Source organism: Delphinapterus leucas, chromosome 14 (genome assembly GCF_059928025.1).
Source record: "Delphinapterus leucas isolate spDelLeu-1000000601 "Yukka" chromosome 14, BTC_Dleu_Yukka2, whole genome shotgun sequence".
Classification (NCBI taxonomy): Eukaryota; Metazoa; Chordata; class Mammalia; order Artiodactyla; family Monodontidae; genus Delphinapterus; species Delphinapterus leucas.
In genome coordinates this window covers 73,154,570-73,624,162 of record NC_143142.1, presented here as the reverse complement: position 1 = coordinate 73,624,162, position 469,593 = coordinate 73,154,570, and the positions used below count along the sequence as shown (strand labels likewise).

Genomic DNA, 469,593 nt, shown 5'->3' with positions numbered 1-469,593 from the left:
CAAGAGGAACTAAAATTCCTTGTTTTATGGCTAATCTCCTATTTTGTCTTGCTTCACTGTTTTCCTTGGTTTCTGCACTTTTCCCTTCTCCGCCTAATTTGCTCTTTGGAACTCAGGGAGGGCTTAGGAGGCTAAGGCTTTTCTACAAACAAGAGGCAGAGAATACAGCAGGGTCCAGCTTGGTTACGAAATGAGTAATGATACCTAACTTGCAAAGATATGAGAATTAACTTACATATAAAAATAACTGACCAAGGGTGGCTTTCAGTAGATATGAATCATTACAACTTCCAAGCTTTTATATACTTCTTAGCTTGGAGAAGTTATTTATCTATAAATATCTATATCTCACTCATAATAGAGGAATGCGTTTCACGAATCATTCTACTATTCACGAGGGCAAAAGTCGTACAATAAAACATCACCTAAAGATGACCTACAACCGTAAATAAACTGTATTTTTCCTTATCATTGATATTCAGAAAAGAGGAAAATGAGGAGAAATCATGCCATACAGTAGATTGATGTAATGCATTTTTTTCAGGCTTCAGTTTTCAAGTCATTTTACAATGTTTGATTGGTCCCAGGCTATACAGTCCCTCTATTAAGGGGGCTGAGCAAATCAAAGTTTTAATAATTTTGCTGCACGTCTCTTAAAAACCCTCACTTTCAAGCATCAAGGAGCATTTGCTGCCTAAAGACGGTCCAGGAATTGCGGAAGAGCCCAGCTGCATTACCTTCCTGCTGTTTTTAGATAAGCACAGCTTTGATCAGTAGCCCTTCCAACCACCAGTTCCTCTTTCATCTTCCTTCTTTCTGGAAGAAGTGAATTTTGAGCAGGGCATAAAAAGAAGTGATGGATGGACAGAGAGAAGAAAGGAAGGTAGCCCCATGGGGGAGAATCTCAAGGGCCAGGGTTCAGAAGCAAGCAGAAAAGGAGCACCCCTGGGCGACAATAAGCGAATGTGCCTGAAAACACGGGAGGTTTCCTTTGAATAGGGAGAAAGGAGGAGCAGGCTGGGGGCATGATGGAGGCAGGGGCTTTGCTGACTGGTCAGAGACCGGCTTGTTTTTATGGATTTATAAGGTGCTGAAGGCTTAGCACAGACACAGCTTGAGCAGCTAGAATACGGAGAGTACAGTGCTTGCCCAGGAAGGAGTCGGGGGGAGGAGCAGAGAGGAGGGCGCCTTGCCATTGGAGGCATCTCTGTGCCAACAAGCAGGGGAGGGCACCGGGAAACCGGAAAGACATCGCTTCTAAAGGGCTCAGAAGCAAGTCACAGGCAGCCTGGAGGGACCCAGAGAGGGAGGGGGGACGCAAGGGCGAGGCAGAAACCAAACTAGGTTGTTCCGTTCTAGCATCCGGAAACTTCCTTCCCGAGGCAGCTCTTCCCAGGGCTCTACAGGGCAGGGACCAACCCTGCATACAGGTCATCTCCACCCGGAAGGAGAGCAGGCAGGGTAGCAATTGGCCGAGGTGGGAAAATCCTGGCAGATGAAATTCAACAGAGGCAGCCCCTGTTTGCAGGTAGTCCAGCTGTTTCTCAGAATCAACAGACCACAGAAAAGTTCGCCCTCGATTATTGATTCACTTGGCACTGCTGCAGCTTCCCAGGAGGGTGTCCTGTTTTGCCTTTATGTCTGTATTTACACATCTTGCTAACAGTGCCTTGTGATACAGTCTTGAAGATCGATAGGGTCTTTGCTATTGTTTACAGGTCTGTGTTACAGGAAACCAATAAATCAAACCCCTCACTGCAGCAGAAGGAGGGTTTAAATTAGATGTGGTCCTACGGCCATGAGTCATCTTCCTCCAGCCTCCCTCCCAATGATGAGCTTGAGATAAGGAAGAAAAACCACCTCTGCCCCAGAGGATGTAGTGAACCAAATGGGATGGTACTCTGCTTTCCTGTGCTCTGCCCTCACCATTTCGCCTCTAGAGTTCCAATCCCCTGGACAGTCATTTTAAGCACTAAAGCCCTCGCTTATCTGAGCCCTAGCAACCTCCAGGAAGAATATCAAAGCAAAGAAGGGATGTGCAGAAGAGGCCCCCAGACCATCTTGGATGCCCCCTGCCCCCATTTTGCTGGGGTCCCGCTGTCACTACCCTCAAGCTGGCTTTCAGTGCCTCCGGCCTCAGTGCCTCGGGCATGTTTACTGTCTTTGAGACAGAGACACCTCACTGGGTGGGTCTCTCCACTAGTCAACACTGAACTTTTCAGGGTGCTTACAAGATGTTTCACCAAATAACTTTAGTCTGTTCTATTTTTATCCTTTTATCTGTATTGCATAACAGCTTAAAAGAATCGCCACAGTTCGTATAACTACATGCATATATTTACAGCATTTACGGATACACAGTAAATACTCTAGGGTCCCCCCCACCCCGCACCCCCACCCCCCCACCCCCCCCACCCCCACCCCCCCACCCACCCCCCCACTCCCCCCACCCCCACCCCCCACCCCCCCACCCACCCCCCCACTCCCCCCACCCCCACCCCCCACCCCCCCACCCACCCCCCCCACTCCCCCCACCCCCACCCCCCACCCCCCCACCCACCCCCCCACTCCCCCACCCACCCCCCCACTCCCCCCACCCCCACCCCCCCACCCCCTCCCCCCACCCCCACCCCCCCACCCCCCACTCCCCCCACCCCCACCCCCCACCCCCCCCACTCCCCCCCCACCCCCCACACCCCCCACACCCCCACACCCCCCACACCCCCCACACCCCCCCCACCCCCCCCCACCCCCCCACTCCCCCCACCCCCACCCCCCCACCCCCCCCACTCCCCCCCACCCCCCCACTCCCCCCCACCCCCCCACCCCCCCCACTCCCCCCCACCCCCCCACCCCCCCCACCCCCCCACCCCCCCCACTCCCCCCCACCCCCCCACCCCCCCCACTCCCCCCCACCCCCCCCCCCCCACCCCCCCACCCCCCCCACTCCCCCCCCACCCCCCCCACCCCCCCCACTCCCCCCCCACCCCCCCCACCCCCCCCACCCCCCCCACCCCCCCACCCCCCCCACTCCCCCCCCACCCCCCCCACTCCCCCCCCACCCCCCCCACCCCCCCCACCCCCCCCACCCCCCCCACCCCCCCCACCCCCCCCCACCCGCCGCAAGCTCCTCTTAGAAACGACCGCGCCTGGGTGCTCTCGGAGTACCTCCCCATCAGGAGCCCGAGTCTCGGCCTCCGCAGCTGCGTGGCCTCCGCTCAGTTACTCTGGGAAATGGGCAGGGAACCTTGGCAGGACATGAATCTCGCAGCACAGATATTTGACAGAGTATGTTCGTGAACAAGCGCCTTGAAGCCATTCTGCCAGAGCCTGGCCAACAGCTCTCCTCACGAGAGTTTCTCTGGTCCACGACGCGGTGTGCGTGGCTCAGCGCAGAACTCTTCACTGCCTGGAGGAAAATGGCCTCCGTGGAGCAGCCACTACGGGGGGCCCAAGAGCCTCGGCGGAGCCGGCTGGTTCTTCACACGGTTTCAGAACGTGGCAGAAGGCAGATCCTTCCGGAGATGCAAAGAGAACATCCCAGTGGAACCAGCTGAGGACTAAGAACACAGGCATCGATCACAAGATATCGGAGAGCAGAGGTGCCCCCACAGGAGAGCCTGAAACAGACTAGAGAGCTTGGCGTATATTTAGGCAGATGGACTGTTGTTGCTTAAAATCAGAGCCCCTCAGCCTCCGGGGGGTCGAGGACCCTCGCGAGGGTCGGATGACAGTTTTGAACCCTCATTCTAGAAAAGTGCATCTATGCGTAAAATGTCATTGTCAGTTTCAGGAGGTTGAAGGATCACCCTGATTCCATCCCTGGACCTGGGATTTAATGCATCCATCCTTAGGGCAAGAGAAATGGCAACATCTCGGGCTGGCATCTGGCATGAGATATCCATAGAGCAGGTGTTCAGCTGATTAAAGACAAGGTGTTTGTCAGGAAAAGAGGCCAGTGGATGACAGAGACAGGCAGCCACATAATTGTAACAGGACGATATTGGCCAAAATGAAATATTGATTAGCAATTATATGGTCCAATAAATGGGGACATGTCCCTGGAGACATACATGCAATTCTTGGCTTTACCAATCATTCATGGATCCAACAAATATTTATCACAAACCCACCATGTGTGAGCTAGGGATATAACAGGGTCCCTGTCCTCATGTGCCTGACACAGTGTGGACGCGGTGTGAACACAGAAAATAAACAAGTGATGTCAGGTGAAGAGTGCTACAATGAGGGGGAAGGTTTCACTGAAAGGACAACTTTGAATAGATACAAGAATAACCTGAAGGAGTGAGGTATGCATATGTCTAGGAGAAAGTTTCTGGATAGAGGGAATAGCAAGTGCAAAGGTCCTGGGGCAGGAGCACACTTGGCATGTTTGAGGATCAGCACGCTGACGGGCGTGGCAAGGATGAGCAAGGGGAGGGGCAGTAGGAGATGAGGTCTGTCTGAGAGGGAGGTATGGGATCCTTGGGTTTTGTTCCCAGTGTAATGAGAAACCACTGAAGGATCTTGAACAGGGAAGTAACATGATCTAATTTAGCTTTTCTAAAATGAATGGCTCCCAGTGCAGAAAGTGAATAGGCATGGTCAACACTCTCATGGGAGTAACAATCAGTCATATTCTCCTGTTTTATCAGGTAAATTATCCACTCTTCCTTGATCTTGAGGTGGAGTCAGCAAACTTTTTCTGTAAATGGCCAGATAGTAAATATTTTAGGCTTTGTGGACCGTATGGCCTCTGTCATAACTACTCCACTCTGCCTCTGGAGCTTGAAAGCAGCCTTGGACAGTATGTACCTGAATGAAACTGGCTGTGTTCCAGGTGACCAGCCATCCCAACTTGCCTGGGACATAGGGGTTTTCCAGGATCTAAGAGTTTCAGTGCTCAGCTGAGATAGTGTGGGCAAATGGGGATGGTTGATGAATTCCAAGAAAACTTTGTTTATGGACACTGAAATTTGAATTTCATATATATCTCACATGTCATGAAATAATCTTCTTTTGATTTTCCCCCCAATAATTTAAAAATACAAAAACCAAGCTTAGTTCACACAAAAACAGGTGGCAGTCTGGATTTGACCCACAGGTTGTAAGTTGTCAACCCCTGGTCTTGAGGACCCATCAGTGAAACTCATGGCTACTCACGCTTTCCCTCCTCCTATGTTTCCCTTCCATCCTGATGCCAGCCCCTGCCCACCTCTCTAGCCTCATCCCCTGCAGGTCACCATGTTCCTGCCCTACTAGCTGGGTCTGGGTTCTGTGGCTGTTCCAGACTCCACCCACTTGAAGACTTGACACATGCTGTCCCTTTATCCTGAGAATTCTTCCCCTGCCTTTTCACCTGGAGAATGCATAGCTCCTACTCAGAGTGAAGGTTACATATGGCTCTCTGCGTTAGACTTTCTCATACACACGCCCTTTGTTTTTTCTGCCCCAAAGGTTGACCAGCAGCCTATGTCCTGGCTTGGAGTGAAAGCTGCCCCAATGGTAATATAACCAGTTCTCTGGCTCAGGGATTCAAACCGGAGACACAGGGAGGGAGAAGTCACTTGATAGCACATGAGGAAACTGCAAAGACACCCCAAGGAGGCAGGCGAGCGGAGGCCATGAAGTAGCAGGGCCATGAGAGCCCAGTGTTCATAGAGCATGAGTCAGCAGTAGTTCCAGGTGAGCAGGGGCTGTAGGCAAGGATGGAGGCAGATAAGGCAGCAGGAAGAGCAGAAAGATGGAGCAAATGAATCACCATCACGGTTGAGACTTGATTTATTTCTACAGTCTGGGGAGCGACCAGACATCCCAGACTCTGGCGTACTCATGAATCCTGACTGTCCACTTTCCACAAGGCCTTGCCTTATGACTGTTCGGGGGGCTCCCGTGTGATTCCCATCTCCTTCCTGCCATGAGGCCCCTTCCAAAAAAACCTTCCCCAGCTCAGTGCCTTGCACAAAGTAGGTACTTGAGAAATATGCAAGGATTTGTAAGATGTGAAATTTGTAAGAATGAGTCACTTGAGATGATCTAAGAAAAAACTGCTTCTTGCAATCAAAATTTCCTAACGCACCACCTACATTTTGGGGTTGTGATGTGTAGCCACTTTCTTGGGGATGAATACAGGGCCCTTTCCATGCCTTATGCAGCCCAGCACATCACTCACTGTAATTGCTGAGCAAAGGATCCCATCTGAGAGCCTGAGCTCATGCAGAGACATAGGAGGGACCAGAAAAGTCTCAGGCACGGGTTGTTAGGGTGCAGGGAGAGGGACCGTAAATACAGTAGCCACACATCCAAAGGGTGGACGAGAAGGTCTCACTTCTTTGTATCCAGCCACTATTGAGAGCCACGTGGGAAACCAGACAGGACGTGCTGCCCGGAAGACGGGCAGCCTTAAGAAATGAGAAGGACTTTAATTAGTTCTTGACTGGGCTAAATGTGCCAGAAAAGTGAAAAGGAAGAGACTTTCTCCAGGTGGAGCAAGATTGGTTCTTGTCTGGCGTATTTAATGGGTCAACAGACACTCAACAGAACAAGTTATTCCACTCCTCTCCCCCTCCCCCTCAGGCCTTTGAAAACTTACTTTATCAAAATTAAAGCTAGATTCTGCTGTCAGGGGAAGCTCTTAATGAATGAATTTGGAATACTCAGATAATGCATTTGAAATCCTTTCAAACCACTGCAGTTGTGATATGCAGGGGCACATCCTACCTCTAGGGGGCAGTATCCCAAGAAGAGAGGGGCCCCGGGCTGAGAGCCCTGGGAACAGGCGGATGCTCACTTGAGCGCTTTAGTTGAGATCATAGCACTGGCTTTTCCCTGGTTCCAGAAAGAAGGAAAAAGTCCCAGTTGAATAAGATGTAAAAGGCATTTTACCTGGCTTTTTGGAGAAATTAAAATTCTTCACATACACGTGCACTACACACACACTCACACAAGCACACATGCGCACTCAACACAGCCCGCCTCTCCCCCAGTCACCGCCAAATAGCACGATGTGCTTCTTTTGCTTGAAAGGTGATCTTTTCTCTGTAGCTGTGTGGCTGTATTTTTTTTATACATTTATTTTTCAAATAAACTCAAACTTCTAAATTATCTCGGAACGATTAAAGACAATCGGCTGCAGTTTTGAGAGGGGAACTCCCCACCAGGTACATTCCAGGATCGTAGTTCCATTGCTCTCTGGAGGGAATTGCTGGGGAATGCTTTGGAAACTTGAAGGTAACTCAACCTCTATCGAGGTGAAAACATCTACTCTTCACTTGCCAAGGTCACGACTGAATTTCTCTTTAATTGGGTGGCTGCCTGAAGGCCCAGCGTGCTGTCTCTTATTCTTATTCATGCCTTTCTGTCACACACAGATGGCGTTTCTTCCTTGCCGCCCCCGTGTTATCCGGTATCTACTTCAAAGAATCTGTAGCTCAGCTCTTCTCTTATTCATTTGCCTGCATCCTCACTAGACCGCATATTCTGTACACTACGCTCTGGGGAGAATATCTTATTTTTGAATTCTCAGTGAGTAGCTTAACACCTGACACATAGTAGGAACACATGGTTGAATGTCGGTTGAATGAATGTCTTCCTCATCTTGGTGTATCCTATGCACAGTGTTTAAATATTCTCAGTACGTGATAAATTTGCATCACGTAAACCGTTTTTGTGGAACACATATGGTGGCCTGCTTTCTAAATCAGGTTATCTTATGACCAGACCCTTTGGAATGAATCTTCATTAGCCAACTACATTTTGGTGACCTTCTATGTGGCTTGAAACCCTTCCTTTTCCTTCGGAAAGCTTGGAAGGAAGCTTGAATATTAAAGAAAGTAGATGTCCCCACAGGCCCTGGGGACTCCTTCTACCTCCCCACAGGCCCTGGGGGCTCCTGCCATGGCTTCGCACCCAACGGCTTCCTTGAGCCTGTCCCAAGGGAGGGGAAACAGAGGGGCAGTAAGGCATCCAACTGGTGGCTCTGGGGTTGGCTTTTCATGATAGGGAAACAGGCAGGAAGGGAGGAAATGGCCTAATGACGGGGTGCTGTGACGTGAACCCATCCTGCACTGTGAAAGAACCAGTTCACAGCTTCCCTAGCGCCTGTGAGAAAGAAAAATTCTTCACACACATACCTGAAAAGCATTCTAATCCAGCCCCTAACTCCTCCTAAGGCCCCTCCACAGATCCCATGCTGCTCATGAAGCCAGCAAGTGGCAAAGTAAAAACTGCGAGATCTTCCTGTTACAGCATTGCCCCCAAATTCAACAGAGTGCCCTCAATCTACAACCTGTTGGCAACTGAATCATCAAAATAAACAAGAGCGATTATTTTCCCAATAGTAATAAAAAAGATTACTCAAAGATTCAGTGTTTCTTCATCTGAAAAGAAATAAAGGGCATAACTAAAGTCTGTGGGCACCCTGACTATGGCTCTATGATGCCATCTACTACCCCGAGGCCTCAATGTCTTTGTTTAGGTGACTATCTAACTCCTGGACTGAGAGCAACTTGGGGAAGGGACCTGGTCTCCTCCTTTGTGTCCCCAGAGCCCAGGACAATACCAGACACAAAGTCATCACACAACCCTTATCTGTCCAGTGGATGGTGGATGACACAGGGAAAGGAGAGCATATAATCACGGACCCTTCCACCAAAGTCTAGAATACCAAATTAGGGAGTGTCCCCTTGAAACCTGAAGGAGACACTTCTCAGGTGGACAAAAGGGCAGGGGACTTTACGTGGCATCTAGTCACTCAGCCAGCAAGCGCTGTTTGACTGCCTTTTGTGCCCACCCTTTGCGGGTGACAGCAGACCACCACCGGGATGAAGTGGCGAGGCCTGGGTCCACCTTGGGCTCAGACTGATGGGACAGCCTTGGGCATGTTCCTTAACCTTTTTGGGCTTCAGTTTCCTCATGGGAACAAAGAGGAAACTGGTTTCCAGTTCTAACAATCTGTTGTCTTCCGATTCAAGGAAGTATACCAAGAAGAAAACACAGATTTAAGAAGCATCCAGGAAAAATGTGTAGACTAGCCATGTACATATGAAACTGCTATGCTGTTTCACAGAACCTCCTTTGGGGCTGGATGGAACACTGGACAGGCCCCGAGTGACAACTGTCACGTTCAAGGTACATGCTGTTCTAAGGTGAAAGGATTCACAGGTCCTCACTGGCATGGGTCACAAAGTAAGGCCTGTCTCGAGTGGAAGAAAACATCTTAACGTGGCTGCCTGGGCTGTCTGTTGCCTCCCAGATTGCGTGTGATTTTAACAACACTTCCTAGTGAACGCTTTCATCTTGCAAACCACATTCGGAGTCAGTAAGCGTCCCCAGGAATGCTTATTGCAGACAACCAGCAGTAATACTCCCAGGGGGAGTTGGAGAGATGCAGGCTGGGCTAGCGAGGGATGCTGTGATCAGAGATTGGAGCGGTGGGACTGGTAGACACGGCTTCACAATGTGTGTTCCTTACATGTAGATCTGCAGAAAGAACGGGTCCCTAACCCTGAATGCAGCACGGACCCAGGCAGGAATCGTAATAAGCTGTTATGTGAGTCAACCTAGTAGAAAAGATACAGAATGCCCTTTTTTTCGGCTCCCTGTTTAATTCCATCTGAGCAAAATCTCAGGGTGAGTGGGAGGGAGGAGGAATGCGTGAGGCCATCCTTGAGTTGTCGCTGAGCCTGGGAGAGATTCAGAGCCTGCAGCTCTGCGTCCGCCGATGCTGCAGCAGTTGGCTGGGTCACCGAGTTGGCTGGTCCGTGTCCTCATAGTTTGGCCACTCCCTTCCTGATTCCAAGCTACTGCTTAGATGTTCCTTCCCTTCCCTTCTCTTTCACTTCACCGTTACAGAGTTTCACAGTATTTGGCTTTCCCTGCATTAAGAGTACTCTCAGGGAAAGATTATCCTATGACTCATCCCTCTCCTCTTCTACACGCTTCCCTCAGAATCCCTTGACAAAGCAGATGGGGGCCTGGGGATATTGATCCAATACTGGTAGGATTAACCCAGTTTCTACACAGCCTCAGTCGTGAAGCATGAGGTTCTGTGGAATAACCAGGCCAGGGAAGGACCCAGGTAAAGGATAGAACCTTAGATTTAGGAGACCCACGTTCAGTTGTGGTTGGCATGACCAGACCACTCTTAGTCTGCTGTCTGTGGAAGGAGCCCCGATCCGGGCATCTCTGCCCTGCATTTTCTGGGTCAAGTGAAACAGTGTGCATGGGGGTGATTTGTGTAACCCTCTATCAACTCTCCTTCCATTAGCATGCACTCCAGAAAAACACAAGAAAGGAATGTCAGTGGATTAATTATTTCAGGGGGGTCTGGGTCTCCTCTCGAGCGTGGATGATGCCAGGAGGGAGGACATGGGAGGGGAAGGAGGCGCAGGCCAGGCAGGAATGGCCCTCCTCTTCTCCAGATGGAAGCTTCTCAGGACCTTTACCGTGTATCGTAGGCATGTGGACTGCACTCACGTGGTCTTTTCCAGCAAGGGACTTGGAATTATTTTCCTCGTTTGATTCCCTCATAAATGTAACTGGAACAATCAGAATGGTGCCAGACAGAATGTGAGCCAGTGAACGCCCATTCCTGGAAATATCAGACACGTTTAACTTAAAAGTATCCCCAGTGCCTAGGGCAGCACCTGGCACATGGTAGCCCCTCGACACACAACTTACTTGATAAATGAAGGGTTGAATGAACTGGCCTCTGATGGTCCCTCCAATCCTTTCATTTTGATTAAACATATACTAGTTCATTTAGCCAAGTCACGGGGGAGAAGTTTTTGGCCAGCATAAACAGAACCTACTTCTTACTTTAAACACCTCTCAGAGAAAGAATGTGTTTCAAACCAGACCACCCGGCTGGTCCAAGTGTCCCAGAAGCTACATTGGGTTTAAAATGTTTGGATTTGCTATGACAGCCCACACACAGTTCATGTATAATTTCCTGATGGAAATTCATCGAAACATAAGGAAGAAGGACCTTGTATACAAATTCAGTAATCAGCCTGGTAATTGATTAAAATCAGTAGAAATCAAACATGTTCTAGAATTTCTGAAAGGTCAGTTAGGCCACGTATAAGTTTATTAGAAAGTTGTCTTTTTACGATGACAAGTAGAAGACCCACACAACTTAACTTTTTACCTATAAGCATGGGTTTTACGAAACCTAGATATAAACCGGTTTTAGTTTTCCATAAGCATGGGTTGAACAATTACCACATGCCTAGCCTTGTGCTGGGCGCTCTGGGGGACGCTGCAATCTTTTTATTGACTCAGGAAGACAAGAAAATTCATCATCAGGTAAATTATTTAACAACCGCATATGAGAGGCAACATTCAGGTGACATATTGGTTATGAGCACAAGAGGACCAGAGTTTCCTCAGTAATTACACAGGCCTGGGAGCACTGCTATAAGATGAACCTTCTTGCCCCTACCAAACAGATGTCAAGGCATTTAGTGAGCGGAGGGATGGCCTAACAGTAGCTGTTTAGTGTGATAATGGCGTTTGATGGTTTGGACACAAACACCATTGTCACACTCCACAGCTCTGTTAAGGAAAATCGGTAGCCACGAAAGTGTTAATTTCACCTGCACATTCCACCATAGCCACTGAGCATCACCAGAGAGCCTCGCCAGCTCCACAGAGAGACCTGAGCAAAGAAAAAGAGGGATAACGGGTCGGAAGCATCTTGAGCAATGGAAAGAAACAAAGATGTCGGACTTCTGTGCTCTGGAACAGCCAGGCTAATAAAGGGACCCACCGCCTTGTGGTCTGCTACCACCCACAATGTCCTCCCAGCAACAGGAAGGAAGACTTCCTCTGGAAATGAAGGAGAAATCTGTTTGCGTCAATTTTCTAAAAGGGCTAAGAGGGGCTTCCCTGGTGGTGCAGTGGTTGAGAGTCCGCCTGCCGATGCGGGGGACACGGGTTCGTGCCCCGGTCCGGAAGGATCCCACATGCCGCGGAGCGGCTGGGCCCGTGAGCCATGGCCGCTGAGCCTGCGCGTCCGGAGCCTGTGCTCTGCAGCGGGAGAGGCCGCAGCAGTGAGAGGCCCGCGTACCGCAAAAATAAATAAATAAATAAATAAATAAAAGGGCTAAGAGAGAAAGAATCCCCAGAGGGAATCAATTTTAGGAAACAAATACTTGGTAGAAGACCACATTATAAACTGTAATAACATGACTGGATTCATTGATCGTCGCTGACTCTCTCCTCACCATCTATCCCAACCCATTATCAGTAACTGTGGTCAGCTCTGCAGTCTAAGAAAAACTATTTTGCATGGGAACCTACCATTCAGACGAGCTGTAATCCACTCTCAGTAACAGCTGTTGGATACAGAGGCATCCCACGGGGCTCAGGTGTCACATCTTACTCACCGCAGCGGTTTCCCACTGCAGTAGCGGGTGATATAGATGAGAGGAGGGAAGGACAGGAGGAAAATGGAGAGAGGGGAACTATTCCATTTTTTTGTTAATAATACTCCTTTTCTAGCAAAAGGGAGCCTCCTGTGAATAAATCCCTTCTGGTTTACTTGATTTCTTGTTTAAAAAAAAAAAAAGGGTTTCTGACTGATGTATGAGCTCCTGCCCACAGTGGAGCATGGGAGCAAATAAAGCATTTTATCTCAGCCTTTCTTTTCCCCAAAATGCTGGAAATGGAGAGGGATGGAGGCCAGTTTACTCCTTCCCCAAGATAACTGAGTTGTTAACCAGAGCATTGCTTCGGCCGTAAAATGGGCCCATTCTTAACTTGAAAATGAATCCTTCTGCCTTTTTTTTCAGTAAAAATGTCCCTTATTCACACGCAGACCGTGAAACAACCCTCTTCAACCTGGACCGTGCGGTTGAGAGCACACCACGGAAGCCACTCAGCTTCCGCGGGATTGGAGTGCTGGTCCCCGCCTCTTTTTTTCTCTCCAGTTTTATCGAGATAGCTAGCATATTCATTTTAGTGTAAAACATCAGACTGTTTTTGTTTTTTTTCTTTCCTTTTTCACTGTGTTGATTGCTTATCTTCCTACGAAGAGACTGACCTCCTTTGGTTCCTGTCTGTGACCCTGGCTCGCCTTTTCAGGGTGCAAGGTGGCAGGAAAGTGGCACCTGTCTCACTCTTAGACCTGCTGTCTTCAGGGGGAATTTTCCCCTGGGCATTTGGCAAGACTCACACCGAATACCAACTCTAGAGTTCCAGCTGGCCCCCTTTGCTACCGCAAACCCCTGGCACTCTGGGTGCAGCCGCAGGGGACACACTCGTGTGCTTAACCATCCCTGGTTCTTCCCTTCCCTACAGCACCTTCTAACAACTTAGCCAGGCTCATCTGCTTTGTCTTTGCCCAAGGGACTAGAACAGAAAGCCCCCGTTCTTGGTCACTCCTGGGATGTTCTGACCATGGCGAGAGGCTCCAGAAATCTCTTAACTCAGTTGGAAAGAATCATCGGGAGGTGATCAATTCACTAGTGACAAAGGTCCTGGTAGGACACGCTTGGAGAGCTCTCTATCGGTCAAGCTCCTGGGGTCATTTGACTTCAGAAGCTCATAGCAATGTCTGAGCCCTTCTGCACTTCTCCGCGTGGGCCTTGTATGCCTTGAAAGCCTGAAGCTTTCGGTAACCTGCAAAAGACAGAATAGGGAAGGAAGAGTAAACAGGGGAAAGAAGAAAAGAGAGGAGGTAGTTAATGTGTTAATGGTAAATCTTACCAAAATCCTCCTCCAAATAAACCTCTATTTCTTTGGTCCAGGAAATTCATGGCAAGGAAAAAGTCCTTGAATTTGTAGAAAAGATTTTCTTTTCTACCCATTTGTAGAAAGCTTTACCTATAAGGTTGTCCAGAGAGGCATCGTTTATAACAGTAAGAATTGCAAACAACTTAAATGTCCAATTATAGGGGAAGTGTGATATATTTATAGTCCACCCTAGTCATTTAAGGTGATGTTGTAGAAGAATGCTTATTGACTTGGAAAGAGATTCAAGAGATGTTATCGAATGAAGAAGTAGTTTACAAAACTATATCCACAGTATGAGCCCCCTTCTGTGAAAAAAGGCATACATGCCTAGGGCAAAAACATCAACTGTTAACCATGGAATTATGGTCTTGTTTTTTGTTTTCTCCTTTTGCTTCTCTGCATTTATTCATTCTATAATTAATGTAATAGTTTTGTAATGAGAAAAATAATTAGAATGTAAACATTTTTAAGAAGTTTTTTTTGGTGTGGATTTCCTAATAAAAATTCCTTCTTGCAAAACATTCTTCTGAAACTGTGAAGTTAGAATTTACCCTATTCCTACTCTGCTTGTCAACAAGCTTGAAAAGTTAGCGCTGGGCTGAGAGATGGGCCACAGGCTAATTTCCTAGCAAAATTATTAGCAAAATGCTTTATTAGGCACTACAATTATTTTATGGTATTATGGCATCAATTAAACACATTTATTGAGTGCCTACTGTGTTCTTGGATTGTGAACAATTTAAAAATATAACAGCCATCATCTTTTATTACTTCTTCGATGGTTTCTGCGAGAGTGGTTGAATTCTGTCAACCTGCAAAGCAGTTTAAATGGGCAAGTAGAATGTTTTCATTTTTTTCAAATGCCATCCAATAATATGTCACTAAGAAAAAAAAAATTGGAAGTGGTTAATGCCAGGACCTACTTGGATATAGTTTTAAAAATTTAAATAGTCACTTCTCATTCTGCAGGTTTAAAACAATCTTTCATATTTTCAGATTTAACAACTGAACTTAAATAGCTCCAGCTAATAAAAAAAACTCAGAAAGTTTATAAGCTGGTTGGGAAATAATTACACTTGTTATTTCCTGTGAAAAAATCGTTAAAGGCAAAGAGGTTGGAAATTAATTCAGGGTGATGTGTCCAAATGCCAGCAGTTTTCCACAGCTGGAAAAGGCCTTGGGGGATCGTGTTTAATTTCTCTCCTCTGATCTCAGCTACACAAATCTCCCATTGTCTCTCTTTGAGCTTTACTTCCTGAGAGAGGTTGAGTACCAGGCATTCCTAAATGGCTCTTTATTAAAATGAAACTTCTGTGCAGTGTCCCAGGCTCCCTTCCCTCACCTTCCCAACCTGGACAGAATCTCTAGACATTTCTAGCTGCTGTGGTCAATTCAGATTGCAGTTTTCCCATTGAGTTCATGGGTATGAAAAACAGGCAAGGCTGGATTTACTCTTTTTAAAGTTGGGCGTTTCTTTTCATAAATGGGGAGGGGGCAGGAAGGGGGAGTTCACTGAGAAGAAAGCCTTTACAAAGCCTAATCCTCTAGCTAATTCACCAACCTGTAAATATTCTGCGTGCATCACACCTCCCTGTAAGATGTCTGAGATTCACAAGCACCAGGAATATCACAAAACTCCCTATGCTTTCTCAGGTCAGATATGGGCATAAGCAGCCTGTCTTTGCTTTCACATTTTATTTCCCAGGGTCTGGGAACATTCTAGGGCCAACTCCAGAGAGCTGAGAAAAGAGTGCCTTGAGGACCGTGAAGTGTCACTTTGCTGCAAACCTAACCCTTCAGCACCTAAGAAAGATTCTTAAAAAGCAAATGATAAATGGAGATGCTTTTTCTTAATTCCAAATCCACATTTCCTGTCATTTCAAATAGATGTGTTAAAGACGTCAATTTGATTCTTTTAGACTATTATAGTCTAGAAGACAAAAGAAGTCAGTTGCATATGCCTGAGTCTTGTCATTTTGAAAGCGCATGGAAATTTTAAAATAGAATGTTCTTTTCCATAGGGAGCAAGGAAGCATTTCTTTTCTCATTGAAATCCATCTAGAGGGGAAATCAGGAAAGTTTATGCATGTGTCCATTATGCCCGTTATCGCCAGCCAGAGTTGAGAGGGGATCACTGAGCAAATTCTCAGCCAAGTTGAGGTCTTCATAGACTCTTTTCAAAGAGAACTGCTGAGGCCTGGGGATTCCTAGGAGCCAGTTTCATTTCTATGCAGGTGTCCAGCTATTTCCAGTGCTGTCCAGGGAACAATACCATTTGGACAGAGGAAGAGCTCCAGTGTTGGAGTTTTAGAAGTTGAGAAACAAAATGTAGGGAGCCCTGCGGTTGTGCTTGCCCTGAAACAGGGGGAAGGGAAGGACTTCTGGGCAAACAAACCTCCTAATTCCAGGTATCCTACGGGTGGAATCTTGTTTGAAGGCCTTGGTGTTATTGTTAAATCACACCATCATAAAACAGGAAATGGCTTCATATACAGCCACTCCAAGGCCATGCCACCTCCAGGCCCTAGACTCCTCCCCCCTCCTTCACCTTCTCCTTTCCCTCCACTGGGGGGAGAAGCATCTTTAGGAGAGTCTCCAGTTTTCTTAGGCTCTCTGAAGATGCAGAATAATCGTGGCAGACAGATTCCATTGTGGTGTGTGTAACATGTCACATTGCTTAGGTGCTGTAGGGTGTTTTTAAACACCTGGGTGGCAGCTCACCCTCACTTCTCAAAGTCAGTGGCCCCCCAGAGGAAAAGCCTAAATCACACAGGGGAGTTGGAAGATACTGGAATGTGTGTGGGGAGGCACCTACCTTCCAGTCACCTCATGTCTTCTCCGGGCCCAGGGCCCGTTCTCTGCCAGTGGGATGGTGCCTTCTGTTCTCCCCTCTCCTGGCTGTATGGGGGTGGCCATGGGCGCCAGCCCTGAGCTTCTGTGGGGTTTAGGCCTTTCCCCGCTCCCTTTATGGGATCCAGGGTTTTAAAGTAAACAGTTCTTTCTCTTTCTGATAAGTCACATTAAAGTATCGATTTGGAGGGAGGGAGGGCACGACCTTAGCCCTTAGTCATCGTCACCTTTGGTCAAGCTCACTAAGCAGGACTGGAAGGCCTGCGTCCCCCTCCTGTGGCCGAAATGGAGGCCCTTGCCCCTGCTAAGCACAGTATTTCCCTCAGAAATCCAGGTTTAAACCCGTTTAACTCCTTCCTCACAGGAAGACCGCAGTTTATTACACTGTCACCTCCTCAGATTTCTAGATCCAGAAAAGTCACCTGATCACAGGAACCTATTAAATATATCCTTGGCGCATCCTACTTCAAGCTCTCGACCAATATTTGGAAGCCAATCTCACGGTCCTCTTGAACCAATCGTTTCTGACGTAGTTACAATCTACTTACTTGTTCACGCCAACAATGATTTATTAAGCCCCTCCTTACCTGTTCAGCTCTGGTATCACAATGGTGAGCGAGACAAACGGAGTTTACATTCTGGTTAAAAAAAAAAAAAAAGACAGATAAAAGAGAGAGCCATGCAAAGGCAATAACAACCACCACCACTAGAGGCTGCCCCTGGCCCTAAACGTAGTCTGTCAGCTGCTATTATCTTTAATGTTTCTGATCATTTCTTTTCCTCCTCAGGCCACTTTGCTATTTTGCCTTCTTACGCTTTGAAAAGAAGCTATTTGTTATCCTCTCTAGTAAGAACCAGTCCTCACTTCAGATCGCATTTATCCTGGTCGAAGCTCATGACCCTCTGAGGAGAAGAGGCAGCCTTAACTAGTGGGTATGTTGCCATTTTGTCCTACACAGAATTGGAAGGGAAAGCAAAATATGCTCTGGCCTTTCTTCTTCTTCCCTAAGAACTGATGTCAAGAAATGAGTCCCGGGCTTCCCTGGTGGCGCAGTGGTTGAGAGTCCGCCTGCCGATGCAGGGGACACGGGTTCGTGCCCCGGTCCGGGAAGATCCCACATGCCGCGGAGCGGCTGGGCCCGTGAGCCATGGCCGCTGAGCCTGCGCGTCCGGAGCCTGTGCTCCGCAACGGGAGAGGCCACAACAGTGAGAGGCCCACGTACCGCAAAAAAAAAAAAAAAAAAAGAAAGAAATGAGTCCCAAGTTTGCCCCTATCTTTGGTCCTGCTTCTAGTCCCTTCCCTCCAACCACCTGAGATCAAACTGAGAACTTGTTCCTAGAAAAGACCAGGGTGGTCCGGGAGGGCTGAGGGATTGGCCATGGCCTTGTGAAGGCTTGCACATTCATATGGTAAAAGCCCACATGTTCATCCTGAAGTGGGACAAAAACATTGGCGTGGGTCCTGTGGAGGTCGCCCGGCTCCAGCTTTGTTCAATGGCTCTGGTATCACCCTGACGCCTCGCTGGTCCTGCCTGGGATAACTTGCTTTGTACTTTTAAATCTGCTTCTCCTGGTCGCAGCAACGGTATTTCTTTTCAGAACTACTGTTGGTTTTTCACCTTTTCAGTGAGACAGAGTCCCAAGTCCCCAATATAGATATTCTTTCAAACAGCAGGACAGGTTCCCCCCACACCCAGGCCTCACCGCATGAACATCCGGGTCGCTTTCACCAGCTTTGCTCGGTCTCTGAAAGTTGATGCGTTTTTGCCAAGACAGTTTCCCTTTCATTTGGAAAACCATGGTGAAGACAAATGTTCAACTTTCAGATGATTTCCTTTAAATTCCCAGCCATGGTACTTGCAAGGATTTTGAATCTCAGAGAAAGGGTAAATCTTGCCCTATTTATAACCCTTAACAAACTTCTTCCAGCAAATCACAGAGCACCTGCCTCTGCGGCTTTAAAATGACTTTTTTTTTTTTTTTAATTATAGGGGATGCATTCTTTTAAGATAAGATAGATTTGAATCCTGCAAGGTTGAAGTTCAGCTTAGAATGTCTGAAATCCCTAATGTTTGTACTCAGATACAGGCTGCAAAACGGGGCTTTGCAAACAGAGAAAAACAAAATCGGGTAACTTTCCACTGGTTGCAGCTGGAAGCAGGCTCCGCCTCCCGTGGGTGACTGACAGTGGTTTTCTCTTCCTGCCTTGAGTGGCAGGCTTTTTGAGACGGAAAAAAAAAAGAATCAGTTCCAATGAAGACTGCCAAACTTTTGCCAGGAGGGAGGCCGAAGTTTGAGAACTTGGAATCCAATCTCAAAAGAGTCTCGTTCGAGATTCTTTTGCCACTCAAATTTTTGCCTTTGCAAAAGACACTTTATATTTCTGAGCCTTTAGTTTCCTCTCTGTGTAGCAAAGCTGAAGATACTAGCTTGTCATTTGCTCTGAAACCTTGGTGAAATAGGAGATGAATTTGTTTTTATTAATAATAGATAAAAACAAAGATGGATGTAGAGAAATTACCAAGGTCTTGAGCTGTATCGACTAATTGGTTATTTATTGGGGTAGTGAAGAAAAAGAGACCAAAGGAGTTGAATTTACCATGAGGGAAAGGGCCAAGCACAGGAGGACAGGCAGGATGCTGAGTGGCCACAGCTTCAGGTTGGCCATCAAGAGAATCAAAACCACTTTCAAACCAACATCCCAATCCAGGACCCAAGTAAAAACATAGAGTGTTGATAGCGAGTCCTGGTTTCACCACTGTAGTCACACACAGGCCACCTTCTCCCACTAAAGGTCCTGCTCTTATGGGTGGAAATGGGCTCAGAACACCATTAGGCATTGGGGGAGGGGCCTGACTGCAGGGGGCAAAGGGGAAGGGTCATCATTTGAGTGAGTGGTACCCACTCCCGGGAGGCAGTTGCAGACCAGCTGCAGACATTATGATACTTCCTGCCTAAACACTTCAACACTTGTCCCCAAGGAATAGGAGTATTCTGCTTAACCCGAGTACCATTATCAGAGCGAAATTAACAGTAATTCCCTAGTAGTATCTAATATTTAACTCATTTTCAAATTTCCCAATTATCTCCAAAATCACTTTAGAACTGTTTTTCTTTTCTTTCTTTCTTTCTTTTTTTTTTTTTTGGAGTATAATTGCTTTATAATCGTGTGTTAGTTTCTGCTTTATAACAAAGTGTATCAGTTATACATATACATATGTTCGCATATCTCTTCCCTCTTGCGTCTCCCTCCCTCCCACCCTCCCTATCCCACCCCTCTAGGTGGTCACAAAGCACCGAGCTGATCTCCCTGTGCTATGCGGCTGCTTCCCACTAGCTATCTATTTTACACTTGGTAGTGTATATATGTCCATGCCACTCTCTCACTTTGTCCCAGCTTACCCTTCCCACTCCCCATGATACTAGAAATTTTTCTTTCTTTTTAAAAACTATGATCCAGGCAAGATTAATGCCTTGCATTTGGTTTGTAAATGACAAAATTAATCTAGATGCTCTCTAGCAGTCTGTCAAAAATGTTATGTTTCCATCCTAGTTTTTCCAAAGATTGGCCACTCCTCTAGGACTTGCAATGAGAGAAGGTCTAGAAGGCAGGTCCTTTAAACCTTCTGCCTGGCTTCCCCTCTCTCCACATGGCCTCCCCACTCTGAAGATAAGCAAATACTCTTGAGTAACTCTTCCTTCAATATCCAACAAGAATCTCCAGTGAGCCCTCATTCATTCATTCATTCACTCAAGAAATATTTGTTGAAAGCCACAGTGTCCTTAGCACTATTCTAGATCCTGGGTATGCAACAGCAAAACCCAACCAACCAACCAAGAAAACCAGACTGAAATGCTTCCCTCATGGAATTTACATCCAGAAGGAGGTGAGCAATAAACAGAATAAAGCAAGTCAGAAGTGGATAGTGGGTTTTGGGGAAGGACTCAAGTTAAAATAGCGGTAGGCAGGGCGCCCCCTGTTTGAGCAGAACAGAAGGAAGTTAAAGAGTGAACCACGAGGAAGAGCATTTCCAGGCAGAGGGACCTACACGCTCAAGTGTGTCTCAAAACGGGAACAAGGCCAGCGTAACCAGTGCGGTGGGCCTGAGGGGAGAGTTACCAGATGAGGTCGTGTGGCCTCACATGGTATTTACAGTTCCAGTGTGGGCTTGGCCACCCACTATTCACAGTAGGTGGAAGATAAATGCTTCATTTTAATAACATTTGTTACAGTAAAGAAGAGATAAATTGGAATTGGAAGAATTATTCAGGAATCAGTTCCACCTCAAGTTCATTCCCTAATGAATTGAATCTAAGAATTTTTCAAATGTGACGCATTCAGATTTTCAAGATGTTAAAACGTGGGGGAAATGTGTGTGTTTCAAAATCAGTGAAATATAGTCATTTGAATACTTTTTCCTATCTGCCCCCCTTTATATTTGACCGTATTCTTACCTAGTGTAGTTACTGACCCTGGAGCTAAACTGCCTGGCTTCAGACCCTGGCCCTCCCACTTACCAGCTGTGTGACCTTCTGAGAGGTGCTTAACTTCTCTGTGCATCAGTTTTCTCTTTTATAAATGTGTGTTAATAGTAGCACCTGTTTCATAAGGTCATTGTGAGGGTTCAGTGAATTAATACACATAAAGTGCTTACAAGAGTGCCTGGCACAGAGGAAACACTCAAGTGTTATTATTAAACCCTCATAACCTCTTTGAGCTATTTCTGATTTTAAAATTGAAACGAGAATAATCAGAGACACAGCTAGTATACAGGTCAAGGCCGGGACTTGAAGCTCACTTTTCTGGGGCAATTCTACTTCCCTCTGCAGCTGCCCTGCCTAAGGAGGCTGGGTTCCAGCACCCGTGACTTTGTTTTTCCAAGAGTAGCTCAAAACTCTGGGCACTGGGGACAAACTCTTGAGCGTTACACCGATTCTGCCCTGGTCCATGATCTTTGCCCAGATGCTCCATTGTGCTTTACAACCCACTAACCTGTCGCCTTGAGCATTTCTACTCTGGTGAGCACAAGAATGTGGAGGGATAGAGCCGGCCTTTGCCGGGGCTCGCACAGGGTCCCTGAGAATGCATCTCGGCAGCCACAAAGCTCTGGGCCCCTTTCCTGAGAAGGAGACGCTAGCAGTGCCTTGTGACTAGGGAGTCCTTCCTGAAAGGGGACCCAACACCCGAGTCCAATGTTGAGTCACAGACGACAGATCCTCAGGATAGAGGGGCCAATCCCAGCTCTTCCTCTCGCCCTTGGTGACTTTCAAGGAGTTCTGATGGCACCATCTTCTCCCATCATCAGAGACTTCATATGGAAAAAAGTCATTTCATGAAATGCCATGTGAAAACAGGATTTAGTTGATGCATTCATTCATTTGTTCATGGTCTATGTTAGGTAGCTCTCTACCCAGGCGTGGGCTGGCATCACAGAACCGTCTCTCCCCCCACCCCACCTTCCCAGGAGCACCATGAAGCTCCTAAGTATAACCCCAAAGTCATCTAGATGCTTAAGGGGTAAAGGAACAGAATGACTGTTGTGATATTATGATTAATAATAAATATGTATTTGGTCTTCATCACCAATTCGGGCACAGAGCTCCTAAAACTCTAAATTTCCTAAGTGGTAAGAGCTCTAAAGGTGTCTTTTCTTATGTTAATGAAGTGACTTTTGGAACCTAGGTAGCCAAAAGATGGGGGCTGGTTGTCAGAGGACGCAGCCACGTGATTAGAGAGTTGGCATTTTTAGTCCCACCCCTGGACCTCCGGAGAGGGGAGAAGGGTAAGAGGTCAAATCACTCACCAATGGCCAATGATCCAACAAGTCATGCCTATGTAAGGAGCGTCCATACAAATCCAAAACGATGAGGTTCAAAGAGCTTCCGAGTTGGTGAACACGTTGGAGATTTGGGAAGAATGGCTGGCTATGAGAGGGCATGGATGCTGTGCCCTTTACCCATACCTTGCCCTGTGCATCTCTTCCGTCTGGCTGTTCTTGAGCTATATATCTTTTTATAATAAACAGGTTACCTAGTAGGTAAAATGTTTCTCTGAGTTCCATGAGCCAGTCTCGCAAATTAATGCAACCCGAGGAATGGGTCATGGGAACTTCTGATGGCTCAGAAGCACAGATGACAAACTGGACTTGCAACTGGTGTCTGAAGTGAGGGGGAAGGTCGTGGGACTGAGCCCTTATCCTGTGGGATCTGATGCTGTCTCCAAGTAGATAGTGTTAAAATTGAACTGTAGGACACCCAGCTGGTGTCCGAGAATCGCTTGGTGGTGTGGAAAACTTTCCCACACATTCTAATTGGCGGCCAGGATCTTAACTACATACTCTGGACAATCTCAAATGCACCCCGGCTTGGTGGCCTCTGCTATAATTTTCTCAAAGGCCAAGGCCAGCTATGTGAAATAGTTTGTAACATATATTCTTGGGTGGAATCCTTGAAATAGAAACTTGGCAGGAAATTCAGAGCCACTTACAGAGGCACTGTATTAATGTTCCTCTGTTTCCTCCCGTTTCCCTCTAGGTTCAGTCTTAGGCTGAGAAGTTAGGGTGCAAATCCTGGGTATGTGTTCCTCTTATGCACTGGGGCTTCCGTGCCCATCCCTGAGTGTGTTTCTCATAGACCCCACTTTGATGGAGAGCTGTACAGGGAAACACTCTGCCCCATCATTTTATGCAGGTCACTATCTTCCCTCCTCTCCTTGCTCCCTGCCCCCGTGGCCTTTACCCCTTGCACATTCACAAACATTGAACTCCAACCCTGGGTTCTCCCCTGAGTCCTGTCCATTGGCACCTCCCCAAAAAACTTTCTCTACCCTTGTTTCCTCTTCAACCCTCACTTTCTGGCACACTTAGGTATTGGTAGAATCAACTCAAGAATGACGCTGAATTAAAACAACGTTCAATGGAGAGGATTTTTTAAAATCAAGTTAATTAACTTGCTTTCTGTCCTGGCTGCAGCTGCTTTCTGTTTCACTTTTGTTTTCGAGTCAGGCAGAGAATGGAATCGGCACTCAGCTTGTTCTAGAGCCACCAGCTCCAGAATCCACTGAGCCAGATGCCAAACCAGTTCTTTGATCAGTGGTCTTATTGTCACACCTGGACCCCTGAGGGAGTATCATGCTGTCCCCTTCATGCCTCTTGTGCTGTTGCCCCACACAGCTCCTAAAGTCCAGATGTCAGGCAGGGGGATTAGTGTGGTTGAGACACAAATCCAGTCCAGGAGTGTTTCTGCTGAGCCCCCATCCTGGGCCTGGTGAGCACAGAGAGAGAGACCACTGATGACTGCTCGTATCAGGTGAGGGGCAAGGCCTCAATGAACTCACAGCTGAATTGAAGAGGCGTGGCTTTAGAATTGCTTATTAACTCTATTGAGATCATGTGCGCATAATCCCCTCAGTGAGCAGTAGAGGTGGGACTCAGGGGTCAGAGCAGGCGTCTCAGACCTAGCCCCTGCCAGCCTTCTGTGGGAGGGGGGCTTCATAAAGCTGGATCTGGGCTTGGGCCAGGCCCTATGAACACGGGCACAGGTCCCAGCATTCCTCAGTGGGCATGCTGAGGCAAAGGGCTTACTTAATTCACCCAACCATGGGGAACCAGTGGACCCAAGGTGGTGTTTAGAAGACAGTATCTGCTAGTGGTGGGCACAGGGGATTGTGGGTGGCACAGGGGATTGAATGTCCTCTCTGTGAGCACAGGGGATCCTGGGGTGACTCCCAGGGCTGAGCAGCCACTGTGGGCACAGAACAGGAATGTGGGATGGCTCTTTGATAGCTGCTGGGTATGTAGGTGGGAAGTGGAGAGAGGAAGCAGTTCCAAGGAGCAGCAGTAAAACAACAATCGTGGGATTAGACAGGAGAGGACAGCCCGCAGTCAGGGGTCTTTGTCCAGAGAAATGTCCTGTGAGTGGTGCTTCAGAGCAGGGGATGCGTAGCCAGAGAATCTGAAGTTTGACTCCTGTTTCTGCACTTGTTGGGTGAACTTGAACCTAAATTTCCTCATCTGTGAAGTTCAGATAATAAAACCTACCTTCCCAAACTATGGTGAGGATTAAATGAGACGATGTATATAAAATACTTAGCACAGTGGTTGACACGTAGTACGCACTCAAATATTATTATTACTGTGGTTGGGCAGGTATAATAGAGAAAGTATTGAGAGAAAAGACACTCAGCTGGCTGTTGGGGGGCGGGGCATGAGATGGCTTATCATCCCGGGAGACCACAGGCCTTTTCCTTCATGGCTTCTGCTCCCTCTGCAGCCGGGACTATAGACTCCAGCTGCTCTAAATCCCCTTCCTCGCCTTGCTGGGGTCCTTGGATCAGAGGTTTGGGGCCAGTTCAGAGGGCAAATCCGGGTATTTGCCTGAGCCCCGAGGATTTCCTTCTGCCTGAGGCTCCCAAGTGACCAGGGTAAGTTCCAGATAACAGATAAAATGCAAATTAAGTGACGGCAACATGCCTTCTCGCTCACCACCGTTCCTTCTGTCACTCAGCTGCCTTGGCCCTCGAGAGGGACAGCAGGGGAGTCCCAGGCACCGTGTGGAAGCCCCTCAATCTCTCCCTGCCTTCTGTTTTAGCTGCCTGGACTGGATTAAAAGCCAACAGGACAGACAAGGCGGCCAGGGTCCCCAGAGGCTGGCTGGGCTGCCCACCCAAGCTCTGCCCCAGGCTTCCCTCTCCCTGTTTAACTGGCCCAGGAACAAATTAATTGTCCTCAGTTGCTTTCCTTGGCCAGATTGTAATTGGCAATCCTTTTGCACATTTCTCAGTAACAAAATCCAGCACCCCTTCATCTACTTGTGAGTCTGTTCCTTTCTTGGGTTTTGTAATGTGCTTGCTTGTTTGCTGCTTTGCAAAACAATATATAACTGTTATTGTTTCTCCAAGACAAAAAGAAAATTTGTATTGCTAAAATCAAATTTAGTCCCTTCGGCTTTGTTTCCATGCTTCTGCACAGAAAATAACTTTTCATTTCAATGCTGAATCATAGCGTAATCTTGGAAGATATTTTAAATGGCAGACTCAGAAGATGTTGTACCAACAATGCAGATAGCTCAGTGAGCTGACACCACGACCAGCGATCACTGAGTTCTCACATGCACATAGATGACAATTGCACCATGTCTGCTGCCTGGCCAATAACACTGATCATGCCATTAAGTCCTAAAGACATCCTAATATCAGAGATGCTAAAACATGAGGGGGGAAGGTGTGCTTTAACAGACAAAATGCAGTTGTTTTGCAAAAATATGATAATATAGCAACCTGTATTTTTCATTCAATATTCTATCCTCAACATACTTCTGCGTCAAGGAATGTCTTGTATCAACACTCTTAAAAATAATTTTGGATTCCATTTTCTTTCATTGTGTTCCATTGACTGAATTTATTATTCACTAAAACCCTATTCTTTTTTTTTTTTTTTTTTTGCAGTACGCGGGTCTCTCACTGTTGTGGCCTCTCCCATTGCGGAGCACAGGCTCCGGACGCGCAGGCTCCGGACGCGCAGGCTCCTGACGCGCAGGCTCAGCGGCCATGGCTCACGGGCCCAGCTGCTCTGCGGCGTGTGGGATCCTCCCAGACCCGGGCACAAACCCGCGTCCTCCTTATCGGCAGGCGGACTCTCAACCACTGCGCCACCAGGGAACTTTGAAGTAAGTTGGTTCCTTTTTTTCAGAATTATTATTTTTTTCAGAATGATGCAAAGACCACCTTTAAAGATAAATAATTGCACACATCTTTTGTAATTTTTAAAAGACTTTGATACATTGCATTATTAACTTTTTAGCTTGGTTCCAAGCAAAATGGGCAAAAGTATTCCTTGTCTATGAGATCTTAAGTGGTACAAGGTGACCTTTCTCGATTCTATATTAGGAAGTCACTGCTACGACTCAGCTAATACCTCCTCAGACCAAGAATATCACAAATCTTGTTATACGTATCGACAAACCGTCTCTCCTCAATTAGAATTGTCAGATTTAGCAACTAAAAACACAGGACATCCAGTTAAATTTTAACTTCAAATAAACAAATATATTTTTTTAGGGTAATTATGTCCCATGCAATATTTGGGGCTTGCTTATACTAAAAATTATTCATTGTTTATCTGTAATGTGAATTTAACTAGGGATGCTATATTTTATATGGCAACCCTTTCCGAATGTATTCCAGGAGGCTGCCGGACCCTGTGCTGCTACTACACTGACCTGGCTCCATTCTTTTTGGAGGTTGAAAGTCAGCTTCCTTAGAGTTACTTCTTCGTTCCTTAGAGCACATGATTATTTTAATAAGCATTGCATTTAAGCTTAGCTCTTCTGTTACGTGAAAGTTGATGTAACTAGGTAGGACAGGGAGAACTGGGGAAGGACCAGTAGACTCAGAGTCGTAACAAAGAGATTTGCAACCCAGCTTAACCCTTCCCAGCTGTGTTAGCTTCATCTCCCAGAGCCTCTATTTTCCTACATAAAAATATTAGGAACAACATATGACTCTCCTCAGTATTGCTGTAAAACAACAATGGGCTGATTTCCATGAAAGGGTTTATAAACTCTAAAACATTATGAGCTAAAAATCACGGGGGAAGGTCCCATGAAGCCAGAGCTTTAGAAATATTGATTTTTTCCCAGGTTTGTGCTGCTGTGATCTCCTCTACCAGTCACCCGTGAAGCTCACACCCATTTACCCCTTCCCCCACCACACATAAAGCTCACCTGCAGGCCATCAGCAAAATCCCAACTACTCTTAGGAATGGTTTAGCTGATGGTGCTGCACGTAGAAGACTAAAGACAACCAGGGAAGTCAGCTTCTCCAAAAGCTTTAGGAAAAGCATTCAAACAGATTCTTGTGTTTTAAGAGCAGGGCTTTAATTAGACCGGAGTTTATGGGATGTTTTCTTCAATCCAGGCTGTGCAAAGGGCATTTGGAAGTAATCAATAACCCAGAGAACAGTTTGGAACCAGGAAAAAACATCAATTGAATTAACCTCAAGTATATTGGCTGTTTTGGCTGAATGTGTGCATAGGGGAAGATCTCAGCAAGGACTGTCAAAAGGAAGATCAACTGTCAGTGTTTTGTTAAACTGTGGTGTCTCAAGGGGGCTGGGGATCAGTAGGCACCAGATGAATCTTTAGGACAGACAGTAGCAGTTGTCCAGCTCTTTAAAACTGATAAAAATGTATATAGGGGCTTCCCTGCTGGTGCAGTGGTTGAGAGTCCACCTGCCGATAAGGGGGATGCGTGTTCGTGCCCCGGTCCGGGAGGATTCCACATGCCGCGGAGCTGCTGGGCCCGTGAGCCAATGGCCGCTGAGCCTGCGCGTCCGGAGCCTGTGTTCCGCGGTGGGAGAGGCCACAGCAGTGAGAGGCCCGCATACCGCAAAAAAAAAAAAAAAAAAAAAAGTATATAATTTTGGGCCAGGGAAGGCATTCTTAAGCAGCACACAGAGCCTCAAATCGAGACTTTCTAACATTAGATGATTAAAATAATAAAAGTCAAAGGAAAAAGAAATCTAGGGAAAAGTAGCAATCTATACCACAGCCCCACCTCTTCAGTTTAGGAAACATTCTTATAAATCAAGATTGAATAATTCCAGATGAAAATGAGGAAAAGAGAGGCTATGAACACGGAATTTACAGCAAAATAAACACATGAAAACAGGGTTAACTTCATTCATCATTATAGAGAGGTCGATGAGGATCAATTCTCAGTGAGCTCATAGGTTAAAACTAAGAAGTTGGTCAATATCCAGTATTCGTCACACTGTGGACAAGCTGCCATTCTCAAAGGCTGTGCTGGAAGTGTTAATGGTTTACTTTTTAAAGAATAATTTGATAGTGTCTATTAAAATTGGAAGTACACCCCTCTTGGTGCAGTAATTCTATTACTGGGAACTTATAGATATATTCACAAAAGGAAAGTAAGACATGTATATAAAAATATTCATTGCAGCATTGTTTGTAAGATCAGAAAACTGAAAAGCAGACTACTGTATGGTAGACTGGTTACATAAATAATACAGCATACGAAGTAATAATGTAATAACACAGCCATACAATGTAAAATTGTGCAGAAAAAGAAAAAGACCAGGAATTGGGGTAAGCAGGATGGTGTATCCCATGCCTCCCCAGTCCAAAATATATCAGAATACATTTGGTATAAGTAAAAATATAGAAATACTTGCGTGCATCTGTATATATATTTATTTGGTGGTAATAGCATACTTTTTCTTCCTTGAAGGATACAAAGAATATCACTGATGGTGGTTCCTTGGGGAGTGGGCTAGTGGTTGGGAGGTGGGGGCAGTGACCTTTTGCATTTGGGATTTTACCTTGCTTGGAGGTGTGATCAGAAGCAGAGCTCCAAGGCTGCTGAACGGGCAACAGATGAGGGGGGCATGGTCTCTCGTCCAAAAGCTGAGGACAGGTGCAGCGCGACATCAAAGGACTAGGATTTCTGTACAGATGCAGGCCTGCTGGCTTGACATGAGCGGTCTCGGTAAAGCTGCAAGCACCAACAGAAGTGACCTTGGAAGCTGAGGGCTTTGATCCTCGGCAGTCCGAGGGCCGGTCAGGGTTGGAGTTAGGGGAGCTTTCACTTACCCTGGAAGGGGGTCACTCAGCTCAGAGTACTTGCAGCGTAGGTGTCTGGGGTGTTAAGCAGGTATAAGAAGGGGGCCCGATCTAGCAGGGGAGTCATGAAAAGTTTCCTCCAGGAAGCCATGTTGGGCCTGAGCTCTGAAGGAGGGATAGGAATTGTCTGGGCAAAAGGATGGGGATGGAAAGATACCAGGTAGAGGGAACAGCACGTGTGAAGGTGTAAAACAGTGGCAGGCGAGCCCCCGTGGCTGGAGCAGATAGAGTGGGAGAAGGCGCCCTGTGAGACCTCGAGGTAGGCAGGGTGCCATCCAGCAGGACCCGGGGGCACAGGTTGGGGTTTCATCTTTATCCCAAGAGCGCTGGGAAGCTATTGAAGGGTATCACTTGTATCTAGACAGGATCATGTATTCAGCAGTGAGAAGAGGGGGATGGAGAAGGGCAAGAGAGGAAATTAAGAGGCTTTGGTGAAGTCCAGGTGAGGGATGGTCACAGTGGGGGCGACAGAGCTAGAGCTAAAGTTGGATAGAAGCTTATGGGTGCCTCTTGTGATCTCTGCTTCCAAAGGGCCACACCAGCTGCCACCACTTCCTGTCTGAGCTGCCTCATTGTGGGGTTGGGGATGGGGACCAAAGTGAAAAGAAGTGAGAAAGATTCGCAGATCTGAACACCAGTCATGGGAGTTCCAGGCTCTGTAGGACATGGGTCTGCGGCCCATATTCCCATCTGTGCTCTGGGCCTCCCTCCACTCCCAGGAATAGGGGTGCACAAACATGGTGATTATTTCCATGTATCAACATTAGACTTTAATATTGACCCACCACTAGAATAAAAACCACTGTGTTCTGGGGGAATTAATTTCCAGATACTGACTACCTTATTATCCCCCCTTTTCAGCATCATTCTTACTTCTCATTAATCTTTAGGAACAGGACCATCTCTTGGCAAAATTGTGAGTTTTCCATCCCCTCTTGTAGGCTACAGATATAAGGAAGGGGTGCTTCAGAGAGGCTGCAAAGGCCTGAAAATCCACATGTACACCAAGCCTTTGAATACATGTGGGTGCTGTTGTGGTTGATGAAACAAACATTTATTTCAGTGTTCTACTGCATTGAGAATAATTCAGGTCTGAATAACTTGTCATTATGCAGTTTCTTAATCACTAGATCTTAAAAGTTCTGTGGATTTTTTTAAAAAGGGGCTATAATACTTAAGAACTGCTAGTTTATGGCAAAGGATCTGACATAGCAGGCTGATGTGTTATTCATTCAATAAGTAGTTATTGCATACCCATTCCAAGCCCTGGAGATATTCATGAATGACATAGACATAACCCCCATCCTCAAAATAGTAATACTAGTAAACAGTAACTGGAGCACTAGAGAAAAGCTGATCTTCAGTAGAAGATAAGCAGTTGGTTGGAGATCAGTTGAGTTTTAAGATGTAGGGAAAAATGCTACTCCTTCCTGAGGGCTATACATTTTGAAAGAGGAGCCTCTAGAAGGGTAAACACAAAGGACTGAATTTCTACTGGTGAAAATTCAGGAAATAGTTTGGCAGGCTGCAGAAAGCCATTTAAAGAGCTTGATTGGAAGACAAATTACAACCTTTCCTAAAATAATAAAACAGTATTCAAACTATGTTAGTACCCAAAATCATCAATATGTTAACCACTTAATATCTGACATTGATTATAGGCTGTGCCTATGTAGAGGACTTTGCTTTCATATATTTAAAAATATACAAAATATATTTTTGAATATAGTTGCATCCTGAATGCTACTAGAATGTGAAAATATTGCTCGTTGGGTCTGGAAAGATGCTCCCTTTTGCTGGCTAGTAGCCAGTAGTTGGAATTCGAGCCTGACATGCACAGTATAGACATGGGAAAGTCCAAGGTCATATTACCAATAATGGAAATAGAAACCAAAATCTTTTTTTAAATGGAAAGGAATTTGGGACCCAGCTGGCTGGTAAGAGATGGCATGTGGAGATGAACCCGCAGCTGCTGGAGTAACTCGTGGAAGGGGCAGACCAGACTGGTTAGCTGTCTAGAGGCACCAGGAGTTATTGGCCAAAGTGGCTGGAAAGGAGGAGAGGAGAAATGTAGAAATGCCCAGTAGAGTTGGCACCAAAGAATCATTTCTCTACTTTCTTAGACTATCAATACCCTTTAAATTTGGGGGGGGGATCAACCTGAAGAGCATTCTTCCTAATTAATCTGCCTTAAAGCGTACTTTGCTGTTAATGATTATCACCTTGGAAGGCATTCACCAAACTCCCATTGGGGACCCATCTGCCAAGCCACGTGTTTCCAAGGGAGGCTGAACTGAGTGCAGCCGACTTTGATTTGGTTGGGAAATGAGAAAAGCTTCTAGACCTTCCACAAACCTTCTGTGCTCATAGTCGTCGGTTGGGTTGGCGTCATAGCAAACTTTAAGTGAGGGAGAATGTTTCCGCCATTCACTATAAGGGCGAAAGGTCAATCTCCATGAAATTCCTACCACCTTCCGACGGGGCGTCCCAAACTCAGTGGAGACTGGCTTTGTGATGAGTTCTCCTACCTGCTTGGCTTCAGTTTTCTCGTTGGGAAAACTAAGAGGCTGGTTGACAAAACCTCTTTGAAGCTTTGACATTGGGGTTTTCTGATTCAGTTACCTCGTGGCAAGTACAGTTTCCCATCCTCTGCTTCATAGCTTCCCTTTCAACCCTTCTCCTCACGACTGTTGGTCGCTTGGGGTGGCTGTACATTTCCAGCCAAGCTGGGCAGGGAGGGTTTATCCCAGGGTAGATCAAGATGCACCAGGATCCCTTAGATCCTGACAGACACTCTAGTCGTTCCCTGCTGGGAAATAGGCCATATCTCTGCCAACAGCATAACACAGATAAGGGAGACCATGAAGGGTAGGGATGCAGTTTTGGCCTCTGACACTTCACACTAGTATCTAAGCCCCAAAGAAGTATAGTAAACTTTGGCTAGAAAATTGCCTGACGCTGAACAAGGGTAGCAGCCAGCCTTGTCCTCAGAAAGCTAAAGAGGTGTCTGTCTTCTGACCAGAAGCCCAGAGGACAGTGGTCAAAGGCCACCACTGGAGGCTCCAACTAATCAAACCACCTTTTCAGGGCATAGTGAGGGGGAAGGGCTAGGCAAAGATGAAGCTTTCCCCTCTTAACTTCACAACCTTGTTGGAGAAACCAGTTTCTTGCCAGGAGAGTGGGAACTAATTATACTACTGTCCCCACATGTGCTGTCGACTATCAAGCGACCACCTGTGCATGAAGATGAGCAAACCTGGGCAGTTGCCTTTGAGCAGGTGGGATTCAGTCACACACTTGGGTTTCACCATTCCTCGATGAGATGCAGAGAGATCTTGGCACTAACCTCACTGATATTGTGGATCATGGGGCATTTCTGTTGGCTCCGTCTTTGGCAGGACTGAGAGGTGAGGGGAGCTGGTCTCAGAGCTTCTCATGTCCCCTGTGAAGCCTGACCTCTCGTGGGCAAGCCCCAGCACCTTTAAGCTTCTCCCCAGGCGCCACGAGCCCCTACAGACAGCACACAGGGCCTAAGCATCCCATGCTTGCCTCTTTGTACAAATTTGCTAGCTTTACCTTGTCGGCAAGGGCATGAGGAACAAGCACCATCTACCGCAAGGCGGTTTGGAAATAGCTCTCAAAATTACAAATGCCTGTAGCTTTTGACACACAATTCTACTTTCAGGAAGTTATCCTACAATGTGCAAAATTGCAATGTTGCTTGTACAGCAAGGTATAAGAACATACCAAATATCTATTAGAAAGGCACTGGTCAAATTAACATAGGGTATATTTACAGAGTGAAATATTCTGGAGCCATTAAAATCGTGAAATGTGTGGATTTTTAAACAAACTGATAAACGAATTTCAAAGATCTATTCTTTAAAAACTCTTAGAACACTTTTAAAGCTGTATGAGGTTAAAAAAAAAGCAGGATACACAGCAGCGTGTATAACCTGCTTCCATGTCAATAAATACAGGGAGGGGAGTAAACTGTGTCTGGAAGGACGTCTGAGAAAGTTGCTCATGGTGGTTGCCATGGGAAGGAAAGTGGTGCTTTGGGGTTTGAGAGTGGTAGAAACCTCTCAGCTGAGGCTTCGTCTCCAAAGGCCCCCGATAAAGTTCTAACACCTTTTCTGAGTGTGTGGCCCATTAATGCATTAGCACTTCAATATGGATTAGTTGATCATAGTCTCAGCCAGAAACAGAATGGAAAAGGATCAGACAGTAGTAAGATCGCTTACACTATTTGGAGTTGGTATTATATTCACATGGTTCAAAATTGAAATAATAAAAAGGAGCACATAGCAGTTGGTGAGAGGATAGATTTAGTGCGTGTTTGGGGGTGTGGTTACAATGTATGCATGGGGTGCCCTGTGGCATCAGTAAATGGCAGTGTTTTGTTTTTTTTTTTTTTGCGGTACGCGGGCTTCTCACTGTTGTGGCCTCTCCCGTTGTGGAGCACAGGCTCCAGACGCGCAGGCTCAGCGGCCATGGCTCACGGGCCCTGCCGCTCCGCGGCATGTGGGATCCTCCCGGACCCGGGCACGAACCCGTGTCCCCTGCATCGGCAGGCGGACTCTCAACCACTGCACCACCAGGGAAGCCCTAAATGGCAGTCTTGATAGTACTCGTACGGTACTATCTCTGGGTATGAGACTTCTGGGAATGTGTGTGGAAGAAAGAAAGTCAGAATATGAAAAAAATTGAGCCTGGGCCCCCTATGCCACTGACTGGTGTGTGACATGAGAAAGTCAGCTTTCTGACCCAGGTGTCCACATCTACAAAGTGGGGCTGGTAACAGCACCCCACCCCTCAATGGCTGTGATGTTTAAATGAGACGTCGTACAGCCAAGTAATTTGTACATGAGTATGAGAGAAAACCCTGTGCCCCGCTCAACGACAGCAAAACAAACAACCTGATTAAAAAATGGGCAGAGAAGCTAAATAGACATTTTTCCAAAGAAGACGTACACATGGCCAACAGGCACATGAATAAATGCTCAACATCACTAATTATTAAGGAAACGAAAATCAAAGTCACAATGAGACAACACCTCACACCTGTTAGCATGGCTGTGATCGAAAAGACAAGAAATAACAAGTGATGGAGAGGGTGTGGAGAAAAGGGAACCTTCATACACTGTTGGTAGGATTATAAATTGGTGCAGCCACTGCAGAGGGCAGTATGGAGATTCCTCAAAAAATTAAGACTAGAACTACCATATGATCCAGCTATCCCACTTCTGGGTATTTATCCAAAGAATGTGAAAATGCTAATTTGAAAAGATACAGGCAGCCTTATTTACAATAGCCAAGATATGGGACCAACCTAAGCATCCATCGGCAGGCGAATGGATAAAAAAGATGCGGTATATATGTGTACAATGGAATACTACTCAGCCATAAAAAAGATGAAATCTTGTCACTTGCAACAATATGGATGGACCTTGAGGGTATTATGCTAAGTTAAATAAGTCAGATGGAGAAAGACATACCATATTACTTCAATCATATGTGGAATATAAAAAACAAGATCCCAAACAAATGAATAGCCCAAACCAAACAAAAAACAAGCATGCAGATACAGAGAACAGAGTAGTGATTACCAGAGAGGATGGAGCAGGGTGGGGAAGGGCAAAATGGGTAAAGGGATCAACTGTATGGGGATGGATGGAAACTCAGTTTTTGGTGGTGAGCACCCTGTAGTGTATACAGAAGTAGAAATATAATGTTGTACACATGGGACTTATATAATGTTATAAACCAGTGTTACCTCAGTTAATAAAAAAGACCTGTGCCTAAAGTCCTAGATACAGTCGTTTCGCCACCTCTCCACTTTTCCACTGGCTCTTGTTCCTTTTCCTCTGTTTTTTAAGGATATGTAATCACCAGTATCTTTTATTGGAAGCTGCCTCTCATCCTCTTTAGAAGCTGGTGATGCATGACTAGCAGATTTATTTCTGTAAAAGTAACATGTGCTCTTCCCTTTGCTGGCATCTACGCCCCCTTTCTCTCTGGTATGCAACATGCATCGGTGATGTCCATCACCGCACTGTTTTGTTCATTTCTTACTTTTGCTAAATGGATGTAAAGGCACATTAAATTGGGCCTTCTCTCTGCCTTCTCAGCCTAGGGGAGGGGGTTAACTCTACCGGGTGCCTGCTCTGAACCATCCATGGAGCCCCCCAGTGGAAAGTAAGACCCCAGACCCCAACCCCAAAGCAACCATTGTTATGTTTCTTGTATAGACTATGAACACAGACACGTGTATATTATAACCACCTTTGAAATACAAACCGGGGCCGTAATATTTAGGGTTTTGAAGCTTGCACTTTCATTTTATAACATAGCTCTGAGATCATTTAGTGCCAGTACACGGAGAGCCTCGTCTTTCTCTTTTCTTGGGTGAGTAGTAGACTGTTATGTGGAACTTTTCCCATTGTTCTGGAATTGCAGCCAAGGGACAAAGCTATCAATGAACGATGCCCGGTGTCCGGGCAGTCGAAGGAGACCTCCCATCAGGTCCTGGCACCCCCTACCCTGGCCTATGTGGGGTGAGCCCTGGGGCTGGAAGGAGGCAAGGGGTCAGCTGGTGGGGTGAGCACTGCTCTTGTTGAGAAGTCACTTCCTTTCCCCCTAACCACATCCCACCCTCCGCCCGCCCCAGGTCAAGTTGGTAGACGGCGAAAGGCATCCCCAGGAGCCACTTGTGAGGACGCACTGGCAGAGAAGCCTAGCTTGCTGTCCAGCCTGCCACTTGCCGAGCCCCAGAACCGACAGCCGCGTGAGGACACACCTCAGGGCATGAGGTGAGAGAGCCAGACGGCTTGACGTGCCCTCTGGCAGCTTGTGTGATCACAGCCTGTGTGCCCCTGGGTGCCTGTGCCAGTATAAGGGCCCCATGGGGTGTAGGGTGCCATGTCTGGAGGCGAGGACAGCCCCACCGTCCCAGTTCCCTGGGCCTCTGTGGAATTGGGGCTCGTGACCTCCCCAAAGCCGTGCTCTCAAGTCGTGCTTCTCAACTTTGGCTACAGAATTTGATTCTCTCAGGGAGATTTTTAAACTCCCCATGTGTGGAGCTCAGCCCCAGAGAGTCTGTTTTAATTGGTTAGGGGCGACACCACACCCAGTGCCATTTCTGAAGGGAAGACGGAGGGAGGACAAACCATAAAGAGTTCTTACTGGAGCCCCTTATTATTGGTGCGTGCTCAGGGTCTAGCCCCTCACTAGCTCATAGAAGATACTCCAGAGAATAAATAAAAGGCTGAATGGATGACTAAGAATGTGAACTGGGAAGTTTTAGAAGACAAATGACGAGAGGCTAAATAGTGTGGTGGGAAAATCCAACCAGCTGGGCGTTGAGGGAATGGGCTCTGATTTAGCCTCTCCATGTGCGAGCTGGGTGCTTCAGGCAAGAAACCTCCCCTCTCTGAGCCTTTGTTTCCTCATCTGTAGAAGCAAAGGGTTTGGAGCAAATACTTTCTAATGTTCCCCCTCTATTTCTGAAATCCTCTGAGTAGATGGCTGCTCTGCCTATCCCTGGCGTTTGGCCATTTTTCTTGCTTCATGTGCGACTCCAGTGCTTTCCAAATTGGCTTAAGCTTGAGAGCAGTTTTCCTTGAACAAGAACTCTGGGGCCATCAAAAAGAGGTTGCTTGGTGACGGTTTGTGCAGGGATGACAGTCACTCAGTGTGAGGGGAAAGGCAGAATGTTCCAGAACATTCTAATGCCCACAGTAGTTCACTGGTGGGTGGATGGGGGAGGGGGATATACACAAGCCTGGAGCATTTTTCTTTTTGGTGTGAGCTGTAGGCGTGTGACAGAATCATGGAAACCAAACCTGGCTTTAGGGATTTAAAGGCAAAATTGACTTTTCCTCTGACCTAGCTCGGTCCAGCATTGCCCAACTCTCTCCAAACACTGCATAACGGCTGTTTGTGTGGAGATGAAGAAAAGCTCTCTGTTGACTTGATTTCCAAACCCTGCCTTTTGGAATTGACACAAGAAGAGGGCAAATTGCTCTCCAGGCTTGACCATCCGGTCAGCCTACTCCAACCCCCTATCCCAGCTCTCTGGCTCCATCTACTCAAACAGAAGCTATTGAAACAGATATCAGTAACACAGATAAAGAGTAGAGCAACATGGGCTTTGAACCCCAGGGCCAAAAGGCTTATTGCAAACTGGTCAACTTCTTTCTGTGGCTTCTAGCCCCCAGGGGTGAAAGACCAAAGCTCCTCTTCTTCCCTGAGACAGCTCTGTGTGTGGTCCAGTCCCCGGGATGGGGTGGGCGGGACATAGGGCGTGATCTGCACCTTCAGAGACGCCTCCTCAGCGTTCCAGGTTGCCAGAGCCCCAGGTTTGCTCTTGGCTGCACGTGGGGGGAAGACGCCCAAAATCAATGCAAAGACAGCACTCGGTTAAAGCACAAACTCTGAAACCAGACCACCTGATCTATCCCTTACAGGCTCCGTGACCTCGGATGAGTTTTAAAAAAATCTCTGTACCTTGATTTCCCCATCTGCAAAATGGAAATAACAATGCACCTACATAGTACGGTTGTCAGGAGGATCAAATGTGTTCATAATTCTAAAGCAGCTTAGAAGACTGCCTGGCACGTAGGGTGTTTCAAATAAATCAGTGGTTCTGAAACTTCAGCACGAATAAGAATCTCCAGGATAACTTATTTAAGTGGAGTTTACAGGGCTCCATTTTCTGAGGGGCTTTAGGTGAGAGCCTGAGGTTTTTTAATTTTTATCACCCATCCCCAGGTGAATCTGAGGCAGGTGGTCAGCACTGCCTGGTCCCGGCTATGCCTGCATCTCCCACCTGAGCTACAGGAACCCTGCTTCCCTTGGGACTGGCTCTAGTTGCCCTATGGGCTTCTCGAGTTTTTGTAGGTGGCTTGTCTGGTGGGTGCTGGAAAGATCTCCTTCTATACCAGTCGATCTTTTGAGTTTCAGCTCAAGTGATATCTCCTCCAGGAAAAATTCTTTACCTGACTTTTTTTTTCATGTGTACAGCATTGTAACTTGACATCTGTACACCTTACATAGTGATCAGTCCCAAAAGTGTAGTTACCACCCACCACCATACAATGGACTCCCTTCACCCATCCCCCAGTCCCCTGTCCCTCTGGTAACCACCAATCTCTTCTCTGTATCTATAAGGGCTTTTTTGTTTTGTTTGTTCATGTTTTGTTTTGCTTTGTTTTAGATTTCACATGTGAGTGAAATCATAGGGTATTTTACTTAGCAGAATACCCCCAAGGTCCAGCCATGTTGCTGCAAATGGCAAAATTTCATTCTTTTTTATGGCTGAATAATATTCCATTGTATGTATGTACCACATCTTCTTCATCCATTCAACCATCAGTGAACACTTAGGTTGTTTCCATGTCTTGGCTATTGTAAATAATGCTGCAATGAACATATATATTTTCGAATTAGTGTTTTCACATTCTTTGGATAAATACCCAGAAGTGGATAGATGGATGATATGGTATTTCTATTAATTTTTTGAGAAATCTCCATAACGTTTTCCATGGTGGCTGCACCAATTTATAATCCCACCAACAGTGTATGAGTGTTCCCTTTTCTCTATATATTCTCCAATACTTGCTGTTTCTTTCTTTCTTTTTTTTTTTAAGTCTTTATTGAATTTTTTACAATATTGCTTCTGTTTTATGTTTTGGTTTTTTGGCCGGGAGGCCTGTGGGATCCTAGCTCCCTGACCAGGGATCAAACATGCACCCCCTGCATTGGAAGGTGAAGTCTTAACCACTGGACTGCCAGGGAAGTCCCAACACTTGCTGTTTCTTATCTTTTTGATAATAGTCATTCTAACAAGTGTGAGGTGATATCTCATTGTGGTTTTGATTTGCATTTCCCTTATGATTACTGATGCTGAACATCTTTTGATGTGCCTGTTGGTCATCCGTATGTCTTCTTTGGAAAAATGTGTATTTGGATCCTCTGCCCGTGTTTTTAATTGGGTTGTTCTTTGTTGAGCTGTGTAAGTTCTTTATATATTTTGGATATTAACCTCTTGTCAGATATACGACTTGCAAATATTTTCTCCCATTCAGTAGGTTGCCCTTTTGGTGATAGTTTCCTTTGCTGTGCAGAAGCTTTTTAGTTTGATCTAGTCCCATTTGTTTATTTTTGCTCTTGTTTCCCTTGCCCTGAGGAGACATATCCAAAAAGGTATTGCTAAGATCGATGTCAAAGGGGGTACTGCCTATGTTTTCGTCTAGGAGTTTTATGGTTTCAGGTCTTCCATTCAAGTCTTCAATACATTTTTGTGTATAGCAGAAGACAGAGTTCTAGTTTTATTCCTTTGCATGTGGCTGTACAGTTTTCCCAACACCATTTTCTGAGCAGAGTGCTCTTTCTCCATTGTATATTCTTGTCTCCTTTGTTGTATATTAACTGCCCATATAAGCGTGGTTTCCATTGCTTTTGTGCCAGGCCCATACTGTGTTGATTACTGTAGCTTTACAGTGTAGTTTGAAATCAGGGCCTGTGATACTTCCAGCTTTGTTCTTCTTTCTCAAGATTGTTTTGGCTGTTCAGGATCTTTTGTGTGGTTCCATACACATTTTAGAATTATTTGTTCTAGTTCTGTGAAATATGCCACTGGGATTTTGATACAGTTTGCATGGAGTCAATAGATCTTCACCTGACTTTTGGACAGACCCTGACCTCTGGGTGGAGGCATAAGCCCTTATCTGCCATTTCACATTCATTTTTTTTTTTTTTTTTTTTTTTTTGCGATACGTGGGCCTCTCACTGCTGTGGCCTCTCCCGTTGCGGAGCACAAGGCTCCGGATGCGCAGGCTCAGCGGCCATGACTCACGGGCCCAGCCGCTCCGCGGCATGTGGGATCTTCCTGGACTGGGGCACGAACCCGCGTCCCCTGCATTGGCAGGCGGACTCTCAACCACTGCGCCAGCAGGGAAGCCCTCACGTTCATTTTTTATAAATTTGAAGGAATCCCATTTGGGGCAAAAACCTCGTCTGATGGCAAAAATCTGAACTGAACTGACATGAGGCTATTTATAGTCTTTATTTATTCCATTTAGTGTGTGTATTCACATGCTTGGCTGTAGAAATATTAATGGGTTTGATGACAGTGTGTTGCCCTATCCTCTACTGGCAGTGTTACATAATGTATGATATATATATATATATATATATATATATATATATATACACATACATACATACACACACACACAACATAGTACTTTTTTTTTTTTTTTTTTTGCGGTACTCAGGCCTCTCACTGTTGTGGCCTCTCCCCTTGCGGAGCACAGGCTCCGGACGTGCAGGCTCAGCGGCCATGGCTCACGGGCCCAGCCGCTCCGCGGCATGTGGGATCTTCCCGGACCGGGGCACGAACCCGTGTCCCCTGCATCGGCAGGTGGACTCTCAACCACTGCGCCACCAGGGAAGCCCCACAACACAGTACTTTAATAAAATGCAAAAAAAAAAAAAATTCTGCTTTCCAAAGCACATCTGGCCCCAAGAGTTTTGGATTGTGGATCTGTAGCACATTTTTGCTCTGATTATTGGCTTTCTCCTCTGCCTTGCCACTAAATGAAAACCCTAAAGGCAAAGACCTGAGTTTCATTTTGCATCCTCCACATCTAGCCCATTTCTTGGTGCAAATAATGATCAGTTGGTGTTTCTTGAATGAACGAATGCTTTCTTGTAGAGGAAACTGTACCTGTCTCTCTTACTCTCTGTGACATACATGGTAGAGTTTGTAAAATTAACCTCACATGGCTCTTTTGGTTCCTCCTCCTTGGGACCGGGCCTGCAGCTGGGTAGGCTGTCTCCAAGTTGGGGTGATAAGAACCTCAAAAGACTGTTTCAGGCCTTCCCTGGTGGCGCAGTGGCTGAGAGTCCGCCTGCTGCTGCAGGGGACACAGGTTCGTGCCCCGGTCTGGGAAGATCCCACATGCCGCGGAGCGGCTGGGCCCGTGAGCCATGGCTGCTGAGCCTGCGCGTCCGGAGCCTGTGCTCCGCAACTGGAGAGGCCACAACAGTGAGAGGCCCGCGTACCAAAAAAAAAAAAAAAAGAAAAAGACTCTTTCAAACAGCTAGATTCTTCCACTCTCCGTTTGAGCAGGGTTTTTGAAAAAGAGGGAGCATTTCTGGGGCATTGGAATGTCTTGAACAAAAGAATTCTCCAAGATTGGGGAACAGGTTGAAGCCTTCACATCTGAGATCTTCTTTTCCTTCTCTGTCCCCGGGACAAAGCTCTATCTGTACACTATCTAAAGGGGAGAATACTCTTCCAGACCCACCCCTCCCGGGCTTGATAAAGGCAAGAACTCCAGGGCAGGAAACTGGGAAAGACACCTCCGAACCCAACAGAGCTGTTAGAAAAGAGGGGGATGAGGAGACTCAGAAACAGGATTATAAGAGATTGAGCTTCCATGGTACGTGAGTTCAAGGCCCCTGGCCCTTGTGGTATATCGTGACAATGTGAGAACAATCACATTCTAAGTAAAGAGAAATGGGATGGTTATTAGATAATTCAAGCCCAAATCTCACATTGGTCCAAATTGCCTATGAACACGTGCCGGGGTTGCAAACGCAAGCGTCTTCCTGGCCAGACAGCTTATGAGTGAACTGAGCCACGTGTGACACAATAGGGAGCGGAGGGGAGTGTGGCGAACAGGAAGGTTTGGGCCTCATTTAAAGAGAGCAGCCCCTACTGAGCTCCTGCTGATTAGAGCCAGGGCTTCTCATTTTTCAAGTGAGATTGGAAACCTTGATTTTTAGGTGAAATGTCCCTATCTTAAAAATCCCAGGAAGGTCAAAGTAAGATCACGGACAATCAAGTTATGGCCCACCCATCCCCAGATTGCAACTTTTGTTTCCATACATCTTGGGTGCTGTCCCGTCTTGGGACCTTAGAGTAGTGGGTTTGTGAGTTCCTGACATTTTCTGGAATCATATTCTGAGCTGCGACAATCCCAAGTGGAGGCTGTTTCTCTCATTTGCAGCTTCTTGCCTCCACTGGGGCCACCTCCTTTTCCAAAGGCAGAGGCCTCCTCCCACGCCCTGGGCCAGCACCTACAGGAGATCGCTGGGTAGCCACCAGGAATCATCTGTTCCGCGCCTCTGCTTGGACAGCCAAGCGCGGCTCAGATGCCTGAGGTCCTCCAGGGGAACTGCCATCTCTTGAGAACTAAAGCGCCGCTGATGCTACGAGGCTTGAAAATTGTGTCTGAAAGGATGAGAAGCAGAGCAGAAAAGGCACGGTGTTCAGTTGCTATTTTTTAGGCCACCAGGAGGGTTGGCAGGCGCCCAAGCACTGGGGCCAAGGCGGCACGACTCTCTTAGCAGATCAGCTTCTGCATTTTTGCTGGCCGTCTCCTGTTTCCTCTCTTGTTCTCTTGCCAGAGACCCTAGGTGACTTCCTTACAGACAATCAGGTGGGTCTGGGTCCCTCATCAGGGTCACGAGGTGGAGGACGCTTGTTCGCCGGGCCAGTGTTTGATTATTATCCAGGAAGAGACTGAGGCAGGAAGCAGTGAGGATCCTCCAGATTGAAGCCCACAGACGACCTCCAGGCTCGCTGGAACTAGCACCACCCTGTTCCCCAAGCACCTAACCAGTTCCCTTTAATCCAGCTTTATTGAGCATCCAAGGTACAGAGAGCATTGATGTAGCCTTCGCTTGCAGGTTGCTTACAGAGATGTAGAGGAAGAAGACAATTATACAAATAACCACAGTGAGAGGACAAAAGGGGCAAAGTGCTGTAGGTTCAGAGGAGGGATGAAACTTCATTCGGTGGGGGCAATCAGGAAAGGTTCCCTGGAGGAGGTGACAACTGAGATGGGCTCTGAATTTTAGGTAGATTTGGACATGGGGGGAGGTCACTCCACAGTATGAGCAAAGGCAAGAAGGAAGGAATGTAAGGGGTGTGTTTGGGGGGAATAGTCCGTTTGAGGGAATGTAGGGGCCAGAAGGGAAACTGAGTCAGGAACCTGATCACCAATACCCCGGAGTGCGTGGCTAAAGAATTTAGATTTTCTTGGGTTGACACTGGCAGCCTTTGAAGGATTTCTGCAGGGGACTGCAGTGATCAGAGTTGGGCTCTACTCGGAGCTGTGTGCAAACTGGACTGGGAATCAGGAGAGGGAGAGAAGGGGGTGCGGTCAGGAGCTTCTTATGATTTGGGCAGAAGTTACTGAGGCAAGTAAGGTGTGGGGCGTGGGACTGGAGAGGAGAGTACGGGTGCGGAGCCCATAAGGATGTGCCTGCCGTCCCAGCCCCTCCCCCTTCTCAGGCATCTGCTCCCGCAATTCCACCAAAACCTCCCCCTTTTGAGACCCCAGTGACACCCTCATTGCCAGTTTCAGTGGTCATTCCTCAGTCCTCGTACTGGGGACCTACCAGCAGCACTTGACACACGTGGTCTCCCCACCTTCATCAATAAGCTCCCTTCTCCCGGCCTCTAGGACACCGTTGGTTCCTGCTGTCCTCCCACCTCTCTGGTATCTCCTTCCTTCCTGATTGTCTCACCTTCCAGTCTGTGCATCCCTCCTTCTCAGTCTCAGCTTTAAATTCCATCGACATGCTGATGGCATTTAAGTTGGTATCCCCAGCCTGTACCTCTCTCTGAACTTGTACCTTCAACCTTGTACTTGACTCCTTCACTTGGAGGTCTAACAGCTGACTCAATGTTCGTATATTCCAAAAGGGCCTTGACCTTATATCCCAATCCTTCTTAGGGCCTTTGTATTTGCTGTTCCTCTGTCCCCACATGCTCTTCCCCAAGTAGTCACAAGACTTGCTCCCTCAGCTCCTTGAGATCTTTATGCCGACCCACTCTATCTAGATTTGCACCCTCCCCTGCTACCTCCTTCTTCTGCTTGCTTTCATCAACATTTCATGCAACATACATTTTACTTATTTATATATTTGTTGTTTGCTTGCCTCCACTAGAATATATATTTTCTGATGGAAAGGATTTTTGTTTTGTTTTGAATTGCTATATTCCCAGCCGCCGCAAGTGTGTGGTGCATGGTGGCCACTCAGTACATGTTTGTTGAATGAATGAGTGAATAGAAAACTGAACTCTGTCCCTCTTTGGACTTGGGGAACAAGGCCATGTGGAAGGTCAAAGATAAAGTCCCAATGTGGATGCCTGGAAGATACCAGGGTACAATGATAAAGAAATTTAGAAACAAAGAAGTTTGAAAGCAGTGTGAGTTTAGATTGGGACGTTCTGAGTTTGAGTGACCTGGGGGGCATCCTAAGATGATACCCGGCAGGATTTGGATATGAGGGTTGAGGGCTCTGGGAGAGATGGGGAGTAGATGTAGATTCGGTCATTGCTTACATGGCGGTGATGGCTTTAAGCCACAAGGGGAGGTGGGGGGAGAGAGAGAGAGAGAGAAAGGGGACACCAAGAACAAATTATTGGGGAACACCTACTTTAGGCGAGTAGTTCAAGAGAGAGAGAATAACCAGGAGACTGAAATGTCATGGAAGCCGAGATAGAATTTCAAGGAAGAAGAAATAGTTGATGATACTGAACAGTGCACACTGGGGGGCAGGATGAAGCCTGGGAAAGTGGTGTTAGGTGTGACCACCTAGAGGTCTGCTCTCCTGTTGCCCAAATGCCCTGGATGGCCTTGAGCACCAGGTAGGAGCTCAAGGGCAAGTTGTGGACACAGTGAACTGCCCAGTGGTGTGACCAGACCTGTTCTGGAGGCAGGCTAACCAGAGTGTAGGATGACTGGGGAAGGGAAAGAAAGTGGACACAAGCTTTAGGATGATACGGCAGCCGTTCAGACCTAAGGAGTTGCCTGCAAGCGAACTTAGGGGTTTGTGGCTTCCATGTTTAACTTGTAGAGCAAGAAAATGACTGGCCCAAGGTCACCGGGGTCCACAGGGTTCCCGGACCTCCAAGACAGGTATGACCATTGCTCGCTCCGTGTCACCAGCAATGGTTATTTCCCAATGCTGTGGCTCTCTGGCCTCCATAGCTAATATTTGTTTCCTATTGATCCAATCCCAAGCCTGTTACTTTTTAACTGGAGTCCAGGGGTTCAAAGGCCTGACTTTTGTTTAAACACTCATTAGGATGGGGAGGGCATGTCCCCTGATAACCTCAACTGATGAACAAGCAAGGATCTTCTGAGTAAATATAGGCTGTGCAGAAGGCCAGACGGGGTGGACCAGAGCGGGGTGAGGCTGGGGGTCAGAGAGGAGAAGACCGCACTGGCAGAGGGCCTCTTCAAATTTGTAAGAGCTGAATAACTGGAATTCAAAAGACAAATCCCAAATCTAAACTTTCCACCACAAATAATATTAAGTATAAGTTAAAATCTAAAATCCTTTATCAAACAGAAACTCTTTAGAAAATGTACATCCTGGCGCTCCATCAAATAGTTCCTGAGAGTAGAGAATCCAGCCCTATGGCCCTTCAACTCTGTTCGACTAAGGGATGCTCGTGTTGCCCTGGGATCTGGAAAATACGGGGCCCTTGCTTTTGACGGTGGAGAGTTCTGTCCTGGGGCAGTGGCCAGAGAGGCACAGCGGTTCCCCGTGAGGGGCTGGGGTTTTTCTTGGAACAGACCTGTCTTTTCAGATGGGTGTCCCTTATGCACACTGGATTTTGTGGCTTGAAACAGGGCCTTTGCCCTCAAAAGCCCTCCTCCACTCAGTTTGTTGATACATAGATGCCATAATTTCCATCTTTATTCCTGTTGGTTGAAGCCAAGCTTCAACTCTGGAGTTTGAATACTTCTAGAAGGGGTCATGCATGTCGTCTGATCGGTCATGTACATCTTAGTGTAAATGGGTGTCTGGGCTCTTCTCTCCGAGACGAGGTTTGGTGGAGAGGATGGAGGATGGGCCAGGGTGAGCGGCTGCATGGAGGCTTTGAGTCAGACAACCCCGGTTCAGATCTCTCTTCTGTAAGACTCTTTGCTCTCCCGGTCTGTTTCCTCGTAAGTTGAGGGTGATAATATCTATCGTATTAGACTGATGTGGAGATTTACAGGAAGTAGTAGTACTATTAACCTAAGAGAGTAAATTGAAGACTCCAGAGGCTCGGCAGATGTCGGCAAGGCCACTATTCCAAGGGAAAATTCATTCTGCAGATCGATGCCGAAGGCTGCTTGTTCCCAAACTCCTTGCCCTGTCCTCGGGGCGCTGCTGGATATCTCCCAGCCTGCCTTGCGGTTAGGTGTGGCCACGTGACTAGGCGAGGCGGGGGTGGGGGTGGGGCTCTGCCTGGGGGGTGCGGAAGGTGGGAAGAGAGACTCCTGCACCTCCAACTCTTAGAGTTTACTGTGCAGACAGTGGACATGTCCTCGGGTGGGCGGAGCTCCGGTTTCCACAAAGAGCTTCTGCGCTCAGCATGTCGGGGCCCTTACTCTGCTCAAGGGCTTCTCCTGTGTTTTGAGGAAGACGTGGGGAAATCCAGAGGGAGCAGTGGGAGGAGACAAAATTTCCTGCGCTTGTCTACCAAGATTTATTCCCGTCTCGGATGATGTCACTTGAGGTTGATTGAAGCTTTTAAAAATCATTCTGGTGTCGAGTCGGCTTGGAAGCGAGAGGCTGCCTGGAGTTCACCAAGCACCCCTCTGTGCTCGGGCCCTTCCCTCCCATGGGGCCTCCTGCACTCTGCTCCCCCCGAGGGGTTTAGGGAATGAGACCAGCTTGATGTGTTTCCAGGGTTCCCCTGAAAACCTAGGTTTTCTGCCTGAAGTGGGATACTGATGGGTCTGACCCTGACCCTGACCCTGGTGGCTGCCTGTCCCCAGCTGGGCATCTAGCACCCCTACTGCCCTCATTTCTGCCCTGGGCTCAGTGACGAGCAGCCCTTCTGCTGCAGACAAGCCGCTGGAGGGAAGGGACAGGGTGAGAGGTCACACTAGCCCCCAGGGACCCACAGGGGCACCGTTGAGAAGCTAATCGCCCCCTCCCTGGGGGCCTGCAGTTTCCAGGATGCAGATCACCCACGGCCATCATCCCCCCGTCTCTGCGGGGCTGCCCTGGCTTCTCCCGAGGGCAACAAGTGAGGACCAACCCTGGTCCTCCAAGCTAACAGCACTGGGCAGGTAGGGAGTGATACCTGGGCAGGTAGGCAAGAAGCCGGGACCCACACGGCCAAGGCCCTTCTGAGTCAAACATTTCCGCAATCGTGTGATTGAAGCTTGATGAGCACCGGGCACATAACAGTGCAGAATAGTTATCTGCTTTTAGCTGGTCTTGCTATTCAGTCCGAACAAGGCCACGAAGGATTGAAAACTCGTAACTTCTTAGCTCTGGGAACTGTATGTAAAACCCCCACGGTATGGTATTGCTTAGAAATTGCCCAAATGTATCACTTCCCTTTCATCACAGTGGGATGCGCCTCTCCGCTGTCACTCACTCATCTTCAGTGCTCAGGCGGGAGCTTTCCTTGCTGCAAGGCCCTTACACGACCCCCAAGCTAACTTGTCTGCGAGCAAACTTCTTCCGCAGAGAGAAAAAAAGGCTCTCCCCAGGAATTAGGGTGAGGAGAGGCGAGCAGAGGGCTTTGGGAGGAAACGTGTGTTCTCCCCTCCCACCATCAAGGCCCCGAGCCCCCGTCTCTGCGGCCCTGTGCCCTGTTCCTATGGTGAGCGATGCCCCGAGGCTGCAGAAATGCAGGTGACGGTGCCCCATCCATGTGTTACGGGAGCACCTGAAGCGGCAAGTTGGCTGGACACCCGGGCAAGGACGGGATTAAGTTAGATTCAAGATACTGGCAAGTCCAGCAGGCAGACACACAGGAGCCACGAGCGAGGGGGCCTGGGCTGGGCTAATGCACGGGCGGCTTCGGCCTCCGACCTCCTCCCTGAGGCACCGGGTGCTGAGGGCACCCCAAGGCCCAGCTGAGGGGAGATGCCGCTTTGCCCAGGGGCAGGGGGCGGCCGCTCCACTGCTTTCCATTGAGTTCATCCTGTGTTACCTGTGACTTGCTGCTAGGGAAAGAAGGAGGCACAGCCTGGGGACGCTGGCTGGGGAGGAGCTGGGGTGCTACAAAGGGGCTGAGCAGGAAGGTGACAGGCTGACTGGACTCACCTTTTCCTCAGGCTGGGCCGGAGGTCAGCCCTACAAAGGGAATCTTGGTTCTCCCCTTCTCAGTCCCCACCAGTGGGTGTCCTGAGCTGGGGCCAGGTCCGTACGAAGGGGTCCGTATTGGGACTTAATAAAAGTCACCATCATTTTGTTTTCCTGTCCAATTTAAGTCCTATAAAAACTTGCTTAGACATCCAACAGCCCGAGTCCTCTGGAAACTCAGTTTTGAGAAGTGTTGTCTCCCAGATGAGGGCGCACCAAAGGGACGGGAAAGTGGCATCTGCCCTCTTATGTCCAGGGACCCCTTTGAACGTGGCTCCCCAGAGCCAACCACAGCGATGAGAATCCCTGGATACCCATGCTCACCACCAACTTTTACCAGGGACGTTAGAGTTTCAGAAGTGCCTGGATCACTCTTGGACTTCAGAGCAGGTTAAGAGCTTACTAACTTAGCAACTGTGTAACTGATGTATGATGATTTATTCCTATTTCATGTATCTCATCATTTATGTTTTTCTCTGTGAGCATATACAAAGTTCAGAGTGGCTCTATCTGCCGGTACCTTCCTTGTCTGTTCCTGTAAGGCTGGGGGAAGCCGCAGGAACTCAGAAGGCTGTCGATACCTTTCCAGCAAGATACCATCTACTGCTGACTGAAAGAGACAAGTAGCAAGATACCAGGGTGCAATTATGTCCTGATTTGGATGTTACCTCCTGGCAGTCCCAGAGGGGGCAAGTTAAGGCCATAGAGAGGAGGCTTAGGCACCAGAGAAAAAGGGAAAAAATTTTGAGGAGTCTACGTGTTTTATCAGGGAATTGACATGAGATCTGGATTTTGATAGCATCTCCCTTCTGAGAACCACCTTGAGCTTCATTACTGAGTCTCTTTAACTGACATAAATTGAGGGTTAGTCAGATGAAAACTAGAGGTGGAATATGCCTTTCCAGGAATGGACTTTATATTACCACTTGGGTAATCCATCAAGTCATTAATTCTCAAATTTAATAAAAAGACAGATGGCTAAGAATAGAGGTGCATCCCATTAAGCTCAAGCCATGTGTTCTGGGCAGCCTTTAATGATGTTTTTAAAGATGTGGAACTTCTAGGGAGATTAAGGAAGTGAATATACTGTCTATAAATCTGCAGGCATTTAAATAACCTCCCCGAGACAATCAAGGCGATGCGCTCACAAAGAAGCTTTAAATCAGACAACCCGTAATACTTGATGTAGAAAAAGTTCCAGCTTCCATAATTCTTTATTAAATATTTGACAAGTTGCATCACTTCTTTACAACGACTTCATTTTGTCACATTACTCTTTTGCTGTCAGGAAAACAATCCACAATTTCTCTTTAGATCTCCCAAGAAAAACGAAAAGCAAAAAGGATTTGTCCTTCAACTAAACGTTTTCTGTCGGTATCAAATTCAACCGTATTTTACAGCTATTCTGATTGTGAAAATGAGCATTTATCCATACGTTGTCTGTTAAAAAATTTCCAAGTTGTTTGGTTTTTAATCACTGTATCAAATGGTACTTGGCTTTATTTAGGAGGTGTGTTTATAATAAAAAGTTATGAAACATTGAGAATTCATTTGGAATGCTTGAAACTGTTTTTCACCTTAAAAGTCACTGTTTTTTCATGTTTCCTTTGATAATAGGTGCTGAGTTAAGAGATGACGGCATATTATATCATCTTCCTGGGGTGCTCTCAGGCTCTGAGGGTCAGAATTCTCAAGACACAGCTTGGAGAAAACTGTAGAAGGGACTAAACTCTCACTCCCTTTCGAAACCAGATTCCTCAAGGTAGGTGTAAAAATGCTATACAAATATGTAAAGATATATTTGGACAGCATATGTACGTATATATATTACATACATAGTAGTGAAGGAAGCACAAAGATATGCAAAGTTAACATGAAGGAAACCGTGACAATCTAGGTGAAATTAGTCTGAGAAAGAGGGGCAGACTGGTTTATGTAGGAGCACAGATGTGTGGACACAGGGTCATGGTCATGAGAAGGCTTACAATGCACTGATACAGGTTGAGAAGGTAGTACACAGAGGTCTGTCGCCAATGTTGTTATATTCTATCATTACTCATACAAACACAAAACCAACCAACACAAAGACATGCATCTTAAACATGCGTTGCTCTGCACCTAACACCTTTGACGAAGGGGAGCGGTCTAATGAGAGATTTTCTTGGAAAATTCCATACCAACAGAAAGCTCTCCTTTTCTATGAAACATACCAGCTCACGTCCTAATGCTACAGCTTTGTCTCCGACGCACTGAAAACACTTTTGGGTCGGGGTGTGTGTGTATGCAAATGTATATACACTGTTCATTAAGGCTTCGATAAATTAAAAAAAGTGGTCCAAAGTATGTCACATTTTCTTCCCAGTTTCAAAATCTAAAGTACAAAGTGGAGTCTATAAGGATTTTTAAAAAAACACATCTCAGCCCTAAAATTGGCAGTTTTGACTTATCAAGATGTACCCTGAAGTCTGAATAAGACGGAGGTAGTGCAGGACCTCCTGGGGGGTCAGGAAGGGAGCAGGCCAGGCAATTACCCTGCACAGCAGTGCCCCCTACTGGCAAGGCAGAAAATGACACCAGAGTCAGTACAGGGGTGCAGAGTCAGGGTGAGGAGGAAAGAGCAAACAAAGAAGCGCTAGCACAGGGCCTGGGTAGGGGCTTGAGAATTGATCAACCCAGGCTCTCTTCATAGAGTCTGTAATTTCAGAGGTGAGATACAAGAGCTAGGGAAATACGTGAGTCACGTGTGGAACAATTAGTAACTGTTAGACAACATGTACCACTGCTGTGTGGTCTTGCCAGTTCCAAACTGGTTCTCTTGAAGAGCAAGTTCATATGCAGCAAATCTAACTGTTCTGTTTAACAATGTGAGATGTAGAAAGTGGTTCCAACATTTTGCAAACCATTTCTCTCAGAATCTGTCACTGCATCCTTATGTGGGAGGAATAATCCATGTCAGGTTGCTTTGAGCATCTGTCATCTGACCTTAGGGAGTATCTGACGTTAGCTACCAATGGGCCTTTGGGAAATAATGGCAAGTATTTCAGGAAAAAAGAAAGAGCACTGAGACGAATGCCTCGCTGTTTCCTGTTCCAGAGGCAGCAGGTAGAAAAGCAGCACACTCTCTGAAGCTAAGCCCACTGGGTGGACTTTCCAAATTCATCTTTAGGCTGACAAGAGTCAGAAATAGAAATACCCAGGACTTTACAGGTGGCTGTGATAACCAATGTTTAACATGCGATATGTATGTAAACCCTGGCACGCACTTCTTAACCTCAAGGCAAAATGGCCCATGACGGCTCTGTTTCAGCGAACTGAAGAAGCTAGATTCAGGTAACTTCTAAGAAAGCAGAAGCTCTAAGAGACCCTGGACTGCGGAGTAGCGTCGCTGCTAAGGACTAGATGAGGTGACACGGCCGTCCTGCCGTCGTCCCCCAGGCCCGCTGACCGGAGCAGGCAGAGGCCCAAGGGACCGCCCGGCAGCCTGCCCCCATGCAGTGCATTTTCCTTACTGCCTTCTGTGGTTACGTCGCGAAGGTGATGGAGAGTGGTCATCAGGATTGAGAGAAAACAAGATGGGTGACTGTTTTAGACAAAGAGTGAAACGCTGAGAATTGATGAGAGCCAGGGAACGTTATTTGGATTAAAAAAAAAAAAAGAAAACCAAAACCCCCAAACGAACTCTAGACCCGGCACTTTTGAGCTGTCACTGAAATGAGATATTAAGGGCTAGATGAGCTGGATTGTCATTCACAGTTACTGCCTTTCAAGTATTCATGGGGGTCTATTTCGGTAATTCTTATCTGTTCTTGGCACAGAAATTATCTTAGGACGGGTTTTCTTTCTTATTTTCAATACTTTGCCTAATTTGCATTTAGTGAATATTCTGATTTTTTGGAATATACAGTTTACAAAAAGACAGAAGAATCCCAGTTCTTAGACAAGAATCGTTGGATTTCTCCCCCTGTAAATCACACGCTCATTCTCAGAACCCATCCAAGCATACTGCTCTCCCAGGCTTTGGCATAAGTCATAAAAAGAAAGCCGAGTCTGGACTTGAGGGGCTACAAGAAGGGGGAGGTTTGCCACTGAGACATCTGTTACATTGAGTGATGGGAAAAGAATCCCACCAGTAGGTAAAAGTAATGAACAATATCGTTTTTTCTAATTACTCAACATCTAGGTTTTCTGATCACTACTGGATTTTAAAAATCAATACGGAAAGGGAACAATCCTCAGCTCTGTAGAAATCCACCTTCTTTTAGACACGCAGGCCTCTGCGCCGCTTCAGAAAACTCCCTGACAAGCACAAACATTCGTGGCTTCCCACGAGCCACCCAGAGCCGGGGTAAATTGAGTTTGTAACGCCAAAAGATCCTAAATGGAGGCCCTGAAACCACGATTTTATTGTCTTATCTACGACTGGCAAGAGGTGAGACGGCTAGTGTCCCCTGACTGCCACCACGGGTCTAGGACAACACAGGTTAAGAAGGACAGCAGGATTGCTGGGCTCCCACCCTGCCTCAGGCGTTCTCTCAAAACATGACAGAATTCTGCAACAAGGACTCACAAGCGGCCAGGAATCGAATCCCACAGAACCCTCCATCCCCGCCAGGACCAGCTGAAGAGCCGGACGTCAGGGGATCAGATCAAGCCTTCTCTCGCACTTCTAATCCAGCACACAACGGACACAACTTGGGCAGTACACGGTATGGAAGCATGCAACATGTCACTGGGAACAAAACCCGGTTAGATGAACTGTCTATGAATCTTTGCAGTGGCACAGAAATCACAAGACGATTGGTGAGGGCAGGTCTGTAGGCCGAGCTTTACAGCCAGGCTTTTATACACCAGCAGCCAGCTTCACAGTTGATAGCTGTTGCACCGGAAAGGTGTGTGCAGAGGGAAGAAATCAGCATCCCAGTCAATGCTCATGACAAAACCCCCCCAGGAACCAGATGTGACCTCCATGTCGTACATAAAGTGCCTTCAGAATTGGCGCGGTTAGAACAAAAGCTGGTTATTTAGCTACCGTCAGCAAACGTGTACAAACAGGAGACTGCACAGGCCTGGTTCCCACAGCTCCAAATCGCGCAGTGCCAAGTTTCGTTCGAGTGTCTCTACTGAGAACAGCAAAGAGGAAGACATGACAGAAGGACGACTGTACAGCAGCAGGAAGGGTTAAGTAAATAACTTCTCTTACGAGAAACGATAGTCCAACCCTGCCTCAAGTGTGCTCTAGCACACGTAATTACCTCTAAGGAATAATGGTGTGATTCCTTCAAGTCAACACAAAGTTTGTCATGCTATGTTACAGTTCTCTCAGCCTGCAGCTATTATGCTAAATTTGTACAAAAAACGTAATTATCCAGTTAGTTTTCATTCTGAGCATGGAAAAAATCGTCACGATGCCTAATGTTACGGTTTAAATTCTCTCCAAGTATTTGTCTGTAGAAGGCTTTTGGACAAAAGTCATTCTTCCAATGCTAATCAGGTAGGGCGTGGGGCTGTCCAAGAACTTTAAAAATGTCACTGACATTAAACCTGGCGTGAAATTCAAATACAAAAAAATAATATGCTCACTTTTCCAAGTACATGAGACATCTTTAATTGTAGTGAAATAAAATCTGCAAATCGGTCTAAATCATTTTAAAAAGTAAACATGAGTTGTAATACTATACCTGTAGAGTGATTAATTCCATTCGCTGTCATTATAAAGTATGTAAAATATTTATTAAGGGCTTGGCCTACAGAGGCACAACATAAATAGAATAAGTCCTCCTAAAATGTAATTAGTATACACATCAACCAGTTGGTAATTTGTGGTGGAAAATGCAGGAACGCGACCTGGGACTGGGTTCCCATGTTGGCGCGTGGGCAAGTCGCGGGCGAAGGCTCTGCTCCAGGAGTCCGCGCCGTGCGCTGCTCTCTGCCAGCATCTCTGCAGAGTCTGTTAGGCGAATGCAAAAGTGCAAGCAGGACTTGCGTGAAGAACAACCCTCCCGAGGCAGGGGGCACTTAATCCACCCCCTCGAATCCTTGGGCATTTTCCACAGCCATGAGAAGCTTCTCTCGTAAATCTTCAAAGGTTTCATATGGAGGTAAGTCAAGGCGATTAAAGCTGCAAAAGTTAACAAGGAAGCGTAGGTAAAAAGCCATCATCACTGCCCTTTAGTTACCGCAGCACTTCCTAGATCTGGCTAAGGGGGCACTTGGTGTTCCAGCAAGAGGATGTCAAAGTCTCAACTCGCAAAGATATTTCTGATTATCGAAAAGTAAATTCCAGCGATGACACTGCCCACACCAAACATGCTATAGTAACCTACGGGGGAAGAGAAAGGAATTTTCTGATCGTCCATGAACCCTCTCTACTGGGACCAAACGTGGATCCTGGAAAACCCTGCCGGGAAGGGAGACAAGACAGGCAACGTAACTGACATACACACAGAGATGTCAAAACCCTTGAAACACAAAGAACTTCCGCAGCAGGATGAACCGAGGCTGCATCTGTTTTTAACGCTCTCCTTCATTCAACACTATTTTAGGAAGCCCCAGCGCTTCTCCATGTAGCATATCGCTTTGTTTTTAGCGCAGCCCTGTGAGGCACGTTACGTTTTCTCAATCCTGCAGATGTGGGTCCCGGAGCCCAGCGGTGGGTCAGTATGCCCCAGGTCTCACCCCTGACAGCACCGCAGATGCGAGACCAGAACCCAGGCTGCCTGCAGCTCTGGGACCCCAACGCTGAGCTACCCTCTAACCAAAGTCAGGCAAGTCATCAACACGTGGAGTGAAAAGCCTCACTTATAAGAAGCCCCTACATACCTTGAGGCTTTGGCAGGGGTGTTACAAGTCACCTCGGTGACAGTGAGGTCTCCATACATACATGTGACCTCTGTGAGCAAAGGACTGCACTTGTCCACGGGACTGAGTTCAAAGTCTGTCTCTGCCACCGGCCAGCTGTGTGACCTCAGACAAGTCGCCTCCGTCCCTAAATCTGTCTGCTCTTCTGTGAAATGGGGAGACCTGCTGCAGAGTGCTGGGAGGGGGGTCTGGCACACAGCAAGCCCCAGAGCCAGCGGCCATTGCCATCACTCACACACCATTCACCGCCGGCCCCCCCCGGGCACGAGGAGCTAGAGCCCCAGACACAGAACTGGTGCCCGTGCAGGTGGGCTGCTGGCGGGCACCTGTCATGACGATAGCCACACGCACACACACACGTACACACGTGCCTTCGTTCATGATGCTTTAGTAAGAGCTAACATTTGTAGAGCATTTGCCCCGTGCTAGAACCATTAAGGACTTTTCATCTATCACCTCAGCGAATCCCAGCAACCAGCCTGTAAGGTAGGTACTGCCTCATCCCTATTTATAGAGAAGGAATTCGAGGCACAGAGAGGTTGGGTAACTTGCCCAAGGTCACACACAGTAAGTGGTAGAGCCAGGATTCAGCCCCAGGCTGGCTCCAAAGCCCAGATCTGCTTCTGCTGCCTCAGCATTTAAAAGTGCTCGCTCCTGGCACCGACATAGGTTTCCAGGCACGAGCAGAACAACTTCTTATGTTTTAAAAGCTAATGATTATCAGCAGCAATAAGAAACAGACACATGTCCATGGTGGGCCCTTTAACAACCCCTAAAGTATTTAATAAGACACGCTGAGCTCTGAGATTTTTTTTTTTAACAGTCAGTCATCAAACATCAAAAGACACAGCAGAGCAGGACACTGTGCCTCTCAAACCAGAGCCTCAGAAACCCAGGAATCCTGAAGGCGCAAGTCTGAAAGAAGTTTTCAATTTTTGGTTTTCATCATGATAATGATTTCAAACATCAATTTCACCAGTGATAGAGACAGAATTCCACTTCTGCAGGGTATACTTAAGAGAAGAGGTGGCTGTCGTCTTGATTTCAAGTTGGTATTTCACAGTCCAGGGCCTGCAATCCCTGTGGGGTTTCAAGGATCTGTGGCCATTTTTTCCCTTTAAAAAAGGTCCATACATTATTCAAGTTTGAGAAATACTGGAGTAATGGAGAGAGAGAGAGAGAGAGGCAAACAGGGGAATGTTAAGAGCTGAGGTTTGGAATTATGTTAGCGCTCTGTGCCTCAGTTTCTCCATCTGTAAGGAGAGGGCAGTAATATGACCCACCTTTTAGAGTCGTCGTGACGACGATACGGGTTAATATACATGAAGGGCTTAGGACGATGCCTGGAACACAGTAGTGCTTAACAAGTGTTCCCGTTACTTCTGACGTCAGGAGACAGGGCTGGCCTGCCACCAACTAGCTGTGTGACCTCATTAACCTCAGTGGCTTCAGCCTCGTCGTGTGGGCCAAAGGAGATTATTTTTAGGTGGGTCTGTGATTCTTAGTAAAGCGGAATTTTAGATATCCCAGCAGTGACCTTTGATAGAACAGAGGAATGAAGCCCTTTAATGTTGAGACACTCAGCAGTTACATCTGAGAGTTTCATGAAAGCTCAGAGAGAAGCAGCTCCACCAGCCCTTGCTCTCCTAGTAAATCAGGTTTTAATTTTGAAGTTTAATTGTGTATTTTATATTTTCATAAAACATGGAAGAGATTAAACATACGTGTGGCTAGGTTTTATTTCGCCACATATACGGCTGTCGCTGTGAAGCAGCCAGCAAAGCGCCTGTTTCCTACGTTACAGCGGGAGGCGGGGCTGGATGGAAGGGAAGCCACAGCAGAGAAAACAGAGTAAGTAAGTCCCACCCCACCAGCCAGTGTGGCTTCAGTAGAGCTAGCGCTCTCCTCTTGGTCTGGGGAGAGTGTCATTGAAGGAAAAACTCCTTGAATGCTTTAATCCTGTGACACACAGAGAAGAAGCCAGGCTTTGGTAAGAGCTGGCGGGGTTGCTTTCCCCCTGTGTGTAGACCTCTGTGCTGCCTAAGGAAGAGCAATGATTCTACACCCTAGCTCTCCTCACCAACCGCCTGGGCAGCTCTGAAAACCCCACGGCCCAGATCACACACCAGGCCAACTAGGTCAAAATCTCTGGAAGTGGGACCCACCCCGGCACCAGTATTTTTTTTTTAATGCTTTCTAGGTGGTTCCAACGTGTAGCCAAGGTTGAGAACCGCTGAGTTCAGGGTCTTATCTGGGCAGCCCCGTATTTTAGTGGTGGCTCAGCACGTGAACTCCGAAATAGAAGAAGAATCCAACAGCAAGATATCTGTCTATAGGGCCACAGAGGGTCATGGGATGAACACTCAATTACTCGGCTCTCTTTGAAGAGTCTGGAAAGAAAGTGAACCGTATCACAGAGGCAGTAGCTTAACTGAAGTGGTCAGGGGATTGGAATCCTGGCAGACCCGAGTTCAAATCACAGGATCTGGGAGCCTGTGCGCTACGGGATCATGAGGAAGCTTCCCAACAGCCCACAGGAACGCTAACAGTGTACTTCAGGCTGCCAGCAAGGTTGAGGGTCTGACCCACGCAGGACAGCCGCGCCCAGTGAGGCAGCTGTGCCTCCAGCTGAGTTCGGGAGCGCTGCCCCCCATCCCGCCAGTGCTGGGGCTCGGTTCAGTGCTGGCTGCCTTTCAAATGAAGGCTACTGAGCCCGGAAAGCTACACCTGACTGATTATCGTTTGGAACAAAAGCTCCACGGCCAAAACATTCTACCCCCCAAGAATAAAGGCAGAGGATCAAGGGACACTGCCTGCTCTGGCGATCGGCCAGTTGTAGCGAGAACCAGCCCGCTCTCCCGGTGCCAAAGGGCAGGGACCGCATCCGTTCCACTCAAGAGTCCTACGAATGGCAGAAATGGGGAAAAACGTGCTTTCCGGCGAGACGAGGGAGTCAAAGAGAAGCAAAAGGCCTTTCACAGCCCATTTTCCACAGACGCACCTTGATGAGGCCTCTCTCCTAGCTGTGCTGGGCAGCACAGGACGGCCCAGCGGCCCCGGCAGCCCCAGTTCCCGCGGGAAAGGAGGATGCTGGGTGCTGACCAGCCACAGGGCTCCCCCTCCACCTGCTTCCTAAGAGCAAGAAATCAAATCCTGTGGGGTGACCAACCCCGGGGACACGGGAGCCCAAGTGACAGGAGCTCCCGGAGAGCTCCTGAGGTCATCTCTGTGCTGGGTTTCACGAAACTCCTGGGGTTTCCCTCCAGGAAGGCCTCCTTCCCTCCCTGCACCCGGAGGCCTTCGGAGCACAGCCGCGCCCCGCACGTGCCTCCCCGAGCAGGGGTCCTTGGTCGGACCTCCGACACTCCTCTGGCCACACGCACGCTGCTAAATCTCAGACTTATGGGTTCTGGATGGCCATGGGAGGCCTTTTAAAAACTGTTGCCAAAGGGAATTTCATCCATGGTTCTAAACCATTTAAGGTTGGGGTAAAAACTCAATCTGTTCAGAGGTTGGGAGCGGTCGTATCCACATAGGGAGAATATATAGTGAACTCTCTGCTTCCCAGAATAATTAGGGAAAGACGGGGTTTGGAGGAGGAACTCCCCTCAGGAAGCAGGAACGGGGATTTAACCCTTCACATATCAAAAAAACCGGGCCCATTCAAATCCAGCATCCCTGTACGATCTGTATTTTCACCTGTATCACTGACAGTTCATACGCTAAACGCCGAATGGTCAGGGAAAGTAGCGCTCTAGCCTGTAGCCCAGCATCATACACAGCTAAGTGTTTTAAAATACTGTCTGTCAACAACTGTGTGGTTTTCCGTCACTCACCATGTGTGAGCTCTGGGCAGTTTTTCAGGACTTCCCCATTGCTCTATTGTAAACAGCTGAGGACCATTGGAACCTAGACAAAAGAAAAAGGAAGAAAAAGAAATGCTAAGAGTGCTCAAGGCAGTAGAACAAGACGAAGGAGGGGCTGAAGGAAAGGGAGGGGTGGGCAGGGCGGGCCTGGGGGGTGAGCCTTGGGACACCCTCTGTGGCTGGGACGTCACAGTCAGTACTTAACAACGGGGGGGGGGGGGGGGACGCAAAGGGTCTGCACGACCTCAGGACACAGACTCCGTGTCGCCATCAGAATAGAATCGCACCAAGCTGAACAGAGCCGACACAATAACGTAAGGATGTGCAGACAACCAAAGCCTTTCAACCCAACCCTGGAAGTTTAAATTTAAAACTACTTCCGGGGGAAAAACTGAACCGTGATGACCTTTAATATGTCGAGCAGAGAGTGACTTTTTCATCTATAGTAAGCCCTGAAGAATTCTGCCTCGTGGAGGGGAGGAGTGCTTTCAATGCTCAGTTTACAACCACATGGCTGATTCTGCAAAATCTAGTTGTTTTTTGAATATATACCAGAAAACAAAAGAGAAAGAAAAAAGAGACCAATCTTATGGCTCACTGTATAAAAACAAAAACAACCCCCTGCTTTTATATACAGGTAACTGCACAGACAGCTGAGGTGATGGCACGCTGCCCCATCTCTTTCCGTGACGTATGTCTGTTGGGTCCAGGCGAAACCCACATGGCTAGAAGCCCGGGAGGCAGAGTCTTCTGGGGCCACAGCTGATGTCTACTCACGGTGGGAGGACGAAGTCTAATGGTACCCTGCTCACCGTAAAGTTCGGCAAATCCATTCATAGGGACTCGGGACGTCCCTGTGACAAACTGGAGTAACCGGATACGCTTTTCAGCATCCATCAGCAGCACAGCCTATGAACGGAGGCAGAAGGTCATTACGCTCATGTAACACGAGGCACGTCTGCTGCAGTGCAGATGGGCAAAACGTCATCTTATTTATAGTGCAGTGGGAGACCTAGACAGTTGACTCTGCAAACTTTTTTTTTTTTTTTTACGGACATCACAATACCAGCCTCTGCAACCTCAGACTGAGTCATCACAATGTCTCGTTCTTCTTCTGCCAACTGGTCAAAATAAGTGGTAAAAAAAAGCACACTTGGGACTTCCCTGGTGGCGCAGTGGTTAAAAATCTGCCTGCTAATAATGCAGGGGAGACGGGTTCAATCCCTGGTCCAGGAAGATCCCACAGGCCGCGGAGCAACTAAGCCCATGTGTCACAACTACTGAGCCTGTGCTTTAGAGAGCCCGCGAACCACAACTGAAGCCCGCGTGCCACAACTACTGAAGCCCGTGCGCCTAGAGCCCGTGCTCCGCAACGAGAAGCCACTGCAATGAGAGGCCCGCGCACCGCAACGAAGAGGAGCCCCCACTCGCCGCAGCTAGAGAAAAGCCCGCGCACAGCAAGGAAGACTCAACACCGCCAAAAGTCAACTAAAAAAAAAAAAAAGCACACTTGTTGATGGCACCAGGCTCATGTTTCTGTATGTGAGGCCTGACGGTCCCCCTGAGCCAGTTAGAAATACACACAGTTTGAGAGGGGGAACCCAGGTTACGAGGCAGGATATTTGACTGTAGCTAAATTCTCTAAAGACAACATTTTAGAAAAAGAAAGAAAAACAGAGGCCAGGCTAGGCTTCTGAAATAATCTGTGTATCTTACATATCTGAATGATTCTAAGAATCGAGTTGGCTTCACTGGTAAAGTTACTTGAACTGATATTAAAAAAAATATATCCAAAATCAAGGCTGAGTGAAACTTGGACTAAGATGTTAGGATCTGAAGATTCTGCTTTACTTCCTTTTCTCTCTGCTTCTCTGCTGCACTTGAAATATTATTAATAATAGACATTTAGAAATTAAGACAAGGTCAATGATTTCTTATTTCTATAAGTAAATAATCAGCGCTTTTTCCCCTGTAATTGTTCTTTCAAAGTCAGTTTACTGCCCTCCTTTGGACCCGCTCGTTACTATTTCACTTCTCTTCTGCAATGAAAAGGATGTAAACACTGGTCTTTAGAGAGTAAATCAGATTTCATTTGCACCTTTGATTGAAAGATGTAAAGATCAAAATGTTTGTTGGAATTAACAAAAAAAGTTGGGAGAATGGTTTTTGAAACCAACATGGCATCTTGGAAAAGTCAGCCCCAAAGCATGCTTTTGCCCTGAGAAGCCTCCCATTCCTATTCCCACTCTGGAGGACTAGTTCTAATTCTTGAATCCAATTATCTATCTTTCAGGATCGTCCTACTCAGTGGTTTCCTCAAACAAAAGCACTTTAATAGGTGGTCGAGGAAGACAGTGTAGCCTATTCAAGACAGCCATCCACCACAGTTACAGAAAAGCAGCGGTGAGGGCTGCTTCTGACTCGGCGGGCCTCTTCTCTCCCCCAGGAGGCCAGGTACCAACACAGCCCCAAATGCAGCAGCAAGACCACGGGAAGACAGCACAGGACCCGGACTCTGGCCTTACCTTCCAGAACCACTGAATCACGGGGTGGTTTGGGCAGTAGCCGTTCTTGTAAATAGAATGTTGTCGCCAGTCGTTCACATCCACGTCGCCAAGGCCGCACATCAGCAACTGGGAGGGAGATGGACCAGATTTACCCAGAGGTAAACAGGGCACACCGTGAAAGCCGAAGAAATACACCGGAGAAAAGGCCTTTTCTCAGTGCCGGCATCACATCACGTGCAAAGCAAGATAAGCCAGCGACCCATAAAAACAAATGCAGGGGAATACGTCTTCCACATCCTACCTGCCTCTGCAGATCAGAGACTGAGGGGTAACGAGGGAGACCTGACTCTAAAGCTTGTACAGGCCACCACGTTTCATGCTGGAAATCAGAAGTCCCAATCAATCACCTTCCCCGCCCCTCAAATCGCAGCTCGGTGCTCATGGATTTTCTTACGCTCCATTTACATCTGCTCTTTCGTTACCCTGGCTGTTTCCTCTTCTGAGAGGTTATCTGTCTCAACAGTTGAAAATAACCTCCCCACCCACAGTAGAATTAGTGCTTTATGACAGCAAGAACTCATCTTCCCGGACCAATCCACCAGGTGAGGGCAATCACCTCACCTGCCTGGTGGCCCACGGCTGCAGACCTGTCCTAGCGCTATAATCGCAGCTCTGACTCACCAGTCTTGGGTCCACTTTTCTTATCACCTAACCCTCCTAACAAAGGAATGATACTCCCACAGAGGCGCCAGCGTACAGTGGAAAAAGAACGAATCCAGAGGCCTGAAAACCGGGTTCATGGGCCTGTGACGAGACCCTGTGAGGTCATTAACCCCTCCCTGCCTCAGTCGCCCCACCTGCCAAACAAAGGGCTTCCTCTACGTGATGTCTGTGACGTCGTCTATCTGGACGTTTCCATTTTAAGGTAAAAGAACAAAAGCCAGTCTACGGGAGACACGTCACTGGACAAATGGCCGGAGTCCTGTCAACAGCCTCTCAGCAGACAAAGCCTTCCTCCTCCTGTTTCTCTCAACATAAGGCGGAGAGACTCCTTTGCTTTTCAGGTTCCAAGTTCTCATCCACACCGACACAAAGAAGCTGGCACCAGCTACCATGAAACCACCTCCTGCCACTACCTTCTTGCCTCTGCTGGGCTTTCACTCCACAGCACGGAGTTCAGGGTCTTCCACTTCGATTTCACGGAGCCCCCTGCTCTACAGCCCCTCGGGGTCGCCCACCCCCCGGCCGAGTCCCCATTCGGCTGCCACGGTGGGTGCGTGGAGGACCGGGGTCCTCAGCCAGCCCCACCCTGGGAGCAGGGTGCTGCCACCCCAGCTCCAGGCTGTGAACCCAGCTCAGCGGGCCTCCCCCTGTCTGCTGCGTCCCTGATCTGCCCTCTCCCGGGCAAGGAAGCTACAGGTGACTGTTTCTGCTATCCCCTGGTCCCTGATCGGCAAACAAGCAAGCCCCTAAGAGACCCGCAGGAGAATTCACCTAAGCTTACTCGCTAGGACATTATGGATCAGAGAATACTAAAATACCAAGTTGGGAAGTAATGAGATACTTTAAAAAAATCTCCTTTACACAAAATGTTTACAGTACAAACCTCCAGTTCATTTTCATCAAAAATTTTAATCAAATCAATAGGAAGCAGTTCCGTGAATCCCTGAAAGAAAAAAAGAAAAGCACTCTCAACACCTTTTTCCTCGAAAGAGACAAATTTTACAGGATGAACAAGCTTATTTTGGTTAGCCAGGAAAAATACACTGTTCACTGATGATTTATATGACAGTATTCAGTAATTTTAGTTCAGATAAAAACTGCAGAGTCACAAAATAAAAGTTTAAAAAGCAGTAGACTCCAGAAGATCCAGGTACTTGAGTAATTTTTGAAGTGTTATAAAAATATGGGTTGCTGAAGGCAGGCGGATTCCAAAAGCCACTTATGACACATTGCTGTGAGTCAGGGTGTTCTCAAAGGCACAGGCCACAGACGCGCAAGCGGACCATTTAAAAATAAGGCAAAGATGAAATACGAGAGGAGGCGGTGTGATGGGTGGAAAGGAGCCAGGGAGCACAGACAGCCTGCCCCGGTCCCCAGGCTAGGCACCACTGACTAGTGCAGTGACCTAGGACGGACGCTCCGTGTCGCTGGGCCTCGCGTGTGGCCAGTTTCTGAAAGTGTGATCACCTGGGATAGGGCCGGGTAGGTTTCTCGTGTAAATACAGTATGAACCCTGCTGTTCTCCGGCGCCTCTAACTCACACATTTCACCCTAAGTCCTGGAGTTTTTTTGAGTGTTCTGCCTGGGCTGGCGCTATATTCACCATGAGCAGGTAACTGAACTGGGGTGAACTTGAGAGAGCATCGCCCAGCGAGAACCCTGCATCGATCGGTTCTTGTAATGTGCAGCTGGGACTTGTCCGCTTTAAGTAACTAATATCCATTATCAGGATTTAAAAAGGAATTGCGCTTTGGGTCAAAGGGAGCCGGTTTTTAAAATGAGGAAGCCCCTATTCTCTGCGAGGGGCCTCCCTCCTCAGGGGCCTGGGAGTATCACTGACATTAAATACTTGGGTCTGAGACGTAACCACTTCACACTTTAATAAGGTGAGGAATCATTCAGGAAGCCACGAGGAAAGGGCAGGGGATTTAAAAAAAGAAAAAAAAGTTCAACCAATGAGGCGGAAGGCATTATCACGGAGGGATGGCGTGACTGGAAACTGTCCCGAGTCCTCGCATTTCTTAGAACCCGTCACTGCAGCAAAAGGCAGAGATGCTCCCAGCCTTCCCCGGGGACCACCAAAAGCTGCAGGATGATGGTTCTAGCCTCTGTGGGGGAACCTGCCCTTCTGGGTCAAGTCTGTAAAGATTTCTCTTTAAAAACAGTTAAGGCAAATTAAAACATAAGAGCAGCAAAACCAGAAAACACTGACCAAAAAAAAAACAGACGAAAAGGTGGCAGCGCAGTGGCTCAACGCTCCTGCCCTGGAGACTGGAGATGCTGTCAGCAGCGCAGGCCTGACGTCCCTGCCCTGGGTCCCACACCCATGCCTGTCTCTGGGGGTGTGATCGCGTCTAATACCCTCCCTGCCCCCCAAGGAGGAGAACCGTCCTCTTTCAACCTAAAGGCACAGGCAAGACTCCCGGAGAACACGACTTACCTCCAAGAAGGCGTTCATTTGCTTTTGGACCCTGTTCACGAATCTCCACTGGATGACTAGGCTGTGGGAGGAAAACGGACAGCCCTTAACCATGTTGCTCATCACTGGTGTGCAGTTCTTTCCCCCCAGCTGCGACTGCTTCTCGTTAAGCGGGGCGGGGAGGAAAGCCCGACGGCGGCCAAGGAGAAGGAGGGTATATGCTGTGGCACACGCTGCTCATTCATGGACTCTTTCGAGAATAATGAGCACATGTGGAACCTAAAATCTCACTGAGGATTTCAGAAGAAAGACTGATTTCTTTTCTCCCCCCAGATCGAGGCTTCGTTTTTCAAAGCTGCTTTATAAATGTGACTGTTTGGAGAAAAAGGGAAAATGGGGTTTGAACACATATGTATATGGGCATAATGCGTGCACACACACACACATATGTGCACACCCACATTCATGTACAAACATGTACATATTTTTAAGGGGAATACCCACTACAACGTATTTTATCATATGATAATTCATTCTAGTATTCAACGTACTGATTTTCAAGGATGACATATAATTTATCAGTACTTTACCACGAATACTTTTATACCAACACTTGGAGGATTAATGGTAAAACCTCTTTGAGTCACAGACAGCCACTGAAACCACATTCCCCGTGACAATATTTAGTGTACAGCAGAATTTACTGCCAGGTGAATCCACTTTGGATTCCACCTAAGGCATTCTGTCATGAAATAGCACAAGGACCCTGTCATGAAGGGCTCTCACATACGAGGTGGCACCATGGCAACGGCCCTCGAGGACCAGGCTGCTGCCCACTCACTGCTCAGGATATCAGGTTTTACTGGCTGTGCTGCAATCACCAGCCCGACAGCCTACTTGCACCAGAGGATACGGGTGGCAGGGAGCAGCCGGGGATTTCTATCCTCCTTTTTGCAGTGAAGCTAGTGGAGGCGCCCCGCAATTTGAAACCTAAAAGAATTAACTGCAAAGAACGACGTACAACATGTATCACAAGGTGCAAATACTCAGTCTTTCAAACCCAGTCACCCTGGGGTGTTGTTAAAAATCTATTCGAAGTCTACACTTTCTGAATGAAGACAACGGTGCCCGTCAGGACGTCGTCTGCTTGCTGAGACTGTCCAAGCTCAGCACAAGCGCCAGTTGAGGTGAACAGGCAAGAAATGTAGTATCTTACTTCTAGTTTTTGATTAAGTGTAGCAAGCTTTCAACTTGCAAGTGGAGAAGTCCACGCTTTGTCAGGGTCTCTAAGTAGAGACGCCAGCACTCTCCAATTCTTCCTGATTAGAGAGGAGAGTAGGTTTTTTTCTTTTTTTTGGCAGATGCTAAGGAAGGATGCTAAGATCCTCAGCCAATTCTCTGAATTCAAGTCCTGTGATCAACTATGATGAGAGAGGACGGAACCCGGCTTGTTGAAATGGAGTTCTGAATGCAAACAAGGAGCCCAGGGCATGGCTGTAACTCACTAGATGAGCAGAAACTAGGATCCGGGAGCCAACCACCGTTAACGCTGACCTCGTCCCTGTCCGAGGGCTAGCAAGGGCAACCTGGCAATCCTTGGAAGATACCAGAACGGTGAGCTCGAGGCATATGTATACACCAAAGAAGAAAATGTAAGCTGTCCAACTGTACCTTCTGCCCAGTACAGACCCCTAGGGTTACCCAACAGCTAGATTTCCAAAGGACTCAACATTTTGTCCCACCAAAGGACGCTGAGATTAAGAAAATTACAAACAGCAGGAACAATTCTTCATGTTTGCATGTGCTGAATTCTCCATATCCATTTTAACTCTTCTCCTACATTTTCATTATGGAAAAGAGGTCAGGAGAGAGATGGAATATGTTCTCTTCGGTTGTTCCCAATTTTACCCCAACCGGCTGTCGACACTGCTCCATTGTTGTAATTCTCAATTTTAGATGAGATGCCCACAGGCTCCTAGAGTATTTGCCAAGTTACTCAACAGTGGCCCCTTTCTCTCCTCCCACTGCTCCTCTGTATGGCAGCAACACGAAGTCATGACACAAGTCAAACTTTGCATCCCATAATTCAGCTTCCTATTAGGCCAAGCCAGAAAGGAACTCATACTGTTAAAAGTGTGTCCATAATCCGCATGAACTGTTCTGGCAAAGGACGGCAACCGAACATGCTGTTCAATTTAATAAAAGAAAAGGCTGTAAGTAAGTGTGTACGTACTCAATGTATTCCCTTTTGTTTTCATTTGTTACCATTATTTCTGACCCATTGGGCTTCAGATCCACTTGATATGTCTGTAATTACAAAGATAAAACAACATCACCATCATGAAGTTACTCTGCATATTATCACTGAGTAATAACGTCTTACTGTAAAAGGAAGATAAGTAAAATTTATTCAGAACTCTTTCCCAGCAAATGGGCTCTGTGTCCAAGAGAATGTCTAACGAGGCTTTTAAATTGTTAAGATGCTACACACTTAAAGATGTTATCATTGAAGGCAAATTATTTTACGGTTATTTATGAGTTTTAATTATTCTTCATACATTAGCAACAACGGAGAACAACAATTTTTCCATCTGCTATTGACTTATCAAGAAATTTAATTATCTTTAACAGAAAAGATAGGATACAACCATCAAGACTGCAGAGATCCAGATTTGTTGCTGAAAATTAGATTTTATAGCCATAAAAAAAAGATATGTGGAATTTCTTTCAAAGGAGCAAAACACAGGGACTTAAAAAAAGAAAGATGCTGAGAAAGTCAGGCTGAGGTATGGATTCACCTGCCACCCCTGGGAACCCCAGGCTTTGATGTGCATCCAGACACCACCTCCTGGCTCATCAGCCCCGAAAGCCCCCCCCCTCAGAGTGAGCCAGGAGTGAAAAGAGCAAAGCAGCTGAACTCAAGGCACAGCCTTCTCCTCTGCTCTGAGCCAGCCCTGGCTTAACATCAAAGTGTATAAAGCATTAAGTAGCAAAAGGGAAGGGAAGGGAAGGAAGAGGCCTACTGACCTAACAAATAAAATGTTTACTCTCATGGAAATTCCAGGGAAATAAAAAGGAAAAAAATACCACTCACAGCTCCCCTATTCAAAGGTAACCACATGTGTGTTCTGGTGGGATTCCTTGTGGTCTTTTTTCCCACATCCACCCAGCTACATCTGAGAGGAAGCCAAGCCAAGCCTGAGGGAGAGGGTTCTCCAGAGTAAGCATCCAGGCTGCATCCATCACGAGGGACACAGATTCAAACCTGCAACAGATCTCCTGCTTTGGCAGAGGTCCCTTTTCAGGGACCCCTCCCCAGCCCTGCCACACACGCGCGGGACAGATGGCCTCTCTGGCCTCAGTATCAGATCCTGTTCCTCTCCGAACGTTTTCTCTGATGATGCACTTGATTACTGTTCCTTTTCACATGGAGACAGCCTTTTCAGTCAAAGCCCACTGATCCTCTGTCTCGGCCCTTCATATTTTCTTCTCTGTCCTTTTTTCTTGTTATTCAGGAAGGGATCTCGCTTCCCTCCCACGTGACTGAGCTCCACTTTCCACAACATCAATTCAACGTTTTTACTGTCTGCAGTACGGACTTTATTTTTTTATTTTTTAACATCTTTATTGGAGTATAGTTGCTTTACAATGTTGTGTTAGTTTCTGCTGTACAACAAAGTGAATCAGCTGTATGTATACATATATCTGCATATCCCCTCCCTCTTGCATCTCCCTCCCACCCTCCCTATCCCACCCTTCTAGGTGGTCACAAAGCACCGAGCTGATCTCCCTGTGCTATGCAGCTGCTTCCCACTAGCTATCTGTTTTACAGTTGGTAGTGTATATATGTCCATGCCACTCTCTCACTTCGTCCCAGCTTACCCTTCCCCCTCCCCGTATCCTCAAGTCCATTCTCTATGTCTGCGTCTTTATTCCTGTCCTGCCCTAAGGTTCTTCAGAACCAATTTTTTTTTTTAGATGCCATATATATGTGTTAGCATATGATGTTTGTTTTTCTCTTTCTGACGTACTTCACTCTGTATGACAGACGCTAGGTCCATCCACCTCACTACAGATAACTCAATTTCATTTCTTTTTATGGCTGAGTAATATTCCATTGTATATATGTGCCACATCTTCTTTATCCATTCATCTGTCAATGGATATTTAGGTTGCCTCCATGTCCTGGCTATTGTAAATAGTGCTGCAATGAACATTGTGGTACATGGCTCTTTCTGAATTATGGTTTTCTCAGGGTATATGCCAGGAAGTAGGCATGGAGGGAACCTACCTCAACATAATAAAGGCCATATATGACAAACCCACTGGCAACATCGTTCTCAATGGTGAAAAACTGAAACCATTTCCTCTAAGATCAGGAGCAAGACAAGGTTGTCCACTCTCACCACTATTATTCAACATAGTTTTGGAAGTTTCAGCCACAGCAATCAGAGAAGAAAAAGAAATAAAAGAAATCCAAATCAGAAAAGACATAAAACCGTTACTGTTTGCAGATGACATGATACTATACATAGAGAATCCTAAAGATGCTACCAGAAGACTACTAGAGCTAATCAATGAATTTGGTAAAGTAGCAGGATACAAAATTAATGCACAGAAATCTCTAGCATTCTTATACAGTAATGACAAAAAATACGAAAGAGAAATTAAGGAAATACTCCCATTTACCACTGCAACAAAAAGAATAAAATACCCAGGGATAAACCTACCTAAGGAGACAAAAGACCTGTTTGCAGAAAACTATAAGACACTGATGAAAGAAAGATGATACAAACGGAGAGATATACCATGTTCTTGGATTGGAAGAATCAACATTGTGAAAATGACTATACTATCCAAAGCAATCTACAGATTCAATGGAATCCCTATCAAAGTACCACTGGCATTTTTCACAGAACTAGAACAAAAAATTTCACAATTTGTATGGAAACACAAAAGACCCCGGATAGCCAAAGCAATCTTGAGAAAGAAAAACGGAGCTGGAGGAATCAGGTTCCCTGACTTCAGACTATACTACAAAGCAATGGTAATCAAGACAGTATGGTACTGGCACAAAAACAGAAATATAGATCAATGGAACAGGATAGAAAGCCCAGAGATAAACCCACGCACACATGGTCACCTTATCTTTGATAAAGGAGGCGAGAATATACAATGGAGAAAATACAGCCTCTTCAATAAGTGGTGCTGGGAAAACTGGACAGCTACATGTAAAAGAATGAAATTGGAAAACTTCCTAACACCATACACAAAAATAAACTCAAAATGGATTAAAGACCTAAATGTAAGGCCAGACACGATAAAACTCTTAGAGCAAAGCATAGGCAGAACACTCTATGACATAAATCACAGCAAGATCCTTTTTGACTCACCTCCTAGAGGAATGGAAATAAAAACAAAAATAAACAAGTGGGACCTAATGAAACTTAAAAGCTTTTGCACAGCACAGGAAACCATAAACAAGACAAGAAGACAACCTCAGAATGGGAGAAAATATTTGCAAATGCAGTACAGACTTTAATTGCTACTATATTTTTACTCTTCTTCAAATCTTTCCCTCCTGCCGGGTGCCCCCTTCCGGCTGCTGTCTTCCATTCCATCCAGCTGCCCCCCGTGGTGACCTGCTCCTGTCCTGTGCAGGTCATGGCACTTTTTTGAAGATATTAAACAGTTCCACTTAGGGAGTGGGATGGGAGGTCTCTTATAGTAAAACATCTTTAGTTCTTTGACATTTATTTGGAGGTCTGTAAGCAGTACTCATTTACACTTTTGTAGTCGATTACCTGGGGGTCTGTAGTCAGTATTCATTTACACTTTTGTAATATTTTTTAATAAGACAGTTTTTCTTTCTCCCCCCATTTACTCCTCAAAGATTGTCTTGCTGTTCCCTTCCATGATGAGATTTTTCTATCAGATCCACACCAACTGACAAGTTAATAAATCCAAGCCCGGTTCTGGATTTTGAGAGGCTTTCAGTACAGTTCAGCTGTGCTAGAACAGAATGTTTTCTGGGAGCTGCAATTTCCAGAGCTACGGAATGAGAGGGTCAACCACAGATGAGACAGGGTGGGGAGGGGAAAGGAGAAAAACATTTCTGGCGCCTCCAAAAGCAGCCCCTAGTGATGGAAACTGGCAGAATCAGCCAGCACTGCTGAGCGTAGAGAAACGGTTCTTATCAGTGCTGGTGGTGAGGGTCTAACTGGTCCAACCTTTTGAAAAGACAATTTGGCAACAGGGGTCAAGATTTTAATGTGCATATGCCTTTTCATAATAACTTCTCTCTTAGGACTTATACCAAGAGAAAGAAATTGGTCAAGTGTACAAAATGTATATTCCAGGATTATACTCATCGTACTGTTTACAGAGTGAAATACTGAAATAGCCTAGATGCCGACCACTGGGGCACGGTTAAAAAAGGTACAGTCTATGAAACGGAATTTGGTGTAGCCATTAAAATGGTATTTACTGACACGGAAAGGTACCTACAATATATTAAGTTAAAACTGTATACACTGTACAATTCCATTTCTGTTAAAAAGATAAAACCTTGTGTGTGTGTTTACAGAGAATCATTCTGGAAGATACAAATCAAAATTTTACTCGTGATTTTTCTCTAGGTGGTAGGAACTATGAGTGACTTTAATATGTGTTTATTGTACTGACTTTATTTTTATTACTAAGATTAATACTTTGCAATCAGATAAATAAAATTGTTTTTGAAAGGAAAAAAGAAAACATAACAAGACCGGACCATACTCTCTGTGCTGAGTAAGGAATCGACGGCTGGGGCAGCCGTGGGTCACATGGTTGATTGGGGCTCACGTGTAGGTCACATGGTTTCTCCGGGTAGGCAGGGAAGGGGGCCTCCAGGCCTGCTCCCTAAGCTGCTCCCTTAGAGTAAATCCTCCCCAAGCCCTAGGGGCCTCTCAGTCAGGCTTCCGCTGGTGTTCCACCCCCATCTCCCTCTCCTCACACACCACTTGTGGGCTGCTGTTCAAATTCCACTTTTTAAATTTTTTTTTGGCTGCGTTGGGTCTTCGTTGCTGCGCGCAGGCTTTCTCTAGTTGCGGCGAGCGGGGGCTACTCTTTGTTGCGGTGCGCGGGCTTCTCGTTGCAGAGCACGGGCTCTAGGAGTGCTTCAGGGCTTCAGTAGCTGCAGAACGTGGGCTCAGTAGTTGCGGCACGCAGGCCCTAGAGTGCAGGCTCAGTAGTTGTGGCGCGTGGGCTCTGAGGTGCGCAGGCTTCAGTAGTTGTGGCACACGGGCATAGCTGCTCCGCGGCATGTGGGATCTTCCTGGACCAGGGATCGAACCTGTGTCCCCTGCACTGGCAGGCGGACCCTTAACCACTGTGCTACCAGTGAAGTCCCAAATTCCACTTTTTAAATATAGTTCTCGTCTTGTGTCTGAACTCCCTCCTCAAGGACCCAACATGAAGACACTAACACAGCGCCAGGCACACAGAAGGGGATTAATAAGTGCTCGTAGAAAAAAACTGCACTTTCTTGAAGTCTCCTGGCCCAAGTATGAACTCCTCTCTCTTCTTCGTAAAGACCACAAAGATCAGAGGAAGCTCCGGGATGCAGCTCTCACAGAACTGGACCCCTCTTCCGTGGCAAGTGACAACTTCAGATTCACACACATCTCCCCGATCTTCCTCAGATGCTTTATGACAAATGTCTGAGGAGTTCACGAAGAAACTGTCTAGGTCAAATCGGGTATCCTGGGCCCAGGCAGAGGAAGGCCTGACTGCTTCTGCTCGTGTTACTGGGCGCTGTCCTCATCCTCCCCAGCCTCTCCCAGCGGCCGGCCCACCTTTCTGCTTTCATGCTTCCTGCAGCTGCCACCAGCCCCACTTCCTTCACCTGGTCTTTGAGGAACTACCTCCTCACTGGGGTCTTGGTCTGGTTCTGTCCAGCCCCAGCCACGACCTCGCTCTGCCTCTCACCTCTCTCTCCTTCCTACTTCCAGTTTCTGCCTCTTCCCTTATCCCTCTCCCCAACTCAGTGCTTCTCAGCCTTTTTCCCCATTAATTACCCCCCAGGAGCCTTTTTAGACCCCCCAGTTGCCCCCTCCCTCCCACGCAATCTTACCAAAGAGACCCACGGTGCACCGTGTTATGTTCTGTGGCCCCCTTGGAGGACCACAAGCCATTGTAATGGCTGAGACTTCCTGTCCTCCAAGACAAAAAGTTGTCCAGTTTTTGCCCCCTAGCGGTGTCGTCTCCCCCGTTGAGAATGCATGCCTTCACCCAACTCAGGCCAGGTCCTCAAGAATTTTCCGACAGGCTGCTGCCCATTCTCTTCCCCTCCCTACTGCACAGCTTCTTGGAAGTCCACACCGCTAGCGCCTCTTCGAAGCAACCAGATCAGGTGCTGCCCTGCTGACTCTGCAGTCGGGAACTTCTGCTTGGCGCAGCTCTAAAAGGACGTCTCCTCCTGGTGGGGCATGCGTGTGCAGGGCTGTACGTGAGTGTATGGTTGATTCCTTCTGGCTGGCATATGACGACTGTTCAAATATTGAAGTCTGTTCATCTGAAACATTGCTAGTAGGCCCCAGAAACCAGCAGCTGCGGATTCTCACCAACCAGAAAAAAAGCAGACTGGAAAAAAGTGGCAACAGCTGCAATTTCATTACATGAAGTGACAGCTGCCACCGAACGTCACGGCCTGGTATTTCTAATCATGGAATGAGAAAAAGAGAGCCTAAAAGCACTAAGGAAGGCCGACTGCACGCACATTTCACTTCTGTGGTAACTTCACTCTAGTGAAGAAATGACTTTATCTTTTTGCACAAGGAGGCGTGGGCTTCCTCTTGGGTTAGAAAATGGCAGTGCACGGTCAGCAGTTTTGCAGAGGGCTGGGGGAGGGGGAGGCCTGCACAGGCCTCTTGCTGATGTCCACATTTTTGGTTCAACACCTCTATTTTGAGTGTCTACCCTGTACCAGGCACTGCCAGGTGGTGAGTGCACAATGGTGAGCAAAAGGCAGACCCAGGGCAGCCATCAGCGAGACTGAGTCTGATGGGGGAGAGAGAGATACTAAACACATAACCATACAAATACATGCGAAGTCACTTATGGTACCTGCCATAGGGAGGCACGGAAGATACTCCGAAGTACTGTGGTCCTGGGTCAGAGCTAGCTTTGTCTGAACTGACGATGGGAGTGTGTTCCCCACTGAAGGAATGGCATGTGCAAAGGTCCTGCGGCAAGAAGGAGCTTGGTGTGTGCAAGAAGTCTCGTGGGACCAGACCCAGAAAGCATGAGGGGCAGCACTGATGCAAAATGCACCTGGAGATGAACAGGCAGGGCCCAGCCACGCAGGACTTCATGAGGCAAATTAAGGACTTGGGTCTTTATCTTGACAGTGATAAAGTGGGAAATCTCTGCATGTTTTTAGCAGAGGAATGGAATGATCATTTCACATTCTGAAAAGACCACTCTGCCATTGTAGGAGGCCAAAGGGGGATATAAAAAACCAGTTAGGAATCTACGAGAGAAGATGGTAGCTTAGGCTTGGGTACTGTCGGTGGGACAGACAAGGAGAACAGAGAGAACTGAAGAATAGTCGGGAGTCAAAATGAACAGGGCCTGGTGACGGACTGGACGTGGGAGGTGAGGTCAATGTGCGGCTGCCTAATTCACTCTACGTTTCCCCCCAGAACGCAAAATAGACGTGCTAGTTCCTCGCTAATCAGGTTCCGCTCTCTGAAAGGGAAAGCCCGTAATGTCACAGATAGGGCACCTCATCATTATCTTACCCATCTCGTGAGTCTGTTTTGATGTGACCGCATTTACTCTACCTGATTCAACCCAAAGTCAGAAAAACCCACATCAAATGAGGGGGTCTGAGAATTGTTTTTAATGAACCACAGACGTGAGCTATAACGACCATCAGAATCTTTATTAGAAGTCTACTTAAAAATGCAAACATCTTGTTTGGTTTGTACTTATTAGGTGGAAACAGTCACATTTAACTGTAACTAAGGAAGGTTTAGTCTGCTTCTAACGTTGGCATCACTAATGTCTTCTGAACTGTGTTAAGTTAGTCATATGGATTTCTACAAGTGGATATAATATAAAGAGACCTTTTTCTTTTTTGCATTTGACACCCAAGACTGATTTTAAATCTTCCTTAGTTCTTTATCTCTACTCCTCCCTACATGTGTTAAAAATGCAAAGAAGACACAGTTCTAGGACGGTTAGCCATGTGTTATCCTTTGAAAATTGGCAGTTAAGACCCTTAAATATGTCCAGCTTAAAAAAAAGTCATTGCAATTCCAATTATTTTGTTGTCTCACACTTGGAGCTTCCATTACTTATAACATTAAAAAAAAACCTAGGCAGCATGATTCATTCCTTTGCTCACTAAGCATTTAGCAGCCATCGCTACACACCGGGCACTGGAGAAACCAAGGAGACCTCAGGGGGCTCACAGCGGGCGGCAGGCCGGGGATGGCTAGAGGACAGAGCATTATGGCGGGGGAGGGGAGGATGGGTCGGCAAGGAGAGGGTGCCACGCAGCCAGTGACAGGGCACGGGGCGTCCTGCGGGACGCCGAGGCAGGCACCCCATGGCTGTGAAGGTGAGAGGACGGAGGTGTTGGGAGGGAAGGTAGAGGTGGGCAGCGAGGGGTCCCAAGCCGTGCAGGAAAGGTTTTAATTCACACTGAAGTGCACAGGCTGGCCAGTGAAGAATGTGTGTCGAGCAGAAGAGTTACAGGTCCAGGTTTGCTCTTCAGAACCACTACATCCGGAGCATATGTGTGGAGGCATCAGAGAACGGACTGGAGCGAGGGGCGATGTAGGGACCAGGGAGACTGCTACACGACACAGCCAAGGAACCGGCAGAGCCTCAACAAGGGAAGGGTGCAGACAAGGGGAGCGATGAGCAGGCTGGGGCTAGAGGACGCAGTGACCGGCTGGACACGGAGGGAGAGGGACGATTCCAAGGGGACTCCAGTTTCAGGCCGGAGGGGAGGGTGTGGCCACTGGTTAGACCGGAGTGGAGACGGGGGGTCGGGAGGAGGAAGTGGCTTTTTCAGTTCGGGGACCTGTGGGTCTTTCAGGAGACACGGCTCGGGAGGCAGCCGAAGCAGGGGGAATCTGGACGCTAGAGGAAGGGTGTGGGCTGCAGGTAAGAGGCTGGCGGTGAGCAGCGCAGAGGGAGGCCGCCCAGCGAGCGAGGGCAGGACAAGGAAAGAAGTGGGCAGGGGAGCATCGGCGTCACGGGGCCAGCAGAGCAGCAGGGCTTAGGAGAGATGGAAGGAGAAGAGCGGAGCGGGGTGGGGAGTGGGGAGAAGGGGTGAAGTGGGGGTGACTTGCAGGGGCTTCAGGGGAGGGAGCAGTGGAGGAAGGAAGCAGACAAGGGCCAGAATCCATTTACATTCAGTCCTGGGCAGGGGGGCCACCGCTAACCTGGAGGGGACAGCTCTGGGCGTGGTGCAGAAGAGATCTCCCTCCCCCACCCCACGACAGGACTCCCACAAGGACGGCAGTGTCCATCGGTCTGTGAAGGTTTGGGGGCATGAAACACAGTACGGAGCGAAAAAGGATGGGGAGGGCAAAATGAGATTCTTAATGGACTCGTTGATGATTTCCATTAATCCCAGGGTCTCTCTCATTCCTGGTGCCTCAACTCAACCGACCAGGAAGGAAAGAAAACACAGGCTCCCTGAGACCCACCCACTTCTGGGACTCACACGAGTGACGGTTTCCTGGCCTGAGCGGATGTAACAAGTGATTTTGGTGTGTGTGATCACGTTCCTTCACAACAGTTTTTACCCCACGTGTCATTAATTTCTTTGTATCCAGCGGCACCAGCTTCTTTCTTCTAAGACTGCGAACCCAAGAGGGCAGGGACCCGATTTCCTTACCTCACCTATAAAACTGAGCACAGCATCGTGAAACGGCAGCCAACGTGAGCACACTTTTTGGACAGCGGAGCCAATCAATGTCATGTTCCATTAGCAACCCTTAAAACGGGCTCCATGGTCTCATGAACGCCAAGGCCACGTACACTTGGTCTGGTAGATGGGAACTCTCTCTGGGCTTTTGTGAAAGGACAGGTACCAGGGGTTGGATAATCCTGAGAAGTCCTTCCCAAAAGCATCGTTATCACCGGGGGACAAATGAACCAAAGGTCTCAGGTTGAAGACAAACACCTCCTACAGAACTTTGGGATGATGATGAGAATTCCAAGAAGGACTTTATCTTTGAAATTGATCTTTATGGTCAATCCAGCCTTAAAGACAGTATTGGTGCAAAGCAAGAAGGAACGTTAGAAAACCCTGAGCCTGCTGAGCCCCCAAAGACGAACTGCACCATGACAAGGGAACCATTAAAGCAGAGGGAAAAAAACCAAGGCCCCCCCCCCCAGGCATCACCTACTCCTGGTCATGTATTTATATCACTAAGTAAACATTTACACTATTTTTTTGAAGTATCTAAATTTTAAAACCAAGGCACAGGGCTTCCCTGGTGGCGCAGTGGTCGAGAGTCCGCCCGCCGATGCAGGGGACACGGGTTTGTGCCCCGGTCCGGGAAGAATCCCATATGCCGCGGACCTGTGCTCCGCAACGGCAGAGGCCACAACAGTGAGAGGCCTGCGTACCGCAAAAACAACAACAACAACAACAAAACCCCCAAAAAACCAAGGCACAAACATTCACATTCAGATCTGCTTTAGAACTGAGAAGTAGGTGCTACTTCACACACCAGAGGCCTCAGAATTTCTCTAACTTTGCAGGAAGAGAGGCAGCTGTGATTGGGACTTGGCTTCCTGGCATGACAATAAGATACTGATACAATCACATGATAATTAGCAAAGACTCAAAGAAGCAAAGACTCTTTGAGAGTCAAGGCGGAGCTGGTGGGGTTACCCACACGTACCTGCCCAAAGTTTTCTTCATCAATGCAAAACATAAGGTCCAGTTCAGTCGGATCGTTTTCTAAGATCCATTTCAAAGAGTTGTAGTATTCACTATCCTACAGAAATGACACAGAAATTAAAATTAAGCATTTTTTCCCAAAATACACACTCACTTCTTTAAATAATTATGTCCTTTAAATGTAATTCCATCCAGAATCTCAAGAAATGCCTGAGTCACTAATATGTTTCCAGCTCTACCCCAAACCTTCTCTTCCACTTTAATTTAAAAATACAAACTAAAAAACTGCTTTGGTAGTAACAGGGGTTTGTAGTTGGATCCTGTCCTCTGTCAAGAGGAAGCAGCCTGCTCTGGATGGCCGTCATAACATTACGGAACTGAACATGTAGAGATGAACATACTCCCCATCTTTTAAGAGTGAAAATATCAGAGGAAAGGAGGAAGGATAGAGAACGCTCTACCTAAATACCAATGGTTTCAAGTTGTGCCCCTTCCTGTGCTTCCAGCACCCTCTGCAAGTCACTGTGAGCAAACAGGAAGAGGCTGCCCTGGCGTCAAAGCCCAGAACACAGGCCCCGAGAGCCTGGACCCCTCTGTCTCTTGGGCAGCCCCAGGGGTTCGACGAAGACCAAACAGAATGTGTGCACCGACTGTCAACATGGCGAATAAAATTACCTTAGACTTGGAGAGAGATTTTTATACTCCTAGCTTCCTCACCATACAGGAACAAAAGCATAAAGCCTACGCTACAGGTAAGAGCTGAAGGGAAGGAAACTCGACACGGGTACCATGGATACACAGAGCTGCCCGCCCGGGGAAAACCCAGCTCAGTGGACTTGTGTGCACTGCTGGCCTTCTACTCTCCTTCCACACCCAGAGGATGAGCTGTGAGGGAGGGGTACACGGCTCATATACCCAACTACACAACACGTACAGTCAACACGGCAGCGAGGCTGAGGGGAGGAAGATGCTTTCTGACTCAAGTGACAGAACGTGAAAGCAGAGCTGCAAACACCCCAAATGGACGAAGATGCTTCCTGATGGCCCCGTGTGTGGCTGGTGAATGGTGAGAGGTGCGAGGTGAATGGCGGGAGTACAGGTAAATTAAACGAAAGACGGAAGCAAAAGTATACCAGGAAAAGAGCATCAACTTTTGTTCTTTATAGAAAAGCCTTTCAACTCTAAAATGGTCAGCCTAGATTAAATAAGTTAAATGCAGCACGAAAACCCAAATCAAAAGTTAGCAATTATTTTCTAACTTTTCATTCCTCTCCTGCACTGTAGTGGTCCCTTACTCTTCTTCCGTATCTGGGATGAGTATAAATAGTCTTCCCTTCATCTACTGTTTTGGTCTGGCTCCCTGCCATTCTTTGAGGTCAGAAAACAGAGAGATAGCAGATGAACCTCTAAGTGTGCAGTATTAGCAGTTTTCCATGGAAAGCAAGGGCAGCAATGAGGTCTCCAAATGACCCTTGGATTTAATTTGGTCAAACCAGTTCCGAGTAAGCAGAGGTAACTGAGATGTGGGTGTACCCGCCCTAAATACCACGACTCTAGGAAATGTGAACAATGATTTGCTTATTAAAAAATTTAGGGAGATCAGTCAGCCTCTTGAACAATCCCTGTTGTCCATACTGAATGGCGACGCCCATAAAAATTGCTGTGACTACAACATGGTCTCAGCTGCCTTCCCATAATGCACAAGCTGCTGGTGCGGCCCGCGGGAGTGACCTCTGTTTACTCACCACAGACTCCATGTCATTCAGAGTTATCTGCTTTCCCAGCATCATTTTGTAAAACGGTCGAATGAAGAAACCTAAAACGCGGTGAAAACTGAGTTAGTCTCAAATCTTTGACGATGCTGTGCATCCGAGCATGAAATAAAAGATTAACCTGCTTTCATCTGAATGAGAGACCAGGACAGAATAATTGAGGGTTTTCTACAGTAAGATGAGGGCCTGGTTTGGGGCAGGGTTGGGGGAAGGGGTTTAGGAAGGCACCTCCTGACACAGGTGCCCCCGGAACCTCAGTCCTCCCCCTTCACCCTCAACTCCCATCCTCAGCGCCCCCTCCAGGTCTAACCAGCCACCCTTGCAGCCCGTTCCCGCTCCCACTGGCTTCAGTGTGGCCCTGCGGCTGAGGCTCAAAGCCCCTGCTGTCTGGGGGGTGAAGCCACAGAAGGGAGTAGGGGCTGATCTGACGTGCAGCGTGTCTGCTCTGCCTCCAGGGCCGTTCATGGTCCCGGGAAACAAAGACACTGCTGGCCACACACCTGGGGGGCATTCGGGCTCTTCTTCTTGCAATTCCCGAGGACACGGTTACCTCCTATCTCCTTTTGCAGCAGGGACCTAGATGCCCCCATCACTATTCCAGGCAGCCTTGACTCTTGGCCCGTCCTTGCTCTTCTGAAACAATCCCAGCTTCTAAGTGCGCCAACCCCACCACAGCCTCCCGGCGAGGCTAATGCCGGTAAAGCGCTCCCCCCCAGAGACCTCCGTGTGCTCCCTTCTGCTGGACTCTGGACCCATGTTTCCCGTACCCTCACTAGAACATCGGTCCCCTGAGGTCAGGATCTCAGCTTAAACTTCTCTCTATTTCCCCTGTAGCAACTAAGAACGTCTTCTTTCTCGGCGGAAGGTACATAACGGCCGTTCTAATAATCTATGGCATGACTCCAGTGCTGCAAATTAAAATACATTCACTGTATATACCTATACAGAGTGAGGCCAGTTTCCCCCAATCAGAAAAAAAGTGTTTACTCCTGCCACCAGCCCCGCCCCCCGGAAAAAATACAATGTTGAAATTAGAGGATCAAAATCAGCTAGCCATTACCAGTAAAAATTTATTAAAGGAGAAAGTACACAGGGTACATCAACTAGCATAGCTAAGGTTCCACAAATGCAATTCCCATAATTCTCCTGGAAACGTCTCTCTTTCCACAAATGCAATTCCCATAATTCTCCTGGAAACGTCTCTCTACAGTAACTGCAGTGTCAATCTTAAATCTTGATCTGTCTTCTACTCTCAACCATTTCACACCTAAATTCTTCAAAAATATTTCTGATTCTCTTTCCTCACTGATGATCTCTGTAATGTTCTCTTAAGGGCACTACTTGTTCAATGACCAAATCCATAAGAAGTCTCTATTATAAGCCTATTGATTCAGCCAGGGAGGGGGGTTTCACTCCTGACTTCCAAGGTACCTTGAAATTCTTGGTACTTTGCATGACTTACGTGCTTTAGATAATAATGAGATTATTCTGTGCCATCTGTTTCAGCAGTGATCCCAGGGGTCAAGGTCTTAGCTGAGTTATAACACTGCTTTGAAATTATTTACAGTCTCTTCACATTCAAAAAAATGGTAATTTGGGGACAAACAGGACAATGGCAGGATACTGGCTGAATTAGGCCATTTTAATGAACTTTTCAATCAATACTTTCCATCTATCATCAAATCTAGTTCCTGCTAAAGAAATGTTATTCTGGAAAACATAGAAAATGCACAAATACAGAATGTTCTGTGCTTCACACTTAAGTTTTTCAAAAAAAAAACCTTTTTCAAACTGTGTGTAGACACTGTGTCTTCAGTGCTCAGACTAAGATGACACCAGGAAAAAAAAGCACCTTCATTATGGACAAAACATTAAAGAAACTACTGATTTACAGAGGGAGGACCAGTGAAGCACTTTTGCTTAAAACCTATGATGTGAAAGATAAGACACCTGATAAGAGACCACAGACAGCACTGTCCAATTTTTATTACTTCAACACTTTTTAATAACTTACCATCTAAAAGTTTCCCATGAAATACTGCCAGACCAGCAACTCTTCCAATAAAAGTGAAATAGGACAAATGATCTTCATTACAGAGGCCCGAATTGGGATTGATCTGAAGTGTGTAGTTGTCCCTTTTTAGGGAGGGGGAGAGAGAAAAAGAAAGGTGGTAAATAAATGCAATAAATAAGAAATGCAAGAATTTGAATTTTCCAGTGCTGCCTGTCATTAAGCTTTTACAGTGTGCCTACAAACATCCTGTACCTGACAGATAAGGCATAAAAGCTAGACAACGGGGCTTATTTGGTTAGCCCTTTTCCGTGACCAAGGACGGAGGTCTACTAGAGCTGGTGAATATGCCGTTATGTTAAACCGTGAGAAACTGGATATCTGACTACTGTTGATCGACAAAAATCTCAATTTCGTACGGTTCAGCCAAGTATTTTGGGAAGCTGAGAAGCCCCACATACCAAAGGGGCTGGACATGGATTCCCAGCTATGTGTGAGTGCAACAGGTTGTCTCTGTGAGAAAGGGGGTTAACTCCCTTGAGAAGCTTTTGGTTTGGGGATTAAAATTTTTCCCAGGGGTCCAACCCCTGATCCATCTGACCAGCATTCTGCCCTGAAAGGCCTGGAGGCCACTGGTAGCAACATACGGCTGTCCCAACAGTGCAAACCTCAAGATGTTGACATGCACCTCATCACCCTTTGATCTCACCATCAGGAGGATCGGTGGTTTGCAAAATGGGCTCCGGGGCCAGATTCTTCTGGGGGCAGCTTTGGGAATGTGGGTAAGAGGTGCAGATCTCGCCTCTGGATCCTCCCCTCCACTTCAATGGCTTTTATCAATTTTACAAAATGGGAAATTCTTGGCCGGAGCATCGGAGAAGAACACTGAGGCTGCCTTCCAAAAGAGCTCCCCAGGAGACCGGCACCAGGGGGAAGACACGGGAGAACCCTTGTCCCTGCAGAGCACAGGCTGCTTTTCAAGGTCAACTGTTTTACTGGGGGCTCGGGTCCTGCCTAAGCCTTTGGAGAAGCCGCCGCCTGGAGGAGGAAAGGGTGGCCTTGCAAGTAGCAATGTTTGATTCCCGAGAAAGCAATGGACTCTGCCTCGGTCTGCATGCCTGGCAGTGATGAAATCCTAATGCAAGGTGGGGTGGGCATGGTCCTTTGGATCCTAAAGGACGGGTCCTCAGTTTGTCTTGAAGTAATTTGACTTCAGAAACTATTCTTGTTCATAAGACAACAACCTTCTGAATTCTGACAGTGACAAATTCTCCTAAATTAACATAACATTATGAATGAAAATTGCCTTGTTCCTTACCGTTAAGTACCCAACACATTTTCAATCTCAATTACATGAACACAACAGACAAGAGAAGAATTATTTTTAGGTGTTCACAGAGTAGGTTAGTTCACCATGTGGAGTCAGACCTGTTCTAGACCTATAAGGGCTGGCGGGGAGGGGCTGAAATCAGCAGTGTTAATTCACCTCTGAGTGAGCTGCTTATTCTTTCATTAAGTTTAAATTCATGAAGAATAAAACTGCTTCAGTGCGGACACCTGAATGCACTCCAGACACTTACGTTGCAGAGTACTCGAACAGACCGTAATAGGGGTTGAACATCTCTTTGGACAGTAAGAAGAACCATTCTCTGGCCACGCCCCCGTAGTCCAGACCTTTTTCTGATTCAAATTCAATCCACAGCCTAGCTTTCAGGACATCTGGTCTTTTCACAGACATGATTCTCCGATAGGACTCTTCAAATATGTTATTTCTGTGAAGTTTCATTTCAAACCTATTTGGAATATCAGCCTAAAAACAAGAGAAAAAACCCCCCCCCACACCATCAGACAGTAAATATACACCTTACTTCCTAACAGAAAAAAAAAAACAAAAACAAAGAGCAGAAATGATGGCAGCCTTCAAATAAACAAGCAATGATGAATGGTTCCAACCGAAACGCTCTCCTTTCTAGATTGTTCTTCACACAGACAGAAAGCCTATGTCAGGAGGAGACACACAGCATCCACCAGCAGGTGTCAGACTGAGCCAGCAACACGCGCTGCAGAAGAAACTATGCTGAGTGAAGACAGTCGTCTTCTCTCCCTTTTATAAGCAACTGTGGGGCACTTATCCGCCCACTGGCAACCGAAATATGGTCAACTCTGTACACTGTTTTAGTCAAAGAAAGGGACTATAGTCCAGGGGATTAAAACCCATAGACAATCCCCACCTGGCCAGGCTGGGACGACCCTCAGCCCTGGTAGGGACTCCAGCTGGTAGCCGTGACCATGATGCCTACAAGCTAGTTCTGTTGCCACGGGGAGTGGGACCCTGATTATCACGGCCAAGTTGTGGGAAAGCATCCCAAAGGCAACAGTTACTAAACGTGAAAATAAAAAAGCACTTGATTGAAGTTGTGAATAACTGCTTCCTGGCAAAACAGGTCCAGGGTCAGCTTTGCCAGGATGATGGATCTACAGAGTCAGTTTCCAGGCAGAAGGTACCACGGTGCAAGTGCCACAAAGTGAGACAGCGTGATATCTACAGTCATCACATCACTGGAGGAAATGCAGGCGACTCACAAAGAAACACTGGAATTCCACAGGTTCAAATTTGAGTCATTTCAGAAGGAGTTACCCAGGAGCTCCTTGAGTCAGGATGTTAGAAGAGAGAACAGAACCCGTAAGAGGGAGCTCCCCGAGGCAGAGGCTGTGTTTCAAGCGTCTCTGCATCCCCAGTGCCTCATCCATAGCAGAGGCCAGGAAAATGAGGCATCAGCTGAGGGAGTGGAGCGCGGTGGGGGAGATGGGGAAGGAACACAGGCAAATGGGGGTGATCTGAGCTGCAGCTTTCCCCAATGAGGAAGCCAAGAAATGGTGACGGGAACAAAAACACCCCCAAAATAGTGAAGGCACAAACTTAGGAGAAAACTGGTAAAATTTACACCAGAGAGGTGAAATCAGAAAGTAAAACAGAAGACATAGTATTAAAGTATCTGGGGAGAGATGTCAGTAGAAAATATAATACTGTATTTTAAAACACTGCCTGTAAAAAGCCTTACAGGGTTTCTCAGTTTTGTCAGAATCTTAACGGGTTTCCTAGTAAGAATTTTAATCTGAAAATTACACTTGGTCTTAATATGTCAAATATTATAAATTATATTTTTGTTGTACATATCATTATTAAAACTGTATTTCTGAATGTAAAGGGACTGGAACATTTTTCGAATTAGGATCTAGGTTTTATTAAATAGGATAGCCATAATTGATTGCATAGGCTTCTCCACATTTTTCCACTAGTTCCTGAATTATTTTATACCTCATAAAAATCATTTCTATTTTTTAATGTATTACATAAGAAATTACCTTCAGGTGATTTGATATGTAATACTAAGTTAATCTTCACTTACCATGTCTGTTAAAAAGAAAATTCAGATTGAAGATCCAGGTGGATCAAAGTGCAGTGAGAAAAGGAAGGTCATATTTTTAGTATACACGTAACAGTAAGAAACGAGTTGTTCTCAGTGAAGTAATTTGGGTAACTTACAAATGACTAAAACAGCATTTTTGGAAGATATGTACTCACAGGTTTCTTTAATTTCTTCCTAAAGTAGTCATATTTCTGCTTAAATTCTCTGGAGTAAGGAACAGCCTGGAAGACAAATGTATAAATATAGATAATATGAACAACGTGTTTGAAATTTTATGTGTACTAAGCCAACATTCAGAAAATTTCATGAATCGTGAACCTTAAAATCGTCACTCTCCATATAACCACTGAAATTTACATAATGTCTATGTAGCACATGCGAACGTTCTAGAAATGATTAAGGTTAATCAGCACTGAATAGGGCTTTCACCCCTGAAAACAACAATACAGATATTCAAGGAATCATTTAGAGGTACTATACATAAACTGAATAGACTTTCCATGTGACTTCTGTCTGAATATGCATCAGGGTACATTGTAATCTTTTTATAGGTTGTAGTTTAGGTAAGTTATTGGCTATCATACTTTAACACACAACTCCAAATGACCTACACTGTCGTTCAGAAAAGACTAATTGTGCTTTAAAAATCTTTGGGAGACGAATAGCCAAAGCAATCTTGAGAAGGAGAAACGGAGCTGGAGGAATCAGGCTCCTACACTTGAGACTATATTACAAAGCTACAGTAATCAAGACAGTAAGGTACTGGCACAAAAACAGAAATACAGATCAATGGAACAGGATAGAAAGCCCAGAGATAAACCCACACACACATGGTCACCTTTGATAAAGGAGGTAAGAATATATAATAGCGAAAAGACAGCCTCTTCAACAAGTGGTGCTGGGAAAACTGGACAGCTACATGTAAAAGAATGAAATTGGAACACTCCCTAACACCATACACAAAAATAAACTCAAAATGGATTAAAGACCTAAATGTAAGGCCAGACACTATAAAACTCTTAGAGGAAAACATAGGCAGAATACTGTATGACATAAATCACAGCAAGATCCTTTTTGACCTACCTCCTAGAGAAATGGAAATAAAAACAAAAATAAACAAATGGGACCTAATAAAACTTAAAAGCTTTTGCAAAGCAAAGGAAACCATAAATAAAACGAAAAGACAACCCTCAGAATGTGAGAAAATATTTGCAAATGAAGCAACTGACAAAGGATTAATCTCCAAAATTTATAAGCAGCTCATGCAGCTCAATATCAAAAAAACAACCCAATCCAAAAATAGGCAGAAGACCTAACTAGACATTGCTCCACAGAAGATATACAGATTGCCAACAAACACATGAAAGGATGCTCAACATCACTAATCACTAGAGAAATGCAAATCAAAACTGCAATGAGGTGTCACCTCACACCAATCAGAATGGCCATCATCAAAAAATCTACAAACAATAAATGCTGGAGAGGATGTGGAGAAAAGGGAACCCTCTTTCACTGTTGGCGGGAATGTAAATTGATACAGCCACTATGGAGAACAGTATGCAGGTTCCTTAAAAAACTAAAAATAGAACTACCATACGACCCAGCAATCCCACTACTGGGCATATACCCTGAGAAAACCGTAATTCAAAAAGACACATGCACCCCAATGTTCACTGCAGTACTATTTACAATAGCCAGGACACGGAAGCAACCTAAGTGTCCATCGACAGATGAATGGATAAAGAAGATGTGGCACATATATACAATGGAATATTACTCAGCCATAAAAAGAAATGAAATTGAGTTATTTGTAGTGAGGTGGATAGACCTAGAGTCTGTCATACAGAGTGAAGTAAGTCAGAAAAAGAAAAAATACCGTATGCTAACACATATATATGGAATCTAAAAAAAAAAAATCAAAATTGGTTCTGAAGAACCTAGGGGCAGGATAGGAATAAGGACGCAGACATAGAGAATGGATTTGAGGACACGGGGAGGGGGAAGGGTAAACTGGGACAAAGTGAGAGAGTGGCATGGACATGTATACACTACCAAATGTAAAACAGATAGCTAGTGGGAAGCAGCCACATAGCACAGGGAGATCAGCTCAGCACGGTGCTTTGTGACCACCTAGAGGGGTGGGATAGGGAGGGTGGGAGGGAGACGCAAAAGGGAGGGGATATGGGATATGTGTATACATATAGCTGACTCACTTTGTTATACAGCAGAAACTAACACAACATTGTAAAGAAATTATACTCCCATAAATATGTTAAAAAAAAACTTTGGGAGAAAAGTAACAAGCAGAAAGGCAAGCGAACTGATACACTTGTCAAGGAAAAAAACTGGGTAAACAGCATGTTGGAAAAGTCCTCATTTTAGGAGTTGACTATTTAGAGGTCGTGGGCAAGGGTTTCTTTAAATCTGGAATGCTGTATCTACGGAGCAGAGTGATGATACCGCAGGAGTGAGCTCAGGAGCTGAGCTAACATTATTCATAAGTTCTGGAATCTCTTCAGGCAAAGTAATTACATTTTATATAGTCATTTAAATATTCGGTACTTGCTATGATGTCAAGTAGCTTACAGTATCCGAGAGTCGGAGCTGTGACTTCAGGCGATGGAAAAGGCTTACAATTTTTTTTATGAAGCAGAAAGGACTGCTTATGCACACACCTGGACGTAACTGTGACAGCCTCACAGTCAGAACAACTCGTTGCTTTTTAGCGCATAGTGTGAATTTGGGCAAGAATACTTCTGCTGATATCATTTTGTGCTACATTAATAAAATACTGATCCTTTGCAAAGTGTCTCCAGACTCGAAACCTTACACCTTCACCATGCTTACTCCTGACAGGAAAGAGGAGAAATGAAGAACAAAAGCTTCCTCCCTTCATACTGTTTTAAGACATGGTCATACAAATAATAAGTAAGGCAAAACAAAAACATGTTACAGGGAGGGAGACGCAAGAGGGAAGAGATATGGGAACATATGTATATGTATAACTGATTCACTTTGTTATAAAGCAGAAACTAACACACCATTGTAAAGCAATTATACCCCAAAAGAGATGTTAAAAAAGAAAAAGTTACTACTCTCATAGAAGACAATGATCATGTCAGTATTTTGCTTTGTAATTCAAGAGCAAAAGACAACATATTTAAGTGTCTTAAGAACATTCTAAAGACAATACTACCTACGGTCTGTTCTTAGCTTTTAATTTTTAAGCCAGTCTTCACGTGCCTCTTCACTGAACATTAGATTTGACTACATTTCGTATTTATTCTGGGCAGCGTTTAGTCTGATGAAACACTGTAAGAATTCTGATTCCAGAAAGGTAGACATTTTATCACTATCTGGACAACCACCAACCTAAGGAAAAGGATACAATGGTCTGACATAAGCCAATAAAGGCATTATCATGCTTTTTGCTCTGTAGCTTTTTTAGAAGCTATTGTGAGCAATAGGCAATAAGAAATAAATGAATACATAGTGGTAAATGCTAGGTGGAAAAATGATAGAGTTCCTCAGTGGTTGTTTTACATGAGATGGTTGGGGAAGGCAGCTGAGAAAGGGAAATCTGAGCAGAAACCAGAATGACAGGAGGGAACAAACCACGACAGGAACAGCGAGTTCTCAAAAGAGGAAAAGTATTTGATGTTCTTAGCTATGATTAACTGTAACAGAAGAAAATTAAGCTGAAAAAAAAAAAAGATTTCCTTTTATTATCTCATGCCAGCTTCAGAAGACATGACTTCCAGGGCAGACTCTACTGCCAGCTAGCTCTGTGATATAACTTCTCCACTCCGGAATTCCTTCACAGTTAAGCAGAAAGACTTGACTAGTCAAATTTTAAGGCTCTTCCCTTTCCAAAAATCTGTGATTCCCAGCAATTACTTTTCGTTTTTGTTTCCCTGCCTGAAAACGTTGAAAAAAGGGTTAAACATTCATCACTGTGAATGCAAGTTCAACTGTCTTAAATGACAAGTTTCCCAAGGAATATATTTCAAAGTGTTGCCCCCCGCCCATGGTATCTCTGCCTTTGTCCGGCGTGTAACCTGGTGGGTGCTGACTAGATGTCGGTGGAAATCAGTACTGAGATATTTCTGGTCTTTCTTCTTCTGGGGAATGATGCATGAAAGTTGAGAAATACCCCTCCTCCTCCAATACTCATCTTGTCTCTCTAGGGGTCGTTCTTATGATGGCCTAAGAAGAGTAGGTTTTTATATTCTTCTCCTGAAAAGATTCCAACAACATACCAGGATAAAGACATCCATACGTTGCAGCCTCTGAAGAGAATTACATTTCTGCATTGGACAGGCCAAATTATTTATTCTCTCTTGAAAATCTGGCATCTTATTTTCTTACATGCAATATAATGTGTAAGATAAGCTATTTAAAGAATTAACATATCTGTTGATTAAAGTTGCTATTAAATATGCTTTCTTTTTTGAACAAAATGAAAACCTGACATTGTGTAAGTGGGGTCTAAAGGTTTTCATGCCATTATTGTCCATTACGGACACCGGAGCTCCTTGCAGAGAAGGGCTCAGGCCTGATACGGAGACATCGGTAAAGCCAGCACATCTGGGGCTCTGGCCTGGATTCTGACATGTGCCAAACTTTTGGCAATTAGCTTTCTGAGCTGCTGACAAATTGGGAATCCCAACTCCTTCCCCACCATACTGAGAGGATTGCTGTGAGTTTCAAAGCAGTTGATTATAAAGTCCTTGAATAAGTACAAAGTGTTACACAAGCATGAGATAGTGTTCTTGAGTAGCAACTACAAATAGCACTTCACGTTTCTAATGCTTTTAATGGTGATGCTTGTCACACAGACAGCATACTGACTCACAGTAATGCCACAGAAGGGTCCCCTCTCCCCTAATATGTAGGTACTTTTAAAACTTGGGAAAAAAACTCTAGGTACCAGATATGCAGAAAGACAAAATTAAAGAAGTGGGCTTTGGACCTAGACTTGGGGCTTGGGCTTGGGTTTTTAATCCTCACATGGGGACACAGAGCACGGCCTACAGTCTGTAATGACCAGGGGAGTCAGACAGAGTTCCCTGCTTAAGACCTACATCTGAACAGGGTTCAAGAAAATTCTACCCACAGGCCTGGGAGAGTTGCAAGGAAGCTTCCCTTCTATCCAGGATGGTAACCGGAAGAAAAACAAACAAAAAAACCAGACCTCTAATAAATTCAGACTCCCAAGCCTACACCAACGTAGGTAGGAGGTCCACAGTTATAGTAACTAAGGGGGCATAAACCCAAGCTAAGAAGTTAACAGTAAATACAAGTCAGGATGTATAAAAGCCCCATAAAGAAAAAAAATGAAGATGAGCACGCACACACACTTAAAAACACAAAATTATAAACTGAACTAGGCAATCAAATACCACTGAGGAGAGTCTACAGACATAACAAGTGGGAGATTTAATGCCCCTAGAAGCAGAGATAATAAAATAATCTAGAAGAGGCGCTGGAACAAATATTTTAAGAATGATTAAAAAGCTGTAAGTACGAATAGAAAAATAAATAAAAGGGAAGAATAGGACCAAATAACAATAACCAGAAAGACCAAGCAAATCGAAAAAGACCAAATAGAACTTTGAGCAATTAAATCCAGTCACTGAAATAATAGACACAATGAACTGATAGAGTAGATTATAAAAAGCTTAAAAGATAATTAACTGGAAGAGCTGAGCCCACAATACAGCAATGAGAAAGAAGATCGGAAAGCTAAAAGATAAGAGAGACAGAATGTAAAACTGAATCAAATACCCAATAGGAATTACTGATGCAGATAATAAAAATGGGAAAGGTACAGTAAGTGAAGAAATAACTGCAAGGAATTTTCCTGCATAAAGGAGAGACACCATCCCCATATGGAAGAGTCACAATGAATCCAGAGCGGAATAAATAAAAAGAAATCCACACTTAGATTCATGAGAGTAAAACTGTAGAAAATCAAAGACACGGAGAAAAATTCAAAATCACTAGAGAAGAGAGATTTACTCACCAAAAAAATGACAATTAGAGTGACAACGAACTTCTCATCATCAGTTATGGAGGCCGGAAGAGACAAAAAAAAAAAGTCTCCAAAGTACTGAAGGAAAGAAATTGTTGACCAAGGATTCTATAATCAGCTAAACTATCATTTAACAGAGAGGTAGGTAAGCCCCCCTCTCTCAGACCCTCACTGAAATTGTCACCAGAGAAGAGGTTCTCAAACTTGAGTCAGCGTCAGAATCCCTGGGAGCGTATGTTAAAACACAGACCGCAGGGCCCACAACCAAAGTTGCTGCTTTTCAGTAGGTCTGGGTTGGGAGCCCCAAATTTACATTTCTAGTAAGCTTCTGAATGATGCTGTTGATCTATAGGCCACACTTTGAGAACCATGAACTAGAGATTAAACTTTATTAAGGAGAAAACTTAACCTGGAAAAAGTGGATGCAAGAACCAATGATGGGGACGTGGAAGCAACCGAAGTGTCCATCGACAGATGAATGGATAAAGAAGATGTGGCACATATATATAACGGAATATTACTCAGCCATGAAAAGAAACGAAATTGCGTTATTTGTAGTGAGGTGATGGACCTAGAGACTGTCATACAGAGTGAAGTAAGTCAGAAAGAGAAAAACAAATACCATATGCTAACACATATATATGGAATCTAAGAAAAAAATGGGTTCTGAAGAACCTAGGGGCAGGACAGGAATAAAGACGCAGACGTAGAGAATGCACATGAGGACACGGGGAGGGAGAAGGGTTAGCTGGGACGAAGTGAGAGAATGGCATGGACATATATACACTACCAAATGTAAAATAGATAGCTAGTGGGAAGCAGCCACATAGCACAGGGAGATCAGCTCAGCACGGTGCTTTGTGACCACCTAGAGGGGTGGGATAGGGAGGGTGGGAGGGAGACAGAAGAGGGAGGAGATATGGGGATGTATGTATATGTACAGCTGATTCACTCTGTTATACAGCAGAAACTAACACACCATTGCAAAGCAATTATACTCCAATAAAGATATTAGAAAAAAAAGAACAATGGTGGGCAAAGGAATTTGTTTACATATAAGTAAATTAAACAAGCATTGACTCTTGAAAAAAAGAGAAAATATTAATGATTATTTGGCAAGTTTAAGGACAAGGTAGTTTTAAAATTCCACTGAACAATGGAAAGTAGGAGCGGGAAGAACAGCACTGAAGTTCCCCAAAGTCATATATTATCCAGGAAAAGAGTAGAGAGTGATTAATTTTGACAACGGTCAAGTATATTGGTTAAAAATTTTAACGTGAGCACCAAAAGAACAGAAATAGAAAATACAACGTCCAAGCAAGTATAGCAAATGAAAGAAAATAAAGAGTACTCTATCAGTCCAACAGAAAGCAAGAAAAAAGATAAAACAGAGATAGTTAAAGGACAGAAAAGATATACTAGGCAAGTACTAGTGAAGAGAAAGTGAACATAATGACCGACAAAGCCACAGTCACCATGGGAGATGCTGACCCAGCTGACTCGGTTAGATAAAGAAAAGCCAGGAAAAATGTTGTCATGGAAATGGAAAATTTGAACACCACAGGCCTGATGTGACAGACGTATATAAAGAACTCTATACCCAGCAAAGACAGAATACACACTCTTTTCAAACACAAAAAGAACATTAACAAAAAATGGCCAAGCCTCCAAAGACGTTTCAAATGTCTGATAATATTCCATAGACAATGTTATATGACCACAATGCAATAAAATCAGAAATCAGTAAGAAACAGGTAAAAACCCTCTCATACTCTCAGAAACTAAAAGCATATTCTAAATAATTTGTAAGTTAAGGACAGAAAGAAATCATTATGGAAATTACCAAAAATTTAGAACTGAATTAAAACGAAGATTTAACAGATTACATCTACACTAAGGTAAACAGATTACATCTACACTAAGGTAATAATTACCTAAATACACATGCTCTTATTGAAAGAAATACTACCAATAATAAAAAAAAAGAGTAAACAAGGCTCTTTTGTTAGTAGAAAACAAAGAAAGAGCTTTCTTCAGGGCAAATCTACCTGGATTTATGATGCTAAATAATTTTCAATAGTAATTATAAAAACTAACAGTGTTGCATGAAGACATGATCAATAAGCAATAGAAATATTTGAAAAGGCTTCATCATTGTCAAAAGTCTTCTGTTGCTTGAAAACAGCATCGTTTCTTGAATTTACCTTGTTTCTCATGATGGAGAAGAGAAAATACTACTCTAACTTACTGCGACTGTGAACGTAACAAAAGGAGCCGTGGTAGTGAAGCAGGTGTTTGTTAAGCTACATGCAGAGGAGCTGACGCCTGTTCTGGCCCACGTGGCATTGGGCACTTTGCATCAACCGCTAAGCAAAGCATCTGGACAAATCCAAATCCAACAAGTAACTAAAGGGATGTCAGGTATCAAGGTGCGTTTGCACTGTATTATCTTTCAAGTTTTCAAATGGACCTATAATTCAAAATGTAATTTGAACCAAATCAGATTAAAGCCACAAAATTCGTATTTTAAATATACCTATTGGTGCCTTAGCTCAGCACTTGATATAACAAACACCCCTTCCTTTAGCTCCTCCAGTTATTAAAAGATTCCCCAATTTGCAATCTTCTGCTCATCCCAGTACAGGTCCTGCAATTCCAGAGTCTCTCCTTGAACTCACGTAACCACTGACAAAAGACTCTGGAGTATTCCACAGACTCCTTTCAGGTGTTTGATACCAGGTGTCTGCTGACCAGTGCCAGGGTGTCACTCTTCCTTATGAACACACATAAGGGGACTATGAGAAAGTTAGTGGGTCAGCAGAGATAAGATTCTTAACTGCCAGTTCTGGAGTGCAGCTACCCCCTCACCCAAACCTTTGCAGAGTTTTAGAGCCGGAAGAGATTCCGGATCCAATTTAAATTTGTTAGCATACATATACTACCCTTGGCCTCAAGAAACGTAAAAACTCTACAAATACAGGACAAAGTTTTGCTTCATATAAAAAGGAAGAGAGGGGGGCTTCCCTGCTGGCGCAGTGGTTGAGAGTCCGCCTGCCGATCCAGGGGACGCGGGTTCGTGCCCCGGTCTGGGAGGGTCCCACATGCCGCGGAGCGGCTGGGCCCGTGAGACACGGCCGCTGAGCCTGCGCGTCCGGAGCCTGTGCTCCACAAGGGGAGAGGCCACAACAGTGAGAGGCCCGCATACCGCAAAAAAAAAAAAAAAAAAAAAGGAAGAGAGGACATTTTGTTTGTTATACTTTTAATCTACCCTTTTATAAAAGACAAAAGAGAATGTTTAGTTTGGTTACCACTAGCAAACCATTTTCTTTTCCTTTATATTGAAAGCCCTGTGAAAAGGCAAATGTAGCTGTACCTCACCCAGAAATTCCGGGAAGGAGGAGGCGGGAGTAAAGCTAAATTCCTCAAGGACACCAGTCAGGCCCTTGGCATCAAGGTAAGCAGGAATATACAAGAAATGTGTGTTTAGATGAAACCAAAATATTATACTGAAGAGTCAGAACTTGAGAATACTAACCGGACCAGTAATAGCTGGATTCTGCAGTCTTGGGTCTTCCCACTGAGTAATTTTGCTATCTGGAAATATTTAAAAACAAACACAAAAGCCGGCTTATTAGTTCAATCTATTTCATGTCCAAAATGTTTTAGAAAGAATTATTTGTGGATTTCCCAAAAGTTCCCCCAGTTCCCCATCCTGACTCCCAAGGATAAATAACTTAGTATCTCAGGGTTAGAAGAGAACTATACTCTGTAAGGCAATCTGCACCGCAGCCCCCCATACTGTTTAGTTAAAAACAATCAAAAATGCACAACTAAAGTAAAACCATCTATTCACACTGTTTTGGGCAAGCAATCTGCTGAAATTTCAATTATAAACCCCTGTACCTTCAAGGATTTATAACTTGAGGCTGATTTTCATTTAATTAAAGAAAAGCATAAAAGATTTTAGTTCCCCAAAAGTTAACACACACACATGATTTTTTTCTCATTTCAAATACTCTTTCCTTTGCTTATGGTGTTGCAAACGGCTTTCAATTAAAAAGCTTAAGTTGAACAAATGAATAATCCATGACATGTGTCACTCATATGCACACAAAAATCAAAACAGCTAAGGCAGTCCAAAAAGTGAGAATTAGATACCACAGAGGAGGATTCCAGAGAAAAGCTTCCCTTTTGGTCAAGCTGGTGAGAAGTGGTTCTTTCTTCCAAATGAGTCAACGTCAATAAGATTAGTAAATGGCACCTATACCACTGCTTCAATGGTGTAGGTGGAAACACACATTAGCTACCTGGATCACTTGGGATTTGTGACTGTGCCTTAATTAAAAAGACTTTATGCTACTGTGTGTATATATGGGGGGGGGGCGCAGGAATGAACTCACACGAAAGATATGGGGAGGGTAGACGGGGAAGAATAGGTTTCTCTCTGGAGTGTTAGGAAATCTAAGTTGGTTTGTAAAAAAGGAAATGATCTGTTTGAGAAGAACAGTCTGTTTTTTTCTGGTATACTTCGTAAGTGGACTGATAAGAATAACTAATAAATTTGGTTTTAATGACTATCCCAGGAATTTTTCGAAGTCTGGTATGATAACTATTTTAACAAAAGCAGTGGTGAAGTTTTAAAATTAAGCTACCAAAGCACATGACGATTCTAGATTCACGCTGGCAGAAAAGTTACAAGAACTGTTTCAACTGTTTCAGAGACCGCTGATGGACGAAGCAAAAGGTATTTTTGGGTCCCTTACTTTGAAGACAGAAGTTTTTGGAAATTAAGAGCTGTTGCTGTGATGCAAAACAGGAGAAAAGGAAATAAAAGAAAAAGAATATAGCTGAGTAAAAACTGCCTTAGACTATATATAGACTGGGTACCATCATCGAACCAGAAAATAAATTACCTACTACCTCCATATGATGACCCCCACATCTGTCCAAACCAGAACCTCGAGCTCCATCCTTGACACCTGCACCTGGATTTCCCCTGGGAAACACCTCAAACCCTACTCTGTCAGAATCTGACCCATAATCTCCCACTACCAAAATGGTCCACACAACCCTGCACTCCTCATCAACAGCACCACAGGCCGTCCGTCCACTGTTCAAGCCCGGCACCTGCCATACCCTCCATCCTAGCTTACCTTTCACTCCGGTGGTCACCACCTGTCCCACCTCTCTGAAAAGGCTTCTTTCCCGAGCGCTCATCTTCTCCCTGGACTACTCTCTAGGTCTCCCTGGCCTCAGTCGCACTCACCCCCGTTCAAAACTTCCTTTGAAGCTCTGCCAAGGGGATCTCACCCCCGGGCCGAGGGCCGGCGAGCGAAGCCTCACCTGCGGCTCCCCAGCGCTCGCAGCACCCCCGAACCACCCCTCCTCCCCCACCCCCATCCGTGGGAAAACTGTCTTCCACAAGGCAGGACCCTGGTGCCAAAAAGGCTGGGGACGGCTGCTCTAGAGCACAAACCTGACCGCGTCAGACTCCCTTCTGCACCATCCCTTAGGCGCTCCCGCCTGGCTGCGGAAGGGACCCGAGTCCCCGTACCAGCAGGCTCCCTTTGACTTAACGCGGGTGTCACGCCAGCCTCATCGGCACACCGGCCGTTTGCAACCCCACTGCGCTCCTCTGAACATGGTGTCACCTGCACAGCTTCACACACCTGCGCACGCTTTCTCCCTCCTAGAATTGCTCTTTGCTGGGCGTGCCTGGCTAAACCTCACTCATTATTTGGGATCCACCTGAAAAGTTCTACAAGGCTCTTTTGCAGCCTTCTTCCACTGCTGGAGCCCAGACACTCAGCAAGTATTTCTACGTAACAACCGGTTCACTCCCCTAAGACAACACTTAAATACCTCCTGGCACTCCCTACTAGAACCTAAACCCCTTGAGGACCAGAAACTGTGTGCTGTTCATCTCCACAGCCCCCTCTCCACCACTTAACACATCTCCCAGCATGTAGCAGGAGCCTGACTTTTTAAATGACCAAATGAAGCTGATGGCGAAAACAGATTCTTTTTAAAACAGTCTAGGCTTTCAGAACCACACATGGGTCTTGTATGATTACGATAATGATCAGTTTTGCACTTAAGAATTATCGACATATGACTGTCGGTGGCCAGTTACCCATTTTGTCCTAAAACTTTTGAATCTAAACTTGCTTTTTGTCTTTGAGACATAATATTTCAAATAAAGGGGCGAGAATGAAGTAGAAGAATAAAAAACTCAGTCCATTTAGCTACTATTAACAGGTCTGGTAAGACTGCTAGCAGGAAAGAGTAAAACAGGATCTTACAGCATCCCTGGAATTTTATTTTCTAGCTCTGTATATAAACTGCCTGTGGCCAAGTACTCAGTGGCTGGGCATATCGGGTCTTTAAGAAGAACTACGCTATTCCTAAAGGAGGTAGGGATTCAGTTCAAGACCTTCCCGTATACCCTTTGACACCAGGCTTTCTGACAAATGTCAATCAAATGCATCTAGAAGTCTAAAGAGATTAGTATTGAGCATTCATGCTCTCCTGAAATTACATCTTTAACATTCTTAACCTTGAAAATGTCTCACTTCTCAAGAATTTATGAAGCAGAAAATAAAAAAAAAAACCTAACGAATTAGGAGACAAGCGCACTGCTGCCTTTTATATTCAGTGTGCAGTCACATGCCCCAGTGAAGTGGAAGACGGATGACTGAGCACCTTACAAGATGGCTGCTCTCACGGTCAAATGGTGTAGTAGGGATGGCCTGGCTTCTGTCCTGCAGGCAGCAGGAGAGCAAAATGAGATGCTGAATTTTGCTAGAAATAAGATTCGGGAAAAACGTTTAGAAGCAGAGACTCGTTCGGAAGGTAAGGAAATTCCAGGCAATGAAACCCATTTTGGAGTGGGGTTTGAGTACCTGATACAGCGTCTTAAAAAAGATAGATATGCTTCATTTTTCACAGACTGGAATTTGTTTTTTTAAAAAAGGCATATGAATTGAACTCTGTTTCATTGATATGTACACCGCTCTATTGCTTTCCACTGAATAAACCTTGATGAATTAGGGAGACCTGGCAGAAATGTCACATTGTCAGCTAATGAGGCTCTCCTAAACAGACCTTTTTCTTACACAGTCTTTGGTCATTTAATTTACACTGTATTTGGTTAAGAGAACTTTTCAGTATAGTTGAGCAAAGGCAAACTTTAATCTCCACGTAAAGGATCACAAATCTCACACTGGCATAGCTCAGATCAACAAGGCTCTGTACGTGGTCTATATCCTATCGTTTGATTCCCAGGAGTGAAGAGGGGGGAGCCTCCCAAGTGCTGTGTGGTCTGGAAAAGAGGAATGGGGGATGTCTGAGAGGAGCTTGGAGGGAATGATTAGGAATAAGGGAAACACCCAGGCATTTAGCAAGGAACCGCCCTTTCCCATCGCCTGGAAAACAGGAGCTGGGCAGGCCTGAGGCTGGAGGCACGGCTGCTGTTGCCTCTCAAGGCAGGTTCTCTCCACTTTCCAACCAAGGGCATCAACTTCCTAACACAACACCGGCACCACTGGCCCTCCGTGAATGGACTCCCAGTCACCATTTAACAAGCGTTTACCACATATTACACTAGGTCTATGCACGCCTACAGAAAAACAGTCCATGATTTTTCTAATTTCTAATGTATACTAGGATGGCCCTTTGCAATCGTGTTTTTCTTGTTTCTGGGTCCTTACAGTACATCAAGAACATTTCATAAAGTTCTTTTTCAGGTTGACCTGACATCAGACCACCAGCCGGAACACAGCCACAATGTTGTGTGAAGTACTCTCCGTGTGGCGGACCAAGGCTGTGTTACCGGTTAAGACCTTGCTTTAATAAAATGCTCATTATTGCTCGTACCTCTCTTTGAAAACTGAAATTGTAATGCATGAAAAAACTGAAAAGGAAACTTTTGTTTTTAGTGGGAAAAAGGCAGTGTGACTCCTCTTCTGTTTCGGCAAATTCTGCTGAGAAAGAAGATTATAACTAGCACAGGAAGGAAGGAAGTGGGGGCACCCGCATATGGTAAAGCATTCATGGCGGCAGTGCTATGCTCACTGTAAAATTCTGGAACGTAGGCAAGAATCAGCATTTTCACCGGTCGAAGACAAAAACGAGGCCTATGTACTTTGAACTACCTAATTTTAAGCAAGGGTAACCCACACCCCTAAATACACCCAGGACTTCTACTTTTGGTTTAATTCTGAATTGTTGGGCTTCTTGCTTACTTCGATTTCTAAAAACCCCTCAATCTCCCGTGCCTGAAAGCGAAGGTGTCTCTACCATGCACTGGTCGCTTAGGAACCCAGGAAGAGGCCCTGAAATGAGAGACAGTGACAGGCCCCACCCACATGAGGACCCCACGAGGCCACGCTTCCCGGTCAGCTCAGCAACATGCTTAAGTAACCAATGCAATCAGTTAAGAAAACGTGAGGCTGGGAAATCCGGTGTAGACTTAATGCTCATGTTTATGAACCAAATGAAAACAAAGATAAATATATTCCACCAGATCACACGCGTATGTGAACTTTAAATCTACTTGAAGGCTTCTTTTCAATATACATTTTCAGAAGTTTTAAGGGATATACTAACATGATCCCATGGAGAAAATGTCACTTCAACAAGGGGGAAAAAAAAAAAAACAACAACACTGGCTAAAAGCAAACCTTTATTAGTTTAACTTTTAGTTGGCATGAGAAACCACACATTTATTCATAGGAGCTGGAGCAAATGTCTGCAGCAAATATAATTTCAAGAAAAGAACTGCACATGTATTAGTGTGTTGGGTGCAGGGAAACATGCTGTGAATAGAAAATAAGTCAGAATGGGCATCTTGCCCTGAGACCTCTGAAGGCAGCTTTTAAAAAACATAGCGGCTGCTTCAAGCACTGCTCATACACAGATTTCTGACATAATCATCGCTTCTAATCTTATTTTCTATTACCAGAGTGTATTTATTAAAAGCGCAAAAGTCAAGGGGTCATCAATCAAAAAAAATTTTTTTAATTAAAAAAAACAGTTAATAGGTCACAAGGTCAAACTGGAATGGGCTACTTTAAAACAAACTGGGGTGAATGCACAGTACCGTACGAGGGCACTGAGTCTCTGGTATCATCCTCGCCACATAACACCTGGCTGCCTAGACAAACAGTAAAATGACACAGCTTTCACTGTCATATCTGAATTACCCTCATCCTCCCTTCACCTGCAACACCTATGCGTCCATAACAGCACCTACTTACTATGATCAATGTAAAACGTGCGGCCATCCAAGTGAATTCTTTCTTCCCAACCAGGCTGGTATCAGGGGAAGAGAGGAAGAGAAGACAAACGTTAGCCAGCAGTCCCAAAATCAAAGGCAAAAGGTAAAGACTCTAGGACACCTTCTTACTCTTCTCCCCTGGGGTACGTTTTTACATAAAGAATAAACTAAATAGAAACATTTCAAATGGACTCACTTAAATGACAACACCCAGCAACACACTTTAGCACATGTTCTACAGTCTCAGATGCACTCACTGTGTGGTGAACAAGAAAAACAGGGGTTATTATTTCAAAAGCTTCAAAGGGAAACTCCACACACTGTGAAAGCTGAGCCTGGGGCTGAATAGCTCATTTAGTTAAATGAGTATTTATTGAGTACTAAAGGGAGGGTGAAGGGCGATATAAAATGTGAGAGACTGACGCTTTACTCATGTCATCAGGCGGTGGAACAATCGAATACTGAAATCCTCTGCTGTGAACTCTCACTACTCAGACACCAGACTTGGATAATTTTTCCAAGATCAGGCTGGTACGCTTTCATGATCTGAACTGTGCCTACTTGTTACCTGAAAGTCAAGAATCCAACAGATCTAGACAACCTGCAGTCTTTCACTTACTAAACTCTCTCTCCAGTCTCTCCCCAGTCTCCTTCCATCTAAACCCCGGAACCAAATATTGGGAGGGTGTGGGGTATTTGTATAACCTGATGAATAAAGACTGCACCCCAATCTTTCTAGCTTCAAATCTTGCTGTAATATACCATACAACAGGCAACAGAAAGGTTCTTGGAAAACAAACACCAAAAAAATTCCCAGCACCCTTCCATTTCCATCCCACCTTTCTAGCCTGTAAGGGTTTTTAAAAAACTGGGGGTGGGTCAACACGAAAGCATGTGTGAAGGTTCCATTCAAAATCTAACTTGGAGTAAACAGCTTGACTCTCACTCAGGCCCCCAAAGAGAACAAACTAATAAAAAATTAGATTTGTAAACAGTCACTGACAAGGGAGAAAAATTTAAAACATCGGCTGGATAAATGACTTATAGAAACCTTCTGTGATTACGTACGCCCTTTTCTTCCACTTTAAAAAAAAATTTTTGTTCCTATGACTAAATCAGCAAGCAATATGGATGGAAATTAGCTGGTTGCTAAGTTACAAAATAAATGTGTGCTGCTTAAACTGTCACCTGTAGAGAATGCCTCGTACATCATCCTAGTTGCAAGGTCTACCTTTCACTAGCAGTCAGCCATTCAGAAACCTCTTTCAGAAGAGCTCGGTGTGGTGTGAACTGAATGAGCTATCAGTTCAGTCATACACCTGATTCTATTAAGAAACGGCAGGCCAAGGGGATTCAAAACGTCTGGAGAAAGAGAAGGTCACAGGGCTTCCCTATCAACACTGGGCCCATGAATGAGTAAACATTTTCAGACTGGTCCGTGTGTCTCCAGTGTACTCACAGGAAGAGGGCCAAGGTCATTGGGGTTTAGAGATGCCTTTGACCGCATATGCACTGGAAATTTCAGGCGTGGGTCTTCCTGCAAGAAAAATGTTAAGAGGCAGATGTTAGGAGTGATCTCTGTGAGCGGTACTTGTCCTCCCCTTCTGGAGGTGTGTGTTCCACAGCAAGCAGGTTGCCTGTGTGTTGTGGGGCGGGGGGGCTGCTGCAGTGGGGAGTGGAGGACCCCACCTCCGTACAGGAGGCCTGGCTGACCATCTCTCCAAAAAGATTCTACTCTTCCTCCTTGAACTTGATGAAAGGAGGAGAGTAAGAATGTTTAAGTGAAAGGTTAACCATTTCCCCAAGACCCTGAGCAGGTGAAGAGGAAGAGGGTTCCAGCAGTGACATTACCATGGAGACCAGAATAGAGGATGCCAGTGAAGATAAGGAGGATCTACTCCACAGAGCGGGAGTGAGGACACAGTCGGACAGCTCCCTGTGGACCCTGAGCTCGGGCTGAGGGCAGCTAGCCTGTTAGAAACACCCATTCCATCAGCGCTTGCATCTGCTGTTGCTCCCTTCCACCCTCTCTTGAGCCGAAGCCGAAAATCTGAATCTGGTTTGACTGTCCAGGCACGTCCTGCCCCAGAGTTAGTCGGCAGCATCCCAGAGTGGCATCCCGATGAGAGAACTTTACTGGGATTCTTGATCAAGTTCCACAAATTAGATCTTAAAAGTTTACGGCTTCCCCGGTGGCACAGTGGTTGAGAGTCCGCCTGCCGATGCAGGGGACACGGGTTCGTGCCCCGGTCCGGGAAGATCCCACATGCCACGGAGCAGCTGGGCCCGTGAGCCACGGCCGCTAAGCCTGCACGTCCGGAGCCTGTGCTCCACAACGGGAGAGGCCGCAACAGGGAGAGGCCCGCGTACCGCAAACAAAACAAAACAAAACAAAAAGTTTACAAAATATTTTTCTTAAGGGATATGCTTCATAAGATACCACACAGAACCAATGACAGAAAAATACATACTCTGACATCTTGGGTCATGCTTTATAACTTACAAAGAACAGTCAGGTGTATGATCTTGCAACCACCCTGTTATGGGGGTTGGATACGTAATCTCTGCTCCTTTAGATGAGGAAACGGAGTCTCACAGAGAACAAGAACTTGCCCAGAGGTTCTGGTTTAGAGTCTGGCGGCTGTCCTTCACTTATACAGACCCAATTAAAATGCAGTGTAACTTAGAGAACCCCTATTTGAAACTCAAAAGATTAGAAAACAAAATGATAAAACTCAGAATAACACATTATTAACCAAATAAGCCTAAGATAATAAAAAACAAAACTAAACACTAAAAAACCTTAAAAAAAAAACCCTTTATTTCATTAATGTTAAAGCCTTTGTTGCTGTCAAACTACTAAAAGGTTTACTGCCTCGGCATTTTCCCAAGTCAGCAAGAAAATGAAATAGTTGGTATAAAACTGGGAAAATAATAAAACTCACTTTTGTTTGGATGTGAAATTACATATGATTATATGCCAAGGCTGTATTAAACATCTCCTAGGTCACAGAGGGTGGCAGCTAACGGGTATGGCGTTTTCTCTGGGGGCGACGCAAACGGCCTGAAACCGATACGGTGATGGTGGCACACATGTGTGATGGTCTAAAAACCATTCAGTTGTATTATTTTAAATGGGTGAACTGTATGGTATGTGCATTATACCTCGATAAAGCTTTAAAATTATTTTCCCCAAGTTAACAGTCTAAACCATTAGTATCAAGGGATAGTAACAAAGTGATAGATTTCTGGAGCTGGCAAGAACGACAAGAATCATACACATACAAATCAACCTTTGCTCATTAGAGGCATAAAATAGTCCAGTATTCTGTAGTATACTGGAACGCCTACAGTGTAAACAGATTTGCTAGGTAGATCTAGGATTTAGAAGGTCTAAAAAGCTGATAACCTGGTAAACATCTGTGACCGCTTGGCCATGGACCAAGGAAAACCTTAGAGCCCCGAACCCCACTAAAGCTACCTAAGGCCATCTCTGGGCTGGCCCAGGTAATGCCGCCACTGCAGGGGAAGCTCGGGCAGACCACAGCCACTGCTCACGCTGGGATTAGAGAAAGGCTGAGGCTGCTATTCCACGGGTGAGGACAGGGGCTTCTGCATGCTGCGTGCGAGGCCAGCCATGCCTTGGAATCACACACACAGGCTACTATGAAAGACAATCGGCCCTTTTGGTAAAGAGCTGGTGATTGAAAGAAAAAAAAAAAAAGCTGAAATTAAAGAAAAGTGACAGGGGCGTAGGAGAAGGAGCATAAGGCATAAAGTAAATTCAATTTCACAGGCCTGCTAATGTGGCCTTGCACGGAAACTCGGAATTCATAGAATGTGAGGGCTGGAGGCCCCTGGGGGTCACGTGATTTTATTATACCAACAAAAATCAAAATAATGGCAGCAGCTACCATCCGTCAAGCTCTGCGGGCTCAGCCTGGGGGGCAGCACGGAACCCACCCTCCCACGGAATCCCCTGAGTGACGGAGGGGCAGCTAGACGAGCGGAGAAGGGCAGCCAAGGCCCCACAGGACTTGGGACAGCTTTAGGAATGACAGTCAGCTGGAATCCTAACGAGGTCTCAAACGATACAAATGTGAATGAATAAAATACACAACACACTTGGCTGTTTCTCCCTTTCCTCAGCATAGTAGGGGCACTTCTTCGCAATTATATCAGTATTTCACAACTGCTTCCCACAATTACAGCTGAAAGCGTTTTTAAACAGAAGGCAAAGATCAACATCTTATTTAATTAAAAAAAAAAAAAAAGAGGCTTTGGGGCTTCCCTGGTGGCTCAGTGGTTGAGGTCCGCCTGCCGATGCAGGGGACGCGGGTTCGTGCCCCGGTCCGGGAAGATCCCACATGCCGCGGAGCGGCTAGGCCTGTGAGCCATGGCCGCTGAGCCTGCGCGCCCAGAGCCTGTGCTCCGCAACGGGAGAGGCCACAACGGTGAGAGGCCCGCGTACCGCAAAAAAAAAAAAAGGCTTTGGGGACTTCCCTGATGGTCCTGTGGTTAAGACTCTGCGCTTCCAGTGCCGGGGGCGCGGGTTCGATCCCTGGTAGGGGAACTAAGATACCACATGCTGCTCAGCACGCACCCCCCCCAAAAAAGTTTTTTCGCGGAATCATTTAAAAATATATAAAATATGGGCATGCTGGCTAGCTGAAAATACAACTGTGCTTTTCCGATCCTGGAAGGGAACAACCACCAAGGCTAGACTACAGTGAGTTTTATTAGTTTGGACCTGGGTAGAAAACAAACCTGAAACTTAACTGAGGTATAATCTTTGTTGCCACAAAAATAAGCCAAGGCTTTGTCCTGTAAAAGACATAAATATACTCTTACACACATGCTTTGAGCTGCTTCTTCAGCAGAAGGAATGCATGAGCTGAAGCCCTCCTGTAATCTCTCCCCAGCTCCCCGGTGGCCTCTGCCGTGCATCCACAGCCCGCCTGATCCAGGTGGGGACAAAGTGATGCTCATTTGCTGTTGTCAACTTTATTCCTGATAGACGGCTGGCACACGGCCTCCATTATTTGTGTGTGCGAGAGGCCGTGTTTTATAAATAGACTTCAAAGGGAATTTTCCTCTATCAATGTATACAAGGGAAATGCTGGCCTGAACTTTTTCCTGCTTCTGGTTAGTGCAGGAATCAAGAGGACACAGGGTGCTGGGGGAAGAAGTACAATTTTCATTATTCTCAACCTGTCTGACCAATTTTTTTTTTCCTTTTCCTATGATAATGCTCAAATCTAAGAACAGCTGTTCTCTCTTATTTGTTCTCTCTTTGAAAAACAAAGCAAACCCCAAACAAACTCAACACAGGTTTTCAGCCGAAAATTATCTTTACAGTTCTCTCCATCCTTCCACCTTTTGTCAAAATAAACAAGCAATTTAGAGCCTGCGTTCCACAGCGAGAATTTTGTATGGGCCTTTGTTTATTAGCAGGGATAACGCGGCTGTGTCAGCACATCCGAGTTTAGAGGAGAAGCGTGGTGGTTTGTGGAATTCCCAGTTGTTACCTTAAGGATTTTCAACGACAGCAGCAGCAACAAAATGTTGTTTTAACCAATTAAAAATTTAAATCAGTGAATCACAAGTATCTGGTGGAAAGGGGCAATTGAAAATTCAAACTGAGTTTCACTCAGCACCAATGCAGGCAATAAATAAAGCTGGTGCTATTTTAAATAAAATCTGCCCAGCTGCAATTACACTGCAGTTGTGGTGTGAAAGGCTGTGAAAAGGTTAGGGGATTTGATTACTAAGCTAGTTCAAATTACTAAAATCATAGCTTATGTTGGCAAGCCACAGTGGCTGCATACACTAATCCAGCTACTTTTACAATATTTACCCCCTATTTCTGGAGCTCCCATTCCTGGCTGAGGAACAGAAATCCCAGCAGTGCTGTAGTAAGTAGAAATGGGTACACTAGCAGGACTGCTACAGGTTCTATGTCCACGAGGGAAAAAAGTTTTTCACACCAATCTCTCTCACTCTATTTCCCAAGGAGCGACCTATCTTTTACTCTCATCTTGCCAGAAACCTGTAATCTTATCTTCAAAGCTACATGTTATCATATATGCCTTAGCAGTAGTGATGCGTTTACCAAATGAATGTTACCAGATCTGGATGATAAATTCTCTTGGCAGGTTATTCCTTTACTTCAAAGTTGGAGTGGCTCTCACTACGGGGTGTTGGGAAATGCGTGGGAGCTTTTGGGTTGTCACTAGGATAGGGGTTGGGGGGCGGGGGCGGCGACAGTGGCTATTAGGATGCAGTGGCAGAAGCCAAGGATGTTAAATGTCTTGCAAATAACAGGCACAGTCCTGCCCCAAATGCTAAGATTGTCCTCGTGGAGACACACTGTACCACGATCCATGAGGTCTGAGAGAGTCTGCTGGGCCATCTAATCCAATTCTCAAGGGCATTGAATTACCATCACACCACGGGCAAAGTGTAAGTGACAGTCCATTTGGGTCCAGGTCTCTTCCTTAACGTGATACTGCTGTTCTTTCAACTGGGTATACTTGGTGTCTACACTAGAAATGGGAATTTAAAGCATGTGTTCACTCTTGGTCCAAGACCACAGAGCTAGGGCCAGTGACAATCACCAAAACTCAACCAGCTTTCACATACCATCAGTTCTGAGCAAGTAGCCCAGAGGACAGAAAGACTTGAGTTACGCTCGGTACCCAGACAATCAGATGGGGATATAAGGGAGAGCAAGGAAAACAAACCTTCGGTAGCATCAGAAATAGAAACATGAGGACGCATTTCAGGCTAATCATTGGTCTAGAGATCGCTCAGTAGAAAAATACCACTGACTTTTAAAAGAACTCTATGTTACATTAAATAAGCCACCACTGACTCCCCTGAAGAAATGAAGAGTGAACAGAGGAACATAAAGATATGCATATGTACTTTTCATTAATCTCATTTTTCTCAGGTTAACACAATACACGGATTCTCTCTCATGCATGATTCAGGGGCACATGGAAGAGCCCTGTGATAAGAAATAACCAACTGTGATAAGATGTTCACAAAAAAGAGCTATCAAATTTACCAAGTCTTTAGTATACCTCCTGATCCACAATTAAAAGAAAGTAATGTAGCACAGAGTATAAAATACTTATCTGATGTAAAGAGTAAAAACTAAAATGACACATCAAATAAAAATAAAGATGGGTAATGTCAACACAGATGCAAAAAGAAAGTGACAAAGAAACATCATTTCTAAAAAGATTAGAATTCCTAATAAGGTTACAGCATCCTGAGATGGGAAGCAGTAACATCAAAATCCTAGCTATATGTAGCACTACCTTTTTTATTCCATATATGGTAAATTGTCACAACTGGAGCTTTCCTGGAGTGCTCTGAAGAAAAGGCACCAGTACCAAAGGCGGCCATTAGCCTGTGCCCGTAAGTCACCTGCTCCCCGCCAGCCCCCATGTGCGGAGTCTAGACCAAGCTGAGAAGACCCTCTGGGGACATGCTTCACTGCCAGGAAATTTCTCTGCAAGAACCATGGATACTGGGTAAGGAAATAAAGGAATGAATGCCAGACCTCAGGATGAAAATGGAGCCAAATAAAAGTAGCGACCTTACCCATGTTGTAGTCTTTGTGTTATGGTCAATGAAGAAGGGCCGGCCGTTGGGCGCTATCCTCATTTCCCAGCCGGGCGGCAGGAAGCTCTGTGTGACTTTGTGTTGTGGTTTGGGGGAGTTGTAAGGTGATGGCTGTGGGGACTGTGGATTGGAAAGGGTATCTTTCACAGCCCGACGTATGGGTGAATCCTTGGCACCCTAAGGAATAATAATGAGCATTAGAAGTCTTACCAGGTTCTAGTCCAGAGGGGTCAACATGTACCTGGGGGTCATGGAACACTCCTCTTTGAAGAGGGACAACGGGGAAGCTCCTAAAAAACCTGCTTGGTTTACTTTTAAAATTAATCTAACTGTAAGGTGTTTCTACTGGTTAAACACACAATATGAAGTACGTATAACCACCATCCTTTGACAGCTACTTGGTATGTACCCAAAATACTGTTCTGTAGTGAGCATTATGGATGGAGATTTTACAGAAGGTGGAGAAGAACATGCCCCTGCTCTCAATGAGCTCACAGTCTAACGAAGATGGACTGGCAATCTTTAGAGCAGAAAAGAAAAACCTCTATCAACCGAGACAGCCACCTGGAATTGCATAGTTGTTACCCAGGACATTTACATCACAGTTTGGAGGAGATATCGCCCATTCCCACTTATCAACATCTTCAACCCGGGCATGGAGAAGCCCGCAGCCATCTCTAAGATGCAGTCACGTTTAGAACTTCAAAGGTTTCGTCTCTGGTATTTGTGATGTTAAGGGATGTCCCTAAAACCACACAAACAGGAGGGCGCAAAGCAGATGCCCAGCAGTGACTCAGAGACGCAAACAGGCATCAGAAACTCGGAGGCTGATACAATGGAAGACCTCACGGTCGAAAGGAAAAACAGATCAAAGCAACAGCGATGTTTAAAAACTCAACGTAAGCATTGGTATTTGAACCAATACGAGTTATTATGCGAGTCTCATGAGGTAACAGGCAGTAAGGAGTGAAACACAACACGAATGGAGAAAGTTCTGAAAAGAGGAGCCCATGTCCAGTACAAGCCACCATGGCCTCAGCCCAATGAGAATGAGAATCAGGTGAGTCCAGGGACGGGAAGCATGGAGTGAGGCTGCACAAGGACACCCCTCACCACAAACACAGAGACTGATTATCAGAGCGGAAGGTGGCTGCAAAACCCAAGTCCCAGTTCAGAGAGAAGAGAGAATGAGGAGAAGTCACAGGATAGACGTGACCCCAGTTAGATGACGTAGCCTTCTCACCTCCAGTGGGGCAGATAAAGTTACTGTTGGCGAACTGAGGCTACGAGGCCGGCGGATCTGAGGCTCGATTAGATGGTTGTTACTGTTTGTGGCGGATCCGGATGCACCGTCTTCTGCAAGCTACGTTGGAGGCAAACACAAGTTAGCTTCGTGTGAGGCTCTCCCTGCGCGCGTGACTGGAGGGTGGACTCAACAACACAGCCAGCGATGATGAGAGGTCTGGCCTGTTTAACGCACGGAGGAAATGACTACGCATAATAATGGGGGGAAGGATGGGGAAACACTCCAAGGAAATAAAAAATGAATCACCGGCTGGCATAAAAACCAGCCTCAGAAAAAAAGGGGGTTCGGAGGGATGCTACCCATTGTAATAAGCAGGCTCTTACTTTGAAAATAACCTTTCATGTCACATTTTTAAAATGGACCATCTAGGGAGAGACTGAGTCAGGGACCAAATTCTTCGTTAGGGCAAATACTACGTTTCAAAGGAATGCATTTGCGAGAAAAATTTTCTTAAACATGGGTTCTTCAGAACAACACATAAACATCGGGACCATGGGATTCGCGTCCGCTTTGGCTTCTACTGCCTGTGACCATAAGCTGTGTGGCGATCTGCATACCTGCATGATAGGTCGAGTCCAAGTTGTGGTTCGATTGTTATGATTGACATAGTATGTGCGTCCCTTAGCATCTTTTCTTTCTTCCCAGCCTGAAGGTAGGCCCGGCGTGGTATGTACATAGGCCACTGATGGCTGTTTGTGTAAGAAATCGTTATTATTTAATATCTTGCGTTTATTTTCTGATCAACTTAATAAAGTAATACGTACCCAGAGTTATCTGTGCTAGACAAAGTGAGTTAATTCTAATGGTACCGAAAACATGAGTGCCTGGAAAACAGCAATATGTTTCCAATAGCTTTAAACCTACTGTGAAATGAACTCCCACACAAGCCACAGGGTCAAAAATCTTACAAAACTCAGTTCCGGGCCATGCAGCCTTCAACATAAAGGGTTGCTGCCAACGTGATCATAACGAAAGAGAATAATATGACAATTCGTTTTAGTTGCTGCATTTTACTGTCAAACCACGTAGAGCCTAAAAGGTATTTCAAATTATTAAATGTTACCGACTCTGAGAGGGATGCCCTGAATATTGTTTCCTCAATCTAGCTGTCACAGGGATGCTCTCCTAGCTTATTCCTAAATTCTTCACCAGCTTAGGGCCCTTACACTACGTAGCTTTCGGCACGGGGTGGGGACACACACACACACACACACACACAGTCTGCTCTCTACGAGGCCTGCTTTCACGCTAGTGACTGACCAGAATATCTCAACTATTCCAGCCCGGGACGCCACCTGGCAATCTGAGGCCAGAATTCCAAAGAAGCGTGGTAACTGAGGCTGTATTTCCCCCCGTCCTCCCATATGGAGTTTGTCTCCTTAAAGGGTGAATGGAGCACAGGTAGCTTCTGGGCTTAGAGACATGTGCAGTACAGAGTGACTATGGTTGGACAGTTCAAAGTAGATTGCAAAAGGCTTCCTGCGACACTTTTGCTTGTAAGAAGCAGTTTGAGAAATGCAGGCGGGGTGGAGAGCTGCTGGAAAGCAGGGTGTCTCAAAGACTCACGGAGGCAAGGGGATGTTTGCTTGAGGCCAGTGCCGTCCAGGACGTCCTGGACGTCGGGGTGCTGCGCACGAGATCTGTAGCTGGGAAAGGGCTGCTACTCTAAGGAAGGGGGTAGGAACAAGAAGCCAACCATGACTACCAAGGCTCTTGGGAGAGCGTAAAAGAAACAAGAGGCCAAACGTTAGAAATAATCTCTTACGTGAGGTTACAAAAGGAAACCACTTCTTTTAGGGTACCGTCTTCCCTAATTAGGATCTTCTGAAACTCCAGACATTTTACCAGATGCAGTTTTCTTGATTAGGCTGAAGATGTCAACCTCTTAGCCCAATCTCTCCTTGTACTCATCCCATCTTTCGTGTTTTCTGCCAACAATGTACCTTGGCAAAGAGGGTCCCCCAGTCCACTGCAAGACCTTGAACTGAAAAGCAAGATCAGGGATGCAGCCATGTAATTTGGGGACTGCAGGCAACGAGGCTTAATATCTTACTTCATGAGCTCAAATAGCACATTCCAGAGAAAAACAGACCAGGAAGCAGCTGCCTTAATGGTTATTTCTAAAACACATTTACCCAGCAGGGCAAGTGTACTTATCTGAAAGGCAACTTTCTGCTAGAGCTGCAGCAACTATTTCCTTGGCATTATTCCAGATAAAGTCCCCGAGGCCCCATAATGGCAACGCCAAGACTCCGAGTACGTAGAGTCCTGGATCTAGCTGTGGGGATACAACAAGAGTGGAAGAAACATCAACATGCAGACCTGATCCTTCCATGAGTATTAAAGACAGATGAATCTGTCTACAGCCGAAAGCTCTTTGCACCCTCCTCCTCTCGCTGTGACACCAACACAAAGGAGCTATTTCCAGGCTACTTTTTATCTGGGCACTACAGCAATGGATTCTGCTGACCCAATGGACTCTGTAACCTAAGTTAGTGGTTGATTAGTATTTTTGGCCAAGTACATGCTATCAAGCCTTGACATACTGTTTGTTTATATGAGGACCAAAAATGTTTTGGCTGCATGGAATACTAAATGCTAAATGCTGCTTCTCGGCCTCCCCGTTCAATTATTTTCTGCGGAAAGGCAATTACATGTGCCCTTAGAAAACTCCATTTTGGAAACCTTAAGGATAGTTTTACAGTTATAGTATCCCTGGAAAGGATATTTACAAGGAGGCTAATGAACTAAAATAACTGGGATGTGTCATGGATAATCTCAGGACTGAGTTCCAGCAGAGTATTCCAGCAACCAGGTCACTTTCACAGATCCACAGTTAATAGGGCTAATCAGTTTATGGAAAACTAGGAGCGTCGTAGAGAACACTGAATTTGATTAAAATGTTCCTTCTACCTTCTACTGAGAATTGAATTGGCAACCTACGATCTAGTTCCATTTACGCAAGACGGTGTTATTAAAATGGTTCTTTATAGGGTTCTTTCCAAATGTCCATGAAGAACAGCCTGTGCTGGTGATTCCATCTGTGACTCAAAACACCACCTCCCACAGCTGGGGAGGGGGTGGGGCTCAGCTTCTACGAACAGACCATGGCAGGGGCACAGACCATGGCAGGGGCGCAGCCCTGGAGCCAACGTCAGCCTTCTCCTGCGGTGTGCGTGGAGTGCGCGCGCTTCTGCACACGTGCATTCCTTACCGCCTCAAGAACATGTGAGTTAATCAGGAGACAAGTTAGAAAACGGCCAGTCAGCTTAATTTAACACTTCACAGCTTTTCATCTGAATTCTACCACCGTGTTTCACAAAGCCAAGGAGCCATTTAACTGCAGCTTAATGGTGGCTCCATTTATTTCATTAAAATGAAGAACTCAATTACATTGGAGCTGTAAAAGTTTCAAAATGCTTTTAAAGACGATAAATGTTGGGCGCTATCACAGATTCTCCAAGATTCACTGAGATCCTGCCACGCTCTTGCCTCAGTGTATTTTTAGGGTATATAGAGCAAAACCCCCAAGCTGTGCTATGCTTCTCAGCTTCTCTCACAGAGAGGGCTCATGCTTAGCCGGCTGGAAAGCGGCACCAGCGCGTACTTATTTGTCATACGTCAAAGGGTTGCGGCTCCGCAGATGAGAATCAGGGCGTGTTCGTGATACCGTAGAAATAAAAGCACTACCATGGAAAGAGAGCAACACCAGGATGGTTAATAAAGCCACATGGCGAGCAGTGCCCAGGGGGTGGAGGCTGAATTTCTTCGATGTGGGAAAATTATATAAACTGCGGTGCACTCACATCACTGACTACTATGTACTAATTAGTATGTCCCGGAAAAATGACCACAAGTGAATAATATCAAGTTGATAATTAATACGTATACGAGATCCCACTTGCATGTGTGTGTGTGTGCGTGTGTGCGCGCGTATGTGCGCACGCGTGCATCCACGTGTACGTTTACGAGAGCACAGAGGAAGGAGTGGGATGGGGAGTCCCAGGGTAGCTTCAGGATGACACAGCACACTTCAGTGTTGCGGCTGACAGGGAGAAGGTGTAAAAGAGGGGAAAACACATGGTAGGAGATGGAATTGGAAAAGCAAAAGTAAAGGCTATTCGTCACGAGGGATGGTGAGGGTGCAAAAGAAATAGACGTGATAATTTCTAATGCAGCCATAAGGTAAGTTTGCTTATTCCAGGCTAAAGATTACCAGGTATGTAGAAAGCATGAGAGTAGATAAAACATTTAGGAAATATTACTACCCAGTCATTGAAAATAGAAAACAAAACCAAATTCCTATTTTTAATTCATTGCTGGGGGAGGGAGAGAGCACAGGCAAGAAGAAAAGCACAGTGGCAGGGCCACGGGGAGCTCATTCACATGGACCACTTCGTCCTGCCAGGAGATTCTGACCATGGATCCCAGGACGATCATAATTCAGTTTACCCTGTCATTTAATATTATCAGCTCTCGCAACACTCCAACACTCACATCAGGTTCCAAGGCCAACAAAATGCAAAAATGATAGTAGATGCTCATCAGCCCTGCACTCTATTAAAATCAGTTCATGAAGTGATCTTGTCCGCCTCGCAGCTCTACTCCCATGGAAATTACTAGCGCACAATAGGAAATATACGAGTTTATCTGAACTTTCTTGAATACTACTGGAGGCTGAGCCTGGCCCACCCAACACATGCCCTTCACTGCAGCTCAATACTTTAAACTGGGCTGATTTTTGCGGACTGCCACTTCGATTCTCCAGTGTACGACGCTGAGCAGTAAATTCTAACAATATAACCAAATTGTTCCTTTAAATCAACATCCTACAGGAATCAGCAATCGTATATGTATTTAAAGGTGTTCTCGAGTAATAAGCAGTTACAACAAACATACAAAGTTAAAACAGTCAGGAAAATTCTTCAAATAGCTATAGCAGCTCCAAGCATAAACTAGCAACTAGCCTGTCTTTAGGGATCAAGGAGAAAACAGGCAACTTAGTACACAGTCATCCAAGTCACCCACAAGCATGAATAGTAGAAATTACTTAAAATAATGGGTAATAAGAGTAAGAGATACTTGGCTTAAAAACACCATTTTTCTAGATCTTTTCAATTTCTTAATTATACTCTTTCCTCTCTCCTCCTAAATTATATGAACACTTGTTCATACCTGTGAACCTGTGAGTAGGGGCCCCTGGTAGCAGAGAAAGGTCACTAGTTCACGCTTGTGATACAAAAAATCTAACCCAGCCTTTGAAACGTGGTACGGGAAATGTATAACTGAAAATTCACATGTATAATTGCATGCAATTCCTGTGGCTTCCTTGATTCTCCTCCAACCAAAATATTTTACCCAAGTCTTCTAAACACATGGGAAAAGCTTATCAGGAGTACAAACACTAAAAGGCAGAAACAGACTCTAAATGATCAGATTAAAATGCACTTTAAACAAAGCTTGACAGTATTCCTCATAAAACTATATGGGACTAAAAATCAATTCGTTTTACCCAGTACCTTCAAACAATGTGAAAGTGAGAGGTTTAAAATAAGAAGCATGCAGCTCTGTGGCACATAAGAAGCTGCTCTTATCAAAAAAAGAAGAAAAAAGTGTATATTCACCATTACCCAAAATATTAAAACCAACCCCCAGTTTTGCCATTCATGTCTGAACGAGGGTATCATTACCGTTGGCGCCTCACCACCCGTGACAGTTGATGAACGTGCTCTCCCAGCTGGGGCACTGGGCTGTTAAATGATAATTTACATCAGTGAAATGCATTTTGGGAGACCACCCATTGCTTATTGAATCAGGAATCAGCGCTGGTGCAGCCAGTAAGGCAGGTGACATGAATCAAAATCTGTGCAATCCACCCGGTCCAAATAAAGTTGAGCAACCACTGATGACCAGAAGGAAAAGAGGAACACGATGACCCTCCCATCCAGAAAAGGCTCAGGTTGCAGCCCTGACCTGGGTAAACGATGAATTGACAACCTCAACAATGTGAGATGTCTTATGGAAAAAAAATGGAAAGCACCACTATCGTGCCCCCACTGTTAAATAGTTAGCAGATTATTAAATCTGTCAAACTCAGAAATTCAAGTAAGAGGCCACTGGTGATCAGTGAGTTCACAGCTTCACGGAGCACAAGGAAAGAGGAAAGAATTATCAGTTTTCAGGGAAGTGAGCTCTTTTGGCCAATAAAACTGACACTGATTTTGGAAAAGGAGAGAAAGCACCATTAATTCATCAAGGAAAATCACAGCGTCATCTGAAGAGTATCCCACTAGTCCATCACAGCTGACTGTTCTGTTTTGGGGGAGGCCTGAAAGGATCCCAGAAAGGATGCTCTGGTCAAGCTTCTGACCTACCAGCCCTTTCCATGTATGTCACAACTGCATCTACTATGTTGATTACACAGTTGACTAATGTACTATCCATTCTGTAAACATAAAAGACGTAAAGCCTAGGCAAAAAAGATTCTTTGAAGTTGAGCAAAAATGTACACAATGGGGAAGACACTATGATTGCAAAAACTGTTAAGTGCAATCTTTCTTTCCCTTCTTCAACTTTATATGCAATAAACAATGATCATTTCATTGCAAACAATTTCATATGCAATAAACAAGCACTACCAATGATCAAGGATTTGTCGTAATACAAATTTACATAAAATTTACTTTTAATGTGTTTATTAAACATCTCCCAAAGCAGTTCTGGCCTGCTTTCCAATCAGAATATTCATTTTTATTTATGTCCTATGTTATTAAATACCCTTTACACTTCTATATTTCCTGCTAGTTATGAAAACTGTGGGAAAGTGGGAACAAATTATAGCCAACTCTTGAGCCAGTAGAGCTGGCTTTAAAGAGAAGGGACAGAGCTTTGTGGGTTAAGAGCTTAGGCCATTAGTAATGGAAAGGACTTCTTGCTGCCCACCCAGAAGAGTTCTTCCTATGTTCTTGAGATACAGGTCACTCAAACACAGCTTCAGGGACCAAATGAAGTTTTTTAAACAAGGAATTGTTAATGTTTAGGTCAAGTAAGCACATCAGAATTGGTATTAATTTGGATGGAAAAGCAAAACAATGGAGTTTTTAGCATTTCAGAGACTTTGGTGACAAGGACAACTCTTCGTATTGGAAATTCACTCTCCTTGGGCAATTTGCTAGGACATTTTAATGTCTTACGTATACGGTAAATGGGTTGGCACAGGAAAAACTCTTCCTCAGTAGCCCAGATGATTTTAAATAAAAGCCCAAAGAGCCAATTCACGGCTGGAAATGAGCATATGGGTTACCGGTGGCAGATGAGCCTGCTCTGCGACTGCGTCGGTGACACTGCAGGACCTCAACCTCGAGGAAGGCTCTCTCTGCTGAAGGGGAGGAAAGGACGCGGAGCATCAGGGACACACATTCTGAGAAACGAGTTTCACTGGATTAAAAAATATATCACTCAAGCCTAGTCACTGCTCTTTAATATTAGAAGGTATAATTAAATGAAACACCATCTTTTCGGGGTAATGAGAGTAATCTTTTAAGGAGTCAAGTATCTTCCACTGTCACTTTCAAGTGTCTTAAGCAGATGGGATAGAAATAACGTTAAACATAAGAGGCCAAAACGGGAAAGGGGGCTCCACAGATGACATCTGAGTGCTGCTCTAACAATGGAAAAGAGAAGCTAGAAGTCCTGAGTTCTGCTTTGAGACGCAACCTCTGGGTAAATTCTAGTGGAACACGAATAGAGGAAGAGATACTGACATGCAGTTATTAAACATTTATTGACTACTGTGACCAATGACAAAGAATCAGTTGGATTCTATTTCCAGGGGAACTCAAATATAATCTTCGGCTCCTTCTGAAGGGTTAGGTATTTATAGCTTCAGCTTCTGAACGGAGTTCAGAAGTTGTACAGAACAGGAATGAAGGAAAATAGGTACGGTTAAACTAAAAAAGAAAAATCTATAGAGTGCAATGTATAATATGTTCCTCTCACTTGTTTGTATTAATCTATATGGTTATAAAAAAAAAAAAAAAAGGACCACAGATCAGCAGCAGGTCACACACACACAAGGCAGGGGTCTAATTAGCAACGGGTTTGTACATGGGACAAATCTGTAGCATCTCCTCGCTTTTAATATTTTGCAATCAGGAAAATGGGGTAAGGTCAAAGACAGACCCTGCGGCAGTAAATGGGAAGCTTTTCAAGTCTTTTCACAACGCTTAGCATGAAGGATTCATCCTTTAGTAAAAGTTCATGCTGTTGTCCTTGAATACAGAGTGACCTTGACAAGCAAAACTGGAGAAGAACCCCCTACTCCCCTACTCCTCTCTTTCCTAGGCACTGTTATTTAATAGTTGAACCAGACTCGACATGAACTTAACATAATTCCGACACTTGCACTTGGATCTTAAAGATATTTTATGAACCTAGAATGATTAATGCAGAAGCTCCCTATACAAATAATAAGAGATGATAGCTTAATATCAGCGCTGCCTAAAACGATGGCTTTTCACTTGGTAGACTAAAGGTGCACCACCGCTACGCTTCCGGCAGTACTTACTTCCTTTTATAATGTTTAAAATATACGGCTTCCTTGCTTATGTTGTTTCCGTAGCAACAGTTTTATCAATTCAAATATCCCATATATGCAAACTCTTTTTTTCCCTGCCTCTTCAGTACTAAATTTTCGTCTCAGTGATATTTCTCTTTCTGAAGGACATTCATAGAATTTTAATACAAAAGCACATTAACTGAGTAATCAGTGCAACTCATGATACGGGCCAATGGTGTCTTTTAAAACAAAAATACATAACTGAAGGAGTAACAATTTTGTGAGTACTTACTGGCTTTTACATTTTATGTAGTCCTCCTATTCATTTACATTTGATATGGCTGTAATGATGACTATTTTTCTAGGATGCCATTTGCAGCAGAGGGACTACCATCGTTTACTACAGTACATCTGTAGGTTCAATTTCTCAAGAGGCACTGAGACTGCATTGCTTCTCAGTTTTATGCATGAGCAGGAACTTTCTGTGGGCTTTTTCTGCAAAGCTTTGTGTTCTCAGACAGGTCTTCATGGCTGATTCTGTTGGTCTCATTGGGGCTTAGCCCCACCTGAAGCGTCTACAATGAATTTCCCTGATGGTTAAGAACCCAAGTTCAAATGCTACCCTGGTGACAGTGTCACAATTTCACAACCTTTCTCAAGGATTGGTACTCTGGGACTTGGGAGATGTCTATCTATCTCCTGTTCTAACCTTGTCTTGGATGGGTCACTTAAAATCACGTTTTCATCTGTGAAACGAGAATGGTAAAGCACACAGAGTATGACGTAAGAGGATTAACCTGGAGACCCAATGTCTCCCAGGCCCCAGTGCGAACACCACCTTTATGACAAAGGTACTCTTTATGAACCTTTGGCTGGGAAAAGAAATTCTGCAAGGTTAAAGCTGATAAAACACAAGTCATAGATTTGAGTTTTTTTATGCATCAAGAAAGATTTTTACTATTACTTACAATCAAAGAACCAAACTGCTCCCCGTTGGAGTCCGGAGTGATCTGAAGCCGTCTGCTCAGTTCCTCAGACAGCTCCTGGGGGCTGGTCCGAGACACAGGCGAGGCTGGTGGTGGAGGCAGCACCAGGCTGAGGGAGTCTCCACTGATGCTCACTTCTTCCGAAATGGTCTCCCAAGGCTACCAAGGAACGAGACGCTGTGGTAACTGCTAGGACGAGGGACCCTCTCATTCCCCGCCCCAGTAATAACCCTTATGATAACTGTAATTCACATTTACTGAGCACTCAGGAGGCACACAATATTCTCAGGATCCATAAGGAAATAAAGACTACTACCCTGATCAACAGATGCGGACACTGACGCAGAGGGAATAACTTGCTCAAGGTAACAGAGCTAGGAAGTGGTGGGGTCAGGACTTGAGCCAAGGAAGCCTGGTCCCAGGGGCCGTGCTCTTAGTCCCTTTGTAATAGCGCCTCTCTGAGCAGTGCTTTGCTTCTAGCACTTGAAACTACCTGCATGGGTTAAAAAAATACTCTCAGGCATTTGTTTACGATTTTCGTGAATTTTCTTTGACTCTAACCGTTGAGGATTCACAATGAAAACAGCAGAGATGCTATAAGCTGTAAGTAAGCCCTGGTATGAAGTAACTCTTAGTGAATTTATTACAGCATCATTCATGTTGCTTTTCTAATTTTGATCACTGGAACATTTTGTGAATGATCTTCCTAATGCAATGTTTAAAAAGAATGGATTTCTAATTAGTAAACAGAGTTGTTAAGGCAGCATGGAAGTTACGGTTTGCTGCCTTGCTAATTTGCTGTTCAATTTATATACATTCTTCCACAGTAATTTACCATAAGCATTTAAGGGTAAACTTATGAACATTTCTATTCACCCAAATTTCTATTTTCTTGGTAACAAACCTCTTTCGCTATGTCAAAACTACTCGGTAAAAACTTGTATTTGGTACCCAAACAAGTTACAGGGCTACTTCAACTGCTCAAAGATGATACCCATGTTGCCATTTAACAAGAGGTGGTTAGACTCTGGGGAAAAATAAAGGATAAAGTGAAAACATCTTAAGATTTCCATGCTAAAAATAATGTCATTCCCTTTTGTAGTAATGTAAACTATGTGTACTCGTCAAAGGTGGCTTTTGTAAGCACTTTCTAAGTTAATAAATATCTCGATGGTCATCAATCAGCCACGAGACCATGAGCCTTCCTTTTTACACAGATTTACTGAGACAAGAAATTACGACATAGGATCAACCTGGAGAACACGGAAAGGAGGAGCTCCAAGGAGTGTGCCGGCAGAGCGGGAAGTCCTACCTCAGGGCCGTCTCCGCCCTCGCTGGGCTCCAGCTCCAGATCCTCGCTGATGTGTCTGCGTGAGCGGAAGCGCCGATGCGCTGCCTCCTGGTTGATCTGCCGGATGTTGCTGTCGGACTCGGAGGACACATCCCTGGGAGCGCGGGGTGAGGGTGGGAGTCAGGAGAACCGGTACTGACACCTGGCCCTTCAACACCAGCCAACACCCACCAAGGGCCTGACGCCTAATACAGTGTCAGTGCTCTCTCGCGCAACACTGACAATCAGCTGGCCGTTCAGCAGGAGAATCTGCCACCATCTCTTGGCTAAAGCATTCTCCTAGGTCCCTTTCATTGAAATACAGTCTTTAAATGCATCTGTCCTAATATTTCTGAGTATCTTTCAGGCATATACTGCAGCATGTACTTTAGTGTTTAAGAAAGAAGAGAAATCAAAATCCTCCATCCATCTGCCCCAGTGACAAAGGAGGCCTCTTGAAGGAGAGGTGACAGGTAAGCTCACACTCACGGCCAGTCCGTGGTGACCCCTCTCTAGGAGTCCAGCAATGACAGGGCCACAACTTTTGGTCACCAACAATTAACCAATGAGTACAAATAGTATAAACTCAAAGCTGGGGTCTGGAGGGAAATGCTCCTGACCCAACGTGAACTTTTTCGGCCTCTGAGGAGCTCATTTTGACAGACTCTCAGATGCATGACACTGCATTTCTCCCCATTCAACTCCTTTTTAAAATCCACAAACATCAGGCAATAACCTCCCAAATCAACTTGGATTTGAGGATTGCTGCAACTTCATAGTCTCTTTTTTTTGGGAGGGGTGGCGGGGGGGCATCATGTAACTCTCTTAATTCAGGATGTGAAAAGCATTGAGTCAATCTTGAAAACGTTTGCACTAAATTACAGGCAATTCTCCTTTGGGAGAAATACTACTTGGAGACTTTTAGAGTAGAAGTTTAAATGTCAAAATTTTTTCAGAGAAAACCCTTACAGACTCTTTCAATAAGACGCCATATTCAGTTAAAAAATGACGCTGCAGGGCTTCCCTGGTGGCGCAGTGGTTGAGAGTCCGCCTGCCGATGCAGGGGACACGGGTTCGTGCCCCGGTTCGGGAAGATCCCACATGCCGCGGAGCGGCTAGGCCCGTGAGCCACGGCCGCTGAGCCTGCGCGTCCGGAGCCTGTGCTCCGCAAAGGGAGAGGCCACAACAGTGAGAGGCCCGTGTACCGCCAAAAAAAAAAAAAAAAAAAGACGCTGCAAATTAATATTTCAAAATATTTGAAAACATTATTTCAGACTAAATGAAATCCGGTATTAATCAAGGACCCTCATTATAGACTCTTCCTAAAACATAGGTTTTAAAACATTCTAATGACTCTCAAGCTAACTTATACTATTTTCCTATATTCCTCCCAAAGAACATGCTGGGCCCCTGTAACAGTGAACAGTCTGCAATAAGCAGCACTGTTTGCAAATAAACAGGTGACTCTTTAACGCCAGTTCCCAAGAGAGTCTGAATATTTCCACCAAAAATCTTTACATTTTTTAGCTTTACTGGTAAAGGGACAGTATGAAGGTTAGCTTTCTTTAATCCACATTAAAATAAAAACTCTTGTTATTAAGATCTGAATGAAGTTTTACTGCCCAATATACAAATTTTTAAAACCTAACAAATATACATTTTGCGTACTTTATAGTTGTATTAAACTATAACTGGACTAAAAATAGTATGTTAATAGTATGTTAAGCAGGACTCCTCAGAAAAAAATCCCATAAGGCCATAGAGAAACTAATTAAAATCAAGGGACACACAAGTATACTAACACAATTTCTGAAACCACCAAAACAGGATGATAAAAAATGACACTCTCTTGGATATGTTAGAAAATATAATATTGTCTTTGTGATTGTATACTGCTGCCGTGATTTTTATAGGACATTCAGTTCAATTTCACTTTATAATGACTGGCCTTACTTAAAACTATTGTATATAGAAAAGTTTCATCAAAATTTTAAATCTTCACTTGAAATGTCAGGTGTCACTTAGTCAATACTGAATGTGTGTTCCGGGTTATAACACACACTTGAATTGTTACAGGGATTTTGGAGAGGTTGAAAAGAATAAGGCTTTAATATTGCTATGCTTGCATTTTCTATCTCTCAGAAGTATATAAAAATTCCATTATTCTGGAAGGACTTATTTTTTTTAAAAGGGGCATTTAAAATCAATTATGCTAATCCTCCTTATCCAACATGCTTGAATAATTAGTAATCAGTGTGAACCAGAAACAACTAAATAGCATAAAGAAGAAAGATATCTCTGATCCTGAAATTCCAACCCTGGGCTTTTTTATGGTCTTTAGTGATAAAATGAAAATGTTCATACAAGGGAGGCCTTTTGCCCTTAAATAAGCAATTGAACAAGAGGGCTGTTGAAACTGACAGGAAGTTTAAACGGTCACTAATAGGAAGATGAACATTTAAAAATATGTCTGAGCTGGCAAATTAAAACAGAAACATGATTTTATTAGAGGCAGGGAAAAAATTTAAGAAGTGGCCATTTCAATTTTCTTCAGTCATTAATTTCATATATATATTCTTCATTTGACTTTCATGGGAAACATACAAATTAATAAAGAGAAGAAAACCCATAAATTTATCAAATTCAGTGCCAATTAAGATCAGTGTATCTGATCATTTACATTCATATACATCAGTGACTAATGATGACCGGAGTCATTAAGATATGATTAAATTACTGCTAAGATGGGAGACTGCCAAAGTGGTTCAGAAAGAGAAGTACTGAAAAGAGTTAGTGTTTTGAGTCTAACAAGTTCATCTATAGTCTTAATGCAATTCCTTCATGATTTTAAACTTGTGCTTTTAACAGTAAAATGTTTACAGTTTACATTTAAATAGGATAAGGACTATTCTAAAATTAGAGGCATTTTAAAGGCCACTGTCTGACCTGAGAGGGCTGGGGAGTGTTCTGTAGCCGCCTTCCGTCTGAGAGCTCTGCATCCAGGCCTGGACAGTTCACTAAACCACGTGCCTGTACCCACTTTCAGAAGTGACTCATCTGTAGTCATTCGTTCAATTAAAAGCTCCTACCTTGTGCCAGGTGCTAGGGGTTGATCTGTGAGTAGGAAACCACAGTCCCTGCTCATACAGGCAGTAAGAGTATTATGCGCTCTGTGTCCTGACAGGGAGGCACAGGGCTCTCAGAGAGAGACCGGGACAGAAGACGTCCGGTGCTCCCAGAGGAAGGGATGGTAGGGTGACATCGGAACGTTACCAGGGGAAGGGGCACGTTCTGGCTTTATTTTTTTTGCGGGGGGGATTGGGGGTTAGCACATCCATGGGGCCAAGAAGAAGAGAAAGTAATCAGAAAGCAGCTATGCATGATCAGACCGCTCTACGTTTCTGACTGTGGCTGGCAAGAGGCAGGGTGAGGAGGACCCTGTAAGAACAGCCTGAGGGCAACGGGATGTCAATGAGGACTTTTCAGGGGCTGAAGTCTGGAGCGCAAGTCTGTAGCAAACCGGTTAAGAAATGAGAGTCTCCACTGCAGTCTTAATTCTCTGCACAGCGTGGGATCATCACTTCTCATCTGACTTCCTCAGATATAGCCTTTTAATAAAGACCCTTCTTTTTTTTTTTTTTTTTTTGCGGTACGTGGGTCTCTCACTGTTGTGGCCTCTCCCGCTGCGGAGCACAGGCTCCGGACGCGCAGGCTCAGCGGCCATGGCTCACGGGCCCAGCCACTCCGCGGCATGTGGGATCTTCCAGGACCGGGGCACGAACCCGTGTCCCCTGCATTGGCAGGCGGACTCTCAACCACTGCGCCACCAGGGAAGCCCATAAAGACCCTTCTTAACATCCATTCCCCCCCAACCCAAACTTGCAGTATTCTGTGAAAACTGAGTTACGCAAAAGATCATTTTTGAATTAAAACAACACATTAAAATAACCTGGAGGGCTTGAGGGCTTCTGGTCAAGGCAAATAAAGTTAAGGAAAAACACCCCCAAATTCTCAAACAGTTCAGGCGGGATGAGGAGGTTATTGTGAAAACCGAATCTTTTTCCTCATCTAACTTTTCTCTTGCTTTCTAGAAGTCATGCTTGGTGGAAAGGAGGTACCTGGCAGGTCCCACCCGGAGCTCTGCAGACGTCCTTCCTGGCTCAGCTGCCTCACTGATGTGGACCATCATGCCACTGATTTCTCCCTAAACTACAGGTGAACATGAACTCGGAAGAACCACAGTTTCCCTACTGATGAGCCAGCATTTATACAAGTGAGAGCTTGTATAAATTCCCTCATTAGAGTTTTCACAACTCTGTGAGGCAGAGAAAGTAGCAATTGTCCCCAGTTCCCTCCTAAATACAGACTTCGGCTGCATAATTATTAATGAAGGTGAACCTTTTTCTGTATATGTACCGGCCATCAGTCTTTCTTTGAGAGCTGCTAGTAGTCACTTTTCTACAGAGGTCATGACACTGTGGTCCCCAGAGAGTGCTGTTTTCAGGTATTCCTTTCCTATGACCTTTAGCAAAGGTAGATAAAGGTACTTGGCTTAGGGTACTGCTACCAAGATTCTTCTGATCACTACACGTAACCAAGCCCAAGGCGGTTACTTTGTTTTTTTTAAACTACAAATAACTAGAGTAGTCAAATGGCTTACAACAGTTTTAACAGCTATGGTCATTAATCAAAGGGAAATAGTAAAATAATAATAATAATAAATTAATTAATTAATTAAAGGAATCAACTAAACCATCTCCATTTATATTTCTATGGGAAAAAATTACAACAAAAAAGAGTTCAACATCATCTGGATGTTGGGGTATTTATGCTGTCCTGGGAACAAGGAACTGAGACACACACCGTGTGGTCCAAAGCTGACCAAGGACGGCTGATGTTCACGAGAACCCACGTAGGGGCTTAGGAAGGATTGGCTATTCACTGCTGCAGATTCTGCTTTTTCTCTAAACCAAACAAAATCTAGACTATACTTCTTGGCCACCTTTCCTACCTATGCAGGTCATCTTTGCAATTTCTAAAGATAAAAGGGTTACTGACAACACCATCCATCCCATTGCTGATACCCGCTAAAAACCATCATCAGCAAATTTCCTTCAGAGTCTGGGTTAAAGAGAAAATTATCTCACATCATATACTTGCTTTTATTCATATTGAAAATTATACAAGTTAGTGGTAATTACCTCCTTGTCTTGACTGCTAGGGAGGTCATGATTTCTAGGACAATTTTTTCCTTTTCTGTTTTTAATATTTTGTTTTTGCTTTTTATTGTATATTAATAGTTTTAGGTCTTGCTGTATACTATCATTGAAAAAACAAGCTGCTTCAAATCCTTTTTTTATAGTACTTGAGGTTTAACCAGTGTTTATTTGCCATCATTAGACCAAAAATTGTCGAGTGAACAAAACAGTAATCAATTCACTGTATCCCTGAGGCTGGCAAGGGATTAGAGCAAACTGTAATTACCAATTGTGAGTTAGCAACCCTCCCATGTGCCTGTAAGTATATCAAGGGGGTGATGTATACATTTTCCAAAAACGAAAAGAAAAATTTTGAGAGAGTTTCCAAATCAAATAATTATGGAATAAAAATCCAGAAAAGTTAAAGAGCCAGTATGTTGGCTATTTTCCATGACGGGTTAGCCAGGAGAGGAAGCTGAAGAAGGGGAAAGTGATGTAATCACCAAACATAAGATAAACCAAGGAAAAATAACCCCTGCTCTACATCTCACGAATCTTCATAAAGAAGTCCTACTTTATAGACTAGCGCACGTTTACAACAGGAGAACCTGATACGAAGGCAAGAGCTTCTTTACAACCTACAAACTCAGGCTGCCACGCTCTGTAACTCCACGAAGAGGAATCCTGTTGTTGCACAACCACGTGCTTTCACCGGTACAAGATGTACTTCCCAACCTCCTCCCAAAGCGCTGCCACGTGTGCACCTGACTGCAGAGCGTGGGGACACGTTCCTGACCATCGACGGTACTCACATTAGGCTGGGTCGGTGCCACTGGGTGGTCCGGTTGTTGTGGTTGACATAGTAAGTGCGACCCAAGTTGTCCACCTTTTCTTCCCACCCAGGGGGCAGGGGAGGGGGGGGAAGTTCCTCCTGGTGCTGAGACGCCGAGTCATTCGAGTCAACAACTTCCCAGCCGGGCTGTGGAGCACAATCAGAGGGGAGATGGTGAGGCTGCTTTGATGGCTACAGTGCGTCTGTGCCCTTCGTCCTCGCTCCTGTGCTCTCCGGCTCTGACGGTGGCTTCCTGCGCCACATTTAAAGAAATTCCCAAAATAGGGCAAAAAAAAAAAAATCAATTCTAGGAGCGTCTCAAAAATATTCTGAGCCATGGCCAATGAACTGCGCTGCCCTCTAAGAAGATGACACTGCAGGGTGCCACTCGGATGGGGATCTGCACAGGCTGTCACGTTACCTAAGTCACGTTACACTCTTTTCGTATTTCGTGTTTGTTATTTTGACCTGACGGCCTCCGGGGCCGTACAAAGCCCTGCCGATGATACGGGTCACGCTACAGCTGTCATCTTTTCAACACCTCCGTAAGGTAAGAGGGAGCTGGGAAGATGAGCCCTGCAGCATGTGTGTTCTCGCAGAATCCGTGGCCTGCCCGGGCATCAGGAGGCCCGGGGCGCTCTCGCTCCCCAGGGAGGACAGCATGGAGGCGGCTCCAGGAGGAGGGGAAGCTCCTGGGCTGTAGGAAGCACGAGCCGCCAGGCAGCCAGGAGCAGCCTGGAAGCTGCCGCTTCCTACTCAGCCATTCCCCACCTGCTGCCGCCGCATCAACAGGCTTCCTGGTACCAGAGTCAGAGGTGCTTTTTCTGCAACACATATTTTCGGCATGAAGTATTCCTTCCTGACATTCCCTAAAGTCACTGGAAAAGTAAGTGATTCACTGACTATTACAGTTGGAAGAGTGTGAAAAAAAAAATTCCTTGGATTTGAGATAAAAATCTGTGGATGTGCTTATGAAATCTTAACATTCAAGACTGCCTACCACCCACTTCAGTCCTTCTCACAGAGAGAGATGAAAGCTTGCACATGAAACACTGCCTGGTAATATGACCTCTGGGTCTGAGGGGGGGTTCCGTTAACTTGCCCATAATGCATTATTCACACATCATGTATATGCAACAGCTGCAAACAGATGTGCAAATAAGCCAGAGAGGTCTTGTAAACGGACATTTTCTGAACAATACGAGCGTTTGTCTAACAAAACAGCACCATCTGAAGCCTGAGCTGAGAAGGTACCCATGGTAGAGGTACGTGACTGGAGAGTTAAAAGGTGGCCTTGCCAGGAGGGAACAAAAGGAAATTCCTCTGGACAGCTAATTCCAAAACGGCATTTCTACCTCATGCACACTCTCACCTGTGGGCCAAATGAGTAAGAAACCTGGATGAATCCCCTAAATTATTTTAGCCACTTGAAGCAATTCCAAGTGCTAAAAGGAATTTACAAAGAGCTGCAAGTCCAAAGAAGTAAGAGAATTAAATATGTGGGGAGAATTTCACATGGCGGTGGGCTGTTAATAGAACAGGGCTATAGCAGTTTAGAAAGAGACCCCTCTTCAATTATTAGTGTTATAACATGAAATGAAAAGTTCATCTTTTTTGCTAAAAACCAAACACATCGGTAGATCTGTCAAAGACGTAGATTCAGGGACACATTGAAGTTTCTTCACATTTAAGCTTGATAAGCTTTTATTTCCTTAAATTATAAAGTCTTAGAGTGAAACATCAATATGCTCTTAGGCAAGGAAAACAGACCACGGCCCGAAGCCCTGTAGCTTACCTCCATCTCATCCCTCTGCTCGCTGTTTTCTTCATCTTGACCTCCATTTTTGGGCATATAGGCCATTTTCAATCGCAAAAATCCCTTAACTCGAGATTTATGACTGCATGATGGAAGAAAATCGGTTATAAAGGATGTGACTTGGTTACACCTTTATGATGGCTCATATTTATGATGCTTTAAAAAAAAAATGCAATAGGAGAAGAAGTTGGAATTCTCCTCAGAGAAAACCAAGAGCCAAAGCATAAGAAACGGCAGCGGCCCGAAGCCTCACCTTCTTGGTCGGAGGAGAAAATCCTTAAATGTGTAGGGTCGCTCCATCGTTGGATCTTCTGTCTAAAGGAAGAAAAAGTAAGTTTCAATACTCCTGATAGTTTCGTATTTCAGATACACCCGAGTGGATTACAGAGAATACATTTGCAGGTTTTAGAACGTGAGCCTGGCGAAAACAGAGTTGGTTCCTTACCCAGTACTTGACAATTACACATTTCATAGGTCACAAAGCTTTACTCAAGATCCACTAGATGTCACTATCAACACCCATTTTTAGGAGCCAACCTCAGCCTGAGACAAATTACAGAACTGTAGTCGTCATTGCCAAGTGTAATTTCTAACTGCTGGGTGCAGGGCTCAATCTCACACTGCTGGAGAACCAGGGGTCACTGGTGCCTGCCTGCGTGTCCCTGTGATTCAAGAAACCTAAAAATGCAGTTAATAGGAAAACATGCGAGATCAATCTGTGAACGCGATTTTACTTTACTTTTAACATTAAAATATCATGTCATCTGAAAGACGGTTTCCTCCACAGAGACTGTCCTAGGTGGCGTCATCCATCAGCCTTTTGCTGGTGCTTATTTCAAGAAGCTATGAATGTAGTGGTGGTATTTATTCATTTTTGAAAGAAATCAGTATTTTATTGTGCAAAATCAGATGGTCAAAGCAAGCAGGCAACTGGAAAAATAAATGTTACTATTTCATTGATTTAAAAATACTACGTGCAGTAAAACTTCAAATACCTAGACTCTTTAATTAAACACAATTAAAAACATTTACTTCTGTAGCAAGAGAGACAAACCACAAAATGATTTATTACGTATCAGAAGGGTACGTGTGTACATATATGCATTTATATTTGTAACATTATCTGTTTATGTCACTCTCTGCTTTAAACTCGCGATGGCTTCCTACTCTGCTTATATAATATGCTGAACGTTCTTTTCTATGGACCTATAAGGTTAAACATGATGTGGTTCTTTTTTTTTTTTTTTGGCGGTACGCGGGCCTCTCACTGTCGTGGCCTCTCCCGTCACGGAGCACAGGCTCCGGACGCGCAGGCTCAGCGGCCACGGCTCACGGGCCTAGCCGCTCCGCGGCATGTGGGATCTTCCCGGACCGGGGCACGAACCCGTGTCCCCTGCATCGGCAGGCGGACTCTCAACCACTGCGCCACCAGGGAAGCCCTGATGTGGTTCTTAATTACCTATAACCTCACTGTGAACCAGTCTCTCCACTGACCCCACACTCTACCCGTCCTGACCTCCTCTGTCCCGCGTGCACATATCTAATCCTGCTCTGGCAGGTCCTTCAACTGAACAGCTCTGGCTCCAGATGGCCACAGCGGTCTCCACTGTGTCATCCAGGTCTGGGATCCCAAGTCACATCTTCAGACACCACATCCTAAACCGCCACCACAGCCTCCCTTTATTACCCTCTGTCACAGCACCCTGATTTACACCCCCTCTTCACCTTCTGAAACTATCTTGCTCATTTATTTATTAACTAGTTTATTAACATCTATCACCTGTAGAATATAACCTCATGAGATCAGAGACTTGGATTCGCTTGCCACTGTATTCTTAGTGCCAAGAGCACCGCCTGACACAAAGTACCTGTACAAGTAGCCGATCAACCCACCTGATCTACAGTAAAGTACCGAGGCCACAAAAATTCACCATCACTCAAGAAAGTCAGTTATATTCTCTAGACTATTTTCTAAATTCAGACCAAAAAAAAAAAAAAATCAGAGAACTTACCGGGACTCTAAAAATGGAACTGTCCATACACTACGTAGTTTAAATGACAGACACCACACACATCAGGAGGCAGACGTCCTGGGTCTGTGTCTTGGCTTTGTTACCTAAGAGCCATGTGGCCAAGGACAAATTCCTTAGCTCTCTGTGCCTCGGTGCCCTCATCTACAGAGTAGGGCAGTAACAGGACCTTACTGAGTTGTGACGATTAAACCAATCACCTGGGCTGGTATCAATACACAGCAAGTTCTCACAAGGGTTCCTGGCAACTTAACAAAGGTTGGCCATTGTCATCATCAACCAGTTCTACATTTTCATGTCACTTGTGAGCACTGCCGACTCAACACTGCAGAAGGGCAGGGCGTTAAAGAATGAAAATTCACCTCCATGGACATTCTCCGGTGTGAACAAGACTGTTATCTTGCAGATAGCAACGGGATTCTTCCTGGCACTACTCAGGCTCCTGCTGGATCCTATTCCCTGGAGAAAAGCCCAGGGGAGACTCCCAGGACAGCACTGAGATGGTAGAAAGCCATCTCAAACAGGTTGATGCTAACAGTATTATCGGCCAAAACAGATGCTGCAAGCCCCTGTCCCTTTTGAATGTCCTGTGAGCATTCAAAAGAAAATCTTCTGGTTACACAGCAATTTCACCTTAAAAAGATTTGCTGCTTTCAACAGAACTGCAGTTACTTTGACATATATGTAATGAGGTAAATAACTTTGTGGGCAAGTGGAAGGGAATGGCCTTATCAGGACCTTAGACTCAAAACAGGGATGCAACAGCTAAAACCACCCAGGCCTTAGACTGAGCCCCCCTGCCCCCTCGGCCCTTGACTGCACCACAGATCAAGGCTGAAGACCCAAGGTCTGGTCAGTCTTCTGATCACTAGGCAAGTCAACTCCCTCTCTGGGCCCAGGTGTCCTCACCCGTAGAATACAGGGAGTGGATAAATGGTCTTTAAAGTCCCTCTAAGGTCTATGCTACTGAATTCTGTACACGTGAGAGGGAACCATTACCCTGGTACCAGCTGGAATTATAAAAGGGGTGTTCATCATCTGAGTTACGTTCAAGCACCATTAAGGTGCCAAATAATACCACCACCACCCCAAAAATGTCTCACTGTAGGAGAACTGAAATTTTTTCAGTTGCCTTGAGTGGCACTTGACTAAAATAGGAGAAATTAATGTTTTTAAAATAGCTCTCTCAACCCCAGCGTGTTTCCCATAGATACAGAGATTTTGCATCTGGTAGGGGTAATGCGCTGGGACTCAAAGGGCAGGGGAGACGCAACTGACGGACGAGGCAAGGAAAGTTTCCGAGGCATAAAAGGCAAACACCCACCAGAAACGTCATTCTGTTGTTAATACGAGTCTTGGAGCTATTTTTGTCTCTAAGTAATTATTAAAGACAAGTCATAAAATCCGGTATGAACTTCTGGGCAATGACACAGGATTATCAGACAGATGTAAAAATGATAGTGTTCTTTAAAAAAAAATCAGTAAGAATAGGACAGTTACAGGGATTTCCCTGGTGGTCCAGTGGTTAGGACTCCACGCTTCCACTGCAGGGGCACAGGTCTGATCCCTGGTCGGGGAATTAAGATCCTGCGTGCCGCGCGGCACGGCCAAAAACGGAGTAGATCCTGAAATAGGAAAAGAAAATGCTACAAGAACAGGACAGTTACAGCTAAGTTCACTCCTGGTGCCACACTGTAAAAGAATAAAATAGAGGAGCTCAGTTTGAGTTGCACTGCAGACGTCAGGCTGGTGGGACTACCTTGCTTAAAATACAGTCCCCGCCTCCTCTCTCCTCCACGTGCCTCCAGCTCGTCACACTGCCCAAGTCTCCCAGGTAACAACGTATGTCATCACAGTCGCCGTGCCTCTGCTTACAGCCAAGGTGCTGTTTCACAGAGCTGGATGGAAACTTGGTATCATCTATGTGTATGCCCTCATTTTATAGGTGAGAAAAACAGAGGCCCGAAAAGGATTGCTAACTTATTAAGGTTACCAAGGCAACCTGCCCATCTCCAAGCTCGGAGTCAACTATTCCTGAGAGATCTTTTAAAGCTTGACATTTGGAGACTTCCGTGAATATGAATCTATGTTTTCTTAATTCTCAGATCTGCATAAAAGGTCAGGTGACTAACCTTATTTACTCTCCCTCTTCCCTCCTCGTCTTTTACTCACTCCCATCCACACTCAATAATAAATAAAAGGGAAAAAAATATTAAAGACGGGTGGCATATTTGGAATAGAAGCAAAGGAAATAGATCCCTACCATTCTAAATTCCTTGGGTCTAATTTCCTATCCTTTTTCTTCCACAAATAAAACTGGGAAAACTGGTCTGAGAGCCAAGAATGAAAGTGAATGACAAGTCAAAATTATTTTCTTTCATCTGGAAGCATCTGATAAAGCACCGAGGAATCCATGATCGAAGGGGGAAAAAGAAGTTTCTTTTCTTTCCATTATCACTCTTTACTCTTTCCTGTTTAAAGGACAAAAACCTAGCCAACACTGGCCCCCTCGGTAATCGAGGTAGTGAGGCTCCAATGCGCAGAGCGCACCCCAGCTTCACACAACCCTCCCGGCCCCGTCCCTCTGTTCCAAGTGGCCTCCTTCACTCGTCTCCCTGGCAGAACTCCAACCCGGACAGTCCCAATGCTCACAAGGGCACACAATTGTCCAGAGACCCAACAGTGGGCAGTGGGCCGAGAAGGACCCGTGGTGCCCCAGTCTGAGGTGTTCAAGTGCCCTGACCCTCTGGCTCTTCCTGGTAGGCTTCTCGGGATCAGGGACTTTATAGCTGCAAGTAAGGACAGCTTAGGAGAGCCATTCCTAAGATTTTAAGAGCATGGTTTGATACTGCAAATGCCACTTTCCACCAGCAGCTGCACCCACAGGCCTCTAGGACTGCAGCAAGGGAAGAAGGTTCTTCAGCGAACATCGGTTACTAGGTCTAAACTATGTTTTTCAAAAAGCACATCCCAAACCCACAAAGTAGGGTATTTAAATGATTAAAGATAACTTCCTAACAATCGGGAGAGGTTACATTAACTTCAGTTTTGTGGTCTTGAATCTTCTCCATCCAGTTCCTGATTTAGAAAAGAGCTTCATTCAAATGCTGCAACTTCTCAGACCAGAATCAAGGCAGAGATGACTCTTTTCTAAAGGAAGAAAGGTTCATGCTATCTTGGGGCAACAAGATAAAGCTTAAAATGCCTTGTAGTAAATAAGTGTGTATATATGTCAAGATGGAAGTGTATGCAATTAGGTATTTTGCTAATATAGATTTTAAAGATAGTAACAAAAGATTACTTCTCTTCTTTATCTTAATTTCTATGATTCCAAATCTCTGGGCCTTTTCTCTACCTAAATTAAATATTCTTGGCATATTAAATAGGTAGAACTATAGAGAAACAGCCTCAGGTAGAGGAAAAAAGCTGAATGAAAAATCACCACATAAAACTTGGTGTGGGAATCCCTCCACCCCCAGTTCCCTCCAACAGCCAGAATTATTATCTTAGGAAAAGGGCATCCAGAATCATGTATTTTTCACCTAAGCCAGAGAACTCTGGTCTCATCTCACCTGAGCCATCTAATAGGGTGCCATTTGCCACGTGTGGCTTTTTAAATATAAATTTTAATTAATTAGAATGAAATAAAATAGATAAATTCCGTTCTTCAGTCACATTAGCTACATTTCAAATGCTCGACTACCACATGTGGCTACTGTGATGGTGGCCCTGCTAAGCCACGAGTGAAGAACCTGCTTCACTGATTCTTCATCAGAGAGTAGAATTATGCCTATCAGTAAACATCTGTTAAAGGAATAAATTCTCTATCAGCAAATGGGGCTGTAAAGAATTAATTAATAACCAAATACCCAGTCCCATTTGTTAAGCCTTGAGAAGGCTTGGAAGGGTGGGCAATGGCAACTTCACCACCACATGACTGCTCTCCACTACCTTCTCTCATTATTAGTAAGACCTAAGTTCTTTAATCTAAACTTCGAAGACATCAAACAATACTGAATCCACAGGCCACATAGCCATGTATATATAAACTGCCTTGACAGTGGTCATATGGCTATCAAGAAAAGAGCATCCATGATTTATCCACAAAATATATTCAAATGCTAACATCTGTTTTACATGCCCACACTTGTGTTATCATACAAAATTAACTGTGCTATCTTCCCATGAGTGTCCTACACATATGATCAAATATACATATGAGAGCACCTCAAATCTTGGGACCAAAGCCATATATCCACTCAGAATATGCCAGTTGGGTTCTCCTACCACTAAGAGGATAAAGAATGCACCTTCACCTCTCCTTCTGCTCCCTTTGTGGTCCATCTTGGAGACTGCAGTGGGCTCCACAAAGCCAGTCAGTTTTAAGGAGGAGATATAGCACTCCAGTGTAAGCTCATCTGGGGACAGACTGAAAACTGGGAGGCTCCACTTCTCAACCGGCTCAGCTCCTGTGAAAGTCCTCAGTCCTCTCTGGTCTCTCCCTCTTCCACTCTTTTTTTTGTGTGCGTGGTACGCGGGCCTCTCACTGCTGTGGCCTCACCCGTTGCGGAGCACAGGCTCCGGACGCGCAGGCTCAGCGGCCGTGGCTCACGGGCTCAGCCGCTCCGCGGCACGTGGGATCTTCCCAGACCGGGGCAAGAACCTGTGTCCCCTGCATCGGCAGGCGGACTCTTAACCACTGCGCCGCCAGGGAAGCCCTCCCTCTTCCACTCTTTAACCGGCTGGCTTCTATTCCAGCCTGGAGCCTTGGCACCGCTTCCTTCTCTGAAAGCTCACTCTTGCCTCCACCGAAATCCAAAGGTAAAATGTTCCCTCTGCTGATGTGGTCTCTGAAGAGGAACACTCTTCTATTCTCTGGGAGTTCCACTCAACCTTTCAAAACCAATCTGCACTCAAGGGATTGCTGGAGCAAGTTGTTTAAAAATTTCACCCATACCTCTTAGAGCTAATACATAATTTGCCTTGACTGTGATGTGGTTTTCATGTCGTGGAAAAGGGAGGTTGGGGACACCCATGAAAGAACTGGCCAACCAGCCAACACTGCCGAAAAATGTGAGGCGGTTACAGCTTCAACCTGAACAGCATGAAGAGAAGACCCACTGATGTAGAAATACGTGAACAGTCTTCCTGCACAAAGGCTGAGACATCCATACGCTATCCATGTGACTTTAAAAATATTCCGATCTTTTGGAAGGGAAGGCGCTTGAAACCTTTCTTCCTTAACAGCTCCCCTGAGTAAGCAAGAACACAGTGCTTGCCATCGTGTTCCTTCCCAACAGAGCTTCACAGCTTCCTGGGTGAGACACAGTCTTTCTTGGTCTTTAACAGCCAATAGCTAGAGTTTCAACACAGCAGGAGGCTCACACTAGGTGGTTTGAGTTCTTTTAGTGTATAGGCTACTTATACTATTTGCTCACATGAAGCGTTTAAAAACATAATAAAATGCCCTTGGAAGGCAGAAATGTGTGACTTATCCTCTCTCAGGTGCTACTCTAGGCACTTCGTGCTGTCCCGGGGAAGGGGGGCCGGGAGGTGGAGCACGAGACCATCTACCTCTCACCAGGGAGGTCTTGGACCCCCATCCTATCGATACTGGAACGTGCGAGAGTCACCTTTAAGCTCAGTTAATGTCAACAGCCCCAACTGTTTTGCTGCTCGTCTGAGTGGAGAGGAATGGTAGCAACGCCACACATGCTAACCCAGTACAACTTCTGAAGCCAGAGTGGGTGTTTCCGGCTGACAAGTTCACTCAGTACCAAGAGCATCTTTTCTTTTGTCTCTGTGCCGACTGAGAAAGGCCATGGAAACATTAGCTTGTATAGATGTAGCCCAAGAGAAACAGCAGGTACCATTCCAGACAAAGGGAACAGGCGTTTGATTAGACCCAAGAGGTGAACTTGAAAGCAGGGACATTCCAGTGACAAGGAGGAGGGGTCTGACAGAAGCAGGTAGCTGACAAAGGAAGACAAACTAAGGAGCAGACGAGAAAGCAGCCAGTGACGCTGCCAGGCATCCGTGGATGGCTCAGATGCACTTGATTTTTACAGTTAAGCTATCTCCTATCCCCTTGAAAGGACCACCTTCTAGAAAGGGCCAGGGCCAGGGTACACACGCTTCTCCACTGTGTTGAGGAAATGCCGCCCTGAAAATACACCCAAACTGCAGACGGTTAGAAACTGCTGCTCAGAGCACGCGCTGTCAAGCAGGTGACCGTTCTTACCGGGAGATGACTAAGGGGTATGTCCACCTGTCCCAGGAAGTCGTCTCGTGTCTGTTGAGAAGAGAGAAAAGAATTAATGTTTCCGTCTATTTGCTGAGTGTCAGCATTCTTAAAAGTGTTTCTTTACAAATAGAGAAAGGTCCAGGGCCTGACATGGGAGAGCAGGGGGGATGGGTTGAAGGCAGAGACCCAGGTGAGGCACAGACAGCCGTCGCCTCGGAGACCAGTGAGCCCAAGGCCTCACACACCTGACCTTGAGCTGCCTGAGACTCTGCAGGGCATCTACCACCCAACCCATTGGAGACAAATCCTCTCTCGGACCTGGGGAGCATGTGATCGGTCAGGGAAGGGACACCTGGGACCCCGGAGGGTTTGGGGGCACACCTTGCCCAGTTTAAAGACAAGATGGTAAAGAAATGTTGGGACCATTTTCACGAATATTTATTAAGTGCTATAAACAAAAGAGCTCCTTGAGAGCTGAGAGTCTTGGGAAAGAGTCCAGTTATTAATATACCTTATACATTACTTATTAAAAAATGGCACTGAACTTTCAGTCTAGTAAGTACACTGCTTCAGAATCCAAGATCACGCATGAGCTACTGGTTACATTTTTGGACACACTGTGCTTCTTCCCCTCTCCATCTCCCACACAGACCTCGATGAAATGCACGTGGAGAAGCTCACAGGTGCCCTTTCAGACTCTGGGAAGCACCGGAAGTCATAACTCAGGGTCAGGGGTCCCTGGTCTAGACCACGGGGTGTCCAGTAGGTCACGCTGACACAATGTCCTGCTGTAGGAGGGCTTGTGTCAGAGCCTCTGATGCTTAGATGACCTGCGATGTGAACCAGAAGGAACACGACGACTTCTGTTACCCGTAAAAACACGCAGTTGCTTCTACCACATTCAAAATGCCTATTATAGCTGGAAAGTTCTTCAGACATATCAGACGTGTCCTACTGCTAGCCTGGGGAAAAGCCCAAGAGACAATCCTGACCTCCTCACTCCGGATCCTGGGCTCTTGTTTTCACTCCTTACTGGTTTCCTATGAAATTTTCTAATTTATAAAACACGCTTTTGAAGCACACTTGAAAACATTCTCTTCTTGCATTTGAAAAGGAGCAGCAGATAAACGTGAACAAAATTTACTGAAATGATTTGCTCCACGCTTAGAATTTCCTTTTATGTGATTAACTAGAAAACGATCTGTGTCCTCTAAACAATACATGAAGGATAATGAAAAATCAGTTACTACCGGCTGAGCGTGCACAAAGCAGGAGAAGAGCCCCCATCCTTCTGACAAGACTCCGCTTTCTTGTATTTTCTCAGCTACGTCTGCCTCAGCCCACCATGGATACCTCACCGAGCATATGGCCGTCAGGTGCCGATGCTGTATGTCTTAACAAGCAGCGGTCAGCACAAGGCCCAGAAAGTGGACATCTTCACTGTCCAAAGAATTAGGGAGCAGTCCCATTCTGAATTTGTCTGATTTAACTGTAAAGCCAGTGTAAATGTCAGTTAATTCCACGATCAAAAACACAGAAATGGGGACTTCCCTGGTAGCGCAGTGGTTAAGAATCCGCCTCCTAATGCAGGGGACACGGGCTCGAGCCCTGGTCCAGGAAGATCCCACATGCCGCGGAGCAACTAAGCCCGTGCGCCACAACTCCTGAGCCTGAGCTCTAGAGCCCACATGCTGCAACTACTGAAGCCCGCGTGTCTAGAGGCTGTGCTCTGCAACGAGAGAAGCCACCGCAATGAGAAGCCCACGCACCACAACGAAGAGCAGCCCCCGCTCACCGCAGCTAGAGAAAGCCCGCGTGCAACAACGAAGACTCAACACAGCCAAAAAAAAAAAAAAAAACCCACACACACAGAAATGTCTGATTCCTGACCATAAATTGTGTGTCCACCTAATGAGAGTAGTGAGGTCCTACCACTTGTCCCCTCTCCCCTCCTGCTACTGGTACTGATGCTGTGAAGGAACAGGACACGGGGATGCAACCATCAGAAGAAGACAGTCTTACCTGAAGCTCCGTTTCATAATCTGCTTTGTTTGAATAGCTATCTATCGATCGTTAACCTAAGTGCATTTTAACCAAAATTCACAAAACATCCATGTGCCCGTGTTGTTTTGCTTGGGAGATGTTAGAGTTCTAAACCCATCAGATGAGTTCACCATCTGAACCAAGAGACAGGCACCTGCTTCTCAGGGCTACAGTAGCAAAGCAAGTGCTGTGGCAAGGCCTCATCTAATCCTCACGGCAGCTGTAGTAGGTGGGCACCATTATTATACCCATTTTACAGATGGGGAACCTAGAGACCAGAGAGGTTCCTAGCTGGGTAGACTGGTTCCAGAGTCTGGGCTCTTAACTAATACACTGTCCCCATCCCAATAATGGGCAGGAAAGCGTGGCTGTGTACCAGCTTTGGGCTTCTCATCGGGATGCTGGCTCTCAACAGTGTGGATGAGAAGGGACTCTGATGAGAGCACAGCTTATGAGACTTCGGGGAAGGGGGTTCTGCTAAAACGCTCATCTGGGATGTTATCCTTAACACAACCTCCTGTTCTGAAGTTTACGGGATCCCAGTGGTACTCACTGCAAAGCTAGGCGGCTTCACTTGTACCTTAACAAGTTTTCTCATTACATTGAAAAAACAATTCCTAAAACAGACGAAGACGGAGGAACCTCACCCTTAAAGTAAACAGAAGGCTCTTATTTTCTGGTTTACATCAAGGGCGACTGTAATAAAATCATTTTAAAAATAAAATAGGGATCAAGTGTATAGAGCAGCACATGGTCAAGAGGTACTGGCTTAAAGAAGTGATTCGCCAGTCAGTGGAACATGTTGGTGAGATCTAGGTTTCAAAACATCCCACTGTTGCCAAAAGCACAGACATTTCAGGCGATGTAAAATATTTAGGTTAGTGACACTACACCAACATTAAATGTGCCTTCAATACCACAGAGGAGATCTAGGAGGGACCAGAGGGCCTACTAGTGGCCTTTGCACCAAAATGAGAAGCTGGAGTATTTCAAGGCCACCTGGCTGTGCTGATATGGCAGGATCCCTACCTGCGGGCCCTGGAGAGCCAAGGTTTGAGGCCCTCAGAGCACCGTTAGGTCATCACTGCCACAGGATGACACCTTGCACCAATTTTATAAAAATACATTAATCAAGTCACTTAAATAATTTCCATTACAAAATTATTTCCATCAGGCATGTTAACCCTAAGAGCTTACAAAACACCAAATTAGTTTCAACTCACACAGTACGTACTGGCATTTCTTGTGCTTATTTTTAAGTGGTAACTGTTGTCAATTTCAACCTCAATTACCTGTCACACTATCCTAGAGGCTGAAAATGTGCAGGTTAGCAACACAATTATAAATGTTCCCTTCTGACAAGCCATCAAATATTTTCCCAACATAATGACAATGCAAAATGGAGCCCTTGAAATGTGTCACATAAGGTGAAACAAAAATCTATATTCCATTACTGGAAAAGTGAAATAAATATACCAAACAGTCTCTCTCTTAGAGTGTGTGTTCCAAATGACGATTAACTACATTCAAGACCACTCCTCCGAAGGAAAGGGACAAGTGTGTGCCCTTGAGAGGCCATGGAGAGGTATGTGAGAGGTATGTGTGAATATCACCGGACCCCAAAGCCTGGGGATGATCACAATAGCTCCAGTGAAACCCTAACACAGCCCTCGGGCATTTCTCATTGTGCGCACCGGGCCAGAGATGCCAGCACTGAAGTGGACACCAGGCTTAGCTGTCCTCGCGAAATAAACGAGAGGCAATTTCTCAAAGAACACATCCATTCAAGAAACACCACAGACTTTTGATCTTTAGGTTAGAATTCCACTCGAAGGATATGATCTGAATCTTACTACGTACTGATGACCACAGAGGTCACTGTGCAAGAGCTAGGCTAGGACTCTGTGCATTTCACATCGAAGCTGCAGGGGAGGAGGGGGACTATGTGGGGAGGACATCACCAGAAGTAAGGGGTGCTGGCACGTAAAGCTGGGGTCGTGAAGGCTCTTTAGGAAAGGTATATCAGAAAGGACGGGCGATTCTTGGAAGGTAAAATGACCCGTGTGTAATATAGGAGCTATACATTAAAGCAGCGCTTTTTAAACTGTGAGTTGCAATCCCACTAGTAGTTCACAAGAAGCATTAAAACAAACTAGATATAATGGAATAAAAAATATTAGAGCCTCACATGAAATGTAAGTAAGTACTGTTTCGAGGAATTTCTTTCAATTACATACACAGGTGAGTGCGTGTACTAAGTTGTGATGTCAAATTAATTTCTTTTTGCGTGCCACCATCATGAGTTTAAAAGCCACTTAACTCCAGCAAATGATAACCATCCAGTGCTACCCATGTCCTAGAAAGCATTAAGGAGCAACTTCCAAGAAAATTATATTGAGAATTTCTCAAGACAAATGGAAGAGAAGTACCAGAGGCATTAGAACGTAACCCACAGAAAAAGAATTTAAGAGTAAGGACATGGAATGATTACATCTTCATGTATTACAAATCAAGGTCAATCTCCCAACTCTAAACAGAGAGACAGAAGAATAACCTTTGTTTGCTGCTAAACCAGTAAATGCTTCTTCCTTGCGAGGCACGAAGCCCACACTCGGGCACCAGCACCGACCAGACAGGGGAAACGGGTTCTATTTTTAGAGTGACTTTGGAAGCATGCACTCTGAATTATCTAAATAATGAATGGCTTGAGAAACTTTTGCAAAAGCTTTTAGACAAAATGTTATAAATATAGTGACTCTTCAACAGTCTACTGTCTGGAGAGTCACCTGGGTGTCGAGATGCACTTAGTTTTAGGTGCTGTCTCATTCCTCAAGAGAGCACGAAGGCAGCTTTACCATCCCTCCGACAGCAGAGCTGCTGCGGTTCAGGAGGAGAGCATGAGTTTGGCCTCCACCCATACCACCCATCGCATAATCTAATGTCTTACCACCTGGTGCCTCTGGCTTTTCAAGGTGAGTTGTTTCAAAACACAATGTCAAAGTTACCTTAATGAAACAGCCAAGTGGAATTCCACTAAAAATAAAGAAAAAGGTCCAGTGATGACATCCTCTGAACGCACACGCTCTTACCAAAATCCACTTGGTAAGCGCCAGAACACAAAACCCAAACGAAATTCAGATACGTTTTTTGCAAAACACAAAGAGCTTGCACTCCGCCGGCCTCTCTGCCATTTCATTTAGAGGTTAGGGCTGAAACCTCCCATTCACTGAAACGGAATAAGGTGTGTCCTGGAGACACCGGCTGTTATTTCTAACAACAAATAAGACCTCCCTGTCAACAAGATGTCAGAGCAAACTCAAAGGACAGTTACAGGCTCTGTAAAATCACGCTGGGTAGGCGGGCGGAATGAAACCATGCTGGCTGGATGTGTGATCATGAAGGCCTCTATTTTAAGGGACACTCTGCTTGAAATACAGAAGGGGTAGACAGAGCAGAGAACCGTCCTGCTGGCAAAGGCTACGGTAGCTCGGCAGTAGCTGCCAGGCTTTAACCAGGAGCATAACTAGACCAGTTCAAACTGGGCTGTGAGAAGCCAGCGCTCTTAAGGTTCCAGGGGAGTCCCCACTGCTCCAGGTGTCCTGCTACCACATCAGGGATGAGGTGCGCTCGACGCCACCTCCTCCCTCCGGGCACAGTCCAGACCTCTCTCCCCTCCAAATGTAAGCATCTTCCATCAACTGAGGGCCAATCAATATGCAAATTATTACTAAACGTGTCTTACATTCTTATTTTTGTGCTAAGTCTTTGAAATCTGGTGTGTGCTTCTCGCCTACAGCACACCTCGCTTTGGACCACCTGCATTTCAAGTGCTGGATAGCCACAGGTGGTGGGTATCTCTGTACAGACACTGACCATGACTGCCACATCTCAGAGGCATGAACAGAATGCTGCAGGGATACAGCGGGGGAAGTGACTAATTCTGTCCAGGGTCAAGGGCAGGCATGACTTTACGAAGGATGAAGTCTTCATGCAGGGTCATTTCTTCTCTGGAGAAGTTTTACGATCAATTTTTCTGCAAGCAATTTTAAGGATAGATTAAATGTATAAAGAACAAAAGAAAGTAAAGATACCTCTAGATTCTGTTGTTTATCTGTGAACTCAGCTACCAATAAACAGACTTTAATAATCTGAATGAAATGATCCACACCAGACACGTTTAGTAACCAAAGCAGGGTAAAAGAATGATCGAAGGATGGGGAAAAGGGCACCTAGGGACACCATGGGTTCAAAGTCATTTTTATAGTTTGATTTCATTAACAGGTTTACTGCTAAAAGCTCTTCCTCACACTTCAAGGCATTTGAGACTAGCAGCCCATCTCCTTGTCTCGCTGGACAGTTTGGGTGTGCGCAATATCGTCCTCAAGCAAAAACAGATCACGTGTAACATAAATGCAGTATGGTATCATTCTTGGAATTTTAATGAGTGATGACTCCGAGCTACAAGAGGTACTAGAGGTACTGGAGCTACAAGAGGACGCTGACTGACTTTTCAGAGGAGCTTTGGCATCCCAGGTAGGTCCTGATAAGTCTTTTTCTGCAATGGCTGTGTTTTGGCTGAAACCACATCTCTGGCCAATGGCCTCTATCAAAGTTTGCTGGGGGGAGAGCTCCATCCAGCCATACTCTGGTAAGAACCTCAAGACCGCAAAGAATAATAAGCTTACGAGCAGCTCACCAATCGTGTCTCAGAAACCTGTTATTAGCAGGTTAAGAAACTTGCCCAGGGTCACTGAGTTAGTGAACAGCCGCCAGAATGAGAACGCAGGCAGGCTGGCTCCAGGGTCCATGCTGTCAGCACCACAGAGTAACGTCACACTCCACGGACTTCAAAACGAACATTAACAGGCTCCCCCTACCCCCAGAAGACTCTGATGTGCTGCTGCCCCCAACTCCACATCCCCTCAGGTGACACTCGCCAGATACAGTTCTTGCAATCTGTAAACTCCCATGGAACATAATCGCAGCACTGTCTGTCCTGTGCATATTCTTACATGTGTCCTTCTTTCCTTACCTGTATATTAATACAAAAACGAAATGAGTGAAGTATACGTTTGAAAGAGAAATGAAATGGAGCTAAAGACTTCTTATTCTTTGATTAATCCCCTCCCCCTGCCCCAATATCTTTTAAAGCTGAGCTCTTCAAACTGCAGCAGGCAGACCTCGGAGGATAAACAAAGACTTTCCAGGGAACTTGGGCATGCGAAGTTTTAAAGAAATCATTTTCTAGACCCCTCCGTAGGTCCTCTTCCCTAAGCTCGATGTGCCTGAGAACAGAGTCTGTCTTCTGCTCCCTCGCCTTTCCTAAATCACAACCCCCTCCCTTCTCTCACTTTCCAGAGAAAGGCGTACTTCTCACCCTTCCTAATCTCACCACGGTGTAGTTTTCTGGGTACACTTTGAAAAGGCACAGCTGCCGAGCTGAGGGGACACGAGACAGACTCTTACTTCCCCTGGACGACAGGCTCATGGAATGACAATGTCTTGCATATTTACCATCCATCCAACTAATTTTGTTATTTATTTGATTTAAAAAATGAAGTCAGATTTTTAAATGACAGGAAATAAGCCTGATATGGCTGATGTGTTTTTAGCAATAAGGACTGATTTGGTTTAATTCAATTTCATGGCAGATATTTTCCATAAAATGAGCTGTATCTGCGATCACAAGATAAAAAAGAACCAAAATACTGGATATGTTATGAAATATATTTAAAGCACACACAAAATACTCAATACATTAAAAATTACATCTTTTGCAACTATTGGACTAATGACTTATCAAGTTACTGATAAATTATAGATGTCATCTTAAAAAAATGTGTGAGAAATGGTTCTTCAAAATTCTTTACAAGGTTTACTGAGCAGAGACGTTTGGACACCAGAGTTTGAAGCACACAATCGATCATCAAGTCAGGTCATTAACTGGGTTGTTATTAAAAAGTTTCCCTCAAAACTCATTAAATATTTAAAGCTTCCTCCTCCAGGGGACAGGGCTGCAGCCATGAAAAGGAAAGGCTTCTCCTTTCCACAGACTACACTGGTGAGAAAAACAGCCTGGAGAGGAAGCCTTCAAAGCTTTGTGAAAAATTAAGCAAATGGTTCCATGCACCTTCAGATTACACCGTTTAAAATAAGGAATTTGAAGGACGAGGAGGAATGTCAGTTTCAGATTCCAGCAGGTGCAAATCTAAGAGCAGCAGCGCGTGGGTCCTCTTCCACTCCAGCACCTGCGAAGGACACCCTGGGAAACAATGGCCCAACACCTCCTCCTTCTCGGCTCTTTAGGACAGATCAACATCCACGGGTACCTGAGCGCAATTCTTCTGAACAGAAGCAGCAGGACTCAAGTGTGGAGGTAACCAGGGGCTCCTGGCCTGGCTGGACGTTACGATCTCCTGGGAAGCTCTCAAAGCGCTGCTATACCCAGGCCTCACCTGAGACAATTAAATTTCTGGTAGAGAGGCCCAGACCCAGGTGTGTTTTAGAAGCTCTCCAGCTCATGCTTATCTGAGGCCCGGGTTGACAACCAGTGAGTAAACCCTCTCGGTTTTCCTTCTTCACGAAAGAGCAACTGTGACTACCTGTTAAACTGGTAGAATTACACTGATTAGCAAACTAATATTAAATCGCAGCCTCTAAAGGTATAAAAGAGTTCGTGTTCCCTGCGTCCCAACCCCAGAGCTCCCCTCCTTTGTGCCTCTACTGTCCTCCCAGAGGAGAACTAGCTGGACCCATTTACACGTGTTGGTAAAAATAACTGCCCGGGCCCGGAATGTGGATGAGATGGGGGAGGGGGACGATTTCTGGCCACCCCTGTTTGGAACCCTAGCCCTCTGGCCTGATAGGGCTGAGATATTAATAGGAATGAGACTCACAGGTGCACAGACAAAGCACAGAGATTTCACTGGTCATGGCCAAGGGCTATCTGCTTGCCATTCTAATACCAGGGCTAAAAAGACAAATCCCATTTCAAAATAGAATCAGAGAATGTGGTCTTTAGGAGGGACCTCAAAAGTCATTCAGTGCAAAATATCTGAGACTCCTCTCTCTGTCCATCCTTCAAGTGGGTGCTCACCCCGCCTAGTTTTAAGCACCATCAGTGATGGGGAGCTCACTACCTACTGGGTCGGGAGAAAGGGTATAGGCTTTGGACGCATATACGCCTAGTTTAAAAGTCCCATGTCTATCTAGAAACAGCTGAATAGCCAGAGGTAAGTTTCTTAATCACCACCAAAGGTTGATCATCTCATCTGTAAAACGGGGATAGAAACAACTTTATTTTGCACAGTCACTGGGTATTAAATGGGACAATTGGATTCAATAAGCATAATTCCTAACCCAGGGCTTTTTACCTTCAGCACCACTGGCATTTGGGGCTAGATAATATTTTGTTGCAGGGGACCGTCTATGCTACGCATTAGAGGGTTTTAGAAACATCCGGCTTTTATCCACAACATGCAAAAGCAACCCCTGCCCCTCAGTTATGATAACCAAAAATAGCTCCAAATACTGTCAGATGTCTTGTGGGGGGGGGGGTCGTGGGTGGGACGAAACTGCCCCCAGTTGAGAACCGCTGTCCTAATCCACTTCCCCCCCCATACTCCGTAAGGCGTTCATGGCATCTTTGGGCAATTCTGTAAGAATGTTCTCGTGATCTGGTGTTCGTTTTTCTTTAACTCCCACCCCCCGAAGCACCAGGGAAGAAGGAAGCGTAAGTTAAGTTTCTGTACCTCGAAAGTGGCAAAGCTGAGACCTGAACAAGAGTCCCCCTGACTGCAGCACTTAACATTTGTTTCTACAATACCGCGTTCTCTTAGGGGCTAGCTAATCTCTCACAGGGGGATGTGAGTGGCTTAATCGCTCATTTGAAGAAAGTTCCGTCCTTACCAGTTCTAGCTGGTTTCCCTCTCCCCCTCCCCCCACCCCGCGAGCAAAGCTTCATGCACTGGACTATTTCCTAATTAATGTGTAAAACAGAGAGTGGGACAGAGTTCACTAGATGGCTGCCAGGAAAATCCCTGAGAAGCTGAGACTGGTGGCTGAGCTCCTTCTCCGAGTGAGCTGTGTTTAAGATCAACAGCAAGAGCTATGCAGTTATCAGGAAGGAACTGAAGCTCTGGGCCAAAAGCGTTTCCAGAACAAGGAACCGCGCTGTAAAGAGCTATAACTGAAAGCAGACAGTTGGGCTGGCGTCCAAGCCAGGAAGGCCCAGGAACATGGGAGAGAGAATGTGCGCGTACTTTAGATAAAAATCACAGGGGAGAAAAATGCCCCCAATACTCCCTTCCATGTCACATCAAAAGTCTTGAACAATCAAACCAACGAAGACGGAAGTTAGCATCACGGGCACCAAACCTCAAGTCTTCAACTGATGTCTCGAAACACAAGGCAAACCTGGGAGAAGAAAGCTGTGACTTTTTCTGAGAATCACGGGGCACTAACACTCAAATGCCCACATGCGGTGCAAGAAGTGGTCGAATATCCATGTTATTTGTAAACCCCACTAGCACTGGAACCAGGATGAGGCTAGCGAGGGCCCGAGAGCAGAGTTGCTCATGCTGGTTTAAGTGCTTACTTAAATGCTAAACCCCAGATGCCTCTCTTGCTCCCCCTTAGTCCTTGCCCTGAAACCCACCTTTGTTGCCATGTATGCCCTGCACAAATGACTCAAAGGAAGGGGAGGTACCGCCTTTGAGAAGCACACGGCCTAGATGCACGGGTTCTAAATTACAGGCATGGACGTGAAGTGCGCCAGGGAAAAGAATCCCAGAGGTCGGCCCCTTGGGTGCTAGTCCTGGCTCAGGAACCAACTAGCTGCATGACCTTGGGCACTAAGCCTTCCCTGCACCAGGTTCCTCATCTGGAAAATGGGGCAATGACCACCTGTACTTCCTGTTTCATAAACCATCACACACCTCAAACGTCAGTGTGTGTGAAAGACTTGTGCAAGCTACTGTGGATGTGATTAAGCTGCCCTATTAATGAATACTTTGAGAGTTGAGAAATGGGAGGAGTCGGGAGGATCCCTGCCGATAACCAGCCAACTGTAAAGCACACGGCAATTTTTAGAAACTCGATGGTTCAATCAGTCTGGTCGTCAATCAGAAAACTTCTTGTATTGCCAAGAGCTCAGCACAGACAGTCTGAGAAACCCTGTTCCATCCTGAGGGCAACCCACATGAAAGAGCCTTAAAAATGAACTGAACTGTTGTAAAGTTAATTATCCCTTAAAGAATAAATACATGAAAATGGAATGTAATGTCAAGGACTGAAGGAAGACTAAATAAGCATAAAAAGGTTAGTCTAAGCTTCGAAACGACTTCTTTCTTTTTTTTTTAAAGATGATCTGCAGTGAGGCTATTCAACAACTTTTAAGAAGCTACACAAAAGAATCCATTTATGTATATGTTGGTTGTGCGGAACATGAAAGCTATAATCCTAAAGAAAACTGTATCATAAATAGTGATCCCAAGGCTAGACTACAAAGGCTCAGGACATCTATGAAGTGACCGGAGCGTGAAGCAGCACTCACCTGGGGGCTTCAATTACCCTCTGCCTCCACCCTGAGCTTCTCGGCTAACATCCCTCACTAGCTGGGGCGACACGGGGCCAGGATGAGCCCCTATCGACATCATCCCACTGTCACCCCTCCAACTTGCACACTGGTGGGCACTTCGTAAGTCACCTGCAGGGAATGGCAGGGCGTGGGGGCAGTGACTCTGACAGCAGAGGTGAGTCACCTCCGGAGCTGGGTTTGGGGCCAGGGCAACGTTCTAGGTCATCCTAAATGTTAATGAGAAATCTGCATTACCCTCCATCATATTTCCATGGCTTATTTTAATAGGAGTTAAAATTTCCCTACAAAAATCTTTAAGTAAAACTAAGGTCATTACTTTACCTTGGGATGTGCAGGTACCAGCTTGAAAAAGCATAGGCTGCATCAGTGACTGCAGGGACCCAGGCAGAACTGGGGAGCACTGCTCTCTCTCTGACCTCGAGCGAGCTACTTAGCTACTGGAGTTGTGAAAACAATACGTGCAAAACTGGCACCAGACACTGAATAAAGGAGATGCCTGACAAGTAAATTAAACCGTTGTTATTCTACAGTATACTTCCTTTCCCAGAAAGAAAACCAGGAAGTCACAAATTGGAGACTGCCTTTATGAGCTGGTCTATGTGTTCATAGCCATAAACTGTACAGAGGTCTAAACAAAAAAGGCACATAAAAATATAATTACATTCCCATGTAATTCTTAACCTTCTCATTGATCAGAGCATCCGACTGCATCAAAATTAAACTTCTAGTGACCACCTTCCTGGGCCAAACATTAATTACTGGAACACTGAAGTGGGTGTCAATCTACAGCAATGGCCCCGGGAACCTGAACGCTCTCAGGTAAACAGATATAAGGTAAACACTTAAATGAGCTTTAAACTGTCATTCTTTTTTATTTTTTTAATGAATGAATGAATGAATTTTTGGCTGCGTTGGGTCTTCGTTGCCGCACGCGGGCTTTCTCTAGTTGTGGCGAGCGGGGGCTAACTCTTTGTTGCGGTGCACGGGCTTCTCATTGCGGTGGCTCCTCTTGTTGCGGAGCTCGGGCTCTAGGCGCACGGGCTTCAGCAGTTGCGGCACGTGGGCTCAGCAGTTGTGGCTCGCGGGTTCTAGAGAGCAGGCTCAGTAGTTGTGGCGCATGGGCTTAGTTGCTCCGCGGCATGTGGGATCTTCCCAGATCAGGGCTCGAACCCGTGTTCCCTGCATTGGCAGGTGGATTCTTAACCACTGCGCCACCAGGGGATTCCCCAACTTGTCATTATTTTATCTATTTTCTTACTTGAGTTTTTCTCCATACTTCAAAGGAAAAAGTATTGAAGGAGTTACCTGGGGCCCTAACTCATCATGGATCTAAGGAGAATTCTTAGATTTCTATGCCTTATTATCTCCATTATAAACTACAGTAATTCTAAGGCTCTTTATGTGTGTACAAGTCCCAGAACTTAACAAGATAAACTTACTGTACCAGTCTGTCTTGTCCTTAGTGACAATTTTGGATAAAATACTAACTTGAAAGTTTCTATAGTAATCTGTAAATCAAGCAATATGCACCTACTTTCAATTTAGAAACTGACAGAAAAACCTAGAACAGTAGAGAGAGTGGCACATGGCGCAAACCCTGCCCACTGGAACCTCACACTGCATCATGGTGGAGCCCCTCCCACCCAGCAGAGCCCAAAATACACTGGAATTCGATCGTGTTTATTACACTGAGTGGAGCAGGGGCTGTTTTGACTACCATGTCCAAAGAAACTACAAGCATGACTTCTTCCACAGACCGAATTCTTTTCTTCTCCTTCTGGCATGACTCTGAGGACCAGACACCCGTGCACGGCAGCACCGAGAGAGGGTGGCAGTGGCTCTGTCTCTGACTTTCACTCTACTCCCAGCCCTGCATCTTATTTTGATGGTGACTTGATGCAGTTACTTAATCTCTCTAAGCCTCAGTTTCCTCATCTGCAAAGTGGGGATGATAACAGCAACACTGAGAGGTGGTGTGCGAACCAGCAGTAACTTTCATACGGAAAGAACCCAGAGAGTGTTACCTGCATCAGGACCAATAGACGGACGGGGGTATTAAACCCGAAAATATTTTTTCGGGTACAAAGCGCAGCAAAAACTTATTTTAAGCTGGGGGTAGTAACCCTCCCGAATGTGTGCATGACACAATTCCTTTGAAGCTGTAAAGCAACAACAACGGTTAGCACACGTGGGACACTCACTCTTTGCCCAGCACATTCTAAGTGCTTCACGTAACCCACCTCCCTCAATCCTCCCGACAAGCACATCACGGACACGCAGACTAAAGCATGGAAAGGCTAAGTAATCTGTCCAAGGTCAGACAGCTGGTAAGTAGCTCAGCCCAGATCTGAACTCTCACCCAACACGTACAGTCTCTGAAGAGTCACGCAGGCTTAGCTGCCTGTATTCACAGTATAATCCCCAATTCTTATGTCCTTTGTTTTCTTGCTGGATAAAAAAGTCTTCTTACCCAGGCGCTAGCTCATCTTTGCCTGTTCCTTCAGGAGCCCGTGGGACATGTGGCAGGTCATTAAGGGACCCACTTAATTACATTTTGAGAATAAATTACGAAGTTGAGCCTTACTTTGGATGCCATTCTGAGAAAAACTGAGAAGAGTTACAACTATGACTCTTAAAATCGTATAAACGCCAGAGAGTCTTTTCTAAGCTCTCCGCCACCCTCATCCCAATTCATCTCCAAGAAGGGCCAGTGGAGGCAAGGAGACTGCTTTTCTAAGCAATGTATTTATGAAATACGTATAACCTAATTATAACTGTTTCAGACCCTGTCTGTTAAAAGCTGTCCACGTTTTCTCTACCCACCCAGAGAAAACAATCTCGGGCGTTTCAAAGCCACAGTAAGGCAAGAATAAAGCACTGACTTGGGTGGGGATGGCCCACGGGGCGCTGAGGGGTGAGGCGCCCGGGGAGAAGAGAGCAGGACGGAGGCCCCGTCTCAGGCAGAGCCAGAGGAGGGTTCTGCAGATCGGGGAAAACCCAGGAGAGCCCAAGGGAAAGTGCTACCTCCAGGCACGGTGACCTGACGGTGGAAGGCCTGGAGCACCAAAGGCATCTGGAGTCCAACTGGAGGGAAATGGGGAGTCACTGAGAGGCAGCAGTGAGAAGGCAGGACGAGGTTCAGAAAATCACTAAAGGGCAGCTCATCTGAGGAGTCCCTGCGGACCCTTGGAACTGAGGGGGATACACTCCTCAGTTTAATTTTCTGTGTGCCTTCACGGGTGAAAGCCACCGGGTTCACTGGTCGGCACCCAACAACTACGAGTTCCAGTTCTAACTCTGCTTTAGAGCTGTGAACTGAGGTGCCTCTGGTGAACCCCCAGACCTGCGATCTTTCATGTTACTTTCTGCACTTGGAGATGATAGGCAATTCACGGCTACCTGGCTTACTCACTCTAGCTTCTCAAATTGGTTATATCCCAGGTAAGAGAAGACAACTTGGATTGCTTCGTTCTAAATAAGCAGGTCGCGTGCGTGCACGCGTGCGTGTGTGCGTGCGTGCTGTGGTTTGAAGGCGAGGAGGGAAGGGGAAAATTAAATACATTTTACCTTGGTTACAACCAGCTGCTGGCCATGTTCACCGTATCCACGGGGGCAAAAAAAACCCCTGAAAATTCTTGTTTCACTTACCAACGATCATTTGCGGCACTTTTTGTTTGGTCCTTAGTTTCACCCAGCTACGCTCTAGCTTTAAAAATTGATATATCAAATTAGCTTACCGGAAAATACCAAACAGAAATGAGTGCTGCCCTTCTTAGGCAAGGATTCTACCACGGGTCAGATTCCATGCATTGTATGCCAATTAAATTGGTACAGTGGGAAAATGAACCAGATCCATTATTCTCAGGGCTCAGGAAATAGCCACTTGACATGGACTTAGACAAATTAAATTAGTCCATTTAAACCTGAAAAACATGGTGCTGGATTTATTATGCCACACTCTCATTAACTGATTTTAATATGAGAATGTTACTCACCAATTGCAAAAACCGCTCAGCACTGAGCAGTTCTCTCTCCTTCCTCGACACAGAGAAGACTACGTGTCCCAGCCTCAGGCAGAGCCATATTACTAGTTTTGGCCAGTGCACTCTGAGAAGAGGTGACAAGTGGCACCTCCGAGTTGGGCTCCTGTGCAACCTTCTGTCTGTCTGGGTCTCCGAGTGACCACGTGGATGGGCATGCCTGCTGACCCATGTTGGCATGTAGCATGAGTGAGAAATAACTTGTAGTGCGTTAAGCCAGTAAGATTTGGGGGTGTCCTAATATACCTCTCTTTTTCAAGGACCATCACCACCAGTGTGTTTCTCAGTGGACATCCAGTGGAAAAACAGGGTGCCACTTTGTGGGCAAGGGACAAGTCTCCATGGGACAGAATATTACATGTCTGCACAAACGAACAGTTTTTCATCAAAGAGAAACTGGCTACAATTCTGCTCCACATTCCAGCAGTGCTAAATCCTGTGCTTCAAAGTCACCTTAACGTATTTTCTCGCTCTAAGTTGTAAAAGACATTGCCAGGATTCTTTTCTCACACATCATTTCTAATAATGTTGCCTTAACATAAACACTATTTTCACGTGCAACAAGATAAGGGATTATCTATCTATTTTTAGATGCTCTACCAGCTCTGAGCCTGGCCGAGGTTGTTTACATACATGTGGAGGAACCTCCAAGCTTTCATGCTGGTTATTGTTTCACATTTGCCAAAGGTGGGATTTCGTCAGCAATAGCAGTGCATCATGCAGATGACGGGAAGTATAATCTATTTTATCCTGCGTTTATGAAGCCCAGTCAAACAATGGGCTTGGATCTATTTTAGGCTATCCAGTCAAACAATGAAGGTGGATCTATATTTAATAACAAATCCTTTGCACTAATAAGATTTGCAAAAGAAATCTGGTCACTGTACTTCCCTACTGAACTTCCTGATTACTAAACTGTACGATAAGTGGTTGGTCCATTAGTCATTTCTTTGCTTCTTCATTCAATCATTTATTCATTCAACAAATATTTATTTAGTGCCTGCTTTGTGCCAAGCATGTAACAGGCTCCAAGCAACCAGAGTCTAACGCCAATCTATGGGTTTATAATAGTATTAATTTATTAAAGTATCTAGCTAGCTAGCAGGATAGCTAGCAGTTATGGATGTTTTAATAGTACAGAGGGATGCATATTAAACATGCCACTTTTAATTGTTACGTGGGAAATTGATGAATAAGGAATGAAGTGCACGAAAGTCAATTAATTTTATTATGGAAACCATGAGTATCATTGGGATACAGTGCTGCGGTAAGACCTCAGGTTCAGGAGAGCAAATTCAGGTAATTTAAGGGAGAACCTGAAAACTCGCCAAGAGCTGAACAGATATTCACACTTAGCACATACAGATTTCAGGGGATTTTACAACTCCGGTAACCCTAAAACGTGTAAAATCCGTAGAAGACATTCTCCTGCCTTGGACACTGAGGACTCTCAATAAAGACTTGGCGGTGACGAGGTGTCCCGTGGCGGCTTCCTCCCCTCCTCACTAAAGGCTTCTCTTGCTTCAGCTGCAGTCACCATCAGCGGTTACCGGAGCTGAAGGAACAGGCTCTGAGTGTGAGCGACTGATTCATCTTATACCTCGAGAGGCGTGCTCTGCAGAATGTGTGCAAAGCACACTTCTGCCCGGAAACTTATTTTAAAAGCACTCGGAAAAGCAGATTCTAGTCATCAAAATATTAAGAATTCAGTAAATGGCATGCTTAGGCTCACTGGTTCCTGACCTTTTTCCCTCTCCAGACCTGACGTCTTACTGGCCATGCCTCCCAGGGACGCAAGCCAGGAGCACCCGGAGTCATCAGCAACTCCCCGAGACAGAAAGCTGCCCCTTCCTCCCACCGCTCTCCAGCAGAGCCTTCCGAGACACACCTGAGAGTGCAGTGACTGGGCCCAAAGCCTTGAATCGGAGCTAGCTGACACGCAAAGCAATCACCTGTAACCATTAGCAATCTGTTATGTTTACTTGGGAAAACATTCACAACCGATCTAGCACTCATCACTGCGGCACCGTGGGCCACTCATTCATTTATTTTTACATGTCATCTAGATAAATGAATACGCACATTAACGTAGTGGTACTGCAGCAGGAATGTTTCAATTGTCAGAATAAAATAGCAAACGTTTCTGATTATAACTATACCTAAACCCAGGATGTGGTGCCGAATCATGGGTCCGGTCTTTTGTGTGGTTACTTACATTTGTGCCTCTAGACGCGCGGTGCAAGGAATCAAGCTGAATCTACGCTGAGAACACGGCATAACTGGAACACTGTTCATCGGACACTCCGATTTTATAACTGGACAGGGTACAAGCCAGTCATTAGCTGAGCCTTTCAGCTATTTCGGTGGCAAGTTAGTGATATTCATCTAGACTGCGGAGAAAGTGACGCAGCGAACGTTCAAGGTTTAAAACACATTTTCACTGGGACCTCGATATTAAAAAGCCCTCAACGGTGCTGTTGGTATATATTTGGTTAGCATCTACCATAGGGTTTTGGAAATAAAAATCAATATTTAACCAAAACATTTTATTTTGCAAGCAGCAAACCAAAGGTCTAAGTAGACACTAAACTGTACAACACAGTTAAGTCTCTCCCTTTTCTTTCCTTCCTTATACAACAAAATTCTGTCATAAAACTAGTACTAAATCATGTTAATGCCCACCTCACGGCCTTACATAAACTGCCTGATACTTCTCTCCATAGTTTAGTGCTTTTAAAATTTTACTGTACAGGGACTTCCCTGGCGGTCTAGTGGTTGAGACTTTGCCTTCCAGTGCAGGGGGTGCGGGTTCAATCCCTGATCGGGGAGCTAAGATCCCACATGCCTCGTGGACAGAAAACCAAGACATAAAACTGAAGCAATACTGTGACAAATTCAAGACATTAAAAAATTTTTATAAATAAATAAATGAAATTTTACTGTACAATATGAAATTTTATGGTAGGTTTTCTTAAACTAGGAGACTACTCACAATTACTCACATTTCTATTTTGTGCATTAAAAAAAAATCCTACAATCAAAAATAAGGAAGAAAATCGAATCCAAGCTTTTCAGCACATGTTTTCCCTCTCTTGAGGGTTTGGCAGATAGATGTATATTCTCTTTTATTTGTTTATGATGCCTTAAGGTATATCACTACATTTTCCACAATGAACCCAGAAATAACAAGTAACAGGAGGGACTTCCCTGGTGGCGCAGTGGTTAAGAATCCGCCTGCCAATGCAGGGGACACGGGTTCAAGCCCTGGTCCAGGAAGATCCCACATGCCGCGGAACAACGAAGCCCGTGCGCCACAACTACTGAACCTGCGCTCTGGATCCCACGAGCCACAACTACTGAGCCCGCGAGCCACAACTACTGAAGCCCGCGTGCCTAGAACCTGTGCTCCACAATGAGAGAAGCCACCGCAATGAGAAGCCTGCACAGCGCAGTGAAAAGTAGCCCCCGCTCGCCACAACTAGAGAAAGCCCGCGTGCAGCAACGAAGACCCAACACAGCCAAAAATAAAAAAACTAATTATACAACAACAACAGAAGTAACAGGAGCCTTCTCCACAGTCTACTATCAAATTTTTCTCAAAGTCACAGAAGATCCGCAAGACTTCAGTGAGAACGACTGGGGTGGGCAAATTAGTCAAGCATGAATTAGCAAAGTTCTACAGTAATTTGATTTTAAAGCCTATTTCCTTGTAATATTCAAGATGATGCTCAGCTGTAAATGAATCTGGAATATGAACTAGGCACATGATTATTGCCTTTTTCTTGCGTTATTTTGTTTTGTTAGCGGTTGTAAGAGTTTTCTTCCCACCATCTGTGTTAGGAAGAGCAAACGGGTTTTGCCCTTACCTTACTCATCGTTCTTCCAAGCAAAACCCAGACATGGGCACACACACACACACACACACACACACACAACTTATGTAAAAGGACACTCACCACAATTAAAACCCCAACACAGTGAGTCAACTGTCTACCAAGTCTGATGTTTTCTATTGGACAAAACATAATGCATAAGGAAGCCAATGGAAATTTGCCCTACAAAACTCTGTTAGACCTCATTCTGCAAAACTATATATCAAATATTTATGTGTAGCCTAAGAACATGAAATGCAGTGTGAACAGAGGTTTAGATTCTGCTACGTAAAGTCAGAACTCAATTACTTCAATTTATTCAGATGCCTTGTAGTATAGACGTGAACTCATGATCATGAGGGCAAACGTCACCTTGCAGGGCTGATGGCCCCTGTAAGATCCCAACCCCCAATTTCACACAGTGGACTCCATGGGCAGGAGGCACATACTAGAGGAGATACGTATATTCCACTTTCTTTCTTCTTGTGGATTTATTTTACATAAACTTATTTCCACTCCATATTTTAAACACAATTGCTGATCAACGCTTTGTCCTCTATTTGTAAGTCAAGCAGGCAGTTGTCTGAATTCTTTGGCAGAGGGCAAGCAAAAATAAATGAGACTGGAATTTCATGCTGGGTTAAGAGCTGCCGTTTTGATCATATAGACCTTTATTAAGCTCCTTAGCATTTGTACAGGATAAAGTTAAATGAGGACAAAGTTAAACCTGAACAATGTCAAACCAGAAGTGTCCAGTAAAAAAGTCATAGAAGGAAATGTTTTAAAATAGCTCTTCTAGTTCTTCAATTAAATATTATCGGCACATTAAATTCCTTTTGTGTAAATGTTAGCCTGCAGTTGCTCATTCTGGGCCAATAAAAAGGTTATATCATTATGGTCACAGAAAAATCCAATGTTCTCATATTATATGCTTGGACTTCTGGGAAAACTTCTATTGGCCCCCATACATGACCCTCAAACCACGGAAATTTCCAAATGCAGGTGATGCACATGAGGAACAGCTCATGTTTTCATCACTGCAGCTCCAGTGTCCAGCAGAGCCCTTAGTGGTGTCCCATATTCGACTGTTTACCCAAACTGACCTGTCTCAATTAGCACTACCGTATGCGACGCATCACCAAGTCAACATTCCAAGCTGCTGGGACTATACCTTTAGGAAATCCTCAGTGTGCTGGGCTTCACTCTCCCACATACTGAGACAGGTTGTTTTCTGCTAGGGGCCACTATGTCCATGAGATAAAGAGTATAGACTACATAAGGACTGTTAATTATTTTCATAGGATGCCTTTCTCTTTAAGACACCATCCACTGACAGAAGTCTGTGACAAAATTAAGTGCAAACAAGTTAACAAAATTAAAATTAATTCATTTTATATGAAGTATATAAAGTATTTTTTAAATACTTTATATAAAACTCATTTTTCAGAAAAGGACAGCACTTTTTGCAGACGTCAGATTGACGCCTCAAATATGGCGCCTTTACTGGAATGTTGACCACACTGTTGAAACATTGAGGAACAGGGTGTATCTGCTTACAGTCTGCAGAAGAGTACTTCTATAGGCATATACTCAGTGACTGTTAGTAGAGTTCATTATATATACCTAAATTATGACTATGTACTATTTTTAAAACTTTAGAATTGGATATGTAAAGATCCTGATGAATACAATTTCTGTTCTTTACCACCTTACCTTATACTTAAATATACCTGTGGTGACTGTAAACACGGACCCTGTATGGGCAAGAATGTGCACCTACACGCAAAATATTCCAATATTTCTGAAATATCGTATAAATAATTAAGAATGTAAGGTATGGAAACTGTGTATAGCTACTTATAAAAGAAGTTAAATTTTTTCAGAGGCGAGGAGACTGCACCTTAATAATGTTCTATTTACTGTGTAAGCAGGAAAACAGCTTATTAACACATGTTGTTTGAATAAGATTTAGAGGGTAAAGGGCTGAAAGAATGAGGTATCGACCCACTAGAAATACAGTTCTTCTAATATTTAATTTCTACATTCTGCTTCCGTAAATTTGCTTCATTAAAAATATTTGATTCTTGGAAAGAATCATTTGAAAAAGGAGGACAGGTTTTAATATCTATGCAAAACTGACTTCCCCACTTCCAGAAAAAAACTGGACTGATCTAGAACTTCTCCTAAATAGGAGTTAGAAACATCCAGTATGACTGAATGGGACGGAATGAGAGCTGACTATTCATTCCATCAATTTTACAGGTAATCTATTATCAATTTTTCTTTCTATCTTAATTGAGCCTGGTCTCAGGGAAAGGCCTCATTGAAGGGGTGGAAAGTAACCGTAGGTTAGAAAAACCTAGAAGGCAAAACATGTAAATTTGCCTAGTGGACTTTTTGCCCTAACAATCCGGACAATTAGGATTGTCCAAACATTCCCAACAGACAACTCAGAATACTGAACCCCATCTAGCCAAGGAGGTACACCTACTCCTGACCTTCCTGAAAACAAAACAATAGCAACAACCATATGAAGTCCTGTAACACGGCAAAATGTAGGCGTTCGCAGAAAAACCTGCTAATATACAAGGCCATCCTCCCTGGAACTGACAAATAATAAGAGTTGAGTTTTTCTATCAAGTACTTCAGGCATATTTAACTCATTCATTCAGTCAACAAGCATTTACTGTCTATTACCTTCAATACAAATACTAGGTGGTAAGTGATGTTAAGTCTGAGCAAATGAGTGAAAATGAGGCAAAGAAAAGGCAAGAAAGAACCAACATATAACCCAGAAAGTCACCCAGCATCTTCACAAACACCTTTTCCATTTACAAACTTCTTTCAAGGTGTGGGCAGAATAATGAAAACAGAAATATGTCTACTGTTTCTAACAAGAAGAAAGCTAATTGGAGTTCACCACAATGACTCTGCCGTAGCTAATAATGTGATCAGAGCTGGATTAAGGGGATTCAAAGGGGCCCAGAATTAGATGGAGAAGAAAAAGCAGCAGTGTTAAGAATCAGTACGAAATTGAGATAAATCTAAAGAAATCTGGCGCGCCTGAAAGCTGTTACCCAGCAAGTAAGAATGGAAGTTGGTGAGCAATTCGGCTAACTAGAAATTAATTCAAGGAGCCCCAAGTAACTATCCTCTTATGACTTCTTCTTAAGACCAAAAAAATTAATGGGAAGAAAACTACAGAGGGGAGAGTGGGGATTTAATACATCCATAGGCCAACCAAACAAGGATGTCATCTTGAGGATATTTCTGCACATGACCAAAAATGACACAGGAACTCTGCTACAATCAATCGGATTGCAAAGAGATGTCCACAGGCTTACTGGAAAGGGAAAATATAATAAATCAGTATAAACTCAAAAAACCAAAAACTTACAGCTGTCAGGAGAGCTGTTTATAAAGCTCTGGTAACTTACTATACTATGAACTGAGTTTCTGTATTTTTTCCTCATTTATTTTAAGTAAACGAGAAGGCTAAGAGTAGATTTAAGAGCACTAATTTACTCTCATCGTTGAGGCAAAACTTTTTCAGGATATGTCTTAACCTGCTTTTCAACACAGGTATATATACACATATTCAGCCTTAATTTTAATAAAATTCCAAAAACAAAGACTTATTATCTAATGTTTGGTAGGCAAGTCTTATCTTTTCAAACAGCATGTGCATTTCTTGATTGCAGAGGCCATTTATTCAACTTAAATTCCCCCCATCACAGCCATTAGCAGAGGCAGACACAGGGAAGGATGTTTAGAAATACTTCATGTTAGTAAATTGCTAATGACGTCTCTGCTATGAAAAATGCAGTGAGCCACTCAAAGCTAGAATCCACTGTGTCCAAAACAGCCTTTCCAATGGCTTAAGTTTCATATTTTGCTTCCCTTACTATATTGCTATCCAGATCAACTCAGAGAATTTCTAAACAAAATAAAAGTGAAACTTAAGGAACAAATCGCAGTTCTTTGAATCAGCGTCTAGAGTAAAGTAAGAATGCTGATGAAGAACTGCTCATTATAACTGAAGTAAAAGCCTTCCCCTGTGAGCGTGCGCAGAGTTACTTGAGCAGAGCAGCTTCGTAACAGGGAGATGGCTCTACTAGTTGGTTACATAATGGGAACAAACAGAGAGAAAATGGAAAAGCAAGTCAACAATAAACCCAAGCAGTCATCTGGTTAGAGGAGAGAAAAAATTCTACAATCCTTGCTACATAATAATCCACTAGAGATACATGAGGCAGAAGCAGGGCCTCCCTGGAAACCGACATGATGATGTCGGGGCAATGGTCCAAGTTCACTGTAAACAAAGAGAATGATTTTGCAGGATCAGTCATGGACACACGTGCCCAGGGGCAACCACTACGTAGTGCCAAAAGAAGTATGCGAAAACTGTTTAACTATAATTCTGAACAATACTACAGTATCCGGAGGAAATGCTGCAACGGTGTAAGAACAGAAAGTTCTCTATTTCTCAAAGCAAACAGATTTTAGAATCCCTAAACTAAGTCAGGGGTAGAAGGAGAAAGGGCCCATCAGTCGTTTCGCTGAGATTTTGTGTTGAAAACCACCCAGCCACAGACCTGCAGACCAATTTTCATGTTAGCTGTCAAGAGAAACTCTAAGAGATGATCCCAAATTACAAAGAAATGGCTCTCTGATTCTTTCCAGTTATTATTTTGCCACTTCCAATCTCGACCTGAATCTTTAAGTCAATTTTTGCAACATTACAGCCAAGAGACGCTTTGCAATTAAGTTTCAAAAGCAGGATAATTATGTTTGCCTAAAACGGCTCCCTTCCAATGAGTTCAAGTTCTGTTCTTACTACTCTTTAGCAAAAGATGAACCAACTTGTAGCATTTATTTAACCCCTGAATAAGAAATTTTTTCAAAAAGTATTCTTGCTTTATATTCACTTCTTTGGTGGCTATAACGAAAGTCTGAAGTATTCAGTCAGTTAGAACAAAGTATTTCAACAACAGTTTGGGCAGCATATAATTTCAGGATAATGCATGTATCTGCAAAAAAGACTAGAATTTACTAACTTTAAAACAGTTAAAGGATTTACTAACAGAACAGCATGTATTAACTTTGAAAAGGACTTATGGTGGTTATGCAAACATAAGCAGATATGACTTGCCTTTTTTAAAAGATCCAGTAAAATAAAGAAACACAAATCTTCACAAAAAAAGCAAGGTATCATTAGAACACATGTGGACTTGAATATGAATTCTACCATTTTGAAATTTTAAAATTTCACAGCACAACCAATCTGTGCATAGAAGGGCATCAAGAATGCATTAGACTGATGTGGATTTTTTGTGCTTCAAAACACACCGGTGTATATCATTTCACTGGTGAGTTGGCTTCTCAGGAACTCTCTGAATGGGTCTGTTTACTGGAGACATAAACCATTCTACCACCCGTCCACAGGCCTCAGCACCAGAAGCATGTGGTAAGCACACACACAAAATCTGGGGTTCGCAAGCAGTAGGAAGGGGGAAACTGCAAAAAGGATATCTTGGCAACCGTCTAGCACCTTCTTTTCTAGCACTGATCAATTAAGAAATCCTTTGCTTAAAGCATCTACTCAGAATTTTTTAAATTATATAGTTGTTTTTCTTTTTTGGGGGGCTGCATCCAGTCTTAGTTGTGGCGTGTGGGCTCAGTAGTTGCGGTGCGCATAGTTGCCCCGAGGCACGTGGGATCTTAGTTTCCCGACCAGGGATTGAACCAGCATCCCCTGCGTTGTTGCAAGATGGATTCTTAACCACTGGACCACCAGGGAAGTCCCTAAAATTATATAGCTCTTGACTCTGAAATATAGTAGCATGTGTGCAAGGGACAGTGTGTGTGTGGGTGCGTGCGTGCACGCGTGTGTAGTGCATGTATAGAAGGGAGAGCGAGCATAAGAACGCCCCACAACAACACACACGTGGAGAAGCACAGCAGATCACCAGCGCCTACAAGTACAAGTACCGGCCTGGTACCCAGCCATGCAGCGGTACCAATCACTCCCTGAGTTACCCATAACCGAACAATGTCCACGGCATTTTCCTCTATGGCAACAGTGAGGAAGCAGGTCCACAATTAGATAAAATATCCAGACATATGGTTTAGCAAAATAGTTTAAACTGGAAGCATCAATTATATAAAAGTTTTTCAAAGCAATAAAATTAAGTATTCGACAAACCATCTTTACTGAGAATAACAAGATGATGCAAAATCACCCTGTCCAACAGACCAGATGTTGCCACAACAATGGAGATAATCACTGATGGAAGCTGCCGGCATGTCTGCGGATATACAATTCTCCCTTCCCCCATCACTGACAAAAGCAATTCCAGTTCCCAAAGCTTTTTATCCCACAGGAGCTTTTTCTACACTGATAACCACCGGCAATGGTATGATTAAGATAGATTATTCATATTGCTACTACCATCCCTAAATTCCTCTTCTTCTTATTAATACGGAGTTCCTGCTAACATATTTTACTCTTTGCTTCCAGGGCTGAGACACGAGAAACATTTGCTAAAAGTTACTTCCGAGATGGGGGATCAAGGTTATGCAAACAGAGTTTCTCTGTAAGCAGCTTCACACGTCATCTTGGCTAGAATTCATCCAACTTTCCCAAGGTGGCCCTTGTTCTGGTTTCCCCAGTAGGTCTGCTTGCCAGGCCCAGGAAGAATTTTTTTTAAGTATATTGATTAGTGAATTAGTTTGCTAAGGTTGCCATAACAAAGTATCACAAACTGGGTGGCTTAACCAACAGAAATGTATTGTCTCATTGTCACAGAGGCTGGAAGTCCAAGATCGAGGTGTCAGCAGGGTGGGTTCTTTCTGCGGGCTCCGTTTCAGGCCTCTCCTCAAGCTTCAGGCGGTCTGCTGACAACCTCTGGCATCCTTGGCTTCTGCTGCATCACCCTGAGCTCCGCCTTCATCTTCACATGGCATTTCTCCCCGTTTGTATCCAAAGTTCCCTTTTTTATACAGGTACCGGGCATACTGAATCAGCGCACACCCGATTCAATCTTAACTATGTCTGCCAAGACCCTGTTTCCAAATAAGGTCACGTTTTTATATTCTCGGGGTTAGGACCCAACATAACTTTTGGGGGGGACACAATTCAGACCATAACAATTAATAATGGTGAAATGGGTAGGGAAGCCACTTTCTCAAAAGGGATTTCTCGCAAGTCAAGCGTATGGTGCGCAGCATCAACAGCTGGCTGGGGGACTGACTGCTGGGACCTTTGTAAGAGGAAGGATTTTGCTATTGCCCCAAAGCCTCATGACCATTAAGGTGGATAAAAGGGTAGCAGTTGAGTCCTAAAGGCTCTTCTCCAATATCCCACTTCTCCTCCATCTGGGCAATGGCAGACATGCATTGCTTCGATGTGAAGTTAGGCACAGCCAACACGACTTGCTTTAGCCAACGAAGTGATGTCTGCGGCTTCTAGGCAGAGCCTTTAAGAGCAACGTGCAATTCGCCGTGCTCTCTTCCCCCATGGCAGGGGTGGTGGAAGCACACCATCCCGGGGGTTACCTGTCATCATCCTGGGGACTCTTGGTGACCACACTGAGCACTGCTCCCCTGCTAACAAATGCTGGACATCTATCATGAGCAAAAGTAAATAAATAAATCTTCACGGTCTAAGCCACTGAGATTTTGTTTCTGCAGTACAACCCAACCTGAGACAGATGGGAATTTCCTACTTTGAATTCATGCTCTCCATAGTGCCTTGGGTTTCTCTTTTTTATACGTAACCAGGAGAGGGAAATCCATTTCATGAGCTCATATAAAGCTAACAGGCCTAAATGCAGAATGTCACACCAGTCTGAGCTACTGTGCCCCACCCACTGGGAGTGTTCAAACCCAACTGAGACACCAAAGCCTGCAAGAGAGCTAAATAGACCCAGTCCGTCGGGTCAGCTCATTGAGATAAGCTGCACAGAGCAAAATTCACTTGTTCATTCGTCTGACCTTTCAGTAGGTGTAACTTTTTAATTTAAATCCACTGGACTGATCCAAAATGGACTGACTGACCTTTTATTTAATTTCAATAACTGCAATTAATATTCCACAAACCTTTTTTTTTGCAATTAATAACCACGCTCACTTAAATTTCTTGGAGTATAAATTTCAGTGGCATTTTATTTTATTTTTTTTCAGTGCCATTTTAAAATCAGATAGATGAATAATGGGCCACATAAGATAATGAGAAGTAGTTCAATCCTCCTTTTTAAGAAAGAGTTCCTGCCTCTCCTCTGAGGTGGCAGCACCAGATTTACCAGCTAATGGACAGCATTTTAACCAGGTTAGAAAATACTCCTTATTGCCAGAAATGAGAGGATCAGATGGAAAAATAAGCAAGCAGAAACTATGTACTACTCACATGGGTATACTGTTGGAATTGTAAAATAGACACGTCTATCAACTTTACCTTTTAATTAAAGATTATGTTTCTTAAAATTCTTAATTTTAATATTGCTCCAATAGGTCAGTTGTAATATACTAAGGGGGAATAAGGTTTTTTTATTTTTCCTCTAAAACAATTTTCCAAAGGTTAGGGGAAATTTTTATTGACTCGTTTATGAAACATGGCTTATCTATAACATTGTAGGCACGGAGAGGAGGAGAACTCATTACCTAGTGATGAAAAGAGACTGCATAATATAAAGAAGGGAAACATGAGGGTAGAAGTTGAGAGAAAAACATGATGAAAAATGTGCCACAGAGTGGGCGAGTCACAGAACAAGAAACAAAAGCCACTTCAGAAGGTTTTAACATTCTGCATTGCACAGCCGTGCTAACGTATTCCACTGTAACTCACCATTTCCATCGGGGCTATTCCTTCCCGATTAAAAAAAAAAAAAAAAAAAGAATTGAATTAGAGCAGAGTTCAGGAAGTGGCACATAAGCGGAAAGCAGTTAATTATGAAAGAAGTCATTTTTTGATTATCCTTTTACCAAATTCCTCTGTTCACCTTTTCAATGCCTCTCACATAGGTAGCAGAGAATAAACAGTGATTATCTCTGGTGGTGGGACTACGAGTGATTCTGTGGGTTTTTTTGTTTTTTTTTTTTACTTTTGAATGTTTCCACGATTAACATATATTAATTGTGGTTGAATACAGGAAAAAACAATGTACCTACAATAAGTTGAAAGGACTGTTTCTCAGCTTCAGCCCTCATTTCCAATTCCCTCCGCCGCCCCCCTGCCCCCATCCCTGGCACTGGTAAGTTCCTAGTGAAAACACACCAGCAACTTTCTGGAAAGGCTGCAGAAGTCAGCCTGTCTTGAGGAAAAGTCTACACGATTTACCAGCCCCCAGAGACCTATCTTATTTGTGCCTCCTCGATCCTTGCCGTGCCAGGTCCTCCCACCCAAGCTACCTCTCTGCAGTGTCCGCCAGCTTTTCACTGTTTATTCAGATTAAACTCAACGCTACAGCCCAGCTCAAACCTTCCCCCTTTCTCTCCACTTACCCTCCCCACTGCCCCTGCCAGGAAAGCTTTCCTAACCAGGCCAGCCCCACAGGTCCTCTTTTCATTACCCAGGAGAACAGGCAAACAATCACACTGTAAACACAGAGGCATACCTAGTACACCGCACACTCCGAGTTGGAGGAGTTGAACGGGAGGCCTGTTTGCAGGGCAGGCTTCAGGGATGGAGGGTGCGGAATCCTGCCAAGAACACTTCGCCCAGCTTAAAGCAGAGACCAAGAAATCCAGAGGCTTTCTCTCCACTCGAAATGCGTGTATTTCACAACTAACGGTGTATAATGCGGGGTCTGTTCTAAACAGAGGCTTAACATACTATCTGGCCCTTTACAGGGAAAGTTTGCTGACTCCTGATTTAGAGCATAAAACAACTTCTTATTAAATCAAGCAGAGTCAACCATGTCATGTGTCACGGCAACAATGCAAAATCCCAGCCCTCACATGGCGGAGACGTTCCCCCAGACCCCGCACGAACGAGAAATGCCTACTGACACCCTAGCAAATAGCATCTACACACCTGCTTCAACCCACCCCTCCAGCCCCACTTCCTCTCTACTCAGCCACTCACCTAACCACTAACACAGGCCCACTTGCCTGAGATTTTTCTCTCCTCCAAGCCTTCTTGCTAGAAATGCCCTCTCTGCCTGCCGCCTCAGCCCCACGCATTCTTCAAGACCCCATTCACCCCTCTCTTCCTTTGCAGCTTTCAGGCTTTCTCGATTGTGGGAAGCAGTAGCTTTCATCCATTTCTGTCTTCCTCTTGGTTTGAACTCTTACTTCCATAATTGGTACATACTGTCTTGCATGTATCTTTTCCATACCTGTCTCTCTCCCTAGACTGTAAGCTCTCTGACAGCAAGGGCCAGATTACTTTGGACTCCCTCACGTTGATAAACATTTTTAAAGTAAAAGAAGCCAAGTATATAATCACTGTGTTAACAGATTATTCTGAAAATCTGTCTTTGAATTTAAAAATTTTCAACCTTGCTTGAGAGAAGACAGATCTGCAGACACATGCAGGTACGATGGCGGGGGTAGAGGAAACAGTGCAAGGGAGTAAAGGACTTGTTAGCCAGGGACTGTCAGGAAAGTGGGGGAGGGCATCCTCGAGGGGCAACGGAGAATAAAGGTCTAGAGAAGTGCCCTGTACCTGGGAATGTTTGAGGGGGGTGAGGGGATGGAACCAAAGAGATATGTAAGGTGAGAAATGCGAGCAGGTTGATGGACTAGAAGAGTCAGTCTGGAGGTGGTTAACCATCTAACCAGTTAGGACACTACTGCCCTGGATAAGAAGTTGGCCACAGCAGTGGTGGGAGGACAAGAGGGGAGGGGTCACCGCAGGAGGCAAAAGGGGCAGGGCCTGGCCACCGGGTGAATGTGGAAAAGGGTACAAGGTGCCTCCAAAGTTTCTGATCTTCAAATGGCTTTGGCCATACGGAGAGGTCAGACCTCCAACTCCAGAACGAACTACATTATACACTGTTAGTTGCAAAATACATAGATTTCCAGTGTATATAATGGAGAGAATGCCTCTCTCAATTTCACAGGCCTACCTGAGGTTCAGTGCTCTCAAAGAACTAGACAGGATTATGAACACACTTCAGCATTTTTTTGGTTATGAAAAAGAAAGCATGTTTGATATTTCTCAAACAATGGCTTTGCAGATGAAAATAACTAAGCCAGGGAGAAAGTATTTCCAAGGTTGTCAGTTCCGACTGAGGCATCATTCAACATCTCTCAGCCTAAGGTTTCTCAAAGCAGGTCATGGACCACCTGAATTGGCATCACCCGTGATGCTTATAAAAACTGAAGTTTTTGACCATAACCTGCCTAGCCAATTCAACCAGTTAAGATATAACAATAATCCAGAAGTGGTTAAAAATAAGCCAGCAGGATATGCCAATGGATTTCACACAGAACATAATCTCAGAATATAAAACATACGGATAAGATATTTGCTTTTTGTTTTTTTGTTTTTTTATTGCGGTACGCGGGCCTCTCACTGTCGTGGTCTCTCCCGTTGTGGAGCACAGGCTCCGGACGCGCAGGCTCAGCGGCCATGGCTCACGGGCCCAGCCGCTCCGCGGCATGTGGGATCTCTCCGGACCGGGGCACGAACCCGTGTCCCCTGCATCGGCAGGTGGACTCTCAACCACTGTGCCACCATGGAAGCCCCCTGATAAGATATTTTATCTCACACATTTTGTATGTTTGAATTTATGATCACATTTTCAGAGCTGTAAAAAGTTAAAAATAATGAAAATGACATTTAGGTGAACATTTGCAGAACCTCAGAATCAGCCTTGGGAGCAAAGTTTAAAAGCCATAGGTTTGAATTATCTCCTTTATACCCACCAAGAAACAAGCCAAAAATGCAAATGTAACCAATGATCTAGCCAGCAATTAACATCTAGCAACTACCTATTGGAGGAGGACAATCTGTCACAACCCCAACTCAAGATCTACCACGTGAACAAGAGGCCTGGTCAACAACCTTTCCCTTCCCTGCTGCCAGGCTTCCCAAACCAACCCGATGTGCCCAGAGTATACGACCCCAGCCAAGCGCGCCCACCCCCAGGAACCGAGCTCTTGACACTCAGCCTAGAGCCTGCCTTTCTCTGCTGCCTCAGGGATCACGCCAGAATTACCATCCTCTATTTTATTTATTGCTTCTGTTTTCACCGAAGCATTTTTTTCTTTCCCCTTCTTAATGCTCCTTCCCCTCCCCCACTGGAGGGAACCCACAGGATCCAGTGCTCAAATCCAAGCCCCCAGGGCAAAGTGGGCCCAGAGATGCCAAGGCTAACATGCTTCCCTTTCAACAGCCAAGTCCCTTTTCTTCTCCTCGTCTAGTGTTCTTACCCAGACCTGCCATAAATTCCCCCTTATGACCTGGCTGCACGTCTGCCAAGCAAAAAGCCGAGGGTAGTACAGCCAACCTGGAGCCTGGCACTAAGAAATAAATCCTCTCCAGGGAAAAAAAACCAATTCTCTCTACACAGAAATGTTTAATAAACAGCAGGACGTGGTCTACTCCAGCAAAATGCCTGAGCACAGTGATATCAGAATTGGTGACCGTGGACACCCAACACATTCCAACAATTCTGCAGCCAGCGCCCAGCCCTATACACAGTTCAAACCAAAGACGTTGTTCATTACATCGTGGGGCCTTCCTTAATCACTTAAGTCTGAAATCCTTCTCAAGCCATCTTAAGGGGGAAAAAGATTTTTTTTTGTATTTTTTCTAGTAAGCATTTTATCATTAATAATAATATAATCAACCACATTTGTACAGCACGTTAGCATCGCCAGAGCTCTTAAAGTTACCTCATTTATTCCTCACAGAAAGTCTAATGCAGGTACTGTCATTTAACAAATAAGGAAGTGGGTTCAGAAAAGTGACATGACCAGGGGTCACAGAAACTGTCAGCAGCAGAAAAAGGGCCTTAGGGCTTCCCTGGTGGTACAGTGGTTAAGAATCTGCCTGCCAATGCAGGGGACACGGGTTCGAGCCCTGGTCCGGGAAGATCCCACATGTCGCAGAGCAACTAAGCCTGTGCACCACAACTACTGAGCCCACGTGCCACAACTACCGAAGCCAGGCGCCTCGAGCCCGTGCTCCACGACAAGAGAAGCCACCACAGCGTGAGGCCCGCGCGCAACAACGAAGACCCAACGCAGCCAAAAATAAATAAATAAATAGATTTATAAAATAAATAAATAAATAAAGGTCCTGTCCTCACCGGTTCCATCCTTCTCGAGATGAGGTCCCTCTGCCCCACAGTCTGGGGCAGGGAATGGGTGAGGGGTGTGGCCCAAGGCTGCTGAGGCTGCAGTGACAGAAACGCTGACGGTCATCAGCAGCCCCCATAACGTGTAGGTGATTCAGGCCCCGGCAAGGGGAGGGGCTGACACGACTGCCAGGCTGTGGTTTCCCTCGAAATGAGGACTTGCACACGGTCGTGCTCGGGATGGTTAATTTGGGCTTTGTATCTTTTCAAATTACTCAAGAACCATGAAATGCTTTGCATGTCAAATCTGTTTTTTGGTCTGAGGGTGTGTTTGTGTGTGTGGTCGCAGGCACACGTGTGTGTGCAGTGGTTAATCACAGGACACGGAGAAAAATCCACCAAAGTGCGCAGGTGTGCTTTGTAACAGACGTCATTTGTTGTGATTTTAAACATAGCAACAGATTTTGCTTTAGAGCAAACTGAGCTAAATTACATGTAACATGAATCAAATTACTATGGAAACTAAATTGATCCCACTTACTGAGCACCTGCTACAGAAAAAAACAAAAACAAAAACACTTCAGCAACTGCTATGACCACAAGGGCCTACAGGACAAGGTAAATGAAATTTTTCTGGACCCTGAAATTCACCAGCAATTCAGAGGGGAGAAAATTGAGACTGTCATCCTATATTAAACCATTCTTCATTACTTGGAAGAAGTCCTTCACCACCCACCTCCTAAACTAGATTTTAACAAATAACTGGATCTTGGTGCAGGGCCTAGGCTAAGAATGCTTCTCTTAGTGCAACTTCTAGAAACGTGATGGATTTCTTTAAACTATACATCTTTTTCCCTTCAAGTTGAATAACTCCATTCCTGATAGCAAAACACCCACTCTCCCCACTCCTTTGGGCCACTGCAGTTGTTTCTCAGCTGTCTAAGCAAGTGCATCCCTGAGCTATTTGGTCTGCCCATCGTGTGCGAGGCTGCCCTCCTCCAGCTTCCGGGGAAACAGCTGTCCAAGCACTCCATCACCCCACGCCCCGCCGAGCTCACCTACAGAAGGCGGCTCTGACAAACAAGCAAGGTTTAAATTCCCCACGACTGAATATTAAGTAAGGACCCTGTCTCTTTTGGTTATCTACTGCTAACAAACCACCCTGAAATTTAGGGTCTAAAACCCACCAGAGCCATTTAGATGGGGACTGGGGCTGGAACGTCCAAGGCTTCACTCACCTGTTGGGCACTCTGGTGGGGATGGCAGAAAGCCGGAACTTTTCTATATGTGGCTAACTGAAGCTTCTTTACACGGCAGCCGGATCCTGAAGGCACACACTCCCACAAAGGCAGGAAGCGAAAGCTGCCAGGGCTTTCAAAGACTAAATGTAGAAGGACCCCAGCCTCACTGCCACCGCATTCACAGGGCCAGCCTGGATTCAAGGGCACGGGAATACACGCTACCTCTTTTTTTTTTTTTTGCATTACGCGGGCCTCTCACTGTTGTGGCCTCTCCCGTCGCGGAGCACAGGCTCCGGGCGCGCAGGCTCAGCGGCCATGGCTCACAGGCCCAGCCGCTCGGCGGCATGTGGGATCTTCCCGGACCGGGGCACGAACCCGCGTCCCCTGCATCGGCAGGCGGCTTCTCAACCACTGCGCCACCAGGGAAGCCCTACACACTACCTCTTGATGGGGGAGGGATGAAAACATCTGCAGCCAGCCTTGCTCCGCCACGCTGTCTTCCCATGTTCACTCTAAGAAGGATATGCTGATATAATCTCTATGGTCTTAGGGCCAGACCTAAAATCTGTGCTTTAAAGTCACACAGCCTACCTACCATTTTGGTCTGAAACAGAGCACCGTGCAAGGAGCTCACTGAACGGATACATACGTTAGCCCAACTTGTTACGAGGTCACAAAGCCCTGTCTGCAACACCCAACTGTCAACGACCACACAGCGTCTGATGAACCAAAACCAAACAAAACCAGCTTACGCTTCTCTGTCAAACATTTCAAAAGTGAAGATGGAATCTAAAGACACGTAAGGAAACCTTTACGTCCTCACACATTCCTGTCTGTCCTGTCTTTATATCTCAGCAGAGGCAAAATATGTGACACAGAATTTTGAAAAGGAAACAAAAAGTGCCTTCCGGGGGATGCGGGGGAGGGATGGAGTGGGAGGCTGGGGTCAGCAGATGCACACTATTATATGCAGAATGGATACACAACAAGGTCCTGCTGTATAGCACAGGGAACTATAGTCAATATCCTGTGATCAGCCACAACGGCAAAGAATAGGGAAAAGAATGTATACACACGTATAACTGAATCCCTCTGCTGTACGGCAGAAATTAACACAACACCGCAAATCAACTATACTTCAGTAAAAAAAAATTTTTTTTAAAGGTGCCTTCCTATCATCTGTGAGAGGAACAACTGGAGGGAGGGACCCTTCATAAATCTCAAAGGTGATATTAGAAGCTGATTGTTTTTCCTCTAGAAAATCAGATGCTTTGTACTTTTAAAAATAGTGGCTTTATTTTCCTAGGCTCCAGGGAAGCTGGGTTAATTCAAGTTTTGTATCTACCAAGGTGCCTCCATGTGATTTACAGACAGGACATATTCTCTGATGTGAAAGACCAGGGGTCCTGGCATGTCTTGCGACTCCCCCTGGGCCAGTACCCCCTTCATTCTCTACACTCCAGCCTCATCATGATCCCTTAGTTCCTCCAATGCACCCAACTCCCTTCCCCATGCAGGACCTCCGTGTGCACGGGCGCAAGGTTCCTTCCTCCTGGACTCCCTTCCATCCACGCAGCCCACACCTCACACATCAGGCCTCGGTCACAGCTGGCTCTTGAGAGGGGGTTCTCCTGATCGCCCTTCTTCAAGGAGGCCTCCCTATTACTCTCTCTGTCTCAGACTCCTGTTTACGTCCTTTGGCATATTTATGGAAATAACTACTTAGTAGTGTCTCTTTACTATTTATAATAACCACAGCAGCTAGAACATAAGCCTCCCAGAGCAGTGGCCATGTCTCTCTTATTCAACACTTGCATCTCTAGAACAGCACCTGGAATGTTAAAGGAATTCAGAAGGGTCACTTATCCTTGCTGACCTTCATGTTCATAAAGGAAGCAGCAGCAGGTAAATCACACAACCTCTCTGGAGTTAATTATTTTTTTGTTAAAGCAGGGGAGGCTGCATTAAATAATATTAATTTCCTGCCAGCGTTACCACTGAACTGTAGCTTATTCCACAGCTGTCACCGAGAGACTTGGGCTTAGTAAATAAACAGCTACTATTTCATCAGTAAAGATTTGTTTTCTAGTCTCTAATTTCCAATAAATTTAACATTGCAAAACCTTAACACGAATAAAATGTCTGGGGTGAAAAACTATCCATGATATTATGTTAGACTTTAAGTATCTTAAAGGCATATAAGAAAAGTCTAATATATGCAAAAAATATCAGAAGTAATGAAGTTGTTGTATCTTTCATACGTTTGGAATTTCTCTTCTGCACCAGGGATGATGTCCAATCTATAACAAACCACAGTCCTAGGTTTGAAGTTGTAATTTGCTGACAATCTCATTTCAAGCACATCCAAAATTAGCAACTAATTCTTTAACACATACTTATTAATAGAGTCCTGAAATTCACAGATTAGATTAGAGAGAAGCACACTCGGTGTGAAGCGTGGAAAATACACAAAAAGAAAAATAAAGACTGATTTTAATTATTACCAAACAAACATGGTAACCAATGAGGGAAACTACTCAATTCCTACATATTTATTCTGCTCAACAGCAACACAGTTAATGTGTGCAACTACGTAACTGTTGATAAAACCACTGGTCTGTAATCAACTGTACATTTTGGTTTATAATTTGGTTTTCATAATTTACAGATCTAAAGGGTAACTTTTAAATTATGACAACTCTGTCTGGGTTTAATGAGAATCAGAAAGAACTCTTCCAGAAGTACCTCTAGGGGAAAGGTAGCCACTGTCATAAAGTGATCTTGGTTTGGCCTTTAAAAAAGAGAATAAATCACTTTGCTATACACCAGAAAGTAACACAACACTGTAAATTAACTACACTTCAATTAAAAAAAAAAAAAAAAGGCAAATAAACCACTAGAGCCCTGAAAGTCCTTTTAACTTAAAGTCTAAAGTTGGCTGACACCTGGTAGTTTAGTGAATCATAAAATCTTTTTTTAAGAATACTTTTTATTGATTTTTTTCATAGTTCTTCCATACAGTCCAGTAGAAAATTCATTAACTCTAAAAGAATAAGGACAAGACCCAGGCAGCAATAATAATTAAGATGAACCACAAACGTGTTTGCCGATATAAATTCAGCTGACAGGTTTGCTGGGTATCCAATCCTTAAACATCTGTGAAGAACTTTCATCTTCTTCAGAGGGAATAATAATAGAAACACCTAACACTGATTAACCACTAAGTGCCAGGAACTATGCTAAACAGCTGGCATAGATTCTATCCCACTGAATTCTTAAACTTAAACCTTAAAATACTCTATCTGATTCCAGACATGCTCCAAGGACAAAGAAGAATAAAACAGGCAAAGGGATTGGGGAGAAAGACAAAAGACAGACCACGTGCCCTTTATTCAAAAAGAACGACTCAAATCCTTACTCTCAGTCCATTTAGTCTCAGTTCATAAACAATCCTAACAAACGTCCCTAAACACCTTCTAAGTCCTTAGCAGGTAAGAGGGAGGCGGGCTGCTATACTCACAGCTCTAAGAAGTGGTAACTGACGAGCAAGAGAGATGAGAAATCAACAATAAGCAGCAAACCCATCTCAGAGATGATGGACGTCTTGAGAACTTTAACGACGAAGCAAAGTGTATTACATACCTTATTCAGCCCTGATAGCAACATTAATAAAACATTTCCATAAAGAATGACTAGATCATACGATAATCCATGGCTGTGAGGGTAACAGTGAGTCCAAAAAAAAAACCCACTGAGATATGCTTAGAATGTTCTACTTAAGGCATGAAAAGGAGTAAGAGAATCATGGGAACCACCCCTGGACAGTTCGCTTGTAAAAGACCCTTAAGACGTAGCCGGACTGTAGCAGGGAGAAGGGCGGTTCCGGCATCAAGCCGCCTGGTACTGAAGTTCTGCTACCCTCTTCCCGTGTGTCTCTGGACAAGCCACACACTTTCCTGTTTAAAAAAATGAGACACTGGCCCAGGTAACCTTTAAAGTCCTTTGCACTTCTGCTTTTAAACACTACAGGGAAGTGTGCACCTATTACCACTTCTCTGAAATTCATGAAAGTCTGACGCCCGGTCAACACTTTCAAGAAGCGGAGCTTTCAAAAGCCACAAAAATGCGCTCAGTTAATATTTACAGAAGGAAGATAACTTTTGTTACCTGGAGAAAAGTCATATTTGCAGGTAAGATACAACAGGACAGACCGGTCTTGCCGGTCTACAATTAGAATCCCACTTTCACTTGCTTCTTGCAGTTGGAAACTGAGGAGAAAACTATTGCTTTCATTTCTAAGCTATTTTGGGAGAGAAGTTTTTCTCCATATACATGGCAAATATCTAACTGGAACACTCTGTTGCTCTTAACATAGGTATTGCACAGCCTCCTTTGCACGGAAACTTACCTTGTGGGCTGAGCCACAGAAGAACACCCCACCTCCAGAAAGAGCCACCGCAGGAACAAACAAAAGTGAAAGAACATGTGAGAATAAACGTGCTCAATCAGTATTTACACCAGGGGTTACTGACCAACTCAAAGCCCAGGTTCAGGCTGTCACTAGCATTAACTGCTTAAACTAGATGTTCTCAACCCCGACGGCGCGTCAGAGTTACTGGGGTGCCGCTCTCCCCCGAACAGTCAATCCACTCCTAGCCAAGGGGTCCTTGAATGAGCCGAGCAATCAGAATCAGTGAGATTCTCCGTACCCAGTCTGCGTCATCCCTGGCAGATTCCATTCCATTAAGAGTCAACCGATTAATAAGCAGAAAGAGCAATACATTAAAATAAAATTAAAAATCTGATAACCAGTGGCTTAATCCTTCCTGCTGTACTGAACCATTTAAACCCCATTCTGAATGCAGGGTGGGAAATAAAAAAGAGGCCTTCGATAGGCCTGGAAATGCTCGCAGGAACCTAGGATGATTTTTGAGAGTTGTGAAGCAATGACTTTTTAAACCTGTGTTAGACCCTCTATTCTGCAGATAAACACCATTTAGTCCTGCCCCGCCCTGCCCCCAATACAACCGACCTTCCCTGCCCCCCCTTCCCCCCACTTCAGGCAAATCTTCCTGCATCTGTTTTGCTTGGCAACACACACCAGCATTCCAACACAGGCCACCTGGCCACTGAGAGAAGATTGCAACATATTCGGCAAAATAAGAAACCTGTTCAAAAGGAAAAACTATCTGGAGGGAGGGTTCTGGGAGCAAAGATCAGCGGATCGCAGGGCTCCACTTAGTAAGGGAGGCACCTCTGAACCACTTCGCGTCCTGCCCTGACCCTTTCCTGGTTGTAACGTTGAGAGACTGTTCCCAGGCCCGCTCTCTCCAAGGAAACTTTACACTCTCCGAGGACTCCACTGGCTTCTCCAAATCCAGAACCTCTGCACAGGCCTTAGTAGGTCAGTTCAAAGAAACGAGGATAAATGGCTGTGGCCGCCTTCTGATGTCCACAGGAAGGACATCAGTACAAAGCACGACATCTGGTATTTCCCTCTGTCTCAATCCACATTATCAGGGAAATTGACAGTGGCTGAGACAAAGGAGCATCAATTTCCTTAGCAGTGACTTCAGAATTCTCTCCCCGTCTGGTGTCTTCTCCATGAACCGAGACTGTGACCGTGTTTCAAGGCCTCAGCCCGTCAAGGAAACACACGATGAACCAGAGGGCAAAACCAATGACCTCAGGAATCGGGGGAGAAGACGCAGAAGCCCCTGCTCCCGGACGCCACTTCTGAAGGGACTGCCTGTCTCTGAGGCTGAGGCTTGCAGAATAAATGAGCTATTTTAAAAGCTGCATATCTCCTTTGTAGCCCACACATTATTCATCAGTGGACAATATGCCTTATAATAAATGCAATCTGCAAATCAGAAGCAGACTCCCTGGTGCAAACCTGCAAAAATAAATCCACCCACATCCTGCCGTGACACAGGCTGCAGAAAGCATCTTGAAATAACACTTGCTTAAGGAGAATAAATGCTTCCCATTTCCTAGGCGCTGCAACATGAACATGACAGTCTAAGTACTAAGGTTTGACAGTCTAAGCATTGAGGTTAGACTAACTCCTGAGAAAAGTGATGACTGTTCCTAGGATCTGGAAGGATAAATGTGTGGAACAGGGAGGGACAAGAGCCAGGGCCAGGGCTTGGGCTCTGCCACCCTCTAAGGTGACATTTACGACTACTGTGACCTCGCTCCTCCGACTTTGCAGTCCCCGTACAGGAGCCAGCGTGGGCCATGACGATATAAATGGGATCACGTCCATCACTCCCGTGCTCACTGCCTGCCAGCCTCGCATCCTCACAGCAGCCTTCTCCCTCCGTGCCATACCCACTCCATCACCACTGGCTTCAAAGCCTACACATCCCATCCCACTGCGCCCATTTTAGCCACGTTCACCTCCATGCTGGACCTCCTACTCTCCCAGCAGGTGCTCAAAGAATAGCTCTGTGGAAGGCAGGCAGGCAGGCAAGGAAGGAATTCATTCAACTCCACATTTGATGCGAAAGAAAGGAATTATTCATGCCAATAACCATACCCCCAAATCCCTCAGCCACATTTCACATTAAAAAACAGTTGGTTGAAACCTGCTAATCATGATCAAGGAAATTCTTGGGCAAATATAGAAACCACATCACTGGTGGTTTCTACCTTCAGTCTTTCAAAATACGGTCCCTCCCACTGACCCACTAGGACAAATCCTAGTCATCTTTCCAGACCCGGTTCCAATCTTCCCTTTGCATGACATCACTCCTGTCCATCATGACCCATGGTATCCTGTCCTGTGTGTAAGCATGCCTTAATGTTGGAATATAAAAGGTTGGGAAACCTGGTTTGTATCAATAGAACTTTCTGTTCAGTGGACACGACGGCTCAGATGAGGCATGCGTATCCAGCAGAAGCATTGATTTCACGAGAACAGGCACCATGCAAGTGCTGACACCCAGCAAAGGCAGCGGGTGACAGGCTGCTGACAGCGCTTCACATGCTGTATATTCAAAAATAATTATTGCACACTTGTGAGATAAAAAGAATATTCTCTGTAAGTGTGAAAATAATGCCCTCCGTTTCCTCATCTTTAAACTGGAAAGGAATTGGGCTACATAATTCCTAAGGAAACTCACAGCTCTAAGTTTATGAATGTAAAATAAAAAATGGCTCCTGCATACATTCGTTGGAGAAGAGTGCCATACCGCAGAACACAGGAGCATCTCTTGCTAGTATAATTTCACCCTAGGGTGCAGGCAGGCCCTTAGGCAGGCTGGCTGTGTTTATATAAAACTATTTTCATTGCTTTGTCCTTTGCTGCAACATCTGGGCATCCTCACAATATATGCTAATGTGTAGAATATTACATCAGGATTTAAAAAAACAGTTTCTACTATGATAAGAGATTAAATAAACTTAAATATTAAAATTGCATTAAAATGGTTAAAGTTATACTACAATTTAGTATCTCTTTTTTTAAGTGGAAAAGCACAACTGGTAAGTACATAATGAATACATACTAAGCTTAAGGCACTTTTACTCATGAGAGAGAGAATATAGGCTGTTAGCATGCAGTGCTTAACTCAGCCTAACTCCTTAGGAAAGTTAAAGAAAGCTGTCAGTCCTACAACAGAACTCCCGGCCTGAAAAACTCCCCGCTTTGAAGAAGCACTAGGTTCTCTGGTTGGAGCTTAGTATACGTGTTTCAGTATTTCTCTTCCACCTCAACTCTTCTATTCAACTCAATTGGACCACAGCAGCTTTTTTGTCCTCCTTGAAGAGTCAAATACCCAGTCGTGTATTTTAAAAGAAAATGAAAAAAAAAAAAAAAACCTCAACAAGTATGATTATGAAGCTTTAAAAAGTCTCTCAAGGATGTGGATGAGTTATGACATATGTGGGTCATTAAATATATTTTAAAAGTCTGTCTGTTCTGGATTGACCCACAGAGTAGGAAAGAGAAACTAAATCTATCAAACTATTTGAATCATCAAATACGGAACGATAACGTTCCCTACCCCATCCCAGCCCCCAAGAAAGAGGTAAACAACATAAGAAAAGAGGACGGATTGAAAGCAGATTCCTCAGAGTTATTACATGAGGAAAGTAAATGCCACCTGACTTACCTTGATCTATAAAAATTAAGTCCCAAATTAAGTCCCAAAAGAAGGCTGTGTAAATTCTGAAAGGCAGATTTGCTTGGGGAAGCACTGCTCTTGTCCTCCCCGGAGGAATTTCCTCACTTTCTGCTTACCAAGTACAGGGAACAATACCCAACACTAAAATAAACACGGAGTTTTTCAAAGAATAGGTAGTTGGGGCAGCCACCTAAAGGAACCAATACAAAGTATTTGTAACATTAAGTGTGGCCACAACAGTCAACCCAGAGAAGGCAGGCAGGGTCCCTTCCAACTCAATTTATGTTACTTTGATCTCATTTTATGACCTCTCCCTTCACATGAAGCACTCTATTCAAAAGTGTCAGGACAGTCCTTGGTTCTAAAATGATCAGGGATTAAAAAGCAGCCTTCTTGAAATTCAATCTACTTCATCCTCCACCCTGAAAGCTAAACTTCCTGTTAAAACGTGGTGATGCCTAGAGACCACCGAGGTGTCAATCCAGGACACAGCACAAAACAGGCAGGACACTGACAACTTCATTCGGGCCCACTAATGCAGGCCACCTGTTTCACTGACTTACTTTCTTATATTCCCTCTGCATCCCCATTTGCCCAAGTAAGCTGTAGCACAAAAAAATAAATAAGTAAACAAGAGATTTAAAAAGGAAAACCCATTGGGAACATCATACATCCGTGATGCATACTGAGTCAAGATAATTTCTAAAAATCTTTCCATAATCTCCATCTACCCAGAAAACTCATCAAGCTCTTGCAATACATATTTTAGCTAATATTTTCAACACTCTATCCTTTTAGCCCTTTTTCATCTTTAAACTGGAGCTGGGTCTACATCGCGGGTGGACTCTCTCGTGTAGGACATGGAGTATTATGCTGCTGGGTATGAATCAAGGGAACTGGATGATCGCAGACAGGATACTAAACCTCTCAATAATCACCAGCCAATTCTGGATTGGGCTTCCCGAGCTTCTTTTGGCATTTAGAGTGGAAACTTAGATATTCTGGTATTCGAGCATTCAATCAACAGTTTCAACACCTTCCATGAATTTCCAGCTTTTTCCTCATTTTTGCAAATGTCTTGGTAGTATCATTAGGAGTTAAAAAAGGTCAGTATATTTAGGCATTAATCCATCTCACCAGTAATAATACGCAGTTAATTAAAAAATCTGCTTATAGACTACCATTTAGATTAGCCTCAATTAATTTTAAACTATCAACTATACAGAGACAGCCAAGATTTATTAAATTTAAGATAATTCTTACATGGAGTAAATTTCTTCTGGTATTGTGAACTTTTATGTAGAGATAACAATTTTCTTATTAGCACATGTTATAAAACTGTAGTTTTATTTCAGTGCCAGGGAACTCTGCTTCCAAGCTTAGCCAAGAGAAGCAGCTGCACCATTTATGAAAACCCTCTAAAAGTCAGTATCTAATAAGGCCTATTCCCAAATTCTGTCCTCATTTGCAAACCACATAACGTGAAAATTTTGTACAGATAACATTAGATTGCTGCTCAAAAGCCACAGCCCATAAGAAGGAAAAGTAAACAACTGGAAACATGGCATGGAAAAAAAATATATATATATGTGTGTGTGTGTGTATATATATAACCAAAATGGCATGGTAAACAAATAACGTGTCTGAAATGCCAGCAGAAACAACTATTTTTAAGTTTCAAAATTCAATAGCGCAAATACAACTAAAGGTCCTGTTCTACAACGCACAGCTCACGAATTAATTGAAGTCTTTTCAAGGACCGCATCGTCGCAGGGCAATGTTAAGGCTCTGTGATGCTGATTATCCGAGGGGCAAATACTCAGGAAAGATGAGATGACAGCAGAAAGGAGATCAAAGCCCGTTACTGAAGTAAACATTTCCAGGTATGCCTTAAATTCATGTTGCCTTGTGTCTAATAAATACCCTGTGATCAAAAACCGACTGTTCACAGTTAACCTAATTACCTTCCTTGGAGAATGATTTGTACATTACAGAGACTTGGGTAAGAAGGGAAAAAACAACATAACACCTCATTTAAACCTCACGGAAAACCTGTGAGTTGGACGTTTTTAGCCTCCTCTTTCACTGACGAGAGAGAACACACAGAGAGGGAGTCTTAACTCCCCCGGGACACGTCAGGAATCTGCACAGTGCAGTCCATTAGGCCAGTGCCCCAAGGCACCAAATGGAGTGGCCATCTCCAAAATTCTCAGCATTAAGACGTCACATCACAGAACGCATTAAACTGCATTTTGGCTACACAGGCTTCTGAACTGTGCAAAGATACACATATTTTTAAAATTCCTATTCTGTATATACGCAAAATGATAGAATGTGATACTGTCATGAGTTATCACACCGAATGATAGTATCACATACCTTGGTTGGAAACAGTAAAGTAACGCTATTTCACGTGATGGTTGGGAGTTGTCACCTGCAAGCCCTATGTGTTTGTGTGTATACAAACCTACTGATGTCATCACCTACACTTTTCAAAACATCTGTCTAAGTTGAAATTTCGAGTTCCAGAATATTGGAATGTGCCCGTACAGAACCACATTAAGAGAGATAGCCAAGAAGAAAAAGTTTACAGAATCCAATCAGAGGCCAAGTCAATGAAAGGAATACTAGCTTTTTTTATCCACCGCATTGTTGTGATGGTGCTTTTAAATAAAGGGGTGGTTTATACATATTTTCCTAGAGTTATTTTTTAAGGTAAAAAAGAGACAACAACTAATACTAATTTCCAAATTGTTCTGTATAGTCAAATCACCTTCTCTGAAAGAGATTCAAACTAAAATTCCCCCCCAAACAAAAATAGTTTGGGTATTCCTTTGTCGTTCAGTGAAATGGATTTTTAATCACAGAAGACTACCATGCTACTTCTGGGAAGTGTAAGTCCATGGAGAGGGCACGAGGAAAATTCAGAGAACCTGGGACGAAGGAAAGAAGGCACACTCCTTCCCTGTAGTGTATGTAATGGGTGTCAGAATACGTGTTTTTTGCCCCCGCCGTGGGCCCTTCTAACTCTGTTTACATTATGAATTTTGTATCAGCAAGAAACTGAGATAGTCCCAGAAACTTTCCAAGGACCCAGTGTAACGTGGGATTAGAAAACCGGCATGACAGCATGGTGAAAGGGGACACAAACGCCTGGTAAACAGTGATCCCACTTCCTCAAAATAACTGTCATGCAGTTAAGAAGCTCATAACCAAACCAAGGAACCCAAAAAACTAATTTAAGAAAATAACTAAATTATTCGTAAATGACCACTAAAATGCTACAAACTGAACTCATGAGTTGTAAGAATTCTGAAATATTACAGCTGATTATAACTATAACTCTAAAAAGCAATTCTACTTTACAGAGGTGTCAGACCAGGTAGAAAATCAATGATCACATGGGGTCCCAGGAATCTGATCAGCATTTTTTAGAATCACGTTGCATTTTAGATTTATTCACGACAGTCATGACAGGATGTTTGGGAGGCACAGACAGAGAAAATTTCTCAACAAGGTAACCTTGTAATAAAGTCTAAGGCATAGATCATGACATACGAACACATTCGCAAAAAGAATCTTGAACGGTTTTCTCCGAGAAAGATTTTTGACATCAGTCAAAAACCAGACTGTAATCGATTTTTCACGTAAACTAATAACGAAATGCCCTTCTGTACAAAGCAACAGATATTTGAAACGTCAGAAAAGCTTGGTGGCAGCCAGACTGTAGACGCCCAAGTGAATGTTTTCCCTCAAGATAAATAAGGCTGTGGCAGCTGCTGTCTACACTTACCACCCCTGCCCATATGAAACACGTACAAAGTGTGGAATGGAACAGACGGTTTTGTTATGAGACAAGTTTTGTTTTTGCTTCTTGAAGAAACAAGTTTTCTCTTAAAAGAAAACCAGCTTCCTACCAACCATTTACAAATTTCTGTAAGTGTACAAAAATACAAATATGAAAATAAAAACTACTGTGCACAAATGGAACTTACTTTCCAAGAAAAGCTCTTTATTCTAGAACTTGCATTTCCAAATTCGAAGAAATTTATTTTCCACTCTAATAGCCCTTGCAAGTTAGAATGGTCCTTGCGTGTAAATTGGTATGTTCTATTTGTTTTTTAATCTCATGAGAAACTTCAAGCCAAATGAGACTGGAATTATATAAACGCGTTTGTCCTCAACATCTAACTGAAAAACGATTTAAATTCTGATAACTGAACAGTTGTCAAAACTTTAGGAAATGCATTTCGTCAATCTTCATGTGGTAGGTGGTCCAAATTCAGCATGGAACTGTGCTGCCCATTGAAGCCTACACCTGTTGTGATGGTACTTTCTTGAGTTGAAGGATAGAAGCTATTATCAAAATTTTATTGAAATTTGTACCACTGTATAAAAACGGTATTGGTTCAGCCCAAGACAACGTGCTCAGATATTTCCTAATAGAAGGGCTAGAGATAATAAAAGGGTCTATAGAAGGGAAAAGAAAAAGGAACAGTTATATAACACCAAGAAAAATATAATATTTGCATTTAGCTCCTGATTACGCTTTCAAAATGGTGAAAACCAATGATGGAGCAGTGATAAAACTTACTCAAGTGGCGCAAAATATTTCTCAACACAAAAGGCGATACGATTCCACAGTCATACTCAGTCATCCACTTTGGAAAGTCACCATTCACAACTGAAACCCAAACAAAAAGTCTCCTAGACATTTCATTGTTGTATCCTCAAAACCAGCAATCACAGGAAATTCAAGGAAAAAAATCCAATTCAAAATATAAGGAGCTTGTCCTTTAAAAAAAAGCACTCAGTGGCTAGTGACTACTAGTAAAAGAAAGCTAACTGATGAAACTTTTCATCCCACGACAAACGATGAAAGCTGCAGTCATCATTTGCCGTGGTGGAGTTAGCAGCTGTCTTTCTGTGCTCCATTTCACTGAAAGGGAGACAGCAAGAACACAGGAGCAATAAAGGCCAAAATCTGTTGCAGGGCGTCTGTTTCCACAGCTGGAGACAGGGCACTTACTATTCTATATACAGCAGTCCAGCTTAGACACTCAAGTGGGCCGTGTTAAATTGCAGGGCTGTGCAATCTGACCATTAACAAGTCCCCAATCAGTTTCGCCTTGCCTTGGCCCATAAGCCAATCTGCTTCAAAAACACATTTCCTCCTGTCCCATGAGTGTGACTATGCTTGTTCAGTATTACTTAATGGGACAAAAAACCAAAGACAATACATTATATAACAAGGGCTGGCCCCCTACAGCTAAAGGCCATTAGGAAGAACTGGTCCAACTTGACATAACACTCAATTATTAAGAAACTAGACAAGTTTAGCATGAGATTCTCTCACCTTCATTAGAACTGATTATTTTTTAAAGGCGTGTGTTGTCACAGGCTGTATCTGCAAGCAGTTTTTAAATGCATTTCCAACGTCAACACGTTGGGGCACTGCAGATTAATTTAAAAGTAATACATTTAAAAAATTCTTTTATTCAGAAGGGATGAAAGGGGGGAAGGGGTTGTCTGGATTTTTCAAAACAGAGTTTTTCGACTTTGAGGATATTTGCTAAAACGCTAATTAGTTTCATGGACCTCTACCAAAGGTTGGACCACAAATCATGGTCCCAGAAGCCGGCCAAACATTAAGTTACACTGACCCGAAACAGGGAAACTCCCAGGAGGGAGGAGGATGGAGTTTATTTTAATTACACTGGAGAATAAGCTTGCTGGGCTTGAATCAGTCCCTACCGACCGGCCGGCACATGGAAACGCGCGCTCACTTACCGAGGCGCAGGCTCCCGTGGAACCAGGGCTGGCAGCGTTATTCTCCTCGGGACTCAGAGGGGCTTCCTCTGGCCCCCGAGTCACAAGAATTCTGAAATGCTGTTGCCCCGCATTTTGATCTTGTCTGATCTTGAACGTGCAGCCCTGACCCTGTGGCGTCCTTTCCACGGAGTTGGTCCTGTGGATTTCGGGAGCCACCCTGCGGCCCCGAGATGGCGTCTCCGGGTGGCCGCGCTCTTCCGTGGGGCTCCCATGCTCGGCCCGGGGCTGCGTGGGGTACGAAGTGCTCCTCTCCAAACGAATGCGGGGATACCTCACCAACCTGTCCCCCTTGGTGCCAGTGAACCCGAAGTTGAAGTCACCGGCCAGCCCTGGCGCGCCGGCTTGAGGCTGCTGCAACTGGAAGACAAAGCACCGCTTCCCGGCATTTCCAGAAGCATCTGGAACATGCTGCAGGGACCAGCGCCTGGGCTCCGGCGCCGATGGGCCGCTCTGGCCGTCGGCCCCGAAGGGCGTCAGCCTCACCTGTCGCACGTCTGCACTGGAGGCGCGGTGCTGGATGCGGAGCCCGCCGCCGCCCTCCCGGCCCCCGACGGCCAAGGGCTCGGCCTTCTTGAGGCCGTCGGGGTCTACAGGGCCCGGCACTTGGCGGCCACACATACCATTGACCTGCGGGCCCAGAGCCCTTGCCGCTCTGGGAGGGGAGCTCTCGGGACTCTCGGGCTCCGGACAGCCGCCCCGAGGCACCGAGCCCGCGTCGCCGTCCGGGGCCTCGGGCGGCCCGCACCCGTCAGGGGCCCCGTCGGCCGCCTTGCGCTGCAGCGAGATCTGCACAGATGAGCTCCGGGTGGGCCGCGCGTCGAAGGGGCTCAGGAGCTGTGGGATGAACATGGACGTGCTGCGCTTGAGCGCGCCCATGCCTCCCTGCAGGCCGCCTCCGCCGTCCTCTGCTCCATTCGGGGTGAAGGGGTGAGGGCCGCTCCGCCGCGGGAGCGTGTGGAATGCCATGAAAAAGTCGTCTTCTCTCTCCTGGTCTAGAATCTCTGATTCGGGGGCTGTGTTGCTGCGACCTGAGCCAAAATGAAACCGAAGTCGATGGGCCATGGTGCCCAGAGGGCCAGGGAGGGAGAGGACGAGCGTCAACAAGAAGCCTGGTGCTGCCAGAAGTCAAAAACCAAAGTCACAAACTCCAAGAAAAAGTGTCCCATCTGCCAAACCGTTAGCACTGCAGCACCAAGAGCGACAGATAGCAGAAATAACCCAAGTGGCAAGCGGCATTCCAGGCATGATTGGATAAGAGCAAAAAGCTCTCATCCACACTGTGACAGAGGGTAGGATGGCCAGAACCACATGACTGCGGTCTCCCCCTCCAATGCCAGCTTGTGGACTTAGTGGAGTTTTCCCCCCTCTCACTCTCAATTTTTTTTTTTTTTTTTTTTTTAAACAGCAAGAGCCTGAAACAGCACCTTCCCAGCTGCTGCTTTTCCATCAGACAGGAGTGGCCCCAGCAGGGAGCTCTCACAGCTGACTAAGGCAGCAAACACACTCCAAGCCATGCTGCTATAAATCTAACCGCACGGCGCTCACCGGACAGTTCTTTCCGAACCAAGCAGGGCACCGCGACTCTCTCTAACCAATGTGAGAGAAACCTGGCATCCAACACAGAAGCACACGCAGTATATCCGCCCACTTCCCCACCACCTTTCCCACCGAACCAGATAATGACAAGTAAAAATGCCATGGCCGCTGGAAGACTCTTTCACGAGCAATCGGATGTTATGCTCCCCTGTTATTTATGATGTCACCACACTACCATGATGGAATGCAAACTAATAAAATGTACTATAAATACGATTACACACCCCACAGGATGAGTGTCCCTTTAACACGAAATAATTAGACCATGATCTACAAGTAACAAAATAGCTAAATGGAGGGGGGTACAACTTACAACGCTGCCAGTTAAGGTCTGCCTCTGGCTACTACAGCATTTTTCATTTAAAAGATTGGGGGGGAGACGCAATCTCATACATAATATGATTCTCAGACATGGCGGTACCAGAGGAAAGGAGCTCAGCTGGAGAAAACATTCTCTCCCCTATGCCAGACAGGAGAAAAAACAACCACCCTTGTGCCACCACCGCACCCCCCCCCCCGAAAAAAAGGGGAAGGAAAGTTGAAGAAGGGTGGGCATGTGGTTTCGGTAATAAATTAACTTAAATACCATGCAGAAGAAAGGCTGCCTGGAGCTGACTGTTTTCCGGTAAGAAGTCAGCATTATCACCCCAGTTGGGATACAAACATAGAATCTTGCTGTTTTTGAAGAGCCAAAAAGAACCTAAGCAATAAGAGTGAAAGTCCACGTTCAAAAAGCTGTCATCGGATTTGTAGCTAACTTGGAATATATTCTGTGTTTTAAACATACTCTTTTCCATGATCCAGAAACATCAGTTATTTAACAAAGAGGTTTATTTAGGAGGGAGTAAAAAATAGGGGGCGGGGGGTGGAATACCAAGCTGCAAAGAGTGACAAAAAGTTTATTTTAAAATCCGCAAAGCATGACTGTGTCAACAGCTCTGGAGTCCAGGGTGTGGAGCATTAACCTGTGTTTACATACATCCAAATCTGTTTTCTAAAGGCATGTGTTTTAAATGCCAAAAATGATCTCTATGAGAGAAGTGGAAGCCAGTTTGTTTAATGCGAAAACCGCCTAGCACCACTACAGTCAACTACGGTCACGGATAGTCTTAGCTGGGTTAATAGCCAACAAAGAAAAAACCACTGCCAGCAGCATTCACTTCATAGTAACAACACTGCAGATGGCCTGGGGCAAAGCTAGGTACATAAAACACCACTTTTCAGATAAAGTTTGTATTCAAATGGGATTTCTTAGAGCTCTGCATTCATTCAAAGCCCTCTTGGGCTTGGAAGTATAGTTTAGGGCTCATGGCAAGGTCATCTCAACAACAGTTATTCTTTTAGATATTGGAAAACAAAATTTTTACAGTGAATTTCCTTTAATATCAGAAAAATAATGAGTTAAAGCCCATCTGACAAGAGGCAATTCTTCCTCAAAGTCGACCATTTCTTCACCTTGAAGTGTTATTATGCTCAATAAATGAGAGAGTAAGGATTAGTCTCGTGGCTGCATCTATGTCTCCAGGGACTTACTGTTACTCTGCTGAACATTGCTGAATTCAGTGTTTGCTGGATGAAAGACGGAGTGCTAAGAACTGCACCCTCAAGCAGAATTTCTTATTCGATTTAACAAGAAAATAACTGCATACACAAAGCAAAAGTGATTTTAGCTACTCAGTACTACTAAGTATCACCTAAGGTACAAAACGTCCAGTTCAGTGCAACCACCGAGAATCCATATATTTTAATAGAAAAGCTATCAGGATGGTGGGCCAGCATCTGTTGGCTTTCTGATTTGGAGAGTAACACAAGGCATAGGGGATCAAATATGCTCCCAAGTCCCCTAAGGGTTAAAGGCCTGGCTGTTCACCACCACCGGCCTGAGACTCAGGAGACCAGCAGTTACATAATTACGTCAGGGCTCTAGACCTCAGTTCCCTTTCTTCATTTGCAAGGACAGAGAATTAAATGAGTTAACGTTATAAGGTTCCTCCAGACCAAATATTCTATTAAACTCAAGCTATTCAAAAACTTGTAAGTTTCAGTTGAATTCTGCAGAAAGAAGGGTCCGTAAGAACATTTCTTTTAAGCAAATAATATACGGTTGGACCCTCCGTATCTGCGGGTTCCGCACTCATGGATTCAACCAACTCGAATCAGAAACAGTCAGGGGAAAAAAATTCCAGCAAGTTCCAAAAAGCAAAACTTGAATTTGCCTCATACAGGCAACTATTTACATAGCATTTACATTGTATTGCGTATCATAAGTAATCTGGAGATAAATTTCAAGTATACAGGAGAATGTGTTTAGGTTACATGCAAATATTTCGCCATTTTATATTAGAGACTCCAGCATCCTTGGATTTTGGTATCTGCAGGGGTCCTGGAACCAATCCCCCCATGGATACTGAGGGACGACTGTACATAAGTTTCAGGGAAAGCAAACTTGAGTACAACTGACTCCACTGAGTTATAATACCACTTCTGAGAGTGCCTTAAAACATTATACGTATCATAATAATATTCACTTTCATAGTTGGAACACTTGGCTCATAGGTATTTGATGTATACATTCTAGGGAGTTAAATCTGGCAAAGTGCTTTAAGCCAGATTTGCTTCTGAAACTCCATTTCTAAAATGAAATGTAAGTTGTATCAGTTACATACATACGCATATGTATACCTACTTACCTATCAACCTATATAAAATGTATGTACCAGTTTTATGCCTCAGGCATATTTCTGGTTCTTTGAAGTTACTATCTATGAATTTCCCTCGAGAAAGTACCACTTTTAAAAAACAGCTTAATTTTACCTCCTAAATATAGATTCACTTTTTGCTATACACTGTTAATTAGATTTTTGTTTTCCCAGAGAGATTCATTATTGAACATGTCACAGTCACGTGGTCTGGCTTATACATAAAAACCCTGAAAGGTTCATTTACGTGAGTAATGGTGGCGACAGATTTGCCTATCGTTTGTATCCCCAGAAGAAGAGCATAAATACATGGTTTGATAAATCACCAGTGTGACTTTCACAAATATTAATTACGATACAAACAAACACATACACAAATTAATTGTCCTACCCATATAAAAATGTTTGAATTATGAACATTAAATTAGTAATGGGACAAAAATGGTCTTATTGAGGGACATGTATACTGGCAGAAGTACAACATAAATACAGGTTTTTAAAAGATGCTGCTCTAAAAATTCAGGTTTTGAAAAAATGAAGCAAAAATTAAAAATTGGGACCCACTTACCAGTCTGTTTTCATCAAATACTTCAAACAAGAGTCTGTGATTAGATGGGTTTACCTATGAGGGACAGAAATAATATTTTTTAAATGGGCAGAAATAATTCAAGGAATGAAATAAGAGACTGAAAGAATAAAATGCTTTATAACACACCCAAATCAATAATATAAACAATTAACCTGCTCTTTCATCAACTAAATCAAGTTTTCTATTATTGATTTCTATTATTATTCTATGCCTAATATTTAGACATATCAGAAGAATAAAACGCTTAATTTTAAGCTGCTTTTCTAACATAAGAAAGGATAATTCTAAGTAGTTTTTAACAGTTGCTAAATCTCCCCTAAAAAGGCATCCTCGTGCCTGTACACCAAAGGCTACATCCTCGCAAAGGTCTACGCCTGAGGAAATTTCTTAGGCCTAATAATAAAAGCAATGATTAAAAAATAATGAAGAAAATAGTAAAAAGTGGCCCTTTACCATTGTACGAGTACTTTTTAGGCACTATCTCCTTTATTAAATATCAAAACCACATGATCTCGTTTATTCTCAAAGCAGCCCTATGCTGTATAACTGTCACCCCAATTTTACAAATGAGGAGCTGAGCCCAGCAGGGGAAAGTAACTTGCCCAGGAGCTGGTTATGCAGGGCAACCAGGAGCCCCACCAGGTCTGGCCTGTGCGTCTCCAGAGCCCATGGTTCGAGCCATTAGAGAGACAAAGAAATAAAAGATGGCCCCTCTTCCAGCAACTGTGGGGTCAATGTCAGAACTACTGGGCTTTCGATGTCTTTTTGCTTCTTTACCCAAACCTCACTGAAATAGCAGAAATCATCCTTCGGACTCAAGTATTCAATATCATTTAGTTAAGGACCAACCATGTGTGGGACATGGTGGGAAGTGTTCTCATTTCTATCATTGTACGTAAATCCTGGAAAACAACCTTTCCAAGTGAGGATTCCTCTCTCCAGGAGCCTGTGCGGAGTGTGAGTCCTTGGGGGGGGGGGCTTTCTCCAGGGTTGGAAAGGATGTAAGTGGTAGGACCCAGGTCCACCATCACTAAGTAGAGGGAGGGAGAAGGGAATGAAATAACATTTGATGGTACAGAGAACACGACTTGTGCTTCTGACCCCTTGGCTTGCTCTTAGCCTAGTGATGGAGCAGGCAGGTGGGCAGGGGGCTTAGTGTCTGTTTGAAAGCTCAGTGAAGGGTTGTACTGCTGACCAGTGCATCCACAGGCTGTTGCAGAAGCTGGCATACAGTAAGCACTCAATAAAGATTTGTGCAATGAATACAACAAAAATGTTTTTTTAAATGACCCCCCCAAAAAAATAGAGTTTACATATATTTAGAGCTTATATAAGTTGGAAAAAACCTTGGATGTACTAAAATTTACAGAAATGCGGCCAAGGTGTTAAACTGAAAGAAGTCTAAGTAATTTGGAGTATTACAAGTGGAAAGCTGTATCTGAGAGTTAGCTACGGGCCAATAATATCTATCTGCCCCCATTACTTTTTCAGCCCTTCATGAAGTAATTTAAAATACATCTGGTAGAGGCTACACATAGGATCTCACCAAGTATTAAAATATCCATGCCATATTTTAGCTCTGAACATAATAGAAAACAGATGTCGTATATAGCGATCTAAGTTCGGAGCACATAAGATACCATCGTGATTGAAAGGAAGAAATCAGGACCAATTATAACGAGTCTAATGGTAATACTGTTCTTTGGGAAGCTACACGAATCAGAAGATCTTATTTAGAGCATTTCTGGAAGGAGAGTAGTTTTTAATATCACAACTATACAGATGATAAAAATTAATTCATCCTGAAGAGGAAAAAACCCTCTTTTCCATTAAATACCTGAGCAGCTTAATATTTTCAAAATTTCAGTACAAAAAAAAAGCAACTGCAAAAATTCACTGAATAGTAGTCTCCATTAATTCACAGAATTCAGTCTTTCTACACATAGCTCTTCTAGATATTAAATACAAAAGGTTGAGGAAATCTACCTAATTGGGTGATATTTAAACTCCAGAAGTAGTTTTATATTACACACAAACTCACACTGAATCTCTGAATTGTAAAAATTTTCTTTCCTAATTGGAACACGACTGGCAACCTTTAGGCTTCTTTTTAATCATGTTGCTTCTACTGGGTTCGTGTCTCATAGAAATAAATAAGCTCTTGTTTTAATTATATTTTACCTTATTTTTTTTTAAAGAAAAACTTGCATAGAAAAGCTAAAATATGGTATTTGGATGCCTTTCTTTTTGTTTCCCTCAAACATCCCAAAATGAAACAAGTCCAGATTTTGTTACCACTAGTCACAGTCTTTGAAAATTTGGGGCACATTAGGAAGCTACCCAACCATTTCTCCTCTTAAAAGGAATTTCATAATAAAAATTTAACAGACGTCACTCAATGTGAGTCTGTTGTGATAATATATCAATCTAGTTATCAATAACAATTATTACCCCCCCCAAAAAAGAAAAACTTACTCTAAAATAAAATTCTTCATTCCACTTTGGGTTCAGCGTCTGGAAGAAAAATTATCTTGTAATTTATTTTACAGTCTTTTGAAACATTAACAGTTACTAGTACAATGCAGTCCACACAGTTGCTTAAACTTTTTCTTTCCCCCCCACTAAAAACACAGCTAAGAGATTTTCAAAATGGCAATAGAGGAAGCATTTAGTCAATTATCTGAGACTATTCTATCAATCAAACTAGATGGGGATGGGATGTATTTATGAAACAGATGATTCACAGGTAAGAAACCATAAATTTCATGCTATCAACCAGAAGGAATAACGTCAGGGACCTAACAAAGAGCCATCATCGTGAAAACAAAGATATTCTTCAAGAAATTAACACTGATATGATTATTCTATCAAGAAGGAAATGAACTTTGCTTATTTCCCTCAACCTGCTACAAATCTGTCTTGGAGAGCAAAGAAGCAGGTGGCAGGAGGGTGACAGTGTTCACTATTTATACAAAAACTGAAATCTGAAGACTATTTTATAAAGAACAGTATTGATGATCAGATTATATAACATGAAAAAACTCTGCCAGTTATAAACCAAAAGTGAACTCTTTTCCCCCAAATACCCAGGTTTAAAAAAATTCATCTACCTATCCTCCAATCCTCCTCTCTACCCATCCACACCCATCCATCCATCCATCTCCACATCAATCTATATAAATATACATCTCACAAGGACATGGAAAGATACTTTTGTCCTCAGCTTGGATAAAAGATGGACTACCAAACAGCCTTTGAAACTAAGATGAAACATACTATGGGAGAATACATTTACACATGTGTTTGTGCATTTGGACATGCATCACACTCTGAAATAAACACGTCTCTCAAAAATTCTATGTAAAAATTTGAGACTGAAAAATCACCACCTCACCAAGGACTACAGATATTTTAAACTTAGAATGCTATTTGTCTTTATCAATCTATTTCCTTTAAAACCTAGTGCAGGAAGCAGCAGCAAAATAAAAGCAACACAAAGCACCATAAAAAAATAAACTGAATTTGTAAAACACTGAACTGGCATTAAAGAAAAAAAAAAATCAGCAATTTCCCCACCCACAACTCAACGGGGCGTTTAACCCTAAATAAAGGGGTTTCACACTTCTAGCTGTGAATCGAGCCGGGGATGGTAACGAGTGAGAGGGATGGGGGGAGGACGGGGGAGAGGTGGGAGCAGGCCCAGGTCCGCCATGGGCTGCAGCCGGTCCGGAGCCCAGCTTCATGGAAATGCAGAGGGGGAGAGGCAAAGGACAGGTGAGGGAAGGAAACAGACAGGTGAGACCACAACACGCATGAAGGACCAGGCACCCGGCCACGAGGAGAGGACGATGAAAACAGTTCTTAAACCCCGGGCGCAGCACAGAAATACTAACCAGGAGGCTGGCTGCCGAATGAGGCAGACAGCGCAGCCCCGGCTACGGAGCGACACCCTCTACCGTGGAGCGGAGGGAGGAGGACCTCCCCTCGGAAGGAAACACATTTCAGTATCCCCGATCGCCGGCTGTGGTGGCTTTGGTGGCTTTGGTTCTCTGCTCCCTCCGTGTCTGGCAGGCAATCAGGTCCCCGACTGCCTTCCCTGCAAGGCGGGCCTCCCGCCCCGCTGGAAACTCAACCAGCGGCAGCGCCCAACAGGGAACAATGGCCTCCGTCCTTCACAGGAATCCTCCCCACTCATCAAAATACCGGCTCCCGTTCGCTAAACTGATTTTCGGTGCCAGTCGGAATGCCAGGTGGAAGACACGCTAGACTGCTGTGCCTTCCTTACAGAAAATGACCTGGCCGCAGACCCCTGGCGTCGTCTGCACGATGGCAGGAGAATTACCATTTTTTAAAAGCCATCACGCTCTCCAGGAACTGCTTATCACACAGAGTGTTGAAACTGTTTACCCCGCAAAGGTGGGGAGGGAAAAATAATAGGAATCTATAAGTAATACTGAAGCACAGATAAGAACAGTACTTCTGATAGAAAACATGCATCTTCAATAAATCCTCCAAATATGGAGTAAATATATGTTTTAATATATTTTATAGATAGATGAATTAAGATGTAATTATGGATATAAATCTATGTTCTAATATATTTTATAGATGTATATAAAAACATGGAGATAGATGAGTTAAGAGATAATATGGATATATGTTTTAGTATATTTTATAGATGTATATAAAAATATGGAGACAGATGAATTAAGGCATAATTATGGAAACAAATCTTTAATGAAATCATAGGTGTAAAATTTAGAAAAGTGAAACATACACACAAAATGTGTAGTTTTATTGTTAATATTTTTTATTTGTTTTTGTGTAGCTAAGCAAGTATTTTGCTTCCTTTGGTAATACCTGTTTTAAGTTAAACCATTCCCTTTGTGCCTACCAAATCCACAAGCCACTCCATTTCATTAAATGTATTTTAAATTGCTTTAACTTTCTTTTCATAAACTAACAAGCCAACAAGAACAAGCCCTTGTTTTGCCTTATTCTTTGCAGGGAAAAAAAAATTCTACTTGTAATCATGCATATTTTAATACTGTTTTTATAGTCATTTAACTAAAAGCCAAAACCGGTATCTTGGGTTAACACTGAAAAGTCTGAATTGAATTTATAGATTTCATACTGAGAGATGCTTAAAATGCAAATACGGCCATCTTAAAATATAAACTTCTACAGAGCTCAAAGACATAACTTAATGAGATTTAATTATGACTTAAAAGATGTTTAATTAAGGATGGACCTTACCTTTTTAATTGTTTTTGTCTGTACCAAAGCAAGTTCTCTATTCTCATCTGCTACGTACAATGAAAGCTTCACATATGGATCACTGTAAGAAAAAATAGGATTATACTTTTCATTTTAAAAATACAAAAAGGAAAGTAGCCATAACCTAACTGAAAATGCAAAAATATCACTTAATAACCAGCTTGTATAAATTTCACAAACTAAGCAGTAACATTTTTAACATGCTTATAACTAGGTAAATATACTGAGGAAAGTTTCTATCACCTAGAACCATGGATGTTTATTTAAAAGCAAAACCAACATCAAACTCGTATTCTAATTTAAAAGATCATCTTCTCTACTCTTAATGCAAAAGAATTAACCTCCCATAGTATTTTTTCTAAGCACAATCAGATTCTGAAAAGATTACAAGAAAAATTATTAAAAGGCATATAAAATTTGTTCAGACTAGTAAAATCTAGCTAGAAAATTTAGTTTGCATCTTATTTATATTCTGATTTCCATTACGTTGGTAAAAATTATTTTTCTTTCACTAGAGGTAAAACAGGCATTGTTCATCTAAGTCAACATATATCATCTTATACATTAAAACAAAAACATACAGACAAAAAATTAAAGCCCAGTAAGTCAACAGAGTTGCCCAAAGTTACAGATTTTAGTAAAGTCTTGATTAAATTTCGGGTTTCCTGACTACAAGTTCCAGAGTTCCTATCATTTCCTTGGGAAACTGAAAACTTTTAGCCAGAAGTATATTGAAAGGATTACTTAATGTGAATTATCTACGAAGAGCTTGGTAAGTCCACTCCTCACACGTTCCGGAGTTGCTAACACTGGGAGAGCTCAAATCTAGTTAAACTATAAGAATTTGGGATCCAGCTTCTTCTGTTTTACACTTGAGATCCTTAAAATCATAGGAAGGGCCTTCGTGTATTCAATCCCCAAATTTTCACTCATCTAATTATCGATAGTGGATGATTTATTTCTATCCAATTTGAGAGTTATCCTTTAGTAGTTATACATACCACGACTATTAATCCTTATTTTGCAACTTCCAGGGTATTTCTAAAGATTATACAGAGTACCATAAAATGCTTAAGACTATATTGGTGTTTATTAGATAGCTCAATAAATATGCCGTGAAATCCCTTAAGGAAAGAGAATGGTGTGATAAAATGAAAAGTATAGTACTAACAGGACTATACTTGATATCCAAAAAACAGAAATCAAAAGTCAGTGAAAAATACTGTTGGTGTCTATATGTAGTATTTATTACCCGTAAGATGCATCTCAGTAGAAGTTACACCCCCCATCTCCTTCAACAAACACACAAAAAAACAATAGAATTTTCTCAGTTATATTCTGAGTAAATATTTTTATTTTTAACATTCTGGTTTAGAAGAAGGTATTAGTCAACCCTCTGTCACTTAACCATAAACCACAGATTCTGTTTCACTAAAGAACATCTAACCAGATGCACCTACTTCTCCTCATCTGGAGATCACCCTCGGCCTCAGAATAAAGATGAACCAAGAACCAGAACCTAATCTAGGTCTGAAGACCCTAAGAACCCCTTCCTCATCAGAGCCATGGTCTGGGTGATGGACCAGGAGTATAATTCTAGGTCAGCGGTTCTCAGATTTGAGCATACCACAACTGCCTGGGGGCGGGAGTAGTTAAAACCCAGATTGCTGGGCCCCAAATACCCCCAAAGGATCTAGTAGGTCTGGGGTGGGACCATAGAATTTGCATCTCAAATAAACGCCCAGTGATGCTGGTGCTCTTGAGTCAGGAATCACACTCTGAGAACCACTGTTCTACATGGTATTTGAAAAGAGTATTTTCTAGTTATAGAAACCCATTTTCTATTTCCAGCCACCAAGCTATTGCTAAAAAGAGCTCACGGCCTGATATCTGTTATCTCAATAGGCTCCCAGTATGCAACGGAGGTGATTGCACGCTCGTACACACACACACACACACACACACATCACAGAGAAGACAAAAAACTCTGCTGACTGCCATCTCTTCTTTTCATGCCCCCTGGCTGTCACGATTGCTGCCTGTTATATAACTGCAATAAAGAGCTAGGCACTCACTTTAATGAACATCCACATTCTTCCTCTAATCATTTACTGACCTCAGTTTATATCCCCTGAATAGTTCACAATGAGTGACACATACAGTTGGGGTTTGAGGGTGGGGTCTCTGAGGACATTGTCCCCCAGCTGTGACAAGGAAGGCATGTCTGGGCCTGTCTTGAGTGCTCATCCAGGCAGAAGTAGGTACTACGGTGACGATGTGAAAGATTGACCAGGAAGCTTCCTGGAAGAGAATTCAAGGTGAACAGAGAACCAAAGGCCAAGGGTGGGAGCTGGTGAAAGGACAGTAGGAGCAAGTTCAAGGGAAGGGAGCACAGGGCTTGGGATGGGCTGGTGAAAGGATGGTAGGCTGTAAGTTCAAGAGTGGTGGGGCTGGAGTGGGGAGGGGAGCCAGCTGTCCAGATCCGTCTCCCTTTCCAACAGTACAGCAGTACCACTCCAATCAACAAATGTTTACAGAGCACCGACTACACTCCCAGGAGTGGGCAACAAAAAGGATTAAACAAAAAAGGATCAGGGGCTTCCCTGGTGGCGCAGTGGTTGAGAGTCCGCCTGCCGATGCAGGGGACACGGGTTCGTGCCCCGGTTCGGGAAGGTCCCACATGCTGGGCCCAGGAGCCATGGCCGCTGAGCCTGCGCGTCCGGAGCCTGTGCCGGGAGGGGCCGCAACAGTGAGAGGCCCGCGTACCACAAAAACAAACAAACAAACAAACAAGTGGTTGGACTAAATTAGTGGTTTTCAAACTGCAGACTCGAGAGCCTTAGTTCTGCGTAACTATCTCAGGATAACTACAGGCTACCATTTCCACCTTAATCTGTTTTATACATGGGTTGTTCATGTTAGAATATTTTTGGACAGGGCTCTGTAGCTTAAAAAAATGAAGTTTAAAGCCAGTGGACTGGATGATTCCTTTTGGTTAGGATATTCTGAATCTCAGAATAATTCAAACTCACTTCTCTTCATTCGTAATAACAATAGCCCAGCCCATCCTAAGTAAATACGGACTGGCTTCCTAAAGATATGGCAGGAAGAGGGAATAACACCCTATCCTCTCCACCAGGGAATGAAGGGTGAAGCCCACAGTTGTATGAGAACACCCCCCCGCCTTGATCATCACTGCGCTGGTATTTTCTTATACACGTTACCAGCTCTAACCAACTTACCTATGAGGTATCAAGAACATATCACCTGAGCAATAACCGAAACAAAAGGCAGGAAGGTGTGCATGTGTGTCAGGGGGAGGGGCAAGGCTGAGGGACAGCAAGCCTCATCACCAGCTTCTTTTCAAAAGCTTGCTTGTTGTTCTAACCCCTGACGGCCTTCATCTGAGTGTGATGCTCCGCAGAAGTGGTGGGAGGAAGAATTCAGTTCCCAGAGACTTTTTCACACTGACTTGAGCTGTCTGATAGAGGCAGCAGCTCTGGAAGAAGCTTCTGCCCTCTGAAGCTCTACTTCTCAGATCTCACACTCTCTACACCTTTACTACGAAAGGCCGGCCAAATCCTGAGGTCAATGGTAGGTTATGTTCAAGACTTACCTGGCCCCAGCTAGACCACCAGAAGGTTTAGGAAAGACACATAAAAAGCTCATCAGGGGCTTCTATTATGGGGAGTAGACACAGGGTACAGCTATAGGGGCAGAGGTTCCGGTTTTCATGTTACTCCCTGTACACTGAAGATTTTTGCTGCTGTTATTAACCAGTAATACATAATACTTTTATAATTTTAAAAAAACCAGGAGGGCCATGGAGGGAAGTAGGCAAGAAGACCATCTATCTCCTCGGCTGGTACTTCTTCATTTGGTGCCCTTGACCATCTCCACTGGAGTCTCAAATCTCAACTTCACCAGCTCTCTAAGTGACCTTCAGACAGTCACTTAACCATTCTTAACTTAACCACTCTTAACTTCAGGTGGTTCATGAATGAAACGGAAATGATAATTCCTAACTCAGAGCATCACTGTAAGGACCAGAGAGTATTATGTATTAATATTAGTAGCCACTTCAGCACCAAACACACAGTATGAGAATGACAGCTGTTGTAACTGAGTCTGTTCTTTCCTCTCTTTCGAGACTTTTGAGGTTCTCTGTTGCTCCTTCCAAGCCCCCTAACTTCTGCTGTGATTGCTGATCTAATCTGACACTGATTACCTTATAGCATAAATTGGGTGCCGGCCAACCACAGCACACTAAGTGTCCCATGCTCCCTCATTATTCATGCTGCGTGGAAGCCCCATGGGGATCTGGGTGGAGATGATCAAACTGGTAGTATTATTTACAACAAAACTCAACAGGATTCACTCTTGGCAACCAGTTACTGTCCTAGTGGCTGGTCTTCAGTGCAACTCATTGACATTACTCTCCAGGAGGCTCAACGCTTTGTGGATTAGAAGAGAAATGCTGTTTTCCAAACCTTTTGTTTTCTCTGCATAGTGAAGCTATTTGGGTACTACATTCTTTCTTTTCAGCCTTTATAAGGAGACAAACTGATGTTAGGATTCAAATAACATCCTAGTATTAACTGAGTACCTATATTCCAGGCAAGGACACAGGCATCGGAAATAAAACGACACTGTCCCGGCCCCATTCGAATGGGGCACGGAAGCAAAGCGATGATTGTGACACACTGTGCAGAGTACCCTGGCACACAACACTTCTAAGAGAAAGACTGCAGAACTACGGGACTGCGCTGATCTTAACCAGGCTTCAAGAATTCAGAGATGGGTCTCATTCTACCTTCGTCACCATTAAGCGAAAACAGTACAGACAAGGTCATTTCTCAGGGAGAGGTGGAAATAAGATTTTCTGGGCTTCCCTGTTGCTCAACCTCCCGGGACACACTGAACAAGGGCAGTTAGTCCTGATGTGTCATTAATGGGGTGACCCCCTCCATCGGAGTCACCCAGGTGTTCCATGACAAACAACCACGTGGAGAGGCTAGTCCTTTCGCACTGATCACTCATTTTCATCAGACTAGTCTTTGATGAGATTGATGTACTATTTTCAAGGAGGCAGGGCAGTGAAGGGGGAGGCGGAGAGGCAGGCGGAGGGCAGAGTTGCCTCCACAGGCAAAGTGTTCAAGGGGGATTACGTTCAGACTGCGGCCAGGCTGGAATGGCACTGCCTCGTCTACCAGCTGTAAACCTGTCTTTCCAAGAGACTTGGATGTTTTGAGAACAGTGAGAACGGTCTTCCTTTTTCAACCGTGCCTCCTGAGGGAGTGCTCCGCCATCACCTGAAGGAAGCAATCATTCTTTCCCATAAAATGAAGCTGCTTAACGTGCTGCTGGGACAGTCTGTGAAAGGATTGTGTCTTTGTTCCCTGTGAGCAAAAAGCAGAGGTCTAATGTAGCATATCACACAACACTACAGGGGAAATTTATTTTCACTACCCCATGTATGACACACTAAACCTTAGCCAACCCAGAGAAAATTTCATTGGAAAACCTGTTTTGTTGAAGGTTTCCTCATACCTTTCCACTTTTACTATCATAGTTAGTGTTACATAAATTACTGGTATCTGTAATAAAGAAATAATGCAGAACACTTACAAAGCAATAAGAAAAAAAATTACCTGGAAAGTGTGAGAGAATAAAACACATGAATATATGTGATAACATCAAAACTGAAGTTCTCATCTAACAGGTGGTCCCAGATGCAAAAATAGCTAACACTTTCTAAAGAGAGGCAGACATTTTAATACCCTACTACTGCAAAGAAATTATCACAAGTGTTTCTGGAAAGCAGTATGGCAGGAGGTATCAAAACATTCAAAGAATTGATGCCTTTGATTCAACAAATCTATTTGTAAGGATTAATCCCAAAGAAATAATCAGAGATGCAGGCAAATATTTATCTGCAAAAGATACTCATTACAGCATCATATATAAGAAAATACTGGAAGCAACTTTCCAGTCCAAGAGAGAAGTGATTAAATTATGGTATAATCAGGCACTAGAATATTATAAACCATTAAAGCATCTTTTCAAAGAATATTATTAATTGGGAGAAAATATTCATAGTATAGCATTAAGGAATAAGCATGATCTAAAAATGTGACTAATTCTATATAGTCACATTTTTTTGTTGTTGTTAGTCAATAATGCTTACAGTTTATTTACGTGGGTAGCACTTAAAATCTGTTATGCTTTCATGGTTACATTTTCCACACTAAGCATATATATATACAACATATATATATATAACATATATCTATATAAAACATATATATATGTAACATATATATATATATATATATATATACACGCACGAAAGCAACTGACACGTAGCTAAAGTTAATAGTTGTTCTCTCTAGATTACAACTTTATGAATTAGGTTTATTTTCTTCTTTGTGGTTTTTATTTTTTTCTAACTTTTCTACTGTGAGCAAGTACTACTTTTATAAGTACAAAAATTATGAAAATAACTATAGTTACACATACGCTACAACTATAACATACTCTTCAGTGAGCCATGGAACCCTGTAATTTCATGGCTAGCCTAAAACCTTAATAACAAACACAAAAGAGCTTCAGATGTTTTTTCTACCCAGAAAATTGCCTCAAATGGGTGACTACGGAAGATATTTGAAAGAAATATGCACATATATTCTAGCCCTTGACATTTACCGAAAGGCATGAATTACACTTTGAAATACATCACTTGTCACCAACACTGACAATGAGTTGCTCTTAAATATGTATGACCTTTCAACAAATGCAAGAAAGCAATGGGTCTACTACAGACAGATGCATTTTTACCTTTGTCCAAGGTAGGTAAAGAGGCATTAAAACTTTATAGCTTAGGTGGAGGCATAACCCTCCCAGATTTCAAAGCTCCAGTAATCAAAACAGCATGGTACTGGCACAAAAACAGACATGTGGATCAGTGGAACAGAGTAGAGAGCCCAGAAATAAACCCACACACCTACGGTAAATTAATCTTTGTCGAAGGAGGAAAGAATATACAATGGGGAAAAGACAGTCTCTTCAGCAAGTAGTATTGGGAAAGCTGGACAGCCGCATGTAAATCAATGAAGTTAGAACACACCCTCACACCATACACAAAAATAAACTCAAAATGGCTCGAAGACTTAAATATAAGACATGACACCATAAAACTCCTAGAAGAGAACATAGGCAAAACATTCTCTGACATAAATTGTAGCAATGCTTTCTCAGGTCGGTCTCCCAAGGCAACAGAAATAAAAATAAATAAATAAACAAATGGGACCTAATCAAACTTACAAGCTTTTGCACAGCAAAGGAAACCGTAAACAAAACGACAATCTACGGACTGGGAGAAAATATTTGCCAATGATGAGACCGACAAGGGCTTAATTTCCAAAATATACAAACAGGTCGTACAATTCAATAATAAAAAAACAAACAACCCAATCAAAGAATGAGAAGGCCTAAATAGACACTTCTCCAAGGAAGACATACAGATGACCAATAGGCACATGAAAAGCTGCTCAACACTGCTAATCATGAGAGAAATGCAAATCAAAACTACAATGAGGTATCACCTCACACCAGTCAGAATGGCCATCATTAAGAAGTCTACAAATAACAAATGCTGAAGAGGGTGTAGAGAAAAGGGAACCCTCCTACACTGTTGGTGGGAATGTAAATTGGTACAGCCACCATGGAAAACAGTATGGAGGTTCCTTAAAAAACTAAAAACAGAGTTTGTATATGATCCTGCAACCCCACTCCTGGGCATATATCCGGAGAAAACTATAACTCGAAAAGACACATGCACCCCAATGTTCATAGCGGCACTATTTACAATAGCCAAGACATGGAAACAACCTAAATGTCCATCAACAGATGACTGGACAAAGAAGATGTAGTACGTATATACAATGGAATATTACTCACCATAAAGAGTGAAATAATGCCATCTGCAGCAACATGGATGCACCCAGAGGTTATCATACTAAGTAAGTCAGAGAAAGACAAATACCACATGATATCACTTATATGTGGAATCTAAAATATGACACAAACGAACTTATTTACAAAACAGAAACGGGCGCAGAAAGCAAACTTACGGCTACCAAAAAGGAAAGGGGGTGGGGGAGGGACAAATTAGGAGTCTGCAATTAGCAGATGCCAACTATTATATATAGAATGGACAAACAACAAGGCCCTACTGTACGGCACAGGGAACTATGTTCAATGTCCTGTGATAAATCATAATGGAAAAGAATATGGGAAAGAATGTATATATAACTGAATCACCCTGCTGTACACCAGAAACTGACACAACATTGTGTATCAACTATACATCCACTCAAAAACCCCAACAACTTTACAGCTTCGGCACATTCTGTGAAGCTGCTGAAAATATACTTTTGGATATTTCAGGAATGACTTGGCTGTTTGGAGCAGCTTGTGGTTTGCCCCTATCCCAGCACCTTTGCAGTCACCCAAGTCTTGAAATGGCTAGTCAGGACCAACTCTCTCCTTGTCCTCTGCCATCCGCAACCAGTCACTCGGGGGTCCCAACCCTGGGTCCTAGAGACCCTTTGGAGTCGGGGGGTGGGAACACTGCATGTGCATCTGTTTATCTCTGACACATAAATACACAGTTCTGTTTATATCGATGTAGATATGCAGTAGCCCATGAAAATATTTAAGCCAGAAGAGTTTGTTTTTAAAACAATTCGAATTAAAACCAATGTTTTCTTATCTTCTGCTAGGACAAATATCATTCAGTCACTAATAGGCAAAGGTCCACCTACAAATTACTAAAACGTTCACACAGATGTCAAAGGAAGTGATAGCTGTGACATGCCTTTGTCTCCAGCATTTTCTATCATGTGTTTTTCCCGTATACATGCAATCAGCAGAGATTAAGAAACCACTTTTCTTTCATGCTAGTAATAGTTTAATAGAGGGACTTGCCCAGCGGTCCAGTGGTTAAGACTCCACGCTCCCAATGCAGGGGGCACAGGTTCAATCCCTGGTCAGGGAACTAAGATCCCACATGCCGCCCAGCGCGGCCTGAAAAAAAAAAAAAAAAATTAAAAAAAAAAAGAGAGATAGCAACTCACAAAGCCATAAGGAAACAGGGAAACCAAAAACTGCTCCCTTATCAGAAACTGTTCGGTAATTAATTCCTCCAATAGAGTGTCCACCATGTGCAAAGGACTGTGGTGGACACCAAGGGGGGAGGTCAAAAAAGTGGGGGGCAGGGGGATAGAGGTAAACAGATGCTGCCCTCAAAGAGGCTGTCTACCCCTGCTCCAGAGAAACCGAAGTCAGACAAGAGTGAATGCATATAATATGCAGATGTCGCCTTTATGAAAGTTGGCTATATACATATATTAAGAACTCAAAAAAGTCATAAATTTTTATGTTTATTAGATGATCTGAAATGCAGGGACCATCTTATGAACAGAAATAACTTCCGTATCATTTATTAAGCACTTTCTGAGTTCACAGCATTGTGCGTGGTGCCTTATGTATACACCATCTCTGATCTTCAGAATAACCCTGGTAAGCAGGGTGTTAGTAATCCCCATTTCATGGATAAAGAAAAGATAATATCCTAGTACATACGTGCATATGAAATGCTATGGAGCCATTAAGATGGTATTGATGAGGAACCTGATGTAGTTGCCTACACTTTGTTTACAAAGAAAGTTTAAAATTTTTAATTAAACTATATTAGCAATTAGAATTAAACTGTAAAGGCATATACACCTACTGCATTATAAATATACCAAGCTATAAACTAGTGTTTATTACCGCATTTATGAGACCATGAGTGATTTTTTTCCTCCTTTCATTTCTCTCTATATTCCAAATGATAGAGATGGTCACTATTTAGGCTGGAACACTGAGACCGCAAGGTGACATAGGTAGTCCCTATGGCCAGCCTCTCTGCCCCTCCCCACCAGGGAAGTCTCACTGGAAATGGTCCCAAACAAATGGCAACAACCAGAAAATTCAAGTTAAACATACCAGACTTGTGCTGATAAAGTACAGTGGGATAAACGTTACAAATTTACCGTCAATTTCTAATTGAACCACCACCTTCCTTTTCAAGTAACAAGGTCAAGACATCTCAAAGAGCCTTTAAAGAAAGGTATATAAACCCACTCAGTGGAGTAAAAAGGAATGCCCTTTCTTAGTATCCCTGTTAAGTATCCTGTTGGTGAAATATGCTTCATCACCACTGGAATAGTGTCTATTTGTGGGACCCCTGCCAGTGAAGTGATGTTTAATTACCATGTCACCACTCAGCAATTCAAATCATGCACTTGTAAGAGAAATTACCAATTTTCCAAATTGATTAGACAAGGCTGCACGAAAGTGTATCTTCTGAAAATATAGTTCAGAAACACATCACAGCACGTGCACATACTCAAACCACATGCACACAGACAGGTGTTACTCAACAACCTGAGAGTGTTTACAAAGCTTAGAGGGTTTTACTGCCTAATGTAGGTGGAATACCCAAAAGTAATCCATGATGAGATGCTTTAAATGTGGATTTCTCTGATTAGAAATGGTACAAGAAAGTTAAAACTACTTTGCATGATTCCTCATGTAGTATAGTAGTCCTGTCTCTTAATATGCAATAAACATTATAGACATTATGGAAATCTTCAGCCAAATGAGACCATTATAGCAAATACTATAATTACATACATCATTCATTTCAAATTGCTGTAGGATAGTTCAGAGGTACTTTTATTTATTTTATTTTTTTAAAGATTTATTTATTAGTTCTTTATTTTTATTTTGGCTGCATCAGGTCTTAGGTGTGGCACACGGGATCTTCGTTGAGGCATGCGGGATCTTTAGTTGCGGCGCGCGGGCTCTTTGTTGCGCTGCGCGGGCTTCTCTCCAGTCGTGGCGCGCAGGCTCCAGCGCGCATGGGCTCTATAGTTTGCTGCACACAGGCTCTCCAGTTGAGGTGTGTGAGCGCAGTAGTTGTGGCGCACAGGCTTAGTTGCCCCGCGACATGTGGGATCTTAGTTCCCTGACCAGGGATCAAACCCGCGTCCCCTGAATCATAAGGCGGATTCTTTACCACTGGACCACCAGGGAAGTCCGTCAGAGGTACTTTTACTCACCTTCTTCAACCTTTACTCGAGTAGTCATGTTTGTTACCTTCCAAGGACTAGTCCAGCATAAAGTAGTAGGATCCAAACCCATAGGATCCCTACTTTAAGGACTCAGGATAACTAAAACCGCAGGAGTATATATACAGGTACTCACACCAAGACTATGTAGAGCTCAAGTTCACTTTATATAAACTTTAAATAGTCCTTAAAAGCTCTGGCTGAACAAAAATCTGTATAATGAATCATTTCTGCATTACCTCCCACCACAGCCCCACAGACATGGTTTCACGAACAGAGATTTTATCTGTAAAACAAGTGTTTTTAAATACACGCACATACATACACACAAACACACAAGTCCTACTATTGTTAGTTAAAAGAGCATTTGGTCTTTGTCAATAAATTTACCTGTGTGCATTTAATTCATTAAGAAAAGGTCCCAGAAGACTGTCCAATGGGAAATATATCCACAGGACAATATAGAATCAGTATAATATATGCACACTTTCAAATTTACCACACAACTAAATTCTTAATTCATTATCAGCTTTTACTGATCTTAATTATTTAACTGGAATAATTAATATAACCTCAAAGCTGTAAGTTTTCAAACAAAGACCAAGTTATGCCTAATATACTTGTATATTCATTTACCAAATGCTCCACAGACTTATTGTAATTCCTGCCTAGAGAAGGGTTATCAGCTGGAAAATATTTACGCAAATTGTTTAGCACAAAGGGTAATAAACTTCTACAACGCTACAGAAGTAAAACGGACAGGAATTCCAAGAGGTAGGTCAGGCAGGAGCTCTACAGATGAGGCAAATGTGTTAATAACAGATGCAGAAATGGCTATCAAGGAAGAGTTCACTGTACATGGCTCTCCCATATCACCATCAGAAAGGAGAGCCACACCCTCTGCCAATATTTTCCTCCAGGTCCCACCCTGGCAAAAGAATCCTGGGCTGGCTACAACGGGTTTGAATCTTAGGAGTCCTATAGATCTGAAATGACTGTTGGACCTAAATGCTAAATCTTCCCTAAAGACGTTCTTTGAAAACCACAGAGTCCAGTTCTACTGTTTACGCAATATGTACTCTATCCTCTAGAAGAAAGAGAAAGGACATGTGCTCAATCCATTAACTATCCAGGCCAGAGAAGGCAATCTACATGGGGCACAGGCAAAGTCACCACATCAGAAGTCTTGTGTCACAGAGACTACGAATCCTACGACAAATTATGAGGTTGAATAGATTTATCATTGGAACTTTTTTTTCCATTGAAGTACAGTTGATTTACCATGTTCTGTTAGTTTCTGGTGTACAGCAAAGTGATTCAGTTACACATACATATAATAGTTTGCGACTGTTAATCCCCAACTCCCAATCCTTCCCCCCTCCTTGGTAACCACAAATCTGTATCATGGAAACATTCGAATATTCCCCATCAGTGCCCCTCCCCCTTCTTAAAACAGGCTACTGCTCACCTTTTTCCAAGTACCTGTTGAGGGCTTCATTCTTACGTTCACTTGGCAGGACCTACACTCTGATGGTGTTTGCTCACAGTAATGATTAACTAGAACAATTCATAATACCTCTATACACCCTCCCCGTTGTACGTGCACTAAGACAAGGATTCTGCTGCAGTGCAGACGTGTGGATTCCAGCACACGGCATCACCACGGTGGCTGGACTGCCTGCAGAAGGCCTGCAGACATAAGGAATTCCCGTGCAGAGGTTCTCTCGCTGTGGCAGGCATCAGAATCACCTGGAGGGCTGGTTAAAACACAGATTGCTGGGCCCACCCCCAGAGTTTTTGATTCAGATCCGAGGTAGAACCTGATAATCTGCATTTCTAACAATGTGCTCATTTGGGCACCCCACTTTGGGAACCACTGAGACTCTGTCTTTTCCTCTTTCTCCAGGATCCAGGAGAATGAGCTCATTCAACTCAGTACTTGTCTCCACTATCCAGGCCATCACTCCTGAGAGGATGGGAGGGGGGTGCAGACAGCTCCTATCTACTGGATGCCCAAGACTCTGCCTCTCTGGGTGGGCTTTCTCTGACCGCTTGACACTGCCCACATTTACTGGGGGCATAGAAAGGGCAACTTACAAGGCCTACCTGTATTTACAATTTACAATCAGCACCACTTTGTTTATTAGTTCAATGCGGTGCGGTGGGGCAGCTGAGTAAAGGCAAGTCAGTTCTTGTCTATGTTTTAAAAACACTGTCTTGTAATAAGAGGACAGTTGCAAGTACCCTGTAATTATAAGAGCCTATCAGGAACTCAGTTCTGAAGGAAATAAGGCAAGGGGACAAATTCTGAGACGTGATTACCTCACCCGTCTCTCTTTCCTGACATGAGTCTGGTGGGCACTGATACCCACTCATCTACTTCCCTCATAGTTAGAGAAGTCTAGCCAATTCGAACTTCTTGTGAAGATACCTTTGTAACTGCTCAATTATATTTCTTTCTTTCTTTCTTTCTTTTTAAATAAACTAGCTCCCTCCACTCCCCCAATTTATAAAGTCGGTAGCCTAAAAAAACAGGTACGCAGACACATTATCACACTGAAATCACCAAGTACAGGAACAGACTTCCAAAGTCATCACTCTAACACTGAAGCCCATTCCTCGGCTCACCTCACCTGTGCTCTTAGGGTGGAAAAGAAGCAACGCTGCTCAAGCAGAGGAACTTTGACCTTGATGCCAAAGTGGAATCAACACCGAGCTGTGTGGAACCAGAAAAGAGGGCAAATTCTAAGGCACAGAACTACTCAGGGAATTCAGCCTTTATTAACTAAACAGGGAGAAAAAGATGCTTTTAATTAACTGTGGAAGAGCCGTGGGTGTCCAGAGCACAGCCTGCGTTCAACGTCTACTGTCACTGCGTGCTCTGGGTGCGAGGACTGAAGGCGGGCGCAGGTTCGGAGGTTCTCAGGGGCCCTCAACAGCAGCGATGGACACTGCTGAGACCTGCAGGGCTTGGCGCTCAGGAACAAAGGTCTCGAAGAAGGAGCTGCCATGCAGATAAGTAAACAACAACTATGCCGAGAACAGCCTTATGGGACCAATACTCCTGGGTATACAGGGCAAGTGGTGGAGAAAAGAGGAATCCAAGGACAGCCCAGGAGACAGGTCAACAGCTCCTATGCACACCAATAGCGACCTCTCTACCTAAGTGTTTACTACGTGCCAAGCACTGTCCTAAAGACTTTCTGCACAATCCCTCCTTTAACGCAGGTAGGAACCTTCTAGACTTCTCAGGGATGGGAGTGATGGTAGTGCCAAAGGTACCCAGTCCAGTTTTCTTTTTTTTTTTTTTTTCTGCGGTACACGGGCCTCTCACTGTTGTGGCCTCTCCTGTTGCAGAGCACAGGCTCCGGACACGCAGGCTCAGCGGCCATGGCTCATGGGTCCAGCTGCTCCGCGGCATGTGGGATCCTCCCGGACCGGGGCACGAACCCGCGTCCCCTGCATCTGCAGCCGGACTCTCAACCACTGAGCCACCAGGGAAGCCACCCAGTCCAGTTTTCAATGCAAGAATCTTTCTTCTCACGGGTAAGATTCTCTGAGGGGAAGGGATTCCTGCCCTACAGGAGGTTAACACGAGATGTGGCAACTTCTCAAATCTGAATAGGCAGCTCCCGAGTGACAGCCATTCAGTGAAGCAGCTGTCAGGGCACCAGGAAAGTCAGGAGGCAAGGGTCTCGAAATCAGCACTGGTCTGAACACAGCAAGAATGGAGCAGCTCCTTGTGAAACCATTCCCTGTGTTACGGGCTCCACTGTGTCCCCTCCAAACGATACGAAGCTCCAGAGCCTTAGAATGTGACCTTATTAGAAAAAAGGGTCTTTACAGAGGTAGTCAAGTGAAAATGAGTTCATTAGGTTGGACTCTAATCCAACATGACTGTGCTCTCAGAAGAGGGGAAATTTGCGCAGACATGCGCACAGGAATGAAGACACAGGGAGAAGACTGCCACGCGACCGGAGGGATGCTACGGACTGCTCCAACACCAGAGAGAAGAGAAGAGGAAGTTTCCCCTAGAGCCCGGGGATAGCATGACCCCACCAACACCTTGATTTCAGCTCTGTAGCCCCCAGAACTGTGAGACAATTCATTTCTACATTTTAAGCCACCCTGTTTGTGGTACTTCATATGGCAGCTTTAGGAAACAAGCCACCCTTTATTGGAAACACTTGCGGCCAAATGTGTTCCAGAACTCTGATTTTTTTCTCATTTTAGATGGTCCTAACTATTCCAATTACTGCATAACATTCCCAGTAGGGGCCTGGGGGCAGGACCCACAGCCAACATGTACAAATACTTATCTTAAGTGTTTTAGATAAAACCAGAAATACTCCCAAGTCCACTGAGGTCAGATTTTGCCACCAAATGAGTTAGTTTCCTACAAACCTACAACAATGTTTTCTTTCCAGGGCTTTTTGGATTTTCCAACTGCATGGGATTATGGGCCCGTATTAGGTTGCAGAATAATACTTAAAATATGTTTCCTACAGATGCCGCCCTGCCCAGCACGTTCACACTGCTCTCGAAAGCACAAAAAAATTGCGTGTGAAATCCTAGAATTGCTCAGGGAAACAAAAACATCCCCTCAACTCTTAAATAACTGGCCAAATATTTAAAGTTTTATCTTCAAGACTGTTAAACACACAAACCACTAGACACTTGACCTTCCCATTACGGCGAGTTCTGTACTGTATCACCATAAGGGTTTTTAGAATAGAATTTTAAAAGAGAGGCGCCATCAATTATGCTTCACAGCATTATGGCAGGAAGAAAAAACTATGATCAATAGAAAGAGGGCTGGGTTATGATAAAGCTCCACCCCAATGGCAGGAAGATGAATGTCATGGAGCACATATTTTTTTCCCAGTTACGCAGATAAATACATGGTAGGTACTCACATTCGGATCTCCAGGACCCATATGTTGTCAAGACGGGAATTTACAGAAGAAATGAAGCCTTCATCAGCATTAAAAATCTTGATTGACTTCCTCACCAGTGTGAAGAGCAGAGTCCCTTACCACATCTTCAAAGTTGGATACACCCAGGAGATTTCTCCTTGCGTTCAGATATTTTTAAATCCTCCCTTAAGTTACCAAGTTGGATGAGACTAGATACCAAAGGACTTCTAAAGAGAGCCTGGGGTAGGTTCTAGAATTACAGAAGGTGTGTTTCCTACCCACACCACCCCCACCTTGTAAGGGTGTTACAGTTTATGCTACTAGATGACTTTGTTTTTTGTTGTATTTTTCTTGCGGTACACGGGCCTCTCACTGTTGTGGCCTCTCCCGTTGCGGAGCACAGGCTCCGGACGCTTGGGCTCGAACCCGTGTCCCCTGCATCGGCAGGCAGACTCTCAACCACTGTGCCACCAGGGAAGCCCTAGATGACTTTGTTTTATGGATGTATGTGTTTCTCCCTGTCCCTGCGACCCTAAAGGAGAAAGTGTTAAATAATCATGGGGTAAGAACACAAGGGACAGATTAAGACAATTTACATAGAATAAAACACGCCTTTCCCATAATAACTATGGAGGTCAGACCTCTGGCACACTTAAACACAACACAGGATTCTTGTTTTACTTTTGCCCTATGCTTCAGAATTTCTATTAGGCAATAAGTGCAGAATCCAATTAAACCTCCTTGTCAGTAACAGCCACATGTGTTTGATTCCCCAAATATGCCTATCTACCACTTTCAAAGTTTTCAGCCCACTCACCCCTGGTGCACACTCATTTGTCGGAGATCCCTTCTGTTCTCTCCTCTTCCTCCTGTGGAAATCCTCGATCCTTCCAGGCTCCAGGCAGCCAGCACCTCCTCCTCATCTTCCCAGAACAAGCCACCCTATAATAACCAGCCTCTCTGTGCTCTGCGTTCCTAAGTCGTGACTACTGAGGCCACTCCTCTGCTGCTGACTCACGTGCCTTTCTGTATTGTTTGTCCTTTTTCAAGTGTGTAAATCTTAATATTATACTCTTAAACTAGCTGCAAGTCACTTACAGCCACTGTCTACTTCTTGGGCAAGTCTGCATTCTCCATAGAACTGTGCAGAGAACAAGCCCTGAATAAGTATCTCTCTGTTGCTTGACTTCTTACTCATCATATGATAGGGTAACTTCTTCCCAGGGTCACACATTTGGAAACGTCGTCTTGCCTGAGTTGCCAAAACATGGAATTCTCAACACATACCTGATACTGATCAACTAGACACAGAATGTATTTTCTGTGCAAATCTCATTTTCTTACACTTCCTTCATTTTCTTCACTTTTCCACAGGGTGGGAGCCACAGGGTCATTTCCTAAACTGTTCTGAGTTATGAGCTCAAGTAAATGCAAAGAAATAAGAAAATGAAAAAAAAGAAAAGCTTCACAGCGAACCTCATTTTCAGCAATATTACCTAATACCCCAAACTAACATTATAAGTCACTTACAATTAACAAAAGCAAAAACTTTTTAACAAATGACTTATGGAATTCACACACTCTTGTGTGAGAAACTTAAATATTCAAATCTAAAGGACACAAAAAATATTAATGTTTGAGGACTAAGGGAGAAAATAACAGAACAGTTAATGCCAGATACCTGATTACATTGTTGATAACCACTTAGAAACAGGAAAGGGAGTTCATACTTTTAAAATGTATCATTAATTCAACACCCATTTATGATAAAAACTCTCCAGAAAGTGGGCATAGAGGGAAACTACATCAACATAATAAAGGCCATATATGACAAACCCACAGCAAACATCATTCTCAATGGTGAAAAACTGAAAGCATTTCCTCTAAGATCAGGAACAAAACAAGGATGTCCACTCTCGCCACTATTATTCAACATAATTTTGGAAGTCCTAGCCATGGCAATCAGAGAAGAAAAAGAAATAAAAGGAATCCAAATTGGAAGAGAAGACGTAAAACTGTCACTGTTTGCAGATGACATGATACTATGCATAGAAAATTCTAAAGACGTCACCAGAAAACAACTAGAGCTAATCAATGAATTTAGTAAAGTCACAGGATACAAAATCAATACACAGAAATCTCTTGCATTCCTATACACTAACAACGAAAGATCACAAAGAGAAATCGAGGAAACAATCCCATTTACCATTGCAACAAGAAGAATAAAACACCTAGGAATAAACCTACCTAAGGAGGCAAAAGACCTGTACACAGAAAACTATAAGATACTGATGAAAGAAACCAAAGATGACCCAAACAGATGGAGAGATATACCATATTCTCGGATTGGAAGAATCAATACTGTGAAAATGACTATACTACCCAAAGCAATCTACAGATTCAATGCAATCTCTATCAAATTACCAATGGCATTTTTCACAGAACTAGAACAAAAAATTTTACAATTTGTGTGGAAATACAAAAATCCCCAAATAGCCAAAGCAATCTTGAGAAAGAAAAACGGAGCTGGAGGAATCAGGCTCCCTGACTTCAGACTATACTACAAAGGCACAGTAATCAAGGCAGTATGGTACCGGCACAAAAACAGAAATATAGATCAACGGAATAGGACAGAAAGCCCAGAGATAAACCCATGCACCTGTAATAGGTCACCTAATCTATGACAAAGGAGGCAAAAATATACAATGGAGAAAAGACGGCCTCTTCAATAAGTGGCGCTGGGAAAACTGTACAGCTACATGTGAAAGAATGAAATTAGAACACTCCCTATCACCATACACAAAAATAAACTCAAAATGGATTAAAGACCTAAATTTCAGGCTAGACACTATAAAACTCTTAGAGGAAAAGATAGGAAGAACACTCTTTGACATAAATCACAGTAAGATCTTTTTTGACCCACCTCCTAGAGTAATGAAAATAAAAACAAAAATAAATAAATGGGACCTAATTAAAATTAAAAGCTTTTGCACAGCAAAGGATATCATAAACAAGTTGAAAAGACAACCCTCAGAATGGGAGAAAATATTTGCAAATGAAGCAATTGACAAAGGATTAATCTCCAAAATATACAAACAGCTCATGCAGCTCAATATCAAAACAAAAACAAACAACCCAATCCAAAAATGGGCAGAAGACCTAAATAGACATTTCTCCAAAGAAGATATACAGATTGCCAACAAACACATGAAAGGATGCTCAACATCACTAATTATTAGAGAAATGCAAATCAAAACTACCATGAGGTATCACCTCACATGGGTCAGAATGGCCATCATCAAAAAATCTACAAACAATAAATGATGGAGAGGGTGTGGAGAAAAGGGAACCCTCTTGCACTGCTGGTGGGAATGTAAATTGATACAAGCACTATGGAGAACAGTATGGAAGTTCTTTAAAAAACTAAAAATAGAACTACCATATGACCTAGCAATACCACTACTGGGCACATACCCTGAGAAAACCATACTTGAAAAAGACACATCACCCCAACGTTCACTACAGCACTATTTACAATAGCCAGGACATGGAAGCAACCTAAATGTCCATCAACAGAGGAATGGATAAAGAAGATGTGATACACATATACAGTGGAATATTACTCAGCCATAAAAAGGAACGAAATTGGGTCACTTGCAGAGATGTGGATGGACCTAGAGACTGTCATACAGAGTGAAGTAAGTCAGAAAGAGAAAAGCAAATATCGTATGAGAACGCATATGTGTGGAATCTAGAAAAATGGTCCAGATGATTTTATTTGCAAAGCAGAAATAGAGATACAGATGTAGAGAACAAACATATGGACACCAACGGGGAAAGGGGGCTGGGATGAATTGCGAGATTGGGATTGACATATATACACTATTGATGCTATGTATAAAATAGATCACTAATGAGAACCTACTGGACAGCACCAGGAACTGTACTCAGTGCTCTGTGGTGACCTAAATGGGAAGGAAATCCAGAAGAGAGGGGACATAAGTATACATATAGCTGATTCTCTTTGCTGTAACAGTAGGAACTAACACAACATTGTAAAGCAACTACACTCCAATAAAAATTAATGAAAAATAAATAAATTTAAAAAATGTATCACTAGCTCATTATGCACCACAATAAACTTTTACTCCAACCGTCCAAGTTCTCACTGTCTTTTTTCATGCTTTTGTCGTCTGTTGCTGATCTTTTCCCCAAGCCTGAAAAGGTTTCCTTTCAAAATAAAGATGTGTAAACTTCATCGTAGATGTGAATTTTCACACACCAAACAAACTCTTAAACAGCCCTTAATAAAGGCACATTATTGAGAAAACATTCATTGTAATTAACCTCAAAATTTTTCATTGAAGTATAACTGACTTACAATACTGTGTTAGTTTCAGGTGTAGAGCAAAGTGATGCAGTTATATATATAATGTATATGTATATACATATCCTTTTGCAGACTCCCTCCCATTATACGTTATTACAAGATATTGAATATAATTTCTGTGCAGCTGACATGGATGGAGGTACCATCCAACAGTGATCATAATTACATCAAATATAAGCTTCTTGGGGATGTGGCCGGTGTCACCACAAAAGTGAGATGCAATCTCTCTCTTCACTGGGTCATTGGGGGGAAAGTGTGTTAGATGACCCCAAGCAAGTGAGCATACAGGTAGCATGCCTGTTTGCAGCGGGCCTCCTTATAAATGAACACAAAGCGATCAGAATGCGAGAAACAGCATGGAGAGGGAAAGCTCTGCATTCTAGCCAGATGCCGCTTATTAGCTGCTAATGAGATTTACACTCTATATATTCGACAGTCTGTAATTTTGAGAAAATTTTAAAAGGCAACTAGGTCCTCCTATGGAGAACACAGAAGAAACGAGCCCCCTGATTTTATGTGATTGGGAAAGATGTTCTACAGCAGGGCTTCCAGCACTTTGCCATGCATAGCAATCACCTGAGGACTGTGTTTAAATGCATTCTGATTAAGGAGGTGTGAGGTGAGCCCCGAGAATCTGCATTCCTAACAAGCTCCCAGGCGATACTGCAGGTGGGTGTAGCAAGGCTCTAAGGGTGATTAGAATACAGCTCACTCAGGAGAGAACCGCAGGTGTAGAAAAGTGCACGGATCTCACATAAAGAGCTCAGGCTGGGACGTCCAGACCGGAGAAATACAAGTTTATATGTTGGTGCTCCCCAAGGCCTTATCTTTTTTTTTTTTTTTTTTGCGGTACGCAGGCCTCTCACTGCTGTGGCCTCTCCCGTTGCGGAGCACAGGCTCCAGACGCGCAGGCTCAGCGGCCATGGCTCACGGGCCCAGCCGCTCCGCGGCACAGGGGATCTTCCCGGACCCGGTCACGAACCCATGTCCCCTACGTCGGCAGGCGGACTCTCAACCACTGCGCCACCAGGGAAGCCCCTCAAGGCCTTTGACTGCTTTTCATGCTACAATGCTCACTGGGTGGGCTCACATCCGGCTCCTTTTCCATGACTATGAACTGCTAAGTGGCAGCCACGTTGACTCCAGCCAGGACCCTAAGCTTGAGCACCAGAAAAGCAAAGAGGGGACCCTTCTGGCGATCCCAACCCAGTGATGATGCACCCCAGCCGCAAGCCCTCACCTCCTCTGTTCCACATCTTCTTAATGCAGCCAAGTATTAACCTAATCACCCAAGCCAAACACATGGGAATCACCCACTCTGAATTGGTTCTTTGTAACCTCAAAGATAGAGTCCAGACGACCGTGGCATCCAAGGTCTGCCCGGTTCTAGCCTCTGCTTGCCCCTCCGAGGTCATCTTCCATGTGCCTTCCACACTTAGCCAAGGGGGAACTTCGTTTAGTTCTCCGATCACACCATGACCTTTCTCCTCTGCTGGAAATGCCCTGATCCCACCCGGTCTGCACTTGACCCTCACTCGACCTGAAAGAGCAGCTCAACTGTCTCTGAGAAGGGCTTCTTAATGCCAAACCCCACGCCCGCTGTCAGAATCCGCCCAGTACAGCCATCGTTTACTTATGTGTCCGCTACTGCGACTGGCCTAGAAGCTCCTTGAGAACAGGGCCATGGCCCGGTCACTTGCATACACGACATTCGGTCACACAGTAGGTTCCCACAAGTAACTGCTTTACAGGGTACGGTGATGGCCCAAGGGCAGGTTAGGCACGGGGGGGGGGTGGTGATGTGTGGTGCAGTGGGTAAACCTCCAGCTCCGTGGTAAACAAAGACTGGAGAATATCACTAGACAAATCACGGAACACCCAGAATTCACATGCTGGGCAGTGGCCGTCTCTATTATTTGCAAGCATAATACCGCTAAGAGAGGGGTAAATCGGACGGAAATACAACAGCCTCACTCACAATTTCTTGGTTCTTTTTCTCATGTCATGGCTGAAACCAAGAAATCCAACAGTAATGGAGCGGAAGCCGAAAGTGAAGGCTTATCTGCTCTGAGGGAGTCTGAATGAGAGGCAATTAATAAAGGATTAAGGCTAAGTAAGACCACAGTGGAACATGCAACCACAGCATGCTGAATGCTGAAAACCAGAGTGGCAATTAGGCAGGGAAAACCCACGATGGGTAAAACCCTCGCCACGTCGAGGAACAGCTTGCAAGGAGCCCCACGGAGCCAGTCCCCTCTTGTGAGCAGAGCTCTCTGTGTGACCGAAGATGGAAGCTCGACCCTGACCTGTGGAGAAAGTCTGTAAGAAAGGCTGGCGGTGAGACTTTCCCCTCAGGGTCCTGAGAGCCACCCAGCCAATTCCATTCTACTAATGCTTAAAGGTGGGGCGAGGCCACTTCCAGACAACTCACCTCAAAGTATGGACGACTCAGAAGAAATTACAGCCTCCTGATTACCCAAGTCAGGACCACAAGGGCACCCGGTGGCTGCCCTCACGGCCCCTCAAGGCTCAAGTGTCTGGTTTCCTCTGCGGATCCTTCACTCAGTACATTCAGAAGCACCTACTACGTCACAGACACTGGCCTAGGCACCTGAGATACACCAGGGAAGAAAACATGTGAACCCCCTACCTTTGTGGACTTTCCCCGCTAGCAAGGGGAAACAGGTGGTAAACATACAGATGACAAACACTAAAGAGAAGAGAAACACAGCAGGCAAAGGGGACTGACATTGGAAGGTGGAAGGAGGCACTGGTTGCAGCTTATCAGGATGGTCCCGGGACCTGTCTGAAACAGCGATTTTTGAATGACTTGCAGGAAATGAGAAATCATTAAGTGGAAGACGCTCACAAAAATTTAACAGTTGTACATTTGACAAATATAGGATTTTTTCCCCTTCTTTAATGGCTGCCTTGGTTTACTTGATTTAGGGTAACATAGCAACGTCATTGAGGGCATGCACCCTGGAGTAAGACGCACCAAGTTTGTTTTCTAGTTCCGCCACCTGAAACTGGAAATAATCGCATGTCATGATGGCTATCAGTCAATCTCATCAAATGGTAAGGGAGGCCTCCAACCCTTTACTTCAGCGCTTGGTGAGCTGCAGGTATCTGCAGTCGTCCCACAGCTTCCCTGCCCCCGAGCACAGCACGGGAACTTGTGGCCGTGACGACCTGAGAAACGTGGAACACAATGTCTCGTTCTCAGGGATGCTGGGTTAAGTGCAGGAAGTATGGACGGCGTCTCATAAACGTACTGTTCTGCGCGTGTCCACATTCACCCGTCCCTCGCAGTATTTCACCTATACTTTCAAAATAGTAACAAGCCATTCCAAGGCTTGGATCCATAAGTTGCTAAAATAAATTTTGACTTCAAAAATGAGAGCTCAATGTTGGAGGTCACGTAACTTAACATGACTCCATTTGGCAACTGACAGAACTTGTGTCATGTCAACGGTACAGCCCCAAGTTCAACCCTCTGCCTCTGTATCTAGCCTGCCACACCGCTTAGAAGGCGGAATAATTCGTTCATTCTGGGCTACTCCATAGATGAGCATGTGCCTGGCTTCCAACATACATGAGATGAGATAAACATGTCTGATGGGCAGAATTTTTTTTTTCCCAGGAAACATCTTTTCATTCTGCTCTAATAGATCAGTGGTGGATTTTTACCCTTCTAGGTATAATAATGCATAGCTTTCTATGGGAAAGATGTTTTAAAGGCCTTTTTTTTTTTTTTTTTTTGTGGTATGCGGGCCTCTCCCGTTGCGGAGCACAGGCTCCAGATGCGCAGGCTCAGCGGCCACGGCTCACGGGCCCAGCCGCTCCGCGGCATGTGGGATCTTCCCAGACCGGGACACGAACCCGCATCCCCTGCATCGGCAGGCGGACTCTCGACCACTGCGCCGCCAGGGAAGCCCTTAAAGGGTTTTTTAAAGCAGGTTTTCTAACCACTATCCTAGAGTCGGCCACAACTTTCAAATTAACCAAAAACAGCCATACTGGAAAATGTTAGAATCTACCATATGAAAGAAAAGGAAAAAAGGCTTGTCCACCCATGCAGTTGTTATTCCCATGCTTGGTTGGTTACTATTGGCTGAAGCTCCCTGCAGATGCTATGCGGCCCAAGGGCCCGGGCACCGATGGGCACTTGGCCTCCCCAGCACCCAGCTCCCAAGTGGCCCCCCGAGGGGCTCCAGGGCACATTTGTTGAATAAATAACCAAGCCTCGCCTCAAGAATGGGAGGCCGTTTAGACCCTTACTGCTGTGCTCTTCATCTGGAGCTCACAAACTGCTTTTTATTTTGTTCTCTGCCCACACTTCTCCCCTCCCCCACAAAAAGCAGCCAAGCCAAATATAGATTGTTCACAAGCATGACAAAAGGGTGATTTAATTATGATGCGGTCCATACCTAGGATGGGGCAACTGCAGGAGGCCTGCAGCTCAGGGCAGATGCCAGGGAGGGCCGGGGTGCCTCCCCCACAAGTGCTCTGCTGAGTCTCGCTGGGGAGTCTGTGGGTCTCAGCCTTGAACTGGTGGTTATTGCTGGCTTTGTCATCAAAGCTCTCTGTACTGTGTCATGCTCAAAATCTAATTTTCATGGCAACAGCCCTGCAGTGGGTGATGCCTCATCTCCTGGGATTTGCCGTTCCGGGTGAGTGACAGGGCCCTGGTTTGGTCTTCCCCTTCTCACTCACTCTCTCTTTCTCTGACAGGCATACCTTTCAGCTGACATAATCTTTCTAGCCATTAAGCTCTTTATTTCCTTTGGAAACAGAGTTCGACTGGCACACACACACACACGCAGGGAAAATCATTCCATCTTCAGTGTGTGGCCTCCCGTTTATGAAAAAAAATTTCAAAGAAAAAAAATTTTTAACTAGCTAACGAAATTAGGGGACATATTTTTGCCAGTTTGATTAATCTCACCCATCAATTAAATCATAATTGTCTTTGATTGCCATCCTCACTCAGCCCCAAGCTTAAGGGCTGTTCAAGTATGTATTCAAAAATAAAATCAAAATAAATAAATAAATAAAACCAAGTGAAAACAGTAAGAGACAGGGGAAGAAGCAATCAACCTTTTAAAAGAATTTTAGATCCACAAAAACTGCCAAGCATAAGTGAAAAACAGGTACCCCTCAATGTCTAGCACAAAGATAATAAATATTCAGTCACTGACAGACTCAAAGAATAAGGAGAAGACGAATTATTTCAAAGTAACGAACACAGTATTACAAATGTCCTCAATAACCTTGTCGATGAGTTAAAATAGTCACACACCCTATTATCAGACAGGACAGTGTCCTTCAGACATATCACTCACTAACCTCACATACAATTATGCCCTTGAAAAACCTCAACACAACAGGGCAAGGAAGAAAAAGTGGGACATATTAAAATGCCTTAAAGCCCGCCACACCATTTCCTTTAACGAAGCTGGAGACTTCCTTGAGTCTCAGGCTAGTCTACTTAGCATGGCAGATCTCGGCCAAAATCAACTCGCCAACCCTGTTGAGTTGCACGTTCAAATCCCTGCACTGGAAAATGCTCCCACAGATCACAGCCGCAGGACTGCACCTGGCCTCTGGTCCAGACTCTGTGACCAAATGCCCTCCATAATGTGACGGGGTTTCCAGTCACTGACCTGAGTCAGAGGTGCTTTATGATCACATGTGACCCAGTTGCCTGCAGCGGCAGGATGAGTAACAGTGCAGTGAGCAGGACAGCTTACATCATTGCAGGTGGTGCTTTTTTAATGGGTTCCTATTCAACTCCATTTACCCCACCGGAATCTATCATCTCTGAGTTCCCACCTAGTGTGAAGTGACACCGCTAACTGCCTCTGGGAGGTGACGCTCTGTCACGTGTCCATGTGCTGTTCCAAAAATTTCCACGGACGTGTCCGTTCTCTAGGAGAAGGAGAATCAACGCTTTGTTTTCAGGGACAATGTCAACCGGGAGCTGGAACTTTAACCTTTTTCCCAGTAACTAGTCTTCTAAGATGAATAAGCAGCTCACAACTCGTCAACAGCTGAGAGCACAGCTGGTGGTTATCTGGAAAGAGCTCATGATTCTTTTGGCTCATACTGTTTTGGCGACAACACTGAAGCAGGAAGGATTTTCTCTACGATCTAGACCTCAGGCCTTTAGAGGACCCAGGAACAAAGCCAGTCATCTTGGACTCCAGGAGGGCAGCTGGGGGGTCTCAGCCAGGCCTGACCCCCCAAGTCCTGGCCAGCGGGCGGGATGGCACGGGGAGCTGCCTACCTGTGACCCCGTCTACCTGGATACAGAGAAAACCCAGCCAAGGGTGGAGGGCACACAAATATTGACTGTAGGTGAAGGCATGCCAAGTGAGCCTCGGTGGAATTCTGAGCCACTGAAAACATGGTTGAGATAGGTTTTGAAAACACCAGGGAACCTGTGCTTCTGCCATCACCGTGAAGGTGAATGAGCTCAGATGCCCCTGGGATCCGAGGGGAGAGGCCGGCAGGCAGGCTACGAGCCCACCTGTACAACGAGAAGCCCTCGACGTTGCTAGAGCATTAAATCATCATTAACTCAAAACACACAGGAGGGAAATCACAAGGCGGAACAGACTTCTGCCAAGGTGAGAAGAGCGGCAGCTCCTGAAAATCGACTCGGAAGCGCCCTCAGAAGTACAGGCTGATGTACTACCTCGAACGAACCACAAAAAATCAGAACAACCCTCCCGCCCCAACGCAACCGTCATAACCCCCAAAGTCTTATCAACTGCCTCTAAGATGCTGTCAGTAAGTACAGAGGGCTCCCCATACCCACCAAACAAACCACTTCAGAATAAAACTCTTATATTCCTCAAGTAACAAATTCCCATCATTCTGTCCCTGCCTTCATTTGATATCTTTAAGTTACAGTCCACGGCGATAAGAGAATGTCCTAAATGTGGTGTTTTCTAAAATCAACATTTAGTTGCACTACAAGACTCCCCCCAAACGCAAAAAAAAGCCTTTTTAAATTAAAAAAAAAACCCTGCAACAACTGTACATGAGAATCGTTCCCACTGCTTTTCTCCTGTCTAAATAGAAAGCATTTCCTTTTCCTGTCTCCTTAAAAATTTCACCATCATCTTCCCCAAATTCCCATGGGAATGAAAGTTCACCTCTTCCTCACAAACATTTAGAAAAGGTGGTGGGGGGAGGGAGGCACTACCACATAAGTCCTTTAAACTCCCTCTTATAGTTTAGTCGCTTGCTTTTTCTTTGATGGGCACAATCTAACTTGAACACGTGTAAACAACATACTTCACAATGTGAAATAAAGAATAACTCGGATTTGACCACAGGCTTGGATATTTCACCTTGCTGATAGCTTTTCGTCATCATTTGACATTAGGAACACTTTTTTGAACGTAACCTGGCTCGTTAATGTAAAGGCGTGACCTGCACTCCAATCCATTTTGGCAACACACAGACATACACTAACTAGTTAACAGTTTATGAATCCTCATCAAATGAGACAGTAAAGAAACAAAAATCCCGCGTTAATCGTAACGCATATCCATACGTGCGAGTAGTAAGGGTGGGAAAATGATAAGAAAACCTAAAAGGAAACCAGCTGAATATGTTCTGGGCTTAAACTTTTGCTCTGTCCAATCAAAAATAACAATAACAGTAATAATAAATGCATTTAGAATAAGTCATGTAAGTCAAACATTAAAGATTTCTATCACTACCAACCAAAACTTCAGATATAAACCATAAATCATTCTCCAAGCAAACCATTTCATGACCTAAGATGTTATTTCATCTGAGGCCAAGTACAGCTGGTGTCTCCCTCTTCTCCAGTGAGATTGTTAAGTCAGAAATAATCAGAGAAAACAGAGATCCAAAACAAAACAGGAAGAAAAACGTAACTGTTTCCTCCCCAACCAGTGATTTCCAAATCAGAGAACAACATTCACAGAACTTAAGTGGTCGACATTTTCCATTATTTCCAAAAAGAAAACAAGAGTATCCACGGTGCTGTCATCTTCGGAATCAAAAGTGTACCTTTTTCTAAATAGCCAAGACAGAGATAAGAAAGCTGAGAGGAGAGAATCAGGAGAATTCAGACCACAGTTCTTTTCGAGTTTCATTTTTTGCTGCCATCCTGTCTATGTATATGGAGAGCAAAACTGATCAACTACAGCGAACTCTGAACACCAAAAAGAAGTACTTTACAAAGGGAAATCTTGCGCTAGAATAATGCCACCGATACAAAAAGTACATCAAAAGCAAACTCTGTGCCAACAGCAGACGTTGTGCATTCATATAATAAAAGCAGACAGTGGAGTCTTTATCCTTACCTATAGCTGTCCTCAAGGCTCATGAAAAGCAAGCCATCTCTCCCGCTGGAAAGCGTCTGGGGGGCTAGCGCTGCAGTCACAGTTGGGACTCTGCCTCCACGACCCTTGGGCTCCCAGCCCCAGCTTCCTTCCCGGTTTTGAAGGGCTGCCCACTCACACCTCTGCTGATTCTCGGGAACCACCACCAGCAAGTTTTAACACAACTGACGAGGAATGCCCCGGAGCTGGCTACTTATAATGATGATTCACTTCAACGACAGCTAGAAAGAAATGCTTGTTGGTGGAAAAGGAGTTGAGTCAACTCCACCCCTACCGTAAGGATTAAGTAACTCCACGCAGCTCAGCAATTAGCTTAAACAGCCTCCAGGTGCCCTAACCTGAGGTTACCCGCAGCGCCGCTTCTCCCCGTGGCAGTTCTCAGCCGGCAGGGAGAGGAGCCCAGGGCTACCAAACAGGAAGGGCAATAACGAGCGTGCACATGGTTTCCTGGATAACTGTAACTTGGGCTAGACTATTTAAAGCTGCTCATTTAAAGCTGTTTCTGAGTTTTCTGGGAAGACAGGCAGTAGAGGTCTGTCCTTCACCTTCTACAGTGAACTCGGCTTCTCTCCAGTTCCCGCGTGGGAGGCTGCGCACCAAGCAGGCGGAGAGCACGACCTGCTACCAGCCCTACCGCGCCCACCAAGTACTTAAAGTCTTCGTGGGGAGGGGGGGGGAGCAGGGCAGAGTAAAGGTAACTATGATGCAAATGACAACAGCAAACACAACTGACAGGTTGGGGGCATTTGGTGTCATGAGAGACAGCACCACTCCGTAAATCCACCATCTCTGGTGTGCAAGCCCATCTTCAGATGAACTCATTGGGTGCCCTACGGTATAGGTCAAGGGCAGAGTGAGGTCGGCAGAGCTCACCTGGATACTCTTCAGCACTGTGTCCTCCTTACGGGGTACAGCTCAGCCACCTGACCACCCTTTACTGAACTCCCGAGGCCAAGTTAAGACATGTCTTCTTTCCTTGGCTGGTGACCGGCACACCAGTTACACCTCTGGGCTCTTACTGGAAGCAAGTCAACTCCCACTCTACAACCCCAGCAGGTGCAGCTGCGACAGGAAGTGCTCCCACTTGTAGCAAAAAGCTAACTTTCCACATGAACCCAAACGTTCCTGGCATGTCAGCTGAGAAACGATAATCTAGACTTTCAAGCTCCCACAGGTGTTGGAAGGCTGGGATTCCCAGAGGTGCTGGGACAACAGAACAGGTCACCAGGGGAGCCAGTGACCTCTAGTGGCTGGAAGGATCACTGAAGGCTTGCTGGAGAAAGTCCACACCTGGTTATCCAGAAACCCTGTCCCCAAACACACCCTCAGAGACGCAGGCTGGCAGGTCCAACCATTTTCTGTAGAACTTTCTAAACAACGAGAGAAATACCCTGAGTTTTTAGTACTGAGCAGGTGAGGACACACAAGTGCAAAACAGTGTAATTTAAGAGCAGGAACTCTACCTTCCTTGACTAAAATTAGTATCTAAAATTATAAAATTAAGAGGTTTTACATTCACACACTGACTGGGAGGTTAAAAAAAAATAAGAACCACAATATAGTATACAAAAATATACCTAAACAAGCTGAATAACAATTTTCCTGATGCCTTAAAGATAAAAGGCACCTATACTTCCCATGAAATATCACCCAACTGCTACAGGCTGAATCGTCCCCCCACAGATTCTTATATTGAAGTCCTAGCCCCAGTACCTCAGAATGTGACTATGTTTGGAGGCTCTAAAGAGATAACTGAGCTAAAATGAGGTCATGAGCATGGGTCCTGACCCAGTATGACTGGTGTCCTTATAACAGAAAACTTGGACAGATAGGTACAGCAGGAAGACAATGTGAAGGGACAGGGAAGAGACAAGGCGGCCGTCTGCAAGCCAAGGAGAGAGACCTCAGAGCAAACCAACCCTGCTGACACCTTGATCTCAGACTTTCAGCCTCCGGAACAGTGAGACAATAAAGTTCTGTTGTTTAAAGCCACTCAGTCCGTGGCACTTTGTTATGGCAGCCCCAGCAAACTAATACCCTAATTAAATGATGATTGCATTCCAAGTGTTCATACAAAAAAATGAAGATAGAATTCAGATTTCTGAGTAACGACCGTTCTCCTTTTAGTGTGTTTACTCCCTCCGGGTCCACAGAGGCTCTGCCTTGAAAAGTGCATAGAAAAACCTTATTCTGGACGAAGGGGGTAAAAAGCCTACACGCCCTTCAGACTCCACTTCTGCCTCCTCGATTTACAGTCAGGCTCACCGACAAAGTGGTCTCCATCCACATCTTACTTACTCCCCAACGGACAATCAGCTTCTGCCCAATCTCCACTAACAACGCAACCAAACCTCGGCAACTACAATCCTGGCACTGAATCAGGAAAGGCTAACAATGAAGGAAATGCTAGAAGTCTCTTTAGTTCAAGTCCTTCTGTCTAGAGAAAGAAGTGAGGACCCAGCCAGAGCAGCACCACAATCTCGGAATAAACGCTAAAGCAGATTCAACCCAGACGCGCAGTCCTAATCCAGTGTTACTAGCCCTCATTCTGCTACACTATTCACTGAGGACAGCCTGAAATGATCAAATCTCTCCAGCCCCACAAAGAAAAGCCACTGCTCCACGGAGCAGCTGTAGTAAAGAGGATGCAGACAAGGATGCAGACGCTGGATGACAAGATGGAGTATGACCAAGGTCACAGACTAAGACTACAGGCTTTCTTAACCTGGGCTCCCCTGACATTTGGGGTAACTCTCCACTGCAGGAAGCTGTTCTGTGCATCGTAGGAGGTTTAACAGCATCCCTGGCCTCTACACACTAGATGGAAGCTCTCCCCAGTGTGACAGCCAAAAATACCTCTAGACATAGCTAAGTGTGTCCTGGGAGGCAAAGTCATCCCTAGTTGAGAAACACTGGTTTAAAAGGACAGAACCCTGTGCAGAGCGAAGGAGTTGGTGGCCTTGGAGAAAGAAGCAGGGGGAAGTAGCATCTGAGGTGATACGGAGGAATAAAAGGACAAGTGCTGCTGTAGACACACCAGGAAAAAGGAAGAGGGAAGGCAGGGTGTAGTATTTCCCCAACGAGGGTCTTTTTTGTGTTTTATTGTTTTGTTTTTTCCAAAGAAGCAGAAGACTGGGTCATAAGCTGAGGGTAAGGGGATTAGAGATTGAGTTGGTAATATCCAAGTCTGGGACCACCAGAGAGCAGAAAGGGTGCAGAGCTGGGCTGAGGCAAGGATGCCTAAGGGAAGACAATACCATAAACAGAGTGGCCCCAGCAGGCACAAAACTGAAGGCTCTGACTGCAGTCAGAGGATCCAGAAAGAAGGTGTGGAGGCTGGCTAGATGAACATAATTGGAGCTCCTCAAGGGTTATGGACACAGTGCCGCAGATGTGCTGTAGTTTCCAAGGTCACTGTGGTCAGCAGTGGAGCAGAGTAACCCAGCATCAGCTGAAGCTGAAAACAGGGAAACCAGCCAGAATCTGTTGCAATAGAAAGCCTAAAGACGGAGTATCACTGAAAAAGAAATAAAGAGCCTACTGACAATCTAGAGGGCTAAATAAACTCATCCCCTTTGACTTAATTCCAATCCACGGAATCTTTGCCAAGGAAATAATCAGCGGTGTGAGTTGAGCGTCAAGAAGTTCACTACAGGGCTTCCCTGGTGGCACAGTGGTTGAGAGTCTGCCTGCCGATGCAGGGTACACGGGTTTGTGCCCCGGTCCGGGAAGATCCCACGTGCCACGGAGCAGCTGGGCCCGTGAGCCATGGCCGCAGAGCCTGCGCGTCTGGAGCCTGTGCTCCGCAACGGGAGAGGCCACAACAGTGAGAGGCCCGCGTACCACAAAAAAAAAAAAAAAAAAAAAAAAAGAAGTTCACTACAAAAATAAAAACACTAAGCAACCTTAATGTCCAACCACAGAGAAAATAAATTACAGATATCTATATGCTCACGTCCTCAAGGAATATTTTAAGACATGGGAAAACATTCACAGTATAATGTTTAAAAATGTGAGCTATTAAACTATATATGACGTAGCCCAATTTAGAAACTGTTCTTATTTACATGTACACATTTTTAAAGCACCTGAGTCAGTCTCCACCAAAGCAATAGAAGTCATTATGAGATTTCCAAGGTTAACAAAAAATCACCAGAAAATGGGATTGCGGTTGTGGAGAAGGTGGTGCAAGAGAAGGAGTGGTCAGAGAGGAAAGGAGGGGAACCAGCAGCCAAGAAAGACAAGGGTCAAGGGCTACATAAGGTTAAAGGGGAGTGTGCTGAGCAAATCAGGCCTGTCTGGATTTGATGAACAGGTAGGTGCTGGTATCTTAAGACAGATACATGAGTTTCACAGTGTTGGCAGGATGCAGTTAGCAAAGGGAGTGGAAGGGACAGCAGTCTTTCTCAGAATTCCTCACAGTCCTTACTGACAAGGAGAGGCCACGGAAGGCACACCTGTGAATGACGAGGTGTGGGTCTACCAGAAGTCTACCAAGAGGAAAGGCTGCTTCCATCCCTTGGCATTTATTTTTTTTTAATTTAAAATTTGAAATAATGTTAAAACTGCATGGCAATTCTTTAATTCTATATTACTTACACAATTAAATGCATAACCTTCATATGGCTCCTAGCACTTCTGATATATTACCCCCAAATTTTGCTCACTATCGCTTACTACACTTAGAAGACTGGGATGGTTTGTAAGATGGGATTTTATGAACCACCGCAAAGGGTCACCTTGGATCAGTATGTTCCAATGGAAAGGAGAGGAAATACATAAAAGGTAATTAAATTTTAAGTTCACTTAAGCAAAAAGAATTTTAAAAAAGTACAAAGACTGACTTCCTTCAAAACAAGATCTTATTAAGAATAGAAAACCTGAATTTCAGAGTAGCATTCCAAAAACTTCAGAGTTTCTACTTTGTTTGCTTTTGGTTTTAATCTTAGGAGGATTTGTCAATTACTGAGATCATCTAGAGGTTTTTTTTTCCCCATAAAAGCCAGTATAAATTTACCCATACTCTGCAGCCTTTGAATATTACTCAGCCATAAAAAGAAACGAAACTGAGTTATTTGTACTGAGGTGGATGGACCTAGAGTCTGTCATACAGAGTGAAGTAAGTCAGAAAGAGAAAAACAAATACCGTATGCTAACACATATATATGGAAGCTAAAAAAAAATTAAAAAAAGGTTCTGAAGAACCTAGGGGCAGGACAGGAATAAAGATGCAGACATAGAGAATGGACTTGACACGGGGAGGGGGAAGGGGAAGCTGGGACAAAGTGAGAGAGTGGCACTGACATATACACACTACCAAATGTAAAACAGATAGCTAGTGAGAAGCAGCCACATAGCACAGAGAGATCAGCTTGGTGCTCTGTGACCACCTAGAGGGGTGGGATAGGGAGGGTGGGAGGGAGACGCAAAAGGGAAGGGATACGGGGATATACGTATACGTATAGCTGATTCACTTTGTTATACAGCAGAAACTAACACCACAATGTAAAGCAATTATACTCCAATAAAGATGTCAAAAAAATAAAAACATGCTTCTAAAAATAATACAAGTTTTTATAAAATGTTCACTGTAAAATATTTGTTAAAAAGCTTCATTGTAAACAATACTATAGCATTATTCCAAATACATAAACTATTTCCATATAAATACAGCCAAAGGACTAGAAGGAAATAAAACAAGATGGTAACCAACGATCTCTCTCGGGCTATTCAGATTACAGGTGGATATTGCTTTATACTTCATCTTTTCCAATGTCTAATTCTTTTATAATCAGGGGAAAAAAGAATTATTTAAAAATTGCTAAGAATATACTATCACTCATTTATAAAGAATGAGTAATCAAATGAAGACTCCAAACGCTGGGGGAGAAAAAAACCACCAAGTTTCTGTTTTGTTCAAATCCAGCTACAGTTAGAAAAGAAACTAGGACACTTGGAGGGGGAGGAATAAATTGAACCAAACAAGGATGACATGACACAGGCAAAAATCTTTACATAACACAGGCAAGGTTTGGTGATTAAAACACAGTCTTGAATTTCCTCACAAGGTCTTAAATCCTCCTAACTTGGATTAGCCTTTTCTTCCAATGCCTTACAAAAAGAGGATGATGTGGGTTTACATGCTTCACAGGTTAATGCTGTGAAGCAAGCATTAACACAATTAATTAACCATTAACACAAGCAATCAAGTTGCTAGTGACTTTATCAAAACATCTGAAAAGAAAATTGTCTCATCAAGAAGGGGGAAAGGTCTCTTGAATCTTTAAACATCACTCAGTAAACATCGTATCCTGCATCTACTCTGCTCAAGGCGTTAGCCAGGACCCAGTGATTTGTATCCTCCAAGCATTTATAACCTGACAGCTTACAGACACACATGCCCAATTCATGAAGTGCTTGTGGTTCCTAATGTTCATTATTTTAGGGCAGTTACTCAGGAACCTGAACACGTTTTCACATGGAAGAAATACCTCATCCTCTGTGATACGGTCCAGGTCCTTTGCTGTAAAGACCATCTAAATGCAAATGACTCCCCCCAAAAACCTATGCAACCCTGATCTCTCTCTTGAGCTCCATTCTCATTTACCATCATCTCCTTCATATGTCCACTCGGAGGGCGAAGAGACCTAATGAGCTTGTGATTCAGCCTCCACATCTGTTCCCAGCTAACCCTTCACATCTCGGTGGCCACCATCCGGCCAGCTGATCAAGCCAAAGTTTCCTTGATTCTGTTCCTCTGTGTGTCCCTCACACACCAGTCCATTGGCAGGCCCTAAGGACGCAATGGCCAAAAAAAATCCCCAAACATCCCCTTCTCTCCATCCTGGGTGTTAGTTACCACCCAGGTGTTCAAGCCATCCTCTCTCACACAGGCTACTGCAACCGCCTCCAAACTGGCCTCAAGGGCCACTCTTACCTGCAACAGACAGTCACACCAAGTCACTCCCCTGTCTGTCTGGCAGCTCTCTTTGCGGGCTTTCCACAGCCTTAGGCATAAAATGCAAATTCCTCACGGTGGCCCACAAAGCCCTCAAGAGCCACGGCTCCCGCCTGCTCCGTTCCTCTCCAAAGCCCCACTGGCCATAATGCTCTTCCTCAATCTCTGAAAAAACTCACTTCCACGTGAGGCCTTGCATCACGTTGGCTGTGCCTCTTTCTGAAGGCTCTTCCCCTACGTGTTCAGGCTGGTTCTCATCTTCTGATTAAAGTGAAGTGACAGTCTTTATGCTGAAAGGAGCATCAACTGGTACTGTGCTTTGGGAAAGCAAACTGGTAATACATATCAAAGTACTTAAATCCTAACATTCTTAGATTCAGTAATTCCATTTCCAGGGAGGTATAGAACTTAATCCAACTTAAAAATTTTTGCACAGATATTCACTGCACCTTTCTTCTCTTATATGAGAAATGAGAAATTTAAACAGGACAGAAATGATTAAGATACTGCACAGAGAGAAACTGGAATGCTGTATACCACATATGGGGATGTTAAGCGACCAAAACAAAGGCTATAATGTCTACCTACATTATGATGCTAATTGTGTAAAAATACACATTCCCTACCAAAAGACAACTAAAAGGAAAATGCCAAAATATTAAGAGTGGTGTTCTTTCTGTTGCTGGAAACTTTTTCTTTCTGATTTCTTTTTTCAGATTGAGAAAAATGTGTATGCGTAACTTTCACAATTATAGGGAGAATACCCCTTGTTTTTAACAAAGAAATAGTGCTATATAAACAGTTGTTAGCTTTCCAAGAAACCACAGAAAAGGCATATTTAAAAGCACAATGTTAAAATGGAAAGCTTCTATATAAGGTATACAATATTTCAAAAACATGTGTAACGTATCACAGATATGGAGTTAAACCCCCTATTCTTCAAAGACTTCTTACAAATCAATGAAAAATTAACAACCTTAAGGAAAAATGAACTAGGACTGCAAATTAGCACTGAATAAAAGAGGAAATACAAACATATGAAGAGATACTCAACCTCACTGATTAAAGACATAAAATATTTCTACCTTCCATATTGGCAAAGATTAAATGATTGATAAAATGGAGTAACACTGAGGATGGGAAAAACCGGTACTCTCACCAACTAATGGAGCCAGGGAAACTAGTATAATACTTCGCAGGGCAATTCCTCAATATCGTTGAACATCATACTGTGTATGTTCACGTCCTTTCGTCCAGAAATTCAACTGTAGGGATTTATTTACAGAAACACGCACACATAGATACATCAATAAACACCACAGAGCTTTTAAAACATGGTGTTGGATGGCATCATGGATATATTAACTGGGAAGAAAAAAACATACTGAAATCTGGTATCTCTATCATGATCCCATTTTTTGAAAACAGCAGCAGCTAACTTTGATGGAATTGTTCCTACAGGACAGGAACTGCTTTAAGCCCTTTAAGAGCATCATTTATTTCTTTTTTTAATATAATAGTGTTTATTTATTTTTACTTGTTGACAGTTTGCTTTATTTATTTACTTATGGCTGTGTTGGGTCTTCGTTTCCGTGTGAAGGCTTTCTCTAGTTGCGGCAAGCGGAGGCCACTCTTCATCGCGGTGCGCGGGCCTCTCACTATCGCGGCCTCTCTTGTTGCGGAGCACAGGCTCCAGACGCGCAGGCTCAGTAATTGTGGCTCACGGGCCCAGCTGCTCCGCGGCATGTGGGATCTTCCCAGACCAGGGCTCGAACCCGTGTCCCCTGCATTGGCAGGCAGATTCTCAACCACTGCGCCACCAGGGAAGCCCGAGCATCACTTATTTTAATCTTAACAATAACCTTTGGAGATAGGTACTGGTATTATCCCTGCTCTACAGAGGAGAAAACTAAGGCTTAGAGAGATTAAATAGAAGTTAGTATCCAGATGGCCCTCTGACCACACATTCCTACCTCCCCCTCTTCCATCCAGACTACATACCACATCCACAAACGTTCTGGGGAAGGAGGAAAGACTGCCATCACTTTTTTTTTTTTTTCCGCACCACGTGGTTTGCAGGATATCTTAGTTCCCCGACCAGGGATGGAACCCAGGCCCCCTGCAGTGGAAGCGCAGAGTCCTGATCACTGGACCACCAGGGAAATCCCCCAGAAAGACTACCATCAGTTGAACATAAGTGGGATGGGTTGAATGGACAGAAAAACAAAACCAGAGCCACCGAGTGCGCAGGAGAGAGCCAAACTGGTGGAAATATTTCTGGGTGCCAGAAATTCAGGAGTCAATTCATACAAGGGACTGGAGAGACCCTGGGCAACAATCAGGGTGATTAATCAGGAAACTTCGCTTCCTCTAGCTTCTATGGTCACTGCCTTCTTATGCAGGTGAAAGCAGGACAGTGGTCCTAAGTCTGGAAAGTGCAGGTAGCTAAAGAGGGCCAGGAAGCAGCCATACGTAAGAGGCCACCTGCTGCCCATCCCACCAAGTCCTACCCAGGGCCTCAACCTGACACACACCAGTGCCAGGCTCCTCAGATGCAAACGGGGCCAACAGGACTCACAAATGCCAAGACCAACAGACAACCCAGGATCGTCAAACACGTGAAGAAAACCAGGCCATGAGACACCAGGGGCACGAGCTTGCATAGGGAGCATGCAAACAGAGTCGGAAAAAGAAGAATTTTAAAGATGCATAATTAATATCCTCACAAAACCCGACAGGGCACCAGGGCATGAAAACCAACACAGGCTGGTATGAGAAAGAAAAAGAATTAGAGGTCTAAGAGAAGGAACCAGGATTTTTAACTTCAGTACGGTTCAGCTTGCTCCACAAGGAAAAATATGAAATGTGGTTAACACTTAACCGCAGGTGGGATTTTTTCCCCGCTTCCTCCCAACCCACCGTCATCCACACCAGCCTCCACTCAGCCCCTCTTGACTTGGAGAAGGAGTGCTTTCAACGGCTTCCCATTCAATAGCCACATAATATGACATCGTACAAATATTCCATAAAGCTAGCCATTTTTCAAGCAACGGGCACTTGTGTTTTCAAATCTTGCCACTATGATGGTACAATAAACAGCCTTTTACATATGCCTTTGTGTACAGACACTTTTTTTAAAAAAATATTTTATTTATTTGGTTGTGCTGGGTGTTAGTTGCGGCTGGCGGGCTCCTTAGTTGAAGCATGTAAACTCTTAGTTGCAGCATGCATGTGGGATCTAGTTCCCTGACCAGGGATAGAACCCGGGCCCCCTGCATTGGAAGCTCGGAGTCTCAACCACTGCGCCACCAGGGAAGTCCCTAGACACTTCTATTTTTAGAAGACAGATAGGTATCCAGCAGAAAGGCTGCTAAATTAATGCTTGATTTTAATATGCATTTTACCACTTTACTTTCCAAATAAAGCATGATCATTCACATTTCTGTCACTATTATGAGAATACCACTTCTACTACATCCTTGCTAGCAAGAAGTGTTTCTTCTCTCCTTTTTTTTTTTAACCAGTCTGATGAGTTTAAAGTAACTTCTCACTGTTGTTTTAATCTGCAAATCCCTAGCAAATATGGATTGCTTTTCACGGGCTTCCTGGCTGTCTGCATTTGCTCTCTGGGAATCGCATGTTTATATTGTTTGTCCATTTTCCCCGAGTCGTGTTTGTCTTGCCAGTTCACAAGAGTTATAGACAGTAACCCCTTGCCTGTCATACATGTTATACATTCCCCTCCCCAACTGTCTAGCTTTCAGGTACTGTCTTGCTTAAGAAGTTCTTCCTCATTCCAAGATCATACAAGTCGGCTCTTATATTTCCTTGTAAATTTGAATTGCTTGTTTACATTTAAGGTTTTGAAGATTCCGTAACTTATGTCTGATTATACTATAAGATAGAGGCCCATCTCCCCCCACTCCATAAAGAGATGACTGTGCCAACACCATTGAATAACTCGTGCGTTCTTTCCTCAACAGTATTGAACTGTCTATCTTATTATAGATTAACTTCTCTTGCTTACAGATACACAGTCCTGGATCCTCTGCTCTGTCCCACTGGACCATTTATGTAATCCTGTATCAATAACACACTGATTTGATCACAGACTCTCTTATTAGCATATTGTGGTCACTTGTCAACCAAGTTTGCCCCCCCTTCAATGGTTTTATTTTCCATATTTGAATGTGCTCTTCACAGGTATTATGCATTTATTTTTCTACATACACTTCAGGATTATTTCATTTAGTTAAAAAAAAAAAACAAACACGAAGAACTTACTGCTTTGGAAACTCTAAAGGGAATGGCAACAAATGTATTAATTTGGGGATAACTGATGTATATATGGTATATATTTTTATTTCAAATCCTTCACTGAAAAGGATATAGGCACCATTCTTGGTCAACTTCTTCCTAGGTTATTTGCTGCTATTGAGAAAAGAGAGGTTTAACTTCCATTTCCAGGTGCTTGTTTTCAAAACAGAGAAACGATCAATTTTAGAGACTTGTTTTTATCCAGCTACCATGACAATTTTTCCAACTGACTTTAGATTTTTTTCCCACCATAGGCTCTTACATTTTCTAGACATGCAAACATTTCACTGTCTTACAACATTTACTAGAACCTCTAAGACAATGTCAAATAATTGTAAAAGCAGACATCCTTTTATAATTCCTAATTTTAATTGAAACAGTGCTTTTTGCCTTTTAGAAAATATTTATTGTTGGTTGGTTTTGGGGGGGTAATAAATAGCCTTTAAGTAATTTATTTTTATTCCTATTGGTTTTATTTATTTATTTGTTTGTTTGTTTATTTTTGGCTGCGTTGGGTCTTCGTTGCTATGCACGGGCTTAGTTGCTCCGCAGCATTTTGGATTTTCCCAGACCAGGGCTCGAACCCATGTCCCCTGCATTGGCAGGCGGATTCTTAACCACCGTGCCACCAGGGAAGCCCTTCCTATTGGTTTTTTAGGTTATAATATATTAGGAATGGCTGCTTAAATTATCAAATGGCTCTTCAGCCTCTACTGACCTGGTCATAAACTCTCTCCTTTAAAATGCTGGGGTACAGAAGTGGATGATGGTGATAAGCATTCTTAACACTTAATCACACTAGCATTATTGGAATAAACTATTGAGTCTATTTGTTAATAAGTTACTTTGAATTTTTGCATTTGCTTTCATAAATATTGGTCTGTAACATTTTCTATTTTTTAAAGGTCAAATAAGACTCTGCTCGAAACCCATGGAATCCTAGTGCCTTTTTCAATAGTAATTTTAACCACGTTTCCTACCTCTTCTTTATTAATTGGTCTTTTCACATTTTCCATGCTTCTTGAATCAATTCTGGTAATTTGTATTTTACTGAGAAGTCAACTCGACATTTTCAAATGTGTTTCCAGAGGGCTACATGTAGCGTTTTCCTATACAGTTAATTAATCCCTCCTGTGTCTCCCTTCTCATGTCTGTCAGCTATTTTTGCCTTCCCTTTACCTCAGTTAGGATGATGGGAGTTTAGTGTATTGGTCCTTTCAAATAAGCAGCTACTGGATTTACTTATCCTTTAAAATCTTATCTTCTCTTTTATTAATTCTAACTTTTATCTTTGTCACCTCTTAACTCTCCCTTCCTAGTTCTTCATTTTTGTTTTTTTAGTTGGGATTTTTCCCCCCCAAATTTCCTATGATGCATATTCTTTTATTTTTCATCTTCTTTAATAATGAAGGTAGCTTTCCCTTTCTAGGTGATATGTTCCTACAATATTTAGAACATTCATGAAGAACGAGAAATAAAAATAGCTAAGATGAAAATTTTAAGAGCCACAACACAAGCAGGCAATGGAACTAATCCACTAGCTGACATCTGGCGAGCAGAGGGTTAATAAAGCAGTGAAGGAGGAGGAAGCGCCATCACCATTTCCTTAACAGAGGCCAAGTTTAAACAAAATTCTATCATCTCCCTTACTGGCAGGTTTTCACCCTGCACTTCACATTTTGGGGAAAGTGATTTGATTCATATACAGGTTTTTTTAAAAAAAAAATTACGACCAGAATAAACGTTTCAGTCAGTATACGTTTAGCCTAATACTAAAACTTCTATCTGTAGTCAGAACAATGTTCCAAATCTAGGGCACCACGAGATCCTGAATCAACAAAGATTTGTCATGATAGCGAACTTAAGTAATGCAAGAATGCGGCCTAACACATTTGAGCTGCATCTTCAGGACAGGTTGATACAAAACTCTCAGGTGATCAGAACTAATTATTCAGAACCCACTCTGTGCCCAGGTTCAGCAATGTAAGAAGCAAACTGTCTGCGTGACTGCTTCAGACAGCAACTTTTAAAAATCAATGCCGAAGGGACAGAGAAAGTGTCTGCTTATCCCAGGGTGAGCAGCTCTGACCTAATTAGAAAACTGTCTGAGGCCAGAAGCAAAGCAGCTACCATTTCCTTAATCGTCACTACAGGGAACTTTAGAAGACTTACAAGGTCCCAACATGGCTGGGGGAACTTGAAGATGACACTCAAATAAAACCACATTCATTTATGCTCTACTAATTCAAAATTATTTTTATGATCTGGAAATAGTTTGGACTCATGTTTCCATTTTTAGACCCTAGGACAACAGGCAGAGAAGAAGGCTCAACCTACTTATGGGAACAAATTTTAGAAGCTCTGACTCGTGTCAACGACCCATGTGCTAATAATTTATCTGTCGGTTAAAGCAAATACTTCTATTTGGGTTGCTACCCCTAAGTCCTGGTGAGGACCAAAACCCAAAAGAAATTTTTAACATGTTCTCTGTTTAATTTTTTTCTTTGTTCCTAGATGTTTTCCCCAGTGAATCCCAGTAAATAAAACGTTACTATTAAAACCCCACTATAACAGGAACTCTTTGGTAATAGGAACCATTTAATGTTCCCGAGGGTCTCTGAAACCAGTGAGGAAATAATACATCCCTTCCCTATGCACTGCTTTCGGGGAACGGACCACAGTTTCACCTCATATAACAACCTGTCTAAGCGATCTGCATATCCTGATCAACAGCCAGATGTCAAGACACCAGTGCCTGTATGAGTACAGAGGCAAAGGCAAGGGTGTGCCTGGGTCCCTGAGAATATTACAGGGGGGTTGGCATGGGAACCACTGCTACTAAGTCTCAGATGTGTTAAAAAGGTGCAGTAGGGACTTCCCTGGTGGCGCAGTGGTTAAGAATCCCCCTGCCAATGCAGGGCACACGGGTTCAATCCCTGGTCTGGGAAGATCCCACATGTCGCGGAGCAACTAAGCCCGTGCGCCACAACTACTGAGCCTGCGCTCTAGAGCCCGCGAGCCGCACCTACTGAGCCCACGTGCCACAACTGCTGAAGCCCGTGTGCCTAGAGCCTGTGCTCCACAACAAGAGAAGCCACCACAATGAGAAGCTCACTCGCCACAACTAGAGAAAGCCCATGCACAGCAATGAAGACCCGACACAGCCATAAACAAACAAACAAATAAATAAAAAGTGCAGGAGGTCTTGGGGGCCCTAAGCTATCAAGTCTACATACCCGTCCTGTGTGCACATAACCCTGCCTGCCTTAACCCATCCTTCAGGAGGGGATACTACTCCAGAACTATCAGTCATAGGTTCATATTTAAGGCCCAGTACTGGCTATAAACAAGCAATTGTCTTCAGTTCTCCAGAAAAAAATCTTTAAAATGAGGTCTTTGGTTGGCCGGCTCTTTTCTGCACGGCATTCTGGTTTTCATGGGTCAAAAGGAAATGGAGTAATCTGTGTTTGCCAAGTTCAATGGCAACCAGCTACTTGTCATGGTCAAGGAATAATCTGACTGAGCGTGTTGGAATTTCCAGATATTCTCGTATTATCTTTTGAAGTACTTAAAATTCACTTTCTGGCGGAAATACCTCTGTTTCTATTCTTAGCAAACAATTACATGCTAAGGCTTAAAAAGAAGAGAGGAGACAGCAGAACTAGAGTGTATTTTCATAGGGCAGAGGGCAAGAGGGAAGCAAGGCACTTGGAGGGGCTTTTTCTTGGGCAGGGAGGGGTGGGAGGACTGTATTTGAGGGTCGCCCCATCCTCCCATCCCATCAATGGGGACCGCGGTGATGATGTATGTGCGAGGTGCCCACGTGGGAACGTGATTGCTTCCTGCAGGCTTGTTAGCGCTGCTGTGCGTGCCTAATGAGGCCAAGGAGAGATAGACCCCCCACCCCCAGGCCTCCCCACAAACATATACACCCGTAACGCCTCCAGACTAGCCAGCAGTTCTGCTGTCACCTCAGTGGTATAGCCTGTCCCCTTGCCTCTGCTCTCACTGTCCTCTCTCCACTTTTTGGTATTATTTCTCCCACAAATCTTAAACCGTAGCACCAGCTCCCTAACTCTCGAATTACTCCGTCAGGCAGAGATGGATTCATCCCCTCCTCTAAGGACTGAGGTCTGAAGACAGGAGGGTCTGTCCAAGTGGAAAACTTGGTGTAACCTTTAAACTGATTTCACCAAACTCAACTAACCACGCTTATGCTCCAAGTTTCAAGGAATCCCATACTCAGTGCATAGGGGAGCATCACTGATTCCTCTGAGAATCGCCCTATTTCAATTATGAGTAATGAAAAGAATTCCTCATAATTCTTCATACAGAAGAAATTGGTATGGGAACTGGGGCTCACCAGGTGAGCTGGGCTCAGACACACGGCATAGGGAGGACCTGGGGCGTAGCCTGAAGAATGGCACAGAGGAAAAGAAACTCAGGACGTACACAGGGAACGCAGGTCGTTCAACTTGCCAAGGACAGAGTGAGTGGAAAAGAGGTGAGAGGGGAATTGGGCTGGACCAGAACTACATTCTACCTGAACACCAGGAAAAGGATATGGGATTTTTTTTTGCAATAATTTTCTTTCTTTTCTTAATTACTGGTGGTTTCCATTATTTTCTTCTAAGTCTTCAACTAATGACTAATGCAAAGCCCTGAAATTTCAAGATTTTACTTCCCACGTTGTTTTCTATTCTTATTCGACACCAATTAACTTAATCATCTCGTTTCCTTCTCCCAGCTGACAAATGCCACAGTGCCTGTAGCAGCTGCTCCTTTCCTTCTCTCCCCGTTCCTCTCTTACACACACCCCTCCTTCTAGGCAAAATAACCCAAAGCTACTTATGACGATAAAACAAACTTTCAAATATTTTTCCCCAAAACACTTCTCCTACATACGACTTCCATCATTTTGAGAAAGGCCAAATATCTTTGCCAGATGACTGTATTTATCTTTCTTTAATCTCTGTTATTCCTCTGGCCATTTGTGAACATAACAGATTACCAGAAGGGTTAGTTAGCTCAGTGTTTTAAGTACTAGCTAGATGCTGGTGGCCGTAAAACCACCTTAGTTCACCAGCAATTAAAGAGGACTAATGATCTAACTAGCAGAAAGCACAAATGGGTCATAGTGAATGAGGATACCTACCATTGAGTCTACATTACTTACTATACTGGATCTTAGATCATCTTAGAATATCTTGAGATTACTCATAAGATAATACGTATTCAAATAGTTTAACTCTCAACCCAAATATATCGAAGAGCTCACGGACTATTGGATATTTGCATCTGATACACATTCTACTTGATATAATGTTGAGTTCCTCTCTTTCCTACTTTTTATCTTTTAATCTATTTTTTCTTTTCTTTCTTCATTGTACTCTGTCAGATTTTACAGTTGGAGAGTTTCATTTCATCTCACAAACTATTTGAATTTGATCTCCTTTCCAGTGTTTTAGTACCTTCTTCAAATTTTACATAACTGACTCTCACAAAGATGTACAATACTCACGAAACCTTTTATGTGATGAATGTTTAATGCTATCAACATTATGGAAATTCTTAACCTAATTTTCAAAACACTAGCTAAAGCTCAGAAACATGCAATTCTCATACATCACAACCTGTCAGTCAACATAATGTCAAATATTGTAACAAGAGTAACTTTCATCTATTTAGATGCCTATTCATTTACTTGGCTGGAGTGATCCCAAGATACCTTGCCCAGTGAAGATTTTAAGGTTTCTATTAGTCTAAGTATCTAGAAGTCAAAGGACTTAATCCTCTTTGTATTCCAGATAATCACCTGTCACACCAAAAGCAAAAAAACGCTTGTGAAAAAAATGAATCATCCTGAACTATTTCATAAATGTGTTAGTACCCAAAAAGTGGAGTGTGGATGTTAATAAGGTCACCTAGGCCTTCGAATTCAAAAGAGGTGGAATTTTTTTTAAAAATTAAAAGTCATTCTTTGACACTGGTTATCGTCTGTGACTAGAAGCAACGACTTTTTTTTCCACAGCAGCTGACTTGAACTGGATTCACCTAAACCAGGATCCACTTTACTAGTACAAATTTTAAAATAGTGAAAAATTTTCTTGAATTATGCCCTTATAAACTGCAGTACATGGTTGTTGTTTTTCAAATGCTACAAGATTTTAGGGTCTGATTCACTATCTCCTCAGACAGTCTGGCAAGACTTAATTTATCTGAGAGATCAACTACTAAATGGAGAATTTCATTTAATTATATAAAAAGTAAAAAGAATTTGAAAAATGTTTTTACCAGTCATAGTTATTTTAACATTTACTAATTTGAGTGCAGCTGACATAGTTTAGAAAAAAAGATCATCTGTTTCTTAGTATAAAAAGCTGCCTTTAAAAAAAAATTACTTATTCTTGTACATTTACCAACACTGCGTATTATTATACTAAAATCTTTCCTCCGGTGTGCTAAACCCGAGCACTGAATCTAGATAAATTATTACTTCCACTTTCCAAAAACAGACCTTCCAAAACTCAAACGTAAGAGAGACTGGAAACAGTGAATCCCACAGTAGGAGGATCTTATTTTTATTCAGACAATGATTTCACCAACTTGTAGTCACTGTAGCTGCCAACTCAGTTTGTGGATAATTTAAGGAGTAATTTCCAATTAAGTGTATCAAGTATGCATTGAGGCCAAGTATCAGTTATAGTTATAGGTATGGATATAGATACACACACCCCACAGCAGTAGTAAAGTGAAGAAATGGAACTAATAATGGTAACGATAACAATACAAATAATGGAACTCTTACACAACAGCAAGCATTTTAAAGCCCTTAACAGCAGTGGTGAGCAGATGCACACTAAACTCAATAAACACACAAATTAGCATGAACAGAGTCCTGAAACAAAAGAGCAGTTTCCTGACATGAGGAGCTGAGAGAACAGAGGTAAATCCAGAACAAAGGTTGCATGTGAAGGGGAAATGGAAGCTGAAGAACCAGAAAAGACCCCGCCCCTGAAGAGATGAATGCTGAACCCCTTATAGGGGGCGGGCGGGGGGGGGGTCAGTGTAGGGCAGGGACAGGCAGACGGGAGGGGTGCATCAGGAGGAGGGGGTGAGTCCACTTGTTGGAAATGACCTGTACCATCCCTGTTGATAAACCACAGCTGTGTCTGAAGGCAGCTACCACATCAGCATTCTCAAACTTGACTGTTGGTCATCTGGGAATCCCATTAAAAGTAGACTCTGATTCAGTACATCTGGGGCAAGGCCCGAGATTCTGCATCTCTAGCTAGCTCCCCAGTGATGCTGCCGGTCCGTGGACCAAGCTTTGAGTAACACTGCCTTCAAGGACAGCCTGGCCAATGGAGGGCAGAGAGGAGGAGAGGGGGGCACAGGAGAGCTGGGCTCAAAGCTCTCCCCTTGCTTTCTGGGTCTCTGGTTCTTCATCTGTTAACACAAGGAAGATGGGCCCGTCCCCAAGGTCTCTTTCTAGCTTCAAAAACTTGGAGCAGGAAGGGAGGTTTATAGCCTGAAGAGCTTCACCTGTTAAATCTGGTATCAAAGGGGAGGCCAGAGCTGGAGGGAATGAAGGGCTATTGAGGAGCTATCCTTCTACAAGACAAGAGAAGGAATTGATGTACTTGCCTCTTTCGTCTTATCCCCTTGTCCCTACTGGAATGTGTAGACAAAAATACAAAATGACGTGCACACAAGGCTATTTATTGCAAAACAATGGACAAGTCTAGGAACAACCCGAATGTCCATCAGTAGGGGACTGACTGAATAAGCTCTGGTATATCCATATGAGGGCGTACTAACACAGCTGGGAAAAACACAGGAAGTTCTCTATATACTGAGTGAGCTCTAGGATACAGTTCTAAGTTAAAAAATAAATAATTCGGGTTCAGAACAGTATATATATTCTGCTACTTTCTGAGTAATAAGGAGTACAAAATATACTCATATATTTGCTTACATCTGCAAAAAGGACAGTGGAGGGACAACCCCAAATCTAACAAAAAGTGGTTACCTGTAGGGGGATAGGGATGGAAGGCTGACTTAATACAACTAATATTATAGTTATGACTCAGTCAATTAGAAAAGAAAATTAAACTTAGAAAAAAACAAAGGGGAACATATAAAACCAACAATGTATCAAGTTGGTGGTGCAATCGCACAGAGAAATATTATTTTACTTGCCTTTGAAACATGTTTTTAATCCTACATCCCTAATGGGATATAACGCTAAGGTTAAAAGAATTGCAAAGAAATATGGAACTGCATTCCATAGCAATAAAAATGGCAAAGTGTCAATAACTGTTGAAGTTGGGTGATGGGATTTCATTATGCTGTTTGCCATCATGTAATTTTCTCCATTATTGTATACGTTTGAATAAGTTTTTAAAAATCAACCTTCTAAGTAACCTTCTTTATCCAACATTATTAACACACGCACAGCAAACAAGAACGAGAGAGAGCACGGGCTGGCACCAAAGCCAACCTTTGTCCACCGAAGTGAATGCCAACGTTCTTAATATGACCTCTACCTACAAGTGCAGAGGGAGGCTGCCTCTTACTATTGTATAAAGTAACATATTCAGCATCTGTACAGATCTTACTTTACGCAAATGTATCTTATCTCATTCTGTTTTCACAACAAAATTGCAGGATGACAATTATGCCCACTTATAGCTGAGGAATCGCCTCAAACTGATTCAAAGTCAAGTCCGTCTATCTCCACATCCAGTGCTTTCTGGACTGTCCCCAGCACCCACACAACAGAGCAGTGGGGTGGTGGTTACCACCTGAGGGCCTGAGGACGCTGCCACCAATTTCAGGCAGAACTTTAAAAATTCATTCTAATTTTTATTTACTCCACAATATACCCATGTTGGTTTTAACACGAAAATAACATTTTTAGTGACTTATCAACTACAATAGACCCACGTATATATTTAATGGCTTGATGAACCCATGATTCCTTATTCCAGTTTTAGAGGCATTGAGTTCCACGAGGCTGCAATGAGACAGGGACATCTGTCACCCAGATGCCTTTGGAGGCCCAGCAAAAAAAGAGGACACGTCCCACTGTCCAACTAAAGCACATTGCTGGTAGCATTCCCAGCCAATACTAATTCAATTGGCACCTACAAATACACTTTCTGTTGATGCAATTTTTTAACCTGAAAATTCTGTCTAGTCTTTTAAATATACCACCTAGAAATGAGTCAGCGCAACGGCCGGCGAATTAAAATCCCATGATATGGTTTGAAAAGTTGCTCAAACTGATTTGGGCACATTTTGGAAAGGGGCACTTCATGGCTATCCTAAGCAAAAAGCTAAGAGGCAAACGAGGAATTCAACTTTGTAGCAGCAGTCTATCCCAAAGAAAAATGAAACAATAAAATTTATTACTCTATCCTTTAATAAAATGACAGCAATTTTTTAAAGATAAACTTTTAACCTTAGAATGTTTTAGACTTACAGAATTATTGCGAAGATAGTACATAGAGTTCCCACATATCCCATATCTGGTTTCTCCCGTTATTAACAGGTTACATTAGCCTGGTACATCTGTCATAATTAATGAATCAAGGTTAATATATCATCATGAAAGTCCATACTTTATTCCATAATGTCCTGTTTTTCCCTAATGTCCTTTTCCTGTTCCAGGATGCAATTTTGGTTTTCTTTCAATTTAAAATTCAACCATAGGAAGGCTAGTTAAGCAAATATAATAAACACAAGCATAAAAGACTAAAATGATGCTTCTCAAGGCATGCTAAGCCCAAGAAAAATGCAAATATTGGATGAAATCACCATCAAGACTCAGCTCTTCGACAGACCAATCCTGATCTATAGCTACAGTAACCACCATCTTAAGAGAACCTACATTCATCGAACACATAATGAGCTTCCATGTATGAAAAGTGAGTTGTTATATGAAAAACACCAACCTGAAAGTGAGTTCTAGGTACTAAGACTGGTTCAGTCGCGCTAAGCTGGGTGTCATATAACTCAGGGCAACAAATAGCTTCTTGGGGACTGAAACTTACAAAACACTTCTCTGAGTGAGTAAGCCATTGTCCCATTCCTAAGGTTAGTTTAATCTAATTAAGGCATCAAGAAGTAAACACATAAAAAGTTAACCTTGAAGTTTTCAAAGAGCAAAGGCAGGATGACAACAAAAGGTGCCGAAAATGAACACATGACGAATGGAAAGTGAATTCAATAAACAGGCAAAAATTTCCCCAAGAACTGAATTGAGGGAGAAACCACATCAGAGTGATTCGAAAAGGGAAGTTAATCTTTCTGGGCTAGAGTTTATCTCGAAATACAAGGTGTTAGACTAAATTGACTCTTAAGATCCCCTTCTGTATCTAAAATTCCACAATCCTTTCTTATTTCAGTCTCTACAGCGAGGTTAATGCCAGGGATATCCCTATACCGTCTCTGGCCACAGAGGGACTCAGACAACATGACCACAACAGGGTCCTCCCACCAGCTGCCATGGAGTGACTTCCACCACAAAGGGAGAGCGCTTTTCCTGCCTGACAATGAAAACTAACCCTCCATTCAGGTCGTTCATATTAGCAAACTACCAAGCAACTACTAAATAAATTATGTTAAAATAAGACACTGGGCCAATAATCTGAACTTGAAAGAAATGTACTACATTACTGCTATGTTATATAATCCACATGCTCCACTAATTTGTTAATTCAACCTGGCCCAACTGAGCACTTTTCGCAAAAATCAAACTTTTACTCTTTATGGATAAGGCTCCTCAGAGCTCTCAGATTTTCCATGGCATTTCTCATTTTGCACATTCCTTAAAGCAAGGTTGGACAACCTTGCCACTACTGAGGCTGGCTGGATACCTGTTTGTAGTACAGGGCTGTCCTGTGCACTGCAGAAGGCTGAGCAGCATCCCTGGCCTGTCCTCATTCAAGGACAGTCAAAAATGTCTCCAGGGCTTCCCTGGTGGCGCAGTGGTTGAGAGTCCGCCTGCTGATGCAGGGGACGCGGGTTCGTGCCCCGGTCCGGGAAGATCCCACATGCCGCGGAGCGGCTGGGCCCGTGAGCCATGGCCGCTGAGCCTGCGCGTCCGGAGCCTGTGCTCCGCAACGGGAGAGGCCACAACAGCGAGAGGCCCGCGTACCGCAAAAAAAAAAAAAAAAAATCTCCAAAACACTGCCCAATGTCCCCTGGGTGGGAGGAGGCCAAATCAACCCTGGTTGAGAAGCAGTGCCTTGAAGCAATTCATGATACATATAAATAAATAAATGTAATATTATTTCAATAGCAATGTAAGATTTCAATGTGGATTAAATGGCTTCTAAAAAATCTTTTATTAGACCATATAAACCAGTATTTGTCTCAGAAAATATTATCACTGTGGATGACCAAAGAAGCAAAATTATGTTTTTTCCCCTCAACTGTTACGAGTTAGTAGTTTTAAAACCTAAAAAAGAAACAAAAGGAAGGATTTGATAATTCCCTAGAAACAAGGGTTAGAGATCATTCTTCACCCTCTCCATCCCAGGATTCTAAAGTAAACATCAGATTCTACAACCAGCAGCCAGACCAGCCAAGCACAAGGCAGAAGTTGGTCTCGGAAGGAGGCCAAAAAGGACAACTCATGACCACTGGGCGCCACCCAACCCACCCACATTCCGCCTCCGAGGACCACGGCGACACGCTGCCCAAGGATCATTTTGCCACCAGCAATTAGAACACACCCCACTCCCTAGAAGAAAATTAAGGCCAGGGAGAGAAGAAAGATTAATGGGAGTAGGTGCTTTCCTTATAAATGCTTTCAGCAAAAGTGTCGAGGTTTTTTTTTATGTCACTCTGCTTAATTTAGGGGTGGGCTGGAGAGGAATATTTTATAAGCAACAGTGGAACTGGATGAGTAAGTTCTTAAGGGAAACCTGAGAGATTGCGGGTTGCTGTCACTGGATTTATAATAACTGGTTTTAAAAGTTGTTTCTTATAATAAAAAAGGTCATTTCTCATTTTTGTGATTATGAAAGCTGATTTCTTCTCTTTCTGTAGGTGTCAGTGTGACCATGTAGAAGTCACCTCCACAACCTATTTAGGTCAGAAGAAAAGGGCTAACTCTATCCACCCTGTAAACTGCATCCAAATGCCTCCTTCCTTCATGGAAGGATGCCAACGGGTGTCTTAACAGAAAGAAGCTGGGAAGCACAGATGGTTGCCAAGGTGACTTTAAAGAGACCCAGGCAGTCAACATCTGCGGCTGGGAGATGCTGATCACCCAACATCACCACCACCTGGACACACGTCCCTAAAGCAGGCTCCTTGGAAAGGCTCACAAGGTCAGCTCTGGATCCCAGAGCCTGAGAGCCAGCAGGGAGTCCTCCGCCACGCAGGGCGCTCTGCAGCTGATCCTTCTGCTGAAGATCTTTGGTCCCACCTCTTCTGGCTCCCACCAAGTCCCCACCCCCATGGAAAGAGCACACATCAAGGGAGAACCGGCTGTGCCCAGCTCCCCCACGTGGGCAGACGGCGGGCAGAGACTCAGTCACACAGGACGACCACAGAGTTCAGCCCGTGGGGCACTAACCAAGCTAAATGCTAATCATGGCACAGAATCATTCACATTAAAGATCATTAACCAGGCGCCCGGGCCCCTTGGCAGGGATGAGAGTTCACACAAGTTGCAAAAATTCATTTAGATTAAGTTACAGCCTCTTGTTGCCAAACACCCGGTTTGGGTCATTTCAGAAGGGCACCGCAATAGCACGGGATGGGCAGAGACAAACGGGGGCGTCTCAGGAGGGAGGGGGGCATTTCTTGCTTTTCTTCAGCCACTGTTCTCCATCCAGAGCCGCAGCTCATTCTCTAGGGTTTACTTTCTGTTTTCTTACCCCTCATGAGGTGCAACTGTCCCCTCACATTCAAGGGAGAGTACAGGTGAGGAAGTATAAACAGGTGAAGTCTGCGGGGTCTGTGTCTGTGATTTCCCATTTCTCCAGGGAAACATCTCCTTTTAAGGTGATGGCTTTGACTCTAGAGTTGCAAGTCCCACATCAAAAGGATGGCAGGTCCCTCTCCATTCGAGTGGCTGTGCTGCCTCTCCCACATCCAGGGACCCAATGCCACTCAACTCTCAGGTACAACAAGAAGTTACCATCAAACAAACAGGGTCAGAAGTTCAAGTGCAGATTTCTGACAAGTGTTCTTTCTGACATGCCTCAAGCTTCTGTACGTGCTCCTTCCTCCTTTCATGACTCATAACAATCAGCACCAGCTGCTCGCTCATCCTTTGTCTGAGGCAGCCCGAGTTTCTCGTCGTTTATGGATGGACTCACCCTAAAAGAGCAACCACTGCTCTGGTTTTCCATTCCGGTATTACATAATGCAATTACATATTCGCCGCAGAGCCTTATTTGTGACTGAAGTGTAAAAATGTATAACCACACTAATTCCTGTTAGTGAGACTAACCTCAAATGGAAAGACAATAGGTTCCTGGAGATTCATTTCTTTTAATGACGTTAAACCCGAGTACTCTTTAACTCAGAGTATAGAAAATGTAAGGGCTGCTTTTCTTTTCTCTTAAAGGGAATACAAGTTTCTATGCCTGGAGGTTGAGGAACGTGGGGAAAAGACAATGAACAAGGATCTAATCGTCAAGCACCTCATCTACAATTTTTTAAAGTTCATAACTGAGTATCCATATAAGAGCAAAAGCATGTAATCTCTGAACACTAGTGAAAACTAAAGTTAGGAGTCATGTGACATCCTCAAGCACTTCCTGTGAAGGTTATAAAACAAACAAGGAAGGTGACTGTATCCCAGGAGGTAAATCTAAACCAATAAAGAGGCGGACACCTGTCCTACCTCGACCTCGCTGACTGCATTCGCTATGCTTTAAATTGAACTTGATACACAATGAAGTCTAAAAAAGTGTTTTTAAATAAAAGATCTGTCCTCATTTCACCTGGGGTTTTGTACCAAATTTCCAAACTCTGCATGACAGATCCCTCCACTGTGTCTATTTTTGACATTTCAGGAACACAGTGATGACAAACGCAGTAAGTTATTCATAAAGGGGTGACGGGGGAGGGAGGCACCAGCGCAGTAGCTGTATAATAATTTTTCAGCGCACTGCAAAGAAAATAGGTTTCAAACAAGATGACACAGGTTAAACATAAATAATTTTTCACTGTCTATATTTTGATTTCTGAATCATGCAGAAAAATGTTTAATGGACATGAGAGACAGAGAGAGAAAGAGGAAAAGAGTGGAAGAAAAAGAAACAGATAAAGAGAGAGTGGGAAAGAGAAAAAGAGTGAAAGAAACAGAAAGAGAGAGAAAAAGAAGGAAGGGAGGGAGGGAGGAAGGGAGGGAGGGAGGGAGGGAGGGAGGGAGGGGGAGAGAAAGAAAGAAAGAAAGAAAGAGAGAGAGAGAGAGAGAGAGAGAGAGAGACAAGGAAAGAAGGATCAAACAATTCCCCAAATCCTGGTACACTTAGATGAAAGCTAATGGATCTATTATAAGAGAACATTTTCTTGATGTTAACCAAGGAAAACAGAATCCTTTGTGGCACTTACCAGATGCCAGGCAGGATGACCTCACTTTAAAGGGGAGAGGGATAGAGCGAGGCTGGTCTAGATGCAGATGGCTGTTGGTTTCCCCTGACAACAGCAGCAGCGAGGAGAAATCCTGGACTCAGCCCGGTCCCCCTGTCGACAGGTGATCAACAGCCTGGAACAGGAGGTGCCGCGTCTGAGGGAGGGGCGAGGGGACGGCTCTGCGGCAACTACCGCCCAGGTAGGGCCCTGCTGAGAGCCGCCCACCCCAGACGCCCCAGAGCTGTACCGGTCGGTGCCAGTGCCAGTGCCGTGCTGCAGCCGGTCTGGTCTGGGAGCTGCTCCCACCGCCGCCTCGCTCAAATGGGCAGCAGATTCAGATGCGGGGGAGATAGAAGCGGCTCATCCGAGGCAGCAGAACTAGAGACTAGAGGGGGAACTTTGTGGGTTCAAGCAATGCCAGAAACAATTCAAGCCGCACCCTACAACGCTGCCCCCGCAGCAAAACAGGAACTTTAAGAGCCAACTCACAGGTGACCCTGGAACCTCTGGAACCCCAAGGCACACAGAATGTCCCTTCCTGAAAATTAATGGCATTTCCTCCCCGCCCCAAATGTTCATGCCAATGTTGAAAGGAAGGGCATTCCAGGAGAGAAGAAACCCCTCTGGTTACTACTGTTTAAATAATGGCTCCACTGTCATTATATATACGGAATGAGCATATATTTTCATCAGACAAAACTAACTTTGGATTCCACCTCTACCACCTTACTAGCTGGGGGACACTGGGCAAGTTCCTGGCCTAACGCACCTCTGGCTTCCTCATCTATAGAAATGGAGCCTTGAAACGTCCTTCCTGGATCTGTGAGGTATCTGATCAGCCCTCAGCAGCAGAGGTTCTAAAAGGCTGTCCTAAATCAACCAGACACCCCATCACCTTCCCTGCGTTGAAAAACCGATCCAATGCACGGCCAACAGCAAATGATGTTTCTCCTACTATTTTAAACTGATGTCTCCAATAAGTTAGGGGGGCCAATCTTAAAATCACTTTTGCATGCAACAGTCAAAGATAGGTCATATAGGCCCCCAGCCCCAATCCTGCCGGGGACACCAAGTTGCAGCCCACATTAGAGCAGGTTTCTGTCCCCAGTTCCCTCTAACTTCCCACTTCAAGGCCAAGAGCACGCCCACGTTTGAGAGCAAAGAGTATTTAGGAAAAGAATAGGCTCTTAATTGAGCCCAAAGGTCTTTTTTTTCTTTAATTCCCTTTAAAAAGGCAATTATTTCTCAAAATGGAACCCCCAGGTTCCTTATAAGACCACTCTTTAATCTGAGTGACAGACAATGGCAGAAGCACCTGTTCAAGGCTATGCTTTCAGAGACCTTGGGGGAGGGGGAGTGCAGAGCCCCGCTGGGCCAAAAAGCCGCCATCACCCTCTGGTGGTGGCTCATACACACTGCAGTTGTGAGACGCACACGTCCCCAGTCCATTCTCCAAGAGGCAGCCCATCTGAATCCCAGCTGCTTTGGCGGCTCTAGGACCACCTTTGTTCTTGCCAACCCGAATCATCTTCCCAACCTTCCTCATTCACTACCACCTCATTCCCGCATCCAACACCCAGTGATTCAGGTGGAAAAAAGAGAAGCAAAACACCAGTGTGTCCCCAGAACATAACAGCCAAGAGCCAATTCTCATGACAAATTAGGAGGAAGGCACCTCTACTACCAAAGCGAACAGACCAGTTGAAGATCCAGGACAGATCAAAGAAGAGACGGCCCTGACCGGTGAGCGAGACGTGGGTGGGTTCCGGGAAGAGGATCTCTGCAGCTGGAGGACAGAACATGCTGGAAATCAGGTCACACACAAAGAGCTACCAAGCAGGTGACACTGCCATGAAATGCTCTTAACCACTTCACGCCTCCAAAACCTTCATCCATCTTGGGCAAATACATCTAAGTCCAGGGGGCCCCGAGAGCAGCGAACAACCTTGGGAAGAATTTGCCAGAGGAAGTGAAGGTCACGGAGACAGAAGAAACGGGAAAGTTCACAGGTAAGCGGCGTCACTGGGATACGCTCTACAACGCTGCTAGCGATTTCTAAGCAAGTACTGAGGGGGAAGACAACACACGTGGGTTTTACAGGCAGCTGTGAAAAGGCCTGAGTGACCAGCTGTACCACAGCTGGCAAATCTTTCTCCACGTATCTGCTTAGCATATAAGAGAAGAAGATGCCTCTTTCAGTAACAAAAGAACATACGAAATTTCAGGACTTTGTCCTACATAAAACGTCCCGCCCTTCTCACCCATATTACCCCAAGATGATATTTGCAACAACCATAAAATTAAGTGTCTGACTGCTATTTAGTTCGGTTTTACACTAGCCTCATTCAAGAGGTACATTTTATTTTTTAAAGCGGTAAAGTTTAGTACATTCTGTCTTTCCATCAGATGCACACTTTCGTATGTGAAGTGGCTCATACATGAAATAGCTTGTATCAAAAAATACAGGCCACACGGGAGCGCCCCACCCCCTCTACCCCGCACACTGGCCTTGCTCTCTTCTTAGGTCCTTTACTTTAAAAAGCTCTGCAAACGACTCAAGCACACCGCCAAGGCCACACAGGCTGGTATGTCGTAGTGGAACATGACAATATCCGACTTGGATGCCAATTCCTCGAAACAATCAGAAATCAGGCAAGCAGGCAGAAAGACAACTCTATAGCCTGAAGGATCTCCCTTGGCCCGACCCCCAATCTAGAAATCTACGGCCCATGTTCAAGGGCCAGGCTGAGCTCAAATTAGTAACTGATGGTTAGTGTCTGGAGGTCCAAGCTGCTGTGTTCTCCTGCTGCCAGCACAGCACCTTTCAGCACGAAAAGATGGTGGCAGAACTCCAGTGAAAGACAGAAACAAGCACCTGTGGGCTGTATCCCCACAAACCAACTGAGCAGAAAGCACTGAGGTTTGCATCGGGCCAGGCAGGGGGACAAAGGACCCAGGTGGACACTTCAAAGCCCATCAAGGCAGCCTAGAAAAAAAAAAAAAAAAAAAGACAGCACAGTGGGTGGTCAACTGTCAGAGGACTAACCGGAATCATTAAACTGAACTGGGGGAGTCAGGAGACCTGAGAATCAGCCCTAGTGATGCTACCGACGACCTTCTCTGCTCTATTTAAGGCAACTCAACATCTTAACCTTTCCCAAGTCAGCAAGCCTCTGACCGGAAAGTCATCAAGGAACGTGCCTGCCACTTTCTCCTCTTGGTACTGAATTAATGGTGCACCTGACGCGCAGTCAGCAGTGTTGAGAATCGGGAGTCATCTGTGATCCTGGACCATTCATTTAATCTTAGTCTCAAAATGCTTGTATGTAAGGAACACCTTCTCATCCTGCAGTTACATGATCCGGGCTTATGTACATAGGAGCCCAGGTTTGAAAAGCCAAGTCAGCAGTTCACTCGGCAAGAATTTTTCAAGCTCCTACCATGTGCCGAGTACCGTGCTGGCTCTGGGGTTTCCAGGGTGGAAGGGCTTCTTGCAGACGGCCTCTCACTGCCCATCCAGGTCTTATTTTTCTGAAATAAATGTCACCTGTGCACAGCTTTTCCACTGCTTACGCACGAAGCTCAAGCTTACTGTAATTGTTTTGTAATGAGCTCACGGCACCAGTAAAATTTTAAGCTGCTACGGAGCACGGCCAATGTCTTCTTCAGTAATTTACCAATTACTTTGGAGCCAGCCTTCTTGGAGACAGCCTTGGCCCAGGCAACTAAACTGCAAAACCTCAATAAACACAGAACTAGCTTCTGAATTCTGAAATCCCAGGCACCATGGCCAGGCCCGTGGGCTCAGAGCTTCACTTACTGTAACACCGTTCTGAACAAGCTTCATTATTTACGATGAAGCTTCTAATGTGCAGTAAAGTTTGATAAACAGCACTGTTGTCTCTCCTGTACAATCCCAAACGCAACAGAAAAGAAAAAAAACTATTCATTGATACAAATGGCAATTAAAAATCTCAACCATTATAATTATCAATAATCCATTCAGGAATCCATCTGCCAATTTAAGCTCACTGCTTTAATTCTCTTGAAGGTAGAAGAAGATGGATTTAACAATGATGGTAAAAGGTTGACTATGAGTTTAAACCACAGGTTCTCACTCAGGTAAAGAGGCAATTTTCTAAAACTGAAATAAACTTTCCCAATTTTTATGACAGCTATATTGATTCTTTACAGAAAAATTACACACACACACACAAAGGAATAAAATAAACACACAGGAATCCCATTCTCTGAACACTATTAACAGATCTTTTATATTTTAGATCTTCTATATTTCTACGTATGTGTAGAGCATATCTGTAAGATCTCTTACAAAAGAGATGGAATCAAATGATACAAACCAATCCAACTTACTTTTCCACTCAATGTTATAAAATGTTTCCATATCAGTAAATATTTCCAGGCAACATCACTTTTAATGGCTTCATACTATTCCATTTTAGACATTTACCATAATTAATTTAGGTTGCTTTAACTCTTTCATTATGACAAACAATGCTTCGTCCTTATAGCTAAACCTTTGGATATATAAGAGGATATATATAAACATACATCCTTCAACTCTATAAGGATATAATAAATTCTCCAGTATTCTCTCAGGATGAGTTCCTTTCAAGTATGTGAGTTAGATCATCAGGCCCACACATTTTTCTTTCTCTGTATTTGATAACATTAATATATTTATAGAAGAAAATTTAGGAAATGAAAAAAGCAAAAATAACAGATAATCTTAACCACCTTGATATGGTGTTGGGATTTTGTTATGCACCCTTTCCAGTCTTTTCTATGTCTATACGTATATCCTTTTTTAAAAACAATTAAAAAATTTTTTTTGCCTAAAGGAACACTCAGTTTGGTTTTACTGAAGTTTTGATTTTTTTAGAGAGAATTCCATATAAAATATTCAATTCGTCTACTTTAAATTTAGTAACATGAATCATAAAATTTGTATTCAATAGGAAATACAAAAGATATTGAGTTCTCCTGTATGGCCCCCTATGGAGATGGGGAAGAAGGAAGCAAGGACGGGGAAAAGGTGGAAAAAATGGAAGAAAAGGCAAAAAGAGGAGGGAGGATGTAAAACTGCCCCCACCACTGCCCTTGGGTAGCGGGCTTCACTCTGAATCATCACTGCCTTGAAAGTCACACAGTGACCTTCACGTAAAGAAAAAAGCCAAAACCCCTGGCCAAGGAGGAAATCACCCCAGGCTGATGAGAATGCTGTCAAGATCCCCCCCTCAACACCTTAATCCTGTTTTGTATACAGTTCATCACTGAACTCCACTAAAAAATAATGCACAACCTAGAAGTTGAGAATTATGTTTTATTCGGTGGACTTTGCTGAGGACAAAAGCCCGAGGGGCAGCCTCTCACATAACTCTTGAGGGACTGCTCCGAAGAGGAAAGGGGGGAGCTGGGATATATATAAGAGTTTTTGCAACAAAAACCACAGAGGACATCAAAAGATTACTGTTAATTAAAGAAAAAAGTTAGTGAATTTAACTTGAGATGTTTACGTATGGGAAGATACAAGAGTCTGGACTCACTGGAATCATTCCTTGACATGTACCTTAACTATCTAGGGCCAGTATCCTGCTTTTCTCCATCCTGAATCCCCTCAGGGTGCACAGTCAGGGCGGCTGCAGTGGCCCAGGGCTCGACGGTCACAACATCCTTTGTTTACTGATATGGCGGGCAACACTCCTTCAGCTCATAACCATCGGATGGACCTGTCCTGAACTTGGACAGCCCACCGGAGAGACCAAAGCTCAAACCAGTCTCACTGAACAGGTTCAATACAGCCGGGGCTGATCAAGACAGACCAACTCATACGCATTTTAACTCAAGGTTCATTGTTTTGAAGTAGCTTCCTTCCCCTCAGTTGTATTATTTCAACTGCTCTGGTGTAAAGGTCATCACCTGTGGTTTCGGTTTTGGTCAGAATGAAGAAAGAAGAGAGATACCCCAGAGCATTCCAGGGCTTTGGGGTTCAGATGGGGAACTAGCCAGAGGTGCTGAACTTTTAAAGACAAAAGATCCTGTTGCCTTTCAAACAGCAGGCTTAGCGGAGAGAGAGAGAAAAGGAGCAGAAATCCAACGTGGGCTTTATATGCAGCCTAAAAATAGGCACCCGAGGCAGAATGGTTTCTTTCCGCGACAATTTTAAAGATTCCCAGGAGGTATCGGGTGTTGAGTAAACATCAGACGAGGATAAAGGCTCTCTGAGTCACTGGGGGTGTACAAAGCCCTGGTCCAGTTTCCTCTGTCTGGCACCCTGGACAGCTGAAAGAAAAGTCTTTTATCCCAGCCCTGCTGCGTAACAAAGGAGCCTGGGAGGGAAGGTCAGGGTTCGGTCTCTGATACTGGAGAGCAGTTCAGAGAAAGAACTAACACCCTGCTTCTATCTTGCCACACAGACCGACTGGAAGAATATTAGGCTGTGCAACCATTTTCATTAGAAAGACAATGAATGAATTAACCCGCTTGCAAGACTAACACATCCTGATTACTTGTGAAGAGAGATCGTCTTCTCCTCAGTACAGGTCTAAGTGTGCCTTTACTCAATTTCCACCATTCAAGAGTAGGTGTGAGAGGATGGTAGGCTTGTGCACACACCTGCCCAGGAGTGTGACGCCGTTTGGAAGGTCAAGAGCAGAGACTGTGGGACTTGAGCGACACAGACCTGGAGAGGGCCCTGGGGCTGGACGCTATGCCTGCTGTGGTCACTGGAATACAGACCGGGCACGGTCAGGAGGCCCAAGCCCTCATCCTGCCTCTACCTGCATTTCCAGGCCAACTGAATGAAATGTCTCCAGTGAGTCCTGACACCAATATATTTTTGGAGCTCCTCTAAGGTACAGCCAGGCTGAAGAACCCCTGGTTCTAAGGTCTCTTTCAGCTCTAAACTTCTATACGTGTATTTTGACTTACATCTCTTTTTCCCCAGTAGGTTAGTGAAGCCCTGTCTGAAGAGAGGAGAAAATGATACTCATCGGATGTAGGTCCTGGCCTTGACTGGACCACACAGCCTCTGTGAGCATCCACCTACGGAAAGTATCAAGTACAACGTTTGTACGTCATGAAGCTCATTCAACTTAAATCCTAATCGTGTAGTTTCCTGAATGTCCGCTTTACTCCTCCTCTGGTTACAGCGACAGCTACAAGAATGTCGCTCGCCATCTGGTCCTCCAGGAATGAAGTCAGTAGCCTCTGCCATCCCTGACCTTCACACTCCCTGAAAGGAGCTCAGGACGGGACACTCTGTGCTCCGGGAAATCTGGCCAAACAGGCCTTTAGATAGATATTTTCAGGAGAAGATTTTATGAACCCAATTTCTTGCACCTTCTCCTACCCAGAAAAGCACTAAAATCATTAATGGAGACACCTGCTCCCCGTGACAACCTTCTACCCAGATGTGGGCTTGGCTGCACGTGCCCCCTTCACCAAAATCACATACATGCTGACCCCCCTCCCCCACTCGCCTCTTCAGAACAGTTGCTCAGACCTATCTGAGAGGCTGTCTCCAGGGCTATGGTCCTCAGTAAGGCCCCCCAAAAAACTGAAACTCACAGCTCTCATGTTGTGCGTTTTTTTTCAATTGACAACAAGAACCCCAAGAAAAGACTTTTTCCTAACCCTTCCTCCAGTCCTCACCCCGTGTGTCTGATTTTCCATCCAGAAGCTGCACTTCTCTCCCAGTTTCCTGTCCGCCACCCACCAATGTGGTTGAGTAACTTTTCCAGGAATGAGTGTAGAAACGTAATGCCCAGAAGAGGACAAACGTGAGGACGTCACAAAGTTCCTCCGGGTTGGGCTTCCCTGGTGGCACAGCGGTTGAGAGTCCGCCTGCCGATGCAGGGGACGCGGGTTCGTGCCCCGGTCCAGGAGGATCCCATATGCCGTGGAGCGGCTGGGCCCGTGAGCCATGGCCACTGGGCCTGCGCGTCCGGAGCCTGTGCTCCGCAATGGGGGAGGCCACGACAGTGAGAAGCCCGCATACCGCAAAAATAAAAAAATAAAAAAGAATCTGCCTGCCGACACGGGAGACACGGGTTCGAGCCCTGGTCCGGGAGGATCCCACATGCCACAGAGCGACTGAGCCCGTGCGCCACAACTACTGAGCCTGCACTCTGGAGCCCAGCAGCCACAACTACCGAGCCTGTGTGCCACAACTACTGAAGCCCACACGCCTAAAGCCTGTGCTCCGCAACAGGAGAGGCCACAACAGTGAGAGGCCTGCGTACCGCAAAAAAAAAAAAAAAGTTCCTCCAGGTTCCCCAGGCCACCTGGAGCCACCTCACGTGAAACTGACAACGGCTGACCAGCGAAGGCCGCCAGCCACACACACAGGGAAGAGAGTTTTTTTCTAGAACCCTCACAGCACTGGGCACTATGCCCAGTCCCTCCTGCCTCAGATTCTACTTTCTTGCATGAAGACAGGCCTGAGAGTGCGAACAAGAGCTTTCTGCCTGGAAGCAGAGAACAAGGGGTCTGAGTCCTTTGCCACGTGAGGACCATCAGGGACCTTCATCCTTTGCTCGGGGCGTAGACCAGTGGTTCCCAGCTCATTCCAATCCCCTGGGGGCTGTACACACCGATGCCCAGGCCTCCCCTGAGACCAGCTGCATCAGGCTGTCTGGGAGCCAGGCCAGGGTGCCCCAGGTGCCATACAGGCAGCGAGGATGAGGACAGAGTCTGTGCAAACTGGGGTGGAACCCAGCTCTGCCACTTCCTTGCTTTAGGCAAGTTGCTTAACCTTTCTGATCCTCGATTTTTCTCATCTGGAAACCGCAAAGAATAGTTTCCACCTCCTAAGGTTGACGTGATGATGACAATTTAATTATAATGCATAAAATCACAATGTCTCAAAATACAGTACGTCTCGGACTCTGTTGCTTCATCCGTAAATGATAACAACAAGGGACAGAGAGACCTAGGGACGCGAAGAGGAAATGAAGACAGGAGGGCGTGTGACTCACTGGGCTGGATTTTTTCTTTAATATAAAGGAGTGGTTTACTCCACAACAGGTCACTTTAAAGAACATTCCACTCAACAGCTCACAGGTCGGGGGTGACCCAATAAAAGGCAAGTCCTAAACTTTGCCGGGGCCACCCTCTCTCTGCTGCGAATGTGAGCCCAGAGCTTCCATCAAAGAGAGGAAACCTTGCTGACAATAAAACCAGCAAAAAAAAAAAGAAAAAGAAAAGAAAAAGAGGGAGGGTGGGAAAGCACAGCTGAGGCTGAGGCTGGAACACAGGAATCAGCTGTTTTTTAACAGACACTTCAGTTATTTCTAATCTTTTCTGATTGTATCAACAAGGGAATGTGCATTCTTGTATCCCGATCACTTCACACATGTGCAAGTGTATCTTTTGGATAAACTGGCAGAACTGGGAGTGCTGGCTCTACGGCACTTGTCACTTTGATCAGCATTTCCAAATTGCTAGAGGTTGTACCCACTTCAACACCCTCCAGTAACAGGTCAAAGGGGAGCCATTTCCTCACACTCATGTCAACATACTGCAATTAAAAATTTTACTTTTTGACAACATGATAGCTGAAAAAGGTTTTTCATTAGAGCTTGAATTGCCATTTCTTTTATTGTAAGTGAAGTTAACTACCTCAATACGTTTGTCACTGGTATCCCCTCTTCTCTCTCTATTTGTACTCTCTGATGATCATTTTTCAATTAGGTTATAGGTCTTTATACTGGTTTGTAGGTTGTCATTTTATATTAAGCAAATTGGCTCTTTCTCTGTTCTTAGAAACTGGCAGTATTATCCCCAGTTAATCTTTCTTTAATCTTTCTGGCGTATTTTTGGCCATGCATACTCTAGACATAATTCAGTCTGGTCGTTCATAGCTTCTCTAATTTTTTGTTGTCACTGACATGAAACCACTTTGAGCCTCTTCTGAAAAAAAAAAAAAAATCTTAAGATTTGTGGATACTGTTAGCTTTAAAGCGTGTATTATGGGAAACGGATCATTCCTTTTGAAATCTGGTCCCAGCAACTCTTCCTAACTCCAAGGCCCAGAGCAGAAACTTCCAGGGAAGTGAGTCACATTTGGGCCACAGACTCGAGTAACCTCACCCCAGGGTCCTCTCACAACAGGCCTCCCCACCACTCCCGTGGCGCCAGCATGAACCTGTGCTCCTTGCTCAGCTGCACGCAGGTACTGCCCTCTAACACAGGTGCCTTGAGACCAAGGACCATCATTAATTAGCATCACTGATTAGCAACCACTACTCAGGGCTGATTTCCTGTTGCGCGAGATGGGTGAGCAGGGCTTAAAAAAAGGACACCTTCTTGGACCCAAAAAACCAGACTCTGAAAAACACTTCTGGAAGACACGTGCTAATCCTTGAGAGAAACTTTAAAGATTGACCCTGCTCCTCTAGAAAACTGTGAGCCACCGTCCCACATGCCCCACAAGGCCTCCGAGACGGTCCGGGCAGCATCCCCAGCGAAGCCTCAGCTCCACATTCAAAACCACCCAGGAGGCTGCTGGCTGGGAAATCAAGAGCGAGGAAGCCCTGTGAGAGGGAAAACCACACCCGACCCCAGAACCTTCTCCCACAAGAGGCAACTCTTGCAACACGGCAGGTCCTCAGAGATGGTGACGCCAAGGCCAGGCACACCTACCCCCTCCGCTAAAAGTCCAACAGTCTACTACCAACATACTCAATCCTGAGGGCCGCAAAGCACAAGCCTCCTTCCCTTCGGTTGTGGTTTCTCCTTTTATAGCTCTCGTATAACTCATTGTTTCTTTCGGTAAATGAACCCGGAACTCCTCTGACATCCGAAGTTGAAATGACTAAAACAGACGGTGAAAAGGGAAGAGGGTAGAAGCAAACTTTTTTTTTTTTAAAGGAAGTTTTTAGGTTAAAAAAGGTTTTTGCAAACTCAGAGTGAGCCAAAGTAAAACGCAGGCCATTCACATTTGAAGAAGCAAGCTTAAATAATACCCACAAGGGCAAAAAATAGTCAGCAGTAGCTAACAGGCCCATGAGTGCAGTAAAGAGCTTTAAAGGGAATACTCAACTCAATCAGCCAAAAAGGATGCTCCAGAAAGAGCTCTCAACAAGGAGGGGCCAAAGCGGGGTGAGAAGCTGTGGCCCAGGGTGCAGGTGATGGCGTTCATCCTACCTAGAGAGCTTGCTGGAGGATGGCACCGCCGGGGACTCCCAGCTAAGGATTCACTAAGTCCTAACATAAGCACACGTGTCTGGGCAAGTGTTCACACCAAGGGTGAAGGATGCCTAACAGGCGACCTCCATCTGGAGCATCATGTAGCACCAGTAGCAACCAGGTTACCAGGAATAAGAGTCCTCCAGCCAGGACTCCCAGTGGCAAGGGGTCCAGGGGTGAAGGTGGGGAGGTAGGGGCATCTTTCACGGTGGCTTCCTCTGCAGTTGGCCAAAGACTTCGATGATGAAGGGAGTGTGGAATTTAAGCTCTGAGCGGGCAGGGACCCTAAGTTCTCCTCCTACCCAGTGCCTTTCCCAGTACGTGGAACGTTGGAGGCACTCAAAAAAATACCTGGAAAATCAAGGTACGAACTACAAGAGTCCGGCTACAACAACAGTAAGGGCCACTGCTGTCACTTCTGGCCAAATGAACTAGAAGGCCGTTGCCAAGCCAAGTCCTGGCTGCTCTGGACCTGAAGAGATGGTGACCTGCCCTTCAACTGACTGGCTCTGCAGCATTCTCAGACTCTACTTGGCTAAGACAGAGATACTTATGATGACCCGGAAACATTCCCACAGTGCACTGGGGAGTTAAAAACAAGTTAATAGGATCGTACAGTAGGACTCTCATGCCCTCCCTCCCCCATCACACACACCAAGATGGGGGGACGGGGAGGCTATGCTCAAAGGGTCAAAGGGTAAGCAAGCCTGGGGCAGAAGGCGGAGAAGGGCTTTTAATTTCCTCTCTCACGTGTCTACTGAGATTTCCACAACAAATACACACCGTTTTCTATACCACTTCAATATGTAAATACCCGCCCATCTGCCTTCCTCGTTATCAAACTGGAAAACTATTGATCTTGTGCTGCCCATTGGCACTGTGGGATTTTTCTTTTTTGGAAAAAAAAAAAAGATGGAACAGAATTGATCCATCTCTCTCCAATGGACTGCCACACTTTTCTTTAATCTGTACATTCTTATCATTTCAACCCAACTTTAGGCCCTGCTTACAGGACGTACCAGCCTCTCAGGCGCGGCGATGTTTACTTTCCCATCCTCACTGTTAGGAGGGACACTCTAAGTCCACTCCACAGAGAAAGCCTCCGATCCACCACAAATGCCCAGGAGGATAAAATGAAGCCAGAGGCGGGCAAAAGGCAGGGAAAGCTGAGTGAGGCTGGGACCCATGGTGACCAAAAAAACGTCTCCTGTGATAACGGTTAACACCCTCCAGACGGCTGAACCTCTCTCTGCAGCCCGTGGAGCTCGCATCACATCTATCTCTCACGCTTCTGGACCGAAAAGAAGGACCGTTCCACTTAAGCAGCATCTTCTCCTCAGCTGAGATGATTCTAGGATTTTTCGTTGTTGTTGTTGATTCACCTCTTTGCTTTGGAGGCTGGCTTTTCTCAGGGGGAGGTGTCACACAATAGACCTTGTATTTGTCTCATGTCTCAGCACTCACAAGCTGTCACATGAGAACATTATCTCATGAGAACCCTCCTGACAGCCCTAATAAATCCGAATGTCTTCAACTGAAAAGAAATTAAACTATTTTAACACCGTCGCAAACTGACACACACTTTTTTCTCCCTAGTACCTCCCCAATTTTTCTGTCCCATTGAAAGCCCTCGTGGTGTTTTGTCAGTATTTGCAGACATGGAGAAATGGCAAAGGGAGAAAAGAACATTATTGCAAAATGAGTAGAGAAATGACCCATGCTGTTTTCCTCTGGGGGTGTCTGAGCCACTCCCTGCTGTTTAAATAAGCCCTTGACTGTAACCTACTCACTCACGCAGGCTGCCCATGAAGACTCATGACCCCTTCCCCTGCTCCCAACAGGATTTTATTCAAAAAACCCCAAGCATACCTGAGAGAAAATTAGTCAATCTTGCATTTAAAACAATTTAAATTGCTGCTACTATTGTTCTTTGAGGGTCACTGTCATCAATCTGAGAAGCACTGCTGTCTACATGCATCTTTAAAAATTTAGCTACACAGAAGAGATGACAAGAGAAAAATGGTAAAACCTCTCTAGTCTTCCCTGGGTCTGTTTTTCACGTCATGGATTGCTTTCATTAGCTTCTCTGTAATGCTAAAAACTCCCACAACCTCAGACAGGACCATATTAAAGGATATTTTTAAATTTTCAAAGCCAAATACAATTATTTTTGAGACCATCCATACCTGTTTCCCATATTAGCGTGGATATAACTAACTCTTTATAATATTTTTCTATATTAAGAATGTCAGCCTGGAAGTTCCTTTCATAAAGAAAACGAAATGTGTTTTGAAGCTCTGATCCATTAAGACGTGAAACTAAAAATGCATTAAATTCATTTTGTCTTTGGGCCCATACTGGACCCTCATTGGAAGAATTTCATTTCTTCCCAGTATTAGTAAATTATTCCTTTGTAGTTCGTGGCATTTTATTTTGATGATTCTACAAGTTTAGGAAATTATTTGGCAGGGGAAGGGAAGGAAAAAGGGGGGAAATAAAGTTTAAGTGCTATGCACTGTCTACTTTAAAACCCAACTGTGTAAAAAGTATGGGATGCTTAAAGTAAAATTATTCATTCCTCTGTATAAGTGTCACTACTTGAGAATGATTTAAATACCTGCCAAAACAAACAAGATTTGAATTATTTTTAAAATTAAAAAAGAACTCCAAAGAATTATTAGATTTGAATACCATTTTAAAAGTGCAGAAAAAAATGCACCTGATGATCTGGCCACCAGAGGGAGCTATAATCCCCCATACACCCGAGTGGACCCTTAACACAAGAAAGAGCCCTTCAGAAGCCTTGATGGTTAGGGATGCTTCACAATTCCTCTCCTCCAGTGAACTTTACATGGACAGAGGGGTTAAGGGTGAGACACTCCTTAAAGTTAAAGGCAATTGTGGTAACTTCAAAGTAGGAAGGAGCTAAAAGTAATGTGGTATGTGCTGGTAGAGACTTTTTATATTATTAAAATGTAATAACCTGAGAATTGCAAAGAATGAGGGGCTTAACAATACATACAGAAAAATAAAATTAAAAATTATGAGATGAGAGGGTAAGGAAAATAGGGGCATGTACAAATCACTGGGAGGGTACAAAAGCAGGAAAAATAAATTCAGCCTAGTGGCAGGGAGGGCTCTGAGAACCAACTAGGCCGTGAGGAATGCGCATGCGCCATAGTTTGCCAGGTGCGTTAAAAGGGGCGGGAGTGTGGGACCACAGCGGGGTGCGGAGATGATGGTCTAGCAAAGTCCCAACACCGTGCAGTGTGATCACTGAGCACAGTGATGTGCAAACGAAGCTGAGGCTGCACACCTGGGCGAGGTGGGCGCAGAGACAGGGAAAGCTGCCTGCAGGAGATCTCACTGGGAGGCACGGACTGAGCACGGCTGCTGGGGGAGGCGGAGGCCAACGGCTGCCCAGGAGGGCGGTGGAGTCGGGGCTAAGGAGCCAGGACCTTGATCCACCGCAACGAGTGGCCGCTGGAGGGTCGGCCAGGAGCGGAATACGGTCTGTTTGAGAGGGAGCATTCTCTGTATGCAGAAGACAGACGTGAAGGTGTGACCCCCGCTCAGGAAGCCCTCGGCACAAACACGGAGACCAGGCAGAGCTGGAGGGATGAGACAGCCGAGGACAACTCCCGGGTCCCTAACCTGGATGCCCAGACAGACGGTGGAGTCACCGGCTGGGAAAGATTAGTCCAGAGAAAGACCAAATATTTTGACATTTCAGGCCAAGAGACTGGTTTTGTTGTTGTTTTTGCAGACAAAAGAGCCTGACTGAGGTATATAGTCACTCAAATCTCATTTCTAGCACATGATGGTTCGACTACATACTTAATAACAGAGAGGAAATGAAATCACACTGCAGGGAGCCAGTAATCCATTTTGGAAGAAAGGAATTTGCATGTTTTCTTCTGCTGTCCAATCTGCAGATAACATTGAAAATCACTTCAACAAAATTAAAGCCACTGTGTGCAATGAACTCCCAAGGGTTTACAAGTGAGAGAGAGCGGCTATATAACCAACACTATCATTTTCTCACTAGCAAAAAGAAAAAGAAACTGTGATAAAGTTATGATTCATCCATTTTGATTTCACAACCAGTTGCCCTCAAACTTGAAACACAGTATTTCTTTCAACTGCTTCTCTGCCTTCCAATCTTGAATGCCTAATTTCGAGCATCTAAAAATAGCAGAGACTTTGAAACAATAATCAGTTCTTCAAAGGGGGAAGCACAACAATGTACCTGTAACAACCAAAGACAGACGTGGAAACAAACCTTGCAGTTTATTTATTCCCCATCCCTCTGCGCAAGCCAGAAGGAATGTTAGCACATACCCACTGGGGCAAGGCATACTTTGCATCACTTGTGTTGATATTATACAGTAGGAATGCCAGTTCTTTTAATAATTTACTGAGGAGTTACACATTGCAGATTCCTTATTAAACATTACTGGCAGTAAGGTCATAAGTTTAAGAAATATTTGGTAGAGAAAAGAGGCAATATTTTAATGGCCACACCCTAAGTTAAACGATGTGTCTGCATCTGCTGGGATGCATATAAATTGAACTTTATTTCTTACTCATGTAGTTATATACAAAGCACTGAGGAATCATTTTCTCTAAGACAAAAACATTTTTCAGTTGTATTCATTTGCAGACTTTAAAATCCACAGTGCCTATGTAAAATGTTTCATAAGCTGTATTGTAAGCATGCAGCCCTTGGAGAGCAAAGGAAAAAAAAATTAAAAGCTACTGCTGCATCTAGGAACCCTACTCCCTCATGCCCAGAAAGTCAATACTGGCTAAATTCCTGTCTGTCACTGACCAACCAACAGCTCAATGAAATAGTTAATCTGGAAATCATGACCAAATAATACTGGCACCCCCAGTTCTAAATACATATGTTATAGAGAATCAACAGCTTATACTCTCAGGGGCGGGCAAACTCTGTGGCCCACAAGCCACTGGTATATAGCCAAGCCCATTCATTTAGAAAGTGTCCTGGCTGCTTTAGTACTATCTTGAGAGACTGTAAGTCCTGCAAAGCCTCAACTATTTAGTCTCTGGCCCTTTACGGAAAAGGTTTGCTGGCCCCGATTCAGACTGCCTGCAGCAGCACTTAGAAAAGGTTGTCTTTACCACTGGAGAACCTGCCAGCTTGGTTAAACTTCTAAGGCAGTCTGAAAAACTTCATTTTCCAGGTTCCTGTCCTAAATATAAACATTAAATAGAAATAATTTTATGAATGTTTCTTAGAAGATGCAGTAATCCAACATACGAGATTTGGATCTGAAAAATAATATTTTGGGGTTCCAGAGAGATACATCTAAAATGGATTTTTTTTAAAAAATTGGGGTATAGTTGTTGTTTTACAATGTTGTGTTAGTTTCTACTGTACAGCGAAGTGGAGTTCCCTGTGCTATACAGCAGGTTCTTATTAGTTATCTATTTTATACATATTAGCGTATATATGTCAATCCCAATCTCCCAGTTCGTCCCACCCCCGCTTTCCCCCCTTGGTGTCCATACATTTGTTCTCTACATCTGTGTCTCCGTTTCCGCCTTGCAAACCAAAATGGATTGTGGAGTGTGCATTTTGAAAAGCAAATGGGAAATGCAATGTTGAAAATTTTGAAATGCAAATTTCTTTTTAGGTATAACAATTTTTTCACCTTCAGTGGTGCCATTTTTGTCAGTGCAGGTGCACAGTGAGCCCACCCTCAAGGCCTCCTCCAGGCTTTACCACTGAGAATGAGCTGGAGAGTCAGCCCTCACCTAAAACACTGGGGAACCATTAACAGAGAGAGGAACGTCTCCCTTATTCCTTTAGTGGTGAAACTATAGCATACACCCTCCGCCATCTGAACGTCAGACCTCTCTCCATGCAATACCTACTGGCTGTGCTCCTGAAGACTCCATTTCTGTGAAATAAATATTATCTTCATTGTCTTACACATCCCAAAACGCTTTCACTTCTGACTCATCTCAAGTTGGCAACATTCCCTTCCTTATAATACTTTAGGCTCCTTACATCCTTTCCCATCACCAAAAGGGGAACTTCTGGAAGACAAATATAGAATAAACTTTAGGATCAAGCAAGAGTAGTGCTACCGGGGTGAGCTGGGGGGACACAGGCAGCTGAGGAATGAAAGAGAGGAAGGAAGGAAGGAGGGGAGGGAGGCAGCCTGGCCGGGGTTGGGTGGGTAGACGGGGCGAGAGGCAGAGGAAGGATGCTGGGGCCCCGGGACACAGCGATGTCAGGCAGAGGGTCCAACCTCACCACTCCCCAGAGGCATCCTCAGACTTCCAACCCCCACTGGTGCCCTCTGTAATTCGTTATGTTAGTGGATTAAAATACTGCCCACGGCTCTTCAGCTGCTTTTTAATTTTTCCATTTTCTCAGGCTCCACTGTGACCAGATGAACAAAATTTATCAAGCATTTGCTACCTGCGGGGCCCTCATCTTCCTCAAACACGTCAAATTCCCTGCCCTAGAGACTCGGGACCAGAGCATCGTCCATCACTGATGAAGGTAAGGGTGAGACATCCTGTATCAAATTCCCTGCCCTAGAGACTCGGGACCAGAGCATCGTCCATCACTGATGAAGGTAAGGGTGAGACATCCTGCAATTTTCCCTCCTCTCTGTGTTAAAGCAGGTGGCAGAGCCCAGGCCCTTTAGGTGACAGATGCCAACACATTCATGTGCCAGGAGTTGAGGCAAAGGGGGGGATTCTGAACAAGGGATTCTCATTAACATAACAGCAGGGAATGGTACATAAATGTGGCCCGTCTACTTCACGCCCTTATTTACCAAACCTGGAAAGACACAAAGGCCAGTCTATATGGGTATAGTTTAAAACTGATCAGGTAGTCCCTGAATTCTGAATCAGTGCATACTCCAGCACGGCCTCTTCGGGGAGTCCAGGTCATTCTAAACATCCATTCTTACAGCACTGGCTCTAGGACAGCAAGCCTGGGGCTTAAGGCAGGATGGAGATGTGCTTGCCCTGCGCACTGACCCATCTGCCACTCCTCACGTTTCTGTCTGGGAAACCTGGTGGCCTGAACAGTGTGCAAACGGTGATCGACATATTTTAAGAGGATGTTGCAGGGACTTCCCCTGGCGGTCCAGTGGTTAGGACTCCGCGCTTCCACTGCAGGGGGCATGGGTTCAATCTCTGGTCAGGGAACTAAGATCCCAAATGCCACGTGGCGTGGCCAAAAAAAAAAAAAAAAAAAAAATTAAAAATTATTTTTTTTATAAAAAGGAGGTTGCATCTGTTCATCCATTCAAAGACCAGGAGATAAGCACAAATATATAAAAAGCTGTGCGCCTGCTGCAGAATCAGAAGAGGCCTTTATTTGGGAGGAAAGGGTTAATACCTTTTAACGTCATTTCAGGGTTTGGGGGTCAGGGGAGAACAATGAGAATAAACAGTCTGAGAGCTGGGTGCTCTGTGCTCTGGCATGACTAACTCTAAGAGCTCTTAGGTACAAGGGTTTTAAGACAGATGCTTTTGTCTTAAAGTATGCCCAGAGGCCCTCAGTGTTGCTGCTGTGATTCTCAGCAATGCCCTAGATAGCTAAGGCTGCTCCAACAGGCCTCCAGAGGGAGAGGGAGCTTTGCGCAGAGCTGGCAGGTCTCAAACACAGTGTCAGCAGAGCGTAAGGGGCCAGGTGTGCCTCAGGGAGGCCAGCTCAACACGCCGAAGACCGCCCAGGGCAGGCGGTCCCTCCAGGGACCTCAGGGCCAGGTCAGTGGGGGATACCAGCCACACACAACACAGCAGGAGGTGTGGGGTCTATGGTGACCCCAAGGGCACGGCCCTACCCAAAGGGCGCCACCAGCACACAGCTCCAGCCACGCGGCCTCACAGGAACACGGGCCAGGACGTCTAGGTCGTCGAGATTCTCCAGAAACCTAGAAATCTGGTTTTTTAATACAAAGTCTCCCAAACGTTGGCTCAAATTTTTTATTTCTTTGTTTTAGTGTTCCACGGGCCAAAGAGACACACCTGTGGGTTCAGTCTAGAACCCACACTACCCTGACACTATACAAACCCTGGCCTCATCGTGTCCTAGAAGTGCTGACAGTTAGCAAGGGGACCCTCAAGGTACTTACGGCCTCAACGTTTCTCAATCTGTAAAAGGAGGAGAGTTCTTTTGTGCGCTGTTTTCCAAAAGGGGCAAAAGCAAAAACAATTTCTAATCCTTTGGGAGAAAAAGCAAATTAGTGTTTAAAATTTACATGTATCTAGGGCCAAACTATCACCTCGCCCATTTCTTGCTGGTCCCCTGGGGGAAAATGTAATTTAACAGTGGAGGGAACAGACTTTAACCCAGGGATGAATTTTAGCATCATCAGTTACGGGACAACCAGATGTTGGGTCCCTCCTGATCAAATAGCATCCCCCATTCCTGTCTTAAAAGTCTCAACTGAATTTGATCAACCTCTTAGATCCAACTCCTAAGGTACAGGAAACCCAGGAGAAAGAAGAACACATTATATGATACCACAGGAAACAATCAAATGTGGTCAGAGAGACGACCTACTGACCCCTCAAGGTCATTCAAAAAGGGGAGCGAAGACTGCTCTAGATTAACAGGGTCTTAAGAGACCTCACAGCTAACTGCAATACATGATTCTCAACTGAATTCTGCTTTAAGCAGCCCACTTGTAAAAGGCATTTCAGGGCCGGTTGGGGGAATTCAGATAATGGACTAGGTAATAGAGTCCAATGGGCAATTATCGGTAATTTTGTGAAAACTGCATGGTGGTTAGGAAGGAACAGGGTTTTTGTTTTTTTCTCCTAGAGACACAGGCTGAAGTATTTAGGGGCTAAGTGTCATGAGGTCTGAATTATCACTTTTGAATACTTCAGGAAAAAAAAGATAGATGCAGCCAATGTGGCAAAATGTTAACGACTTAAATGTAGACGGTGGGGACTGGAGTAAGCTGGTGCCACAGAGCTATCATTAGGTGGCATTAAGTCCCCATCAGTCTCAATTACTGGAAGACAGAAGGATTTTTTTTTGCCACATCCCTCCAATGCCCGAGTCGCATGTGTTTTAAATTTTAAATCACCAGCTGCCAAAAGAAAAAATGAGAGCAACCCAAACAGGTCTAACTTGAGGCTCAACCCACACAATAAAGAAGCAACTGTGAAATGTGGGTCCTGAAACTTTCTGCACGAACGCATCAAATTCTGGACTTGGTCTGTCTTCGCCAGCATTGCTCAATTTTAAGGAGCAGCTTTATATAGTCTCAAAAGCATTCCACCGGCTGTAACCTCGAATAAAGACACTGATCATAATTAAGGAGGAAAAGGGGGGAGGGTAGATCTAAAACTTGCACTAAAATGATCCTATTCGGTTACCACTTCAGCCTATGACAAAAGGTTAGATGTCTTAAGATACAAGCTTACCTGAAAAAGAATACAGTTTGAAACGCGAAAAGGTATTTTAAGTTTAAAAAAAAAAACAGATCTTACTTATCTATTCGAAATCTAATACTTGATGATATTCACTCACGATTCTAGGCACTTGATTAGCTGCCACCACACACACTGGCTAGTTCTTTAAATCTGCTTTTTAAAAAATGCCTAGTCATCCAATCTAACAGTCACCTAGGCCAACGGCCCATCCAATGGCTGACCCTCGGCCGTTCAAGATGAATATTAACGCACCATGGGAAAGAGCCCTGAAGTCACATAAACCTGGACTCCGCTGGTCCCGCCACTCACTACAGAGCGGTTTCATCCTGGGCTGGTGACAATCTCTCTGAACCTCAACTTCCTCACCTAAAAATGGAGACAACTATTCCCTCTTCATAAAGGCAGACTCTGATGACTTCATAGCACGTTCCATGCACTGGGCCAAGCAACCTGGAAGCACTCAAAGGAGTCTGTAAAGAACTTGAGAGCCTAGGCTCTCAGTCAGCTTAGCTCACAGCTCTAAAGCTTACTAGTGGAATATAGACCTTGCAGCCTAGGCTCTCAGTCAGCTCACAGCTCTAAACCTTACTAGTGGAATATAGACTTAGCAGCCTAGGCTCTCAGTCAGCTTAGCTCACAGCTCTAAAGCTTACTAGTGGAATATAGACTTAGCAGCCTAGGCTCTCAGTCAGCTCACAGCTCTAAACCTTACTAGTGGTAATATAGACCTTGCAGCCTAGGCTCTCAGTCAGCTCACAGCTCTAAACCTTACTAGTGGAATATAGACTTAGCAGCCTAGGCTCTCAGTCAGCTCACAGCTCTAAACCTTACTAGTGGAATATAGACTTAGCAGCCTAGGCTCTCAGTCAGCTCACAGCTCTAAACCTTACTAGTGGAATATAGACTTTGCAGCCTAGGCTCTCAGTCAGCTCACAGCTCTAAACCTTACTAGTGGTAATATAGACCTTGCAGCCTAGGCTCTCAGTCAGCTCACAGCTCTAAACCTTACTAGTGGTATATAGACTTAGCAGCCTAGGCTCTCAGTCAGCTCACAGCTCTAAACCTTACTAGTGGTATATAGACCTTGCAGCCTAGGCTCTCAGTCAGCTCACAGCTCTAAACCTTACTAGTGGTATATAGACTTAGCAGCCTAGGCTCTCAGTCAGCTCACAGCTCTAAACCTTACTAGTGGTATATAGACCTTGCAGCCTAGGCTCTCAGTCAGCTCACAGCTCTAAACCTTACTAGTGGTATATAGACTTAGCAGCCTAGGCTCTCAGTCAGCTCACAGCTCTAAACCTTACTAGTGGTATATAGACCTTGCAGCCTAGGCTCTCAGTCAGCTCACAGCTCTAAACCTTACTAGTGGAATATAGACTTAGCAGCCTAGGCTCTCAGTCAGCTCACAGCTCTAAACCTTACTAGTGGTATATAGACTTTGCAACTTCTCTTTCTTGCCGTGTTTTCCTTGTCTGCAAAATGGACAGAAGAATAGGGCCTGCGGCATAAGGGCTTTGGGGAGAATCAAACGAGCTCCTGTGTAGATAGGTCAGGCCATGCCTGGCACGTAGGATGCACTCAATAAACAGGCTATCGTGACTCGCTCCCCTCCTTCCTTATACCCCATTTTAGGAAAGCATGACTCACGGACCCCAAACTGCACACATCGTTGTGGCCAAACAGCAGGACTCATCCCTGCCACATCAGAAAGTACCTAAAAGCCTCCCTGGGAACTGAGAGTGGTCCCACCGACCCCACCTGTAACTGCCCGTGAAGAGCCCGGCCCACTGCCTCTACCTCTCCTGTCAGGAATGACAGCCATGTGCTCCCCAACCCATGACTCGTGCCAATGGCTCCATCCTGACCCTAAGACTAAGTGGTTGGTGCAGGGTCTTGACCTTCCATGGCAGCCCCAGCTCAGCCTCCTGCCCCCCAAGTAGAAGTTTCTATATCCACCACCACAAGCAAATGGGTTCCCTTCTGTGGGCTTTGAAGCAGTGATTCTGCAAAGACATCAGCATCAAACGGAGAACCTTCCTGCCTGCCATCCCGCTGGCTCCCCGAGATGCTTTTCTGACACCAGCCTTCGTGCTCGCTTCCCTCAATCCCTCCTCCACGCTCACCTTTTATCAGAGTCCTAGGCGGGCCTCCTCCACTGGTCTACACAGACTCTTTTTGAGAATTACAAAAAGCACCTGCCCTGGATGGCAGGGTGGGGGTGAGGGAGATGCCTGATGAGCTAAGGGCACCTCTGAGAATTAGAAAAAAGTGACCCTTCCTCCAGGCTGGCGACCCTGCACCATAGCTTAGGTTCTATTACTAGATTCTACTATTGAAGTCAACTCAAGCAGGATGCCATGTGCCAGGATCTCTCTGGGCTTACAAACAGGAACAAGAGCTACAGCCTCCGAGCTGAGACCGGGGCTGGAGGGAGGGGGAAACTTGTGGAACCAGGACAGCCTAGGCACAAGAGTTGCTTTCTCCTCTTGGGCTGGGGAGCCCAGCAGAGGTGCTGCCACATGAACTGGACCTGGAGAGCTGGGCGAGCAGTGCCAGAAAGGATGTAAGCAGACTCCAGGCAGAGGGGGAAACACCCGCAAAGGCAAGAAGCAGCACGTTCCACGGTGCACTTAGAGGAAGGTGAGTTTTCAGTGAAGGGGCAGGAAAAGGAGGGAAGGGGGGAAGAGATGAGGTCATCGTTCACTCTTTCCGTAAATATTTCTTGAGAATCCACTATGTGCCGGTATCGTGTAAGGCAGGGAGAGTAAAAAATAAATAAAATAAACCCTAGCTGTCAGAAGCTAAAAATGTAGTCTGGGAGAAAGAAATAGTTATAATCATAAAACAACAACAGAGGGACACATAATACTTCCGGGTTGTAGGGCATATGAAAGACAGGAAGTGATCTGCTGGGGAACTGGGAGGGACCAGCAGAGGAGATGACCGGCAGAGCTGCCTGGCAGGTGAGGGTGAGGCCAGGGGTGCAGAGGGGCGGAGGGAGCAAAGGTAGAGTGTGCTGTGTGTAGGGATGGGGGGGCGGGTTGTGAAGCAGGCAGCGGCCAGGGTGGGACCAGAGTGGGAGGCAAACCAACCAGAGAGGGCGTGGCACACTGCGTTACAAAGGGATGTGAAACCTCTACCTTAACAGGAAACTGGGATTTCAGCCCACAGGCAAATGCAGATCAAACAAGGCAAGGAGGGGATGAGGGGATTCATCTGGCTAGGTCTGCGCCTCAGCTCAAACGCTCTGCAGCAGGCTGGAGGGTGGGAGGTGTGGACATGTCGGTGGGTCATCAGAAAGCAAGTAGCAGCGACAAACCATCCACCAGCACAGCATCCAAGGGACCTCCCAGGTGGCGGTGTCACCTTGATCCCCTGACGCTGCACTTTGTCTCACGAAGACAACCTGTTTCCAAAATAGAAATGGGTACCCTCTTGTATGCGGTGTTTCCAGCATGATTTTACTTCCCTTTTGATGTGTTATTGGCGTTTTACTTTTTGAAAGAGTCTGATTTTCTTTGGGCCAAGCTTAAGACAACAACAACAACAACAAACGCTCAAAACCCTTGCGCAGCATTTTTTTTCACAGTATGGATCTTAACAGTTGGGTGCCTCTGACCCAAGGTGACCACCGTCTCAAACTATATCCCATGTCCTGACATCCCATTTGATTCAGCATGTCTTGCAAACAAAAGTGTCCCTTGTTTAGATGACAGATTATAGGATTGCCCTTCTCCACCTGAAGGTAGGGTCCAAAAGATAAACATCTTTCTCTACTGCCGCAATTCTCCACACAGACCAACTGCTGAGAAGTTCCAGGGGAGCAACAGCTCAATTATCAAGTCTTCTTCCAATAAAGGCTCTTTTTTTTTTTTTTTTTTTTTTTAAAATAGCTGCACTGCGAGGCTTGTGGGGTCCTAGTTCCCCGACCAGGGATCGAACCCAGGCCCCGGCAGTGAAAGCGCCAAGTGCTAACCATGGGACTCCGCCAGAACATTCCCAACAATAAAGACTCTTTTAATAAAGTGGGACTTTGCTGGATGGAAGCTGGAAAGTGATCCTGTGTCCTCAGCACTGGATTGGGACAGAGAGAGCAGGTAAGGAGAAGGGCATTTCAGGTGCACGGTGAGTGGAAAGTTTCTTTCTTTTTTAAAAGCTTGGGCCAATGAAAATCAGACTCTTTAAAAAGGTAGGCCATGTGCAAAACGCCAATAACACGTCAAAAGGGAAGTAATACCATGTTACAAACACTGCATACAGAAGGCACCCGCTTCTGTCTTGGAAAAGGGTGGTCTTCATGAGAACAAGCTGAGAGGTAGGTCTAGAGGCCAGGGCCCCCCCGCCGATGCCAGTCCTCAGCGCTGGAGCCTCAGGCAGCCTCTGCGGGGCAAGGAGCCCACCCAGGAGGGCACTGCTCTACCTTCCAGCATCGCCTACTCCGACCAACTCGCCCGGCCCTCCCCCACCCTCAGGCCACGTGACCCAGGCAGCCTCCTTTGACTCCAGAGACTGTAAATCCCTCTTCCAACACATCCAAGCCTCTATCTGATTTCTACCACTTCCAAGTGCCTGACGCTGCTGCTCAGGAAGACTGTCCTTCCTCCTCCACCCATCAGGGCTCCCAGTGCCTACCCAGCCCTCCTTCTGTGAAGGGAGAATCAGGGTCCTGGAAGACACGGAGGTGGAGGGAAGATTCAGTGACAGGCTGGGGGAGAAGGGGGGCCTGCCGGCCTGTGGTTCGGAAAGACACGGAGAAAAGGGTCTCACTCCAGGGGACAGCGCAGAAGACATTACAACACCTGCCGCACTCACGGCTACTCCCCCAGGACATGTGAGCGCTGCCAGCCAACCAGAGTCATCTTGGGGGTTCTCCCTGACCCCGCCCACCGGTGACGAGAAAACTGCTCTCCTTGCTTTCTGCTAACGTACTGTGACAGAGGTGGGTTGCAAGGATGTGCATGAGACAACGTGGAAGAGACCGCGGGTCACTAGGCAAAATAACGAGGCAAGAACCGGCGCCACTCTCCAGGGAGATGCCAGTGCGGCGGGACGCTGCATGGTCACCTGACCCTCCAACTGGCACCCACTCACTGGCAAACGGGTGCTTTGAGCACTCTGGCCCCTGAGACAGGGGGAGAGGGAAGGAGGGAGGCAGGCAGGCAGGGGTGTGTGTGTTGAATTTACTAAGCTAAGACAGTGAAGGGCAGAACGCAGATTCAGAGCTTCTGGCTCATTTTCTGGCACTCGGTTCATGAAGCCACAACACTATTTCTCTTTCCACTGAACATCCTGAGGCATTATCTATAATTCCTCTCAACCCTGCCCCAAAGAAGTGACTCTTCCTCTTTTCATATAAATGGTAACAATTCAGATCTGCTCGGCTCTTTTACGATTTGGAGCCCAATTCCGCTACCAATCTTAACCTCAGAGCTTCTGAAGAGGCTAAAAAACACAATCTGAATCAATTTCATTTTTTTTTATGAAGAGTTTTGGACAAAACAAAACAAAAATGAATCGAAGGAAAAGTGACTGTAATATTCCAAATCCAACTTCTTCCTTCCAAACTCTAACATTTGATGCAAAGAGCCAGTGAGAGCAACAGGCATTTCTGACATAAGAGCACAGTCTACTGGCCAGCGTGCAAACACTGAAATTTAAAAACCAACTGACCCAGTCCTGTTCGTGGTGCTCTGTATGTTAAGCAGTAGAAGAAAGATGCTAAAAAGTAAGATGTCTCTGTCTCCAGTAAACGTCTAATTTAGTAAGAGGCAAGTGAAATGCTAGAGCATTAGCGCAGGCGCATGGTAAACCGCTCAGGGCGGCTTCACAGTCAAATGAGAAAGAGCCTGCAGGCGGGATGTGCCTCCCCTGCCCCTCCCCACCCTATCACCTGCAGCTCAGGCTGATGGCAGTGCCCCAAAGCATGCGGTTTCCCAGTGACACAACTCAGAAAGCTAACCCTCAGTTAGTCATCTGGGGCACACGTAAGCATCAGACATTTAAAAAAATATTTCCCTGATATTGAACGTCCATCAATTTTACTTATTTACAGACAGACCTCGGAGATACTGCAGGCTCAGTTCCAGAGCCCCGCAATAAATCGAATATCACCATAAAACGAGTCACACGAATTTTGGGTTCCCAGTGCATAAGTTATGTTTACACTGTACTGTAGTCTATTAGATGTGCAATAGCATTATGTCTTTTTTTAAAAGTGTAAATACCTTAACTTAGAAATACTTTCTTGCTAAAAAAATGTCAACCGTCGTCTGACAACACAGGATTGCCACAAACCCTCCATTTGTTAAGAAACAGTACCTGGGAAGCGCAACAAAGTGAGATATGCCTGGATTTATTTTTGCTCGTTAACGCAAATCACATTAGTAGCTTAACTGATTTCTTTGCTAGACAAAACTCAAAATGGGCATGGTAACAGGACAGAATATAAAAGAGGTGTGCCGACCAACGGCAGACAAGGGCTTCTGCGCGGTGTTGGGAGGACGAGGTTAGCTGGACAGAACGAGGCCTCGTCACTCTGGGTCTCCAGTGTCAGGCTGAGGCCCTGAACCCGAGCGTCACTACGGGCAATGGTCCCGGAGACTCATGGGATGACCCAGTGTTCCAATGTGGTGACTCTAGCGGCCAGCACGGCCCTCTGGTTCAACCCCATCAGGTACCCAACTGGAAGAGGGTGCTGAGCAGGGACCAGGGGCCTCATAAGTGACTGGATTTAAATAGTAACCTTTCCTGTTTCCATTCGACAGGGAAGTTGGACTACATCATCTCTAATATATCCTTTAGGTCAAAAGTTCAAAAGGGCTTTCTTCTCCGAAATCTGGTTCAAATCCTAGTTCCAAGTAGCTCTAATCCTCACTCTGCTAGCAGTCCAGCAACTTAAGGCAACACTCTGTCAAGAGCCAGTAGGGCTGACTGAAAGATACAGGGATACCAGGTGCTACACGCAAAATAAAAAAGCTACAACAGCCAGAATGATCAGGCTGTGAGCGCTTCCGTAAATGCCACAGAAATCACCAAGTCTCTTAATTCCAAAATTACACATGCCAAAAAATATCCACTTCTCCCAGGAACAAAACAATACTTTGTTTCCCTCAGCTAGGGTTGTTTTCTTTTTAAAAAAAAAAACAAAAAAACAAAAAACAGGAATATATTAAAATGAACACAGACATGTTCTCAAACTTATTTTTCTACTGCGGAAAAACAGAAACATCTGAATCGAATTTCCTCATGAAATCAACCCGTAGGAAGGCCAAGCCCGCTAACTGCCGCTGTTACACAAGGTCTACACCCCTGCAAGAACGTGGTCCCTGAACCAGCTGCAGCGTGAGCATCACCTACTCAATCAGAAACTCGGGAGGCAGGGCCCAGCAATCTCTGCTTTAAGAAGCACCGCCCCGCCCCCGCCCCCGCCCCCGCCCCCGCCCCCGCCCCCGCCGGGTCATTCCGAGGCACCTGAACTTGAAAAGCGCTTGCTTAAACTCTCTTCAGAAGTCTACCAGATAACAAAGCAAACATACCTGGCTCCGAAGATGTCCTTTTTGGCGAGATCAATTCCAGAAACAACCTTCACTCTGAGGATACGGGACTCTCCCTGTTGGAGAGGGAAAAAAAGTAGTTTACAAAATGGACTTTCAATCGATCGTTCTCTCAGCCAACATGCAAAGTCAATGATTACTCTTTACGCATAGGCGATCCTTCCTTACGCTGAAGTTCAAAAAGCAACATTCCAGCTCTGAAATCCTACAACCCTAGACATTTAGAGCATCCAAGTTAATTAAGCTCAAGTTTAATTCAAACTAGGTCATGCAGATCAATGATTCCTGCCACAGACAGTAAATATTTCCCAGCTGTACCAAGAACACAACCGCACACACGAAACCACCTAGATAAATGACCAAGTGCAATAACATACCATAAATTTCATAAATAATTCCTCCTTTGAAGTTAATATATTTGTGTGTGTGGCCTGAGAGAGGAATTTCACATGGTAAAATATTTCCTCAAAATTACGGTTTCAAAATGTTGGTGCTGGCAAACAAAAATAATGTCTCATTCCAGTAAAAAGAAATAAAAAGCATCATCCTAAACGGAAATCACCCCAAAACATCTCAGAAAACATTCATTCATTCATCCCATCCACCTGCTTATTTATTCATACCAATATTCTCTAAGCAGCTCCTATGGGCATTGAGCTTGGACGTGAAATATAGACATGGATATGCTGACAGTCTACTGAGAGTGATGGGCAGACGATAGCACAGGACCCTGTGATGGTACCATGCCAGGAGAAGTCTAGTCTAAGGGCTAAGACATTCAGGAGAGATGAGATGGCTTAGGGGGAAGGGCAGGCAGAAGTCCAGAATAACTCTCAGATTTCCAGTTTGGGCCAAGTCTTAACATAAATTGAAACAGAGGATCCGGTTGAATTCAAGGTGCCCTGTGAAACAACCAGGTGGGAAAAAAAATGGGATAAATGGGAGAGAGATCTAGTCTGGGCCAGAGACTTGGGAGTTATCAGTGTAGACCTGACAGGTGGTAGGTAGAGTTCAAGATCTGTGAGAAGTTATCCAAGACGAGTGAGAAGAAAAAATGGCTAGGGATGGAGCCCTTGGGGACCCAAGTGCTGAGGGGCAAGAGAGAAGTAATAGGAAATTCATCTACCCAATGTGTTTAGTCAAGACATAGGTGAGGGAAGAAAACCCTAAATGATTTGTAGGTTATGTCCTGTCAAAGGAGATAAAGGCAGGGTGAAATAAAACATGGAGTGAAAAGGGTGCTGAACCTTATCAATTAGCCGCCCAGATCAAGCACACATACAGGCAATCGAAACCCATGTTTGAGAACCTTTACTTTCCAGGATCCTTCATCCTTCCAACCATCCACCCCCGACACAAGGCTGCCCACATGCAAACACAACAAGGGACACAAACACGTGTGTGTTTATAATTCCCTTTCAAAGGAGGCCTGCATTCAAGTCTGGCAGGATTTAATATGTTTGGCAACCTTCATGAAAGGATTCAGCCAAGCCAGAGACCCTACTAAACAGGACCTAAAACAGGACCCTACTACATGGTTTACCAAAGCTCCCAGGGTTACATGCTCTTCCCTTGGTCCTTTAAGCAGGTGCTGAGTGCCTTCCCCCTGCTCTTACACACTCAGCTCACCACCCGTCACCAGGGATTCTTTCTTGGCACGTTATCTAGGCTAAGGCTCTTTTCTGTTTCTCATAGCAGGCTGTACCCCACAGCCATCATTTGACAGCTCCTATGGCCTACTCAGCTCAAGGAATGCCACAGTTGAAGTATTTTTACACGTGGATCAAAATTCGGCAACACACCTGTGGACAGTTCCTAGCACACCTGGGAAGAGCTTATGACCCACTAGTGCCCGTAGCATACCAATTGAGAACCATGGGTTAAAATGAAATCCTCATGTGCAAAGCGAAGAGGTTAAGACTTTACTTGGGGGAATAAGGAATCATTCAGAAGAAGAAATGAGGAAAAGGAACAGCTGGAGGGGAACTTACTTTTTACTGTCTCCCTGCCTCCCCCATCCCAGCTCTCTGCCCCGCTCACCAATGACAAATATAGGAAATCAGCAATTCTCCCAGACACCGCCGTGCAGAAGGGGGACAACGGCTGCAAGCCCCGGCGGGTGGATACTGTTAAAGGCAAGCGCTACATCTCCAGGCCCGTCCTTGATGCTGGCTGAAGCAGATGTGTGATCTGGCGACAGAAGGGTGAAAGGACCTTTGCGGAGGAGGATGGAGGGTCTACAAAGCAGTAACTCTTCCAATGACCAACTCAGAGTAACACACCTAGTCTTGCACTTGTGACTGATGTGGGAGCAATAAAGAAGGGACGGTGTGATGAAAACCAAACTACAGTCAATCACAAGTCACGGAGAAGAAGACAAGAATTCTGGTTAGAAATGGTCTCTTTGTCTCACAGCCCTTGGGATTCTCGGAAATCCTGGGCAGAATCCTGGACTTTCCACCAACTCCAGAGGGGGCTCAGAGGAACCTTGTCTGGATTCTAAGGAATAGGGTGAGCCCAGCTAACACCCAGTTCCCTTAGGTTTAACGTTGGGTGCGTGTTCTTACATTGGACAGACCTACTCTGCAAAAGCATACATTTTAAAAGTCAGGGAACATTTATACAAATAAATGAATAAAAATAAATTTAAATGAAGGGATACCTAGAATTTTTTATGGAAACTGATTTATTCATTTAGTAAACATGAACATCTGTTCTAAGATCTAGGGATACAGCACTGAAGACAGACAAAACTCCCACCCCCTACCCCCCCAGCCCGCCTTCCAGTATTATTGAGAGTGTGCTATACCAGACCCCTCAACTACATGGGGAAACAAACCAGGAGGGTCTAAACACCTTAATATTTTGTACATACACCCATTCAGTAAACAAATTCTCACCTAGGAATCAATCCTAAGAAAATAAAAATAAAATAAAAAATCCATAAAAATCCCCCAAAACTAGCTAAACGGAGTAATCAAAACATTTTTTTAATTTAAAAATGTAGGGGCTTCCCTGGTGGTGCAATGGTTAAGAATCTGCCTGCCAATGCAGGGGACATGGGTTCAAGCCCTGGGCCAGGAAGATCCCACATGCCACGGGGCAACTGAGCCCATTTACCGCAACTACTGAGCCTGTGCTCTAGAGCCCGTGAGCCACAGCTACTGAAGCCCACGTGCCTAGAGCCCATGCTCCGCAACAAGAGAAGCCACCGTAGTGAGAAGCCCGCACACCGCAAGGAAGAGTAGCCCCCGCTCGCCGCAACTAGAGAAAGCCTGTGCTCAGCAACGAAGACCCAATGCAGCCAAATAAATAAATTAATTTAAAAAATAAATAAAAAGCCACAAAAGTAGACAGTTAAATATTCACAGCAATTCCGTGCAATGGGCTATAACACTGTCATTAAAAATACGTGAGAAACCATAAACAAGACGAAAAGACAACCCTCAGAATGGGAGAAAATATTTGCAAATGAGTCAACGGACAAAGGATTAATCTCCAAAATATATGAACAGCTCATGCAGCTCAATATTAAAGAAACAAACATCGCAATCCAAAAATGGGCAGAAGACCTAAACAGACATTTCTCCAAAGAAGACATACAGATGGCCAAGAAGCACATGAAGAGATACTCAACATCACTAATTATTAGAGAAATGCAAATCAAAACTACAATGAGGTATCACCTCACACCAGTTAGAATAGGCATCATCAGAAAATCTACAAACAACAAATGCTGGAGAGGGTGTGGAGAAAAGGGAACCCTCCTGCACTGTTGGTGGGAATGTAAATTGATACAGCCACTATGGAGAACAGTATGGAGGTTCTTTAAAAAACTAAAACTAGAACTACCATACGACCCAGCAATCCCACTACTGGGCATAAACCCACAGAAAACCATAATTCAAAAAGACACATGCACCCCAATGTTCATTGCAGCTCTATTTACAATAGCCAGCACATGGAAGCAACCTAAGTGTCCACTGACAGATGAATGGATAAAGAAGATGTGATAATATATACAGCGGATTATTACTCAGCCATAAAAAGGAACAAAATTGAGTCATTTGTTGAGATGTGGATGGATCTAGAGACTGCCATACAGAGTGAAGTAAGTCAGAAAGAGAAAAACAAATATCGTATATTAACGCATGTATGTGGAACCTAGAAAAATGGTACAGATGAACCTGTTTGCAGGGCAGAAGTTGAGACACAGATGTAGAGAACAAACGTAAGGACACCAAGGGGGGAAAATCGCGTGGGGGTGGGGGGGTGGTATGCTGAATTGGGCGATTGGGACTGACATGTATACACTGATGTGTATAAAATTGGTGACTAATAAGAACTTGTATAAAAAATAATAAAAATTAAAAAAAAAATGAAGCAGAGGTCCTTGGGGAAAAAAAAAACAAAACGTGAGAATCTGTCAAGACCTTCATTCATCCCACAAGTATGTACTAAGTAGCCACCGCGTGCAGGACTCATTATCTGGGGGCACAGATGGGAGCAAGATGGAGTTCCTCCCGCCTCAAGGAACCCACAATCTAGAAAACAGAAAGATGGATTACAAGCATATACAAACAAACAAGCCAGATGATTTCTGATGGTGGTTGAGTGCCTTGACAACAACATGACAGTTAAATAGAAGTAACTAAGTAGAGCGAGAGGGGAGGCTATCTAGGACTGGTGGTTGGAGAGGTGACACTGAAGCTGACGGGTGATGGGGTGGCGGGAGTTTCACTCAGGGACGCTGGCAGGTCCCACCGCCTGCAGAGGGCAAGTCCAAGAGGAGAGGCCAGAAGGCCAGCAGAGGGAGGGAGAGCAGCATGGCCGGTGGGGTCAGAGAGGCGAGGCGCCAGCCTCATTAGAGGGTGGGCATTAGTGCAACCATCTTTGGAAAGTTTCAAGCAGGAGAGTGATAAAATTTGACTTCAGTTTTTAAAAGACCCCTTCAGTTGTTGGGGGTCAGCGACTACAGGGGAACAAGAACAGAAGCAGGAAGACCAATTATAAGAAGATCTGGCAAGAGACGGTGGGGCTTCACATAGGGTAGAGATGGAGAGGGAACCAGATTTTGCACACAAAAGCATGTTCAAAATAAACGATTTGGTTTCTTTTGAAAGTTTCCAAACGGTTTACACAACTGAGTTAGAGAGCAGCTCGTGGTTCAACAGACTGTTTCCCTTTTTGACTCAGACCTGCAACTAGACTACGTTTCCCAGCATAAATTGCAGTCATGTGACCAACTTCTGGCCAATGAGATGTGGACAAAAATGATGGACACATTTTCCAGACAAGGTCCCCCCACTCACCCACCTCCATTCTCTTCCCTGTTCCCCCCGCTCAATGGAGAAAATCCTGAAGGCCAAGAAGGGGGAACTCCATGAAAGGAGGGGAGTGGAATAGAGCATCCCCTGCCTCACCCTGCCCTGTCCACCACCACCTACTGCCCCTTCCCAGACAGTGAAGCGGAAATAGACTGGTACAGTTTATTCCCACTGAAAACTGAAGGTTGCTTTAGCAGTTAGCCTGCCCTCGCATACGATACAGTCTCATTTTAAAATAGATCAGCTCGGTGCTTTGTGACAACCTGGAGGGGTGGGATAGGGAGGGTGGGAGGGAGGGAGACGCAAGAGGGAAGATATGGGAACATATGTATATGTATAACTGATTCACTTTGTTATAGAGCAGAAACTAACACACCATTGTAAAGCCATTATACTCTAATAAAGATGTAAAAAATAAATAAAAAATAAATAAATATCAATTACATATATGTACAGGAAAAGCCCTAGAAAGAATGATGATAATAGTGATTACCTCTGGATAATGGATAACATCTTTCTGCATATTTGCATTATTTTCCTTTTGAAACATTAAATATTTTTGTTTGGAAACTACATTTTTGTAGAAACTTCAGGAAATACATAAGAAAAGAAGGAAAAACTTAAAATCACAGGCTTAGGCAAACAGACTTCCATATTTCTAAAATGAATAAACCTTTTGTCATAAGAAAACACAGCTACATGTTGTATTTTAGCCAACTCACAAAGGTACAGAGCTGTCTATTTGGAGGATGTGAAAAGGGTCCTCGCATGTAATATGGAGGCAACGGCTGGGAGATAAAAGGTAGAGAGGGCCTTTATTGAGCGCTTACTATTTACAAGCAGCTCTTGCAGGAAATTTCCCTTTGCTCCAATATTTAATTTAGGCGCAGGACAGCAGGAAAGAGAAGGCTACTCTATAAAAATAGTTTCTTACACGTGGGTTTCAGACATACAGCAAAAACTTCTTATCTTTGTTTCCTCCAAATAACAAGGCTGCACACAGATAAGCAGCCATCGTCACTGTGAGGAAACACCTGACCAGGTATGTGACTCATTTATCAGATGCAACGGGCCCCACGCCGAGCAACTGTACTCTCTGGAGCATTTTATTACTTTCCTAAAATCTATGCGTGACATTTTGGTCCCTGGCTATGACTCTGTAGAATTAAATATTTAACTAAGGTGGCTTATGACAGTGAAAATATTGTTTGGCAATGGGCTGTATGAGGCAGAGAAAGCAAGGCAGAGAAGAGGTGAGGCCAGATAACCACAGGCTTTCCCATGACTTTGAGGGGCTCCTCCCATTCTATTCATCAACTGCCCTGCATTGTTATTGTGTAACAGGGAGGATTCTCTGCACTTGACAGGTGTTTTTCTTTCCCACTTAATTTTCTAATTCTTCATCAAGACATTAAACAAGATAAAGTGCTCAAACCATAAATGAGTGGCACAGAGGAAGTCCGTAAGCCGGGTGGTATTCCAAAGGCTCATTTTGTAAGTCAGTTGTTCGCAACTCGGCAGCCTGCTCACATAAACTGCGTGTAAGTGGTTACCAGACTCCCATGCCCACCCACAAAACCTATTAAATACATAATCTGTCAAAATCGTTCCTATGGTAAAATAAATCTCAAGTGCAACTCAACACAAGGCACTAGAATTTACCCTGTCTCCTGTGAATCTGCCTTGAGAAGATAACTTTTATATTGATATTTGATTCCCTATTCTTAACAACAGCAGATTCCCCCCAACCCAAAAAAAGAAAGTTGATATCTGGGCTGGGAACTAGTGTTGTTACTCCATAGGGATCCACTGTGACCCCATGTATCACACACACACCAGCTGTCCCTGTGGATGAGGAAGTCCTAAGCCAGGGACTTACATCTTGATTATTCTCCCCTAAATTAATTTACGTCTTTACCTTCCCAATTCTACAGTATATTTATAGTTCTAGTTATTACCCATGACACTTGCAGTAACCACTGTCTAGATTAAGAGAGATAATTGATATTTTTTGTACCACTGAAATATCTAAGTTCTATATAAGTCAACTAATTTTAGTTGCTTTAAAAAATAAAACAACATATGGGAAGTGTCCACATAGTGCCTGCTACCCAAGAGATACTGTTAATCTCCCCATTCCTACCTGGGTCTCGCCCTAACTAGGAGACAAGATCCTGGGCCATACATTTTTTAAAGTTTCCTACATCGACCCATCTTCCCCAAATCACCCCACATTCCTGTCATCTCCAACTCTTGTTATATCCTGTCCTCTTTATCTTCTTTCTGCCTTTTCTACCCCAATTCCTGCCCCCTAAACCTTTTCCCCCCTCCACTTTGACCTAATGACACATTCAACCAAAAAAAATGTGTTGAGTGATTTATGTTCAAGGAATTTTTGCTAGCAGAAAGGAGGAGCTCAAAACTGAACAAGACGCATTCTTCTCTGCCCCTCGGGGCCTTACAGTCAGCTACAGAGGTTAGTACACACATACCTGAAATATGCCTATAATACGGGGTGAAACAGAGGTGTGAGATACGTGTGGGGAGAGCAAAGATAGAGGATGGAAAATGAGAGCAGCCCAACACCAAGACTACACATCCAGCTCAAGCTCAGATAACACCAATGACAGCAAACAGCCCGTACCTACAGGACCGTCCACAGTAGCTGTTCACCACTGTCAGCCCAACACACAACATCTGAAACTAGTGGAAGTCCCAAGGATATCAGTTCCGGAAAAAGCTACAGAAATATAGGATTCTGTGCAACCTAAATTTCTTAACCTCTACTACATTACAGCCATTCTTAATGTCAAATGGAAAAGTTAACAAACGGGAAGAAGTGAAAGGATGGCCCTCCAGAGCAGAGTCAATTTTAATGCACAAGGTGACGGACTTTCAGAAATGATGTTGTGTGGCTTTAAAATAGGTCCATGAATTCTTGAAATTCCGTTCTTCAAGAGGCAGGGCTTAATTTCTCTCCCTTGCTGGGGGTGGATTTGGTGACTTCTAACAGACTGTGGAGGAAGTGACGGTGTGTAACTTTGAAGACTGGGTCATAAAAAGCAAAGCATTGTGTCTCACTCCCCCTCTCAGATCACTCACTCTGGCGGGAACCAGATGCTGCCATGTTGTGAGGACGCTCAGGCAGCCCGATGAGAAGAAAGGTCCATGTGGCGAGGAACTGAGGCCTCCTGCCAACAGCCATGTGAGTGAACCGTCTTGGAAGTGAGTCCTCCAGCCTCAATTAAGCCTTCTGATGACAGCATTCCCGGCTGACATCATACTTCAACCTCATGACAGATCTTTGCATGCTATGTGCCACCAAGGCATGAATCAGAGCCACCCAGCTAAGCCATTTTTGATCTCTTGACGCACAGAAACTGTGAGATAACACACGCTTGTTGTTTTAAGCTGCTGAGTTTAGGGATAATCTGTTACACGGCAATAAAGAACTAACGCACGTGGAGAATCCCATGCAATAATTAATGGGAGCCTGATTTCTCTCTTTGCTAAATTGAGATTTTCCTGTGCATTAGGACAATGTTTCAATACAAGGAAAAAAACACCAGTGAGAAGAAAGACCATTGCCTGTATTTTCTATCACGTAACAAGCAGTGGCATTTTTAAGGCAGGATTGATGGAATTTGGTTGACTTGCTCAATATAAGTGCATCAGCTATATTATTTTAAGTAGTATGGAACCCCCACGCCCTGTTAGGACAGTCAAAATCTGAAACTGGGACAACTCCAGAAAATTTCAGAGATATGATCATAAGTATGACATTAAAAATAAAAATTCCAGAAAGAATGGTGATGACATGAGTGTCGCTGTGAAACTTACATTTGTCTTTCAAAACCAACACTCAGGGCTTCCCTGGTGGCGCAGTGGTCGAGAGTCTGCCTGCCGATGCAGGGGACACGGGTGCGTGCCCCGGTCTGGGAAGATCCCACATGCCGCGGAGCGGCTGGGCCCGTGAGCCATGGCCACTGAGCCTGCGCGTCCAGAGCCTGTGCTCTGCAACGGGAGAGGCCACAACAGTGAGAGGCCCGCGTACCACAAAAAAACAACACTCATTTAAATTCATCCCGTTTTCTTCATTTGGCAGCCTCAATTTGAGTTATCACTAACAACTAACATAGCCTCGACTGTTCCTTCTTCTAATAGTTACTGGGTGCCTGTTATGTGCCCTGCTCTATGTCCGTGCCGTTGATGTGTGGCAGCTTCTCTCGTCCTAATTCACCTGCCGCCTCACCAGCGCAATCTTTCTAAAATCTCTGTTCTCCTTGCTCCAGTGGGACCTCCCCATGGGCAAACGGACCCAATTAAAACTCCTCCCTGAAGGGTCACCACAACCTGCTCTATCCCCAACCTACCTGTGCTCTTCATGGGGACCTAACTGCCCTCCCCTCTGCACCTGCCCAGACAGCACCTATTCACGCCCCATGGTCTGCTCAGGTCCATGTGGTTATTCAACCAAAAGTGCTTACTCTGTCGTGAAAAAAGTACAAGGAATAAGGAATCAATAAGACAGTTCACACCCACAGAAATTCACTGTCTATGTATCAGGAGAACAACATACACATGTAATTACAAGATGACATGGTAAGTTTAATAAAAACAATGGATGGTATTCTGCGGGAACTCAGAGGAGGAAGAAATTAGTGTTCATGTGACGGGTGGGGAGAGGGAAGTAGACTAGAAGGCTGAGTAAAGCCCCAGATGAGTAAGAATGAGGAGAAGGGAAAAGCCTCCTTTCAGACAAAGAGAGAAGCATGAGGGCACCTCCAGATGGAAAGAAGGTTAGTGAGCAGGGCTATGGGGGAAGGGAAGAGTTGTCCCGGCCTGGTTTCATCCTCTGTGCTGTGCAAGGCAAACACGGTTAGCAGGTGAGGGACAGGTTCGCCAGGTGACAAGCAGAGGACAGAATGAAGGGAGGTGGGTCCAGAGAGAAGGACAGGGAAAGCAATGACATGGGCTGCTACACTGTCTGACAGGTGAGCAGCACAGTGGCCCTGGATGGAGGATACGGGACTGGTTCCAAAGCTATTGCTGGGGGAGCAGCACGGATTGGTGACAGACTGGCTTTGCAAGACAAGGAGACGGCATCAAGTCAGGTTTCCAGTTTCGGTGCTAGTGGGGGAAGATGCAGTCAGATGACAGAAAACAAAGGAAGAAGAGCGGGTCTGAGGCTCAGGCAAAGAAAAGGACTTGGGTTTCTCGATCTGGGGTTATCTTCCCAGTGTGCAGGTAGAGATCTCCAAGAGGCTGTCAGAGGTCAGAAACCAGAGCTCAGTCCAGAGGTCAGAAGTGGACCCCCAGTGTGGGAGGCCCTGCCTCTGAGCCTGCCTTCAGACTGACCATTTATTCTGGTACTTAAGTCATAAATCACTGTCGTTCTTTTTTTTTCTTGTTAGGTAAGTCTTATTTTCTCAACTAAACCCCACGGTTACATGGTCCAATATGGTAGCCGCTACCTACAAGAAGCTATTTAAATTTAATTAAGATCAATTAAAATTCAGTTCCTTGGTAACATCAGTCACACTTTTAAGTGTTCGACAGCCTCATGTGCCTAATGGCTACCACACTGGACAGCACAGAGAACATTTCCATAATCACAGAAAGTTCTACTGGACGGTGCTGCTCTAAGGGCACCAACTCAATGCAGGAAGGCAGCAGGTTTTGAATTATGTCTCGTGAGAGGGAAGATTGGAAAGAAGGGCAGGAGGGAGGAAAGGACCCCAATTATCACTTAGAACAGTGCAGAGGAGTTAAGCTATGGAACACAGCGATCTGGAAATGAGACAGGCGTTATGGTAATCACATGTTCTAGGATCAAGATTTCTTCTCAAAGATTAAAGACCAGCATATGCAAATTATGTACCTATAGATTAAGAGCTGAGAAGACTAATAAAGCAGATACTATGTAGTACAGCATGGTCTCCCTGCGTCTAGACATTTACAAAATCGTTCTATACATAGGAGAATTGCAGAGATGGTGGCTTCAGAGCGAGTGTGATAAAGATCTGGGAGTTTTCACTTATGAGGCCAGTATCCTAACAAGGTCGCTAAGTCCTGCAAAATATTCACAGAAAAAGCATTCAGGAGGAAAGAAAAGAGGTAAAATTCCAACAGGGATTCTTGGTCCCTTTAAGAGAACTATGGACCTCCTGGACAATAGAGGCAAAGGGCTGGTGGAACTGAAAACAGCTGAAGGAGCGGGGGTGGCCGATGACCTAGAAAACTACCCAGAGGGAAGCCAGACCAGGCCCACAGGATGACCCGCAGGAGGAGACCGCAAGCGCATGGGATGGAACAGTTCTATCTGGGCAGACTGGCTGCGACCACGTCCACCTGCTCCAGAAAAGCACGGCTGTCACAGAAGACAAATTCCACGAGAATCACATTCGAGCACCCATACAATTTCCGTCACTTCTAATGCCAGTTCTGCATGGCTTGCCCCAAACCACACAGGTCTGTCTCATACTCTCCTTTCCACCCCTCCGACCAAATACTGTGTTGACTGTTTTGCCTGAAAAGTGCTGGCATTACATTTCTTTCTTTTGGTGACAGCACTGGATGCCTCTGTTTCTGACTCTCAAATAGAACAGAACCATGGCATTCCCAGCGGTCACCACGAGTCCTTTGCGGTTATCACTATTCTATATCCTTTCACCTGGAAATACATCCCTGAAGAAGCGATGGAGGAGCAGGTGGGCTTAGGGGTCAGCGGTAGGCTGAGGAGTTAGCAATGGGTGAAGGCCAAGGTCAGTCACAGGCTAAGTGGCACCTGCATTTCCACAGGCCTCACACCTAACATGACTCAAACATACGCCTCGGCAAGAATGCAGATTCTTCCACGTATGGATAGGTTTTTAGACTGGCTCTCAATTAGAAATGTTAAATCCTCAAATGCCAAGAATCCATAGCAATTCAGTGACAATGGGGAGGGGCGGGGAGGGTACCAGTGAACGATGTCCACGAGACGGCTGTGCTGGCAAGAGTCCCAGCTTCCAGGACATCGTCACTCTCCTCCACTAATTCAAAATTCTCTACGTACCGTAAGAGTTGGTAAAACTCCATGTAAAAGGTCTTCAAAGAATCCATTTATCAATGGTCTTTTTGTTCCAAACCTAATCATAAGACAGGAAACATTTTTAAATTCCTTTGAGATGGCTAAGACAAGAATTATCTCGTGTTTCTAGTTCTAAAATGATAATAAACAGCTGCACTTTGTTGAAAGCCAAAAATCATAGCTCCAAATCTAAAATTACATATATATATATATATATATATATTTTTTTTTTTTTTTTTTTTTTGGCCATGCCACTTGCAGGATTTTAGTTCCCCAACCAGGGATCGAACCCAGGCCCTCGGCAGTGAGAGTGCGGAGTCCTAACCACTGGACCGCCAGGGTCCTAAAATTCTGTATTTTTCATGGCAGTCATAACTCTGACCTCTCGCAATAAAGTGAAATCTAGGTTTCTGGGGGGAGTGTGTAGTTTGGCCAGAAGGAACTGGAAGAGGTCTGAGTTTCAGGAGGCAGGGACTCCCAAGGGTCCCCAAGAAGACATTCCCCAGGTGAATTCCCCATGGCTGAGAGAAACTGCCAGTCATCTCAGAGAAATTACAGACAAATATCAAGAGATGGGCAAAGGTCCCAGCGTTGAAAGAAGTTACGAATCCCATTGTAAATTATACGGACGGGGCTTATGGCAGTTCATCCCTCCACCAGCACCACCAATTGGCTGTTTTTGCTCAGATCTCTTCCTTACTTGTCTTTAGGTGTCAGTTTAAGTATCATGTTTTCTGAAAATGTCTTTCCAGGGCTCCCAGATTCGTTAAGTTCTCCTGCAATAAGCTCCCATGGGACCCTGCATTTCTCCTCTCACCCTTTTTGGTCACTGGCTTTTTTCATTAGCTATCATGGCCAAAGACGAAGCTCTCGGAGGGCAGAGGCTAGACAGATCTCCGGAACTGACAAGAAGAATGGTCCACGGGCAGCCGCCCAACGCCAGAGAGACACAAGGCAACCACTCCCCTTGCTCAGGACTGTTCTCCTAGAATCTAGCAAAGAGCTGGGCACCCCATGTTTCAGGGGGAATGAATAAATGGTATTCATCCAAAGCAATGTTCTAGAGTGAATCACTAAATGTGTTATGAACATTTAGAAAAGAAAAATCTCCAGCAAAGGTTTGCTAAGAATAAAAGACATGCACACTTATTCCCTTTTCTGAGAAGGTGAAAAGTTCAAGGGCATGTTGCATACTAGTGGACGTGGACCCTGGCCAGCTTACAACCAAAACACACTGTATTCTTCTAGACAAGATGACGATGTGAAGGTGAAGTGATGCTAAAGTGAGGTGGGGCTTAGCTGCACCCAGCTGCTCACTCTTATCCAAAGCCTAGTCATTAGAAAACTCCAGGGGTCCTCCGGGGGTTCTGTCACAGGGCTCATGTCATGGAGCTCCATGATTAGCTCCATCCTGGGCCACATTGTGAGCCAGGAAAATCTGGAGGGGGTTATTGATGGCAGGCTAAACCAATTTGTAGTTGATACACACAACCAGATAAAATGTCAGATAACTGGATCAGAATCCAACAAGATTTCATCAGAATGGGTGACGGGCCAAATCTCATAGGACGGAGTTTTATAGTGGTGAGCGCTGTGTGTGCTTAGCTGCCTGAGTCAATGCCGAGGGACGGAAGAAACAGAATGGGAGAGCATCAAAAGCGGCAGGGGAGGGGGTGGAATTCTTGGGGTTTTATTTCATCTTTGGTGCAATATGACTCAACTCTGTGACAGTATAATTATTCCCAGTCCAGAGCAGGGAACATCATCACACTGTGTTCTGGACCAGCATTATGTGCAAACCCAAGAGGCATGACTTGGGAGGGAGGTGGTCGTTTTGCTTTGATTTTGTAAGTAAATAGGACAAAATCTATATAATAGAACACTAAGCAACCATAAGAATGAGGATGTTCTCTACGGACAGATTTGAAAATCCAAGATGTACTGTCACATGAAACAGCTAGGTGGAGATGTGGGGTTAACGCCATCCTTTACATAAAAAGGAGATGGACGGACACGTGTGTATGTGGATACACACGGATTAGGTGTTTGCGTGTCATAAAGTAAACTTTGCAAGGACATCGGAAACTGGTACCACTGGCTGATGCTGAGGACAGAAATTAGTTGGTTAGGGACAGGTATGAGAGAGGAAGACAAGCACACACATATATCACTGTATGGCCTTTTTTATGCTTTTAATTAAAACCATTTACATGTATTAACAGCTCAAAAATATTGTTTTTAAGTGGCCAGGATAGTTAATAAACGAACATCACTGGAAGACTAAAAAAAAAAAAGAAAAACAGGTTAAACACATTTCGAGGAGCAGATTCTTTCTGCAGGAAGTGGGTGGGTTGGCAGAAACCAAGTCATCTTCTCTTATGAGGCCGCGGAGGACAAACCCCAACCCCAGGAGTGAAAGCTGCAGGAAGGCAGATGAGCCTCACTGAGGGAAGGAACTTCCAGCTGTTAACCCTGGTCAAACACGGAGCAGGTGGCCTCCCGAGGCAGAGAGATGGCCGGTTAGCCCCAGAGAGAGAGAAAAGATCAGCACCTGCCAGAAGTATCACCAGGGAGGAAGAAAATGAAGCAAATGGTCCCTGGCGCCCCTTCCCAACTCTGAGATGCCGCGATTTTAGAAGACAGGCACATGGGGGCGGGGATGAAGAACTCGTCTGAAATTTATGCGAGATCACACCCCGCCAGCAGAATGGATACGTGTAACTTCTCTAAGACAAAACAAAGGAGTAAGAATCACAACCCCCATCCACCACACACTGAAACACAAGACTATTCATAAATCACGATGTTTCCTGACTCTCAGCCAGTTTCAAAACATCACGAATGAAATAACCATTTAGAAATGAACTAAGAGCATTTGTAAACAGTATTTTTTTTGGTTTGTTTGTTGTTGTTCTTATTCGATAAAGGATTTACGGTGGCTGACTGGCTCTATATGTGATGTTTAAAATCCCTTTATGAAGAATGGCAACACTTCTACAATGGGCTGGTCTTAGAATCATTTCAAGAGTTAACACAAGGGAAGGACTAGGTAAGAGGGCAGGAGGTCACTGACTCAAGGAGTGGCTGAAGTTAGCTTGAATGCTGCAGGAAGAGCTAAACTCAAACACCACGGAGGAGCACAAGCCTCAACTGCAAGGGGAGAGTCAAGATAAATCTCACCCAGGGAGAAGCTGCCAACAGAACGGAGCTGGCCCATCAGAACTTCAAGAAGCCACGGCACCCGGTGCCACAAACCTAGGAGAGCTGCAGGCGTCAACAACAGGACAGCGGATCCTGGGGGGGGGGGGGGGGGGGGGGGGGACAAGGATAATGGGACCAGAGGCCCAGATAGCAACCCTTACTTCGACCCCATCCCTCCCTCCTCACTCCCCTTCTACCACCGTCTGTGGCTGAAAGCCAGCAGTACACCGTGAGTGATGCTCACCTGTAGCTTATCTACCAGGTATCTGGACACCCGAGGCAAAACCTTCAGGGTCACTGGCTTCACGTTGAAAAGGAGACAAGCATACTGGCTGTAATAATCTCATGTCAGGCAGAACCACTGTTTCTAATAACTGTACTTCCTTAAAATGTGCAAATGTGTGTTATCAGATTTCGTATTTCAGCCGAGCCTCATTACCCAGCAATGCCACGTTATTACAAAGACATAACTCAGATCAGCAACTCATTAATGATAGTGACTCAAAAATTCTATTTCCTAATTCATCAGAATTGTGCTAAATTATTTTTTTTCCAGTTTCTTCCTAAAACTACATAAGATAATTTTAAAATCAGTGCTTTGACTTTTTTTTTTATTTAAAACTATCAAAATCAAGTTTTCTAGCCCTTTTTAAAACTACAAAATAATCTCATCTACTACGTGGGTGTGTGCTGCTTCCAAAGAGAGGTATAGTGAAGTAACACCAGAACTAAAATTACAAATGTGTTACTTCCAAAAGAACGATTTCGAAGGAAAAAGAAAACAAGAAGGTTCAGGAAATTTTTTTCAGACAGTTGCAGGAGGCTAGATGGTGTTACGGAGCGAGTTCTCTGAAAGACCATGTGAAATACATTTTAAAATATTTATTCCTTTCACAGTAATACTTTATGACGTTTGATTACTTTCGAATGGTCCTAATATGGATTTCACATAATATAGGAGGGGAGAAATTCCAAAAGGAAGTAATCCCTTCAAAACTGCTTTCATTGTTTTTTCCACCTACAAATGTACACACACACATCTCCCTGTATCTGAACAGCATCTGAAACATAGGAGGCCCTCATCAATATGTGATGGATAACCGGGTATCATGAATAATATTTGGGTGTTGCACTGGCAGCAGCTTCTAAACATCTGGCAAACTGTTTGCAGCTTCCCAGTTCCAGATGGGGACTGGGACTCAGCGGGTATTGAGTTAGAGCTGTGATCATCACCTGGTTAGGCCCCTTGTGGTTACGGCACACAATCCCCTCTCTTCCTCTGCGCCCCCCAGTCCTTGCTCTCTGAAACAGAGTTCAGAGGCAGGCTTCGCTCTGCACAGAACTGAGTTTAGCTACCACAGAATCGGGCAAGGTGAGGGCCACCTGTGTACGGTGTTTTCATTTTAGGGAATTTTTTTCTTGGACTTAGGGCCTTTTTTAAGGCCCACGTCTCATGTCCACTTCTTACTTCCTAAGAGTTTTCTATTGAATACTGCATTCATTTTATTGATCAATTTCTATCCGATGCTATTTCTTTCTATATTTTGAAATTCATGTTTAATTTTTTTTTTTTCGGCTGCATTGGGTCATCGTTGCTGAGCGCGGGCTTTCTCTAGTTGCAGCGAGTGGGGGCTACTCTTACTTGCAGTGTGCGTGCTTCTCATTGCGGTGGCTTCTCTTGTTGCGGACCACGGGCTCCAGGTGCGCAGGCTTCAGTAGCTGTGGTTCGCAGGCTCAGTAGTTGCAGCTCACGGGCTCTAGAGCGCAGGCTCAGTAGTTGTGGAGCACGGGCTTAGTTGCACTGCAGCATGTGGGATCTTCCCGGACCAGGGCTCGAACCCATGTGCCCTACACTGGCAGGTGGATTCTTAACCACTGCGCCACCAGGGAAGCCCAGAATTCATGTTTACTTTTAACGGCAAGCTCTCTGCATTTGTTTTTGTTTGTTTGTTTGTTTGTTTTTTGCGGTACGCAGGCCTCTCACTATTGTGGCCTCTCCCATTGCGGACCACAGGCTCCGGACGCGCAGGCTCAGCGGCCGTGGCTCACAGGCCCAGCCGCTCCGCGGCATGTGGGATCTTCCCGGACCGGGGCACGAACCCGTGTCCCCTGCATCGGCAGGCAGACTCTCAACCACTGCACCACCAGGGAAGCCCTGCACTTGGTTTTGACGGTGAATATTTCACAAAGTTTTACCAACTTGCTTCTCCTTTGAATCTACCAACATGCCAGCCTAGGGGACGCCACGTCAACCTCTCCCCCCTTCCAAGTGCGATCTCCTCCCCTGCAGCGACACCTTTCACAAGGCCTCTGCTGTCCTTCAGGACCATCTATAAAGAGCCTGTTATGTTTATAAGCGTGATTTTAAAGTTTTTAAAATTATGATCAAGTGAGAGACTGCAGAAAGACAGGAACCAACCATCCATCCGGAGGATGATAAAGCTCATGATATATAACGGGTCCACTCAAAGGAGCCTTTGAGCCAGATCCCTTCCACAGCCTGGACCAGCTCATTCCACCTCCCCTCTTCCCAAAACCCTGAGGATGCAGAGAGCATCAGCCACCCACCCTTCAAGTGGCCGTTCACAACCATGGAATTTGTGCATTTCCCACACTGGACCGGTGCTACTTCCCTGCAAGAGTCTATGCAGGAAGAGGTGCCAGGGACCCACAGGGCCGGCATGGAGCATCTTCTTGGAGTACCAATTTTTCTGGAAGTCTTGATGAATAGGACAGTGGTTCTCAGCGTGTGGACCCCCAACTATCAGCAACAGCATCGCCTGGCACCTTGGTGGAAATGCTGGTTCTCAGGCCCCACCCAACACCCCAGAACCAGAATCTCTGGGGCTGGGCTCCGGTGATCTGTGTTTACAAGCTCCCAGGTGATCCTGAAGTGCAATGAAGTTTGCGAAAGAATATTATATTAAACAAAGCATCATGCAGCAAAATGGGCAATTTGCACCCGTTTTTAAGATCTCCCATTTGCGGGGACAAGCTTAGTCCCCTCTCCCAGGGAAAACCTGGACAGAAACGTGCGAGAAGCGCCAACAAAATTTCTAAATGCAGGGACCCCAGACCTGCACCTGCAACCCTAAGCCCTCCTCCCGCATCCCAGCCCTGTGTCTCTCTCTGAGCCAGCAATGCCGAGAAGAGGAGCTGGGATCTAACCCAAAAGTGAACAGATCCTCAGCGCTCACCTCCTCCCTCTGTCCTGACGCCGCGAAGCTTCCCAATGACTCTTACCAAGAATCACTCTGTGGGAGAGAACAGACGCCAAAACATTTCCAACGGTTCCTCTGGCATGGCAGAAAAAGTGACTGTTTCACTTTGAGTGTAATTCTCCATCATGCCTGAGTTGTCCTGTTTATCTTTTCTTTATTTCTCCAAAGAGCATTTATTTTACTTTCAAAATGAGAAATTAAACTGTTTTCATGAGGAGGTAGAAGCACTTTGTGCCACAACAGTTTCTTTTTATGTCATCCCACGTTTACCAAATCTTGCCGATTCCTTCTATCCTATGGTATAGATGATCTGATACTCCACTTCACCATATATATATAAATAATATATTTGAATCGACCTCCTCCCCTCCCCCCGCCTACTGAAGGATCTCATTCTCTTCCTGTGCTGACGCATCAACACGCAGGCAGCCCTGGTCACCATCAGTCTAGGACTCGCTTGTGACCATGGACCCCCATTCCACCCTCTCCGCTCTCTAACCCCAGAGTCAACTCCATTACTATTAACAGTTGACCCTATGTGTCCAATACGACTCAAAATACTAATCAGCCTAGTGCAGGCGCCCCCCCCACACCTACACACACACACACACACACACACACAACTGAGTCCCGTCACCGGTCTACAGCCTTCCCTTTCACAACCATCCCGTAAATGACCATGCTATGGTGATTTCTGTATTTTCACACACAGAAACCTTCATATTTAGCGACCCTCATTGGGCACCGTGCCAGAAATTTACATTTTGAATTACCGCAACTCCCTCCTGACCTCCTGCAACAAACCATAATGCAAAAAAAAAACCATCAAAATATATGGGCAAAAACAATGGAGCCTGGACAAACTCTGCGGAGAAAGAAACAGGAAGAGAACAGGTGGGCCAGGAGGACGGAAACCTGCAGAGCAGTTCTCAAAAGGGTTTCTCCCCTCCCGTGTTTTCTCTGGGGCAGAAGGAGCAGTTCCTTTCCCACAGCCCGGGTCCCAACGGTGTGTACAGACAGGCATCATTTTCAGAATCATTTTGGGAGATGCACCTTTGGCAAAGGAAGGGCTCCCCAGAACCAACGTCGTTAGTCACCAGAAAATGACCCTCAGGAAAGTTATGAAATCCCCTGGAGAGGTTTTTAAAAAGGAGATGAGATTCCAAACTCTCTGCCTGGTTGAGGCGGGGCCTGCGCTCCCTAACAGAGTTCAAGTTCAAAGTCCTTCTGCTGCTGGAGAAGGTGGGGATTTACAGTAACTTACTTGAGGGAAGGAGAGGAGAGGGGAAGGGACGGGGCAAGGTCACAGTTGACAGGGAGTCCCTCCGACTCCCACCCCCACTGAACCAAGGTCCCCCCGTATGGAAAACAGTGCCCTTGGCCTTGGTGCCTGCCAGCTCCGGGCACCAGGCAATGACGGCCAGCAAGTGCAGGCAGGCCAGCTCTTAAGTCGCCGGTTACACCTGAAGGAATGAATGCCTTGTGCCCGCCTCAGAAAAGGAGCTGTCCGTGCACCCTCACTCCCACCCCTCCGTAAGTAAATACTCAAAGCAATCTAACCGTCTGAAGTCTAAAATACATTTTGTCAGCCCGAGTAACTGGTGCTCTCAATGTTCTCCTTCTAAGCGCAAGGAACAAAGATTTCAAATTCGTTAAAATTTATCAGAAACATAAAGGAAGGTGGCACAGGCCAGCAGGGCAAATAACAGGTAAATGGATGCACTGATTCCAGAATTAAAAGGCACCATCCCTTCACACAGAATGCTATGTAATTCAGCTACTTATATTTAAATCTTCATCAAATCCTTTTAACAGGCAAATAATGGAGCATCACAAAACCTAAAAGAAAACTCATCTTTCTTCCCCAAAATGATTTAACATTTGTACTCAATATTCAGCATCAGAAAGAGCCTTACCCAGGTAAACTGCATAGAAATAAATTACCATCCCCAGTAAAGCTTCATTTCTCACTATACAATTTAAGAGAAACATTTCACAGATGCCCGTTTCTTTTACCTTCGAGAAAACAAAAGTCATAACTTTCATAATGTTCATACATTTTAAAGCCATTCATTTTCTTGATTTTTTTCCCCAAAGCAACCTCTCCTTTAAGAAAAACCTATCAGGCCCATTGAGACTTGCTTCTAAACAAAAGTTCACAACCCTGAGTTTGAACAAAATCCTTCCAGAGAGAAGTCAACTAGGTCAACTGTGTTAGAGTTGAATTACTGGCTGAAGAATCTCAAGGTAATGTCAAACTACTATGACTCTGGATGAATCCGCAGAATTTAAAAATGCCCCAGGAAGGTAAAACGCCTTACCCCTCCAAAAAAAGTCTCACCGGGTGGCATTAATTCCTTAAACGCAAGACGTCTCGTTTAGGCGAATAACTAAACATTAAAGGTGACATTAGCTGGAAAACTCAAGGGAATGGGCAGTTCCGAAGAGTATGCGGAAGTGCTGGCTGCCACCAAGGGTAACTTTCCACTGCCAGGTGGACAGGGAAAAGGACAGTGGCTTTAACTTCCCTCCCAGCAAAGTGCAGCCCAGGTGTGGGCCTCTCTGAGGAGCCCTGCTCTAGTCCCACCTCAGGTCACATCACCTAAGGAACCTGCCCCTTCGACACCACCATTCAGATTTTCAGAGCCCCACACATGACCTCTTTAGGAAACGTAATGACTTAGACGCAGAAAACTCCATGGTCCGCGCCCCTCCACTTTGGGTTAATGCTTAGGGGTACATCCTGTCTTCAAGTAACCCTTTTAGCGTCATCTCTTCCCTGTGCAAACGCTCCTCTTCTGCCCCTGCCCATTTATGTAATGATACGGCTGGACGGGGGTTTCTCAGGAAGCATCTGCGTGGTTTCACTCAGGATAAACGTCAGTCTCCTTGTCTGTGCGAGACCATCAGCAGTGTTATCGTCCGGCCAAGGGACATTTAAACTCTTAGCAACCTCTTAAAGCAATCCATCAGATGATGAGATCTTCAAATACCCAAAATACGAATTCACCTGTCTTCTAAGAAAGATCTAACAGGCTGCGGCACATTGGCCTACTGTCACAAAAAGCATAAAATTAAGTCGGTGTTACGGGCTGAACTGAGTGTGTTCCTCCTCCTCTACCCCCGCCCCCAAATCCACAGGTTGAAGCCCTAACTCTCTGCCCCTCAGGATGTGACTCTATTTGGAGATAAGGCCTTTAAATAGGTGATTAAGTCAAAATGAGGCCTTGAGGGGAGGGCCCTTCTCCAGTCTCACTGGCGTCCTTTTTTTTTTTTTTACATCTTTATTGGAGTATAATTGCTTTACAATGGTGTGTTAGTTTCTGCTTTGTAACAAAGTGAATCAGTTATACATATACATATATCCCCATATCTCCTCCCTCTTACTTCTCCCTCCCTCCCACCCTCCCTATCCCACCCCTCCAGGCGGTCACAAAGCACCGAGCTGATCTCCCTGTGCTATGCAGCTGCTTCCCACTAGCTATCTACCTTACGTTTGGTAGTGTATATATGTCTATGGAGTCCTTTTAAGAGGAAATCTGGACGTGAAGAGACTCCAGGCACCCACACATAGAGGAAAGACCACGTGCTTCTAGCCTCCAGAACTACGAGGAATAAATTTCTGTTGTTGAAACCATGCTGTCTGCCCTATTTCAATACAGCAGCCCAAGCAAACTCACAGAGTTGGAAAGAGAAAATTGGAGTTAAATGACCAATTAATTAAGCAAGACACCAGTACAAGACATAACAGCAGGGAAAACGATATTCAGATGGGCAATTCTAGGGGAGAAAAAATGGATGAACCCCGTGGGTCCTGGGTCCTTCCCCGGGGGCACATGGCGTGACCCACAAACCACATTCTCAGCCTGGCCCCTCCAGCAGCGCGGCCAGAGGGCAGCACCCCCGCCCTGTAGACAGGATCTGGCAGGTGAGGTGGGCCCAGCAGGATGGGTGAGATTGGCTGGCAGAGAAGAAGGGGTAGCAAGGAGAGGCCACGTGCATTCAAATCCCCAACTGAGAAAACAACAACAAAAACTGAACAAAGGGCAAGAGGAATCAACCCGGCAACATATAATCAGCAAATTCACATGTGAAATACTGGCCCATCTTCCTCATCACCATATTCAAGTTAAAATATGTGATTTAATCTCTTAAATTAGGAGAAATTCAAAATTTTAACACTCAACGCTGTTTATGCAAACACAGCACATTCAGAGCATGATAATTCGCAAACAGGAGCGCTGAAGCTTGGGGGTCGGGGGAGAGAGAAGTGACCTGACCAAGGTCATGGGGCTGTGAGAGGCAGAGGTCAGGCAGAAACTCAGGTCTTCCTAGAACAGTGCTTCTCAACTGGGGTGACTGCCCTAAAAGGGAAATTTGGCAACGTGTAGACATTTTTGATTCTCACCACGCGTGGAGGTGCCACTACCCTCTACTGGATAGAGGCCAGGGATGCTGCAAACATCCCACAACGCACAGGTCAGCCCCCGAACACAAAGAATTGCCCAGCCCAACAGTTGACAGTGCCACCCTGAGGAAGCCGTGTTCTAGAACTCAAGCCAGTGCAACTACAGTCTTGCAACCTTTCCCTAAGTTTGAGATCATTTTTTTTTTTTTAAAGTTACCAACTGGACTTCCCTGGTGGCGCAGCGGTTAAGAATTCGCCTGCCAATGCAGGGGACATGGGTTCGAGCCCTGGTCTGGGAAGATCCCACATGCCGCGGAGCAACTAAGCCCGTGAGCCACAACTCCTAAGCCCGCTTGCCACAACTACTGAAGGCCACCCGCCTAGAGCCCATGCTCCGCAACAAGAGAAGCCACTGCAGTGAGAAGCCCGTGCACCGCAACGAAGCGTAGCCCCCGCTCGCCGCAACTAGAGAAAGCCCGTGTGCAGCAACGAAGACCCAACTCAGCCATAAATAAATGAATGAATGAATGAATGTTACCGACACACACCAAGGCATTAGAGAGAGACAGAGAGGCGCGAAGTCAAAGCTGTCGATCACAGTGCAAAACATTCCGTTTTCAACCAAGAGAAACTTCCCAGTCCTCGGGCTTCTGGCACCAGACTAAGCTCACACGGGCTCCACCTGGATCCTGAGACAGTGAATCCCAGCCTCCGAGCACGCCCACTTGGTCAACTCTCCCCCCCCACCCCCCACACATCTTTCTGGACGCTTACACAATCTGTGGGGTCCAGTGGAAAATGGAAATGTGGGCCCTTTGTCCAAAACTTTCAAGACGGCGAAATTTCTAGCGCATTACACCAGGCGCAGGGCATCACCCAGTCAGAAGGGCGGTGCCCCGTGTGGCTACAGAGACCCTGCACCAACTCCACACCCTTCCCCCGCCTCGGCAGCAGGCCCACTGGGACCCCCTTCACCTGCGTCCTTTTCCGAAGTGCTCCCACCACGTCCTTGTCACACCTGAAGCGTGGCTCAGCACGGAGGACAGGCCCGGGGAGGCCAGGACTCAGTCTTACGCTGGAACTTTCCACCGCAGCCTCCATACCCCTGGTTCTTCCACTTGTCATGAAGAGCCCTCCTTGCCATGCTGTCCACAGCCCACCTGGCCAGTCACCCAACGTGTCCCTGTAGCCCCCTCCCCTCTTCAAAGGTGACCTGGAACTTGGGTCACCACCTTCCCCCCTGGCTCAAATCCTCCATGATCCTGCATGACGTCAGGGCCCGGGCCCACAGACGCCCTCCGTTCCCAAATGGCCTCGTGAACCCCAAGCATCCCACCCACATTCTACCTCAGCCACCCATCGCCATGCCGGACTTCACCCCTACTCAGGAATGCTCTGTCTCTGAAAACCCTAACCCCAGGGTCCCCTCCTCAACCCTCAGGTCTCTCCAGCTCACCTTTCTGAGATCAACAGACCAACAGTGGGGTGGGAGCTGAGGTTAACTCAACAGGAAACTAGAAGGTGAACTACCAAAAGTCTGGCACTGACTCAACACTCTTACGTTCTCTTAGTCCTTACCATAACCCCGTGAGACGGGCACTACTCCTACAATCCTGTTTTCCAGAGAGGAAAACGATGCTGAGAGTGTGAGGAAATTGATCTTGCTGGGCCAGCCAGCGAGCAGTCCAGGCCTCAGGTGCTTGACTGATCACAGAGCAGAACTGTTGCCACCTGAGTCTGGGAAAAACCTTCACACTCATCAATAACCGAAAGAATGCAAATAAAAAACAAGAGTAGGGCTTCCCTGGTGGCGCAGTGGTTGAGAGTCCGCCTGCCGATGCAGGGGACACGGGTTCGTGCCCCGGTCCGGGAAGATCCCACATGCCACGGAGCGGCTGGGCCCATGAGCCATGGCCGCTGAGCCTGCGCATCCGGAGCCTGTGCTCCGCAACGGGAGAGGCCACAACAGTGAGAGGCCCGCGTACCGCAAAAAACAAAAAAAACAAGAGTATATGGTTTCAACCCAGCAGATGGACAAAGTGCAAAAAGAATAACCACACCCAGACTGGTGAGAGTGCTGGGGACACAGGTACTGATAAGAAGGAGGATTAAAAACTGATGTAAGAGCTCTAGAGAGCCATTTGCTAAAGTATATGAACAGCCCAACCTCGAATACCATAGACTTCGATGAGAACCGTCCACTTTTTGCAGAAAGACCCAGACAATTGGGCACAGATGTATTTCCACGAATATTCATGAAGGCAAAAACAACACAAATAATTCATTAAACATCATCTGGGACTGACTGAACTGAATAACTCTCATTACTGTTATCGTCATCGTCAGCCAGGGTAAAGCGCTAGTATTTTGACATAATCTCATTAAATCCTCACAACTTGGTAGATTTTACAAATGAGGGAAATGTTGCCTAAATCATTAAATAAGCTGGCCAGTCATACATTTAATGAGTAGTTCAGCTGGAACCTGACTCCGGAATCTGTGCCACAGAGAAAGAGGATGTAGAGCTGTATCTATTGATACAGAAAGATGCCCATGACGTATTATTCGCAGTAAAAAATGTAAATTACATTAGAACAGAGCACAACTGGATTCCAGATCTAATTCTTTAAAATGACAGACAGTGCTGGTTGTTTATTGTCTTCTCAACTCCAAACCCAACCTTTCCCTTCTCTGCCCTGGGCTGCTGGGACCAGCACCCTATGAACTACATTTCCTGGCTCCCTTTCTGGCCAACTTCCTGCTGGGAGGAGAGGGACAGACTTCCTTCCTGTCTTGGTCAGTGTCGCCCTGGTATTACCAGTCGACCTCAGCTTCTCCCAGCCCCAGTCCTTCAGCGTCCTCACCAGACCCCACCCCACGGAGGTTCCACCGCAGCTGGACAACATCCCCTCCACAGGGGCTCAGCACCATCCCTGCTGGGTCTCCCACGGCCCCTGGTTCAGGCCACCCCAGTCCTTCCCTGGGTTCCCCCAGCCCCCAGGGGTGAGCCCCGTTTCCTGCAGATATTATCTCTGGGTTATCGCTGGGTGAGCCCTTTTGTTCTTTCAGCCTCCACCTGTGTGGGCAGTTCCCAGGGTGAGGTTCCCCTCTGTTGGACCCTGACTGACAGCACTGCGCGTACGACTCAACACGTAATTACTGAGCCCCTGCCGTGCACCAGGGCCCCCTCCAGGTGCCGAGGACACAGCACCACCACGACGGGCTCAGCTCTGCCCTCAGAGCACCTGTCTCCCAACCAAGATGCTGATCTGCAGAGAACAAGGTCCAGGTGCTACAACAGTGATTGCTCTTACCTCAGTCTAGTGAGATGGTGGGTCATTTTTATTTCTTTTTTATCCTTTCCTATGGTTTTTAACATTTTTTTTCAGTGAATATATACTTTTATAATCAGAAAAGCCAATAAATAATTTTAAAATAAAGTAGACAAACTAGCGGCCTCTCCGAACTCCATAATGCTTCAAAGAGATCAGTGAGAGGAGCTGAAGAATAACCTGGAAAATAAAAAAGACGCTGCTCTTAATATACAGTCATGAAATGATGTCTGGGGCAGAATATTCTCTGTTCTGGCCCCCCCAAAAAATAAAATCAAAAGAGATCCATCCCAGATACAATTCCGACAGCAAAAAAAAACCCTACCGAAGCACCTGGTATATTTCTAAACAGAAAGCTATCACTTACTAACACGTCAAGTACTATTTTACGTGCCTACTATCCGACCACAGGGAGAAGGCCAATTCTAGATAATGGTAACTAATTTCCCCCTTACCTAAGTGGAGACAGCACAAAGCCTCACGCTACTAGGACCGGTATCTGTAAAACCCCAGAGCTGGCCCTCAGGCTCTCTCTCCTCCCGTCCTTGGACAGCTGTAGAAGCCCTTTGGCTTGCCTGTCCCACAGCCCACTGCTGTGACTTCTTTGTAAGGGCCACTGGCAGGAAGGATTGATTCTCCTCCTCGATGATGCCTTCGTCCGTCACAGCCTCTGAGGATGTGAATGCAGAACACAGGCCGGCCTACCCATCGGAGTCCCTTAGAGCAGGGGTTCCCAACCCCTGGGCCACGGACCGGTAGCCGTCCAAGGTCTGTTAGGAACCAGGCCGCAGGGCAGGAGGTGAGCGGTGGGCGAGCAAAGCTTCATCTGCCCCTGCCCATCGCTCGCATCACCGCCTGCACCACACCACCCCCCCCCCCAGCCCCATGGAAAAATCATCTTCCACGAAACCGGTCCCTAGTGCCAAAAAGGTTGGGGACCTCTGCCCTAGAGCATAAATATCCCGCTGAAATTCTGCCCCTCCTCTCTGGTTAGCTTTACTGTATGACCTTCAAACAGCACCGCATCATTCCTGGCATTGGGTCTGTAAAATACCCTAACCCAGAGACCCTTAGAGCCTGTTCCAGAGCCAGCTGTCGTCACTGCCGATAAGGAAGTAAACTGCCCTTTTTCAAGAATAATTATGAAAACTACGGAAATTTCTAGCTCAAGAGATACTACTGATGATACAGCCCAACGCTTTGGGGAGAAGAGGCAGCTGTGATCTCTCTCGTGAGGTTGAGTCAAGTGTTGTAAGGTCAAGAGAGGAGGGGTACTTTTCAGCTCCTTAACCTCGGGCACTATTAAGCCTCAATTTCCCTATCAGTGGACAGAGATAGACTCCTTTATCTGGAAGGGTTGCTAGGAGGGATGATATGACACAAAGTAGCTAGGACAGTGCCTAGCACACAGGAGGACAGCAATATATGTCATTTCCAACTCAGAACCAGGAGCCAGGTCTCCTGAGCGCTAACCAGGTACTTCCCCGCCTTACATCTCTGACCCCATCGGGTAGTCTGGTCTCCCCTCTCCCAACCTCCATTTCTAAAGACTCTGCCGATATCCACATACTGGTGGCTTGATAGTCAATCAACACCTGAGCTAGAGGGTCCTCTTAAATGGAGTTAGAAACAATTAGAAAAATAAGGAAAGGTGAGGCTTGTCACTTTCAAGCTTCCCTTTCAAGCTCCTTTTCAAGGAGATGTGAAATTAAATTCTCATTTCAAGAGACCTCATTATCTGGGCCTCAACGTCCCTTAAATATCTGGCATTAAAATGGTAAGTGGGAAGATCTTTTCCTCAACACACAGACTTGGTTGAGCCGGTAATGAGAAATACATTCAGTACAGTTGTGGCTACAAAACAGAGTACAAGGTTAAGATTCCCAGAACTCCCTGTTTTATAGCTTGAGTTTCAAACTCTGCCATTCAGACATCCTCTAAGGGTTACTACATTGGAGCCCATCTGTTAGGCTACAACAAGTCACAGGAAACGGTCAATACCAGCTCCCTAAACACGCCAATCGGAGGACACAAGATTATTCCTTCTGAAAACCGAATAGAATCACAGACATTACATTAGAATCAGAATTTTAAAGCGGTTGATTCAAATTCAATTAGAAATTTTGGTAGGGGGAAAAGATAAACCAGGTGCCTGCCTGCCAGCATGACATTCAGCTGAAATCTGCCATGACCACAGCCGCACACTTGCTTTCACAAAACAGGGCTGCACTGGTTTTCACAGCCCCTGCAAGCTTCATCAGACAGCAGACAGCCAGGTTTTCTAACCACAGGCATGGGTTCTAGGATTATTTCACGCTTTTAATTTGGAAATTGGGGACAAGCGATGGAAATTTTTCCAATATTCATATTAGCTACACTCAATCTTAGTGATATATATACAAACACATGGATGTATTCATAACACTAGTCACATGACACACTCATAACACTACTCACATGGCACACATTCATAACACCAGTCTAGAGGGAAAAACAGAATTTCATTATATGAATTTCAATAATTTGTACATACAATCAGGAAACCTGAGTAAACCATCGCCAAATGATCTAGCACTTAAAGGTTTAAAAAAAAAAAGACTTTAGCCAGACTCTTTCCAAGAAAAGGTCAATCGATTGCCTCATTTCCACCTCACCCCTGATGCTGTAGAGGAATTTTATTTTCTTCTCTAATTCAGGATTACTCATTTCATCCTCTCCCCAAAACCATACTTGTCTCTCTGTGACAATACTGTGCAAGAGTTCGTATTTTCTCTAATCTGTATAATTCGTATTGCTTTCTCTCCTAGCCTCAAGGTGGAGAGACAATAAAAGGTGCTTTTAGAACACACTGCAAAGTCCCCCGTAAGGTAACGGCCCCGTTAATCCCTAATCTGCAGGTGACCACTCATGCTGATCTACACCAACCAGACCATCGGCCCTTTGTTGGAGGCCAGAGATGTGACACACCTGGCCAAGGCCATCTTCCCAAGCAGCCCACGAGGACAGTGTTACTGTCTTCCTCGTACAGAGGATGAAGCCGAGGCCCGGTGGGGGGTGACCACAAGCCTAAGGACGGCTCATGGTGGAGGAGCCAGGCCTTAATCAAACCCAGGTCTCTCTTCCCCATGGCACTCTCACGAGAATCATGGACCGCCAAGTGACAGTCGTCTGTAGCAGAGTGAAATCCTGAACACTTCCTCTCAGGCCTCCAATAATCTCAGCAAAGTAACTGACGACTCTGAGCAAAGGCAATGGCACCTGTTTTATCTCCAGTGGAGACCTGCGGGTGACTGAGGGCTGCACAAAGGATTCATTCATCGGAACTTTGCTGCAAAGGGGGGAATGGATGGATTACACGAGGCAGGCATTCCTCCTCTAAGAAAAAACACTTCAAATACACCACTGAAGGGGAAAGGAATCCTGTGCTCAGAAATGGACAAAAGAATCCATTGATTACAAAGGAACCAATCTGATTGGACATTTTACAGCACACGGCACCAATCTGCATTTTTGTCATATGACGAGGGAACAAAATGTATTTCCTCGTGCTCGTGGTCCTTTGTGGGGCAAACAGTGGGCTTTTAAAAAAAATAAAATTTATTTATATATTTATTTCGTTGCTGCGCGCGGGCTTTCTCTAGTTGCGGCGAGCGCGGGCTACTCTTCGTGGTGGGGCGTGGGCTTCTCGTCGCGGTGGCTTCTCTTGTTGCGGAGCACGGGCTCTAGGTGCGCGGGCTTCAGTAGTTGTGGCACACGGGCTCAGTAGTTGTGGCTCGCGGGCTCTAGAGCGCAGGCTCAGTAGTTGTGGTGCACGGGCTTAGCTGCTCCGCGGGATGTGGGATCTTCCCCAACCAGGGCTCAAACCCACGTCCCCTGCACAGGCAGGCGGATTCTTAACCACTGTGCCACCAGGGAAGTCCCAAACAGTGGGGTTTTATAAGCTTTGGGAATTTTGATTCTAATCAAGCAAAAATATTCATCAATCCCAACTTGAGAGGTTCCTTGATCTTTGCAGCTGAATTTTCACCCTTCACACTTCATGTTCATGATCTGCAGGAGGACTGCAGGCTGCGCGCTATGTTCTTAACCAGAGGGAAGCCGCCTGAGACCAGGTGTGGGTACCTCCTCGCCCCATCCACCTTCTGGCTGCTCCAACCCTATCCAAGGCACCAACATCTCTCACCTGGATGACCTGGACAGCTCCTATCTCATGTCCCAGCCTCTGTCTGCCCTTGCCCTCTTCCGGTACATTAAAGGCTGAACCAGGGCGATGGAACCAAAATATAAATCTGATGTCGACACCCTCCAGAAAACTTTCCCACTCCAGGGGCCCTGACCCCTGACCTTTACCTGGCCGGCCTCAGCCCTCTCCATGCCTCCCACCTGACACTCTGCCTCAGCCACACCCCACTCTTGGGGGCTGGGGGAGCTCTACGGTCGTGTCATAGGCTCCCCCCTTCTGGAGGTTAGCAAGGAAGCAGATGTATGAACACAGCTGTTCCGAAGCTGAGCTCTCCCGACACATCTCCAATCAGCCAGATCTATACTGCTCGACCAGAAAGCAGAGTGACTTTACTTATTATCAAGCAACAGAGACGAAAGACACCCTCGACCCTTAATCTGTTCCTAACAACCACCAGATAGAGGGGATTTTTCACTTTCTACTTTGTTGGGGCTTTTGTGTGTGTATTTGATTTTTAAAAAACAAACATGCATTGGTTTAAATATACTTTTCTGATTATAAAATTGATAGAATGGATTATCCTCTGAATATATCAGCCCCATTCTCCCCATGTCATCCAAAGTTTCAGTTCATGAAGGATTCTACCCCCAAGATAAACAGCCAAGGGTACTGAGAGGAATGTAATTGAGGGTCTGCTGTTCAGAGCGGGGGAGACAATGAGGAATCCTATCATCCTCTCCTCCCAGCTCAGCCCTAGGAAATCTGCAGCAATCACACAAGGACTACACAACACTACAAAACACAACCTCCCGTCTTCCGAACAGGATAAAGGGGGCCGAATTTGCCCTGTAAACCGGCCAAGTGTACTAAGTGAATGTAGTAAGTACGGAGCATGTCAGCTTGAAGGGCTCCATTAGGCTGTCGGAAGGCAGAGCACCCAGGCTCAGAAGGACGGCCAGAGAACCAGTGGACACTGGGCCGCGGTGACTCTCGGCCCCCGTGAAACGAGCCAGCGAGGTGCTCCGGGGACTCTGGCATCCTGCTGTCAGCCACACGGTGCCCAGTCCGGTGCCTCAGCCAAGGAGGGAGAAGGGATAGGGTGAAAGTGCTTATTTCCCACATTCTACTAATTTATCCACAAACTAAGGAAAATGGCTTGTTTCTCAAGCCGGGTTAAGTATCACAACATCAGGTGGGCACATGCTGAGCCCTCAGCTTGGAGCCCCTTCCCCCCACGCCACCCAGCACAGGCCCTAGCACCCTGCTCTGCCCCCGGAGCACCAAGCACCTGTCACCAGTACCGCGATGGCAACACTGCTGGGGTTGACACCCGCCCGCTGTTTATTTCCCCTGTGATTTCACCCAACCCATGGTTATGAAACCAACCTAGTGATCCTACTTATTTACTAAAATAAAATAGAACAGAGGAAACTAGCACCACGGAACTAGAAAATACCAGAAGCCAAGAGAGAGAAAAGAGCCATCCAACAGAGACCCGGCTATGAGAGTGAAGTAAAGGCAATCTTGAAGGCCGCGGCAGGAACACCAGTTCGGGCTCGGGCAGAGGGCCCCCGACCAGGGTCAGCCACATCAGAGGGCTCTGGGAAAGACTTTTCACGAACACAGGCAGACAAGACAGACCACCTAGTGCGTGTGGGATTTACCCAGCTGGAGAAGAGCTGGGGAATGTTGAAGCAAACAAGATATAAGACAGGAAAAGGAAAGCTGTGCAGAGAGAGTAATCCCTGTGTACTACCCAGGACACATGTCAAGAGCATTTCCAGATTCATCACAAGGTAAACACAGAAAACCGACCTCACCAACATGTGGCAAGGACAGAGGTGTGTGGGTCAAAGAAAGCGAATCCTTCTCTTTGCTTTGTGAAAGCCACTAAATATTGCTCCCACTTAAAATAGCTATGTTCTTGCCAGATCAGACATCATTCTAACTGTGATTTCAACACAAATACACAGTAGCGGGGACCAAATGTTTAAGAAAAACAATGTGGGAGAAATTCTTTAAATTTTTAAAAAATCTCCTCCATTTCTTTACTTTTTTTTTCCTCTCTGTGAATTAGTAAAATCAGACTATGATTCCATATTAGTGGCACAACCCATCAGCCAGTGCACACAGCACTGGCTGGTCTGCTTGGGGGTTAACATGTTCGGTTTGCGGTTGTACATTTCAAGGCAGTTGATGAAACAGAAAAACTTGCCTGCAGGAAAGTACTAGACCAGTGCTGGGTCTGGAACAGCCTCTCCACACATCCTCAACATCTCAATGCCCAATTCCCTGGGCCTCTCTGGGTCCTTCTGGAATGCCCTTGATCCTCTGCTTTCCACCTACCTTAAACCTGAGGAGTTTACCCAAACCTCTCCTACTCCATAAACCCTTCCCTCACTACTTCAAACCAGACTCAAAGTCTCCCTCCCGGAAAGACCCCTGTAACCCCAGTCAGGAGCCCCAAGGTTCCCACCCCTTTGTTCTCCTCCCATTTCCCGACTTTGACCTCTTTGTGTCATCTCTGCCTCACCGCCAACCCAGCTTGAACTTTGGGAAGGGAGGGCACTTAGTAAATAAACAAGGGTCCACACCAGCCCCCAAGAAAGCAGACCATCTGTCATTAAAACCACTTTATCGGTAACTTAGTCAGAAGGAGACCATCTCCACTCGGACTCGGCTCTTACTTGAAACCCCACTTTCTCTGCTTGTGGAGAACAATCATCCCTGAAGCATTTTCTGTGCCAACTGATTAAGTTAGGAAACGGCTTCCCACGGAGAGCCAAAATTGTTACTAACAACCACAATAAAAACACAGGAAACACCCTCAGCAGATGAGCTGTTATCTTCATTATCTCCTTGGTTTACCCCTAACACAAAAATTTCTGAGTTTCCACTTATAATCTCCCTTTGATTCCCTAGTGGATGCAGGAACTACTGTATTCCGCCACCAGGGGGCGCAGGCATCTAGCTTCCTCGCCAGTCACTCCAGGGGTATTTACATCAATGAGCAAAATGAAAACCCGGTGTCTTCTTCAGGAAACCCAGGCAACGACCGTTTGAATCACCTGGGGTCTCCCTGCCAGAGACAGGCTTCCGTTCTTCCCATACCCGGTGCGGCTTCTGGCTTCTCTCATTAAAACTCTCATCAAAGACAAAACAGAACGATCCCACAAATCAAGGGGTGAAGGATATTCGAGCCCACGCACCAGGAATACCAATGAAGGAAACTTTGTCAATGTGGTAATTCCACAAGAAAAGCCAAGAACCAGTGGGGAATTTACTAGAAAGAGGTTGGCTGCAGCCAAGTATGCCAAAGGTTAGTTTGTGCAGAATGCCTGAGATCACAACTTGTAATTTCACAGTCTGATTTTTCTCTCTCAGTTCAAGGTCAGATGGCCTCCATCTCAATGGGAATTTACAATCAGAAGAGCAAACCAAAAAAGAAGGCACCAATGACACAGCTCTGCCCTGTCTCCAAGAGGAGATGTACACACTCACGCTCACGACAGACTGCAGTTAAAAAGCGCATTCCCTGAATAAGAGAGATGTCGGTACACTACAGCATGAGGCCAGAGTCACTGCAGATCTCAAGATGCTGGGAACGTTCGCCAAATCATCACTCCTTTCCTCAACGTTCACTCCTGCCTTCTTTCACGTACTCATTCACTGCACTGCAATGGGCTTTTACTCTGGATGGACGTCACGGCGGAGGCTGGTATTAGACAAATAAGAAGGCCCATCCCTGCCTTCGAGGGAACAGAAATGCAGAAGCAGGCAATCCCAATAAAATGTGAAACCCTTGAATTGAGGATACAAAGGGTACACTGCCATCACAGCAACCCTAGTTCTGAAAGGAAGAAAAAAGAAAAAAGTAATTCTGAGATTTCACTTAGGAAGTGGAATTCCTTAGCTTGACTGGGGTGATAAATGACAGCAGAATTAAGAATATGAAGCTCAATTCTCTCTACCTCACACCCAAAAGGCAGATAAAAATTAATACCTCTCTCCGAGACTTGTTATGAGGATTATATGAGCTCACACTCTACTCATAAAGCGATTAGCACATGGACAAGCACAGAGGGCACGCCTAACACATTATCAACCGGGGTATTTTTGCAGAAACTAATGCCTGTGGCTGTTATACGTCTCCAGTCAAAAATGTGTTTACTTAATACACTGGCTTTTCCATCTTCATGGTGAAACATAGATAAGGCAGTCTAGTGTAGATGAGAGGGAAATGATACCTTTGCTTCATTATGAACATTAGTATATTAAGAAAAAAATCAATTTGCAATTTAGGAGTTTCGCTCCTTATTTAAATACATATACTTTTTCCCACGTATGTACACACACACACACACACACACACACACACTCATTAATGCTAAGAGCATGTGATCCAAAGTAAAAAGATTTGCGTTCAAGTCCTGGCACATCAGCTGTGAACAAGTTTCTTTATATTCCTCAAGCTCTGACCTCATCTATAAAAGGGAAGTGACATCCACCCCAGGGGCTAGAGTCAAGGTGGGACTGTGGGAAACCCTCTGTAAACCCTGCAGCTCTGCAAATGCTAGAGAAATGAAAAGAGTTGGCCTAGAAACTTCAGGAGCTCATTCTCCTAATTAACCCTTTGCTCAAAGCTTCAAAACTTTAAACAGTAACATTTAAGCATATAAAACCATAAGAATTCTATTGGGGTCAAAACCCCAGGATCTCCCAAATAAATCAGAAAAGACACCCAACTCTCAACTGTCACTCATGTTCTTTCCATGCTTCATTCGACAGACGTTTACTGAGCACCACGTGCCAGGCGTCTAAGAAGATGAAGCCACTTAGCACCATGAATAACTGAGATCTGCGTTGAAAGAGGCCCCTCCACCTGGTTTGGGGATATGCACGATGGTTTTTAAGCCCACTATTAAAGTATTAACCTCCTAAATAGGAGTTAACCAACATTTCGCTACTTGAGTTGAATGATTTCCTGCTCAATTTGTCCGATCTCTCGATACATGAGGGATCTCAAACCTCTACCTACCACATGTATTAGAATCACTTTTCACAGACTGCCTTGTAACTCTGACGTTGTCCACACACAAAAAGCTTTTAATCACAAGTAAATCACAGATACTCTCATCACCTTCATGAAACAAATCAAATCAAAACAAACCCCCCAAACCAGAGAATAACACCAACAGCTCACACTTCTCGACACTCAGAAAGGCACCTGGGATCAGCCTGAGGGCTGGCCGTGTGCCAAGCAGCATATATTTATTAACTCCTTAAATCTCATGACTCTAAGTCATATATGATTATGCCACCTTCTGGGTGAGGAAACTGGGGAATATACAGTAGATTAATTAACTTGCTAAGAGCATTCTGGAACAGGGTAACTGAAACAGAGCAGGACGCTACGGTCCTTACGCCCCCTCCCTTGCCCCCCCTCCAATGTCCTTACCTGCCTTTTGTCTATACAAAAACCTTAGCCAAAGAATAAGTTTAATCAGAGAAGTGAGAAAATGCAGAAACAAAGGGAAACAGTCCGACAAGACCAAATAATAATAGTTTAGTCCTTAAGCATAGTCAAGAACCTTTAGTTCCTTCTCAAGGGCTACAGATAATATTCTGAGCCGTATCCTGTGAGCTACCTTGTAGATACTGAAATGCCCACTAGGTGGAAGAAGTTAACTACATGATGACTGATGACTAGACTGCAGCCATGACATAAGCTGCCACAATTCTGAGAACTGGCCTCAAAGGAATGGGAACAAACTGACCCTGGAACTGGTCAGACCAATGCATGGCCAATATCAAGATGACTGTCAGAGCCGACTGTGCTGTTTCTGCCTATAGCTTCCTCCCTCCATCTATATAAGCTCTTGCCCACTGATTGGGGGGTGGGGTGGGGGGAGGAGGCCTTTGGACAGGAGTCCACCCTCCTCTCTCCACCCCGACCCACCCCCCTCCGTTGCCAGCATATCCCAAACAAAGCAAACATTCCTTTCCACCAACCGTGCCTCTTTATCGGCTTTTGAGCGGCAAGCTGCCGGACCCCACCTTCGGTAACATAACCTAACCACTACCCAACCTGACTGCTGAGGGTTCAAAAGTAAAGACCCTAAATTATTCAAGTGCTCTTTGTTATGCAGCAACCAAACAGGAAAATGCTGGCTCCAGGGCAGTACTGTATGTGACAGTTAATTCACATCTGCAAAATAACCTAATTGTTTAAATACAACATCCCTTGGACCCGTTCCCATGTGGCTGCCTCACATTTAACTCATCCTAAGGAAGTTCCACAGGTCTTCCTCTCCTAATCCCCTTTCCAGTGGGTGGCAAAAAAACAAACACTTTAACTGGTGAGAGTCGGGATAACGCTAAAAGGCTTTAGAACGCCTAGGGTTAGCTAACCCTTACCCTAACCCCAGCGAAGGGAGAACAGAACTTAGAAGACTTGTCCAATCAGCCCTGACTCTGTGGTTTCCATTTCCTCCAGTTAACGTGCAGCTTTTGGAGTCCTGGAGGCTTAATCCCTCTGCTCCAGAAATGAGGAAAGGAAGCCAGACAAGGACGCAGAGCCGATGCAGGTTCTGCTGGCAGAAAGGCAGGCAGGCATGTCTTAGAATAGAAAGTGGATGTTTTCTCCTACCTTTTCAGAATATATTTATACGAGAACATGTCTCAAATGATATAATCAAATTTGTTGAGAAACTGGTTCAAAATTCTAAGTTGCTCTTTCCAGAACTCTCCACGTGCACCTCAACACAAGAGTCCAAGAAGCAACTGTACGTGAAATACGAAACAAAAGTTCACAGAGCATGACCTGGTGAAAAGCATCAGGCCACTGCTCTGCCATCAGCAGTTCTGCTAACAGTGCCAAGCAAGTCACAATGAGGCCACGGATGCAGGAAATGAATCCTGGACAACTGGGATCACAGGATCCACATTTGGGTTTGTCTGTGATGCATCTTTCAAGAGCTCTATGAAGAACACATACTTACAGAGCTTAATGAAATCATCTGTGGATCCACTCTCCCTGCAGCTGCAAGAGATTTAAGACCCTAACACTTAATTCCTCCAACTGAGATGGGCCCAAAAGAGAAAGTGGAAACCCTAGTTGGGTCCTCTGTTTTAGTGGAGAAGCTTCTAGAATGGCAGGGCAGACAATGACCAAGTAAAAGGATGAGCTGGATGCACTGCGTGTCTCTATTCTTTTATCTGATCCCAGGACACGATGCACAGAGTTATACTCAAATTCCTGGGCAATACGTCCACATATGGAAGCCAAATGTGGAGGACTTTGTTGCCCATCCTGAATCAACTGTCCCGTTTCCCCTCACTGTTGATAACTGAACACGGACAAGGCCCAAGAAGGCCGAGGAGTGGCAGCCAAGGCTGGTCGTGAACTTGTCGGTTAGACTCTGTGCAGTGAGGCACAACAACTGTCTAGACAACTTTCTCAGGACACTCTCCATCAGCGACCTGAGCTGAGCCAGCAGCGCGAATTCATGTTCAACAAGGCGATAGAGCGCAAGGCTCTTTTTTTTTTTTTAAATCTCTCACTTGTAATCTGGGTTTTTTTGTTTTGTTTTGTTTACTATTTTGAAAACACATGCCAGAAAGTCTTACCCCCTGCCAAACACCCTCTTTTAATAACAGAAATCTTCTACATGCATGACAGGCGCTTCATAGCTTGGAACTAACCACACTGTATTGGGCGCACGCAGCCGAGCGGGTTACTGTAGGTGGGAAATCATTAACCGAGTACGGTGAGAGTGTGTGCCCAGTAATCCAAAGGCCAAACTCAGCCAGGAAAAACAAAAGCACCACTGCCCTCAACAGCCACGAGAGAGACTGCATTGTATGCTCCAGGCATCTCAATGGGCTGTTCAACCACAGCGTGTTAAGCAGAGAAAGTTTTTAATTCACTGAATCCCAACATTATACAATGGTAACAGCAAGTGCTACTGAGCCATGCCTGCCTGCAAACCTGGAAAGGCCAGATCAGGTCTCCGGTCAAGCGGTAAGATGACAGAACAAAAAAAAGGGGGGGGATCCGGTGAAGGAGGAAATGGCAACATGGCTGAGGTTACAATCTGTCATTTATATTATGGAATCTACCATCTTTTTGGACTCAAAATGGGATCTATCATTTTGGACTCAAGTTGTCCAGACCCTTGTCAGTATTATTTACTCAGAGGCAGCTGCACACATAAATTCCCATCCACCCCCATAGAAACCATTTCAGAGTTCGGGTTCTTCACCCCATTAAGTTTCCTGGGATAAGAAGAATTTTACAACGAACCACAACCAGGGATGTTGAATAAATGAATTATGATGGGAAAGGTAACAGTATCTTGAACCTTCATACAATCAAATAACTGTATTTAATATTAAAACAGCACCACCCAGCAGAACTTTCTATGATGCCGGGAATGTCCGACATGGTAGCTATCGGCCACATGCAGCTACTGAGCATGTGAAACGTGGCGAACGCCAACTGAAGACCTAGATTTTAACTTTGATCTGGCTCTAATTAATCTTAACTTGACTAGCCTCACACAGCTAGCGCTTGCTGATCGGCAGGTGCAGCTCTAATTCCCAGGAAGTGGCAGAGGATGCCAGCATACATGGTGTCGTCAGAGAAAAAGCACAGCAGCGTCGGGAGTTGCAGAGAGAGGAAGGTCAGAAATGGGAGCAGCGAAAGTAGTCAGTCACCAGGTCTCACCCCCACCAGAAGGGCAATGGACAGAAGCTCACAGTCAACAGGAAGGGAGGACAGACAGGCTGGGTGGGAACCACGCTAAGGGGTTGGGGTGAGCGAGCACTCTCAGGCGGCTGAGATTCCTGAGAAGGGAGACAGGCACCCACAAGGAAATAAGCTAATTTCAGGCTGGGTAAATGCTACACAGCAACCTGAAAAGGATGGAATGACTCAGGGGAAAAACTTGCAGTTTGGGGGCAAGGCTTCTCCAGGCAGCAGACCTTCCCAGGCTAAAGGGAGGCAGGTCGTGAAGATCTAGGGGAAGACTGTTCTGAGCAAAAGGAGCAGCAGACGCCAAGTTCCTGAGACCTGCAGGCAGAAGGGCTGGCGAGCCCTGTGCAAGGGGGTGGCCCCTAGCAGCTACTGAGCCCCCATAACGGGGCTGGCCCAAACTGAGACATGCTCCAAGGGTGACATACCCACCACATTCCAAACACCCAGCATAAAAAGAAAAGCATGTAAAAGATCTCATTAATTTTTTGTGTATTGATTCCACGTTGAAATAATCTTTTTGACAGAATGGGCTAACTAAGACATTAAAATTCATGTCACCTGTTGTTTCCTCTGTCATGAGACTACTAGAAAAGGAAGGGTACACATGTGGCTTGCACTCACGGCTCGCGGCATCTTTTCTGGGCAGCGCTAGAGCAGAGCAGAGAGAGGGGAGAGGTGGGCTGGGGACTCGGGAGGATCACGTAGGGGCGTAGAGCCAGGCCTGGGCTTTGGGACCCAAGTCTGATGGGGAAGTGACGCGATCTCATTTCTACTTTGGAGGATCACTCTGGACAGGAGGTGGGGGAAGATGGGGAGGGAGGCAGGAGTCCCGGCTGCAGACAAGGCTGGCCACCCTTCCCGCTGGGTTCTTGTTAAGAGCCCAGGCTTACAGTCACGTTGCTTGGACTCGAATCTTAATTCCAACACTTAGAAAATTTGTGACTGTGGAGAGACCACTTAACCTCTCTGTGTCAAACGTCCTCGTCTGTAAAACAGGACGCTAAGAGCCTTCCTCTAGAGTTTAAGACATGCTTTTTCAAATGCTTGGAGCAGTGCCTGGCACGTATGTAGTAAGCCCTCAACAGGTGCCTTGTGATGACTATTACTGGATGAGGAAAATGAAGGAAGACGGTAAACTAGGTTTTTAACTGAAAAACTGGGTAAGAGGTGGTGGGCAAGACTTTGGGGGGTGGGGGCACACTTGAGAAGGAAAGGAATTAGTTCTGCTTTGGCCAGGTTACATTTGAGCTTCTCAAGGGCCATCAAGTGGACCTGTCCGATGGGAAGTTGGCTCTCTAAGTGTGAATTCAGAGGCAAGGAGGAGTCCAGGCTGGCAATACAACTCATCAGCTTACAGGGAGGGCTTAAAGCTTTGGCCTGGGTGAAACATCAGGGAACAGAGTGAATAAGGGAAAAAAGAGGATGGGGGCCGACCCCTGGAGCCTGCAAGATTTGGAGACCTGGAAGCAAAGGAGGAACCAGAGGGAGGCTTAGAACGAATGACCCACGAGGCAAGGGAAGAACAGAGCCAGTGGGCAACACGGGGGACCAGAAAGGCTTTCAAGGAGAGCCAGTGGTTTCAAATGCAGCTGAAGGTTTAAGGGAGACAAGCGCAGATCACACATGGGCAGGCTTTCCCAGGACGGTGCAGGTGGGCACCGACGGCTGGCATCCCAACCAGGTACCAGCCACTCGTCACCCTAGTCACTGGAGTAGCAAGAGACACAGTTATAAGCTTGAAAAAAGCTAAGAAAGTAGACAGTGGAGAGTAAAATCTAGGTAAAAGGGTACCTGCTATCCAGTGAAGCACAAGGGGGCAACGGCTAGAGAGGAACATAGAATTTTTAAGGAAATCTTCAAAGAGCAACATTATAAGGCCTAGTTTTTAGGCCATCTGGAAGAATCCAGAAGACAAGAAGAAATGAAGAATCCAGGAGCAAAAAGAGTGAGCTGCAGGAGAGACATCCTTGAGAAGGCGACAGAAGATTCCTTGCGGGGAGAGGAGTGACCTTAGACAAGAACCAGCCAATGCTTCAGCTCTTGTAGGGGCCAAGGCAGTGGAAGAGGATGCAGCCGGTGGTAAGAAAGACTGACTGCACGGCTTCTCTCAATGAAACAAGAAGCAAAGTCATCAGCTAAGAAGGGGAGGAGGGAGATGTGGGAGAACTGATGACCGATCAGAAGGTGTCAAACAGTTTTCTTGCAACTGGTGAAATTACCCCAAAAGTGGAGTAAGATAGATGCCCATCAGAGGTGGGTGGTCACAGATGTGATGAGGCCGGTTCACACAGTCTTGCAATAGTTGGAAAAATGATTTTAACCAGGGTGGGGAGTCTAACTGGGGCTGGCTGGGGTCTCATCAGGCAGTCCAAAGGAATAAGAGGATCCAAGTCGTGTGGCTGTTCTCAGGAGGGACCCATGAAGTCTAGGCTGCCATCTCAGGGCACCACGGTGGCGACAGGTAGTGAAAAGGAGATGGGGGTCCACAGACTTGCAGAACTCTGAATTCTGAAGGGAGAGTCTCACGTAGGAAGGACGGGCATGGAGATCTGGGAGGCGAATGCCTTAAATCACGATTCCGGATTCTGGAGGTTAATCAAGACAACGAGATCTAAAGAGGGTCAATAACGAGGTGCAGAAAGGTCACTGGAGCCAGGGAGGTCAAGAATTGAGAGGCCAGGTTGCCGGGTGGATGGACGGACAATGGTGGGTGGAGACATCAGAGGAGGAGGTGATCAGGAGACGATGCCAGAACGAGGTGGGGAAGGGAAGCTACAAGTGAGGGTACAAATTTCAATGGGAGCTGAGGTTTAAAACGGGGGAAAGGTAGGTTAGCTGGAAGTGGCAATAGGGGAAAACTACTCCTTGAGGAGACGGTAAGGGAAGCAGGGTCCTCCAGGGACAGCCAGCCAGGTTTTCACAAGAGCAAAGAGGCCTGGGAACATTCAGGAGGCAGAGGACGTGGAGACTCTGCCGATGACAGGACCCAAAAGGGAACAGGCGAAAGAACGGTGTAGCCAATGCACATACTGTAATGGGTGGGCCCCCCTTTGAAACTGGTTTGGTGGAGGAAAATAAATAAATCAGCTGGGTATAAGCAATACCTCTGCACACCTCATGTGAAACGTCACCACAGGGAATTCCCTGGTGGCCCAGCGGTTAGGACTCTGCGCTCACTGCTGAGGTCCCAGGTTCAATCCCTGGTCAGGGAACTAAGATCTCGCGAGACACGCGGCACAGCCGGGGAAAAAAAAAGTTACCATAAATTTTAAGCCTCTTACGAAGGGCAAGCTGGAGGTATAAAGGCGATGGCAACTGCAGAGCTCACGTGTCGGTGACTGAATACAGCCAAGCCTGTCACCAGCTCTTTGGGACATAGCCATCACCTCCACTCCAGCCCTACAGCAGGACGGCCGCTTTACACCAAAGTCAGCCACCACTAGAGGGCGCACAGCCCCAAGACTTAAGCAACTCCCAGGCACTAATTTTAGTAAAGTGCTAAGCAGAAGCAGACACTGGTTGGAATTTCACTCAAATTCATAATTCACTTAGTTGAATTTTGAAGATGGAATACTATAAGAATACAGAGAGGCCATGTGTGTGGATATGTACATAAAAAGGTCTCAAAGGCTTGACATCAAACTGGTCAACAGTGGCTCACCTCTGGCAACGTAAGATATGGGGATAGGAGGGGCTGATGCGCAAAAAAAGGCCTACTTTTCACTTTTCAGTCTATGTGCTGTGTTGTTTGAGTATTTTTCAAGAATGCATTCACGTATTATTTGTATAACTTTAAAACGCATTAAAAATGTAATGATACAATATATAGATAGAAAATGTATCACGTTAAACAAAACCTTGTGCAAAGTAACTACAGAGAGACTCCCAAACAGCCTTCGTTCACCAGGGATCGAAAATCCATCACCTCTAATTCTATGTTTTTTCCCCAAAGGAAAATAAGCCCTCAAAAGATTAAGTAATTTGCTCAAATAACAGTGGCAAAATTAAAATAACACCCAACTCTCATCCCAGATCCTAATACATGGGACTCCTTTCTGTGTTTCATCCTCTATTAAAACGTTAGCATTTATTCATCAATTCTCTACTTCTCCAGGATCTTTCCCACCTCCCTTCTCTCCTCTCCACTCCCCACACCCGCCGCCAAAAAAAAGGGGGCCGTGGGGAAACACTTAGAAATTGTGTACTTGAAACAGCATGTCTTTCTTAAGTTAAATTATACTTTAACAAATATTGGTTGACATTTTCATCTCTTGATGAAAAACATAATAATCACTCAATTAGAGGACAGTCCCACCTAGCCCTTACCTTCAAATCACCTGCAGTTTATTAAAACAGTACAAGGGGGCTTCCCTGGTGGCGCAGTGGTTAAGAGTCCGCCTGCCAATGCGGGGGACACAGGTTTGTGTCCTGGTCCGGGAAGATCCCATGTGCTGCGGAGCGGCTGGGCCCGTGAGCCATGGCCACTGAGCCTGCGCGTCTGGAGCCTGTGCTCTGCAACGGGAGAGGCCACAACAGTGAGAGGCCCGTGTACCGCAAAAAGAAAGAAAGAAAGAAAAAAAACAGTACAAGGGGAATAGGGTAATGATCATCCAAGTACCAAGGGATTCCACAGGCGGTAAAATATTCCATCTGCTGGACTGAGAAAAATGGTCCTGAGGTGAAAGGTAGGAAAGGACATTTTTTAAAGGGTGAATATTTGCTGAGTGCTTACTATGGGCTGAGCATTGGGCTATGAGTAGTTTCTGTTACCAAATTCCATCCTCACAAAATCCTATGCAGTAACTACAGAGCCCCCCATCCTCCCACTGCCCCCGCCATCTGCTGTTTGGCTTTTCGCTGTTTCCGTTACCTGCAGTCAACCGAGTTCCGAAAATATTAAATGGAAAATTCCAGAAGTAAACAATTCCTAAGTTTGAAATAGTTTGCCATTAGGAGTAGCATGATGAAATCTCAAGCCATCCCACCTGGGATACCCCACTGTCAACAACACTGTCTGCTCCCAGCATCCAACCATCAACATGGACATCATCGTGGCTCCAGGATCACTCAAAGCAGAGGACTGTCCTTCTGTAGTATGGTCGGAAGGGCAATCGTTGCCTAACACTACATTACAACGCCTGCATCATTCACTCACTTCATCTCATCACGTAGGCATTTTATCATCTCACTTCATTGCAAGAAGACTGAGTACGGTACAATAAGACATTTTGAGAGACCACACTCACATAACATTTATCACAGCATATTGTTATACTTTTTTTTCAGTATTAGTTAGTGTTGTTAAATCTCTTCCTGTGCCTAATTTATAAATTAAACTTTATCATACGTATATATGCATAGGAAAAAACAGTATATACAATCAACGCTTGAACAACATAGGTTTAAACCGTGTGGGTCCACTCATATATAAATTTTTTTCAATAGTAAAGACCATAGTTCTGCATGATCTGCGGTTGGTTGAATCCACAGATATGGAGGAACCATGGACACAGAGGGACAACTCTAAATTATTCGTGGATTTTTGACTGGCCAGAGGGTCGCCACCCCTAACCCCTGTGTTGTTCAAGGGTCAATTGTATAGGGTTCGGTATTACCCAAGGTTTCAGGCATCCACGGGGGTCTTGGGAGGTATCCCACAGGCATAAGGAAGGACTACGTTATCATGAATTTCCTTATAGAGGGAGGGGAAACACAGCTGGCCAGCAAGTAGCAGAGCCAGGATTCAAACTGAGGTCTGTCTATTCTGTACCTTCTCTAACTGCAGCCTTTGGCAAGTGGATCACATGGCACTTTCTTTACTTCTGACATGAATCTCATTCCATCCTTAGCCCCTCTCTGCCCTTGCTGTCTGGTTTTCACAATATTCTGACATTTTTATTTGCGCTGTCCAATTGGGCCAACATCAATGCAAGCAGAAAGATGGTTCATGGGCCTGGGTCCTAAAGAGAGCAGGTGAAGGAAGGATCCAGAGACAGACAGGGTCAGACCTTGGCAAGAAGAGTGTTTCTTCCTCAAAGGATCAGTAGGTAGAGGATTAAGGAAGATTGTCAGGTGTCTGATGATACAGTAGCCGACGCTCTGCTGTAAAGTGTGATTAAGGGAGGACTGGGGAACAGAAAAGACCTTGGTTCTCAACACTGGCTGCTTCTAAGACTCACCTGTGTAGCTTTAAAACACACCCACCAGTGCCCAGGCCTGCCTGCCCTGAACCAATGAAATAGGGATCTCTGGGCATGAACAGGGCCTCCGTAAAAGTTTCAAACCTCCCCCAGGTACTTCTAAGGTGTGGCCAGAATTAAGAACCACTGGGCCAAACCAACATCTGAGAGGACAAAACTTGGGCAGGAACAAAGGGTAGGGAGGCAGGACTGCAAACTCTCAGAAGTCCAGCCAATATGAACAGCATGCACTTGCGATAAAGCTACACAACTTAGCTTGGCGACATTCACCAACGATTTTCTGCAGCGAGGGGCAGAAAGAACAGCACAGCAAGGTCTTCCAGGAGAGGTCAGGGGGTCAGGGGTTAAAGGGTGTGCAGTGGGTACAAAGGTGCTGTGGCAGCAGCTGAAAAGGAGACCAGGCTGAATACAGAGACGAGGCCAGAATACAGCTGCCAGGCAGGGATAATCCAGGGAGGCCAAGGGACCAGGCTAGGGACAGGTAGGGATGTCAGAATGGCTTGGATACCTTTTCAACATAGGGATGGATATGAGTGTCACACCTTCCCTCTACATCCCCACTATTCTGGTCCTCCCAGGTATTTCTGGTACCTCTGTCCCACTGAGACCACTGGGACAGAAGAAGGTGTAGACAGGAGAAAAATGAAACAGAGAAGTAATGTCAGAGAGAGAAGACTGCAGAATTTAAGAGCTTAGAGGTCCAGCATCTTCAACAGGAGCAGTGGCTTGGATTAAAGAGAAATACTACTGAATTTACTTCAATAAGAAATGACGAGGCTAGTGTATGAGCCCATCCACAGGGATATCAAAGACCCTTAGGATGATGCAGGGGCCTGGGTACGGATGAAAACCAAGAGATGTGGAAGTATGGCCCCAGGAGAGTGGTAGCAGGTGGTGTGAGCCGAGGTCAGGATCTTCAGAAGATATCCCGCTTGTATTGGGGGCCAAAGGTGATCTGGAATCAGAGCCCTGGAGCTGGAAGAGGAGGCTTCATGGGAGAGAGGGAGGGAGCAAGGTCCTGGGGCCACAGTTACTGTAGGTGAAAGAGCAGTAGCTTCCTTGGCTGGAAAATGAGCAAACCAGACAGGCTTCCCTTCAGCCCTAACGATCTACAGCTTGATAACTATCTCAGGAAATTTTCAAAGATCTGGTGCAAAAGATGATTTAGCCAGAAAACAGCAACAAAACAGAAGGAATACAAGTTCCCAGAGTCGTGAACAGGCCTGGAAAGGGGCAGGGCAGTTCTTACAACTAGTTGTTTGGGTTTTTGGTTTTTTGTTTTTTTTTTTAATCAAAGGGAGGGAAGATTTTAAATTAATCTGTCATAACAAGAAAATATGATTTTCTACCTATAAACAAATTTAGCACAGTCATTGATGAAGCAGAACTGCTAGTTATACAAGTAAATGAGATGAAAAAACTATGAAGAGCCCCAAGTTTGCTTCACCACCTCGGTTCTGATCTATTCATACATTTTTTTCGACAGTGAACACTGGGTCAGCCGCTTTAAGGGCCCCTGAAAAGCAATGATTAACATTCAGGAAATGGGACTTCCTTGGCGGTCCAGTGGTTAGGACCCAGCGCTTCCACCACAGGGGGCGCGCGTTCGATCCCTGGTCGGGGAACTAAGATCCCACATGCCGCAGGGCACGGCCAAAAAATAAATAAATGTTAAACATGCAGGAAATGTTAACTGAATGGCGCAGCACACAGAAGGGTATGTCCATGTTGATAACAACATGTTCCACAGGGTGATTTGTGGGATCACTTAAAAAAGCAGATGTGTTCTATGCCCCATGTAAAGTTTTAGGCTTATTGGAACGTTTCGGTAATTCTTGTTCGAGCTTTGGGGAGTATGTCATGAATGAGAAGGGAAGTAAAGGGAACTAATTATCAATGCTGGAAGGACACAAAGGATTGTGGGCTGTGCAGCCTCAGGCATCAAGTATGTTCTTTCTGAGGGGTTGTCACAGTAAGTAAGTTTGGAGAAGCTATTATTAAAAAAGAAAGAAAGAAAGAAAAGGGCGAGAAAAACACCTGAATAAATGAGAGGCAGCCATTAACCAGAGGCCAGGACAGTGTTACCAAAGAGAGGAAACGTTCTGTGTGGGTCACAGGCGAAGGCGTCAGGGTAAACAGAGCCCCACTCACACCACATCAAATGATCGGAGGGAAACACATTCAGAGGAATGCTTTTTCATACCTACGGACTTGGTCTCATTAGCTTAGAATTTTACCATTTCCACTATGATATGGCTCCCCAATAAAGAGTGAAAAACGGCCAACTGCTTCCCCATAAATAATGATTAACGTGCAGGAGCAACGTGGCTGACATCCAAACTCAAACGTGTACTTAAATCAAATTTGAACACAATAAAAAAATACACTGACTGCATATTATCTTGAACATAAATTATTCTAGGCAGTAATAAGGAAAGGCTGTTTTTCCCGATCGAAGACAAACAGGGCCTCCATCCTCAATAATATATGTGCTGATTTAAATTAGCATCTGGAACCATGGCCTTAAATATGCACCCAGAAAAAAGAGGCTGTTCTGCAAATGCTCTGGACTAGGAGAATCCCAGTTTTCACTCTTACTTCATACCTCAAATATTTACTAAGCACTTATGTCCCCCTAGGTATCGGGGGCTGGGCAATGCTTCCTTCCCACCCCTGGAATTCCTTTCTAGAAGGAGGCAGCTCCAAACCACTCCCTCCACCCAAGGCAAGAAGAAACGCCAGCTTTGGCTTGAGTTTGGATAAGAAACTGGCTGTGCCGAGCCAAGCCCCTTCCTCTGGCTCCTTTTTACCCACCATACAGAGATCTGTCCAAGGACGGACGCTCTACTTGGTGAAGCAGCCCAGGCCCATGCTGGTCCTCTCCAGGGTGGGCATGAGGGGGTTTTAAGTCTGCCCAGTTCCACGTTATCAAGTCCACGGGCCTGGCCACATGTGCCACGTCCTCCTGTGCCAAGCTCTGGCACAAGTCAAGATGATGCTTTGGTCCTCCACCCCGTCCCCTCACCCGGCAAACTGTTCTGTTACTTCTCTGATGGGATGCGTTTACTGGACCCCCTTGAGTCCTAGCACTGTGCCGCTATACAAGGCAGAGGAGTTCGGGGGTGGGGTGGGGGGGAGTGGCTCCAAATTTAGAGCGCAAAGACTCATCTGGAGAGGACTGTTCAAAATGCAAATTCCTGACCCCTAGGCCCATGAATTTTGATGAAGCAGGCCTGGGGAGAGTTCAGAAATCTGCACCACGGACAACCACAGCTTAACCAAAACCACCCTTTGAGGCAGCCTTGGGAGCTTAAGACACACAACACGTTACCAATAAATGCGATTTTCCATTTCTGTAAATGAAACGATTTTCTGGCTGTTTTAGTGACCCATAGAAAATGCTCACAGGATAAGACTACAGGTGGCAAATGCAATTCTGAGCGTGCTAAGATCACCGGACATGGCAGTTCATCGCTGTGTTCAGCCGGATGTCAGCCTAAGCACCCGCGGCCCAAGGAAGGCGCACCGTGGAGGGTGCCTGGTCCGCACACCGGGCAGGGGCCGCGGAGAGGGGACACCGCAGATTGGCGGAAAACTTGGCGATCCTGGGCATGATCGAGTTACCTAAAAATGCTGAGGTCTAAACACATCTTTCCCCCAACAAACCCCAACCTCCAGCCCAAATCTGAAGTTCAGAAAGGTAGAGTGTTGTCTGATAGGGCCTGGCAAACAGACACAGCGCACTGATTTTTCTAACCTCTTGGCAGAGGCAAAAGAATCATATTCCAAGGCCTGTGATGTCAAGAGCGCACAAAATGCCAAGTTCAGACAAAACTTACTAACCTTGTATTAACAATATTCTCACCTGTGCTCGCATCTATCCCCATTTATCCACGGCTCAAGTCCCAACTGTCCCAACTGCATTGTTCTACACCCCCGTCCAGGACGCACGCTCACTCCATTAAAGGAGCTATTCAACAGAACTAACAATAAAAGCACAAGCCATTGCTTCAAAGTTCCTAAAATCGTACCGTAATTCCTTGTTCTCCATTAGGACGGTGTTAGCCGACCCAAGCACTGGAAATTAGAGTCCAATTATTTCTCAAGAATTTCTACAATTATGACAAACCTTTAAATTAATCTTGGGAAGACTCCTGGGCTCCTCTTGCAGTGTTTTAATATCCTGCATTAGGGAGAAAAAGGTAACACTTCATGTCTCCTAAACAAAATAGCCTCTGTGAAAAATCCAAACCTAAGCAGACTCCATCTCTCCTAATGATGCTTTAAAAACCTCTACCATTCCAGCTACAGATGAATTCCAGGGAGGCCTTATACACGTTCCCAGAAGGTAATTCCACTCCGTGATCTTAAAAGCACCTACTGCACGCCCAGAAGAGAAAAAAAATCTAAGGTAAATACCAACAGGAATCCAGTGAAAAGAGAAAAGCCAATCACTGGGCCAATTTCCTAACGTCAGACAGCTTAAGAGTAAGTCTACCCCCGAATAATGGACCCCAAAGATGATCACGTCCTAATCTCAGGAACCCATGACGACCTCAAGTCATAGAGAAAAGGGGGATTAAGGTTGGTCATCAACTGACCTTAAAATACGGAGATTATCCTGGATTATTCAGATGAGCACAATGTAATCACAAGGGCTCTTAAAAATGGAAGAGGGAGGAAGCAGGAGACGAGAGTGAGAAGACGTGCCTATGAATGAGGAATGTTCAGAGATGCTACATTGCTGGCTTTCAACATGGAAGAAGGAGGCCATAAGCTCATGAGTGTAGGTTATCCAGGGAAGCTGGAAAGGGCAAGGGCTTCACCCTTGCAGCTCACGGACTTAACGCAGCCCTGACGACACCTTGATTTTAGCCCATGAGACCCACGTGGGACTTGTAACCTACAGAACTAGAAGATCATAAATGTGTATTGTTTTAAGCCACTAAATGTGTTGATTTTCTAAGCAACCATGGAAAACCTTTCTTCGATGGCCCAGAAGGTCTATGGCTCCTTTTTCGAGGACTAAAATGACTTCTGATCTATGGTAAGTGCTAGGCAACAAAGACATACTGGCTTTTAAAAACCAAAAGGAGAAAAAGAAAAAGGCTTTAAAAAAATCTCCCAAGTGATCCCGACAGAAAAAAAAACAAAAAAGCCAAACACCTTTACCCTACAAACACTGCCCAAACAGCAAAACTGTCACTGGGAGCCACACTTCCGCTCCCCATGTAAATAAATAACAAATTTGCCCAAGTGTAAGAAGCTTGTGAAAACACATTTTCTAATTTGGCTGATAAATGTTAATTATGGAAGGGTCATTCAAATATTTGCTTAAGAGAAAAAGCAAGGCCCTAAAAGCTCGAAGGTGGCTTCTGCCTTGTCTTTGCCAGTGGGTTTACAACAACAAATGTTAAAGGAGGTTATCTCCCTGCAACAGAAGCAAGCAGATGGGACCTACTTCTGGCATAAGAATACACATATCCTCTTGGAAAACGAAGAATAAAGCAATGGTGCAAGAGCCCCAAGTGCAAGGCTCGAGCCCCAAGTAGTTCAAGGCTCAGCTCTGATGACACCTCTACCTGGGCTCCCAGGCAGGTAGATCCGATCCGCAACCTCCCTGCCTCAACGTGTAACGTGTATCCCTGCATCCCTTCCCTGCAGGCCATCACCCTGACCGCCCCCCTCCCCCACCGCAATCCATCTGACACACAGCAACCAGAGGGATCTTTTTTTTATGAATCAGATGACGCTACTCTACTTACAGCCCGTCAACGCCATCTCACATCATCTTGAATAATGTGCAAATTATTAGCATGTCCACAAGGCACTGCCCAATATGGCCTCTACCTTGCCCTCCTCTCTTCCCACGGCCCCCCACACTCTCAGTTCCTCTAACCTTCCAGAGCTTCCCCACCTCAGAAAGCCCCTTCCTCTGGGTCTCAGCTGAAGTGTCACTTCCTCACTGAGGTCTTTCCCAACACATCCCCCACCAAACCCAACGCAAACCCAACTTGGGAGCCCCTACCATTCTCCTGCAGAGAGATTTCCTTTGAGCCCTGTTTCAGTTTGTAACCCCCTCTGCCTTTGTTCCTTAAGGTCTGTCCCCAAACCAGAAGACAGGGACCTCCATGAAGGCAGGGACCCGGTCTCAACACCACGGCAGACTAGTCACTCGATAAAGCATGTTGGCTGAATGCGCGAACTCTAGAAGGTTCTCATCTTTAGAAACCATGTGGTTTTAAAATATAAATATTCAAATATATACTGAAAAGCCCATTTGGTTTTACCCATCACAAACTGAAGTTGGCTAAAGAAAGAAAACAAACAGGAGCCACCACCAAAGTCCCTCAATTAAGTGAAGTGACAGGGATGGGATTTTTGTGGCAACCCGTGATTAATTCTCATTCCCGTTTAAGCTTGAAAGTTTCTCAAAGAAAAGCCATAGGACTTGCCACTTGGTTAAGCTGAAGAACCCAACACTGGACAAAATATCACATTTTAAACTGCAAATGTGGGTCCAATAATGGAAGGGAAGCACTTGCCTACCAAACATACATGTTGATAACACTGATAAACCTGTACAAAGTAATAAAAGCATGAGTTGACAATGGAAGAGAGGATGTGCAAAGAGAACAGAAGTGGGATATCAAAATTTCGTGTTAAATGATTTAAAGCAACCTGTGCCACCTGCTGGGATGGCTACAATCACAGACAGACAATAATAAGTGTTGGTGCGGGCGTGGAGTATTCCGAACACTCACACACCACTGAGGGGGAGGTGGAACAGCACAGCTGCTTTGGAAAAATCTGGCAGTTTTTCAAAGGGTTAAACGTCGGGTTACCACATGACCCAGCAATTCCACTCCTGGGTATAAGCTCAAGAGAAACGAAAACATGTTTGCAGAATAGCTTCTACAAGACTGTACAAGAACATACGTGGACATTCACAGCAGCATTATCCATAATTCAAAAAGTGGAAACAACCCAAATGTCCATTAACTGACAAAGGGGTGGGCATATGGCTTTACAAGAGACTGTATTCCATACCATGGAATATTATTTGACAGTAAAAACAAATGAAGTACTGACACATGCTACAACATGGATGAGCCTTGAGAACATGCCAAGTGAAGGAAGCCAGTCACAAAGGACCACATAGTGCATGGTTCAATTGCTATGAAATGTCTAGAACAGGCAAACCTATAGAAACAGAAAGCAGACTAGAAGTTGTCAACGGCTGGGGAGGGGATGTGTGGGAGGCCTGGAGAGGGGCTTTCTTTTCAGGTAATGAATACGTCTTACAACTGTGATGATAACCATCACACAACTCTGCGAATCTACTAAAAGCCGGGGGAGGGCTTCCCTGGTGGCGCAGTGGTTGGGAGTCCGCCTGCCGATGCAGGGGACGTGGGCTCGTGCCCCGGTCCAGGAAGATCCCACACGTCGCGGAGCAGCTGGGCCCGTGAGCCATGGCCGCTGAACCTGCGCGTCCGGAGCCTGTGCTCCGCAACGGGAGAGGCCACAGCAGTGAGAGGCCCGCGTACCGCAAAAAAAAAAAAAGCCAGGGGATTATAATACACTCTAAATGGATGAATTGTATGGTTTGGGAATTTTATCTCCATACAGTCGTTTTTAAAAAAAGAGCATGTGCATCTCTGTCATTTAATTCATTAAACATACCTACAGCGGAAGGCTAACAGTGACAAAAGAAATGTTCTTGGTCAAAGCTACCTTTACCTACCAGTTTGTGCACTCACATATTCATAGGCGTATACTGACAAAAGTAAGTTCAAAACCGATTTATAGTTTTAAAATTAGTAAGGTTCTTCCTCTTATGAAACAACTTGAGTCAGGAAGGGCTAGATGATGCTAGAAAACCACCACTAACATCTCAAAATCATCTTAAAAGCCTAAAACAAAGGTTTTGTTGTCAGTGTAGGTCCATCACAGGCCGACCAGACTCCGGTCCATGCTGACACTGACCTCACGTGAGGACCCAGGCCCAGAGCACAGCTGGGTTGCCCTCCGGATCATCCCCAGGCACCCCAGCTGAGAGCACTCCTGTGAGTTCTGCTTTGGCACAAAATCTACCAGAGTCCCACCTGTTCATTTTCTAATTAAAGGTGGTCACATGGCCACGCCTGGGCTCAGCGGGGCAGAGAGATGTAATTCCACCATCTATCCTGAAGAGGAAAGGTCCAAACATTTGTGAACAATCTTGACGACCCTAGACACCAAATCTCAAGCTCTATTCGTCGGGGCCAACCCTCCAGAAAGAGGCACTTGCATTCACTGTCCTTTCATATGTACACAACTCCAGACCCAGCGGCTGGCCGCTACCTATGGGAAAGAAGGACCTGTACCGTCCCCACGCATCTCCAACTCACCCAACCAAAGATCATCACAGTGGTTGCTCACCTGCCCTCTTCCCCTGCCTCTGTATGAATGGCTCCATTATCCACCCAGACACCCGAGCTCAACACCCAGCGTCACCTCCAGCCCAGCCACATCTATCCTGACACCAGCCACCTCACGAGCTCTGGATTCAGTCCTCTTCTCCAGGCTCCTGTAGCTGCCGCCCACGTTTAGGCCTTCCACCTCATCTGGATCATCACAAAATCTTTCTAAAACTCTTCTTCAGTCGGCACTTTGCCTCCTTGCAAACCATCCTGCGTCACCATCGGTTTAGTCTTCCTCAACTGTTAATATCATCACTTGCCCATTAAAATCTCTCAGCGGCTCCCCACTGTCTATGTGATCTGCACCCCCTTTCATGTCTGGTCTTGCCCTCCTCCACCCTCTACCCCCCATATGTCGTATGGACCCCTCAACTGCTACTTTCCAACCATGCCGTGTACCCTCTATCCTATACCTCTAGACTTCAGAATATGCTGTTACCATTGCCTGAAATAAATGTTCCGCTCTAGGTGATGTATTTCTCCCCAAAATTCAGATTTTAATTCAAGTACTTGCTCTCCTGTGAAACCCTTCCTGCAAAACTCCTTTCTCCCAAAGCAGCCCTCTGCAATACCAGTAGGGCAACATGAGCACACCTGGCTGGCGGTACTTATCACGCCCTCCTGGTCTCCCCGACCTGGCCTGGAAGCTTGCTGAGGGCGGGGGCTTGTCTTTGTCTAATCCCCAGCACCCAACCACTGGCTGGTTCTCAGACCTTTTTTTTTTTCCTCAGTTATATATAATATTTTTTCCAGATTACTTTCCATTATAGGCCATTATAAGATATTGAATATAATTCCCTGTGATATACAGTAAATCCTTGTTGCCTATTTTATGTATAGCAGTTTGTATCTTGCTAATCCCATACTCCTAATTTATCCCTTCCCCCTTTCCTCTTTGGTAATGGTAATTTTTCTATGTCAGACTTTTTTCTTGTTATTGAATGAATAAGAGTATTAATCCAAAGCTGGCATTTCTTTTCCTCTCTTTAAAAAAAAAAAGCCCCTAATTTGCATAACTATATCCGCCTTTGGATCAAACCCGGCCCCCTGCAGTGGAGTCCTAACCTCTGGACCGCCAGGGAATTCCCTCCGCCTTCTTGGATTATCATAAAGAGTGCACCCCATGGGAAATACACAGTACTAGAACCTTCACATATATTACTGCATGTACACACTCTGCCAGCCCATGAAATATGTATGATTGTCCACTTTTCACAGCTGAGGAAACTGAAGCTCTGTCACTTTATGTCATATGATAAATCTGACAAAGCTAATAAGTGACAAAGCCAGGAATTAAACACAGAAGGTCTTACCTCGAAATTTAACCTCTACTACTCCACAACTTGGTGATTAAAATAATAACATTTGTTAATAATAAAATTAAGGCATACATAGGATGTTTAATTTTAGAAAAGTTACATACTCGGTTTCTCTCCAACCACAGACTCAAACAACTTCGGAGTCAGAAGGCACTTTCAGGGATCTAACATGGGACTCAAAGTCTCCCTTGGGGAGACTGTGCTATGACCCAGTCTGCAGCACACTGGGTGCTCCATAAAGATTTGCTCAATGAATGACTCCAATGCCTTTCAAGACAAAACACTGGGTCTCAGGCTGCGGTTTATCACCCACAGTCAGCTACTCAGTACCTCTTCTAATGCACCAAGCTTGAACCACTTAATGCGTCTGCTGATCCCACAACTGACTGGCCTGCAGATCCCAGATCACCGTATCCTGGGGTTGCTCCTCTCATCACACAGAGTCCTTTCCTCTTTGTCCGTGACCAACTCCTTTGAAAACCATGTCGGAAATCAAAACGCTGCCTCCGTCAGCCCCACTGCTCCCTGACTCTGCCTTCACATCGATTCTTAATATCCAGGTGTTCAATTCTTCTGGTTTTGATTACTAATCATTTCCTGTTATGGGCTGCACTGCATCTCCTGAAAATTCACAGGTTGAAATCCTAACTTCCAGTACCTCAGAAGAAGACTGTATTTGGACAGAGGGTCTTGAAAGAGGTAACTGTGTTAAAATGATGTCATCAGAGTAGGCCCTGAGATCCAACATGACTGGCGTCCTTGTAAGAGGAAATTTGGACACAGCAAATTTGCACGAAGAAAAGACCATGTGAAGACACAGCAAGAAGACAGCCATCTATAAGCCAAGGAGAGAGGCCAGAGAAGAAATCAACCCTGCTGACACCTTGACCTTGGACTTCCAGCCTCCGGAATTGTGGGAAAACAAGTGCCTGTTGTGTAAGCCACCCAATCTGTAGCACCCTGTCATGGCAGCACAAACAGAATAATACTTTTCCTTATCATTCTCCTGCTGTGTCAGTCAAGAAACAGAGAGGGAAGGATTTAGGGGACAAGTTCAGATCCCCTTTCAAACACTGTGACTTGGGCCAAGGGGTGGAGATTCTCAACAAAAAAACAGGCAATAGAACCACCTGCTGTGCGTGATTGTTTTGAGGATTAAATGGGACCAGAAATGTCAATGCACTATATTTCTATAATAATAATTGTGGTTTTAAAAAAACCTACCATCTGCCAGGCACCGCTCTCAACAATTTCCATACATTAAATTACTTAATCCTCCGCAGACACGGAGAACTAGTGGCGACCAGTGGGAGGAGGGAGGGGGGAGGCGATTAAGAGGTATAAGCCATTAGGTACAGAATAAGCTACAAGGATATACTGTACAACACGGGGCATACAGCAAATATCTTATAACAACTAGAAACGGAATATAACCTTTAAAAATTGTGAATCACTATATTGTACACCTGTAACATATATTATTGTATATCAACTATATTTCAAATTTAAAAACTTATTTAATCCTCATAACAACCCTGACATGAGTCCTTCATTAGCCTATTTTACAGATGATTTGCCCAAAGTCACATGTGAGAAGTAAAAACGGGCCCCCTAGCCAGGCAGCCTGACTCCAGGACTGGGCTTGTGACCACTGGCCCAGACTCATCCACCCAGAGCACGGGGTCTGCGTCTAACTCCTTCTTGAATCCACAGCGCTTGGCACTCAGGAGACTAAACAACTGGGAGCCTGTAAACTCCCCAAGAGCAGCAGCTCTTAGGGGGTTTTGTGGTAATCGCCCCACAGAGTGGCAGATTCAAAATTATCTTAAATACCTAAATGAAGCTTCCACTAGGATTTTAAAAACCTGATCTGGAGTTGAAGATGCAAGACTTAAGAGGGAATACAAAGGAACTTCCACAACCCCATATAAATTTCATCCACAGTTCTAGACACGAGCTCTCGGTGAGAAAGGTGATCCGGACAGCATCTCAGGATCCTAGGCCACCACTGCAGCAGGGACCTCACCACATCCCGACATTGTTCCCGTGAGCCTCACCTGATACCTGGACCAGCCCTCTGAGAAAAGGCAGGCCTCCCCTCCCACTGGACGCATCCATAGCCAGCCTGAGGATGGTGCTCTCTACAGGGCAACACGGCCTTTGCTTCGCTGCTAGCTGAGGCAGCCATCAATTGCTGGGCATTCTAGTGCTTTCTTTTCTCAAGACATTTCTGTTACCTAACTGCTCTGGAAGGCTGACCCCGGGAAAATGCAAAAAGTTGCTTTACAAGCAAAGTCAGTCAACGTCAAAGACTATGATCCACACCAGACAATTTCTCATGAGTTGCCTTTTGTATTTCATTCAAAAGCACCATTTGAAAATACACGAGAAATTGACCAAAAAAAAACCTAGAGTCATTCAATTTAGTCTATTAAAACTAAGATGTAGTGAGAGGGTTTGGGCTGTCATGTGTAGTTAATAAACTAAGCTGGAATCGGCTTCACAGTATCACAGTAACCTGTGACACGAGCCCAGGGCCAATACCACCTATTTTCTTAACCATTTTCACAATATAAATAGGAAACAGGAGCGAAAAAATAAACACATGGCCCAGAAAAAAAAAAAAACAGCTCTGGCCAGAAAACAATACCAGTGATCGCTAAGCAAAACAAACAAACAAACTCCTTTGTTAATTTAAAAGACTTAGATTGCAATCTTGATTTTATGTTACATTCATGAACAATATTTATTAAGCTGCTACTATGCACTGCCAGGCCCAGAAGCCTCAAGAAAGAAAAAGACACACTTCCCTACCCTCAAAAGTCTCAGTCTGCTGGGGAAGGTCACATGCAAACTGAATCGTAACACAAGCATAGCCTGTATTGCAACGCGGGGGAAGCAGAATGAGATGGCAGAGGGATCCTCAAAAGCAACACATCCAGTGAATGAATGCTAACCAGTGTCAACATGGTCCGTTGTGGCATTTCTGGGCATCAGGCATCTCAGCCCGTGCTCTCTTTGCCACCAGATTTCCTGAAGCCAAGACACACCCAGGGCCACTGTTTCTTCCAGCTGCTGGCCACACAGCTGCTACCAGGCGCCCCCTGGGCAGCTGTGATGTTTGCCCACACCTTGTAAGCCAGGACTTTTCACCAGTTCCTAATGTCTGCTGAACTTTACCTTCCCTGTCCTAGAAGGAGATGAGGGTCAGCCCACTTACCTGTTACTATCCCACCTCTATCTTTCTCTGCTTTTTTTCTGACAAGCCCAGCACACCTTTCTGCTGTAGAAGACACATCTCAGAATCCTCACAAGCAGAGTGAGTGGTTATTAGAGCCACGATGTGCTGTCATGGATATGCACATCAATTATCACGTGTGCATATGGTAAGTTAGGTGTACAGGGAGCCCTCAATTTGTATAGTAGTACAAGACCATAAAAATGACCGTGCAGGGACTTCCCTGGTGGCGCAGTTGTTAAGAATCCACCTGCCAATGCAGGGGACACAGGTTCGAGCCCTGGTCCGGGAAGATCCCACATGGCGTGGAGCAACTAAGCCTGTGCGCCACAACTACTGAGCCCACGGGCTGCCTGAAGCCCGCGCGCCTAGAGTCCGTGCTCTGCAACAAGAGAAGCCACCGCAATGAGAAACCTGAGCATCACAACGAAGAGTAGCTCCCACTCGCCACAACTAGAGAAAGCCCACGCACAGCAACAAAGACCCAACACAGCCAAAAATAAACAAACAAACAAACAAAGACCATCTTAAAAAAAAAATGACCATGCAAACTGAAACCTTGCAAGGTTATCTTATCAATGGAAAAAACTGCAATTGTTCCATAACCTTATTTTTGTCAAAACATAAAATCTCAGTCAGGTTACAATGTACACAGGGAAATCTTTTGCACTCACAAAAGGGGCTCCCGAATGCCCGAGAGGGAATAGGCAGTTAGGTAGATATGAGCAGGGTATCCAATAGGGCCAAGGAATTGGCCCTATAAATAAAGAGAGGGGGGAATGTGGTGCTCCAAGGACAATGGTGCTTCAAGGACAAAGGACGCCCCTGCCTGGAAAAGTTTCAGGGTTACACCCCCTACCGGACTCTTAATCCCCTCCCCACCACGTTGCAATGGTCACGAAATTCCTGAGCCCACCTGGGCGACGCCCACCTGGGCAACGGGACCTGTCCCAAATAAGGAAAGGCATCTGCCCTGTCCCACTCCCACCCTACAGAAAGAAGGTATATGTGCCTCGACCAATCAGTAAACGAAATTTTCACCTCAGACCGTTCCTCTGTTGTTTTCTGGCTATAAAAACTGATCATTAGCACATGTTCGGGCTCGACTCTCCCAGCCTACTAGGAAGTCAGCCCGCTGTTCTGGCAGTGACCCTTCCCTCTAATAAATTCTATCTTCTTTAAAAAAATTAAGTAAAAAAATACAAAATAAATAAAGTACACTGATCCACAGTGTACCCTGAGAACTAGGGAAACAGTTTTACGATCCAAAAGCTAGTAAAACTCCTGCCATTGAAAACATTAGAAACATTGAGAATTGAAGTGTTTTACTTCTTTGTTACAAACATATCACGAGTAGTTTAAAAGTGCCACAGCTTCTTGAAGCATAATTGACAACACAAAGCAAAGCATCTTTTCTACGCCTTGGCCAAACGTCATACAGTTGGGCCTCTACATCTGTGGGTTCAACAGCCTTGGATTCAGCCAACCACAGATTGAAAACATTTATTTGGGAGGGAAAAAATTCCAGAAGGTTCCAAAACGCACAACTTGAATGTGCGGTGCAATGGCAACAATTTCCATAGCATTTACACTGTGTTAGGCTTTATAAGTGATCTAGAGATGATTTAAAGTATATGGGAAGATGTATGGAGGCTATATATGCAGATATTATGCCATTCTATACAAGGGACTTGAGCATGGCAGTCTTCTGGTATCCTCACAGGTCCGGGTACAAATCCCCCATAGATACAGAGGGACAACTGTATTTTTTAACTGAATTCATATAACATAAAATTAAACTTTTTTTTTAATTTTTGGCTGCGTTGGGTCCTCGTTGCTGCGCGCGGGCTTTTCTCTGGTTGCGGCGAGCGGGAGTTCCTCCTCATCGTGGTGCGCGGGCTTCTCATTGCGGTGGCTTCTCTTGTTGTGGAGCACGGGCTCTAGGCACGCGGGAATCAGTAGTTGTGGCGCACAGGCTCAGTAGCTGTGGCACACGGGCTTAGTCGCTCTGCGGCATGTGGGATCTTCCCGGAGCAGGGCTCGAACCCGTGCCCCCTGCATTGGCAGGCGGATTTGTAACCCCTGCGCCACCAGGGAGGCCCAAGTTAAACGTTCTGAAGTGAACAACTCAGAGGCTTTGAGTACATTCACAGTGTTGTGCAAGCACAACTGCTATCTAGTTTTGAAACATTTTCATCACTCCAAAAGGAAACCCTGTGCCCCTTAAGCAGTTACTCCACTCTGAATTTCACTTCCAGCGTTATCATTTTTAACTCCTTTGCCGCACTTTGATCTTTTCGGCCAATTCCCTCTCAATTTTGGACATTTCTGTAAAATGTCACACTGGTTTAGCACAGGAGGACAAGTCTGCAACCCAAATACACGCTTTGCTGTCTGTGCGTGAACTGAGTGACGTGTGCAACGACTGATCACCGAGAGACTGAAAGAAATGGTGTGACTGGTCACTGATCGTGAGGTGCATCTGTTATTTACGTAGCAATTTGTGAACTGAAGCACGGGTACTAAAGTGTGTGTACTTTATACGATTACTCACAGGTTAACACACTGGGAGAACTGAAATTTGAATTGTGTTAAGGGACTGGTATTATTTAATGCATGGTAACTGAAACTGCTGCACCATCAGAACTGGGCAAAGTAAGGAATGTCTATACATGTGGGCATACAGTAATATAAACATATAGACACACATTTATGCATAACTCATATCATACATAGTAAACAGTCCGAGGATGAGTAGCTCTGCAAGAAGTCAGTGCCACTGTTGCTTCATGGAGAAATAAATATACAAGATGCAGTTCCTCTCCATTCCATTCAGTTGGTTCTGGACCCACAGTCATTGAGCGCCCACTGACTACAGTGCGTGACAAGCCAGCCGAGCCCTACCCTCACGAAGAGCATCTTCAACCTTTCTCATTCCCTGCGATCTCAGACAAGAGATCACAAGCTGGTTTTGAGCCTGGGAACAAAGGCCGCGCAGCTTGGAACAGCACCTACCATAGGATCAAACTTTCAGGATTATATCTGTGTATGACCTATTCTATTTTACAGTACATGTTTTTAGAAGGAAAACAAAATGACCTCAGAATTGGGCCTAAGAGAGGGCCCTGAGCAAGAACTCTCTAAAAATGCATACTATTTACAGTACAGAATTTTTGTCACATATTTGCAGGGTCCAAAATTTTCAGGTTACAAAACGATAAGTTTCAGGTCAGTGAGCTATTACAATAGTGGCATTTTTTTTTTAAGTTAGACTTCATAGAACCCATGCCTCTGTATACACGTGGGCTCAGTACTCCAAGTGCTTAACCCTCCCCTTGGTATGGGTACTGCCTCTGACACAAGGGGAACGTTATCCAGGTGGTGCAGTGATGGGGGGGAGAGGCGGAGCTGGAGGAGAAAGGAAACCATACGCCCAGCTTTACTTCATAATGAATTATTGAGAGCTTGGAAAACACCGTTTAGGAAAAGAAAAACAGAAAAGGATAAAACTGGGGCTTCCCTGGTGGTGCAGTGGTTGAGAGTCCGCCTGTCGATGCAGGAGACGCGGGTTCGTGCCCCGGTCCGGGAGGATCCCACATGCCGCAGAGCGGCTGGGCCCATGAGCCATGGCCGCTGAGCCTGCGCGTCCGGAGCCTGTGCTCCGCAGCGGGAGAGGCCACAACAGTGAGAGGCCCGCGTAGCGCAAAAAAAAAAAGAGGATAAAATTGGGCTTAGCGTTAAATCACTATATAACCCACCAACCAGCCAACCCAGGAACACAACACATAGGCTCTTCGCGGTCGTCAAGCTTCCTGGCGGCCAGATCAACACCAGCAGCTCAGTACGTGGGCTAACCGTTTGCTGCTACACTAATTTAAAATAAAACCCCCATTCACTTCATCATGAATATTTCACGCACTTTCCAAGAAGCACCAAATTAAACAGAAAAAAAACAGTCTTCCACACTAGCTCCTCCCTTTCTCCTGGTTTTACTTTGACACTTGCTACAAAATAACTGACAAGGACAGAACCAAGCATCTGAAGAAGTTTAAAAAGGCATCTGTCCTGGGATAAAAATGCATATAAGAGGAACAGAATTTTGAATGTAGCTCTCTCTTTCATGATGTCATTCTGTTAGCTACTGACTTGGAGATACACAAAAAATCTGATTTGCACATGGAGGCCCGCAGGACCTCAGTTCGATGAGCAACACAGTGGCTTGTTACTTAAATGACACTTAACACTTGGGTAAACCTAGAAACACTGATTTGAAACCTCAGCCCTCATTACCCAAAACAAAGCATCAGCTCTTTCCATGACCAGGCACTCCAGACACCAAATGCAAATTAAGCCAACAGAACAAAACCTGTATTCAGAAGGCGCAGATTGCAAAAGACTTGCTCTGAGTTCAGCCATTCACAGACCCTAAGGAGGACATGGCCTGGGAGAAACACAGCTGGGCCACACTCGACATGCCCAGAAGCCACGCCCACCCCCTTTTATAACCAGAAGTGTTTGGCTCCAGTTACCTAAGTCTTTCTCCTTAATCATTTTCCTTTCCTGATTGGCTCTATCATGATGAAAACTGACATTTCATCTAAAAGAATAAGATGTGCATTCCCTGCTGTTATTTTTTAAAGCTATAGAAAAACGCCTTAGATCTAAAAGCAATTTTTTCTTTTTTTTAAAAAACACCCTAAAAGGAATGTCGTACACTAACATCCATTTCCATTAACTCCTATTATCAGTGAGGTGGGTAAGAGGAAGGTCTTTTCTCAGGTTTCATGAGAAAAGTAAAGCCAAAGTACTTTTGGATTGGGAGTCTGGGACTAACAGATGCAAACTGATATATATACAATGGGTAAACAACAACGTCTGACTGTATGGCACAGGGAACTATATTCAGTAACCTGTGATAAACCATAATGGAAAAGAATATGAAAAAGAAGGTTTATGCATGTATAACTGAGTCACTCTGCTGGACAGCAGTAATTAACACAACACTGTAATTCAACTATACTTCAATAAAAAATAAGTTAAATAAATAAAGGTGGTTTGGTGGTTCTGGGGGAAGAAAGAAAGAAAAAAGAAAGCAAAAGAAAAGTAAGCCAAAAAAAAAAAAAAAGTTTTTTTAGGCCTTTCCCACCATCAATATGGTTTACTCCCACCAGAAAATATGGTTTACGCAAGAGTCAGAATCCCCCCCAGTGGAGCAATCTGTAGTATTTTAGCCAAGCCTCAGGGGGCCTGCGCAGGGAGGTACTGAGGACTGGCGTACTGGGCAGTGTCCCCAGGGTGGGAGGGGTTCCCAAAGACTGTGTTTGTCCCACCGGTAAAAGCTGGGTTTAGGATAACGTGCTGGTGTGGAAAGAGCACACGATCTGCCCTTCCAGGTCTGTGCACTGAAGCACCAGTGTCACCTGGGGAGAGTCCCTTTTCCACCAATTACCCCTCACAAGCAGATGCAGGTAACTCACGCTCACTCACTGCTCTGGCCTCCAGAAGAACTGGCTTCAGGGAGCCACAGTCTAACATCATAGTCCTCAACTTTCCAAGAGGAACTTCAGGATCAACCGGATGCTAAGGGGCCTTCATGACTCTACCGGGCAAGGATGTGCCCCTCTCCACCCAACCCCAGCCAGATGCTCCAGCGGCAGGCTGGTACAACACTCCAGCATCTATTCCCACGAACCCACAGCTGCCAGCAGGGCATGGGGCCCTTCCTTCCTTCAACCGAGAAGGCATCACCCCAGCAAGAGCCCTCTTCGTTCTGGCTGCCAGGAGACTCAGAGCTTCCTGAAATCCATTTCCTATCCTTTCCTTCCTGGTTCTGTTAATCATTCTCATTTTATGGGGGCTGCACTTTTATTATAAGCTGTCTCAGGTTATTTTCTATAGCAGGCAGAGTATCAAGCAACAGAAGTGGAATATTATCTCTCTGACTTGAGGCTGGGTGTCCTTGAAGAGCTCTTCTCCGTTGTGTGTGGCGACTAATGTAACTGTTCAAACCATTCCTCAGTCTCAAAACCCTGAAGGGCCACCTGACACCTCTTCGGGTCTACTGCAAACGCCCACGCCGGATCCTCCAACTCTTTCTATGTACCAAGAAACCAGTGAAGCAGGGCTCCCGATTATGACGTGGATAGTGCCTCCTGGTGTTGTGCAATTCAGTGGCGCTGTTTAATGCGTAAATTTACATTTCCTTTAACGAGTAATTGTCCTGAAATGTCACTTGGTGACCTGGAATATCACAATTCCTTTGTAGCAGAGAATAACATTACAAGAAGCAAGTTGCTGGCTGGTACACAGCAGACAGTCAACAGATGTCTCTTACGTACATGTGAATCCAAGCATTTGTTTTTCCATAAAATATAGCTGAACATTTATTATTACTTAATACTAAATGCATTCAAGAACATCTGCCGAATGCCTACCATGAGTAAGGCATGTGCTAGGAGCCACCAGGGAAATAAAGATGACAAAGACGACACAAGGGCTAGCCTCAAGGAAGCCTCCTTACGAGCTGCTGGGGTATAATGAAGTCAAAATACCGGAACCTGGACAGAAATAGGTCCCAGATAGTCAAATACAGTCCCCGATTCAGATATCTGCAAGTAAGTTTACCTGACTCCACGGGTCCCGATCTGGAATCGGAAAACAGATCCGGAAAACTATAACACTTGCTGGAAAGTAAACTCATAATAAGAATAGCGATAGGGGGCTTCCCTGGTGGCGCAGTGGTTGAGAGGCCGCCTGCTGATGCAGGGGACACGGGTTCATGCCCCGGTCCGGGAGGATGCCACATGCCGCGGAGCGGCTGGGCCCGTGAGCCATGGCCGCTGAGCCTGCGCGTCCAGAGCCTGTGCTCCGCAAGGGGAGAGGCCACAACAGTGAGAGGCCCGCGTACCAAAAAAAAAAAAAAAAAAAAAGAATAGTGATAGGGACCTGGCGCTTGCTGAGAACACGTACTTACCCTGTGGCTTGGCATTTGCTAACAAATCCCTGTGAGATGGGTAGGGTGTCACGATCCCTCTTTTACACATGGGGAAACTGAGGCTCAGGAATGTATCTTGATAAGTCTTCAAGCCTAATAAGTACATAGTGACAGCTGTGAATCATCGTCTTCTGACTCTAGTGCCCTCTGTGCCTCCACAGGGAAGGGCACTGACTGTTTGTTTACCCCCAAAATTCAGGTTAAATCCCAATTCCCCATGTATTTGGAAGTGGGCCTTTGGTGGGTGATTAGATCACGAGGGTGGAGCTCTCAGGAATGCGATTAGTGCCTTTATAAATGTGATCCCAGAGAGCTCCCTTGCTCCATGTGAGGACAAAGCAAGACAGTGATCCATGAACCAGGAAGCTGGCCCCCACCAGACCCTGAGTCTGCCAGGACCCTGATCTCGGACTTCCCAGCCTCCAGAGCTGTGAGAAATTTCTGTGATAAGCCACCCAATTCTACGGTATTTTTGTTACGGCAGCCTAAACAGACTAAGACAGGGAATCTAGAATAAAGGGTATTACTCATTTCTTTTTGGGGAAATGTGTGAGCTTGGTGATGATGCTGATGGTGATGATACAGCAGCAACTAACACCTATACAGCTCAATATCCCTATAAGATAGGCACTGTTACTATTCCTATTTTACAGATGAGGAAACTGAGGCACAGAGAGGAACCCCGCCCCCCCGCACACACACACACAGTTGGCAAGTGGCATAGCCAGGACTGGAACCCTGATGGTGGGGGGCTGCAGGGGTCCCTGCTTCTAAACACTCAGGACGATGCCTCTGTATTTGCATTCACAGCACTCCGTGATCAACGCCTGGAGGCTGAATGTGTTTAGAAAATGACGGGAAACAGGACCTGAAGAGGGGACCAGAGGTGGGGGTGAGGCTCCAGGAGGGCCTTACAGACCCTTCTAGATGCAGGAGTCTGAGCCTCACAGGCAACATGGGGCCTGAAAGGAGTTACCAGGGTGACATCTGCCGTTCCGGGAGTGCCCAGTGTGTGGTTGCCCCTTCCCAAACCTGCAGGAGGGGGCGACACTGCCTGACCCCCACGACTGTCCCCTGCTGCCGGCCCTCCCACGGGCCACCTTTGCAAAACCACTGCTCAGCCCGGGACAGAATTCTCTCTGCAGCTCAGTTCAGTCCTCCCCTGCTTGGCCCTGCCCTGACACCTGAACTCTCCCCTTCCTGGGGCCCTGCATCCTGCCATTTGCCAGATTCCTCCCCATCATTCCATGACCATTTTCTGCATAAAACTAAGGGGGAGAAAAGCCTCTCTCTGCTACTGTCCTATCTTAATGTAATAGGGAAGAACAAATCTGACTCCATATTGGATCTAACGTTAACCTTTGGATTCTTCTGCTTTTGCTTAGAGTCAAGAACGTTGCCTATATCCTGAAAGATACAAGGTACCACATTCTCAAGGCTCTGACCTTTAAAGATATAACACTTTTCCATTCATAGAGAGATAAAAAGTTGCAGAACAGAGAATAACATTAGTCTCCTTGGAGGTTTACAGGAACATCCTGACGTGACCTAGGTGGACCGACGCAAGAACAAAGGATGCCGACTCCAAGAAGTCTGCACCAACCAACCACACCCCCTCCCCTTTTAGTATAAAAGAAGCCTGAATTCTATCTGGGGTAAGATGGTTCTTTGTGACACTAGTCCACCATCTTCTCAGTCTGCGGGCCTTCCGAATAAAGTCACTATTCCTTTTGCCCCAACAACTTGTCTCTCGATTTACTGGCCTGTCGTGTGGCGAGCAGTATGAGCTTGGACACAGTAACATTAACACCTGTCACCCTCCTCCGGCAGACGGCACCCCAGGTCAGTATCTTGAGACCACTCCTCTCTTCCTGTTGCCATCTGTAGATCTGATTCCGGTGTGTGCTATTCAGAAGTGAAGGTCCTGGGGCTCAACTAACTTTAAACTTTAGATAGCATGTCACACACGCCCTGACTCACTCCAAGCAGATAAAGAACCGAGGATTCCTGCTACTGCGCTGAGGATGCAACTCGGGGCTCTGACCTCATGTCTCTGACATGCTTTGCGCATGAAAAGCAGGGCACTTGGCCTGGCGCTGTATCCATTCAACTACACACCTGTCTATTTGGGGTTCTCCCTTTACTCCCTGCGGGAACAGAAGGCTTCTCCTACTTGGAATGGCCTCTGCCTCCACAGCCTACTTGCAGACTGCAGACGGTGGTCTGGCCGAGGACTCGGCAGCTCCGTGTTCTAAACAGCACTTAGCACAGAGCTGGCACTAACATGTCATGCCTGACAGTAAGTTACAATGGTCTCATTACCTTCACATCAGAATAAAAAGCCACAGAGCTGGAGGGCTCCGTCCTAAGTCTTGGAAACAAAACAGTCATCATTCATTCATTACCATTTTTTCTTTCTTTTCTTTCCCCTGGTAATTTAAGGAAGATTTCTAAATGGGTTGCCATTTGAGATGCCACAGTTTGATCTGTAATTTTACGAAGCACTGACCTTAGTGCTCTGAAGATTAGAGCCTTAAATGGCTGATGTGAAATCCATAGAGAAGAAAAACTCCCAAGCTTCTAAATGCCACCTGCTGTTCTTCCACATGCCAATTTCCCACACTGATAATAATTTTGCAAGGCTGCAAAGAGTTTAAGTTTGGACACACCACATTCCATGACTGACAGGCCTCAGGACAAACCGATCGTATTGTTCCACTAGTAAAGGAGAAACTCATGACAGCAAGTGGAAGCGCAGAGCTGGTTTCTGAATGCACAGATGCTCCTTGTTTTAAACAAAACTAGTCACAATGTGAAATTTAGATTCACACAAAAGCCAGGGCAGTGAGTTTCAGGTAAGGCCAGCCACAGAATGACTTTTGTCACCAAATCACCCTGAAAAGGTGATTCAGCATTCAAAAATAATCCTCCCATAGCTACTGACTATAAAGTACCCCCGTAGAGATGAAAACAACCTAAATAAAAAGACTTGCACACTAACAGTAGGTTTTACCAAGGAGTTCCCATTGGGAAGAGGCAAGCTCTTCCCAGTAAAAGCAGCCCCAAAAGGTAAACACTTGGCATTCCCAAAACCTAAGGCCTAAAACTCTAATCCTACAAGTCAAAGCTCTCTGACAGAATTTAAAGTGTATGGGCATACCTTGTTTTATGCTCAAATAAAAATACTAGAAAACGTCCCCGATGAGAAATAGAAGAAAATATGGAAATTATCACAGGGAACCCACAGAGACATTCAAACCCTAACTGAGGATTTCCAGCCCTACAGTCTCAGTACCCATGGGTGAGGAGGCCATGTGATTCTGGGAGGCAGCGGCACTGGCAGTCCTCCTGCCAGATCCCCCCCCCCCAGGCTGCCCCTTCTGCCCCTTCAGGCCAGACTGAGCTCAGGGGGATGGGGGAGGGGGGATCTGCAATCTAGTCCCGCCCACCTGTCCAGACCTCACCTCACCCCCACTGCCCCCCTCCCCCGAGGGGCACATCCAAGTATGCACCATCCTCTTGTGGGATCCTGGTACTTTCTGGCCTTCACACCCGTGTCTGTGCTACACTTGCTGCCTGGGATTAATTCCCCCATCCCCACCCTGCCCTCTATCTTTTCCCCTTTCAAATACAATCCTGCCTTAAGGGACAGAGCCTCCCTCTTTCCTGGACAGCGCAGGCCCCAGATTGCCTTGGGCTCTGTGAGAACAGACATGCAAGACAAAGGGTGAAGCAACCAGAGAGTGAGAGCAAATAAGTCAGTGAGTGTGGGAGTGAACTGGTGTCAGAGGGGAAGAGTGAGTGGGTGGGCAGTGCTGGCAGAGGAGAGGGGCAGCTGTTAAATTTCATCCCCTAAGGGCGCACTCCTTCAGGACCAGCCAGTACCCATGCCCTTTCTCCCTTTCTGAGCAAGCACCCAGCAGCCACACCCCCAGTACCAATCTGCTGAGTAATCGTGGCCCTCTTCACCCAGATCCACAGCCCTGGGAGCCAAGCACAGCTCACAGCTCAATAAACACCAGTGGACAACCAGCCCCTCGGGGACGAAGACCTCAGATCAGCAACATCACGTTAGGAGGAAGGAAAAGAACAAGGAACAAAATAAGGATAACCTCCTAAACTACAGCTTAACTTGCAACACAGCTAGAAAAATGTTAAAGTCTATGTATATATGCAATCAATGGATAATCTAAAATCTTAAGGACATACCTAGATCCTTCTAACCTATCAACCCAGCAGTCAGGAAAGCCCCAGTGATGCCTAAATTTAAAAACATCACCAAGCCTTTGTTTCTAAACTCCAGGCCGTGAACAGGCAAATTCGCTCTTTGCAGTTTTCTTTCAGATGTTCTTCCTAGGTGTTCGTGGAAGAGGTGGAGGCAACAGAGCTGTCCTACAAGCCTACACGTTTCCCACGTGTCACTAAGCTAGCTTCAAAGGTGCAGGGTCTGCCTTCACCCCTGCACCCCCAGCTGCCTGGTTTCCAGGGCCCTCCCAAGTCCCGCCATGTATCCAGTCTGGCCCTCTGCCATGTGATCCACTCGCAAAGATGAAAGTCAGCTCTGCAGGGGTGGAACGCGTGGAGAAGGGGACAGCAAGATGGGCCCTGGAGTGCAATCGGTCGAGACGCAAGGGACGAACAGGTGTGCTCCAGGCAGAGGACACGGCCAGAGCACATCAGGGGCATAAGAGCACCAGGTAATACAGAAGCAGCAGCAGGCTGGTAGTGCCAGGGCGGCCAGGTGAGGCTGCCCTGCAGGTGAGAAGGGCTTTGCAAGCTGCGCCAGGGAACCGAACCTTTACTCTACAAGAAGTGGACAGGGAGGCCGGCCGCACAGCAGCGCAGAGGAGTGAGGAGAGAAGGCGGTCAGTCTTCAAGAAACCTTGCTACAGTCCTGCCTCAACTGTTCTGGAAGCGCCCTGGGTGGGGACTGCAAATCCCCCGCTAATATCATACGAGGTTGAGGTCGGCGGCAAGTTTTAAAGAATGGCTCCCATTTAAAATGTACAGTATGATTCCTCCAATCTGAACCTACTTCGGACCTGCTATGTCACTCTTCTACAAAACGCGGACCATTCCCTTGGTGCGTCAGTGTTTGCTATGTTTGGAGAGTGGATGTGAGAATTCTCCCCCAGAAAAAGTTGTACAACCTTTGACCTCTGTGTTATACCATCAGACAACAGGAAAGCACGGGTCAAAGGAGGGCGGGGCCACCAACTGTGTCACACATCTTTATGTGGCTGTTTCCTCAAGATACTCACCACAGAAAATGAACATATGCAGGCTGTAGCAACTTGACTGTACCCAGCTTCATTCTGGGTGGGGTGGTTTGTTTTTTTTTTTCCACCCAGCCTAGAGATAACTATTTTGTTATTCCTGCTTTTCAAGAAAAACCTGCTAAGCTGCAATACCAGTTAGTCTAAGGGACAAGGACCATTATGAAATGCTATTACTAACCAACTATGAGAGATTGGAAGTGCTTACCACCATGCCTTATGCATTTCTTACCAAACAGCTTGCTATTACTCAAGATCGCTGCGGAACGCATACTTCTTGAAAAACTCCTACGTGAAAGCACCAGGCTAGAGACTGTGAAATTTAAAAATCACCATCTTCGGCAAAATTCACGTTCCCAAGAGCTCGCAGCCTATGAAGGAACCTACATACGACCGTCTCTGTTTCACTGAGATGGCCTCTTGCCTAAGCAACACTCATAATATGAATCCCTGACTGTGTATCTTAAAACAGAATCAGTCCAACACGTTGCTGAAACTCCACTCAAAACAGGGAATGCATGGATCTTTTTCCCTTTAGTACCAGGGAGAGGACTTTTTAAAATCTGCGAACTCTTAAATTCCACATAAATTGAAATGTTGACGCTTTGCACTGCACCTACGTAAAATGCTATTGCTTTTAGGCTGCTAAACAAACCACAAGCTCTTCTGGATCCCGAATTTTCCCTTCTACTTGTCTCCTCCTCTCCATGACGTCTGGGGCAGTGCTGTGTGCAGCACCTCCTTCCTGTTCCCCGTGTCGGTCCCATCAGAATCCTCCTGCCTGCTGCTGTCTACCTGCCCTGCTTAGCACTGTGATCTCTGCTACGCCCCTCATGTGCCCTAGGCCTTGGCACGTGGTGCCCCACCAGACCCACTTCTACCTCCAGATTCCAAATAAGAGATGCTCAGCAATCTTTCCTGCATCCTGCACACAATTCCCTCCACCCCAACCTCTCAACTCCCGGTAGATCTGAATCATCTGTGACCCGCGTTCCCACCATCCATCTCCCGTGTAATACCTTTAGCTGGCGTGTCCACACGTTTTCCTCCCGTGTTGCCGACACCCTCCAGCTGGTCTCCGGACTAAGGTGTCTCAAACCGGAAAGGAAGATGCTGTGCTGGCGGCAAGGCATGGAGCCGCCCTGACTTCAGCCCCCGTCATCTCACCTTTTACCCACATCTTTTTTTTTTAATAAATTTATTTTTATTTATCTATCTATCTACCTATTTATTCATTTATGGCTGCGTTGGGTTTTCGTTGCTGCGCGCGGGCTTTCTCTAGTTGTGGTGAGCGGGGCTACTCTTCGTTGTGGTGCGCAGGCTTCATTCGTTGTGGCACATGGGCTCAGTAGTTGTGGTTCGTGGGCTCTAGAGCACAGGCTTCAGTAGTTGTGGCACGCGGGCTTCAGTAATTGTGGTTCACGGGCTCTAGAGCGCAGGCTCAGTAGTTGTGGCACACGGGCTGTTGCTCGGTGGCATGTGGGATCTTCCCAGACCAGGGATCGAACCCGTGTCCCCTGCACTGGCAGGCAGATTCCTAACCACTGCGCCACCAGGGAAGTCCCTCACCTGTCTTTTGAACCAAGTTCTGAGGAAAGGTGACTGCCATGCCGTGAAGATGTTCAAGCAGTCCCATGACGAAGGTCCACATGGCAAGAAACTGGCTTCCTGTCAACAAGCAGTAACTCGCCAGGCACATACGTGACACAGCCGGGCAGCAGGTCCTCCGGCCCCATTCAAACCTTCAGAGGACTCCAGCCCAGGCCAATATATTGACGACAACCTCAGGAGAGACCCTGAGCCATCATCACCCACCTGAGCTGCTCTAGGATCCCTGACCTGCAGAAACTGAAAAATAATGTTCTCTGTTTTAAGCCACTGAGTTTTGGATTCACTTATACTCCAGCAACTGGTGTGCTGCCGTAATAAAAACCCCAAATGTGTGAGTCGCTTTGAAAGCTGGCAGTGGGGAGAAGCTGGAAGGACGCAAAGGACACGGCTGAAGCTTTCTGATAAAGCTCAGTAGAACTCTCACGGTCTTTCAGGAGGCTGTAAGGGATCGCGTTCAGGGAGGGCTGCCTGCCTGACCTAAGGAAATGTCCAGGCAGAGTGTTGAAGGTGCCACCTATAAAGACTGCGTTAAGAACTCAGAAAAACTCCAAGGCATTGCCTCAGAACCATTCAGACCAACAAACAGGCTTCTACGAAGTAAGGGTGTGGTCCCTCCGTAGACTCAGCACAAGCCCAATGAAGGAAACTACTTATCTTGAGGAGATCTGGGGATGCGACTTTCATCTAATAAAGTGAACCCCCAATAAGATTCATAGGACATTCGCAACATTTTTAAAAGAATGATGTTCGCAGCAACATCAACAGCTTGGACTGAAAGGCACAGAGACAGTACAGAATAAAATTCTTTTGGCAAGGAGCTGGCTGAGAAATTTATTCAGCTAGAAACAAAGGCTAACTTTCATAGAAAAGGAAGGATGACGATGACATAATAATTGTTTTAAATTTTTAATTTTAAATAAGTGATTAAATTTTGAGGTTACTCAGCATTAGGTAACTAATATAATTAATAATATACTTTTTCCCCAAAACATGGAGTAAAGGTTATTCCTCTAATTCTTTTGGATTTAAAAATGCTTTTTGATTAGAAAAAAGTAGGGAAAAGTCAAGTTAGCCAGTCTGGTTATACTTAAAATATATCAAGCGTGTGACAATCTGTCCTATATGATATGGCAGAACAAGGGGTAAAAAAAAGACTAAAAAACCAAGGACAAGAGTTTTTCCCTAACATTCTTAGAAAGTGAAATTGCTTTCCTAAATGAGTACAACTGGCCCTGTGCGCAGGTTCCACATTCACAGGTTCAACTAACCGTGGATTAAAAATATCCCCAAAAAATTCCAGAAAGTTTTACTGTTTACATTGTATTTACAACTGTTTACACGGCATTTACATTGTACTGGTTATTATAAGTAATCTGGAGATGATTCAGAGTATATGGGAGGATGTGCGTAGTTTATATGCAAATACTATGCCATTTTATATAAGAGACTTGAGCACTCACAAACTTTGGTATCTGCTGGGGTCCTGGAATCAATCCCGAGGATACCAAGGGACAACTGTAATACCTTCACGTAACTCAAAAAAACACCTCAGATGATACACTGTAAAAGCATCCCCTCACCCTGACTCCCTCCTGCCAGCCCCGCCCCCCATTCTCCACTGCCTTCCCACAACACACACAAAGCACCATAGGCACCTCTATAGCTAGGTTTCTTGGGAATCCTTCCAAAGTTCTTTTTCGCAGCTACAAGCAAAAATACTAAAATCACATCTTATTTTCTCCCTCCTGACCCAGCAGTTAGTTTATTTCACAGACTGTTCTGCATCTCAGGGAGCTTTAAATTAGGTAGAGAGTTGTCCATTCAAGGGTTTCTGCCAAGGGTCTTGTCCTTACAAGGGTCTGGATGGTGAATATTTTACAGTGCTCAATAAAGTCAGAGTCAAATGTTTTAAAGGATTAAAGGCCAAAATAAAATACATAGGAAATTCAATAGCCCAAACCTCAATATGTACAAGCAAAATTTACCCAAACCAAGGAGTACACCCTCACGTTCGGATAGTTATCAACAAGGTAAAACCCCAAATCATAATTAGTCAGTAGGAATCTCAACCATCCCTTGCCAAGGAACCAATTGTAAACCCTGCTGAATGATACAACATGAACTAATGCAAAGGATTATCAAATACACTTGTCTCCATCCAACCACTAGAGTCCGGTTCCTGAAAACTCCTGTAGGAGAATCTGTGGCTAATTAGCGTAGAATAAAAGATTCCTTTTTTCAATAGGGAAAAAAGATTGGTTGCGAAGATTCAGCTTGGAAGAAAGCTATGCGAGCTGTTATACACTTTTACTTTGACTAAAACAACATACTAGAGTATCGATAACATATTACAAAACTTAACCAACGGCAGGACCTGTATTTTCATTTACCTAATTTCCCTATTTCACATTACCGCTCTTATAAGGATCAAGGTTCAAAACTCTGAAGTCATCTCAGACTTTTCAGTTCTGCACTTTGCCTGTGCAAGGCCTCCAATCCCTGTACTTTCCCCGTGTTTGCCTCACCATCCTGCACACTCACCCCCCTCCTTCCAGCCTCCTCCCTCTGCAGCACACCTTCAAAGCAGCCCAGATTAACTTTCTGGAAGATGCTTTTACTCCATCACCCTCAGCTGACCCCAAGGACCCCCTCACTGCCTGGAGGACCAAGTGCATCCACGCTGCTGACTGCCACACACAGCCCTCCATAACTGGCCGAGCCCCCATTTCCATGCACACTTCCCACTGCTGTCAATCTTTGGCTCCAGAAAGATTTGCCAGCTCAAATGGCCCATGCCTGCATCTCCATTCACCTGGGTTCCTCATCTCAAACTGGTAACCACTGTTATGGGTTGAATTGTACAATTCAGTGGATTTTTTGTGTGTGTGTGTGGTACGCGGGCCTCTCACTGTTGCGGCCTCTCCCATTGCGGAGCACAGGCTCCGGACGCGCAGGCTCCATGGCTCACGGGCCCAGCCGCTCAGATGCATGTGGGATCTTCCCGGACCGGGGCACGAACCCGTGTCCCCTGCATCGGCAGGCGGACTCTCAACCACTGCGCCACCAGGGAAGCCCAATTCAGTGGATTTTAATAGATTCACAGAATTATGCAACCAAGATAACCATCAAATTTTGTCACCACCTGAAAAAAAAGAAAAAGAAAAACCATACCCATTTCCCTCTCCCCCTAGCCCTAAGCAACCATTAATCCACTTCCTGTCTCTATGGATGCATCTATTCCAGGCACCTCATATAAAGAGAATAATATAATATAGCATGTTTTTAAGGTCCATCTATGCTATGACAAGTAACAGTACTTCATTCCTTTTTATTGCTGAATAATATTCTATTGGATGGATATACCACATTTTTGTTTACCCATTCATCAGTGGATGGACATTTGAGTTGTTTCCATTCTTTAAGCCCACCTAATTTTAAAGTCTTAACTTTCTTCCCAGAGTGTGAGCATTAGATGTGGATTCCCCTCACTCCCCAAACCCCCTGGGACACCATGTAAACTGCTTCAATCAAACTGTTACACAACCAGCATTAGCTATTATCTTAATTATTATGAACCACTGCAGCACTTCCTGTACATACCACTAACCAGACCCTTTATGAGCGCTGCCTTTTTATGTTCATTCATTCAGTCAATAAACATTCATTGAGCATCTACTATATTAAGGCACCAAGGTAAATCTACATCCTCAATTGGCAAAACAGATACCCTCTCTTCCCTTATAAATCTCAATCTATTGCATGCTACTACTTAACTTCTGACTTAGAATTTACGTTCCTCCTAAAAATGTATATGCTCTTTGACTCGTTAAGAGAAAACAGTTGTAAATTTAAAAGGAAAGATCATGATGAATAAAATTGCTTCCCACAGCCTATTCGTAACATGGGACACATGAGGGAAAAACAGTCCAAGAATATGCAACAGACAAGTAATAAGAGAACATCTATATAATGGAATACTTTATAATCATTTATAATAATGTGTACTGGGACTTCTCTGGTGGTCCAGTGGTTAAGGATCTGCCTTCCAATGCAGGGGACCCGGGTTCAATCCCTGGTCAGAGAACTAAGATCCCACATGCTACAGGGCAGCTAAGCCTTCATGCTCTAGAGCCCGCACACCACAACTAGAGAGCTCGCATGCTGCAACTATGGAGCCCGCGTGTTCTGGAGCTTGCACGCCACAACTAGAGAGAAGCTCGCACGCCACAACGAAAGACCCCACATGCCACAACTAAGACATGACGCAGCCAAATAAATATTTTTTAAAAAATGTTTACTAAACCTTATTTTTTTAAAAAAGGAAATGTTTATTGTATAAATTAAAAAGGCAGTGTAAAAAATCCATCAGGGGTACCATCTCACTGTATAAAAGAATATTAGAAAACTACTAGAAGCATTAAAAAAAATAACATCAGATGGCTCTGGTTGGGTTACTTAAGGCTTTTTTTCTTTCTCCTCCACACTTGCAGCTATGAACACATACCCCTTAAAACATCAGCATGTTTAAGAATTGGAGTTTCTACTTAAATCTGAAAGCTTAGAAGCAAAGGAGTCAAGGGGAGGAGCATTGATGGGAGGCGGGCACTGGACACAGGGGATCACTGTGGCTCACCAGAGCTGGGTATTTTTGCTTCATGCACTTTTCCACATATTATATTTCAAAATAAAAAAACATCCAAAAATGTTTAAGGTATGCTCCTTAAGGGCAGGAATCATCTCAAATTAAATCATTACATTTCCCACATCCTTTGCGTAAACTCCTAAATAATTACTACATATACCTAATAGACACTTATTATAAACGCTTAATAAATGCGTTATACACCAATTCTTAACCTTGAAAAATTATAACACTCTTCTGTGACATGCAACTCTGACTGTTTCTGTCATGACGTTAAGTGCTTTTAGACATGGGCAAAAAAATCCAGGTTCCAAACTCCCCCTCCATGAAAACACCACCTGATATCTTACAATGTGTAAAATTATAAAGATTTAAAGATCAATTTGCAGTCCCAACTCTTGGAAAAGTCGTATGTCCCCAAAAGATGTCACCGAGTAACAGAGCAAAAATGACCAAAAAGTAAGAAAAGCCAGATATACACAAACAAGAAAGAATAATGGAATGTATGATACCAAGATAAGGAAGGAAATCAATAAATCACAGATACAGTACACATCCCGAGCTAAAGCTAAAACCGGTTTGCAAAACCCGGATAGACTTCATGTTGCATTTTTAGTCCTGGGTTGCAATCACTTTCTGTACCATTCCTTTCTCAAGTGAAAGAGATGCATTATTTCACTCAAAAATATAAACAGCCTGTCAAATACAAGCTGAGATTATTAGATCACTGGGGAAATGGGCAATTTGAACTCTATGCAAAACACATATGCTAGAGAGAAATTGCCTGGGAAAAGCAGGAAGTGCAGCAGAGTTGGCCAACACTTAATTATTTCTCTAATAATTAAGGTAGGTACTTCTGAACCTGTACCACACAGGTTCAGAGGTGAGGGAGGGAACAGGAAAATTAACAACGCTTGTAGTTCACATCAGGGCAGAGGAAGGTACAACGACTTAATATACGTATTTTATTTTGTTTGCACTCAGGTCATTCCACATGTGTTCAGATGTCCTTTTGTACAAAATAACAGTAAATCTCCTGCTTTAAAACACGGACTGAGCTCCAGAATTTCATGTGGAAGCCAGTTATTTGAAACTTGGAATCCATCTCCCCAAACATAAATGAGTTTCCGAAGCTAGTCCACAACTGTGGATTTAACTTGCATTGTAGCTAAAACACCGCAAGCTTTTAATTCATGGCCAACAGCAAAGGACAATGCCATGGTGCTATTATCATACAGGAGCTGAAAGGCCCAGACAATTTTTTATCCCTGGAGTTCTCATGCTTCGGAGTCTGGTTGCTGACATTTCTCCGACAAGGGCTGCCCTCAACCCACCCCTACCTCTCCCCATCCCCAAAGCAGCTTTTTTTCTTTTTTTCCCTTAAAAGCTTGAGAGGCTGACTGCTCTAGGGGACTGTTGCTCTCTCTTCCTGGCAGAGGTCGGGTGGGGACTGAGAAAAGAGCAGCTGACCCTGATCTCCACCAACAGGGCTGGCCAGCCACCAGCAGAACTTTCTGTCTCATCTCACACAGGCCAGGTAGCCTGAGGCACCTCCCCAGCGCCCATGCTCCCTCTGTCATCTAGTAAATGACTGTTTTCTTCTTTTCTTTTTCTTTCTTTCTTGTTTGCTTATACTTGATGGTTAAAAAAAAACAAACAGAAACCCTCTCTACAGATGGTCCCCCAACTTACAATGGTTCAACTCAATACAATTTTTCAACTTTACAATGGTGCCAAAGTGATAAGCCTTCAGTAGGAACCGTACCTCGGATTTTGAATTTTGATCTTTCCCCGGCCCAGCGATGTGCGGTACGATCCTCTCGTGATGCTCCCAGCCAGCCCCACCATCACGAGGGTAAACAGCCGGTACACTTCCAACCGTTCTATATCCAGACGACCATTCTGCTCTTCACTTTCAATACCGTATTCAACAAGTTACGTGAGATAGTCAACACTTCATCATAAAATAGGCTTTGTGTTAGATGATCCTGTCCAACTGTAAGCTACCGGAAGCATTCTGAGCACGTTTAAGGTGGGCGAGGCCAAGCTATGATGTTCATTTCAGTAGGTGTATTAAATGCATTTTCGACTTAAGGATATTTTCGACTTACAACGGGTTTATTGGGACATAACACCAACATAGGTGAAGGAAGTTCTGTATTTATAGCATCCAAGTGTGGCTACTTGCACAAACACGTGGGGATACTTTCCAAATAAGCAGCAGGTACAGTAATGAGGAACATCCCCCTGGTCCCCCTTGCCTGGCTCTGCTCTCTAGAGCAACAGATGCTTTCCCCGTAACAGTTATTTCTTCCATAAGTCATCCATGAGGTGGCTTGCACTAACGAACAGCTTCTCACCTGTCTAGACCAAAAAGGGAATAGGGCCAGCTAACAGAAATAATCCCACTTTACTCTCCATATCAAACCCACCCGCTTCAGTGTATCCAAAGCGTGAGAACCAAAAACCTCAAGGATTATGAAGTCAAACCTGAAGTTTTTTTCCAGAACTCTGAAACTTGAGTCAACTACTGCTCCTTTGAAACAGCTGTGCACCTGCTGGAGCCGGGTGTCCAGGTGAACTCCCCATCCAAATGAATCCTTCTCCGCAAGCACCAGATCCCAGCCCCCCAGCTTTCCCAGGGACCACCTCATTGCCCCTGCGCCCTCTCCCCTGACCCATCCTCTCAGTATTTAAACACTTGCAACCCCAGCAGTTTAAAACAGAAAAATAACTTCCATAACCCCACCCAGAGCAAAACGACTCCTCAATTCTACAACACACACCCTCATGCCTGAAGCTCGCAAGTGCCCCCCCTACTCCACAGCCCCCCGGGACTCCCTTGCAGCCTTCTCAAGCCCTCAGGCAGGGGAGCTGGCCAGCTGGTTAGATCCCAGAGGCAGACTGCCTGCATGCCATCAAGGTCTGCCACTTCCCAGCTGTGATTAGGAACATATCACAAACTTCTCTGAGCCTCAGTTTCCTAATCTACATAATGGGGATAACAGTAGTACCTATCTTTATAGGGTGTTTCAAAAACTAAAAATGAGGTCAGGTCCTGAGGACAGGACCTGGAACACAGTGATCGCTGTTTGTTAAATAAATGAGAAAGGGTATGCACCCTCCTATCTATTACCACGCTTACCACTCGTTACTGTCATCCCATTCCCATAAGCCTTCCTTCTAGAATTCAACAGCAGAGAATGCTAAAGATGACTGGATCTTTAAGATCATCCAAGTACCTCCACTTCAGACATGAAGAAATTAAGGAAGTTAAGATGGGAGACACTCAGTAATTTGCCCAAAGATACGTTGTAATTAAACCCCAAAGCCGAGCCAGCATTCCCATGGAGAAGACTTCATCAGCGTTCCTTGCAGCACAACCGGCAGGTTATCTGTCTTGAGTTAGGCATGCACACCTTACACACAACTTGAAGGTATAGGAGTCTTAGCACATTGCCACACTCAGCCCCAACTGCTTCTTCCACCCAGAAGTAACAAGTCCTAGCATTTGGGGCTGCACAGGAAACTTTATCAACACTCTCCCATTCATGGTCTCATCTAATCCACCACTGTCATATAAGGTGTTATTTTTCCTCAACAGTAGACATGAAGTGGTGAAGTGAACAGACCCATCCAGAGACTAAGTCCAGTTTCACCCAATCCAGCTGCCTTTTTATTCCCACCATGTTGCCCCAGGTCCCTGAAACGAACCCAACAAGGAATGAATGGGCTGACCCAAACTTCCTTTTTTTTTTTTGCGGTACGCAGGCCTCTCACTGTTGTGGCCTCTCCCTTTGCAGAGCACAGGCTCCGGACGCGCAGGTTCAGCGGCCATGGCTCACGGGCCCAGCCACTTTGCGGCATGCGGGATCTTCCCGGACCGGGGCACGAACCCGTGTCCCCTGCATCGGCAGGCGGACTCTCAACCACTGCGCCACCAGGGAAGCCCGCCAAACTCCCTTTTAACCTTCATATTCCTCCTCTTTGGCAGGGCCAGCGCAAGCCCTGTCTCCCAACTGATCCCGCCATTCTCACCTCAAGAAAAGCTCTCTCGCCTCCTTTTTTAAGCCCTCTTTCTGTTTTTACATTTTGTTTTCCCAAAGACCAGTAAAATGTAGATAAGTAGCCAGAGCAATACTAGAAACGCATCTTTATCGAGAGCCAGGAAAGCCATTCTCTACGGAGTCAAATAAGACGTTGTGAAGAAGACCCCTACCAACCTCTCCCTGGAGCAGAGGACCCCAAGCCCGGGGGCTTTTCAAAGCAGAGGGTCCTGGGCTCTCCCCCACCCTTCTACATCAGAAACTCTATGATGGCGCTTGGGAATTTAATCTTGAAAAAAATTCCCGGAAGTGATCCGTAAGCAAATATTAAACTGTACCTAATGATGTTCACATTCAACGTGTAGGACTGAAGTGTACTGATGTCTGCTGTGTACTCTGAAACCCATGTAAAAGTAAGATGGAGAGAGGGGATAAAGATGACAAAGTAAGTACAGCGAAATATTAATTGTAGATTCTAGGTGGTGGGTAAATGGATGTTCACTGAACATTCTTTCAACTTTTCCATAGGCTTGAAGTTTTTCATAATAAAATGTTGGCGGGGGGTGGGTGGGGACTGGAGCACTTCTTACGATCCGGATTTGAAAACCACTGAAATAAAGAGTGAGTCCACTGCGTCGCACGGGGAGACCAGCTCGGTGCTTAGTGACCGCCTGGAGGGGCGGGAGAGGGAGGGTGGCAGGGAGACGCAAGAGGGAGGAGATACGGGGATATATGTATATGTAGCTGATTCACTTTGTTACACAGCAGCAACTAACACACCATTGCAGAGCAATTATACTCCAATAAAGATGTAAAGAGGTGGATAGACCTAGAGTCTGTCATACAGAGTGAAGTAAATCAGAAAGGGAAAGACAAATACCGTATGCTAACACATATATATGCAATTTAAGGGAAAAAATGTCATGAAGAACCTAGGGGTAAGACAGGAATAAAGACACAGACCTACTCGAGAATGGACTTGAGGATATGGGGAGGGGGAAGGGTAAGCTGTGACAAAGTGAGAGAGTGGCATGGACATATATACACTACCAAACGTAAGGTGGATAGCTAGTGGGAAGCAGCCGCATAGCACAGGGAGATCAGCTCGGTGCTTTGTGACCGCCTGGAGGCGTGGGATAGGGAGGGTGGGAGGGAGGGAGACGCAAGAGGGAAGAGATATGGGAACATGTGTATATGTATGGTTGATTCGCTTTGTTATAGAGCAGAAACTAACACACCATTGTAAAGCAATTATACTCCAATAAAGATGTAAAAAAAAATAAATTAAATAAACAAAAAGGTCACAAAAAAATTAAATTAAGAAAAAAAAAGATGTAAAGAAAGAATGAGTCCAACTCCTCTCTTGGTGGAAGGACACAGGCTTTATCTTGCCGTCTCACTTTACCCACTATGGAGTTCGCCAAAGGTAAGCAAAGAAGCTCAAGAAAATGGAGCCAAACCTCAAACAGGATTAAGAAAAAGTCCACCAGCGCTTTCCCCGCTCTGTGGCCCTGCTATCTCTTGTTTTATATCTTATTATTCCATTAAAATAAAACAAACCTGACTACCTTGCCTAATTTTATTTTACTTGTTCTGATTAATGGTCCCAAGCCTGAGGCAGAGCTCTTCACAGGCTGCTGAAGTCTTTCATCCCTTACTGTGCCCAGTGTCAGAAAGGAAGGTGTCCTATTATACGTTAGGAATAAAAGTTAGGGGTTTGCTCTTCCTGTGACACCAGCCACCAGCTCTTCCCCCTTCACTGCAGTTTACACAACTCCAATTACTAGCACCAGGCCAGTCTGGCTTGGGCCTAAAGTACACCACCTTCCGTCTCACGTATTTGTGGGCTTCTCGATTTATAAAAACTCCTGACCACAAAAAACAGACAGGTAACTTTCCCACTGAGCCACAGTTCAAGCAATCAAGGGAAAGGCTCCTTAACAATCTAGTTTCCTGTGTTTACCAAACGGCATAATCATTTCTCTTGATGTCAGCAACGGCTGTTTTCCGTAGCACTTTGCGCCAACCTAATGATCACTTTGCGCATCCAGACCAGAGGAAAATCTGTAACGAAACACAATTTCCATGACCTCAGAGCAAAAAAAAGTTCTTAAAACTGCCTCCTGGAGTCTCCTATTTTTTTACTTCCTTTTTGCTCTCTTGGACAGGAAATCCCTGCCACTATGATGTTCTCTGGTCCAGACACTTTTCATAAATTGTATCTGTGCAAACATACTCCCTCCGCCTAAGAATGGGTGAAATGAATCCATAATAGAAAGTATTTGAAATATATGCAGGTTTTACTATTATTATTGTTATTATTCTTTTGTCCAAACAACTGCTTGTCCATCCGACTCTTCAGCTATGGAGATATCTTCCCCCCAATGCCCCGCCCCCACCTCTTGCATCATTTCCAGCATCCTCTTACCCTGAGCCAATCATCCAATACATACTGAGACTTGTACAGCCAACACTGGCTGACCTCTCAGCGTCCTCTCTCCTATGTGTGTCATTTGGGCTTTGCCTCCTTGCCTTAATGTGCAGCACCATTTCTTCCCTCGAGTTACCCAGCAGAGGACAAGAGTTTGGTTTTATTCTTGATCGCTTTGTAACCACTTGCTCAGCTTTGGGGTTGCACACCATCTATCAGGCAGATGCTTTTTGATCGCCTCAAACTGGCCAAGCTCATCTCTATGGCATTTCTCCCCCTTGTGCTACTTAAGTTTTTCTTAGCCTGATCTTGGGAGGATAAGAGCAAAATGCCAAGGTACAAGGTGCGAGAATGGGGAGAAACACTGACACATCCCACATCGATGAAAGCTTAAGCTCAGGCATTAATTAGGCAGAAGCGTACTACTGGCCCGATGGCCCACATCACCCTCTCAGAATGGAGGAACACTGCCGAGCTGCTCCCTCAATCCAGTGACACGGAAGCAGACCCTGCCAGGGGCAGTAGAGTGGATAGGGAAAATGAGATGCAGAGTTAAGAATCCAACTCAGGTGGGCTGGTGGGAGGGAGTGAGGGGCCACGGCTTTGTGCGTGGCCCGGTGTGAGCGGGGCTCTGCTGGACTTTCTGCAGTTGTTCCCAGGCTGCTCCCTGCTAAGGAAGACGACGTGTCACCCATCCAACCTGCCATTGGAATTTCTCCCTGGGCAGAGGAGCCTGGTCTCCTCAGGACCCGCCGAAGAAGTAATTTTAAAAAAAAAGAAAAAAAAAGAATCCAACTCAAGGCACAAAATGCCCGAAGTCTGCACAAGCCAGATACTGAAGCCTATGGCAGTTTTCTTACACCCTAGATGCATCTGGATGTGCCCTTATCTATATACATTATTTTTAAATAACTTTATTGAGGTTTAATTCATATATCATAAAGTCTGCCCTTTTCAAGTATATACAATTCATTGATTTTTAATATATTTACCAGGCTGTGCATCTATCACCATTAGATAATGCCAGAAATTTTTCCTCACCCCAGAAGAAACTCTGTACCCATTACAGTCACACCCTATTCCTTCCTCCCACCAGCCTCCAGAAAACACTAAGCTACCTTCTGTCTCTATGGATTTGCCTGTTTTGAACATTTTAACTAAAAAGGTGGCCTTTTGTGTCTGGCTTCTTTGTTGTTGTCAATGTTTTCTTTTCAGTTACTGTACATTTCAACTCCAGAATTCTTTTTTTTTTTTTTTTTTTAATAATCTTTATCTCTTTACACGTTTTCCATTTGGTGATGTATCATTCCGTATTTTCCTTTAACTCTTTAGATGTGGTTTCCTATAGATTCTTTGAACATGTCTATCAAAGCTGATGTAAAGTTTTCTGTAGTACATTCAACACCCGGGCTTCCTCAGGGACGGTTTCTATCGATTGACTTTTTCCTGTGGGTGGGCCATATTTTCCTTTGTCTTTGGCTGTCGTGTAGTTTTCTGTTGAAAACTGGATGTTTAAAATAATATAATGTGTCAATGTGTGGAAATCAGATTCCAAAATTATTGTTATGGACCCCAGGGTTGTTTGTTGTTACTGTTTAGTGATTTTCTTGGACTAAGTCTATGACGTCTGTATTTTTTGTAACATGTGGCCACTGAAGTCCCTGATTAGTTCGCTTAGTGGTTCAGGAGTAGGTGAACAGAGATTTCCTTAAATGTCTTGAACTAATAACGCTTCCAGCCCTTACCAGGGGCTTCTGTGTATGTGTCGGCTCAATGCTTTGCCAGCCAGTTTATAACTCTACGTTAGCCTCACTTCCTGCTTGCGTAGAACCTCAAGGTCAACAAGAGAATTCAGGGCCTTCTTCAGTCTTCCCTGGGCATCTGCAGAGTCTTGCAGATTCCCAGAAAAATGGTGGAGCTTTAACAAGGCTCCTGAGGGACATTTCATTCCCAGATTTTTCTTTCAGTCTTTTTTTGATCAGCTACTGTTGGCCCCAAACAGCAAAACCATCTCAGGCAGCTGTGATTAAACAATTGCGACTGACCATTCTCAACAAATGCTCAGTGAGTAGGGCCCTTACACAAAGTGTGCTCTGAGTCAGATCAAATAAAGACAAGCCCTAAGAATGGAGCTTTTACGTAAGCTGCCAGACGGGTTGACACTTCTTTGGAAGTGGGCCTCTGGGGGAGCTCCGATTCTGTTCTTCCACATCCAGTGGCTACTAGATTGCTGGTTTTCACAGCTACCATAGCTGCAAAGCCGTTGGCTTCCAAGGCCACAGTGGAGCTGGGGCAGGGGGATGGGATGAGCACAAGTTAAAACACCACACAAAGTTCACCGTTCCTGCTGAGATCACATGGCTTTTCCTGAACAAATATTCCTCAGATTGTTCCAAGTCTTCAGCTAATTTCCAAAGTTTTGCAAAAGTTGATATTGATATGTCTTGCCAGTGTTTTCAGTGCTTTTGTGGAGTAGATTTTCAGAAGTCCTTACTCCACCATTGTGGAATTCTAAGGCCCTTACCTGTATTTTTGTGTGAAACTGTAGTGAGGTATTAACCACCATTTTAAACGCAGTATCACTGTGTCAGTCAGCATTACAACATCAACACTTCCTATTCGTATTCCAAAAGACTGCTGCTCCCCTAACAGCACGCCCAAGAAAGATCTGGAGAATTCACAATCACTGCCCTCTATTCCAGCCAAACTTTCTTCCAGGGGAACCCCTAGGACTGTTCCTAAAACTGAGCTAACAAAAGAGAAAAATGATTCAAATATGGAGTACTTTTAGTAATAAGTTTCCCACATTACTAAATTTATATTTACTTCAACATCTGAAAGTTGGTTCCTGATAAGATGGCCCCATTTTCAACTCTAACATTGCTGGTGCTTAGCTACTTGAAAAGTTGTGGAAATAAAGGCTTCACAACTGTGCTTATCCTGCTGTTAACACACTTGCTGAGGAAGGGCATGGAGAGACAGTCATATTTTCTGATAAACCATCCTAGAGAAGAGCATGTAACAAGAAGCCACAGGGCAAAGCACCCTTTTCAGAAGGAAAACTAAGGGAGGCAGTGCCTCAGAGGCCCCACTCGGTCCCCTACTAACAGAGTATATCCCCATCACTTGAGGGCCGAGCCTGGTCCATGGCCACGCACACCTCAGGGACATCCCTCAAGCTTCTCCCTTTCTTCAATGAATAATGGAAAAGGAGAAAAGAAACTGTAGGTGGGGAATTCTGACGTTTTCCCCTGGTAGGTCTTCTGTCAGCCTTCTGCAGAGCAATTTTGAGGCAAGGGATAACACCTAACACAAGATCATTTAGAGAATTTGCTCACTCGTGTCTGAGTGGCCCAGAATCATATTTACTCTTCCCTCACCTAGCAAGTAACGATCATTCTCGTCTCTGCTGAGACTAAAAACAAATTGGGATTGAGAAGAGCAAGGACAGAGATGCTTCTGTTGCTTGGGTTTAAGAATTCTGCAGCCCTGTTGCCAAACAGCGCAGTCCCGTTTCGCCTTCAGGTAAGTCCACCCCCAAGCCCAAGCAGCCCTGACCCAGTCCACCTGCAGCCCCTGCTGCCACCGTCACCTGCTATCTGGGCTCCTCGCATTCCCAGGCAGGCTAAGGAGTGCCAACTTCCCAAACCGCCTCACCTCACCTCCCACCTGCAAAACACTGTGCGACATCTCTTTCTCCAGCTTCCACGACTCAAATAGCTCCACTGGGACACTAACTACACAGCAGAAAGGACAATACACGTGGGCGGCCACAGGAGTACTCAAAGTGTTGCTCAGGTCCCACAGGGCTACTCATTTTACTTGCTCGCTTAGAGTTTCATTTCTTAGCTAAAAGACGCTATTCCCTGAGAACTACAGGTATGAAAGGTAATCCAGGTATACCCTCAGGGGCCCCCCAGCCAGGTGTGCGAGGTGTTCCAGGTAAGCCAGGTGTGGCCCTGCAGGCCCTTGCAGCGGTTCACCCCACCCTATCCCTAGCCATTGCTTTAACCAGAACATGTCAAATCATTCTGTGATAATTCTTCCAATGCAAACAGCAAAAGGGTATCAGAGAGCTAAGCAGTGGTATTAAGATATTTTATCATGTCCTTTTACTGTCACTCTTCAAGGCCTGAGATCACCATGGTATTACGTACATATATAGCTCCCCCATATTGGGTCCAAACGCTTCCAAGTATGATATGAGAACGTGAACTTTTACCCAGGCTTGTTTTATACTAGGACTCCATAGTGCTTGATCAGAACCAAAAACCAGCAACACAATTCTCCACTGTCAATTTGCTTCTGTGGAACTACATTTTGTTATGCCAACTTCTCACTTGATCCACTCTTGTTCTTTCTTGGCAGAAACCAAAATGCGCTTAGATTTAAATATTCACTTTAAGAGAGTGGGCCTTAAGCGCTTAAATAGAAAAACACTTAAAGATGACAAACTCTGAATTACAGTGTGGGTGTGTATGAGGGGATCTAAGTTTATAAACCTCCCCCAATAAACCCAATCCCCAAGCAAGCTGCAGCACTCATGGAGAAAAAGCTCTCCCAACTAGTTATCTCCTAGCGCCTGGCAATCAACGTCAAAAGTAAACCCCAGAACCTCCTAACGTCTACGAAAACGGAGGCTCTAAAAAGCATTCACAAAAGGCTTCAAAAGATATGAGATGTAACAGGAAAGACACAAGCAACTGAAGAGACTATGGGGAAAAAACCCACCAGTAATTTCTGCTTTTACTTTTGTTAACATAGAGAAGATTTACCAAGTTTCTCTCCTGATTCTAATTCTACGAGATATGAATATTAAAGAACGTGGCTGATTCTTTTGCTGTAACACTAGAAGTGTGGCGTGTCAGTACAGCCACCTTGGAACCCTAAGCACCTATTTCAATAGTAAGTCAGCATTCCACATCTGGAATTGGACTTTCTCTGCTGGAGGAGCTGCCATTGAAGTCCATTACATCTGACACCCTGAGTGGTGGGCAAGTGTGCCTTCCCAGGGGATAAATTTAACTTCTAGAAACAGCTTCAAAGCCAAGCATAGTGACTAAGATGAGGGTTCAACCCGGTTAAGACCATTTTAATGAGCCTAATGTGCCTAGTAGCCTGGCTGAGAAGGCAGTTTTGATAGAGTAAGGATTACGAAGAAATGCACTGACCCCTGGTTACCCTGTTAAGAGTACAGGCAAGGCCTCCCCAAGAAACCACCTTGAATGGCAATGCTCCTTTGGATGGGCAACGTCCAACACGTCTGTTAAAATAAATAAACTGCTCCTTATTTTACTGTTGTCCCTGGCTAAGATAAGCAAAGGGCGAAAGGAATTTTTTTTAAAAGCAAGAATCCTAAAGTTCAACTTAGGGAAGTACAACTCCAAGTGTGTAGCTGAGGCACCCACTCAACACTGAGCAGAGCACCCTGAGAGGTGCCTTCCTTGCCAGGGGACTCCAGAGCCAATAAAAATGGAGCTCTGTTTGCCTTGAAAACAATACAACAAAAGCATTTCTTACTTGGAAAATCAGCAAGGTCATCTGATGGTGGCAATGGAAAGAGGGTTGCTAAGGAATGGAAAGATGAGAGCCTGAGTGAATTGTGCTCTCTAACTAGGGAAATGTTCAGTACAAAGCTGTCTTTAAAAGCAAAGAGAAGACCAGTGCAAGATCAAATAGCAACTATGGCACAAGATGTATTAGATCTGATTGACATTCTCAATGTAGATGTTACTGGGCCAGGTGAGAATCATCTGTATTCTGATGAATCACAGCTGCGTGATGACAGAGCTCACAGACAAAATACATGGGCTGTCCAAAGAGGCTCTACCACCCACCACAGCAACTCCCTCCCTGCTGGATGAGAGCGGACCACATCCGGTCCAGGAAGCCTCAGGCCATGACGATCTTAATACATTAATACAAAGATCATCAACAACACCACTTTAAGTAACGGAGTGCTCGCCACGATTTCTGGGGCTAAAACTGGTCTTAGTATTCATGATCGAGAGGGCATCGGTAATTCCACTGTGTGTCCAGCTAACAAGACTGATGTGTTTGTGCTCCAGCATACGGTGTAAGAGAAGTCTGAATAATGGGAGTAAAGGAAAACAGAGTGAGGAACCACCACCCGGCACGCGGTAGGTCAGGAGAAGAAAACTTGGCCCAGCAGCCAGTACTTCCTGAGCAGATGACAGATGCGGCTTCAACAAATCAGCATCACCTGCCACATCAAACACCATGCAGTTCATTTGAACTGAATTAGGCGGGGAACTGGATTTGTAATGAATCTGTGCGTTGGCTACAGTGATAGCTATGGTGATAGATGCATTATAAACACATTCATTCCTCCTTTTCTGTTTGGATATATTTTAAGAAACATAATAAAAATAATTTAAGTCAACCCGTGAAGTTCTCATTTATGTCCTTTCTCTCAAGGGGGTGTACTTTATTCAGCCTTTAAAAAAACACTATATAGGGCTTCCCTGGTGGCGCAGTGGTTGAGAGTCCGCCTGCCGATGCAGGGGACACGGGTTCGTGCCCAGGTCTGGGAAGATCCCACATGCCGCGGAGCGGCTGGGCCCGTGAGCCATGGCCACTGAGCCTGCGCGTCCGGAGCCTGTGCTCCACAGCAGGAGAGGCCACAACAGTGAGGGTCCCGCGTGCCGCAAAAAAAAAAAAAAAAAACCTAAGCCCAATCAGGTAAGCACTGAGTAAATAGTACCATTAACATAGTGAATAAAACATGTTATTTTTATTCTTCTTCTTCAATATTGGGTTAAATCTAGAAGCGATCTTTAAATTGATCGCCCCTTCAATTTTTTTCTCAAAATGTCCTATTACTACTTTCGTGTTATACATGTAAATCTACACGAGGAATTTGAAAAGAAAAAAACCACACTCGAGTTCAATGTTGTATGTAGTATAATCCAGGCCAGCAACCAGCACACTGTGTAAAGTTCTGAGTCCTCCTTTTCTCCATTTTTTTTTTCTGATTTTCTATGAAAACATGGACTCTCCTAACATAAAGCTGAAGGCCCTGCTGTTTGCTTACCAAACTCCTGCCCTCCGAAGCTTCTAATTTCTAGCAGAATCGGCATCAGATTGGAAGCTGCAGCAAACAGGTTTCCCCCGAAGAAGCACTGCCTGGATGCAGGAGTCCCAGCACCTCTAAGGACAAAAGAGCTGATAGGTAAAGGACAGAAACTGCACGCTCACCCAGTGGTCCCAGCAGTCCAGCCAAGCACCAGGCCGCTGGGAGGCCAGACACAAAACGGGACTTGGGGTCAACACAAAGACTGTTTTATGCAGAGAAATCATGCCCACAAAAACCTTTCTCAGCAGGGCAGCCTCATTCAGATCACCATCGAAAGACTGTATCTTAAAATGCATAACCTTGAAAATACCGGTAATATGACATTACAGAGAGTTCAAATGTGGAAACCCTGTCCCTAAGCCTCTACTATCACGGGCCACCAAGGAAGGCTGCCTGGGAACCAGATAATAACCATTAAAAGCAGACAGCAGCTGACAGAATTCTAAACCCCACACTCTCTCTTGAGCCATCAAAAGCCCTCTTGTCATTCCAGACCACACTAAAACAAACTAATTCTCAAAAGGGCTCCTTACCTCTGGCAAATCAAGGTATTTTTAACAGTTCTGCCATCTCTAAATCCAGGGCAGTCCCGAATGACCCTCCCAATCTCTCCCCCAAGGGATACTCAGTAATTAAATTACTGAGAAGCTGCAATGGTTAATATGCACAGGGAATAAATAGGGCTTAAAATGATCATTTTCACATTTTATTTTACCTTAATTTAACAGTAGTATTTTTAAAAGGAAAAGATGGTACATATTCATATTTGCAGGAGAAAGCCGACATCTAGACAGTGATAACTTCCGTGAACTCCCTGCTGTAAGATCTTCAGGACTGGAAAATTCGATCCTGTGCGGAGCTGCGTATAAATAACCACCTTCCTTCCTGCCTTCTCCAGTCTGGAGCCAGCACTATAGAGAAAAGAGCCCCACAATTCAATGTGCCTCTTCCTTTGCAGCTCTGCAATGAATAAAACAGCAGGAGAACTGAAAAGGGCACGTCTACACTGGGACAGACAGAAGACCTGGGTTCAAATTCCAACTCCGGCACTTAACTAGCTCTGTGGCTTTGGCCAAGCCACCCATGCTCTCTAAGCCTTGCTTTTGTCACCTGAAAAACGTGGAAAAGAGTATTTAATAATCTCACATGATGGGTTAACGGATTAAATTAGATAACCACGTAAAACTGGTATATACTAGTGCAGGGCTTCTGCACCTTGGCACTATTGGCATTTGGGGCCAGATAGTTCTTCATTGTGGCAGCCATCCCGTGCCTTATAGGATGTTTAGCAGCATCCCTGGCCTTACCCACTAGATGCCGGTAGCACCTCCTAAGTTGTAACAACCAAAAATGTCTCCAGGCACTGCCAAGTGTTTCAGGGGGCAGGGGGCTTACTCCACAGTTTAAAACCACTGTACCAGGTATTTAGTAAATATTTAATTTTAAAAAGGGTTTCTCCCTTCCTCTCATCCAATAGTCTTCTGAAACAAACCTGGGTGGCAGGGATTTATTCTAGACTGCCCCCTTTTTCTCACCTAATCAATCAGTAACCACATCCAATGCCTTCCGTCTCCTATATACCTCCTGAATTTACCCCGCCTCCCCGCCGGCTTGGTTGGTTCCACTGTCATCACCACCAACTCTGCCCAGCCAACTGCAGGACCTCCCACTGTGGTCCAACCTCACATCCATTCTCCCGGTGCTGCGTGGTGAGCATTAGAAAAGCACAGATCTACGTGGGTTCTCAAAGCGCTTCAGAAGATAAAGTTCCAGTTCCTTGACAAGGTCCACAAGGCTATTCACACAGAGCCACTTCCTCCTGTGACTTGGGCCACCCATGCCTCTGCTGTCCTTCCTCCCCACTCCCTGGAGAACTGCTCCGAGACACCATGGGGTGGTGGTTCCACCCACAGGCTCTGCAGCCAGAGTGCCTTGGTTCGAGTCCTGGCTCTGCCACTTACTAGCTCTGTGACCCCCAAGCAAGTTAGCTAACCTCTCTGTGCCTCAGTTTTCCCATCTGTGAGATGGAGATAAAAGTACCAACCTCCAAGAGCTGTTGTGAAGACTCCACGAGTTTTCGTCAGATATACACATCAGCACCTAGCACATGAAAAGTGCCTGAATTTTAACTACTGGCTTATTTTAATCTAAAACTCAGCTCAGATGTCAGTGTTCAAAGCCGGACACCAGTGTTTTCCACCCACCGTCACAGCCCAGACTCAACAGCACCGTCCTGCAGTTATTGCTACTACTTCACTGACCACAAGTGATTGCTGTTTACATGCCCGTCTCAAGCAGGTCAGACCCTCAGAGCAAGGGCTGTCCACTGGCCATCTCAGTCCCCATCACAACATCAGGCCCCGTGCGTGGCTGCCCCACACAAGACAGAATCTCAGATTAGACAATCTCATCAGATCAGCTGGTCCAAAAAAACCCTTATTTGCTCATGCCATACAGATTACCCCTCCATGTTTCTAGTCTGTATCATTACTTACTTAAAATTTTCTTAACTATCCTCCTTCCCTAAAATTCTAAAAGGTCTCCTGCTTCTCTAGGCCCCCGTAAAAGGCAAACACATTCCAAAGAAGAAGGGCACAGACTCACCTCTGATAATTTTACACTGGTTTTTAGTTTCCACAGATTCTTTAAAAGGGCAAAGAAATCCTTGAAACTGCCACTGCCCAGACCAGAGCATCTGCCTGAAACCATCATTTCGCAGACTCTAGAATTAAGGTCACCTGGCAAAGAAGGGCAAGGTCTTTGTTGCCCAGGTGTTAAAATCACCACAACAAGACTGGGAAACTGAGATAAAGTAGGAGTTTGGGATTAACATATACACACTACTGGGTATGAAACAGGTAAACAAGGAACTACCGTATAGCATAAGGAACTATACTGAACATCTTGTAATAACTATAATGCAAAAGAATCTGAAAGAGTGTATATACATATAAACACGTATCTATTTATGTATGTGTAACTGAATCACTTTGCTGTACACTTGAAACTAACACAATATTGTAAATTAACCATACGTCAATTTTTTTTTTTTTCCTGGCCGCACCGCACAGCTTGTGGAATATGGGATCTTAGTTCCCCGACCAGGGATTGAACCCGGGCCCTCGGCAGTGAGAGCGCAGAGTCCTAACCACTGGACTGCCAGGGAATTCCCTATACTGCAATTTTTTTTTAATCATTAAAAAAAAAAAAAAGAAGCTGAGAAGTCCCTCCTCCCTGGAGTGACAGGATGTTACAAAATTTGGGAGTTACCAACTCACCTCATCCCATCCATCAAATTGTCCATTATTGGTCACTCCCGCCCCTTCCTGTACTTTTTAATCTTCTTTTTGTGTATTAAGACCTGCCTCATTCTAACAAGACTGAAGGTGATTGTTACAAAATAACAATATACAAAAATATAAGACTATAAAAGGGCTTCGAATGGAGAAGTAAGGTCCGAGGACCCCAGAAAGTGAACTGTGGTTCTCAACCACTCATTAGAACAGTACTTCTCAAGCTTGATGCTCAGTTTAAAAGGTTAAAAAATTCTCAAACCTCCTCTCTGTGCTGTCTGAAATTCTTTGATTGGTATTTCATTTACAGAAGTGTAAAATTAGGTCTACGGTCTATGGCACTAGCTGCCACCAAGCTGGTTCCCTGGGGTTCCATGTGGGTCTGCTACCAGCTGTGTTTGATGTCGACTCAATTCTCCCACACCTTTTTTTTTTTTTTTTTTTTTTTTTTGTGGTACGCGGGCCTCTCAGTGCTGTGGCCTCTCCCGTTGCGGAGCACAGGCTCCGGACGCGCAGGCTCAGCGGCCATGGCTCACGGGCCTAGCCGCTCCGCGGCAGGTGGGATCTTCCCGGACCGGGGCACGAACCCGTGTCCCCTGCACCGGCAGGCGGACTCTCAACCACTGCGCCAACCAGGGAAGCCCTCTCCCACGCCTTTTTAACTGCAAATGGAAACTTCTGTTCACACGGCCAGGCACACAATTATTTGCCATTCACTGGGCAGCAGGACATCACTGGTGTGTTAAATCAATTTGGGTCCTATTTCCTTAGCTTGAGACACTGAAGGATCACTTACGGCGACACCAAGATGATGTCAAATGTAGGCCCAGAAATTCTACAGCTGTGATCACCTAAGAGCCGGCCCCTGGGCCTTCACCCCAACCTCACTGCACGAGCCTATACACTTTCTGCATCGCCTTCTCCCTCTCTGCCACAACCACACACACACTGGTATCTCCCAACTGGAGAAAAGAAAACATCCTCCAGGACCCTGGCCCCTGCTTAGCTGCAACCGCGTCTCTTCCCTCCTGTTCACCGCAAAATTCCTTTGAAGAGTTGCCTCTGCATGCCCACATTTCCTTCCTCTCCTGCCTGGGGCATCCCTTCCCCCACTCCTGATGACCAGGGCATCCACCTAGCCACGTCCACACACACTCACTGTCCTCCTGCCACCGGATGCTGCTGACCACTCCCACTACCCCACCCCACCCCCGCAGCCTTCCCGAGGCCACACGTGGTTAGAGGCCACGCCTCCTCGCCCAGACCTCCAAAGGCTGACAGACCCAGGGCCTGTGCTCTCCTCTCACTAGTCCTCACTTCTCCGAGTTCCCAGGCCCCACAAGCTAACCACATGCTGAGGATCCCAACGCCCCACCCCTGCCCCGAAAGCTCCACTGGGCTCCAGATGCTTACGCCTACCTGCTCGCTGGCATCATCTCTTAACCTAATCAAAACAGTCCTTTGGGTTTCCCCATCTCCCCTTAATCTTATTCCTCTCGAGATCTTCCTCTCGGTAACTGACCACCTAATTGCTCACACCATAATCCTGGGTGGTAACTCCATATCCGTCTATCAAGAGCCAGGCAATTCCTCCAAAATACACGCCAAATCCATCCACGTCACCACACTGCCCTGTGCCCTTCCTTGGACCCCAGCCCACCACCACCTCTCGACCAACCAGTACTGGAGTTTCCGGACTGGTCTCCTTGCTTTCATTCTTGTCCTTGCCCCAACAGTCCTTTCTCCCAGAGGTGCTTCAAGCCACAAATCAGATTCTGCTACTCCTCTGCTTAAAACCCTCCAACGGCTCCCCAACTGTGCCGAGAAAACCCAGCCCTCTGGATCGGTCCCCTGTCCACACCCCCTACCATTGCCTGCCAGTACCCCCGCCCCCCATGCTCCAGCCAGGCTAATTCTCTCTGTTCCTCAAGCTTTTTGCCTCTGTGTTTGCTATCCCCACTGTCTGGAATATTCTGTCCCCAAACCTCAAGTAGCTGTCAACACCTCATTCAGATCTCAGCTGAACTGCTGTTAGAGTTCTTGAAGAGCAGGTGCACACCCATGGCACCCAGTGGGGGCACTCTGCCCCCCTCAGGGACGTGAAATTTGCAAAAACATATCACAGCCTCTCCCTGATGCCGGGATGGCAAATGTTCACACCACCCAGCCTCACTGCTGCAACCCTTCATTCACCACGAAGGGCCTGATTCATGCTTGGAGGAGTCGCTTCTGGGAAGAGGGATGCTGCACTTCCCAGCATCAGACACCGCTTCCTGTGTTTGGGGATTCCCACAGCGTGAGTTCTGGTGGGAGGCTGGGTCCATCTCCCACTACAGAAACCAAAAGTTTAAAAGGGGAAGAAACAGACTCGTCGCACCCCTCCCCCAGCAGCAAGGATGTAAGCCCATGGTTGTGGTGAGCCAATCAGAGGCTCCTGCCTGAGTTTTCCCACTAGGGACGCAAAGAGACAGTGGGCAGAAAAGAATCAGTGTAGCGGGCCTGAGGCTGCTATCCTTAGAAAGCCCAGTTGCAAGATTGGCTGGCTTCCCTCCACTGATATAAACGTCCCCTAAATGCTAAGTGTGCCTCAGCGTGCCCAGACTGTGCAAACACCTGCCTTCCTTCTGGGAGCCTGGAATTTTAGTACATGGTAGGCACAGGGCACTTACACAATCAGTCCCCAGTAAAAAGCTTGGGCACTGAGTCTCTAATGAGATTCCCTGGTAGACAACGTTTCCTATATGTGATCACAGTAGCTGATAGAGGAATTAAGCACATCCTGTGTGACACCTCTGGAGGAGGCCTCTTGGAAGCTCCCGGCTGGTTTCCTCCGGATGTCACTCCGGGCATCTTTATCCAACTTTACCGATTTTGCTTTGTTACCCTTTCACGTAATAAACTGTAACTGTCAGTGTACCCATTTCTGGGTCTTGTGAGTCCTTCTGCCGAATCATGGAGACTGAGAGTGGTTGTGAGGACCCGCAACACAAGTAGGAAACCAGAGAGCTGATGCAGCTACAGCAGGTGGAGCCCTGCCACACGGCATCCAGAGACGGGTGGGGAACATTGTCGGAGGTGGCATTCAGTGTCTAAGAGCCCTGGAGCCCTTGTCAGATGCTTCCTGCAGGCTCTCTGGCTGCAATTCTGGGTGTCCAGCCTCCCTTAGTTCCTGACCACTGCCCAGGTTTGGCTTTCCAGCTTTCCAGGTACTTCTGTGCTATGCAAAATGCCTTCAATAAATCCCTTTCTGCTCAAATTCATCAGAATTGGCCGCTGTTGCTTGCAATCAAGAGCCCTAACTATCACAGATTTTGTGATACAGTAGCGTTATAAATAAAATTGGAATGCCCGAAGGGGGGTGGGATAGGTGGAGGGTCCTGTGAGTCCCACAGTACCAGGCTGGAGAAGTTGGTCATTCTGAGTAGGTAAAGCAAAGGGAGAGTGAGTTTAAGTGCCCTGTTGTCTGTTGGACCCAAACTTTGTGCCTCTTCATCGGAGGCTATTTTTCGAATCACCCTGAGGCAGAAACAATGGGATGAGTAGGGCATAGAGACCTGTCACTAAGACACAGAAATTCCCAGAAGCACCGACTTCATCTAGATAAGATCACTGGCTGTCACTACCAGCCCATGGAATTGACTGGAAGCAAAAACACCCGGAACCTAAGTTTTCATGGGAGCAACACTGCCACGTATTCAGCTCAGATGATGCCAGCCTATGGCTGCTCAACTCCCAGACAAACCACCCTGCAGTCCCAAACTCACACCAAGCAGGACCCAAGAGGAGGCGCTCTGCCAGTTCCCATCCATCCAGGCACGGCTGTAGAAGACAAGGACCAAGGAGGATCCTCACAATGGACACAATGCAGCAGAGCCGGAAGCTGCCGGACTGGCTGACCAAGGCAACAATTCATTACTCCTGTTCCGCCAGCAACCATACCCTGAGCTTCCCTATTTTCTCCCTCTCCAAATGGGAGGTTTATTGTAATAACCTGTTCCTTCTTCACCACTGGAGGCTGGATGGTTTGGGGGGAACATAACCAATTAAGCCATAGTCACTAGACCCAAAAAAAAAACCTTCTTTCAGGTGGAAGAGAAGTGACAGTGTATCACCCAGAGATCCCTGCAATACTTAAATGAATATTTGGGTTGCCTCCCTGGGGAAAGGGAGCATGTGATTTCATGAAGTCATGGACATTTCTGAAGGTGGGTGAATTATCCAACAGGTGCACTATGGGCTGAAACAGTAAGGCAATAAAGGTAATTCCACCCCCTCTTTCCCACTGGCTGGTTGAGGGATGAGCAGAGCGAAGCTTCTGTGGGCCAGTGAGACACAACAAGAGATTTCCTGGGTGATCATGGGAATGAAATTTCATTTATCTTAAGCGGAAAGCCACGGGAAGCGATTATCTTTCCTCTGCAAGGAGGAAAAGAGAACAAAGCTCTTAAGTGCCACTGGCAGCCACCCTCAGACCAATAAGGCCTCTGAACAGGGCCAGGCTGTAGATAGCGGAGTCGTGAAAAACAAACTTGATTCCTCAATGATATCATTGAGCTGGCCCTTGTCCTACGGTCCAGGTGGGTACTTCTTAATAGACACATCATAACTGAACAAGAGAGATGAGGCTGGAGTCGCCATAACAACTATCAAGGATCTACCATAACACACAAGTTGAGATTGGCCAACTCAAGTGCCACAATTCTAAGATACCATCACCTGTAAGCTGTAACTTTGGGGAGGATGGGGGATACGGAGGAGATAAGTGTGCAAGGAACCTACCACCACATTAAACACACTTATCAACTGTAAGATGCATCCTTATTTCAGACCCACTAAAAGGCTGATGGAAGGGGGATAGAGCGATGTCCCAGGTTAGATGTAACATAGTATTTGCCAACTCTGTCCTTCCGTTCAGGAAAGAACAACCATGAAACATACCCTGGGAAACAATGACACTTGAGGGACGTTACTCAAGGGACGTTACTTAGCTTGAAGGCAAAACAACGAAGAGCTTCCAGCCACTCTGTTACGTGTCCCTATGACTATAGCTATTCAGTTATCACCTTGATATCTAAACGCTACTCAATGCTGCAATTAGGTAACGACAAGACCTCTCACTCGAAACCCAAGAAAACAAAATACAGAGAAACAAATTTGAGTTTGATCACAGGTCACAATTTTCATAGTACACACACGAAAAAGTCAGAACGCTACTAAAGATTTAAATGACTTTAATGCAACTGTAGTGCCCTGAAGGATGGAAAATCATACGTGTCTACAGTGGAGAAAATGAAACATCTAGTTTGCAAGCTGCTGGTGAAAAGAAGATCGGATTTACCAGCCACTTTTTCTGAAAAAATAACCAACCTTTTACCTCTCCCCTCCACTTACCACCTTGGGAGGCTACTGAAAGGCACAAGTGGCAATGCAATGACCTTGATGTCCCCAGATACAAAGCACAAAGCAGGGCGTTGATAAAATGTGCTCAACTGAACAAACACTATAATATCTGGATGGAACAAGTGCTCTAATTTTCACCCAAAGCCTGAAGTACATGCATTTGGGAGGCTTCTTTCTACCTCATTTTCAGACTTATTCTTATGTTAAGAAAAAAAAAGAAGTTTGTTGTAGAAATATAGAAAACATTAAGCAAGCAAAAAAGACAAGAAAAAGTACCTGTAATTCCTTTGCTTAAAGATAACTGCCATTAACATCATGGGTTATATTCCTGGTCATTTTTCCTATGCATAAACACCTTTTTTTTTTTTTTTTTTTTTTTTTTTGCGGTACGTGGGCCTCTCACTGTTGTGGCCTCTCCCGTTGCGGAGCACAGGCTCCGGACGTGCAGGCTCAGCGGCCATGGCTCACGGGCCCAGCTGCTCCGCGGCATGTGGGATCTTCTCGGACCAGGGCAGGAACCCGTGTCCCCTGCATCGGCAGGCGGACTCTCAACCACTGCGCCACCAGGGAAGCCCTATGCATAAACACTTTTAACCACAATAGGATTCTACTGTTTTGGAGAAACAGCACACCCAGTGTTTTGTAACCTACTTTTCCCACGTACTATTATATTACTGTCATCTCCATGTTATTAAATATTCTTCAATATCTCCCCACCCCCTCTCCCATCCTTGTGGCTGCACAATAAATACCCTTCTCCATCTCACTTCTCCCAGCAAAGGAGGAAAAGCTCTTAGTTCCAGCTTAAATGTTCTCTTTCACTGAGAGTAGCATGGACATATACACACTACCAAATGTAAAAACAGCTAGCTAGTGGGAAGCAGCCGCATCACACAGGAAGGTCAGCTCAGTGCTTTGTGTCCACCTAGAGGGGTGGGATAGGGAGGGTGGGGGGAGATGCAAGAGGGAGGGGATATGGGGATATATGTACACATATAGCTGATTCACTTTGTGATACAGCAGAAACTAACACACCATTGTAAAGCAATTATACTCCAATAAAGATGTTAAAAAATACATTTAAAAAAATCATCATGTTGTAGACCTTAAACTTACACAGTGTTATAGGTCAAGTATATCTCAATAAACCTGAAGAAATTCCATTTAAAAAAAAAACGTTCTCTTTCACTAATAACACGCACTGACAGTTAAGACCTCTATGCCAAAGGCAGGCAGCGCAGCCCATACCAACTTCTCAGTTATCAGCAAACACATACTCTGGAACTCAAAATCCACAGAGTTCAGCTCACTCTAGTTACAGCTTAATTCAAGAACCACGTTCATTTATCCTCAGGAGTTAACAGGCGAGGAGGAAATACAGCCAGTTCCAAGTTTAAAAACCAACTTACTGTTAATTACAGCTGCTTCCAAATCATCGCACACGGTATACAAAACACAAAAGGAATGAGAAGAAAGGATAGAAGGAAGCAAACTGATGCTCGGTTTTGCTTTTTTTTTTTTAAACCCCCCACTCCTTCCCCTTTCCTTACCAAATTGCCAATGAAGATGAAGTTAGCACTCTGGTGACACCCAAAGATAAACCACTGATTAACTGAGAGAGGAAAAAAATGGAGACTTAGAAAAGAAAGCACAGGATATTTAACGGATTCCCATTCTTCAAGAGCTGAAAGTAGCTGGGAGAGTCGGAAGTATGTAGAGCTTCTGATTGAGCGGGATACACATCCACCCACTTTTTCTCATGAATAGTTAATATTGAGGGCTTATGAAGCAAAATAAGTCTCTAAGTAGCATCGCCTTGCTTTCATTTTCTGGGAAAACCAGAACAAGGTGACTTCCAGCACTAAAAAAACAAAACTTAATACATGTAAATAAAAACTAACCCTTTCGATACAAACATCTTCAGTTAGACAACAGGAAAAGTTAGTAGAGAGGATCTTCGTCGTCTGCTCCATTACCTGGGACCCAAGCCTGTCTTCCCTGGAGTCCCCACATTGGTGACACCTAACACGGTGGCCAATATGTACATTAAAAACTTTAAGTCACACAGATCGCCAAAAACCTGGTTTAACTTTGAAGTTTAAAACATTAAAACAGATGCTCAACTGGGGCAGCTCCATGTGACCTCCAGCCAGGTGGGAGTGAACTGTCTGTCCATCTTTCTCGCTGCAGCTGCCTCACTACTATGACAACCCACAAGGGCAAGTCCAGCTTTACAAAGTGCTCTGAAAGACACGAAGTGTGATCCAGAACTGCGCCTGAGGAGACCAGGAAGAGCCGGGCCTTGAATAAGGCTGAAAATGGGAAATATAATTAAAATATGAAAACTGTATTAACATAGGCAAGACCAAGAATCAGAGGCACAAAAAAAAAAAAAAAGAATCACAAGAGGCACAGCTCAGGCCCTTGTTGCTGTTCCACAGGGTCCCCACCCGGGTCTGCTCCCTCAGTCTGGAGGGACCTAGTCACACAGATGGAACACACTGTCTCCATCTGGAAGACAGAGGTGACCACAGAGGTGACCTAAGCCACTCAAGTGATCCATCAAAATTTCACTTCAGCATTATCTGGGAAGCCCTGACAAGTCCCGGGTGATGGGCCACCACCCTAACCAGCAATGGGACTATTCCCTGGGTGTGCTCATCCCCTGCATGGGGCCACCATCCCTACAAACCCCGCCAGGGGGCATCTTCACAGGATGGACTTCACATCGCAGCATTTTACACTAAAAGAAAAGTCATTTTTGAATGGCCCTTTTTTCCTGGTGAATAGGAAGCATAAAAAGAATACGAAATCTCTCAGTGGATGCTTGCCTGCCAAGAAGTCACCAAAGAGTGAATTTGATGACAGCAAGGGAATCTGATAGCCTCACCATTAAACTTGGCCAGTTTTGAATCAATACAGGACTCTGAACTCAGGGAAAAAAAGTCGACCAAAGCGTCAAATCCAAGCTCATTACCTGGGACGTGCTTATGTAACACAGCTCTTCTCACCTAAAGCCTAATTCAGGCCACACGGGTTCAGAATAAAACATTATGCCTATAGGAGATCTTATATTTCCATGAAATAAGTGTCCCAGATCTCTAAGCACTGCTTTTCTCTCTGCCGGAACCTGAGCCGCGGTCTTGCCTCAGGAACCAAGAATATCTCCAGCAATTCAATACCCGGGAGTAGCGAAGATTGTTAGTTTCTCTCAAAGTCAATGACAGCAATCATGAAACGCTCTGTACAATGCAAGTAGAATTATTCAGAAGTCCCTATGCACCCAAGAAGAAAGGATGTGACAGTGGTTCTCAAAGGACCTTTCCTGCGTGTTTGTATGTTATGGGGGCTTTTCCCCCCAAATCCAAATGCCTGTCCCTCCCCCAAATTTTAATATGTTCTGGATAAGAGGAACGCTGAAAAACTTGGAAAACAGATGATTCCTGATACTGCCCACAATGAGAAATACCACTTTAAGTGTTTTCAGTAAAGAACTGACTTTTTAGTTAATAGGAGAATATTGTTTTCTAAATCTAGTTTCCTTATCCTCCTCTCTAAATTATCCTCCCATTTCTACATTACACCAACAAGCAACGCCAACAGTAACATCATTAAACAGACACAGTACAAACGTTGCCACCTATAGTCGGAAAATGAAATATATTTGTTTATACTGTGACCTGGAAGAGAAACAATATAAAAACAGAAAGTAACACTGTCACACTTCTCATGCTCTTCCTTAAGCCTACGACCTTAATACTTACCTTCATCACATGACTCGTTTATTATTTTAATCCTCTTTTACATGGACTGTCAAAAGATCACTATGTAGTCAGGTTTATTACCAATTCCCAAATCTATCAGTAGGACAGAAAAACTTACTCAAAGACCTACCACATCAAAATGCTTAAAAACTCCAGTTAGGGTCTCTTTTGATTGCTGCTACTTGTCTAGGACCCAAAATTCAAAAGCAGCAATAAAACCTGTTTCAACGTCTTCTTAACTCAAAATTTAAAATGTAATATGATCTCAATCTATCACAGAGAAATTAATTTGTTTCTTCCACCAGTCACATACTACCGTGTTTTTATGGTATTATATAAATAACTGCACAATACAGAAAGGTTATGAATTATCAATGAACATACAGTTTCTTCCCTTTGGGGTGCGTGCAGAAGCAATGTAGCAGGAATTCTAAAGTACTGCTGTGATGATGTCACATTCCAAAACCATTCTTAACGTCAGGGGTTTCTTCCTTGAGATTATTCATATTTCTCCTGAATGTATACCAAGCATATGGATGCTCCCACAATTCCCAAACAACTTTCCAAGGAAGTTTCCTTGGTGATGTGGGCACTCGCTGCATAGAAGAGACAGGTGCCCAGGCCCCATTCAATCACTTCCCTTTAAATTGCATTCTGGGGACTTCCCTGGTGGTCCAGTGGTTAGGACTCTGCACTTCCACTGAAGGGGGCAAGGGTTCAATCCCTGGTTGGGAAACTAAGATCCCGCAAGCCTCATGTCGAGGCCAAAAAAATGAAATATAATAAAAATTTAAAATTAAAATTAAATTGCATTCCACATGAAAAGAACTTGCAGTCATCTGAGGATTCCCATTTGCCACTCTCCTCATGCCTTTGACCAAAAAATTGTATTCCTTAAGGAAACTACTTTCCAGTGAGGACATAATTCAAATAAACATTCTGACTATAAAATTCAGCAGACTATACATTAGAATGTCAATTTCTTGCAAATTCCATAGACTCCTTGAAGCAAAGAAAAACCAACAGAGAGGAGAATTTAAAACAATACATTAGGGCTTCCCTGGTGGCGCAGTGGTTGAGAGTCCGCCTGCCGATGCAGGGGACACGGGTTCGTGCCCAGGTCCGGGAAAATCCTGCATGCCGCGGAGCGGCTGGGCCCGTGAGCCATGGCCGCTGAGCCTGCGCGTCCAGGGCCTGCGCTCCGCAACGGGAGAGGCCACAGCAGTGAGAGGCCCGCGTATCGCAAAACAAACCAAAACAAAACCAGTACATTATATTGGCCGATTTTAAAAACTGCTTTCAAATGTCACCATAAAACCTAGGCCCTTTTAGGGTCTGTTTCTCAAATGTTAGCAGTAATGACACATGTAACTGGGGTAGCCCGTGTCCTGGGTAGAGAGCTCCCCAACCAGCAGGGATAGGCCTGACTCAGGCAGGCACTTGGAGCTGGAATGAAGGGACAAGGCTTATGTTCCTCTGAGAAGTGGCCTCTCAGCATCCTCCTTCAGATCCAAACAATACCCAAACTGTAATTTCTGAAAGCAATCTTGTGACCATTTTTTGCACAGCTGCAAAGATGGCCTGCAGGGTTTCTCAAGTAATCTCTAGAAAACACACATGGACCACATTCTATAAATTAACGACTATTCTCAATTACTCACATGTGGCTAATCAGGTGGCCCAGCAGCTAGGTTCCCTGTTTCTTCTCTGCTGATGTCCATTTAAGAGCATTTCCCTTATGCTAGCCCTTTTCTCTGAGACAGAAGAGCAGAAATCTGAGTGGAGTTGACTTTAAATTATTGACTGGACTTTCCCGGTAGCGCAGTTGTTAAGAACCCGCAGATGGGGTTCGATCCCTGGTTTGGGAATATGCCTCAGAGCAACTAAGCCCGTGCGCCACAACTACTGAGCCTGAACTCTAGAGCCTGTGAGCCACAACTACTGAGCCCATGTGCCACAACTCCTGAAGCCCACACGCCTAGAGTCCGTGCTCCGCAACAAGAGAAGCCACCGAAATGAGAAGCCCGCGCAGCGCGAAGAAGAGTAGCCCCTGCTCACCACAACTAGAGAAAGCCCACAGACAGCAACGAAGACACAACACAGTCAAAAAAAAAAATTACTGACTGATGGGGCGTGGTGTTTGAAACTGATGACCCAGGGTTATCCCAGGTTTCCGGTTAGAGTAATTAATGAATTCTAACACATCCTTGTTTTCATATTTTAACATCTCTGAAATAATGATGCTTCATGAAATCAACAGTATTATCACAGCTTGACAGCTTTTCTTTTCTTAGTGGTCGATAAAGCAGTGGTGCATCTTAAAATTGACAGCATCTTGGAGTAAAGAAAATACTATATCTATGCCAAAGGTTAACCTTAAATGTTTGTTATGAAGCGGGTAATTATATGCAAATGAGCAAGAAGACTCCTAAGACTATAGGAGAAGAAGAGACCGTGGCAACTGTAGCACAGCTGCCACATCTCAAGGGCCACAACTCAGGCCCATTAACTTGCCAGGTGAGAATGTAGCCCCAATGAAGTCAGATTTTTACCATTTTCCATGAAAATTCCCAAGATTTAAAACACTATGGAGATAATACTAAGCAGGGTCCCTGGTCAACTGTGGCCAGAAGCCATCAGTTTATAATCCCTGACATTTATCTCCTACATTATCCTGAATAACTTAGTTATGAAGACTTTTCAAGTACTTGGAAGAGAGGGAGCATGTTAAAAACTAGGGTTGTGGAATCAACAGAACTGGGTTCAAATCCTGACTCTACAACTTAACTCGCTCTGGGTCCTTATGCAGGTCACTTAACCTCTCTGAGCCTCCACTCATCTGTAAATCATAGCACACCTCACTGGGTTCTTACAACAATTAAATGAGACAGTAAGTGCATAAAGGCTTAACACAGTGCCAGGTGTAGAGAAAACATATGAAACGTTAGCCAACTATCCTTATTTGCATAAAATAAAGAGGGAGGGTGTCAAAGTATCATCCCACGTCAGCCTGGCCTTCATCTCTATGCCATTTGTTTCATTCTAACCGCCAAAAAATGTAAATGCCATATCTAAGGAAAAAGTTATCAAACTTTCACTCACCAGAAAATCTTGTAAATAAAGGATACCTTTCTGAGATGCTGTAATAAAAGATTTCAGAAGGTTAACAGCAACATTCACGAGTAAACTATGCCAAAATGGGTTGCAGCTTGCCAAAAAATAAACAAAAACAAAAAACCACCAAGGAACTAAGCCAAATGCAGAAACTAGTCCAAACTGTTCTGATTCCAAATCAAATCTGATCCTGGGCCCTGAATCAGAAATTTGCTTAATCTGCTAATCCCTCCAATACCAAAAGCCCTTCGTCTGATAGCAATTTCAAATTTGATTACCTAAATGGACTTAATTTGAATCCGGGTGAATATGAACTATAGTTCACCAGAGGAACCACAGCCAGAAAGGCACAATAAAAAATAAACAGCACATGCACTCACACAAGCAAAGCCCACATTTAATCCCTTTCATTTGACAAGCTGGACAGACCTAGGAACAATGCCCTCTGTCTTGGCATCCCGCGATTTTCTGGGTTAATGCAATGCTTCATCACCAGCAGTGCTTAGAGCTAAAGCGTCTTTCTGTGACGGGATACAACTAAGTGCATGCCAAACACACGATAATGCTTTTCACCAACCTTCAATGAAAATACAAACTTTCATGAAATTTGCTAGGTACGAATGCCTATTTAGCTAAGAGGTTTATAAGGTGACTCTTCCACACAGCAATCAAAATATCTTTGTTTGTGATGATCTACAGCACACCAACTGTATGAGCTGAAGCGAACGCCTTGGGAAAACAACCCTGCTGTTTGTTTCATCAGGCATCTACTTTAAGAGCCTGTTAAAATCTTCCATTTGTTTTCTTACACAGGCTAACTCAGGAAGACAAAACAAGCTGTTCAAATTCAACAATTTCTTGTTAATATTCCACGAAGGCAATCCCTGATCTTCCGAAGGGCAACCTGACAGCATGAAACCTCCCATAAAAAGCAAATACCATAAAAATGTGAAGTCATCAAAACAGCCCTGCCTTTTTTTTTTTTCCTCACCACTGGTAGGACAAGCTGAAAAGGGAAGACAGATGTGACCTGTCTTTTGGAATAGTGTGTGGAACTAAATAGTATCACCAACATGGCCACCACTCAATCAATCAATATAATGTCCTCATCACCTCTTGCTATTCCCTATACAGCCCGAAATTCCCCTCCAGCAACATACAGGAGTGAACCCAGTCATACACAAACACACACACTCACACACCCTGATTCTGTTTACATTCCATCCTTCACTTTTGCCCTAGACACCAATTAAGATCATCAGTATTAACTCACCTAGACAAAAGTGGTAAGATGTGCTCTGGGTCGATTCTGACACTAACTGTAAATGCAGACAAAGCAGAAACTACACCGACATGCATGTGATTCATTTATCCAGCTGCTTTTCCCAAAACGCTCTTTAAGAATTCTCTTTTCCAGGGATTTTTAATAATGAGTCATTTTTTTAAAAAGACCTAAGATGAAAGGCAGCTGTCTTCATGCCCCTTTGTTTGGGAATGTGTATCTCACCACCTTTCTAAAAGCTCACTGCCTGCCCTCTACCGCTACTAATTAAATGGAGAAGTAGAGAATGAAAGAGTAAGCTCCTCAAAGAGAAAACAGGGAGAGGAGATCCCCCTGGGTAAGTGAAACACTGTTACTTTTCACCCATCCTCAGGTAAGTGCACAAAAGGGGGGGAAATATTTTACAAGAGCCCAGCATGGCAAAATGATCGGAAACGCCAATCACATTATTTGCATTGCGATCATTCTTTGATAAAATAAATACCACAGCAAGCTTTACCTAGCAACATTAAGGGGGGGGAACATACCCACAACACCTTCTCCACCCTAAAACACCTATTCCATTACACACTTACGGAGCGCGCACACGCGCGCGCGCGCGCACACACACACACACACACACTACCAGGGTGGGAGAGAAGCCATAACGTGGTCGTGTCTATTAACCCCACCCCTATCACCAGAGAAAGAGGGGATCTCAGAAAAGAAAGGAGAGGAAGAAAGAGAAACCCAGAAATCCTTGAATTTCCAGACATTAACTTATCATGAAATGCACAACCAGGATAGGAAATACCTCCCCGCTGAGTAATGCCTCTTGGGTTGTAAATTCACCTCTCGAAAGGGGAGCCAGACCTGAACACGCGCCCCGCCAGATGCCAAACCCCTCCTACCTGCTCCATCCAGCTTGCCCGTCACGCCGCGCCAGCGACAGCCGCCCACCCCACTTTTGGCAGAGCAACACACTAATAAGACCCGAGCGTGGCTGGTCGGGAGAGATCTAAGCAGTGATGTAGCAGGATCTTCTCAGAAGTGGGGAGTGGGAACTCGCGAGGAGAGAGTGAGGGTAAAAACAAAGCCCTTTCCAGGCGAAACGACAGCCTCGGGGGCGTGGCTTACTTAATTCGCTTCATCAATAAAAAGGATCAATTGAGCTTTCCTCTCTCCACCCACCCCGGAGGTGCTGGATCCCAGAGAGGGAAAAAAAAATGGCAGGGCTGCAAGCTTCCCCCAAGTTTCCAGCAGCACCTGCCCCCATCCTAGATCTCCTCCCCCCACCAAAAAGACCCCGAAATCCACACTCCTGGCTTTAGACTCTGCAAGACAGAGGGTCGGACACGCACAGCTCAGAACGTTTCACTCTCTCCCACCGTAACAAGCACACACGCATCAGAACACTTGCTGACACCATCATTACAAAGTTCCAGGGGGAGACAATCCAGGTTTTGCCGCGGCCCCGGGCTCCCCCGCGCGGCGCGGGTCTCCAGCCCGCGACCCAGACGTGACACACGTCATGGACTCCCGGGCTGCAGGGGCGAAAGGCGGAAAGTTGCCCCACAGCCCCAGGAGACGCGGCTTGGAGGAAAGGAACACGCGGGCTGAGAAGCGCACGCGCCCTCCTTCCACCCAAAGGCGGGGAGCGGCGAGTGAACCCCAGGCTCGCTGGGCGTCGCGCCGCTTTATTTACAAACAATGCGCAGGGCCGGGGGGGGAGGGGCGGCAGGCTCAGGGCGGAAGAAGCGAGCACCCCACCGGGACCCCGCTCCCGGACGCTCCCGCCTTTGGGGTCCCCCTGCAGGCGCGGGGGACGCGCACCCAAGGGGTCGTCCCACTCCCTGCCGCCGCCGGACAGGAACCTCGCGGGGAGTCCCGTCGGGAAGGGGGCGCAGCTCACCTCGTCTTCCGAAAGTCCGTAGACCGCCTCCCCAAGCCCGGTCGCCATGGAGCCGGCCCCCCGCGCGGGATCAGACGTGCTCCCGGGCTGCTGGGCTGCGGCGCGGGCGGCCAGGTCTTCCCTCCTCCTCCGGGGCCGTCCGGCCCTGCGCGCGTCCCGCCGGGCGCCGGCAGGTGAGGGAGCCCGAGCGCGCGCGCCCCGGCCGCTGCCTGCGCCGCTTCCTCCCGGAAGGCTGCGGGGCCTTGCGGGCCGGCGGTCCCGAGAGCGCGCCGTGCAGCGGGCGGCGGCGGCGCAGCGCCCGCCGGGCTTTCCCTCCCTCCCAGCTCGCCCGCCGCTCTCCGCCCCTCTCCGAGCCTGCTCTCTGATCTCTGGAACCCGGCTCGCCCGCCCCCAAGCTCGCTCCCTCTCGGCCCCCGCTCTCCCCGCCCCCTCCTCCGCCTCCTCCCGCCCCGCGCTCAGAGGGGATCCTCCCCGCCTCGCCGGGGCGGGCACACGCGCCCCCCAAGCCAATCACAGGCCGGGCTGGGGGGCGGGCCGCGGGCGCGGGGGTGGTGGAGTTCGGCCCCAGTGCCCACCCCACCCCCTCGCTCCCCTGCGGTTCCCCGCGGGCTCCCCAGCCGAGAAGCGGGTCCCCTCGGAGCTGATCCACCCTCCCCTCCCGCTCCCGCTTTCCCTCCGCTTTGGGGAGCGGGCGGGTTGGGCATTTGGGGCCGCTGAAGGCATTTTCCACAAGAAAGTCCATTTCTCTTCCCCGAGGTCTTTTCACCAAGACCCCTGAGCTCGCCGTAATTTTTAAAGGGGGGAAGATGGATGTTTCTGGACCCCTTTAAATTGTTGGCAAGCTCAACTTGGGTGCTTTGTCGGCGCCCCGGCGCCGATCCGCCCGGCCCGGCCGCCAGCCGGGAAGAGGCTGCCCCGGTGTGGCCGCAAGTCGCTACTGCCTTGTCAACCTTACACGGAACAAAACCAACACAGCGCCCGCTCTGAGTACACACCCACCCACTCGAAAACAGCGTGATTCTTTGAATAAAAGACAGCTCTTTTGTGAGCCGCAACGTGAAATCTCAGACTCAAGTTTAAGGTAATCCTCTGCATATGCAAACCATTAAGACGTCCTATTAGCCACGGTAGGAATTCTTCCCACATCCCAGCTACTGTTTCTCTAGCAAGCAGTTCATTTAATCCATCAGATTTACAGGAACGCCAGAGACTAGTTTAAATAAGAGAGAAATTCGTCACTCGACTTTTTCAGGAAGCCTTTCCTTAAATTTAGATGTTAAGTACAGTTGTGGGTTCAAAAAGAAAACAGAAACAACATGCATTTGCCTCTGAAAAAACATAAAAGTGCCCTCTTTGGTATTCGCAGGGTGCCTTTAGGATTTTCATTCAAGTTAGTTGTTTCAGAAAGCAGAACTCACGTGATCCAAACCGCAGCTACTTTGCTAAGTATCTGTTTGTGCCCATGTAGATCGTTTTCGAAAGAAGGGAAACACTCATCCTCCAACCTAAGCTCTCCTTTGCCTCCCTACGACATTACTGTGGCTTAAATGTGTGCCATACTCAGGATTTTCTTTCAAGACAAAGCCTCTTGGAGTCAACCCCGTACTCAGAAGCCTTCCCCACCTATCTTGAGCCATTAAGTCCACAGTACTTAGATGCCACAAAAGCCCAATAGAGAAAAAAATCATCTTTAGGGAGGCACAGTTCAAAAGACAGTTCTCTGTACATTCTGTCCAGACCAAAGTTTTTCAACCTTTTCAGGCCTAGAATATTTTTCTTTTCATGAAGATTTACAAACACACACACACACAGGCACACACCCATTCTAATATGCTCTTCACCGTGCCTGTGGCTTATATAGTATAGGAGTCCTTGCGTCTTTATCCTCGCTAGCCAGGTATTTGTTAAGTTCTGTACAGTTTATATTATGGGAGGGAGGGTAATCTTTTTAAAATTTTTCTAATAGAAAATTATAATTTCTAATTACACAGGACACCCTTCCTACAGCCCTAGAGGAGCACAGTTCTGGACTTTATCTTTGGGTGAGGCTGCATCATCTGGGAGCTGTAGGAGTGTGTCCTACTTCCTCTCCCTGTCCTGTTGCCATGATTCTGCTCCAACAACCCCACCAGGGCAGTCTACACCTGCCTGCACTCTGGGGTCATGCCCTTGGCTTTCCCTAAGGGATGGTTATGAGAAACCACAATATGAAACTTGCCTTATGTCATGTATTGTACAGGTGTTTTATAAACATAATCTTTCAGCTAGGTGGTTTGTGACCACCTAGAGGGGTGGGATAGGGAGGGTGGGAGAGAGGGAGACGCAAGAGGAATGAGATATGGGAACATATGTATATGTATAACTGATTCACTTTGTTATAAAGCAGAAACTAACACACCATTGTAAAGCAATTATACTCCAATAAAGATGTAAAAAAAATGATCTCGGCCTCACAGCAAAAAAATTTTTAAAATAAATAAATAAAATCATGATCTTTAACGTTCAGTGTTTCCTGTAAGAAGACTCAAACAAGACATTTATTTCAGACCTAGGAGGAAAAGCTTTCTTCTAAGGAATTGGTAAGCTTTTCCATGATGGATGACAAGAATTATTTCAACTAATTTTGTTTTCCTATTAACTTTGGCCACCAGGAAACTCAGGACCCATTTTATGGCCCTAAGTCATAAAAGAACCCCATAAACAACAAAATCAATCCCCTGTGTAATTATGTACCAGCTTTCCCCCAGTACAGTGGTTCTCACCCCTGGATACACATTGTTATCATCTGGGGAGCTTTAAAATGACCAGGCACCCAGTGGCCAGCCTAAGAGAATATGATTTCATTGGTTCACAGGACCGATGTAACTTTCATAGGAACACAGGCAATGGTAGTTTCAATAGCTTCCCAGGTGATGCTAATGTCCCTGTAAGATTGAGAATGGCAGGCCTGGCCAGTGGTTCCCAAACTTGGCTGTACAGAGGAACACCTGGGGTTGTTTAAAATCACTGCTCTGTACCTCCTACCCCCTACACAATCTCTTTTAATTGCTGAGGGGTGCCACATGGGCATCAGAAGGTTTAGAAGCTCCCCAGGTGATTCTAATGCACAGCAAAATCTAGGGATCTCTGGCTTAGACTGATATTCTTTAAGTTTTCCATGATCTTTTCATTTTTTTTTTTCAGTTTAGAGGTAATTACATGTTTTAAACATACTCAAATCCTTTGTGGATGTAAACAAATATACTTGGTGTGACTAGTATCAGGGAGCAGTTTTACCCACCCCCTACCACTCTGAAGTCTCAGATTAGTCCAATTTCTTGCAGAGGGGTAGTTCAGGGAGCACAACCCTTAAGAGAAACTCTTGCTACAGTCTTATCCAAAGCAAAACTGTCCTTTCATCCTCCAATCAGTTTCACGTCTACTTAACAATTATATAGAACCTAACTTGTAGATTCATCTCTGGAATTTCTTCCATTTTGTTGCCCTTGGAGGCTGCCTTTAACATCTTAGATTTCATACTGTGGGTGCTTGGTAAGTGCTATTCACTTGGATCACCAGAAGTGAAAAGTTAGCAAGAACAATTTTCAAGTACAATGGGTAATCACAAATAGGGAACATTTTTAATGCTAAGCTTCTACAAATTATTGAGTTGGCTTAGCAAGCTGTGTATATCTTAAGTCTGGGAAGTGCCCAAAGAGAACACACAGTGTCACATATCTGCGTGTTTCATATAAATAACACTGTATTTTTTTTCTTTTCAATTTTTGGTATTTTGTATTGAAAAAGAAAGCTCATGAGGCAAACATTTTGAAGATGGACATGTACCTGTAAAACCCGGTGTCATCTTGGAACTTAGTGACATTCATTGACACACAGAGGAATCTCACAGATTTAAGGTGTGTATGATTATACAGGCAAATAAACCATACTTAAAACTTTTGACAAATATAGAGGTGGGTAGCAAAATTTACAATGACTTGTAAATAGCTAATCATTTTGTATAAAAATAGCTAGGCTTTTTAAGAAACACATTTTGAACACCTGTGTGCTATTCATTCTAGCACCCTAAAAATAATAAAATATCTGAGATATAGGTACATGATTCCAGTTTTTTTCCAATCTAACAAAATACCTGCCTTTTATCTGACTATATTAGCTATTTATTTTTATCATTTATTAATATTTCTGAAATGTTTGATTTGTTTTCACATTTTTACTCTTTTCTTTCTTATTTTTCATGCATCTTTTTATTGAATTATGCTGTTATTGTTCTTTATTTTCCTATTATATTTGGGATGTTAATCACTGCCTTACTGTTCTTTTCCTGTTTACCTTGGACATTTTACATGCATACCTTACTTGACAAATCAAAAGTTAATATCTTAATCCCCCATCTGAACAATACAAGAAGCTGAAGACACTCTTTTTGTTCATCAACTCCTTCCGTGGTATTACTGTCCAATTTCGTTCTGTACTTTTTTTAAACCACCAAATTAGATATTATTTTTATATACAATTTCTTTAGCTTTACCAATATATTTTGTGGTTCTGTTTCTAAGAATTCCTTGTTGCTTCTTAGACATTCCTTTGAGATCATTTTCTTCTTTAAGGACACCCTTTTAAATTCATTTAGTAAAAGTCCATGGGTGATAAACTCAGTTTCTTTTTATCTGAAAATGTCTACCATCATTCATGCAAGATGGTGAAAATTATGTATTAGAAGCAGACTGAAAGCCATTGTGGAATGTAGAAGGATGTAAATCAATGCTGTTAATGTGACTAGTGTCACTAATTTTACCCACCCCTACCATTCTGAAGTGTAGGTCTGAAATTAATTTATTTGGGGGTTTGGGGGGGAATGCAACCACCCTTAAGAAAAACTGCTCTATAGTCTTGCCCAGGGTAAATGCTTGTCTCATTCTCAGTGCTTTGCAGATGCTATTCTTCTGATTTCTGGCTTCCATTGTTGATGATGAATGGGCAGCTTTTAGTCTAATTACTGTTCCTGTGTAGGTCATCTGCTTCATCTTTAGCTGCTCTTTGTTCTTAATGTTCTAAGTTTTCTATAATTTGTCTATATGTGATGTTCTTTTTATTTATCCTGTCTAATTATACTTTGCACTGTGGATTTAAATCTTTTATCCTTTCTGGAAAATGCTCAGTTGTCATCTCATCAAATATTGCCCTTTCTCCATTGTCTATATCTGTCCTTCTGGGACTCCAGTTACTCAGATGTAGACCTTCTAATTCTGTTGTCGGTATCCCTTAACCTCTTGAACATACTGCATGTCCTTGTCTGTCTATGCTGCACTCTGAGTGATTTCTTCAGCTCTCTCTTCCACTTTGATAAGTATTTCGTTGAGTTTAACTGTTTAACCCATCAGTTGAGTTTTTTATTCATAATCAAATTTTTCATGTCCAAAAGTTCTACTGAAATTTTTTCAAATCAGCCTCGTCATTCTTTTTTTTAAATATTTTATTTATTTATTTGGTTGTGCTGGGTCTTAGTTGTGGCAGGTGGGCTCCTTAGTTGCAGTTTGTGGGCTCCTTAGTTGTGGCATGAGAGCTGTTAGTTGCTGCACGCATGTGGGATCTAGTTCCCTGACCAGGGATCAAACCCAGGCTCCCTGCATTGGGAGCCCAGAGTCTTAACCATTGCGCCACCAGGGGCGTCCCAGCCTTGTCATTGTTTATAGTTTTTTATTTAGTGTTTCCAAATTTTATTTCATTAAACATTTCATAACTAACTTTATATTTAGTTATAACTAAATAACTTAACAAAATATAAACATAACTTATTTTATATTTTGCTAAGTCATATCTAAAAGTTTGGAATATATCTTCCGTAGTTTTTGCTGACCCTTGCTCATCAAGACTTCATTCCACGTGTGTTTAATGTGAATTCATTTGGTTGTGATTTTATTTGGTTAATCTTTGTCTATGGCAATCCAAAGTGGCTTTGTGTTTGTTTCTGCTAAGGGGACGCTACCACCCTGGGACCACTTTAGCCCCATTTGGGAGCCTCGGTTTCATATAGAAGCCTGAGGTTCAGTCACTAGCCCCCCAAATTAGTCTCCCCTTAATTGCAGTGTTGTTACAGCATTTATTTGCTGCTTACTGCATCATTCTTTGGTTTCAGGTAACTTTTTTAGGGTGGAGGGGTATGGAGCACATTATAACTGTTCAACAGATATACACTTCCTCACCTCCAGGAGGAATAAATGTTCCTGCCCCAATGATAATGCACTTGACCGTGTAACGTACTTAGTCCGATAGAATATGAGCAGAAGTAGCAGTGTGACTAGTTCAAAACAGAGATCATAGAGGCTTTGCAAGTTTTTGACACCTCTTCTGTGTTTCTGGCCTACACCGTGAGAACATTCCATCCCAGGTGAGGGTCACTCCTTACACCTGGGTACCATAAGGACACCCAAGAAACAGCCCTGAACTTGACCTGCAGCCTGGAGCAAGGTCACCCAAATTACAGCTGCCAACATGCAGTGTGAACTAGATAGATATTTTTTGTTGTAGCCACTGAAGTTTTGAGATTTTTGCTACACATCATTATCATTATCAAAGCCAAAGCTGACTAGTATATGAAACCTCCGGGCCTTAATTTGTTACTTAACATAAGCCTAACAATACATTTTAAAAGTCAGGATAGCTTACCGCAGGGAGACCCTTCAGGGTAGCTAGACTGACCTTATTTACAAGTGAGGCACTTGAAATGTAATGCAGTTGTGTTCTTCTACCTAAAAGAGGCAGTCATATTTGTTCCTTTAAATAATGCCTTTACGTTCTTATTCCTCTCCATTAACTTAGTAAACTTTAAAATCAAACACCAAATTCTTATTTCCTAGAAATTTGGAAGTGTATAAATTAGTTTCCTATGGCCACTGTAACAAACCGCCACACACTTGATAGCTTAAAACAATAGAAATGTATTCTCTTACAATTCTGGAGGCCGGAAGTCTGAAAGCGGCATCACTGGGCTGAAATCAACATGTTAGCGCCCCCTCCAGAGGCTCCTAGAGGAGAATCCATTGGCGTCTAGAGCCGCATTCCTTGTACTTCTCTGCTCAGGACCCCTCCCTCTATCTTTAGATCTGTCTCTCTCTTCATTGAGGTCGTCATATCACCTTCTCTTCCTGTAGTCAAATCTCCCACTGCCCTCTTATAAGGACACTTGTGAGGTCATTTAGGGCCCACCCAGACAATCCAGGATAATCTCCTCATCTCAAAAGCCTTAATTTAATCACACCTGCAAACCCTGTTGCCAGATAAGGTAACATTCACAGGTTCCAGGGATTAGGACCTAGATATTTTTGGAACCCATTATTCAGCCAACCACAAGAAGTGTTGTGGTGAATTTCAGTCTATACTTTGCTGGATGCCACAAATGCTCAATTATTTGAGTCCAATTTTTTGGTAGAAAGGGAATGATTTCTTTTTTTTCCTCCTCACACTGCATTTTCACTTGCAAGAAGCAGTAAATTATTGTCCTTCGACTCTGTGATAGAAGTTCTGAAACGGCTGCTTTAATTAACAGTTTTGACAAGTTTACTGATTTTTTAAAAAAATAATAATCTAAGTGACTTGAAAACTCTCTACTTAAAGGGTGAAATGTGTCCTTTCTTTTCAGGACTCCTTTACCCCACTGATCAAATTTTGAAAGTATGCTTCTAAAATGACTTTCTCTACTTTTATTATTTGTATTAAAAATGGGAAGATTGAGGCAAAGTTAGTAAACAGCGAACAGGTGTGAAGCTTTCCCTAACAATGTTGAAATAGCTTTCACTTGTGTGCTGGAGAAGGGATGAAGTGGAGGTGGGGGCATTGAGATGATTTAGTTCCCAAAAGATTGGAAAAGAGAAACATTTTCATACACTAGAAATCCTCTTTAATTATTAGTGGCTTCACATGTCATGAGTTAGCACTTGAGATCAACCAAACCAACTCACACAGCTAACAGCAGGGGACAAACACCCTAAGTGTTGTCTACACTTTTTCCCATCTCTCACCTCTGAATGCAGCTCCCATACTGCTCACTGCCATCACTCCCCCCACCTCTACCCCTACGTCCTTCCAGTGTGATGGGCTGTTCTTTCAATGTCAATGATTATGTCATAATTTGATCCCCAACAGATGACTCTTCCACCTACTCTAGATTCTGTTCACCAGCATCTCCAGAACAACCCCACTGAATGTTCCCCAGTCTTATTAAGTCAATACTATGGATGTTGGTGAGCAGCTGCTTTGCCTTGCCAAGGAGGGCAAAACTTAAGAGAACAGGATTAAAATACTGGAAAGGACAAAAACCAAAGCTTTGACCACATACTCTGTGAGCAACATAGTGGAGAAACAAGACTTTCCCATATTGCTGGTAACATGCAAAACAATCCCTGTGGAGAAGAATGTGTCCATATCTGGCAAAAATTACACTGGTACTTTAATCCAGTCATCCTACTTCTAAGGCTAACAGCATTGGGAAAATATGAAGTGACATGCATTTGAAATATCAGAAGGTTGGAAATAACCCCAGATGTCCCTCAATAGAGAAGTGGTTGAATCAATTCCTGATCCATCCAACAATGAAGTACTAGGTAGTTGTAAAAATAAATGAGGATGCTCTCTCTATACTGATATGGAGTATCTCAAGGTTATATTGTTTAACTGAAAGACGAAGAAAGCAAAGTGCAGAACCATGTTTATCCTGGGCTACCATTTGGATGCAAATAGGAAAACATGCCTGAATCCAGAAGTACAGACAATATCATCAGGGCTCTGGCACTAGGCTCGGCTTGTCTGTACTTGGCTTCATTCTACAGCCTGGTTCTTTCTGTATAATAAATGAGAAGATTGCTTGCAGCCCAAGCTGTTCTATCAAACCAAGGTAGGTTCAGCCTGGGTCACTGTCCCACCCCAGTGCAAGGGGGAGGGGAGGACAGAGTAGTTGACAGTGCTACGAGGACCATATGGCATGAGAGCGGGGAAGGACCGCAAATGAAATGGGGCCATTGGACACACAAGGACAAGAGATGCCCACACAGGTTCAGACCTTTAAGAACGAGGTGATGGGAAGAGACAATCTCAAAGTTTGTCCAGATTTCAAAATTCTGTGAACTATGTAAGATAGTAGATAATCGGGAGCCTTCTTCTCTGGGGTATCAAATGGAAGCAGCTGTAAGCATTTCTTAAAACTTCATATCCAAGAACTCAGGGCAATTTGCTGAATTCATGTTTGGATTGCATCCTAGTCTGCTTCTGGTCTCTCCACTTAACCTACTAGATTTTTCAGGGAACTTGAAGCCTGTCACGCGGAAACAAAGCAGGAGTTTAGAAGGTGTTTCTGAACTGTAAAAGTGGAATAAGTTCACCAGGACTCACGCCTGTGCTAGGACAAAACAGCTCTTGGTGTTATGTTTCACGCCCAGAGAACTCTCCCTCTGCTCCAGGCAGCGTGGATGCCTCTGGAATTCTCTGGGGCCAGCCGTAATGGAGAGCTGCAAGAAAAGGGCAGGTGTTACTTATTGAAAGGAGGCTAGTGACCAGAGAAGCACTTCAGGACAAGCAGCAAGCCTTGTACACACTGGCTGCCTGCCCATTCTTAGCATTTACAGAGACTGACAAAGCATCCAAGTGAAAGCAAAATTTCTGGGCATCTGAAGGCTGTGATGGTGAAGAACTTCAGATTATCTGAAGCCTCCCCACCTGTTTCAGCGGGAAGATTTCTAAGACCATTCTTACTAACTACCCTTAGGGAATGTCACAAAAACAATTTCTCTTCCTCTCTTTTCCTTTCTCCTAGAACCGAGTATCTTTGGACCATGGGGAAGGAATCTTCTCTTTCTCATGGGTGAAACAGAGCCTGGGAAAATGGCCTTGTTACCTTCTGATAGATAATTCCAGTAAGCCCTGCTAGCTAATGGCCACTCACTCTGCATGGTCTGCGGGATCTGCCCCATGAAGCCTCAACTCCAATTAATATAAAACAAACAAAGCTCCTATGCTCTTACAGTAACAGAAATTTCTCATAATCATGTAAACTCAAGTTCTTTATAAAATAGTCAGAAGTCTTGTGTTATTTTATAGCATTGGCTACCCTATGTTAAAACTGCAGCACATTAAAAATACATTCCATTACATTTTTCAGTTTATCATTGAAGTTTCAGTTTAATAACTGTAAAGCACTTCTTTCAGGCTTGTGGCATCCTACCTCCTCCTCCTTGTTGCTGCCTCATCAGACCCCCACTCCCCACACACACCTATGCTGAGTGAAGACTTTGGTGCCTGATTCTGTAGAGGTGGATTATTCCATCCACCTCTATTCCTGGGATATAGTGAACAGATGCAAAGATGTCCATCCAACCTCCCGGCTTCTCAGGCCCTTGACCTCCTCATTTCCAATTGCCTTTTCCTCTTCTCTACATCTTAGACTTTGTCAACATCCAAATTGCTCCCATCTCCAAAGTCAATGGTTTAAATGCCAACTCTGATCACAGACTCTCACACCCCAATTTAGAATCCCACATGTCCCTTGTCATCATCAAGACCATTATCATCTCTGCTGTCTTCTAATTCTGAGACCTCTTGGTAATCAAGTCACCACCCTCCTGGTCTAACAAATTCCAGTCTCTCATTTCAGTCCTGTTCTTGCAGTTACTCCCCAATTGTGTTTCTCTGTCTTCTGCTGTTTCTCTTTTATCTGAGCCTGAACTTGGGTAGCTGAAAATCATTGAATAAAGAAACCCAAGAGTTTCTGCCCACTGTGAATTCATAGTCTCCAACTCAACTGTGCTCTCATATTCCCGATGCCCCTTCTACTTCCTCACTTCCAGTAGATGACTTTGATTCCTGGTTCTAGAAGAAAACAGAAACCATCAAAAAGGCCTCCCATGACCACACCTAGAAACATCTCCTCAACGACAGCCACATCCTACTTCTACCTACTCCTATTATGGATCAGTCATCCCAAGGGGGCCTGGACCCCATTCTCTCCCCTCTCTAACCCACTGGATCCTTTCCAACAGGCCCAGTCTGTTCATTACATTCTGGAACACCCAGTTGAATACGCTCTGAAATTTAACAGAGGTGGTTTTAGACTTGACACCATGGACAGTAAGCTTCTGAAGCTTGACTCCAGAAGTGATATAGCCTCAGAAGGAAAATGAATTCAAGACAGTGTTTAGTTAAGTCAGTGGACAACAGATTCAGGGAGGGCTCGTACTGTCCATCCTCACAGCAAAGCCACAACCTTTGGGGGGTCTCACTAGGACCCGTCAACCTTTGGAATTTTACACCATGGGGGCAATTTCAGTGTCCCATGATACAGCCCCCTCAAGCCACCATCAGGATATGGGCTTGGTTGGCAGTGATCTGACCCAGTGTGATAAGCTATTTGTTCTTGCCCTTCAGCTCTGGCTTTATAAAGGATATTTTATGAATGATTTATCATGTTATTATGAAAGCTGTAAGTCTACGCAAACCATCCTGGTCTTTCTCTTAGATCATAAACACAATCCTTTTCATGTTTTGCTCCAGGTTCTATGAACCGGCTCTCTGTACCTACATGTACGTGTGTGCCTGGAGGTAGGTGTATTGTTTCTTCCCACAAATAAGCGTGAAGATATAGATAGCAGTCTGATGCATTTCCTAGATTCATGGTCTCAAAAGCCAATTTTGGGAACTTCCCTGGTGGTGCAGTGGTTAAGTATTCACCTGCCAATGCAGGGGACACGGGTTCGATCCCTGGTCTGCGAAGATCCCACATGCCACGGAGCCACTAAGCCCATGCGCCACAACTACTGAGCCCATGTGCCACAACTACTGAGCCCATGTGCCACAACTACTGAGCCCATGTGCCACAACTATTGAAGCCTCTGCGCCCAGAGCCCGGCATGAATTAAGACAGCACCTTCAATTTCCCTCTTCTTACCCATTCAGGATATGAAACATTCCTGCTCTGAGCTGAATTTTGTGATCACTCTTGCACCACTATGTTTAAACAAATTCACAGAATGTGATGCTTAAGTCTTACACTGAGGTAAGTAAGGAGGATGTTTTTGTTTTGAATATAAAACCATACTGGTCAGATTCCCTAGCCAGAATGAAGTGAATGACGGTATCTGTTAATGAAATCATTTGGTTAAAAAGCAAAAAATAAACCTGAACTGCTTGGGAAATATCTTCACTTTCCAAAGTTTGGGGTAAGTAGTCTCCAAGAGATACCATGGGACTTCTAGTAAACAGATCTTCCTTTTTATTAGTCGATCAAAATGAAATAAAATAAAAAAGACTTCTGCGTGGGAAAGAGCAATGGATTTAGTGTATCTGGTGTAGAAGGAGGGAGACAGCTAAACCAGTTAGGATAAGAAACCATGGTTATAGAGCACAGCCAAGCCTCGAAGATTTCTTTTATTATCTCCTTATCCTGAGAAATGGACTTTGGAAAAGTTCTGTAATGTGGCCCGTTAGGAACCTCACTTCCATCATAAAAGACTTTGCTGGACCTCCGTCAATCTGCTTGTTTATGACCTGTTCAGATGTAGGCTACTAGAGGACATAGGGAACCGAAATATTTCCATGACAACGGTTTTTAATAAAGGGAAGGAAATGCTAGATTTCTTTTTTATGATCAAACTATTCTGAAATAAATAATTGGTTCAAAAAGGTTATTCAAGAGGTTTGTTTTAGCCAAATAATGTTCCAATGATTAGGTAAAACTTGAAGACTGAGATCCAAGACTCCTGGCTCCTGCTTCAATATATGGATCATGTAATCACTCTACCTTTCATTCTCCTGCAGGGATACAGATCATAAAAATAAAGTCATGAGGGGTAGTTTTAAGATTAATTAGCTCATGATTGTAAAGTGTGTTTTGAGGTAGTACAATGAAAAATATTATATAATTTATAATTTCATTATCACAATTAAAAACTAAATAAAGGCTTCCCTGGTGGCGCAGTGGTTGAGAGTCCGCCTGCCAATGCAGGGGACACGGGTTCGTGCCCCGGTCCGGGAGGATCCCACATGCCGCAGAGCAGCTGGGCCTGTGAGCCATGGCCGCTGAGCCTGCGCGTCCGGAGCCTGTGCTCCGCAACGGGAGAGGCCACAACAGTGAGAGGCCCGCGTACCGCAAAAAATAAAAAAATAAATAAATAAAAATAAAATGTACTTTGCCCCCATTATGCCTAGAATTTATGGGCTTCAGCTATTAGTTCTAAACTTTTTTCTTTTGGCCACTATAAGTTCATTTTGGAGGGATTTTATCAGTATCTCCAGAATCCTAGTTTAAGAAACATACACACACACACACACACACACACAACCTGTCAGCCACAAAGACACAACACACACGTTTCCTGATCCTTCCAGGGAGATGACCAGAATCCTTGCTCTGATTACATTTCTTGCTTCCACTCCCATTTTTCACTGATTTAGAACATGGGACCACATCTGCAACCATGAATTCTTCAACACAGTTTTAAAATTTGACTTTCTGGTTAATTAAATATCCAGATAAGCAGAAAGACTTCATATAACATACTTAGATTATTAATTTTCTAAAAATGAGAGTTCAATAGAAATACATCAATTCATAAACTACACTAAATACCCTTTGTATGGACAATTCGGAAGGTACTCTCAGGGTTCATAATTAATACGAGTTATCTTCAGATTCCATTATGGACTTATTCCAGATAATATGCAGAGTAAAAGGAAGCTCACTTTGTCTTTTTTTGTAAAGCTCTTTTATTTATCTCAGTACCAAATACAAAAATCTATGCATAGAAAATGTAATGAGTGTTTTTTTGTATAAAATAACAGTAGCAGTTGGGTGAAGGTGGTCAAAAGATACAAACTTCCAGTTATAAAATAAGTCCGGGAGATATAATGTACAACATGGTGACCATAGTTAATAATACTGTATTGTATATTTAAAAGTTAAGAGAGTAGATCTTAAAAATTCTCATCACAAGGAAAAAATTGTAACTATGCATGGTGATGGCTGTTCACTAGACTTACTTGGTCCTCATTTCACAATATATACAATATCGAATCATTATGTTATATACCTGGAACAAATATAATGTTATTATAATGTCAATTACTACATCTCAAAAAAATAATAATAGCAGCAGCTATCCTATACAGTCTGTAGTATTTTACAGATAAAGAAAGAGAGGCTTGGAGAAATTAAGAAGCTAGCTCAAGTTCACACATCCAGGATTAGCACCTGGGCACGTCTGACTCAATACCATGTCTATGCAGTTTACACCATGAAAGTTTCTGTCTCTACATCCAGACAGAGGAGTAACTACATTCAGTGACGCATGCCTTCCCAACAATTCATAGAACTTATATCCCAGCACCAGGGCAGCACGTCCAGAAGTTCATGCTAGAAGATGAGTAACACAATGTGTACTGTCCCATGACTGCCATCTCCATGTTGAGAGGTCACCAGCTCTCCAAGACTGGGTTTGTCTACTCAGGATATGATCCTCACTTTCCTTTAGGTTCCTTAATAGGCTGGTTCTTTTCTAAAGGATAGTGATATTTTCATCCAGAACTATAACCTCCTTAATAACACGAGTCTAGGTCAGCAGTTCTCAGCCGTGGCAGCCTGTTATAACAAGCTGAAGCCCATAAATTCTAGGCATAATGGGGGCAAAGTACATTTTATTTTTATTTATTTATTTTTTGCGGTACGTGGGCCTCTCACTGTTGTGGCCTCTCCCGTTGCGGAGCACAGGCTCCGGACGCGCAGGCTCAGCGGCCATGGCTCACGGGCCCAGCTGCTCCGCAGCATGTGGGATCCTCCCGGACCGGGGCACGAACCCATGTCCCCTGTATCGGCAGGCGGACTCTCAACCACTGCGCCACCAGGGAAGCCCGTCAGTTAATTTTAAGGACAGTTTATTCTCATTTGGTTTGAGTATGATGATACCTCCATTTAAATGAGCATTTTTTAAAATTTATGCAAATAACCACCAGTGTGCTGCTTCTTCCCTTCAGAGGTTTGTGATTGACAGCACATTGGCAGTTACCATTGCTGACCGACAGAGCGTAGAGGGGCATTATTCCAGTAGGAACAAAACATGTTTTCATTAATTTTTTTTTTGGCTTTGTTGCTGCTTATTTCAACTCAGATAACCACCACACTCTAGCCTCAATATAGAGCGTTACTCATTTTGTAACATCATTTCTCCTTTGGGCTTTAGACCATGAGATAAGAAAAGCTGGCCTAAAATATACCTGAGGACCAAACTCACTTCCACAACATCCGTGAATCGGGCAATATGATGTATAAGCCTCAGTGGGAGCTGGTAATACATAGTGATGGCAACATTTGAAATGATGATGAACGAGGTCCTCACAAATGGAAATCAACTGTAACCTAGATTTGTACGTTTATAAGGCCTGTCAGAAGGCTGATACCCAAGACATCCACAGTGTTTCCAGCTGTATCTGGAATGCCTTGAGTTTTATTCCTTACAGGCCCAGGAGGCGTGTATTTCTCACCTAAGAAATTGAGTCCCTTCCTCCTACTCCTCAGGACACTCCATTACTTTGCTCTGGTGACTTTTATAAATGTTTATAATTTATTTCACTAAATGTAAATCAAATGGTAAAACCTGACGGGGGTATAGGAGCCCCCAGCTCTTTCTATAAATGTGTGTACATTTTCTCTAGTTAAGTGCTACAGTAACACCCTAGAGAATGAAAAGAATAACAGTGCAGGCACGGTGAGAAGCTCTTTTCTGCTTTTCATCTAAACACCGTGTCATACACATTTTCAGAAAGCGGAAAAGCTAAAACGTCGACATACTCCACTTTCCAGATGATCTCTGGCCCCTATTTTTTTTAGCCTACGCTTTCTTGAAGTGGACTGTTTTCAGGAGAGTCACCAAAAAAAAAAAAAAATAGTGGAAATCATTGCAGCTAGCATTTACTGAGTTCTTACCACCTGCAGGCTCCCTACTAAAGTGTTTTATTTAACCTACAAAGTAGGTGCTATTGTTATCTCCCTTTCACAGAAAAGGAAACTGAGATACAAAGGTTAGGATATTCACCCCTGACCCAATTCTAGAGTGTGCTTAACCAGAGTTAGGAATATCCATGAAGCCCTCTCCACCTAGAGAGAGTTCACATTCTGTTTGTGTTCTCTTAAAAGTATAGAAATACACATCTATTTGTTCAGCAAATGTTTGGTAAGTGCCTAATATAAGCCATGTCATATGCTGGAAACTAGGGATACAGAGTTGAGTGACAGACAAATCCCATCTCTGAGATGAATCTAACTGGGGAGACGGATGTTACCTAATAGCTACAGAAATCATGATTTTAAGTTCAACCGTGACAAAAAGCCAAGAAGAGAAGTCGAGTGAGAAGAGATGACAGTGGTGGCCGGGCTTCCTGGAGCTCGGAAAAGCAGGGGTCACTTACTATGTGCCAGGCATTATTCTAAGCACTACGTGTTTGTTATTTTATGTATGTTTCACAACTGTTCTTTGAGCTAGGTATTAGGTTAGCCAAAAAGTTCCTTAGGGTTTTTCTGTGAGATGTTGCAAAAAGCCGAATGAACTTTTTGGCCAACCCAATGCTATTATTGTTTACATTTTGCAGAGGAGCAAACTGAGCAGAGATCAGTTAAGTAACCTGCCCGAGGTCAAACACTGAGATCAGACTTTCATTGCCAGTACTAAGACTAACTAGAAGTTCTGACCAGCCCTCCTGCAGAAAACAGCTAAAAACAGCCTAGGTCAAATATGTATTTTTTAAAATCTTCTTGAAAGCATTTAACAACTGACATGATAGGGTAATAAAGAACTATCAGGCTAAAATCCAAGTAAAGGCAGAAACCCAGATAAATAAGTAGAACAGTGAGGATGCTTTTGCATCGAGTGTGTTTTCTGAACTTGAACTTCAGTTGTCAAGGCTTCTTGGATAAAGATCCACAAAAGCCAAAGACCAGGGATCTAGTAGGAGATCTTTCACACATACAATTGGGATCCTGTTACTCAGCCATGAAAAAGAATGAAATAATGCCATTTGCAGCACCATGGATGGACCTAGAGACTGTCATCCTGAGTGAAGTCAGTCAGGCAGAGAAAGACAAATATCATGTGATATCACTTATATGTGGAATCAAAACAAATAATACAAATCCACTTATTTGCAAAACAGAAACAGACTCACAGATATAGAAAACAAACTCATGGTTACTAAAGGGGAGAGGAGAGGGGAAAGGATAAATTAGGAGTATGGGATTAATATATACACACCAAAGTTGCCCCAGACTGTTAATATCTTTAGGAACCTGGCAGAAACAAATTTAAATCTCAGAGAACCACTCTTTCATCCTAGGCTTCAAGCAATTCCCTCAAATAATTTCTTAAGGCAAATGCACAGCTCACAGTAATAAATGAATGGATAAATAAATAAGTAAACATTCAAGCAAACGGGGTACCCTGAGTGAGGGCAGTAGAAAAACAGAGCAGAACAGACCTACGAAATTTCAGATGCTGGGCATAACCTGGCAGTCCAGTGATTAGGACTTGTCACTCTCACTGCCAGGGCCCCACTTAGATCGCTGGTGGGGGAACTAAGATCCCGAAAGCCACGTGGTGTGACCAAAGGAAAAAAAAATTCAGATGTTGAAATTATTTTTTTAAATACTAAACTTACTAGATCAAAAACAAAGAGACAAGCTTGACTATATCCTCAAGGAATAAGAAACAATACCAAAAAATGACATAGCAGATTTTTTTGTTTTCTCTTTTTTTTAATTAAAAATATATTTTTTTATTTTTGGCCATGCTGCACAGCTTGTGGGATTTTAGTTCCCCAACCAGTGATTGAACCCGGGCCCTCGTCAGTGAAATCATCCTAACCACTGGACTGCCAGGGAATTCCCTGTTTTCTTTTTTAATTGAGATATAATTGACATATAACACTGTATAAGTTGAAGGTATATAACATGCAGTAGTAAGTCCCTACATATGAACCTTCAAGTTGTGAACATTCAAAGATGTGAACATGCGTTCGCATGTCCAATTACGCAAGTTAGTTCACGTGTCTGGCGTACACTGTCACGTGCGTGCATCCTCTACAAGTGGTTGTGCTTTTGTGTACTTCACAGTACTGTAGAGAGTACAGTAGGACAGTATCTCTATTTCAAGCTAGATCTGCAGGAGGACGACTTCGCTGAACTCCTTGCTCTGCAACATGAGGAGCTTACTAATGAAGTACTAATGGAATTGGAGGCCCAGAGAAAGGACGAAGAGAGACAAGAGGAAGAAGTAACTGAAGAACTGAAGACATTCATGACACAGGAAATGGCAAGGGGATTTTCTTTATTTGAGGAGGCACTGTTAGTTTTTGAGGCAAAGGACCTGAACGTAGAACGGTACACGAAGGTTGCAGCAGCCATTCAGAACTCAATCCAGTGCTACCGTGTCATCTACGGTGACAAAAAAAGAGCTACTACCCAGACATAGAATTGAATCCAGCAAGGAACCAAAACCTGTGCCATCAATGTCAGGCGGGAGTGAAATTGCTGCTTGCCCTCCATCTCCTATTGCTGATGATCCTTCAGCTCTGCCACCTCCCACCTCCTCTCCCTCCTCCAGTCAGTAACTCTTCTTGCCTGTTCGCTCGGTGCCAGCTCCTATATGCCAGCTATTGTACTGCACTACTGTACTTTTCAAGGTACTGTACTGTAAGATGAAAAATGTTTATTTTTTGTGTTTGTTTTTTACGTATTATTTCTGTGAAAAGTATTATAAACCTATTACAGTACAGTACTAATAACCAATTGTGTCAGTTGGGTCCTTAGGCTAACTTTGCTGGACTTATGAACAAATGGGACTTACCAACATGCTCCCGGAATGGAACTAGTTCGTACATAGGGGACTTACTGTTTCGATTTGATACATTTATATTACGATATGATTGTCATTAAGCTAACACTATCACATCACATAAATATAATTTCTTCTAGTGGTGGGAACAATTAACATAGCAGATTTTTAAAATTAGAGCTTGTAGAAATAAAAAAATTCAATGACTAAAATTAAAAACTCAATGGGCATATTATGCATCACTGAAGAAAGAATTAATGAACTGGAAGACAGGTCTGGAGAAATTATGCAGAATATAGTACAGAGATGGAAAATATAAATGGGAAATTAAAAGATACAGAAGACAGAGTTCAAAGGTCTCACATTTGCCTCGTCAGTTTCAGAAGGACAGGAGAGCGAGATTGGGGCACAAAATGGAACATGAATTTTATCTTGAGAGCAAAAACAAACCATTAAAAGATTTTCAGTAGTGCATTGAGTCAGGTTGTTATGAAAGATGATGTTTATTCACTTTTCAAGGGTGTCTGGCTGAGGGGACAAAGGGACTGCAATGGAGCCTGTGTTCTATTTATCAGGACATGTGCCTGATGAGGGGTTGCATCTGCCTGGAGAAAGGGAAGCATTTTTCTAATGCCCACAGAGACACCATATGGCTAGTCACAGTCCTGGCCCTGGCATAATGGGCTTCAAGTTTTTGTCTTTGGATGTAGTGTAGAAAATGGCTTTTCCCAAAGAAAAGTGTCATCAGATCAGTTTTTTCATCATTTCTGCAAAGGTCAGCTTTCGAGACTTTTCTTCTTCATGTGCAGCCAGAAGGTCACACAACTAAGAAACACACATTTCCATATTTGTTTGTTTCCTGTGAGGTTAATTAAAGCCATTTTGTCCTTGATCTGGACTCTGCCTTATGCAGAGTTCTGCTATTGTCTTCCTCCATAGCTGTTTTTTTCTCTTCTCATCCCTCCTGAGTACATTTTGGACTAGAAAGGGGAATTTCATCTTCTTTTCCTGGAATAGGTAATGTGATAGGGGCATCACTGCATTCTGAAACGTGTAAGCTATTTTCTTTACCGTCCATATTCAGAAGGCAATCACTGTCCATGACCTTGTGTGTGATCTGAAATCATCAGTCAAAAGAGCAATTTGATATTTTGTCAGCTGACACATTATGTTACGTGTGTTTTAGTAAATGAGGGACAGTGGTGAATGGCTCAACTTGAAATATTACAAAAGAGAGTCTATTAGGGTCGAGATAGTTTACAACCCTCAGAATAGGAATTAGTGGCAGAAAATAAAGAAAGAAGTTAATGTGGTGCTAAATATACTGAAGGAAAGTGAAGCAGGGGGCTGGGGTTCACCCTGGTATCTATTAGGGAGAAGCTGAGATCTGGGTAAGGAGCGGGTCCCTCTGAAGTTGAAATTAGCAGGAATGGTGTTAAATATGCATAGTCCTAGATCTTGGGGAAGGGGTTTGAGAAATGTCTACTGAGCTAGATCAAACATCCAAATCATCTGGGCTGCTCTCCAGTAAAAGAGCCAGGAGCCCTATTCATAAAATCAGAGCCCTATTCATAAAATCAGAAAGACAACAAACATTTGCATGTCAGAGAACCAGCATCAGGAAATGAAAACATCTTATTTGCAGCAAATCAGGACAAATGTACAGTATCTCGTGGAAACTGCAGGGAAGGGAGATGTTTCTACTGAAGAAGGGATGGTAAATTGAATTAATTACATAGCACCCATCAGTACTAATTAAAAGATGTGTAATGAATGCATCATTGGTATTTTCTTATTTAGGATACTCTTGGCTGTTCATTTTCTTTCCCTGAACACAGAAAATATTAATAAAGGCTTTCACGGAATCGCTTTAATGGGAATCCAATTCTTCTTTTACCATATAGCTGAGAGGACTTAATCTCCTAGTTTTCCTTTTATGAGGAAATCCTCAGTCTTACTCTTTTAGTTGAGGTCTTGTATTTATATTTTTAAAGAAGAGCTTGTTAACTTCATCACTAAGGTATTTGTAAGAGGGTTTATCCTGCTTCCAGCCACCACCCCACTTACCCAGGATCTACAAAAGAATGAGCCAAACCTATGACCACTAGATTTTGTACCAAGTGATGGAGAAACACTGATGAATAAGACCCAGACTCTTTCTTTAAAAAGATGTAGCACTGAAAGGAAAATAGACATATAAATAAATAATGCAATTCAATATGGTAAGTGTTCAAATAGCTGATTATATATAGCTGAAGCACAATGGAGAGAGTAATTTATTTCTTGCTATTTTATTTTATTTTTTAACATCTTTATTGGAGTATAATTGCTTTGCAATGGTGTGTTATTTTCTGCTGCGTAACAAAGTGAATCAGCTATACATATACGTATATCCCCATATCTCTTCCCTCTTGCATCTCCCTCCCACCTTCCCTATCCCACCCCTCTAGGTGGTCACAAAGCACCGAGCTGATCTCCCTGTGCTATGTGGCTGCTTCCCACTAGCTATCTATTTTACATTTGGTAGTGTGTATATGTCCATGCCACTCCTTCACTTCGTCGCAGCTTACCCTTCCCCTTCCCTGTGTCCCCAAGTCCATTCTCTATGTCTTCGTCTTTATTTCTTTTTAAAGTATTCTATTTAAAGTATTTATTTGCACATGAACGTTTATAGCAGCTTTATTCACATTTACCAAAACTTGGCAACAACGAAGATGTCTTTCAGTGGGTAAATGGATAAACTGTGCTACACCCAGACAATGGAATATTATTCAGCACTAAAATGAAATGAACTATCAAGACATGAAAAGACATGGAAGAAAGTTAAGAGCATGTTACTAAGTGAAAGAAGCCAATCTGAAAAGTCTGCATACTATATGATTCCAACTATATGGTATTCTAGAAAAGGCAAAACTATGGAGACAATAAAATCAGGGGCTGTTGGAGGGAGGGGAGGGATGGATTGTCAGAGCACAGAGTATTCTTAGAGCAGTGAAGATACTCCATATGATAACCTGCTGATGGACAGGTCATTATATTATACATTTGTTCAAACCCATAGAGCGTACAACATCAAGAGTGAACCTAATGTAAACTATGGACTTTAGATGACAATGATGTGTCCATGTAGGTTCAGGGATTGTAACAAACGTACCACTGTGATGGAGGATGCTGATAACGGGGGAGGCTTTGCCTGTGTGTGTGTATGTGGCGGGGAGGGTATGGGAAATCTCTGTACCTTCATCTCAATTTTGCTGTGAACCTAACATTGCTTAACAAAATAAAGCCTTTAAAAATAAAAATGTAATTAAATTTTTGAAAATATTTATTAAGTACCTACTGTGTACAAAACACTATATTAGGCAGTGATATAAGGAGAGAGAACAATTCTTGCATCCTTTGTGTGGAGGTGGGAACAAGCTTGAGAAGAATTTTTTTTGAGGCTCTTAGGAAGGGTTAATGACTGTCATTATTTGAAAATCTCCTAACACACATCCCACTACCTGAGGCCCAGTGGTAGAAAAGAGGGACTGAGGAAAGAATTCTCTCTGCCAGCACTACCAGCCCGGATCACCCTCTTGCTCCAGTAGCCAGGATGTGTTGAGTCAGGCAGTTAAGTCTCCCGACATCCCAGAGAACTGCAAGCACACGTGGCCAAATGAGGTTCACTTTTGTCAGAGGTCAGGGCTTTAAGCAAATGTTTAACCAACAGGTTTGCTTTTTACCAGCAGCATAGTTACTATAACCTCTCCTTGCTATCGGATTTGCTGATCAGAGGTCAATAGTGGCTTTGAGAATAGTTATTGATTTATGAAGTCAAATATTCCTCGGTCCTTGCCAAACATAGATTCCATCCCTCACCCAGAATAGCTGGTGTGATGTATCAATAGTTACTACCTGGAGACAGGAATTCTTCAAAGCCCTATTGTGTAGTAGCATTTGTAATCATAATGTCTTGGTCGCTGACATCTGATATCATTCAACACCCAGATTAATCGCCTTTCAAAGAATATGTTGATTTTGCAGGCCACCTTAGTCAGTGTTTACTTTGGGATCAAAAACGCAAGTCAAAACTTTAAGGGTGGAGCTGAAAGTCTGCAGATTAAAGAAGCTTCAGACAGGGAGGAACTAAAGCAATGTAATGAGGAAACTGAAAAATCACATGTCGACTTTGACCAGCAACACTTTTGCTTTGGAAATCTGAGCCAGGATTCCTGACGACGCAAACACTGGGGTGGCTCTCGGGATTTTTTCAGAAGGAAAATCAGACTTTGGCTGCCCAATTCAGTGAATTGTGCGATGTGTACTGTTTCTTTCCTGAGACGGGAAGCAAATGGGAGTAAAATTTGTGATTCACCTTTTTTATTAATAGCACTCATCGCGCGTACCAAACGTGGGATACGCATGTCACTCAACTCTCATCACACAAACCATCCCACACAATTTGGACTGCAAAAAGCTGTCTGCCAGAAGCTCGCTACAACAGCCTTTTCAACCAAACCTTCAGTTGATACTTGAGGAAGCTGAGCCTCAGAAAAGTTTGGTTAAACATTCAGGAGCCATGCAAGGAACAGCAGAGCTCTGAGCTGCCAGGCCTCCCATCTACTCTGTAACCTTTACTGCTGCCCACTTCTCTGTTCATTAATGGAGAAATCGTACCGTAGACCAAGGCTTACCTGCAGCCAATTCCCCTGGGGATCTTGTGAAACTGAAGGTTTCATTCAGCAGGTCTGGGTGGACCTAAGGTTTGCATTTCTGACAAGCTGCTGCTGGTACCAATGCAGTTGGTCCATGATCAAACTGAATGATAAGGTTGTAGATGATTATGTGCTCCATGTCGCTCTCCCCGGCTTATTACTGTCATCACTGGTGGTGCCTTTTTAAAAGATCTCATCTTATATGGATTTTGAACTAGTTGTGATATTATATCAAATATTGAATCTGCTGCAGGCTCTTGTGCTTTGAGATAATGCTTAAGGGATTCATTTACAGACCATCCTCTTGGGGAGATTTTTAAAGCATCTTTAAGCCATTTCCCCTTTTATGTCATTCCTACCCACTGTTGAGACACGTCACTACGTACCAGGACTAGGGTCCAAAGGGTGAGAGCTAAAGGCTCAACACTGTCCTGGCGCAAACACACAAAGGTTAGAAAAAAATGTGACCAAGTCTTTAAAATAGATATTTAGGTCAACACTGAGATGTACTTTTCGGAGATGCTAGCAGAATGGAAGTGGTCATGAACTTGGACTTGGGTTTCCTGGATTCCAGTGTCCCTCTGCCTTTGCCCTGTAGCCTTGTGAGCCTGGACTTCAACCCTCTAGGCCTCAAGTTCCACATCTGTAAAGGGAGTTGTTGGAAGAGATGATCTGAGAGGTCTCTTAAATTCTAAAGTTTTATGGTTGGTGATAATTAGCTTTTTTTTTTTTTTTAATCTAGATTGCCTACCCAAAAAATGTGATGGAAATTTTTACCAGAGAAACAGAAAGCCATTTTTCCATTTGGATAACCAGGAAGATTTTAATGACAAAGACTGGAAGATATAAGCTAAGTATTGGTTTCTCTCAGCTTGCTTACTGCTATAGCAGAAAAAGTTGTGGATTTGAAGAAAGCAGACAGGCTGTGTGATATTGGGAAAGTGACTTCACCCCTCTGAGTCTTGGTTTCATCATCTGGAGGATGGATGAAGGACTGGAGGACTGATGCTCTAAGTCCATTCTGGTGCAAATGATCCATATAATAAGTGGAAATAGTTACAAAATTCTTGAACCTAGTTTTCCCTTCTCGCTCATCGTCCATCTTTACCAGTGATGGAGTGGGTCCTTGACCACACCCGCTATCCTTATGAATGGAGCAAGTATAAACTCCTGAAGAACAAAGTACCTTTTATTCTATCCTTCCCTCCATCATTCTTTGAATAGTTGGTAAAATGAAAGAATGAATGAGTGATTGTGTTACCACAGGACAATAGGAAATAATCAGAAACACTAAATTCTGTGCGGCCAATGTGCAGCTCCAGGAGCAGTTGTGCAGGCCTACAGTGGATGGCACAGAAGCTGTTGGCCAGAGGGGTAGTGAAAGGCGTTTTCAGCCAGCCCTGGATGCAAGATGAGTCAGGAAAGGGTGCTATTAGCAAAGCTTTAATGGTGCTAAGGACCCCAAGAGGGAAGAAAATTAGCAAATTTGGGATCCTCTCTAGTTTTTATTTTAATCCCCAATGTTAAATTTGAGTTGGGAATTAGATTTGATCAAAAGCATTTCCACAGGGAACAGAACCTGTAAAATTAGAACAAATACATGGCTTGTCTAGGTAGGTTTCAAGAGAAAAATCCAATCTTGTAGGGAGGCTATGAACATTTGGGAATTGTGGGCAGGAATAATTAATAGAACCATAGATATTCAAGCAGGTAAGATTTGCATCAATTCGTCCTACACTTTGTGAGCTGTTCTTCTCAGAGGCAAACCTGGGCTATGGAGACAAGAAAAAAAATTGCTGGGAGGCTTCTGATGGCTCCCTTCATGCACATATTCTCAATGAGGGGCCTCGGGGTTTCACCAAGCTTCCTAGGTGATTCCAAGACACTGTCAAATTTGAGAATCTAGCTTTGAGCAATTATCAGTCATTCACACATTCATGTAAATAGATTTTGATTTCTGTCCTTACTGCAGGTTGTATTTATTTAAGAGGAAGAGGAAGGAGAGCTCTGGTTAAATACAGGACGATATTTTGTAGTGGTTCTGGGGAGAGGTAAATTTGGAAAAAATACCTGAAATGGAAAAGTCAGATGCACTGGGAAAAAAACTTTTTCTCAAAGCTCTGCTCAGGGTTAGCTTTGATTAAAAAAAAAATTTTTTTTCAATACCTCAGAATCGAAACATCCCTTTATAGGGACCTCCTTGGCGGTCCAGTGGTTAAGACTTCACCTTCGGGCTTCCCTGGTGGCGCAGTGGTTGAGAGTCTGCCTGCCAATGCAGGGGACACGGGTTCGAGCCCTGGTCCGGGAAGATCACACATGCCGCAGAGCAGCTGGGCCCGCGAGCCACAGCTACTGAGCCCATGCGCCACAACTACTGAAGCCCGCGCACCTAGAGCCTGTGCTCTGCAACAAGGGAGGCCGCCGCAGTGAGAAGCCCGTGCACCGCAACAAGGAGTGGTCCCCGCTCACCGCAACTAGAGAAAGCCCGTGTGTAGCAACGAAGACCCAATGCAGCCAAAAATAAATAAAATAAAATATATAAATTTATAAAAATAAAAAAAAAAGACTTTGCCTTCCAGTGCAGGGAGTGTGGGTTTGATCCCTGGTCAGGGAGCTAAGATCCCACATGCCTCACAGCCAAGAAACCAAAAAACAGAAGCAACATTGTAACAAGTTCAATAAAGACCTTAAAAAGGGTCCACATAAAAATAAAACCTAAAAAAAAAACAAAAACCCTCAAACAAAAAAAAATCCCTTTAAAGGTGATTCTATGCAATGAGGACATGGACCTGCTCTTGAAGCCACCTCACCAGTTTAACTCGTCCAACTAGAAACTACTTCCCCTGGGGTTGGTCAGGGGGCGGGGAGGCCCTTGAAGACATTTTTCAAGACTAAACCTTCCATAGGGTGGTCCATGTGTAGGTGAGCACAGCCAAAGGCCTTAGGATATTTCTTTCCTTTTTCCTGCTACTCCTTGTGGAGACAGATTCCTAAAAAGAAGACATTTCATTGGACATTCAGCCGACTTCTCAAAATCACACTGTGGTTTTTTTTTTAACATCTTTATTGGAGTATAGTTGCTTTACAATGGTGTGTTAGTTTCTGCTGTATAACAAAGTGAATCAGCTATACGTATACATATATCCCCATATCCCCTCCCTTTTGCGTCTCCCTGCCACCCTCCCTATCCCACCCCTCTAAGTGGACACAAAGCACCCAGCTGATCTCCCTGTGCTATGCGGCTGCTTCCCACGAGCTATCTATTTTACATTTGGTAGTGTATATAAGTCCATGCCACTCTCTCACTTCGTCCCAGCTTACCCTTCCCACACTGTGTTTCTTGATGTAAAAGGCTGTCGTCTTTGTTCTTCAGGAGTTTATACTTGCTCCATCCCTAAGGATAGAGGCTATGGTCAGGGACACACTCCCTTCATCATGGGTAAAGATGGAGGACCCATGAGAAGGGAAAACTAGGTTTAAGAATTTTGTAACTGTTCCCATTTATTATATGGATCATTAGCACCAAAATGGACTTAGAGCATCAGTCCCTTCATCCTGCAGACGGTGAAACCAGGACTCAGAGAGATGAAGTCACTTTCCCAATATCACACAGCCTGTCTGTTGTCTCCTAATCCACAATTCTTTCTTCAAAGTTGATAAATATACATTTTCAGGTTAGACTTTTCCAAGAATTGGCAGTAATGTACACACAGAGGCCTCAGGAGAATTGAGGAATTCATGTATTTAGCAGGGACGAGCTGAGTCCCTCCCTTGGGGCCAGCACTATTGACAGAATATAGAAGACACAAAAGACAAAGTCTCTATTCTATTATAGTTTTGTCAGGGAGATAAAAACAGACACACCTAAAGCAGAAAGCAGTACCAGGCTCTACATACCCAGAGTTAAAGGGAATATCATTCATCTAACAAGCTCCTACGTAGCACAAACAAACTCCCATTTCAAAGTTCACCTCAGATGTAAAATCCCCCATTTGAAAGGTTTTCTCCCAGACCGTGTTTATACTTTTCTTCCACTTGACTCTTAACGTGTGGCAACACTCACTTGTGCCATAGCTTGGTAAGCAAATCAAAGACTGGGGGAGAGGAAATAAGTGTATTTTGCACATGGGAGGCCTGTGAATTGTTGTGGCCACAGGGCAAACAGTGGCAGATTCTAAGTTCTGAAGATGGGCATGCCAACAGATACCCATTCCCACATGCTCTTCTCATAATGTAACAGATACCCCTTCTATTCAGATGTGGGGTCTATGTTCCTTCCCCCGATTCTGGGCAGGAGCTCAGGATGGTCTCCAGCTGACAACCAGCCGGAAGCCAGGACTTTTAGTCTTATAGCTCAAGGAAATGAATTCCGCCGAATACCCGAACGAGCTTATAAACGTGTTTTCCCCCAGTTGCGTCTCCAGATGGGAATGCAGCCCAGCCAACGCCTTAATGCAGCCCTGTGAGACCCTGAGCAGAGGACCCAGTTAAGCCATACAGCCCCACAGAAACTGTGAGATAAGCGTCCTAAGTCACAAAGTGTGTGGGAATCTGCTGGGCATCAGTGGGTAACCCTGATGGAGAGACCACATGGAAAGGTCACACGAAGATAAAGAGGCAGCCCAGGGAGCCCCAGCTGTTTCCGCCCTCAGCTGTTTGAGTCCTCCCAGCATCAACCACTAGACATGTTAAGTGGCCTTCAGATGACTCCAATTCTCAGACTCTGAGCCCCGTCAGGTGATAAGCAGAGATAGCAGAGCAGAGATAAGCTCTCCCCAGTGAGCCATGTCCAATTGTAGATTCATGAACAAAATTTAAATTGCTGTTGCTTAAAGCCTCTAAATTTTGGAGTAATTTGTTACGCAGCCGTAGTGACCAAGCAGGTTTAGTTAATTTCCCAGCTCAGCTCCTCACTTACCCTGACCTGCCTTTCCTGGTGTGTTTCTTCACTTTCTATAACTTCTGATGATAGCTTCTAGCCTGTTGGTATTGAACACCATCAGGTCTTGCTTTCTGGCTGCGGGACCTTGGTTACCACTCTGGCAGACTTCTCTGTGTGTCCCATACCTTGTATGGGATTCCCACTTTGATCCAACAGAACCATTCTTAGAGCACAGGTAAGATTCAGACAGACACAACACTCAACCTCACCTCTTCTATGTATTTAACATGATGTATTTACCTATTTCCGTATCTACAGTATTAGCCCCAATCTACCCATAAGCTCCTCCAGCTCAGTGCCTTTGTAATTCCAGATCTAACTCAGGATATAGATGCTCAATCTGTGGAGTGAATGGCTAAGTAAATGGATACAAGGTATTTTGCTGTATGGAAAGTAAAGATATGTATGACATCTTTGCCCTTAAAGAACTTAAAATCCAGTACTGAAATGTGAGGCCCCAATTATAAATGCTAGGAAAGGAAACAGAGTAGTATTGGCTTGGAAGACTTCAGAGAAGAAGGGAAACTTGAACTTGACATTAAGAAGGAATTTATTGGATTTGGGTGAGAGCAAAGGAGACAGAAAGACATTTCAAATTGGAGAACAGCATGAGAAAATTATGTAGACGTGGAGAGGAGGAGAGAGAAGACTGGCTTCCTAAGGACCTTAAAGAGATGATCCTGTCAGCTCTCTTCTGGGGAGAAATGGTAGTAATGTCTGTTGATTCTACTGTCTTTTCGTGGTTACCGGATTTCACAAGCACGTGCTTATCTGCTATGTTCCAGCTCTGTAATCTAGATATATTGTACATTGAGTACCCAGATTTTTCATTGGTAGAAAAAATGTTTAGTAACTATTGTGTGGGTTATCTATTAATCTGTTGTGACGTTGCCACCAACTCATTCCAAATCAATCCATACTCGGTGAAACTCCAATTCATCACTATGTAGATTAAATTGATTTATGAAGTAAGGTCTACAATTGTAAAGCCAGAACACAGACTTCTTAAGCACTGAGACTTCTGAATAAAGTTGAATATCACAACTAAAGGCTTCCCACACCCCTTGGAATTGAAAGTTCACGTAATCCTAGGTGTTATAATGTTAATAATTCTGACCTCACCAGAGCCGGTTGAGGTATAGTGAGAATAGCAAATGTGTGTGTTAACTTGAAATAGCTGAGTTGCACGGTTGTCATGGCAACTAGTATTATACAACTTATGTCAGAGGTTTGCAATGACGGACATAAAAAGGGAAACAAGACCATCATCATGGAATCTAAATATATTCAGCCCAGTCACAAAGCAAAACTCTTAACATGGGAAGAGTCACCAAGCCTCGTGGTATGGATGCAGGAAACTGCTCACCAGGGGACGAACGTGGGAACTGAGTAGAAGGGGCAGAGTCAGGTTCCGTGAGACAGGCAGATACATACACCTGGCCCTGGCCCTTTGTGTCCATGGACCCCACCTCCTTGGATTCAAATCCACAGATAGGAGGGCCTGCTGTACTCGCCATTTTATGTAAGGGACTTAAGCATCCTTGGATTTTGGTACCTGCAGGGGTCCTGGAGCCAATCCCCTGCGGATACCAAGGGACAACTGTACTTACATTAGGATGGCGACCAACCAGTCAGGGTAACCTGAGTTACGCTGTGTAAACAACACCAAATCTCAGGGGCTTAAAACTACAGAGTATTGGTGACTCAGACTGCTTATCTGTCATGGGTCATCTAAATGGGTCTATTCTGCTTTATCCTCATGTAAGGACACAGGCTGAGGGAAGCTCCATCTTTGTGTTTCCAAGATTTCCCAGATGGCCAATGTAGAAAAAAGAAAACACGGTATTTATGCACTGGTTTTGAATGTTTTTGCCTTGAAGTGATACACCTCACTTCCAGAGACATTACATTGGCCAAAGCAAGTCGTGTGGCCACTGAACTTCAAGAAATGCAAATTCTGTAAGCAACAAGGTCCTACTGTATAGCACAGGGAACTATATCCAGTATCCTGTGGTAAACTGTAATGGAAAAGAATACGAAAAAGACTGTATATATGTATAACTGAGTCACTTGGCTGTGCAGCAGAAATTAACACAACATTGTAAATCAACTACACTTCAATAAAATTCTTTTAAAAAGAAATGCAAATTCTACCATATGGCTGGGGGAAGAACTTAGAAAACTGGGTGAAGAGTGTCTGTGACTAGCACACCAACTTACCCCAGCAAGCCTCTCGCCCTCGGCACTACTGACGTTTGGCCTGGATACTTCTTTGTTGTGGAGCTGTCCTGTGCATTATAGGATGTCTAGCAGCACCCCTGGCCTCTGCCCACTTCACGCTAGTAGCAGCCCTCCTGGAGTTGTGATGACTAAAGATGTCGTCACATTCCATTTGGAGTCGGGAGCATAGCACTGGCTGAGAACAATGCACATCACGGTCTACACCTTTATGGGCTCTGCGGTTTGACTAAGCTTTGAATCTCAGCTCTTTCTCTTACTAATTGTGTAAACTGGGGCAAGTTACTTAACCTTTCTGGACCTGTTTCCTCATGTGTAAAATGACGGTACTGAGAGTACCTCTCTCATACCGTTGTTATAGGGATTAAATAAGGTAATACAGTATTTGTAAAGTGCTTAGAACTGTACCTGGCATATGGAAAAATATATAAAAATATGCCTCAGATTAAAAAACAGAGTGGCCTGCGATCTGAAGCAATATCTCTGGGTTTGGGTTTATTTATGTTTTAGGTCACATTGAATATGCCATTTAAACAAATGAGTCATCAGGACTTTATATTAATTACACACAACGAATCTTTTTTTTTTTTTTTTTTTTTTGCCGTACGCGGGCCTCCCACGGTTGTGGCCTCTCCCGTTGCAGAGCACAGGCTCCAGACGCGCAGGCTCAGCGGCCATGGCTCACGGGCCCAGCCGCTCCGCGGCATGTGGGATCTTCCCGGACTGAGGCACGAACCCATGTCCCCTGCATCGGCAGGCGGACTCTCAACCACTGCGCCACCAGGGAAGCCCACAACGAATCTTTAGTACTGTATGGGTTACCTTGGCAAAGAACAATCCTGTTCAACCCTATAGGGTTAGAAATGAGAAGGAATCAGGGTGACTAATGAAAGTGACACAACAGACTTAACATTTAGCATACGCTGCTTCTGCCCTTTCCTTCATGTGGTGTTTGTGGAAAATATTTTTGGGGGGCAAGAATTCAAAATCTGTTCTTTTGCGTTTGAACCCTGGGTCCGAGCAGAGCGCTAAAAAGGTTTAAGGCAAATGAGTTTAATCCTGAACAGCCCGGAACTTGGAAAGGCTGCTGCCCATGAAGAGCAGGCAAAGCCGTGGGGGGCATGGAGCGAGCAGGAGTCGGGGCTGACGCGGACGCCTGGGGGCTTCGCTTTAGAACACTCGCGTCGCCGCGGTGCAGTTCAGGGAACCTATCCATTTGGATGGCATGGGTTAGAGACAAGTCCAGGGCTGACGCATGGTGTCTGCTCTATAAATGTTTGTGTAATTAAAGGCACTGTGCTTGGGAACCAGCTGGCTTCAAGGGATGGAGGAGGAAGAGAGGAAACTGCTTTTCCATCTGGCACATACAAGGAGGGGGGATTTATACATCTATTTTCGTTGCCTCTTGAAACCTCACTAAAATGACAGTAAAGAGGTTCTCGAAAAGACATAAACCCATAAGAATGGGAAGCATGGGAGAGGAGACAGCAGCTACCAAATTTTGGAAGCTGGAGAAATGGCTGGTGAAGGGGCCTAGCAGAGCCAAGAAAGCTGAATTCGAAGCTGGCAGCGGGGAAAATAGAGACCCGATCTGATTTATAGCACAGAATGGATGCCTCAAAGCTCCCAAAATTGGCAACAGCAGCCACTTTTGAAATTGAGGAATAAACACAGGTTTGCTAAAGTAAGGGGGCTTGTCTGAAGTCTGTCGAAAAAGCAGTCAGATCCATAGCTCTTCCCCCACTATTCCCTCTCTTTGGCAGAAGACTCAGGGGTTTTCTCTGAAGGTGGTCTCTGGATGAAGAACGCGGTATTGAACTGAAAAGCGTGGGGCGTTAAGTAAATCCAAGCATGCTGGACCCCCTGCTCGCCTCCTCTGGGACACCAGAAAGTCAGCCCCCAGGCTAACACCTTCCTGGCCGGAGACTGGAAGAGTCTGCTGTGAAGAACCTCTTCAGATGAAGAGGAAACACCTAAAGGCACAAATAATATCAGGTTTCCCAGTGTAACGGTCCAGCCAGATCATTCCGCAGTGAGATTAATGGTTGATAAACCCCAAGCACATTCCCAGAGCTTTCTAAGAACATTTTAGTCCACAGCTCTTACATATGAATCAACACCAAATACTACTGCCTGCCAACCAAAGCCTCAAACAAGACAGACCAAAATGAATAAACATAAAAATGCAACCTGGAGGAAACAGAAACTATGCAGGTAGAAGAAAACTTGTTTTTTTAAAAAAACTATCAGGACTTCCCTGCTGGTGAAGTGGTTAAGAATCTGCCTACAATGCAGGGGACACTGGTTCGATCCCTGGTCCAGGAAGATCCCACATGCCCGGAGCAACTAAGTCCATGTGCCGCGACTAAGCCTGTGCTCTAGAGCCTGCGAGCCACAACTACTGAGCCTGTGAGCCAAAAGTACTGAAGCCCCCATGCCCTGGAACCTGTACTCCACAAAAAGAGAAGCAAAGGCAATGAGAAGCCCGCGCACCGCAGGCTAGCCCCCACTTGCTTCAACTAGAGAAAGCCCGCGTGCAGCAACGAAGACCCGACACAGCCAAAATAAATATATAAATAAATATTTTTAAATTAAAAAAAAAAACTATCGATATTCTTAAAGAGGTAAGGAAGATTTTGCAGCTATGAAACATGAACATGATGTTATCAAAAGAGAACAGAGAACAAATATTTTTCTTAGAAATTAAGAATATGAGGACATCAATTAAAAACTCAATAGAAGTTTAGAAAATATAGCTGGAAATATTTTTCAGGTGGCAGAGCAAAAATACAGAGATGGAAAGGGGAGAAAATATAATAAAATTAGAGAATTAGTACAGGATGATCATACGAACAGAGAACAGAAAAAATGAAGAGAATATATCATCAATGAAATAATTCAAGAAAATTTCTCAGAACTGAAGGATATGAATTTCCAGATTGAAAGGACCCATCAACTGCCCAGGACAGTGAATGAAAATAGATCCACAACCAAGGCACTGCGTCAGGAGGTGCAAAACTACTTGGGACGATATGAAACCTTAAAACTTTCAGAGGGCAAAAAAAAGACCACAATCAAATGATCAGGAATTAGAATGCCTCGTGTATCAACATGGCAAATCTCAAATTTTAAACAATAAAAGCAAGTTTCAGAAGAATACATACAGTATACCATTGAAACAAAGTTAAAAACATGCTAAACTATATGTTCAATTCGTTCTTCATATATATTTATATATCTGTAAATACATGCATGGAGTAATAAACCTCAAATTCAGAATAGCTGCTACTTCTGGGGGAATATGATATTATAGAGAGGTACATGAGGTACTTCAAATATATATATATATGTATTGATATATATATATATTTTTTTAAATAGACTTTATTTTTTTAGAGTGGTTTTTGGTTCACAGCAAAACAGAGAGGAAGGTATAGAGAGTTCCCATTTACCTTCTACCCTCACATACACACAGCCACCCCCACTACCACCCCCATTATCAACATCGCCACCAGGGTGCTACCTTTGTTATAATCAATGAAACTACACTGACACCTCATAATCACCCAAAGCACATAGTTTACCTCTGGGTTCGCTCTTGGTGTTGCACATTCTATGGGTTTGGACAAATGTATAATGGCCTGTATCTACCACTATAATATCAAACAGAGTAGCTTCACTGCTCTAAAAATCTTCTGTTATATTTTACTTATTAAAAAGAAGGGAGGGCTTCCCTGGTGGCGCAGTGGTTGAGAATCTGCCTGCCAATGCAGGGGACACGGGATCGAGCCCTGGTCCAGGAAGATCCCACATGCTGCAGAGCAATTAAGCCCGTGAACCACAACTACTGAGCCTGCGCGTCTGGAGCAACAGGAGAGGCCGCGATAGTGAGAGGCCCACACACCGTGATGAAGAGTGGTCCCTGCTTGTTGCAACTAGAGAAAGCCCTCGCACAGAAACGAAGACCCAACACAGCCAAAAAATAAATTTTAATTAATTAATTAATTAATTAAAATGACGTAAAATTAAAAAAAGAAGGGAAATCCAAATTATATATGACAAAATGTTAACGTCTGACAGCTGGGTTAAAGATTCATGTGTGTTTAATAATCAATTCTCTAAAGTATTCCAAAAATCTTAAAATAGTTCAAAATAGAAAAGATCATGGTTATCTCTTAGGTGACCTTTTGAAAAACACATGAGGATTGTATATATACATTTGTTTCAAAATTTCTCCATCACCAAAGAAAAGCAGATAGGACCTTTCCTCTCCCTTCTGCATCTCTCAGCCTTTATATCAATTTGATTTCATCAGCATAAAAATGCACATAGGATCATTCCATGTGGCTTGTCCTAGGTCCTGATCTCCCCTAGAAATGGGAGCCTGGGAAAGGTACATGGAGGGATTGATGGATCACTAGGAATTGATCTTTGCTGGAAAATCAGCTTAAATATGAAGCCCTTCTGATGCTGAGTCAGCAAGTACTGCAGTCCCAGTGTTCCAGTATGACTGCTGAGCCATGTGAATGATTTATTAGGGATAAGCAAACCTCCTTCTTGTTATTTTTTTCTTATTGCTTTTTAATCACAGGGGGTCCTCAGAAGAGTGCCAGTTAGTGGGCCCCAGGGACATAAAGGAGTTCCTTAAACTACTTAATTCTCAAGGTGAAGGGGGTTATATCCTGTAGGAATAGAACTTATTAACTGGTTTTACCCCTCCCTAACACATACCACACAAATGCATCTGATTCTTCTTTTCATATGGGAGAAAGAATCAGCAGTACCAGCTCTGTTATTACCAGGTCATTGGTGTACAGCTACACAGGGCACAGTATCCAACAGGGTTTAATGAAACACCTGAATCATTCACACCTAAGCCTTTTTGATTTAAACATGGTCTCTTCCGCTGCCACATTCCAAGACTCCTCTTCAAGACCACTCCTCGAGCTCACAGCCAGTGGCAGCTTTGGAATTACCATGTGGGCAGGGCTTAGGGGAAGCAGTCTGATTGGCTGTGAGAGGGTCAGGGGCAGAAGTGGATTTGTGAGGTACAGTAGTCTAACTAATCACCCCCAAAGATGTCCATGTCCTAATCTCCAGAATTTGTGACTAGTTACCTTATATGGCAAAAGGACTTTGCTGGTGTGAATAAGTTAAGGATCTTGAGCTGGAGGGATTATCGTGGATCACCTGAGTGGGCCCTAAATGTAATCACATGTATCCTTACATGAGAGAGGCAGAGGGAGATGTGAGCAGAGAATAGGAGTGTTAGAGTGTGGGGAAGACCTGACTGATGTTAAATGACTTCAACAAAGAGGTCATTATGTTGAGGTGGTCTTAGTAGCCTATGTAGGCAAACCCAAATCTAAGCCGGAAATGCCTCTGGGGAAAGAAATCAAAACCTAAAGACAACCAATCACAAACAGCCAGCTAGTCTTTTCCAAATAAGGCAACTGCTTAAGCTACAGCCAATCAAATAATTTCCCTGCTTTGCTTCTGAACCTTCTCTGTATGCACCGCGCCCGCTTCTCTGTCCCGTCCTTGGAGCTCTCCTGATGCTTCTCATGTCTGCTGGTTTGGTGCTGCCTGATTCCAATCAATTTTTACTCCAAATGGCTGCTACTGCTTCTGACACTGCAACAGAACTACATAATAGGAAGCTGTGGAGGAAGGACAAGGACTAACAGCAAAAGAACATTTCCTCAAATGTTTCTCAGTAAAGGAAAACGTTTTGCAGAAGATTTTGTCACATGCCTCTTTTCAGCTCGTTGACTGTACATGACTGTCTTTAGCTGCAAGGGTGGCTGAATAAGTAGATATCTCAGAGACTGGATTGGCTGTGTCTTAGCCAACTGACCATATGTATCATAACTCTTGACACTGATAAAGCTCTTAAATCACAAAAATTCTTAACTTTACCTCTACTCAAAGTCTTTAAGGGATCAAAAGGTAGAAGACATGATAAAATGGGAGGAAAGATGTCTCTGGCATTGCCCAGGTCCTCTCCTTACGTATCTGGCTCAAGTCTCACCTCAACATTATGTTGACTCCTAAAGGTTGGGATGGGGTCAGTGATATCCAGTACCGGGCCACTTATTTATCAGACAGATTCCTGTTGGCAGGAATCTATGATGAGGACCCTGGTAGTGTTCTGTGAGTGCCATTCCTGAAATATAGACTCTGTCTCCATTCCAAGCAGAAATAATCTCAACAGTTCATGTAATAGACATAATCGATTCGGTATTAGTCTACAGCCAGTGAAAATTTACCAGAAAAGAGAGATCTCATTTACTGTGACTATTTTCCAAACAGTGGTTGGAAAGGAGGCTCTAGGGGCAAAGGCTTGTCTTAAATAATACCCAGCAGACTTTGAAAAGGAGGAAGAGAAGAGCATAAACCTTGGGGAGGTATTAAAATGTATGACCAGGAGGGCGCAAAGCTCATCCTCTGGTCAAGCTGGATAATGGCCCGAGTTAACCTCAGACCTTCCAGGTTTCAAGTGTGCAGGTAATAATAAGAATGTCTTGTCATTTGAGTCTGAAGATGATATTGGTGACTCACACGGGTAGGGTGTCTTCTAGTAATCTTTCTCGTAGGAGCAGTAGATTTGTGTGGGCTGTTCACCCTCTCCCTGTTCCCTCCCGACAAGAAAAGAATGTTCTTTGAGAGGACCGAGCAGGGTAGGGCAGACTGTGTCTTTGCACAGAGCAGGTAAGCAAGCTGCCTCCTCTGTAATCCCCTTAGGCCCTAGCTTCCCTCAGTCACGTCAACACTGCCTGAAGTTCCTGACCCTAAAGACTGTTCCCAGCTTTTCTAGCCTTGTGTTCTGTCCCCGGCACCTTCTCCAACACGACCTCTCTCTGATCTGCCTTTAAGCCCCGTTGCCTCTACCCAGGCCCTTCCCAGCCCTGGATGAACTCCTTCGGCTCATTTTGGTAAAATCAACCCGTTTGTCAAAGCCTCTGTTAATTGTCACCTCCTATGTAAATCCTTCTAGGGCCCCATCCAGCAGAATGAGTTGGCCTATGCTCTGTGCGCCAATGGCATCTTGCATGCATGATTTGCACGCACTTGATCTTTAAGGCTTTAAGAGGTACTGTCTTTTTTGTGAACATGCATATTTGGGTCTGAGACCACGAACCCCTCCAGGTCAGAGACTGAATCTCAGTCACGATGAATACTTGCCCCAGATGAATATGTGATGAATACATGCGCTTGCCCCAGAGAAGGCACCCACTAGAGAGTTGGTGGATGAAGAAATAAATGTCTCTAAGCCAGAGAGATTAACCCATGCTGAAGCTTGATTACAGTGTGGTTTGATCTCAAATTTTAAAAGTTGAAGTAGGAGTATCCTGGTATTAATGATCACTTTATCACAAAACAACAATTTTGAAAAAGGAAAACAATGTTAAAGGACTTATGCTATCCAATTTCAAAAGTCACTATAATTACTTAATTAATTGACAATTAATTAAGGCTGTGTAGAATTTGGGTAAAAACAAATAAGTCAGTAGAACAGTATACAGTCCAGAAATAAACCTTACATTTATGGCATTTAAGTCAATTGGTTTTTAACAAAGATGCCAAAACATGTCAATGAGATTTCTTTTCAGCTAATGGCACTAGGACAATAGTATATCCATATGCAAAAAAAGAGTGAATTTAGACACTTACCTCCACCATACACAAAGCATCATAGACCAAATACAGAAGTTTAAAATACTAAACTTCTAGAAGAAAACATAGAAGAGAATTTTTGTGACCTGGATTTAGGCAAAGTGTTCTTAGATACAGCACTAAAAGGTGAGTCATAAAAGAAAAAAAATTGATAAATTAAAGTTCATTAAATTAAAAAAATTTGTGATCTAAAACAGCAGCCCCCAACCTTTTTGGCACCAGGGACCGGTTTTGTAGAAGAAAATTTTTCCTCAGCGGGGGTGGGGGTTACGGGGGGAATGGTTCAGGCGGTAACGTGAGCAATGGGGAGCGGCAGATGAAGCTTCGCTCACTCTCCCACCGCTCACATCCCGCTGTGCGGCCCAGCTCCTAACAGGGCACGGAGCGGGACCGGTTGGGGACCCATGTTCTAAAAGATACCATGAAGAAAATGAAGACAAGCCATAGACTGGGAGAAAATATTTATATAAACCATATATCTGATGAAAGACTTGTATCCAGAATATATAAAGAACTCTTACAACTCAATAAGAAAACAAACAACTCAATTAAAAAATGGGCAAAATACTTGAATAGCTATTTCACCAAAAAGGACATACACATGGGTAACAAGCACATGAAGAGATGCTCAACATAATTAACCACTAGGAACACGAAAAGTAAAGTCACTTTGAGATATCACCTCACACCCATTAGGATGTTTATAATAAAAAAGAGACAATACCAAGTACATAGAGAAACTGGGACTCTGCTGGTCAGAATATAAATGGATAACAAGCACATGAAAAGATGCTCAACATAATTAACCATTAGGAACACGAAAAGTAAAGTCACTTTGAGATATCACCTCACACCCATTAGGATGTTTATAATAAACAAGAGACAATACCAAGTACATAGAGAAACTGGGACTCCGCTGGTCAGAATATAAAATGGTACAGCCACTTTGGGAAACACTTTTGACAGATTGTTAAAAAGTTAAACATAAGCATACCTAGTAAGTCTACCCAAGAGAAATGAAAACATATGTCCACATGAAGACTTGTACATGAATGTGCATAGCAACATTATTCATAATAGTCCCAAACTGGACGTAAGCTGAAGGTCCATGAACTGGTGAATGGATGAAACAAAGTGATATATCCATAAGATGGAGTCCTATTCACAAATAAAAAGGAATAAAATACTGATACATGCCACAACATGGATGAATCTCAAAAACATTAAGCTAAGTAAAGGAAGCAGACACAAAAGACCAAATAGTGGGTGATTGCTGACATTGGCCATGAGTTGACAATTTTTGAAGCTGGGTGGTGAATATTTGGGGTGAACAATTCTCTAAACTGTTGTATACATGCTTAAAATTTTCCTTTATAAAAAATTTTAAAATCTGCTCCTCACTTTTTTATCAATGATGTTTCAGAAGTACCAAATCTATTTCAGAATTTATCTGCCATCACTCATTGTACTGTATGCTACTTTTATTATTTTCTCTCTCTCCTCCCTTGCCCTGGCCAGTAACACATTCATAAGCATGCAGACACATGCACACGCCCAAATATACTATGTTCCCTGTCTTAGTTACTCTCAGCTCAGAAATTTTATTTTTCCCCCAGGTCACTTCCTCTCTGAATGCCACCTTCCCTCTTCTTCTCTCGCTTGTTTTTCCCAGATGGGGTCCATGCACCTTCCTGTCTGCTTACACTTGGCACAAATGATAGTTTCTGCTGCTTGGCCTATATATGGTTCAGTAGTCCATTTATACCTGCTTTGGAGCCTGCAATCTTCACTTGTGTTTTTGAAAACCACTCCGGAGCTTCTTCTACACTTTAAAAATGCTGTTACTTAAGCTTCCTTCCATTTATCTAGGGACATCTACCAGGCCAGGTTTTCTTTTTATATGTACATCCTTTGGATATCTCATGGTATGTCCTGAGTATTTAGTCCACATGCACACACTCACACACACATCACGATTCCCATCATTCTACACGTGCTCCCTCATTCCCTTGCTCCCAATGATGAGTGTCAGACTCAAACCCATTGGACAGACACAGTGTTTACCCTAATGACAAAATTGACAATTCTTGCTTGTAGTAGGTGTTTTATACGCAAATTCTCATTTAATCTATGCTTCACAACAACCCTTAGAAGTAGAGTTATTATCTCCAGCTAATGGATAATAAAATGGAGGCTTTGGGAAGTTCAGTAACTTTTCCTGAAAATGATACAGGGAGGAAATGGCTGAGACGGGAGGAAACCCAAATTTGTTGCCGATAACCATAGACACTTCTGCTCATCGGCCTTGAATGGGACCCCACCCCTGACACTAGGGGCCGGGAAAGGGGAGGAAGCAGAAACACTAAAGTTACCACCTCAGCTCTCTACTATGATCTTCAGCCAGCTAGAAGGACTGGGGCGGGTTCTAAAGAACAGACAGCCCAAAACACCCAACTGGGGGCAGGAGGATACAGCTGTGGTTTGAACTCAGGTTCCCATGACTCTAAAGTGGTTCGCTTTCTGATGTAATATGCTGTCTCTCAAGGAGTCACTTAAACTAGGAATGACATTGTCAAAGCACAGAGTTGGAAGACAACCTTGGCAACTAATATTTAGAGACTCCTTGTCTGAAGGGGAGGAGATTCTAATAATCCCGGTGAGAGGACTAGCCCTAGTCATAGGCCGAATAACGGGTAGGATGATTTTAGATCTTCATCCAAAATGACTTTCTACATACATCTTCATTAAATTCCAAATAACAAGGGTAAAGAAACAATTCTGAAGCCTTCTAAAAATAAAATTAAAAACAAATTACTTAGAATGGAAATCACATTGATATCAGATGATTTTATGCATGACACTGAATAGTAGATAACAATGGAACAATGCCTTCAAGGTCCTGAACCTAGAACTTAGAATTAAGTACCCAGACAATTACCTGACATGTCTCCCTTTGGGAGAAAACATATTTGTAACTATAATAGAAAAGAATGAATTTTCTACATTGATGAAATAAAGTTCATATTTTATGGCAAGACCAGAAAAATGTAAAATTTTTCCTTGCCTATTTGGGGCTTCCTCCTTCAGTGTGTGTTGTGCATCTGCGTTAACCAGACCTCTTTAGGAGGTAACCTTCCGTAATCTTGTAATGGGCCATGATGACCCATGACCCACTACTCACTCTGTCCTCGTAGATCTGGATTGTGTAAACTGTCAATAACACGTCATTTAATATACAGCCCTCTGTCTCATAAACTTATATAACTGTGCTTTGACCTGTAACAGGCAGAACAGTTTTCAGAGCTTTCTGAAAGGCTGTTCTCAAATTATAATCCTCATTTTGGCTCGAAAAATTTCCATTTCTTTCTTAGATCAACTGATTAATTTTTTGTTGACACTATTCACGCTTAAAATACTACCCTTCCAGTGGCACAGGTATAGAGACATAAAATCACTGTCCCTTTTCTCTGGATGGAATCCCACTACTTTTCTTCAAGTAGTAAAGAGTATTTATATTATTAATTTATTTATATTTATATAATTATAGTATTATAAATGCTGCTTATTGGCTCTTAATTTTCGGACTCGACTATAGACACATCATGAAATTTGTGTACTTACCGAAAGGGATAGTAATAGTGTATTGTAAATTTTTATATCATAAAAATAATGCTGTAGCTGGCAGAAGTTGGGAAGTGGAGGGACAGAGAGTAGAAGATGGTGGGGGAATCTTACAGAATGGGGAGGAAAAGATACTGTTTACAGTTTAAAGATTAAAAATAGAGGTTTAATTCTATTATTTAAACTTATTAAGTTGTGAGAGACTGAATATACAAACAGACAATGGCCAGGCCATATACAAAAATAGAAATTTGATTCACAACCTGCAACAACTTGCCTAAGAAATGAAGCCCTTATCTACAATAAACGACCAGGAAGCCAGCCTGCTGTAAGTCAGACTTGCAGGGAGCCGGAGTCCTATCTCTAGAGACAATCCAGGATGCTAAACAATAAGTTCTGCAACGATCAGCCCCAAATGGCCACGACTTGATTAATAACTGATGGCTTCCCTAATTTTGCCCCCGCTTCAACTTAAGACCAACCAGAGGAAGTCAATGCACCCCTGACCAATCACATAAGACGTCCCACTTCTAGCTGGTGCGCCTACAGCGTCCCAGGCCAACAGCCCCCAATCAGGGCACGTCTGAGTCTTTCCTTTTTTCTGCTGTAAACCTTTCCTGCTCCTCTGCCTAATGAGTCTGCTTTTGAGTCTCTGCCAAAGCATAACTGACTGACACTGACTCCCTTGCTCTAGCAAGCTCAGAATTTATAGCCTTCGGGCTTCTCATTTAATTGGTCTTCATTTATTTCCACAGTTGACTCATAGAAGAGGCAAAAGATTAAACATAATAAACGAAAGTTTGGTGAAGGAAGGAAAGAGGAGATGACAAGTAAATTTCTCGTTTTCGTGGTGTGAAGTCAAGAGATACCATTTAAAGAGACAAGTCAGGAAATAGGGGCATATTTTATTTAGAATTATGTACAAGAGAAATGATTGGAAGCAGCCCTCCTGAGGAGTGGAAGCCGGAATGGGGAAAAGGGAAGAGGGTGTTTCCTCTTCACTCTAGAGTCTTCTACAACATTCTAACTTTTGTTTTCATATTGATTTTTTACTTTCATAATTAAATATATTTCTGGATCGTTGCCTTTAACTCCTCTGGATAAGAATCCCACTTTCATAAATGTAGATGCACTAAAGAAGTCAAAAATCCTTGGCACTGACCTTAACAGGGAAGACCCAGGCAATGGGAATGACAAGAAGGGAGAGAGCAGGTAGTCCCCGGTGCTGTCCAGGAGGGACCTGGGGAGTGTTGCCGGATGGATGTGGTGTAGGACATGGCGGTCATGGTCATGGTCATGGTGAAGGGATATCAAGACATCCAAACTTTTCTACTCCGCACTTTTCCTGGGTACATTTGTTATCTAGTCCACTAACAGACATGCAGGGTCAAACCTACAGCAGTGACTGCAATTGAAGAAGGCATACCAGGGGGCAAAGCAGGAATTGATCTGAAATTCTCAAATAAATGTTTTCTAAGGAAAACATTAATCCACTTTCACTTACAGCTTAAAACAAAACCGTCTGTTCTACTTTATATTTTTTAAAAACTGTGATTATTTAAGGGTCTTTGATTATTTTCCTTTTATATCATTTTCCTTTTATATCATTTCCTTTTATATCATTTTATATCATTTCCTTTTATATCATTTTTCCATTTATATCATTATTTTCCTTTTATATCATTTATATCATTTATATCATTTTTATATCATTTCCTTTTATATCCTTTTATATCATTCCTGCAAAGCAGGAATTGATCTGAAATTCTCAAATAAATGTTTTCTAAGGAAAACATTAATCCACTTTCACTTACAGCTTAAAACAAAACCGTCTGTTCTACTTTATATTTTTTAAAAACTGTGATTATTTAAGGGTCTTTGATTATTTTCCTTTTATATCATTTGTGGGGTGGGGTGGATGATGAATACTTGAGTAACGTCTGAAATGTTCCTTGCAGCTCTAAGTTAATAATTGAGTTGGTGGCAAGAGCTGCCTGAGAAGGGGGAGGTCACAAAAGGCTGCTGTATTATTTAAGAAGCCAGACAGCTTGCTCCTGTCCATTAGTGCTAAAGAAAGGACGGAGCGTGGGTACATTGTTATCTTTAAACGCTCAGCAAACGGATGCCTGCTACAGCCCCTCTGCCAGTGGTACTGAAAACATGATGTAAATACTCGCACTGGAGGAAGGCTCCTGCATACCAATGCAGCAAACTGTTGGCATCACCTCAAAACTAAGGCTTTATTTTTAGCGTTGGGTACAGAGCTGTGAAAGACCAATCGCTCTGGCCTATATGATTCTTAAACTGAGATTCATACAAATGCTCGTTCATCCCCAGCGCCATTGTCCATCGGGATGCACCAAAGGCCATGCTGTGAACAACCCACTGCCTCTTTCTAATTCCCGTGGCTCTGCTGATGATCTGGTGTCTATTTCCCCATCAGACTGCACAGGAGGCTGGAAGCATTTCAGGATGCTTGGCCTCTTGGCTCTGGGGGTTCCTGCTCTGGTCATTCTCAGCTCCTACCAAGAAGTTGATTGAAAATAAGACCACTTTATAAAGTGCGCGGTAGAAAGACAGCTGGTTTGGTTACCAGCTCACTGGGATCTTCAGCAAATCACTGAGCTTCCCTTTGCCTGGCTGGTAAAATTCTGCCAGGACTTTCTACTCTGTCCTCCCGCCCCTGCCACAGGGAGTTTTCCTGGTGTACTTTATGGTTTACTGTACATCACAGATGTCATAGAAGCATAGAATCCTGGAGGTAGAGAGAAACACAATCAAAATTACACAAACAAAAGTTAAGACTGAGCATTACGTGGAAGCTGAGATTCTTGCCTCTTTGGTATGATTTTGGCGATTCAGCAGACGTCTGTTGACTTTGTTACCAATCTGGGTTCTGGGACTCCTTAATAGAAATTGATAAGAGGCCAGACAAGAAATTCAGGCAAGGCTTTATTGGGACCGAAGCATGAGGGAGAGAAAATAAGTAACATGTTCCCTTGCTCCCTCCCCGAGGGCAGGGTGAGGATGATTCTGTGGGTGGCACTCGAGCTGGTTCCTTAAATGGGGTGAGGGTGAGGGTGGATCGGTGGGGTGGCCGGAAGGGTGGCGTAGGTGGTCTGCCCACCCCCTTGGTGGTGCTGCGTGCAGGGGTCATGCATAGCACACTGCTTTTGCTCCCGACACCTCAGAAGTGGCAGTTGCGTTTTGCCAATTTTGTATGTTTTTGTTCATACTTTGCCCCAGCTGCCATGGGTGCAGTCATTTTTAGTCCCTTATAGCTTCTTTGTATTCTGTTGATCAAGGAGACATTTGTCCAGGTGCAAGCACCGTAGTTAAGGGTCTCAGGTCCCAGGTCTCAGGTCCTAGCCTGTCTCAAATTTGCTGCCCAACAAAATCCTTCCTTTTGATTATACTGTCTTTCTGGGTTACTATTTCCCACCCTTTTCCCATCAACTAGAATCTATGCAAATTTAACAGAATTTCTAATAGATCTAAATCAAACATAATACAAAGCCCACTTTCTTTGAAAATGCACGTGGGAAAGTCATGGTTAACAGGTTCAGTGAGATGAGCGACTGATATGGGTTCTTAGAGGTTGTTGGCAACTTTTAAGAGGGCAGTTTCATTAAATTTATTCTTTTTTTTCCCCGTGACAAATATATGTGGACTACATACTGTACAGATCTGTCTGACTTGAGGAATTGCTGTCACAGTTTAAAAACTAAGATCCGCTCCAGCAAAATGAGTTCCCTGCCCCTTGCCTTTTCCAAACATAACTCAGTCTCACTTGAATGCATTTGATTGGCAGGACCTAAATTAATCATGGAAACCATGATTAATTTGAATGTCATTTGAATGACATTGAATGAATTTGAATGTCATTTTTCTGCTTTCTGGCCTCTGCTGTGCTGGAAGACACACTGGTTGAGGATTGGAAGAGGCTTCAGCAAGGCAGTCCACAGCCTCTGCCATGTCCTCTCTAGGCTAGAACCTCAGAGGTGAATATGGCATTGACTTATCACTGAGGACCCTCCAGTCCAACTCGGGTGATTGTCCTATACATATGTAATTATATTTCCACGTGAGATATTCTATCCACATGCCAGACGCCGTGGAAGCACACAGGAGGGAACAACTCACTGCCATGGGGAGTCATTGAAGACTCTATAAACCAGGAGGTGACACTAGAATCTGAGTCGTGAATGTGAGATGAAGGTGTAGGAGTACCACAAAGGATGCAAGACATTCAGGGATCTCAGCAACCAGGACTGTGGGATGAGGAAGACAGCTGGGAGATGCAGCTGGGGACGTGACTGGCTGGATGTTGATGGAGCCCGGGTCCAAGCAATGTCTACTGCACCCAACATAGCAAGCTCGGCCCTTGTGTTCCCCAGGTGCAGGGCTGCTGAGTGCGAGCTGTGTGGTGGTTAAGAGCTAAGGGCTCAAAGCCCAGCTCTGCCACTTACTATTTGGGATCAAGTCATTTATACTCTCTAAGCTTCAATTTTCCCGTTTGGAAAATGTTGCTGTTATTGGTACCTACCTCATAAGGTAACAGTTAAGGATTAAAAGTGATGATGATGCAAAGCATTTGGTCCAGGGCCTGACACTTTGTGCCAGTACAATATGGTCCTTATCGTCATAATCAGGGTCAGCATTCAGATCCACTGAGGTTGGAGGGACAATAGGAAGGGTCTAGACAACGATGGTGGCTGAAGTCACATCAGTGGCGTGTGAGGTGGACAGTCGGTCTATCCACGGAAGGCTCCAGGTATGAGATGCAAGACTCAGCATGCCAGAAGAGGCAGATGGCAGGAGCAGGGGTCTAGAGCCCATGCCCACAGGCTTTCCTTCCTCAGACATAGAGATAGAGCTGGTACTTCTAGTAGGGCAACGACTGAAACAAAGTTCACAGAATATATACACTACCAAACGTGAGGTAGATAGCTGGTGGGAAGCAGCCGCATAGCACAGGGAGATCAGCTGGGTGCTTTGTGACCACCCAGAGGGGTGGGATAGGGAGGGCGGGAGGGAGACGCAAGAGGGAAGAGATATGGGGACATATGTATATGTATAACTGATTCACTTTGTTATAAAGCAGAAACTAACACACCGTTGTAAAGCAATTATACCCCAATAAAGAGATCCCAATATCTCTGATGCTGCCCTGAGATGTTCAGATAAGATGTAAGGTCTTCCTCAAGAGCCCTTCTCACTGGGTAACAAAACAATGAATGAATTTTCCATCTAATCTGGTAATCTAAGTATGATGCGATAACGTTAACAGCTTTCTTTACATAAAAACGGTGAGCATCTCAGAAATCCTCCGTCCCCTCCTCCCCACCCCTTCCTGAGATGGCACCCTTGCGTTTGGATTATAAGCCCCTGAGGCCCTGGGAAAGGAGGGGAGGTCTGCGTGGAATCTTCAGACGCCTCTGGACCCTGGGGTGACGCTCCCTGTGCCGCTGCTTGCTGCTCGCCCTGCTGGGCATCATGGCGCTGGGAACTGACCGTTTGCTCTCTCACCTTGGTCCAGGTTGGCTGCTTTCTCCTTATACTCCAGCCCAGTCTACCTTCTGCTTTTACTTTCACCGTGGATGTGGCTGAGTTTCTGCCGTGTTCTCCTTCTGGCCTCGGCTAGGCGACCTATGGTGGGCTCACGGACTTTCATCCAGCCGTCTCCTGAGCTCCCCTCAGCCTCACGTACAGGAGGGACCCTCGAGGTTCCATTAGTGCCACATGAAGCTGATACCGGCCAGGGTTCTTGGCCTTTCCCAATCAACAGAAATTGACTAGAGGCCTGACAAGAAATTCCGGCCAGGCTTTACTGGGGCCTCTGCTGCCTCAGTGGGGAGTGAGAACGGACAACAGGTTCCCTTGTTTGCTGGCTTCCCCAGGGTGAGTGAGCTTGTTCCTTGTATGGGGTGAGGGCAAGGGTGTGTCCAAGGATCAGGCCAGAGGCGTGGCTTAGGTGGTCTGCCCACCCCTCTGCTGGTGTTGAGTGCAGGGCGTATGCTCAGTACGCTGCTTTTGCTCCCAACCCCCTGTTTTTGCTCCAGGCTCTTCAAAAGGGGCAGTAGGGGTTTTTTTTTTTTTTTGGTCTTTTGTATCTTCTTGTCCATAATTTGCCCCAACTGTGCATGCATGCAGTTATTTTCAGTCCCATATAGTTTCTTTGTATTGTGTTGCTCCAGGAGAGGTGTGTCCAGATGCTGCAGCCCTGCAGCGGAGGGTCCCAGGTCCCAGCCTGTCTCAAAGCTACAGCCTCCCCCCCTCTGCTTAACCCTACCTTGTGGCTGCGTTCACTTTGGCGGAGATACCTCCAAACTGGTGCAAGCAGGCAGCCTAGAGCCACGAACAGGAAGCAGGACTGATGCCCTGCTGCCTTCTAGTTTTTAAGACCTTTCTAGATATTTCTAAAACTGCCTCCAACCTATTCCTTGAAGGGGCAGGGAGAGAAAGTGAGGATCTTAGCATCTGCCTTCCCCTCTACCTTTGCCTGTCCCCTTCCTTCTCCCCACATTGGCTGGGGTGCAAGGTCCGGCTTTCTCCTCTCCCCTGTATATGCCACTGGGACCTCTGTAATCCAAAACTTTTTGCTGCTGGGGACCGGGCTCTTGATATCTCTTTCCTCAGAGGAGATAAAAAGAAAATGTAAATCATGTTTCTCAACAAAGCGTGGCTTGTAACACTGTATCTTTGGGCACAAATCCTATTTTAGATGCCAGAGCTGAATACAAACTCTCTTTCTCTTTTCACTCTGTTCCAACACCCCCTCCACTGCTTAGAATTCCCCCTCCGCCTCCCCCGACATGCATGTACAGAGAGGCCCACAGGGAGAAGGCCATGAACAAACATGCAAATGAGGAAAGCACCATCCTGTTCTTGAAGACATTAATATTATGAGCTAGAACATTCACTGAGTGGGATCTGATAAGGAGGTAGGCCTGGGAAGGGGTAGAATCCAAGGCTGAGCATTTCAAGGAGCGCTGAAGGTGTCTTTAGCTACCATCCCAGTCTGACCCAGGGCAGGCACTGGCAGACCTCTTGGGATCCCTCCCGCCCACTAAGCAGGGATGAAAACGCAAGTTGCCACTGCAGCCAAGTGGCTGTGTCCGCACTTGCTCCGCTGGCCTGCTTCCTCCCTCCAGTCCTGAGCTTTCCCGTCAGCCACTTTGTTGTCTGTGTCTTTGTTGATGCTCCTCAATTTCCTGACCATGTTCCATCTGTGAGATTTTTTTTTTTTAATGACTTTTAAATATTTCATCCCGGACAATTTCAAACAAGTATCGAGTGTAGTATAATGAACGCCCATGTACTCAGCACCAGATTCAACAATGATCAACTCTTGGGCAATCTTGTTTCATCTATGTCACCGTCTTCCTACTCTTCCCCTTCCTCCCAGAAGGAAACCTCAGGCATCATATAATTTCTGGAAGCTTTTTAATATCCCCATGGCAATTTGCCATCTCACCTAAATGGCACTAGCCCTTCACTCAATAACTAGACTAGATCCTTAGACAGCTGTAAGCAGCTCAGACTTTGTAACTCTAATTCCACTCACATGTCATCTCTCTAGGATTTTAGCATAAATCTTTAGTAGTTAGAATAGCAATCCCAAAATTTATCTGAACAAAAAAATGTCAGTGCACCAATGACTTTAAAAGAAGTCAATGCTTCTTCTTCTCTTTTTTTTTTCCAGGAAATAACTTTTAATTTTATACTGGAGTATCGTTGATTAACAATGTTGTGTTAGTTTCAGGTATACAGCAAAGTGATTCAGTTATACATACGTATGTATCTATTCTTTTTTCACATTCTTTTCCCATTTAGGTTGTTACATAATATTGAGCAGAGTTCCCTGTGCTGTACAGTAGGTCCTTGTTGGTTATCCATGCTTCTTAAAGCACTTTAAGGGAATTCCCTGGCTGTCCAGTGGTTAGGACTCTGCGCTTCCACTGTGGGGGGCAGGGGGTGGGGTGGGTTCGATCCCTGGTTGGGGAGCTGAGATCCCGCAAGCCACGTGCTGTGGCCAAAAAAACCCCAAAAAAACGATTAAAGGTTGCTTCTCTTTAGTAGTGAAAAGTCCCACCCTCCCCCTCCCCACAATTTCCCCTGTGCTATTTACCTAATTAGCTTACTTAACAAAACCTGTTTGCATAGGTAAGTCAAAAAGCTGTCTACCCAGCTCTGGTCTGAGTGAATGAGGTTATATATATTTTTGGTAAGTTTTCCTTAAAGTGGAGAGAAAGTACATATAACTTGAACCAGCTTTTCAGCTCTAGCTAGTTAGGAAGGATAGGACTGCAAGGAAAATCAGAGAATGACCACTTCATTTTGCAGACAGTCTTAAACTTGCTCCTGCACAGGGACAGATTTTACTGAGAGAAAATTAGACTCTCTGCTCTTTCTCAGTGCCTTCTCCGACAGAGACTGTAACCTGAGAGTCAGTAATAAAAGCCTGGACTCTCATTTCCCATAGTGTAGAATTGGCTCCAGCTTCACCGCTCACTTATGCCAGAGAATCAGAGGCTTGCTTTTTGCTGAAACATTCCAGTGCTCCTAGGATGATGAGCATATCAGCTTTGCAGTGACCAAGCTCAGAGCATGCTACCCCCAAATATGGTGCCATATTGAATATTTTAAGCCGAAGGAATTTGAGAAACAGTAGGTGCAGGAGGGACTCTTTGACCTTCCCCTAAAGCAGGTCTTATGACCTTTGTGTAGAGCTGCCTTCCCTATACTCAGAGGAAAGGAACGTCATTATCTCCAAGAAGGAGGGACTCCAAGAAAAATCCCAGTGAACATGCCTTGCTTAGTTTCCCCAGTTTACTCTGTTTCACTCATACCCATTTGTCTATCACGTTTCCCCAGAACTTTCCACTCTTCCTACAACCTAGTATACAAATACTCAGGTTTAATCATTCCTTTGGGTCTTCATTTCCCTATGAAGGCTCAGTGTCACGTAAAACTGTATTAAGTGTGTATGCTTTCCTCTTGTTAATCCATCCTTTGTTACAGAGCCCCAGCTGAGAACCTAGGAGGGTAGAAGAAAAAGGTTTTTTCTTCCCTACAGTAGTTTGTCTCTAAATTCTCTGTGTAACATTTGCCAGCCTGATAGCAAGTGGTCCCTGTATCTTTGCCGTCAGAAAAGGACTAGACAGGTGAGTTGGCCTGTTTAGTGTTAAAATAGGACATATTCACAAACAGGCTGTGGGTTTAAGTGTTGAGTGCAGCCAATATTTTGGCAGATAGTCAACAGTTTTCCAAAATATATTTGCAGGCAAATAGTTTTATCGTTAATATTGCTCAGAATGAAATATGAGGTGCGCATTCAGAAATAGCATTATATGAAATGATGACTCTATGTATTAATATGAACCATGTTGGAGAAGTATATCTTCTCTCGTTGATAAGGAATTCCCATTTATTTTTTCACCTAAGATGTTTTAAATACTATATAAAGGTCAATTTCCAAATCTTAACTCCTATTTCCTTTTTGAATTATTTAGTAGCTTTAGGACCAATTACAAATTTGATTCCTGAAATTTTTTTTTTTTAGAACTAGGAGTTTTGGTAAATATTTAAGGTGATTTGCTAGGAGAGAACATGAAAATGGTTTGGTAAAGCCCACGTCTCTCATCTAATGGATGAAAAAGCTGGGCCTTCCAGAAATTCACGCTGCCAGGAAAGAGGAAGACCAGCTTTGCAATCTGCATATCCTGACTGCCATCAACTCTACTAGCCCCCCACATTCTGTTTTTAAAACATGATTTCTGGGTGGTTTCAGCATGATTTTATAGCTCAGTTGCCCTTTAGCTAACTTAAACTAGGATTACACGCTAAAATATATTTAGGTTGTCTAGGATTCCCTTCCCTTTATGGAAATAAAATGTGACAGAGCCAGCAATCATTGAAACAATGGAAACTCGGGGGTGTAGAGCCAAGCTCATACCTCTTACATTCCCTGAGCACTTTGAGTGAGAGAAAGGATCTCTATCTACTTCATTGGGGTTCTTTGTGAAGGGGGAAGACAGTGGCCATCATCAGCCTTCATGGTGAAGATGAGCCCGTGCTGAGCTACTGATAAATAATGAGCCAGCGCTGAGTGGTGACTGTAAACAGGAGCACGCTTTACCTTATGATCTTGTGATCATAGACTCTGGTTAAAGTCAGGGCTGGAAGCAACCAGAAGGGATGTCTGTTAGAATTCTCTTATTGTACAGATAAGAAAAGTAAGGCTCAGATAATGAGAAGTGGTCCTACAATGAAATGCAAGAGAGAATGGAGAAGAGCTTACAGAGTGAGCTGGGGAGACACAAAGCAAGAACTCAGACGGAGCACGAGACTCAGGCTCCAACTGCTCACATTATATTAGTGCTACTCAACTCAGCGGGCATCCGCTTCCCGTGACACCAGCTGGTCTGGGTTGACATGGGTAACTTAAATCACATCGAAGGCCATTGTGAGAAAGAAAGGCATTCCCTTTCCGATGCTCTTCCAAATCCCTCCGATTTGTTCAAGGAAGTTTCTCTAACACTTGCTGATCTCCCTTTGCCCTTAGGCTCAAAGCCCAAAGGCAACACTAGCTGGTTAGAGTGTAATAGATAACAGTGTTGTTTAAAAAAAAAATTTATGTTTATTCTACCTTCAATTTGTGACAAACATTGCTGGTTTTCTATTTATGAAAAACTTCTTCTTAAAATAAATGAATTAAGATAAAAAGCTGAGTTTATTTGCAGAAAAATCTCTAGCAAAAATAGTACATGTGGCATGAGGTTGAGGCAATATGGGAGAGTTGTGGGTGACAGGATTGGGAACACTACACTAAATAGATAAAAATGGGTCTGAACGGCAAAAGTGGACTTTGACACTGATCAAGTGACAGATATGTGTTCAAGAACTAGCTCAGATATGTGTGCAAGAACTAGCTCAGAGCTTTAAGGAGCTTAAAATATATTCGAGAAAAGAATACACATAATGAAATAAAATTAAAACATCCAAGCCTAAATGGTGAGCAGTCTGGGAAAGCCCCATCTTGCCTCTTTTTCTGCCATGGAAGGGACATAGTTGCTCTAAGCACATGGAAGAGAGAGACTCCCTTTCAGCTGGACATAGGGAAGATGCCAGGAGGGAGGTAGGACTTTATCCAAGCCTAGAAAAGTACAATTTAAAAAACTGAACAGGAGAAGAGAGAGTATTCCCGAGAGAGCTGTGGTATCTAGCAGATTTCTGAGGATTCTACATAGAGGCTATAATCCATATTTTACTTTTCACAATGATTCTTAAATATTAATTTTTTAGTTTATACACTAACAATAAAATACCTAAGAATAAATCTAACTAAGGAGATAAAAGACCTATACTTGGAAAATTATAGGACACTGATGAGAGAAGTTGAAAACAACACAAGCGGATGGAAAGATAGCTCACGCTCATGGATTAGAAGAATTAATATCGTTAAAATGACCATAATACCCAAGGCAGTCTACAGGTTCAATGCAATTCCTATCAAAATACCAACGGCATTTTTCACAGAACTAGAACAAATAATTCTAAAATTTGTATAGAAACACAAAAGACCCTAAATAGCCAAGACAGTCTTGAGAAAAAAGAACAAAGGTAGAGGTACTGGACCAAAAACAGACACATAGATCAAAGGAACAGAAAAGAGAGCCCAGAAGTGAACCCACACTTATATGGGCAATTGATCTATGACAAAAGAGTCAAAAATATACAATAGGGGAAAAGACAGCCTCTTCAGTAAATGGTATGGGGATAAACAACAAGGTCCTACTGTTTGGAACAGTAAACTATATTCAATATCCTGTGAGGAACCATAATAGAGAAGAATATAAAAAGAAGCATGTCAAAAAAAAAAAAAAAAGCACATCAAAAAATTTTTTGGAAGAATTTTCAGCACATAAATAAATAAATAAATGGTATTGGGAAAACCAAACAACTACATGCAAAAAAATCGAACTATAATACTTTCTCACACCACATACAAAACTAAATTCAAAATGGATTAAAGACCTGAAACCATAAAACTTCTAGAAGAAAACATAGGCAGTACATTCTTTGATATCAGTCTTGGTAATACATAATTTTTCTTTGGATATGTCTCCTCAGGCAAGGGAAACAAAAGCAAAAATAAACAAATGAGACTACATCAAACTAAAAAGCTTTTTTCACAGCAAAGGAAACTATCAACAAACTGAAAAGGCAACCTACTGAATGGGAGAAGATATTTGCAAAAGACCTATCTGACGACATTAATATTCAAAATATAAAAAGAGAGGTGGAGTCAAGATGGTGGTGGGGGAAGATGCAGAGTTAGCATCTCCCTACAGCTAGGGTGCCTGCCGGCCACTGGTGGGGAACTCTGACGCCCAAGGAGACGGAAGGAACCCCGAAGTGGACCGGTAGGACACAGGGGGACTGAGCAGGGAGGAGAAGTGGAGGCCAAACAGGATCGGCGCCCCTGAGGCCGGGGAGATCAGGAGAGGCAGGCGGGAGGGACTCTTCGGGAAGAGGGAGAGGAGCAGAGGGCAATCACCTGGCCCACTTGGGCTGGGGAGCCTGCTGAGCTCCGAGGCCAGTACCCTCCACTCCAAAACCCCATCCAGGCTGCGTGTGTCCTGGGGGCATAGGAGGGAGGTTAGGGAGATCAGGAGAGGCAGGCAGGAGGAACCATCCAGGAGAAGCGGGAGAGGAGTGGAGGGCGATTGCCCTGCCCACTCGGCCTGGGGAGCCTGCTGAGCTCCCAAGCCGGTCCCCTGCCCTCCACAGCCCCCTCCACATCACGCGGGTCCTTGGGAGCATAGGAAGGAGGCCCAGGGGAGAATAGGAGAGGCAGGTGGGAGGGGGAGGAGAGGAGAGGAGGGAGTTTGCCCTGCCCATTCAAGCTCAGGAAGCCTACAGGGCTCCCATGTGAGGTCCCATGCCCTCTGAGACCAGGGGTGGGGGGCACGCCTGGGCCCCTTCTGTTCCTTGAGCCTAAGCCCCGCCCCCCACAGCCCCCAGGGCCTTTTCCAGCCCTGTGGGTCCTGAGCATTTGCTCCACCCACCACCCAAACCTCACCCCTGCTTAGGCCCTGCCCTCCACAGCCAAGGACTTCCCCCCCACCCCTTTTTTTTTTTCTTTTCCCTCCTCCTCTTTTTTACTATTCTGGTACTGATGTACCTTCCAGTTGCTGCTTCATCTATATTTTTGCTTTTATATCCTTCCTAACATATCTGTTAGTTTCCTAGTCTAGTTTTATTTTTTACTTTGTTATTTTGTTTGTTTGTTTTGTTTTTTTTGCCACCTCAGGCAGCTTGTGGGATCTTGGTTCACGAGCCCGGGGTCCAGCCAAAGATCCTGCGGTGAGAGCTCTGAGTCCAAACCATTGGACTAACAGAGAACCTCAGACTCCAGGGAATATTCATCGGAGTGAGGTCTCACGGAGTTCCTCATCTCAGCACAAAGACCCAGCTCTACCCAACAGCCTACAAACCCCAGGGTTGGAAGCCTCAGGCCAAACAACCAGTAAGACAGGAGCACAATCCCACTCATTAAAAAAAAAAAGAGACGGCAAAAAAGTATGTCACAGATGAAGGAGCAAGGTAAAAACCTACAAGACAAAATAAATGAAGAGGAACTAGGCAATCTACCTGAAAAAGAATTCAGAGTAGTGGTAGTAAAGATGATCCAGAATCTCAGAAATAGAAGGGAGGCATGGAGTGAGAAAACACAAGAATGTTTAACAAAGATCTAGAAGAACTAAAGAACAAACAGAGATGAACAACACTAGATGAATACACTAGAAGGAATCAGTAACAGAATAACTGAGGCAGAAGAACAAATAAGTGAGCTGGAAGACAAAATGGTGGAAATAACTGCCAAGGAGCAGAATAAAGAAAAAAGAATGAAAAGAATTGAAGACAATCTCGGAGACCTCTGGGACAACACTAAATGCACCAACATTTGAATTATAGGGGTCCCAGAAGAAGAAGAGAAAAACAAAGGGTCTGAGAAAATATTTGAAGAGATCTTTCCTAACATGGGAAAGGAAATAGTCCCCCAAGTCCAGGAAGCACAGAGAGTCCCAAACAGGATAAACCCTAGGAAACACACACCAAGACACATATAAATCAAACTAACAAAAATTAAATACAAAGAAAAAATATTAAAAGCAGCAAGGGAAAAACAAAAAATAACATACAAAGGAGTCCCCATAAGGTTATCAGCTGATTTTTCAGTGGAAACTCTGCAGGCCAGAAGGGAATGGCAGGATATACTTAAAGTGATGAAACAGAAAAACCTACAACCAAGATTACTCTACCCAGCAAGGATCTCATTCAGATTTGATGGAGAAGTCAAAAGCTTTTCAGTCAAACAAAAGCTAAGAGAATTCAGCACCACCAAACCAGCCTTACAACAAATGCTAAAGAAACTTCTCTAAGTGGGAAACACAAGAGAAGAAAGAGACCCACAAAAACTAACCCAAAACAATTAAGAAAATAGTAATAGGAACATACATATCGATAATAACCTTGAATGTAACTGGATTAAATGCCCCAACTAAAAGACACAGACTGGCTGAATGGATACAAAAACAAGACCCATATATATGCTGTCTACAAGAGACCCACTTCAGACCTAAGGACACATACAGACTGAAAGTGAGGGGATGGAAAAAGATATTCCATGCAAATGGAAATCAAAAGAAAGCTGGAGTAGCAATACTCGTATCAGATAAAATAGACTTTAAAATAAAGACTGTTACAAGAGATAAGGAGGAATACTACATAATGATCAAGAGATCAATCCAAGAAGAAGATATAACAATTATAAATGTTTATGCACCCAACATAGGAGCACCTCAATACATAAGGCAATGCTAACAACCATGAAAGGAGAAATAGATAGTAACACAATAATAGTAGGGAACTTTAACACCCCACTTAAACCAATGGACAGATCATCCAAACAGAAAATATATAAGGAAACACAAGCTTTAAATGACCCAGTAGACCAGAGAGATCTAATTGATATTCATAGAACATTCCACCCAAAAGTGGCAGAATACACTTTCTTCTCAAGTGCACGTGGAACATTCTCCAGGACAGATCATATCTTGGGTCACAAATCAAGCCTCAGTAAATTTAAGATAATTGCAATCATATGAAGCATCTTTTCTGACTATAACGCTATGAGATTGGAAATCAGTTACAGGAAAAAAAAACTGGAAAAAACACAAATAGGGCTTCCCTGGTGGTGCAGTGGTTGAGAGTCCGCCTGCCGATGCAGGGGACACGGGTTCATGCCCCGGTCCAGGAAGATCCCACATGCCACAGTGCGGCTAGGCCTGTGAGCCATGGCTGCTGAGCCTGCGCATCCGGAGCCTGTGCTCCGCAACGGGAGAGGCCACAACGGTGAGAGGCCCGCGTACCGCAAAACAGAAACAAAAACAAAACAAAACAAAAAAACACTACCCGTGGGGTTTCTTCCTGGTGTCCAGGCATCATCCCTTCCTGTACTTTACTGTCAAAAGCACTATCCTTGGCTACATTTATATCTCTCACCACGAAATAAAAGGTAGCAACACTTTTATTACTCACAACGCCATGGCGCTTCACAACCTGCTCTTACTGAAACAATATGGATTTTCTTGCCTCTGCAGGTCTCTAGTACCATTTACTCATGATGCTGCATCATGCATCGAGCAGCCCGTGAACGCAGACTTCCAGTGACTCAATCAAAGGTCGTTACTGTGCTTTGTGGATCATCTTCATGATGCCTAAAGTATGCAGGAAACATAACTAACTGTTTTCTGGACATGTTAAATTTTCCATTCTGAATTTTACAGCCTAAATGTGGAATAACATGTCTTCCAATCATGTCATCTTTTGAACTCCCCAGACCTTAATCACTGCATTCCTGGAATTCACTCTCTTTCAATGACCACCCCTGCCTTACTACACACCACCAAATGCAGGGAGGACGCATGAGGGGCTCATGGGTAGAGTGAAAAGAGCCGTACCATTTATGCAAGAAATATGTATCCCCCCTCGAGCACAGCTTAAGACTCACCTGGAGGGCAAGAAACAACATAGAATGGAAAGGCTCATTGACATTGTGGAGTGTGTAGTGAAGAATTCACTTTACGCAAAGAGAGGGCTGGCCTTTACACTCGGCTACTGGGAGGTGATCTCCCGGCCCCTGCAATGTCCTGCCTGATGGGATGTCTTTGTTTGCCTGGGAGCCTTGGCCAGACAATCCAACAGTGTGACCTATGAAGGAGGCTTTGTGCCATGCCATATCAGTTCTGATCTGAGAGGAACTAGAGGCTAAAGGTATTAGCCCAGCTTCCAGGAAGGCTGGAGACTAAAGGTCATTCATGTGGGCAGGAGGTGCTTGAGCCCCAGTAAAAACTCTAAACACTGAAGGCTCAGGTGAGTTTCCCTGGTCAGCAGTCTCTCTGTATATTGTCACACATTGTGGCTGGGAGGAGGCTGTGTTGTCCGTGACTCCACAGGGAGACCAGAGCTCTGCATTTGGACCCCTCCTGGGCCCTGTCCTACATGCCTCTTCCCTTCACTGATTTTAATTTGGATCCTTTCCCGGTAATAAACCATAACTGTGAATGTAACAATTTTGGTGAATTCTGTGAGCCCTTCTATTGAATGATCAAACCTGAGGGTGATTTTGTGAGCACCTCCAAAACTTGCAACTAGTGTCAGAAGGGATGGGAGTCTTGTGGGGGGCTGTTCTCTCACACTGTGCAGTTCAACTAACTGATTACAGAGCAAGGGTCTCAAAAACCCTCTGCAGGGAGAGGCAAGGCCCACGTGCTGCAGATCAAAACGTGGACAGGTGAGAGCTGAAGCCCAGGGCCATACTCGGGCTGAAGTCCAGGGGCCTACAGTGGACAATAGACAGCCCAGAACCCTGTTCTTATCCTGTGTCCAAATGAATGAGAGTCACCCCAAATCAGCACGTCAGCACCATGTTGCTGGCCCAATCTGAAGTGATCTCATGAAGGAAATAAGGGGAGGGCAGACTGAAGTTGGGAAAGGGCATTGAAGGGAAAAAATGAGACAGGGTGCCCCACCCACATAACACTGCTGGCTCTGGCAGGGCCCAGAACCCGCTCCTTTTCGAGGAGGACCTTGAAAAGTTCAAGGATGACTGCCTGAAAGCACATGGCCTCCTGAGGTACCGGCCCAGAGATTGACAGAGCCTGAGAGCTGTACCAGCCTGGAACATTTCTTTATGCCAGATAATAAGGAAATACTCCAAACAATGAGGGGTGTATCACGGGGATACAGAAGCCAGCTTGAAGGTCTCCCACCAGCCAAATCTGATACAATCTGAGCACCAAAATGATTAAACACAATAACAATTTATAAACCATTGAAAAAATAGGAATTCATCAATTCATACAAGGGTACATAACCTGCATCTATCTCCACAGAAACATCAGACAAACCCAAAGTGAGGAGTGTCCTATTTTTTTAAAAAAAAAGGCATAGGGGGAACTGAATGCTTTAAAAATGTTAATGGTGTAAAAGACAAAGACAAAGACAATGGAAATGCTCCAGATTAAAGGAGGCTGAAGACATAAAAACTAAATGAAATATCTGACCCTGGACTGGATCGTGTAGTGGAGGGGGAGATGTCGTAAAGGACATTATTAGGTTAACTGACAAAATTAGAGCAAGGACGGTAGGGTATTGAATCAATGTAAGTTTATCAAGTTGGGAACTGTATTATGACTATTCAATAGAATACCCCTGTCCTTGGGAACACATTGAAGTATTTACGGATAAAGGGGTCCCCCCATATATAACCTGTCCTCAAATCCTTCAGAAAGAAATTATGTGTGTGTTGGGGGGGCAGGTGGGGGGAGAGAATGGGAGAAAATGACAAAGCAAATAGGGTAAAATATTTATAATAGGTGAATCATAGAAAACGATTTACCAGTATTGTCTGTATTTTCCCTTTTGCAAGTTTGACATTTTCTTTCAAATAAAAAATTAAATTGCTTTTGTATTCATCAAAATACCCTTAATCTCCTCACTGATCACCTTTATTATAAATAAAAATTACTAACGCATAATTAAATATCTATCTTATGCAGTTTGTGCAAGATTTTGTTAATCTGCTTTAAAACACAAAAGGTTTGATATCTATTGATGTAAAGGCATAATCCTGGAGAAAATATGTCGAGATTCTATTGCAGTTGGCTGTAAATGTTGGTTTAAAAGAGCATTCAGGTGCATTCAGACCCACACACATACAAACACTTGTATAGATTCCCACATGCTAAATGCATTACGGAGAGAAACACAGAGGGCAACAGAAACTGTATGTGTAGCATTCTTAGAGTCAAAGATGTGGGAAAATCTATGACATATTATACAATTTTCTTACCCAGGTATGAATATCTTAAACTATCCCCCAAAAAAGTTTCTTATAAAATAAAAGTTTCTTATAAAAGTTCCCTAAAACAACCCGTTTCAACCTTTAACACATTGGTCCCCAGCCTTTTTGGCACCAGGAACCAGTTTCGTGGAAGACAATTTTTTCACGAACGGGGGCGGAGGTACAGTTTCGGGATGATTCAAGTGCATTACATTTATTGTGCACTTTATTTCTATTATTATTACTTTGTAATATATAATGAAACAATCATACAACTCACCATAATGCTGACAGGAGGCGGAGCTCAGGTGGTAATGAGAGCAATGGGGATTGGTTGTAACTACAGATGAAGCTTCGCTAGCTCGCCGGCCCACCGCTCACCCGCCACTCACCTCCTGCTGTGCGGCCCTGTTCCTAACAGGCCATGGACTGGCCCCCGGGGGTGCAAGCCAAGGTAGGCTGGGAGCAGTGATTCTCAACCCTGGCCACTCACTGGCTCACCTGGGGAACATTCCAATTTCCCAGATGCCCAGTCTGCATCCCAGGCCTATTACATCAGGCCCAGGCGTCAGTGTTTTCTGTCCCAGGTGATTCCAGTATGCAGCCAGGGTTGAGATCCACTGCTTTAGAAGGATGTTTCCTGACACCGGTCTCTACTCTGTATGGCTTCTATCTCCCTCCTGCTCACCACAAAAGCACTGCTGGCAAGAGCCTGCACTGGAAGTTTCTGAAGAGTTCTCCTACCCGCCAAGTGAAGAGAGATCATCTCAAGGCCACCTCATGCGTCCTAATTGTTTGTCGAGTCCGAACTAGTAGCCTACCCTCACACAACTTCTGGGGGCACTGTTCACCCCGTATTTTATGTTATGGGCTTTCCTAGAAACTCCCAGTGATGGTGCCAATTAAAGTTGGGTGACCGGTTAACCATGGTTCAAGTGTTGGCCCAGATTAGAAAAATAATTAACTCATTCAGCTTTACTCGGAGAAGAAACATGCTGGTGTCCCACCACCTGGGGTATAGCATGAGCTCGGCCTGACATTCCTCACGGGGGTTCTCGTGGAGTTTCTACGTTACTCCCTCCTCCATGAGTCCCAGCTGACATGTGTGGGGTGGGCTCCACAGGGAAGGTAGTGAGTGAGAGGCATGGCTGCCTATGTGATGGGTGCCAAGAGGCACTGGAAAAATACCCTGATACCCCCAATATCTCACTCACTAGCTTTGGGCTCCATCTTTCCATCACTGGCTTCCTCTTTGGTTAAGGGTAGATAGCTGTAAAAATGAAAATGTGATCTGGGTAAGAATCTAAATGAAGAGGTTAATCATTTTGGTACAATGGTTGATGATATCAACCATTGTAGTTAGTGGGACTCTGGTGGGAATGGGAATACAAGAGGTATGTGTTTGATAAGAGGCATGGAAGATGGGAGAAAAATTTTATTCCCTATCATTTTGCATGAGAAGAAATTTGGGGAGTTCTTGTGGGCATGGTGGGAGCATGTGGATGGGGAAGGATGAAGGAGAAGAGGGGACCAAGAAAGAGGAATATAAAAACATTCATTACTTTACCCTCTGTCCAGAGCCATCCTGACTACAAAGTATCTCATTTATTCAGTAAGGAATTTTTGAGCCTCTGTTTCGCAGTGTTTTAAGTACAGAAGATAAAAATAAACAAGACACACCCCTTTCCTTGAGTAGTTTGCAGTTTAGGGTCAAAGATGACCCTAAACTGCAGGGTCATTTTAGGATGATTTAAGTTGCAAGTATTAGAAACTAAACTAAAAATGTCTTCAACAGTAGGGAATTTGTTCTCTCTCTCTCTCTCTCTCTCTCACACACACACACACACACACACACACACAACCACAAACCTCTCAAAATCTGGTTTGGCAGTTCTAGGGTTAGTTAATTCAGCTGCTCAACAATGTCATTAAGGACCAGGTTTCTTCCATTTTTCTCCTGTGTTGTCTTCAGTGTCTTCACTTGGAGCTCACTCTACTCACACTCATAAGATGGCTGCCATAGCTCCAGGCATTGCTGGCAGACCCCACAATATCCAAGACTGTTACTTGCATGGATATCTTTTCTTTTTAGAGTGAAGAAGCTTTCCCAGAACCACACAGCAGACATGGCTTCATTGCTTGTTAGGTGTGATTGCCTTAAATCATGATTTACCTGAGACGTGGGGGAGGAAATGGATATCAGAACGGAATCAAGGCTCTGATAAGTATGAAACAATAGATTTTTGTGACTTAATTTGCATTTCCCTGTAGACTAATGAGGGGAAGCCCTATTTCATAGGCTTATTGACTATTCATATTTTCCCCTTCTAAAATGACCTGCTTATTCCTACGCATTCTTTTCAGATAAGTTTATCCTTATCTTATTAATTTGTAAAAGTTCTTTAAAGGCACTGGATACTAATCCTATGTCACTTAATGCATTATAGTGGCTTCTTCCAGAGTGCCTGTCCTTTCTATGTATTTTCTATGTATTATGATTGTAAGAAATTAAAATTTTTAATTTAGTCAAATGTATTAATGATTTCCGTTATGATTTGTGTTCTCATATGTTGTTGAGATATTTTCCTATATACTCATCTATAATTTTGTTTTTGAGATTTAGGCTTTTTATGTACCTGGAATTGATTTCTATATGTGATAGCGATCCATTTTTACTTCTTCACACGGATAGATGATTCTCCTGGGGCTGTTTATTGAATGGGCCATCCATTTTCCAAAGATTTGTAATTCCTTCTCTGCTGCAAACCGAGTTTCATATATGAGTGGATTTGTCTCTGTTCTCTTCCATTCATTCTATATTTCTAACCTTTTCCTCTTCCTTCTGGATTTTAAGATCAGCTTGTCAGAGCCAGTGAAAATCCTGTGGAGATTATTATTGGAACTCAATTTAATTTATATATTACTTCTGGAAGGATTTCCATCTTTACGTAGTTCTATCTTCTCATATATGAGCATGGTGTATCTTCACTTAGGCTTTTTTGCATCAGTTAATTTTGGATATATATATTTTTTCCATTACAATTTTATCATCTTTGTTTGAAATTTATTCCTAGGGACCTTATAATTTTCACTGCGATTGTGAACAATATCTTTTTTCCCCCTAAATATATTGTCTAATTGATTATCATTGGTATCTGTGAATACTGTTGACTTTTTAAGTTTAATTTTGATTTTTATCATAGTAGTAAATGATCATTTAAGTGAACTTAAATAATCTAATAGTTTCACAAGGCTTATAACAAAAACACTCCTCCTTTCTCTTCCCTATTTCTGTTCTCATCAGGGGTGATTTATGCCCCAGGAACATCGGTAACGTCTGGAGACATTTCTGATTGTCATGATTAAGAGGGGGGATGTTGGGCTTCCCTGGTGGCGCAGTGGTTGAGAGTCCGCCTGCTGATGCAGGGGACACGGGTTCATGCCCCGGTCCGGGAGGATCCCACATGCTGCGGAGCGGCTGGGCCCGTGAGCCATGGCCACTGAGCCTGCGCGTCCGGAGCCTGTGCTCCGCAACGGGAGAGGTCACAACAGTGAGAGGCCCGCGTACTGCAAAAAAAAAAAAAAAAAAAGAGGGGGGATGGTAGAAGCCAAAGATGGGACAGCCTCTTACAACAAAGAATTATCTGGTCCAAAATATTGATAATGCCAAGGTTGAGAAACCCTGTCCTGTTCCATTCAATCACTCTCTCAGCTGTTTCTTTGTGTATTTAACTTCCAGATTTCTAAATGATTTTTTAAACTACAACGTTCTCCTTTTCTCTCTTTTTTTGTTTGTTTTGTTTTAAAAAACATAGAGAACGGACTTGAGGACAAGGGGAGGGGGAAGGGTAAGCTGGGACGAAGTGAGAGAGTGGCATGGACATATATACACTACCAAGTGTAAAATAGATAGCTAGTGGGAAGCAGCTGCATAGCACAGGGAGATCAGCTCGGTGCTTTGTGACCACCTAGAGGGGTGGGATAGGGAGATTGGGAGAGAGACGCAAGAGGGAGAGAATATGGGGATATATGTATACATATAGCTGATTCACTTTGTTATACAGTAGAAGCTAACACAACGTTGTAAAGCAATTATACTCCAATAAAGATGTTAAAAAACAAAAAGTAGCTCTCACTAATTTATCCTCAAATCTCTGCCAAAGATGAACTCTACCAATATGTTGAAACACAAACATATAAATAAACAAACGGGCTTCCCCAGCGGTGCAGTGGTCGAGAGTCTGCCTGCCAGTGCAGGGGACACGTGTTCGAGCCCTGGTCTGCGAGGATCCCACATGCCGCGGAGCAACTAGGCCCGTGAGCCACAGCTACTGAGCCTGCGCGTCTGGAGCCTGTGCTCCACAACAAGAGAGGCCGCGACAGTGAGAGGCCCGTGCACTGCGATGAAGAGTGGCCCCCGCTCACTGCAACTAGAGAAAGCCCTCGCACAGAAAAGAAGACCCAACACAGCCAAAAATAAATAAATAAATTTAAATAAATAAATAAAATTTTAAAATAAATAAATAAATAAACAAACATGTATATAAACTAGCATGTGCTTTTGTTCTTAGGGACAACCCTTCACCCTCTTGCTTGCTCTCTAAGACTGCTATAGAGATACTAGCCTGGGACCACCCTTCACCATAATCCTGGGAACTTGTTTCATTTCTTCCCATGTTGGATCACCAGTTTGCTGGATCCCATGTCTTGTGCTTTTGTGATTTCTTCCTTCATTTTGCTGGAGCAGAAGCTTCAGTGTTTTTGCAAGAGACAAATTTCTTGACTCCTGGATTATCTGAAAATTTTCTTACTCTGCACTCACTATCATTTAAGATGGATAATTTGGTTGGGTATAAAATTCTGGACTGGAACTGATTTTCCTTTAGAATTTTGCAGGCTCTGCACCATTGTCTTCTGGCTTTCGGTGCTGCAGGTGAGAAATCTGAAGAATTCTTGATTGCCAATTCTTTGTATATTATTTTTATTCTTCTTTGGAAGATTTTGGGGATTTTTATCACATAGGTTCTGCATCTTCATGATCCTAGATTTTGATGTGGATCTTTCCCATTTATTGATCTAAATACGTGCAGGCCCCATTCAATCTGGAAATTAATGTCCTTCAGTTCTGTGAAATATTTTCTTCTTTCATTTCTTTAATTTTCTCTGATATCTTGTTTTCTTTCCGGAACTCCTATTTTTCAAATTAAAGATTCTTATCTTTTTTCGTATCATGAGCCCTTTTTCACAATAATTTTTTTTTTTTGCGGTATGCGGACCTCTCACTGTTGTGGCCTCTCCCGTTGCGGAGCACAGGCTCCAGACGCACAGGCTCAGCGGCCATGGCTCACGGGCCCAGCCGCTCTGCGGCATGTGGGATCTTCCCGGACCGGGGCACGAACCCGTGTCCCCTGCATCGGCAGGTGGACTCTCAACCACTGTGCCACCAGGGAAGCCCCAATAATATTTTTAAATGCATAAAATAAAATGCCTAGGATTATAAAGGAAAACATTTATGCTGAAATACAATTAACAAAACATCAAGAAATACATTTGTCATATAGTAGTAAAAAAAAAACAACCCATAGACCTGAAATGAACTTACTCATGCTAGGCCATGCCACCAAACCAAGGCTTAATACCTAATCTAATTGAAGCTTCAGCTTCCGCCAGAAATGTAGTCTTAACTGGTCAGTCAGGAATTTTGTGGTCAGCACCAATGAAGTCATCTGTCACATGGGCCCTCTCCATCCCCCACAGGAAGATGAGGTAACCCACCTTATATGAGCCCTTTTTCCCCAAAAGGGAAAATAATCTGAAATAATCCTTTTTTTCTGTTTATAACTTCTTTGTCCTGCCTTTAAAATCTTCCCCTCTCTGTCACCCTTTGGAGCTCCCCTGTACTTGCTAGATGGAATGCCGCCCGGCTCACGAATGGTTCAATAAAGCCAATTAGATTGTTAAATTTTACTCAGTTGAATTTTGTTCTTGAACAACAGTTACATGTGTGCTTAAATAACAAGATCTAGCAGCAAGTTTAATAACTACTGTGCATTTTAAAAGTAGTAATGAGTGCAAACTAATTTCAAAATGTGTGTAACAACTGCTCTATGATTTGAACATATCTGACTCGGTGACAAGGTTGTGAGACTATAGTGTTTTGTTGCTTATATTAATAACAGAAGGAAATGCTATCTGAGGAAATGAAGACAAAGACAAACCCTTAATAATATCCATTCTAGAAAAAAAAATACACACTTTATGAATCAGAGTGTGAGGAATAATTTTCTACCTCACTGTGTGGGTTTGGAGTATAAATGAGAGTTATCTGGTACGAATGCAAAAGGAAGATTGGTAGAAGCTAGTGTGGGATGGTTCAGTGAAGGGGAGCAGCCCAGCTGATGCCCCGAAGAGCTGGTTTAAAGGGAAAATACTGAACAAAGGAAAATTATTTGTATGAAACTGTAAGCAAGCAAAGGACTCGGGTGCCCACAGCGCAGAAAGCCAAGCTCTGACAGTGGTAGTCAGCTGCAGCATAAGGATTTATTGCAGGGCGCCAAGCAAGGGAGTAGGAGATAAGCTTCAGATTCACTCCAACTTGGTCTTTGAATTAAGGGTTTTTCAAAGGGGAGGAACAAAGAGGCTGGGGTTAATCATCTTGTGACATTTTTGGGATGTTTCTTAATCACAGTTTTGGGAGTCAGGATGTCTCTGGTTTAGGACTCTCTGGCCAGATGGTCCATGGCTTGGGGGTCTAGGAGCTCACCTTGCCCTGGAGAAACAACCTGAGTTTGCACGTTAATGATGACATCTATAATAGCAATTTTAGTACATTAGCGATGTTATCAACTACAGCAATTTAAGTCATCTAACTCTGGTTGATCAACGTTCATTTACCACAGGATTGCTCTCAGACGGGCCAAGAAAGGGAATAAAGTTTCGGATAGAGGGATTAATCATGAACTTGGGAAGGGAACTCGGTTTTAGAGAGACTTGGTTTCAAAACCTTTTTAAAAATGAGGATAAGAAGAACAAAATGGTGGTTAGCCTTGTTTTAGGTCATTTATCCCTTTAAGAAGCTGTGGAAAGACCTTTACCCTAGAAAAGCCGAAATGCAGAGCCACATCAAATTTTGTATAATTTCAAATCGTCCATGGAATCCTTGAAACCAACTTATAAATTCTTAGCTCTATGCATTCTCAGGGTTCCCTGAGCTTCAGGATAAGAACACCTGACTGGGAGTTAATGAGAATCTAAAGAGTGGAGTTTATTTGGTCAGGACCATAAACACTTTTCAAGAACAAAGTTAAGCCAAACAAACACGAAGGACACAAGTAGAGATTTGCTAAATCAGGAGTTGGAGTGAGAGGGAAATAGCAGCTATCCCACGGTGTCATGGAGTTGCTTGAGGAGTATCTCCTGAATTGGATTGCTGTTTATATTTAAATTGCGTTGTTTTTACTTTTTTTGGTCTAAGAAAGACCCATGCCTTGAAAATAGCTACTAGTTCTAGAACATAAGATGACCCCGAGGCTGGGAAAGGAAAACAATAAGAGGTTAAATTCAACTATTCTTGTAGGAAAATCCCAACTCTTCCATTTAGTACTTGTGGCTTCAGTAGAGCTCATTTAAAATAAATAGATGATTACTTTTGACAATAGATCCTAATTGATTAGGACCTCAATTAAGTAATGGAGTAATTACCATTGCCTGGGGAATTTGAGCTGGACTGTCATGACAGAATTAAAGCATGATACAGAAGAAAAGAATTTTGAATAATGTGACCTTCAGGTTTGAGATGTTTTGACAAGCTAATAACCTTAAAAAAACATTTATCATGAATATTGATAAAATACTCAAGCCCCTTCATGGAAAAAATTACTGAGATGAGCTTTTACGTGTGCACTGTTCTCTAGAGGGCAAGCCAGCAAACTTTTAGAGTCTAAGGAAAACCTTTATCTTCCTTGCATCCCAGTTTCTGCATTTGTAAAAGAGGGGTACTTACAGAATCTCAGGTCTATAGACGACCTTGAAAAAGTCACCCAATCAGTCTTCAGGCAAGATCCCCAGAGTAGCAACTCTGACATCATTTGAGGATCCATTCAATCCCAATCAATCCACTGACGTTCTGGAACTGTAGATAGTTGCTATTCATATTGACTTGGAGTCTTCAAAAGATGTGCCAGGGCCAATAAGCTCTGCTCATGGGCTTCACTGATCCAACCACTGCCTCACGTGGCTGCTTGTTTTTTCTTTGTGACTCTAGAGTGAACTATGAGATTGGCCCTTGCACTTGGCTCCTTTGGATACTTCCGCCTCCTTGTGGTATCTGGTGTCTTAACTAGGCCTTGACTCTGAATTTCTTCCTTCCCATCAGTATCCCTTCAGCTCTTACCATTTCAGTGCCCACCAGCCTGGCTTCTGGTTACTGGGTCTCTGACTGAGGACTTTGTCTGGCTGTCAGAGCCTTCTCTGCTCAAGCTTGCAGCAGGCTGGAGGTGCCAAGGAATTAATGGTTCCAGGAGCACTAATGGGAATGGCTGACAAACATTCTAGCATCCTTACTTTTTGGGTAGGCCCATTGTGAAATGCATGCTCTAGACTGTTTTCCAGAGTCCCCTGTGATATTAAGCTCCAGTTGTCTATATATTGGTAACTTGCTTGATAAAATACACCCTATTGGCTGCCTTCTCTTCCCTACCTCACTTACCTACCTCCCTACTTGTGTTTCCTTGGATCATCTCCCAAATGAGCTGTTGCACTCAGACGCCTGTCTCAGAATTTGTTTCTGGGGAACCAAGACTAAGACAGGAAATCTCAAATTTACCGTGGCCAGAACAATGCTTCTTTTTTAATTTTTAAAAAATTTTAAAAATTGAAGTGTAGTTGATTTACAATGTTGCAATAGTTTCAGACATACAGCAAAGTGATTCATATATATATATATATATATATTCTTTTTCAGATTCTTTTCCATTACAGATTATTACAAGATATTAAGTACAGTTCCCTGTGCTATAAGGTAGGATCTTGTTGTTTATCTATTTTATACATAGTAATTTGTATCTATTAATCCCAAATTCCTAATTTATCCCTCTCTACCCCTTTGGTAACCATAAGTTTGTTTTCTATGTCCGAGTCTATTTCTCTTCTGTAAATAAGTTCATTTGTGTCATTTCTTTTTTAGACTCCACATATAAGTGATAGCAAATATTTGTCTTTCTCTGTCTGACTTACTTCACTTAGTGTGATAATCTCTAGATTCATCCATGTTGCTGCAAATGGCATTATCAGAATGATTCTTAACTCTCCTTTGTCCCTCTGTCCTCCACTCACACATTCTCACACCCAAAATATTTCTTTCTCAGTCTTCCCCACCTAAAGCTCCAACCACCTCCTCAGTTGGGCAGCCTACAAACCTAGAAGCCATCTTGAGTTCTCTTGTTAACCTCAGATCCTATATCCAACGGATCAGCAAGACCTGTTGGCTCTACCCCCAAGATAAATCCCAAACTTGACCGCTTCTCCCCAGCTTCACTGCCATAACCCTAATCCGTGTTACTATGGTCTCACCCCACCTGCTACAATCACTCTTTACTGTTTCCCCACTTTCAGCCAGCAGCCAGAATGATCTTTAAAAGAATAAATAAATCCTGTTACCCTCCTGTTTACAGCCCTCAAATAGCTCCCATTGCTACCAGAATAAATACAAAACTCATAACCCAGAAGGTCCCATCTGCTCTCCACTCCCTGGCTTCCACCACATTGTCTTCAATGTCTTTGTATTTCTCCTTCCGATTGCTTGCACGCATTCAGTCTTGGGGCTGTTGTATTTGCTGTTCCCTCTATCTGGAATGCTCCCGCCATGTATTGTATTTCATTCTTGTGGATGCTGTGTCACACCGCTGAGATCCCTCTTCAGAAGTGAAGGATATTTTCCCCAGCTACTGGAAGTGTTTCCGGGAGACAGCCCTCAGCTGTCAGCCCCCTTGGGAGTTTCCTCAGCCAAAGGGAGCTGACTCTCCCAAGGTCATGTTTCCTTTTCGAAACAGCCCACATGTAATGACTGATTATAAACAGAGGCATAAATACCTGCCCCCCGACCCCAGCGCAGGGCAATTCTTGAAGGCCATCTCAGCCCCAGGTCCCCTGTGGGGCTGAGTGAGGCTTTCAGTGGGACTTCATCTGGCTCAGCTTACCCCTCGGCCCAACGCTGCTTCCTCTCCATTCCATGTGTGTCGATCCCCAAAGCACTCCCTAATCAACATTGTGTCTGCTAATCTCCATCCTAGAATCTGCATCCCAGAATCTGCAACCCAACTGGCAACAGTCATCATTGAAATATCAGCCCAGTATTATGTCTTCACAGGCCTGACCATCCAGTCTATCCCACTACGGAATGAATGAGTGAAGATAAATGCTCATGAAACCAGTACAGAATAATATTCCACAGCAATAAACATCGAGAGGGGATGCAAAGCACTGGGTGTGGTAGGAGATCACAGAAGGGGGACATCAGGGAGGCAGGATGGATGAGCAAACTTCATGGAAGGGCTGGCACCACCATCCTGGTGAATCCTGAGTTGGCATATCAAGAGTCTGGATTCTTCCCTCCTCTCCTCTGGCTAGACAATGGACGAGCATGATTTCAATCCTGCCCTTCAATAGGGGTGATTGATGGGCACCCAGATAACACTGGTCCCTGACAGATCCATTCATCAGTGACCACGTAAAGGGTATTTTAACGGTGACATCACAGCTTTCACTTGCCTGTTAGGGAAACTGATGAAAGGGAATGTATGAAGGACTCTTTTGCATGTTGGCATTAAAATGCTACGATTGTGTGAGCAAAGCAGGTTTCTGCATAGGTGAAAAGAACCAGCTGCCTCTGCCCTCACCCCCAGCAAATGCTGTACGAATGCTAATCCCAAATTCAATTCCTCTTCTCATGCAGCACACTTCCTGGCCACTTCTCTGTAGCGTTAATTGGTGCATACTGAGAAATGCAAGCTCATTTCAGCACCAGCCTGAGCAGAACAATTAAAAGAAGGGCACACCAACTGCGAGGGGACATCATTGCGCGCAAGCTCGGTCTGCAGATGAACTAGTGGGTGAGTTGTTTTTTAATCAACCACTGATTTGTATAATACTCAGTCAGTGAAAAGTACTTGTTGAATATCTATGTATCCAAAATTTTCTTGGATTAAACACTGATTTGTATGTAATCAATCAATGAAAAGTATTTGTTGGCTATCTACGTGTTGGGTATCTTTGCTCTCCTCCATTGCCACTGACAACTGAAGGTACATTGAGTAAATCTTGATGTTTGACAGATTGATTACCTAATGAGTCTAATTAAATGAGACGAATAAGTCAATTCATGCTTCATGTGAATTTACTAAGCAATATTGTCTCCTATTGTAGAGGGCTCATTTTGATAACCTGCACAGAATATGCTGAAAAGGCACAGGAATCCACTTGAGATTTTAATATGTGGCTCTCGCGCCCCACTCCACCCTATGGCCCTGATGCCATGTGACATTTAGATGATGTGAGATCTGAGTTCAATCAGGTCTTAATGTTGAAAATGATAACGTGCTGTTGCTCCGAGAAGGGCTGACCAAGAGCGTTCCCATATGCGTTCAGTGGGTCTGGGCTGCAGGGTTCACTATTGTCAGTTAAACCTGGAAATTCGCTTTAACCAGACAAAAGGATGGGAAGCCTCCATCCCAGCTGCTCTAGCAGCTGCAGCAGAAGGGCAGCCTCCTTGCCACCCTGCAGCAGCCCACGTGGCCCTCTGCTCAAAAGTGCTTCCAAATTATTGCTGGCAGAGCCTACCACCTGGACCACAGGGCCAAGGAACGCATTATCTCCCATATGTGCTAAAGCAAATGAATTACTAATAACATGGCTGCATTTCTCATCTCAAAGTGCTTTCTGCAGCACTCTGAGCCCTACCACAGTGCACAAATATTGCAGAGCATTAAGAACTTTTTTTTCCAAATAACATTTCCTCTCCACAAATTAAAACTACTGGGCATTTGTTTTGACAGGCTTTGCCCAGTCTGCCATTAAGGTATATAAGCACAGCTCTGCTTAAAGAGAGGTGCCCTGAGGTCTCTCTTCTCAAACTTGTCAGCCACCCGGCCCGGAACTTAAACTTGGAAGAGACGGGTGTCCGGGGGACACTAATTTGCATTTCTCTGATAACTAGTGAGACTGAGTTGCTTTTTACATAATAATTGCCGTGTGGATTTTTCTTTGTGTAAAGCCCTAAGCCTTAACAAAGAAACAGAACATGCCTCTGTTCAGTAAGATATCTACATTTTCTGAAGTATGGAAAAAGGCAAAAAATGAGCTAAAGTTGTTGACGGAGTTGGACTGTTATAGCATATGCATTTGGTGACTTGTTATAGAAGTAATATTCTAAAGGTTGCATGGATACAGATGAATTCTAATTTGAACAGAAGATAAATTTGTAGAAAGCTCTTCGTTCAGGCAAATCCAATCTAGAATATGAAAATCCAGATTTAGAGACAGATTTATTCAGTGATTATTTGCTTTACAAATGGTTTTACCAAAGGGTTCCTTTAATGTCAGCTCCCCTGTGTGTATTTAAAATGGAATCCCATCTTATAGCACACAGTGGTAAGAATGTATCTGATATATCTGATACATAAAGAAAGACAGGTTTCCTAAAATATTTGTTGTTCCTATAGGTGAAGCTGTTGCATTTTTAAAGATGCCTGTGGAGATGGGAAATGGTACAGGGTATCTTTTCCACTTTTCTCTCCCCTTTTCAAACAATAACGGAAATGGATAAAGGGTTAATGTTCTGACTTCTGGTAGGCACAGAATTACTGCTGGGATCAACTTGGGTGTGATCCAGCCTGGCTCCCAGCACTGCTGGCACCTCCACCCTCATATTCTCCAAGATGACACCCAGTCAGCACGTGGTTAATGATGGTTGTATCCTCTTCCTATTACAGTTCTTCTATCTGAGCTGCCCCTGAGGTCCACGGTCACCTCTGGAATCTCATAAGAGGCATGATGTAGAAACAATCTGAATCTGAATCCCAGTTGCATAATTTTCCTCCAAGACCTCCCTGTTATCTACAGACAGATCCCTCAATTGCTCTCTACCTCCCTGAGTTCTTCTGAAATGCAGCTCCACAGACCTCTTTCCTGCTTTCTGCTCTTTCCTGGGATAGTACCACTTTATCTTGGAATTGAAAGCTTTGGACACGAAGCTGGCCACGAAGACTGTGTCAGATACTGGTACCTGAAGTTGGACCGGTTCCCCGTCACCAGGGGAAAGTCTACGAGCAGGCTTTATCCCTTCCATATATATACCATTCTCCTGAAAGTAAGGAACTATGGCTCCTAGGGACCCAGAGGTATGATCATTTCCAGAACTTTTCAGATCATGAAATAAGAAATTCTCTCATTTAAAAGTGACATATAAAAAATAAATAAAAATAAAAGTGACGTATAGAATAGCCTTCTCTAGCCTCCTCCCCTGATCGTCTAAGAGTTTGTTTAAAATGTCCTTTCTGAGGAGGGCAAGTACTTCTATAGCTTGAAAAATGTTTATTAATCCCTTTCTTTAATCAGCTCTTTCTGTATTCTATTTTTGTTAATCTTCCCAATTTAAAATTTTGATTCTTTAATATCCCTGATTTAAAGCGTGAGTTCAATTAATTTTCTACTTATTGATCTCTAGCCCCACAGATGCCGTTATTTTAAGAATATCTGTTCATTGTTTTGTTTAGTTTCTTCCATATTAGATTTTATGTTTCTTTCAGAACCTGTTCCAATTCTGTTTTGTTCTGTTGGTCTAGGCTTATGTTTCAGAGCAAATCCCCCCAATACTATTTTGACTATTTCAGCATTATAATAAACTCAGTTATCAGGTAAAGCTTGTTGTCTCTCACTGTTCTTTTTATAAGTATTCTCTTTATTTTCCCAAATGAATTTTACATTTATTATATTAAGTTCTGTAAAATATGCAATTAGAGTTTTAAATGGAATAGAATTAAAACTCTGATTTGCATTTGGAGAGAACTCTTATCTTCACCATATTTCCTCCTTCTTTAAGGAACATGGTGTCTTGTCCCAATTGCTTAGATGATTCCTGACCATGTTATATTTTTGGCCTAATTTTAGGAACATTAGACTATTTTAACTGTATTTTCTTTTTACATATGGTACTGAAATTTGGAGATGGCTCTCATAACCATTTTATTGAACTTTTAAATAGTCTTTGCTAATGTTTGTGTTTACTTCTTTGGGCTTATTAGGAATACTTTTTTGCCAGTTGCAAATAATCTTTTTATTTCTTTTTCTAGGATTTTAAGCTCTCCTAGGCCTTTCTTTCCAGGTCTCATATGGAAAGAGAAACCAGCCATATGCAGAGGAAAAGATGAAGGCTGATGGTAAGGACCAATTATCTAAAAGATAATGGAATCCTGAAGAAAAAAGTGACCCAGAAGTCAAAGGAAGGAAGATTTCAAGGTAGGGGATTTGACTCAGGAATTCTACCTCTCAGAATCTCCCTTAAAGAAATAACTAAAAATGTGGAACAAGTTTGATGTGTGAGAATGTTCAGAATACTACTTATCAAAGTCAAAATTTGAAAACAACCTGAATGAATTACAATTAGAAAACTGTTAAATAAAATACAATATTCCACGTGGTAGAATTGTATGTGAGCGTTAAAAATAATGCAAATAGTATTTGATCACTTAAGGAAATGGTCATGAATTGTATATTTAAAAAGCGAGATATGAACTCTATATAATGTGATTCCAGTAATGTAAACTACAAATAAAATATGTATGCACAGAAGAAAGAATGGAAGGATATGTTACTTGTGGTTGTCTCCAGGTTATCTCAGATTTTCTACAATGAGCATGTGTTACATTGTGATTAATGCAGCTATAGACCTAATGCTTGTGTCCCCCTGAAATTCATATGTTGAAGGCTAACCCCCAGTGTGATGGTATTTGGAGTTGCAGCCTTTAGCAGATCATTAGGCCATGAGGGTGGGGCCCTAATAAATAAGATGAGTGCCCCTATCCGAAGAGACACCAGAGGGATGATGATCTAATTCTCTCCACCATGTGAAGATTCAAGAAAGAAGTCAGGTGCCTACAAGACAGGAAGTGGATCCTCACTAGATACCGGATCAACCAGTGTCTTGATCTTAGACTTCCCAGTCTCCACGCTGTGAGAAATAAATGTTTGTTGTTTAAGCTACTCAGTCTATGGTGTATGTGTTATAGCAGCCCAAATGAACCAAGACAAACGCCATATTATTTATTATTAGTACAGAAAGTAGAAGAGGAGTGAGGAGAGTGAGGAAGAGATTGGGTCAAGTGGCAAGGAGGAAAACAGACTCCAGGATTTAACCATTAGGGTTAAGTCACCAGCATTTGGGTTAAATGTTATAGGCGTGGAGGTGAAAGTTCTGTGTCCTTGATTGAGTACCCGAACCCTGAGGCAGACAATCTTACGAGGCACCTGATAATTTCCCACTGGACCTGTGGGAAATTTTATTCTTAGATGGCTATACATTTTTCACTTCTCTTCCAACTGAGGGGGTGGAATTTAATTTGTCACCCCTTGAATCTGGGTTGGCTTGAGTGACTTCTTTCAACAACAGAATGCAGTGGAAATGACGTTCTGAAACCTCTGAGGCTAAATGATGAGAGGCTTTACTTTCTACTTGGCCTCTTGGAATACTTTCTGCCGGAGCCCTGAGAAGCTGAGTGAGAAGTTCAACTACCCTGTGAACCCTTTACTGGGAGAAGTCTCCTGTGGGTGCTCCAGTCAACAGTGCCAGGTGAGCCCAGCCTTCCGGCCATTGTTGCCAAGGCAACAGATGTGCAAGAGAGGCCATCTTGGCCCCCTTCAACCCTGCCCCCCAACCCCCCTCCCCCAGGAATTACTAGATGACCTCTACAGATAACACAGAAAATGGAAGAATCACTCAGCCACACCCTGCTCGAATTCCTGACCCACATATTTGGGAAATATAAGATGGTTGCTGTTTTAAGCCAGTACATTTTGGGTTAGCTTTTTATGCAGCAAGAGATAACTGGAACAGTGGGGTATATCTATTTTTGCAAGAGCTGCTCTTTATTTGGGTAGAAAAGTCGCTGGGCTTCCTTTCTTGGTGAGTTTCCTTTTGGCATCTATAGGAATCACGGAAGCCTTCTGGGAGGTACATGGGCTCTTTGACTGGGGAATTCCAGTAGAATATTTCTAATTTTCACAGGCCTCAGCCTCTTAAATCATCCCTTAAAAATTCTCCCAGGAAAATTTCCATACCTTTCTTCCACAGTGACTGTCTGCTAACCACTTAAACGACTTTCATTGAATTCAGGTATTAATCAGAAGATCTGAATGAGGGCAGAAAGGTGCTCTGAAGAGGAAGGCGCCAAATGAAAACGTCAGAAGAGATTTCCCCGCACTGGCCGCGTGCTGACCCCAGTCGGGAGGGTGAGAATGGATCAAGGGGGTGGTTAGGGTTCTGGAACCAGCACTTTCATTGTCCCCACTGTAGAGACCTTCTATATGTTTGGGCTGTTTTTATCATCCCCCCACCCCACCCCAAAGGAATTGTCCTTTAAAAGGTGTGAGTTGCACTCCTGGTCACTGAATTGTTAGAGCCGGGTGGGTCCCCAGCAGTCATCTAATCCCACCCCCTCACTTTACAAAAGAGGAAACCGAGGTCTCAGATGGATGGAGGTGTTCTAGATCTGGGTCCCTAACCCCCAGGCCCCGGACTGGTACCGGTCTGTGGCCTGGTAGGAACCGGGCTGCACAGCAAGAGGTGAGCGGCGGGCAGACGAGCGAGGGAAGCTTCATGTGCGGCTCCCCGTCGCCTTCATAACCGCCTGAACCATCCCCCTCATTGCTCGCATTACCGCCTGAACCATCGCTAGCCCCCTGCCTCCCCGTGGAAAAATTGTCTTCCACGAAACTGGTCCCTGGTGCCAAAAAGGTTGGGGACTGCTGTTCTAGATTATACAGGCCGAGAAGTTTGTAACAGGCAGGGAAGTGGCAGAGCCCTATCTCCCGACTCCAGGCGTGCGTGTGTGTGTGTGTGTGTGTGTGCAAGCTTTCACATTCCCTTACATAGTGTCAGTGTATGATGAGAAATGGGAGGACAATAAATCTTCATTTTAGCGTGTAATTGGCAGACTCGTCATCTGCCGGTTTGCTAACTCACTCTACCAATAACCGCTAGAAGTTTCTCCCTCACAATTGTTGATCAGTAGGCAGTGACTTATTTGACAAGAGTCAGTTGGGCCTGAGTGGAACTGAGCCTGAGGGGAAAGGGGAGACTCCAGGGCTGGTGGGAAGGAAGCCTCCCCCCACAGAATCTGGGCAGATGGAACCCCTGCCTCTGAAGCTTGCTGGCCCTGGCCCTGGCCCTGATAGCACCTGTTATTATAAGGCTTTTGGAACTGCTATGGGGACATTGTGTTTGGCGGGAACGTGCTCTGAGAAACATCTTGCTCTGGGTATGTGTCTTCTGTCAATAATATGTTGTTTTCTCTTTTCAGCTTCCAGATATGAATGTGTAGCTCTTTGTGTGAATTAACAAAGAGTTACAAATGGAAAGATTCAATAGGTAATATTTACAACCAGGCTAATTTTCTTAATGAAGCTGTTGCAAGAATTCCCCTTCTGAAACTCTGTTCTCCTGGTGATTTATCTCTACAAAGCTTGTCACCCATTTCAAGTTTTTGTTCACCTCAAGTCCATGACTGAGACCAGAAAAAAAATCAATACTTTATACTCCTTCTGGTCTTTCAAATTGTTTACGAGATTTTTAATTGAGGGGCAAGAGGTATTGAATTTTTACCAACAGCTGTCTGTCTCTAAGGGGTGTACCTTTATTCAGAATACTTCAGTATGCCCCTAAACTGAGGCCTAAGATGGTTTATGCATGCTGTTTTTAAAACTTAAGTGATTCTGAGCTAATATATTTATTTCAAACAGAAATAAAATGCTTATGGTCCGGAAACTTGATGAATTCTGCTCCATCCCCTGCCCCCTCCCCTGCATGTTGTTTTTATGGTGAAATGATGGGTTTCTTCTGTTTGTTCAGACCTTGTTTGTTTTGTTGCACAAGCAGTTTGTTTTATGTTCCAAACAACATCTGTCTGGTACAAAATCTCAGCCAGCTTCTGTGTTACCTGGGCAAACGAGACTGTGTCAAGAGCCCTCAGAGGCCTGTAAAGTCACTCTGAAAACACCAACACAATCAGCTCTCTGGGTCTTCCCTGGGGATGCCACATCCCGGAAATAAATCCGTGTGAAAAGAATAAAAATAAAGAGCTTGGAGTTGTCTAAGGCAATGACCTTAGCTAAACTTAATGCCAAAGAAGAGTCTAGTGAAATAAAGATTGTAATTATTCCGGCCTTCCTCATTTCCACTGAGTTTCTCAACAGTGGTCACCTAAGAAGTTATCTCTTACCAAACCCCATGAGCCTTCACTGATGGAAGAAGTTGAAAAACATATTGGCTCAGCGAAAGCAATGTTCTTTTTTTAAAAAATTTTTTCTTTTATATTGGAGTATAGTTGATTAACAGTGTTGTTTTAGTTTCAGGTGTACAGTAAAGTGACACCGTTATACATATACATGTATCTATTCTTTTTCAAATTCTTTTCCCATTTAGGTTGTTACAGAATATTGAATAGAGTTCCCTGTGCTATACAGTAGGTCCTTGTTGGTTATCTATTTTAAATATAGCAGTGTGTATATGTTAATCCCAAACTCCTAATTTATCCCTCCCCCCGATACTGATAACCATAAATTCATTCTCTAAGTCTGTGTGTTTCTGTTTTGTAAATAAGTTCATTTGTATCATTTTTTTAAGATTCCATATAAGTGATATCATATGATATTTGTCTTTCTCTGTCTGACTTACTTCACTTAGTATGATAATCTCCAGGTCCATCCATGGAAAGCAACATTCTTATGAACCATTATTTTACACCAGCACATGTATGCACTGTAGGCTCAGTAGACCCTGCTTCATCCCACAAACACTTGAGTAAGGCAAATTCATCTTAACTGCTGAGAACTCAACACTGCAAAAACAAGCTAAAACATCAAACATAAGAATTCTTTAGGCTAGAGAACATAGAGTTGGCAGCTCCTTCTGGAGGAAAAATGTGATATAACATTTGTGTAACTATTTTAAAATTTAATCAAGGATTTCAGAGCGCAACCTTTGGGAGAATTGACTGAATCTTGGAAGAGCTCTCTGCATTGATAGGAATCGAGCTGGAGATCTGAGGACACTGGGGCCCAGTCCACTCCAGGAAAGAGTGCTGCGCAGAGCCAAGACAGGCACACAGCCCTCTGCCAAATATGACAGCATTGACATTGGAGCTCTGTCTAAAGGCAGGGGCCTGCAATATTAGGTAAGATCAGAACTGAGGAGAGGGGCTCTAGGCAGAAATGCAAACCTGTTGGGTGGTGGAGTAGCCACCAAACGGTAGAGGTGGGTGAGGAGCAGCGGGTGTGCTGTAAATGTTCAACAACCGGCTCTCTAGAAAAATATATGTCTGTGTGTTTTATCAATTTTACTGATGCGAAGGATGTGTAGCACACAGTTTACAAATAATACTAACACCTATAATACTCTTCATTATACATTTCATATAGCCATCCGATTCTCACAAAAATTTTTGTTGTTTTTGCCAAATTCTTGTATTCACACTCAACCTATAGTTGTAAGTCAACCATCATAAGTCAAGTCAACCATACAACTCCATAGTAAGTGGAGTTGCATTCCAATCCACTATTTTTCCAATAAATTTATTGTCATTAATTCTGATATGTGATCTCCCGTTAAACTCACCCTTATACAAATTATTTTCATTAAACAGAAATCTCTTTCAGCTTCACTCTGTCATTTTGGCATTTTAGGGATCAGAATTTGAAAAATAATTTTGTGTTATACAGTAGAAGTCACAATACCACTTGAGGGTTAATATAAACATTTTTTGTTAATAATTTCTTTCTATAGGGAATTCCCTGGCAGTCCAGTGGTTAGCACTCAGCACTTTCACGGCTGTGGCCCAGGTTCAATCCCTAGTTGGGGAACTAAGATCCCGCAAGCTGTGCAACGTGGCCAAAAAAAAAGTTTCTATACTTTTAGAAATAAAATTAATTTTAAGCTAAAACACTCACCTTATTTTTCAGTTTATACTTCTACATCAGTATGACTTGCTGTTTATTCCAAGTCTACCATCAGTTTTAGTAATTCTACCATTAACAACCATGTCATAAAATCAGACCATGACTAAATGCTTGATTACTACTCACTTCACACCATTGATGGACGAATGTAGTTCTGACATGAATGTCAGTTAATATTTTTGTGTACTTTGACATAAGATGAAAGTGAAACGATGAAGACGGATGTTGGAATTTCATTCATTTATCACGACATGAGCGACGTCTCTGCTGAGTCAACTGTTTATGTTACCAGTAAGTCTTCTGATCAACAGTAGGCTATTAGTAGTTACGTTTTGGGGGAAGCAAGTTAAAGTTCAAGTTAAACGTGAATTTTTGACTACACGGGGGTCAGCACCACTAACTCCTGTGTTGTTCAAGGGTCAACTGTAGTTTGATTGTCACAATGTACACTTTCCTTGTCATAAATTTTGTAACTTTTACTATCCTTTTAACTAATTTTCTATATTTTTCACTTTCTACAATTGCATGTATCATTTTTAAAATCAGAAAAAATTTTAAATGCTAATTTTCTTAAGTTCTTAAAAAAACTTTTTTTTTGATGTATAGTTGATTTCCAGTGTTATATTCCAAATGCTAATTTTAAAAGGTGCCACAGCCTGTAGTTTCCTTAGCTCATCGTTCTGGACATAAAGTTTGCAAATTAAGGTATTGAAAGCATTTCTTCAAAGGAATGCTCCTCTAACTTTATAAAAAGAAGTAATAGGGGACTTGTCTGGTAGCGCAGTGGTTAAGAATCTGCCTGCCAATGCAGGGGACACGGGATCAATCCCTGGTCCGGGAAGATCCCACATGCCACGGAGCAACTAAGCCCATGAGCCACGACTACTAAGCCTGCGCTCTAGAGCCCGTGAGCCACAACTGCTGAGCCCACGTGCCACAACTACTGAAGCCTGCACGCCTAGAGCCCGTGCTCCACAACAAGAGAAGCCACCGCAATGAGAAGCCCGCGCACCGCAACAAAGAGTAGCCCCCGCCTACCGCAACTAGAGAAAAGCCTGTGCGCAGCAACAAAGACCCAACACAGACAAAAATAAATAAATAAATTTATTTTTAAAAAGTAATAAAAGGCGGGCTCCCCTGGTGGCGCAGTGGTTGAGAGTCCGCCTGCCGATGCAGGGGACACGGGTTCGTGCCCCGGTCCGGGAGGATCCCACATGCCACGGAGCGGCTGGGCCCGTGAGCCATGGCCGCTGAGGCTGCGCGTTTGGAGCCTGTGCTCCGCAACGGGAGAGGCCACAACAGCGAGAGGCCTGCGTACCGCAAAAAAAATAATAATAATAATAAAAGGCAAGATTCGGTTTACCAAAATTGACTTTACAGTCAAATTTGTAGTGTGGACAGAAACAGTTATGCTCAGGGACTGCCCTGGCGGTCCAGGGGTTACGACTCCATCTTCCAATGCAGGGGATGTGGGTTCCATCCCTGGTCTGGGAACTAAGATCCCACATGCTGCACGGTGAAGCCGGGGGAAAAACATTAAGAAAATAAAATAGTTATGCACAGAACTTTGCATTAGGTACAGTAAAAATAGAGTCTGGTGGGAAATAGTTAAAATTACAGTACAAGTTTATTTTTGGAATCCCATGAAATTTTTCTAAAGGGGCTTTTTAAAATGTAACAGAAACAGATGCACTATGGAGGGAAATTTGTTCCTTTAGTGGTGCCACTGAAACCAAGGGTAATCATAAGTTAGATCCGTTCCACCTGTAACCTGTCTCCACTGATTAGCTTGTTTTCTTCAATTGTTGCTACAAAAACTCACATGTCCTCCAAGCAGTGAGTAACCTAAATAATAAGATGTTTGCCCAGCAGCCTTTTAAGACTGGTTAGGACCACCGACCCTCCAACTGGGCACGCACAGGTGTCTGCTTGGTGACATTTTGATAACAGAGGACAAAAACCTCCATCCTTAGATCACCCTGGTGCCACCATTTTCTGAATATTCGTCCTGTGAAGAAGCCTGTAGCTTAGTTACACCTGCACAGAAGGATTACCTCACCGTTTTCTTATTTCCAATCACCTTTCCCCACCCTCCCCATGCTCCCCACGCCCCAGACTGCCCTGCTTCCTTGTCTCATAAATACCCCAAGCC

At 44.6% G+C, this 469,593-nt stretch overlaps 1 protein-coding gene across 1 annotated transcript; it reads right to left on the bottom strand.

Moving 5' to 3' along the window:
• Window positions 1-47,882: 47,882 nt before the first annotated feature.
• NEDD4L (NEDD4 like E3 ubiquitin protein ligase) lies at window positions 47,883-386,759 on the bottom strand. The gene is made up of 32 exons (XM_089895250.1): window positions 349,215-386,759; window positions 277,187-277,260; window positions 194,230-194,311; window positions 191,449-191,487; window positions 188,953-189,006; window positions 184,048-184,923; window positions 136,085-136,135; window positions 128,067-128,128; window positions 127,793-127,895; window positions 125,978-126,144; window positions 119,950-120,082; window positions 118,620-118,796; window positions 116,398-116,472; window positions 114,785-114,844; window positions 109,652-109,783; window positions 109,032-109,151; window positions 107,768-107,965; window positions 101,616-101,693; window positions 100,137-100,191; window positions 94,415-94,473; window positions 85,001-85,066; window positions 82,995-83,224; window positions 81,418-81,539; window positions 79,377-79,447; window positions 77,633-77,728; window positions 66,955-67,028; window positions 64,743-64,803; window positions 63,186-63,245; window positions 61,598-61,705; window positions 59,885-59,981; window positions 59,043-59,115; window positions 47,883-54,466 (listed from the first exon to the last, which is right to left on the bottom strand). Exons 1-32 carry the CDS (start codon window positions 349,326-349,328, stop codon window positions 54,364-54,366), a joined length of 3,870 nt encoding a protein of 1,289 aa, XP_089751376.1. The 5' UTR covers window positions 349,329-386,759; the 3' UTR covers window positions 47,883-54,363.
• Between the last annotated feature and the right edge of the window lie 82,834 nt (window positions 386,760-469,593).

What these genes read in the sequence shown, in the direction of transcription:
- NEDD4L (XM_089895250.1), bottom strand. Translation starts at nt 349,328, where the DNA reads ATGCCTTGCCGCCAGCACAGCATCTTCCTTTCCGGTTTGAGACACCTT. An exon ending in GGACTCGACCTATCATGCAG is followed by an intron (nt 109,152 to 109,651) that starts GTATGCAGATCG and finishes CCTCCAACGTAG; the next exon opens with CTTGCAGAAGACGGTGCATC. An exon ending in ATGAAGAAAACTTTGGGCAG is followed by an intron (nt 67,029 to 77,632) that starts GTACGTGTGGGT and finishes TTGTAATTACAG; the next exon opens with ACATATCAAGTGGATCTGAA.